Source organism: Anolis sagrei, chromosome 6 (genome assembly GCF_037176765.1).
Source record: "Anolis sagrei isolate rAnoSag1 chromosome 6, rAnoSag1.mat, whole genome shotgun sequence".
Taxonomy (NCBI): domain Eukaryota; kingdom Metazoa; phylum Chordata; class Lepidosauria; order Squamata; family Dactyloidae; genus Anolis; species Anolis sagrei.
The window spans coordinates 10,765,899-11,202,597 of record NC_090026.1 but is presented as its reverse complement, the minus strand read 5'-3'; the positions used below and the strand labels follow the sequence as shown (position 1 = coordinate 11,202,597).

The 436,699-nt window shown below is 43.4% G+C and overlaps 15 protein-coding genes and 5 non-coding genes across 30 annotated transcripts; 5 read left to right on the top strand and 15 right to left on the bottom strand.

The window, feature by feature from the left end:
* Positions 1-1,389: 1,389 nt before the first annotated feature.
* Positions 1,390-2,016, bottom strand: LOC132779307 (histone H2B 1/2/3/4/6-like). The gene has a single exon (XM_060782995.2). It carries the CDS (start codon positions 1,981-1,983, stop codon positions 1,603-1,605), a length of 381 nt encoding a protein of 126 aa, XP_060638978.1. The 5' UTR covers positions 1,984-2,016; the 3' UTR covers positions 1,390-1,602.
* A 553-nt stretch (positions 2,017-2,569) lies between these two features.
* LOC132777670 (zinc finger BED domain-containing protein 6-like) lies at positions 2,570-9,945 on the top strand. Its single transcript, XM_060780080.2, has 2 exons — positions 2,570-2,902; positions 5,413-9,945. The coding sequence occupies exon 2, from the start codon at positions 5,425-5,427 to the stop codon at positions 8,104-8,106; it is 2,682 nt and encodes an 893-aa protein (XP_060636063.2). The 5' UTR covers positions 2,570-2,902; positions 5,413-5,424; the 3' UTR covers positions 8,107-9,945.
* A 3,498-nt stretch (positions 9,946-13,443) lies between these two features.
* Positions 13,444-13,515, top strand: TRNAM-CAU (transfer RNA methionine (anticodon CAU)). Its single transcript has one exon. It is a non-coding gene; the product is annotated as a tRNA-Met (tRNA).
* A 399-nt stretch (positions 13,516-13,914) lies between these two features.
* On the bottom strand, positions 13,915-13,986 carry TRNAM-CAU (transfer RNA methionine (anticodon CAU)). The gene has a single exon. It is a non-coding gene; the product is annotated as a tRNA-Met (tRNA).
* A 2,070-nt stretch (positions 13,987-16,056) lies between these two features.
* LOC137097229 (histone H4) lies at positions 16,057-16,422 on the bottom strand. Its single transcript, XM_067469452.1, has one exon. The coding sequence runs from the start codon at positions 16,388-16,390 to the stop codon at positions 16,079-16,081; it is 312 nt and encodes a 103-aa protein (XP_067325553.1). The 5' UTR covers positions 16,391-16,422; the 3' UTR covers positions 16,057-16,078.
* Positions 16,423-20,006: 3,584 nt separating this feature from the next.
* Positions 20,007-20,489, bottom strand: LOC132777669 (histone H2B 5). Its single transcript, XM_060780079.2, has one exon. The coding sequence runs from the start codon at positions 20,465-20,467 to the stop codon at positions 20,087-20,089; it is 381 nt and encodes a 126-aa protein (XP_060636062.2). The 5' UTR covers positions 20,468-20,489; the 3' UTR covers positions 20,007-20,086.
* Positions 20,490-20,999: 510 nt separating this feature from the next.
* TRNAF-GAA (transfer RNA phenylalanine (anticodon GAA)) lies at positions 21,000-21,072 on the top strand. The gene has a single exon. It is a non-coding gene; the product is annotated as a tRNA-Phe (tRNA).
* A 3,490-nt stretch (positions 21,073-24,562) lies between these two features.
* Positions 24,563-24,975, bottom strand: LOC132779218 (histone H4). Its single transcript, XM_067469451.1, has one exon. It carries the CDS (start codon positions 24,960-24,962, stop codon positions 24,651-24,653), a length of 312 nt encoding a protein of 103 aa, XP_067325552.1. The 5' UTR covers positions 24,963-24,975; the 3' UTR covers positions 24,563-24,650.
* Positions 24,976-30,653: 5,678 nt separating this feature from the next.
* Positions 30,654-52,448, bottom strand: HNRNPC (heterogeneous nuclear ribonucleoprotein C). 3 transcript variants are annotated; one of them, XM_060780076.2, is made up of 9 exons: positions 52,309-52,448; positions 46,560-46,585; positions 41,116-41,384; positions 38,001-38,115; positions 37,497-37,544; positions 35,842-36,002; positions 33,465-33,566; positions 31,186-31,343; positions 30,654-31,062 (listed from the first exon to the last, which is right to left on the bottom strand). In XM_060780076.2, exons 3-9 carry the CDS (start codon positions 41,363-41,365, stop codon positions 30,979-30,981), a joined length of 918 nt encoding a protein of 305 aa, XP_060636059.1. In that variant the 5' UTR covers positions 41,366-41,384; positions 46,560-46,585; positions 52,309-52,448; the 3' UTR covers positions 30,654-30,978. The 3 variants fall into 3 exon arrangements, with proteins under 3 accessions (XP_060636059.1, XP_060636061.1, XP_060636060.1); XM_060780078.2 differs by having other exon boundaries at positions 38,040-38,115; XM_060780077.2 differs by lacking the exons at positions 46,560-46,585; positions 52,309-52,448 and adding an exon at positions 45,860-46,541.
* A 6,094-nt stretch (positions 52,449-58,542) lies between these two features.
* Positions 58,543-59,535, bottom strand: LOC132779306 (G-protein coupled receptor 4-like). The gene has a single exon (XM_060782994.2). The coding sequence runs from the start codon at positions 59,533-59,535 to the stop codon at positions 58,543-58,545; it is 993 nt and encodes a 330-aa protein (XP_060638977.2).
* A 12,563-nt stretch (positions 59,536-72,098) lies between these two features.
* RPGRIP1 (RPGR interacting protein 1) lies at positions 72,099-116,727 on the top strand. The gene is made up of 26 exons (XM_067469571.1): positions 72,099-72,147; positions 75,846-76,019; positions 79,142-79,201; positions 81,140-81,278; positions 82,533-82,840; positions 84,089-84,188; positions 85,436-85,561; positions 88,052-88,157; positions 88,831-88,854; positions 88,939-89,085; positions 91,528-91,601; positions 93,595-93,725; positions 95,719-95,852; positions 96,026-96,202; positions 96,484-96,601; positions 97,362-97,814; positions 100,247-100,410; positions 102,583-102,916; positions 104,652-104,821; positions 105,245-105,448; positions 106,572-106,701; positions 109,630-109,718; positions 110,680-110,875; positions 114,022-114,106; positions 114,199-114,329; positions 116,230-116,727. Exons 1-26 carry the CDS (start codon positions 72,099-72,101, stop codon positions 116,346-116,348), a joined length of 3,942 nt encoding a protein of 1,313 aa, XP_067325672.1. The 3' UTR covers positions 116,349-116,727.
* Positions 116,450-147,084, bottom strand: SUPT16H (SPT16 homolog, facilitates chromatin remodeling subunit). The gene is made up of 26 exons (XM_060780074.2): positions 146,949-147,084; positions 141,695-141,787; positions 141,405-141,575; positions 141,158-141,310; positions 139,859-140,005; positions 139,447-139,598; positions 138,071-138,243; positions 136,928-137,018; positions 136,748-136,821; positions 135,245-135,357; positions 133,864-133,929; positions 132,762-132,857; positions 132,470-132,585; positions 132,229-132,382; positions 131,135-131,262; positions 130,637-130,772; positions 128,893-129,019; positions 128,257-128,375; positions 126,884-127,009; positions 126,647-126,759; positions 124,794-124,869; positions 123,588-123,757; positions 123,196-123,325; positions 122,321-122,447; positions 119,043-119,120; positions 116,450-117,645 (listed from the first exon to the last, which is right to left on the bottom strand). Exons 1-26 carry the CDS (start codon positions 147,012-147,014, stop codon positions 117,488-117,490), a joined length of 3,153 nt encoding a protein of 1,050 aa, XP_060636057.2. The 5' UTR covers positions 147,015-147,084; the 3' UTR covers positions 116,450-117,487.
* Positions 147,085-155,074: 7,990 nt separating this feature from the next.
* CHD8 (chromodomain helicase DNA binding protein 8) lies at positions 155,075-222,472 on the bottom strand. Of its 7 annotated transcripts, none has more exons than XM_067469768.1 (39): positions 222,328-222,472; positions 209,942-210,011; positions 195,079-195,975; positions 193,713-194,096; positions 192,030-192,406; positions 191,825-191,939; positions 190,452-190,646; positions 189,798-189,866; positions 188,799-188,854; positions 188,494-188,611; positions 188,269-188,352; positions 187,645-187,782; positions 187,272-187,393; positions 185,608-185,851; positions 183,604-183,780; positions 182,636-182,779; positions 180,869-181,124; positions 179,026-179,239; positions 178,187-178,382; positions 176,620-176,787; positions 176,043-176,222; positions 175,614-175,724; positions 175,079-175,290; positions 173,563-173,762; positions 172,982-173,138; positions 171,707-171,796; positions 170,375-170,478; positions 169,128-169,242; positions 168,765-168,840; positions 167,632-167,686; positions 167,283-167,478; positions 166,797-167,005; positions 164,306-164,881; positions 162,317-162,462; positions 161,860-162,111; positions 160,221-160,328; positions 159,932-160,111; positions 158,050-158,172; positions 155,075-156,359 (listed from the first exon to the last, which is right to left on the bottom strand). In XM_067469768.1, the coding sequence occupies exons 3-39, from the start codon at positions 195,826-195,828 to the stop codon at positions 155,874-155,876; spliced, it is 7,383 nt and encodes a 2,460-aa protein (XP_067325869.1). In that variant the 5' UTR covers positions 195,829-195,975; positions 209,942-210,011; positions 222,328-222,472; the 3' UTR covers positions 155,075-155,873. The 7 variants fall into 7 exon arrangements, with proteins under 7 accessions (XP_067325869.1, XP_060636050.2, XP_060636051.2 ...); XM_060780067.2 differs by having other exon boundaries at positions 155,076-156,359; positions 172,982-173,183; XM_060780068.2 differs by lacking the exon at positions 209,942-210,011 and having other exon boundaries at positions 155,076-156,359; positions 172,982-173,183.
* LOC132779868 (small nucleolar RNA U6-53/MBII-28) lies at positions 161,709-161,804 on the bottom strand. The gene has a single exon (XR_009631856.2). It is a non-coding gene; the product is annotated as a small nucleolar RNA U6-53/MBII-28 (small nucleolar RNA).
* On the bottom strand, positions 168,916-169,024 carry LOC132779866 (small nucleolar RNA U6-53/MBII-28). The gene has a single exon (XR_009631855.2). It is a non-coding gene; the product is annotated as a small nucleolar RNA U6-53/MBII-28 (small nucleolar RNA).
* Positions 222,473-226,924: 4,452 nt separating the features above from the next.
* On the bottom strand, positions 226,925-243,862 carry RAB2B (RAB2B, member RAS oncogene family). Of its 2 annotated transcripts, XM_060780065.2 has the most exons (8): positions 243,559-243,862; positions 235,289-235,360; positions 234,962-235,029; positions 232,520-232,602; positions 229,924-230,016; positions 229,639-229,750; positions 228,476-228,544; positions 226,925-227,389 (listed from the first exon to the last, which is right to left on the bottom strand). In XM_060780065.2, the coding sequence occupies exons 1-8, from the start codon at positions 243,602-243,604 to the stop codon at positions 227,285-227,287; spliced, it is 648 nt and encodes a 215-aa protein (XP_060636048.2). In that variant the 5' UTR covers positions 243,605-243,862; the 3' UTR covers positions 226,925-227,284. The 2 variants fall into 2 exon arrangements, with proteins under 2 accessions (XP_060636048.2, XP_067325867.1); XM_067469766.1 differs by lacking the exons at positions 235,289-235,360; positions 243,559-243,862 and adding an exon at positions 235,219-235,282.
* A 347-nt stretch (positions 243,863-244,209) lies between these two features.
* On the top strand, positions 244,210-265,142 carry TOX4 (TOX high mobility group box family member 4). Of its 2 annotated transcripts, none has more exons than XM_060780064.2 (9): positions 244,210-244,360; positions 251,319-251,387; positions 251,840-252,082; positions 253,442-253,705; positions 254,955-255,230; positions 255,693-255,773; positions 257,797-258,492; positions 262,195-262,358; positions 264,772-265,142. In XM_060780064.2, the coding sequence occupies exons 1-9, from the start codon at positions 244,355-244,357 to the stop codon at positions 264,833-264,835; spliced, it is 1,863 nt and encodes a 620-aa protein (XP_060636047.1). In that variant the 5' UTR covers positions 244,210-244,354; the 3' UTR covers positions 264,836-265,142. The 2 variants fall into 2 exon arrangements, with proteins under 2 accessions (XP_060636047.1, XP_060636045.1); XM_060780062.2 differs by having other exon boundaries at positions 254,952-255,230.
* Positions 264,495-276,997, bottom strand: METTL3 (methyltransferase 3, N6-adenosine-methyltransferase complex catalytic subunit). Its single transcript, XM_060780066.2, has 11 exons — positions 276,838-276,997; positions 274,081-274,283; positions 272,857-273,249; positions 272,404-272,579; positions 271,288-271,504; positions 270,895-271,082; positions 270,570-270,608; positions 268,724-268,832; positions 268,527-268,592; positions 268,299-268,411; positions 264,495-266,368 (listed from the first exon to the last, which is right to left on the bottom strand). Exons 1-11 carry the CDS (start codon positions 276,929-276,931, stop codon positions 266,257-266,259), a joined length of 1,710 nt encoding a protein of 569 aa, XP_060636049.2. The 5' UTR covers positions 276,932-276,997; the 3' UTR covers positions 264,495-266,256.
* Positions 276,998-283,349: 6,352 nt separating this feature from the next.
* SALL2 (spalt like transcription factor 2) lies at positions 283,350-312,311 on the bottom strand. The gene is made up of 4 exons (XM_060780061.2): positions 312,165-312,311; positions 298,132-300,482; positions 286,121-286,605; positions 283,350-284,106 (listed from the first exon to the last, which is right to left on the bottom strand). Exons 1-3 carry the CDS (start codon positions 312,235-312,237, stop codon positions 286,150-286,152), a joined length of 2,880 nt encoding a protein of 959 aa, XP_060636044.2. The 5' UTR covers positions 312,238-312,311; the 3' UTR covers positions 283,350-284,106; positions 286,121-286,149.
* Positions 312,312-328,352: 16,041 nt separating this feature from the next.
* Positions 328,353-329,294, bottom strand: LOC132779305 (olfactory receptor 4E1-like). Its single transcript, XM_060782993.2, has one exon. The coding sequence runs from the start codon at positions 329,292-329,294 to the stop codon at positions 328,353-328,355; it is 942 nt and encodes a 313-aa protein (XP_060638976.2).
* Between the last annotated feature and the right edge of the window lie 107,405 nt (positions 329,295-436,699).

Genomic DNA, 436,699 nt, shown 5'->3' with positions numbered 1-436,699 from the left:
TGTGAAGGTTTCTCTCATGTCCACACATGGGGAGCTGGAGCTGACAGAGGGAGCTCATCCAAGCTCTCCCCGGATTCAAACCTCCGACTGCCAGCATATCTATATCTATGGCTGGATAGCTCTTTGTCAGGAGGGCTTTGATTACATTTTCTTGCCCTGGTGAAGGGAGTTGGACTGGATGGCCTTAAGTATGAGGGTTCTGTGTAGGAAGTTTGCCCAATTCTGTCGTTGGTGGGGTTCAGAATGCTCTTTGATTGTAGGTGAACTATAAATCCCAGTAACTACAACTCCCAAATGTCAAGGTCTATTTCCCCCAAACTCCATCAGTGTTCATATTTGGGCATTTTGAGTATCAGTGCCAAGTTTGGTCCAGATCCATCATTGTTTGAATCCACAGTGCTCTCTGGATGTAGGTGAACAACAACTCCCAAACTCAAGGTCAATGCCCACCAAACCGTTCTAGTGTTTTCTGTATGTCATAGGAGTCCTGTGTGCCACATTGGGTTCAATTCCATTGTTGGTGGGGTTCAGAATGCTCTTTGATTGTAGGTGAACTATAAATCCCGGCAACTACAACTCCTAAATGACAAAATCAATTTTTTTTGAGTGAAGGACATACATTGGGTTGTTAGGTGTCTTGTGTCCAAATTTGGCATCAATTCATTCAGTAGTTTTTGAGTTCTGTTAATCCTACAAACGAACATAACCTCTTTATATAGATTACTAACTGCTGTGGCCAACTCCCCCCCCCCCCTTCTCTCCTTCCTTCACTCTTTCCTTCTTGCCTTCCCTCCCTTTCTCTCCTTTCCCTCCTTCTTTCCTTCCCCTTTTCTTTCTTTCCTTCCTTTTCTACCTCATTCCTTCCTTCCCCTTTTTCTTTTCCTACTACTTTCTCTCCTTCCTTCCCTCTCTACCTCTTTCCTTCCTTCCTTCGCTCTTTGCTTCCATGCTTCTTTCTTTCTCTCTCTCTCTTTCTCTCTCTCTCTTTCTCTCTCTCTCTTTCTCTCTCTCTCTCTCTTTCTCTCTCTCTCTTTCTCTCTCTCTCTCTCTTTCTCTCTCTCTCTTTCTCTCTCTCTTTCTCTCTCTCTCCCTCCCTCTTCTTTCCATTTTCTGTATGTCATTTAACTTTTTTGGGTTTTTTTTTTACTGATAGTCACTTGTTGGTCTGTTAAGGGTATAGTGTCCAAATTTGGTCAGTTCCCCCAGTGGTTTTTGAGTTCTGTTAATCCCACAAACGAACATTACTTTTTTATTTATATAGTTTAGTAAAGCACAGGAGACAAGATGGAACTGTCTTTGCCCCCCTCTTCACTCTGGCCCAGAGCAGTTGGTACCAAAGCGACCAACTACATTATTGTTGGGGAGGGACTCCCAACAGTTTACCTTCCTTTCATGACAACAGGAGTCTAAATACATGTGAGCTATTTGGGAATAAAGGCCTACTACAACTAAGTTACCAGGCTTTTCTATGAAGCTCAGTATTGATATTTTAGGTCGGAATCAGCTCTTTTGTTGACAAAGTGGGTGGCTCTTAAAAGAGCCTTTGGGTCTATTTAGTTTCCAAATGGTAGAAGCCAACTCAAACCAAGACAGTTGGTAGTTCTACTTGGAGCTGGTGTACTTGGTGACGGCCTTGGTGCCCTCAGAGACAGCGTGCTTGGCCAGCTCTCCAGGAAGCAAGAGGCGGACGGCGGTCTGGATCTCGCGAGAAGTGATGGTGGACCGCTTGTTGTAGTGCGCCAGGCGGGAGGCCTCAGCAGCAATGCGCTCAAAGATGTCATTCACGAAGGAGTTCATGATGCTCATGGCCTTGGAGGAAATGCCGGTGTCTGGGTGGACCTGCTTCAGCACCTTGTAGACGTAGATGGAGTAGCTCTCCTTCCTGCTCTTCTTGCGCTTCTTGTCTCCCTTCTTCTGCGTCTTGGTGATCGCCTTCTTTGATCCCTTCTTGGGAGCAGGCGCGGATTTCGCTGGTTCAGGCATCTTGGCTCTACTCAACAACCTTCTCTTTCTGACTCACAGAAAACACTGCGACTGCTGCTGAGGCGCGCCCGTATTTATAGCCCGCTTATGGAAATGAAGGCTTCGAACGCCCACGTTTTGATTGGCCGGCGGCGCCATTGCGTCACCGCTCTCAGCTCGCGCTATGCAAATCACTAGGATTCAAACTTTGGAATGCGATTGGTCCTTCGCTCAAGCACGAATCCTTGCTCCTATTGGCTGATTGTGTTTCGCTCTTCAAATTAACCCTTGCATTGCCAAGGCAAATAAAATGTAGCCCTCCTTAAAACAGTTAACACTCCCTTTGCAATTTTTTTCAGTTCTTGACACAAAGACCATATTAATAATCGTTTAAGGAGGGAGATAATTAATTAGTTTCTATAATTATATAGGAAAATAAATGCTCTAGACTTCAAATCCCAGCAGCCTCAATCCATTTGGTTGAAGCTCAAGGATTTTAGGACCTAAACTCCAAAACAAGGGGAAGACCAGAGTTTAGGAACCACTGCTTAAAGCGATTTAGGATTATTTACTAATCATACTATACCCAAACTGCCTGGGTTTCTGAATGGACTTTTCTTGCCATTCTTTGTAACATCCGGGGACTTTGAGGTTGTCTTCCGGGTTTGTCTCTCTCTCTCCCCCTCCCCTTTTTTGTGATGCAAAGATATACCAAGGCAAGGAGATACCAAGACACATATCATTGTGTTTATTCTCCGACTACTTTGTAATATCATATTATAATATTATATCATATTATAATATTATAACATTTCAGGGGCTGCTGTGCTTTGCATTGATTTTCAGCAACCTCAGTTAGAATATCATTAAGGTGGGAAAGGTGGAGGGGATTTATTATTATTTTCTATTCCTGCTGTTGTTGGACTTCCATCTTGGATAGGTGAGTGCCTCTCCCTTTTTATAAAACGTAAACAATTGCTTTGGTTTTCCAAGGGTGCATCTACACCAGCCATGGGCAAACTTGGGTCCTCTAGGTGTTTTGGACTCCAACTCCCACCATTCCTAACAGCCTCAGGTCCCTTCCTTTCCCCCCTCAGCTGCTTAAGGGTTCGAAGTTTCAAAATTAATCATTTCTACTTGGGGAGGAGAAAGAAGATGAATTTCTTACCCTTTTTAGGATGTTCTACATCCGAAAGCTGGTTTTGTGGAAGGCAAAGAGTCCTGAAAGGCACTGGATCCTGTCTGATTTCGGAAGCTAAGCAGGGCCAGTCATGGTTGTTACTTGGATGGGAGTTTGCCAATGCTTAATAACTTAAGGCTGCATTTCAGAGTCAACGGGCAATTTGAAGGCACAGAAACACAGGGGTGAAAGATTTTAAAAGTAGTCTCCCAAATCCATTCTGTGATTTAAGATTAGGAGATTAGGACAAGGAACAATGGCTTCAAACTACAAGAAAGGAGATTCCATCTGAACATGAGGAAGAACCTCCTGACTGTGAGAGCCGTTCAGCAGTGGAACTCTCTGCCCCGGAGTGTGGCGGAGGCTCCTTCTTTGGAAGCTTTTAAACAGAGGCTGGATGGCCATCTGTCAGGGGTGATTTGAATGCAATATTCCTGCTTCTTGGCAGAATGGGGTTGGACTGGATGGCCCATGAGGTCTCTTCCAACTCTTTGATTCTATGATTAAGTCCTACTGTTATGCTCAATGAGATTTGATCAGTATAGTAGAGGTAAAGGTTTCCCCTTGACATTAAGTCTAGTCATGTCCAACTCTAGAAGGTGATGCTAATCTCCATTTCTAAAGTGAAGAGCCGGTGTTGTCCACAGACGCCTCCAAAGTCATGTGACCGGCATGACTGCATGTAGTGCCATTACCTTTCCACAGAAACGATACCTATTGATGTACTCACATTTGTATATTTTCGAACTGTTAGGTTGGCAGAAGCTTGGGCTAACAGTGGGAGCTCACACCGCTCCCCAGATTCGAACTGCTAACCTTTCAATCAGTAAGTTCAGCAGCTCAGCAGTTTAACCCACTGTGCCACCTTAAATATTAAAATGCCAGTTTGACTTGATTGTATATTAAAAGATTTCACTCTCATGGTTTCTCTAGAGAGTAAAATGACAGGCAAGCAAAATCACAGGAGCCAGTTTAACATGATTTATAGCGATTCAGATAAATAAATAAAAGTGTAGAATTCTAGCCTGCCATTCTCTGTGTAGCTCCATGTTCACAGATTACGCATTATTAATGTCATCGGTTCCAAACAAATTGTAACTTTAAATTGTTACAAATTAGATCATAGTGGCGTGATTACGAAAAGTGACAAGAGTTGGAATGGGTATTAATTTAGTATTGTTAGCTTCTTACAGTCACCTTTAAGAGAGAAAAATCTTGATATTACAACAACAACAATGTGCTACATTAGCCTCCATTATTCTGAGATTCTTGGATGGAATCTAAATCATTGATGGTCCAGCCAACAATATCTGACAGCCCATGAAGAGATTATAACAATAGCATTATAGTAGGGGTGAGGGGTTTGTTTGTTTTTTGGTTGTGTCAGGAGCGACTTGAGAAACTGCAGTTCGCTTCTGGTGTGAGAGAATTGGCCGTCTGCAAGGATGTTGCCCAGGGGATGCCCGGATGAATTGATGTTTTTATCATCCTTGTGGGAGGCTTCTCTCATGTCCCCGCATGAGGAGCTGGAGCTGATAGAGGGAGCTCATCCGCCTCTCCCCGGATTTGACCCTGCGACCTGTCGGTCTTCAGTCCTGCCGGCACAGGGGTTTAACCCACTGCGCCACTGGGGGCTCCAGGGGTTAGGTGTGGAAATCCCAAAAGGGGGAAAGAACACTAATGAAATGTGTTTTATCCTTGAGAGAATACCTATCTGAGAACATCAATATCTTCCAAGGTTGTTCTATGGTCAAGCTTCTCCAGGTGATCATAGAATTGCACTGGAGGACATGGAGATCCCTAGAGAGGTGTTTCCTCTAGATATATCTAGGTCCTCCAACAGAAGGTGACCATAAGTTGCTCAGGAGGACCTATACCAGTGGTTCTCAACCTATGGGTCCTCAGATGTTTTGGCCTTCAACTCCCAGAAATCCTAATGGCTGGTAAACTGGTTGGGATTTCTGGGAGTTTTGGGCCAAAAACACCTGGGAACCCACAGGTTGAAAACTACTGACTTAGAGAATCCTTGAAAGAACACAGTAACCCAATTTGTGATTAATGAAATCTGGGAATGTTAAACCCACAAATGCTGAGGGTTTCATAGAATCCTAGGGTTGGAAGAGACCCTAAGGGTCATCCAATCCCATGCCATGCCATGCAGGAACATACAATCAAAGCACTCCCAACAGATGGCCACCCAGCTTCATGCATATTCCAAGAAATTAAACTCAAATGAGGCCTCTTGTTTTCTGCTCCTGTCTCCTTTGCAGGACTTCTTTGTCATGATGCCGAAACGTGGTCGGGGGAAAAGAGGCCAGCTTGCCACTTCCCATAGGAGATCCACGGCCTTGCCCATGCGAGCACCCCGTTTCCCAAGCCCTGTAGAAGATGTAGTTGTTTCCCATCAAGGCGTGACTGTAGTTGCCACCAGCATGACTTCATTACACGGAAAAGAGGAAGGATGTCAGTCAACAGTCCATGACTTCTTTTCTTACCTGAAGGAGAGAGAAGAGGAGGAGGAGGACACCATGGAGCTAGGAGCCTACTCACCGACTCCAACGACGTCTACCCATCTTGTGGTGAAACAGCCCTGTCGTCCAGATGTATGTCAAGTGCTCTCCTACTTGAAGAAGGAAGATGAGGAGGAGGATGTTGCTGAGATAGGCTCGATGTCACCACCAAATAGTCTCCCACCTCCAGCTACTTCTCCTCCACATTCCTCTTATACCTCCCCAACCATTTTGGGCACAGCTGTTTACCCAACAGGCATGGAGATGCTGCATTACTTCACTCCCATGGCTCACACCTCATTTTCTTCTTCCCATCCAAAGCGGGGACGTGATGTGATGGTGGAGCCCATCCCGCCCCCGGTGCCCAAGAAGACCACCTCAGCAGTCTGGGATTACTTCACGCTTGACCCTCGAGAGTCATGTGTGGCCGTCTGCAGCATGTGTCAGAGGCGAGTGAGACGGGGCAAGGACGGTGGCACTCGCCCAGGCACGACGGCCCTCCACAAGCACTTGAAGGTGCACCATGGTCTCCATTTGCCCGGGGTTGCTGTGGTTCCCCCCTCACCTCTGATGCCCCTGAAGGAGAGGCCGCATACTTCTTCCATGCTTGCCTCCGAACCAGCCCCTCCAACCTTCCAATTGGTCCGCCAGGAGCAGAGCCAGCCCTTCTATCCTCCCACACACCCTATGGCCCTCCAGTTGGCTTCAGATACCGCTTGGATGCTAGCGGTGGATATGCATCCTCTCTCCTATGTAGACAACGAAGGATTTAGGCGGCTGATGGCCACCGCCCAGCCTCGTTGGAAGATCCCGAGCCGGACCTTCTTTGCCACCAAAGCTGTTCCTGAGTTGTCTAAGGTGGTGTCCAGAGCCGTACGCCAAGTCGTGGCTGGAAGCGTGGGCCGCACGGTGCATGTCACCATCGACATCTGGGACAGTGAGCAGGCAGCCACTTACATGTCTGTAACGGGGCACTGGGTGGCCGAATTTGCTGGCATCCTCTCCCGGAAGCATGCTACCCTCTCTGTCTGCGCCTTTGAGGTGCCTTGCTCTCCAGATGATATTTGCCATAAGTTGCAGGAAGTACTGCAGGACTGGCTGTATGATCTGAAGACCGGGGGAGTGGTCTCGGACAGTGAGAACAATGCAGCAAAGGCTTTGCAGGATCTGCGGCTCAAACATGTCCCTTGCTTGGCCCGCTGCCTGAGGCTAGGGGTCAAAGCCTTCTTGGCCACCGATGCTCAGGTTGGACGGCTCCTGAATACATGCAGGAGGATCTGCAGTTACTATAGTCACTCTGCCACCGTCCGCCGTCACCTTCTGGAAGTGCAAGCCAACTTGGGCCTGCACCAGCCCATGAGGCAAGAAACCCGGGCAAGGTCCATCTCCACCTTACAGATGCTGGAGCACCTCTACTGGCAACGGCAAGCCATCACCGCCATGTTGAATGAGGATGACGAAGATGACGACAACAATGGCTCCCATCTGTGCTTGACTCCCGCAGACTGGAAGCTGGTGAAGTGCTTGATGGAGATCCTCAAACCCTTTGAAGATGCCACCATGCTGGTGACTCGCCCCGATGCCACTCTCTGCCAAGCACTTCCTCTCCTTTGGTTCTTGGAGGAACAACTCCGGTCATTGAGGACCAGGTACTACCAGGAGAACAACAACATGGCTGCGCATCTCACCACCCAGGCCCTAGATTGTTTGGAGGCTGACATCCAACTGAGAGGGGTGAAGAACAGCATGATATTTCGGGTGGCAGCTTTCTTGGATCCCCGCTTCCGAGACATCACCACCATGAAGCTGGGCAGCACAGATATGAGTGAGGCAGCCATGCTGAAGGAGCACATCCTTGACCTGGCAACCAGAGCCTACGTGCCCCAGGGACCAGACGTTGAGTTTTCGTCCATCAACGATTCCTCTTCACAACCTTCCAGTAGTTCTTCCAACCCACCTGGTTCGGCCGCATGGCAGTTCACCATGAAACGTTGGAGGACCATTACCAAAAGCGACCCAGCCACGGGTCTGGCTGCTGAAGGGGGAGCCGCCATAGCCCTCCGGGAACTGGAGGAATACCTCCACGACAACGTGGACCACGTGGGAGAAAATGCCGACCCCATGTTGTATTGGCAAGGAAAGATGGGGGTTTGGCCAACTCTCTTCAAGGTCGCCGTGTTTTATTTCGGCTGCCCACCGACTTCAGCGTCCTCCGACAACCTCTCCTTCGTCGCCACTTCCTTGGCAGCAGGAGACCATCCCAAGTCCCTCTCTCCAGCCAACCTGAAGATGTTTGCCTTCATTCGGAAGAATCGGCACCTCATCCCTCAGGACTGGAGACTCTCTCTTGGAGACCTTTCTTCCTCCCAGAGCGCAATGGACCCCAGAGAGGATTTGGATACGGAAGAAGAAGACGACCTGCTGAGAGCAGATGAGGAACCAGAAGAGGACTGAGAAACTGAACACCTTGAAAGTTAGAGCACATGTGTCAACCCCAAGTCTCACAGGCTGAATCCAGCCTGCCATGTCATTTTATGTGGCTCTCCACATGCTGGACTACAACTCTTGTATTCCTCATCATTAAGCATCACAATTAGAGCTGATGGGAGTTGTGATGCAGTAATAACACCTGGAAGGCTGCAGTTTGTTCTGTTTAGTCAGGGTTTGGATTTAGACACAAGGTTTGTGGATATGATGCCTGATTTTAAAATGGCCTTTAACCTTTTTCCAACCTCAGAACCTCAGTGCAGTTCGGCTGTAATTCTCATGATCCACATGCTATACAATCAAAAGGATGCTAGTTGTCATTCAGTAATATCTGAGGATCCAAACTGGGCAAAAACTATTTATTTTTATTTATTTATCATGTCAGAAGCAAGTTGAGAGTACAGTTAAAATGCATTTAAAAACACAAACAAAGTTTAAAAACGTGGCATTGTGCTAAATGTCCTTTGACCAGAAGCTGGCCACTTGGAGTGCCTCTGGTGTTGCTGTGAGAAGGCCCTCCATTGTGTATGTGGCGGGGCTCAGGTTGCATTGTAGTAGGTGGTCTGTGGTTTGCTCTTCTCCACACTTGCATGTCTTGGGCTCTACTTTGTAGCCCTATTTCTTAAGGTTAGATCTACATCTGTGTGCCCAGGAGGGAGTTTCTCATCTGGTCTCAGCCACTGATTTAGGTGGTGGGTTTTAGCCTGCCACTTTTGGACTCTCGCTTGCTGAGGTGTTCCTGCGAGTATTTCTCTAGATCTTAGGAAGCTGTTTCTTGATTTAAGGCATTGGCATGCTGGCTGATATCCGAACAGAGGATGTACCGGAGATGTCAGTGCCTTGGTCTTTTCATTACTGGCTGCTATTTCCTGGTGGATATCAGGTGGTGCAATACCAGCTAAACAATGTAATTTCTCCAGTGGTGTGGGGTGTAGACATCCTGTGATAATGTGGCATGTCTCATTATGAGCTACATCCATTGTTTTAACGTGGTGAGATGTATTCCACACTGGGCATGTGTATTCAGCAACAGAGTAGGAAAGTGCATTGTTGAATGAATGCATTTTGACACCACTTTTACTCCTATGGCTCAATGCTATGATATCACGAGAGCTGTCGTTTTGCAAGCCTTATAACACATCCATGCGTCCCTTGGGCAACATCTTCGTAGACAGCTGATTCTCTCACACCAGAAGTGACTTGCAGTATGCAAACAAAAAAGCAAACGCGTAAAAAAAAAAGACCACTGTGTAAACAAAATATAGTTGTCCCCCTGTATCCATGGATTCCGTCACCCTTTGAAGGAAACCATAAGGTTAGTATGGCCCTCGATGAAAATGAGTTCAGCACTCCCGGATTAGAGGATGGCAGACTTGTTTGTATTTGCTTCGGGGTGAGAAAGAGAGGGGGATTGTTGTGATTTTTCCTGCGTTAGGTTTGAATTTGTCTCTCCATTTTCACAAGCAGATTATTGGAACCCAGAAGTGGAAAAGCACTTTCCAGATTTGTTATTGATGGGTTGGCAAAATTCTTACCAGTTTTTACCATTTTTACAGCAAACATTTATTACCATTTTTTACAACATAGGGTTGCTGTGAGTTTTCCGGGCTGTATGGCCTGAACAAAATCTGGCTACCGGTATTTTAAAAAACCTTGAAACTCAGAACAGTAAATAAAGAACACCACTCAGAAGAAAGAAACTCCTGACATGAAACAATCAGGGTCAGCTAACACTCCTCGGCAGGAAGCAGCCAGACTTTGAAACTGCAAGGTCATCCAATGCAAAATATCCAAAATCCCTGCAACTCTCACAGGGTTACTGTGAATTTTCCGGGCTGTTGCAGAAGCATTCTCTCCTGACGTTTCACCCACATCTATAGCAGGCATCCCCAGAGGTTGTGAGGTCTAGGCAAGTGGGGTTCATATATCTGTGGAATGCCCAAATAAGCAAAATCTGGCTACCAGTATTATAAAAAAAAACCCCTCTTAAAATCAGTACAGTAAACAAAGAGGAACGCTCAAATGACAGGGGAATTCCTGACAAGAAACAATCAAGGCCAGCTATCACAACCTAGGCAGGAAGCAGCCAGGCTTGGAAGCTGCAAGGCCATTAAATGCTAATCAAGTTGGCAAATTGCAACATTCTCACTTGCCTCAAACAGACAAGTGTTCTTTCTCTCACCTTGGACATTATTCCACAGATATATAAACCTAACTTGCCTAGTTTAGCTCTTGTCAACTGTTTTGTATGTTGAAAGGCTGACCAAAGACATTTTGCTGCCTGAGGCCAAGGAGCCCAATGTGCAAATGAAGCCCAAAGTATACACACAATGCCTATTATTCATAACAGAAACATTCTTGCCGTTATTATTATTATTATTATTAATAATAATAATAATAATAATAATACTATCTCTACAAATGGTGCTAACATAAAGAAATATGTGTCTGACGTTAACTAGTATTTCTCATTTCCAGGACCTTTAGCCTGATAGAACTTTTCCTATATTGTGCATATATTCTGGCTGCTGCTCTGAGCCATTAAGGCAATATGACCTCAAAGTAATGTATATACAATAAGTGACAATTAAACATCCCTAAGAACAAACACTTGTGTGTTGCCTATGTCTTTATCCTATGGATCCAGGAAGAACTATACCAGGTCTGGGCCAAGTTGGGCCTTCCAGGTGTTTTGGACTTCAACTCCCAGCATTCCTAACAGCCTCAGGCCCTTTCCTTTCCCCCCTCAGCCGCTTAAGCGGCTGAGGGGGGAAAGGAAGGGGTCTGAGGCTGTTAGGAATGCTGGGAGTTGAAGTCCAAAACATCTGTAGGACCCAACTTGGCTCAGTCCTAATCTACATTATAGAAAATGCCACTTGAACTGCCTTGGCTCAGTGCTATGGAACCCTGGGAGTTGTAGTTCTACAAGGTCTGTAGCCTCCTCTGCCAAAAAGTGCCTCAGCCTCACTAAACTACAAGTTCCAGGATTCCACAGCATTTATTTATTTATTTATTTATGACATTTATATGCTGCCCTTCTCACCCCGAAGGGGACTCAGAACGGCTTACCTTACAAGATAGATAGATAGATAGATAGATATACACACACACAATATAATATGTTATTAGCATAGTACAATATCAGTATTAAATATTACTATATTGTACTATTTGTACCAAAATATATTGTACCAAAACCAAGGTTACAACAACATCTGTTATAGAACTCCAATATGCTGATGACGACGTCATCTACGCGCATTCAGAAGAAGACCTACAAGCCACTCCAAACACCTTTGCAGAAGTATACGAGAAGCTCGGCCTGTCATTGAACATCGGGAAAACCAAAGACCTCTTCCAGCAGTCACCAGCCAATCTCTCTCCAATGCCAAGAATACAGCTTAATGGTGTAATAATAGAAAATGTTGATCATTTCCGCTACCTTTGCAACCACCTCTCCACAAAAGTCAACACTGACACTGAAATACAACACTGCCTGAACTCTGCAAGTGCAGCATTTTTCCGAATGAAGCAGAGAGTGTACTATATTGTACTATACCATTATATTGTAATATAATAATAATAATAATAATAATAATAATAATACTTTATTTATACCCCGCCACCATCTCCCCAAGGGGACTCGGAGCGGCTTACATGAGGCCAAGCCCAACAACACATCAATAAACCAAAATGCAATAAGCAAAAACAATAACTCACATATAAACAATAACACGCAAGGATTTAAAAAACCTATGGTCGGGCCAAATGTAATAGTTTAAATTTTAAAAAATAAACGCTGGGCATGAACAGAGGTAGGATGTATCTGGTAGGAGGGTTTTAAAAGAAAAGAAGGGAGAGCAACCCAACGAGCAGTTAAAGTGCTTCTGAGGACATTTTGCTGATAATAATAATAATAATAATAATAATAATTTTATTTATATTCCAATCTATCTCCCTAAAGGGACTCAGGGAGGATTCCAAGTATAAAAGGCAAACATTCAATGCCCGAATACAACAATACATCCATACTACGGTAACAAAATTTATACAACCCAACATATAAATACAAACTATAACTTAACAAACTAAGTTATAATCACTCTTTCGGGCTATATGGCCATGTTCTAGAGGCATTCTCTCCTGACGTTTCACCTGTATCTAAGGCAAGCATCCTCAGAGGTAGTGAGGTCTGTTGGAACTAGGAAAAAGGGTTTATATATCTGTGGAATGACCAGGGTGGGACAAAGGACTCTTGTCTGTTGGAGCTAGGTGTGAATGTTTTAACTGACCACCTTGATTAGCATACAATGGGCTGACTGTGCCTGGAGCAAACTTTTGTTGAGAGGTGATTAGATGTCCTTGTTTGTTTCCTCAGACCTCACTACCTCTGAGGATGCTTGCCATAGATGCAGGCGAAACGTCAGGAGAGAATGCCTCTAGACCATGGCCATATAGCCCGAAAAAAACTACTACAACCCAGTGATTCCGGCCATGAAAGCCTTTGACAATATTTATTATTTATTTATTTAGCAATTTTGTATACCGGTCTTCTCACCTCTGTCGAGGGACTTGGTCCGGTTTCCAAGAGTAATATCACAAACAGTCATTAAAAACATATTACATATTAAACTAAAATATTAAAATAGCAAAATGCAGTCAAAATTACAATGGCCAGTCGTCACAATACAAAATGTATACAACCCAACATATCAATACGAATTATAACTTAACAAACTAAGTTATAATCATATTACACGTAATATAAATATATAATTATAATATCATATCATTATTAGTATTATACTGCATTACATTATAATATTATAAATTTATTTATTTATTTATTTGTCGTGTCAGACAAATAATATTATAAATATTATATAATTAATATTAAATAATATTATAAATATTATATGTATATACAATATATTATATTACATTATATTATATTACTAGCATAGCACAGGAGACAAGGTGGAACTTGTTTAATAAGCACTGAGCCTAATTAGTTCAAATAGCGGTGCTGTAATTCTCAGGCTTGAATATTTGCAGTTTCCTACATAAAATGCCACTTGAACTGCCTTGGTTCAGTGCTGGGAGTTGTAGTTTTACAAGGTCTGTAACCTTATCTGCCAAAAAGTGCCTCACTAAACTACAACTCCCAGGATCCCACAGCATTGAGCCTTATTGGTTCAAGTAGTATTTATCTCATTCTCAGGCTTGAATGTTTACATTTTCCTATAGATCTGACTGGCATGCAGCAGTGTTATGGCAACAATAGCCCTCTGTCTCTCTCCAAGGAGCAGAGTGGCGCAGCGGAAGCGTGCTGGGCCCATAACCCAGAGGTCGATGGATCGAAACCATCCTCTGCTAAAATATTTTTTCATCCCACCTCCCCAATATTTCTCCCCCTTTTCACCATTTCAATCCCACCACCATAGTTTTATTATGAGTCCATTATCCTTTTCTTAAATGCAGAAATGTGACAGAAATGATGGGTTTGGATTGCAACTTCCATCAGTCTGAGCCAATAGGAGTGCAACTTCCATCCGCCTCAGCCAATAGGAGTGCAACTTCCATCCGCCTCAGCCAATAGGAGTGCAGCTAGCAGCTGCTGGCCACAACAATGCATTAGCTTCAGCATCGCCTTAACATTCCCCTATTTTATTATATTTAACGTTTAATATATATATAATTTTATTGGCATACTTCTTAAAATATATTTAAAATTAAATAATGGAGTGAAAGGAATTTTTTGAAAAATTAATTAACTAGCAGAGGATGGTTTCGATCCATCGACCTCTGGGTTATGGGCCCAGCACGCTTCCGCTGCGCCACTCTGCTGCACGGGGCAACACTGCGGAATTACTAGGAGAAAAGGATGACGTCTGCTGTGTTTCCCTAATAGGAAGAAGCCGCCTCCAAAGCGCCCCCTCGTGGCCGGTTCGGAGAGCCTTTATTTCCATTAGGAACACTTGAGCTGCTTCGACTAAGCTTATTAGCAGAAAAATATATTCAAAAGCAATTCCAGTTGCACTCAACACAAATCATAGAATCAAAGAGCTGGAAGAGACCTCATGGGCCATCCAGCCCAACCCCCTGCCAAGAAGCAGGAATATTGCATTTAAATCACCCCCGACAGATGGTCATCCAGCCTCTGTTTAAAAGCTTAAAATCTTAACTGTAAAAGCATTGCATTCAAGACATTTTAGTCATTATATACAGGGGGGAAATACAGATTACAATTTTTAAATTGTAAATTTAAATTAGAATAATAAATTATAATTTTAAATTATAAAAATTATTTATGATTGGATTGTTGTAGGTTTTTTCGGGCTATACGGCCATGTTCTAGAGGCATTCTCTCCTGACGTTTCGCCTGCATCTATGGCAAGCATCCTCAGAGGTAGTGAGGTCTGTTGGAACTAGGAAAATGGGTTTATATATCTGTGGAAAAACCAGGGTGGGACAAAGGACACTTGTCTGCTGGAGCTAGGTGTGAATGTTTCAACTGACCATCTTAATTAGCATTTGGTGGCTTGGCAGTGCCTGGGGAATCTTTTGTTGAGAGGTGATCTAGAACATGATCATATAACCCAAAAAAACCTACAACAACACCCTCCCCTTGATAGCCTGGAAGTGCCTGGAGCAATCTTTTGTTGAGAGGTGTTTAGATGTCCCTGATTGTTTTCCCTCTGCTGTTTTGCTGTTTTAATTTTAGAGTTTTTTTTAATACTGGTAGCCAAATATATAAACTCTTTTTCCTAGTTCCAACAGACGTCACTACCTCTGAGGATGCTTGCCACAGATGCAGGCGAAACATCAGGAGAAATGCCTCTAGAACATGGCCATATAGCCCGAAAAAACCTACAACAACCCACGTGGTGAGGTCTGTTGGAACTAGGAAAATGGGTTTATTTATCTGTGGAATGAGCAGGGTGGGACAAAGAACCCTTGTCTCCTTTCTTGTAGTTTGAAGCCATTGCTCCGTGTCCTAGTCTCCAGGGAAGCAGAAAAAAAGCTTGCTCCCTCCTCCCTGTGGCTTCCTCTCACATATTTATACATGGCTATCATATCCCCTCTCAGTCTTCTCTTCTTCAGGCTAAACATGCCCAGCTCCTTGAGCCGCTCCTCATAGGGCTTGTTCTTCCAGACCCTTGATCATTTTAGTTGCCCTCCTCCGGACTCAACCAGAGAAGTCAGCCATTGCAGAGCACCTGATGAACCAACCAGGACAAAAGCATCTTATTTGAGAACACAGAAACGCTGGACCACTTCAGCAACCAGAGAAGCCATTGAGATCCACAAGAAGCATGTGGACAATTTCAACAGAAAGGAGGAAGCCATGAAAATGAACAAAATCTGGCTTAGCAGTATTACAAAAACTCTAAAATAATGACAGTAAATAAAGAACAAAGGAATTCCAGACAAGAATCAATCAAAGCCAGCTAACACTTCCCAACAAAGGATTCCCCCAGGAAGGAAGCAGCCAGAGCTTGAAGCTGCAAGGCTATTCAATGCTAATCAAGTTGGTCAATTGCATCATCCATGGAGACAAGAGTTCTTTCTCCCACCCTGGACATTATTCTAGATATATAAACCTCACTTGCCTAGTTTCCAACAGACCTCCCAACTTCGGAGGATGCCTGCCATAGATGTGGGCTAAACGTCAGGAGAGAATGCTTCTGAAACATGTCCATACAGCCCAGAAAATTCTCAGTAACCCTGTTAGGAATGGTGGGGGTTGCAGTCCAAAACACCTAGAGGACAAGGATTTTGGATGCTTTGTTACAGTTCTGTAACATTGCAAATATTGTGGATATTAAAATTACTTATGACTTGTGCTCAGGAGTGAGAGCTGCTCTTTCCTTGAAAGTGTGGGTGGCCCTTAAAAGGGCCGTTGAGATTAGAGAAATCGGGGCTTCAAGGGAACTCCTTAGCCGCCAAAGCCGTAAAGAGTGCGGCCTTGACGTTTCAGGGCGTAGACGACGTCCATGGCGGTGACGGTCTTCCTCTTGGCGTGCTCGGTGTAAGTCACGGCATCGCGGATCACGTTCTCCAGGAAGACCTTGAGGACGCCCCGGGTTTCCTCATAAATGAGCCCCGAAATACGCTTGACGCCTCCACGACGAGCCAGGCGGCGAATGGCGGGCTTGGTGATGCCTTGAATGTTGTCCCGAAGGACCTTCCTGTGCCTCTTGGCGCCTCCTTTCCCCAAGCCTTTGCCTCCTTTGCCGCGTCCAGACATTGTCGCTGCTACTCCTGTAAACGCTTCCCTCTCAAAATCCGGCCACACAATGTTGCCTCCACCTTGGGTTAGGGCTTTATATAGATAGGGATCCGACCACAAGGAAAACTTGTCCCCCAGGGGCGCTCTAACGGCCCCTGCGCTCTTGGCGGGCTTATTTAAAATCTAACCAATCAGCGAACGCCTGAGGTTTTCGAACCAACCAATCAGAAAATTCCTCCCTTGTTAGACTTGAGCAGCTCTTTGGCGCCTCTCTCTTAGGCAAAGAAAGATTTGTACTGTATGGGCGATCAAATTTAACTACATTTTTCAATACAGTAGCTGGGAATATAATAATAGAATAACTTTATTGTCGTGCGCTGTAGCACGAAATTATATTCTTTCTCTAGCACACACCACAATAGTTATTCAGGTTGTTCCTTTACATTTCAATAAAAAAAACCAACATCTATCCTAGTGCAATACATTTAGTGGATATGAAATTAACCACAAAGTGCACAATACTTTTACGGTACTCTATAATATTTTTTTTTGTTGGTTGCATAATTATTGTAGGCACACATACATAGGTGTAATGAATTAGATGCATTTTCTGGGCATTACTGAGTTCTTTAACAGTAAGGAAAACCAATTCACAAGGCCATTTCCCAACAAAGAAAGACAGGGTTGAGCGGGAGGCACAAAAACAGCCTTCTACATCTACACTGTACAATTAATGCAGTTTGACACCACTTTAACTATCATGGCTCAATGCTATGGTACTTTGATGGTGCTTTTCCTGCAGAGCAGAGGGTTGAATTAGATGGTCCACGTGGTCACTTCCAACTCTATTCTGTGAATCATGGAAGTTGAAGTTTGCTGAGGCACCCGCACCCTTGGGGAAGAGAAGACCTTGCAAAACTACAGCTCTCATGATTCCATAGCATTGGGCTCTGTTAGTGTCAAACTGCATTCATTCAACAGTGTAGATAGGCTGGATCTAATCTATATAAATAAAAATGTAATGTTAGTTTGTGGGATTAACATAACTCAAAAACCACTAGGCGAATTGACACCACATTTGGACACAATGGAGCCCCTGGTGGTGCAGTGAGTTAAACCGCTGAGCTGCTGAACTTGTTGACCAAAAGGTCGCAGGTTCGAATCCGGGGAGTGGCGTGAGCTTCCGCTGTCAACCCCAGCTTCTGCCAACCTAGCAGTTTGAAAACATGCAAATGTGAGTAGATCAATAGGTACTGCTCCAGCAGGAAGGTAACGATGCTCCATGCAGTCATGCCGGCCACATGACCTTGGAGGTGTCTACAGACAACGCCGGCTCTTCGGCTTGGAAATGGAGATGACCACCAACCCCCCAGAGTCAGACACGACTGGACTTAATGTCAGGGGAAAACATTTACCTACCTTGGACACAATACACCTATCAGGCCAATGAGTGACCATCACTCATAAAAACACTGAAAAACACAGCAGAAGAGACTTTAGAAGCCAAAAAAAATTAAAAATATATTACAACACATGTGCAAAACCACATATATAGACATACATAGACATATAAAACACATATACACAGACTGGGACACAGCAACGCGTGGCAGGGGACGGCTAGTATATAATATAATATACAATAAGTAACGCTGTTTGGAACTGCCAATATATGGTCATTGTAGGCCTTTAAGGTAGTTAAGCTGTATTATATGGGTTTATATTGAGCCTATAATGCAATTCTAAACTTAATTTTTTACGGTTTACATAAAACCAGAAGAATACATGCCTCTATATACCTTTTTTTAATTAAAAATAAGAGACAGCTGTATATTGTTGTTGGTTGATGTTGGTCATACTTCTGTTCAGGTTGGCTGCTCTACCAATGGCAGCACCCTGTACTTCTATGAATTCACATTATATTAAAGAAACACCAAAGACTATGGCAGATTATCCCCTATAAACCATCAAGGGCGTTAAGATCTTCCGGAGAGGCCCTGCTCTCGGTCCCGCCCCCTTCACAGATGCATCTGGTGGAGACGAGAGATAAGGCTTTCTCTGTGGTGGCCCCTCCGGCAATGGAACTCGCTCCAAAATGAAGTTAGATCTGCCCCCTCCCTCCTGACCTTTAGGAAGCAAGTGAAATCTTGGCTGTGGAACGAGGCGTTTGCAGAGGGATGGCTGAGACTGGAAACTGACTAAAAGTATTGACCACAATGTGCGGACTGAGTTGGACGTTGTTTTTATCTTGGCGAATTGGTTTTATATGTATGTTATCTTATTTGTATTTTGACCTATTGCTGTGTATTGTTTTAAATGGTTTTATTATTAGCATTGAATCCTTGCTGTGAGCCGTTCTGAGTCCCTCCGCGGAGGTCAGGGAAGAACCCATCGGCTACTAATGAGCACAAAAGGACAAACTAGCAAGATTCATCTATTTATTTTAACCCTGCTTAGCTTGCAATGCAACCCTGCTTGGGATTCATCGTTGGTCTCCCCATCCAAGTACTAACCAAGGCCAACCCTGCTTAGGATTCATCGTCGGTCTCCCATCCAAGTACTCACTAATGCCAACCCTGCTTAGCTTGCAACCCTGCTTAGGCTTCATCGTCGGTCTCCCATCCAAGAACTAACTCAAGGCCAACCCTGCTTAGCTTACAACCCTGCTTAGGCTTCATCGTTGGTCTCCCATCCAAGTCCTAACCAAGGCCAACCCTGCTTAGCTTGCAACCCTGCTTAAGATTCATTGTTGGTCTCCCATCCAAGTACTAACCAATGCCAACCTTGCTTAGCTTGCAACCCTGCTTAGGATTCATCATCGGTCTCCCATCCAAGTACTAACCAAGGCCAACCCTGCTTAGGATTCATTGTTGGTCTCCCATCCAAGTACTAACCAAGGCCAACCCTGCTTAGGATTCATCGTTGGGTCTCCCATCCAAGTACTAACCAAGGCCAACCCTGCTTAGGATTCATCGTTGGGTCTCCCATCCAAGTACTAACCAAGGCCAACCCTGCTTAGGATTCATCGTTGGGTCTCCCATCCAAGTACTAATCAAGGCCAAACCTGCTTAGCTTGCAACCCTGCTTAAGATTTAGTGTTGGGTCTCCCATCCAAGTACTAACCAAGGCCAACCCTGCTTAGGATTCATCGTTGGTCTCCCATCCTAGTAGTAACCAAGGCCAACCCTGCTTAGCAGGCAGAATGATGCCTTTTAGAGCCGCTTAAGCGGCTGAGGGGAAAAAGGAAAGGGCCTGAGGCTGTTAGGAATGGTGGGAGTTGGAGTCCAAAACACCTGGAAAAGCCAACTTGGCCCAGTCCTGATCTGCACTATAGGAAATGCCACTTGAACTGCCTTGGCTCAGTACTATGGAATCCTGGGTGTTGTAGTTCTACAAGGTCTGTATGTAGCCTTGTCAAAAAGTGCTTGTTCTTCACTAAACTACAACTCCCAGGAATCCACACCCAAAGGGTCAAAGATCTACTTGGTATAGATCTACTTGTTTACTTACCTTGGATGGAATATACTATTTCAAGAGTGGTCATGAGCTGATAGAAAACATATTGAAATTGTGTCAAGAAGTAAATGCAGGATACCATTTAATAACCACAATTTTGCCTTTGGATCTTCCCTAGTCATGTTTCAGCTCTTTCCTCGAGGGAGTGGGTGGCTCTTAAAAGAGCCTTTGGGTCTGTTTAGGGACTCCATTGGGAGTTTACTTGGAGCTGGTGTACTTGGTGACGGCCTTGGTGCCCTCAGAGACAGCGTGCTTGGCCAGCTCTCCAGGAAGCAAGAGGCGGACGGCGGTCTGGATCTCGCGAGAAGTGATGGTGGAGCGCTTGTTGTAGTGCGCCAGGCGGGAGGCCTCGCCGGCGATGCGCTCGAAGATGTCATTCACGAAGGAGTTCATGATGCTCATGGCCTTGGAGGAGATCCCAGTGTCCGGGTGGACCTGCTTCAGCACCTTGTAGACATAGATGGAGTAGCTCTCCTTGCGGCTCTTTCTGCGCTTCTTGTCGCCCTTCTTCTGGGTCTTGGTGATCGCCTTCTTGGATCCCTTCTTGGGAGCAGGCGCTGATTTCGCTGGCTCAGGCATCCTCGGTTTGCTCAACGTCAACCTCAACAACCAAAGAACAGAGTGCCAGAGAGAATTTCTCGCCCTGTATTTATACCCCGCGTATGCAAATGAAGGCATTCACTACAGCGTTTGCTATTGGATGGAAAACATTCCGCCTTCATCCTATTGGATGACAGGACAAGAAAACGCAGTATTACAATCCTTGCGCTCCTATTGGTTGACTCGCTACGCCTTTGTTTCCTATTGGTTAGTTTCACTCTCCTTGCCTAGATGAAGATTCTATTGGCGGGAAAAATGTTTTCCCGCTTTTCTTAACGGTAGCGCTGTTCACAAAGCTTTCTTTATTACCGCGGCTATGTGTCATACTTCTCTTATCATGAAATACGCCTGGAAGTGGCGAGTTCCTTAATGAATCCGAATAGAAATTTACAATCTCGTAAGGAATTACTTTAGAGAGGGACACAACTCAGGGAAGTTAAAAAACCTTTCTAAAGCTTCATAATTCTACAACTTTTCTAAACCAGGATGTTTAAAACGGCATTGTATGGAAGCCGAAATAGCTCAGTTGGGAGAGCGTTAGACTGAAGATCTAAAGGTCCCTGGTTCGATCCCGGGTTTCGGCAGAAACTTTTTTTTGTTTGTTTAGCATTGGAAATGAAGAGGTTAGCCCATGCATGGACCAACTTGGGCCCTCCAGGTGTTTTGGATTTCAACACCCACAATTCCTAAGAACCTCAGGCCCAGTGGAAAAGTGTCCTTATCATACATTAAGGGAACTGATTGCATAGGGAAGCTGATGAAGAAACACAATCTACAAACTATCTACAGACCCATATACTCCTGGATATGATGAGAAGACAGGGAAGCTTAGAGAAAACAATGATGCTGGGGAAAGTGGAAGGCAAAAGGAAGAGGGGCCGACCAAGGGCAAGATGGATGGATGGCATCCTTGAAGTGACTGGACTGACCTTGAAGGAGCTGGGGGTGGTGACGGCCGACAGGGAGCTCTGGCGTGGGCTGGTCCATGAGGTCACGAAGAGTCGGAGACGACTGAACGAATGAACAACAACAACAACGATGCCTGTCTTTCAAATGTCCTTTAGCCTTTTCCCAATCTCAGAGCCACAAGTACTGTTAGGTTGCAATTCCCATTGTCCCCAATCCGCATGGTAAATATAAACAACCAAAGGGGATGAGATATGTTGTTCAATAAAACTATGTAACAAAATTGGGGAGGGGGGGGAGTTCTGTTCCTGGTTTGAAAGTGTTCTTTCTTGTTTAATTGTGCGGTCCTTCCTTTGAAAGTAGTTCCTCCAGAAACTTCATTTTTGTGTCTGCCACAAACTAGGTTGAATTGGTTGAGATTAATATCAGATGAGATCAGATCTGCTCTGGGATCAGAGTGAAGAGAGGGGCCAGGAAGACAGTTCCATCTTATGTTGTTCATTCGTTCAGTCGTCTCCGACTCTTCGTGACCTCATGGACCAGCCCACGCCAGAGCTCCCTGTCGGCCGTCACCACCCCCAGCTCCTTCAAGGTCAGTCCAGTCACCTCAAGGATGCCATCCATCCATCTTGCCCTTGGTCGGCCCCTCTTCCTTTTGCGTGACCAGGTGACATACTACTAAGATAGGAATTTTGAAGATTAATAGAGCTTGCAGACAATCCTAGATCACTGATAAAGTGTGTTTAGGGACATATTGCTGGGAGTTTCCTTATTCTGGGAAGGAACACTGGAACAACCACGTTTTCAGGCTCCTCCTAAAGACTGCCAGAGTTGGGGCATGCCTAATGTCCTTGGGGAGTGAGTTCTAGAGTCGAGGGGCCACCACCGAGCAGGCCCTGTCCCTCGTCCCCACCAATCACGCTTGCAGAGGCGGGAGCGCGAGCAGGGCCTCTCCAGATAAGCGAAGAGATCGTGTGGGTTCGTATCTTGTCTCCTGAACTGTGCTAATTTATTTATTTATCGTGTCATCAGCAACCATACCATTGTATTACAATTCTAACAGAACAAAACAAACACACAGATTAAAAAGAAAAAACAAAAACAAAAAAACACACAGATTTTGCAAACTTGGTAGCTGGTTAAATGTCCTTTGACCAGTATCTGGCCACTTGGAGCGCCTCTGGTGTTGCCGCAAGAAGGTCCTCCATTGTGCATGTAGCAGGTGGTCAGTGGTTTGCTCTTCTCCACACTCGCATGCCGAGGATTCCACCCTGTAGCCCCATTTCTTAAGATTGGCTCTGCATCTCGTGGTGCCAGAGCGCAGTCTGTTCAGCGCCTTCCAAGTCGCCCAGTCTTCTGTGTGCCCAGGGGGGAGTCTCTCATCTGGTATCACCCATGGCTTGAGGTGCTGGGTTTGGGCCTGCCACTTTTGGACTCTCGCTTGCTGGAGTGTTCCAGCGAGTGTCTCTGTAGATCTAAGAAAACTATGTCTTGATTTAAGTAGTTGACGTGCTGTCTGTGCTAATAATATAACTGTGCTAATAATATAATATAATAATATTATATAATAATATAATATTATATTATACATACATATAATAATAATATTATAATGTGATACAATATAATAATAATAAAATATTATAATTATATATTTTATATTACATTTAATATTACAGTATAGTGGTATAGTACAATATAGTAATATATAATACTAATATTGTGCTATGCTAATCATATAATATATTGCATTTAGATATTACTTGTAAGCCGCTCTGGGGTGAGAAGGATGGCATATAAATGTCGTAAATAAATTAAAAAAAACTATACCATGCAGCTGTGGACAAGTCTACATAGGGACCCCCAAGCGCAGCCGCATTGCCCAAACACGCATCAAGGAACATGAAAGGCACTGCAGACTACTCCAACCAGAGAAGTCAGCCATAGCAGAGCACCTGATGAACCAGCCTGGACACAGCATATTATTTGAGAACACAAAAATACTGGATCACTCCAACAACCATCATGTCAGACTACACAGAGAAGCCATTGAGATCCACAAGCATAGGGGACAATTTCAACAGAAAGAAGGAAACCATGAAAATAAACAAAATCTAGCTACCAGTATAATAATAACAACTACTACTTTATTTTTATACCCCGCCAACCATCTCCCCAAAGGGACTCAGGGTGGCTTACAAGGAAGAAGCCCAAAAATTACAAACAGAACACACAATTAAAAACATTAGATAAAATATAAAACAAACACAATTGTAATATCAAACAATATGGCTGAAAAAAACCCATACCTCTGAGGATGTCTGCCATAGACGCAGGCGAAACGTCAGGAGAGAATGCCTCTAGACCATGGCCATATAGCCCAAAAAAACCTACAACAACCCAGTGATTCCGGCCGTGAAAGCCTTCGACAATAAACCCCATAGTTGAGGTTCAGGCTCCACGAGTACAATACATCCTGAAGAGTGTGCCGGCAGGAGTGAAGACCGACAGGTTGCAGGTTCAAATCCAGGGAGAGGTGGATGAGCTCCCTCTATCAGCTCCAGCTCCTCATGCGGGGACATGAGAGAAGCCTCCCAGAAGGATGATCAAAATATCAAAACATCCGGGCGTGCCCTGGGCAATGTCCTTGCAGACTACCAATTCTCTCACACCAGAAGCAACTTGCAGTTTCTCAAGTCACTCCTGACACAAAAAAAAAATTAAGAGTATTAAAAAAACTCAAGAATCAGGAGAGTAAATAGAGCAACACTCCAAAACAGGGGAATTCCAGACAAGAATCAATTAGGGCCAGCTAAAGGATTCCCCCAGGCAGGAAGCAGCCAGGCCTTGAAGCTGCAAGGGCATTCAATGCAAATCAAGGTGGCCAACTGCAACATTCACACTTGCCTCAGACAAGAGTTCTTTCTCTCACCCTGGATATCATTCCACATATACAAATCCCATTTCCCTAGTTTCCAACAGACCTCACAACCTGAGGATGCCTGCCATAGATGTGGGCAAAACGTCAGGAGGGAATGCTTCTGGAACATGGCCATACATCCCAGAAAACACACTGCAACCCGCGGTTAGGAATGGTGGGAGTTACAGTCCAAAACACCTAAGAGGCCAGGGATTTTGGATGCTTTGTTGCTGTGTTAAAGGGTGAGAACTGCTCTTTCCTTGAAAATGTGGGTGGCCCTTAAAAGGACCGTTGAGATTACTTTTTGAGAGAAATTGGGGCTTCAAGAGATCTCCTTTAGCCGCCGAAGCCGTAAAGAGTGCGGCCTTGACGTTTCAGGGCATAGACCACGTCCATGGCGGTGACGGTCTTCCTCTTGGCGTGCTCGGTGTAAGTCACGGCATCGCGGATGACATTCTCCAGGAAGACCTTCAGGACGCCCCGGGTTTCCTCATAGATGAGCCCCGAAATGCGCTTCACTCCCCCGCGACGAGCCAGGCGGCGAATGGCAGGCTTGGTGATGCCCTGGATGTTGTCCCGAAGGACCTTCCTGTGCCTCTTGGCGCCTCCTTTCCCCAAGCCTTTGCCTCCTTTGCCGCGTCCAGACATCCTTCCTCCTCAAGCTCCAAAACCAACTAACGATTTGCAGCAGCTGCGAACAGCCCTTATATAGAACGAAGTCGGACCAGAATGAAAACTACAGAACATCCCCCTCCCGCTTCCTCCCGAGGCTTCACTGCGTTCAGGCGCCAAAAGAGTCTTATCCAATCCAAGGCGGAGGGCATATTTCAAATGAGCCAATCAGCGCTCTCGCTGGAACAAAGCCACTCTTGGGAGCCTTTCTTCCCTTCCTCCCATAGGATTTTTCGCGCGCTTTTTTTCCTATAGCAAATCTCCCCGGATTGAATCAGATTTCCGGCAAATCCTCATAGGATTATGTTTGCTTGTTTGGTTTTTTTGGTGAAGGAAGAGCTCGGAGCTATTTATGGACTGCCGGTGGTTTGAAAAAAATAAAATTAAAGTAGTGGAAAGGAAGGGGATTCTGCACGTACACAATGATTTGTCCTATTGTTGACAATAGGATTATTCTAAAGCCTGCAATCCAACACGTATACAGTAGACAGACATTTAATAAATGCTGGGAAATTAGAAACTGAATAAGGAGAGCATTGCCAATGATGCCAACAGCAGTAATACAATCGTATTTTCAGGCACTTGGAATAATTCAGTGTAAATGTGCACTTAGTTAACCAATAGCCCTTCCACACAGCCATATAACATATATCATGGCAGATAATCCACAATGTCTGCTTTGAAGTGGGTTATCTGAGTCCATACTGCCATATAATCCAGTTCAATGTGGATTTTATAAAACTGAGTTAATTATTTTAACAGTAATGTATGGCTATCATGGCCGGAATCACTATCATGGCCGGAATCACTGGGCTGCTGTGAGTTTTCCAGGCTGTGTGGCCATGTTCCAGAAGCATTCTCTCCTGACGTTTTGCCTGCATCTATGGCAGGCATCTTCAGAGGTTGGGAGGTCTCAATAACCTTAACCTACGCTCATAGAATCATAGAGTTGGAAGAGGCCTCATGGGCCATCCAGTCCAACCCCTTTCTGCCAAGAAGCAGGAAAATCACACTCAAAGCACCCCTGACAGATGGCCATCCAGGCTCTGTTTAAAAGTCTCCAAAGAAGGAACCTCCACCACACTCTGGAGCAGAGAGTTCCACTGCTGAACAGCTCTCACAGTCAGGAAGTTCTTCCTAATGTTCAGATGAAATCTCCTTTCTTGTAGTTTGAAGCCATTGTTCCGTGTCCTCGTCACCAGGGCAGCAGGAAACAAGCTTGCTCCCTCCTCCCTACGACTTCCTCTCACATATTTATACATGGCTATCATGTCTCCTCTCAGCCTTCTCTTTTCAGGCTAAACCTGCCCAGCTCTTTAAGCCGCTCCTCATAGGGTTTGTTCTCCAGACTCTTGATCATTTTAGTCACCCTCCTCTGGACACATTCCAGCTTGTCAATATCTCTCTTCAATTGCGGTGCCCAAAATTGGACACAGTATTCCAGGTGTGGTCTAACCAAGGCAGAACAGAGGGGTAGCATGACTTCTCTGGATCCTTCACTACTCAGTAATCTTGACCTCCGCTCCTTCACTATTTTCTTTAACATAAGGTATCAACGGAAAGGATGTGGATAAAGGTCAGGCTGGAAACATACACTTCTCCTTCTAACTGGTTGAATTGAAGCATCTACTATCCATGTGTTTGGCTACAGGACCAGTGCCGCTAAATGCAAGAGCATGCACTGAAGGGTGGTCTAGTCGTTTGTAGTCAGGCTGGTATTTGATCCGTGTTCACATACCTTAAGCTATGAAGCATGCTATGTATTGGGTTGCTGTGAGTTTCCCGGGTTGTATGGCCATGTTCCAGAAGCATTTTCTCCTGACGTTTCACCAACATCTATGGCAGGCATCCTCAGAGGTTGAGAGGTCTGTGGAAACTAGGCAAGTTTTTTTTTTTTCATGTCAGGAGCGACTTGAGAAACTGCAAAGTTGCTTCTGGTGTGAGGGAATTGGTTGTCTGCAAGGATGTTACCCAGGGGACCCCCGGATGTTTTGATGTTTTGCCATCATTGTGGGAGGCTTCTCTCATGTCCCCATATGGGAAGCTGGAGCTGTTGTGAACCGCTCTGAGTCGCCCTGAGGGCTGAGAAGAGCGGTATAAAAATGTAGTAAATAAATAAATAAATAAATGTTAGGTCCGCAGGAAACCTGGAGACATATATACACACATTGTAGATCACAGACTTTCTGATAGTTAGGTATGTCAGCCACTGGAGGAAAAGCAAAATAATTTATAAATAGTAAACTATAGACCTTATACTGACGTTGTAATGTATTCACTGTGGAAATGTACCACTGGACAGTTCCATTCTATAATATTATGGGATTTGTAGTGGAGCCCCTGGTGCGCAATTTTGTTAAACCCATGTGCCGGCAGGACTGCTGACTGAAAGGTTGGCAGTTCGAATCTGGAGAGCAGTGTGAGCTCCCACCTGTCAGCTCCAGCTTCTCATGTGGGGACCGGAGAGAAGCCTTCCACAGAATGGTAAAACACCCAGGCATCCCCTGGGCAACATCCTTGCAGACAGCCAATTCTCTCACACCAGAAGTGACTTGCAGTTTCTCAAGTCGCTCCTGACACACACAAAAATAGTATTTGTAGTTTGGCTGAGGATTCTAACATGCCGCTTCCTAAACTGACAATCCCAGGATCACACAGAATGGAAAACATTGCATTTCACATGGGCTAAAAGAACAATAATTACGTAACACGAATAGGTCCCCAAGCCAAAGCAGTGACAAAGCTTACGAGAAGCGAGATCAACTGCCACTCAGGATTAGTTCCCTTGTGTTCCACTTTCTGAATGCATGTGTCTGCTTTATGCAACATCACCTAAATGCCGTTCCTTGGTAAATGTGCATATTATCATGGGATTGGCTGTAGGATGTCACACTACCTTTGCTCCAAAGATGGCTTTATAATATACTTAAGGATTTGTTTCAAAGCTCAAGTCTCATCAAGAGAATCTTGAAACTTGATGGCCATCTCTCAGGAGGGCTTGAGTTGTGAGCCACCCTTGCAGTCCCAGGCACATGATTCCAAGATCCTTTCTCTGATCCCTATCTTTCCAGAATTTATTTTAAAATGAGAACCATTTAAAAATTTTAATTTATTTATTTTTATTTAAAAATAAATAAATTTATTTAAAAATGAGAACCACACAACTCTTGTGACATGGATACCAGAATTATCAATTGAATGGAAACGTGATTCAGAGGAGTATTTCGACCTGCTGTGCAAGCATGGGCACACGTGGGCCCTTCAGGCGTTTTGGACTCCAACTCCCACAATTCCTAACAGCCTCAGGCCCCTTCCTTTTCCCCCTCAGCCGCTTAAAAGGAAGGGGCCTGAGGCTGTTGGGAATTGTGGGAGTTGGAGTCCAAAACACCTTGAGGGCCCAAGTTGGCCCATGCCTGGTGTAGAATGAGGTTGTAATTTATATTTTCATTTAAGTATGTAAATACATTTAATGTATTGAGAGCCCCCGGTGGCGCAGTGGGTTAAACCCCTGTGCTGGCAGGACTGAAGACCGACAGGTCGCAGGTTCAAATACGGGGAGAGGCGGATGAGCTCCCTCTATCAGCTCCAGCTCCTCATTCGGGGACATGAGAGAAGCCTCCCACAAGGATGATAAAAACATCAAATCATCCGGGCGTCCCCTGGGCAACGTCCTTGCAGACGGCCAATTCTCTCACACCAGAAGCAACTTCCAGTTTCTCAAGTCGCTCCTGACACAACAAAAAAATTACATTTAATTATATATAGTAATATTTTCATTATTCAATACATCTTAATTATGTATTCAGATACGGTGGCACAGCAGGTTAAACTGCTGAGTTGCTGAACTTCCTGACCAAAAGGTCAGCGGTTCGAATCCAGGGAGCTGGATGCACTCCTGCTGTTAGTCCCAGCTTCTGTCAACCTAGCATTTCAAAACCATGCAAATGTGGGTACATCAATAGGTACCGCTCCAGTGGGAAGGTAACGGTGCTCCATGCAGTCATGCCGGTCAAATGACCTTGGAGGTGTTTATGGACAATGCCAGCTCTTCAGCTTAGAAATGGAGATGAGCACCACCCGAGTAGGACACTAGACTTAATGTCAAGGGGAAACCTTTCCTTACATCTGTCATGTGTTGCAACGCACCTACTAAATGTGTTTGGCGGGCTGATGATCTCAGCTGGAGCTTCTCTTTGGGGTAGCAGCACTTATTGTTATAGTACGGGTTGTCAGAAATATTAAAAATTGTTGTTTATTCGTTCAGTTACTTCCGACTCTTCGTGATCTCATGAAGATCATGCAAATTAACTGGGTATTTTTGATTGCAAAATTGTGAGTCAAGCACTCAAAGAGTTAGTAGGCCGAACCCTGTTAGTCAGTGGGCCAAAACTAGTATCGTCCTGATCAGAGTGAATAGGCCAAAGCTAGTGTCGTCCTGAGGAGTGCAGGGCAAGCCTCTGTGTGAGACAAGCCTTGTCCTGCTCTTATTTTATCTCATCATAGTCTGTTAATTGTTTTTTATTCGGAATATGTGGCCCACCCATTGTCATCTCTATCATGATTGTGTCTATTGGAATTTTTTATTATTATTATTATTTTATTTTTAATGTCATCTTGATAATTTTGTTGTTGTCTGTTGTATATGCTTTGATTTTATTGCTGTATTATGTTGTCCGGGCTTGGCCCCATGTAAGCCACTCCGAGTCCCCATCGGGGAGATGGTGGTGGGGTAGAAATAAAGATGATGATGATGATGATTATGTGAGACAAGCCTTGTGTGAGAAAGCTCCAGTGTGTGTATTTGTTTATTTGTCTTATGGAAACTTTATTTTTGTAAATAGCGCAACCAACCAGGACATTAAGATCATCTGGGGAGGCCCTGCTCTCGGTCCCGCCTGCATCACAGGTACGCTTGGCGGGGACGAGAGACAGGGCCTTCTCTGTGGCGGCCCCTCGGCTGTGGAACGCCCTGTCTGTAGATATCAGATTGGCCCCCTCCCTGCTGGCGTTTCAGAGCAAAGTGAAGACCTGGCTATTCGAACAAGCATTTGATTAAACAGTGTAATTGAACATAGGAATACGAAATAATGGATGACAAGACCGGATTCTGATTTTACTGTTGAGGCGCTATTGATTGTTATACTGAAGTTAGTGATTTATGTTATAATTGTTTTAATTGCCTGATACTGTTTTGTAATTGATGTTGTTCACCGCTTTGAGTCGCCTGAGGGCTGAGAAAAGCGGTATAGAAATAAAGTAAATAAATAAATAAATAAATAAACCATATTATTTTACTACAACGAAAAGCTTCCTAAGGAAGAGGTAACATTGGTCTGTGTGTTTTTGTCCTTTCTATCACTATGGGCTACTGGTTCTGGGTCACGGTGTTGCTGATAAGTTACTTTGCTGTACATTTATGGGGGTCTTTCGTTAATAAGCCCACTCGCCCAACATGAGCATCCTGAATAAGCATGCCGGGGCTTATTTTCCAGTTAGGTCTTAATTTTCCTGGAAAAAGAGGGTATATTTAAAACTAGGCTTCTGAGCCTTTGACCCAGCAGTCCTGTGCAATGCCGCAGCTTAAAAATATTTGTATATTTTGCCCGAAATGCCCCGAGGCGGGTGTCTGTGTGAGACAGAAAAGGCACAGATGACAACAGACCAGGCTTCTAAAAACAATACGTCATTTTTAATTGTTAAGTCAATAAAGAGGTATCAAAATTAAAAGAGGAGAAATTACAGGGGACTGAACCGAACTACTGGGCAAAGAGGGACAGGGGGAAGGGGAGATGCAACAGAAGACACCACGTCATGAACACACAGGGCGGAAAGAGGAAAGGAAGGAAGGGGGGCCGTGAGGAGGAGGAGGAAGAGGAGGCAGCCAGCAAGGGGCTGGTGAGAGGCTCAATCTCAGAAGAACGCCGTGTTTTCGCCAGGGAGGAGGAGGAGGAGGAGGAAGAGGACCGGAGCGGTGTGCAGAGGGGGGGGGCTCTTAGGAGTCGTCTTCGCCGTTGGCGCTGTCTCTGTCGTCTTCGCCTTCTTCGGGCTCCTTGTCGTCCCCTTTAATGGACTCCAGCTGAGAGAGAGAAGGGGACAGGCAGAGGGACCGGGTTAGCAAACAGGGAGAGCCGCTGCTACGCTCCTCCTCCTCCTCCTCCTCCTCCTCGCTTCGGGCTCTCTTCCGCCTCCAGCTTCGTACCTGGTCGTCTCCCCGGTCTTCGTTATCGTCGTCGTCCAGCAGGTCCCCTTCCTCTGCGGAGTCGTCCGCCCCTGCTTCGGACTCCATCTTGACGTTGCTCTCTTCTTTCTTGGCAGAGCTGCTGCTCTGCTCCTCCTCTGACTTGTCATTCTTCAGTTCTGGGAAGGGAGGAGGGAGGCAGAGAGGTTTCTTGGTTGGTCTCTTGACATTAACCCATGTTATATTTATTTCAAGAGTGTTTGGTTTTTTCTCACGGTTTTACCCATGCTGTATCCTATCTCAAGACACAAGGAGAGGTGTGTGATAGACCTGAGTATAAGCCGACTCGAATATAGGCCATGGCATCTAATTTTACCACAAAGAACTAGGAAAACATATTGACTCGAGTATAAGCTAGGGGTAGAAAATGCAGCAGCTATACCATATAGACCTGACTATAAGCCGACTCGAATATAGGCCAAGGCACCTAATTTTACCACAAAAAACTAGGAAAACGTATTGACTCGGGTATAAGCCGTGGGTGGGAAATGCAGCAGCTACTGATAAATTTCAAACTAAAATTAGATACCAATAAAATTACATTAATTGAGGTATTAGTAGGCATGTTTTTGAATATTTACATAAAAATTTGATTTAAGGTAAAACTGCCCAACTCTGATTAAACCATTATTCTAACCTTCTTCAATGTAAATGTGCTTACGTATCCTTCCAATAATAATAGAGAGTAAAATAATAAATTAATAATAACAATAAAGTAAAATAATAAATGTAATAATAACAGATTAAAATAATAAATGTAATAATAATAGAAAAAATAAATGTAATAGTAATAGAGTAAAATAATAAATGTAATAACAATAAAGTAAAATAATAAATGTAATAATAGAGACAAATATTAAATGTAATAATAATAATAATAGAAAAAATAAATGTAATAGTTATAGAGTAAAATAATAAATGTAATAACAATAAAGTAAAATATAAATGTAATAATAAAGACAAATATTAAGTGTAATAATAGAGAAAAATAATAAATGTAATAACAATAGATTAAAATAATAAATGTAATAACATAACAATAATAAAGTAAATAATAAATGTAATAATAACAATAAAATAAAATAATAAACGTAATAATAGAAAAAATAAATGTAATTACAATAAAGTAAAATATAAATGTAATAATAATAGAGACCAATATTAATTGTAATAATAATAGAGAAAAATAATAAATGTAATAACAATAGATTAAAATAATAAATGTAATAATAATCATAGAGAAAATATTAAATGTAATATAAATGAGAAAAATAAATGTAATAATAATAATAGAGTAAAATAATAAATTGAATATTAACAATAAAGTAAAATAATAAATGTAATAATAGAGGCAAATATTAAATGTAATAACAACAATAAAGTAAAATAATAAATGTAATAATAATAAATAAATGTAATAGTTATAGAGTGAAATAATAAATGTATTAAGAAAAACAGTGTAAAATAATAAAGAGCCTTGACTTGAATATAAGCCGAGGGGGGCTTCTTAAATAGGGGCTGAAAAACTAGGCTTATACTCAAGTATATACAGTAAATACATTATGGTGACAATACCACTATGCTAATATGAATAACCTTGCATCTATTGCCAACTCATTGGCAAGGGCACTCTGGAGATTTTTCACTGAACACAATTAATTTAAGCCAAATGGGAATCTCTCTCTGCAGACAAAGAATAGAGAGACTGCAATCCTTCGCTTCTTAGTTTGGCAAAATTGGCTGTTGTTTGGACTATAACTTCCAAATCTCCATTTCTGCACACTGGGGAATTCCTGAAACCTTATTCCAAGCTTTAGTCACACAACTGTGGTGGGCAGCTGACCTGAGCAGAGTTATGGAGCTGAACTGTGAAGTTCTCATTTGGCTTGCTTTCCAACAACCCAAGGAAAACAAGTAAGAATATTACATGCCTCAAACATGCATTTCCAGGCGTTTGGCCCACTCTGGCCTCCATACGTAAAGAGGCACTCTTTTCACTGGAAGGAAAGTCTCTAGGGCAGGCTTGGACAAACTTTGGCCCTCCAGGTGTTTTGGACTTCAACTCCCACAATTCCTAACAGCCGGTAGGCTGTTAGGAATTGTGGGAGTTGAAGTCCAAAACACCTGGAGGGCCAAAGTTTGCCCAAGCCTGCTCTAGGGACATGCTTTATATGAAATTCCCTAGCATTCACCCCTTTCCTCCTCCTCCCCGCTCCCTCCTCCTTCCCGTGACTGTTTACTTTGATCTTTCTCTATCTTCTCCAGGCTTTCCAGCAGGGAATCCACTTTCTGCTTAATCTGGGTCAGTTCCTTCTTAATTGTCTGCAAGTCATCCCCTTTCACTGAAATACAGAATGAAAAACGTAATCAGAATTATTTACACCCCACTTTGCATTCCAACACATTCTCCAGAGGTTCTGGACTGCACATCATCCCATACTCTAAAGACAGACCATACGGGCTAAGTCTGATGGGAAGTGTAGTTCAAAACATCATGGAACGACTAGGTTGGGCACTTCTGTCTTAATCTTGTCTCCTGTGCTATTCTAATAATATAATATAATATCTATCTATATATATAAATGCTCTGTGCATAATGAGTACCTTAAAAACAAAAGGACCAACGAACGAAATCACACCAAATTTGTCAACAAAACGTCTCACAACACAAGGAGTGACCATCACTCAAAAATTATGATTTTGTCATTTGGGAGTTGTAGTTGCTGGGATTTATAGTTCACCTACAATCAGAGCATTCCGAACTCCACCAACGATGGAACTGAACCAAACTTGGCACACAGTTCTCCCATGACCAACAGAAAATACTGGAAGGGTTTGGTGGGCATTGACATTGAGTTTGGGAGTTGTAGTTCACCTACATCCAGAGATCACTGTGGACTCAAACAATGATGGATCTGGACCAAACTCTACACGAATACTCAATATGCCCAAATGTGAACACTGGTGGAGTTTGTGGAAAATAGAATCTTGACATTTGGGAGTTGTCGTTGCTGGGATTTGTAGTTCACCTACAATTACAGAGCATTCTGAACCCCACCAACGATAGAATTGGGCCAAACCTCCCACACAGAACCCCCATGACCACCAGAGTGGGCCACACCAACGCGTGGCAGGGGACGGCTAGTATTGTATATACATATGATATTTATAATATTATAATGTAATGCAGTATAATAATAATAATAATATCTTATAATTATATATTTATATTACATGTAATATGTCTAATAATATTACGATATAGTGGTATGATGCAAAATAGCAATGTTTAATGCTAATATTGTACTATGCTAGTAATATAATATATTGTATGTAATATATACCTTGTAAGCCACTCTGAGTCCCCTTCGGGGTGAGAAGGGCGGCATATAAATGTTGTAAATAAACAAATAAATCTGCCATTGAGAATTTTGGTGTGTTCAAAGGTTGCATTGGCCATCCAAAACAAACGGTGAGCAAAGTATAGCAATCTGAATGCTGGGCTTCAATTCCCAGCATTATTATTATTATTATTATTTATTTATTTATTTACTCTATTTATATCCCGTCTTTCTCTACCCTGAAGGGGATTCAAGGTATCTTACATGGAGGCAATTACTCAATGCCTTAAAACACATACAATTCCAAAATATTAAAGTTAGATTAAAATTAATGCATATTAAACACGGACAAACATTCCATTCCATATTAAAATCATGCCATCCCTAATTGTAGTCCAAGCCGTTCCATAATCACTGCATATACTCCAAATCTGTTATTTCACTGCAGCATTCCTCCACAATGGATATGATAGCTGGAAGTTGTAGTTTATGGCAAGCATCCTCAGAGGTAGTCACCTCACTACCTCTGAGGATGCTTGCCATAGATGCAGGCGAAGCATCAGGAGAAAATGCCTTTAGAACATGACCATATAATCCAAAAAAAAACCTACAACAATCCTGTAGTTTAAGAGTTATGCTTGGTTCAACCTTTGGTTTCTCCAAAGGTGGAGAAAATCTGGCCCTTCAAGTGCTTTGGCCTAAAACTTCAGGCAGAACTACCAATTGTTGAGAGTTTTAAGAGTCATCCCTGAACATTCCCAGATATTTTGGACAATAGCTTCCCTCAGACACAAGCAGCATGGCTTTTGGAAGCATGATGGGAGTTGCAATCCAAAATCACTGGAGGGAATCAGGTTGCTATGCCTTGGATAAACTCGGGAGACAATATTCAATGCATATACACATTGAATAAATAAATAAAATGAAGAGCAATTAAAAAAAATCACTTGACAAGAAGTTCCCAACGCTGTATTTCCGTTCTACTCTTTCTTAAGGGAAGAGAAAGACAAAACAGGGCAACTGTACAAGCTGCATCTGGAAGTTTTGCCATCTCTTTATCCAGTATTAAAGAAAGCAATCTGGCCATGACACATCTCCCATCAGTTCCTTTAGAGCAAGACATGGGCAAACTTCAGCCCTCCAGGTGCTTTGGACTTCAACTGCCACAATTCCTAACAGCTTACTGAGCTTAAAGCGTTATGGAAGAAAAGCAGCATCCCAATGCAACTAATCAATATAAACCCAAAGTTTAAAAATGTCCAAGTTCAAGACGTACACTTCCCAGACTTGGAGGACGACCCGCGCTGCCCGCTCTTTGAGTTGAACCCGCTCTTCCCTCGGCGGGAGGTGTTCCCCGAGACCCGCTGCCGCTTGGAGGGGACCACGGCCCTGGCGATGGGAGGCGGAGGCGGCACCCGGGCCTGGTAGCTGTACATCCTGGGAGCAGAGGAAGGAGAAGCCAGTATATTGAGACTGACTCTGCCCAGCAACTGCTTCCTTGCTCTTTACCTTCTCTGTCTCTCTCTCTCACACACACACACACACACACTAGCACCACAAACTGTGTGACAGATTCAAGTCCCCACTGGGTCATAAAACTCACCAAGTGACTCTGGGCAGCCCACCCTACTCAGCCCACCCTACTCTGACAAGGTATTTGTGAAAATGTATCCATTAGGAGAAAAATCATGTGCACCACACTGAACTCATTGGAGGAAAAGCAGGTTGTTATTGTCAGACTTTGCTGGCCTTCAATGAAAGGCGGCTTTTGTTAGAATGCAGCACACTTGCTGCTGCATCTCAGGAAGCATAACATAAACAGGAGTGACTGAAGCTTATTAGGCCTCAGTGTTAGTTCGCCTCAGTGTGAGAGAGGTGTGATTCTGAGAGAGGCCTCAGTGTGAGAAAAGCCTCAGTATGAGAAGTTTTGGTGAGAGGAAGCCCCAGGTTGAAGGCCTCATGTGTGAAGTTCCAGTGTAAAGGCTGTCATATATAAAGCTACTGTGTGAAGCTCCTGTGCAAGTTCGGTGTGAGAAGAGGCTCTGTGAGAGTGAAGCTGTTTATCTGCATGAGAAAGAAGCCCAGTGTGGAAGCAAAAAAGGAAGTATAAATAACTTTGTGTTATGGAAACCTTGTTCTTGCAAATAGTGCAACCATATTGTTTTATTACAAAGAAAAGTCTTCTATGGAAAATATAACAGTGGTCTCTGTTTTTTTTAAATCACTTTTGGCTAGTGGTGCTGGGTCAAGCCGCTGCTAACAAGTTACTCTGCTATAAATTTATGGGGAGGGTCTTTTGTTAATAAGCCCACTCGCCCAACAGATGCCACCCAACATTCCCACCTCTGAAACTTTACTAAATACAGTAGAGTCTCACTGATCCAACATAAATGGGCAAGCAGAACGTTGGATACACAAAAATGTTGGATAATAAGGAGGGATTAAGGAAAAGACTATTAAACATCAAATTACGTCATGATTTTACAAATTAAGCACCAAAACAACATGTTTTACAACAAATCGACAGAAAAAGCCGTTCAATACACGGTAACGTTACGTAGCAATTACTGTATTTACAAATTCAGCACCCAAACATCACAATGTATTGAAACAGCTGTGGATCTGGGCGGGAAGCAGACCATGTTGGATAATACAGAACATTGGATGACAAAGACTGGATAAGCGAGACTCTACCGTATGTTAAATACTTCCTAGAGAGCCTGCCCTGAGACTGACTAGCTAAAAATTAAACACCTAAGTTTCAATTATCGAGGCCAGAAAAGGAATAATCTTAATGGATGAGGAATATTTTTGAAAACAGGGCACAAAAAGCCAATGAATCCTTAACTCTTCAGCAGTGGTGGGGTTTTTTTTTTCTACTAGAAGGATTTAAATATGAAATGTGATAGAAGAAAACCTAGATTGAGATACCTGTCATAATAGTCTCGCTGAAAGTCATAATCCAGTTCAAAAGATGACCTGGAAGACAAAACACAGAAGAGATGGTCAAGATTCCCGAGGCAGACAAGAAAAAGAATCCTGCTGCAAACAGTTCTTTAGGTAACACTATTACGATTTCATTCCTCCAATCTGGTACAGCTAAACCCCATTATTCACGCTGCAAAAACAAAGACACCTTTCCAACCCTCTCCTTCCCACCTGCCCTTTAAAAGCAATCTGCTATAAGACACTGGGATCCAATACTATGTCATGTTTAGTCATCCAAGGCACACAAAAGCCACTCTGCCATAACATCAGACATCTACACAGACAACTGTCATGCACACAGCACACAAACATCTTTCTTATTCAGCTTTATCCCCCTGTACTCAGCTAGACAATAAACACAAATAAATAGAGGCATTGTTTACGGCTGGAAAAACCGGATAAATAAAAAAAGAGAAGGTAAAATAAAGAAAACATAAGGGTCCCGACCTGACTAGAGGGGACGGAGAAGGTGGTGCGGCTACTGACCCGTACATCTCTGTGGCCGATCTCTTCACCCCAGTTTTGCCCCGGTTCAACTTCGGCTCAGCAGCCAGGTTGATATCTGAAAGCGAGACACATGGACGTTCAGAGGTCTGCAACTAACAGCTCTCCAACATAATTCAGGGCCTTTCAGATCTTTAATCAATAAATCAGGACACACTCACAAACTTTATGCCTAGTCTATATATGTCTGGAAAGATTATAGTGATCTGAAATGATTACGAACCACTGAGGACTTTAAGATCATCTGGGGAGGCCCTGCTCACGGTCCTGCCTTTGTCACAAGCACGTTTGGCAGGAACGAGAGGCAGGGCCTTCTCAGTGGTGGCTCCTCAGCTATGGAACGCCCTTCCTAGGGAGGTCAGGTCTGCTCCCTCCCTCTTGACGTTTCGGAGGGAAATTAAAACGTGGCTATTTGAGCAAGCGTTTACAAATACAGAGTAGCTAATATAGGAAATCGAATGACCTGACAATGGAATTGGACAATGCTTGAGAATAATGAGACGCTGATGATGTTTTATTGCTTTTGTGATGTCTTATACTGTTTAATGTTTTTTATCTATTATGTTTTATGTATACTGATTTGTTGGAAACCGCCTTGAGTCACCAATTGGCCGAGAAAGGTGGTATACAAATACAGTAAATAAATAATAAATAAATAAAAGGGCACAGTGGGCATAAAAAAGAGACATCTCAAGATTTGAAAATGGAGGAGAGACTTTGTGTCTTCAATTCTTGTCATGACACTGATCACTAAACTGTTGAGTTCAAAGACCTGTTGGGGATTCCAACCCATTGGCCAATGAAGGACGTAAATACAGCATCTGAGAGTTATGGCTCCAATACCTCAAAGTGAAGTAGAGTCCACCATCTACTGAGGGAGGTCTATTCTTGCATTCACCAGCTCTTTCGCCCAATGATTAACCTAAATTTGATTCTCTGCAATTTTGATTAACTGGTTCTAATCCTAGCCAAGAGAGAACAATTATATTCTATGATAAATATGAAAAAAATGATGAATGCCTCTAAGGCTCTTCTTTAGTCTTTCCAAGGCTAAATATACCAGCTTTTATACTGTTTCTTGGAGGATAGTTTCCAGCCCCCACTGATCTCCTGTCTATGGAGGTATTCGGGCTTCTCAGTGGTCCTTAAAATGTGGTGTCTGGAACTGGACATTGTTCTTCAAATGCAGCCTGACCAGCACCAAATAAGGAGGACCCATTACATCATGGGATGTGAACACTATACTTCTGCTAATGCTGACATGGCTGGTGGTTATGATTCTCGACTTTCCCCATTGCAGCAAGTATCATCTCAGCCTACTAAATTACGTTGGCCTTTCAATCAAAAGAACAACTGCAACTGAGAACGACCTCTGGAGGCAGCTGTTAAGGTTGTCTTTTCCACCTTCCCAACTCCATTCCAACGAAAACAATCTACCTGGAGGACGATACTCTAAGAAGAACTCAAGAACGAATCCTCACCAGCAGAGTTAAGAAACCTTTTTCAAAATATAGAGTAGTTCTACACACAATACTGTATCATAAACTGATATGAACTGCTAATGTGAAAATTAGCTCAGTAAATACTGTAACTAACATTGGTGGATTTATATTTACAAGACAATGGATAGAGCAGTGGTTCTCAACCTGGGGTCTCCAGATGTTCTTAGCCTTCAACTCCCAGAAATCCTAACAGCTGGTAAACTGGCGGGGATTTCTGGGAGTTGTAGGCCAAAAACATCTGGGGACGCCAGGTTGAGAACCACTGGGATAAAGGGAAAGAGAAACAGATAATCTAAAGTAGAGGTGAGCAACTGTGTAGGGAGAAATTGCCAATTCTTCACCGGGAGTCCAGCCACTACAAGCCTAAAAACTTCAAATTTCATTTGCATTCCCTCTCAAAATGGTGACAGAAAGTGATTGTGTCATTTCGTCACCATTTTGAGAGGGATTGAAATTGAAAACAGAAGATTTTCAAGATAGAGAAGAAAGATGTTGTTTTGAATTTCAAATCAAGTCTGTTCTTACTCATGGGTATCCCTAAGTAAAAAAACAAACAAACCCTAAATTCTGTGTAACAGGAGAACAGGGTGGATAAATGGTACACCTGTCTCCTTTCCTCATTTTATGTAAACATGCCTAAATGAAGGACAAAACAATGATTCTGAGTCCCTTCACGGAAATAGGGCGGTCTGCAAATAAAGCTATTGTTGTTATTATTATTTTACTGACAAAAATCAAAGTATGAAACAGCAAATGAGATTTATATGCTGGATTTCATATCACGGCACAAGTTGAACACTTCTCAAGAGTTTAGGACTACGTGATGTATTTTTGAATGATGCGTGCAGATCGAAGTAAGGTGGCCTTTTGCAATTGACAGCTCATGATTTTGTCAATGTTTGTTGTTTTCAAATGCCAGCTGAGATCTTTTTTATATTATTATTACTGTTGTTGTTAGTTGGCCATACACAGGTCTTGGTGCGCAAACAGAGCTATGACCACAGATTCTCAGGATCAACACTTCAAATTAGGATAGTTGTTCATAAAGGCAGCCATAATGTGGGACCAGTAAAGGGCCAATGGGTTCCCATGTGCCAGACATAGGTTCAAATCTCTATGAAGGCAAGCAAGCCAATGAGATGGAAAGTACACCTAATCTATCTAGCCTAACGTACCTCAAAATTATAGAGACTTACAAATAGTACAAAGGAGAAAAATCATAGAATCGGAAAAGACCTCATGGGCCATTTAGTACAGCCCCCTGCCAAGAAGCAGGAAAATCGCATTCAGACATAAAAGATTACCCTAGTGACACACTCTCTGAGTTTTACTGAAAAAGGCCTTGCCTTCAAGTATTTCAAAAGGATAACATTTTGTGCTTTTTCTGCTTTTTCACCCTGGTTGCTTGGCTATGACCTGTTTTCCTTCTAGCCTTCACTCATTCAAGGAAGAACATACAAGATTTACAAAGAATAAAAATGATACAAAGGAATTAAGAAGTAAAAGGAGGTGCTAATTTAAACAAGCCAAACCAGTTGTGATTTTAAGAGGCTTACCTAGGACCTGGCCTGCAATCATTCTGCCATCTTCTCCCGCCACAGCAGCCCGAGCGTTGCGCTCGTTCACGTATTGCACAAAGGCGAAGCCCTTGTGCACGGAGCAGCCAACAATCTTGCCGTACTTGGAGAAGATGGCCTCCACATCGGACTTCTTCACCACCAGGGTGTTGAGGTTCCCAATGAAGACCCGAGAATTCAAGGATCGGGGATCCGTCTTGTTGGTAACATTGCTGGCCATGGCTTGCATAGACAGCAGAGATGCAGACCTGGTCCCCAGAAAGGGAAAGGCAGCCGGAAGAGAGTCAAAGAAAAGAAAAACGTTCAGAGCCTGTTTCAATACATATGCCCTATAAAGGATGCACACCTACACACATTTCCTAGTGTATAGTTTGTCAAGAAATACTTTTTTCTCCTCTAATCCATCCTCCAAAGTGTACCAAACATCAGTTAAACAGTTCCTCCCCTTTTGAAGAAAAAAGTAATAAAACACCACATAAATGACTTTGTCAAAGGACAACGATGAAGGGGAAAAATGTAATGCACCTCTGTTGTCAACTAAACATCTATATGCCTTTGCTAATGTAAGATAAAAGAGGTACTGGAGATATGCTTTGTCTAAGATGGTGAAAGCAAGTGTTGGTGGCTTGGAGCCTTACGGACTGCCATTGTGCCTTGATGGGCTGCATCCTATGGAAAACGGGAATATATTTTTGGGCTATTTTAGGCTGAGGAAACACTTTATTTCCAACAGAAGGCAACTCAAAATCACTGTTTGGGCTACTTCATGTTTAAAAAAGGCATCTCTCAAGTCTGAAATAGCGGGGATGAGACTGTCTCTCACGCATCCTTGGGGACTCCAGGTCAATTTGGTCCCAGAATAGAACAGCTAATCCCTCTTGGCACTGATAACCACCTTTCAGACTAGTCAACTTTGCTTCCACCCGAAGTTTGTTTTCAGCAAAGCACCTAAAGCACGCACTGAAATTTAGAGTGTAGTGCATTTTAGTTCAGAGATAGTTAACGAAATCTGTAGGTAAAAAAATATGTCTGTGGTAGTGGGATAGTGCAGATCAAGTTCTGTCTTCAATTTTGTAACATTATTTGGGCTCTAATTTCCAGTATTGGTATAGTTTTAATTCAAATGTTTACAAATAACAAAATATCCTATCACCTGCATGGTCATGATACTTTTCAACAATCTCAACAGCCTTCTCCAACCTAGTTGCCCTTCAGGTGTGTGGGATTACAATTTCTACCATCCTCTGATTATCTTGAAATGGTGGTAACAGTAATCCAGTGGTTCCCAACCTTTGGTCCTCCAGGTGTTTTGGACTTCAATTGCCAGAAATCCCAGCCAGATTACCAGCTGTTAGGAATCATGGGAGCTGAAGTCCAAAACACCCGGAGGACCAAAGGTTGGGAACCACTGCTGTAATCCAAGACATCTTGAAAACAATCAGTGGGATCAAACCATCTATATCAGTCCAGGCTCCTGCAAGGTATATAAACATCTGGATTCACCTTTGGTGAGAATGCACATTAACCAGAACATATATAAAATGTGACTTAAAATATAGCCTATGGAGGCAAAACATTTCATTATTGTATGAACTCAGCCAAGAGACAGAAGGCTGATGGATGAGATGTCACAATACTTCAGAAAGTTGCATGAAGTCTAGTTTTGGTGAGGATTCAGAATGGAATTCCAGAAGAAAAATCACATCTACACAAAAATATTCCTGCTAGTCAGAGGTCATCCTGCCTTTTGACTCTGTATGTTCAGGATTGCTGTTGCATGCCTTCAGGTTTTCGACTTATGATGAGTTTGAGGCTTTCAGAGATTTTCTTAACAAGATTTGTTCAGAGAGGGTTTGCATTTGTTTTTCTCTGAGGCAGAGAGGTCAACTTTGCCCAAAGCCACCAAGCAGGTTTCCATGTCTGAACTCATCCCAATATCCAGCGTCGTAGTCAAACCACTGCACTATGTCTTACTATAATTTAAACAATTGGTGTAAAACAGAATAGAAGGCTGGTGGTTAGGTTTAGATAACAGAGACCCATATTCATATCTCTTGTCCAGAAATGAACTTCCTAAAGGCTGGAAAACCCTCTCAAATCTCAGAGGACTGTTCAAAAACAAGGATGACTGCAGATCTCACATTTCCAATTACACTCCTGTCTCCAACATCATCAATATACATAAAAATGTGCGAGGTGAAAAAAGGATGTCTTCTGATTATAAATTAGCAAGTGTGTCCAGGAGACCGCAATGGAACAGATTTAAAAGCAGGAGAGGCAGGTCTGTTGCAGGGCTAGTCACCATTATGCATTGAGACATGGCTGAGGGCCAAGCAGCCAAGATTTTCTGCGTCCTTGCGCAGCCTAAAGAGTGCAAGTGTAGGCTTTGTTAAACTGATTTGCTTCATTTTCAAAGGGAAGTCCTCTTCTCATCCCACTTTAGGTAAGGCCTCCTACTCTTGTTTACAAAATTGCTAGCTTGTGGGAAATGCACTGGAGTAGGAAAGATTATGTGGTCTCTCTTGCAAAGGAAGCCACAAGATGCACATTTCAATTATCTTTAAAAAGGTAATGAAAAATATAACCCCACTTTTTTTTCTTCTACACAGAAGAACAAGGAAATTATTTCTTGTGCTTTGAGTTTGGTGTTTTGAAGGCCAAGGCATCCAAATGCTAGGGGCTCTTGTAGAAAGTCACTTCTCCCCCTTAGGGGGGAAAAAACCACTGGAGAGAAAGACAAAGCTCACATTGCCGGTTGCTGGAAACTATCCTTCAAGGAAAGGCAGAATTCATTTTCTTCCTCCTGGTCTTTTGCAGTATGGTTATGACTGAAGGAAATAAATCCGCCTTTGCTCTTTCCCGAGACAAAGGAAGAAAGCAGAGGTGTCTCCTGCTTTACACCTTGAGCCAGAATTAAAGGGCAAGTACTTTCCCTCCACAAAAAGCGAACAAGGAGGTATCCTAATTTTCTATTGGACTTTGAGGGGGAAAGGGAAGCAATGAGATGTTCCTTTCATCATTTCCAAAAGCCCAACACAAGGCAACAATATTCTTGCGTTCTTGGTAGCATCATCAGCTTAACTTCTGGCATTCTTCAAACAAATGTAAATATAGAGCATTTTCTTTAAATGTTAAGACTTGAAATTTGAAAAAAAATGTTGTTTTGATCTTCCAGAGACATGAACCTGAGTGGGTCACCCTGAAACAGTCACACTCTCTCTACCCGGTCAAGCACAGGATGATTGTGGGGGTAATATAGGAGAAAAAGAGAACCATGAAGCGCATTAGAAAAAGTATGAACTAAAACTGAAACTACTGAATAATAACAATTGGTTTTGGAGAAATAGCAGCAACACCAAATGCTGGAGGGAAAAATGTTCTGTCATTATCTGCACAAATCCATTATGTCATTGCTTCCTTTATTGCTTATTGATATCATTTTAAGATGATGACTCAATTTATTTACTCATTTATTATTACTTTTCCTTTACTAAAGAACATCTGGCCCTACACTGAATTGTAATTCCCATCATCCTTCTTGCTAAATTGAGCTGAAGGATGTCAAAATCCAGTTAAATGTAGAGTAGCCACAAGTTGGGAAACCTTTAGTATCCTATCTACTACAATGTAAGCCACCATGAAAAGTTAAATGGGACTAAATTCAGTATTGGTTCACAACTGAAGTTTTAGCATAACTAATATAAAACTCATTGATTTCAACGTAAGACAAACACTGATTTAAGATATTTTCTCTAACCTTTGTGTAGCACTTAAATTTACATCAAATCAAGAGCTGGCAAAATGTTGCCCCAAGCATCAATTCTAAAGAGATTTAGCTGAAAATGCTCTTCATACCATCCAAGATAGTGTTGCTCATAGTGGTGGTCTGCAGACTAATGTCGGTGAATGAAAAGCTTCCAGGAAAGGCAGAAATAAATGCAACTGGCACAAGTACGGCACTGCTGTACACTTTTGGGAGTAATGCTCTCCCACCCACTGCATCAAATAGCCAGTTTAGAGCTATTTGATACAACGGGCAAATTTCACCATGTTTTGGGCTTCATCAAATTTACCTAAGGCCCTCAAAGAAGATGATTGTCTCAATCTTTCCTGTTAATAAATTAACATAGGAACATTGGGAGAGGGAGCTTCAGAGGATACATAGAAAGGGAGGTTTTTAACATATTCCAAATATGTGCTCTCACAATGTAAATTTAATTTTGAACTAGGGTGGTTTCCAGGTTTTTTGTTATTTCATGTGTAAAAGGAGATGGCCACACAAACTAGGCCCAAGTCAATTGATGATCCCAGGTACTGTCATGGACACTTTAAATGCCATACTTCCAATGACCCATAACTGTTCTTTCATAAGCAAGTGCCTGCTGAGAAGACGCTCCTCAATTTACACTGGAGGGGTATGCGTACAGCCAACCTTCCATATTTGCTAGGGTTAGAGACACCAGACACCCAACAAAATGAAAAACTGAATTAAAAACCACCTCTCAAAATTTCCAGGTCATCCAGTATGATTTTAGGGTTATTTTCTGCTAGAAGCTGGCCACAGAGTTGCACTGGAGGAAGCTGACTACAACACAGAATCACACTGGAGGACCTAAGAAATTCCTTAAGAGCTTATTTTTATGTCAAACCTGCAAATGCAGCGGGCTGGCTGTATACATTTGTGTTGTTGAAGCCTGGAAACGTAGGCAATTCAGCCCCTTACCATCAGCCCAGATGGGCTTGTTTCTGCTCCATGTGAGGCTCCACCGGTAGCTGCCTCTGCTATTCCAGCCTGGGCGTCCATGGCGGTGATTGCAAGGGTGGGGCGGTGTGGAGGAAAAGACCAGGGTGGGGACTGAAGGGCACGAGAGGTGAGGGGGAAACCGGGGGAGGAGGGGTCTGTTGGGGAAAAGGCTGTCGCTGCGAGGGAGCGACCAGCACCACAGACACATTGCAGCAACAGTTGAAAAATTGCACAGAAATAAAATGTTAAAAATAAAAAATTAAAAATAATAATAATAATAAAAAGTGTAGGAACTTTCTGAAATATTCAAACAAGTTCTGGAGAGAAATCGGGTTCCGTTCTTGGCAGCCAGGCGATCAGAAAGGGAGGGAAAAAAAGAGTTAACGTGATCAATCCACTTTCTTTTTTTAAAAAAATGCGTTTTTAAAAACCTTGTTGTATTTTTCACACCCAAGGGGTTAAAAACCCAGAGTCAGATAGGACCACTCAGAAAAACTCCATTTTCATCCGGTTAAAAATCAGCAGTCATTTCTGTTTTTTTAAAATCACCACCATCAGCAACACATCATCACAGTCACCACCATCATAGTATCAATAATATCAATAAGTAACTAGTAACAACAATAAAAAGGAAATCAGTGGAAAGGCAGGAAAAAATGGAAAAAATGTAATAACTTACTGTAGCTGAAGATCAAAAAAATCTCACTGTAAAAAAACAAAAATAAAAATAGCCCAGATTAGAAAAACGGGAGGTGTAAAAAGGTCAAAGTCAGTAACGATTTTTTCTGTTTCATTTTTTTTCTGTCCTTTTCCCCCCTTTCATGCTCTCATTCCAGCCACGGTTACTGCAGAACCAGGCAGGGGAGAACTCCTGGCAGGAAACAATCCAAGCCCTTTGAACACCATTTCATTCTAAAAATGCCTGAGAGAGGCTGGCTCATGCGAGGCTAAAAGGTTCCACCTCCTCCTCTAACCCAGCTGCTGCAGGGAGGGAAAAAAAGGTGATTTTTTTTTCCAAAATTACATCTTTCAATCCAGCTTGGCTGCAAGGCAACGCTGGGCCGGGTAAGGCACCATTTTAAATAAAACAGCTTGTGCTAAGACATCGGGAGGAGAGTGTGTGTGGTGGGGCAGGGGGAGTGGGGAGTTTAAAAAACAAAACACGAAGCTGAGCTCCAGTGAAGGAAGGGTTGGGGTTTTTCGCCTTGCTGCCCTGTGAAAGGAGAAGGGATAGGATGAGTCAGGGTACCCCAGAAACGTCGCCCCCATCTCCCCGACTCCCCCACCGCAGAAAAAGCTAGATACCCCAAGCTGAGAGCCGCCTCCCCCAACCCCAGCCAGACAATGATGCTGCTCTGATCCTCCTGCTGCTTCCGCTGGTTGCCAAGCAGGCGAGTGGGATGACATCACGGGCACCTGCAAGCTTGGGGTAGGAGCTGGACCGTGCTGAAGCTCACAGATACCCTGAAGCAAAGACGAGGAAGTGAGGAGGAAAACCACACGCACATACATAGACTCTAATGCATGGTACGAGGAAGACACAAAGGCCACAATCCTCATAAAGAGGTTTAAAAGCACTGAGGGACCACGGCATCATGCCCCCCTCCCAACTCCTCCCAGAAACATAAGGGAGCGCATGCATCCCCCTCCCACTGGCTTTTTAAGCACTATATTTAGATCTAAAAGCATCCCTGCTTTGATATATGGATGCTATGAAGCAGCTCTACCCCTGCCTTGTTTTTATTTGACTTCCCATCCAGCACTTAAGTGCAAGGAAGCTATTACAGACAGCAACTCACGTTCCTTATAAACACCCCCACCCCTGCTCCCCTTAAAAAAGCCAAACAGGGCAGAAATTCAAAGCAAGGCCATTGCTCCATTCTATGCTGCTGCGTTTGCTCTGAAATAACACGGGATAGCTTTCAAAGGATCAGCACAGGCAAGAAACAAAGAAGAGGAATGTGTAAAGGTAGACCTTTATGGATGGTAAATCTTTAAAATATATTGCCTGGGAAAATCAGCAAAATAAAGACGCAAGCACAGGAGACTAGTGCTAAATACATTCGGAAGTTGATAAGCAAACAAGAGATGGTGTGAGGCCTTTTCCCTGACAGCAATCTTGAAAAACATCTGTGCTTCCTACTCTTTGCACAGGATTTGTCTCAACAATTCTGTGGTCCAACAGATAAGACCACTAAGTATGGACTGGCAATCAAAATTTCAGTCTAGAGCGGTGTTTCTCGAACTCTGCTCCTCCAGATGTTTTGGACTTTGGCTCCCAGAAATCCTAGCCAGTTTACCAGCTGTTAAGCATGTGGAAACTAAATTCCAAAATATCTGGAGGAGCAGAGTTTGAGAAACATTTGCCTCCTTTACAAAGGAGCTGTTTCATGATTAGAGCAAAAAGGTTTGCAGGTGGTAACCAACAAACACTCACATTCTTGTTACTCTCCATTTTACCTTTGCAATGGACAGGTGATACTATTTTGATGGGATTTTTTAGGAAGCCAAATGCATCAAGTCCAACATTATAGTGTCCTGTAGCTGTAAGATAGCATGTTGAGGCTTTGGGCTTCTGGCCTTCAGTCTTTAATCCTTGTGATTTCTGATACACACACAAGGGGTTCCCTGATCCTGTTAGTACAAACACAGTTCTCCTTCAACCTGCTGGCCATCCGATATTATGTTTATTTATACCCCACTACTTCTTTCCACAAAGGAGACTCAAGGTGGCTTACACTATCTTTCTGATCTGCAATTCTCTGTAAAGCAATGCCACACACAGCTCATGCCTAGGACTCAATGCAGAATTGGCACACCTTAACCTGCCCACCTTTAGCTCTAGGTCACTGTTGCAACAGAAGCATGGTTTGAGCCAGGGGTCCCCAACTAAGGCCTGGGGGCCGGATACGGCCCTCCAAGTTCATTTTCCCAGCCCTCGCTCAGGATCAACCTAAGTCTGAAACGACTTGAAAGCACACAACAACAATCGTATCTCATCAGCCAAAAGCAGGCCCACACTTCCCATTTATATGTTTTTTGTACTATAAATAAGATATATTCAGTGTGCATAGGAATCCATTCATGGTTTTTTTCAAATTATATCTGGCCCTCCAACTGTTTGAGGGACTGTGACCTGGCCCTCTGTTTAAAAAGTTTGAGGACCCCTGGTTTAAGCATTGTGGCAGGAACATTTTTAAAGTCACCATTAAAAAACATGTTACTTCCAAAATGACTCAGAGCATTTGATTCCCAAGTAAGGTGCAGTGCAAGTACTGCAAAATGAAATGCCTCTCTAGAAGAACAGGGTTTCTGATATTCTTCTCAACCACCTACTAAACTGCAATCGACTACAAGCTGAACTCAAGTCTCTTCCTCCTTCCTCCATAATTTTTTTAAAAACTGCAGACATAAATTCAACCAAATGCACCAATACTAAATCAACTTTAGCCGGCAAATGCATTTAGCTCTGGGAACATTTCCATCAAGCTTCTCAACTGACACTGTGTGGGCTGCGCACTGCTAAGCCTGCAAAACTGGCCCAATAAAACCAGATCACTCAAGATTACATAAAGGAACAAGAAGAATAATGGATCATACCAAATCTTGGAACTAGTTCTTTGCTTTTCTTTAAAGGCTGGGTATCCTATACCCAAGATGTTAAGACCTAGAAACATTTCAGATTCGATATACATTGACAATGGAACACAAACCCAAAGTTCTCTTCTGTAGCATAAACACCTTATAGCTTGAAGGTAATTTTATACGCAACATCCTTAAATATTTTTATCCATCAAACAAAGTGTTTATCCAGTGAACAATCCGAAAGCAAACATGGCACTATTTCAGTCATCAACATGGACCATTTTTGAGTATTTCAAAATTTCAAATAAAGGATGCTCAAACTGTATTAAGGAATGTGATGGAGAGGGAGAAAAAGCTACACAGTGGCATTTTTTAACTCTTAGGAGATTTATTATTGCGTAATCATTCCTGGTCCATCCTCTTGAATCTTACTGCAACTGATATCAGCTTGCACTGAATTTAGTGAGGATTACTTTCACGCAAATTTAGGCAGGATGCACTGGGCTTAAAGGTCCTATCAGGCATTTTATTTATTGCTGCAACAACCTAGCAGGACTATGTGACACAAATATATTCACCCAAGAATAAGGATACTTCTAATTTCTGAACAGCATCTGACCACTTCAAGATCTTTATTACTTGGGAACAAATCATCCTCAAATTGCCTGTTGATTTATGCATGAAAAGAGATTCCATCGGAACATTAGGGAGAACTTCCTTACTAGTGTCTAGATCTAGGGAAGTCATACTACCCATGCTCTATTCTGCCTTGGTTAGACCACACCTGGAATATTGTGTCCAATTCTGGGCCCCACACTTGAAGCTGTGTCCAGAGAAGGGCGACTAAAATGATCAAGGGTCTGGAGAACAAGCCCTATAAGGAGCGGCTTAAAGAGCTGGGCATGTTTAGCCTGCAGAAGCAAAAGCTGAGAGGAGATATGATAGCCATGTATAAATACGTGAGAGGAAGCCACAGGGAGGAGGGAGCAAGCTTGTTTTTTATTTCCCTGGAGACTAGGACACGGAACAATGGCTTCAAACTACAAGAGAGGAGATTCCATCTGAACACTAGGAAGAATTTCCTGACTGTGAGAGCCATTCAGCAGTGGAACTCTCTGCCCCAGAGTGAGGTGGGGGCTCCTTCTTTGGAAGCTTTTAAACAGAGGCTGGATGGCCATCTGTCAGGGGTGTTCTGAATGCAATATTCCTGTTTCTTTGCAGGGGGTTGGACTGGATGGCCTATGAGATCTCTTCCAACTCTGTGATTCTATGACTGTGTGAGCCATTCAGCAGTGGAACTCTCTGCCCCGGAGTGTGGTGGAGGCTCCTTCTTTGGAAGCTTTTAAAACAGAGGCTGGATGGCCATCTGTCGGGGGTGCTTTGAATACAATTTTCCTGCTTTTTGGCAGGGAGTTGGACTGGAAGCCACAACTCTATGATTCTAGGCCATCAAATACTAATCAAGGTGGCCAATTGAAACACTCACACCTAGCTCCAACAAACAAGAGTTCTTTCTCCCACCCTGGATATTCCACAGATATATATACCCAATTTTCCTAGTTTCTAACAAACTTCACAATCTCTGAGGATGCTTGCTACAGATGTAGGCGAAACGTTAGGAGAGAATGCTTCTAGAACAGAGGCTGGATGGCCATCTGTCGGGGGTGCTTTGAATGCAATATTCCTGCTTCTTGGCAGGGGGTTGGACTGGATGGCCCATGAGGTCTCTTCCAACTCTATGATTCTATGTCTGTGAGAGCCGTTCAGCAGTGGAACTCTCTGCCCCGGAGTGTGGTGGAGGCTCCTTCTTTGGAAGCTTTTAAACTGAGGCTGGATGGCCATCTGTCGGGGGTGCTTTGAATGCAATATTCCTGCTTCTAGGCAGGGAGTTGGACTGGAAGCCCTAACTCTATGATTCTAGGCCATCAAATGCTAATCAAGGTGGCCAACTGAAACACTCACACCTAGCTCCAACAGACAAGAGTTCTTTCTCCCACCCTGGGTCTTCCACAGATATATATACCCAATTTTCCTAGTTTCTAACAAACTTCACAATCTCTGAGGATGCTTGCTACAGATGTAGGCGAAACGTCAGGAGAGAATGCTTCTAGAACAGAGGCTGGATGGCCATCTGTTGGGGGTGCTTTGAATGCAATTTTCCTGCTTCTTGGCAGAATGGGGTTGGACTGGATGGCCCATGATATCTCTTCCAACTCTATGATTATATACTCTGCCAAATCCAATCCCGCAGAAACACTATGCCTGTGTTAGTGTCATAATCCGGATTAAGATACTGCATAGGATGTGGTATAAACACCTTTGGGCCTCCTTTGCGCTCAGAGTAATGAACAGTGATGCCATTTCTTTCCTAATCCAATTGAAAACACCAATCTCTCATCCACCTCCAGCTCAAAGCGAAGAAGGATCCATTTTCTTTCATTCCCACCCGCCCTCCCTTTCCCGCACTATGGTATCTCCCAGAAGCCATTGGAACGAATGAGAATGGAACGTACCATTTGTACAGAGCGGGGGTGCAACGTTCGAAACCTCTTATTCTCCTCCAGCTCAAATCGAAGAAGGATCCATTTTCTTTCATTCCCACCCGCTCCCCCTTTTCCCGCGCTATGGTATCTCCCAGAAGCCATTGGAACGAATGAGAACGGAACGTACCATTTGTACAGAGTAGGGGTGCAACGTTGGAACATTCGAAAGGGGGGGAGCTGACATGGGGCATACCAAGTTGGTGCTGAAAGGGGGGGGGGGCGGGTTAGAAAGGGCGATACCATTCTTAGCCTCCAGGCCCCGCCCCCCTCCGCGCTTCTTTTCCCGAGCCACGAACTCACCGACTCGAAGCCGCCGCCGCTTTATTTGGTAATATACAGCTTTCAGTCTTTCGCACCAGGTACGTTTCCCACATCCACGCTTCGGATGGTTCACAAAATGGCGTCCCCGCCGCCCTCCACCTCTGCGCCGCGCAGCATAGCCACGCCCTCTTTTTCACGTTTCGCCTCCTCACGTTGGCGTTTCCCACCACCTCATTGGTCGCTTTCGCTGTCAATCAAACCGACGGCCAATCATATCCGCGCCGATGGTGAAGTAAACGGGGACAGTGCGAATAACAATCAGGAGGAATCCGGAGAGATTTGCAAAGCGAAAGGCGGGTCCTTAGAATCCAATAGGCTAAGAGTTCTGTCGGAAAGGCGGGTCCTTAGAATCCAATAGGCTAAGAGTTCTGTCGCTCAAAAGAGCTCTCATTCCGATTGGATAATTTGGTTGTCACTTTCGCAATAATGCCTTGCAATGATTGCCCTCATCTGCCGCCTATTTTCTCCCCGCCTATGTCCTAATAGTCCCTCTTGATTGGTTAAAATACTAACCAATAGTATCAGCGTAAAGGTTTACCATTTTTTTAAAAGGCAGCTTGACGTACATCCGGGTCCCTTGGGGCAAGCCTCTATTTCCTTTGGGCACTGGGCGAATGACGTCATCGAAGCTTCAGCTCGTGATTGGACAGCTGGTAGAGCTCAAGTTTGAAAAACACACACACACTAGAGAGGTGTAGTTTTACAAGGTCTTTAGCATTTACAAGGTCTTTAGCCTTTCTTTTATACTCATGGTTTAAAAAAAATGCTTTTGTGCTTTGTAAATACTTAATAAAGATATATCTATATAAATAAAAATGTAATGTTAGTTTGTGCTACCATCAGAACTCAAAAACCACTGGGGGAATTGACACCAAATTTGGACACAAGACACCTAACAGTCCAATTTATGTCCTCCACTCAGAAAAAAAATGATTTTGTCATTTGGGAATTGTCGTTGCTGGGATTTATAGTTTACCTACAATCAAACAGTATTCTGAACTCCACCAATGATGGAATTGGGCCAAACTTAGCACACAGGGCTCCCATGACCAACAGAAAAAAACTGGAAGGGTTTGGTGGACATTGACCTTGAGTTTGGGAATTGTAGTTCACCCACATCCAGAGAGCACTGTGGACTCAAACAATGATGGATCTGGACCAAACTTGGCACGAATATTCCATATGCCCAAATATGAACACAGATGGAATTTAAGGGAAATAGACCTTGACATTTGGGAGTTGTAGTTGCTGGGATTTATAGTTCACCTACAATTAAAGAGCATTCTGAACTCCACCAACGATGGAATTGAACCAAACATGGCATACCAGACTTCCATGACCAACAGAACACACTGGAAGGGTGTGGTGGGCATTGACCTTGAGTTTGGGAGTTGTAGTTCACCTACATCCAGAGAGCACTGTGGACTCAAACAATGATGGATCTGGACCAAACTTAACACAAAAATTCCATATGCCTAAATATGAACACAGATGGAGTTTGAAGGAAATAGACCTTGACATTTGGGATTTGTAGTTACTGGGATTTATAGTTCACTACAATTAAAGAGCATTCTGAAACCCACAAACAACAGAAATGGGGCAAACTTCCCACACAGAACCCCCATGACCAACAGAAAATACTTAAGGCCATCCAGTCCAACTCTCTTCACCAGGGCAAGAAAATGTAATCCGAGCCCTCCCGACAAAGAGCCATCCAGTCATAAATATAGATAGATAGATATGATTTTCTCTCACACACACACAGATATAGTATCACAGATTTGAAAGAGACCCTTAAAGAAGGACAATGATATGTTGCATATTCCAGAGTAGGCAAACCAGACACTCTCCACATCAACACTGACAAAGAAACAACAAGAAATACTGTTTACTCACAAACATAAAAGAATTACATATATTAGAAACCAACACTTTCTCATTACTTTATTTTCCAGATCAACAGACTGGGCCACAGCAACGCATGGCAGGGGACAGCTAGTATATGTATGTATGTATTAAAGATGCCATTATATTGTTGGTTGCATTCGGTGAAAAGACACAGCCATGCCAGCATTATCTGCATTATCAAACTACAATTCCCAGGATCTCATAGCATTGGAGCCATGGCAGTTAAAGTGATGCCAAACTGTATTAATTCTACAATGTAGATGCACCCTGTGACTATTGCATTTCACAGCTGTTTGGAGTTTTGAACTCAGGCCTTCCTGATACATTTGACCAAAAAAGCCCTTCACCTGAAATTTGAAAGCTGGTCATTTATGAATTAATTGAAATCATTTATGAATTAATCCAACAGTTTATAAAAATAATAATACAAAACAAATAATACACAATGAATACAATAAAAACTAAGCCCTTATATTGTACATTTTTTATCATGTTAGGAGCGAACCAAAACAGTTGTATTGCAAACAAAACACAAAGTTTGCAGGCTTGGTATTCTATTAATTATTCTTTGACTAGTATCTGGCCACTTGGAGTGCCTCTGGTGTTGCTGCAAGAAGGTCCTCCATTGTGCATGTGGCGGGGGTCAGGTTGCATTTCAGGTCTGTAGTTTGTTCTTCTCCACACTTGCATGTCGTGGATGCCACTTTGTGGCCCCATTTCTGAAGGTTGGCTCTGCATCTCGTGAACAGATTATCTGTTCAGCGCCTTGTATTGTAACATGTATCTACATGTTTCCCTGTACAAACATGCACATATCACTGTATATGTATACACAAACAGATTGACACCTGATGAATGGATTTTCTTCTACTGTACATGTACAGCGTCGCCCTTAATGCTTTCATACAGTGGCTGCATACGGCAGGGACACGGCCACTGCCATTTTTGAGTTCCCCCCAAATTATGCAGCAACCACAGATTCTCCAATCCGGATTGGAAATTTCAGCACCCACTCTATAAGACTACTCCCAGCGTATAAGACTACTCCCACATATAAGACAACTCCCACATATACTATTCCCACGTATAAGATGACTCCTGCGTATAAGACGACCCTTGACTTTTGAGATTTTCTTGGGTTAAAAAGTAGTCTTATACGCCAGAATATACGGTAGATTATATGGCAGTTTCTATTCAGCCTAAATCTTATATGGTCCTTGGCTGGATCTACACCGCCATATAACCCAGTATCTGATTATACATTTTGAACTCGATTATATGAAACTACACTGCCATATAATCCAGTTCAAAGTAGATTATCTGGAATCGGATACTGGATTATATGGCAGTGTAGATGGGGCCCTCCAGGTAACAGAATAGTGAAAATGACTGTTATACAAGAGTGGAAAGGCTTGCTGGAAACAGCAGGGTTTGGTAGAAGATTATCAGATTCAATAATAGGAGAAAACCAATAATCAAAATCAATAGAATGCTGGGAGTAATACAGGTTGACATCCCTGACCTGCATATCCCAAATCTTAAATGTTCTGTTATTGAAAGCCAGGACAACCAAAACCCATGACTCTGAGGGTACCCAGAAACTTTCCCCTACTTTCAGGTGGCATCCGAATGAATTTGTCAAAGTTAGACAAGCAGGTACACATAAACCCTAGGGAAAGTCTCACCATTTAGCTCGAGAATCTCATAATGGATTTAAGAAGACTCACAGGGATTTTCCAAAATAGTATGCATCTGTGAAATCTTTCCAATTCTAATCGCCAGATCACATCCCCTCCCTGGGGACCCCATTGAGGCTGTGCCAACACCCCTGGCACCCATTATATCGCCAACCAAAACCCATTGTCCTGTTCCAGATGGACATGAACAGAGCTATCAGCTCCATTAACACCAACCCAGCCCCCATTTCTTTCCTCCCGTACCCCTTTCCTTGGTGGCGTAAAAACCAGCCAGCAGTTTTCAAATCAAACAATGAGACTTTATTAAATTTCATGTCAATTATTTATTTATTGACTTCATTTCTATCCCACCTTTCTCAACCTGGGAGCAGACTCAAGGCGACTTATAAATCCAGCAAAAATTCAGTGCCACACAGATAAACAATAAAACACATCTCATAAAAATATAAGCAATCTAAACATATAAGCAATTAAAACATGTAACAATCTATTAAACAGACTAAAATGCCGAGTCATAATCTCATATCCAGTCAACAGCAGACGGCATCAAGTTTCCAGAAACCAGTAAGCTTATCCTAGCTTGCTCCAGTCTGGACTAATCAGTAGCCAGAGTGGCAAAATCCTTTGTTTCAAACAGCTGTCACAGTGCTAGAAATAAATCATATGTTTGGAATTGCACTTACGTCAGTTTTTGGAGCACAGATATCCACTTTGGTCAAGGTGAATAAACACCTCTGTTCCTTGCCTTCAATTCCTCCTTGTTGTATTTGGTCCTTTGGGAGCTGAAATCACTGGACAGTTCCAAAATCATTCCACATGGATGGCTGAGACCTTAACTTTCTGATTGTTCAATGGACACCAACTTTCATGCACCAAATGATTAAAAATACAGTACTGTAGACTCTCAGTTGACTGGCACCCATTTGGTTTGGTAGATGCCAGATAAATGCAGTTTCTGGTTGGTTGAGAGTTACTATTAAAATAGGCTTAACTAATATTATACCCCATACTATACTATACCATAAAATCTGTTTGGACTTAATTTGAAATACAACAATTCAAGCAAATTAGAACCATAACAACAAACTAAACTTAATGTAACACAGTTTTATTATAACTGATTTTAAATTCTTATGTAAAGTATTATTTCTTCAATTTTTTTGCCAATCACTTGAAAGTGTCGATTGCTTGTATTCCAGTTAACTGAGGCTTCTTCCACACAGCTATATAAAATCCACATTGAAGTGGATTATATGATAGTGTGGACTCAGATAACCCAGTTCAAAGCTGATATTGTGGATTATTGGCCTTGATATTCTGAGTTATATGACTATGTGGAAGGGCCCTGAGTGTCTACTGTATGTAAAATCGACTTGAATCTATGTGTATTAGAGGTACATGAAACATAAATTAATTCTGTATTTAGACTTGGGTTCTATTCACCCCTATTGTGCTTCAGTATCTATATTTATATTTTTAATGTACTAAATGTACCAAGTTTGTATAAAACTGTGAGTTTTATTTCCTGTGCTGGTTTATGACTGAAATAACTGATTTGATTTGATTTGAGACTTGGGTTCCATCTCCAAGATGTTTCATTATGTGTTTGCAGATATTCCAAAATGGGGGGGGGGGGGGGTGGAATCTGCAACCCCAAACACTTCTGATCCCATGCACTTTAGATAAAAATACTCAAGCTGCATTGTTTCCACTGTGATAACTGCAGTATAGTAAAGATAAAGGTTTTCCCCTGACATTAAGTCTAGTCATGTCCGACTCTGGGAGTTGGTGCTCATCTCCATTTCTAAGCCAAAGAGCCAGCGTTGTCTGTAGACACCTCCAAGTTCATGTGGCCGGCATGACTGCATGGAGCGCCATTATCTTCCCACTGGAGCAGTACCTATTGATCTACTCACATTTGCATGTTTTCGAACTGCTAGATACAGTAAAATGAACCATCATTATATTGGAATCCAAGTAGGACAGTCTTCCAAAGTGTTAAAAATCAACATAGAATCCTGAGATTTGTAGTTTGATGAGGCACCAATAGCACTCTTTGACAGAGAATACTACAATCCTTGTAAAACTATAGCTCCCATGATTCCATAGAATTGAGTAATGACATCTTAAAGTGATATCAAACTGCATTCATTCTACATATAGGTGTACCCATAGAATATAGAACAGGGGTCCTCAAACTTTTTAAACAGAGGGCCAGGTCACAATTCCTCAAACTGTTGGAGGGCCAGATTATAATTTGGAAAAAAAAAGAATGAATTCCTATGCACACTGGACATATCTTATTTGTAGTGCAAAAAAAAAACCACTCTAAAACAATACAATAATTAAAATGAAGAACAATTTAAACAAATTTAAACTTATTAGTATTTCAATGGGAACTGTGGGCCTGCTTTTGGCTGATGAGATAGGATCGTTGTTGTTGTTGTTGTTGTTGTTGTTGTTGTTGTGTGCTTTCAAGTCTTTTCAGACATAGGTTGACCCTGAGCGAGGGCCAGGTAAATGACTTTGGAGGGCCGTATCTGGCCCCCGGGCCATAGTTTGAGTACCCCTGATCTAGAAGATAGTGAATGTGTTCAACTATTAGACCTTACATCTGTTCGCTGGTAAAATATAGAGATATATCTCGCTCTTCCGATTTGTTCAAATGTCCTGTCCCATGAGCTTTGATGCTGAGTGTTTCCTTGAGCTCTGCCCGGATATCCTTGAGGAGCAGGATATAAAGAAGCGGGTCCAAGATGTTGTCCAAAGTACTTAGGCACAATGTTGCCTGCATGTAGATGAAAACATTTTTCACAAATTCACAGAGCTGGACACTGTCGTCTTTGGTCATCAATTCGCTGTAGAACCTGAAAGACGAAATCACCTGGTATGGTATGAACAGGAGGAAGAAAGTGGCAATGATGAGGGAGACGAAGCCATAGATTTGCTTCTTCACTCTCTTCTCCAAAGAGACAACCTTCCGGAGCTCAAAAAGGACCCTGAAGTAGAAGAAGCCCATCATAAGGCAAGGGATGAAGAAGGAGAAGCCGATGATGCTCACTTTAAACCGAGCATAGCCTTTGTCCAGCACAGAATCATCCAGACAGTTGTCTTGCCTTGGGTATGGATTCTCCATCTGGAGTGCAATGCCAGTCGCACACAAAACGGTCACCACAAACCAAGTGGCGACACTCATCTTGACGGCCCCTCGAATCGTCTGCAGTCTCTGGAACATCAGTGGATGTACGAGGCCCATGTATCGCTCCATGGCGATGAGGCACAAGAAGCAGTTTTTGGCATAGAAGTTGGTACGGAAGGCTAAACTGGCCACGACGCAGAACACCTTCCCTAAACCCCAATGGTGGTCTTGGTAGCTAGAGTAGATCCAGAACGGGAGGGTCAAGATCTGCAAGAGATTGGCCAAGACCAAGTTCGTGATGTAAACGGAGAGGATGACCGACTTCTTCATCTGGCGGATCAAGGCATAGAGTGCCAAGCAGTTCAGAGGCAGACCAGTAGCCACCACGATGGAGTATACAGGGATTTTAAAGTACTTGGTGGTATTAAACACGGGTTGGCATAGCAAGGTGGTATTATCCATGAGCCCAAATGATCCTCAACAGGCTTTCTGATAGATTCCAGTTCCTATTGTCTCAGAGGTAGGGCAAAGAGTCCAGGTCTTTGCTGCACTTGGTAATCATTTGCAGGGTGCACACAGAAGGAGCCTGAAAAAAATCTCAGTTCTCTTATTTATCAAAGGCACGTTGCTCTTCCTCCTCATCCAGTTTAAATTCTAGTTATATATTTGGTCTTCTCTAGATCTGGAGAGAAAGATAGAAAAATGGATCACTCAGAGGCTTTCATGACCGGAATTACTGGGTTGTTCAGAGTTTTCTGGGCTGTATGGCCATGTTCCAGAAGCATTCTCTCCTGACATTTCACCTTCATCTATGGCAGGCATCCTCAGAGGTTGTGAGGACTGCTGTAAACTAGGATTTATATATCTGTGGAAAGTCCAGGGTGGGAGAAAGAACTCTTGTCTGCTGGAGCTAGGTGAAACATGGAGCTAGCTCCAACAGATAAGAGTTATTTCTCCCACCCTGGACATTATTACTATTATTATTATTATTATTATTATTATTATTATTATGTGGGGTTCTTTTACCCCGCCCTTCTCACCCCGAAGGGGACTCAGGGCGGCTTACAAAAGCAAAGGCACAATTCGATGCCTGAATCATAAAACAATCATACACAAATTTACATCAATTCACAGTTAACAACAATTCATGCATTATAACCATAAAATCAATAAAATCAGTAAAAACCAATACAAACCCAATTTCTCCTCTTACATGGTCAGTGTTCGCTAACTCATAGATCTAGTTTTACGTTCTACTTCATCAATCCTGTTGGTCTTACTCGCCTGATTGACTGATTTAATTGCCAGAGTGCCCAAAGGCCTGGTCCCATAACCATGTCTTCACCCTCCTCCTGAAAGCGAGGAGGGATGGTGATGCCCTGATTTCCCCCGGGAGTGAGTTCCACAGGTGAGGAGCTACCACTGAGAATGCCCTGCTCCTCGTCCCCACCAGCCTCACTTGCGACAGTGGTGGGGTCGAGAGCAGGGCCTCCCCAGATGATCTCAGGGTGGGACGTAGAGGGAGATACGTTCGGACAGATACACTGGACCGGAACCGTACAGGGTTTTGTAGGTCAAAACCAGCACCTTGAATTGTGCTCGGAACTGAATCGGCAGCCAGTGGAGCTGGCATAGCAGTGGGGTGGTATGCTCCCTGTATGTCGCTCCGGTGAGCAATCTGGCTACCGCTCGCTGGACTAGTTGAAGTTTCTGAACAGTCTTCAAGGGCAACCCCACGTAGAGCGCGTTGCAGTAGTCTATTCGGGATGTAACAAGAGTGTGGACCACCGTGGCCAGATCAGACTTCCCGAGGTACGGGCACAACATTATTCCACAGATATATAAGCCCAATTTTCCTAGTTTCCAACAGACCTCACATCCTCTGAGGATGCCTGCCAAAGATGCAGTTGAAACATCAGGAGAGAATGCTTCTGGAACATGGCCATACAGTCCAGAAAACTCACAACAACCCAGATCACTCAGACTTTGAAGAAAGCGGTATAGTTCTTACATATACACATATTGTACACATAGACATATTAATTACACATGCAAAATGAAGGCTGCAGTCCTGATCTAACTTTTGCACTTTATTCACTCCACATGCATACATTGGGGGGTGCATCTACACTGCAGAATTAATGCAGTTTGACACCTTTTTACTTGCCATCATCAAGACAAGAGAGTTGTATTTGTGAGGTCTTCAGCCTTCTCTGCCTACAGTGCTGGTGCCTCACCAAACTACAAATCCCAGGATTCCATAGTGTTGTACAATGACAGTTAATGTGGTGACATTCTACAGCACAGATGCATCCAGTATGAATATGCCGCAGATTGTTTGCTGGAAATTTTTTAACAGGTCAAGACATATCGATTTTTTGCTGATAAGTTCTAATTGCCAAACTCAATTTAAGTTTTCCTTCCTCATTAGTTCTAACTGAGAGCACTTACCTCGCTGCTGTCTCTCAGCACCTTACTCTCCCGTTTGCTTGCTTGTCTCAGACCTTGATCTTTCTGAGCCACATCTTCTTTTCTGTGGTCAGTTGTTTTGTTTTCCGACACATATATACAAACGATGTGCAAACAGCCCCAGCCCTGGCTTAGCATAGAACTAGTATTAACCATAAGCAACCACCAACTTCCATGTAGGTGGGAGTAGCAGACAGCACTGTTGAAAGTTACGTGCAAAGTAAAATAGCAAGGGGTTTGGTTTTTTTTACACAGGGCCCTGAGATTGCATTATAGTTACTCTTCCATTGCTATGGTTTTGCTTAGAGAAACACAGAAACAAAAGATAACTTCATCCTCTTGAATTATGTGTGTCTTTTTGTCTCCTTGAATGCGCCATTCACCTGCACGCAAATGTGGAGCTTAGTTGTATGTAAGAAACTAGGGTTTTCTCTTTCCACTGTTTAGGATCACTCCGTGCATAGAATGAGTTATTTTTATTTTTTTCCTTTAGGAAAGTGTTTCTCAATCGGGGGTCGGGACCCCTGGGGAGGTCGTGAGGTGGTGTCAGAGAGGTCACCAAAGACCATCAGAAAACACAGTATTTTCTGTTGGTCATGAGGGTTCTGTGTCAGAATTTTGGCCTAATTCTATCATTGGTGAGGATCGGAATGCTCTTTGATTGTAGGTGAACTATAAATCCCAGCAACTACAACTCCCAAATGACAAGTCCTATATTCCCCCAAACTCCATCAGTGTTCACATTTCGGCATATTGAGTTTCCGTGCCAAGTTTGATCCAGATCCATCATAGTTTGAGTCCACACTGCTCTCTGGATGTAGGTGAACTGGAACTCCAAAACTCAAGGTCAATGCCCAATAAACCCTTCTTGTAATATCAGTTGTTCACGGGATTTCTGTGTGCCAAGTTTGGTTCAATTTCATTGTTGGTGAGGTTCAGAATGCTCTTTGATTGTAGGTGAACTATAAATCCCAGCAACTACAACTATCAAATGACAAAACCAATCCCCTTCCCCCAACCCCACCAGTATTCAAATTTGGGCATATCGGGTGCTAAATTTGGTCCAGTGAATGAAAATCCATCCTGAGTATCAGATATTTACATTACGATTCGTAACAGTAGCAAAATGACAGTTATGAAGTAGCAATGAGGAACTGTATTAAGGGGTCACAGCATTAGGAAGGTTGAGAAACATTGCTTTAGGAAGTCACGCTTTCTTAAGGTTCATCTACAACAGTGGTTCCCAACCTTTTTTTTTTTTAACCAGGGACCACTTTCCAACATTAGTACGAAAAGGATTATGAATCCGTTTTTAGTCAACTTTAAATTTGGCTTGGTTATTTGAGGTGCTGATTCAGAAAATTGCATTGGATAGACCACATCAACTCTAGTTTCTGATACAGAACAAATACCATCCAATAGTCGCCATCTGCTCGCCCACAGCAAACCATATTTAAAAATATAGATCTGATGTGGTAGTAGTAATCTTTCATGGGTATTCAGCCTCTCCTCTCCCAACATCCCCATTGCCTTGGGTTTCGTGAGACCAGTCGCTCTCCTTGCTGCATGGTTTTGAGGCAATGGCATAGTAATGGTGAGGCCACGGACCATATTTTCGTTCTGGCAGATGGCTGGTGGTCCATGGACCACAGGTTGGGAACCACTTATCTACAATGTAGAATTAATGCACTTTTCCTTTGTGGGTCATTAATATGGAATCATGGGAATTGTGGATTCCCTTAGCATTGAGCGATGTCAGTTAAAGTGTTGTCAAACTGCATTGTTTCCTGCAATTTGTAGTTTACCTAGGTCCATAGAAAACTCTGATAGGCAACATTAGCATCTCATAAAACTGCCAAGACACATTTCTGTATTTATGGCAGTTAAAGTCATATCAAAATGCAGTACATGTGAGAAAATGGCCTGAATCTGTCCATATCAGTAGGCTGGATGAAAATCTAGATTTCTAGATGTATACTGAATTTTTTCCATATATGATTCACCTAAAATTGCCTACTTTCCCTTCTGTATATTGGATCTGAGAGCCTGTGAGAACTTCCCTCACATCTATAACCCTTTTTGTGGAACATTGCAAGCAGAAACAAGAAGCAGAAGGATATATATACACAGGAAGTGGAAACGTGCATTTTCCCTGCATGTATCTGCATTCACAGACCACATCTCCCTTGTGCTTTGTACTGTGGATTTTGCAGCCTCACAGGATCAAATTCAACAGTTAAACATAAATATTGATTTCAATTCTCTTGGCTGGAGCACTCTTGGAAATTGCCAAGCTTTGGAAATGCACAATTGAAGGTGCATATTCTACAATGTATAATCGATGCAGTTTGAGATCACTTGCACTGCCATGGCTCAATGTTATGATATTTGGAGAGTTGTGGTTTTATTAGTACTAGCCGTGCTCTGCCATGCGTTGCTGTGGCCCACTCTGGTGGTCATGAGGGTTCTGTGTGGAAGGTTTGGCCCAATTCTATCGTTGATGGGGTTTGGAATGCTCTGTGATTGTAGGTGAACTATAAATCCCAGCAACTACAACTCCGAAGTGTCAAGATTCTATTTTCCCCAAACTCCACCAGTGTTCACATTTGGGCATATTGAGTATTCGTGTAGAGTTTGGTCCAGATCCATCATTGTTTGAGTCCACAGTGCTCTCTGGATGTAGGTGAACTACAACTCCAAAACCAAAGGACACTGCCCACCAAACCCTTCCAGTATTTTCTGTTGGTCATGGGAGAACTGTGTGCCAATTTTGGTCCAATTCTATTGTCGGCGGGGTTCAGAATGCTCTTTGATTGTAGGTGAACTATAAATCCCAGCAACTACAACTCCCAAATGACAAAAAAATTTTTTTGAGTGGAGGACATACATTGGGTTGTTAGGTGTCTTGTGTCCAAATTTGGTGTCAATTTGTCCAGTAGTTTTTGAGTTATGTTAATCCCACAAACGAACATTACGTTTTTATTTATATAGACTAGCTTTCCCCTTCCACGCGTTGCTGTGGCCCAGTGTGTATATGTGTTTTGTGTGTTTGTATATATTTGTGTATATGTGTATATATGTGTGTTTGCATGTATGTGTGGTTGTGCGCATGCGTTGTAATGTATTTTTTGTTTTTTGGCTTTTTATGTCTCTTCTGCTGTGTTTTTCAGTGTTTTATGAGTGATGGTCACTCGTTGGCCTGATAGGTGTCTTGTGTCCAAATTTGGTGTCAATTTTTCCAGTGCTTTTTGAGTTATGTTAATCCCACAAACGAACATTACATTTTTTAACATATAGATTTAGCCTTCTTTGCCAAAGAGTGCTGATGCCTCACCAAACTACAAATACCAGGATTCCCTAGCATTCCCTAGCCACGGCAGTTCAAGTGGTCTCAAACTGCATTAATTCTACAGTGTAGATCAGAGGTGTCCAACTTGTGGCCATCCAGATGTTTGGGTCTCCAATTCCCATAAGCCGTAGCCAGCTTGTCCAATACTCAGGAATTCTGAAAGCTAAAGTCCAAAACACCTGGAGAGTCACAAGTTTGACACTACCCTGAGATCTCTTTCTCTTCTTGGATTCAAAGAGTTTGGTCCATCACTGTTGTCAAAAATCTGAACCTATTTGAGAGTATTAATCTGACAGATGGAAATCGGTTTGCTTCAGTTAGGTACCCATTTGTTATAGATCCAAAGTTTGATATCATGTCATTTCAAATTCTGGACCAACTTCTGAGCTGTTGGACTAATCCATTGTAACAATAGGAGAATGGACATACAAATGACATGTTTGTTTGTTGCCAGTGTTGAACTTATGCATAAATCTTGCAATTGAGTTGAATTTTAATTGCTAATGTATACATTAACTCACACATTAATTGTTTAATTAATTGCCCCCGGTGGTGCAATGGGTTAAAACCTTTGTACTGGCAAGTCTGCTGAGCGATAAGTAAGTGGTTCAAATCCAAGGAAAGTGGGTTGAGCTCCCTTTGTCAGCTCCAGCTCCCCATGCAGGACATGAGAGAAGCCTCCCACAAGGATGATAAAACATTGCAGACGGTCAATTCTCTCATACCAGAAGCAACTTGAAGTTTCTCAAGCCACTCCTGACACAGAAAAAATGTTAATTTATTTTGAATTTTGTGTATATTGTTTTCCCTGTTAGTAACGTAACTGTACCCTATCTCCTAATAACTGAATTTTTAAAAATCCTGTGGATTTTACGAATAATCGAAACCACAAACGTGGGGGAGCCAATTGTAATTGTCATCATGTAACCACCCAACTGTTGACTCATCCATCAGCCTTGCCTCTCATGGCCCAAAGTGGCTTTCCTTCTTCGCACGCTAATGAGATTACACAGGCCGGGATTACAAGAGGATTTCATCTTTCCTTCCAGATAACGTCTAACATGATTCACAGAGAAACCAAAATGCAGAACCTGTCAAGCGGATGTAACCAAGATGGAGAGGAAGATGAACTAGGGGATGTTCTGAGGATCTTGGAAAGGAGGCAAAGATTTATTTCTACTTTGACACATATATAACGAAGAGGTAAGCTTCGGATCGGTATTGTTTAAATATATTAGCCGACTGGTAAAGATATAACCCAGCAGGGATGTATACTGCCTGAATTTGGCAGGAACGGTCTGGATTATTCCTCTGCCATCCCTTTTTCTTGGCTGTTTTTCAAATGTCCCAGTTTCACCCTGGTTCTCCCACTTTCCTCCTTTCTCCTCAGGATATGTCAATTGCTACAATTGTGGCATTCCTTTTTTCTACCGCTTCTACCTTTCCAAACAGCATTGTTTTAGTAAGGAGTCATATCTTCTCATGACATGGCCAAAAATGAAAGTCTCAATTAATCATCTTGGGCTGGATGTACATGGTCATATAATGCAGCTTGACCTGCATTATATGGTCAGTGTAAACCCAAATATATTACAGTTTGAACTGTACACTGACCATATAATGCAGTTCAAACTGCAATATATTTGGGTTTACGCTGACCATATAATGCCATTCAAACTGCATTATATGGCAGTGTAGATCCAACCTTGGCTTCTAGAGCAGTGGTTCTTAACCTTCCGAATGCCGCAACCCCTTAATACAGTTCCTCATGTTGTGGTGACCCCCAACCATAAAATTACTTCCGTTGCTACTTCATAACTGTAATTTTGCTATTGTTATGAATCATAATGTAAATATCTGATATGCAGGATGTATTTTCATTCATTGGACCAAACTGGGCACAAATACCTGATACGCCTAAATTTGAATACTAGTGGAATTTATTTTGTCATTTGGGAGTTGTAGTTACTGGGATTTATTGTTCACCGATAATCAAAAAGTATTCTGAACTCCACCAACGATAGAATTGGACCAAACTTGGCATACAGAACCCCCATACTAACAGAAAATACTGTGTTTTCTGGTGGTCTTTGGTGACCCCTCTGACGCCCCCTCGCAACCCCCCCAGGAAGTTCTAGAGAAAGTTCAGGCTTTGTTTGGTCTAGGATCCATGTATTTGTCTTTTTGGCAATCCATGGTATCCATAGACCAGTAATTCCCAACCTTTTTTTGACGACTACTTGACCAGGGACCACTTTGACCAGGGCCATTCCCCAACTGATTCGTAACCAAAAGAGTTACGAATCAGTTTTTGGTCAACTTTAGATTCGGTTTGGTTATTTGGGTTGCTGATTGAGAAAATTGCATTGGATAGACCTCATCAGCTGTAGTTTCTGATACAGAACATATGCCATTCAGTAGTTGCCTCTGCTCTCCCACAGAAAACCATATTTAAAAAGCATCAGCACCATAAGAGGGTTTCCTGAGAACAGTCTCTCTTGTTGCAACTATATAGTAACGTCAAGGCCACAGACTATATTTTAGTTCTTGTGGACCACTTGTGATCAAGAGACCACAGGTTGGCAACCACTGCCATAGACCGTTTCTCCAGCACCACTTTTCAAATAGGTTGATTTCCCAAAACGTCACTTAAAAATAACAAAAACTAGCTATGTTTCGTTATTTGTTGGTAAAACAAGAAACGATTCCTTTTAAAATCTGTAACAACATATAGCTAAATACCTTTTACTAGGAATATATGTGATCTAGATACAGAGGTGGCCCTAGGTAATTTTCAACGGTAAGCAAACAGTATTTTGGCGCCCCCCCTCCCCCACCAATCACTGATATATATTTTCTGTTCATCGTGGGAGTTCTGTGTGCCATATTTGGTTCAATTCCATCATTGGTGGAGTTCAGAATGCTCTTTGATTGTAGGTGAACTATACATTCCAGTAACTACAACTCACATATGTCAAGGTCTATTTTCCCCCAAGAGCACTTCAAGAGTGCCCCTGGGCAAAATCAACTATACTGCAAATGCTTACTTTGCATAATGGGTTGCCAAGGATTCCCCTGGACTGCTAGGGCTGTTGTGAGCTGAGGGGGCGCTCCTCAAGTGGCGGTCAAGGGGCATTTACAGAGGCGCCTCTGCGCCCCTGGCAAAAAAAGTGTACTGCGACCACTTATTTTGAGTAATGGACAAGCCGCCCCTGTCTAGATAGGACCATTATCTGGGTCCAATTCTTTACTGTCAATATCTAGCAAAACGCAAGATGTAATTTCTGGGTAAAGATATCCCCCAAGTTAAGAACAAGATAATTTTTTAAGGTTTCTTCTTAAGTTGAATTTGTATGTCAGTCAGGACAGGTACATTTTAAATGTAACTACAGCCTTGGTGGCGCAGTGGGTGGCGCAGTGGGTTAAACCACTGAGCTGCTGAACTTGTTGACCGAAAGGTCACAAGTTCGAATCTGGGGAACAGCGTGAGCTCCCGCTGTTAGCCGCAGCTTCTACCAACCTAGCAGTTCAAAAACATGCAAATGTGAGTAGATCAGTAGGTACCGCTCCAGCGGGAAGATAATGATGCTCAATGCAGCCATGCAGGCCACATGACCTTGGAGGTGTCTATGGACAACGCTGGCTCTTTGGCTTAGAAATGGAGATGAGCACCACCCCCAGAGTCGGACATGATTGGACTTAATGTCAGGGGAAAACCTTTACCTTTATATCTATATATATATCTATATCTGTGTGTGTGTGTGTGCAAGCATTGGATAGCATAGGGAAAGGTTATTTATTTATTTATTTATTTATTTATTTCGGTTGCCCTTCTTTATTTATTTTGGTCGCCCTTCTCACCCCGGGGGGGGGACTCAGGGCGGCTTACAAAAGCGAGGCACAATTCGATGCCCGCATCACATACAGCAAAAGACAATAACATCATTTAACAACAGCAATTCTATCAATAACAGCAATTACCATAAAGACAATAATTATAATAGGTAAAAACAACCATAAAACCAATAAAAGCAATAAAAATCCATACAAACCTCCTTGATGGTCAGCGTTTCACAATCTCATAGTTTAAATTCCAATTCCACAATTGTCAGTCCTTTTAGTCCTATTCATCTGGTTTCCATATCTAATTGTCAGGTTGCCCAAAGGCCTGGTCCCACAACCACGTCTTTACCTTCCTCCTGAAGGTGAGGAGGGATGTTGATGCCCTAATTTCCCCCGGGAGTGAGTTCCACAAGTGAGGGGCCACCACCGAGAAGGCCCTGCTCCTCGTCCCCACCAGCCTCGCTTGTGATAGTGGTGGAGTCGAGAGCAGGGCCTCCCCAGATTATCTTAAATTCCGGGGTGGGACGTAGCGGGAGATACGTTCGGACAGATACACTGGACCGGAACCGTAAAGGGTTTTGTAGGTCAAAACCAGCACCTTGAATTGTGCTCGGAATTGAATCGGCAGCCAGTGGAGCTGACACAGCAGGGGGGGTGGTGTGTTCCCTGTATGTCGCCCCGGTGAGCAGTCTGGCTGCCGCTCGCTGGACCAATTGAAGTTTCCGAACAGTCTTCAAGGGCAACCCCACGCAGAGTGCGTTGCAGTAGTCTAAACAAGATGTAACATGGTTAACGTCCCTGTGGTATTTCCTTTGCTGTCTGTGCCCCTATTCAGAAGATTTCACCTCACTTTCTGTCCCTGTGATTATGGGATTTTGAAGAAATTGGCTTGTTGTGGAAACAAGAATTGGTGAGAAACCTTAAGTGGAGACACCTTTTCCCATGAAAACTCTTACCAGCATGAATTTCCCTTCTGAGTGGTAGATTTCTCTCACTTCCTGTTGTCACACCTCCGTTCTTAACTACAAATCATTTGTTAAGTCAGCTGTTTGTAACTCGGGGCCTGCCTGTAGTTACAAATGTCATGTTGTTTTGGAAACTGTCGTCAGCTCCTTGTTTCCTGTTTTTATAAATAACCTATAAACAATGCAAATCTTGTTGAGTTGTCCAGGAGAACTTGTAAAGAATGTAAATCTTTTGGTTACTAATAAACTCAACACATACTCCCTATAACTAAAATTATACTCCTTTTATGTAGCATGGAGTCATAGAGCTGACCACAATTTGCTGTTTGATGCAGAATTGCCTGTTCATCCATCCATTTTAATGGCAACCCCAGAGTTGTGCAACTAAGAAAAAATGGTTTTCTCCCATGTTAGTTGCCTTTAAGTAATTTCCAACTTGTGGCAAACCTAAGACAACTGTATCATGGGGTTTTCTTGGCAAGATTTGTTGAGGGAGGGGATTGACTTTGTTTTCCTTTGAGGCTGAGAGACTGTGACTTATCCAAGTTCACCAAGTGGGTTTCCATAAAATCATAGAATAATGGAATCATAGAATCATAGTTGGAAGAGACCTTGTGGGCTATCCAGTCCAGTCCCCTGCCAAGAAGCAGGAAAATCACACTCAAAGCAACCCCGACAGATGGCAATCCAGCCTCTGTTTAAAACCCTCCAGAGAAGGAGCCTCCACCACATGCCCTTTGCATGTAGGAAGATATAATTTGATATTTATACGATGCTTAAGGTGACGTAGTGATGATGTTACATATATAGAAACATGTTTCTTTGTTTGCCTGCATTCGAAGATGTATAAAAGGGAAAGACAACACCTTTATCCTCACTCTGGTTCACTTGTGGATGAGATTCCACACCAGGGTCTCAGCTGACAATAAATGTACTTTTCTGCCTCCAAACAAAGGATCACTCTTGGTACTGTATTATCTCTCCTATCTGCTGCTACAATAACAAGATCAAAAACAGGAGAATCAACAACAATAAACCAGGAGATGACAGAACTGGTATTGTTGTAGGGTTTTTGGCCATGTTCTAGAGGCATTCTCTCCTGACATTTTGCCTGCATCTATGGCAAGCATCCTCAGAGGTAGTGAGGTCTGTTGGAACTAGGAAAAAGGATTTATATATCTGTGGAATGACCAGGGTGGGACAAAGGACTCTTGTCTGCTGGAGCTAGGTGTGAATGTTTCAACTGTTTCAAATGTTTCGAAGCCAGCCCGAGTTGGAGTGGGTTTCCAACCAGTTGTGTGTAGCCTGTTGTCGACCTTTGCAACCCGAAAGACAGTTGCATCTGTCAAGTAGGAAAATAAGGTATCACCTTAAAGTGTGGGGAGGCTAAATTATCTGATTTATGAGGCCATAAAGAAGACTCCAGCAAAGCATTCCAGCGGGGAAGCATGCGGGGAATGCGGAAGTGCTTCATCAGTGTCGCAGATGGACGATGAAAGCGACAGCTCCCCTGGCGGCTAGAAAAAAGTTAAATAGCCTCTGTGTATGTCTGTATATGTTTGTATGTCAAAATTGGCACTGAATGTTTGCCATATATGTGTACACTGTAATCCGCCCTGAGTCCCCTGTGGGGTGAGAAGGGTGGAATATAAAAGCTGTAAATAAATAAATAAATAAACTGACCACCTTGATTAGCATATAATGGCCTGACAGTGCCTGGAGCAAACTTTTGTTGAGAGGTGATTAGATGTCCTTGTTTGTTTCCTCCCTGTTGTAATTTTAGACTTTTTTAATACTGGTAGCCAGATTTTGTTCATTTTCATGGTTTTGTTAGTTCCATGTTAACAAGGGTCATCTACACTGTAGAATTAATGCAGTTCCGGCCCAAGCTACCTTTCCGACTGCATCTCGGCGTATGAACCCACCAGGACTTTGAGATCTTCCGGGGAGGCCCTGCTCTCGATTCCACGAGCTTCACAAGCTCGACTGGTGGGGACGAGAGACAGGGCCTTCTTGGTGGTGGCTCCCCGGCTGTGGAACGCCCTTCCCACAGATATTAGATTAGCACCATCTCTTATGGTCTTCCGCAAAAAAGTAAAGACCTGGTTATTTGTGCAGGCGTTCGAATAATGAGTGCAAGACTGGTAATGACATAGGAATGAAATAATGGATGACGAACCTGGATCATGTTTTAGTGACGAGACGCTAGTGAATGGTTTCATAGTAATTGTGTATTAATTGTGTATTAGATTAGGTTATTAACTGTTTTATATTGGTGTTGAATTCTGCTATGTTCTGTGTTTTGTGAACCGCTGTGAGTCGCCTTCGGGCTGAGAACAGCGGTATAGAAGCAAAGTAAATAAATAAATAATAAATAAGTTTGACATCACTTAACTGCCATGGCTCAGTGCTATGGAACCATGGGAGTTATGGTTTTGCAAGGTCTGGGTATGAAAGTCCAATCTCTGGTTGGGAGGAAAGTATGCGGACGTGTCCTTAAAACCGCTGGTTAGGATGACAGATGGCAAGAGATTAGCGATGACAAGAAAATCTGTCCTGACTAACAGTTTTGTGGAGCTGGGAAGATAAAGCGTTTCTCCAGGCCATACAAAGAGGCAGTCAGAGGAGACACAAAGAGGAGTGTTATAGAGAGGATTTATATATACCAGATGAAGAAGTGGGCGTGAAAGAGAGAGCGTTATGCAGTGCCGTAAATTCTGCTTTTAGCAACCGGCTGCAGAGAGAAGGACTTCAAAAGCCTGGGGCTGTCGGGTGGAGAAAAAGCAGGAGATTTTGACTTTGATCTTAAATAAAATATAATTTCGAAACACCATTCACTTCCCCAGCTCTTTCATTTCTCTCCCATTTGTAGTTCCGGAGTAGCTGTCCCTACTGAAGGAAAGGGGCTGTTGGTTGATGTGTTTTAAAACATCTCAGTTGCCTCAGCAGAGAAGCCAATTAAAACGAAATATAGCAGCAGTAGCCAAATAGCATCAAAAAGTGTGAGAAGTTAATTTTTGTTAAGGAAAGGATATTTTTGAACATCTTAAACACTGTCACAGATTGAGCTGGCTGGAAATTTCCAAGGGCAGTGGGGTCACCACTAAAAAGTATCTGTTTTAGAGCCGTCGCAAACTCTGTTCCTGCGAGAGAAAACCTTGCTAGCATGTCCCTGACGTCACGAGACTCCGCCTCTCACCCCGCCCCTTTCTCTGCCCCTTTCTCCATGCGAGCGTGGTTTTTCCTTTGCTAGGGCAGCATTGCCCGCATTTTCTCTCAGTTGGCTGAATTCAACTGAGAGAAAATGCGGGCAATGCTGCCCTAGCAAAGGAAAAACCACGCTCGCAAAGAGAAAGGGGCGGAGAAAGGGGCGGGGAGAGAGGCGCAGGCTCATGACGTCAGGGACTTGCTAGCAAGGATTTCTCCAGCAGAAACCTAGTTTGCGACGGGCCTTAGAGCCGTCTCAAACTCTGTTCCTGCGAGAGAAAACCTTGCTAGCATGTCCCTGACGTCACGAGACTCCGCCTCTCACCCCGCCCCTTTCTCTGCCCCTTTCTCCATGCGAGCGTGGTTTTTCCTTTGCTAGGGCAGCATTGCCCGCATTTTCTCTCAGTTGGCTGAATTCAACTGAGAGAAAATGCGGGCAATGCTGCCCTAGCAAAGGAAAAACCACGCTCGCAAAGAGAAAGGGGCGGAGAAAGGGGCGGGGAGAGAGGCGCAGGCTCATGACGTCAGGGACTTGCTAGCAAGGATTTCTCCAGCAGAAACCTAGTTTGCGACGGGCCTTAGAGCCGTCTCAAACTCTGTTCCTGCGAGAGAAAACCTTGCTAGCATGTCCCTGACGTCACGAGACTCCGCCTCTCACCCCGCCCCTTTCTCTGCCCCTTTCTCCATGCGAGCGTGGTTTTTCCTTTGCTAGGGCAGCATTGCCCGCATTTTCTCTCAGTTGGCTGAATTCAACTGAGAGAAAATGCGGGCAATGCTGCCCTAGCAAAGGAAAAACCACGCTCGCAAAGAGAAAGGGGCGGAGAAAGGGGCGGGGAGAGAGGCGCAGGCTCATGACGTCAGGGACTTGCTAGCAAGGATTTCTCCAGCAGAAACCTAGTTTGCGACGGGCCTTAGTCTGGACTAGTCTTACTGATTTTAATGATAGGCCTATAGGTAGACAGATCAAGAGTGCTTTTTTAAAGCATGGGCAGGTTTATATCATATAGACATCTATACACTAATATCTTCAAAACAAAATGGCCATAATGAGAGTGGCAGGGCATGAGGAATGGCAGATCGCCTGAGCCCAACTACACCGTGAAATGAATGCAGCTGGACCTTGCTTTAAATACTATAGCTCCATATTATGCAGTCCTGGGAGTTAACATTTTCCAAAGTCCACACCCTTCTCTTGGTGCATTTACAATATGGAATGAATGCCTTTTATACCCCACTTTAAATGTCATGGCTCCATGCACTATAGTCCTCCTGGGAGTTATAGTTTCCCAAGGTTCATACCTTTCTCCGGGTGCATCTACATTGTGGAATGAATGCAGCTGGATCTTACTTTAAATACCATAGCTCTATGCTATGCAGTCCTGGGAGTTATAGTTTTCCAAAGTCCACACCCTTCTCTTGGTGCATTTACAGTATGGAATGAATGCCCTTGCACCCCATTTTAAATGCCATGGCTCCATGCAATTGAGTCCTCCTGGGAGCAACAGTTTTCCAAGGTCCATAATCTTCTCTGGGTACATTTACACTGTGGAATGAATGCAGCTAGACCTTGCTTTAAATACCATAGCTCGATACTATGCAGTCCTGGGAGTTATAGTTTTCCAAAGTCCACACCCTTCTCTTGGTACATTTACAGTATGGAATGAATTCCCTTGCACCCCACTTTAAATGCCATGGCTCCATGCAATGGAGTCCTCCTGGGAATTACAGTTTCCCAAGGTCCATACTCTTCTCTGGGTACATCTACACTGTGGAATGAATGCAGCTGGACCTTACATTAAATACCATAGCTACATATTATGCAGTCCTGGGAGTTAAAGTTTTCCAAAGTCCACACCCTTCTCTTGGTGCATTTACAGCATGGAATGAATGCCTTTTATACCCCACTTTAAATGTCATGGCTCCATGTGCTGTAGTCCTCCTGGGAGTTATAGTTTCCCAAGGTTCATACCTTTCTCCGGGTGCATCTACATTGTGGAATGAATGCAGCTGGATCTTACTTTAAATACCATAGCTCTATGCTATGCAGTCCTGGGAGTTATAGTTTTCCAAAGTCCACACCCTTCTCTTGGTACATTTACAGTATGGAATGAATTCCCTTGCACCCCACTTTAAATGTCATGGCTCCATGCAATGGAGTCCTCCTGGGAATTACAGTTTCCCAAGGTCCATACTCTTCTCTGGGTACATCTACACTGTGGAATGAATGCAGCTGGACCTTACATTAAATACCATAGCTCCATGGTGGGTAATCCGTTTCATTTCAAAACTGAGTCAGACTGAGCTCTACTCTACCACGCACTTCCCTGCTTCAGTGTGATGAAGTCCCAAGAATTGGTCTGCAGTCACTATATTATAGCCTCAGTGGCTAATACATGAGTACAATAAAGCCAGATTTTTGGACTTATTGGAGCCCTTTCACTACATGGTCCTCAGTGAACTTCAGTTTCTGCAAAATGAAATCAAAGTGCAAAAGTTGTTCCTGCTCAATTAACCCAACAAAAAGGGAAAGGAAATCATGCCCTTCTCATTAGGCTCAGACAATAGAAAACTGCTGCACATCTTCTAGTTTGTGTATTCTTCCCCATGAGTAACATTTTCCATCTTGACCACACTTGGGGTTCATTTACATTGTAGAATTAATGCAGTTTAAAACCACTTTAACTGTTATTTCTCAGTGCTATAGAATCATGGGAATTCTAGTTTTGCAAGATGTTTAGCGTTCTCTGTTAAAAAAATTGCTAGTGCCTCACTAAATTACAAATTCCAGGATTCCTTTGCATTTGGCCATGGCAGTTAAAGTGGTGTCAAACTGCATTCATTCTACATCTTAGATGCACCTTTGGGTGCTACATGTATCCAGGTTTCCATCTACAAAACTTTGGTATAATTGAATCCCATCTGTTCCACATCATTGAGAGTCGATCAGCTCAGGAGAACGGGACTTGATAATGACCAACTTTGTCATTTTGTCTTTCTTCTAGACCATATACCTTCCTATCTAAACATGTCTTTGCTCCTATTGGATGAAACAGCAGGGGACCTGCCAGTCCGAGACACCAACCAGAAGCCCTCAGTGATAGCAGCCATACAAGGTCAGTCATCTAAGATCACAATTCTGATGGGAAAGGGCATCTCTGGGGCACAAGGACTCTCCATGACTGCCACACAATAAGATATGAAACCTTCCTCAGGTGTGGGCATGTCCAGAGCCCAAAAATATCTGTATATATATGTGGTACCCATATTACAGAATCTGATACCACTTTAACTGTCATGACTCCATCCTATGGAAGCATAAACTTTATAGTTTGGTGAGGGATTTTCAATTCTTTGCTAGAGAGTTCTTCGACACTCCCTTAAGTACTAAAATCTTGTCTTTTCCCCCTGCAAGCAGAGTGAAAATGGCATTGTCCATGCACGTTTTTCACATGATAGTCATGTCTTGAAAATATTTTTAATATTGATTTGTCATTTTATATAAGGGATGCTATTTTGTTTCACCCCGAATCCCCATCGGGGAGATGGTGGTGGGGTATAAATAAAGATTATTATTATTATTATTATTATTATTATTATTTATTCAAACTTATACGCCGCCACTCCCCTGGGGCTCGGAGCGGCTTACAAGAATGGCTAAAATCTAACACAATTTAAAAACAATTTAAAACAATTTAAAAACAGCAATATTAAAAATCAAAGGCCTGTCGAAACAGATATGTCTTACATGCCCTGCGGAAAGCTGATAAGTCCCGCACAGCGTGGACTTCAGGTGTCAGAGTATTCCAGAGTGATGGTGCCACTGCTGTAAAGGCTCTGCGTGTGGTTGCTGTTAGACGCAAGGTCTTGACACTGGGAATTTCCAATAGATCTTGGTCCTCAGAATGGAGGGATCTCTGGGGTTGGTAGGGGGTGAGGCGGTCCCTCAGGCACATCGGCCCCAGACCATGCAAGGCCTTAAAGGTGAGTACCATCACTTTGAAAGTGATCCAGTGCTCAATTGGTAACCAATGCAGCTGTAGTAAGATTGGTGTTATGTGGCATCTCATCGGAATTCCCGCAAGAAGCCGAGCAGCTGCATTTTGTACCAACTTGAGCTTCCGGATCACCGACAGAGGAAGGCCAGTGTAGAGGGCGTTACAGTAGTCCAGTCTTGAGATGACCATAGCCTGGATCACCGTAGCTAGGTCGTCCCTGGACAGGTAGGGGGCCAGCCGTCTAGCCTGCCGCAGATGAAAAAAAGCGGTTCTGCTAATGGCGGAGACCTGGGCCTCCATCATCAGCAGAGGGTCCAAAAGGACTCCCAGACTCTTTACCAACGATGACGGGCGTAGCGCCTCGCCATCCAGGGTAGGCAGATGGATATCCCCACTGCCCGGTCGACCCAGCCATAGGATCTCCGTCTTTGCTGGATTCACCCTCAACCTGCTGGCACGCAGCCATCCAGTAATGGCCTCAAGGCACTGATGGAAACAATTGGCCTTCCATCTTCAGGACCAGCTGAGTGTCATCGGCGTACTGATAACACTCAATTTGAATACCACAGATTTTGGAATACATGGAAGGTCCTGGAACTAAATCCCTGAGGATATCACTGGACAACTGTAATCAGTGAATATCATATCCTGCCTTTGTCCTGACTTAGGATCCAAGGTTTAATTTATGTCAATGCTTCTTAGCAATCTAATGTGGAAGTCTGGCCAGAAATAGATGCCATATTTTTGTTGAAATCCAGACCCCAACATGATCAACCCCATAGTCTGCAGCTCCATAGGAATGAATTAGGGAGCCCGTGTTGACCCTAGTTTCAGACTATCTTTCACTGAAGCCCCTGGAATGTTTCACAATCACTGTACACACTTCAGACATCTACACAATAATTGGCATAATCCCTTCACAATACCCCGGGAAGACATACAATGGACTTATGAATGAGCTGCTGGGTCTTTTTCTATTTTCCCTGATATGATTTTATTTTATTCCTGGAAACATTTCCTCTCCTATATTGCCAAATCGGACCCCCTCCTTGGGGTGTCCATTGAAATCGGCAACACGCTGAGCACCCTTTTGATTACCTGACTGGGAGCCCGGGTGGCACAGTGGGTTAAACCCCTGTGCCGGCAGGACTGAAGACCGACAGATCGCAGGTTTGAATCCGGGGAGAGGTGGATGAGCTCCCTCTATCAGCTCCAGCTCTTCATGCAGGGACATGAGAGAAGCCTCCCACAAGGATGGCAAAACATCAAAAACATCTGGGCGTCCCCTGGGCAACGTCCTTGCAGACAGACAATTATCTCACACCAGAAGCAACTTGCAGTTTCTCAAGTCGCTGCTCCTGACACGACCAAAAAACAAACAAACCATTGCATTAGCCAGAGCTGAGACATCAGACCCCATTTAAGCCCGTTATCTCTTGCCCACCTCATTTATTTCCACTCGCATCCCTCTTCTGGGTTTTTTCTGCAAGTCGCTTCTGGTGTGAGGGAATTGACCGTCTGCAAGGACGTTGCCCAGGGGATGCCCGGATGTTTTGATGTTTTACCATCCTTGTGGGAGGCTTCTCTCATGTCCCCGCATGAGGAGCTGGAGCTGATAGAGGGAGCTCATCCGTGCTCTCCCCGGATTCTTCTGGGTTGATAAATAAATGCACACAAACCTTCAAAATAATCCAATGGCAGTTTGCTAAATTTCCTGCTATGACTAGGACCAACCATCAATGACTTCCAACAAAGCCAAGAACCTATGAGGAAGTGGATGATAGCTGGCACCATTTCAAATTAATCAGAAGCCAGTGTGGTAGTCTTGAATAGCTGTCAAAGTGCTGTAAGTAAACCTATATGTTCACAATTGTGATATGTCCGTTTTTTTGGAGCTCTGTCTCAGCTGACATCCTTTTCGACTAGGGAGAATAACACCTCTGATCATTGCCTTCAACCTGTCTGTGTCTCATTTGGTCTTTTGGAGCTATACACGCCGGGCCAAAACCTGAGGTCTTTGTGGAAGTTGAAATTACATAACAAAATTTGATCCCATGGGCTACTATTGTTTCTTACCTTCCTTGGAACACTCCAGAGACCTGCAGCTTGTGGGTTGACATTGATCCATGGGCCATCACTTTCAATAGTACCAATCTATGTGATCATCTCTCTCTCACCATAGATAAAACATATGTAATTTGATGATGTTCTACACTGAAAATGAGCCTCCTTTCTTCCAGATGTCTCCTCATCTGCTGTCCTCCCTGTGAAACCCCCTGTGCTGAAATCCTTAATGAAAGGTAGGCAATAGGAAGTCATGACAAGCAGTCAATTGTTTCACCGTGTTTGTCACATGAAGCCTACCATGTAATTATTATTACTATGCTGGCCTGATGTAGCAGGAACAGGCAGCAAGAATGTAAAATTAGCCTTGGAAATTGACACGGTAAGCAGCCATGCATTCTTAGTTCATCTGTAAGTATATTAATTCTGCACTTCGATGCAAACAACCTTAAAAATAATCATTTTGAAATGTAGATTTACTGCAGGAAGTGAAGAATGTACTGGATTGAGACAGGAACAACCAATAAAATAGTGAACAGAACGTGTGGATATGTGTTTTCAAGCTGCCCACCAACTTATGGTGATCCATGAATTTCAGAGGATTTCCTGGACACAAGGAATACTCAGAAATGGGTTGTTGTAGGTTTTTCGGGCTGTATGGCCATGTTCTAGAAGCATTTTCTTCTGATGTTTCAACTGCCTCTGTGGCAAGCATCCTCAAAACCTCACAACCTCTGCCATTGCTGCACACAAAACGTCAGGAGAAAATGCTTTTAGAACATGGCCATACAGCCCGAAAAACCTACAGCAGTGTTTCTTAACCTGGGGGTTGGGATCCCTGTGGGGGTCCCGAGGGGGTGTCAGAGGGGTCGCCAAAGAACATCAGAAAACATAGCATTTTCTGTTGGTCATGGGGGTTCTGTGTGGAAAGTTTGGTCCAATTCTATCGGTGGGGTTCAGAATGCTATTTCATTGTGGGTGAATTATAAATCCCAACAACTACAACTCCCAAATGGCAAAGTCTATATTCTCCAAGCTCTACCAATGTTCACATTTGGGCATATTGAGTATTTGTGCCAAGTTTAATCCAGATCCATCATTTCTTGAGTCCACAGTGTTCTCTGGATGTGGGTGAACTACAACTCCAAAAACTCAAGGTCAATGTCCACCAGACCTTCCCAGTATTTTCTCTTGGTCATGGGAATTCTGTGTGCCAAGTTTGATTCAATTCCATCATTGGTGGAATTCAGAATGCTCTTTGATTGTAGGTGAACTATAAATCCCAGCAACTCCAGCATTACCAAATGACAAAATCAATCACCCCCAACCCCACCAGTATTCTGTTTGGTTGTGCATTTAAGTAATCAGATCTAATTTACCAAATAGTCACTGTTGAATGTTTTTATGTTGAATGTTTTTATATTGTGAAATGCTATTTTAAATTGTGAGTCGCTCGGAGCACCTTGGTGGAGAGCGGCTAATTAAGAAATAAAGCGAAGTGAAGTGAAGTATTCAGATTTGGGCGTATCGGGTGTTTGTGCCAAATTTGGTCCAGTGACTGAAAATACATCCTGCATATCAGATATTTACATCACGATTCATAACAGGAGCAAAATGACAGTAATGAAGTAGCAATGAAGATAACGTTATGGTTGGGTGTCAATACATCATGAGGACCTATACTAAGGGGTCGCGGCATTATGAAGGTTGAGAACCACTGACCTTTAGCAACCCAGTGGTTCCGGCCATGAAAGCCTTCAACAATACCCCAAAATGGTTTGCCATTCATTTCCTTTGAAATGCAGCCTACAGACTTGCTATTTCTCGGCAGTTCCCATCCAGACCCTAGCTAGCTTAGTATCCAAGATGAGACAGAACCTGGTGCCTTAACAGTTTTTAGGCCTACAGAAAAATCATAATGACCAAGAAATTGTTGCTGTGTGCCTTCAAGTTGTTTGCAGCTTAAGGTGACACAAAGATAAACCCATGGCAGGATTTATCCAGAGAGGGTGATGAACCCTGGTGTTGGGAGTCAGAGTCCAATGCCCAAGTCACTGCACCATGCTGGCTCTCCCCAAAACTATAAAACAAATTTTTACAGCATGATTCTGGAAACTCTTCATATTCTGCTCATAGTTAATTAAAATCTTCCCTTGTCTCTTCTTTGTTTTCAGGGTCACGCTCATTGGCAAGGACACGGCGCCAGATAGCCCGAGTGACCCGCACAGAGCTGGAGGATGGATTTCTACGACTTCATGATGAAAATTTACTGCTCAAGGAGTTTGCCCGGAAACAAGAGGACAGGATCAAAAGGTATTGGAGATGATAACATCTTTAAAAATATAATTGTTGCTCAATGTGAAATGCATTGTCAATTACCTTTCAGTCATCTTGGTGGTGTGATTGATAATTTTCCCAGGTAATTAATTTGCTATTTATCATATGTTAGCTAGCTTTTTAAAAGTGCCTAATAATTCAGGGGTTTTTTTTCGTGTCAGGAGCAATTTGGAAAACGCTTATGTTCTGAGAGAATTGGCAAGGATGTCTGCAAGGACATTGCCCAGGGGACGCCCGGATGTTTTGATGTTTTACCATCCTTGTGGGAGGCTTCTCTCATGTAACCCCATGGGGAGCTGGAGCTGACAGAGGGAGCTCATCCTAGATTCAAACCTCCAACTTCAGTCCTGCCGGCACAAGGGTTTAACCCATTGCACCACTGGGGGCTCCTAATAATTCTTTTAGACCTAATATTGAATTCTGCCACCAGGTGCCACCATTGAGTACATTGCATTACTTTCATCTAGACCAGTGCTTCCCAACTGTTGGTCCTCCTGGTGTTTTGGACCAACTCCCTCTTCACCCAACTGTTAGGAATTTTGGGAGTTGCTTTGTGGAGGACCACAGATTGGAAACTATAGAGTGAAGCCGCTTGTACTATAGTGACTTTTAGTGGCAGAATGCAAGGATTGCAAGACTCTGCAAATTGCAGAAACAAACAAATCATACACAAGAAGGACCACAGAATACAGGGGTCCTTCTTGTAGCAATTATGGGTGGAAAGGGAACAGGGTCTATTAATATTAAGCTCTTTTAATTTTTCCCATGATTCCTTTTCCAGTTTCTTCATCAGTCTTGTTCTACAGATTCTTTCCAGCTTGGTCAACATTGAGTTGTTGTAGGTTTTTCAGGCTATATGGCTATGTACTAGAAGCATTCTTGCCTGATGTTTCACCTGCCTCTATGGCAAGCATCCTCAGAGGTTGTGACCTCACAACCTCTGAGGATGCTTGCCATAGATGCAGGCAAAATGTCAGGAGAGAATACTTCTAGAACATGGCCATATAGCCCAAAAAACCTACAACAACCCAGTGATTCCAACCATGAAAGCCTTCAATAATACGTTGGTCAACATTCTTCTCAAGCAGTGATTCACACCCTGGTGAAGAAGCCTAGACAATGACCTTAGATTCAAAAAGTTACTTTCTAGGTCTATATTCCAGAATATAGGGGTCCTTCTTGTAGCAAGTGAAGCTGGTGTCTTTTTTGAGAAATGTTTTCTTCTCCCAGGATGGGCACCAAGCTCTCAAGACTCAGCCATGAACGTGTCCCACTTGATGGGAGACCAGGGAGCTGGGTTCGCAGTTCTGGACGGAACCTAGACCTGGAGGAAGATTTGGAAGAGATGCAGGAACGGGTTCGGGAGCTGGAGAGACACAACGAGGGGCTGAGGAACCGTCTCCTCTTTTACAAGCAGCAGCTGCAGCTTCAGGGCTGTGGACGGCATTGTCCATATAGCTATGTCACCCCCAGGGTCAACACAGGACTTCGACGGGCAAACACTGCTGTTGGGCGGGTGCCGGAGAGGCTAGCCAAAGGTAAGAGAGTTTGGGGTGATATTGTGTCCATCTCTTGGATGGTGGAATATTCATTTTAGGGTCTAAAAGTAAAGACAAGCTTCATTTTTAGGGTTGGCTCTACCGTTTATAATGAGTTTGAAACTTTAGAAAGTGGGTGTTAGGAGATGGCCAGTGGTACCCATCTTGGAAAGTACATCTTGTGTGTGCCATGAGGCCAGACTTTCTGTTAGACTGATTTGTTGCTCTTGGGAACTTTGGAAGATGTTCTGGCAATGTCAAAGTCAGGTTTGACCTGTCATTGTTTGTACATGAAACAAAAGGAGATGTTTATGCTGCAAAAAAGGCTTCCTCTTGACATTAAGTCTAGTCTTGTCCAATTCTGGTGCTCATCTCCATTTCTAAGCCGAAAAGTCGGCGTTGTTCATAGATGCCTGCTGGGTCATGTGGCCAGCATGACTGCATGGAGCGCCGTTACCTTCCTGCTAGAGCGGTACCTATTGATCTACTCACATTTGCATATTTTCTAACTGCTGGGTTGGCAGAAGCTGGGGCTGACAGCGGGAGCTCCCCCCCCCCCCGAATTCAAACTGCCAATCTTTTGGTCAGCAAGTTCAGCAGTTTTGTGGTTTACCAGGGCCTCTATTTATGCAGTAGCTCCCTATTAAAATTTGCTGCCATTCTACTCCACTTCCCTTGCCCAAGATGGTGTGGAGCACAGAGCATTTCCATCATTGACCCAATGATAGGTTGATCCAGATTTTGGGGTCTTTTTTTCTCAAAAGAAGTGGTGGGGGCAGAGAAACATTCACTATCACAACCATAAATGTCACAAGGAAAACCCACATCAATGGTAGAGTTCTGTGGGAACAGTCACATCATCATTCAAAGCATCATTGATGAGAGTGTCCTAAAAGGGTGTTACCCAAACTCAAGTCTTCCAGATTCTTCTCCCAGGATGGGCATCAAGCCCTTCAGATCCCAGAATCTCTGATCATTAGCCAGGGCATCTAAGGCTTTTGGGGGTAGAAGTCCAACACTCCGAGAAGGCTAGAGTTAAGGATTAAGGATATGAGAAGAGCGGTAAGTAGTCATTAGTTCTCTTGACCAGCTCTCTTTTTTCCAGTCCAAACCTTTTGGAGGAATAGGCATTTATCTTGACCTGCATCAACTCCCACCAGATCCCAAGACCTTTGGACAGTCCAGAGTAGCTTTCCATCACACAAGGCAGGAACAGGGAGACACAACCTCCAACTTCTGTCTCCACAGGGATGCGGATGCAAGGGCCAGTGGCCAGACCAACCCACACAGCCCCTCCAAGATATGGGGATCGTCTTCTGGAGGGATCTCGAGCAGAGATGGAAAGGCTGTGAGTCTTATTTGCACTTCACACATTTACTAGGAGACCATCCACACTGCAGAATTGTAGCAGTTTGATACCATTTCAACTGCCATGGCGCCTTCCTGAGAAATCCTGGAGTTTGTTGCTTGTTGTGGCCCCAGAGATCTCTAAATATCTCACAGAACTACAACCTACCAAATTCCATAGCATTGTGCCATGGCATTTCACGTGGGACCAAACTGCTATAATTCTGCATTGTGGATATAGCTTGGGTTTCTTGTCTCTTGCCCACCATTTTTTTTGTGGATCAGTGGGTATCTGCAACAGGCTTGCCTTGCTCACAGTGTAAAGTTGTGCCAGGAAAGGAAACACCACAATAAGAATCCCCAAAGCTTACCTTTTTAGACTACAACTCCCAAGGCAATCCTGTGAGTTGAAGCCCAGAAAAGTAATTATTTCTTAGTGCTGTGTTTCAATTTGAAGAATGCAATGCAATGGTTCTCACCAACAGTTCAAATCTGTTGGTGAGAACCATATGACTCTCCAGATGTTGTTGATTGAAACTCCTGTGGCGTAATGTAAAATAAACCACGTGTAGTTCACGACAGGGAGCTCTGGCGTGGGCTGGTCCGTGAGGTCACAAAGAGTCGGAGACGACTGAACGAATGAACAACAAAGTTCACGTTTGATCAGCCCACATGTCGCCTTGCCAGAGAAAGAAAACATACCATGCAGGTAAACAGTAAAGAACAAGTAGTTTAATCTTCTTTAATTCTTCCTTCGTAGTTCAGGACAACATATGTACAATGTGATTAGTTGTATCAACTTACATAATGCCCTTTATGAGAGATTTAAAATGTTATTATTCTGTCCATGTGGATAAACTCCTTCAGCAGCTCATGAAGCGAGAGCACACTCCAAACTCTGTCTCTCTGTTTCTCTTTTCTTCTCTCTCTGCACTTGCAAAGCTCAAGCCTGAACAAAAATGTAACAGTAACCAAAAGTCCCAGACTCAGCCTGCTCCCCGGGCATTGCTCAACCAATCAGCGTCATGCATCTTATTTTACAGTTGACACACACATACTCATTGATTCCTTGCATGCTCCAACAACTCCCAGCATTTCTACCATTGACTATGGTGGTTGCTAGGAGTTGGAGTTCAACAACTTATGGAGGCACCCCCGATTTCCAGCCATGACACAGTTGGATGTTGATTGCCATTTCCCCATTGTTATTTTCCTGGAGAGTTTAATCTTCTTTAATTCTTCCTTTAGGAGCCACCATAGTCTGGTTCTGGCAGAACTGGGAGCAGACCGGGAGTCCATTTCCCCGCATGGCAAAGAGACGGACCCAGAAAGCACCCACTCTCAGCAGCGTCATGTAGAAGTCCAGGAACGTCGGTACTGCTTCTTTTCCCACCTAAATGCGTTGTCTTTGGTCCACCCAAACTTGTACTATCCAATTTGTAAGGATGTTATGGATGTGTGTTCATAGAATCATGGAGTTGGGAGAGACCTTGTGGGTCATCCAGTCCAACCCTCTGCCAAGAAGCAGTTCGTAAGAGACTAAACACCATCATCATCATCACCAATTTCTCACCCGTCTCTCCTTTCTCCAAGGAAGAGCCACAGATATTGCACACATTTTCAAATAAAAACAAGGTTGATGCTGACTCCTCTAATTAGAAAGCTAATTAAAGTCTGTGAAGACCGAGAAAAGCTTGTTCCATGGAGCAGTTAATTGGTTCACAAACAAAGTGAAGCTGATTTAGATCAAGGGATTGGAGGGCACTTTCAGAGCTAAGTGACAGACTGGAGAAACTGCAAGATTGGGGTCTTAAGTATTTTGAAGCAATTTTTTAAAATTTGATTATTTGCAGATTTGATTAGTCTCCCTAGGTACGATTTTATGGCCAACTCCCAAGGGTGCATCTGCACAGTCAAATTAAAGCAGCTTGACAACACTTTAACTCAATGCTGTGGAATCCTATGTGGTTAAAGTGATGTTGAACTGCATTAATTCTACTATATAGAATACATGCATCCCTAGACAGGTATTCTCTTAGATTTTACCATGGTGGTGCAATAGGTTAAACTGCTGAGCTGCTGAACTTGCTGACTGGAAAGATGGTGATTCGAATCCGCAGGACAGGGTGAGCTCCTGCTGTTAGCCCCAGCTTCTGCCAACCTAGTAGTTCGAAAACATGCACGTGAGTAGATCAATAGGTACTGTCTCGGCAGGAAGGTAATGGCGCTCCATGCAGTCATGCCGGCCACATGATAGAGGTGGTGTCTATAGACAACGCAGGCTCTTCGGTTTAGAAATGGAATGAGCACCATCCCGATGAAAGGGGAAGCCTTTACCTTTGTCTGTGTATCTGTGTTTTGTTTCTAGGCATTGAATGTTTGCCTTTGTGTCTGTATTACTTACTTACTTAGGCGATCCCTTGTAGCCCAAGGATGATAGTCCTCCAAGGTTGGTGTTCTGTTGGTGGGTACGTAGGTGACTTTGGAGCCCAATTCTTGATCTGTATCTTCTCCCGCAGTGAGGGCATTGATTTCCAGGTGGAAAGTGGTCCCGGTCGGGGTTGGCTTAACACGCCTTCCTCCTGGCACGTTTCTCTCTTTCGCCCTCCTTTCATGCCTTTTCAAATCTACAGCACTGCTGGTCACAGCTGACCTCCAGCTGGAGCTTTCAAGGGCCAGGGCTTCCCAGGTCTCAGTGTCTATGCTAGAGTTTTTAAGGTTGGCTTTGAGCCCATCTTTAAATCTCTTTGTGTCTGTATATGCTGGAATCTGCCCTGAGTCTCCTTGGGGAGATAGGGCAGAATACAGGGTTAGTCAAAATGAATAGGCCAATAAGAAAATTAATTGTACCCGAATGTATGTTTACTGTAACCAAACCACAGCTACGTAGCGACAGATAAACTATCAAAGTTTTTTTTGAGCAACACACATGTACGTTAATGCCGCTAGGCGTCGCTAGGAGTCGCTGTTTTCAAAATGGCGGAATCAGGCAAAGAGAAGGCGTTTTGTGTTATGCCATTACATCGGATGTGCTGCAACGGATGTGGAATGAACTGGACTATCGCTCGGACGTCTGCCGTGTCACACGGGGCGGCCATATCGAACATCTCTGAAGGTGAGACAAAACTTTGATAATTTATCTGTCGATACGTAGCTGTAGTTTGGTTACAATAAACATACATTCGTCTAAAATTAATTTTCTTATTGGCCTATTCATTTTGACTAACCCTGTACAATTATTATTATTGTTGTTGTTATTATTATTATTATTATTTGAAACACAACAAGATGAGTCCACAGCAAACAAGATCACTATGCTGGCTGTTGTATTGGATCACACACCAGACACTTCCCAAGTGTCTACGACTGTGTGATGTATTGGTGAATAATGAATTCAGATCCGAGTAGGGTGGCCTTTTGCAGCTGACAGATGGTCATTTTGTCAGCACTGTTTGTTTTAAGTGCAGGCCAAGGTCTTTAGGCACTGCACCCAGTGTGCCAATCACCAGTGGGACAACTTTTACTGGCTTGTGCCAGAGATGTTGATGATGATGATGATGATGATTATTATTATTATTATATTTAAGAAAAGTAGTGTTTTTTTAATTTAGAATTGTTCCACTTTCATGGAGGTCCTGCACCCCTAAGCCCAACAAATATGGAGAACTGACTTTTCACCCAAAATATACTAATTCAGATTTATGAATATCCATGTAAGATCAGCAGGAATCGCTTGACAGTGCTCATTTTGTTTCAGTCTTAATATAAATAATCATTTCCAACTCAAGGGGCGAAGATGATGGAAATAATTGGGTGTCCATGTATTCAGATCCATACTCACTTTTATTTCCTTCGATCTTCCAGGGCTGCCATCCGAGACAATGTGGAGTTGATCCGGCTCCAGAAGCTTTTAAGGGCAAAGAATTCAGAATTGGCGCTAACCAAAGCTCAGTTTGCTGGCTTACAGGAAGTAAGTCCTGTTACTTCAAACTTCTCACTTGCAAACTCTCCTTGCATCTCTGTACAAGCTCTTCCCAACCTGGCAGTCTCCAGAATGATTGAACCACAGCACCCATCACCCCAGAGTTATGGAATTTGTAATCCAATTCATTGGGAAACTGGCTTTTCTATCGATCCCTATTATTCTCTGTCATTCCGGACACTTTTTGAAATAATCTGCAATAGGGATAGGCCAGATGCTGCTTGAGACCGCATATGGGCTTTCAATTATGAGTTTAACAACAACAGCCCTGCAAGGTAGAATTGCCTTCACCAAGCCCGAATCTGAGAAAACCTATACTACAAACCTATACTACAAAATCTCTATATCCACAGGGAATACGTTCCAAGACGTTTAAATGCTATATGAAAATGTGGGTAATAGTGAACCCTAATGAATGAATGACTTCTGGCCTCAGCTTGAAATATAGTCACTCTGGAGGATTTAGAAAATGCCTAGAGAGGACATATTTTGCTGGATGTGGATCAATAAAACTGCAAATACCAATCCCACACACAAAAACATTCCCTTATTCCTTGCACATTGGGTTGTTGTAGGTTTTTCAGGCTGTATGGCCATGTTCTAGAACCATTCTCTCCTGACGTTTCCCATTAATACATTATTTTATTTTCTCTCCCTCTAGGCTTATGAGACTCATCTCCAACAGGTAACTTTTCGAACTCTGTTGAATGAGATTCACATTCCAAGTCTAGGAACCCATTCAAATCTCATGTGTCTTTCTTTTTTCCAGAACCAAGAGGCATTGAGGTCAACCAGTGAGGCCTTGTTGACTCAGGTTGAGGAGCTCAATACACACCTGAAGGAGGAGACCCAGAAAGTCACAACCTTAGAGAGTCAGCTGGAAATCCTTTCTCCCTTGCAGGGAACCCTGAAAGATGTAATAATAATAATAATAATAATAATAATAATAATAATAATGATAATAATAATAATACTTTATTTTTATACCCCGTCTCCATCTCCCCAGAGGGACTTGGGGCGACTTACAAAGGAACAAGCCTGAAAGCACAGAGTTAAAACATAATGCAATAAAATAAAAATAAAACAAAATAAAAACATATCACAATAAAACATAACATCATAAAAACAATACCACACAGAACAATAAAAGTGCTGAGTTCAGAGGGCTCTGGGTTTGTGCAAATTCCTAGATAGAGCTAAGGGAAAGTGCAAAATTCAGTGGTAGGGATGCGAGAGTAATATCTTTGGGCTTTATAATGTCAGGATTGTAGAGCGGAGGGCCATGCTAAAGTGCCCGAACTTAGGTATTAAAGGGCCAATTCTTTGGAACTACTTAATCAAAGGCACAATGGAGCATCCATGTTTTTAGGTTCTTGCAAAAGGAGGACAGAGTAGGTGATAGTTTCTCGGAGGGCACCACCGAGAAGGCCCTCTCCTTCGTCCCCACCAACCACACCTGAGACAGAGGCAGATGTGAGAGAAGGGCCTCCCTGAATGATCTTAGGGCTCATGTTGGTTCATACAGGAAGATGCAATCGCGAAGATAGACAGGTCCTGAACCGTTTAGGGCTTTGTTGGACTTCACAAGGTACGGGCGCAGCTGGCACACAAACTTTAATTGTGCAAAGGCCCTCCCAGCCACTGCTGACACCCAAGCATCAAGTGTCAGAGTGGAATCGAGAATGACCCCCAGACTGTGGACCTGTGTCCTCAGGGGGAGTGTAACCCCATCGAGCACAGGTTGCCACCCTATACTCTGATCGGCCGAGCTTCAGCTTGTTAGTCCTCATCCAGTCCATCACAGCAGCCAGACAGGAGACATCTGGAACCATCTTGTAGTAGAGTTGCATTGTGTGCTTTTAAGTCACTATTGATTTATGGCAAACCTAAGGTGCTTCTGTCTGGTGCCAAGAGTGTGTGACTTGCCCAAGGTCACCCAGTGGGTTTTAATAGCCAAACGGGAATTCGAACCCTGGTTTCCAGAGTCACGGTTCAACACTCAAATCACCATGTTAATGATTATTTACCCTGTAGACGATGGTACATCCCTTAAACTGACTCTTTGCTATTTATTTATTTATTTATTTATTTACCATGCCAGAAGCTAATTGAGAATACAGTTTAAAACCACAAACAAAGTTACAAACTTGGCATCATACTAAATTTCTTTTGACCAGAAGCTGGCCACTTCCAGTGCCTCTGGTGTCACTGTAAAAAGGTCCTCCATTGTGTATGTGGCAGAGCTCAGACCGCATTGTAGTAAGTGGCCTGTGGTCTGCTCTTCTCCGCACTCTCATGTTGTGGACTCCACTTTGTAACCCCATTTCTTAAGACTGGCTCTGCATCTCATGGTGCCAGAGCGCAGTCTGTTCAGTGCCTTCCAAGTTGCTCAGCCATCTGTGTGCCAAGAGGGAGTTTCTCATCTGATATCAGCCACTGATTGAGGTTCTGGGTTTTAGCCTGCCACTTTTGGACTCTCGCTTGCTGAAGTGTTATTTTGAGTATCTCTATAGATCTTAGGAAGCTATTTCTTGGTTTAAGACATTGGCTTGCTGTCTGATATCTGAACAGAGGGTGGGCTGCCTTTTGTCCTTTCATTACAGGCTGCTACTTCCCAATGGATATCAGGTGGTGCAATACCAGCTAAACAGTATAATTTCTCCAGTACTGTAGGACGTAAACATCCTGTGATAATGTGGCATGTCATTAAGAGCCACATCCACTGTTTTAATGTAGTGAGATGTATTCCACACTGGATGCGTGTATTCAACAGTGGAGTAGCAAAGCGCAAGAGCAGGTGTTTTCACTGTGTTTGGTTGTGATCCCCAGGTTGTGCCAGTCAGCTTTTGTATGATATTATTTCCAACACCCACTTTTTGCTTGATATTTAAGTAGTGCTTCTTGTAAGTCAGAGCACGGTTCAGAGTGACTCCCAGGCACTTTCGTGTACTGCAATGCTCCAGTGGGATTCCTCCTCAGGTAATCCTCAAAGCTCAAGATGCTTGTCTGTTCTTAAGATGAAAAGCACTTGTCTGGGTTTTGGATGGATTAAGAATCAGCTGGTTTCCCCAATAATAGGCAGTAAGAGCACCTAAAGCTTTGGAGAGCTTTTGTTTAACCATTTCAAAGTGCCTTGCTTGAGCGGTGATGGCATGATCGTCAGCATAGATTAAACTCTGTCCCTTCTAGCAGTGGCTGATCATACGTTTAAGTGTAAACATTGATGGAGCAAGCATGCTCCACGAAGCAATCTTTGCTAACCCAAGTCTTAGAAACTTTGGGTTGCACTCTGATGTTGCTCAGCATACATGTCCCGGTTTTCCTCTATGAAATATAGGAGGGTATGTTCCTTTCTTAGTTTCAGGAGCGCGTCCATGACCTGGAGACCGAACGAGATTTGCTGAAGATGGATTATGACAAACTCCTTGAGAAGTGAGATTTTCTACCCATCCGTTTTTTAACATTTATAGCCCCTGAAACGTGCCATTTGTTATTTATTATTTACTTATTTACAGTATTTATATTCTACCCTTCTCACCCTACAGGGGACTCAGGGTGGATTACAATGCACATATACATGGCAAACATTCAATGCCATTAGACATACAACATATATAGACAGACATAGAGGCAATTTAACATTCCAGCTTTCCAGTTTCATGAGGGTATGCTTGATTCCAGCCACTGGGGGAGCTGCTGCTTCACCATCTACTTGTGACACCAAGCCCTTAATGGAGTACTTGCTCATTCTTGTGCACGCTGCTGGAAGGTTTTATGGTGTCGTAAATGTGAGAGTGCGACAGAAGCTTTGGAGCTTAGAAGAATGGACATTTTGAGACTTCAGTAAAAGCAAACATTTAGCTTAACTGAGTGGAGAAAATATACTGCACACATTCACCAAACTAAACAGACAGGAACAAGACAAAAGACACACTGAAGTAAGAAGGACGAATGAAACCTTATATTTGGATCCTCCCTACGTGTTCCAGGCAAACTCAGGGTCACATCTTCACAGTTCATTAGAGGCTTGACTGATTAACCCTTTCTGTGTCAATACACTCTTTGGTAATGCAGTCAGGTTACATTCACAGGCATTACACAAAATTACATTTAAACATTCACATTACACTAATCTAACATTAACAGTAAATTAGTTAAATTAGCCTTCCCGCATAAGGTGGTACCTAAATTTCCTACTTGACAGATGCAATTGTCTTTCGGGCTGCATAGGTCAACAGCAAGCTAGACTATTAATAGTCTGGAGCTCACTCCGACCCAGGCTGTCTTCAAACTCATGACCTCTTGGTTAGTAGTGATTTAATGCAGCTGGCTACTAACTAGTTGCACGACAGCGTGGTCATCTTGCTATCATTTCTTTTCATGTGAACATAAAACAGGGGATATCAGCACCAAAGCATTAGACCAATTTGATGCTGCTTTAACGATCATGGCACCATCCTATGGAATCGTGAGATACATAGTTTGGTGAGGGACTCTGCATTCCATTGAATAAAGCTCTAAGGCAGTGGTTCTCAACCTTCCTAATGCTGCAACCCCTTAATACATTTCCTCATGTTGTGGTGACCCCTAACCATAACATTATTTTTGTTGCTACTTCATAACTGTAATTTTGATACTGTTATGAATCATAATGTAAATATCTGATATGCAAGGTGTATTTTCATTCACTGGACTAAATTTGGCACAAATACCTGATTCACCCAAATTTGAATACTGGTGGGGTTGGGGGTGGATTGATTTTGTCATTTGGGATTTGTAGTTGCTGGGATTTGTAGTTCACCTACAATCAAAGAACATTCTGAACTCCATCAACAATAGAATTGAACTAAACTTAGCACACAGAACTCCCATGACCAACAGAAAATACTGGAAGGGTTAGGTGAGCTTGGGAGTTGTAGTTCACCTCCATCCAGAGAGCACTGTGGACTCAAACAATGGTGGATCTGGACCAAACTTGGCATGGATACTCAATATGCTCAAATGTGAACAGTGGTGGAGTTTGGGGAAAACAGACCTTGAGATTTGGGTAGTTACTGGGATTTATAGTTCTCCTACAATCAAAGAGCACTCTGAACCCCACCAATGATAGTATTGGGCCAAACTTTCCACACAGAACCCCCATGACCAACAGAAATTTGGTCTTTGGTGACCCCTCTGACGCCTCCTCATGACCCACCCAGGGGTCCTGTCCCCCAGTTTGAGAAACACTGTTCTAAGGCTATTTAAGTCGAGATAGCCTTAATTTAAATTCCAGGATTTTGTATGATGACAGTTAAAGTGCAATCAAATCCACGGGGTGCATCTACCCTGTAGAATTAATACTGTTTGACATCACTTCAATTGCCAAGGCTCAATGCTATAAAATCATGTGAGTTTCCGCCCAGCTTCATCTGTGTGTCTTTAGTTGCATGACCGCTGCACAGCAAAACGTGGATGAGGTGCCTCAAAAGGACAACGCTCCTTGCCCAGAAGCTCAACTTGTCTTGGTGACTGCAGAGAAGAAAAGGCTTGAGGAGCAGCTAGAAAAAGAAATAGGTGAGGAGTTGGCTTACAACTGGCATTCTATGAGGATTGATTACAGGGCTTCGTTGAGACATCACAATAAACAAGGGTTTGTGCTATCCATAGTTTGTTGCTTAAACCATGCATGGCAGATGACCAAACCAAGTTTGTGGTCCATTTCTGGTGTGCTTCTCTGCCATCTCATTTCTTAGCTCCTATTTCAGGAGAGGTGACTGAAGAAATGAGCCAAGGACAAACCACAGATGACACAACAAAAAAGGATTTAAACAAGAGTCCCCGTGGACAACTTGTGGACAAGTTAAACATGAGCCAACAATGTCATGCGGCAGCTAAGGAAGCCAATGGGGTTTTGGCCTGCATAAATAGGAGTCTAGTGTCTAGATGCAGGGAAGTCATGCTCCCCCTCTATTATGCCTTGGTCAGACCACGCCTGGAATCACACTGGGTCCAATTCTGGGCACCACAATTGAAGGGAGATGTTTACAAACTGGAAGGTGTCTAGAGAAGGGCAATTAAAAGGATCTGGAGAACAAGTCCTATGAGGAGTGATTAAAAGAGCTGAGCATATTTAGCCTGCAAAAGATAAGACTGAGAGGAGATACGATGAGGCCATGTATAAATATGTGAGGGGAAGTCATAGCGATGAGGGAGCAAGCTTGTTTTCAGCTGCCCTGGAGACTAGGATGCGGAACAATGCCTTCAAACTACAGGAAAGGAGATTCCACCTGAACATGAGGAAGGACTTCCTAACTGTGAGAGCTGTTCAGCAGTGGAACTCTGCCCCGGAGTGTGGTGGAAGCTCCTTCTTTGGAGGCTTTTCAACAGAGGCTGGATGGCCATCTGTTGGGGGTGCTTTGAATGTGATTTTCCTGCTTCTTGGCAAAGGATTGGACTGGATGACCCATGAGGTCATTTCCAACTCTATGATTCTATGATTCTAAGCCAGCAGCCATAAGCCAAAAACATTAACCAACACGCATGGCTTCTGATTATGGTTTGTTTCTGGTTGATCATAGCTGTTTAGCAGAAGCAGGTTATTACATCAGAACAAACCACGTTTCAATTAACCATACCATGATGTGTTGTAATGTGCAAACACAACCAGAAATGCAAATAAACAAATATCTCGTGCATTATAATAAGACACTTGCTGTATTCTGTGTGATGGTAAAAACAAAACCTGAAATATTAGGATTAAAAATTAACCCATCAATGCTTATAATTGAGAATGGGGACATTAATCAGTTACTATTGACATTGGGAAGGCTGAAATCTACTTTATCGGATTAACAATTTTTCATTCATTTATTAAATAATGGAGTTTTAATTAAATGGGAGAATAGTTTGTTATTGGTTCACTGAAAATCAGTCAATTATTGCCCTCGGTGGCGCAATGGGTTAAACCCTTGTGCGGGCAGGACTGAAGACCAACAGGTTGGAGGTTCGAATCCGGGGAGAATGTGGGTGAGCTCCCTCTGTCAGCTCCAGCTCTCCATGCAGGGGCATGAGAAAACCCTTCCACAAGGATGGTAAAACATCAAAATATCCGGGCATCCCCTAGGCAACATCCTTGCAGACAGCCAATTGGGTTGTTGTAGGTCTTTTCAGGCTATATGGCCATGTTCTAGAGCAGTGGTTCTCAACCTGTGGGTCCACAGATGTTTTGGCTTTCAACTCCCAGAAATCCTAACAGCTGGTAAACTGGCTGGGATTTCTGGGAGTTGTAGGCCAAAAACATCTGCAGACCCCAGGTTGAGAACCACTGCTCTAGAACATGGCCATATAGCCTGAAAAAACCTACAACAACCCAGTGATTCTGGCCATGAAAGCCTTCAATAATACAGACAGCCAATTCTCTCACACCAGAAGCAACTTGCAGTTTCTCATCATCATTAGTTATACAATGGGGATTAAGGACGACAGTCATAGCAAGGGAATAATCCACCAAAACCCATTTTGATAAATGCATCATGAAGTCTTCTGAGCCTTTTTCTCTTCCCTAAAGCTCATAATGAGGAGTTGAAACAGAAAGTGAGTCTTCTCCTCGCAACTGCGCAGGAAGTTGACTCTCCGCAGGAGAAGTCAACCATTGTGGAAACCCCGACAAGAGAGGAAGAGCCTCATTCTCATCAAATTCAGGTAGGTTTGGGGGTTAACCAGGTTTAGCAGAGTATACTTGTGTAGACCACAATGGGAGGGAAGGAAACAGCCAGAGGTTCACTTCTGGTTTTGGAGAATGGGTCTTAAATATAATTAGAGCAATCAGCAACCTATTTCAAATGGTTATGTTTCTTTTCTCCTTTGCCTTGCAGCCCCTGATCCTAGAAGGAGAGATGGAGATACCAATGGAGAAGGAAGAGGTTTTTAGCCAACTGAGTCTAAAGCGAAAACTGCATGAGACCGAGGCCGCCCATGCGGAGACTGCGTTAGAACTGGAAAAAACCCGGGACATGCTCATTCTGCAACACCGCATCAACCGGGACTATCAGGTGAAGTGTCCTGCTGGTGGGACAGTGAGGTCTTGGAGGACTTCCAGATTCAAGGGATTTACAAATAAGGTATTATCTTGAAATACTTAACTGGTCTGGTCCTGGAGGCATAGTCTGTATACAGTCAGCCCTACACAATTGCAGTTTTGATACATGGATTTTATTAATATGGTCTCTTTAGGAATCTTTACGTCCTTTAGCATGGCTGTATGGCCAACGTCTGTCAGAGTTTGACCATAGAGTGACTGTATCATGCTCTCTTTGGGGGTTTCTGGGTTTAGGCGGAGCTGGAAGGGGTGCTTCTGCAGGCCAATAGAGAGAAGCAGGAGCGTGAGGAGAAGCAGGAGAAGATGGCCCAGCTTCTGGATCTAAGGAGCTCCCGCATTCGCCAACTCGAAGGTATGGCAGGTAGAAGAAAGACACTCTTTGACACAATCATTCTCTCTTAGGTCCGAATCCTGTTGTTTAATCTATATAAATAAAAATGTAATGTTCATTTGTGGGATTAACAGAACTCAAAAACCACTGGATGAATTGCCGCCAAATTTGGCCACAAGACACCTACTAACCCAAGGAGTGACCATCACTAAAAAAATTGATTTTGTCATTTGAGAGTTGTAGTTCATAGAATCATAGAATCATAGAGTTGGAAGAGACCTTATGGGTCATCCAGTCCAACCCCATTCTGCCAAGAAGCAGGAATATTGCATTTAAAGCACCCCTGACAGATGGCCATCCAGCCTCTGTTTAAAAGCTTCCAAAGAAGGAGCCTCCACCACACTCCGGGGCAGAGAGTTCCACTGCTGAACGGCTCTCACGGTCAGGAAGTTCTTCCTAATGTTCAGATACTGGGATTTATAGTTTACTCACAATCAAAGAGCATTCTGAGCTCCACCAATGATGGAATAGAAGCAGAAGAAGGGGGGGAGATTCTTCATCCTCTGATAGTTCTGACTCTTCCAGCAGTGGCTGAGAAGCAAAGCTAGGATAATGTGGATTCATTCCAGTTCATATTGTGAACCAGTTAATTTTATTTTTACTGAATTACCGTGTTATGAAATAATACATGCCTAAAAATTGTGTCACCAACATAAAATAGTTTGAAAGCTCTGCTGTTAGGGGAATGGATCTTTATGATTCTTCCTATTCTGCCCTTCAGAGCAGCTGAAGGATATCGCCTATGGAACCAGGGCTGTCCCATTCCGAATTGATGAAGTCGACACATCCTTGGGAACGGACCCCGACAAGGCCCCGCAACTGCGACGTGGAGAGAACCTCTTTGAGCTGCACATCTCTGGTGCTGTGCTCTCTGCCGAGGCGCTACGTCTCCTGGGTGATCCAGAGCCTGCTACCTTCTGTACATACTCCTTCTATGACTTTGAGACCCAGTGCACCCCTGTAGTGTGGGGCATTCGGCCCAGGTACGACTTCACATCCCAGTATGTTGTCCGGGCCGAGCCTTTCTTCCTGCACTACCTGCAAGAGGCTGCTTGTCGCCTTGAGCTCCACCTCGCCTCTGCTGTCGACCACGCCACCCTGGCCTCCTGCCGGCTGCGTTTTGGTGAAGCCCTGGCCACCGGGGAGCAAGTCCATGCCACGGCGGTGCTGCATGGTAAGGATTGTTCCATCTGGAGTGATTCACTGGGAGAGGTGAGGAGCCATATGGCTCATTCACAGTCCAGATATCAAGAAGCTGAGGAATCCTGCATGCAACACAACGTGCCCTCTATTATTATTATTATTATTATTATTATTATCTTTATTTATACCCCGCAAAATCTCCCGAAGGACTCGATGCGGCTTACAAAGGCCGAGGCCGCCGCCAACAACAACATACAATACACAGTAAAACTCATAAGCAAATAATAAAACATCAAGCAAAACAATAGAACAGTAAAACAATGACACCGTGATGCAATTAAAAACCTAGGGCCGGTCCAAATGTAATGGACAAAAATGTAAAAGTGCTGAGCCTGACAGGTAATACATAGAGATATTTGGCGGTAGGTGCAATGTGCAGACAATCCTGAATCTCTAACAAAGTGCATTTGGGACTTGAAGCCAGGAGTTTCCTATTCTGGGAAGGCACACTGGAACAGCCAGATCTTCAGACTCTTCCTAAAGACAGCCAACGTTGGGGCCTGTCTGATGTCCTTAGGGAGAGAGTTCCAGAGTTGGGGGGCCACTACAGAGAAGGCCCTGTCCCTCGTCCCCACCAAATGTGCCTGCAACGCAGGTGGGATCATGAGCAGGGCCTCTCCAGATGATCGGAGGTAGCGTGCGGGTTCGTAAATGGAGATGCGGTCACGCAGGTAGGCAGGTCCCAAACCATTTAGGGCTTTGTAGGTGAGTACCTGCACCTTGAATTGGGACCGGAAAATAAATGGCAGCCAATGAAGCTCCTTGAACAGGAGGGTTGACCTCTCTCTGTAAGGAGCACCAGTTAACATCCTGGCTGCCGCCTGCTGGACTAGCTGAAATTTCCGAGCCATTTTCAAGGGCAGCCCCACGTAGAGCGCATTACATTAGTCCAATCTAGAGGTGACCAAGGCATGGACCACCCTGGCCAGATCAGCCTTTACGAGGTAAGGTTGCAGTTGGCGCACGAGTCTCAATTGTGCAAAAGCCCTCCCGGACACCACCGACGCCCGAGCCTCAAGCGTAAGTGATGAATCCAAGAGGACTCCCAAACTGCGGACCTGTGACTTGAGGGGGAGTGTAACCCCGTCCAGCACAGGTCGCCACCCAATACCCTGATCTGGTTTTCGATCGACCAGGAGGACCTCTGTCTCCTCCTAAAATATCTAGCTCCTCCCAGGAATTCTATGATACGTTTCCATCAGAAGTTAGCCTAGAGTTGCCCCGGAGGATCTATAAAATTTCCAGAGTCCTCCAGAGCAACTCTATGCTAACTTCTGGCAGAAGTCATTTGTTTCATTAGGATTCACTATTATCCAGTTCTCTGTTTCCACATTCAAGAATGTGTCCCCTGGAGATAAGATATGCAGTATATATTTTAAATGTGATGATGACACCTTATGGATTCCGAGAATTATATTTTAGGGAGGGATATTTAAATATCTCAACTGGAGAGCTCCAGTTCCTCACCAGACTACAAAACCCTAGCTTCCTTAGGATGATAGGCTGGATCTACACTGTCATATAATGCAGTTTGGAACTGTATTATATGGTTAGCATAGATCCATATAAGGCGGTTCAATGCAGTTAAACTGCATTATAGGAGTCGCTGTGGCACAATGGGTTCAACCCTTGTTCCTGCTGAACTACTGACCTGAAGGTTGGCGGTTCAAATCTGTGAAATGGGGTAAGCTCCTGTCTGTCAGCTCCAGCTTCCCATGCAGGGACATGAGAGAAGCCTCCCACAGGATGGTAACACATCTGGGCGTCCCCTGGGCAATTATCTCACACCCCAAGTGCCTTGCAGTTTCTCAAGTTGCTTCTGACACAATAAAAAACTGCATTATATGGGTCTACACTAAGTTTGAAACTGAATATTAATGATAATGATACTGATAATACGTAGTTCTTTCCCATCTCTTTTGAGACGATATAGATTAGGGGTCATCAAACTATGGCCCGAGGGCTGGATATGGCCCTCCAAGGTCATTTACCCGGCCCTCGTTCAGGGTCAACCTAAGTCTGAAATGACTTGAAAGCACACAACAACAACAATAATCCTATCTCATCAGCCAAAAGCAGGTCCATACTTCCCACTGAAATACTAATAGGCTTATATTTGTTAACATTGTTCTTCATTTTAATTATTGTATTGTTTTAAAGTGTTTTTGCACTACAAAGAAGATATGTGCAGTGTTCATAGGAATTAATTCATGTTTTTTTCAAATTATAATCCGGCCCTCCAACAGTTTGAGGGACTGTGACCGGCCACCACATAATTTGAAAAGGCCCTGTGAAGCAAAATTAGAGTGTTTTGCCTTTTGCTATGCTGTTCCCTCTTCTCATACCACTACAATTTCCCTGTGCCCTGCTTTCTCAACTTCGTACCCTACTCATTCACTATAGGTGCCAATGGTGCAGATTATGGTCTTCTGGAATATTGGGTGAGGCTTCGTTTTCCTATAGAAGAGACCTTGAGGCTGCACCACCAACGGACTAAAGCTTTGGGTTACGTCTCTGCCGGAGTGCCACGCTCCACCGCTGTCCAATTGCACTGGCAAAAGGAAGGGGTAAGAGGCAAAGGAGATTGGCTTCAGATGGAAAAGCAACAGCTTTATTCAGTGCTCTCTTTCTCATGGCATCTACAACACAACAAAAAGAAAGAAAACTGGAGACTCTTGCTTAAAACCCACAAGAGAAAGAGGAATACACCTCAGAAGCTGCTACGCTATATCCTGTGTCTCCAATGGGCATATCTGTGATGGTGGTGGGGCCAGAAGAAAGTCCTTTCCTGTCCAAGTCAGGCACACACTGTGACGAAATGAAAACCATGCGTAATACACATTTGATAAGCCCACACACTGCCCTTCCAGAGAAAGAAAATACACCACGCAGATGAACAGTAAATAACAAGTAGTTTACTCTTGTAGTTCAGAACAACATATTTACAATCATGTGATCAGTTGCAGCGACTCACATAATGTCCTTTTATGAGAGATTGAAATGGGTCTTTCTTTGTCCATGTGGATAATCTCCTTCAGCAGCTCATGAAGCAAGAGCACACTCCAAATAGTGTCTCTCTCAGTCTGCTTCTCTCTCTTTCTCTGTGAGCACTTGTATAGCTCAAGCCTGTTAAATTTATTTATTTATCGTGTCAGGAGCAGACCAAACAGCTGTACTGCATTTTTTTTAAACAAACAAACAAAACACAAAGTTTGCAAACTTGGTAGTTGATTAAATGTCCTTTGACCAGTATCTGGCCACTTGGAGTGCCTCTCAGGTGTTGCCGCAAGAAGGTCCTCCATTGTGCATGTGGCAGGGCTCAGGTTGCATTGCAGCAGGTGGTCAGTGGTTTGCTCTTCTCCACATTCGCATGTTGTGGATTCCACTTTGTAGCCCCATTTCTTAAGGTTGGCTCTGCATCTCGTGGTGCCTGAGCATAGTCTGTTCATTGCCTTCAAAGTCGCCCAGTTTTTTGTGTGCCCAGGGGGGAGTCCCCCATTTGGTATCAGCCATTGATTGAGGTTCTGGGTTTGAGCCTGCCACTTTTGGACTCTCGCTTGCTGAGGTGTTCCAGCGAGTGTCTCTATAGATCTTAGAAAACTAAGTCGTTGATGTGCTGGCTGATACCCAAACAGGGGATGAGCAGGAGATGTCACTGCCTTGGTCCTTTCACTATTGGCTGCTACTTCCCAGCGGATGTCAGGTGGTGCAATACTGGCTAAACAGTATAATTTCTCCAGTAGTGTAGGGTGCAGACACCCCATTATAATGCGGCATGTCTCATTAAGAGCCACATCTACTATTTTAGTGTGGTGAGATGTGTTCCACACAGCCTGGGGATCACAACCAGAGACAATGAAGGGCAGATGTCTTCACTGTGTCTGGTTGTGATCCCCAAGTTGTGCCAGTCAGCCTGTTAAATGTAACAGTATCCAAAAGTCCCAGGTTTAACCATCACCCCGGGCAAAGCTCAGTCAATCAGCTTCATGCATCTTATTTTACAGTTGATACACAGACACAGACACAATGATTTCTTACATGCTCTAACAGACTCATATAGGGAGATTTGGTCTTATAGGCCCCTTCAACACTGCCATATAATCCGTGTTATCAAAGCAGATAATCTACATTATCTGCTTTGAATTTATTATATGAGTCTACACTGCCATATAATCCAGTTCAAAGCAGATAATCTGGATTTTTATATGACGGTGTAGATGGGGCCTTAGATAGCCTGAACCCAAGCCTTGGAAAAACATGACACTATTGTTACAAATGATGACACAACTTTACGAAGAGTAACAACATGCATTTCAAAAGAGATAAGTGTAAGATATTGCAGAAGAGGCGTTTAAGAGGGAATATGATAACTATGTTTAAATATTTGAAAAGAGGTCATATGGGTTCAAAATAAATGAAAACAGTTTCCACCTAAACATTGAGAAGAACTTCCTGGATGTGGTGGAGTCTCCTTCTCTGCGGGTTTTTAAGCAGAGGCTGGATGGCCACCTGTCAGGAGTGCTTTGATTGGATTTCCTGCATGCTAGAATAAGTTCGGACTGGATGGCCTTTGTGGTCTCCTGTAACTCTCTTTATGAAGTCTTGCTAGTGATACACAAAAAAGTCCCAATGAATCCTTGACCCCAACACACTATAATGAATAGATGCCAGGTTCCAATGAATTTGGATCCACTTGGGATTTTCCTTGACTCTGACTTCATTCTCTCTTTCCCCGATAGGTTCAGGGAACAAACCGAAATGAGGTCCGTGTGCGGATTGAAGGATGCGCTGGCTTACGTAGTCGCTGGCTTGGTTCTCAGCCCAGCCCTTATGCCATGTACCAGTTCTTTACCTTCCCAGATCACGACACGGTCATCATCCCTGCAAGCAACAACCCACACTTTGCAGACCTGCAAACCTTTGTAGTGCGCGTCACCCCTGAGATGCACCATTACTTGCTTGTGGAGAGCCTGTGGGTGTATGTATTTGATGATGAGGATGAGGAACCTGGAAACTACCTGGGCAAAGCTCAAGTCCCACTGCTGCCACTAGCCAATGGACGCAGTATCTCAGGTGAGAGACTGGTGCCTCTGCAATCTTTGTACCTGTTAATGTCTGAAGGGACCCCACTTTGACCAGAAGCTGGCCACTTTGAGTGCCTCTGGTGTCACTGTAAAGAGGTCCTCCATTGTGCATGTGGCAGAGCTCAGATCGCACTGTAGTAAGTAGCCGGTGGTTTGCTCTCCTCCGCACTCTCATGTCGTGGACTCCACTTTGTAGCCCAATTCCTAAGACGGGGTCTGCATCACATGTTGCCAGAGCAGTCTGTTCAGTGCCTTCCAGATCACCCAGACTTCTGTGTGCCCAGGAGGGAGTCTCTCATCTGGTATCAGCCACTGATTGAGATTCTGGGTTTTTGCCTGCCACTTTTGGACTCCTGCTTGCTGAGGTGTTCCTGTGAGTATCTCTATAAATCTTAGGAAGCTGTTTCTTGATTTAAGATGTTGGCAGGCTGACTGATATCCAATGGGCCAGAGATGTCCATGCCTTGGTCCATTCATTACTGGCTGCTACTTCCCAGCAGATGTCAGATGGTGTGATACCAGTGTAATTTCTCCAGTGACGTAGGGTGTAGGCATCCTGTGATGATGTGGCATGTCTCATTAAGGACCACGTCCACTGTTTTAACATGGTGAGGTGTGTTCCACACTTGGCGTGTGTATTCAGCAGCAGAGTAGCAAAGCGTAAGGGCAGATGTCTTCACTGTGTCTGGTTGTGATCCCCAGGTTGTGCCAGTCAGCTTTCGTGTGATATTATTTCTAGCACCCACATTTTGCATTATATCCAAGCAGTGCTTCTTGTAAGTCAGAACACAGTCCAAAGTAACTCCCAGGTATTTGGGTGTGCTGCAATGCTCCAGTGGGATTCCTTCCAAGGTAATCCTCAAAGCTTGAGATGTTCTTAAGGTGAAAAGCACATGTCTGTGTTTTAGATGGATTATGAATCAGCTAGTTTTCTTGTAATAGGCAGTAGGAGCAACTAAAGCTTTGAAGAGCTTCTTTTTGACTGTTTCAAAGCTCTCTGCTTGAGCGGTGATGGCACGATCGTCAGCATAGATGTAGCTCTCTGTCCCTTCTGGTAGTGGTGCAATGACAGGTTGCAAGTTCCCCCGGTGGCGCAGCGGGTTAAACCCCTGTGCCGGCAGGACTGAAGACCAACAGGTCGCAGGTTCCAATCCGGGGAGAGGCAGATGAGCTCCCTCTATCAGCTCCAGCTCCTCATGTGGGGACATGAGAGAAGCCTCCCACAAGGATAATAAAAACATCAAATCATCCGGGCATCCCCTGGGCAACGTCCTTGTAGACGGCCAATTCTCTCACACCAGAAGCAACTTGCAGTTTCTCAAGTTGCTCCTGACACGACAAAAAAAAAGGCTCCATTGAACCTAACAGATCATTCAGTTAGCAAGCATTCTTGTCTGGAGTTACTGAATTGGCTTGAACTGGACTGAGAAGTTGCTCTGAAACATGCAAATTAAAATGATGTATATAGAGACTCTGCGGACCTGAGCATTTGGGATCTCACTCTCTCTGAATTTCTTGAAGCTGTCTCCAATGAATGGAACAGTCAGCTCTCCACATTAGGAGTGCTGGACTCACACAAAAACACAAATAAACACCCCACTATTTGAACTTCGTTAAGAATCTCTAGGTCCTCCAGTGTGATATTATGGCTAACTTCCACTGGAATCACACCAGAGAACTATGTGTTTTTTCTCACCCGTCTTTGTCTTTTTCTCCTCCTCCAGGAGACTTTGTCCTTTTGGACCCGTCCGGCAAGCCCAATGGTTCCATCCGCCTGAGCCTGGAGTGGAGCCTTCTTTATGTGCCTCCTGAAGAGGTTGGTGTACTTGGACCCACAGATTCGAAGCCTATGGGGCAGCAGATTGAGAAGAAACAAGCCAGGCTGAGGAACCAGGTGATAAAAGCTTAGCTGAGGAATCCATCCTAGCTGCTGGACCCTACTGGGACATTTAGTTTCTTTGTTTTGGACAAGTCCCAGAGCGTCCTAGACTGCATTTACACCAGGCATGGGCAAACTTCGGCCATCCAGGTGTTTTGGACTTCAACTCTCACAATTCCTGGCAGCCAAATAGAGTCAACAAACTAGAACTCTCATGATTCCAACTCATTGAACCATGGTAGTTAATGCAGTGTCAAACCACATTAATTCTACAGAGCATTAGGGGAATTACTTCTTTTGGATTACAGTCTCTAGAATACTGGGTTTTCTCTAAGTATTGTGGTCCAAATAGTATTACTACTACTACTACTACTACTATTACTATATATGTTCAGAAACTCTGAAATATTGAGTCTGCTTTCTCCAATGTCCTTTTAGAAGCCAAGGGAAAGCAATGCCGGCCTTTTGCCTTCCAGTCGCCAGAGCAAGAAGCCACGTCTGAGCCTGCCTGAGGCTGAGAAACGGACCCTGAAACACACCAAGCTGGCCAATGGACACAAGGCCCCACAAGTCCAAGTGAGTCCAGTGGTGAAGCCCACAAGACCCGTGGCAAAGGAGCATGTGGAGGAAGATGCTCAGGAGGTACGAGATCGGCATTAACAACATTTTGCTAACAGGAAACATCTAAATTAATCTATCATTGATTGAGGTTCTGGGTTTGAGCCTGCCACTTTTGGACTCTCGCTTGCTGAGGTGTTCCAACCAGAAGCGACCGGTTTATTACTCTTATACCTTGTGAAAGGGGGGAAAGGATCTGAGTGCTGAGGTCATATATCACAGTCTATATTTTGTAACATTATGAACCTGTAGCTACATAACCCTGGGTGCATCTACGCTGTGGAATCAATGCAGTTCGATGTCACTTCAATTGCCATGTCTAAGTACTATGGAGTATTGGGAGTTGTAGTTTGGTGAGGCACCTTTCTGGCAGAGAAAGCTCAAGACCTTGTAAATCTGCAATTCCTCCAATTCCATGGCATCAAACCATGGCAGTTATAGTGGTGTCAGACATTATTAATTCTACTGTGTAGATCACGTTGCTCTGGGCCCTCCAGGTGTTTTGGACTCCAACTCTCACCATTCCTAACAACCTCAGGCCCCTTCCTTTTCCCTCTCAGCTACTTAAGCCTACTACAATGACATAGTAAAAGCTACAGTTCTATATAAGCAGGTATGCCTGTAGCTTAGTAGGCCTCTGTGTTAGTTTGCCTCAGTGGGAGAAAAGTCTCTGTCTGTGAGAAGGCCTCACAGTGTGAGGTAAGCCTCAGTATGAGAAGGCCTTGTGTGTGAAGCTCCAGCGTGAATTCTGGAGAATGGAGGCTGCTGTTTGGAGCTGGGACTAAGCTTAGAGTAAGATCTGGTGAGAAGGCTTAAGCGGCTGAGGGGGGAAAGGAAAGGGCCTGAGGCTGTTAGGAATGGTGGGAGTTGGAGTCCAAAACATCTGGAGGGCCCAAGTTTGACCATGCCTGGTGTAGATGCACCCAAAGAGAACCTACATGCCAGGGCATGTTAAAATAGATCAGTATATTTGCTGATCTGATCTGAAGAGGTAGGAAAGAGAATATTTGCTCGTGAAAATGTTTTGAACTTGTGTTTCACTAAAAAAAGAAGTCCAGCCAATGGCCAATGAGAGATTATTGTGAGAGCTAGGATCCAAAACATTGCTGCCTTTCCCCCATCATTTTTTTTATTCCTGACCAAACAGAGGTCTGTATCTGGACATGTGCTGCTAGAAGAGATAAAAGAAGGGGAGGAAATCCTGGCTGTGGAAGAAGCAGCTGCGGCGGAAAGTCAACGGGGATCAGATGCTGGATCAAGCATAGAGGCGGAAGCAGGTATGCCAAAGAAATCTGGTACTGGGTGTAATCAACAAGGAGTAGGACTGTAACTATATTGTAGAATTAATGCAATTTGACACTACTTTAACCGTCAAGGCCCAATGCATGGAATTCTGGGATCTGTAGTTTGTTGAGGCACTATTTTTATTTATTTATTGTGTCAGGAGCAAGCCAAAGAGTTGCATTGCATTTTTTATCAAACAAACAAAACACAAAGTTTGCAAGCTTGGTAGTTGATTAAATGTTCTTTGACCAGTAGCTGGCCACTTGAAGTGCCTCTGGTGTTACTATAAGAAGGTGCTCCATTGTGTATGTAGCAGTGCTCAGGTTGCATTGCAGCAGGTGGTCAGTGGTTTGCTCTTCTCCTCACTCGCATGTTGTGGATTCCACTTTGTGGCCCCATTTCTTGAGGTTGGCTCTGCATCTCATGGTGCCAGAGCGCAGTCTATTTAGCGCCTTCCAAGGCGCCCAGTCTTCTGTGTGCCCAGGGGGGAGTCTCTCATTTGGTATCAGCCATTGATTGAGGTTCTGGGTTTGAGCCTGCCACTTTTGGACTCTCGCTTGCTGAGGTGTTCCAGCGAGTGTCTCTGTAGATCTTAGAAACTATTTCTTGATTTAAGTCGTTGACGTGCTGGCTGATACCCAAACAGGGGATGAGCTGGAGATGTCACTGTCACAGTGTTGAGGCACTGACTCTCTTTGACATGGAAGGCTAAAGTCCTTGTTAAAATGCAGCTCCCAGGATTAATGCAGTTAAACTGCATTAATTACAGCGCTTATGTATACCTACTTGGGTGAGTGGGCTTACTAACAAAAGGCCCTCCTCATAAATGCACAGCAGAGTAACTTATCAGCAGCAGCAGCATGACCCAGCACCAGTAGCCAAAAATGATAAAAAGAATACCAAACGCATTGCCCAAACACGAATCAAGGGACATGAAAGGCACTGCAGACTACTTCAACCAGAGAAGTCAGCCATAGCAGAGCACCTGATAAACCAGCCTGGACACAGCTTATTATTTGAGAACACAGAAATGCTGGACCACACCAACAACCACCATGTCAGACTACACAGAGAAGCCATTGAAATCCACAAGCATGTGGACAATTTCAACAGAAAGGAAGAGACCATGAAAATGAACAAAATCTGGCTACCAGTATTAAAAAACTCTAAAATTACAACAGCAAAACAGCAGAGAGGAAACAACCAGGCACATCTTAACACCTCTCAACAAAAGATTTTCCCAGGCTCAGCCAGGCCTTCAAATGATAATGAAGGTGGTCAGTTGAAACATTCACACCTAGCTCCAGCAGAGAAGAGTTCTTTGCCCCACCCCAGTCATTCCACAGATATATAAACCCATTGTCGTAATTCCCACAGACCTCACTACCTCTGAGGATGCTTGCCATAGATGCAGGCGAACCGTCAGGAGAAAATGCCTCTAGAACATGGCCCTATAGCCCGAAAAAAACCACAAGAACCTAGTGATTCCAGCTATGAAAGCCTTCAACAATATGATAAAAAGAATGTTGTACACCAGAGCAGGAACACCTCTGACATTAAACACCACACCAGCTTGGTAAAATAAGCAAGCAGTTTATTGAAAAATATATGTAGGCAAAGCAGTAAAATGAGCAAAAACAGTACAGTTCCAAAACAAAGGATAGTCCATGAGCTTAAAGGACAATAAGATCCATTGGCACAAAAAACCATGAAACAAGGCAGCAATGAAAAATCCAATACACAAACTGAGAGCTTGGCACATGGTACATGAAACTAAGAATACTTGAAAGAAAGACTGTCATGAAATTCCAACGTTGACCCAACTGAGGCAACTCTTCCCATGAATCAATATAAATCAATATAAAGCTTTACCAGATCCAAAAACTGAAAGGAACGCACTTCTCTTGACTTTACCACCAGATAAAGTTTCTTATCTCTCTTTTCCTGTAAACCAGTGGTTCTCAGCCTGTGGGTCCCCAGATGTTTTGGCCTTCAACTCCCAGAAATCCTAACAGCTAGTAAACCGGCTGGGATTTCTGGGAGTTGTAGGCCAAAACACCTGGGGACTAACGGGTTGAGAACCACTGGTGTAAACAAACTGATCTTCTTTGCACCTGAGCACTGTCTCTGTTTACAAAAGCCTTGCTGTCTATCTACACTCTCATTAACTTGACTCTCATTAATTTCTGCACCTGACAAATCATCTTCAGACAGTTGCTCTGAGACAGACTGTGAAGGGCCTCTCCCAGGAATGTGACCTTGTGAATCTTCCTGAGATAGCTCGGGCCTCTTGTCTGAGCTTAACTCAGGTCCAGGCAAACCCTCATCTCCATTGTCAACAGATCCAGAGCCACCATCAGGAACATCATATCTATTCCCAGCATGAACATCAGACGGAATCACAGGCTGAACAGACTGACATACAACAAAGAACAAAAACACAGAGACCAATGTTATCTCTTCCATAGGAGGCTTTTCTTGATAGAAAAACAATATGGTTACACTATTTAAAAGGACAAGATTTCCACAACACAAATAAAGTTCAACCTTCACACTGGAGCTTCACACATGAGGCCTTCTCATACTGAGGCTTACCTCACACTGGGACCTTTCTCCCACTGAGGCAGACTAACACAGAAGCCTACTAAGCTACAGGCACACCTGGTTATCTAGAACTGCACCTTTTGCTGAGTCATTGCATCCATTTAATCCTTTCCGTGCTTGACTCACATTTTTGTAATTAAAAATGCCTAATTAATTTCTAATATTTCTGATACACCTTTAGACACAAGTGTATCCTATTCTCAATATGAAGAAACCATTTTTTAAAAATAAAAAACTGGATCATCAGCACAATGAAACCAAGACCCAGGAGTGAGCACAGTTTTAAGGACCTCTGTCTTCTCCATTCTTGCTTACAGCTTCGGAGGAAGCGGAGAGTGATGCTCCGACGACAGAGAGCGACGAAGTGGTGATGGCCTTATCAAGCCTACGAGAGCCTCTGCAACTTGTATGTACCACTTCTGCTGCTTTAACTACATACTCACTTGTGCACAAAATTGTGCCAAAATTACAATGTTTTGATACTCTGTTTTTCCCAGAAAAGATACAGCAGTCTCGCTTATCCGACCTTCGCTTATCCGACATTCCGTCTTACCCGACGCTCTTATTTGACGCCCTCCTTTTCCTCCAGCATTTCAATTAAAGGAGCCCAACTCTCTCTCCAATAAGTGAAATAGGCAAGACAAGGAAGAGGAGGAGGGAAGAAAAAGGGAAAAGAGGCAGGACCAGAAGTGGAATCATCCACCCTCCTTCCCTGTGATTTCCACGCTTCTCTTCCTCCGCATCCAGGCACTTCCTGCCTTGAGTCCCTGTTGTTAGTATTCTAGGTGTCGAGTACTGTGTCGGATAGGTAACAGTAGGAGACTCCACATTATCTGACATTTTCATTTATCCGATGCTCTACCAGCCCATTTATGTCAGATAAACAAGACTCTACTGTAGCTAGTTTTGCCCATTGTAGGGTAAGCTGATGCACTACGATCATTTCATGTCCGATGCATAGAATATAGGACATGAAACTCCAGAACCATAGAGTTGGAAGAGACCTCCAAGGGCTATCCAATCCAACCCACTGCCATGCACACAATCAAAGCACTCTTGACAGATGGCAATCCAACCTCTATTTAAAACCTCAATTGGAGAAGCCTACACTACCTTCCTAGGCAATATATTATGCTGCTGAACAGGCTTTATTGTCAGGAAGTTCTTTCTAATGTTAAAGTAGAATATCTTTTTCAGCGGTTTCAATCCATGACTCTGTGTCCTAGAATAGTATCACGCTAACGTCAGAAAATGGGTTCTACATTTGTAAATCTGTTTTCTAGTCAACAGGTCTTAATTAGAGAAAACATTTCAAAGGAGAAAATACTTGGAGACTTGCATTGCTCAATAATCCTTCTATCCTTCAGGAGCCTTCTGACAGAATTCGGCTGGAGATCATATCTCTGAGTCTTCTCCCGGAGAGTGAACCTGTTGCCGATGAGCACATCCAACAGCTGTATGTGGAATATCACTTTCCAGGGTTGCCGCTGGAGGAAACGGAGACCCCTTTCTCTTTGCGGAAGCCGGAGGGAGATCAGGAAATCTACTTCCATTTCAGCAAAGGTGACGAAGAGGCTTACATTAAGTGTCTTCGCTCCAGAGAGAAAATTGTCACGGATAGAAAGGCACATTCATTTACACCGAAAGCAATCATATCTCTCAGAAGGGCAAAGTCCCCAAAAATATGCCTTCCTTAAAGCAGTGTCCTCTGATCTGCTGGAACTACAGATTTATCTATCTATCTATCTATCTATCTATCTATCTATCTATCTATCTATCTATCTATCTATCCATCTATCTATCGTGTCAGGACAACCAGTCAAATTATATCACATTTCTAACAGAACAAAGCAAACAAACAAACAGACAAAATACAAAATTTGTGAGTTTGGTAGTTGATTAAATGTCCTTTGACCAGTATCTGGCCACTTGGAGTGCCTCTGTTGTTGCCGCAAGAAGGTCCTCCATTGTACATGAGGCAGGGCTCAGGTTGCATTGTAGTAGGTGGTCAGTGGTTTGCTCTTCTCTACACTCGCATGTCGAGGATTCCACTTTGTAGCCCCATTTCTGAAGGTTGGCTCTGCATCACGTGGTGCCAGAGCAGTCTGTTCAGCGCCTTCCAAGTCGCCCAGTCCTCTGTGTGCCCAGGGGGGAGTCTCTCATTTGGTATCAGCCATTGGTTGAGGTTCTGGGTTTGAGCCTGCCACTTTTGGACTCTCGCTTGCTGAGGTGTTCCAGCAAGTGTCTCTGTAGATCTTAGAAAACTATTTCTAGATTTAAGTCATTGACGTGCTGGCCGATACCCAAACAGGGGATGAGCTAGAGATGCCTCTGCCTTGGTTCTTTCACTATTGGCTGCTACTTCCCGGTGGATGTCAGGTGGTGCAATACCGGCTAAGCAGTGTAATTTCTCCAGTGGTGTAGGGTGCAGACACCCCGTGATAATGCGGCATGTCTCATTAAGAGCCACATCCACTGTTTTAGTGTGGTGAGATGTGTTCCACACTGGGCATGCATACTCAGCAGCAGGCATGTAGCCGGGGGGGGGGGGGGGGCTCGGGGGGCTTCAGCCCCCCCCCCCCCGAAATTCTCATGGTGGTTCGCGAAAAGGCCTTACTGGTGCATTATTTAAACTGTTATGTTTATTCATATCATGATCTGATCACCATACTCAATATATCCCATATGCATGAGGGTATTGGGGTAATGATACAAAAGGTTTGCTAGGCTAGACCCTCTTTCACTCAGACTCAGCCCCCCCCCCCGAAACTCAGCCCCCCCGAACCCCCCTGAAAAAAATTCAACCCCCCCCCCCCGAAACGAAATCCTGGCTACGGGCCTGCTCAGCAGCAGAGTAGCACAGCGCAAGGGCAGATGTCTTCACTGTATCTGGTTGTGATCCCCAGGTTGTGCCAGTCAGATTTTGTATGATAAATAAATAAATAAATACATATTTTTATTATTATTGTTTGAAACACAACAAGATGAGTCCACAGCAGACACTCTGCTGCCTGTTGAACTGGATCACACATCAGACACTTCCCAAGTGTCTAGGACTGTGTGATGTATCGGCGAATAATGCATGCAGATCCCAGTAAGGTGACTTTCTGCAGCTGGAAGGTGGCAATTTTGCCAGCGCCGATTGTGTTTAAGTGTAGGCCAAGGTCTTTAGGCGCTGCACCCAGTGTGCCGATCACCACTGGGACCACCTTGACTGGCTTGTGCCAGTCTTTGCAGTTCGATCTTTATTATTATTATTATTATTATTATTATTATTATTATTATTCTGACACAAAAACACAGTATGTCACAGCAAACGAGATCTATATGCTGGATTTCATATCACAAAACCACAAATCAAACACTTCCCAAGCGTCTAGGACTGTGTGATGTATTTTCGAATGATGTGCGCAGATCTAAGTCAGATGGTTTTTTGCAGTTGACAGATCATGATTTTGTCGGTGTTTATTGTTTCCAAATGCCGACTGAGATCTTTTGGCACGGCACCCAGTGCACCAATGACCACTGGGACCACCTGGACTGGTTTATGCCAGAGCCTTTGCAGTTCGATTTTGATAATGGCTGAGTTTTTCCTGTTGTTTTTCCTCAATGCGACTGTCACCTGGTATGGCGACATCAATAATCCAAACCTTCTTCTTTTCCACAATCGTGATGTCTGGTGTATTGTGTTCCAAAACTTTTCTCAGTTTAGATTCCAAAGTCCCACAGTATTTTTGCATGTTCATTTTCCACAACCTTTGCAGGTTTATGATCCCACCAGTTCTTTACAACTAGCAGGTGGTACTTGTGACATAAGTTCCAATGAATCATTTGGGCCACAGAGTTGTGCCTGTTTGTAGTCTGTCTGTGCAATTTTCTTGGAAGAGCTGAGGATATGATCCATGGTTTCCTCAGCTTCCTTGCACAGTCTGCATTTTGGGTCATCAGCTGATTTTTCAATCCTGGCCTTTATGTCATTTGTTCTGATGGCTTGCTCCTTATTAGTATTATTATGTTTATTATGCTTGTTTACAGGCCTGTAGCGAGGGGGTGGTTTTAGGGGTTCAACCCCCCTCCCCGAAATGTTTCAGATTTTTTTAAAAAACCTGGTTTACTCATGAATTTTAACTGGTTAACCCAATCCCCATGCTGCTAAGTCTATGAGATGCAAAAAATTAAGAGTCCCTCCAGAACTGCAAGCACTATCTCAAGCAAATATTGACAATTTATTCACACTGTCGTTACTTGCAGCAATAGCCGATGTAGCGAAACAACCAAGTTGGGTGTGTGTGTGTTGAATGCTCTCATTAAGGAGGCCAGACTTGGTGGAGGTGGTTGACAGGGGCGGAGCTGCAGGCTATTGAAAGCTGCTCTGCCCCATGCTGTGGTCTTTGCTTCAGAGTGAGCTAGGAGGCAGGTTTCAACCCCCCCCCCCTGAAATTTTCAACCCTCCCCAAAATTGTCAACCCCCCCCCCGAAATTGTCAACCCTCCCCGAAATTTTTTTCTGGCTACGGCCCTGCTTGTTTATATCCCACCTTCTCTTTCCATATGGACACTCAAAGCGACTCGCAATTAAAAGCATTACAATACAGTGTGTTGTCAAAGGCTTTCATGGCTGGAACAGACCTTACAACCCCATAGATGTGGGCGAAACACTGGCAACGCTATTGCTTTCATATAAATGCTGCCTGTACCTTTCCTCTGCAGTGATCAGACTGGACCCGAGCCCTGCAAGTCTCCAAAGGCAGCTGCTGTTCTCTATGCTGGAGGCAGAGGAACCTGAGTGTAACCAGTGAGTATCTGTCTACCTTTCTCTTGAAAATCTGGGGGACAAGAAATTGTCTTCATGTTTGTGTATTCATGGAATCTTCTGCTGTAATTCAGGCTGCAGTTTGTCGTGGTGAGTGAGCCATTGCCTGGAACTGGGGGAGACTGCGAGGAGGTGGGCTTCGCATACCTGGATTTGCGAGAGATCCTTCTCACTGGGTGCGACGTGCTGGAAAGAGAGCTTTGGGGTAAGCAACAGCGTTCCTTTTCCCACCTAGGACAAAAAGTACAATTAAATGGCTAATCAACATACCTTAGGATATGGCTGGAGAGTTTTGAGATAGGCTGTAATGCAATGGTGTCCCCTGAAAAATATTACCCCAACTTTTTACTAAAAATGCACCCCTAACAGGTATGTGAGTAATATTGCTATATTTATGCCCTCCCCCACCCAGTTTAGGAAGTAAATTGGAATTTAACTTCCTATTTATGTCCTCTGGAGACTCCGGTGATGCAGTGGGTTAAAGCAGGGCAGGATAGGGGAGCCCAAGCCATGACCCACAAACCCTAAGTATTGCTCTTCCTCTTGAAAGGATCACTGGGTTGTTGCCTTAGCAGAGCACAAGCTAAACATCTCAACAGTGTGATGCGGTGGCCAAGAATGCCAGTGCTATTCTGCTCTGCATCAATAGTATAGTGTTGGGATCACGGGAAATCATAGTCCTGTTCTATTCTGCTTTGGTCAAACCTCACCTGGAATATAGGGTCCAGTTCTGGGCAAAGCAATTCAAGGAGACGGACTATCTAGAATGTGTCCAGAGAAGGGCGACCAAAATGGTCAAAGGTTTGGAAACCAAGCCCTATAAGGGAAGTCCGAGGAAGTTTAATGTTTAGCTTGGAAAAGAGAAGGCTGAGATGAGGGGAAACAAGATCCATGTTTATTATTATTATTATTAATAATAATATTTTATTTTTATTCTGCTTTATCTTCCCAGAGGGATTCAGAGCAGATTACAGAACACATAGAATCATAGTTGGAAGAGACCTCGTGGGCCAGTCCAACCCCCTGCTATGAAGCAGGAAAATTGTATTCAAAGCACCCTTGACAGATGGCCATCCAGCCTCTGTTTAAAAGCCTCCAAAGAAAGAGCCTCCATCACACTCCGGGGCAGAGAGTTCCACTGCTGAACAGCTCTCACAGCCAAGAAGTTCAGATGGAATCTCCTTTCTTGTAGTTTGAAGCCATTGTTCCACGTCTTAGTCTCCAGGGCAGCAGATAAGGCAAACATTCAATGCCTTTTGACACGAACAACATACAATACACAGTTAAGGTAAAGGTCTTCCCTTATTTCTGTCTCCGGTGTCTGGAAGTGACACTCAACTTCCAGTCATGGGGAGGTGCTCTTGTTCCATTTTCCATGCCGAAGGAGCCTGCTGTCTATAGACATCTCTGATCTTTTTGCCAGCATGTCTGCATGTGGTGTCCTTTTACCAATAGGCAGTACCTATTGATCAATTTGCATTGCATGCTTTCGAACTGCTAGGTAGGCAGAAGCTAGGACTGACAGTCGGGAGCTCACCCCGACTCACGGCTTCGAACTGTTGACACTCTGGTCAGCAGCCTTTCCTGCAGGTAGTGGCTTTAACTGCTGTGCTACTGTGGTAAAATATTTGAAAGGATGTAACACTGAGGAGGGGGCAACCTTGTTTTCTGCTGCTCTGGAGACTAGGACATAATGGAGGAATGGATTCAAGCTGCATAAAAAGAAATTCCATCTAACATTGGGAACTTCCCGATGGTAAGAGCTGTTTGACAGTGGAACATGTTGCCTGGGAGTGAGTCTCTTTCTCAGAACAGCCATCTTTCAGGAGGCCTTTGATTATATTTTCCTGCAAGGCAGAGAGGGTTGGACTAGATGGCCCCTTGCCATCTTCGAGCTCTGATACTATGAAGTTGAAACATTCCCAGATCTTATAGGCTCATTCCTCCTTTTGCAACTCCAAAAAGCTCAGTCTTGAGATTATCTTATTAAAGAGTTTCATGACAGAAAAGCACCTTCTTTTTCCACCACCAATCTCTTCCAAATGAGAGGGTTTTTTTTAAGTAACAGGGGAAAAAGTAATTCATTAAAACTGTTGTCATTTCAGTGGTTAGTTCTTTAGATCCTGAGACGTACGTTGGGAAGCTGAAAGTGTCCATGGAAGCAGCTGCCGCCCTGCGTGCGGTCTATTGGGCCGGCAAAAGCAAGAAGACCGAGGAAAGATAACCTGACTGGGAGAAACAACAGAACTAACAGGATCCCGCAACTAAGCAACCGCTCTGATATAAAAGCAAAGATGAAGCCCAAGAGAAATAAATCTTTCCAAATACTTAAAAAAACATTTTTATTGATCATTTTTTTCCAAAGTCAAAAATACTGAGTGCTAATGGCTACAGGGGGAAAAAAGAGTTTGAGAAAGTGCCTCCCCCCTCCCTCCCTCGCCCATGCCTGGATCACTGACCCTTAAACCCACAGGAAACAAGGGGGGCAGAGGACAGGCAATGCGTTCAACCCCCACAAACCCTAAAACACTTGCTAATTGGAGACTAAACTGGGCAACTGAGAAAAGAGATAAATACAGACAGAGATTGACAATGTTTTTTTTTTTAAAAAAAAAATCAAAAATAGGGTTTGGGGAGGGGGGAGTAAGAATCTTTTTGTCTCAATTGCGTCTTCGCCTCACATCCTGGTATGGAAAATGCTAGGCCCTCCTCTCCAAACCATCCCATTGTGGGGCTTTCTCTCCCAACCATTTTTTTAATTCACAAAAAGTGGGACACAACCCACTTCTTTCCCTATCAGTAAATGACAACATGAAAGCAGCACACTGTCTGCTTCGCTAAAGTATATGCTCTTACTCTGAACTAATTCCCAGGCCAACCCACCGCTGCTTCGGCCCACATTTTGTCTAAAGACAATGAAAGTCAAGGAGGTTTTGAGGGCATTCAAGAGACAATATATACCCCACAGACGGGAGGACAAAGAAATGGGGGGAAAGGGGAAAGCAGAGAAGAGTTATCGCTGAGACCGGATTCCTGAACCTCACACCCCAATCCTCTCGGGCAGACTTTGTGTCCATAGCTAACACCACAGCATGGCCTGGAATATCTCTCACAGATCATTGGTCCATATCAAAGGTCAGGAACAATTCAAGGAATAGAAACAAAACAAAAATACTCCCCAGAGAAACGGAAAAAAAGAAGGGCAAAGGTGTGTTTGTGTGTGAGGGGAAGATGAAAGAGTTTGTGGGGAAGGCTGGCAGCAACCCTCCCGCCCATGCCCGAAACGTTGTTGGCGGCTGGATGGGGCCTCAAAAGCCCCGACCCCTGAAAAATTGGCAGATGGGAAAGGCTGGTGTTCGCCATCTACTTCCTCTTCTTCTTGGGGGGAGCCGAGCTTCGGCCAGGGCTGCGGCTGTGGGAACTCCGGTGATGCCCCGAGCTATGGGACGAGCCGCCCTTCCTCTTGCGGGAAATGGTGTGGCTCCTCTCCTCCTCTTCTTCGTACCGGCTCTCGCGGTCGGCTGCAGGGAAGGAAGCAAGGGGTCAGACACAATGGGGAACAAAATCCCTACTACAAGGGTTGAATGAAAAGTAATGCCTCTACCTTCATTACTTGGGTTTGGATGGGAATGTTTTAATAAATGAAAGGCACTGGGATTGTGGCGCAGCTGGCTGAGTGTCAGCTGCATTAAGATCACTCTGACCAAAAGGTCATGAGTTCGAAGCCAGCCCAGGTTGGAGTGGGCTTCCAACCAACTGTGTAGCCTGTTGTCGACCTTTGCAACCCGAAAGACAGTTGCATCTGTCAAGTAGGAAAATTAGGTACCACCTTGTGTGGGGAGGCTAAATTAACGAATTTATGAGGCCATAAAAGACTCCAGCAAAAGCATGCGGGGAATGCGGAAGTACTTCATCAGTGTCGCAGATGAACGATGAAAGCGATAGCTCCCCTGGCGGCCAGAAAAAGTTAAATAGCCTCTGTCTATGTCTGTATACGTTGTATGTCAAATTGGCATTGAATGTTTGCCATATATGTGTACACTGTAATCCGCCCTGAGTCCCCTGCGGAGTGAGAAGGGCGGAATATAAATGCTGTAAATAAATAAATAAATAAATAAATAAATAAATGAAATGCAGAAATAATCCTTAGAATGTGCTCTTTAACTAGCACTATTCACTTTTCCACATAATCACCAAACAACTAGATACATTTCTGCCAACAATGAACAAGTTTTCTGAAGCCGTCACGGAAGAAGTTGACACTCTGTTTCCGTAACCATCGTGCACAGATCTTCCGATAGCCAAGCAAAGCAATAATGTAACCCACACGTTCTTATGAAATGCCGATTATGCTTGAAATTTCTCTCTGAGTGATATGACGATCGTCCTGAATCAATCTGTCAACCTTTTGCTTGTGAAATTCGGTGGTTGCTGTCACAGGACGTCCAACTCTTTGTCATGCAAGTCAGATGTTCCCACCTCAACAACTTTAAACTTACTCGCCCAACGACGCACAGTACTCACATCAACACAACCACCATAAACAGTTTGCATTCTCTGATGAATCTCCTTTGGGGTGAGACCTTCTGCTGTCAAGAATTCAATGACTGCATATTGCTTAAGTCGCATTGACCAACCGTCTGTGCAGGGTTCCATACTTTGCACTTTAACAACACAACTGTTCAATGCTAAGGCTTCCTGCCAAAATAGAACTGAAGAGGAGAGTCTACTGAACAAGCCAGTACCTGCCGCATACCAGTACTGCCATCTGTTGAGGAGTTACGAAGGTGGAGGCATTACTTTTCATTCAACCCTCATATGTCGCAAGAGCTCAATTTGCCATATTGCCTTCTCAAGGCTCAATGCCTGGAAAAGCAGGTTGATTTTTTGGCCGGACAAGGAACAGGGAGGGTCTTACCTTTCCGTGCCTCTTCTTCCAGCTCGTCCCAATCTTTCCCTCTTTCTTCTTCGCTCCCGAGGGAATCCTTCGAGTAATCTGTCAAGAAAAGGGATCTTTGAGTCATTTCTCACACATTCAGAGGAAGTGAGATGTTTTCAAAGAGGTGTAATTCGGATTTGCCCAAACTTGCTTTCCTTGAGTTTCCCACTGTAACAAAATATCTAATTATAGTATAGGTTTCAAATAGGTTTATTATGGTTAGTATATTGTAAGCGCAAGCCAGCTTTGCTACAGCTACTTAGTTGCTGCGTTGCCATAGTAACCAAGCTTGCAGGAAAAATGTACCTATTTCAGCAGAGCTCAGAAGTCAAAGGGGGCGGAAGTATCATTTTTTAAATGATAGCCAGTCTTTGGCCGGCTGAGCCAAAGGGAGGTTGGTTCTGGCCATGTTAGAGCTAGACCAAGTAGTTTAAGTCTTCAGCCTGGAAATTTAGTGTTAAATGAACCAGTTTTGAATTAGAAACTAGCTTGTGAGCCAGGGGAAAGGAATTCCCGGTAATATTTTGTGTCTTCAGTGGTAGAGCTGAAATAAAACAAAAGGCAAATCTGTGCCTAAGTGTCAGTCAGTGGAACTGAGAATAAAATTTGTTTTAAAACTTTTATATCCTGATCTTCTCAACCTCCGTAAAGGGACTCAGACCATAAAAGTGTACTTTGAGAGAAAAATTCACGGTTAACCTGTTGCTAAGGTGAAGGAACTACAAGGTTACATTTATTCAGTCAGTAGACTGCGAAAGAATAACATTTTAAGTAAAGGAGAGTATTAAAGTCAAGCCGGTAAGAAGACAAGCCATTCTGGAAGTTATAAAAAAACTGTTTCAAGTATTCATGATAATAAAAGTTAACTGTAACTATAACTAAAGAAAACAGAGAATAAACTACTGTGTAACCACTAAGCTTTGTGTGCCTGAGAATCCTCAATTAAATATTTCTTTGTTCAATTTCTTATAACAAAGACTTGTGTCAAGTTTCTGAAGTGAAGATTTACCTCAAGGAAGACAGCTGAAAATTTTTTGGAACAGGATTCAGTTTATGATATTAGGTACACATATTAAAGTGCCATACCAAAAGCCTCATACCAGTCTCACACTCAAACTTCACACAAATACACACACACACACAAGTGCTCAGTCACAGCTACAGTACACACTCCTCTGTTATTTACTCTTTACTCTGTTATTTGCCCAGTTCGTTTGAGTTGTGTGTATGTCTCATATATTTACTGGTGGCAGCGGTGGGATAACAAAATAAAAGTCCCCCCTGCCTGGAAGTTTCTATCTTTACACACACACATACATAAAAGTGCTCAGTCACAGCTACGGTACACACTCCTCTATTATTTACTCTCCTCGTTGCCCAGGTCGTATGGGTTGTGTGTGTGTCTCAAATATTTATTGGTGGCAGCGGTGGAATAACAAAATAAAGTTCCTCCCTGCCTGGAAGTTTCTATCTTTATTTTCTTGTGTGTCGTCCCACCCACCAGGATCCAGATGAAATCAACCACACTTAAACCCACCAACGTAAATAAAAAACAGTCATGAATTGTTAGTGATTCACACCACACATTCATGGATGTTTACTTGCAAATCAATCTCTTTGTGCACCATGAGATTCATTTGCTTTCAAAAATGTGCCAATCTGGATCCACCCCCATAACTTTACATAGGGAGTATTTGTGTCGAACGGTTCTGTAAAGACAGTACTCTCCAGGGAAATGAGTCAAGGAGAGAGGAGGAGGCAAAACTGAGTTTTTCTGGTGGGTGTGCAGCAATATCTAGGTCACACATTGCCAAGACTGGATTGCTTTTCAAACAGGTTTCGAGTTTCTATTCAGGTCATGCTCTAAAAATGGTCCTGGGTCACCATCCAGATCTCACTGGTCTTTTTTAAAGAAGGAGGGGAAAAACCCTAAAGACAAGGAGACTGTTGTGCTTATAAACATGGAGGAGGTGCAGCAGCTGCAGATTTCCTCGGAAAGGCAGCATGGCCCAAATAATGCAGACGGGGAAACCTGTGTTTGCAGGAACATTTGATAAGCATCTGGAGGGGGCAGGACCCCAAAGCAGCATACATTTAGACCAGTGGTTCCCAACCCGTGGGCCACGAGACCTAAAATAAGGTCTGCAGCCAGGGATGTGTGCCACCATTGGAGGAGAGCGAGAGAGAGAAGGAAGGAAGGAGGCCAACGCCATTGTCCTCACTCTCTCGCGACTTCCCCGGCGCCGTTGGAAGAGAGTGAGAGAGAGAAAGAGAGCCCCCCAAAGTAACTATTATTACTGTTATCATTAGCTCCTATTGTCACACATCAGTTGTAATGGGAAAGCAGTCCTTTGTAAGACTCCGTTTAGTCCCCCAAAGTTGTTGTTATTTTTCGCTCCTATTGCCAAACACAAGAGTCAAAATGGGAAAGCAGCCCTTTGTAAGATCCTGTAAAGTCCACCAAAGTTGTTGTTCTCATCATCATCATCATCATCATCATCATCAAAGCTGTTAGGGACAGTTTCTTAGGTCTCACGCTCTGCTTCTTGTAACTTTTTCAACCTCAGCCCCCCTCCCCTCTTTTTTAAACACGAGTGTTAACAAAATCCATGGATAACAACACAATCCAACCAAAAACATTTTTTTCTTGGTGTCTTCATTTTTAGGCCTGTTTTTGGGGTTATTTGTGGTGATGATTCAGAAAATCTGGTCCATGAGCCTCCTTCCTCTTTATTTCTTTAATTTCCACTCCTTTCATGCCGCCTGCCACTCCTTCCTGGTCACTGCCTAGCCCCAACCCATTAGATAGACCACATCAGCTCTAGATTATTAAATATGGTTTTCTGTAGGCAAGCAGACGGCAACTACTGGATGACATATTCTGTATCAGAAACCAGAGCTGATGTGGTCTATCCAATGCGATTTTCTGAATCAGCACCCCAAATAACCAAACTGAATCTAAAGTTGACCAAAAAATGAGTTGTAACCCTTTTGGTATTAATGTTGGAGAGTGGTCCCTGGTCAAAAAAATGTTGGGAACCACTGATTTAGACAGAGAAAGTTGTCATCTGCAACATCTGCAGATACACATCAGTAGGGAACAGAGTTTGAACATGGAAGTAAAACAGCCAAGCATGCGTTTTGTGAACAGTTGCAGATTTCAAAGATGGGGGCGTTTGCTAGTCATCCAAGGCAATTCGTTCTTCTTGAGAATTCTGGGCTGATCCACCAGCCTTTCAGAGAAGCCGCTTCCTTACCTGTATCCTCTGCCTCAGAAGAATAGTCTTCATCAGTGTCCTCTTCATCATCGTCCTCCTCCTCTGAAGGGTTGAACGTCTCATCTTCAATTTCAGATCCCGAATCTCCCGATTCGGCATCGCTTCCCTGGAAGAGAGAGTTTGGGAAAAGGAGTAGTGAAAAGTGGAGCTGAGGGAAATGGGAAAGTCAGGTTTCACTCTTTATTAACTGGGTAAGGCCTTAGCAAAGGGCAGGTAAAAAAGGTAAAGTTTCCTCTTGACATTCTCTAGTCGAGTCTGACTCTTGGGGGTGGGGGGGGGGGGTGCTTATCTCAATTTTTAAGACCAAGAGCCAGAGTTGTATGAAGACGCCTCCAGGGACACATGGCCAGCATGACTGCACAGAGCGCCATTTCCTTCCTGCCAAAGAGGTACCTATTAATCTACTCACATTTGCATGTTTTTGAACTGCTAGGCTGGCAGAAGCTGAGGCTAACAGCAGGAGCTCACCCTGCTCCCTGGATGTTAACCGCTGACCTTTCAGTCAGAAAGTTCAGCAGTTCTGTGGTTTAACCCAATGTGCCATCAGGAGCTCCTAGCAAAAAACAAGGTGGCTTCTAATTCAATTTCTAGTTTTAAACAGCATGGATTTGGTGGGCTAAGATGGGGCTAGTGATGAAGTCTGGATATCCATAGTCATTTTCACACCAAATTCAGTCAGGGCACGTATCTTCAAGACTGCTCAAGGCCTGGTTCTTCTGACTCTGGTGTTCCACTCTGCAGCTGATATCAGTTTTTCAAAGGAAGGTAAGAGGATCAGAACACAGGACTTGCTTCTGATTTCCTGCCTCGTCTCGTGCTTTTCAGAGACTGTCGCTGACACCAGTTCAACTCACCTCTCCCTCAGGCTCAAGGAACGACCATCCACCTTGCTCAAAGAAGCCTTCTGGGTCATCCACAATAGTTTTCATGATTTTGGTCCAGTTGAGGGATTGCACCCCTTCTGTGTACTTGATGTCGCACGAGCTGATATGGGTGGAGAGGAATACATTGATAACAACCAACGCAAAACCCAGACAGAGCCTGAGTCCTCTCTCAGAGTAAGTGTTTCCCAGCCAACATATCATGCCATCCAAAAATAAGGACAAGACTCTTCCATTGACAGCTTTGCCCCTTTCAAGCACTCTAGGAAGGTGAAGGTAAATAGCTACAAGGCCTCCCAACTGTAATCTAGGAGGCCACTGGAAGAGCACAGCAAAGCCCAGAAACCCCTCATCCTACAACTCACTTGAGCCACTCCTTGATGGGGTCCAGTGAGGCCACGGGAATGGCGTTGATCATGGTGACCTTCTTGCTGTAATCTTTGTAGACAATGACGAGGTCAAAGTTCTTCAGGTGGAACTGCACCCGCTCAAAGTGGATCAGCTCCACCTCGTCTAGTGTCACCACAAAGGGGGGCTGCAAAGGGAGAAGGGGGGAGGGCAAGGGTTATCTGTATCCAGGCTGCCCACCAGAGTGGAAACACAATGGAGTAGCTTCGGCCACTCAACCCCAATGGCCTCCCATCTTCTCTCCAACCTAAGGGCACTTCCATTCCAGTTTGTGGAGAAAAAACTATTACCACCTCCCAAAACCTACAAATTAGAAAGTATAGCATCTGAACAGATCAGGCATTCCCCCATCTGAGATTCTGTTAACTCTATGATTCATTTTAAATGTGTTAATTGCCTCTAGCCATTCTTAGAGTCATTAAGAAATGTGTCCCAATTATTTTACTTTGTATATTTAAATTTCTCACTTGCTATTGAGTTGTTTTATAAATATATTCTGATGCTGTCTATTTGATTGTTATTTAAAGTGCTTTATTATGTTATGTTTCTCAGGCATTGAATGTTTGCCAATCTTTTGTTGTACACTGCCATAAGTCCCTTTTGGGAGACAGGGTAGTATAGAAATAAAGTATGCGGGGACATGCAAGAAGCCTCCCACAAGGATGGTAAAACATCAAAACATCTGGGCGTCCCATGGGCAATGTCCTTGCAGACAGCCAATTCTCTCACACCAGAAGCGACTTGCAGTTTCTCAAGTCGCTCCTGACACGGAAAAAAAAGATGATGATGATGGTGGTGGTGATTATTATTATTATTTAGAAGCCCGTCCCATTCCCTTGGATTGATTCCTCAGCCTTACAAGTGTAATACAGGTAGCAATTGCTCAAAATTGCAGCATCGTATAAGACAAAATGGCCATTTCCAGCCCCTGTAGTCAGTCTAGTGGAAATTTTGTAATATGTTTTAATATGTGTATTCTATGGAGTGTTTTTAAATGATTTTGTGTTTCGATCATGTGTTTTAGCAATGTTGTACCCTGCCTTGAGCCATGATGAGGGGATATGAAATATAATAATAATAAGTGCACACAAAGCAAGTGCTGTCCCTTTTCCAATGCCCACTCATGTTCTCCCTTTGCAAGCACAGGATGTATGTCTACTCACCCACTCCGTACAATTCACCAGGGCACTGCTGGTTGGTTGAAGGAGGCAGGTGCTTCTGTAAGGGGCACCATTGAACCTGATGCAATGAATTTGGGATTGGGAGAGAAAGAAAAGCAGTGAGAAGCAGTCCACACAGGAGCAACCATCCTCTCTTATTAACAACCAGGCATATAAATCCAAAGTAGACACTATAGGCGTCCTGGCCCTTGCTCTGCAAGACCTGAGCAGGGTTGTCAAAGACACGGTGACTTGAAAATCATCCATTTACAGGATCAACAGAAGTCCAAGTGACTTGACAGCAAAACAAAAACAGCTACCAGTTCCTATCTCCAACCCAAGAATGGTTTATAGGCTCTTTGTGATGGGGAGGAATGTTGAACAAACCTTGAGGTAAATATTAGTATATCTATTGATGCAGAGGTCATTCAGCAGATAGCATTTTTAAGCAATATGACATTGGATTTGCACTGTGACTCTTTAGGTTGTCTTTGCTTATAGAGCTCATTCAAATGCAAACCACCACAGAACAAATTTTGCCAAGAAAACCCAGTGATATAACCTTAGGGTCACTGCAAGTCCAAAACAACTTGAAGGAACAAAACAACAACATATCACTTTTAGGAGCCTAACTGTGATTTGAATGGACATGGTAAAGAGATTGGCTAATGGAATTAAAAAGACACTATACCCTATACCACAGGCATGGGCAAACTTTGGCCCTTCTGGTGTTTTGGAGTTCAACTCCCAGCTGTTAGGAATTGTGGGAGATGAAGTCCAAAACACCAGGAGGGCCAAAGTTTGCCCATGCCTGCTATATCCTATAACACACACACCTTAGATGCAGAAGCTGGGTCAAGAAACAGAATATGCCATATTTTAGTTTCTAATCCAGTTCCTTACCTTCCTCAAAATAACTGGAAGATAAATACTACAAAATAGTTTCAATCTCTCATTACTGTTATTGTGTCTCTTTAACTTATTTCAAATTTGCAGTAGGTGAACCTATCACAGGGCTTTCTAGATAAGATTTGTTCTGAGGGAGTTAGCCACTGCCTTCCTTTGAGGCCAATAATACTTGCCTAGGATCAATTAGAGCAGTGGTTCTCAACCTGGGGTCCCCAGATGTTTTTGGCCTTCAGCTCCCAGAAATCCCAACAGCTGGTAAACTGGCTGGGATTTCTGGGAGTTATAGGTCAAAACACTTGGGGACCCACAGGCTGAGAACCACTGAATTAGAGGGTTTCTATGGTTGATTGGGGATTCACATGCTGGACTTCCAGCATGTGTTGTTGTTGGGCTTGGCCTAATGAAAGCCACTCCAAGTCCTTTGCGGAGATGGAGGCGGGGTATACATAAAGTATTATTATTATTATTATTATTATTATTATTATTATTATTATTATAACCCTAGTTCAACATTCAAGCCATTAAACCATGCAGACCCTCTCTGGTGTCCTTTGAAATAATGACACAATTATGAACACGGTCCCCTCTGTTTCCTGTTTGGTTGATTCTCTCAGAAATATTACCTCAGTGGGAGAAAGGTCTCACTCTGTGAGAAGGCCTCACAGTGTGAGGTAGGCCTTAGTCTGTGAGAGAAGCTTGCTTGTGAGGTAAGCCTCGGTATGAGAAGGCCTTGTGTGTGAAGCTCCAGTGTGGAGGTTGAACTTTATTTGTGTCATGGAAACTTTGTTGTTGTAAATAGTGCAGCCATATTATTTTGTTCATAAGTCCACTCGCCCAACACATTCATCTTTTTTTCCTTTACACTGTCCTTCAGAAGAATCCCCCGATGTTTGGCTCACGTTACAGGGCTTTATTAACACAGAAAAATGAAAACGACCCATGCTTACCCCAGATCCCGGAAGGGCACCTCGAATTCCAGCTCCTCTTTGGTCAGAGCCTCAACCTTCTCAATGAAATTCTTGAATGCCGTTTTCAGCTTGTGCCTCATCTCGCGCTCCATCTAGGCCGGAAAGGACCAAGAAGTGTCAGTCACACAAGCTTGCCCTGCCCTTGGCTCAAGCTGATCTGTCCGTCTGTCTCTTTCTGCTTTCCCAATTCAGGGGGAAAAGCAGCCACCCCCTCACCTGCTCGGCATACAGGTCGTCGCGGTCGTGCATGTGTTGATGCTTGCCCAGATCGGTGGTGATTTCGCCCACTTCGGTATAGAACTGCACATCTGTGTGTCGCTTCTTGCCAAACATAATGGCATTCTGAAGAAAGGGGGGTGAGGAAGAGAAAGATTAAAAATACAGGTCTATGTGTGCACATGCTTCAAGATGTATTATAGTTTCATATCAATCAAAAATCAAGAGTTGCATAAATAACAAGGGCAACACTTGCATTCTGGGGATGGTTTTTTTTGTATATTTAATTACACTTTGTTTTAAGAAGGCATTTAAAACAACTTCCAGAGGACTTTTACGCTGCGATTGCCACTCTCCTGATGTCTCAACAAGGAATGCTTGACTTAACCTTGACTTTTTGTTTGTAAGGCAGGGTATTGTACAGGTGGCTCCTCACAACTTGAGCAACACCACCTATCATCCCCTACTATTAGCTAAGTTAAGGAGGATGACAGTTGCTGAAATCCAGAAATATCTTTTAGACAGCCACCTGTGTCCCTTACCTACTAAGTTCTAGGGAAAGCTAATTCTGTAACCAATATGAAGATACATAAACAGTGCCCCAGGTGGAGAAAGGGAATGTGGTAATTTTGTTTCATAGGACCAATAATATTACTGTCTGGGTTGCTGTGAGTTTTCTGGGCTGCTTGGCCATGTTCCAGAAGCATTCTCTCCTGACGTTTTGCCCACATCTATGGCAGGCATCCTCAGAGGTTGTGGGATTTGTTGGAAACTAGGTAAGTGAGGTTTATATATCTGTGGCATGTTCAAATGAAAAAAATCTGGTTACCAGTATTTAAAAAACTCTAAAATCAGGACAGTAAATAAAAAGAAACACTCAAACAACAGGGAAATTCCTGACATTAAACAACCAGGGCCAGCTAACACCTCCCCAAAAAGGATTCCACTATGCAGAAAACAGCCAGGCTTTGAAGCTGGAAGGCCATTTAATACTAATCAAGGTGGCCAATTGCAACATTCACACTTGTCTCAAGTACACAAGAGTTCTTTCTCCCACTCTGGACATTATTACACAGATATATAAACCTCACTTGCCTAGTTTCCAACAGACCTCAAAATTGCTGAGGATGCCTGACATAGATGTGGGCAAAACGTCAGGAGAGAATGCTTCTGCAACTTGGTCATACAGCCTGGAAAACTCACAGCAACCCAGCGATTCTGGCCATGAAAGCCTTCAACAACACAATATTACTGTCATTCTATCAACTGGAGAGTAACTTTGTTCAATGAAAGTAAAGCTCTCCCGTTTTCATCCCAATGTAGAAATATCTGGTAATCTCTCCTCATTCTAGGGGTTCAACTTGGAAAAGTACCTTGAGGTGAAAGTGCAGGACAATGATCATCTCCCCATCACAGGGCTGAAACACGGCATGCTTGATGTTGTTGTACAGGATGTCCACTTTGTCCCCACGCACAGAGGTGAAGCGGAAACCTACCACAAAGAAGGCTACTGTGAGAGAAGCTCAATGGTTTTGTGTATAATCAAGTTGTACCTCCCTGCTTCTGGCTGGAGGGTACAACTGAATATCATAAGAGCTGGAAGAGTCCCCAAGGGCAATCCAGTTCAATCCTATTCTGCCATGCGAGAACATAAAATCTAAGGACTCCTGACAGATGGTCATCCAATGCAGCCTTTGTTCAAAAACCTCCAGAGGAGGAGACTCAATCACACTCTAAGGTAGAATATTCCACTCTCAAATATCTATTGTCCTCAATATTCTAATATTCCAGTGGAATTTCTTTTCCTGCATTTTGAATTTAGAGCTACATGTGCTGCGTGCCATCAGCACCACCAAAACCTCCCACCACAAGTAGAAAAGTAAGCATCCAAACAAGGAAAGCTGAAAACATGGCAGTTCAGGAGAGTTTGGTCATTTCCTGAGACATCTCTGAGAAGAATGTTTTTGGCTTTCAAGTAATGTGAGTCCACTTCCCACTCCCCTTTGTACCATTGACGTGAGCCTCCAAAGACCCCTGCATCCTTTTCTGGGCAATGTTGGGGCGGATGTAAAGGTCCTTCAACTTGGGATTGCTGCGATTCAGGTTAATCACCAAAGAGTCTTGCTTGACAATCCCCTGAGGAAATGGAAAAGGAACAGCCATGTCAGCCTACCAAGTAATCTCAACTTGCCCTGTGTTGAGATACGGTCAACCCCCCTGTTTAAACAGCTCCACTGGCTGTTGATAAGTTTCCGGTCCCAATTCAAGTTGCTGGCTATTACCTATAAAGCTCTAAATGGTTCAGGACCTGCCTATCTGTGTGACTGCATCCTCCCCTACGAGCCTACACGGACCCTAAGATCTTCCGGGGATACTCTTTTCTCGCTCCCACCCCCGTCTCAGGCGCGGTTGGTGGGGATGAGAGACAGGGCATTCTCGGTGGTGGCCCCTCGTCTCTGGAACTCCCTCCCCAGGGAGATTAGGCTGGCACCCTCCCTATCCACATTCCATAAGGAATTAAAAAGGTGGATGTTTTATTGTGCATTCGACTGATGACTCCTATGACAAATGACTCATATCATGACCTGAATCATAATCTCATTCTGAATTCCTATATTACATTACTATATATATCTTTAAGTTGAATCGATTCTGTTAAATTGCTGTTTCCATGCTATTTCCTATGCTACTATACGTTTCTATCCACCTTATTGAACCACCTTATTCCTAAACCAGTCCGCATAGTGGTCCTCTTCCCCTCTTCAAAATTAGTTTGCTGTTGCTTTTGATAATTTTATTATCTTTGTTATCCTGTTTATGCTATTTTAAATTGTTATTGTTTGTTTTTAATTGTATTTTGCTTTGGGCTTGGCCCCATGTAAGCCGTCCCAAGTCCCTTCGGGGAAATGGAGACGGGGTAGAAAAATAAAGTAGTAGTTGTTGTTCTTTTTCTTCTACTACTTCTTCTTCCTCTTCTTCCTCCTCCTCTTCTTCTTCTACCATTCCCCCCATGCAATGATCACCCCATCACAAGAAACCCATATTTAGTGGGAGGGAAGGTTGGATATAAATTAAATAAATACATAATTTGTTGGGCGAGTGGGCTTAATAATAAAAGATCCTCCCCATAAATGTACAACAGAGTAACTTAGCAGCAGCACGACCCAGCACCAGTAACTCAAAGTGACAGAAAAGAACAAAAACATACAGACCAATGTTATCTCTTCCAAAGGAGGCTTTTCTTTGTAGTGAAATAATATAGTTGCAATATTCACAATAACAAGGTTTCCACAACACAAATAAAGTCTTTTATACTTCCTACTTTGCTTCCCTGCTGGGTTTCTTTCTCATGCAGATAAAGAGTTTCGCTCTCAGAGAACCTCCTCTCACTATGAACTTATACTGGAGCTTCACAGAGTAACTTTTTACACACAGCAGCCTTTATAGTACTGAAGTTTCACGCATAAGGCTTTCTCTCATACCAGGTCTTCTCATATCAGGCCTTCCTCATACTGTAAGGCCTACCTCACACAGACTGAGGAGTTCCTTCATTGAGGCAAACTAACACTAGCAGGCTTCGGCTTACTCACTCTCCTCAGGGCAACGCTAGCTTTCAAGAGGCTTCGGCCTGTTAACTCTTTCAGTGCTTGACTCACATTTTTGTAATCAAAAATACCTAGTTGATATTTAATATTTCTGATATATTTCCTGCAAACGTTCCTTGAAAACCCCTGAGACCTTCCTCCAACTCACCTCCTTCTCCTTCTCCTCAGCCTCACGAGTCTTGTAGCGCTTCTGCACCTCTTTGATGATACGGAAGGCATTCTGGAGGTTGAGAGCGGGCACCAACTGCTCCCCGGGTGTTTTTAAATTGGACGCCCGATATGTTCTGGAGAAGATGGGGAAGTTGGTGGTTACAAGAGATGAAGAAAAGCAGTGCAAAATTAGCAGGTGCCTGACTCAAAACTGAAGACAAGTACGTATGATTTAGAAGAGCTATTGGAAGACAGGAGGATGTATGAAAAATTTGACTCAAATTAAGGCTTTCTGGAAGGCCTCTCCATCTGGCCAAATGAAGACAAAAAGGTAAATAAGCTCTAGATATGAAGGGGGGGGGGGGGTTGGTATTCTATAGGATCCAAATAAAAAAAAGGATATATCAAGCTCACTCAAAATTTAACAAGTCACCCCCAAAGAGATTAGGCTCCAAGGCAATGAAAGATGCTACATTCCAGGTAAGGGATGACTCACATTTCTTTCACAAACGTGGCTTCAGGATTGGGGAAGATGTTGCCCTCGTTGCGACCCAGGGCGCTGCCTGGACAATAGAAGTTGATTCTCAGGTAGGTGTAGTCACCTTCCACTGACATACTGATGTTCTGTAGGAAAGGAACACGTGGTCAGACTTATTCACTTCCATCCAGTCCCTTTTCTTTCCCCCTGACGTGGCCCTTTCCCTATGCAACCCAAGCCAAAGGCCCAAGCAACTAAAATTTATTTGGGAACATCTCTATGGATTGGCACCATGGAATCCTAAAACTGGAAGAGACTCCAAAGGCCAACCAGTCCAATCCGCTGCCATGCATAGAATCAAAACTCTCCTGACAGATGGCCATCCAACCTCTGCTGAGAAACTCCCACTTTACCACACTCTAATACAGCATATTCCACTGCCCAACAGATAGCATTCCTCTTTAAGTAAAGGTAAAGGTTTCCCTTTGACATTAAGTATAGTCGAGCCCAACTCTGGGAGTTGGTGCTCATCTCTATTTCTAAGCCAAAGAGGTGGCGTTGTCTGTAGATGCCTCCAAGGTCATGTGGCCAGCATGACTACATGGAGTGCCGTTACATTCCTGCCAGAGCAGTATCTATTGATCTACTCACATTTGCATGTTTTTGAACTTCTAGGCTGGCAGAAGTTGGGGCTAACAGCAGGAACTCACCCCACTCCCTGGGTTTGAACGGCTGACCTTTTGGTCACCAAGTTCAGCAGCTCAGCAGTTTAACTTGCTGCACCATTGGGGGCTCTGTGCATTCCTCATTACACAAGGTTTAAAAAGTCTATACATATACAGGTTCAGCTGGGGAAATGAATGTGGATAATTTCTAGCTTAGGAAAACTTGCTAGTTAAATGAACAAAGTATGTCAAATCAATACATAGCTGCTCCAATTAAATATCAAATCTCTCTTCACATATACAATGGCCATTTTCTTCATAGCCTTCTCTTGTAACAACCATATGGTTGAATAAAAGCTTCTGCCTTTGCTATTTCAACCACAGACACCAAATTGCATCCATCCCAAGACTTAACAGGCTTCCCCTTGGAGACGGCACCCACCATACCTTGATGGTGGCAATGTGGAAAGGAGTGGCAATGCCAAAGACAGGCATAATGACGGTCTCGTACTTCTTGTCAATGTAGATCTTCATCTCTCTGATGTGTGGCTCCTTTGGCATCAAGGAAGGGTTTTTGTAGGAGACATTGGATTTACGAGCCCTACAAGGGAAAATGGAAGCTCCATGAACCACACCGAAGGCAATAGGAAACAACATAGCAACCTTCCCTTCAAGGTCTTTTACTCACTTCTGGATCTGCTGCTCTCCCTTTTGTTCTGTCAACCGTCGACGAGCTTCTTCATTTAACTGGTGCGCCAGTTCTTTCTGGTGCGCCCTGCGTTTCTCTTCAGCTGTCAGCTCGTTCTGCATGGGACAGACAAGGAGGAGTGTGATATTTGCTCAAGTGATACTAACTTGCCTCACACTGGCAGCACAACCAATGAGCTATCAATCTCCTCCACTAGAAAGGCACCACATTCTCACTCATGGACATTAAAGACTTCTCCCACCCTGCCTCACTCCGCCTGACCCTTCAGTACCCGAGTTCTTTCTGGCAAGAGGGCTGCCCGGGAACCACGGCCAAGCAGGATTCCTTCCGTGTCATCTTCTTCTTCCACCTCCTCCTCATCTTCTTTCTGTGACCAAACAAGAGAGAGAAGTTTGCATCCACAACAATTTGCTGTTCTCTGTTTTACAATGTTCTGATTTAACAATAATTCATAAAATGCCAAAATCAAAGCTTTAATGTTGTGGGCATAAGAAGAGTTATCAAACGGTAAAGGTTTCCCCTTGACATTAAGTGTAGTCATGTCCAACTCTGAGGGGTGGTGCTCATCTCCATTTCTAAGCCAAAGAGACAGCGTTGTCCATAGACACCTCCAATGTCATGTGGCCTGCATGACTGCATGGAGCATCGTTACCTTCCTGCTGAAGCAGTGCCTATTGATCTACTCACATTTGAAAGTTTTCAAACTGATATGCTGGCAGAAGCTGGGGCTAACAGTGGATGCTCACCCCGCTCCCCAGATTTGAACCATCAACCTTTCGGTCAGCAAATTTAACCTGCTGCACCACCAGGGGGACCTTGGAGTTATATTAAGAGTGTATTCCTAGTTGTCTCCTTTTTCATTTGCGATTTGAAAATTCATCCAAACAATACAATAATAATAATAATAAATAAATAAAACTTTATTTGTACCCCACTACCATCTCCCCAAGGGACTCGGTGAGACTTACATGAGGCCAAGCCCACAGCACATCAATAAACAAAGGCGATAACGAACAGTCCCAGTTAGAAGGACTAGAAACATGCTTTGTGAGACTTCTCAAGATTTCAAAGTTTTACAAATTCAGCTGGGGGTTACTAGCCCACTCTGTGCATTTTCTTGTCAAATCACTTCCAAGTATTTATTGTGCAGCCAACAAGATTTGTTCCCTGTGGTGCCACAAGACTCTTTTTGTAGTCTCCAGACTATACATCCCCCTTTATCACTAACCAGAATGTATGGGAACTGTGAAAATGCCTAAAGACCAACCATTTTTAGTAAACTTGCACAAGAGCGGGGTGGGAAGAGACTGGTCCCTTTGAAGTCACTAAAGTTTCCAGCTCAAAACTTTTCTTGTTAAACTTCAATCATGTACCTTGAGTAAAATGCTGACATTCTTGACCTTCTTCTTGACAGAAGTCAGAAGGGTAGCAGGGCCCTCCTATGGAAGAAGAAAAGCAACACAGCTTTAGAAAGTGTTTAGATTTAATAATATATGCAGACAGCCAAGAAATGTGGCTTTTTGTGAAGTTACATTTAATCACAAGGGCAATAAGCTCTTTGTCCCTTCTGAGGACAAAGGCCTCTTGCATGACATCCATAGATATAAGAGTTGCTTGAGATGTCCCTGGCAATTCTATGTTCTTACAATCTAGGCAATGCAACTGCCATTCATTTCTTGCCAATCCCTAAAGAAAATTTGGCATGGACGAGTGTATTTGCTTTTTTGTCTTCCAACCAGGATGAACTTCCATTACTGGTGAGAGGCCAGGGAGGTGGGGCAGGGAAGACACAACCAAGAGCAGTTGCAATGACTCAAGAGACAAAACCAACACACCTTTCTTGGAAATGGACTAAAGAACCCTTCTTTGGAATCTGCACATCTGCAAAAGTGAAGCCTTGCATTCTACAGTACTGAACAAACATAGAAGAGCTGGTCCCAGTAGCTGTCCCATATTTCCGCTGGGATGGGGCTCCAATATTTGGGGGCAGAAAAGTGGAAGCCCTGCATCACTGGACCAAGGATGGAGATGAATGTCGTTGACAAACAAGCAGAAGGTATTTACTCTGTGAGCCATCTTGCTGATGGTTGACCTGGTAAGCTTTACTCCTGAGAAGAATGTGATGAGAAATAGGACAGGTCTGTGGAACATGGGTTTGCAGAGCTTGCCTTCCTTTGCCCTTAGATGGGTGTTGATGGCGAGAGAGGGGAAAAAGACCAAAAAAGGTCAACTTGGACTCCAGGGTCCCACAGGTTATAGTTTGTAATGCTGAGCCAGTTCCTATATTAGCCCCCTTTTCACTGACTGGGGTGTAGGGAAATGGAGGGCTCAAAGATAGGCAGAATAATTGAGTGGGCGAGTCCTCCCCACCACCTTCAACTGCCATTTTGCTGGCCACTGAATGGGAGGGAGGCAGCAGGTAAGACATCTTATGTAATATTTATGTAAAAAAATATTGATTTTATGTACACCGCAAGCAAATTAAACATTTGAAAACTACTCTGAGTACCTTTGGAGCTGAAGAGTGGGGTAAACATCATTTAAAAAATAAATGGAGGAACTTTCAGGGGCTTCAACTGTTAATAAACACTACTCTGTTCAAAAGCAAAACCAGAACTGAACACAGGAGGGGCCTCCTCTTTCCAAAGAACATCTACACCTTCTCATGGCCTCTTTTTTCCCTGTTGTGGTGCCCCTTTGTCTCTCTCACACTGCCAACCCACTCACGCACTTTGTCATCCTGCTCATACCCACCTCTTCTACCAACGCAGTATCCCCGATGAACAATGCATATGTTTTCTCTTCTGGTTTCTTTCCCTCTTTGTTGGTCAGGTCTGAGAATCCCACATTGAGGCTGAAAACCATTCCTGTGGCAGACAAAACACTATTCAGGTGGCACTGAACTTCTTCAAGGGCTCTTTAGGCTATGTCAGAAATATTAAAAATTAGGTATTTTAAATTACAAAGATGTGAGTCAAGCATGGAAGGGATTAAATGGATGTAACAATTCAGCAAAGGCTGCAGTTCTATATAAGCAGGTGTGACTGTAGTTTAGTAGCAGTCAGTCTGAGGCAAACCTCAGTGGGAGAAAGGTCTCAGTCTGAGAAAAGGCCTCACAGTGTGAGATAGGCCTCAGTCTATGAGAGAAGCTTCGGTGTGAGGTAGACCTCAATATGAGAAAGTCTTGTGTGTGAATCTCCAGTGTGAAGGTTGAACTTTATTTGTGATATGGAAACGCTGTTCTTGTAAATAGTGCAACCATATTATTTTGCTATAAAGAAAAGCCTTCTAAGGAAGATATAACATTGGTCTGTGTGTTTTTGTTCTTTTTATCACTTTGGGCTACTGGTGCGGGGTCACACTGCTGCTAAGTTACTTTGCTGTCCATTTACGAGGAGGGTCTTTTGTTAATAAGCCCACTCGCCCAACAGGCTATCCACTCCCAATACACATGTGAATCTTGGTGCAATAGAAGACAGTGAATTCAGGTCACAAGATGGAAGAATCTAAGAAGAACCTTGCTGGAACTGACCAAAGATTGATCCACTCCAGTGCCATGTAACTATGCTGGCTAGTTGTGTATAGTGAGATATATCCTTCTTATCAGCCACCCTTTGATGGTGGAATGCCCCGCTGAAAGAAATTCGACAGCTAATATTTTCTAAATTTCAAAAAGTACTTTTTAGCAGGCTTAATCAATTTCAAACTATGACATTTAAATTAACATTATAAGGTTTATGTATGGATTGTTTTAATCTGTAATGAAATGTATTTTAAACTTATATGTGCGGGCTCTGAATTTATCTGCTTTAAATGGCTTTATGCATTTTAATTGTAGATTATATTTTAATCTGTGTTGCACTCAACCCTTCTATCTGTTCTGAATTGCCTACTATTTATTTATTTATATCTCTAGCATCTCTTCTTTTCTAAGCTAACAGCCCCAAACATTGTAACTAATCTTTACAGGAGGATTGTTTCCACTGTTTGATGATTTTGACTGTGGTTTTGTACATTTTTTCCCAACTGCACAGTATCTACTTCTAGGTTCTGTGACTGGAACTTTGCACAGTATTCCAGATGTAGTTGCACCATCAGTTGTCTCAGGGCAGTATGATATGGACATTATTTTATTTTCTGTTCTTTTTCTAACTATGTCCAATAAAGTATTTTGCCTTTTTTGATCAATCCAGAGGTCAAAGCAAGAACTCCTTTGCTTTTAGTTCATTTTACCTGGGCGAAGAACAATGGTCTTACCTTTTTTGAGGCGATACTGGTTTTTGCTATTGATCACAAGAGAACCTTCTCTGAACTCAATTCCCATGGCAAACCTAGGAAAAAAAACAGTAGGGAAAACACTTCAGTTCTCTACTGCTCACAAGTCTATAAACTTGGAAGAAGGATGGCTCTAATCTCTGTGGGAGAACATTTCTTTACCCCAAGTTTTTTGTGATTTTGCTCAATAGCTCTGGCTTCTGCTTCTTCACCATATCCATGATAGCAGCATACACCTCACACAGCTTCACACCTAATTATGAGGAAAAAGGAGTCAGAAAGGAAAGGAATGGGATCTGTCTTGCTGGAGCTACTTCAGGGCCCCATCTGCACTGTCAAATAATGTGGTTTGAATTGCACTATATGGTTGGTGTAGACCAGGCATGAGCAAATTTTGGCCCTCCAAGTGTTTTGGAATTCAACTCTCACAGTTGTGCGAGTTGAAATCCAAAACACCTGGAGGGACAAAGTTTGCCCATGCCTAGTGTAGATTCATACAATGCAGACTGCATTGCATTGAACTGGATCATATGAATCTAAGGTTTTTCCTGACATTAAGTCTAAGTGTGTTTGACTCTGGGGTGTGGTGCTCATCTCCATTTCTAAGCTGAAGAGCTGGCATTGTCCATAGACTTCTCCAAGGTCATGAGGCCGGCATGACTGCATGGAGCACTGTTACCTTCCTGCCAAAGCAGTATCTATTGATCTACTCACATCTGCACGTTTTCAAACTGCTAGGTTGGCAGAAGCTGGGGCTAACAGTGGGAGCTCACCCCACTCCCCGGATTCAAACCACCAACCTTTCAGTCAACAAGTTCAGCAGCTCAGCAGTTTAGTCCGCTGCGCCACCAGGGGGCAAATCTACACTGAATGAATCTGCAATGCCATATAATTCAGTCCAATCTGCATTATAATGACAGTACAGATGGGGCCAACATTTGCTTTGCTTGTATTTCTCACAGAAGTGAAGTGCCCGTGGCACAAGTGTGGGGAAATCCAGCTTAAGAGTAAAATTCAATTTCAGGGCGATTCGCAAGCCCCCCTGGGGAATGTCAAACCCAAAAGAGTGAGGCCAAAACTGCCAGCATATTTTAAAGAAGTTACTACAAGTAATGAAGTTGCAAGAGACATACCGAGCTTTCAGAATGGGGAAATACTATACAAAAGATGATGGTGTGGGAAAACGCTATATAGGGAGACCCAGAATGCTCAATTGGATTTTCAAGGAGGGCCGGATTTGGCCCCCGGGCATAAGATTCCCCATATCGCTGCATTAGTCACTATGCCCATGCACTGGTCACCTACCAGGTCGCAGTTCTTTGAGCATCTCATCCTGCAGCTGCAGCAGGAAGGTGTAGTTGTCCTGCGTGTCCTGAGGTGGGTCCACCATGAGGGTGCGGACGAGGTTGGAGCAGTAGGATTTGTAGCGGATCCCCATGGCGCAAGTGACGGTTCCAAAGTGTACATAGGACTTCTCACTGGGGATGGAGTTAAGAAGGTGGGGGTGTCTATGGGTTCATGGTTGGCCCACTGGCAAAGATACAACCAACTAAAGAAGCAAGTAACCGAGGCAGCATTTTGCCCTCAAAAAACTCATCTCAAAAAGCCCCCTCTGTATCTTATTCTGAGTCTCCTGGACGAGGGATAACAGTGTCATAGATGAAACAGAACTGTATGAACCTTAGTTATTTGCCATTCTATCCATTTGATGCTGTTATGCATCTTCAAGTTCTTTTTATATTATGGTGATCCTATGGCAATCATAGAATCAATGAATCATTGATTCTATGATTTACATTTGCATATTTTCGAACTGCTAGGTTGGCAGAAGCTGGGCCTAACAGCGGGAGCTCACCCCGCTCCTCATGGGCCATCAAGTCCAATCACCTTTCAAGATGCAGGAAAATCGCATTCAAAGTACCCCCAATAGATGGCCATCCATCCTCTGTTTCAAAGTCTCCAAAGAAGGCTCCTCTACCACACTCAGGTGCAGGGAGTTCCATTGCTGAACAGCTCTCACAGTCAGGAAGTTCTTCCTAATGTTCAGGTGGAATCTCTTTCCTGTAGTTTGAAGTCATTGTTGTGCATCCTAATGCTCAGGGTAACAGCGAACAAGCCTGCTCTCTCGTCCCTATGACTTCCTCTCACATCTTGACATATGGCCCCCATCATGTCTTGTCTCTACCTTCTCTTCTGCAAGTAAAACATGCCCAGCTCTTTAAGCTGCTCCTCATAGGGCTTGTTCTCCAGACCCTTGATCATTTTAGTTGCCTTTCTCTGGACACATTCCAGCTTGTCAACATCTCTCTTCAATCCTATCACAACGTTTACCTGGCAAGACCTGTTTGGGTAGTGAGTGCTCTTGCCCTTCTCTAAGGCTGAGAGAGTGTGACTTGCCTGAGGTCACCCAGTGGGTTTTCATGGCTGAGAAGGAGTTTGAACTCTGTTCTAAACACTCATAGTTTAGCTCTTAAAACACTCTATTTCTCTATTAGGTATGAAAAGATTTTGGCCTGTATGACCAGAAATTGGAAAACATCTCACCTACACTGTGTTTTGTTACAAATCAGTACATTTTAGCTGTAACAGCAATCAATTACATTACATACTCCTTAAGAGGATGATCTCTTTGTTGATACAAATTACCGCAAGAGAAACAAATCCCACATGAATTTGCTTACCTGACAACACTAAACTTGAGATTGTAATGTCCCCCACTCTGGATAATGGGAGGGTAGCACATCTCAACAGTGGAGGGGTCGGCTCCAGACAGGTATTTCTTTTCTTCAATGGCTTTCTCCACTGACTCTGCCAGCTTACTATGCCGTACTTTCTGCCAAAGAGCACAGAGATTCAATGGTCAAAAGAAACCATGAGATATGGCTGAGTAGGTAACAATAGAACAATTGTCTTCAATGTTACTCAAGGAAAATGGCAGAGAATACTCATTATGCTTTGTCGCATATTTTGAATCAAGAAAAACCAACACAAAGGACTCTGATGTGCCCCAATTCTTCTGCTGAACTGAGGAGTTGCACAAAAACTTTCCCCTCTGAGCTACAATTTCAGTCCAATAATCGTTTCCTTCCTCACCTCATCAGCATCAACTATCTCCATAACTCGGTCCTTCAAAAACTTGGTGAAGACCTCTGAAGTGATGGCAGCCGCTTTGCGCATCATGGCAATCTCCCCATCTTCCTTCACAGCGATGGTGTAGGCCACCACAGCACTGATATCCACCTACAACAGAGCGAGAAGAACAAATGGATTTCAACAACAAACTTCTACGGAGAGAAGCATACTGGATTTTCAGAATAAGGAAGGAATACCCACATGGTCTGAATGAACTAAATTTGTACAACTGTTACACATAATCTCTGGACCTCAATCAATTATACTATACATCCCTACTTGAATACATGGAGAGCATCCACAGCGCCATCAGGTGGTTGCTGTTCACAACACTTGCTCCTATGCTCTAACTGAGCTTCTCCTTTTTACCTGAAGTAGTTCTTTTCCCTTTTAATAGAGGGAACCCACAGACCTCTTCCATACTCACAGCCAGAACTCAACATAGAGCAGAGTATCATGTGAGTACCCTCCTAATTTGTAAAACACTTTAATATTTTTACAAAATAATCATTTTTAACATAGTAATTTTCAAACACTCATAGCCACATTTTGTTCCTTTGATTTAAATACCACTGAGCCAAAAACCTGTATCTCCCAAGGAGAACAAATTCTCAAGTGTATAACTTCGTAAGTAATTTAAATGTGTTGTAACGCATGGTGTTTAATGGATATGTTCAACAAATATTGTTGAAATAACAAGTGTGAAGACGTAGCATAGTATATGATATTTAATATGTATGTAACTGTAGCAAAATACTGATTAATACATTAATTTCAGTCCACCAGAAGAAGACCTGAAGTAAGGCCGAAACCGGTCGTGGGCAGCTGATCTATAACCTACCCAACATAAGAAGATACGACATTGATATTATTCTAAAGAGACTGTACCAAAATTTACACAATATTGGGTTGTTGTACTCTGAGGATCCTCACTACCTCTGAGAATGCTTGCCATAGATGCAGGCGAAACGTCAGGAGAAAAATTGCCTCCAGAACATGGCCATATAGGCCAGAAAAACCTACAACAACCCAGTGATTCCGCCATGAAAGCCTTTGACAATACATTACACAATATTGTTTGACATAAATGTGAAATTGAACAGTTCAACATGTCTATATAACTGCTTGCTGAATTCTATTATTGTTTACTTTATGTATAAGTGGTATTTTTGTTGTATGTACATATTCAGGAACCCATTAATGTTATATGGTCTTCATCCTTGCCAGCCCACACCCAAACCTTGAACTGATTCTCCTCACTTTCTCAAAGCCTTCCTTGCTGAGAGCGTCATTCCAGCTATTCATGAACTCCCCAGGGAACTTGTCCTTGCTGAAGACCCCAATGCGCTTGCCATTCTTGCTGCTTTTCAGTGCTTCAATCATCTTGTCAAAATTTCCTTTGTTGCTCTCGTTCTAGAACAAAAAGGGAAAGGAGGGATTTCCTCATGTGCCTACATGTATCCATCTGAAAAGTTATTTAAATAAACTTTCACAGCTCCTCACTCACCTTCTCCCGTACAAGCAATGTGATTGCTGGCACCCCATTGGCGCTCTCATTGCTCTTGCTGTTTGCAATCTGCTTCAGGAATTCCACCTTCTTCTTGCTGGCCATGAAGAAGATCTTGTCCTCACAGAAAACCATGATTGTGTCGGTGAGTTCGTAGCCAAATAGCCATGTCTGCAAGGCAGGAATGGGAGTATAAAGCACCAAGGGACTCCTTTCATTAAACTACCCCATTGCTTTCTATATGAAAGCATTATTTGAGGTGAGAAGAGATACTCTTTGCTCTCACTTACTTGCAAGGCAGTGGACTTGGCATAGACAGTCTCTTCGTCCACTCCCACTGAGACCACAATGGCATCAATGGTGGCGTATTCATCTTCTCCTTTCTGCCAGAGAACAAAGCAACACAGAGAATGTCAAATGTATTGTTATGCTTAAAAAAATCCCTAAACCAAGATATCTTATTATTACCCATCAGTAGATGTCACCTTGGGGCAACTAATTTCATCCACATATATAAGGTTTCCCACCTTCATGTACACCAGAACAAAAACAAAGAAAGGAAGGAAGGTGTGATTGACAAGTGCTAAACCTTTCTTATGACAACGAAGTCCTTTCCAGAAGCTGAGAGTAAAGCTTTGCTGGTCTATTATTTTCTCTGACGTCTCCCCTAACAATCACCTTTAGACAAACATTATGCCATTGCCCAGTACTTTTCATTTCAATATCCATCCTTGATGACAAGGTTCTTCAAAAGTGGGGAAAATTTATTTATTTTTATTTATTTCCACATTTCTACCCTGTCCTTCTCAACCCCCAAAGGGGGACTCAGGGCAGCTTACAACAGGCAGCAATTTGATGCTGACAACATACAAAATACATTGCAACAGCATTATTCAATAGATAAAACACTGATTAAAATACATTAAAACATTATTATTCGTCAAATAGCCAGATCCAGATCTAAATTAAATATATCTTGTAGCGGTTTCCCATAATCTGGTGCATGTAGATGAAATGGACTGCATTTATCTTATCTTATAGCCAGTCTGGCTAAGAATCATAAAAGTTGTGGCCCAATACACCTAGAGGCACCAGTTCAAGAAGGCTGTCATATCACCGAAAACTGGACTGAGAAGTTTTATACCTGCGTACGCTGAACACATGAAGGTTGTGAGTAAACCAAATGTTATTTTTATCAAAGTCTACTTCATTTTTGTCTCTTGAGGGCATGATATAAAACAAATTGTAACTACTGAACTTGTTGACTGAAAGGTTGGTGGTTTGAATCCGGGGAGCGGGGTGAGCTCCCACTGTTAGCACCAGCTTCTGCCTACCTAGCAGTTCAAAAATATGCAAATGTGAGTAGATCAATAGGTACTACTTTGGCAGGAAGGTAACGGCACTCCATGCAGTCATGCTGGCTCCATATTGACATTGGAGGTGTCTACGGACAACACCAGCTCTTCAGTTTAGAAACAGAAATGTGCACCACCCTCAAAGTTGGACACGACTAGACTTAATGTCAAGGGGAAACCTTTACTACATATATTTTGGTCACTGAAAAACACTTCTGAAGTACTGATGTTTTTACGCACTGGCAAAATCTCTGTTTTCCTAACAGATCAGCGATAACAGGTTATGCAACTGAAAACCATTGTCTACCATAATTATATCTGGTTGTATACCACAAGAGAAGATTTTGCTCTAAAGGGTTTTTGGCTCTTCTCTGAAAGGTCATGCTTTTCGGAAAGTTATGATCTCCAAAAGGTGTTTTTCCAAAGTATTATAAATGCTATTTTCTAAAAAAGCTGTCACACTGGAGGACTCTTTTTGCTTCTCTTCAGTCCAGTCATGGGCCAACTTGGGCCCTTCAAGTGCTTTAGCGTTCAATTCCCACAATTCCTAACAGCTTACTGCCTGAAAATAATAGTAAATTATTGAAAGGTGAATACAGGTTACAGTCTGTGTTGGACAGGGTTACACGCCCCCTGAAATCACAGGTTCGCAGCTTGGGAGTTCTCCTGGATTCATCACTGATCCTGGAACCCAAGGTCTTGACGGTAGCCGGGGGAGCTTTTGCACAATTAAAACTTGTGCGGCAGCTGCGCCCATACCTTGAGAAGCTAGACTTGGCCACAGTGGTACAAGCTCTTGTTACATCTAGAATAGACTACTGCAATGCATTCCACGTGGGGCTGCCTTTGAAGACTGTTTGGAAGTTTTGAGTGGCCCAATGGGTGACAGCCAGATTGCTAAAAGGAGCACCACACAGGGAACAATCAACCTTTGTTATGCCAGCTCCACTGGCTGCCGGTCTGCTATGGAGAACAATTCATAGTGGTGGCTCTAGCCTTTAAAGTCCTAAACGTTTCCAGCCCAGCTTATCTGTCAGAATGTATCTCCCCCTATGAACTAGCCTGGATGCTAAAATCTTCTGGGGAGGCCCTACTCTCGAAGCCTCCCCCTTCCCCAGCACGACTGGTGGGGATGAGAGACAGGGCCTTCTCAGTGGTCGCCCCTCAACTATGGAACACCCACAATGCAATATTCAAAAATGAAGTTAAGACAAACAAATCAGATTGGACCATTACTGCAGGTTTAGATACTATGGTTTTAATTAGTTATTTAAATGTATTTATTTATATGGTTTATTATAATTTCAACGATCAATGTGTTGTATATTTATTTGATTTTATGTTGCCATGTGGCACTGAATCATTGCCAAATTGGAAGCCGCTCTATGGGGTAGAGATTGAGCAGGGTAAAAAATGCAGTAAATAATCTATTTAAATAAAAATATAATGTTCATTTGTGGGATTAACATAACACAAAAACCTCTGGGCGAATTGATACCAAATTTGGACACAATATACCTTTCAGGGCAACGAATGACCACCACTCATAAAAATACTGAAAAACACAGCAGAAGGGACTTAAAAGCCAAAAAAGCAAAAAGACACTACAGCGCATGTACAAAAACAACTCTCCCTGGCAAACAAAACACACAATAGCATATTCACGTTCTCTTCCAGACTACAGCTCCCATCATCCCCTAGACCAGGCCCTTTAGGAGAGGAGGATGATCCAAATGCACTGCTTTCAAGCTTTCTTCTCTTTGGATTTCTTTGAGAGCATCTCAATCCCTGCGTATTTCCAATTTCCTTTTCCTTGACTGCAACTCCCAGCAATCCTCCAGATAGATAAGATAGATAGATTAGATAGATAGGTAAATAGATCGATCAGGGGGACAGCTGGGAGTTGCAGTCCAAAAATAGGTAGAGAAGGGAGAAAGGAGAGTAAGAAAAGGGAAAGAAAAATGGGGGGAAGGAAGGGAAGAGGAGGAGAAGGAAGAAAGGAAAGAGGGAGGGAAGGTTGGCCACAGCAACGTGTGGCAGGTACAGGTAGTCTATATCTATATAAATACAAATGTAATGTTCGTTTGTGGGATTATCATAACTCAAAAACCACTGGATGAATTGACACCAAATTTGGACACAAGACACCCATCAGGCCAATGAGTGACCATCATTCAAAAAAATGATTTTGTCATTTGGGAGTTGTAGTTGCTGAGATTTATAGTTCACCTACAAACAAGGGGCATTCTGAACCCAACCAACAATGGAATCGAACCAAACTTGGCACACAGGACTCCCTTGACCAACAGAAAATTCTGGAAGGGTTTGGTGGGCATTGACCTTGAGTTTGGGAGTTGTAGTTCACCCACATCCAGAGAGCACTGTGGACCCAAACAATGATGGATCTGGACCAAATTTGGCACGAATACTACATATGCCCGAATATGAACACAGATGGAATTTGGGGGAAGTAGACCTTGACATTAGGGAGTTGTAGTTACTGGGATTTATAGTTTCCCTACAATCAAACCCCACCAACAACAGAATTGGGCCAAACTTCCCAAACAGAACCCCCATGACCAACAGAAAATACGATATTTTCTGGTGTTCTTTTGTGACCCTTCTGACACCCCCTCCCAACCCCCAGATTGAAAAATGTTGCCTTAAGGCCATTCGGTCCAACTCCCTTCACCAGGTCAAGAAAACATAATCAAAGCCCTCCTGACAAAGAGCCATCCAGCTATAGATATAGATTATATATGATTCACACACACAAATATGTTAGGACAGATATAATAAATTTGAAAGGCGCCCCTAAAGAAGGACAATTATATGTTGCATGTTCCAGAGTAGGCAAACCACACAATCTCTACATCAACACTGACAAAGAAACAACAAGAAGTACTGTTTACCCACCAGCATCAAAAAATTACATATATTAGAAACCAACACTTTCGCATTACTTTATTTTCCAGATCACCAGACTGGGCCACAGCAACGCATGGCAGGGGACGGCTAGTCTAAATAAATAAAAATGTAATGTTCGTTTGTGGGATTAACATAACTCAAAAACCACTAGACGAATTGATTCCAAATTTGGACACAACACACCTTTCAGGGCAATGATTGACCATCACTCATAAAAACACAGAAAAACACTGCAGAAGAAACTTGAAAAGCAAAAAAACTCCCCAAAAATTACATTACAGTGCATGCGTAAAACTATATATATATATACACACACACACACGCAAACATGTATACACAAATATATACACACACAAAACACATATAAGCAGACTGGGCCACAGCAACGCTTGGCAGGGGACGACTAGTATATCTATCTGTATAAATAAAAATGTAATGTTCGTTTGTGGGATTAACATAACTCAAAAACCACTGGACGAATTTATATCAAATTTGGACACAAGACACCTAACAACCCAATGTATGTCCTTCACTCAAAAAAATGATTTTGTCATTTAGGAGTTGTAGTTGCTGGGATTTATAGTTCACCTACAATCAAAGAGCATTCTGAACCCCAGCAACGATGGTATTGAACCAAACCTGGCACACAGTTCTCCCATGACCAATACTGGAAGGGTTTGGTGGGCAGTGTCCTTTGGTTTTGGAGTTGTAGTTCACTTACATCCAGAGATCACTGAGGACTCAAACAATGATGGATCTGGACCAAACTCTACACGAATACTCAATATGCCCAAATGTGAACACTGGTGGAGTTTGGGGGAAATAGAATCTTGAAATTTGGGAGTTGTAGTTGCTGGGATTTATAGTTCACCTACAATCACAGCAACCTGTGGCAGGGGACGGCTAGTTAATAATAATAATAATAATAATAATAATAATCTTGTTGTGCGGAAACAAATATTCCAAAATCCTCCAACAACCCCTCCCCCATCCCTTAAACAGTTATCTCAGGTCAAGAAAACCCAGACGATTTCGTTACTTAGTTACTTGGCGATTTCGTTACTTAGTTACTTAGCAATTTCGTTACTTAGGTAGTAGGTTTGGTGACTTGCCCTCAACCCCAGCTAACATGGAGGGCTGGCTGAATGCTTTCCAGGGGAGAAGCATTCTGAAGTGGCGACACGAGGTGGAGGGAGGAAGTGAGGAAAGGCCCAGGCCTGGAAGGTAGCTAGGCCTCTCTCCTCGCCCTCGGAGCCCTCACCTGCCAGTTGCTGTAGAGCCGCTTGATGCGACGGTAGTAGGCCTCGCGGTCCAGACTCAGCGCCATGGAAGCGGCGGCAGAAGCGGCAGCGGCGGCGACTCCTCCCCTCCTCAGCTGCCTCCGTCGCTGCGCCGCCGCAAACCCCGCCTCCGCCCTTGATTGGTTGGATCGCTAGTCCGTTCACACCTCTCCGCCATCCTTTTCCACTTCATTGGTCGACTTCTCCGTCTGTTAAACAACGCCCGCCTCCTTCCTCCTCGATTTGATAGGGCTCTGAGTCCCGCCTTACGCAAGCCCCGCCTCCTACCCCCATTTTTATTGGTTGGTTTGTGAGTCCGTTCGTTCTCAAGCCCAACCCTCAGGAGCCAGCTCATTTCTTAATTGGTTGTTTCGTCCATCCATCCGTTTCACAAGTCCCGCCTCCAGCCGACACCACGCTTCTTGATTGGTTAATCCGACCGTCCGTTCGTTTTTTCTCTCTCTTTTCCTCTCACGCTGCCAAAACCTCGGAAGTGAAAGTCTCCCTCCACCAACCGTATCTCCTCCCTCCCCCTCCACTTGGCTACGTCACTTTCTCGCGACTTTTTCCATTTCCTGTTCTTTAATTATCCCTCTCCCTATTAAAACAAATAAATATTTTTTTAAAAAAAATTAAAATAATTTTAATTAATAATTTTAATTAATATTATTAAAATAAATAATAAAATTCTTAAAATGAGACGACTTTTTTTCCAGTTTTGTTGTTTAATTATCCCTCTCCCTATTAAAAAATATTAAATATTAAAAATATTTATTTAAAAAAATAAAATAATTTTAATATTCTTAAAATATTAATATTATTAAAAATAGATAATAAAATTCTTAAAATGAGACGACTTTTTCCATTTCCCGTTGTTTAATTATCCCTCTCCCTATTAAAAATATTTAAATATACACTTTTTAAAATATTAAAATAATTTTAATTAATAATTTTAATTAATATTATAAAAATAAATAATAAAATTCTTAAAATGAGACAACTTTTTCCATTTTCTGGAAAAATAGGGAGAGGGATAATTATATATATATATCTATATATATATATAATTAAAATATTAATATTATTAAAAATAAATAATAAATTCTTAAAATGAGACTTTTTTCCATTTCCTGTTGTTTAATTATCCCTCTTCCTATTAAAAATATTTAATATATATATATTAAAATTAAAATATCTTTATATTTTTAAAATATTAATATTATTAAAAATAAAAAATAATATTAATAAAATTAGACGACTTTTTCCATTTCATATTTTTATATTATAAAATATTAATATTATTAAAAATAAATAAAATTCTTAAAATGAGAGGACTTTTTCCATTTCCTGTTGCTTAATTATCCCTCTCCCTATTAAAAAATTATATATATATATATATATATATAAATTAAAATATTTTTATATTATTAAAATATTAATATTATTAAAAATAAATGATAAAATTCTTAAAATGAGATAACTTTTTTCCATTTCCTGTTGCTTAATTATCCCTCTCCCTATTAAAGACGTTTAATATGTTTTAAAAAATAAAATAATTTTAATATTATTAAAATATTAATATTATTAAAAATGAATAATAAAATTATTAAAATGAGACGATTTTTTCCATTTTCTCTTGCTTAATTATCCCTCTCCCTATTAAAAATATTTTAATATTTTTAAAAAAAATAAAATAATTTTTATATTATTAAAATATTAATATTATTAAAAATAAATAATAAAATTCTTAAATTGAGACTAAAATTCTTCAACTGAGACGAATTTGGGAGAATAGTTAACAAACGTCGTAGATATTTTAAAATAATGTTTATGCAATATGTGTTATTACTGCTGAATAATAATAATAAACCTTATAACCACCTTTATTTTGTTCCTTACTCCCTTATTTTTTGAAAGCGGTAACTGCGCATGCGTCACTCCTTCGACCTCCCCCCCCGCTCTATTTTTCCCCTTCCCGCCAGATGGGCACGTGACTATTTCACTCGCCTCCCTCTTAAAGCCGACTGCGCATGCGTGCTATGGAAAGGCCACCCATGATGTCCTCCTGTCATTTACAGAGAGTTAAAAGGCTAAAGCATGTGGACAATTTTATCAGAAACGAAGAAACCATGAAAATGAACAAAATCTGGCTTTGTTGTTGTTGTTCATTCGTTCAGTCGTCTCCGACTCTTCGTGACCTCGTGGACCAGCCCACGCCAGAGCTCCCTGTCGGCCGTCACCACCCCCAGCTCCTTCAAGGTCAGTCCAGTCACTTCAAGGATGCCATCCATCCATCTTGCCCTAGGTCGGCCCCTCTTCCTTTTGCCTTCCACTTTCCCCAGCATAATTGTCTTCTCTAGGCTTTGCTGTCTCCTCATGATGTGGCCAAAGTACTTCAACTTTGTCTCTAGTATCCTTCCTTCCAGTGAGCAGCCGGGCTTTATTTCCTGGAGGATGGACTGGTTGGATCTTCTCGCAGTCCAAGGCACTCTCAGCACTTTCCTCCAGCACCACAGCTCAAAAGCATCGATCTTCCTTCGCTCAGCCTTCCCTAAGGTCCAGCTCTCACATCCGTAGGTTACTACAGGGAATACCATGGCTTGGACTAGGCGGATCTTTGTTGCCAGTCTGATGTCTCTACTCTTTACTATTTTATCGAGACTGGACATTGCTCTCCTCCCAAGAAGTAAGCGTCTTCTGATTTCCTGGCCACAGTCTGCATCTGCGGTAATCTTTGCGCCTAGAAATACAAAGTCTGTCACGGCCTCCACATTTTCTCCCTCTATTTTCCAGTTGTCAATCATTCTTGTTGCCATAATCTTGGTTTTTTTGACGTTCAGCTGCAACCCGGCTTTTGCGCTTTCTTCTTTCACCTTGATTAGAAGGCTCCTCAGCTCCTCCTCGCTTTCGGTCATCAGATCATCAAATCTGGCTACCAGTATTTAAAAACTCTAAAATCAGGACAGTAAATAAAGAACAACACTGAAAAACAAGGGAACTCCAGACAATAAACAATCAGGGACAGCTAATCACCTCTTAACAAAGGATTCCCCCAGGCAGTAGGAAGTCACATCTTGAAACAGCTAGGCCTTTAAATGCTAATCAAGGTGGCCAATTGAAACATTCGCACTTGCCTCCAACAGACAAGAGTTCTTTCTCCCAACTTCCAGCGCTAGTTTGCCTTCCCACCAAAATCCCCCTTCCTTTTTTTGTTTATGTTTTGTTTGCTTGTCCATTTAGATACCGGGAATGGACAAAACTGGAATGAATGGACAAAACTAATGTATAGGAATTGGTATTTTGATTTTGCATTCCCTACCCCCACCCTAAAGATGTATACAGATCATAATAGTAACTCTCAATATAATATCCTGGATCACTCCAACATTTGTAAATGTGCGTGTAAGCTGGAAAGGGAACGGCATGCGCAGAGTGCAACTTTTGCACCGTCAGCTTCACCAAGTGACCCTGGGCTTTTGCAGTTTCAGTTTAATTATGTTGCTTCTTTGCAGCTACAGCCTTGCAAACTCAATAGGGGACACAAATGTTCTAAATTGACATTTATATCATTTATTACCTAAACATTTATTTTTATAAATCAAGCACATGCATTCTTTCTAAGGCATTATGAATGCAGCTTGCATGACCTAATGTTATGGAATTCTGAGTGTTGTAGTTTTCAAGGTCTTTAGGATTCTCTCTTCCAAACAAAAAGAATATGGCATACTTCTGGTCACAAGCATTTTGGACTGAATCATAGAATCAAAGAGTTGGAAGAGACCTCATGGGCCATCCAGTCCAACCCCATTTTGCCAAGAAGCAGGAATATTGCATTCAAATCACCCCTGACAGATGGCCATCCAGCCTCTGTTTAAAAGCTTCCAAAGAAGGAGCCTCCACCACATTCCGGGGCAGAGAGTTCCACTGCTGAACGGCTCTCACAGTCAGGAAGTTCTTCCTCATGTTCAGATGGAATCTCCTCTCTTGTAGTTTGAAGCCGTTGTTCCGCGTCCTAGTCTCCAGGGAAGCCGAAAACAAGCTTGCTCCCTCCTCCTGTGGCTTCCTCTCACATATTTATACATGGCTATCATATCCCCTCTCAGCCTTCTCTTCTTCAGGCTAAACATGCCCAGCTCCTTAAGCCTCTCCTCATAGGGCTTGTTCTCCAGACCCTTGATCATTTAATCGCCCTCCTCTGGACACATTCCAGCTTGTCAATATCTCTCTTGAATTCATCTAGATCTAGACACTGTGCTCCTATTGATGCAGGCCAAAATCCCATTGGCTTTTTTTTGCTGCCACATCACATTGTTGGCTCATGTTTAACTTGTTGTCCACGAGGACTCCAAGATCTTTCTCACACGTACTGGAGTCCTGAAGGACTGTCATCTCAGGCTACTTCTACACTACCATTTCATCCAGATTATCAAAGCAGATAATCCATATTATCTGCTTTAAACTGGATTATATGAGTCTATATTGTCATATAATCCAGTTCAAAGCAAGTTTATTGACAGTGTAGACGGGGCCTCAGAAGTACATGGTCTCTTCCTTCCATTTCCAGTCTCACACAGGAAGGAAAGAAAACACATTGAGACATGTCCCAATTTTTAGGAATATTCTTATGCAATTGATACAATAGCACAGAGCTTTGCTTACAATGTATTCTCAAAGGCTTTCATGGCTGGAATCACTGGGTTGCTGTGAGTTTTCCCAGGCTGTATGGCCATATTCTAGAAGCATTCTCTCCTGAAGTTTCGCCTGCATCTATGGCAAGAATCCTCAGAGGTTGTGAGGCCTGTTGGAAAGTAGGAATGCTTACAATGTTTTATATTTATACATTTGACTGTTGTTTGATTTTGTATTGTAGTTTTCACATGTCAGAAGCCCTTTTAGGAGAAAAGCAGCATATGAATAAAGATGTATTATTATTATTATTATTGACAAAAAAGCAACAGTATGTCACAGCAAATGAGATCTATATGCTGGATTTCGTATCACAAAATCACAAGTCGAACACTTCCCAAGCGTCTAGGACTGTGTGATGTATTTTCGAATGATGCACGCAGATCCAAGTAAGGTGGCCTTTTGCAGTTGACAGATTGTGATTTTGTCAATGTTTATTGGTTCATTATTATTACTATTATTATTCCAAACTGTGTGCCAGGACACACTAGTGCAGGGGTCAGCATATGAAGGCCTGCGGGCTGGGTGCAGCTAAGGTCATTAATCTGTTCCCCAGTGTAAACTTTAGGATTAGGGTCATTCTAAGTCTGAAATGACTTGAAGGCACACAGCAATTCTAATTAACTTGATTCTCTCATCAGCCAAAAGCAGGCTATTGCTATTCATTTTACTTATTGTATTGTGCTTTCATGGGTGTTTGCACTATAAAAAAGATATGCGCAGTGTGCACAGGAATTTGCTCATGTTTTTTCTTTCCAAACTATAGTCCTGCCCCTGAGCAGTCTGAGGGAGCGTGAACCAGCCCTTGGCTTTGAAAGTTTGAGGACCTCTGACCTAGTGTATTGCCTGTAGTCCACAGGTGTGTTGCTTGAAAAATGCTTCCCCCACAAACAAAGGCTGCCTGGCATTCAGTCCAAGTCCCTTCTGCCAGGCAGGAAGACACAGTCAACAGACACCCATCCAGTCTCTGTTCAAAAACCTCTAGGGAAGGAAACTCTACTGGAAGAGACACCCCAAAGGACATCTAGTCCAACCGACTTCTGCCAGGCTGGAAGATACAGTCCCTCTGGGCAGCCATCCAGCCTCGGGTTAAAAACCTCCAGAGAGGTTTAATTTCTACACAAGTAGAGTGCTGATGCTGTTCAAGTGAAAGTATTGTTAGAAGTTTTATAATTTGCACAGTTTGTTAATTGAGTTGCAGTAAGGTAAAAGTAGAGGCTTCCCCTCAACATTGAGTCTAGTCAAGTCTTACTCTAGGGCAGGGGTCCCCAAACTAAGGCCCGGGGAACAGATACGGCCCTCCAAGGTCAGTTACCCGGCCCTCACTCAGGGTCAACCTAAGTCTGAAACGACTTGAAAGCACACAACAATCCTATCTCATCAGCCCGTGTTATCTATAGACACCTCCTAGGTCACATGGCCAGCATGACTGCATAGGGTAGTTTACCTTCACATTGAGGCAGTACCTATTGATGTACTCACATTTGCACGTTTTCGAATTGCTAGGTTGGCAGAAGCTAGGGCTGACAGCGGGTGCTCACCCAGTCCCGCGGATTTGAACTGCCAGCCTTCCGGTCAGCAAGTTCAGCAGTTTAATCCACTGTACCACCATGGCCCTGAGTTGCAATAATTACCAGCAAAATCACTAAGTTTCTAATTAAGAAAATCTGTTGACAATGATGTTTGTGAGGAACCACCTGGAGTGGCCATAGAGGAAACTGCAAAATAATTGACTGCAATATAAAAGAAGTGTAAAGGATTTTTTCCCAAATATTGTGTATGTGTGTATCTATGAGGCTTATCCGGAAAGTAAGGTTACAAGGTACATAGCTCTCTCAGGGAATTTTCTCAGGGGAAGTTGTTATCACTGCCGTGTAGCGGGAAGCCAGCGGAAGTGAACGAGCAGCGCCAGTCGTCAGTAGCCCATCGACTGGTGTTGTGGTGAAAGTTACGAGATGCACGTCCTCATTCCGTTTCTCTCCAAGTACAAAGATTGTGGTGTAATACACTACCTAAATGCTAAGGGCATGAACACTGCTGTGATTCATCGCAAAATTGTTTGCTTATGGAGAGGACGTAATGTCAAGACAGCATGTGACAAAATGGGTATGGAATATATTGTGAGACCATGAAGAAACTTCTCAGAGCCATCCAAAACAAACATTGTGGGATGCTGATGGCGAGAATCTGTCTCCTTCATGACAATGTACGTCCATACACCGCTCATACAACACAATGAGTTGTTGACTTCATTTGGTTGGGATGTTTTAAGCCACCCCTTTCATAGCCCTGATCTTGCAACCAGCGACTATAATCTGTTCACAAAATGTAAGGAATACCTTGATGGAAAATACTTTTCCGGTGACAATGAGGTGAAAATCCAAGTGAAGTGGCTGAAAAAGGCGAAGGGAAACTTCTATGACACAATGTATTGTCGAAGGCCTTCATGGCCAGAATCACTGGGTTGTTGTAGGTTTTTTCGGGCTATATGGCCATGGTCTAGAGGCATTTTCTTCTGACGTTTCGCCTGCAACTATGGCAAGCATCCTCAGAGGTAGTGAGGTCTGTTGGAAGTAGGAAAAAGGGTTTATATATCTGTGTAATGACCAGGGTGGGGCAAAGGACTCTTGTCTGCTGGAGCTAGGTGTGAATGTTGCAACTGACCACCTTGATTAGCATTTGATTGACTGGCAGTGCCTGGAGCAATCTTTTGTTGAAATATGATTAGATGTCCTTGTTTGTTTCCTCTCTGTTGTTGTGCTGTTCTATTTTTAGAGTTTTTTAATACCGGTAGCCAGATTTTGTTCATTTTCATCGTTTCCTCCTTTCTGTTGAAATTGTGCCAAAATTGTCCACATGCTTGTGGATTTCAATGGCTTCTCTGTGTTGTCTGACATGGGGGTTGTGAGAGTGGTCCAGTATTTCTGTGTTCTCAAATAATATGCTGTGTCCAGGTTGGTTCAATAGGTGCTCTGCTATGGCTGACTTCTCTGGTTGAAGTAGTCTGCAGTGCCTTTCATGTCCCTTGATTCGTGTTTGGGCAATGCTGCGTTTGGTGGTCCCTATGTAGAGTTGTCCACAGCTGCATGGTATACGGTAGACCCCTGCAGAAGTGAGAGGATCCCACTTGTCCTTTGCTGAGCATCAAAAACCCATCCCATGGATGACAAAATGTATCGAACTGAAAGGTAATTACGTGAAAAAATAATGTAATCCCTATGCTATAATCCATGTAAGTTTTATTAAAATATATTCACTCTTTAGGTTTTTAAAAAATATTGTAACCTTATTTTCCGGATAATCCTCGTATGAAACTAAACTTGGTAGTAAAACTAAAGTATCATGTTGCAAAAGGGTTCGAGTCTAAATACGTGTCACCAACATGAAAAGTTCGTAAAGCTCTGCAATAGCATGAAAGAGTAGGTTTTGGAGATTTTTTTTTTGTCCATTTGGTTCTTTTTATTAAAAAAAGAAAAGAAAAAAAGGGAGAATCCAGCTACAGGAAACTCTATCTTCTCTTCCCTCACAGCCCCCCGGCCACCCCGAAACCCACCCTCTTTGTGACCTGACTTCCCCTCATAATTCATTCCCACAGCTTCGGCCATATTACACAAGACATATTACATATTTATAAATATAAACCCCACCCACACAGAGACAGGGGGACGGAGGGAAAGGAAAGGAGTTTGCCCCCCCCCCCTGCACTTATGTTACAGCACGTGAACCTGGGGAGGGAGGGAAAGAGAGCAGGGTGGTGGGGGCAGGTGCGGGGAGGGAAAAAAGAGAGGCGCTGCTACCTATACCCAGATCGTCTTGGCTAGACAGGATCCCTTGGTGTGGGTTTCTGCTGTGGTTTTACCGTCCCAAGGAGATCAAGACTTGCAAGGACAGTTCCCAATTGATACCAAGTGCCAGAAGGAGAGGCCAAACTCACTGACCTCACCAACAGCCATGTGTTTTTAAAAAACATAAGAGAAGCCACACATAAGAGCACCCTTCTAGGAGGACAGTTGCCCAGCCGCCTGTTGCTGGGTGGGTAAGGGCTCCATTCCACCCTCCCTGTGAGCCACGTGGAACAAGGGGAACTCAACTGGCGCGTGCCCCAAGCAGACACAGAGTCTCTGGACTGCCAAATCCAACATCAAAGGGGGCGGCTAGTCCCAGCCAAGCTGGCCTTGCATCACGCCCATCCGTCTGTTCCCAAGTGAGGCGCAAAAAGCTCAGTCGTCTCCCTCTTCGTCCCCCTCGTCGCTGGAGTCAGAATTGGCTGGCATCATCGGGTCATCGTCTAGCAAGGAGAAGTCCCGTTCCGAGCTGGCATAGCCTTGAGACAAGTCATCCATCTCGTCTTCGTCGTCATCGTCGTCGACAGGCTGAACGTGGCTCAGGTGCAAGGGGGCCGTGACGTAGCCGGCGTGGCCGAGCGCAGGGTGGAGCAGGGCACCGGAGGAGGATGCAGCGGCAGCAGTGGCGGCAGCAGTAGAAAAGGGCATGTACTGCAAGGGAGAGGCATGAGCTGGGCCGGCTTGGAAGTGGGCATGGTGCAAGGAGAGGGGCCCGGCAGCTCCTAATTGGACCCGGCCAGCTCCCATCAGAGCCATCATGTTGGAGAACTCCATGGGGGCCTGGCGGCCTCGTTTCTGGGCATTCTCAGCCCCTACTGGTCCCGGAAGAAGGCGGTTCATTGTGGGATCTGGCAGAAAACCCTAGGAAAAGAATGAGAACAGTTGGGATACATAGAAAAGAAGCTTTCCGTAAGGATCACAGTGTATCCTTACGGACAGTGTGAGTGACCTTCAGAAAGCTACTGAAATCCTGGCTCTGGGACATAGCATTCCCAGAATAATTGGTTGAGTTCAGCAATAATCTAATAACTACTGACCACACTGGCGGATTGGGATGAACGTGATTTTATCTTGGCGACTTCGCTTATATGTATTTATTTTGTTTGTACTTTAACTTATTATGATTCTATTATGTTTTTAGTTGTATTTGTGTATTGATTTTCTGTTGTTAGCTGGTCTGAGTCCCTCTATGGAGGTAGAGAAGATCGGGGTATAAAAGTTTTAAATAAATAAATAAATCTAATTTCCTCTGTTTTTGCTCTCATTCTGATTGGTTTTTAAAAATGGATACTTTTCTACTGCAAGCTTTTTGAATCTGACTTCTTCTTGCACTTTAGTATGGAGAGTATGTGCTGTGTGCTTTGAGATCTCTCTCTGTTTGTGTGTCAGGAGAGATGGAGTGATTGGTGTTTTTCCCTCTTTGAAACCTGAGAAGAGATAGGTGTTAAGAGTAGCTCAGACCCAGTTCTTTACTATTAAGAAATGCAGTTATTATTATTGTAAATAAACCTTTTTTTATTTTTAATATTGGACTCTGCATATTTGCCTCCTAAACTCTGAATTCTTTACAGCCACATCACACGGCACTTCACGTTCTGCTTGCTAATGAGCTGAACGCTCAACTTTTGTATCCTGTTTGTTTTTGGATGCTCTGCTATATTTTAGGGTAGTTTTCCTTAACAGTATCTTCATGTGAAATCCTTTGATATGTCTCTGTTGGTTGCCTACTCATTTTAGGACTTAGTACAAGCTTATTGTTTTAACTTTCAAAGTCCTTCACAATCCAGTTCCCTGTATCATTCAGCCCTCATTTTTTCTGTTTAGAATTGCCAAATTACAGCCATGTTCTGCTTCTGCCTTTTCACATGTTGTTTTTCCCCCCTCTCTCAGTAGATTCAGCACCATCTAGTGTTTATACTTGCGGTTGCAAGCTTAGAGTAAGGCTAATACAACCACACATTCACTATTTGGGTTTTTTGTCAGAAATATTAAAAATTAATTAGGTATTTTAATTACAAAAATGTGAGTCAAGCACTGAAAGAGTGAGTAGGCCGAAGCCTGTTAGAGACTGGGCCAAAGCTAGTGTCACCCTGAGGAGAGTGAGTAGGCCAAACCCTGTTAAGAGTCAGTGGGCCAAATCTACTGTCATCCTGAGGAGTGTGAGGTAAACCTTTGTGTGAGAAAGCTCCAGTGTGAAGTCTGCTGCGCGAAAAGCTACTATGTATTTGTTTATTTGTGTTGTGGAAACCTAATTCTTATAAATAGTGCAACCATATTATTTTACTACAAAGAAAAGAAGAGATAACATTGGTCTGTGTGTTTTAGTTCTTTTTATCACTTTGGGCCACTGGTGCTGGGTCACGTTGCTGCTAATAAGTTACTCTGCTGTGCATTTATGAGGAGGGTCTTTTGTAAATAAGCCCACTTGCCCAACATGCGCAAAATGCGCAAGAAGCTTCATGAGTCAGCCACAGTGTTTTTCATTGAAAAGCCAAGAGTAACTGTTGGGTATTATGAAGATTTGGGGGGGGGGGGGGGGAGGTGCAATCACCTTCTTGCCATTGGCAGAGATGCCTGCCCCCTGCATGCGCTCCAGGCCCACCAGGCAGGTTGGCTCAATTGGAACTGGTTTTGGAAACCGGGGCCATCTGTGCTTCCGACGTTCTTCCATGTACTGGTGAGAAAAGTGAAAAGAGACAAGAAGTTATTTGCTGTCTATAATCCAAGGGTTCCAAACAGATTGTCTTATTCTAGTTCTTTCACAAAGCCCCTGCCTCTTTTTCGTAAACTCTCCAGATCTTCCCTGACATAATAAGCAATGAAAGGATTCATCCATTCCATACAGCACAGGTAGAATCATAGAATCATAGAGTTGGAAGAGCACAGGTAGAGTTGGAAGAGACCTCATGGGCCATCCAGTCCAACCCCCTGCCAAAAAGCAGAAACATTGCATTCAAAGCACCCCTGACAGATGGCCATCCAGCTTCTGTTTAAAAGCTTCCAAAGAAGGAGCCTCCACCACACTCCAGGGCAGAGAGTTCCACTGCTGAACGGCTCTCACAGACAGGAAGTTCTTCTTCTTGTTCAGATGGAATCTCCGTTCTTGTAGTTTGAAGGTGGGCAACTTCCTGGTGTTTTTGCTCCTGCCAAAATGTAGTGGCTACCACTACATGTATCAACTATTGTGGCAGGTTTCTATAGTGCACAAAGGTGACAGCTCTCTTCCAAACCTGTAGGTTTTGAGGCAGAGCATCTTCATTTTCAAAAGAAAAAGGAGAGCATGCCCTACTGCAAATCTGTGGTTTAACCAAGATCATAGAAATTGATATAAGTGGTCCCACAAATAATTAAGAATTATTATCATAATTTTGTTCATGTACTCCATCTCCCCGAAGGGACTTGGGGTGGCTTTCATATGGCACAAAGTGCCTAAAACAGAGCATAAAATAAACACACAGTACAATACAATAAAGTAAAACATATAGACATATATATATATATAGGTGACAAGTGGCAAGGAGCTTCATGTTGCAGTATAAGAAACAGGAGCGGATAACCATGCCTATTTCATCAAGGGCCATATTTGCTTTATTTCTATAACGCATTTTTCAGCCCAAACAGGCGACCCATATGTTGCTCAACCCTGCATTGGGCAAATTTTGCACCCCACACCATTGCAAAACAGAGTTTCACATCTTCTTTGTGCTTTATCAAGCACTTGGTTCAGTATTTAGGGCACTCTTCGTCTCCTTCTCCTTTGGCTGTTATACTCAGGCCTCCCTCCATTGCCACCACTTGATCTCAGAGGATAGCCTCTGTAGGATAACATATGTATTAATAAGTTTTTATGTAATTATGATGCTGTTGCTTGTTGCTTATGTTTTTGGTTTTATTTTGCTGTAATATGTTGTCTGGGCTTGGCCTCATGTAAACCACCCCAAGTCCCCATTGGGGAGATGGTGGTGGAGTATAAATAAAGTTTATTATTTATTATTTTTATAGTTGGATGAACCAGAACCAGAAAATTGTAATTTCTGTGCCTCTAGCTCTGCTTCTGAGCCATTTCCCATATGGAATCGATAGAGGGAAGTACACTATCAAAGAATTGTAATGTTGAAGGATAATCTGGTCCAACTTCTGGCCAATGTAGGAAATTCATAGAGAAATCATGTCTGACACAGGATGTCTTTTGACAAATTTCCAAGACAGAAGAGCTTACGAGCTTGTTATAAACTGTCAGGGTGGCAATCCAAATTGTATCCCCCTGCAATTTCCCTGGTCAACTTATATCCATTTTCCAGAAATATCAAGTATGCAGAAGGTAGAGAGAAGGATAGATCCAGAGAGTTAAAATGGGTTTTCTAAAATATTATGGGAGTGGGCAGGCAAACAAACCTAAGAAAAATAAGAGAAACCAGTCAAGGAATGCTTACAGCCAGGAAGCGAGGATCCACAGCATATTCTGGGTGGGCCTGTAGCCACACCTCAAGATCAGCCCGCCGAGGGGCTGCATCTCCCACCAGCAGGGTCCCATCCGTCTTCTTCACCACTGGGATACGAGCTTCAAGGTCGATATCAGGGCCTCTCAGTGCTTCCAGGCACTGCAGCTCCAGCTGGAAGCCAACAAGAGGATGCTGAGAAACAAGGAGCACTGAAGCTAAACCTTCCCCAAATCCCCCGCAGCTCCAAATCCCCAATCCTGTCTTCTCACTCCTTTCTCACCTCCACCATTTTCTTGCTGCTCTTCTTCGGGGTGACTGCAGGACGATCTCGGATAGTGCCGTTCGGGACCAGTTTGTGCTTCTGGAAGGTCAGCTTGATTCCCTCTTCCTAGGAAAGGAAGGAGAGGTTAAGGCTGCAGACTTTGTGGAATGGTACTACATATCTATGAAAGAGAATGTGGAGGCAGGCAGGCAACAAGAGAAAAGTTTGCTCTAGCGCAGTGTTTCCCAACTTTCCTAATGCCGCGACCCCTTAATACAGTTCCTCATGCTGTGGTGACTTAACATTATTTCCATTGCTACTTCATAACTGTAATTTAGCTACTGTTATGAATTGTAATGTAAATATCTGATAGGCAGGATGTATTTTCATTCACTGGACCAAATGTGGCACAAATACCCGATACACCCAAATTTGAATACTGCTGGGGTTGGTGGGATGGGTTGATTTTGTCATTTGGAATTGTAGTTGCTGGGATTTATAATTAACCTACAATCAAACAGCATTCTGAACTCCACCAACAATGGAATTGAACCTATCTCAACAAACAGAACCCCCATGACCAACAGAAAATACTGGAAGGGTTTGGTGGACATTGAGCTTTGGAGTTGTAGTTCACCTACATCCAGAGAGCACTGTGGACTCAAACAATGATAGATCTGGATCAAACTTGGCACAAATACTCAGTATGCCCAAATGTGAACACTGGTGGAGTTTGGGGAAAATAGACTTTGACATTTGGGAGTTGTGGTTGCTGGGATTTATCGTTCACCTACAATCAAAGAGCATTCTGAAGCCCAACAATAATAGAATTGGGCCAAAGTTCTCACACAGAACCCCCATGCCTTAAAGGGACTCCCTCCAGCCTCACACACTCTCCTTCACCCACATATGCGCATCACATTTCCAAGCACGCCTGCTCTCCCCTCCCTGCTTGGAGTCTCAGAAACAGTCCTCCCCTTGGATGAGAGGCCGGTCAATCACAGCGGAGGGCTTTTGGTGGGAGGTTTCGCTGTCTCTTTCCAAAAAGGAAGAGAAGGACCAGCAGAGAAATATTCAGCCTTCCCTACCAAAGGAGTTCCAAAGACCATCAGAAATATATGTTTTCAAATGGTCTTTGGCGACTCCTTTGAAAGCCCCTCGTGACCCTCCCAGCGGTCCCAACCCTCAAGTTGAGAAACGCTGCTCTAGCAAATCAGTTCCTTCCCTGCAAAGCTTGGAAAAATTATCAATTTGTACTACAGTTTCTAAAACATTCCTGCCAGCATGGCTATTGACCATGTTGAAGTTTTCTAAGCTCTCCATAACTTTTTTCCCAACAAGTCTGATTCCAACCACTCTTTTTGCTGATGGCTTGTGGCGGCAAAACAGAAACCTACTTTTTTCAAGCAGAGTATTTTTTGGGAGAATTAGTTCAAATATACCTTAGCATTCAGGCTTTTGGCACATGCACACAGAGCTTGCTTTCAGTATGTATAAATAAGTGGGGTGCCTCAGTCCAAGAAGGAATCCATTCACAAAACTCCACAGAAGAGCCATTGGCCAACTGGGGTTCAGTATTAGCATGGCAAGTCATCAAAGGCAACCTCCTGCTTGGCCTACAAAACTGTGCTGGATCTCTGTCTTGACTTCCACTCACATCTTTGATTTGTACAGTAAACTCTTTCTCTAGGCCACTGTGCCGGAGACGAGTGAACGAGGTTGCCCCTTCCTCGTGCGTCACCAAGGGGCAGATGTGCGGGATGGGAGAGCTGGTGTATTCTCCATGAAGACGAGGCAGGCCTTCTCCATGGCCAATACAGGAAGCCAACTGGCCTTGCTGGGCTGTGGGCCACTTCCCAGTGAGCACAGCCTGGCACACCAAGTCGATACGGTTGAGAAGAACTCGGTCCTGGTGGGAGAAAGAGAAATGCCGTCAGCCAAGGGAGTGAGATCTGCCTGGAGTGTGTAGTTAAATTCAAAGTCATTGATCTCATTGAAAAGTAGGCCTAAGATTATTTCTTTTCAACTATGATTGAGGTCTCCTCATGAAACCTAAAGTGGTCCGCATCCTTAAAATGGGCTGTGGGGAGATTCTTTTTACCCCATTCTAATACCTTTGGCCACTCGTGGGCACGCTGGCGCTCCTGCAGCAGCAAGTCCGAGGCACTGGGCTGCGGCGAGTTGCCTTCGTGGGAGGTGGGCAGGGACAGTAGCGACTCCTCCTCCTCAAAGAGCTTCCCACCGCAAGAGGCCTCTTCACCTGGAAAAAGAACCAAAGGCTAAGAGGGGCTTCTTCACAGGCGGCCAAACATTAGACTACAAAGAATTTAGTGCAGTGGTTTCCAAGCTTTAGTTGTACAGATTATTTGGACAGCTGTCCCCAGAATTCATGACTGTTGTTCTAGCTGCCTGGGCTTTCTGGGAGTTGAAGTCTAAAACACATGGAAGACCAAAGCTTGGGAACCACCAATTTCTTGACAGGTTTGCCAGTCAGTGAACAGCTTCTGAAGGAAATGATTTAAGGCAATGGAGAGTATATGAACAAAGAAGGGGTTTCTGTTTCTTATCAGTCACTTTAGCAAACTTAGTGGGCTTTTTATTTGTGTGTTTTGTAAAAAACACACAAACAAGCAAACAAACAAAAAAAAAAAAACAGGAGTGGAGCAGGAATTACTAAGATACAAAAAAGGAACTCCAGAAACATTAGGGAAGCAGAGAGCCAGAACAAAGATGTAGGGCTCAAACACACCAAAGAGGAGGAGAAAGGCAAGGGAAAGAAGTGGAGCAATAGCCTGGTGTGCAGAATGAAGGCTTTTAGATCACATGACTCCTGCCTGGTTCAGAGATCAGAAGCTAGATTACTCACTGGAGCCCCAAACATGCTATGGCAGCTCCACGGGTTGCCGGTATTCTTCCAGGCTAAATACAAAGTGTTGGTCATTACCTTTAAAGCCCTAAATGCCTCAGGTCCAGGCTATTTGACTAACTGCATCTCTGCCTACAAATCAATTTGGGTGCTGCGATCATCGGAGAAGGCCCTGCTCTCGGTCCCACCACCATCTCAAGCACAGCTGATGGGAATGAGAGAGATGGCCTTCTCCATGATTGCCCCCCTCTTCTGGAACTCCCTCCCTAAAGAAATAAAGCTGCCCCCTCCCTTCTCTCTTTCAAAACACAGCTGAAAACCTATCTTTGCTCACAAGCATATGGCGAGGAGGAGAATTAGATGAAGAAAGACTATTACCAGACTGCCGACTGGAAAGTATAAATGTATTCAGGCCTTTGAAAATGGCCAGTTCTAACTCAGCCCTATACATTGTCGAATACGGCCTTACTCTTCCTACCAATTACCCAGATCATTTCCTCTAGTTGGCCCTGGAATGAACAGTCACAGACCCGTACCTAATATTATTGTTGCCTGCCATAGCATTGCATTTAATTCCCGGGTCCCCTAGAATTTTTGGCTTGCACAAATCTTGGCCTGGCCTTTTAAAATTTTTTAAATTGCCTTGAACAGGCAGGATTACTTTTAATATATATGTGTTATGGCGACAATTTTTATGCATATTTTGTTTTGTTAATCTTATGGCTATGTTGTTTTTATTTTGTATGTTTTGTGATATTTACCTGGGAACTGCTCTGAGTCCCCTTGGGGAGATAAGAGCGGTATATAAATAACGTATTATTACTATTATTATTATTATTATTATTATTATTATTATTGTTAGATCACGTTAGCCCACTTTAACATAATTGGCCACACAATCAATGCACACATCTGTAAACCTTTGTGATGCCTTTGTATATTAATTCAGATGTTTTATGTTCATGTTCTATGTTAATTATCATTTTGAACAAGATTATGTTTTATTTTAAGTTATTGTTTGTTATGTTTAAGATGTATTTTATGTGGGGTTACTCTGGGTTATTATATTTCTACTTATTGTTATTGAGGCATTGAATGTTTGCCTTTCTGTTTGTTGGAATCTGCCCTGAGAGATAGAGCAGAATATAAATAAAGTTTTATTATTACTGGGCACAAATGGGAGCCAACCCATTTGTGGATAGCTGCCTGAGAGAGTATGCCAAGGTGAAGTGCTCACCCTCACTGTCATCGGAACAGCCTGAGGTGGATGAACAGGATGAAGAAGCGGAGATCTTGCTGAGGTCAAGCTCCGAGTCTGAGTCATCGGCCGATTCAAGTTTCACAGGAAGGGCCGAGGGTTGTGGTGCAGTGGGCAGCTGATGAACGGGTGGCTGTAGGAGCAGGGGAGATGGGGCAGCTGGCACACTGGCTCCGGGAAGAGACAGCCCTGAAGGTGGTGGTGGTGGCGGCGGAGGGGGCGGCAGTGGGGGCGTCCCAGTGCCCCCTGACCGACTGTGCATGTGGTTGAGGCGAGCCGCCAAGAAGGAGAATTCTGGGTCCTGCATGATAGTGGTGTCTGTCTGGCTGAGGCCGTGGCGCGCCACCCCCCTCAGCAGCTCGCCGTCATGGCGCCCACACTGCCACCAGGGTGGCATTTCAGGGCCTGCGGGTTGGCACAGGGTGAGGCGGTCTTCCAAGAGTGGGTGGCATAGCACTTGCTCGCGAAGGCGCCTCAGGAGGTCAATCCGGTACAAGGTGCGCGAGGCCCGCTCCTCTGTGATGGGCTCAATGAACAGCGTGGGGTCTGGAGATTCTGTGAGAAAAAGTGAAGAAGGAATTTGGAACGCACACCAATAAGTTGTCACCTTCCATCCCCTCTGTCATACTGTTCCCCAGAACTAGGAAAACCTCCCTTCTGTCTCCTGCCCCATCTCTGCTTCTTCCTCTCACAGTTGACAAGCATTGCCATACAGTGAACCCCAGCCTCATAGGTTCACTCTCTCAGCAACTCCTCACACACAATTTATCCCAAGATGCCCAACTGAGGTTATATTAGTTCACATGGTACTGCACATTAATGCAAAGTTAAGCCTTCGTGGTGATCCTCACCCTGTAGAAGGCTCTCCCCCACCTGGTTTGAAAGGAAAAGATGTTGAGTTTTGTCAGAAATATTAAAAAATTAACTAGGTATTTTTAATTACGAAAACGTGAGTCAAGCACTGAAAGGGTTAAATGGATACGACTCAGCAAAATATGCAGTTCAATATATGCAGGTGTGGCTGTAGCTTAGTAGCTCTGCCTGTGAGAGGTCTCTGTGTGAGCAGGCCTCATTATGAGAAGGCCTGAGTGTTAGTTTGCCTCAGTGGGAGAAAAGCCTGTCTGAGAGAGCCCTCAGGTTGAGAAGACCTCAGTGTGAGGTAAGCCTCAGTTTGAGTAGGCCTGGTGTGAGAAGCTTCCGTGAGAGGAAGCCCCAGGTTGAAGGCCATCATGTGTGAAGCTTCAGTGTGAAGGCAGCTGTGTGTAAAAAAGCTACTGTGTGAAACTGTTGTGTAAGTTCGTTGTTAAGAAGAGGCTCTGTGAGAGCAAAGTTGTTTATCTGCATGAGAAAGAAGCCCAGTGTGGAAGCAAAGAAGGAAGTATAAAGAACTTTATTCGTGCTATGGAAAACTTGTTTTTGTATATAGTGCAACCACATTATTTTGCTATAAAGAAAAGCCTCCTATGGAAGAGTTCTTTTTATCACTTTTGGCTACTGGTGCTGGGTCACGCTGCTGCTAATAAGTTCCTCTGGTGTACATTTAAGAGGAGGATCTTTTGTTAATAAGCCCACATGCCCAACAAGTTTTAGATGACTACTAAAGGAATGCCAGCTTACATAGGCCTTCTCTTGCTGCGATTTCTAGACAAATGTTATGGAATTTTATTAAATGGGTTTCAAATTGTTTAAGCTGGGTTTTGTACAGTTTATAGTGGGGCTTAGCAAACTTAGGAATCGGAATCACATTTGCCACCTTTGGTGAGCATCCCTCCATCTCTGGGGTGAAAAAAAATGCTCAGAAATGCTACTCAACACCCTGAGGGTCAACAAGTATTTTTGACTACCCATAGCTGTTTTAGGCCCTTTAAGGCCTTTTTTTCCACCAGGCGCTGACCTAGTCATTAAGTGATAAAATCATTTTGAGGTGGTTTGGAACCTATAGAAAAGGTAAAGGTTTCCCTCTGACATGCAGTCCAGTCCTATTTGACTCAAGGGGTTGGTGCTCATCTCAATTTCTAAGCCGAAGAGCTGGCATTGTCTGTAGACACCTCCAAGGTCATGTGGCCGGCATGACTACATGGAGCACCGCTGCCTTCCCTCCAGAGCGGTACCTATTGATCTACTCACATTTGCATGTGTTTGAACTGCTAGGTTGGCAGAAGATGGGACTGACAGCAGAAGCTCACTCTGCTCCCTGGATTCGAACCTGTGACCGTTTGACCAACAAGCTCAGCAGCTCAGTGATTTAACCCACTGCGCCACCAGGGGCTCCCTATATCTTATGGAACCTATATCTTGCACCTTTCCCAGCCACGATTTAAGAACTTTATTGTATTAAGCTAGAGTAGGAATTAATGAATAAAGGGACTTTCTACACATCTAGGCATGACAAAGAAGAAGGACTTCTGAGAACTGAATGGTTCTTACTCCATCCTGGAGATCCCCCACAGATCTACAATCTCCTACTAACCATCACTTGCAGCGGGAGGCAACCGACACACTTGCCGACACATGGCCACAAAACCGTGGAAATATTTGGTGAGGCTCTCGTCTGTCTTCTTGTCCAGGCGAGCAAGGGACCGGAAGCGGTTCCAGTGGTAGCGCATTGTGTCCGGGTCATACTCCACTCCAAAGGAGGAGACCACACGGTAGAAATCTGACTGCTCTCGCCGCGTCCATCTATAGAAGAGAGGTGTGAAGAGACGTCAACACACAGAGAGAGGCTTCAATGGAAATCTCTCCTTGTTTAACCATTTCCAGATTTCCCTGGTTTGTTGCAAGAGCTACTCCAATGGAAAAGATAACATGGGTCTGTGTGTTTTTGTTCTTTTTATCACTGGGTCATGCACATTATTCTGCTGTACATTTATGAGGGGGGTCTTTTGTTAACGAGCCCACTCGCCCAATAATGGGCAATGAAACTCTCGGGGTATTATCACAGCGGAGAGAGTATTACCGTTGCTGCTTCTCCCGCCGCACCATTTCCTTCAGCTTGAAGGCAGCCTCGCAACGGCGCCGTCGGCGGTCTCCTCGCTCTGCGGCCTCCATCTTCAGCTGCTCACGCTTGTAACTCCGTTGGAAGGCAGTGATGAGCCTCCGCAAACGGGCCGTGAGAGCCGAGGCTGGGGGCCAGAACAAGTTCCCCAGTTGGCCTGAGGGGAAAGAGGAAAGCTATCAGTTTCGTTTCTTTCCCTGACATAACCATTGCCATATGGCTTTTCTTCTCTGCTTCTCTCCAGAAAAGAAATATATTTAAGAATCTCATCATGTCTTTCAGCCAACACTTTTGGTCAGCATGTATTTACCTTCCTCTCCATCCACCACGGAAATTTCCTCCTCCATCATCATCAATGGGTCACCCTATTAAAGAGAGAAATGAGTGATGTTAGGTTGAGAGATAGCTTGTAATATGAAGAAAATGAACTTGAAGTTTTCATAGTTTTATTTGCTCTTCACATCTGCTGTTCCCCTTGTGTTGTGCCTTATTAGAATAATAAGGCCCAGCCAATGCTATAAATGCTATGGGCCAAGCTTTAGCACAGCTGGTAAATTACCAGCAATGATAAGATCTACCAAACGAAACGTTGCCAGTTCGAAGCCCCAGGTTGGCGTGAGCACCCGACTGTGAATCCAACTCACTGTTTACCTAAGCAGTTCAGAAACAGCTTACAGATGTGATTAGAGAAATTAGGTACTGTTAAGCAGGGGAGATATTTTACAACACCATAAAGAAAAAGATCAGAAAATGCCAGGGATCAAAAGGAAGGAGGAAGGCCTGATGGTTCTTTGTCATAGGGGATAAAGCAACAGCACCCCCTGTGGCTGCATTCGAGCACAACCTCCAAGGTGCCAAAAAGTTGGATGTCTGTTGTCTGTCTTTGTCCTCTCCAAAATAGCATTGACTGTTTGCCGTATATGTATAGTGTGATCCGCCCTGAGTCCCCTTGGGGAGATAGGACAAAATATAAATAAAGTGTTGTTGTTCTGTGAAACCAGGAGTCCTCAAACTAAGTCCCAGGGACAAGATATGGCCCTCCAAGGTCATTTACCCGGCCCTCGCTCAGGGTCAACCTAAGTCTGAAACGACTTGAAAGCACATAACAACAACAATCCTATCTCACTGGCTAAAATCAGGCCCACACTTCCCACTGAACTACCAATAAGTTTATATTTGTTAAAATTGTTCTTCATTTTAATTATTGCATTGTTTTAAAGGGTTTTTTGCACTACAAATAAGACATGTGCACTGCGCATAGGAATTCATTCATGTTATTTTCAAATTATAATCCGGCCCTCCAACAGTTTGAGGGACTGTGACCTGGCCCTTTGTTTAAAAAGTATGAGGACCCCTGTAAACTAACGTGTAAAATGGCCTCAACCGGAGGCTGGAGAGATATCTAGAGCATATAATAACTCTGTGACGAGTGGAGACTCTCACCTCACCATCCTGCTCCTTGGCTGGACCTCCCACCGGTTTGTATTCTGGGTCCTCACAGTCCTTGTCAAAATCCACTCTGTCAGCAATAAGGGGGAAAAGAAACTCAGTTGTCTCCATATTAATCCCTGATTTCCCCATTCTTTTTGCATACACACCTCAGGTCTTCCTGTGAGAAGCAAGCTTAACTCACTGACACCCGAGTTCAGAGCAGATAGCTCCACTCGGTGGCTCAGTATTAGCATGGCTAGTCATCATGGGTGTGCTGCCCTCATGTTCTCTTTCACTCCCAAACTGGTGGCTTCTCGTCAATCAGGATCTTCCCACAAACCTTCGGCAACAGCCCCATCTTGATTGGCCACTCACCCTTCGTTCGTATCCAGACGGTGCTCTGCTGCAATGGCCTTGTCATCCGGGCGACCGGCCTTTTCCAAGAAGCAGAGGGTAGGATCCGCTCGCATTGTGTTGTACTTCTCATAGCCTGAAGGAGATGGAAAAACAATTCAGAAAACTAGTAGTACTCTAGTAACCTCCACATAACCCTCTGCCAAAACTGATATTGATAAACAGAGCCCTTTTTTTTCTTTTTAGAGATTGGGAGGCTTCGCGATACTGGTAGGGAAATTCAGGAATGACAGAAGTGGTAGCAGCAAGAATCCTATATTCTCAACAAGGGAAAAAAAGACTATACAAGACTGAACAATTAAGAAGTGGGAATTAACAGAAATGACAAATTAATGTTTTAGAAGGATAAGTCATGGGACACATTCTAAGAAGAATGGGAAACAATTTTATCAATCTATATTTTGGAGGGAAAAGATTATCTACAGTTTTGGAGACATAAAACATTGGGATATTCACTCGTAAATGTTAAAACAAGCGGAAATAAACAATTATTGGGTGTAAAGTGGAAGAAAAAATGTTAATTTTGTAGAGAAACCAACAAAAGAGAAGCTGGAAATCCACTTTTAAAACAAATTTCTGTATATGTTGGTACTTTAGAGATATAGGTAGAGATGTAGGGCCCCCTGGTGGCACAGTGGGTTAAAGAGCTGAGCTGCTGAACTTGCTGACCCAAAGATTGGCGGTTGGAATCCAGGGAGCGGGGTGAGCTCCCGTTGTTAGCCCCAGATTCTGCCAACCTAGCAGTTCGAAAACATACAAATGTGAGTAGATCAATAGGTACCGCTTCTACAGGAAGGTAATGGCGCTGAATGCAGTCATGCCGGCCACATGACCTTTGGAGGCGTCTATGGACAATGCCAGCTCTTCAGCTTAGAAATGGCAATGAGTATCATCCCCCAGAGTCAGCCACAACTAGACTTAATGTCAGGGGAAACCTTTACCATTAGAGATGTGTGTTTGTTAGGTAATTGTCACCTTAAGTATGTCTATGTTCATGTACTCATAAGTATTGTTGTTTTTCATTTTGTGTATTTTTATTGTCAAATTTCAATTAAAATATTGAATTGGGGGGGGGGGTAGCAAAGTGGAAACCAGCCTCCACCTGCCATCTATATCCCACATTCTTCCCATTCCAAAACATCTGGAGGGAAGGAAGCTGTCCTAATCCTGAACCCTTTCCCCTGGAACTGTACTGGAGCACTGCTTACCATGTTTGAACACCCCAAGGAGCAAGGACTTGTCGGCTTCTGCATCCCACCAGGCTGTGGGGACCTCTGCCTGATCCACCAGTGGAAACCAGATGTCGATTTCACTGCAGGAATTAGTGGAAGAAGAGAAACAAAAGCAAACATGTCAATGGGAGCAGGAGAGGCCTGCTCAGGAAGCTATGGAGCATCTTGCAGAATTCCCACCCTAATTAATAGGCATCAGTGAGGATTAAATATATTTCTAGAAATGTACATACAGCAAACAAAGAGACAGAGAAGGAATACAATCTGTTCTAAATGCCTGTGAGACAAACCATGCAATTGGTGAGTGAGTGTCTTCACCTTATTGCCCTAATGTATGGTCACAAAGGATTGGGACTAGGCCCTTATAACTTGTGGGGGGAAGAGAGAGGTTTCATTCCTCCCATTAGCTAGAAGCCAGTGAATGTTCAAAAATACAAAATAACATTAAAGCTGAGTGATGATAATTGTGTGTGTGTTGGGAGTGAATAATAATAAACATTATCATCATCATCTCTATTTATATCCCACTTTTACCTGTCCGAACGGATTCTCCCCTACGAACCATTAAGGTTGTTAAGATCTTCTGGAGGGGCCCTGCTCTCGGTCCCACCACCTTCGCAATTGCGTCTGGTGGGGACGAGAGACAGGGCCTTCTCGGTGGTGGCCCCTCAGCTGTGGAACTCTCTCCCGATAGAGATCAGATCTCCCCCCTCCCTCCTGACTTTCAGAAAGATGGTAAAATCTTGCCTCTGGAACTTGGCATTCTCAGATTGATGATCGAATCAATAACTGTTGACCTCAAGGCGGATGGTGGTGAATTTGTGATTTAACTTGACAAATTGGCTTTACGTCATTATTGATCTGTATTTTAATGTGTATTAATGTACTATGATGTTATTATGTTTTAGTTTATTTGTATATTGATTCTCTGTTGTTAGCCGGCCTGAGTCCTTCCTTGGAGGTCGAGAAGACCGGGTAATAAAAGCTCTACATAAAATAAATAAATAACTTTTCTTCCTCACGGGACCCAAAGTGGCTTACAACGTATTAAAATAATGTAAACAACAATTCAAATACATTGATAATAAGTATAAAACATCATATAATAAACAGTTTAAAACAACAATAATATACATTCACATTCTTGTAGCATCATGTGAGATTATATTGCACTTTGTTCCAGCCTATAAACATTATGGTGTTTCTTATATTATGACATCCTGAGCCTTTTGGAGGAAAGAAATCATTTTTTTAAAAAGGAAAAACAACATTATGGGATTTATAAATGAATCAATCAAGTGTTATTACCTGGAAATAACACCTGCCAACACTTTTTCAGCCTGGTCCCCAATCACTTCCTGGCGGAGATAATATAGCATGCGCACCCGCAGGAGTACCCTAAGAAAAGGGAGATCAAGAACATTCAGATGGAGGGGCACAAGGGCACACAACTTGCCACACTGAGTCTGGATAGCAAACCAAACCACTGATCCTTTCACTTGAGAAATCCTTATTGCCTTTGTCTAAGATTTCACAAGTGAAGTGAACAGTTTAATTTTTGTATTGTCGAAGGCTTTCATGGCCGGAATCACTGGGTTGTTGTAGGTTTTTCGGGCTATATTGCCATATTCTATAGGCATTCTCTCCTGAAGTTTCTCCTGCATCTATGGCAAGCATCCTCAGAGGTAGTGAGGTCTGTTGGAAAAACCTACAAAACCCAGTTTAATTTTTTTCTGTTTCAGCTTGGACATATTTGATTTAGGACTGAAAGGAGGAAAATACACATTTTGCATTCTTTTACCCCTGAAGAGAAGTGTATACACATACACCAGACTGAAGAGAATACATATACACCAGACTGTTCCATACTCCAGCACCCACATGCTGCTTTGGACTACAATTGCCATTACTCTGTAGGGATATGTGAGTTATAATCGAACACATGGGGATGCCACAAGGTTGGGATTGGTAGACCTATGCCTTTGAGAGAAGGCGCTGCCTATGGTTTCCAAAGCCTTTGCAGCTTTCCCCATCAAAACATGATTAAAAATCCTTTACATGGGTAAATACTTTCTTATTTTCTACCATCTAGGCCAGTGGTTCTCAACCCGTGGGTCCCCAGGTGTTTTGGCCTACAACTCCCAGAAATCCCAGCCAGTTTATCAGCTGTTAGGATTTCTGGGAGTTGAAGACCAAAACATCTGGGGACCCACACGTTGAGAACCACTGCTCTAGGCAGTTTAAGTCTCAGGTGAGGGTTACAGCCAGGTAACTTCCCATTGTAAAGAAAGAACTCTCCTGGACCTAAAACAGCCCTCAAGAAACATGGAAAAATCATATTTAATATCCAACTATTGCTCTGATCTATGCATTTATTTGAGGTGGACCTCCACTAACTGCCCAATGAAAAGTTAAGCAAATCATTTTAAAAATCATTTAAGCATCCTGAGCTTTTTGACCCTCATTTTGAAATGAGTCTTATGTGTTTTTTGAATGAATAAAATGGACTGCGGTTGAAATATGTGGTGTGGGCGCCTGTATATATACTATGTCCAAGTGAGTTCCTTTTGCATCCCATCTTACTTGTTGCATTGGTGCTTGAGGTGTTTCTTGTAACCCTCATCTTGGAAGAGGGTGTCTGGGTTGTACTTGCGGATCCAATCAACCTTTTGGAGGTCAAAGGTGGTTTGTGACTTGACCTTCTTCCCTTTGCGGCCTCGTGGAACTGGGATGGACAGGCCTGCCCGAGGAACAGCAAGTGAGCTCAAGGCAGGGGCATGGCTCTCTAAATATAATATGGAACCAGTGCACAGGGATTAGGATTATCCCAATTTTTTTCATCACATCTCAAACACACAGACAAACATACAACACAGATAGTCCCACTGAGCATATTTTGGGATCCCTAAAAAAGAGAAACAATGCCTTTTTCTTAGGTCCCAATGAATTGTTAGGATTCCATTCCCAAGGAGTCTTGCCATCTTGGATTCCCACTGCCCACCTTCACCACCCTGAGTCTTGCAAAATCCAAGATGGCTCTCATCCCAAAAGGCTTGTCACAAAACAGCGGCGCCAGTATGACAGAGGCCTTTGCAACAGCAAAACAAATCACATAATCCCCAGTCAAGGACAACACAGAGAGAAAGACAAAGCACCTTCCTTACCGGAATGATTCTGAAGCTCTTTGGCTTTGCCGTTTTCAACGGGGCTGATGAGGTCCCAAATGAAGCATTTGATGTTTTCATCGCCCCGGTAATGCATAAGGCAGTAAACTAGGATGGCCCGGCAGATGGTCTCCACATCCCGATCAGACATGCGCCGCTTAAAACGTCCATGTGACAGGATTTCCCGCCAACGGCCCCAGCTGCCAAATTAAATGGGCAAAGTTGGAAATATTAATGGCGGGAATGTGCTACAGGGTGCCTCATGAAAATTCCTTTTTAAACCCCTATCCTGAGTGCAACTCTACATACATTTATCTGCCAGTGAATCTTGCTGAATTTAATGGTCCACACAAAGGACTGCCCCAAAAGTGTGCAGCTAAGATGAACACAACTTCTCGAGATGACAGGCCTCCAAGAAGCATGCGATTTCTATGCTAGTAAACTCATAATAGCAGGAGACAACATGGTTGGAGCATTGGACTATGAGTCTGGGGGAACTTTGTAAAAAAAAAAAAGACTTACTGACTCTGTTCTTTAAAATTTAAAATTAATGAACCCAGGTTTCTACTCCAAATGACTTCAATTCCTCTACTGGCTTTTTCTCCTCTTGCTGTCTCTTTATGCACTTTAGCGTACGGAGAGGAGGAGGATTAAGACTGCTGGCTAATCTACATGTATTAGACGGTTGTTATGATATATCTTAAATGAAACCATTGTCAGCCATTTTTATGTAATATCTCATAATTTATTTTTAGGGTGTACATTGTAATGTTTAGTTTTTATGTCTTATTGGATTGTTCTTGTTTTTATTTTATTTTGATACGTAATTCTTTTGTTGGAAGTTTTCTGTTGTTACTCTACATTATTTTGCATTATTTTGATGTGTCTGTACCTATTTTGAGGCACTGAATGCTTGTCTTTTTATGTGTAAACTGCCCTGAGTCCTTCTTGGTAGAGAGGGCAGTCTAGAAATTATTATTATTTTACTGACACAAAAGCATAGTATGTCACAGTAAACGAGATCTATATGCTAGATTTCGTATCAAAAAATCACAAGTCGAACACTTCCCAAGCGTCTAGGACTGTGTGATGTATTTTCAAATGATGCGCGCAGATCCAAGTAAGGTGGCATTTTGCAGTTGACAGATCGTGATTTTGTCGGTGTTTATTGTTTCCAAATACTGGCTGAGATCTTTTGGCATGGCACCCAGTGCGCCAATGAGACCACCTGTACTGGTTTATGCCAGAGCCACCTTCTCCTCCTCCTCCTCATTATTAGACATGGACATAGTCCCTTTGGGAAAAGGTTGTCCATAATGAGTGGGTTCCTTGAAAAAGCCCCTTCAGGGGCTTCTGGAGGAAATGCCTAGTTTTGAGGAACACTGGATTAATTCAAACACATGTAGGTGTGGCACCCAACATCCTGCCCACCCACTCCTCCCAGTGAGAAAATGACCTTCCCTTCACCCACATCCCTACGGGCCCATTACATTTGGCTCCCACCCTTGCCACATACCCATAGACTAGCAGTTGTTTTTCCACCTGGAAGCAGTCTGTGCGGCCATACGAGTGGTGGAACTGGTGGTGGTGCCGGTCATGGCGCCGGGAGCGAGGCCGGTCATCGTCATCGCTCTCCAGATCAGAGAACTCCACGAGGTCATCATCCTTCAGGGTACTGAAATGGCGTGTCTGTTTACGCACGCGGGGTGTGTCAATCACCAGGTTGTTCTGAGGCGGATGAGAAAAAAAGAAGAGATACATACACCCCTAGTTCCACCTCTCCACAACATGCCAATCCTGCCAGGTCCCAAATGCAGTCTCTGTTCCTTCATATTGAGAGATAAATGAAGCTGGGTAAAGTACTATATTGCCAATTTGTTACTGAGAAAATTGAGCAGTTCTTTAAGAAGAGGAGAATCTGAGAGAAAGCCATGTCACAATTTTGGCTGTGGGCCTTAGTGTAAAGCTCTCTTGACCCATATTGAGACAACTGGAGCCAATCTAGTTTCAAATACAGTGGGTTGGGCATGCCAATCTCCCCTGCCGCCCACCTTGCTGTTGAGCATATCAAGATCCAAGTCAGCCTTCTTGGCCCATTTCTGCCAAAAGTTCGGATCATCCAAGGCAATGTCAGTCCTGTTCTCAGAAGCCACAAAGCTCGCCTGATAAATAGAGGGAGAAAAGAAAACCATCAGTAAAATATATGGAAAAGCCTATCCTACTGAAGTACATCTGTAGCAAAAAAATAAATAAAATAAGTCTTCCTCTCCAGAGCAGTGAGAATGTTATTCCCAATATACAACGTAGTAAAATGTCAAGACAAAAGAATTTCCGCACAACTTGTTTTCATTATTATCCCTTCATTTCTTTGGCTTCAAAGTTTGCTCTTTTTTGTCAATCCCCACATCCCTTGTCTTTGTATATCAGAGATGATAAGGCTTTCTGGGATGAGCAAGCAGTAGTAAAGGGGCAAAGGGTACCTTAGCAAAGGTGGATCCCTTCCCCTCATTCTCAATGGTGATGGTGGTGGTGCGGCGAAGCAGAATCTGATCAATATCTTCCTCGCAGAACTTGGAGCCCTCATCGTCCTCTTCCATGATGGCAGCATATGCCCCTTTGCGCAGTAGATCTTCAATCTCCTTCTTTGAAAACTGCTGGATCTAGGAAGGAGAGGGATAAAAGAAAGAGAATGGCTAATAATGTGCAGAAGATAAAATACCATCTTGAGGCGGAATTGAATTTGTCCCATGAAGTTAGAGACAAAGACATAACATCCAAAGGATTTGTGCTTTTCAAGCTCTTCTGAGCTGTTTTTCCTTTCACTAGACAGATCCAGAAAGCCAATTCTGAAGACTGTGAGATATATGGCAGGAAGGATGAATTAGTGAGAAAAGCTCCAACCCGGGTCCACCATGAGGCAACAGCAAGAGATAAAAACAGTCCAAATCTGCAAGCTAATACCCACATTTCAGGTCTGATAAAATTGACACCAGTGTGAAGAAAATAATTTTGTCCTCTAGCACCTGTTATATGCACACCACTGTTGCAGACGCTTACCCCGGCAATGCTGCCTTCTCGCCCGCTCATGGATTGCAAAACAGCCTTGTCCAGTCCTAGTTTGAGGCTGGCTTTGTCAAACATCTCGCGCTCGTAGGAGTTGCGAGTGATGAGACGGTAAACTTTCACCGCTTTGCTCTGCCCAATACGATGGCAGCGAGCCTGGGCCTGGGAGGACAGGAGAACAAAAGGCACAGGTATGGAAGACCAGGTTCATATGCACAAACTACCTCTGCAAAGTCTACTCTTGCTTGAAGTTTCCAAAGACTAAAGTACGAAAAAAACAAGAGACCCCAAATCACCTAATAACCTTAAATGGTAGGAGGTGAATCTGAACCCCATAGCTTCCTACTAGACATGTACGATCCATTAAAAAAAGGTTCTAAATTTTGTTCAAAACTAGAAGGCACTGGTGCTTTGTTTCTAAAGTTCTTTTCAGATTTTGGGAGTGAAAGTTTCAGAACTCAAAAGAAACTTACGAATCTTCGTCAACTGCACTTCCCATTGTGCAATAGGGAAAACATGAATGGCAGTGGGAAAACTTCAAGGGCTCCTCTCTTCCTTATTTTTAGAACTATCCTGATGAAACTTGCTACAGTGGTAGAACACATTTACCTATGTTAGCCCACCAAATGTCAGAACATTTGTCTTATATATGGATTTTTGGCAAGCTTTTAAAGGTTTTAAAAACAACGTTTTTTAAAAAAAACTTCAAGAACTATATCCTTGAATTTTCTATCCAATGCCGCAAGATAACTGGGGATCATTCTCCCCAACTTTCAAAAATACTAATACATCTCCTGATTAACACATTTACCACTGTTAGCCCACCACATTCCAGAACGTTTGACTTATCCATGGATTTTTAGCAAGTTTTTAAAGATTTTAAAAACAACATTTAAAAAAACTACAGGAACTATATCCTTGAATTTTCTATCCAATGCTGCAAGATAACTGGGGATCATTCTCCCCAACTTTCAGAAATACTAATACATCTACTGATTTAAGGGATTTTTTAAAAAGGTTTTCAGAAAAACAAGCTGTTTAGGGGGAGGAATAATTTTCTCTCTCCTTTTCTGATTGGCGCATTCTCCTTCCCAGGCATACTGGGAAATGAAGTTTAAGACAGGGCCTTTTGCAATCTCTACCATTGGGGGTCTGGCCTTCTCAAACTACAGTTAAGATGGCTGTGATTAGCTACACTCATCACCTCCCTTATGGCAGCACTGGCGAAGATGGGGCCAAAGGAATGAGATTTTAAAAGATTTTAAATCAGCTTTACTAAAGTTGCTTAATGGTTATAGTGAAAATTAAACTAAGCTTGGGAGACATATGAACATTACAAAATGGGTAAGCAATTCAAATTTTAAATCCCCCCACGCACCTTTCCTGCATGCCTAGGAACTCACCTTTGTATGCCTGAATTTAACGAATCAGATACAAGTTCCGATCTAATCCGAAATGATGCAACAGCCTACTTCCTACATCAGGCTCTAGTTCTGTTTGATCAGTAGCATCACAAAGATTCAGTTTTCCCCTCCAGGGATTTTCCCCTTCTCTGCCATACCTGCAGGTCATTCTGAGGATTCCAATCAGAGTCGAAGATGATGCAGGTGTCTGCAGCTGTCAAGTTGATCCCCAGCCCTCCTGCCCGTGTGCAGAGCAGGAAGACAAACCGGTCTGAGTCGGGCTTACTGAAGCGGTCAATGGCTGCCTGTCGCAGGTTGCCTCGCACCCGCCCGTCGATGCGCTCATACAAATACCTATGTGGAAAGGGTGTGGATCAGGTTTTTTTTTATGAATCTGTAACTGGAATAGGACGGAGTGTCCCTGTTGGTGATACTAACATTCCTGAAAGGTCACAGGAAGAGGAGGCCAGTCTGGCTACAACACTCCCGTCTCCCACAGTCAACCTGAAGCATAATGATCAACAATTCCCACTTCAGGGTCAATGGTGTGGACTGGGAGGCCCTATAGATGTTCTTGGACTACAACCTGAATCTGCCAAGGCCAATATACTGGGAGCTGTAGAACAACAACACTTATAGGGTCACACATTATGCAGTCTTGATCTAAGTGTCCTTTACAGGGAATGCACAATGAAGTGGAAGAGATACAAGGTGTTGAAACGCACTATATCACTGTCAGACTACAAGAGGAGGTGGAGGAAGAGTCAGGATCCAATGGCTTTGATAGCTTCATAAACGTTCAGTCTAAGACCCAAAGCTGATCCAGAACCCTACTGATATGGAGGCCTCCAACTGTCCGTTAATACATTACACATTGGAGTTTGGGCACAAGACACAGTGTAACTGAATAAACTCTGCCATATGAAGAAAATCTGGCTTTCAGGACCATAGCATATTTTTATTTCAGGCTCCTTCCTTTCTGGTGTCGGGGTCTCACCTCTTCTGGATGAGGTAGTCCTCCAAGATGTCAAGGCAACGGACCATCTGGGAAAAGATCAGCACCTTGTGCCCCCCAGACTTCAACTTGGGAAGCAGCTTATCGATCAGCACCAGTTTCCCTGAGGAACGCACCATGGCCTGCAAGGGGAAGTCGTGGGGTACGTGGTGATGGCAGGAGTCCCGAAACTCAGTCAGGATCTTCTCTTCCGCACCTAAATTGGGAGAAGGGGGGGAAGCAAGGAATCTGTAAGACCACCCCAGCAACAAACCTCACAAAGCAAATAGCTCAACTCATGAGAATTTCAAACTCATGAGAACACCACAACCCATTTCCACTGATAGTTCAGATATTTCAAGAACATAGAAATGCTGCAGATATTTCATGGAATTCCAATGCCCAGTTTCATAAGATTTTCTTGACTCAATAGTAGTACCGTATATTAGAACTACCACATATATTTGAGTACTAACAGAACTTTTCAGCACCTTTTTTAGACTCAAAAAGCCTCCCTCGGCTTATACTCAAATGAAGGTTATTTAGTATTTTACTCTGTTGTTGTTATTATTATTACATTTATATTCTTTTCCTGTTATTATTATTTTATTACATTTATTATTTTACTCTATTATTACCTTTATTATTTTACTCTATTTCTTATTATTTATTATTACATTTATTATTTTACTCTGAACGTATCTCCTTCTACGTCCCACCTCGGAGCTTAAGATCCTCTGGGGAGGCCCCGCTCTTGGCCCCGCCGTTGTCTCAAACACGTTTGGCAGGAACGAGGGACAGGGCCTTCTCGGTGGTAGCCGCCCCCCCCCCCCCCCCGGCCTGTGGAATATGCTTTCCAGGGAAATTAGATCATCGTCATCCCTCCTCACCTTCAGAAAGAAGGTAAAATCGTGATTGTGGGACCAGGCCTTTGGGCAATCAGGTTAAAGGACAATGGGTAATATTTGACTATGGCTTGAAAGTGGATTTGTATAAGTGAAGCGGAGTAATCATTAGTATATGGCTAGATAAATAGCCACCAGTCTGGCAATAGCTAAATGGATTGTAAGTATACTGTTAAATTTTTATTTTAATGTTCATGGTTTTAATTGCTATTTTTGATATTGTAGTTTATGAAGCGGCATTGAACTGTTGCCAATTGTAAGCCGCCCTGAGTCCCCCTAGGGGTTGAGAAGGACAGGGTAAAAATGTTCGAAAAAAAACCCCTCTATTATTATTACATTTATTATTTTACTCTATTATTACTGTTGTTATTACATTTCCATTATTTTACCTCTTTATTATTATTGGAAGGACACGTAAACACATTTCCAATGAAGGTTAGAATAATGGTTTAATCAGAGTTGGACAGTCATATCTTAAGTGACAGTTTTATGTAAATATTCAAAAACATTTAACCTACAGATGCCTCATTTAATGTAATTTTATTGGTATATATTTTTATTTTGAAAATTATCAGTATTTTCCACCCTCAGCTTATACACGAGTCAATACATTTTCCCAAGTGCCTTGGCTTATATTCAGGTTGGCTTATGCTGAAGTATATACGGTAAACAACTTCAATATCAATCAAAAGATGTACAAATTATGCATTTATACTGAGCTACCTGGAAAAAACTATTTAAATTATAATACTCTCAGAGGTGTTACCTTTCAAATGTCCATGTCTACCTTACAATATATTATGGGGCACCAGGTGAGGAAAACTGCCACATATCATTTCAAAAATCTGCAACATATCATTGCCCAACATTTCATAACACACAACTGTTTCTCACCCCAGCACATCTGCCACCCCATTCCCACCTTTGCCCCTAAAATGTACCATTGATGAGGTAGGGATGATTGCAACATTTGCGCAGTTCCATCATTGTGTTCAGGAGGTTGGGCATGTTGCTATGGCCTGCCCCCTTGGACAGGAAGTTGAAGTTCTTCTCCAGGATGGCTCGATAGTACTTCTTCTGGATGTTGGTCAGCTCTACCTCAATGATGGTCTCTTGCTTAGGGGCCAGATTCTTCTCAACGTCCTCCTTTAATCGCCGAAGCATCATCGGTTTCAGGATGGCCTGTAGTTTCTGCACCTGGATAGTGGTGGGAGTGGAGATTAAAGGACATGTAGGAAGAGTCCTTCCTACAGCCTTTGTCTCCAGTATCTCATGGAATCCATTGGAAAGGAGAAGTTCTGCTAATCTTACATATCCAACAGCATAAAAGGAGTCCATCAAGAGAGGGGAGATGCAGCTGAACTTTAGCTGGGTTAGTGATGGAAGGAGACATCCTGAACAGAAAAACAGTAAGCCGGTGGCTCACACACAACAGGCAATTATAACACCATGAATCCATATTAACTTCAACACCTGTATCTTATGGAATCCTGGGGTTTGTAGTTTGGTGAGGTACTAGAAGTTTATGGCTGAGAACACTCAACATCACTCCTTAAATTTCACATACAAATGGACTCATGGCAGTTAAAGTGGAATCACAGTAATATAATTTTGTAGTGTGAAAGGCCACCTAAACTTGGAAAATGTACTTTTTTTGGACTGGACTGCACTTCTAAAAATCTCTCAATCATCACCGCCACAGGTCGAAGGAATATATATTGTATGAGGATGTACCTTGAATCCATTCCCTGAATGGCCAACAGGTATGCAGGGTTTTTTTTAACCTTTGAGGTCAAACTATTTTCTCCAGACTGAGTACATGTGTGGTTTGAAATAGTATTTTTAGTGTTAAAGTGTTCATTATGTTTTCAGACTATGTACATTATTCCTTCCTATTGGTTTTCTAAGCTGTTCTACATTACTTTAAATAAATTTTATTTTTTCTGATATAAAATAGGATATTAATTTATTGTTATGCATCTTCAAGCTAACTTCCATTTATGGCCACCCTCTCATAGGGCTTTCTGTCAGAAAAAATTAAAAATCAACTGGGTATTTTTGATTACAAAAGTATGAGTCAACACTGAAGGAATTAGTAGGCTGAAGCCTGTTAAGAGTTAGTGTGCGAAAGCAAGTGTCGTCCTGAGGAGTGTGAGGTAAATCTCTGTGTGAGACAAGATTCAGTGAAAGAAGCCCTAGGTTAAAGGCCTCGAGTGTAAATCTGTATATAAAGCTACTATGTGAAGCTCCTATTACAGTGGTTCTCAACCTGGGGTCCCCAGATGTTTTTGGCCTTCAACTCCCAGAAATCCTAACAGCTGGTAAACTGGCAGGGATTTCTGGGAGTTGTAGGCCAAAACACCTAGGGACCCACAGGTTGAGAACCACTGTCCTATTACTTCAACTTATGGCCATCCTCTCATAGGGCTTTCTTGGCAAGCTGAGAGACTGACAGATTGTGATTCACACAAGGTCACCCAATGGGTTTCCATGGCTGAGCGGGTACTCAAATTCCAGTCTCACAGAGTCCTACTTGAACACTCAAATCATCTCACACCGGCTCTCAGTTATAAATATTGAGAAAAACAATAAGAAACATTTTTAAACCCCTGTGGAACAAAACAAAATGGTGAGGCTGAGTGGGGATCATGCAAAGTTTGGGGAGGATCTGACAACAGAAGTACAGCACCTGAACACATTCCCCTTACCTGCTCCTCAGTTTTGAGGTCACCAAAATCCTTGAGAAACTCTGATTCTGAAGGGAACTGGGAGGGTTCAAGGAAATGCAGGAGGCTGAAGAGTTCCTCCACTGTGTTCTGGAGTGGAGTGCCTGTCAGTAATACTTTGTGCTCCTAAAAGGCAAGAAAAAAACCCAATAATTTGCAGATTTATCACCTGCTTTCAGGATAAATAACACCACTATTTAGAATCAGAGAATTATAGAGTTGGAAGAGACCACAAGGATCATCCAGTCCAACTATTTATGCGACCGGATTCCCCCATATGAACTTGTTCGTGCCTTACATTTATTATTTTACTCTATTATTACTGTTATTATTACATTTCCATTATTTTACTCCATCATTATTATTTTTATTATTACATAGATTATTATACTCTCTTTCTTCATTATTATTGGAAGGATATGTAAGCACATTTACATTGAAGAAGATTAGAATAATGGTTTAATCAGAGTTGGACAGTTTTATCTTAATTTACAGTTTTATGTAAATATTCAAAACATTTCATCTACTATGCCTCAATAAATGTAATTTTATTGGTATCTATTTTTATTTTGAAATTTACCAGTAGCTGCTGCATTTCCCACCCTCGGCTTATACTTGAGTCAATACATTTTCTCAGTTTTTTGTGGTAAAATTAGGTGCCTTGGCTTATATTCGAGTTGGCTTATACTTGAGAATATACAGTAACTTTTTTTTTTTAAGCGATTGCATGTAATTTCCCTGCTAGACGTGAGGAGTGGGTGGCTGAGAGTGCCATAGAGCTATTCAGAGCACTAAATCTGTAAACACTTGAGATTTCAAGCAGGAATCACCCACACACATCCAGGTTTCAGTTTTTAAACCTTAAGGGCCAGACACTTGTTTTCAACAGTGCTGCAGCGCTCTCCTACCCATTGCATGTATGCCTGCCTGCAAAGATCTGCAGTGCCTACCAGGTCCATGTGCTTGAGGCTGTCGAGTAGTTTGCAGTTACGGTTCTTAAGGCGATGGGCTTCGTCAATGATGACACAACGCCACTCTATCTCCCTCAGCTCAGGACAGTCTGACAGGATCATCTCAAAGGTAGTGATCAGGGCATCAAATTTATATGCTCCTGGGATCAGGCGTCCCTGTTTGGAGGCATAAGAGAAGTGTTAAGCAACTTGCCATTCTGCTTTCTCCAATGACACATATAGTTTTATTGGTTCACACTACTAGTTCCTTTGATTGGTGGAACAAAACACAGGAAATACCATATGTGCAATTTCACAGGGACCATGATGGAGAACTTTAGGCGCCCTTCTCCAGAAACAAAACACACACACATATACAAAATGATATTTACTTAATGCATTTGTTGCTGTTGTGTATCTTCCAAGTTGTCTCCAAATTATGGTGACCCCAAGGCAAAGTTATCACAGGGCTCTCTGGGGCTGGAAATATGTGATATGTTCAGGATCATCCAATGGGTTTTCATGGCCAGCAGGAAGTCAAACCCTGGTTCCTGGAGTCATTGTCTAGCACTCAAACTACTATGCCACAATGTATTTTGAAGGCTTTCACGGCCGGAATCACTGGGTTGTTGTAGGTTTTTTCGAGCTATATGGCCATGTTCTAGAGGCATTCTCTCCTGACGTTTCGCCTGCATCTATGGCAAGCATCCTCAGAGGGAGTGAGGTCTGTTGGAACTAGGAAAATGGGTTTATATATCTGTGGAATGACCAGGGTGGGACAAAGAACTCTTGTCTGCTGGAGTTAGGTGGTCACTTGAAACATTCACACCTAGCTCCAGCAGACAAGAGTTCTTTGTCCCACCCTGGACTTTCCACAGATATATAAACCATTTTTTCCTAGTTCCAACAGACCTCATTACCTCTGAGGATGCTTGCCATAGATGCAGGCAAAACGTCAGGAGAGAATGCCTCTAGAACATGGCCATATAGCCCGAAAAAACCTACAACAACCTACTATGCCACACTGGCTGTCACTTAATTCATTAGGCATGTTTTAATCCTTTAGATTTGGCTGGACAATAGCTCAGATTGTCCCTCAGCACTGGCTACCCTGAGTAGGAAAGATGGTGACTGCACTCCAACATCTGGAGGGCCACAAGGGCTACAGAAGGAAGCCTGGAAGCTGAAGTTAGTTCAGTTAATTGAAAATATCGCTAATGCTTAGACAGTTCTTCATAAAACTACAAGTCCTAGGCACCTCTGGGATGACTATACTTGCAACACCATTGATTGCTTGGGTTTTTGTGAACAATTATAGAACCATAGAATAATAGAGTTGGAAGAGACCACATGGGCCATCTAATTCAACCCTCACCATAAAGAAAAAGCACAATCAAAGCAGCCTTGGCAGATGGCCATCCAGCCTGTTTAAAAGATTCCAAGGAAGGACCTTTCACCAGACTCCAAGGCAGAGTATTCCACTGCTGAACTACTTTCACGGCCAGGAAGTTCTTTCTAATGTTCAGGTAGACTCTCCTTTCCTGTAATTTGAACCCATTGCTCCAATTCCTAGTTTCCAGCGCAACTACCTCTTCCTTATGACACCCTTTCACATATTTATACACGGCTATCATGTCTCCTCTCACCCTTCTCTTGCAGGCTAAACATGCCTAGCTCTTTAAGATGCTCCTCATAAGGATTCATAGTTTCCAGAGCTTTGATCATTCTAATCGCTCTCCTCTGGACACCTTCCAGGTTGTCAATATCTCTTTTAAACCGTGATGTCCAGAACTGAACACAGTGTTTTAGCTATTCCTACTAATTTGGTGTCATATTCGTCTTAAATTTGCAGTTGTTATTATTATTGGGAGAAAGTAACAGAACATAGACCTGGAGTTTTTTGGTAGTTTTTAGCCTGTTACACTGCCATTTATTTTCTATAATCCTGATGTCCTACTATCATCATCAGCATCATCATCACCATCATCTGATGCCTTCCCATACCCGGGAATCCTTGCAGTACATCTCATACTGCTGGATCATCTGGCGGGAGGCAAGGCTCCCGTGGTACACAATGGTGTTCATCTCGGTCCAGGTGTTGAACTCCCGCTCCCAGTTGGTGATGGTGGAGAGAGGGGCGATGACCAGGAAGGGCCCCCGGATGCCCACATTGTAAACTTCTTGCAAGAAGGCGATGGACTGGATGGTTTTGCCAAGGCCCATCTCGTCAGCCAGGATGCAGTTTTGCCTGTGGAGGGAGTGGGGAAGGAGTTCAGAAGCAAATTGTCACTCAGCTCCCCAAAACACCAACCAATCTACAAGACAGGAATATCCGTAAGTATTTATTATTTATTTACACATTTATATCTCACTGTTCTCAATCCCAAAAGGGACTCAGGGCGGCCTTACAAAGGCAACAATTCAATGCCCTCTATTAAAACATTAGTAAATAAACAAAAACGTTAAAACCAAACCCATTAAAAGCACAGCATTAAAACATCAATTAAAATCACATGATCTAAATCGTATTCCAGGGCCGGTCCGAGTTGTCATTATATTAATTTGTAGTCTCATACTGCACTACTCCCATTACTGGGTGAATGCCTAATCCCAGAGCCATGTTTTCATTTTTTTTCCTGAATGTCAGGAGGGATGGGGCAGATCTAATTTCACTGGGGAGGGAGTTCCATAGTTGAGGGGCCACCACTGAGAAGGAAGGCCTTGTCTCTCATCCCCACCAGTCACGCTTGCGAGGGGGTGGGACCGAGAGCAGGGCCTCTCCCGATGCTCTTAACCTCTAAGGTGGGTCATAGAGGGAGATACGTTCGGACAGGTGAGTTGAGCCGGAACTGTTTGGAGCTTTATAGGAACCTTAGACTAGACTGGAACCTTAAACAGGGTTGGAGAAACTCTGGACCAGGGCCAAATTCAACTTCCCTAAAGGCCAAAACAAAGATTTTCAAGATGGCCACATCCCCTTGCCCCATAATCCTATTTCCTGGTGACTTTGCTGCTTTTGCCATGTCTTTTCCACCTTCGGGCTGAGAAAGGCGGGATACAAATACCATAAATATTTTTTTTTCCATTTCCAAAGGCTGGAATGTCTAGAGTTAGTTACAGATAGTAAGAGGTCTATACTAATATATGCTGGAAGCTTTATTTCTATCCTTTTGCCTTTCACTCTGCCCATCACTGGGGAATGATCCAGAAATTTCTCTGAAATCATATTTGGCCCTTGGGATAAAAGATATTTTTCAGCCTTGCCCTAGAATGAACTACCCTATGTACTCGAATATAAGCCGAGGCACCTAATTTTACCATGAAAAAGGATTGTAAATGGGAAAAGGAGTAGCTGGAAATGGAATGGGGTAGCTGGACAAGTAGGACACATTGGGGTGGGAAGGGGGCAACTGGGGAAGGGGTAACAACTGAGGTGTGAAAGGGGAGTTTGAAACTGGGAACGGTTGAGGTGGAAAGGGGGGGCAGAAAAGTGGGAAAGACCCCAGTCTAGAGTGTGAAAGGGGGGGGGGGTGGGAAAAGCTGGGAAAATTGGATTGGGATTGGAGCAATATTTCAAAATAGCACTCAGAATACATAAGACAGCCCTGCCAACAACAAGGATGGTTTACTAACTTTTTATTCTGTTCTTTTCCTTCCCACACTCTCACCTGTTGTACCAGTTAAAAAGCAACCAATTCACACCCTCCAGCTGATATTCCCGCAACTGGTTGCCATTCTTATATTCGTGAGTAAGCTCCAGTTTTTTCCAGGAACCTGCCTGGGGACGAGCCTGTAAAATAATTGTTGAAGGGACAAAGAAGACATTCTGTAACTAACAAAACAGCATTTAAAGGAATGGATTTGATTCGACAAGTTTTCATCCTTTTTTTTTTTCAAAGACAAAGCCCCTCCCTTTTGAAAGTTAGAAGCAGTCTCAATACAGCGCAATGCTGTCTTCACCATAAAATCAGCAAAAGAGAGGTTCATAAATCCAGACTTGGAGGCAAAGAGATATCCTTAGCCCCACTTACTACTACTTACCACCCTCTTGAGTTCAGGATGCCTTGACTGGATACGCTTGAACTCTCGGACCTTCCCTTCGTCCACATCCTCTTTGAGTTCCCACGTGCTATCCTCGTAGGGGAGGGAACACCACTTGACCAGGTAATAGATCACAGGCTACAGCACATTCAAGAGGTAGACATACAGGGCAAGTTTATTCCTAGTTTTGAGGAGCACCGTTCTATCTATAGATTTTGACCCACCCTTCTGTATTGATAAAATACCAGTATTTTTTAAAATAAGGCAATAAACCAAACCTTATGTAAATAGAAATAACATTAGAATTGGAAAAGCCCAATTTAAAGCAGCAACTCAGCAACAAAAGTCAACAATCAACGTTTTAGCTGATTATGTTAGGCTCCAATGCTTGTATATTTATAGGTAGAAAAGGGATGGATACCCTGGTGATAGCTTTCCACAACCCTGGTGCTACCACCAAGTATGCCTGGACAGCAATGTCTCGGATGGCGGCAGAAGGAAGATAGGTCTCCAACGCTGACTTTAAAACTCAGGCAGATGGATTGGCAGGTAAGCCCTGGTAGACATCAGTTCCTTACAAAGTGCTTATTCTCAAGTAATGAATCAACCAAAACTTCAACACACCTCTCCATTGTCCTTGTCAATACTGTGTGACTCATCCAGGATACGGTCCACTTCCACATAGTCTGGGTTGAAAGGGTCCTCATCCTGTGGCGACAGAATGCAAATGTGTGGGCAAGGCCTTATAAGTTTTGACAGACCCATGCACACCCTTCCAAAGAAAGATGGGATCAAGCAGGGAGCTGGCTTGCTAAGGACTTCTTTTCTTATATTCGAATTCTCTGATACCTCATGGAAGAAGTGCCTCATCTGAGCCATTTTGGTCTTAAACCGCTTGAGCTTCTGGTGTATCCTCTTGTCCTTCTCCAGCTGAGCAATTGTGGCCCACTCACAATGTAGGTAGGAGCTTAGGAAAGAAAGAGAGGAATATCTTAAACGGGCCCTTGTGATGGTCAAGGAAGCAAAATGCTGAGCTGAACAACAGTAAAAATTAATAAGCAAGGGTCCTTGTAGTAGCTGAGACCTCTATATTTCAGCCCGCGCATTAGCAGAAGAATTGCTGAGGTCGCACAGCATGTCACATTGATACTCACTAGTTCTTGTATTTCACAAAGAATTCTTCTGCCTCTGTGAATTGACCATTGGGGAGCTGTTGACAAGGGAAAAAGAGATATCAAATCTAGGTACTAAAAAGCCAAGGAGGGGGAGATGCATAGGTGAAGAGACTGGGAAATGTGTGGGCATGACTCCTACAACCATGACTTCTGTCCTGCAGCCCCCCACTGCATTTCGCGAACTCTCTGAGGTGCAGGCTCTTTCTTTGAAGGCTTTTAAACAGAGGCTGGATGGCCATCTGTTGGGGGTGCTTTGAGTGCAATTTTCCTGCTTCTTGACAAGAGGTTGGACTAGCTGGCCCATGAGGTCTCATCCAACTCTATGATTCTATGACGGCGCCTCAATTTCTTTCTCGAAAAGGCAGGTGAGACTTTTCCCCATTAAAGAATGTAATGTACCTCAAAACTTTCACTGCTACTTCCATTTCCCTGCCCAACAATTGCTACCACTTGAAATGGTTTACAGTAGGCATTCCACTTCTGCAGAGGTTAAATGCACAAGACTTCAGTGAAAGTGGGGGAAAAGATAAATAAACACTATTTTTTAAAATCTGAGAACACACTTCTTTAGGAATTTTTAGTTGTTTGGGTGCAATTCCATGGCCAACCTCTGTTAGCAATTAATTACAGAATTGCACTGAAGGACCTAGAAGGATTATATTAATCCAGTCCACAAATAATGAAAATTAAACCTGTGAATGCAAAAATACAATTGTGGTTTGATATATATATATATATATATATATATATTTGAAAAAACAAAAACAAAACCAGGAGACGGAACTGGGGTTTTCCCTGGAGTGTAATCATATAATTCAGCCATTAAGTTATAATGCTGATATCTTTGAAAAAAGTGTTGGGGGTGCACTATTGCCCACAGAGGTTCTCCTGTGACTCAATCCCCACATTCCAGTAGATTGGCTAAGGGGGAGTATGAGTCCCATTCCACCCCACAAATGCAAATAAAGTCATTCTCACCTCTTTCTTCACAACCCGCATGGTGAGCACTTTGTCTACTATAGCAGCATCCTCCTCACTAGGGTTTTCCTTTTGAGCATGGGGAAAAAAAACCAGAAGTCACAAAAAGCGGTTAAAGAACATGCATGCAGAACCCACCTGGTTCCATCTGTGTGATCTTCAGAGCATCCCAGGGAAAGAAACTCACCTGCCCAATTTACCAGTTGCCCACCCTTAGTTAAAGAGTTTTTACTAATGGTTACAGTGTGCAAAAAGGACAGGAATCCTGTACATTTAAGGGTTATGAGGAAGAAAGAATTTCCACAGGTGGAGTTTGTGTGCTGGAGTCTCATTCTCTTTTTCTCACCTGCCAACCCTACTTCCACTGGATGCCCAAGTTCTCATTCTTCACTTACTGAGTTGTCTAAACTTGGTCACAGTGTGTGGGCTTTCCATTTTAAAATGCATGTGCTTTTCCTTCCCACTTGTGTGTTCCTGTTTTATTTCTTGATGCATTTTATGAAACAGGTGCTTTCTTCTTTTATAAACACAATGACGTGGATTTGCCAAATGCCATATAGAACCTCCCACCTACTCCAGTTTGGCCAATCCATGTGATAAAATGATTGGAGAAGAACATACATCCCCATCGGGGAACATCCAGAGAGGACTTACCACAAAGAACTGCATGGAAGGTAGTGTCTCGCCCTCAGGGATTGGTTCTGGGACAGGCGGTGCAGGGGCTGGGGCCTGCTCAATCTTGATAGGCCCGGTCACGTCCAACTCTTCATCTTCCTCATCGTCTGTGATCTTGATGTCCAAGTCCTCTGTGTACTTCTTCCGCTTCACCTGACGGTTCGAACGCCGCTTCTACAGGGAGGAAGGATCATAGGGACACATAGGTGAGACTTAAAGCAAAGAAGTCAATAGCTTTGTTCCGAAATAATATATCCGTGTGTGTGTGTGTGTGTAAGGAGTAGCAATAATTTGAATAATCCCATTAGGAAACTTTTGTTGTTGTTTATTCGTTCAGTTGCTTCCAACTCTTGGTGACCTCATGGACCAGCCCACGCCAGAGCTCCATTGGCCGTGGCTACCCCCAGCTGCTTCAAGGTCAAGCCAATCACTTCAAGGATACCATCCATCCACCTTGCCCTTGGTCGGCCCCTCTTCCTTTTTCCTTCCATTTTCCCCAGGATCATTCTCTTCTCCAAGTTTTCCTGTCTTCTCATGATGTGGCAAAATGACTTCCTCTTTGCTTCTAATATACTTCCCTCCAATGAGAAGTCAAGCTTTATTTCCTGGAGGGTGGACTGCTTGGATCTGCTTGCGGTCCAAGGCACTCTCAGCACTTTCCTCCAACACCACAGTTCGAAAGCATCTCTCTTCCTTCGCTCAGCCTTCCCTATGGTCCATCTCTCACATCCATAGGTTACTACGGGGAATATCATTGCTTTGACTATATGGATCTTTGTTGCCAGTGTGATGTCTTTACTCTTCACTATTTTATCAAGATTGGTCATTGCTCTCCTCCCAAGAAGTAAGCGTCTTATGATTTCTTGGCTGTAATCTGTGTTTGCAGTAATCTTTGCACCCAGAAATACAAAGTCTGTCACTGCCTCCACGTTTTCTCCCTCTATTTGCCAGTTATCAATCAGCCCGGTTGCCAGAATCTTGGTTTTTTTTTTTAATGTTTAGCTGCAACCCAGCTTTTGCACTTTCTTCTTTCACCTTGGTTAGAAGGCTCCTCAGCTCCTCCTCGCTTTCAACTATCAAAGTGGTATCATCTGCATATCTAAGGTTGTTAATGTTTCTTCCAGCATTTTTAACTCCAACCTTGGAGTGAAACTTTGCAATAACTAAAGACAGAAGCTACAAACCAAAGCACAGAAAAAGCTATTCTTGGAGTGCAAGCCCCAATGATGATGTTATTGAAGCTTCTGAGAGCTATTGTCCCCAAAAAAGGGCACCGGGGAGGGGGGGGGGGGAGAGAAAATAAAAGTTTTCAAGTTTGTATATCTCAAATCCATTTGCTTTCCAGGTCTTACCTGAATACTGCTTTCTTCTTCCTCATGTGGAGCCTGAGATGGCATGACCTCTGCATCAGAGTTGTCTGAAGAAGCGTTGCGTTTCCGCTTCTTCCCTACTACTGGGGTGATGGTGCTGGAATGAGATAAAAAGAGGTGAAACTAACAGACACCCTCCTCTAAAGATGATAGATAATGGAGGTAGGCTTTGCCATAAAACTCCTACCTTGGTTTTCCTCGGCCCTTGCTCTTCCCAGATCCTCCTTGGCCCCTGCCCTTTCGTGGCCGCTCCTCCTTGGGGGTCCGTTCACCCCCTCCCTTCCGACGCCGCTTGCGCTCCCCTGTCTCCTCTGGCCGGACGCTGGGCAGCTCATCCTCATTTAGCACACGGGGAATGTTTTGTTCCCCTCGTGCTCGAGCACGAGCAATAGCTTCTGCTACAATCCGGTTGGCCTTTTCTTGCTTCTTCTGATGCTCTAACTTGCGGGATTCATCCGAGTTGCTTCGGGTTGTCCCGCTGGAGGACGGGAGGGCTGCTACCTCGCTGCTGCTCAGAACCTTGACAACCGAGAGTCCCGATGAATTGCCTTGTGATGAGCTGGCCTGCAAAATTGATAGTGGCATTCTTCAATGTAATTTAATGACGTTTCCAAGATAATTAGTCAGCAGTACAAAGGCGCTATTTGTCCTAAGAATCTTCAGGTGCTGAGGTGGTTTCTAAATATCATATATACTCAGAGTAAAACAATATATAACTTTGACTCAAGTATAAGCAGAGTTTTTCAGCCCTTTTTTTAAGGCTGAAAAAGCCCCCTTTGGCTTATACTCGAGTCAAAGTTATATATTATTTTACTCTATTATTTTTTTTATTATATACATTATTTTACTCTATTTATTATTGGTATTATTACATTTATTTTACTCTATTTACTATTATTTTATTACATTTATTATTTTACTCTTATTACTATTATTAGCTCTTCATGCGGGGACATGAGAGAAGCCTCCCACAAGGATGATAAAAATATCAAATCATCCGGGCATCCCCTGGGCAACGTCCTTGCAGATGGCCAATTCTCTCATACCAGAAACGACCTGCAGTTTCTCAAGTCGCTCCTGACTCGACAAAAAAAAATTACATTTATTATTTTTGTCTATTTATTATTGTTATTATTGGTGCTCCCAGTGGTGCAATGGGTTAAACCCTTATGCTGGCAGGACTGATGACTGACAGGCGAGCAGTTCAAATCCAGGGAGTGCGGGTTGAGCTCCCTCTGTCAGCCCCAGAGGGAGCTCAACCTGCATGGGGACATGAGAGAAGCCTCCCACAAATATGGTAAAACATCAAATATCTGGGCGTTCCCTGAGCAACGTCTCTCACACCACAAGCGACTTGCAGTTTCTCAAGTTGCTCCTGACATACAAAAAAGTTATTATTACATTTATTATTTTACTCTCTTTATAAGGAGGTTAGAATAATGGTTTAATCAGAGTTGGACATTCTTATCTTAACATGACAGTTTTATGTAAATATTCAAAAATATTTAACCCACTGATGCCTCAATTAATGTAATTTTATTAGTATCCATTTTCATTTTGAAATTTACCAGTAGCTGCTGCCTTTCCCACCCTCGGCTTATACTCGAGTCAATATGTTTTCCCAGTTTTTTGTGGTAAAATTAGGTGCCCTCATCTTATATTTGGGTTGGCTTATACTTGAGAATATACGATAGCTCCAATCCCAACCAAGGCTAAGAGGAGTGGAATTATTCAGTCCCGACACATTGTGTTTATGTGGTGGTATCTAGGGTGGGACTAGATAAATAAGATCTTGCACAGGAACCGTGAAGGCTTTTAGAAGGTCTTACATTTGATGTTAAAGGTAGACAGGTGGAAACTCAGTCCTTACCTGTGGCTGAAGCACAACCTTGAGTGGAACCGTCACCCTCTGTCCTGAGCCACCAACCACTTGTGCCTGTGGTACTGAAGAGACGTTCAGGGGCACTTGCTGTCCCGAGGTGCTGGCTGGAGGTTGCTGCAAAAGCTGAATCTTTTGGGTTCCAGATTGGCTGCTCATTTGTTGCTGCTGGCCAGGTTGCTGGACCTGGAGTTGGATGGTGACAACCTTGGCTGGCTGCCCTGGCACACTCTTGGCTTGGCTCAGAGCGGCCAGTTGATTCCCCTGGAGCACAATCTTGCCTGGCAGGCTCCCTAAAACCACATGGCGTTGCCCCGGGTTGTTTCCACCTGCTGGGGGTTGCTGGAGAACCAGAGTGATGCGTTTTGACTCTCCCTAAAACAAAAAAAGAAAAAAGAAACCATAGAAAATAATGCCACAATGGTTATAAAGGCTCTCTCCAGATGACTGTATATTAGGCGGGGGGCTCTCATAGGAATCTGGATAGCTAAACAGAGGAAGCAGAAATTTGGACTATAGGTTGGGCAACCTATGGTTCCTTGTAGCACCCTAACCACAGCCACTTTTGTTGGAACTGTCTCTTTCTTCCAAACCAGTCATCCATCTGAAAGGTCTTGATAAGATCCTGCATAGCTGGACCTGTGTTTGATGAATATAAGGTCAGCTCAGAAGAATCCTCTATCTAGACATGAAGATATGGCTCTTTCCGTACTTCTCTCCATGTCAGATAGAAACAAAAAGTGTAGCAACTGCACTTGTTCAGGGCTGGAACTGAATATCCAAGAATAAGTTCTCCCACTTTAGGAGGAGAATTGCAAAATCCACTCCTACAAATACACATTTTTTTTGAAAAAAATCCCCTAAGCAAAGATACAAAATTTCAAAAAATGTTGGGAAATGTTTTTAACACAAACACACACACAAACTTTTGGGGAAAAGCCTTTATAGATTGAAAGTCACTTTGTTATTTTAGGAAAATAAAATGTATTATACAAAATTCTGTTTGTCAGAAAGCTGTCATGTTTTGTATCTTAAGATGATATTACTCAGAAAACAATTACAAACTACTTTTAGTTTATAAATACTTTATTTTTTCCTACAAATGGAGCTGCAAGGAACCACTTTTGATACCCCTGCCTCTTGGGTCATCTTAGAAGCCCAGTAGAGTTGGGCCTGGTTATTAATTTGATAGAGTTCCATCTCAGAATACTAGATTTCTATAGGTTAACTGCAGAGGAAGGCAATAGTAAACTACACTGAGTATGTCCTGCCTAAAGAAAACCCTGTGAAATTTAATAGGGGGCCACTATAAGGTACATACAGCACAATAAGAACCGGACTGCTATGGCCAACTTACCTGAGCTGGAGTGGAAGTCAGCGTCACAGCTGGTTTAAGTGGCGTGGTCCCAGTACTGGGTACAGCCTGGCTCTTGACAGGTTGCAGCACCAGCTGCTTGACGGGTCGGCCGGGCTGCACCAGCCGATGGAGTGTGGTGGGGGTCCCAGCTCCAGGGGACACTTTGGTGGCCAGCACCGCATTGCCCGAGACGATTGAGACGCCCGGCCGCAAGGGCGTGCCTGTCAGTACCTTGGCAAAGGTGACTTTGCCTCCATTGGCTGCCCCAATGGGCTGGGCTTGGATCTGGGCCACATGGGCTCCTGTCATTGAACTGCCAGCAGGTGCCTTCAAGATGACGATCTTTGGGGCGGTAGGAGTTGCTGTTGTAACAGTTACTTGTCCACCGGTGGAAGAAGAGGGGGCAACGGCTGTCACGGTGGAGGACACACCCATGAAGGGGTTGCCCTGGCTGAGGACCTCCTGATCTTGGGAGGCCTGCAGGAGTCCTGGCTGGTGCTGCTGGGACAGTTCGGGCCCAGCTTCACTCTGTGCGTTTGGAAGGGGCAGAGCCTGTACTTGAATAGATTCCGTCTGCGAGGTGGTTCGCTGTTCCTTGGGTCCACCAGCCAGAGAATCCAGGGCACCACCTGGCAACCCCAGGGCCTCCTCAATGGGGTCTGGGGCACCCTGGTTAAAACTCTCATCTGTCAATGAGTCCAGACCAAAGAGGTTGGGATCATCAAAGAGGTCCATGATGGGGTCAGCCATGGCGGAATGAAGAGCTTGAGCTCTAAGATGAGGGGAGGTGGTTGACCAAATGTTTGCTTCCCCCACTTCAGCTGAAATTCAAGTCTCCAAGGGTCACACGATCAGACTGCAAAGGCCCTCATGGAAGAAGAGGCTGATTACAGCTGGCTGCAATGGAGGAAACCATCACTGTTAAGCAAAAGCTAAGGCATATTCTCATATTCCCACAATGCACAGCTTCCAAGAAGACACAGGCTTTTATGCCTAGCTAAATCCCACAGTCCTGTCAGTTTTTATTTCTATCCAGTATAAAACACACAACTAGTCTGTCTTATAAAGATCTCTAGCATCCTTAATACGAGAAAGCAAGAGTAATAGATTTTGAAGCTCAGTCCTAACCTAGTCTTTCTCAACCTGGTGTCCTCCAGATGAGTTTGACTACTCTCTCCCTTACTCCAGAAGTACCTATGCCAGCTGGAGTGTGAATCCAACACACGTGGAGAATACCTAAGTTGGTGAATACTATATCGCACATACATGTACATGTAATTATCTTACCAAATCCTCTTTAGTGACAGCTTACAATAAGGAACAGAGACAGACATGTGTATTTATCCTCTGGCACCAGAACTAGTTTGTTTCTTCTCTCAAAATAGGGGAGTCTGGATCACTTTCGTAAGGAACCTGACCTTAGGAGGACTACTTCAACTTATCAAGGAGTCAGACAAAAATGTGTAAGATACACTGCCCCCACGGCCCCATATCCACAGATTCCAGCATCCACAACTTTAAAATATTCCCCAAAATTCCAAGAGTAAGCTTCAATTTTCCCAATATATACAAAGGATCGCATTTTACTATACCACTGCATATAACAAGACTTGGGCATCCACAGATTTTGATATCCACAGGGCCCTGGAACCAAATCCCAAGGATCCAACACTACAGACTGAATATGCTCTTCAGGAGTATAACATAATAAAGGGGGTCCACATATAAAACAGGCTTGGAGAAAGGCAGCATATATATCAAATGAAGAAAGACATGCTATATTATTTAGTAAAGCTAGGGTCTTCTGAATGCAAAACTACTGTCCTACTACAGATCCATGATCTTCTGTTCCTTGGGCTTATGGAATTATGTAATTAGTGTAATGTCTTCTTAGGTTGTTTAACTTTTATTCTTATAACCAAGAGAGCCATTGGGCAGAGGTCTGACCATGAGAGCAGAGCTCTGGAAAGTCAGGGTTCAAATCCCCACTTAACCATGAAAACCCACTGGGTGACCTTGGGCAAATCACCTTCCGTCAGCCTCAGCGGAAGGCAATGGCAAATCCCCATCAAACAAACTTTCCTAAGAAAAGCCCATGAAAGAGTTGCCATAAATCACAAACAATTTGAAGACTCACAACAACATTGTTTAAAAAAACACCTTTCCCACAGAAGCTCAGTGACAGATCCAATGTAAGAAGGGTCAGGCAGTAATAATGATCCTGCACTTCTTGAGTGCAAAGTATGTCCAGCATCTTCCAAATGGGGCCTAGTGATAAAAGGGACATAAACTTCTGCTTCTCGGGACCATCTCCCCCCCCCCCCCCCCCGCTACTTCCTAGATATCCCAATGTATTATACTGGAATGACAAAACATCATTTACTAAATAGAAAATAGATTTGTTTCTACTTCCTTTAATATTCTGCATTTATATGTTTTTTTAAAACAACAGATGAACAACATGTGGCTGAGATCTGGTCAACTGACAGGGGGCTGAGATCATTCTTCCTGCCTGCATCTCTTAAAGCAGTGGTTCCCAACTTGTGGTCTGTGGGCCACTAGTGGTCCACAAAAACTAAAATATGGTCTGCGGCCTCACCATTACTACACAGTTGCAACAAGAGTAACAAGAGCACTTATGGTGCCAAGGCTTATTAAATATGGTTTTCTGTGGGCGAGCAAATGGCAACTACTGGATGGCATATGTTCTATATCAGAAACTAGAGCTGATGTGGACTATCTAATGCAATTTTCTGAATCAGCACCCCAAATAACCAAACCAAATCTAAAGTTGACTAAATACTGATTCGTAACTCTTTTGGTACTAATGCTGGAGAGTGGTCCCTAGTCAAAGTGGTCCCTGGTCACAAAAACGTTGGGAACCACTGCCCTAAAGTCATCAGATCCCATCTGATATTGGAAGCTAAGCAGGGTTAGAACTTGGAGAGGAGGCCACCAATGAATATCAGCTGCTGAGGAGTATATAGACTGGCAAAATCAACTCTTGAGGATTCCTTGCCTAAGAAAACCCCATGAAATTTCATTGGGTTGCCATAATTTAACATGATTTCAATTTTGATTGTCTTCTGGGTTGATTTTTTTTTTTTGCTCTCTGGTGTAGGCGGCTTTGAAGCGTGAAGGGAAGCATACAGCTGTAGTTTGGAAGATTTCATTTCTTTGGCAGCAAAAAAAAAATCCTGAAAATTTCTGGAGAGCTTCAGGGATATATACTGGAGCCCAAGAGGTACATACAGCTTGAGGGTTGCATTTTGCTCAGCCCTGTATTAGGTTGACAATACCATACAATGTCTACATTACAGGTCTAGTTTTGTGAGGATTCTGGGGGAAAAGCAGACCTTCTCTATGAGACTAAGAGGATGCAAGAAGGTTAGGAAAAGAAAGAATTCCACAAGGGACACCCATTTGCAGGAATTGTCATGGACATTATCCAATATGTCTCCTAAATACAGTTTTGCACATCAAATGTTAACTACATCTTGTTAAATTCATAATATAGGCTATAAATTGCATCATAATTATTATCATCACCATCACCATCACATCCTCCTTCCTAAAACTTGAACTGAAGTAATTCTCGGATGTTCACAAAACAAAAGTTTCATAAGAAAAACTACAGAGCAACAGAGAACAAGAGATTGACTATGTTAGTCTTCCAGGACAGAAAGCATTGACTAGAGTACCCTTATTGAGCAAAACAGTATTGCAAGAGCCACATTTTCCTCTAGTGTACACTAGGAATGAATATGACAGGTCAACATACCCTCAAGCTGAATCAAAATATATCCATTTTGATTCCCAGCAATTTTACAGTTGCTATTTAATCTTACCTTGTTACAGTGTAATTCACCTTTTAACATGTTTTCCTTACCAAAATGTAGTTGTGGGATCCATTTTGGGAGAAAAAAGGAGATATAAATAAAATAAAAATAAATTGAAATGGGGGTTGATGTGTGTGAACTGGTAACTTGCTTGTCGACTTAATGACAACCCTATGAATTTCATCTTTTTTTTTAGACAAAGAGATAGTTTTGCCAGTCACTTCTCTGAAACCTAGCCTACAGCACCTGAGATCAACTGGTGACCTCCCATTCAAGTACTAACTAGGGCAGTCTCCGCTTAGATTCGAAAGTCTAAGGCAGAGTTTCTCAAACTGTGCTCATCCAGACGTTTCAGACCTCCGTCCCCATTATTCCTAACATCTGGTAAGCTAGCTGGGATTTCTGGGATCTGAAGTCCAAACATCTGGAGGAGCACAGTTTGAGAAATATTGGTCTAAGGCAGGGGTCCTCAAACTAAGGCCTGAGGGCCAGATATGGCCCTCCAAGGTCATTTACCCGGCCCTTGCTCAGTGTCAACATAAGTCTGAAATGACTTGAAAACCCAAAACAACAACAATCCTATCTCATCAGCCAAAAGCAGGCCCACACTTCCCATTGAAATACTAATAAGTTTATATTTGTTAAAATTGTTCTTCATTTTAATTATTGTATTGTTTTTAAGGGTTTTTTTGCACTACAAGTAAGATGTGCAGTGTGCATAGAAATCCATTCATGTTTTGGGTAGTTTTTCCAAATTATTATCTGGCCCTCCAACAGTTTGAGGGACTGTGACCTGGCCCTCTGTTTAAAAAGTTTGAGGACTCCTGGTCTACGGCATCTGCTGCCTTTATAGTATTTAGATCCTGAGATATGAAATGGGGGAAACCTACAACATGGGGAAGCTTGGAGAGAAAGAGAAACCACAGTTTCTCTGACAGACTATTGTTTTATGGAGGAAGCATTAAAAAGGATGCAAGTCCCCCCAGATATATTCTAAAATCATTCATTTTAGTGGTCTAATGTTATTTTTAAAAGTCTGAACAGGCTCTGGAACTATCAATAATGTGACAAAAACAACACAATGGTCTTCCCTAAGCCTCCTGCGTTAGGCAAGACTTTAAACCTGCAAAATCAGATTTGTTTTGCACCAGATCAATGAAATCCATTCACTAGATCCTGGTGGGTGGCAGAGTGGTGCTGGAAGGCAGAGTTAGAATTATGGGATGAGGAGTACCTGAATAGATTGTCAACTTGGGCTACAGCTCCCAGAATCCTCAGGACACCCGGAGAGCTATTATCCAAAAATCAAAATGCATCACTTTGCTAAACTCTGTCCAGAAAGTTGCTCTTAATACCAACAACAGAGGTCACATACAAATCTATTCCTCTTCTCCCACCTTCTGAACCAGCTTTCCTGATTTTAGTAGTAAACATTGGGAAGAAAGGGAGCTTTTATTGGATAACTATCAACTACAATTCACACAAAAAACACCTTCCTGTATATCATAGAATCACAGTGTTGGAAGAGACCTCGTGGGCCATCCAGTCCAATCCCATTCTGCCAAGAAGCAGGAAAATCACATTCAAAGCACCCACGACAAGTGACTATTCAGCCTCCAACGAAGGAGCCTCCACCACACTCCGGAGCAGAGAGTTCCACTGCTGGACAGCTCTCGCCATTAAGAAGTTCTTCCCAATGTTCTGGTGGAATCTCATTTCCTGTAATTTGAAGCCATTGTTCTGTATCCTAGTCTCCAGGGCAGCGGAAAACAAGCCTGCTCCCTGCCCAACACCAATCTGTTACACCAAGGAAAGTTAATCCAACTGGGGGGCTCAAGATTCACTTCCAGAAGCATCTTGCCCATCAGAAAGAACAAACCAGAAACAACTCTGGGGCCCCATGTGTGACAGCACGATTATTTTCCATTAGCTGCCATAGTTCATAGGACTAGTGTCATTTCACATATTTTATGCCATTTTGAAACCTTTTTCTAATCTTTCATTCCAATCCCTAAGACACGAGAGGTGGTTTCAGTGGTGATGGAGAATACTGTATCATGCACTTTCTCTCCTCCAAACATCCAAGTTATTAACAATCTGTGCTATTTCCTGGTTCTTTCATGAGCTAACAAAGTCACCAAATACACATTTATCTGAATCTTACCAATGCATTACACTAGGACCTGGTCTTATTTTGGGGGTATATGGAAATTCCAGGAAAAAGTACAAAGATTCACAAAGTCAGAAAGAAGTATTTGTCCTAACACAGCATATCTCAACCTGGGGACCCAGACCTCGGGGAGGGGGGTCGTGAGGGGGTGTCAGAAGGGTTGTCAAAGACCATCAGAAAATACAGTATTTTCTGTTGGTCATGGGGGTTCTGTGTGGGAAATGTGTCCCAATTCTATCATTGGTGGGGTTCAGAATGCTCTTTGATTGTAGGTGAGCTATAAATCCCAGCAACTACAATTCCCAAATGTCAAGGTCTGTTTTCCCCCAACTCCACCAGTATTTACATTTAGGCATATTGAGTATTTTTGCCAAGTTTGGTCCAGATCCATCATTGTTTGAGTCCACTGTGCTCTCTGGATGTAGGTGAACTACAATACCAAATCCTTCCGATATTTTCTGTTGGTCATGGGATTTCTGCATGCCAAGTTTGGTTCAATTCCATTGTTAGTTGAGTTCAGAATGCTCTTTGATTGTAGGTGAACTATAAATTCCAGTAACTCCAACTCCCAAATGACAAAATCCATCACTCCTCCAACCCCACCACTATTCAAATTTGGGCATGTTGGGTATTTGTGCCAAATTTGGTCCAGTGAATGAAACTACATCCTGCATATCAGATATTTACAGTATAATTCATAACAGTAGCAAAATGGCAGTTATAAAGTAGCAACGAAAATATTTTTATGGTTGGGGGTCACCACAACATGAGGAACTGTATTAAGGGGTTGCGGCATTAGGATGATTGAGAACCACTGTCCTAGCAGGTCAAGGCTGGCTAGGGATAATGGGGATCACAGTCCAATTGATGTCCAATTAGAGAAAGCTACTGTCATATAGTGAATGAAGATATCTGAGTCAAAAACAGCCTTCAGAATTAAAACAAGTGGAGCCTCAACTCTCAGCCCCAAAACATTATCCTGCTTGTAACCATTGTCAAAACATTTCTCAAATAATCTGGTAGTTTAAACAGGCTTGCTTAAATTTATATAAAACAAATTCAAAACAAAACCTATCCGTACCTGTTGCCCCCTTTTACCTAATACAACCCTCTATTTTCCATGCATATTCCACCCACCCACCCTTTCTAACACTTCTCTTGGCTTCTTACTCTCCGTGGGGCTTCCAGTGACTTCTTCACACTTCTTCCACTTGCCAACTGCATACAGTTTCTCCTCAGGGGACTCCAGCCTTCTCTCTCTTTTCCTGAGCATATATTTCTATAGACAACCTCCCCCCCCATATCATAACACAACTGCCTGACTTCTCCTAACACTCCTGCTGCACCACATCATCTTCACACCAAAGCCCACTTTTTACCATTTGTAGTTGTTATTACAATGTGTTTTGCCATATACCATGTCATATGCTTTTCTCCAAACCTTATTTCATAGCATCCTTTGAATCTTCTAGGCCTCTTTTCTCTTCTTACTCCCTTCTTGGACCCATTTCTGCATGTAACCTCTCCACTCCCAGCCTCCAAAGACACCTATATTCCTGACCCATTTGCTGGTTGCCTCACCTGTGCTGCCCCCCCCCCCCCACACTGGCTCATGGAGCCCCAGAATTCCCCACCACCACATCCTTAACCTCAAATCCCAATCCCTCCCATGGTTTGAACCACGGCACCTCTTGAACCCAAGCATCCGCAGATTGAGTCATTCCTCCCACCCACATCTTGCATCCCCTGCGTACCTCTCGATCCCTAAACCCCCATCCCTCTGTCATCGGCATTCCACCTCCTTCATCCTCCACCCTAACAAAACCTGGCAGCCACAGAATCTTTCCTGACTATCCCCTCCCCCCACCCATCATCTCGATTTCAATTGAGAAATTCTGCCCCCTCCCTTACCACTATATTTCCCCTTCCCTTTTCTAGCTGGATGCTGCCATTCCCAGGTCTCCCCCATCTGATCCTACCCGGCCCCAACAGAGGCTGTGGCTCCTCCTCCAAGCCTCCAGCGTCTTCTTCCTTTTCTCCTCCTCTCCCCCTTCCTTGCCCAGCACAGAACGCAAGGAGGAGGGAAGGAAAGCGAGGAGGAGCCAGGCTAGCTGTTCTCCCCCTCCTCCTTGCCACTCCAGCTAGCCAGACACTGAGTGCCACCCAATTGCCGCCTCCTCCTCCTCCTCTGTGCTCTATTGCAGAAAGAAAAAGGGGCCGCCTTCCCCTCGCTGGGGTCAGGGCTCATTTGTATCCCTCAATCCCATTGCACTGCCAGTTTCTTTGAAAAAGGGATCTGATTGGTTTTTGCAAAACCCTGAAGGGTACGTAAATAAATGGAGAAAACTGACACCTCCCCTTCCCATGTACACACACATATGTGCACAGATATACACACACCATTATAGGTAAATACACAGGTATACATACACTCCTATGCACATCCATTGTAGGAATATGCACACATACACTCACATAAAGCCATCACAGGAATATATATGCATGCATTTGTATACACAGAGACATGAAAGGAATATACCTACAGACCTCACAGACATACATACATACAGTCAATATACATACAGATGTAGATACTTTTTAAAAATTTAGTTATATTCTTTCTCCCAGTATGATACCCAAGGTAAACTATAAAGCCCTAGCTTATCTGTCCAAGCTTATCTCCCTCTATGAACTACTGCAGAGTTTCAGATCATCTGGGGAGGCTCTGCTCTCAATCGCGCCTCTCTCGCAGGCGTGACTAGTGGAGATGAGAGGTAGGGCCTTCTCGGTGGTGGCCCCTCAGCTGTGGCACTCCCTCTCCAGGCACTCAATCCCCTCCCTCCTGACCTTCTGCAAGAGAGTGAAAATGTGGCTTTGTGACCAATCCTTTAGAAACCTGTGCAATAGATAGACTTGGAACAATGTGCAGTGACCATTGGAACAGGCCGGATTATGCTCATGGATTGCGTGTTCTGAATGTATTGTTTTTAAATGTTTAAATTGTTTTTAATGTATTTTATTTCTATTTTAATATTTATTTAAGTGTGCATTGTGTTTTAAGCTATTGAATCGTTGCCTGTATGTAAAGACTTCTTGAGTCCCTTCCGGGATGAGAAAGGTGGGGTAGAAATGTTGTAAATAAATAAATAGCAAACTGGAATGACTCTTTATGACATATATAATCATATATAAACAAACAGCAAAACACACATACACACTCATTCATCTGCACACATGCATATACATATTTGCATAAATGTGCATGTATGTACATACATAAACATACATGTATGCACACACATACAAAACACACTACTATGTATGGATAGAAACACATACTGGTAAACATTCTTATTTTTTAAAAGGCAATTTGGAAGTATTTCCTTCTATTCTTTGTCATTTCATTTCAAGAATGTATATGCTACTTTGTATCAAAGGTTTTGGAGCAGTGCTCAAAGGAATAAAATATCTCAAAGTGATATTGCCTAGCACATTTTATTGTATTCAGGTTATACAAATATAAATACATATGGATAAACAAAGAGAATGTGCTAGGAGACCTCTAAGTAAAACATGAAAGTAATTCCCTTCTACTGTTTTGTTGCTACCATTTTGTCTCCAGAAATGGATAGTCAGACAGACCGCTTGGGAATATGGAGATGCCATACAAGGACCAGAGTTCTTGGCCATTAGTAGTTGATGTTTCGGCCTTCAATTCCCAGAAATCCTAACAGCTGGTAAACTGGCTGGGATTTCTGGGAGTTGTAGGCAAAAACAGGTGGGGATACACAGATTGAGAACCACTGCTTTAGAGAGTACAAAATAGTCTGTAGGATTCAAAGAGCTCTGTCAAAGTGAGAAGAATTTCTAGGAGGCTCTGGCTGTTTCTCCATCATAGCATGGGCCACTAAGATCTGTACTGAGAAGGTCATGAGTATCATGGAGGGAAGGAACGTTGAACACAGTAAAACCCCATATCCATGGGGGTATATTCCCAAGATTCTTATATTTTGTCTACACTTAGACCAGCAGCACATTATAGAACAGTGTTGGAAGACTTAAAGAAACCCATAAACACTTCCATTTGCAGACTTCTCTAGGTCCTATGGTGATTCAAATTACAATTAAAAATATTCCCCCTAAATATAGGAAGTGCTTCTTTATTGTTAGACCTTTTCAGCATTGCAATACATTGTCTTGGAGTGTAGTGGATTCTCCCTGTTTGAAGGTCTTTAAAGTGAAGCTGGATGGCCATTTTTCAATTGAGCATTTTTGTATGACAGGGGGTTTGGACAAAATGCTGCTGGTATGAGAAAAATGCAATGTGAACTGCGACATAATCAAGTTTTTAAAGCAATCACCAGCCATGCAATTGGATTTCAAACTTCCTAAATTCTTGGTGCATGTTTCCTATGAACACATATTTTTAAGTGCAACACTTTTATCATCTGTCACCATTATGTTGTTGTCTGCAGTAAAAGCAAGTAAAAGGTGGCCCATGGTCCATTTGTGGCCCAAGGCCATTTATGTGGTCCCCATTAATAAATTTTTCTTTGCTTTCAATTGCACTCAATAGTGTGTGGTGTCCATTTGGGGGGGGGGGGGTGCCAAAAAGACTAGACATGGCCATTTTTACGCTCATGGCCCAATTGAGCTCGATGATCACCTCTATCTTGACACTATATTTAATATACTATAGGTCAAAATCCATGCATGCTGCAAGATGATCAGATACACTGAAATTTAACTGACCTTGGATATGAGAGGCAAAGGAATTATAGATTCTGTACATTGAAGAAATTGAGACAACTGACTTCCCAGTTTTTTGGAATTGCTGATCCCATAATTCTTTGTCTATCAGTCATGCTGTCTGGGGCTTTTGGGAGCTGTAGGGCCAAACAGGCAAAAGGGTAAAGGTTCCACAGTAGCAGAGGTCACTGTGGACACAAGCATCTACCATGTATACACAAAGAATCCTGTTTGGTGTGCTATTCCAGAAAGAAGGAACTGGGGAAAGCAGATTTTGCCTGCTTTCCCTTGCCACTACTAGGCAAGCACAGGGGAAATGCAACACTAGCCCATTATACTCACACTATTCTGGACATGGTGTGAAAAAAATCCTTACTCACTTTAATCAGCCTTGGGTGGCAGTTCTGCTGTATAGTGGAATAGAAACAACAAAATTCAAGGCTAAAAAAGAGGTGTGTTTCAGCCCACCTTAGTCTAATAAAGAAGAATGGGATGACCTTGAAAACAATCCTTGAGTTCTAGGACTTAACTACTGAGTGGATGCAATGAGATTCCTAATCCCTGTTGAAAATTCTGGAAAACTGGTCATAGCTCTAATACTAGTCAGTGATCTTAAGGTATGCTGTATCTTTTCACTATATCTGCTCTGCAGCAGATCTAAGGACATATACTCCTTATTCTCTTTCTTGTGACTTCTGCTTAATGCCTTTCATTTCTACTTCTGTGGCTGCCCCCAAAACAGTTGCCAGTTGCACACACCCTTCCAAATCCCCTCTTTATTCCCATATCAACAACTTTCTCCACTGTATTGTCGAATGCTTCTAGAACATGGCCATATAGCCCGAAAAACCTACAACAACCCAACTTTCTCCATTGATTTCCCATAAATCTACAGGCTAGCAAGTTTGGTGGTCTCATTTCTTTCTCCTGGTTTTCAGCAGAAGAAGAAAGGCACCAAACAAAGCAAAGCTGCACGTGTGCACAACATCAAACACTAATGTAACACTAATCTAACGTTTTCAAAACACTTAGTAATAATATATATTTTTAATTTATACCCTGGTTTTCTCTCTCACAGTACCCAAAGTGGCTTACAAAATCTTAAAATCATACAAACAACAGACCAAATACATCAATAATAAATATGGATATCATAAAAGAAGTGATTTAAAAACCAAACTACAATACCCTTAGTTCAGATACCCCCGTCACTTATGTAAAGCAGCACCTAAAAGTATCAGTGCTTAAAATCACCATTTTATATTTTAAACATGCAATTCCAACATTATTGAGTTTAGTCTGACCACAATAATAGTCTTAGGCATAACATGCTACATTAGTTACTAGCCTACAGATGATAGTGCCCTTCATTGCTATCTGGATGTGAAGGGGGGGAAAAACATCCTCCAACACACCCATTATCTCAATATATTCATAGTCCCAAATTCTACATCAGGCATGGGCAAACTTGAGCCCTCCTACTGTTTACAACTTCAACCTACAGAAATCCCAGTCATCTTACCAGCTGTTAAGAATTGTGGGGGTTGAAATCCAATACACCTGGAGGGTCAAAGTTTGCCCATGCCTGCTCTATATGCAGGATACTAACCACTGGTATGCTGTAAAAATGCAAAGGTCAGAAAGCATACAGGGAGAAAAAAAAGGTCTCTCTCCTGTGACAGGCCACTCTCTCACGTACACAGACCTTCTGGTCATTTATGGTGACTAGGTCAGCTGCTAAATGCAAAGTTTCACTGGAACAGAACTTTGATTCCTAAGAATTATAATTACCTCAAATTCTACTCTCTGCCAGTGATAGACAAAAGCAGAGACATTTTGAAAAATGCAAACACAAAGCATTTCAGCAATCTGTATCCAAGAGATATACCTCTCTCACACAGGACTGTGCTTAGCTTTTTAAGAGCCTATCTAGTCTGCAAAACCACGAACATCCCAAGGAAAGGAAACAGTTAGGGCCAAGGAGCTCCTCCGAGTGAACCCCAAACAAAGAATAAAATCCCAAATCAGGATGGGCAACTATTTGAATCAATATCATTGGAGGGGTGAACAGTTGCCCCTCCGTATCCACAGGTTTTTCATGCACAGATTCAACTATCCAGGGCTTGAAAATATTCAACAACAAAAATTGCAAAAGTCAATTTTATATAAGGACACATTTTACTACTTTATAACAGAACTTGAGCATGCACAGATTTTGGTATCCATGGAGGGCCCTGGAACCAAAACTAGTTCAATTGTATTTGAAATAATGAGTTGCAAAATACAGCTTTCCCTTGATATCAACAAGTCCAACATTTTGTTCCCACAATAGTCAACATGATGCTTCAGTGAAATCAACAAGAGTTAATGGGCCAAACAACATCCTCTACCCATGCTCTCCACCAACAACTATCATAGGTATATAATTTTAGAGGTAATGCATTTCTATCTGAATTAGTAGGCACTGGTCACCAATTTTTGAATTTGTCCAATCTCTTTCTAAAATTCTTCAAGTCAGCAGGCACTGCTACATTTTACAGTAGCAAATGCCTGCTACCCATGTGTAATAGGTGCATCAAACAATGACATCAACTACACACCTTGCTAAAATGTTTCTATTCCCTAGGAAGATAATGATGAAGGTACCAAGAAGACAGTGTAACTTGTATAGAAATTCCAAAGTGCATAATTAAAGCCATGGCTTGATTATGTGGATATGGGGTCACACCATAATTTCAGAATGACCATAGAATACGTTTTTAAAATACAAAATGCATACTTCCTGCTCAAAAGTTAGGTGAGGAAGATAATGTGTGCACCTGTTAATCAGGATAATGAAGTCTGGTCTCTTTTTGGCTTCTAAATCAATCTCAAACAAGATTTCTCCCCAGTTTTTGCTCCCTGAAGCTACAAAGATAGAATACAAGTGTATATGTTGTTCATCCTGGCTGTTAGAAAATGTTCAGAAAGGATAACAGGCTTCACTTATCCATATTAATGTAGATATACAGGGTTAGTCAAAATGCATAGGCCAATAAGCCATTCAATTGAATGGCTTATTGGCCTATGCATTTTGACTAACCCTGTATAATCACCACGCTTCTGCTCAGTGTTAACAAAAAGAGTACAGTCAGCCTTCCCTTTTTGGTGGGAAGTGCAGGAACTCCACTAAAGTGAAAGAAACACCTCACATACTTTTAAAAAATCACTTTTTTGCCTGTGAGAACAGCTGTCTAGGAATCTCTAGGTTCACCAGAGCATGAGCACAAAATTGTACTGGAGGACCTACAAATGTATTGAGAAATGTTTGCTCTATAATCTCTAGGTCTTCCAGAACAACTCTCTGGTCAACTTCACAGGAACAAGAAATTTCTAGAGAGAACATATTGTTCAGATGAATCAAAGCTGCAAATGTTAAATCTGCAAAGGTGTAAAACAGTACTGGGCATATGGCAAAGTAAATAAAACTAGGGATAAAACAGGAGTATAAAAATCTCTTGATTGCTTTTTCAACTTTTCTTTTTCTTCACATAATAGGGTGGCAGCCAAAATGTAACCCAGGGCTCTTCCAGACAGGCCCTTTATCCCAGGACCTGATTTCAGGTTTTCTGCTTTAAACTGGATTATATGAGTATGCACTGCCAGATAATCTGGGATAAACAGAAAACCTGGGATCAGATCCTGGGATAAAGGGCCTGTCTGGAAAGGCCCTCACAGATATTAAGCAGCCATAGAAGAATCTTTATAGATGAAATCCATAATTTACATGGGTACAGAATTAAATTGGACTTACTACAATTGTACCCAAGTGGATCCCAAAATTGTTGAAATACAAAATTCACACAAATTAATATTTATTGAAAGACCAAGAGCCACCAAAGCTTCTGTCCTGGGAGTAAATCCCACTAAACTCAATGTGGCTTATTTCAAGAGACATGTATAAGACTACTGCCATTCCCCTTATACCTAGCTTTCTTTCATAATGTGACTTGCTTTATGATTGCAATTCAAACTTTCGAAGAGCTGTGTAGCCGGAGTGACCCATTTATTTGCTCCTTTTTCAACATCAGTACAACATCAACACCTCTAATATAACTGCACTTACCTGATAATAAATCCCATTTATTCTAATAGAATTTACTTCCAAGAAAACAGAAGAGGAGTGCAGCTGCCTTCTGCAGAGTGGAAAAAAAGAAACAAGGATAAATGGGACTGGAAAAACCCTACATTGTTGCTTGAAGTGTTTCCTGTTGGTCCTTGGGAAATCAAAAATATTAGTGATATTTATGTATGGCTAGCCTAGGACAGAAGCAGGGTTCATAGCCTGCTCGATACTGCTGGATTGTGACTCCAAGTGCTCATTAGTTATGCTGACACAGACTGCTGGGAGATGCAGTCCAATGATATGCAAAAAGTCATATAATGCTCACACTAGGCTATGTTCCCCACTACTTGCCGACAATTTCTATCTGTTTCCCTTGCTTCATTTCAGTCCTGTAGTTTGAACACTTGACATGGATAAACCATTTTCTAAGCAATATCTGAGCAAGAACAGTGCTTCTCAGACTTTGTGTACTGGCATTCCTCCCTTCCTCGTGTGCCATGAAAATGAAAACTCACTGAGTGACCCTGAGGAAATCTCACATCTCAGCTCACACTTGTGATAGGATTGCCTTAGGTCACCATAAGCTGGAAACAACTTGAAAGTACAATGTGTTAGAAAAAAGTATTGTGGTGTTACTGTATTCACTTTCTTTCCTACAACCTGCAACCCAGGGAAACTGGCACAGCAAATAAGTTTGTCAATAACCATACTGGCAGTTATGAACAAACCTAAGAACAGTGGTATAGATAAAGGGATGGGTGATTAATTTTCTCTTCACTGAAGGTAAAGCAGAAAGGACTCTCTTCTGACCTTGCCAGTATAACCAATGGGAGAAGGAGGTGGGAAACATGCCCTCATAAAACTAATAAGGCTTTCTCTCCTACACTTTTGTCAAGGAGAATAATGTCAAAACATTAAGCAACCATTACCAAAATGAATTATCAGAATCCAATAGGAAGAGAGGGCAGATGAGTAGAGGTGGAAGATATTTCTCAAACAGAATGTATCTGTTGACTAGTGGAACAAAATTAAATGAATGCTGGTATGCTACCTTCTTATGTAGCCCAGAATTCTAAACATTCCTGTCATTCAAATGCAACAATAATAACAATAATAATAATAATGATAAGCTTTATTGAGATCCCACCCCCTCTCCTCGAAAGGACTCAGGGCAGCGTACAACAGAAAAAAAAACAATACAGTAATAATAAACATACAACCAAATCAAACTTAAATCAGACAATAATTGAAGCATAAAAACACAAAAACATATTAATAACATTCAGAAGGTCATCACTGATGAACAAGGAAGTATGTGACAGTTAAAATAAACTGAAATTAAAAGGATTACAAAACCAACCCTTCTTAAAACAATAAACCAGTTAGCATTTAAATCCTCCATCATTCAAATTGTGTTAGCCATTCACAAAGGCCAGCTTCCATAACCAAGTATTTAATTATTTCCTAGAAGTCATTAGTGTGGGAGCCAATCTGAACTCCCCGAGGAGGGCATTCCAGAGCCGGGGGGCTATCACCGAGAAGGCCTTTTCCCTTCGTCCCCACCAACCACGCCTGTGATGATGGTGGGACCATGTGAAGCACCTCCCTGGTGGACTTCAGGGCCTGAGTGGGTTCATAGGGGAAACATGGTTGCACAAATAGACTGGACTCAAATCATTTAGAGTAATAACCTCCACTTTGAATTGGGCCTGGAAATGCACAGGAAGCCAATGGAGCCATTTTAACAGCGGGGTTGTATACTCCCTATAGTCAGCTCCTGTTAGTAATCTGGCCGCCACTCTAGTTGTAGTTTCCAAGCCGCCTTCAAAGGCAGCCCCACGTAGAGAGCATTGCAGCAATCCACCCGAGATGTAACCAAGGCATGGACTGCCATGGTCAGATCTGACCATGAGATCAGCACCAACCATGAGACCATCACAACCCACTTTAAAGGAGAGACGTGTGTGGTATTGTCGTTACTCTTTTAAAGAAAACCCTTCACATGTGGCAATACAGCATTTAATCCCACTTGTAAACACAGACATATCCTTCACAATGCATGGCATCTTTTGTACATATCAGCTTAACAAATTCCCAACACACACACACACACAATGCCAATGTAATGCAAAGAAATTAAGCCTTTTTTACAGACGTCGCTATTAGCCATTCACATTCACTGGGGTCAGGACACAGGACCTCTGCAAAAGTGAATCACAACAAATAATAAAATTGCCAAGATTTAACCTGAGGGAACACACCTCCAGGAACCTCCAGGCCAGGCCTGCACAAACTGTGGCCCTCCAGGTGTTTTGGACTTCAGCTCCCAAAATTCCTGGCCACTGGACAAACTGACTAGGGCTTCTGTTAGTTGGAGGCACAAACATCTAGAGGGCCACAGGTTGTGCAAGTCTGCTCTAGGCCCTTCAGTGTTACCACATGGTCAAAATATGGCCGATCATATTAAAGGACCTAAAGATTCCTAGATAAACATTTTCCTATAAAAAATTCCTAGGTGCTCCGGCATGACTTTATGAGCAGAAGCTGACCACAGAGCTGCACTGAAGGACCTATAAAATTCCTAGACAGAACATTTTTTAAAATAAAAGCCAAAATAATAAAATTCACTAAAGTCAAATGCACAAATATGGCCAAATGCTCACAGCAAGAACTTACATACTTCCCTCCTCACTGCAACAACCATTTCTTTTTCCACCACTGCCTCTAAGACAGTGGTTCTCAACCTGTGGATCCCCAGATGTTTTGGCCTTCAACTCCCAGAAATCCTAACAGCTGGTAAACTGGATGGGATTTCTGGGAGTTGTAGGCCAAAACACCTGGGGACCCACAGGTTGAGAACCACTGCTCTAAGAGAAAGTTGGGAGAACCCTACCAAACAAAAATTAAAGAGATAAATAGATACACCAATGGGGGATGAAAGAGTCATGGACATAGAACCATAAAATAACAGAGTTGGAAGAGACCACATGATTCATATCTATTCCAATCCCCTGTCACGCAGAAAAAGGACAATCACAGTACTCCTGACAGATGGCCATCCAGCCTCTGTTTGAAAACTTCCAAGGAGCTTCTACCACACTCCAAGGCAGAGAGTGCCACTGCTGAACAGCTCTTACAGTCAGGAAGTTCTTCCTAATGTTCAGGTGGAATCTTCTTTCCTGTACTTGAACCCATTGCTCCAAGTCCTAGTCTCCATGGCAGCAGAAAGCAAGCTTGTTCCTTCTTTCTTATGACAATCCTTTCATATGTTTATACATGGCTATCATGTCTCCCCTCAATCTTCTCTTCTGCAGGTTAAATATACACAGCTCTTTAAGACACTCCTCATAGGACATGGTCTCCAGACACTTTAAAGGCCATCAAGTTTCTTTGACATAAGGTCTCTTGGACTCAGTGGCCTACAATCCAAAAAAGTTTACACTAAACTATCAGTTCAGCACAAGCTAGGTTTAATCCTCCCCCTCTCATTTTCATAAAATGTAGCAACAAAGCCTGAAGGAAAAAAAGCAAAGGCTACATTTATGTGTTTTCATTCACATACACACATATATATATGGGCGTCTCTGTGTTCCTTTCAACGTCCCCTTTTTGAACTCCAAAGTGATAGATCATTATATGATATATATACAACATACACACACATGACATTTGAAACAAACATAGATTTTAAAATCACATTATGTAAGTATATGAAAAAACATACACTTTTAAAATTTCAGTATCTATATATAAGATGATGGGCAGAATTTGTTTACAAAAATTATATATACATAAAATATCCATAAAATGTGTCAACAAAACATAAAGGGGAGGCAAAAGCCATATTCATTCATTCATCCATATATATATGATCCCACACCAGCTCCAAAAAGTAATGTACCATTATTTATACACATTAAAATATGTGTTTACTATATATACACACACACACATCGTTTAAAATACAAGGGCAGAATTTTTAAACAAATATTGTGTGTGTGTTATTTGTGTATGTCTCTCTGTGTGTGTTTCTTTCACAGTCCTCTCCCAGCTCCAAGGAGTAGTGGATTGTTACTGTATTTAACTGATTATAAGATGCCATTGATTGTAAGGCACACACTAATTTCTGTAACACCAACAAAACCTGTGATTCTGAGACGCACCCCATTTTTAGAGATGTTTATCTGGAGGTTAAAAGTGTGTCTTAGAATCGAAAAAATACAGTGTGCACTCCAATAATCCAGTTCAATGCAGATATTGTGGATTATTTGCCTTTATATTTTAGGTTATTTCATTTATTTATTTATATTTTATTTCTCCATATGAAAACTCAAAGAGGCTCACAATCAAAAGCATTACAACCTAAAATATGCAAATATGCAAAAATAAAACAGTATATTATTATATATCATTACTAGCTGTACCCGCCACGCATTGCTGTGGCCAACCTTCCTTCCCTCTCTCCTTCTTTCTTTCTCTTCTTCCTTCCCTCCCTCTTTCCTTCCTTCCCTTTTTTCTTTCCTTCTCTCCTTCCTTCCTTCTCTACCTCTTTACTTCCCCTCCCTTTTTCTTTCTCTCATTTCTTCCTTCTCTACCTATTCTTGGACTGCAACTCCCAGCAATCCTACTGATTGATCTATCTACCTACTTTCTATCTCTATCTAATCTATATATCTTATCTATCTGGATGATTGCTGAAAGTAGCAATCCAGGAATAGGAAATATGTATGGATTAGGATGCTCTCTAAGAAATCCAAAGAGAAGCAAGCTTGCAGCTTGGAAGCAGTGCATTTGGAGCATCCTCCTCCCCTAAAGGGCCTGGTCTAGGGGATGCTGGGCGCTGTCGTTTTTGCACATGCACTGTATCATCATTTAGCTTTTTGGGGTGTTTAAGTCCTTTCCGCTATTTTTTTGGGAGGAGTTTATGAGTGATGATCACTCGTTGGTCTTTTAGGGGTGTAGTGTCAACATTTCTTGTCAATTCATCCAGGGGTTTTTGAATTATGTTAATCCCACAAACGAACATTAAATTTTGATTTATATACTAGCTGTCGCCTGCCATGCGTTGCTGTGGCCCAGTTTCTGTATATGTGTTTTGTGTGTATATATATTTGTGTATATAATAAAATAATAATAAAACTTTATTTATACCCCGTCACGATCTCCCGTATGCCTGTGTATATATGTGGTTTTGTGCATACGTTGTAATGTATTTTTGGGGATGGGGGTGGGGTGGCTTTTTAAGTCCCTTCCACTGTGTTTTTTCCCCCAGTGTTTTTACCAGTGATGGTCACTCGTTGGCCTGATAGGTGCCTTGTGTCCAAATTTGGTGTCAGTTCGTCCAGTGGTTTTTGACTTATGTTAATCCCACAAACGAATATTACATTTTTATTTTTATAGATATATTACCAGTATTATATTTAAGATATTAGTATATTTTAAAATTATCATATATTATATTGTATTGGGAGTATTATAGTATATTACATTATATTATTTTTTATATATAATGTACTATTAGCATATTGGTCGCGCCAATCCCTGAGGAATACGAGCATTTTATTGAAATTGTGAAAACCTGCTCATGGGCCTCCATACCGAGAGGCTGCAGAACCAACTACCTTCAGGGCATTACTCCTGAAACAGCTGCCTTGTTGGAAAACTATTACAGGCTCCACAATGAAGACCCATTTAGTGAGCAAACTCTTCAGGCAGCGCAGAGCATTGTTTCCTCCATCTCTGAAGCCAAGAAAGAACAGTGGATCAAGCTGATCACAGAGGTCGACATGGGCAGGAGCAGCCAGAAAGCGTGGAGGCTGCTAAGACGGTTAAGCAATGACCCCTCACAAACTAATACCCATGCCAACATAAAGGCAGATCAGATAGCACACCAACTCTTGAAGAATGGGAAACCCAACCTTGGCACCAAAGTAGGAAAGAAACCAATAAGCAGACAACCAGATATTGAGAACAACAACCTCCACGAACCCTTTACATCTACTGAATTGGACATGGCTCTCAATAAATGTAAAAATGGCAAAGCAGCTGGCCTGGATGATCTACGGATGGAACAAATCAAGAACTTTGGTCCAAAAACAAGGTGCACTGCATCCTGACAGATCCCCAAAATCTGGAGGAAAGCAAGAGTCATCGCCATCTTGAAACCAGGCAAAGACCGTAATGATCCAAAAAGCTATAGACCAATCTCCCTGTTGTGCCACCTCTACAAAGTCCTGGAGAGACTTATTTTGCATAGAATTAAGGAAAAAATAGATCCATGTCTGATTCCACAGCAAGCTGGCTTCAGGAAAGGCAAAAGCTGCACATCGCAAGTGCCGAACCTGACTCAGCACATAGAAGATGGCTTTGAAAGGCAGCAGATCACAGGAGCTGTCTTCATAGACCTGTCAGCAGCTTATGATACTGTAAATGATACAGGGGAGCATTTGCACAGCTCAGGCTCGTGCGCCAGCTGCGCCCGTACCTCGGGAAGTCTGACTTGGCCACGGTAGTACACGCTCTGGTCACATCCCGCCTTGACTACTGCAACGCTCTCTACATGGGGCTGCCCTTGAAGACGGCCCGGAAGCTCCAGCTAGTCCAGCGCGCGGCAGCCATGATACTAACGGGAGCAGGACGCAGGGAGCACACAACGCCCTTGCTGTCCCAGCTCCACTGGCTGCCGATCAGCTACCGGGCCCAATTTAAGGTGCTGGTGCTAACCTACAAAGCCCTAAACGGTTCCGGCCCAAAATACCTTGAGTACCGCATCTCGGCCTACAAGCCCACGAGGACCTTGAGATCATCCGGGGAGGCCCTTCTCTCGGTCCCGCCTGCCTCACAGGCACGCCTGGCGGGGACGAGGGAGCGGGCCTTCTCGGTGGTGGCCCCCCGGCTATGGAACTCCCTCCCTGCTGAAATCAGGCAGGCGCCTTCCCTCATGGCCTTCCGCAGAGGCCTGAAAACCTGGCTCTTTGGAAAGGCCTTCAGTTAGTGCTATGTTTTTTGGAATGACTACCGGAATGGACTATGACTATGAGACTGGCTACGACCCCAAACGAGACGAAGCGGATTTTTATATGTTGTGTTATGGTCTTTGCTACTGTAATTTGTTGTCTTTTCTATGTTATGTACACCGCCACGAGTCGCCTCCGGGCTGAGAGTGGCGGTTAACAAATGCAAATAATAAATAATAATAATAAATAATAATTCAAGGTGCTGGTGTTGGCCTACAAAGCCCTAAACGGTTCCAGCCCAAAATACCTGTCTGACCGCATCTCGACCTATGAGCCCACGAGGACTTTGAGATCGTCTGGGGAGGCCCTTCTCTCGATCCCGCCTGCCTCACAGGCACGCCTGGTGGGGACGAGGGATAGGGCCTTCTCGGTGGTGGCCCCCCCGGCTGTGGAACACCCTCCCTGTAGACATCAGACAGGCGCCCTCCCTTATGACATTCCGCAAGAGACTAAAGACGTGGTTGTTTGAGAAGGCGTTTGACTAAGTGCTACAACAATTGGCAATGACGATTGGAACGGAACATGGATAACGAGATCGGATTGTGATTCTATGATGAGACGTTGCGAATGATTTAGTGTAATTGTATTATTGATAGTGATGTTGTTACTGTTGTTTGTGATATTGCTTATATTGTAAATTGTTTTTATATGTTGTACACCGCCATGAGTCGCCCTAGGGCTGAGAACGGCAGTCTACAAATGCCGTAAATAATAAATAAATAAATAGATAGATAAACCACTGCCTCCTCCTGAGAAAAATGTATAAAATCACAAAGGACTACCACCTCACTCGCTTCATAGGAAACTACAAAACAGGAGCTTTTTTTGTTGAGTTCCAGGGCCAGAGAAGCAGATGGCGGAGACAGAAGAACGGCCTGCCTCAGGGGAGCTTGCTCGATCAATGTTCAACATTTACACATATGACCAGCCACTGCCAGAAGGGACAGAGAGTTTCATCTATGCAGATGATCGTGCCATTACTGCTCAAGCAGGGAGCTTTGACATGGTTGAACAGAAGCTCTCCGAAGCTCTAGGTGCTCTTACTGCCTATTACAAGGAAAACCAGCTGATCCCTAATCCATCTAAAACACAGACATGTGCTTTTCACCTCAATAACAGACTAGCATCCCGAGCTCTGAGGACTACCTGGGAAGGAATCCCATTGGAGCATTGCAGCACACCCAAATACCTGGGAGTGAACAGTGCTCTGACCTACAAGAAGCACTGCCTGAATATCAAGCAAAAAGTGGGCGCTAGAAACAATATCATATGAAAGCTGACTGGCACAACCTGGGGAACACAACCAGATACAATGAAGACATCTGCCCTTGCGCTATGCTACTCTGCTGCTGAGTACGCATGCCCAGTGTGGAACACATCTCACCACACTAAAACAGTAGATGTGGCTCTTAATGAAACATGCCGCATTATCATGGGGTGTCTCCGCCCTACACCACTGGAGAAATTACACTGTTTAGCCGGTATTGCACCACCTGACATCCACCGGGAAGTAGCAATCAATAGTGAAAGGACCAAGGAAGTGACATCTCCAGCTCATCCCGTTTGGATATCAGCCAGCACGTCAACGACTTAAATCAAGAAATAGTTTTCTAAGATCTACAGACACACCTCAGCAAACGAGAGTCCAAAAGTGGCAGGCTCAAACCCAGAACCTCAATCAATGGCTCATACCAAATGAGAGACTCCCCCCTGGGCACACAGAAGACTGGGCGACTTAGAAGGTGCTGAACAGACCGCGCTCTGGCACCACGCAGAGCCAACCTTAAGAAATGGGGATTCCACAAAGTGGAATCCACAACATGTGAGTGTGGAGAAGAGCAAACTACAGACCACCTGCTGCAATGCAACCTGAGCCCTGCCACATGCACAATGGAGGACCTTCTTGCAGCAACACCAGAGGCACTCCAAGTGGCCAGATACTGGTCAAAGGACATTTAATTAACTACCAAGCTTGTAAACTTTGTGTTTTGATTGTCTGTTTGTTTGTTAAAAAATGGAATGCAACCGTCTAGTCTGCCCCTGACACGATAAATAAATACTATTAGCATAGCACAATATTTGTATTATATATTATTATTTTGTACTATACCACTATACAGTATATATAGCAGACTCCCAGCAATTGGTTTGTTTCTTACAGCCTAAATGATATTATATGGATTTTAAATTGTATGTTTAATATGTTTTCATGTCAGTTTTATGTCTTTTGTTATGGGGAATGTGAATGTTATGTTTTAAATGTTGTAATTTGTTAATTGTTGTGTGGGGATTTATTTTGTATTTTTGGCTGTAACTGTCTGATTTGATAGGTTGTAAACCTCCTTGATTCTCCCTTGCTGGGAGAAATGCGGGATAGAAATAAATAAGCAAACAAATAAATAAAACTGCAATATTATTAGTGATACTATATGGAATATATAATATACAATTATTATATATCACTATATTGCACTATATTATTATAACACAATGTATATAACACTACCAGTATATTATACTATTAGTATTAAATAATATATTGTACTATATCATAAGTTGTAGCATATATAATATATTACATCACAATGTTATTAATATTATATATAATATATTAGTGTTATTACATCACAATATTATTAATTCCCATATATTATTATACTGTATATATTGAGGGGATCCCAAGTGATGTTGCAGGAGACACAATGGAGCTGTGTCTTCCTGGCTGCCCCCTCTTCACTCAGATGGCTGTGTGGAAGGGCCCATATATATGCAGAATTATATATCAATCAATCAATTTTATTAATGCTCCGACCAATGGTCAAATGCATTTGCACCAACGAAAACAACATCTAATAAGCATCTATACAAAACACTGTAAAATCCAACAATTAAAAGCAGATGGATGCAAACAGGATAAAGTAGAGTGCAAGATATTCACGGGTGGGTCAAAAAGTAATGCCTCCATCACTCTAACTTTTCTTTTTTCCCCCAACTACTGGACTATCTATGCATGATATGAAAGAAGTAACCTTACTCTGCTGATATAGTCTTTTCTTTTTCCAATTGATTGATTAGAACTATGAAACTGAAGCCAAATTAGTCTTTGTTGAATTTCTGGCAAAAAGGTTGTGCACCTAAAGAAATCCATAATCGCTTAAAGAATGTTTATGATTTGGCCCCTTCTGACTTTTACCTGTTTGGACCTCTGAAAGACAACCTACATGGCTTCAGATTCATTGACTTGAATGACATTAAAACAGCTTGAAAATCATGGGTCACGAAGCAAAATCCTGAATTTCTCCAAAATAGTTTTGATGCCTGGGTTAAATGATGGCACAAATGTGTACAAATTGATGATTACTATGTTGAACGCTAGTTTTGCGTCTAGAGGACAGTTCAAGCTATGGTCTATAGCAACTTCTGCTATGATATGTTCATTCATATCATTTTTATGACACAGGATGCAAAACATTTTGACCCACACTTGTACATTGCAAAGTGCAGCGACGCAAGTGCAATGTGCACTAGAAACTGCACATTCACCAGTAATAAGCCAGTATAAAAATCAATCATGTTAAAACTTAAATAAGAACCCCTTAGAGGTAATCAACCCCACTCAGGCTAGATAAAAGCAGCCGACTGCGATGTCCGCAATCAGTCTTGCCCTGATTTTATTTGCTGCCAGGGTAAAGAGAGAGACCTTATGTGATTGCGGAGCTAGAATGGGACAAAAGATTGAAGATCTTTTCTACAACTGAGTTCGATTGTAGATACCACAGAATAAACCCTAAAAATTTATATCTTGGTACAGAGTATAGGAAGCAGGTGAACAAGTAGTGGGGCAGATCCTCAATTTCTGGGGCCTCGCACACACATAACCGGCAAGCCAAAACAGTGCCCATGTATCTACCATCCAACATTGCTGAGGGCATATTTTGGTAGTGCAGGGCTGTAAAAGCTTGTCTGGGTTTAGGGAATGTAAGGTTGGTTAGGTTGGTCACCTAACACTGCATGCTTTGGAATAGTAGGGCTGTAAAAGCTGCTCTGAGTTTAGCAAATGTAAGGTTGGTTAGATACATAGCCCTTTCATGGTCAAATCTGTACAACTTGCACCATGTTGAGAATTTGGAGCTGTTCATAATTATGTTTAAAAAGTATATGTGCTGAAGTGTTATTTTTAGACACACATGTACATATAAATACAGAATATATCATATCATGTTATATTATATTATATTAGGGATACATAGCCCTTCCATGGCATTGTCAAATTTGTACAACTTGCACCATGTTGGGAATTTGGAGCTGTTCATAATTATGTTTAAAAAGGTATATGTGAAGTGTTATTTTTAGACACACATGTACATATAAATAAAGGTTTTCTACATATATATAAAAGGTACATAGCTCTTCCATGGTCAAATTTGTACAATTTATGCCATGCTTAGAATTTGGAGCTGTTAAGAATTATGTATACAAAGTATATGTGCGGGGGTGTTATTTTTAGACACACATGTACATATAAATACAGGTTTTATACATATATATAAAAGGTACATAGCTCTTCCATGGTCAAATTTGTACAACTTATACCATGTTTAGAATTTGGAGCTGTTAAGAATTATGTATACAAAGTATATGTGCGGGGGTGTTATTTTTAGACATACATACATATAAATAAATACATGTTTTATACATATATATATAAGGTACATAGTTCTTCCATGGTCAAATGTGAACAACTTATACCATGTTGAGAATTTGGAGCTGTTAGGAATTATGTATACAAAGTATATGTTGGGTGTGTGTGTGTGTGTATATATATATATATGTGTGTGTGTGTGCGCGCGCGCGCGCAATATATATATATATATATATTTCCAACTCTTTGATTTTATGATTCTGTGTGTGTGTGTGTGGATATATATAATGTACACATACATCTGTGTGTGTGTATAATGTACACATACATCTCTGTGTGTGTGTATAATGTACACATACATATATATAAACATATAAGCAGAATTTTGAAATAGAAAATACGAGTTTGCAGATATATACACACATACAAACCAGGCATGGGCAAGCTTGGGCCCTGCAGGGGTTTTGGACTTCAACTCCCACAATTCCAAACAGCCTCAGGCCCTTTGGAATTGTGGGAGTTGAAGTCCAAAACCCCTGCAGGGCCCAAGCTTGCCCATGCCTGATCTAATCTATCCCTGCCTTCACCTGCCTTGGGCCTGCATCATGCAAAAATGAATAACCAGAGAGGCAAGGGCCATCCCATAATATCCCTCCGCTGTTTCCCCTCGCCCCTCCCCCTCCTCCCGTGTGGGGGCGAAAGGGGAGTTGACCAGGCCGGGCTCTTACCTGAGGGCCTTCCTCACCTCCGCTGCTCCTTCCTTCCTTCCCTCCGCCCCCCTCCCCTCTCCCAGGGAGAGAGAGAGAGAGAGAGAACAAGGCAGCCGAGCATGGACGGCGCAACCTAACCCACTCGCGCCGCCTCCGAAGCCACGCCCCCTCCCCGCTCCTGCCGGGCTAACGCTGCCGATGAAAGGTTCCCCCACGAGGCCGGTGGGCGGGGCCAGCCAGCATGTTCGGTTGAGAGAACCTTCCAGGAAGTCCTCTCTGGAGGAGGAGGGAGGGGGGAAAGGAGCAGAAGGGAAGTGAGAGGAAGGGGGCCTTCGCCGGAACAGAGCTGTCTAAACAGTCGCCTGATTTGATTTTTTTAAAAAATAAATAAAATCTAATACGTGTTTTAAAATCGGAATTTCCCCATGTTTTCTTTTTAAAGTAAAATGGTTGATTGGTGAATCGTTTGGTTTGTGAAATAGTATTTTATCGCGCCAGACAGTGTCAGTAATCAGGCAGTGAGTTAGACAACTTTGCAAGGAAGCCATTTTGAGATGGCTGGGATTCAGTTTTGGTGGCTGGGCAGGAAGGAGGTTACAATCACAGATTTTCAAATTTTGGCCCCCCCAAATGTTTTGGACTCAACCTCCCAGTATTCCTGACTATTAGCTAATATGAATCATAGAATGAAAGAGTTGGAAGAGACCTCATGGGCCATCCAGTCCAACCCCATTCTGCCAAGAAGCAGGAATATTGCATTCAAAGCACCCCTGACAGATGGCCATCCAGCCTCTGCTTCAAAGCCTCCAAAGAAGGAGCCTCCACCACACTCCGCAGCAGAGAGTTCCACTGCTGAACGGCTCTAACACACCCTGTCTAAAAACAACCACCCACCTCCAACATATACTTTGTATACATAATTCCTAACAGCTCCAAATTCTCATCATGGTATAAGTTGTACATATTTGACCATGGAAGGCACACAAACACACACACAGAATCATAGAATCAAAGAGTTGGAAGAGACCTCATGGGCCATCCAGTCCAACCCCCTGCCAAGAAGCAGGAATATTGCATTCAAATCACCCCTGACAGATGGCCATCCAGCCTCTGTTTAAAAGCTTCCAAAGAAGGAACCTCCGCCACACTCCAGGACAGAGAGTTCCACTGCTAAACAGCTCTCAAAGTCAGGAAGTTCTTCCTCATGTTCAGATGGAATCTCCTTTCTTGTAGTTTGAAGACATTGTTCCTCGCCCTAGTCTCCAAGGAAGCAGAAAACAATCTGGCTCCCTCCTTCCTGTGGCTTCTTCTCACATATTTATACATGGCTATCATATCTCCTCTCAGCCTTCTCTTCTTCAGGCTAAACATGCCCAGCTCCTTAAGCCGCTCCTCATAGGGCTTGTTCTCCAGATCCTTGATCATTTTAGTCGCCCGCCTCTGGACACATTCCAGCTTGTCAGTATCTCTCTTGAATTTATTTATTTATTTATTTACAGCTTTTAATATTCCGCCCTTCTCACCCCTCAGGGGACTCAGGGCGGATTACAGTGTACACATATATGGCAAACATTCAATGCCAATTTTGACATACAACATATACAGACATAGACAGAGCCTATTTAACTTTTTCTGGCCACCAGGGGAGCTGTCGCTTTCATCGTCCATTTGCAACACTGATGAAGTATTTCCGCATTCCCCGCATGTTTTTGGTGGAGTCTTTTTTATGGCCTCATAAATTAGTTAATTTAGCCTCCCCACACTTTAAGGTGTTACCTAATTTTCCTACTTGACAGATGCAACTGTCTTTCGGGTTGCAGAAGTCGACAACAGGCTATACAATTGGTTGGAAACCCACTCCAACCCGGGCTGACTTCGAACTCATTACCTTTTGGTCAGAGTTATCTTAATGCAGCTGACACTCAGCCAGCTGCGCCACAATCCTGGTGCTTGTGGTGCCCAGAATTGGACACAATATTCCAGGTGTGGTCTAACCAAAGCAGAATAGAGGGGTAGCATTACTTCCCTAGATCTAGACACTGGGAGTTGAAGTCTTAAATTACCTGAAAGGAATTACTGGGTTAAAAGAAGTACATGGCTCAATGCACCTGTTGCATTTTGTAAAGTCGCTGTATAGAAACACTGATAAACTGCACTTAATGTAGTTGGAGGTGACTCCCCCTCAGGACTCTGTAAAAGATAGTTCATTATCAGGGAAATCATAGTTTTTCCAAGGCCACCAGGCTGGATCCCATAATCTCCTATCTCTCCCCCATCGGGGAACCTAAGGCTTTTTCCATGGCCCCACATGGCAACACCCCTGTGATGTCGAGCAAGAATTTGGGGATCTTTGCCAGGAGGCAAAGACCAGTAAGAGAGCCCATTAGCCCTGGCGAGACACCCAAGATTTTCCCCTGATTTTTCACAATAAAAGGTCTCACTAAGTTGAAGAAAAGCCACCGAGTTGTCTTTATTGCGTCCCAGCGGGTACAGATGTCAAACCACAATCCCTTGCCAAAGCTGATATGCTTGGTAGGGCAAAAGTGTATATATTTATAGAAATACAGAACTGTCAAATTCAAACTTCCCGCTCCCTTGCCGGCTTCGCACTGATTGGCTGGAGCCATCAGCTGGAGGGGAGGGAAGGTGCGGCCGGCTTAGGTGTGCCTTGACCAATAGGAAAGCCAGCACCGCTTCGGCTTCGGCTTCTGAGCCAATGAGGAGCGAGGAGGCAGTACAAGCAGGAAACAAAGAACCGAGAGGAAAATGAATGGATTAATGTGACTTAATGTGTTGTCCATTTGCTGGTGATAATCCGAAGATTCCTCAAGCTAGCCTTGTATTGTCTTATGAGGCTGAAATATACAAAAGTGGCTGGCGTGGATGCCGAGCCCCAGTAATCTCTAGCCCTGTGTATGGGATCAGTTGATGTTATCTGTGCATTGGTTTCAGCCAAGGGTACGAAGACAATGGGTGAGGCGAATGGGGTCACCATAGGGTGCTCCCTTCAGGCGGCCATGCTCCAAGGCCTGAGGGGCACCATAGTTTCTGTTTATGCAAGAAGTCTTTGTTGAGTCCTTTTAAACAATGGGGAAACATCATCTCAGGAAATGAAGTAGGATTTCCCAAGAATTTGGCATGCTGGGGTCACGAAAGGGATGGCATTTCATATTTTATACATACACACAAATATGGGGTTCATAAGGCATATACTGGGAGAGGGGAAAGAAATCCATATCAACCCAGTTCTGGTCAGGGTTACAGGTAAGGACGACCAACCCAGAACTCTATATCAACCCAGTTCTGGGTTGATATGGAGTTCTGGGTTGGTCGTCCTTACCTGTAACCCTGTCCAGCGGCAGACCAATCTGGCAAGTTTATGAATTGGATCCTCCATTTTTATGAATGAACCTCCTGTTTTATGAATGGACTTCAGCTACTCAGTGCTATGAACTTTCATGGACTTTGATCAACTTTTATAAACTTTGATGGATTTTGGGTGACCAGGATCAATCTTCCCCTCATACCTGCATGCCCCGCTTTCCTTTATGAACTCTGTATGTGGCCCATATCCCCCATTATTAAGGTGTATGCATATAAAATATGAAGCAAGGTAACCTTTTCATGAATTATACAAGCAACTCATGGCTCCAGGGATTTCAGAACTTCCTGAGCCAATAATCCCTTAACAAAGGTCTTGACAGAAACCCATTTGCACGGACAATAAGTAATTGGCCCCTTCTTCCTGGACTTTGGAGGGTTTTGTTGACCAGACCATCCAGGATATTGTGGCCCATGGACATGTGAAAACATTCAACACAAAGGACACTTTTTAATCTGAAAGCTATATATTCCATAAACTCCTGCTCAGGGGTATGTCAATTTGTTGGCAGATTACTGCAATCATCATCCTTGTCGGCTGGAATAGAAAATAAACCTCGGCGGCCTTTGCTTCAACTTGGCGAGATTTATTGGGAAATAGGGAAAATCTTTACTGGTGCTTATTGTCTCGCCAGGTGTTTTGGATCCTCTTTTTGGGTCTTGCTGGCCTGTGCCTCAGCAGGGACCCCCTAAATTTGTGTTCGACATCATTACGATCTTTAATCACCAATTTCGCACTTCTACCATTCCATAAAGCAAGATACTTCCATTCCTGTTTTACGGATGGAGAAAACTAACTTTTGAGACCACATCAAAAGAATGCTACATAAATCCAGTGCTTCAGGAAGGAGGAGATGTAGTTTTGAAAGGGAATTTTCAGAGATGTTCCCAATGCCCATATGTCCTGGTTTAAGGCCTGTTTCAGCAGTAGACCTTTGTTTACAGAAAATGCTGATTGTTTGAGAAAACAGTGCTGCAGAGGGGAAGGTACTTTTCAAGGATAACAGTACATCCAGAGGACTGGCTAGCTAGTGGCTAGTTTAGGCAGCAGTCCAACCCCATTCTGCCAAGAAGCAAAAAAAATTACATTCGAAGCACCCCCGACAGATGGCCATCCATCTGTTTAAAAGCCTCCAAAGAAGGAGCCTCCACCACACTACAGGGCAGAGAGTTCCACTACTGAACAGCTCTCACAGTTAGGAAGATCTTAAAGATGTCATAAAGATGTTCTGGAGAAAGTTGAACACAAAAACATTTAATATGAAGGAAAGCAATGTAAACCTGGGGTAGAAAAGGTGAGCAGATTTCCCAGGGTTCAGTGACCCCAAAGAAAAGCACAGAGTGGGGGAAGTGCCTTTCCCCCTTAAGGAATGCCAGGAGGTGAACTTAAAGCCCACAGGTTCTGGAACGCATTATACATTGCTGATGCCCAGAGACAAATCTTGGTCCAGGATGGTCCCAATCCTCACACGTAGAGGGAAGAGGTAGGTTGCAACAGGGCTTGGTCCAGGAATTCCCCTGCCCCAGTACAATGCGAAGAAACATAATCTGTGCACTCCCAAGCCTTAATAGCTCTGGCTAGATTTCAGGGAACTCAGCAGCATCCCAGTCGGTCTCCAGAGCCTTGAGACCCTGAGCGGGCAGTGGATCCACTTGTTCTGACGGAGGATGGCTGGGGTCCGATCTTGACGCCACTTCCCTGAAAAAGGAAACACTGAAGGATTAAATTAATTATTACATTTGGCCCTGCCATTGATTTTACTTGTATCATTGTGTGTTGTCAATGTTATTGCTTTGTTTTTCAGTTATTTTGTTGTTTGTTGTTGCTGTTGTTTTTACTATTATATTTGGGCTCGGCCTCTTGTAAGCCGCACTGCGTCCTTCGGGAGATGGTAGCCAGGTACAAATAAAGGTTTATTATTATTATTATTATTATTATTATTATTATTATTGAATAATAACAGTTACCTTCAGAAAGACCCGAAAGAATCCAAAACTCCTTTAAGACTATTGGTGGCAAACTTGTGGCCCTCTAGCTGTTTTGGACTTCAGCTCCCAGAATTCCTGACCATTGGACAAGCTGGCTACGGTTTCTGCGAGTTGGGAGTCCCAAACACATGGATGGCCAAAATTTTTACACCTCTGACTAAGACAAAGACATTTCTAGCATAAGATGTTGTGTATTACAATCTGTTTCTTCAGATACATCAGAAGTGGACTGCATTTTTTTTTCTCTTGTCAGCCTCAAAGGTGCATAATTCCTTCATGTCTTTATATGCTAAAATGGACTAATATGGCTATCCCATTGAATCCATCCATAGGAAAGACAGAATTGCCTTGATTTTACCGGATTCGAACCTGCGACCTGTCAATCAGCAGGACTGAAGATTGACAGGTCGCAGGTTCGAATCCGGGGAGAGGCGGATGAGCTCCCTCTATCAGCTCCAGCTCCTCATGCGGGGACATGAGAGAAGCCTCCCACAAGAATGATAAAAACATCAAATCATCCAGGCGTCCCCTGGGCAACGTCCTTGCAGACGGCCAATTCTCTCACACCAGAAGCGACTTGCAGTTTCTCAAGTCGCTCCTGACATGACAAAAAAAAAACTAACCTATGCCATCTGGGAAGCCCCAGGAAGAAAGCAGATTGGGATTATTTTTAAATAGTAAAAAGACATTGTGGGAACTGAAGCAAGATGGCCATTCTGTAATAATCTCTCTTAGCACCCCATCTTTCAGTTTCTATCAGTGGAGGGAACTCCAAGGAAGCGTTCTGCTGACTCACCTCACTGGAAAGATCAAACTGGCCCTGCAGGATCTTTCTGTAGATGCCTTTTGCAATGCAGAGAAAGGCCTGAAAAGGGGAATCAAAAGACAGAAAATATTTGCATAAGAGAAGAGGCACAGGGTTATAGATACAGGCAAAAGGAAAGAAATGCATTGGTACTCAAATATGAATTCTGCAATCCTAATCCATTTTTCCTTGAGATCCCAAATTTCTAACACTGCACTTGAGTAAGCACTCCCTTGATAATATTGTCTTCCCTGTTTCCTTGGATGCCCAAACAATAAAAGTTGAGGACCCCTTATTCAGGTGGTGCAGCAGGTGAAACCGCTGAGCTGCTGAACTTACTGACAAAAAAGGTTGGTGGTTTGAATCTGGGGAGTGGGGTGAACTCCCACTGTTAGGCCCAGCTTCTGCCAACCTAGCAGTTGGAAAACATGCAAATGTGAGTAGATCAGTAAGTACCACTTCTGCAGCAAGGTAACGGCACTCCATGCAGTCATGCTGGCCTCATGACCTTGGAGGTGTCTATGGACAACACTGGCTCTTCAGCTTAGAAATTGAGGTGAGCACCACCTCCCAGAGTCGGACACGGCTAGACTTAATGTCGGGAAACCTTTACATGTTTTTGAACTGCTAGGTTGGCAGAAGCTGAGGCTAACAGCGGGAGCTCACCTCTGGATTCATCAAGTTCAGCAGCTAAGTGATTTCATCCACTGCACCACCGGGGGTTCCAAGCATACATAGCCTCCTATCAAATCAAAGACAAATCAAAACCATCTGATTTTAATCCTGCTCTTACAAAAAAAATCTAGCCAGTTCCAGATGCACTTTTTTCCATTGGGTCATTTCTGTCCATCCATGAGGCTCTCAGACCTACCAAAACTAAATTAAAGTTAGGGTTGTGTTGTCCTGCCAGAAAATATGGGCATGGTGATAATAATTAGATTATCAGCTTATACAGTTGTTAAAATAGGTTTGACATTGAAGATTTTTTTTAAAAAAAATAAGGATTAGCAGTATTTCAAAGGAACACAACTCCACTCTTTCCTTATGTCCTATGTCCAGGCAGTAGAAGCCAGATCAACTGTGTAAATGTATGCCAAACATGTTTGTGTGTTTGCCCAAATGAGACAGGAACTGGAAACAGATGGGCACCTAACCTCTTCCACATTGGTTGCTGTCCTTGCTGAGGTCTCCAAGAAAACCATGCCATGTTCCCGGGCAAAAGCTTCCCCTTCTTCCTTCTGTACAACACGCTGGTTCTCCAGATCACTATGGGAAAATTGTCAAGGTAAATAATCGAAGTAAAGCATCAGCTCCAGTCAGAAACAATCTGAAATGCTGACACACATGTACAGATACTCATAATTTGGTGTTGCTCCCAAAAGGAGAAAAGGGACTTGGAAATCTGGGATGTTGTGTGGTTTCTAGGAAATATCACCAACCTTTTATTGCCGATCAGCACAATCACTATATGAGAGCTGGAGTTTTTCCGGGTATCCTCCAACCAGGATTGCAAGTGGTTAAAAGTGTCCCGCCTGTAGGGAAAGATAAAAAACAAAACCAAGGTCAAGTGGTCTAGAAAGGCATAGAGCAGTGGTTCTCACTCAATCTGTGGGTCCCCAGATGTTTTGGCCTTTAACTCCCAGAAATTCTAACAGCTGGTAAAATGCCTGGGATTCCTGGGAAATGTAGGCCAAAACACCTGGGGACCCACAGGTTGAGAACCACTGGCATAGAGCAACAGGTAAGGAGAGTGAAAGCCCTGTGGTCAATGTCAAAGTTTCTTATTTTGAGGATTATAGCTTCCAGAACCTTTTCAGCAAACATGATGGTTCCTCAAAGAAACTTTTCCAGGCATGCCTTCTACTTGTGGTAAGTTTCTATAAACTTTTATCGTACCTTCCAATGTCAGTACTGGTTAAGGGTGAAGGAAGAGAAGTACATATTAACTTGAGTTCATATTTCCCCTGACCCTTCCATAACCAGGAAATAAAATGGAGGGCTCACAAGGAAAAGAAGTTACCGTATATACTCGAAGGTAAGCTGAGTTTTCCAGCCCCTGTTTTGAGCTGAAAAAGCCTCAGGTTATAATGGAGCCAAAGCCAGGCAGCGGAGCCTGAGGCCATTACTTGAAATATATATTTCTCTTTCCACTTCAACTCCTTTGACAGTGTGTTTTCTTTTCCAGTCAAAAAGGAGGGAAAGCAGATATATTTCATGTCCTCCTTGTTTGTATAGCTCTTTTTCAAACCCACCCAATTTCCTGGCTTTTTTGATATCTAAATGTACTAACTTTATATGTGCATTTTTGTTCCCTTGGAAGTTTTCCCCTCATATGTTTGCAGGTCTTTGGAAAACCTATATGCATATAGATATCTAGATATTTCCATGTACCTGTATATCTGTATCTACATGTATACAATATTGCAAATCCTATATAGTTACAATTATCTATAGAGACAGAGATGTTTAGATAGATATAGATATATATGAATATAGATATATAGGGCTTGCAAATATTGCAGGAGGGAAATGCATATAAATAGCAAATTTGCAAGCGTTTCAGGGGGAAATTCATATCTGAAATTAATATATATAATAGATCTATATCTAGCTCTGCATGGTTTATATAGGCATTGAATATTTGACTATTACTATGTTGGTAGCCGGCTTGAGTCCCCATGGGGAGATGGGGCAGGATACAAATGAAGTATTATTATTATTAAGTTATTATTGATACCATATTGTTTTTGTTGACCCTACTTTTCCACTTACAGAGCTAGTTTACTGTTTTTCTTTGAAATACGGTAAATACTAAAAAACATTTAACCTACTGATGCCTCAATTAATGCAATTTTTTGTATCTATTTTTATTTTGAAATTTACCAGTAGCTGTTGCATTTCCCATCCTCGGCTTATTCTCAAGTCAATATGTTTTTCCAGGTGCTTTTTTTTTTTTTTTGGTGGTAAAATTAGGTGCCTCAGTTTATATTTGAATCGGTTTATACTTGAGTATATATGGTAATATTGTAGGGGCAAGCAAACTCCAAAGAATGCTGCTTTTTCTTGATCCCAGGAAACCTCCAAGGCTCCATGGGGATGCAGAGTGAACTAAAGGTTACCTCCACTTCCAGATTTCTGCTTTAATGAAATGTGGTGCGCTGTCCATTTTCCTTGAGAGTACCATTACTCATCTTGGATGTTACTGAGAACACTGATGAGCATTTTTGAGCAAGTAGGCAGGCCTGTAGCGAGGGGGTGGTTTTAGGGGTTTAACCCCCCCCCCCGAAATGTTTCAGATTTTTAAAAAAACCTGGTTTACTCATGAATTTTAACTGGTTAACCAAATCCCCATGCTAAGTCTATGAGATGCAAAAAATTAAGAGTCCCTCCAGAACTGTAAGCACTCTCTCAAGCAAATATTGACAATTTATTCACACTGTCATTACTTGCAGCAATAGCCGATGTAGCGAAGCAACCAAGTTGAGATGGGGGGGGGGGGTGTTGAATGCTCTCATTAAGGAGGCCAGACTTGGTGGAGGTGGTTGACAGGGGTGGAGCTGCAGGCTATTGAAGGTTGCTCTGCCCCCTGATGTGCTCTTTGCTTCAGCGTGAGCTAGGCAGGTTTCAAACCCCCCCCCCAAATTTCAACCCTCCCCAAAATGTTCACCCCCCCCCTGAAATTTTCAACCCCCCCCCCCCCCCGAAATTGTCAACTCTCTCCGAATTTTTTTTCTGGCTACGGCCCTGCAAGTAGGGATGTGGCAGGGTTGCAAAAATGGTACCACAGGTGTGTGTGTCTCCCATCCTTTTACTTGCACCTTTTTGACTTTCTAGAACTTCACTGCAACAAATTGTGAGACCTCACTATACAAATCTTGGCTTTTTTTTTTAAGTGCACGCATCAAAGGGGACAATTATGACATAAATATTCTCAGGATTTTGAAAAAACTTCCAGATTTTTGGGGGTGTGCCCCATTAAACTATGCACAAGACATTCTTGCCCATACAATGTGTAGACCTATGATAGAGCCTCACTTGGTAATGTCATAAACCAGCAATGCTCCAGCTGCTCCTCTGTAGTATGAGCGGGCGATGGAACGGAATGATTCCTGTCCAGCCTGTGGGGTGGAAGAAAACCAGTCAGGGAGCACACAGAACTATACCTTTGGACTAAACATGCCAATCTCTTTTTCAGTATTGGTGATATGACCAAAGCAGAACATCAACACAGTTGGTGAAGCTTACACCCAAGGAAGGGATTCACTGCCATCTCCTGTGGATTTTTAGTGCATTTGCAGTCTTCCCTGATGATAGTTTGTACAATTACATCTTTGTCAAATTGCATCTCCCTATATAGGCCATCTCATGCACTGCGGTCAGCAGAGGAGGCCCTGCTGTCAGTCCCACCTCTGTCTCAAGAACGGCTGGTGGGAACGAGAGAGGGGGCCTTCTCCGTTATTGCTCCCCATCTCTGGAACTCCCTCCCTAAAGAAATAAAAACAGCCCCCACCCTCCTCTCCTTTAGGAAACTTCAGAAAACACACTTATGCACCTTAGTGTATGGAGAGGAGGACTAAGATATTTTAATCCACCGGAACGTTGGTGAACCACTTGCACTATATGACAGTTATATATTTTCTAAAAACACCTGTTAGCTATTTCAAATGCAGTACATTTAACTGCTTTTAATGATGTGTGTTTAATGTTCATTTATGTCTTAGTTTTATTGTCTAATTGGTTTACTGCTACCTTGTTCCCATCTCAGTATTTTTTTTCATTATAAGTTTACTATTGTTATTGTGCATTATTTTGTATTATTTCTGATGTTGTTTGTACTTTGTAAGACATTGAATGTTTGCCTATCTCTGTATGTAAACCGCCCTGAGTCCTTTTCGAGATAGAGGGTGGTCTAGAAATAGAAATATATTATTATTATTATTATTATTATTTCAGCTGTTTGTTCCATGTCAGTGAACAAAGGTGCAATATCTTTTGCATGTTTTAGTTTTCTTTCAAATAGAGACTGAACGCAGGCAAGCAAGCAAAGGTGATGATATAACAGAGCATTATGTGAGTAAAGTTACACCCACCAAAGCCCCTCCAACACTGCGTGATGATGCACTAGTTCTCTTTAGGGTGACAAAATTTGTGATGCAACAACATCTGGAGGACTGATGCACATTTTGAGCCTCATTGCCATTGTTTTAATTTCCTCTCCCATCCACTCTTGAAATCATGAGAGATAGACATTTCAAAAGATAGCTCTTTGGAAGTGTCTTTGTTCAGTGTACCAAGTGAAGCATAGCAGAGGTACAGTAATTGCTAGCCTTTGCAGCAACCTCAGTGTGACCATTAACCATCCTCTTCCTTGTGTTTAACTAGTTTCCCCGAAAATAAGACATCCCCTTAAAATAAGACCTAGTAGAAGTTTTGCTGAATTGCTAAATATAAGGCCTCCCCCAAAATAAAGATTTAGCAAAGTTTTTGTTTGCTCCCTCTGATGGCTGGAATTGGCAATACCATCCTGCTGTACAAGTGGTCCAGGAACTGCTGCAGGAGATCATTACAGTCTCCAAACATTGTGTGGGAGCCAGGTACTTTACAGCTCTTATTTTTGTAGCCCTGTGTGTGAGTCAGGCAACCAGTGTGACCGGACAACTACTGTACAGTATATAATAAATGTTCATTTTGTTCAACAATAAATGTGAATTCTTCTTCATGGAAAAAGAAGACTTCCCCTGAAAATAAGACCTAGTGCATCTTTGGGAGCAATAATTAATATAAGACACTGTCTTAGTTTCAGGGAAACAGGGTATCTTATCTCAAGATGAGCAGATTAAACAAAAATTTTAAAGCATTTATTTTATTCTCTGAAATATTCCACCAAAATGCTAACCCAATTTAATTTTAAGAAATAAGACTATCTGTGAATAAATATTTGTAAAAAAAGTTTAAATATTGACTTCAATATTGGTTTCCATATATACAAACACAACCTGTGTTAGAAGATTGAGGGGTACCTATTCTTTGTTTAGATATTCCTCTTCTTGCATTCCCTTTGCACCTACACCTCCAAGCCCAAAGTTGGAAAAGTTCCTTTTTACAGTCCTCAGAATTCCCAGTGGTCATGCTGCCTGGGGAATTCTGAGAGTTGCAATTCAAGTTCTGCCCCACCCTCCATAATTCCAATTTTCCCTCTGCATTTAGGAGAGTCAATGTTTCCTTTCTTCTTCCTTCCAACTCTCCTGCCCAGCTCTGGCACCTGTTACCAAACAAGCTGGAACAAGTCTTTCCTGATTAGCAAGATGTACAAAGAACCGAAGATGGCACAAAGGCTGGGAAGAGTTGCCCAAGGAAGTGGGAGGAAATGATGCAAATAAAACCGGCATGCCCTGGCTCTGCATAGGCAGTCTAATCCCCATCAACTATGTGCCAACCTGTCTGGAGATCAGGTAAAGAGCAACTAGGGGTCCTCACCGTGTCCCAAATCTGCAGCTTAATCTTTTTGTCATTTATGGTGATCATACGCGATCCGAATTCCACGCCTGGGGGCAAAAAGGAAGGACAAAAAATGTTTCTAAATGTTGAAGCCAAATGTTCACCTAATCCCTCTCTGTTCACAATTGCCAACGACACTCCAAGAATATAGGAGTGAGAAAGCAGCAGTTGCCAACAGAGACAAAGGGAGATCCAAGGAAGAGTGAACAGTTGCAAAAAGGGTGTTTTATTCTCACCCAGTTTTGTTTCTTAAGTCCCAATATATGCACCAGAAACTCCCAATACCCATTTGGCACTGGCTCTCACCAACTGTCAAGTTATGGGAAGATAGGAACCGTTTATCGGTGAACTGCAACAAGAGGCATGATTTCCCAACACCTGTGAAAAGAAAGATAGAGTCATAAGCTGCTGGACTTGGAAGCAATAGGATCTATGGCAAACACTCCTGAAAGGCCCTGCATTGCATCCCTTTCAGTAGAACCACTGCAGGTAAGTAAAGAGGCAGGAAAAACAGCACTTCAGCTATGGAACCAGGATCTTGAAGTAGAACGATGGGTCTTCACACAGCTTAAACCCAAACTGATAGGCTTTTAGTGACCATCTGTGCCCTGAATTCTTTCTCTAGTGAGTAAATGGCAAAAGTAAACTATGGATCCCAGTAGACTTCCTCGCCTATGTCTAGGGGATCAAGTCCAGCATGACCAGAAGTCATCGTGGATGGCGGCTCTGAATAATGAGCTGGCTGGATTCAATCTGCCTTTGCAATTTCTGGGTGTTCTGGATCCGGGGGCAGGGCAAGTGCTCAAGTGGCGCATTTGGGATGTCTGTGCACAGCTGGACCTAGAGAGCATAGGTAGGTCTTCAGCCACAAGGTTTTTAGCTTCCCACAAAAGGAATATTTATTTAGAGCACTACCTAACTATTCCACTTCCTCTACCCTTAAGAATATATACTAGGGCTAGGTTTGAACATAGAATCAAAGAGTTGGAAGAGACCTCATGGGCCATCCAGTCCAACCCCCTGCCAAGAAGCAGGAATATTGCATTCAAATCACCCCTGACAGCTGGCCATCCAGCCTCTGTTTAAAAGCTTCCAAAGGAGCCTCCACCACACTCCAGGGCAGAGAGTTCCACTGCTGAACGGCTCTCACAGTCAGGAAGTTCTTCCTCATGTTCAGATGGAATCTCCTTTCTTGTAGTTTGAAGACATTGTTCCGCGTCCTAGTCTCCAGGGAAGCAGAAAACAAGCTTGCTCCCTCTTCCCTGTGGCTTCCTCTCACATATTTATACATGGCTATCATATCCCCTCTCAGCCTTCTATTCTTCAGGCTAAACATGCCCAGCTCCTTAAGCCGCTCCTCATAGGGCTGGTGCTCCAGACCCTTTATCATTTTAGTCGCTCTCCTCTGGACACATTCCAGCTTGTCAATATCTCTCTTGAATTGTGGTGCCCAGAATTGGACACAATATTCCAGGTGTGGTCTAACCAAAGCAGAATAGAGGGGTAGCATTACTTCCCTAGATCTAGACACTATGCTCCTATTGATGCAGGCCAAAATCCCATTGGCTTTTTTTGCCGCCACATCACATTGTTGGCTCATGTTTAACTTGTTGTACATGAGGACTCCAAGATCTTTTTCACACGTACTGCTCTCAAGCCAGGCGTCCCCCAATCTGTATCTTTGCATTTTGGTATTATGATGCAAATTGGGTGCTAGTATAATATCCCAGATTTTATTTTAAAAGGCAGAGGAACGAGAGACCAGATTGCCAATATCCGCTGGATAATGGAGAAAGGCAGGGAGTTTCAGAAAAACATCTACTTCTGCTTCATTGACTATTCTAAAGCCTTTGACTGTGTGGATCATAATAAATTGTGGCAAGTTCTTGGCGGGATGGGCATCCCAAGCCACCTTGTCTCTCTCCTGAGGAATCTGTACAAGGACCAAGTAGCAACAGTCAGAACTGACCACGGAACAACAGACTGGTTCAAGATTGGGAAAGGCGTACGGCAAGGCTGCATACTCTCACCCAACCTTTTTAACTTGTATGCAGAACACATCATGCAATGTGCGGGGCTGGATGAATGCAAAGCTGGGGTGAAAATTGCTGGAAGAAACATTAACAACCTCAGATATGCAGATGACACCACTCTGATGGCCGAAAGCGAGGAGGAGCTGAGGAGCCTTTTAATCAAGGTGAAAGAAGAAAGCGCAAAAGCCGGGTTGCAGCTAAACGTCAAAAAAACCAAGATTATGGCAACAAGAATGATTGACAACTGGAAAATAGAGGGAGAAACCGTGGAGGCCGTGACAGACTTTGTATTTCTAGGTGCAAAGATTACTGCAGATGCAGACTGTAGCCAGGAAATCAGAAGACGCTTACTTCTTGGGAGGAGAGCAATGTCCAGTCTCGATAAAATAGTGAAGAGTAGAGACATCAGACTGGCAACAAAGATCCGCCTTGTCAAAGCCATGGTATTCCCTGTAGTCACCTACGGATGTGAGAGCTGGACCTTAGGGAAGGCTGAGCGAAGGAAGATCGATGCTTTTGAGCTGTGGTGTTGGAGGAAAGTGCTGAGAGTGCCTTGGACTGCGAGAAGATCCAACCAGTCCATCCTCCAGGAAATAAAGCCCGACTGCTCACTGGAGGGAAAGATACTAGAGACAAAGTTGAAGTACTTTGGCCACATCATGAGGAGACAGGAAAGCCTAGAGAAGACAATTATGCTGGGGAAAGTGGAAGGCAAAAGGAAGAGGGGCCGACCAAGGGCAAGATGGATGGATGGCATCCTTGAAGTGACTGGACTGACCTTGAGGGAGCTGGGGGTGGTAACGGCCGACAGGGAGCTCTGGCGTAGGCTGGTCCATGAGGTCACGAAGAGTCGGAGACGACTGAACGAATGAACAACAACAATAATATCCCAAGAAGTGAGAGATTCTGCGTATGGGGAGAACAAACAGTGGAAGATATTGAACACTTCTTCATTGACTGTCCAGCATATACTGAACTGCGAGACAGATATTTACATTTAATATTATCCAACTGCAGGTCCCTCAACTGAAATGATATTCTGACATCCCTCTTGCAAGGGCAGGAAAGATCCAACATAATCAGAGTAAGCCTTTTTAATTCTGAAAGCTATTAAGAAAAGAGCAGATTTCCTGAAAGAAGAACCAGGAAAATAAGATTCTGACTATAAATAGAAGGTCAGCTGCTGTCCTCACCTTTTTGCCTTGTTTTTTTTTTACTCATGTTCTATTTTGAAATGGTCATATGACTGGTCAAATAAATAAATATTATTAGTGAGTAAATGGAAGAACAGGGATTATTTCTAGTGCAGGGGGTGGAAAATATTTGCCTTTCCAGGTCTTTTAGACTGCAGCCTCTTGCCACCAGCCATGCTGGGTAGGGCTGATAGGAGATGCATGAGAAAAAATTGGAGAAACAAAGGTTATCAATTTCTTTCTAGTAGCTTAACATTGAATGGGCCTGTCCCAATATACTAATGTTTTTTGGCTCTAGTGGAAAGAGGAACAAGAGCTCTGAATGGTGCCTGAAACAAACCAGTGACGAGAGAACTGTCTGTAGTGCCAAAGACAAAAAAGGTGTTTTTGAAGCTTCATTTCCTTGTTTTAGTAGAAGACAAACACTCAGTTTAAAATGCACTCTTTCTCATATCAGATGCATTTCAATACTGTGGAGAATCAGCAGCAGAAGGGTCTAACTTTTTCTTTGTATGAATGTCAGCACTGGGTGCAAAACAGGGAGGATCATATGACAAATTTCACAAAGGAAATGAGGCCAGAACTTCAAAAAACAGACCTGTTACATCAGTGTTGCAAGAATTTATGAGAAAGGGGCATATGCTGACACTGTAAGACTGTTTAAATAATCTTACTGATATTTATTCCATTTTAAAGATCTATATCACAAGCCTGAGAAGATAAAATTGTAGCCAGGCAAATGGACCTTTTTGGTTGTGGTACATTGCCTTTGGAATCTGAGCTCTCTTATCTGAACACTAGTCTCCACTACGGGTGAATTATTTCTAAATGAAATCTACTCATAAAGTTTTTTTAAAAAATGTATTTGGCTTTTAATAGTTTTTAATGCTGGCATTATTACTGTGACATATTGCAGCAATACTACACAGCTGAGATATTTGTTATTGGTTTAAACCAGTGGTATACATCATGCCAATAGGGAGCTCTGGCATGGGCTGGTCCATGAGGTCACAAAGAGCTGGAAGAAACTGAAAAAATAAACAACAAATGCATCGTGTGGCCTTCCAGGTGTTTGGGACTCCCAACTCCCAGAAGCTCTGGCCAGCTTATCCAATGATCAGGAATTGAGGGAGTTGAGGTCCAAAACACATGGAGGGCCACAGGTTTGACACCAGTGGTTTAAAGCAAGAGTGGACTTCTGCCACCAGCTTTCAACAGGGGCTGGATGGCCATCTGTCAGGGATACTTTGATTGTTTTTCCTGCATGGAAGGGGGGTTGGACTAGATGGCCCATGTGGTCTTCTCCAACTCTATTATTCTATGATGTTGTTGAACTATGATTATCAGCATTTTTAGCCAATGTAGAAAATAGCAAGGAGTGTTAGAACTGTCCCAATATCTCAATATTGTGAGTGGATTTTTTTAAAGGGCAGAATGAAGCCACATCTTTATATGGATTTTCACATTAACATGTAAATGCTCAAATCAGGAGCAAATTTGATTGAGTCCACCACTTAGACCCACACAAACCGTAATATAGGCAGAAAGATTATAACCTGAAGAACCAAAGTGTCCAAAAGTTTGGAAGCTAAGCATGTTTAACTTGGGAGGAAAGAAGGCCAAGAGGAAACACGACAGCCATGTTTAAACATCTGAAAGTAGGTCACCTTGAAAAGAGGTGACATCTCCCCTCTCCTCAGGGCAGGTTTGTTTTCTGCTGGTCTATAAACTAGGACACAATGGAGCAATGGCTTCAAATTACAGGAAAAGAGATCCCACCTAAACCTTAGGAAGAACTTCCTGGCAGGAAGAGCTGTTTGGCAGTGGAATATCCTGCTGCCTGAGAGTGTGGTGGAGTCACCTTCTCTGGAGGTAGATGGCCATTTGTCAAGAGGGCTTTGATGGTGTTTCCCACCTGGCAGAATAGGTGTAGACTGGGTGACCCTTGGGGTCTCTTTACATTCTGATTCTGTTAACTGCTCATATATTACATTTTGGGTTTGATTAATTGTGAACAGTGCGATTTCTTTTTGTGCTTTTGAACAGATGTTTGAATGTTTCTTATGAGTGAAAAGGTGCTTTGAACAGAAAACTTCAACCTCTTTCTTATTATTTCCTCTCTGATATATGGAAGTAAAAAGTTTACTGCAGGCCTGCACAACCAAGAGGAGATTCCATCTGAACATGAGGAAGAACTTCCTGACTGTGAGAGCCGTTCAGCAGTGGAACTCTCTGCCTTGGAGTGTGGTGGAGGCTCCTTCTTTGGAAGTTTTTAAACAGAGGCTGGATGGCCATCTGTCAGGGGTGATTTGAATGCAATATTCCTGCTTCTTGGCAGAATGGGGTTGGACTGGATGGCCCATGAGGTCTCTTCCAACTCTTTGATTCTATGATTCTAGGGCTCTTCAGGCATTTGGGACTCCACCTCTTAGAAGCCCAGAGTGTCCAATGATCAGGAATTCTGGGAGGTGAAGTGCACATTTATACATATCCTGGTCTACATACTGGAATCATACAGTCCTGTTGGTTGTCGAAAGTCAATTCATATTTAAATGCTTTTTAGCTGCTAGTTTAATTATGTGAAGATGGGTTTCTGTGTTTTCTGGGCTGTACTATGGCCATGTTCCAGAAGCATTCTCTCCTGATGTTTCACCCACATCTATGGAAGGCATCCTCAGAGGTTCTGAGGTCTGCTGGAAACTCAACAACCTCTGAGGATGCCTGCCATAGATGTGAGCGAAATGTCAGGAAAGAATGCTTCTGGAATATGGCCATAGAGCCAGGAAAACTCACAGCAACCCAGTGATTCCAGCCATGAAAGCCTTCGACATATGTGGTAAATGTTTATGAGGTATCATATTTAGTTTATTTAAGTCATTTAATTTTGATAATGTTTGTTCGTTTGGATTAGCTATTATAAGTTTTATATTGCGATTCTTTTGTTTATCTGTTTGTGTGTTGTTGAAAAAGATCTTGGAGTCCTCATGGACAGCAAGTTAAACATGAGCCAACAACGTCATGCGGCGGCAAAAAAAGCCAATGAGATTTTGGCCTGCATCAATAGGAGCATAGTGACTAGATCCAGGGAAGTCATGCTACCCCTCTATTCTGCCTTGGTTAGACCACATCTCAAATACTGTGTCTAATTCTGGGCACCACAATTGAAGAGAGATATTGACAAGCTGGAATGTGTCCAGAGAAGGGCGACTAAAATGATCAAGGGTCTGGAGAACAAGCCCTATGAGGAGTGGCTTAAAGAGCTAGGCATGTTTTAGCCTGAAGAAGAGAAGACTGAGAGGAGATAGCCATGTATAAATATGTGAGGGGAAGTCATAGGGAGGAGGGAGAAAGCTTTTTTTCTGCTGCCCTGAAGACTAGGACGTGGAGCAATGGCTTCAAACTACAGGAAACTAACTGTGAGAGCTGTTCAGCAGTGGAAATCTCTACCCCAAAGTGTGGTGGAAGCTCCATCTTTGGAGGATTTTAAACAGAGGCTGGATGGGTTGGGAGTGCTTTGAACGTGACTGTCCTGCTTTTTGGCAAGGGGCTGGACTGGATGTCCCAGGAGGTCTCTTCCAACTCTGTGATTCTGATTCTCTGTTGGCACTGAACGTTTGCCTCTTTTATTAGAAACCACCCTGAGTCCCCCAGGAGAGATAAGGCGGGTGATAAATCAAGTATTATTTCTACTGAAGTCCAAAACAGCCGAAAGGCCACAGGCTATGCAGGCCTGGTTTACTGTAACTAAATATCAGAAAATAAAAAAGTTGAAGCAGTGTGTGTGTGTGTGTGGGGGGGGGGGGGGGAGATATGAACTTTGTGATGAAGCATTTAAAAAAAAAACTTGCGAAGGCCAAATCCTTCTAAAACAGGCATGGGTCAACTTGGGCCCTGTGATATTATGATAGCTGGGTCTGGAAGCTCTGAGCTCCTGCAAAGGCAGCTGTGAATAAGGGAAGAGAGGGGGCAGAGTGAGAGCGGGGAGAGCAAAGGAAGGATGGAAAGGAGGGGACGTTTAGTGTAAGGGTTAGGGAAAGATTTAGGGTTTGGGTTACGGTTAGGGTAAGGTTTAGGGTTAGGGTAAGGGTTTGAGTAAGGGGTTAGGCTTAGGCTTATGGTATGGTTAGGGTTTCACCATTAAAGAACTGGTGATAGTATGATAGCTGGGTCTGGAAGCTCCAAGCGTTATGGAGATGCTGCAAAGAGGGCTGTGAATAAGGGAAGAGAGGAGGCGGAGTGAGAGCGGGGAATGCAAAGTAAGGATAGAAAGGAGGGGATGCTTAGTGTAAGGGTTAGGGCAAGATTTAGGGTTATGATTAGGGTACGGTTTAGGGTTTGGGTTAGGTTTAGGCTATGGTAAGGCTTTGGGTAAGGGATTAGGCTTAGGCTTACCATACGGTTCAGGGTTAGGGTTTCACCATTAAAGAACAGGTGATGGTATGATAGCTGGGTCCGGAAGCTCCGAGCGTTACGGAGATGCAGCAAAGGCGATTGTGAATAAGGGAAGGGGGGGGGGGGGTGGAGAGAGAATGCTGCAATGCTGGTTTGGGATTATGATTAGGGTACGGTTTTGTGTTTGGTTTCATGTTAGGGTAAGGTTTAGGCTAAGGAAAGGGTTTGGATAAGGGATTAGGTTTACTGTATGGTTCTGGGTTAGGGTTTCACCATTAAAGAACTGGTGGTAGTATGATAGCTGGGTCCGGAAGCACCGAGCGTTACGGAGATGTCGCAAAGGTGGTTGTGAATAAAGGAAGGGGGGTGGGGAGAGCGAAGGAAGGATAGAAAGAAGGGGACGCTTAGGGTAATGGTTTGGGTTAGTTAGGGTATGGTTTAGGGATTGGGTTTTCGTAAGGTCAGGCTTAGGGTAAGGGGTTAGGCTTAGGGTACAGGTTAGGGTAAAGTTTAGGGTTTGGGTAAGGGGTTAGGCTTAGGGTACAGGTTAGGGTAAAGTTTAGGGTTTAGGTAAGGGGTTAGGCTTAGGGTACAGGTTAGGGTAAAGTTTAGAGTTAGGCTTAGGGTACAGGTTAGGGTAAGGTGTTAGGCTCAGGATACAGGTTAAGGTTTGGGTAACAGGTTAGGCTTACTGTATGGTTCAGAGTAAGGGTTTCACCATTAAAGAACTCTTACATCCCTTCTATATTTGTCTCCGGCATGGCTTACATTAGGTAAGTCTCTCTTGTGCAAACAGCACTCCCGATACGTAATGCTCGGAGCTTCCGGACCCAGCTATCATACTATTACCTTGGGCCCTTGGGGTGTTTTGGACTTCAACTCCCACCATTCCTAACAGCCTCGGGCCCTTTCCTTTCCCCCCTCAGCCGCTTAAGCAGGCCCTCCGCCCCTCCCATACCCGAGTCCCCGATGACGATGTATTTGAACAGGTAGGCGTAGGCCATGGCTGCCGGGAGCCCCTGAGAACGAGGCGGGAGGGGGCCTCCACGGGCCGCTTTCGCTCACGCCACGGGAACTCTGCCTACTCCTCTCGCGCTTCCTATTTCAAAGCCGTGGCTCTGACCCGCCCTCTTCCTTCCCGGCGCTTGGCTTCTTCCCTTTCCGGTGCCTTCTCCTTCATGACGGCAGCCCCTGGTGGACTTCCGGCGGCACTCTAGGGCATCTCTTCTGGGCCGCCTCTATTCCTCCTTGTGTTGACTCCGCCCACTCCTTTGGTCTTCTTCGGACTGGCTGCTCTATTGCGTCACATCCGGGGGGAGAGGGGAAAGGGAACGCCGAGCTCCAGCCTCGAAGCCGTTACTTAGACTCTTTGACGTCACATCCGGGAAATGCCGAAAGCGCTCTCCTGCCTGAGAATGGCAGCGCGCGCGGCCCTCCGGCCTCCCTTTCTCCCTCAGTCGCCTTAACGGTCCGAACGAGTGAGGAAGGCAGAGCGAGGCCGCGACTCCCGCAGGGAAACACGGCCTCCCTCCTCTCACCGCAGGGAAGGAAGAGTTAAGGCCGCCACAGGAAAGGGCCGTGTGCAAAACGTCGGGCGGAAGTGACGTTCCCTGCCGGCCTTCGTTTGGGTGGGCGGAAGAGGCGGAAGAGGCTTCCGTTTCCGGGAGAGGCACTGGAGGGGGAGGAGGAGGGGGAGAGAGAGTCGAGCGGGGTCTCCCCGCTCTCCCTGCTCTGGAGCTTCCTTCGCCGCGGCCATGGAGGTGAGGGGGCCTCGGGGAAGGGGAGAGGGCCTCCCAGGGGCCGTTTGAGTGTCTGTCTCGTTACTGCCTCCACCTATGCACTCCTATGGACTCCTCTTCCTTGAAACCAGCATGGGTGGAAGCCCCACGCATTCATCCATTCATTCAGACAGGGCGAATCCAGTGAGGACGAATACAGGTTGACTATCCCTTGTCTGAAATGTATTTGGAATTTACTTCTAGTCCCTAACATTTCAGACAAGGGATAGTCAACCTTTATTCCTCCCCACTGGATTCGCCCTGTCTGAATGAATGCATGGGACCAGAAGTATTTGGAATTTCATAGATCGATAAATCGTAAATATGCATACATACATATCTTACGGACTTGGGAATTCATAAGGCTTTCCCCCGACATGTAAGGGATCAGGATTCCTCAGTTCATCTTGATTACTTTTCATCTTTAGGTTATTGTGGGTTTTTCCGGGCTATATGGCCATGTTCTAGAGGCATTTTCTCCTGATGTTTCGCCTGCGTCTATGGCAAGCATCCTCAGAGATAGTGAGGTCTGTTGGAATTAGGAAAATGGGTTAATATATCTGTGGAATGACTGGGGTGGGGCAAAGAGCTCTTCTCTGCTGGAATCAAGGAACATGGAAGGCACTGCAGACTATTTCAACCAGAGAAATCAGCCATAGCAGAGCACCTGATGAACCAGCCTGGACACAGCATATTATTTGAGAACACAGAAATGCTGGACCACTCCAACAACCACCATGTCAGACTACACAGAGAAGCCATTGAAATCTACAAGGATGTATTTGGAATTTACTTCTGGTCCCTAACATTTCAGACAAGGGATGTTGTTGTTCATTCGTTCAGTCGTCTCCGACTCTTCGTGACCTCCTGGACCAGCCCACGCCAGAGCTCCCTGTCGGCTGTCACCACCCCCAGCTCCTTCAAGGTCAGTCCAGTCACTTCAAGGATGCCATCCATCCATCTTGCCCTTGGTTGGCCCCTCTTCCTTTTGCCTTCCACTTTCCCCAGCATAATTGTCTTCTCTAGGCTTTGCTGTCTCCTCATGATGTGGCCAAAGTACTTCAACTTTGTCTCTAGTATCCTTTCCTCCAATGAGCAGTCGGGCTTTATTTCCTGGAGGATGGACTGGTTGGATCTTCTCGCAGTCCAAGGCACTCTCAGAACTTTCCTCCAGCACCACAGCTCTAAAGCATCTATCTTCCTTCGCTCAGCCTTCCCTAAGGTCCAGCTCTCACATCCGTAGGTTTCTACAGGGAATACCATGGCTTTGACTAGGCGGATCTTTGTTGCCAGTGTGATGTCTCTACTCTTTACTATTTTATCGAGACTGGACATTGCTCTCCTCCCAAGAAGTAAGCGTCTTCTGATTTCCTGGCCACAGTCTGCATCTGCAGTAATATTTGCACCTAGAAATACAAAGTCTGTCACGGCCTCCACATTTTCTCCCTCTATTTTCCAGTTGTCAATCATTCTTGCTGCCATAATCTTGGTTTTTTTGATGTTTAGCTGCAACCCAGCTTTTGCACTTTCTTCTTTCACCTTGATTAGAAGGCTCCTCAGCTCCTCCTCGCTTTTGGCCATCAGAGTGGTGTCATCTGCATATCTGAGGTTGTTAATGTTTCTTCCAGCAATTTTCACCCCAGCTTTGCATTCATCAAGCCCCGCACATCCTCGCATGATGTGTTCTGCATACAAGTTCAATAGGTTGGGTGAGAGTATGCAGCCTTGCCGTACGCCTTTCCCAATCTTGAACCAGTCTGTTGTTCCGTGGTCAGTTCTTACTGTTGCTACTTGGTCCTTGTACAGATTCCTCAGGAGAGAGACAAGGTGGCTTGGGATGCCCATCCCACCAAGAGCTTGCCACAATTTATTATGATCCACACAGTCAAAGGCCTTGACAAGGGATAGTCAACCTTTATTCCTCCCCACTGGATTCGCCCTGTCTGAATGAATGCATGGGACCAGAAGTATTTGGAATTTCATAGATCGATAAATCGTAAATATGCATACATACATATCTTATGGACTTGGGAATTCATAAGGTAAAGGTTTTCCCCTGCCATGTAGGGATCCGAGTTCCTCACTTCATCTTGATTACTTCTCATCTTCCTTGGAAACAGGTTCATATGGTAAAGGTAAAGGTTTCCCTTGACATTTAAGTCTAGTCGTGTCCGACTCTTGGTTGTTGGTGCTCATCTCCAATTTTTAGCCGAACAGCTGGTGTTGTCCGTAGACACCTCCAAGGTCATGTGGCCAGCATGACTGCATGGATCGCCGTTACTTCACTTCTTTGCTTCACTTCATTTTATTTCTTAATTAGTCGCTCTCCACCAAGGTGCTCCAAGCGACTTACAATTTAAAATAGCATTTCACAATATAAAACATTCAACATAAAAACCTTTAGCAGTGACTATTTGGCAAATTTGATCTGATTACTTAAATGCACAACCAAACAGCCAAGTCTTGGGTGCTTTTACAAAAGGTCCCAACTCCGACATTGCTCTAACATATGGAGGCAATGAGTTCCACAACATTGGAGAATAGATTGAAAAAGCTCTACCTTTCCGCAAGAGCGGTACTAATTGATCTACTCATATTTGCATGGTTTTGATCTGCTGGGTTGGCAGAAGCTGGGCCTAACAGCGGGAACTCTTGCCACTCCCCAGATTTAAACCTGCAACCTTTTGGTAAGCAAGTTCAGCAGCTCAGCGGTTTAACCCACTGTGCCACCTGGGGAATTTATATCTATACATAATAAGGTACTTTGGAGAACCAGAACACAGAACACAAAATCCAATGGGGCTCAGTACAGATAGAGCATGCACAGGCAAATTTCACCACCCCAGATGTTTTCGTCTCCAACTCGTATAATTGCTAACAGCCGGTAGGCTGTTAGGAATTATGGGAGTTGGAGACCAAAACACCCGGAGGGCCGAAGTTTGCCCATGTCTGAGGTAGTCTCCTTTGTCTGAAATATCTGGGACCAGAAGTCTTTGGGATACAATACGCACACACATATATGGTGTGTTTGTATGTTTATATTGTAACCTAGCTGTTCAAAAACATGCAAATGTGAGTAGATCAATAGATACCGCTCCGGCAGGAAGGTAATGATGCTCCATGCAGTCATGCCGGCCACATGACCTTGGAGGTGTCTATGGACAACGCTGGCCCTTCGGCTTAGAAATGGAGATGAGTACAACCCCCCAGAGTCAGACACGACTGGAGTTAATGTCAGGGGAGAACCTTTACCTACTTATATATGGAGCTCCCAGTGGAAACAGGGAAATAGGGCGAAATGGTTTTATTCCTTCAAACCCCCTAAAATGGATTATCTTTTTCTGTCTAGGCCCCCTTTTCAGCTCCGCCCAGGTAATAGAACACTACTGAAAATGGAATTTATTTATATTGTACATATACATGGCCGTATTTTTGAATAATTTTGTGTATGGAACAAAGCTTGAACGCACTGAAATCACCAGAAAGCACAGGCTGTCACTACATCAGCTATCCATGTGAACAATTTTGGATTGTTTGGTATTTCATCATTCTGGATAAGAGATACTCAATTCATAGATGGGAAGCAGGTCATTCTACTCTTGAATACAGGGAAATGTACAGCAGGGATAAGAATCCTGGTGTTGTCAGACTTCAAGTGCCGGATTCCTCACCATTGAATCTTCTGGGGCAGTTAGGGCTGATGGGTTGTGCCAACCAACAACTTTGGGAGGGCTCCACGACAGCCACTCCTGGTGTATTATATGTGGGAATGAGGAGGGGTTGCTAGCATTTGCCCTAGAAGAAATCTGGTTTTCCTACGAACTATCATCTACTTTCATGATTTGGAGCCTTTAGCCCTCCAGTGTCATTATTGCCTCCACAGCCATCATATGAGGCGCCATTTAATTCTCAGAAGTACTGACTAATATGACAAGGTTCAAAGATCTCTGGGTATTTAAAACAAAATTAATTATTGAGCCAGAAAAATATAGGAAATACCCATCTGTCTATAGAGGTAGTTGGTTTGCACATCTCTTCAGCCTTAGCCAGGACATCCCACTTCTGTGGGATGATGAGGGTTGCAATATTTCAGCATCTGGAGGGGCCGTTTCTCCTCACTTTGATCTGTTCCTTCTAGTAACTATCTTGAAACTCCAACAATGCCTTTAAAATCAATGTGGTACTTGCTAGTTTCATCTACCTCTTTCAACAGTAACTATGATTTATTGCATGTTTTGGAAGAGTGACGTAGAGCCGGGCCATCAGATTGGGTCCATATAATCCAGAAAAGTCCCAAAGCAATGCCTAGAAGTAGCAGCCCCCATCCAGCATGTCTTCTAGCTGCAGAAGTGTCATTTGATTGTGGTTTATAGTCATGATTGAACCCTATCCTCTGGATTCCTCCCTTCTGGATCAAGAAACCAGAATGTTGGGGTTGAATGAAGGAAAGAGAAATAAGTACTGCAGGATTCGAAGAAGGGACTGACCAAATGGATAAAAGGTTAAAAGCCATAAGAAACATTGTGCGAAAGAGTGTGTAACCACTAAAGTTTGTCATTTGAAGAGACAAGAAAGGTGGAGAAGATCCTGTAGAGAGTAGAGATAATATAGGTTTATTTGACTGAAATATTGTAAAGCTGTGATGATTGGTGGGAATGTGAAGTAAAAACTGGAATGATACAGGTATATCAAGGCCTGGAGGATGGTGTGAACCCATATCCATTATTTTGTAATGTATTTATATATATTTGTAAAACATTTTGTTGTTATGTGCCTTCAAGCCCAACTTCTGGTAACCTGTCATTGTGAGTTGACAAGATCTAAAGAGTGTGACTTGCCCAAAATCATCCAGTGGCTTTCCATGACTGAATTGGGGTTTGAAACATGGAATGCCAGAGCCCCAGTGCAGTACTCAAACTATTGCACATTTCAAAAAAAACTTTAGTGGCAGTGTCATCTCGACTGAGCGCAAACAAGAGGGTGAATGGATATCTCTTGGATAAAATAAATGAATCTTGAATTCTTTCACTCCTTGATGCTAGAGGAACTTTTGTGTCAGCTGTTTATTGATATTTTTGTTGTAGCCAGCATTGCTCATTTTGTCTTGTTACCCATCCCATATAGGCTGAATTGCCATTTTCAAACCCTTTAACGGGGTTGATGTTCATCCAGTTGAGCAATGCAGCTTTGGAAAACTTTGCCACAAGAATATGCTCAGGAGTACATTTTTGGGTGGAGATAGAAGTGCTGTCTGACTTGCATTTATTGGAAGACAGCTTGGGATTCAGTGATGACTGGGGCATGAAAACTGAATGTGGTGGATTTTATTTTGTTTTGTTCCAATGGAGTTTTATGCACAAGGCCAGTGTGTATTTCACTCACTGTTTGAAGTGGCAGGAAACTGTTTTGTCTTTGACAATGAATGTGTTTGTAGTTGCATAGAGACAACTTCACTGGCATCCTAGAGTACATTATTATCTTTTAAGTCCATATTCCAGTCAGGTCCTTGCTACAGGACATCTTCCTGTGATGTTGCAAGACAACTACAATATGCCCTTTTCCATTCTACATTGCAAAACCATTGTGGTGAAGTAGTTGGACTTTGAAGTGGAAGATCTAGGATCAAATGTTCTCTATCCATAATTCTGTGTCTTTTATGTACAGGATTTTTTAAAGCAGAAGTTGGATGGTCATCTGTCAGGAGTGTTTTGATTGTATTTTTCTGCATTAGAATAATAGAATCATAGAGTTGGAGGAGACCTAATGGGCCATCCAGTCCAACCCCATTCTGCCAAGAAGCAGGAAATCTCATTCAAAGCAACCTCAACAGATGGCCATCCAGCCTCTGTTTAAAAGCCTCCAAAGAAGGAGCCTCCACCACACTCCAGGCAGAGAGTTCCACTGCTGAACAGCTCAGAGGGATTGGATGGCCTTTTATGTCTCTTCCAATTCTATGATTCTGTGATTGTTAAATTAGATGAAGCGGAGAGGAATATTACTGTATGTGTACATTATAATCTAATTGGAGGAAAGGCAGAATATAAATCCAAAAAATAAGATCTTTAATTGTAAGATACTGGAATCTCTTTTCATTTCCCTCATATCCTTTTGCTCTCCTCTGACGTTAGCAACAGAGGACATCAGAACCTGCATTACTGATCCTTCAGTATATCAAATATGGTCTGAATATCTGGGGTCTTTCAGATAATTTTGGCTGCAGGTCCTGTCACTCGTAGTCATCGTGGCCAGTGGTCAGACCTGTTGGGAATTGTCAGACACATCTAATGAATATTAGGCTAGAAAAAGGTGACCTTTTCATTAATACAACACATTTTGGATGCAGCTGTCCCTTGTATTCTCCTGCTGACACACTTCAATCATGGGCTGATGCTCATCAGCCTCCCATGGCGAACTCCAAGATTGAAAGATGCTGCAAAGAACCAGTGAAATCTACACCTGCCTTTGTGTGTCAGGCATGTCCTAGAAGCCATTTGTTGAGCCAAGTTGAAAACGTGATAGCCGTTCCAAGTGTATGGGGCAGTGAGCAAGAAGGGCTGAAGTTGAATTCACAGAATGCATATTTCAAGTATGATAGTTTGGCTTGTGTGATGATGGGTTCGAAGTAGGACCAGGAAGGCTAAAGTTTGAATTCTCAACTGGTGGACATGAAGGTTCATAGATATCCTAGGCCAATTGCTATATCTCAGCCTAGCACACCTCACACGGGGATGGAAAAATCAGACATTCTGGATTGGGTCCCTTGGAGAAAGAATGAAAGTAGAGGAAAAATCAAGTCTTACATGCTTTGTAAAAGATCACAAGGGACTACTTCATGTATGAGTAGGATCTTACCTTGCTGTGGATTTCTGATGTGTTTTAGCATCTTTGTGGTGGTGAATAAGGAGATCTAATTGCACATTAATGTTCTCTTTTCTTTAAGTTCCCTGGAGGAAATGAGAATTACCTGGCAATCACTGGGACAGCCCATCCCTTCTTGTCAGGAGCTGAGGTGAGTTGGATCCCATAAAGGGTGGCTTGCAGGGGATGCGGAAGGGATCAGTGCAGGATACAAAGCATCTGTGCCAAATGAGAAGAATCAGGGAGATTCTGCCATCTGAGGCTCAGTAGTAGAGACATGGTCAATCCCCAGTTTTGTCCTTGGGTCCTCAGTTTGAAAGGATTGCATTGAAAGTCACATGAAAGGGCTCTTCCCTGTCTTATAGCATGGCAAGATTAACAAACAAATCTAAGGACCTAGGAGAGTTAAGGATGAATGGGTTGTGGAAGCTTTTGGGTGGATCACAGATATTCACTTACAGTCATTTGGTGGAGCGGGGATTAAAATGAGTAATTCTAGCCCAGAATAAACAATATTGGTTTAGATGAGCAGTATATAACTAGGCTTAGATGCCTTCTGAGGTTTCTATGTCTAAATTAATCTTTCTCTCCTGGCCCACTCAGACTTTCCACACACCAAGCTTGGGGGATGAAGAGTTTGAGATCCCTCCCATTGCGCTGGACGCCGACCCTTCCCTGGCTGTCGCTGATGTCGTTGGACATTTTGACGACTTGGGCGACCCTGTGACTGCTCCAGATGCCACCTTCTCAGCCCAGTATGGGGTGCAGGCACTTGACATACCCGTGGGCATTAGCCACAGCCTCATGGAGCAAAGCGGAGGGCTGTTGAGCAGTGGGTTGTCCATGGTGAGTCTACAGTTCTTTGTTTCTTTGGAAGATGACCTGAACACAAGGAGTGCTGTTGGAAGGCATTGTGAGCACAGTTACCTGTTTATACGGCTAACAGATAGCAGGGCATCTTCCTGTTCATATTGGGTTTGAGAATAACTGCATGGCTTTGTACAATTGCCTGCTTTTCTTGTGTGCCCTCTGGCATAAATAGACGTTTTAAGGAAAGAGATGGGATCTGTACACAGATAACATACAACTCTATCACTCCTTTCCACCTGCTGCTAAGGAGGCCGTTTGGGTGGCTGTGACAATCTGGATGAGGGCGAACAAATTGAAATTGAATCCAAACAAAATGGAGGTATTCCTGGTCACGGCTGAGCACGGTATAGAATTACAGCCTGTGCTGGATGGGGTTACACTCCCCCTGAAGACATAGATTCGCAGTTTGCCCAATTAGAACTTGTGCACCAGTTACACCCATATCTTAGAAAGTCAGACTTGGCCACGGTGGTCCATGTTCTTCTTACATCCTGAATAGACTACTGCAACATGCTCTATGTGGGGTTGCCTTTGAAAACAGTTCGAAAGCTCCAAGTAGTCCAACGGGTGGCAGCTCAACTGGCTGCCGGTTTCTCTACCGGGCTCAATTCAGAGTGCTTGTTTTGACCTATAAAGCCCTATATAGTTCTGATCCGACTTACCTGTCTGAACACATCTCCCTTTATGAGCCAACTATAACTTTAAGATCTGCTAGGGAGGCCCTGCTTTCGGTCTCACCCCTTTCACACGGGTGACTGGTGGGAATGAGAGACAGAGCCTTCTCAGTGGTGGCCCCTTGGCTGAGGAGCTCCCTCCCCAGTGACATTAGATTGGCTCCATCCCTCCTGGTCTTAAGACCTCGCTTTGTGAACAAGCATTTGGAGAATAGGGTAACAGAATTTGATTGTAACCTTGAAATCCGATTAATGTCCATGGAACACTTTGAAACTTGGAAATTATGATTCAGCACTTTTGTTATGTTTTAATCTGTTTTATTGCTTTATATATTTTAACTGTTTATATGCTTTACTTGTTTTATAATTGAATGTGGTGTGTTTATTTTATTTGTATGGAATGGCATTGAATTTTTGCTGCAGTTTGTAAAGCCGCTCTGAGTCCCTTTTGGGGTGAAAGGGCAGGGTATAAATAAAGTAAATAAATAGATAAATCTGTCTCTAATCTCAGCCTAAATAAAATCATATGAAGGAAAACAGGAGAGCAGTCTCCTGCTACTTTTGTATATTCAGTTAAAAGACATATGCATGCCTTCCTTCCTTCTTAAAGCTATCTCCATGACTTGAGTTGTGTTTCCTTTTTTATCCTTCACTCCTTCAGGACTTGGATCATCCCATGGGGACTCAGTATAGCGCCAATCCACCCGTCACCATCGACGTGCCTATGACCGACATCGGCTCCAGCCTCATGGGACATGGGCAGCTGACCACCATTGACCAGTCAGAACTCAGCTCTCAGCTGGGCCTCAGCCTGGGAGGTGGATCCATCCTACCTCCTGCGGCCCAGTCTCCTGAGGAGCGGCTCTCCCCAACTCCCTCACCTGCCAGTTCCATGCCTGAGGAGGAACCAGAAGAGATCAGGCGGGTGAGTCTTAGCCTGTTTGCTGCAGTAGGGTTCTGTGGAAGCCCAGTTTAACCACACTGTGTCTTTGCACATTATGCCCATTGCTGGTATTGGTAGCATGCATCAAGTGTAGCATGCACCAGGAGCCCCCGTTGGCGGAGTGGGTTAAACTGCTGAGCTGCTGATTTTGCTTACCAAAAGGTCACAGGTTCGAATCTGAGAAGCGGTGTGAGCTCCCGCTTTCAGCCCTAGCTTCTGCCAACCTAGCAGTTCGAAAACATGCAAATGTGAGTAGATCAATAGGTGCCGCTTGTGTGGGAAGGTAACGGCGCTCCATGCAGTCATGCCGGCCACACGACCTTGAAGGTGTCTATGGACAACACCGGCTCTTTGACTTAGAAATGGAGATGAACACCAACACCCAGAGTCGGACACGACTGGACTTAATGTCAGGGGAAAACCTTTAACGTTTATCAAGTGTTGGCCTAAAGATTAAAGAAATGCAACTGAAAATACTGACAAAATGGTACAGAACTCCTGTGCAACTGGCGCATATTATGAAAACGTGCCCAAAATTACTGTGGAAAAACATACACCAACATGTGGTGGGAATGTGAAAAAATCCAAAAGTTCCAAGAAATAATCAGGGAGGAAATGGAGGAGCTATTAGGGATAAATACAGAATGGAACAAGACTCAAATTTTTACCCAGAAATTGGAAAGTAAAGGGGAATATAAAGTAAGTGAGGAAATAATAAAACACATGATAGAGGCAATCAAAGCCTCAGTGGCCCTGGGCTGGAAGGACCACAAGAAATGGGATATAAAAACTTGGTATAAATATCTAGCCGATTACCTTCTCCAAGATTATATTAGTGAAAGGAAAAGTTACTATATGACGGGTCAAAGCAGAAGGACATGGGAAGCAAAATGGAAGGGTCTCATATACAGAATAAAGGGGAAAGATAAATATACGGTGTTAAATCAGACTATTCTCATGATTGAACAATTGTAATAAATACAGCAAAAGTACTTAACTGTTCCTGGGCGCTGGGGTGGTGGTGTTGTGGTGGTGGTGGGATTGGGGAAAATACTGGTATTTTGAATGTTAATTTCAAAGATGGTATGTTTCTATGTATTATATAATAAATAAATAAAAACAAGAAAAAAAGTGTTGGCCAGGGTAGCCTTGTTTTGTTATTGCTTTTATTCTCAGCAGTCTTGCCTGCCTGGAACCTTTCCTAACCTTGTCTGTCTCTGTCCTGCAGCAGGTTTCTATTGCTAAGCCAACCATCACAGCGTCTATAGTGCCCATGCAGGTTACACTTCCCACAGTGGTTCTGGAAGCAGCAAAAAAGCAGAAACCGACCAAGAAGCAGAAAAAAAAGAAAGACCCCAACGAGCCTCAGAAGCCCGTCTCGGCTTATGCCTTATTCTTCCGCGACACTCAGGCAGCCATCAAGGGGCAGAACCCCAAGGCCACCTTTGGCGAAGTCTCCAAGATCGTGGCCTCCATGTGGGACAGCTTGGGGGAGGAACAGAAGCAAGTATGTATTCTGAGGGTGCAGCAGAATAGAAACTGAGAAAGATGTAGGACTCTGTGATGACAAAAGAGTTGGGGATGGAGAAAACCGAAGAGTTGATAAGGAAGCCATGTTTGCAGAGCTGCAAGAAGGAGACCTTTGAGAGGTCTTGATCATATGAAGCATGTCTTCCGTAGCATAGATGGGAAATGTGGGAACTGCCAGCTCTTTTTGGACTGCAACACCCATTATTTCCAGCAATTATTCATTGTCATCTGGGGCTGGTTGGAGTTGTAATAAAAAATATCTGAAGGCTGAATACTTACAGATCACGCATATTTACGTTCTATAACTCTAATGAATCACTGAGGGAAACCAAAGAGCTGTGGACTGTGTCCTAGTGCAGGTTGTTTAACGGACAGCAAATGTTTGCAGTTTAAAGAGGAGTATGGCATTCTCTGCAACAGCTCCCCTTTTCCCTTGCAGGTGTACAAGAGGAAAACAGAGGCAGCAAAGAAAGAATATTTAAAAGCGTTGGCAGCCTATCGTGACAACCAAGAGTGCCAGGTAAGAGGGATTGCTTCCTTTGCCTATTTGGGGGTCAGCTTGTGTGATTCTGTACCAGGCATGGGTACACTTTGGCCCTCTAGGTGTTTTGGACTTCAACTCCCACAATTCCTGGCCTCAGGCCCCTTCCTTTCCCCCCTCAGCTGCTTAAGCTTAACTTGATTTTTATACCCCGCCAACCATCTCCCCTTGGGGACTCGGGGCGGCTTACAAGGGACAAGCCCAAAATTACAAGTGAAACACAACCAATTAAAAACATCAGATAAAATAAAAAACAAACACAATTGTAAACAACATCAAAACAATATGGCTGAGAAAAAAAGAACATAGCTGAGGTACAGACTCCCTGAGTGCAATACATTTATTTATTATTTTATTTATTTATGGCATTTATATGCTGCTCTTCTCACCCCGAAGGGGACTCAGAGTGGCTTACAAGATATATTTTCATACACTATATTATATTATTAACATAGTACAATATCAGTATTATATATTACTATATTGCACTATACTATTATATTGTAATATTAGTAATGTTACATGTAATGTAAATATATAATTATAATTATAATATTGTATTATTACTACTAGTATTATATTGTATTACGTTATAATATTATAAATATTATATGTATATACAATATACTATATTATATTGTTAGTAAAGACAAGACGGAGCGCAAGGAAAGTGCAACAATTAAATAGGCAGGGCTGGAAATGTCATCAAACACGTTGAGGTAGACCATAAGAGGGCTGGTGTAAAGTGCTGAACTTAAAGTAGGGACAGGAAAATTACTGGTGGACTGCTTAATCAAAAGCACACTGGAACATCCAGGTTTTTAGTTGACTCCAGAAAGAGGACAAAGTGGGAGCTTGTCTGATCTTCCTAGGGAGGGAGTTCCAGAGCCGAGGGGCCACCACCGAGAAGGCCACCTCCCTCGTCCCCACCAAAAGCAAGGAATATTTGAGAAAGGATTAATTGGGAAACTATACAGTGGATTCATAGGCAAGGAAACAGGACTGAAGCTGTTAGAAAAAGTATGGGAAGGAGATCTAGGGCCTCTGATGGATCTTGCTTGGAAAAGGAGAGTGGTTAAGAATTTGTCAATAAGATTAAAAGAATACGTGTACAAAGTCATATGGAGATGGTATACCACACCGGTGAAATTACACCAGATGGATAGGTAGCAAAGTAACCTCTGCTAGAGATGTGGCATCCGAAAAGGACATTTTCTCATTTATGGTGGAAATGCCCCCAGTTGAAGAGATTTTGGAACAATATATTTATGGAAATAGGTAACATTATAGGACTAAACATCACCCTGGAAGCTAAGTTAGCATTACTAACGAATGCCACAAAGTTAAATTTAGAAATGAAAAAGAAAGAATTGGTGATTATTTTACTCATAGTGGCAAGACTTGTAATTGCAAGGAATTGGAAGATAGTAACCAATCTCACGCTGGAAGCATAATATGGGGAGGTATGGAATGTTGCCTTAAATGATAAATTATCCATGGAAATGAGGGTGTTCAGGTGGGAAACTAATAGATCAGAATTTGGTTCATATTGGTTGGTTTTTATTAAATAGGTTGTAGGGAGTGAAAAAGGAAAACAACACAACCTTGTTGGTCAGGAATTTTGGATATGACATTTGTTTATTGCTTGACTCAAAATGTCCAGTTTTTTGTGTTCTGTTTACACTGTAAGCTGTTAATGTATAAAAATTAAATTTATATTTTTTTTGAAAAAGGAAACATGACAGTGATGGCATTGGTGCTTTTGCTTCTCCTTAGAATGACTGTTGACTTATCCGGAGTTGTAGCCACCTTGAAGGGGTGGGGGTTGGTGAGAAAGGTGGTTTATAAATGAAACAAATACATAAATTATCCAGGAGTCATGTTAAAATCCATAATTTTGGTCTTCAACCCAGCATTCGAGTTGTTATTGATGAAGACCCAATTTGAACAAGTAGAGTGTCCCTCTCATTTTTGACTCAGTTTTCCACTTTCTTCTTCCCAGACGGTTGTCGAAACAGCAGAGCCGGATCCAGTCTCCTCACCGCCTGAGCAGGTGGCCCCAGTTGTGGAGTCCACTTCTCCGGCTCCGGTGCTGCCTACCCCACCGTCCCTCGAGAGCCCCCCACCTCCTCCGACCATCGTCTCCACCCAGCCCACCGTGGTGGTGACCTCTAGCGCGGGGCCCCAGGTGGCCGGCCAAACCAGCATTACCAAGATCATCATCCCCAAGCAGATGCTGCCCTCCTCGTTGGCGGTGTCATCACAAGGGGGTGTGGTGACAGTTATCCCCGCCACCATGGTGACCTCGCGGGGCATCCAGCTGGGGCAGCTGCAGGCTGGGACGGGAACCACCCAGATTGTCACCCGGTCAGTGCTGGCCGCAGCTGCCGCAGCAGCAACATCCATGCATCTTCCACGCCTCCAGCCCCCACCCCTTCAGCAAATGCCCCAGCAGCCCCCGACCCAACCGGTCACCATCCTGCAGCAGCCTCCACCCCTCCAGGCCATGCAGCAGCCTCCCTTCCAGCAAAAGGTGCGCCTCAACCTCCAGCAGCCTCCGCCCCCCTTACAGATCAAGATCCTGCCCCCGCCTGCCCTGCAGATCCAACCCATTGCCCTGCGGACAGAAGAGAGCAGCCCTGAGAGGCCCAGCACTGAGCTTCAAACGTCTCCAGAGGCTGTGGATGTGGTGCCAGAGGTGAGGAGTGCTGGGAATGTTTGGTAGGCTGGTGAGAAGGGAGGGAGAATAAAAACATAAGAGGTTATTCAAGACTTCCTTTGAGTATATGCTGGTGTCTGGTTTTCACCAGCCTATTATTATTGTTGTTGTTGTTGTTGTTTGAAACACAACAAGATGAGTCCACAGCAGACACTCTGCTGGCTGTTGTATTGGATCACACGTCACACACTTCCCAAGTGTCTAGGACTGTGTGATGTATTGGCGAATAATTTCTGCAGATCCCAGTAAGGTGGCCTTTTGCAGCTGGCAGATGGTAATCTTGTCAGCGCCGATTGTGTTTAACTGCAGGCCAAGGTCTTTAGGCACTGCACCCAGTGTGCCAATCACCACTGGGACCACCTTTACTGGTTTGTGCCAGAGTCTTTGAGGTTCGATCTTCAAATCCTCATATTGTGTCAGTTTTTCCAGTTGTTTCTCTTCAGTTGTGCTGTCGCCTGGGATTGCAACATCGACAATCCATACTTCATTTTTTAACACGATTGTGAGGTCAGGAGTATTGTGCTCCAAAACTCTGTCTGTCTGAGTTGTAATTCATTGCTGTAAATGGGCCTATAGGTTGTTAGGGAAAACTACCCTAAAATATAGCAGAGCATCTAAAAACAAACAGGACACTTAAAATTGAGAATTCTGCTCATTAGCGAGCAAAGTGTGAAGTGCGGTGTGATGTGGCTGGAAAGAATTCAGAGCTTAGGAGGCAAACATGCAGGGTCTAATTTTTTTTTAAATGACAAAAGGTTTATTTGCAATAATAAAGAATAATTGCATTTCTTAATAATCAAGAACTGGGTCTGAGCTACTCTAACACCCATCTCGTCTAAGATTTCAAAGAGAGGGAAAAACATAATCACTATATCTCTCCTGACACACAAGTAGAGAGAGATCTCAAAGCACACAGCACATGCTCTCCATACTAAAATGTAAGAAGGCAGAAGCCAGATTCAGAAAGCTTTCAGTAGAAAAGTACCTATTTTAAACAACCAATCAGAATGAGACCAGAAACAGAGAGGAGAGAAGTTAGATACATTCCCAACTGTCATTCAAGAGGCATGTCATTCTATACTAGTGGTTCCCAACCTTTTTTTGACCAGGGATCACTTTGAGCAGGGAACACTCTTCAACATTATTACCAAAAGGGTTATGAATCAGTTTTTGGTCACCTTTAGATTTGGTCTGATTATTTGGGGTGCTGATTCAGAAAATTGCATTGGATAGACCACATCAGCTCTAGTTTCTGATACAGAACATATTTATTTTTTATTTATTTATTTACGACATTTATATACTGCACTCTCACCCCAAAGGGGGCTCGGAGCGGCTTACAAGATATATATATACATACAATATATTGCAATATTATTAGTAATATTACATGTAATATAAAATATATAATTATAATATTTTATTATTAGTAGTATTATATTGTATAATATTATAAATATATGTATATATATATATATATATTATATTATATTAGAGGATTTTGTGAAACCAGTCGCTGTCATGGTTTCGAAGCAACGGTGTAATAATGGTGAGGCTGCGGACTATATTTTCATTCTTGCAGACCACTGGAGGTCCATGGACCATAGGTTGAGAACCATTGGTCTATATCAAACTAACTGGTCCTGGTTGAGGACTTGAGACTTGGGCAATATGAGGTTTAATCCCAACACAAGTGAACTCCAATTTATGGGTTTTCTTGGCAAAATTTGTTTAGAGGGGATTTGCCATTGTCTTCCTTCAAGACTGGGAGAGTAGGCCTTTCAATCGATCAGGGATTAGAATCATGACCTCCTGGAGTTCAGGCCCAACACTTAACTCACTATACCACATTGGGTCCCAGCTTTAGAGTGGGTTTCCTTAGTTGGCAGCGAGTTGGACTTGATGGCCCTTAGGATCCCTTCTAGTTCTCTCACTGCCTGCTGCTAAGAAGCAGATCCAGTTGATCTCTGTGGGAACCAAGGTGAATCTCATTTCAAATCTATTCTTTCAGTGCCAGAAATTCCAACAGATGATTGAAAACCTAAGTGAGGTCATCCAAGCTATTAAACTATTTGTTTAACTTTTTAAGGGAACATGATCAGCGGTGTAGTCAAGGCAGGTTTCTGCAGAGGACATATCTACAGCTCTTCAAGACAGTTTGAACCGATGTGACACTTCGTGGGTGCTAGAATATTTATTTATTTATTTACGATATTTATATGCCGCCCTTCTCACCTCGAAGGGGACTCAGAGCAGCTTACAAGATATATATATACACACACAATATATATTATATTATTAGCATAGTATAATATCAGTATTGTATATTACTATGTTGTACTATACCATTATATTGTAAGATTATTAGTAATACTACATGTAATAAAATATATATAATTATAATTTATTATTATTAGTAGTATTATATTGTATTACATTATAACATTATAAATATATGTATATACAATATATTACATTATATTATTTGTGTAGCACAGGAAACTATGGGGGAAGGGGTACTCAACTGATGACTTATGCAGGAGACAAGATGGAACTGTCCTCTGGCCCAGAGCGGCAGTTGGTGCTGGGGGGAGGAGTCCCCAACTGATGACATATGCAGGAGACAAGATGTTACTCCCCCTGCCTCCCCTTCACTCTGGGCCAGAGCGGCAGTTGATGCTGGGGGGAGGGTTCCGCAACTGATTACATATGAAGCCTAAAGTCCACAAGGCAGCAAAGTTGGAATTGTTTTCCATTGCATCAGGATAGGAGAGCCTCCTACAAAATACAAATTCATCAAAGCCCAGGGCACCTCTGTAGCTTATCTCTACACTAGCCATCCCCTGCCACGCATTGCTGTGGCCCACATGGGGGTTCTGTGTGGGAGGTTTGGCCCAATTCTATCATTGGTGGGGTTCAGAATGCTCTGTGATTGTAGGTGAACTACAAATCCCAGCAACTACCACTCCCAAATGTCAAGATTCTATTTTCCCCAAACTCCACCAGTGTTCACATTTGGGCATATTGAGTATTCGTGTAGAGTTTGGTCCAGATCCATCATTGTTTGAGTCCACAGTGATCTCTGGATGTAGGTGAACTACAACTCCAAAACCAAAGGACACTGCCCACCAAACCCTTCCAGTATTTTCTGTTGGTCATGGGAGAACTGTGTGCCAAGTTTGGTTCAATTCCATTGTTGGTGGGATTCAGAATGCTCTTTGATTGCAGGTGAACTATAAATCCCAGCAACTACAACACCCAAATGACAAAATCATTTTTTTGAGTGAAGGACATACATTGGGTTGTTAGGTGTCTTGTGTCCAAATTTGGTGTCAATTCGTCCACTGGTTTTTGAGTTCTGTTAATCCCACAAAAGAACATTACATTTTTATTTATATAGATTGATTGATATTCTATCAGCACACTTGCATCTCCTTGCAAGCAGAAAACTAGAAAGGAATGCTTCCATCACAGCTCTATCAGCTGAAAATATTCCTATCCACCAACATTAGGTTTGGGACAGGAATCGAGAAGATTGCAAGGAAATCTGCCAGCTCTCCTGCTTCAAGGGGCCGAGGGGAAGCAAACCCTAACAGTGTATTGGTCAACTTGGAGGGAATGTTTATTTGCTCTGTTGCAAATCTAGATCAAAGTAATGAAGGGCATATCTTTCCCTTGCAGATGGAGTCTCCAACGCAGATGCACGTGGAGTTGGTGTCCGAATCACCAGTGGCCATGTCCCCCCGGCCTCGCTGCATCCGGGTGGGCTGCGACAACCCTCCTGTGGCCAACAACGACTGGGACAATGAGTATTGCAGCAACGAATGCGTGGTTAAACACTGCAGGTGTGTGGGAGAAAAACCTGCGGGTCTGTGTGCTGTGCTTTGGCTTCTAGCCAGCCCCTGAAGCAGAGCCAGCGGCAGCAGCAATGCAAGGAAAGCTGCTGTGAAAACTGTACAAGATCTTGATGCTCACGTGGATTGGGTCTTTCCCATATTATAGAAGTCAAAGAAATTTTGTTTTGTTCTTTCTCACATCCTGCAAACACGTTCTCAGATTGGGTTGCTGTGAGTTTTCTGGGCTGTATGACCATGTTCCAGAAGCATTCTCTCCTGACATTTCACCCACATCTATGGCAGGCATCCTCTGAGATTGTGAGGGTTATTGGAAACTAGGCAAGTGGGGTTTATGTATCTGTGGGATGTACAAGGTGGGAGAAATAACTTGTCTCTTTGAGGCAAATGTGAATGCTGCAGTTGATCACCTTGATTAGCATTGAATAGCATTGCAGCTTCAAGGCTTGGCTGCTTCCTGCCTGGGGGAATTCTGTGTCAACAGAAAGGAGGAAACTTATAAAAATGAACAAAATCTTTCTACTAGTATTAAAAAAACCTCTAAAATCAGGACAGTAAAGAAAACAATACTCAAAAGCAGGGGAATTCCAGACAATAAAAAGTCAGGCCCAACTAATCACCTCCCAACAAAGGATATCTCCCAGGCAGCAACCAGTCAAGCCTGGAAGCTGCAAGGCCATTAAATGCGAATCATGAACAAAACCTAGCTACCAGTATTAAAAACCCCTCTAAAATCAGGACATTAAAGAAAGAACAACACTCAAAAACAGGAGAATTCCACAAGAAACAGTCAGGCCCAGCTAATCACCTCCCAACAAAGGATATCTCCCAGGCAGCAACCAGCCAAGCCTGGAAGCCACAAGGCCACTAAATGCTAATCAAGGTGGCCAATTGCAACATTCACACCTACCTCAAACAGACAAGAGTTTTTTCTCCCACCCTGGACATTCCACAGATACATAAACCCCACTTGCCCAGTTTCCAACAGACCTCACAAACCTCTGAGGATGCCTGCCTTAGATGTGGGTGAAATGTCAGGAGAGAATGCTGCTGGAACATGGCCATACAACCATGAAAGCCTTCTGACAACACATGTTCTCAGACATTTCCATGCAATGCCATCACAGGGACAGCCTATGAGGAACACTGTCAGGGATGGGAAATCTGAAACAATCTAGATATAGATTGTTTCAGAGTTTCAGAATCAGACCTCACTACCTCTGAGGATGCTTGCCATAGATGCAGGCGAAACGTCAGGAGAGAATGCCTCTAGAACATGGCCATATAGCCCGAAAAAACCTACAACAACCCAGTGATTCCAGCCACGAAAGCCTTCGACAATACAATCGAGATATAGTTAAATAACAACTGCCTGATAAGCGCATAAATGCCTGTCCCTCTTTTATGGATTAGGGCAAGCTCTGGGAGCTGGGGAAGGATTGGAGACAGTCCATTTCTGGTTGTAATTCTAAATTATTGAGATTTAATCCAGCTCAGATATATTGGGAGTTTCTACTTGATTAGCCTTGAAGTGGCACAGTTTCACATCATTCCTTGGAAGGGAAAGACTGAGGCTTTAAATGTCTCTGCAAATTGAAAATCCAAAGAGATTCCAATTCTCCAAAAGTATCTAGTGCAGGCATGGGCAGACTTCGGCCCTCCAGGTGTTTTGGACTTCAGCTCCCACAATTCCTGGCCTCAGGCCCCTTCCTTTTCCCCCTCAGCTGCTTAAGCGGCCGAGGGGGGAAAGGAAAGGGCCTGAGGCCAGAAATTGTGGGAGTTGAAGTCCAAAACACCTGGAGGGCCGAGGTTTGCCCATGCCTGTTTTATACTGTGCCCTGCTACTTTGCCTTAGATGAAGGAAATACTATAAACATGAATGTTCCTATGGGACAGTGATGGGAAACTGCAGTAAGAGTTGAATACCGGCTGTTAGGAATTGTGGGAGTTGAAGTCCAAAACACCTGGAGGGCTGAAGTTTGTCCATACCTGTGCTCTGAAGCAGACTGTGATTATGATCTTGGACTCTGCGTAATACAAAACGTGGTCAACGTACATCCCACAGTCTGCGTTTGACCTCTGAGCCTCACATTAAAACCACATAAGCCCCCAATTTTTAAAAGAAAATTCAATTTTGAGGTGAATTTATTTACCACACAGAAAGCCCACCAATATGGGTGAAAATGCACAAAAATATGCTTACTCACTGCAGACATTCCAGAATTCCATTTTGTCCGCAAACTCCTCTGCTTTCCTGTATTATTTCCTCCCCATCAAATCCCATATTTTAGCAGTGGAGCCCTACATGTTTACGTCAGTGTGTCTCTATAAATTGCACAAAAAATGCCGTTTTTCTCTATGTCTAACTTGTCTCCTTTTTTCTGTCTCTTTCTCTCACTCACAGGGATGTCTTCCTAGCTTGGCTGGCCTCCCGCAATTCCAACAACAATGTTGTCTTTGTGAAATAACCTCCAGCCTTTTGGTTGGAGAGGAACAGAGAGCACGGCCGATTTTGCGTCCCAATGCGCACTTTTTCCTAAGGACGCCTAAAAATGGATACAAGAATCGCCATGCAACTTTGGGGCGGGAAGGGGACGTGGCGGAATTGTACACGAGTTGGAGACCCTCTGCAGGAGATGATTTCATTTTTGGGGGGTGGGAGGGAAAGGGTTGGATGCCACTGCAGCCGTCCCCCGTTATTTTTTTTCTATATATTATCCCTTGATATGTTTCTCTTGATGGAGTCGATTAAAAGCTGGACAAGGGATATTGGAAGCGGTCTGCTGTGTACTTCTTGGAAGAAAGATTGGAGAAAATAGTAATTCCTTCAGCATTAGAGAAATATTGGATTTTGAATGTCATTAAAGTATGAACCTGTATAAAGTATGGAGCCCCTGGTGGCGCAGTAGGTTGAGCTGCTGAAGTTGCTGACCGAAAAGTAAGCGGTTTGAATCCAGGGAGTGGGGTGAGCACCCACTGTTAGCCCCAGCTTTTGCCAACCTAGCAGTTTAAAAACATTCAAATGTGAGTAGATCAATAGGCACCACTCTGGCGGAAAGGTAACGGTGCTCCATGCAATCATGCCAGCCACATGACCTGGGAGGCGTCTATGGACAACGGCGGCTCTTTGGCTTAGAAATGGAGATGAGCACCAACCCTTAGAGTTGGACACGACTAGGCTTAAGTGTCAAGGGAAACCTTTACCTTATGAATCTATTTCCAAGGAAGATGAAAAGTAATCAAGATGAAGTGAAGAATCCTGGTCCCTACTGTAGGGATATTTTTTTGTGTCAAGAGCAACTTGAGGAACTGCAAGTCGCTCCTGGTGTGAGATAATTGGCTGTCTGCAAAGATGTTGCCCAGGAGACGCCCGAATGTTTTGATGTTTCACCATCCTTGTGGGAGGCTTCTCTCATGTTCCCGTATAGCAAGCTGGAGCTGACAGAAGGAGCTCATCTGTGCTCACCCTAGATTCGAACCTGCAACCTATCGGTCTTCAGTCCTGCCAGCACAAGGGTTTAACCCATTGCACCACCAAGAGCTCCATTGTAGGGATGGATAGCAAGGAATCGCCGCAAGAGAGGGTGGACTTCCTTTGGGTATAGCCTATGGATGGGAATAATGCATATGTCTCTCAGACTCAGAGGAGAATGAGAAAATTTTAGGGACTTCTGCTCCCTTAGGACCATCTACAAAAGGGGGGAGGAAGTTCATTTCTTCCAGAGGAACAACCATCTTGCTCCCGTTTCTTCTAAGTCTCAGTTATGGTGGGGAAAGAATCCATTTTATTTAAAAAAACTAAAGATTAGAATACACAGTCCTTGGCCTTTTTCTCTTCCTCTCAACATAACAGGTCGTGGTCCATAGCCTTGAGGCTTTCTCAGCCTTGTTACATGTTCTTAGGTTTTGAAATGATCCCATCAGGGTAACGCTGTTTGAACTGGGCCACGACATCCGGGTCCAACAAATGGATTCCATCAAGCTGGTTGCCAAGGGTGATCCTAGAAGAGGGAAAGGGCAGAGAAGTTGAGGACAGCTCCCAAATTTGTTGACACTGATGACAGAAAATATTGGTGTGCATGCGTACGTGTGTGTGCTTCTTACTGGCTTACGATCAGTGTTTCTCAACCTTCCTAATGCCGTGACCCCTTGATACAGTTCCTCATGTTGTGGTGACCCCCAACCATAACATTATTTTCATTGTTACTTCATAACTGTAATTTTGCTACTGTTATGAATTGTAATGTAAATATCCGATATGCAGGATGTATTTTCATTTACTGGACCAAATTTGGCACCAATACCCGATACACTCAAATTTGAATACTGGTGAGGTTGGGGCAGGAGTGATTAATTTTGTCATTTGGAGTTGTAGTTGCTGGGATTTATAGTTCACCTACAGTCAAAGAGCATTCTGAACACCAATGATGGAATTGAACCAAACTTGGCACACAGAACTCCCATGACCAACAGAAAATATTGGAAGGGGTTGGTGAGCATTGACTGAATTTGGAGTTGTAGTTCACCTACATCCAGAGAGCACTGTGGATTCAAACATTGATGGATCTGGACCAAAGTTGGCAGAAATACCCGATACCCCTTAATCTGAATACTGGTGGGATTGGAGGGGGGATTGATTTTGTCATGAATACTCAATATGCCCAAATGTGAACACTTGTGAAGTTTGACATTTGGGAGCTGTAGTTGGTGGGATTTATAATTCTTGACATTTGGGAGCTGTAGTTGGTGGGATTTATAGTTCTCCTACAATCAAACACCATTCTGAACCTCACCAACAGTAGAATTGGACCAAACTTCCCACACAGAACCCCCATGACCAACAGAAAATACTGTGTTTTCTGATGGTCTTTGGTGACTCCTCTGACACCCCCTTGTGACCCCCTCCCCAGGGGTCCCAATCCCCAAGTTGAGAAACACTGGCCTTGAAGATGAAAGATGGAGATTGTACCATGCAACCCTCAAAATACCTAGACCTGACAAGGTAACACTTTTAAGGTGAAAACTCACCACAAATACCACCTGGGGCAATTTTAGACTTTGAAAACATGCTTAAAAGTTAAAATCAGCTGCAAAACTCAGAGTTGCAGACCAGATGTTTCCAGGCGACCAATTTTCAGTCTAATATGCATTTGCACCACTCACAATGGGTGATGGTGGTGGTACTGGAACTGCTCATCCCTGTCTGAAATGGGATTAGACCAGTGGTTCTAAACCTGTTGTTCCCCAGTTGTTTTGGCCTACAACTCCCAGAAATCCCAGCCAGTTTACCAGCTATTAGGATTTCTGGGAGTTGAAAGCCAAAACATCTGAGGATCAATAGTGAGAACCACTGGATTAGAGAGATCTGGCCAATGTGGTGTTTATCCAAAGCTAATGGCAATTAGTCCTGATTGCCACAGGCAATTTGACAAACCTTGATCTGATAAAGCAGGTATTTGGAGGCAACCCAAGACCATTTACTTGTCTCTTGTCCCCCTTGTGACAGTATTGGGCCAAGAAATGAAGAAGAGATGCTGGCGGCCCATCATGTCCAGCAAGTTTCTTTTGAGCATTGCTGTTGTGTGCTTTCAAGTAATTTCTGACTTATGGCAACCCTATCATGGTGATTTCTGGGACGGAGAATGTGTGACTTGCCCCGGTCACTTAGTGGGTTTCCTCAGCTGAACATAAAACTCAAACCCTATTCTCTGGCATTTTCTCTCCATCCCAAATTGACCTCATGGGAAAACAATGCATAGGAGAGGCAAAAGAATGTGTCTTCAAATTGCAAAGTGAAGAAGGAAACCGATAGCTCTTGGTTCTAGCTTAGAACACTGCAAAATGAGGATTGTGGGCATTGTGTTCAGATTTCTAGTCCATTATTTGAACAATGGGTCAGAGTGGGACAACAGCATAGCAGAGAGTGCTTACCAGTTGGGCTGCACATTGTGTGGCCTTCCAAAGAGTTCGATCTTCCGGGTCCCCGGTGAAAGCCGTTCAATCATGCCATAGATCTCATCTGGTTTGTGGCTGGTAGAGCGAACCTGCAGGACAAAAGAAAGCATGTTTTCGTACAAAGTATGAGAAATGGAGGAATAAGAAAACTGCTTTTCACCACCCACGATTCTTCCTCTTGGTCAGAAAAAAGTCCTCTCTCACCTCAGCCACAATGACATCACAGTCAAGACCCCGGTTGAAGCCCTGTGGGTTTCCTTTAACCCCAACCTGTTGAATAGGCAAAAGAAAAAGACAGGTGGAGCAGCCAGTCTGGGTTCTTCCATCCCCCAGAGATAATGACGCCCTAAGGCCTGCCATCTTTTGCAAGAATCCTAACCCAGATTAGGTTCCTGAATTACCAAGCAATGCTCCTTTCCGTGGTTCAGCCAGTGGCCAGTGCGCCCCGTTCGGATAATGCGCTGGAGCTGGTTGGTTTTCACCCAGATGATTTCGTCCACCCGTTCATACCTTAGGGGTGACATTGGGGAAAACGATGAGGAAACGTGTTGAAAATAGCAACTTTCCACACCTCCACAAACTGTTTGTAAATGTATATAATTGTTAACCTATATTATATGTACATTTTGGTTTGACAGTTTGTACCTCTTTGGGGTAGACACAGCACTCCATTTTTGTTATACAGTTTGCATCAGACCTCAGTGGAGGTGGATGCATGTTGCTGTTTGGACTTTAGTAGAGAAGTATGACTTATGGTCTTCAGAGAGTACAGCTATACTTAAAGACTATGGACAATTGATTAAGTATCATACCCTGTGTACTCAAATACAGAGAAGAAACTACATGTTACCTAACTGAGCTCTAAATAAGAAATGTGCTGGTATGGTGAATAGATACAAGAAGTTTGCTAGTATACCTGAGATGTAATTTTTAAAGAAGACTACTTTGGTTTGTTGTCTCTTGGGTGCATGTTTTAACTAAGAATGTATATCATTTGGGCACTTGCAATTGCAAAGTCTACTTCAAAGAAACAACCATCCTCTGCTAACCAAATATATTTTTGTAGTGGCATGTCTTCATCCTTGGCAGTTTAAAGACATGGTTCTTCAGTTTAACAGCTGAGTTACCTGTGTGCCATTACATTAATATCTTGTTCAAAGAGTTAACTTCTAGTAAGGCCATGCTTTTCTTGACTAGTGGTTTTCAGAAGGCGGTCTCCACATGTTCATGGAGATTCAAACGGATGTGACATAATTTTTACCTTTTCAATAAGGTTATGGTGCACTTATTTCAATAGGTGATGGAATTTCCAATAAAACAAAAGAACCAATCAAGAAAGAAATCAAATGAGAGGGATGGACTATGTGTCCGTATTCTGCAAGTATCCTGCTGTGATAAAATGCCACAGGTACAGCAGCAGTGATAGTCTTTTTTTGGGCAGAGCCCTTATTTTTGCTCTCAGCAAGCCTCCATGCTTTTGGCACTAAGGAAGTGACATTGTGTTTCCCTTTGGCCAATTTCAGCCCAGGGGGAAGATGAATTTTACAGGCTGCAAATAATAATAATTATTATTAATAATAATAATAATAACTTTTTTTTGTGGGTTTTTTTCGGGCTATAGAGCCATGTTCTAGAGGCATTTCTCCTGACGTTTCGCCTGCATCTATGGCAAGCATCCTCAGAGGTGTGAGGTCTGTTGGAAGTAGGAAAAATGGGTTTATATATCTGTGGAATGGCTGGGGTGGGGCAAGGAGCTCTTCCCTGCTGCAGTTAGGTGTGAATGTTTAGCTGATCACCTTCATTAGCATTTGAAGGCCTGCCTGAGCCTGGGAAATCTGTTGCTGGGAGGTGTTAATCTGTGCCTGGTTTTTATTTATATCCCACCCCATCTCCCAATACGCGACCTGAAGCAGCTGACAACATAAAAGGCAAATATTCAATGCCAACAAGTACATACATATAGACATAACTTAACAGCATTTAAAATCCAATCACAACTAAACTAGACCAGTTTTTGCCCTTTCTTGGCAAAATATCATCCCAAAATTTAAAAGACAGGGCTGAAGAAATGGGGCTCGGGGTCTAAACTTTACTCTCTTGTCAATAAATGAATGGAAACGTAAGATGGTCCGAGATGGCAGATTTTTGTCTGTCTTTCTTCACCACCCTGAAAAAAATTGCCAATATAGTAGTATTCCAAGTAGGATCCTAGCTTCATATCCTTTGCATCCATCAGACAGTACTCACCCCCAAAGGTTGAGACACTCTCGGCCCAGTTCCATGGCTCTGAGGGGACAGAAAAAGAGAAAAGTAATGGTATGAATTGTTCTTGTTCCAAAACATCTGCTGAGCATATTTATTATTTATTTATTTACTCTATCCCGAAGGGGACTCAAGGCAACTATTCAATGCCTTTGGACAACAAACAGTTAGAATACACTTAAGTTAAAAAATTAAAATTAAATACCTAAATTACACTTCCCATTGACTGGGAAGTGTAGTTCAGGGGAAAAAAAATAGAGGTTCCACCTGTCATTCCCAGTCAGTCCAGGTTCCCCACTATGTGTCATACCGGCCAGTGACCCATAGAAAAAGAAAGCCTTCGTCCTGTAACACTGGGATGTTGAGCCGCCTCATCTCATCATCAGTGAGTGTCCCGTAAGGCAGTTCCATGTGGATGTCCCAGGGCGGGTCGGCCATCACCACGGCAAACTTGCCCAAGATGCTGACGTCCAGGTAGCGAATGTCACAGCAAATCCACTACCCACACAGAGAAGGAAAAAAAGGAAAAGCATTTTAGAACTGGGAGAAAGAATTCATGGCCATTTGGAACAGGTTTCATTGTAATTCTCAATACCCCAAACAGCACAGCCAATCAACAGTTATTATAGAGGTTTTCTATCCTCTGAGCCCAAAGAGTCCAATCTTAGAAACCTGGCCTTAACCATAACCCACATCTCAGTACCTGTGGGGGAAAGAGACGGTCTACACTGGAATCTCTCCCTACTGCTTGAGGCAAAGCCAGTTCTTGACCCGAGCTGAGTTCCCGCCCGCAGGGAGCATCCAAGTCAGCGCAGGCATCGATTTCGTAGTGCACGTATTTGCAGGTGTCCATGTGGAAACAAGTGTTCAGGAAGGAACAATCCCCCAAAGACTCATCCGTGTGCTTGTTTATGATGCGTCTAGAAATTTTTAAAAAATGTTGAATTGAGATTACAGGTAAAGCATCCCTTACCTGAAATGTTTGGGACCAGAAGTGTACGATACTTTCGATTTTGGGTTGCTGTGAGTTTTCCAGGCTGTATGGCCATGTTCCAGAAGCATTCTCTCCTGACGTTTCACCCACATCTATGGAAGGCATGCCTGCCATAGATGTGGGTGAAACGTCAGGAGAGAATGCTTCTGGAACATGGCCATACAGCCCGGAAAACTCACAGCAACCCAGTGATTCTGGCCATGAAAGCCTTCGACAACACTTTTGATTTTTTTCAGATTTCGGAATACTTGTATATACATAATAATAATAAACAATAAAACTTTATTTATATACCGCTCTATCTCCCTGGGAGGACTCAGGGCGGTTTCCAAGCAACAACATCAAAACATACCGAGTCACAACATGAACAAAAAATAACAGTAACAGAAACATAAGCATGGAATAATGAGATAGCAACATCTAAATAGAAAAATTGTTTATGTATATAATGAGTTATACACCTTACTCATAGTCTGAAGGCTAATTTTTAATAAATTTGTGCATAAACCAAAGTTTCTGTACATTGAACCACCAGAAAGCAAAGGTGTTATGCTCTCAGCTGCCATATAGACAATTTTGTAGTATTCCTAATTTCAGAATTTCAGATTAGTGATACTCAACCTGTACTGCTGTCTTATATCGCTTACCTTTTATATTGTATACTCATAATTTTCTAATGCTCTGTGCATAATAGTATCTGAATTTTATAAAATAATGGGAAAGCGAAGAAACAGGCAACTAAAATAGATTGGAGGGGGAACAAAGGCGGAGAAACAATGTCATCGCCACTGGAAAATAATTTCCGTGATCACTGGCCACACTTACCGGAAGTGAAGCTTCCGACAGGGCCGCTCAGCATCATTGGCCTTCATGCACTCTTCCTTGGTTCCATAGTCACAGAACTCTTGCACTTGGGCTCGGCCTCGTGAGCGGAACTTCTCCACAATTGACTGCTCTTTAGCTGTCGTTGTGTTCAGCAGCTCCAGGATCTCTTGACTCACCTGGGAAACAAGAACATTGAGCCCTGACTCGAGGAATATCTAAAGTCCCCTTCAGGGTTGAGAAGGGCAATATAAAAATACTGCAAATTAATAAATAAGTTTTGATTCTCACAACAATTAGGGTGGTATGTTTGGATGTGGCATACCATCCTTTCCCTACCTCTGATGTATAGACCCATCTTTTTACTGCAACTCCCAGAAATCTATAGCAAGCACAGCCAGTGAGCAGTGATTTGAGGAACTGTACTCCTAAAATCTCATCCTTGCCCGTTCCTACCTTCTTGCTCTGCTGCTCCTTCGTGGACTGCTGGCTCAGCAAGCTCTCAATCTCCAGATCCAGATCTGAGGCTTGCTTGCGTGATTTCTTGGGAGGCTCTCTGAGAGGCTCTGAGAGAGTCGAGATGGAAGGTGAGGCCCCTGCTGTGGAGATGGAAGCCCCGGTGTCTTGCTCTGCTCTTCTCTTCACCCCTCCAGACCCGGCGCCTTCCCCCGTTCCCTTCTTCTCAGCCACTGCACCCATCATGGCAGAGAGCTTAGAGTGGTCAGCATAGGTGACCAGCATGGGCTGGTCATCTTCCTGGAGGAGACCTCGTTTCACCTCTATCAGCTCCTGGGCAGCAAATTTCTGCAGCAGGCTCTCTACACTCTTCTGGGTGGCAGGGGACTCAGGCTGCATGGGGAAAGAATAAGACTGTCAATGGGGTATCTGAAATCAAATCATCAGTCAATGACAGATGGGAGCTTCCTTTTGTTAGTGGGGGCCGGACAATATGTTTTTTGTCCAGAATGCCATGGAGCTATCCAACGTGCTGACCTGAATGCCTCACTTGGGATACAAGTTTCTTTCAACTTCTGACTACAACCCAGAATGGACTTGTTACCCCACTGAAAAACTGTTCCTGCACTGTGATTGCCTGGAGGCTTATAATCTAACTTCAGTACCTTGGACAACTCCTTAAAATTTCTAGACCAATGGTGTCCAACCTTTGGTCCCCCATATTTTTTTTACTTTAGCTCCCAGAATTTCCGAACATAGGGAAAGCTGGCCAGGGCTTCTGGGAGTTGGGAGTCCCAAATACTTGGAGGACCAAATGTTGGATACCATTGTTCTAAACTAAAATCTAAAATGGATTCATTGCCCTAGAAATGTGTCTGAATTGCAGCTTCCAACATCCCAGTGAGGTGAGCCAATATCTTGAAGATTACATGATTCTTACCTCTTTTGAGGTTATAGTTACATTTGCGGGTTTAGCTTTTGAAGATCCAATTATTAACTTCTCTTTAGGAATCTCTAGTACTCCAGTGTGGCTCTATGTCAACTGACACTCAACATAAAAGTCACATTGAAGGACCTATAGATTCCTAAGGAAGTGTCCTTTTATGGTTCTTTTATTTGCATTTTTTCACTTTCTCATGGGTCCTGCACCCCTAACCTCCACAAAAGGAGGCCTCAAGCAATGTTGCTGACAGGCCTCAAGCAATGTTGGTGCCTTGTTCTCACCGTTGAAATGGCAAGGCAGATGGACAAGGCATCTGTGGGCAACGCCAGTGCCAGATCCGAAAGGTGATGAAGGAGTTTCTTCTCAAGCTCAGGGTCTGTTACCAGATCCCCAGATTCAGTAGCAGTGCTGGGTGTGACAGACGAAGAGACCGGGCTGTCACTGCGGAAGGGAGGGCTGAGGGCCAGCTCTGGATTCCTGAGGTCTGGAAAGAGGATGGAAGAAGACACAATAGCACTGTCCATGCAAGAAACATTTTGTCATTTACTCCATTTCTGTTTCAACCTGCTGTCCTCACTTTATTCTTTCCTTGGCCTTCAGCCTTGTTTGACATTCAACCGGGCCAACTGGATTGGAATTCCCAGCAGCCTCATCCAACACCAGAGGCACTCCAAGTGGCCAGATACTGGTCAAAGGACATTTAATCAACTACCAAGCTTGCAAATTTTGTGTTTTGTCTGTTTGTTTGTTTTGTTCTGTTAGAAATGTAATACAATTGTCTGGTTGCCCCTGACACGATAAATAAATAAATCCAACACATACTATGGCTGAACTGGGAAGGACAGTCCAACAATACCCAGATGCCATGTGATTTCCATCCCTGGTACATTGTATTACCCATAGAAATCTTAGTCACATATTCCAAAATAAAAATGTGGAGGAAATCTGAGGTCATTTTTGGATTTAGAGCACCAAATGTATATCAAACTAGCACACAGTTTTATACAGTTTTTATGACCCTCAGTTTTGTTGGTTTCTCCAAACTTAGTGTACCTTCATCACCTTGTGAACTTATGCTGACTCCATGAATTTTATAGGGTCTTTTTTGTTAGCAGAGCATCCAAAAACACAAATAGAGTACTTATAATTGAGCATTCAGTTCACAGCTCACAGCAAGCAGAGCGTGAAGTGTTGTGGCCAGGAAAGAATTTAGAGTTTAGGAGGTAAGATGCAGAGTTCAATCTTTAAAGTTACAAAAGGTTTATTTACAAAAATGATAACTACATTTCTTAATAGTAAAGAACTCGTCTGAGCTACTCTCTAACTCCAACTGGATCTAGACACTAGACTCCTGCTGATGCAAGCCAAAATCCCATTGGCCTTTTTTGCCGCCGCATCACATTGTTGGCTCATGTTTAACTTGTTGTTCATGAGGACCCAAAGATCTGCAAGTCGCTTCTGGTGTGAGAGAATTGGCTGTCTGAGAGGATTTTGCCCAGATGTTTTACCATCCTGTGGGAGGCTTCTCTCATGTCTGACTTGGCCACTGTAGTCCGCTGTGGTTACATCCCGTATAAACTACTGCAACGCTCTCTACGTGGGGTTGCCTCTGAAGACTACTCGGAAGCTTAAAATGGTCCAACTGTCGGCAGCCAGGATGCTAACAGGAGCGGCTCTCAGGGAGCATACCATTTCTCTGTTGCGCCAGCTCCACTGACTGCCAATTTGCTACCGGGCACAATTCAAAGTGCTGGCTTTAGCCTTTAAAGCCCTAAACGGTTCTGGCCCGACCTATCTGTCCGAATGCATCTCCTCCTATGAACCAGTTAGGACGTTAAGATCGTCTGGGGAGGCCCTGCTCTCGATCCCGCTGGTTTCACAAGCACACCTGGCGGGGACGAGAGACAGGGCCTTCTCAGTAGTGGCCCCCCGGCTGTGGAACGCCCTTCCTACAGACATTAGATCGGCCCCCTCCTTATTGACATTCAGGAAGAGAGTGAAGACCTGGCTCTTCGAACAAGCTTTCAACTAAGCAGTGCAATTGATTGATTTCTGGAATATGGATTAATGGACAACGAGATCGGATGCTGATTCTATCGATGAGACGTGATGGATTGTTGTTTTCCTGTATTGTTGTATTGATGTTCTGATGTTAATTAATTGATTTAATTGTTTTAAATGATTAATGATTTTGTACTGTGTTGTTGATACTGGTTGTTAACCGCTCTGAGTCACCTGATGGCTGAGAAGAGCGGTATACAAGTGAAGCAAATAAATAAATAAATAAATGTCCCTGCACGAGAAGCTGGAGCTGACAGACAGGAACTCACCCTGCTCCCTGGATTCGGACTGCCGACCTTTCGGTCAGCAGAACTACATGGGAGTTGTAGTTTTGCAAGGCCTTCTGTGGCAAAGAGTGCTGGTGCCTCACCAAACTACAGCTCCCAAGATTACATATTATAGAGCCAAGGCAGAGAAAGTGGGGTCAAACTGCATTCATTCTACAGTGATTAACTGATGTCCAAAGCCCTGGAAAGCTAGAGGAGATTCCATCTGAACATGAGGAAGAACTTCCTGACTGTGAGAGTCGTTCAGCAGTGGAACTCTCTGCCCCGGAGTGTGGTGGAGGCTCCTTCTTTGGAAGCTTTTAAACAGAGGCTGGATGGGTTGTTGTAGGTTTTTCCGGGCTATATGGCCATGTTCTGGAGGCAATTTTTCTCCTGACGTTTCGCCTGCATCTATGGCAAGCATCCTCAGAGGTAGTGAGGTTGAGAGAGGTAGAGAGGCTGGATGGCCATCTGTCAGGGGTGATTTGAATGCAATAGTCCTGCTTCTTGGCTGAATGGGGTTGGATTGGATGGCCCAGGAGGTCTCTTCCAACTCTTTGATTCTATGATTCTCTCCATTTTACCTTCACCCCCTTTTCACACATACAAGCCCATAAATGGCCTTTGCTTTCCCATTCAAACCACCACAAAACCATTCCGGCCTTCATTATTATTATTATTATTATTATTATTGCTATTATTATATTTTACCCAGGGGTTCTTGCTTCCGCCTCCGCTGCAGCCGCTCCCGCAGCGAGTCCAGCTGCTTCTTGTGAGCCTGGATCGAGCTCCATGTGTCTGACATCTCCCCGGCCAGTACATCAGCCAGAAAGGCGTCTCAAATAGGCAACCGGAAGTCTCTCCCTGGGGGACGGAGGGACGGAGATAATGTGAGCACACTTCCGGTTTGAAGCTCTTTAGGGACAGAGCGGTCGCTAAGACAAAGGGGAAGTGGATGTTCAAGCCGGAGCGATGCTCAAGCAGCCATTTTGGAAATGGGCACATTTTCCCTCTTTCTTGTTCCCGCCTGCCTTTGCATCATCTGCTTCACATATTTATTATTTTTATTATTATTTATTTATTATTTGCATTTATTGACCGCCCCTCTCAGCCCGAGGGCGACATATGAGATGCATGGTTTTGAATAGGGTTTTCTGAGACGAGGTGGCTTTGGCAGTTGTTTCCTATGAAATATAGCCTACTGTGGTATCTCAATCCTTCTAGGCTTGCCTTCAAGTTACACCCTTTTTAATTTTATTATTATTAATATTAATATTAATATATTATTTCAGTGGGACAATGAATTCTACGAACAGAAAGATGGAGTAGCTATGGGGAGCCCTCTCAGCCCGGTCATAGCTAACTTCTATATGGAACACTTTGAAAAACAAGCCCTGGAGGCAGCAACCAAAAAGCCCACGATATGGTTCAGATATGTGGATGACACCTTCACCATTTGGAGCCACGGAGAAGAAGAACTCAACAGGTTCCTGGACCATCTTAACAGCATCCACCCAAACATCCAGTTCACTGTGGAAAAAGAAAAGGAAGGAAGACTGCCTTTTCTAGATGTCCTAGTCATCCGTAAACCAGATCAACAATTGGGTCACACCGTTTACAGAAAACCCACACACACAGATATCTACATAAAAACTCCAACCATCACCCAAGTCAAAAAAGAAGCACCATTAAAGCCTTGGCAGACCGTGCAAAAAGAATCTGCGAATCCCACCTCCTCCAAGATGAACTGAACCACCTCAACTGGGCTCTCCAGGCCAATGGAGACTCCACCTCAGACATCAGAAGAGCTGCAAGACCAAGAACAAGCCACGAGAGTCAAGATGAAGATCCACCCAGAGGAAAAGTGTTTCTGCCATACATCAAGGGAACCACTGATCGCATAGGGAAGCTGATGAGGAAACACAACATACAAACAATCTACAAACCCACCAAGAAAATCCAACAAATGCTACGTTCAGCAAAGGACAAGAGGGATCCTCTCATCTCTGCAGGAGTCTACCGTATACCATTCAGCTGTGGACAAGTCTACATAGGGACCACCAAACGCAGCGCCCAGACACGCATCAAGGAACATGAAAGGCACTGCAGACTCCTTCAACCAGAGAAGTCAGCCATAGCAGAGCACCTGATGAACCAGACTGGACACAGCATTTTATTTGAGAACACAGAAATGCTGGACCACACCAACAACCACAATGTCAGACCACACAGAGAAGCCATTGAAATCCACAAGCATGTGGACAATTTCAACAGAAAGGAAGAGACCATGAAAATGAACAAAATCTGGCTACCAGTATTAAAAAACTCTAAAATTACAACAGCAAAACAGCAGAGAGGAAACAACCAGGCACATCTTAACACCTCTCAACAAAAGATTCTCCTAGGCTCAGCCAGGCCTTCAAATGCTAATGAAGGTGGTCAGTTGAAACATTCACACCTAGCTCCAGCAGGGAAGAGCTCTTTGCCCCACCCCAGCCATTCCACAGATATATAAACCCATTGTCCTAATTCCAACAGACCTCACTACCTCTGAGGATGCTTGCCATAGATGCAGGCGAAATGTCAGGAGAAATGCCTCTAGAACATGGCCCTATAGCCTGAAAAAACCCACAAGAACCTAAACAATACATCAATTACGCAATAAAAACCAGGGCCGGGCCAGTGATGGGTACAGGTTAAAAAAGTGCTGGGTGTGGCAGGTGGTATTTTGGATTTCCGGGCAAGTGCAATGTGCAGAGAGTCCTAAACTCTAATAAAGTGCTTCTGGGACGTAGTGCTGGAGATTATCCTATTCCGGAAAGGCACATCGGAATAGCCAGGTCTTCAGATTCTTCCTGAAGACTGCCAACGTGGGTGCTAGTCTAATGTCTTTGGGGAGGGTGTTCCAGAGTCGGGGGGCCATCACAGAGAAGGCCCTGTCCCTCGTACCCACCAAACTCGCCTGTGACGCAGGTGGGATCGTAAGCAGGGCCTCTCCGGATGAACAAAGGGATTGTGTGGGTTCATACACGGAGATGCGGTCACGCAGGCAGGCAGGTCCCAAACCGTTTAGGGCTTTGTAGGTAAGCACCTGCACCTTGAATTGGGTTCGGTAGGTAAACGGCAGCCAATGGAGCTCCTTAAACAGAAGGGTTGACCTCTCTCTGTAAGGAGCGCCCGTTAACATCCTGGCCGCCACCCGTTGAACCAGTTGGAATTTCCGAGCCGTTTTCAAGAGCAGCCCCACATAGAGCGCATTACAGTAATCCAATCTGAATTTGAAATTTGAAAGGGTTTTTCATAGAATTATAGATTTGAAATAGATTATTACTTACTTAGGCCACTGTTTCTCAACCTGGGGATCGGGACCCTTCGGGGGGGTCGCAAGGGTCCCCAAAGACTATCAGAAAACACAGTATTTTCTGTTAGTCATGGGGGTTCTTGTGTGGGAAGTTTGGGCCAATTTTATCGTTGGTGGGGTTCGGAATGCTCTTTGATTGTAGGTGAACTATAAATCCCAGCAACTGCAATTCTTAAATGTCAAGGTCTATTTTCCCCAAACTCTACCAGTGTTCATATTTGGGCATTGTGCTGGTACAGCTGTACCAGGAGCTCCAACTTTATTTTCTTTCTGTTATCTGTTTGCAGTCATAGGGCAGGCCGCCTGTCCATCATAATTAAGCTTTGGTTCCGCCCCTTGTTCAGGACTCTGGGAGGGAAAGGAGCCATTTTTTTTTGGCAGTCTCACATAAGGAAGCTAAACTATAGGATGTAGACCAGCTCGTCCCGTAGAAAAGCTTCTTTTCTCAAGAACATCCGGGGAAACATAAACAGATATTCCAGGGAAAAGGTCCCAAGGCTCTGGCTGAGAGCTCATAGCCTCTCAGCCTCACAGCAATCAGAGGGAAAACAACCCTGAGGTTTTAAAAGAATTCTCTGAGGGAGGATAGAACTACAGATCCATGGAACTCCATCTGAAATGACTACAAGCCTCGGCTGGTAGGTCTACTCGATACCCAGACACATTTGGAATTGGTAGTAGGACCCACACCAATGAGGCATAGATAGTAAACAGCCTGGGAGAGGTTAAATAGGGTTTTTTTTCCTACAGAGAAAGTACAGTTAATTAAAGTCAGGTACCAGTCCATTGAGGACTAGACTAAGAAAGACTTGAAGTGTTGTTTGAACCATTGAAGATTTGTTGTTTGTTCCATAATAAAGACTTTGTTTTATCATTAAAGACTCTAAAGACCATTAGTTCAGAAAAATCCCTGAGAACCTCTCTTTGAGGCTTCCTGTTGGGCTTAAAGTATACGTCCTATAGAAAAGACAGCTGTTACAGGCCCAGCACGTGACAGAACAGGCATATTGAGGATTTGTGCCAAGTTTGGTCCAGATCCGTCATTGTTTGAGTCCACAGTGCTCTCTGGATGTAGGTGAACTACAACTCCAAAAACTCAAGGTCAATGCTCACCAAACCCTTCCAATACTTTCTGTTGATCATGGAAGTTCTGCAAGCCAAGTTTGGTTCAATTCCACTGTTGGTGGAGTTCAGAATGCTCTTTGATTGTAGGTAAACTATAAATCCCAGCAACTACAACTCCTAAGTGACAATTCCCCTGCCAACCCCACCAGTATTCAGATTAGGGAATATTGAGTATTTCTGCCAAGTTAGGTCCAGATACATCATTGTTTGAGTCCATCCAAATGACAAAATCACCCCCCCCCCCCCCGTCACCCTACCAGTATTCGAATTTGGGCCAAATGTGGTCTAGTGAATGAAAATACATCCTGCATATCAGATGTTTACATTACAATTCATAACAGTAGCAACATTACAAATATGAAAGTAGCAATAATGTTATGGTTGCGGGGCCAACCAAGGGCAAGATGTATGGATGGCATCCTTGAAGTACTGGATTGAGCTTGAAGGACCTGGGGGCAGTGACGACCGACAGGGAACTCTGGCGTGGGCTGGTCCATGAAGTCACGAAGAGTCGGAAACGACTGACCGAATGAACAACAAACACAGTTTTAGCTATCTTGGTGCCACTTTAACAGCTATGCCTCAGAAAACTACAACTCCCATGATTCTATACATTGAGCCATGGCAGTTAAAGCGGAACCAAACAATTTGGCTACTCCGTTGCTTCACTAACATGACTTCTATTTTGGGCAGCCAGAAATGATGGTCACCTTTCCAAAGGGTTCTCAAGGACTCTTTTGGTCATTGTCTCAAAGCTTAGAACAACCCGGAAAACTCACAGCAACCCTTAGAACTTTATCTTGCATCCTCACGGCATTGAAATCTCAGGGCGTAGGATAACCCCAAATATCTCTGTACAGTGTGGCGTAAAATTTAAAAAGATTTATTTTAATTCTTTGTAGGGCTTTTTCTTGTTTCAGGAGTTTCCCATTAATAGCTCTGTTCAACTTGCACAAAATCCGAGAACCCAATTTCTTGGCAGTTTTAGGGGTGGGAAAACGGAAACAACAACAAAAACGCTTTTTTGCACTGTGCTGGACATGGTTATTTCAGCCAGCACTAATTTCCAAGCAAATATTGCGAGTGTGCATATAAAGTATTTCATATATAACATGTATAGAAATAGTAAATGACAATCCCATTCTTGTCTCTGACACCATCTCCTAGTTTACGTTCTTAGACCCTGGGAATTCAACTGTTCTCCGATTTCCTCCTTCATTCCAACAGACAATGACAATGTGATACTGTTTTCAATACTTCAATCACTTCCGTTTTGTGGTCTCCTTCTGGGATCTAGATTCAGCCTAAAACAATGCTATTTGTTGTTGTTGTTGTTTGAAAAAGGCCTCAAATCTGCCAGACTAATACAGTACTTTTAAAACCCTCCTGAAAAGCTGCCTTCCTAACCCACAGCTAATGCTTTTTGGCAGCTCATCCCACCCACCCTTCCACCCTGTTTCTCATCAGTTACGGATAATGCTATTTTAGTGGCTTAGGCGGTCAGGCCTTCCTTTGTCACTGTTTGGACATGGCAGCCCTCCAAAGAAGAAGGGGCACTTCCGTCTCAGAGCCTAATCCCTAAGCCATCTCTTCGCTGATTCTCTGCTGTTATTCTTTCAGGCTTTGGGTTATCCCTTAACTACTGTTTTTCCTACACACACACACACACACACAGCTCAGAGGTATTTTAAAAGAGGTAAACAGCAGTTTGGTACGGACAAACTTAGCTTCTTATAACTGATGGCCATGTGTTCTTTTGTTCTGGTGTATCAGACCCACCCACTTCCACCAAGCTTGGAGGGATAATAAGAATCATCATCATCATCATCATCCATGCTGCTGCTGCTTCCCCTCCTCCTTATTGTATTTCTTCGATTGTAAAATGCACATTTTCCCCATATAAATATATCTAAGAATGGAGCACACACACACAGGTTTGTTTTTTTTTCTGATGGTGACACTGAAATTAGTGTGAAATTTAAAACCAATGGCATTTTAGAATCGATGATGATGATGATGATTAGACTACAATTTTCAGAATTGCCCAGGTGAAGGATTCTGCAAATTGCTGCTACAAAAAGTAACCAGGAAAGCAAGAAAATATTATTATTATTATTATTATTATTATTATTATTATTATTATTCTTTGATGCACAACAAGATGAATCCACAGCAAACAAGATAACTATGCTGGCTTTTGTAGTGGATCACATGTCAGACAGTTCCCAAGTGTCTAGAACTGTGTGATGTATTGGCGAAAAATGTGTGCAGTAGTAAGTAACCCTAACTTGGTGTTTTCTTGGCAAGATTTCTCCAGAGGATGTTTGTATTTGCCTTCCTCTGAGGCTGAGAAAGTGTGAGTCGCCAAGGGTCACTGAAGCCCCCCGTGGTGCATTGGGTTAAACCCTTGTGTCAGCAGGACTGAAGGCTGACAGGTTGCAGGTTTGAATCTGGGGAGAGTGTGGATGAGCTCCCTCTGTCAGCTCCAGCTCCCAATGTGGGGACATGAGAGAAGCCTCCCACAAGGATGGTAAAACATCAAACATCCAAGCATCCCCTGGGCAACGTCCTTGCAGACGGCCAAGTCTCTCACACCACACGCAACCTGTAGTTTCTCAAGTCGCTCCTGACATGGGAAAAAAAGTAATCTTTCATTTTTTGTTAATCTTGGTCTCCAGTGTCATAGCACAATGCTACAAACCATTACACCACACTAAGAGCAATGAAAACAATAGCATTTTTTCTTTCTTTCAGTGTATTGATTTTTATTCATATACAAATATATGCAGATTTAATAGATTAAACCACATTCAATCGAACAACGAAGATTATTTCAATCAGATGATGGCTGTTACTTACTGAAAGCAAGAGACAGGACATTTCCCTCTGTTTAACTTATACTCACTCTATCAATGAAAAGGATGCTATATGTTTTCAGAGGGAAACATATGGCCCTCCAGATGTGTTCAAACTGCAATGCCCATCAGCTCTAGTAAGGGCAGTCAATGGTGAAGGACAATAGGAGCTGAAGTCTGACATATGGAAGAAGAAAAGTTCCCCATACCTGGGAAAATCAAGATGGGATCCTTTTTCCCCAAATTCCTCTGGTATTGGGATTGTCCCATCAGTTGGCTATACATTCATTCCAATTCTGTCTCTTGCTTGAAATAACAGCCCAAGACATGGTCTTTCTGCATTTATTTGTGGGCTGAGAGCTGAACATTTTAATTGTCCTCCCTTTGCTGGACTGGGCTGCTTGACATCTTTCTCTACAGTTGATTGAGCCCCCTTTCTCTGCCCCAGGACATGGAGTGTTTGCCATATTCCCTTGCCCCATCTCAGGATTCTACCTTCTGGCTGGCAGACCTCCAAGCTACATTAAAATTAAAAAGACTAAAAGGCTGCTACAATTAGACTGGAGTCACATCTCCTGTGGGGCCCAATGTAGGCTTTATCGTTTCCCCCCGTTCTTGGTTTCACTAAAACAGTTCCTCCTGGAAGAAAAGGAAAGAAAAAGGGGAGAAAAGTTAGACAAGATGAAACAACGACATTCACATACACTTTAGGACTTAGGTCAAATTACAAGAACCTGAGGTTGGGAAAATTACTTTTTAGAGGACATAGCTTCATAATGGTCACGAGTGGATTGGAGGAAGATTCTGAGAGCTTGGTTACCAGGAAAAAAAACCCTTTCATGCTCAGCATTGGACTTTGATCATTCATACTCATCTGGAAAACTCCCTATAGGGTCATATGATTATTGGTATTGTCATCTGATCTCCATATTAATGGGAGAAATGAGAGCTAAATGATGCCTCCAGTTCTGAGTGCATCCACAAACACATTTTCTGTAGTTCACTGACACTTCAGCTGCCATGGCTTTGTCTTAGGATTTGTAGACTGACTTTGAATCTCTCAATTCTGTTTCTCAACAAGCTGTAAATGTCAGGAGGACACAGGAGATAATTGTTTTAATATTTACGTATTTGTATATTTTAAATGCAGTGGTAACGTTTTTATGTTACGCTGCTTTGAGTCCCCTTTGAAGAAGATAAAACAGGGTATAAATAAATATTATTGTTGTTATTGTTGTTATTAATACAGTACAACACCCATGTCCATGATGGATATGTTCCTGAATTAACCTTGAAAATAAGAAACCATGGATAACAGTGAACCCTACTGAAATAAACAACTTAATTTCCACCAGAAGTTGTGTCCTGGGGGATCTAAAAATTCCTAGAGGAGAGTGTAGGAAGTTGCTAGATTCTCCAGAGTAACTCTACGCTACACTCTTGTGTAAGCATCACTTGGAGGACATTAAAATTCCTAGAGATCATGTTTTCTCAGATGCAGGTTAATGAAATCATGTCCCATACAGGGTGCTCAACAGGTTTATCCTCACCTCCCCGGAACTGGAGGGGATGCCTACTCTGATGACATCAAGTTATTTGGAACCAGCGTTAGTGAACTGGACCACCTTGCAGGATAAAAACAAAACATGCACAGCAATCTAGCCAGGCATTGCTCCTCATGGCCTCTGTTCAAAACCCGTCCCTATGCTACGGTTGTATCAGCATGATTTGTCATCCTGTATTCTGAATTATGAGCAGAATTACTAAAGCAGCTAGTGGCCAAATTATATGCAAATCCATATCTCACTGGCTTAGTCCAAGGTTGGGCAAGTTGTAGCCCTCTAGATATTACTGGAAGGCAACTAGGAACACAACCAATGGGGAGTGATCAAGGGAGTGCAGGAACACTTATATGACCAGAGATGTCCACTATTGGCCTCACTTATTCAAATAACATGAATACCAACAATGGCAAGCTATCAGAGGAGTTCAGGAAGATCTAGAGCAGTGTTTCTCAAACTGTTCTCCTCCAGGTGTTTTGGACTTCCATTCCCAGAAATCCCGCCAGCTTACAAGCTTTTAGGAATTCTGGAAGCTAAAGTCCAAAACATCTGAAGGAGCAGTTTGAGAAACACTGATCTAGAGGACCATAGGTTGTCCATCATTGGCTTAGTTTAGTTATATAATATGGGCAGGTAATTTTTTATCGCAACCAGGAACAGAGCCAATGGGAAGCAATCAGAGGAGTTCAGGAACATCTAGAACACACATCCTCAAACTCTGGGAGTGGTTTGGGCCTATAACTCCCAAAATTACTGACCACTGAAAAAGCTGTTCAGGGCTTCTGGGAGTTGGGGGCCCAAGTCAAATAACATGGGCAGCCATTACTGAATGACAAGCAGCAACAGAGTGAATGAGGAGTGATCAGAAGAGTTCAGTTACATCTAGGACCACAAGTGGTCAACCTTTGGTCTAGTTTAATCATAACATAGGCAAGTGTTATTGGAAGGCAACCAGCAACAGAGCCAATAGGGAGTGATCAGAGGAGTTCGGGAATATCTAGATGACTACAGGTTGCCCATCGCTTCCCTAGTTTAGTCATATAACGAGCAGAGTCTGGAATAGTATAATTAGCACCTCCGGGTTCTCTTACCTGACAAGGAGGCTATTTTCACAGTCAGGTTACTGCTCCCCCTTCCCTTGGCTCTCGGGGACCACTTCTGGAGGTGGGGCTGGTGGCGGTGGTGGTGGTGGGAGCAGCAATAGAGACCCCACGGGTGGTTTTTCCTTCACCTCGCCGGAGCCTGTCTTCACAGGTGTGCTGCCTGATCCAAAGAGGCCCTGGGTGACCAGATTGGAAGCTGAGGAAGAGGAGGAGGGGGAAGTAGCAGAGGAAGAGGAAGGAGTGGGAGCAGAACCTGCATGGGCAGGCTTGGTCGGGAGGCCTCCAGAGAGGAAGGCTGTGTACTGGTTCCAGAAGGAGAGGGGTCCCACTCCGACGAGCTGGGCTGGTACGTCACGTCCCAGGAAGTCCTGCAGCTTGACTTGGCCCCCTGAGACCCCAGGCATGGAGCCCTCAAGGGGCAGGCGGCGACGTCGTGCCTGGCTGCTGCTCCACACATAGCTGCCAAGATTGAGCTTTTGGAAAAAGAAATGACATATAAAACAATGGATTGGGGTATCATCCAAAAGGAGGCCAAGCCTATGAGAAGCAACTTGGGGACCTGCATATGTTTAGCTTGGAGAAGAGGAGACTGAGAGGAGGGGACATGGGAACCATGTTTCAATATTTGAAAGGATGTTATATTGAGGAAGGGGCAAGCTTGCTTTCTGCTGCTCTGGAGACTAGGACACAGAGCAATGGATTCAAATTGTAGGAAAAGATATTCCACCCAAACATTAGGAAGAACTTCCTGGTGGTAATAGAAATGACATATGCTGCTTGGGAATCTGGTGGAGTCTCTTTCTCTGGAGGTTTTAAAGCTGATACTGGATGGCCATCTGTCCGAACTGTTTGGATTGTGTATTCCTACATGGCTGAATGGGGTTGGATCGGACGGCCCTCGTGGTCTTTTTCAACTTTATGATTCTATCATTAACCTTTGCTTTCAAGGGCCAACTTTAACAATCGGTTGAGCCTTCCTAGAAAGCTTGGGATCAAAATTATAAGTTGCTTACCTGTAACTGTAGTTTCCTGAGTAGTCACCTGTGAATTCATACATTTGGTATTCGCGCTTGCGCAATACAGCTTTCGGAACCTTCTAGAAGAGAAGTTTCAACCCCGGCTAGGCCCGCCCACCCTCCCCTCGAGTATAAATGGCCCGTGGGCGGGCCTAGCCAGTAGTTCTCTCTTCCGCCGCGAAAAGCAGCAAGAAGGGTGGCATGAACTCGAGGGGAGGATGGGCGGGTATGTATGAATTCACAGGTGACTACTCAGGAAACTACAGTTACAGGTAAGCAACTTATAATTTCCTGTCGTAGTCACTGTGAATCATACATTTGGTAGAATAGCGAGCAGTAACAGATGGTTGGCGGGGTTCATGCCACCGCCGAAAAAAGAACCGCTCGTCCTAGCTGAGTCTCTCGTGCGGAGGCAACATCTATCTTGTAGTGTCCCACAAAGGACAGTGGGGATGACCATATAGCTGCCCTGCAGATCTCATCGAGGGGAATACCCTTCCAGTGAGCAACCGAGGTAGACACCGCCCTAGTAGAGTGGCCCCTAATTGGTGACGGTAACTCCTTTCTAGCCAGTTTGTAACAAAGTTGGATCGTGGACACAATCCAGGAGGAGAGTCTCTGAGAGGAGACAGGCAAACCAAGCACATCTGGGCGGTACTTTATAAATAGTCTAGAGGTTTTCCTGAGTGCGGCCGTTCTGTCCACGTAAAATGCTAGGGCTCTACGGACGTCTAAAAGGTGTAAACCCTTCTCTAGAGGAGTGGTTGGGTCCTGAAAAAAGGCTGGTAAAATCAAGTCTTGTGACATGTGGAATCTCGTGGCAATCTTAGGCAGAAAGGCCACGTCAGTACGCAAGACCACCTTGTCTCTGTGAAATCTGAGATAGGGGGGGTCGGCCCGTAGGGCACACAATTCACTGGATCTTCGCGCCGACGTCACTGCTACCAAAAAGGCGGTCTTCCATGAGAGGTAAGGGAGGCTGACAGAAGCCAAGGGCTCAAAAGGGGGTCTCATCAGTGCATTTAGTACCAACTCTAAGCTCCAGCCCGGGATCACTGGGGTTGAAGGAGGTCTAGTGTTAAGAACTCCCTTGAGGAAAGTCTTAATCATCGGGTCTATGAAGCAGGAGGGGAGACCAGACTTCCTGCGGAACCAGGAGATCGCCGCCAGGTAACACTTAAGTGAGGAATGTGAAAGACCTAAATTCAACAGGGACATTAAGAAGTCCAAAATCAAAGGAGTTGGTGCCCGGTTAGGGTCTTCCCCTCTAGCTCTAGCAAAGGAGCTGAAACGCGACCACTTGTAGAGGTATGAGCGTTTAGTGGATGCCCTATGCGCTGCCGCCATGATGGTAAGTATAGGTTCTGGTAAGTCCATAAGGGGGGTTACTCCGGTGGCAAGATCAGCCATGCGGTGAGCCTCAGCCTGCTGACTTCCGGGTATAATACCCTGCCCCCCTGAGAGGTTAGGAGGTCTGCTCTGGGAGGCAGACGAGTCACCCTCCCCTGGGCTAGTTGTTGTAGAGGGGCAAACCAAGGTTGCCTGGGCCACCAGGGGGTTATTAGGATGCAATGGGCCCTGTCCGCAAGGATCTTGGCTACAACCCTCAGTAGAAGTGGAAACGGTGGAAAGGCGTACAGCCTGCGATTCGACCATGTGTGGAGGAAGGCATCCCCTAGGCAGCCCTCCCGTGGGGACGCGTGAGCTCTCGCACAAAACCTGGGACACTTCGTGTTGGCGCTTGTCGCAAATAGGTCTATTTCCGGGGTCCCCCATGCTCGAAAGAGTCTGTGGACCTCCTCCCTGTCTAGAGACCATTCGTGATGGGCTAGGGGGTTCCGACTGAGGGAATCCGCCAGCATGTTCAACTCCCCCGGTACGTGTGTTGCTATCAAGTGAATGCCCCTGTCTATGCACCAGTTCCAGATCTTGATAGTGAGGGCTAGGAGGGCTTGGGAGTGTGTTCCTCCCTGTTTGTTGAGATAATACATGGTTGTCGTGTTGTCCGTGAGGACATGTATTACCCGGCCGGTGATTACCCTTTCGAAAGATTGTAACGCCCTTTCTACGGCCATGAGTTCTAGAATGTTTATGTGCAGAGCGCTTTCGTAGGCCGTCCACGTGCCGTGAGCTACCAGACCCTCGGAATGAGCTCCCCACCCTGTGAGAGAGGCGTCTGTGGTGACCGTTCTTGTGGAGCGTGGAGCGCGAAAGGGCATTCCCGCACAGGCCCAGGAAGCATCCGCCCAGCACTGGAGTGAGGAGCGGACCCATTGTGGCAGGCAGAGTTGCATAGAGGGGCTGTCCAGTAGTGGGCGGAAATTGGACAGAAACCAGAATTGGAGCGGTCGCATATGTAGTCTGGAATGGCGGATGACAGACGTAGTTGAGGCCATATGACCCAGGAGTACTTGAAGGTGTCTGGCTGATACGCGTGGAGCTCTCATGGTGTGCAGCACCAGGTCGCGGAGATTGGAGAAGCGGTCCTCTGGGAGGAAGGCTCTCTCTGGGATGGAGTCTAGGATCGCCCCGATGAAGTGGACTCGTTGCGATGGTACCAGGACCGATTTCTCCTCGTTGACGACCAAGCCCAAGCGCTGGAGGAGAGACAAAACCGTAGAAATATTTGCGTGAAGGTGGTAGCGGGACTCGGCTACTAACAGCCAGTCGTCAATATATGGGTATACCGTGACGCCCCTGGTCCTAAGATAGGCCGCGACCACCGCCATGCATTTAGTGAAAACTCGGGGAGCAGAGGCGAGACCGAAGGGTAAGGCATTAAAACAATATGTTTGACCTGACACCCTGAAGGCAAGGAATCTGCGGTGGTATGGGGCGATTGATATATGGAAGTACGCATCACGCAAATCCACCGTTGCGAACCAAGCACCCCTAGGCAACAAGGGGGTGATTAAGGCAAGTGTTACCATTCGAAACTTTTTTGGTCTAATGTGTTTATTTAGCAACCTGAGATCTAGGATGGGTCGCAGCCCACCACCACGTTTGTCAATCAAAAAGTAACGTGAGAAAAAACAGAACGAACTTGTAGCGGGATCCACCAACGATATGGCTCCCTTGTCTAACAGGGTCTGTATCTCATTAAACAGTTGTGGGGAAACTGGGGTGTCCCTCACATGGCCCACTCTGGGGAAGTCATCAAATTCTATGGAGTAGCCTCCAGAAACTATTTCCAAAACCCAGGCATCGGAGGTTATGTTTGCCCATTCTTCTGCGAAGGGGGCTAGCCTATTTAGAAAAAGGGGGGTCGGCACCACCTGGGGATTTAACTGAGGGTCGAGAGAACGGTGAGGGTGCGGGGCCGTAACTTGGGCATCAACTCCGGGAAACACTGGTGGGCACTGTTGAAGGACCCCCTGAATTGGTAAGTCGCCATCAAAGGCGCTTCTTGGAGGCCCCTGGGGCCTTGGTTTTGCCCTGGAAAGGGTTAGATTTAGGCTTTTGAAAGTAGGAATTGCGACGCCCTCCCTGGAATCTAGAATTGCCTCCTGCCCTGTTTCTGAAGGGACCAGGAAATGAGCTCCCGAAAGGTCTACGGTAAGGGGAGGGCGACTGCCACCTATTTTTAGGCTGGGGGTAGGGCTGCCATGAGTAGCCAAACTTTGAGGCTGACTGCCTAACATCTTGTTTTTGCTTCAAACGGTCATCAGTATTGGGGTTGAACAGCCCTTCCTCGTGGAAGGGTAGATCTTCCGCCAAGGCCTTTCCCTCTTCCGAGAGGTTTGCTGCGCGGAGCCAGGCATGGCGCCTTATGGAGGTGGCAATGGCGAACAAGTTACCCGCAGTTTCCGCCATGTGTTTGGCGAAGTCCTTCTGTATTTTGGACAGAGCCAGGGCCTCCACCTGCAGGGCTTTAGGGAGACGTTGGCCTTCCTGCGGGAGGGCTTCTATGTGGGGCAACATACGATTCCAAAGGAACGTTTGGTATCCGCTTAGGTATGTCGCATAATGCGACATACGCGTAAACAGACCAGCGGATAAATGAGCCTTTTTCCCTAGCACCTCCAGTTTTCTGCCTTCCCTGTCTGGCGGGGTGGTGACCATATTTTTGGGCCGCTTGGTTTTTATAACTTCGGCAACTACAGTGTTTGCCTTCGGGGGGGCTAGCACCCACTTGGCATTAGCCATATCAATCTTGTACATAGCATCCAACCGTTTAGGGACCGCGGGCACAGATGAAGGTGGCAGGTCCACAACCTTAGCTAGTTTCAGGAGGTATGGTAGCATGGGTAGGGCCGATGAAGGGGAGGCATTTTGCTCCTCTGAAGGGAACATGGGGTCCTCCACATGCTCCGGTGGTTTAGGGGCAGGGATGTCTAGAGCTCTGGCCATTCTTTCTATGAGAGCGGCAAATTTATGAAAATCAGGCGGCAAAGTAGTAGGGTCATCAGCTACCTGGGGGTCTAGGGGCTCAGAATCACCCTCACTATCCCCCAGCTCCCCAGCTTCTCGGGCAGGGGCCTCAGACACCCGCATAGGCGTGGAACCAGGCTGAGCTTGATCTAGTCCCTCGGGGTAGAATAAGGACTGATCCACAGCAGGTGGTAATGCAGGAGGGATGCACAAGGTGCGGTCAGTACAAGCATTGCTCATAGTATTAGAAGTATTGTTCAACACAGGTGCAGTAGAAACACCCCCCGCAAGCCCGCGCAAACCGCGGTCAACACAACCATAGTCCCCAGGAGTCATAGTAGCCAAGGTCTGTCCCGTAACAGGAGCTGTACCTGCTTGCTGGGGAGCGTTCACTGATGGAGATGGTACAGGCCCCTGAGGGGTTGGCTGAACGGCCTGAGCCCGAGGCGCAACCCCAGTCTGCAGAGTTCCCTGCTGCAAAGTCTGCCAGGCAGGAGGAGGAGGGGGGGCCGGCTGCATCGGGAGTGATAAGGATGGAACGAACACTAGTTGGCCCGATGGTCCCATCTGCCAATAGCCCTGCGGGCGGCTAGGGCTCGGCCTGCGACGTCTTCCCGATCGGGACCGGCAGGCCCTCGAACGCCGCCGACGCCTGGAGCAGCCAGAGGTGGAAGAGGAGGAGGAGGAGGAAGCCGATGAGGAGGAGGACCGACGGGAGGAACGTCGGGACCGGGAGGAGCGTCGGGATCGGGAGCGGCGCCGTCGATGCCGAGAGGCCCGGCTTCCCCGCGAGGGGGATCGGGATCGTCTTGGGCGCCTGCGTGGACCGCTCAGGGGGCGGGGAAAACCCGGCTCCTCCTGAAGGGGAGGAGTCTGCGCCGATACATGCGGGGGGAAAGAGGCGGGTATCAGCGCCTCCTCCTCAAGCGTCATGGCGACCTGGCCCTGCTCCAAGGGTTGATCGGTGTCCAGGGGAGCCGAAGTTGGAGAGAGAGGTTCTCCAGGCTGGTCGATACAGGTAAGTGGAGGTGCATTAAAAATGCCTCCAAAAGCCCGGCTCCCCGAGGCAATCGGCTCCGAGAAAGCCATATCTACTGTTATTTCTGCCTGCGGTGGGGGCTGTAGGGGCGTCTCGCCCGTCTCCATGCCAGGGGCTTCCACAGAACGAGGCTGACCAAGGGGGGAGAGCGTCGGCATCGCTGGAGTTATTGGTGAAGCGATGCTAGGTCCCCTTTGCCCCAAAGGGCGAGCCGGAGTATCCGCTGCGGGTGGGGCGGCCGCCGGTAGAGGGAGCTCCTGCGCCTCACGAGCCACCCTAGAGAGGGAGGAGGGAGCAGCGGCGGTAGAAGAAGGCGCGATTCCCGCTCTTTTAGATGCCGCTTTTTTCCCCGTAACCTTTTGGCGGCCATTTTTTGAGCCGTTGTCCCCATGATTTTTAGACTTCTTTTGGGGCAACGCCGTGGCCTGAGCCAAGAGCGAGGCCGCGGCTCCCGCAGGCGAAGCATTCTGAGCTGGAGCAGCCGGAGGTAAGAGGGCCCTCTCATAAAGAGCCGCCTTAAGGCGAATTTCGCGGTTTTTTCTTGTCTGCGGGGTGAAAGCCCGACAGACCGCACACGACTGAGTGAGGTGGCCCTCTCCCAAACACGTTAGACACAGCGAGTGCCCATCCATGTCCGGATAGGTGTTAGGGCATCTCGCACATCTCTTAAAAGAGGTGGTCGCCATCAGGACGCGAGGCAAAAGAATGGTCGACGGTCCGGGTCAAATCAAGAGTTAGCCACAAGATCAGGGTTATCCAATACCTTAGTCCAATAACAGTCCAGTCAAAGCCAGGGATAAGTCAGATAGACCAGATATAAAATCAAGGCCAAAAGCGAAAGGTTCTCGAGCTGTCCTTGCTGAATAGCGCGGAAAAGAGAACTACTGGCTAGGCCCGCCCACGGGCCATTTATACTCGAGGGGAGGGTGGGCGGGCCTAGCCGGGGTTGAAACTTCTCTTCTAGAAGGTTCCGAAAGCTGTATTGCGCAAGCGCGAATACCAAATGTATGATTCACAGTGACTACGACAGGAAACATTGAAACATTTCTGCAAAACTATTAAGTCCTAAGAAAACTTGGAGGAAGAGGGACATCACATATTGCTTCTAGAAGCTTGGAGAGCCTTCTTTGTTCTTTTACAGCTCTAAAGGCTGGTAGGTACACAATCACGAGTACCATTTTGATGATGGGAATGGAATTATGCCACTTCCTCTTGTATGTATGATTACTGGGGATGATGTGTTCTCTTCTAAGTTAGGGAGAAATATCCTCCTGGCATATTTAACTAATTTGAAGCATAAAATGTTATTTTATTTTTTTTAAATGAGGGCACTGGAGGATTTTGAGTTTGTCAAAGTACCAAGGGTTGCACTGGATATTAAAGTACCATTGAATTAAAAGCAGTTTAAAGCAGATGTCAAGAAGAAATACAACACCTAGTCATTAAAAGCCCCTTTCTCACGCCTTTGCTTTTCAGCAGAAGTGAAACAGAGAGAGTACAGGCTATTGCAAATAAAATTACCTTCCTGGAAGTTGTAGTGTGGTGAGACAACAACACTCTTTGGGGGAAAAAAGGCTAAAGACCTTGTGTAACTACAACTTTCAGGATTCCATAGCACTAAGCCATGGCAGTAAAAGTGGTGTCAAAATGCATTCTTTTCTTGTTTTTTCTTGTTCTTTTTGGTGTCAGGAGCAACTTGAGAAACTGCAAGGCGCTTCTGATGTGAGAGAATCGGCCGTCTGCAAGGACATTGTCCAGGGGATGCCCGGATGTTTTCCCATCTTTTGGGAGGCTCTTCTCATGTCCCTGCATGAGAAGCTGGAGCTGACAGAAGGGAGCTCACCCTGCTCCCCGGATTCAAACTGCCAACCTGCATTAATTCTGCCATGTAGATGCATTCAGTTTCACTTTTGCTGATAACCAAAGACCTTTTATTCAGAAGTATTTTAATATCCAGTGCTTCAACATGTTTAATTGAGTTTAATGATAAACTCATATTCAGTTTTATAGGTTGAGTTTGAAACCAGATTTTGGAATACCTGCACTTGAATATTTGCACATAATTAGGTAACAAAACAATTTCATTGACAAGCCAATTGGCCTTATCAAAACAGACAATATAAACATAACATACAGCATACATAATTAGGTATTTTGAAGATGAGACCCAAGTCTAAATGCAAAATCTAATAATAATAATAATAATAATAATAATAATAATAATAACCTCATATACATGTCAAACTTAAGGCAATTTTAACAATTTTGTTTGAACTAATGTTTGGATATACGCATTACACCATCCAAAAGCAAAGGCGTCACGGTCTTTCTATGGCTCCATCTACAATACCATATAATCCAGTTTCGGAATGCAGATTAACTGCATTGAACTGGGTTATATGGCAGTGTAGATGGGGCTTAAAGGGACAATATAGGGAATATTCAAACTGTATCAGTACTTTGATTTATTAGTCTCTCTTTTTAATCTTGTTATGTACCTGCTGGGGTTTAGTTCTTAATGAAAGTGAGGTTGCATATACATCAAGTGGGCAGAAAAAAATGAAATGCAAAGATACAGAAAGGGGGACAACGCCTGGCTCGAGAGCAAGACGTGTGAAAAAGATCTTGGAGTCCTCGTGGACAACAAGTTAAACATGAGCCAACAATGTGATGTGGCGGCAAAAAAAGCCAATGGGATTTTGGCCTGCATCAATAGGAGCATAGTGTTTTGGTCCAGGGAAGTAATGCTTCCCATGCTCTATTCTGCTTTGGTTAGACCACACCTGGAATATTGTGTCCAATTCTGGGCACCACAATTCAAGAGAGATATTGACAAGCTGGAATGTGTCCAGAGGAGGGCGACTAAAATGATCAAGAGTCTGGAGAACAAGCCCTATGAGGAGCGGCTTAAGGAGCTGGGCATGTTTAGCCTGAAGAAGAGAAGGCTGAGAGGAGATATGATAGCCATGTATAAATATGTGAGAGGAAGCCACAGGGAGGAGGGAGCAAGCTTGTTTTCTGCTTCCCTGGAGACTAGGACGCGGAACAATGGCTTCAAACTACAAGAGAGGAGATTCCATCTGAACATGAGGAAGAACTTCCTGACTGTGAGAGCCGTTCAGCAGTGGAACTCTCTGCCCCGGAGTGTGGTGGAGGCTCCTTCTTTGGAAGCTTTTAAACAGAGGCTGGATGGGGTGATTTGAATGCAATATTCCTGCTTCTTGGCAGAATGGGGTTGGACTAGATGGCCCATGAGGTCTCTTCCAACTCTTTGATTCTATGATTCTATGAAATAGTAATAAGTAAAATGAATAATAGTATATTTTTTTCCTCCAAGGAGACTTGGGGAATAAACAAATCCACACTGAACGCATCCAGAGCTTCTCATTGAATGCTCAAATTCCCACGATTCCTTTTCAAGAGAGGTCAGGGCTGTAAACTCGCATCCTGCAGCTCTGCGCACAAACGCTGGTCTTTGCATGGCCCAAGGAAACATGAGCATGGATGTGGCTGCTCAAAGCGGCCATGTTTTCCCCCCAGTTGCTAAGCAACCCCTTCCAGAAACAATGGCCGGGCACTGCTTTTTGGCCTGATGCAGAAGAGAGGCTGTGGCTAGAATTACCGGCAGACAAAAGCCAACTGTATAAGAAAGCAAGGGAGCACAAAGGAGGAAACAACCCCACGCCAAGGCCGACCCAAGACATTTTGCTACCAGAGGCAGAATACCGAAAAAAGTGCATAATACTCAGGCCTCATCTACACCGCCATATAATCCAGTTTCTGAATACAGACTATCTGCTTTGAACTGTGTAAATCCAGCCTCAAAGGTTCCTCTGCCAGCTGAAAGATGCAATCTCATAAATATGTATTCCTCATCATTAGACATCTTGACTAGAGCTGATGGGAGTTGTGATATAGTAACATCTATAAGGAAGCCATTAGTTCTGTTTAGTCAGGAAAGTGGGGTTGAATTCAGATACAAGGCTTGTGGGTGTGATGGATGTCATTAAAATGTCCTATAACAGGCATGAGCAAACTTTGGCCCTCCAGGTGTTTTGGACTTCAACTTGGGAGTTGAAGTCCAAAACACCTGGAGGGCCAAAGTTTGTCCCTGGCCACGCTGAAAGACTTAGGAAGACTTAGGACCCTTCCACACAGTCATATAACCCAGAATATCAAGGCAGAAAATCCCAGAATATCAAGGCAGAATTGTGGGAGTTGGAGTCCAAAACACCTGGAGGGCCAAAGTTTGCTTATGCCTGTCCTATAACTTTTCCCCAACCTCAGAGCCACAAGTGCTGCCAGGTTGCTATTCCCATTATCCCCAGTTTGCAGGGCATATACCTCTCCGAACGTATTCTCCCCTATGAACCATCAAGATTATTAAGATCGTCTGGAGAGGCCCTGCTCTCGGTCCCACCGGCCTCGCAAGTGCGTCTGGTGGGGACGAGGGACAGGGCCTTCTCGGTGGTGGCCCCTCGACTCTGGAACTCTCTCCCACTGGAGATCAGAACCGCCCCTTCTATCCTGACATTTAGGAAACAGGTGAAGACGTGGTTATGGAGACAGGCATTCGACGAGTGAGCCAATACCCTGATATATATGGATGGAGGATGATGAACAACGATTTTAGTGTGACGACTGACCATTATAGTTATTGAATGTAACTGCTGTTTTAAAGTTTTATTGTAATATGAATTAGGATGTTTTATTGACTGTATATGATATTATGGTTGGAAACTGGTCTGAGTTCCTCAAGAGAGGTGAGCAGGTCGGTATATAAAATTTTTAAATAAATAAATAAATATAATCAAAACTAGCCGTCCCCTGCCATGCGTTGCTGTGTCCCAGTCTATGTATATGTGTTTTGTGTGTGTATATAGGTTGTTGCAGGTTTTTTCGGGCTATATGGCCATGTTCTAGAGGCATTCTCTCCTGATGTTTTGCCTGCATCTATGGCAAGCATCCTCATAGGTGAGGACCTCACAACCTCTGAGGATGCTTGCCATAGATGCAGGCGAAACGTCAGGAGAGAATGCCTCTAGAACATGGCCATATAGCCCGAAAAAAACCTACAACAACCCAACTTGTAGATTATGGGATCCTCATGGACAGCAAGTTAAATATGAGCTAACCTCACAACCTCTGAGGATGCTTGCCATAGATGCAGGCGAAATGTCAGGAGAGAATGGTGGTCCCTTGGCTATGGAACTCCCTCCGCAGGGAAATTAGATCAGCACCCTCCCTCCTGACCTTCAGGAAGAAAGTGAAGATATGGCTGTGGGACCAAGCCTTTGGACAATGTTTCGCAGTGCAATAATGACCTCTCAGTGCAATAATGAATAATACAAGTGACAACCGGAATGGCTCCTGGAATATGCTTTTGAATTGTGTGATTTAATGTAATTGCTTTAAGTTTGAGATGTTTTAATTATGGGATTTTAAAGTATATGTTGTTTTATTCTATATATGTATCCATGGCATCCAATTGTGCCTTTGTTGTGAGCTGCCCTGAGTCCCCTTCGGGTTGAGAAAGGCGGGATATAAATGCAGTAAATAAATAAATGAATTACCTGTGGATGGGCGGTGAGGACATGTTTACGCAGAGCAGCCCGGTCAGGAAAGACTTGCTTGCAGATTCCACATGCTAGGGCCAGCCCCTCTTTGGCTTGACCGCCTAGCTGCTTCTCAGAGGGGCCTTCTCCACCTGATCCCTTTTCCTTCTCCTCTTCCTCCTCCTTTGGTGACGATTCCTCTTCCACTTTTTCCACTTCTGCCTTCTCCTCCCCTTCCTGCATAGGACATTGGGGACTTTGGGGTGCTACTGGGGAAGCAGCAGTGGGTCCTCCTTCATCCTCTTCTTCTGCTTGTGCCAATTCTTCCCCTTCCTTGGCAGGACCTGGAGTTTCCTGTTCAGGACTGGAAGGTCCTTCAACCTTCTCCCCAGCACTTTCTAGAGAGTCTTCATCTGTGGGTTCTTCTTCCTCTTCCTCCGACAGTTCTTCCTCTGGTGGAAGAGACGCTTCCTGCTGCTGCGGTTGCTGCTGCTGCTTCTCCCCTTCTCCTAGGACAGATCCCTCTGGGATAGGTGTCTCCGGGAGGAGAGCCCCATTCGGGATCTGCCCACCAAGGTGCATCCGGACGTGTTGCTGGAGGCTAACAGCATTGGTGAACTTCTTCTGGCAGATGGGGCATGAGTTTTGAGCCTTGGCTGCTGAGCTGGTCTTATGGCCCACGAAGTGAGCACGCAGGTTGCCCCGGGTGGAAAAGGCTCGCCCACAAATCTTGCACTTGAAAGGCCTCTCTCCTCCGTGCTGCCCGTAATGAAGCTGCAGAGCCCGGGGACAGCTCAAGACCCGCAAGCAGATCACACACTGGTTGGAGCCTGAAGAAGTAGGTGGGGATGAAGCTGATGAGGAACCGGCCACTGCTTGGGAAGTGGCTCCTGGTCCAGCACAGGAGGAAGAGGAGGGGGACCCTTGGCGGTCAATCTTCTCCACCAGCTGCTGAAGCTTGGAGGTCTCAGAAGGAGAAGCTTCCAGGACATAAGGGAATGGCCCCACTGCAGTACCTGCTTTGAAGTGGTTGGCTAACAAGGCCCAACTGGGCAAAGAACCCACTAATTTGCCCAGCTGAAGACGGGCACCTTCTGTCTCCCTCTCCGGTGGTGTGTTCTCATCCCCTTTCCCCTTAGCTTCCACCGCCTTCATCAGGACCAACTTGTTGAAACTCGGCAGGGCCTGAGAAGCCCCAGATGGAGTAGCTCCAGAGAGCAGAGTCAAGCTCTCAGTAGCACTAAGGGCCTTGCGTTCGGTGGTGGGAGGTGCAGCAGTCTCCTCTCCTGGCTCTGCTTTTTCAGGTGGCACCGACATCCCATAGGGCAACCCTGAAGTGGTCAAGACGTAATCAAGGTGCTCGGGAACTGGGTGGGGGTTCATCTGGATATGAGGGTATTTCTCCCGGTGGCGGTGGAAGTGCACCTTGAGGTTGCCACGGGTGGTGAAGCGGTTGCCGCAGATGTTACACTTGTAAGGGCGCTCCCCTGTGTGGGAACGCAGGTGGATCTGGAGGGCGCTGTCGCTGCCGAAGACTTTGCCGCAGAACCGGCACTTGTGGCGCCCGCCTGGTTTCTCCTCCAGGCTGCTTTCAGTGGGAACACCACCTCCGTTCTTTTGCCGCAGCAGACCGGGAGAAGTTGCTTGCTCCAAACCCCTAGCGGCACCCAAACACTGAGCAGCCAGGAGGCCAGTGGCTGTGGGGAAGGCTGGAGCCAAGAGCTGCTCAGCTTTGGGGACTCGAGTCCCGCTGGGGAATGGGTGGTAGAGATGGAAGAAAGCGGGTTTGGGCACTTCCGGGGAGCTAGAAGCTTGGGTCCTGCCCGGCTCGGTTTTGATGGAAAAGACCGGCAAGGGGGGCTTAGGAGGGAGGGAAGCTACCGGAGCGGGCTCTGTGGAAGGTGGTGAGGAGCTCACCTGGCCAAGGGACCCCAAGAGCAATACTTGGCGACAGATCTGTTCCGTCATCTGCATTTGGTGTAGTTGACGCTGCTGCAGGACCCGGAGCTCTTCCAGGATGAGAGGGATGTTGAGGTGCCCAGTAGGTACAGCAGAAGTTGGAGGCAGTGATGGGGGAGGTGGAGGTGGCCGGGGAGGACCTGGGTCTTGGGTTGGATCTGTCAGCAAGCTTCCAGACTCAACATCCATGCTCGGAGGGCTTTCAGGACGGATCTCGACAGAGGAGGAAGAAGAGGAGGAGGAAACAACAGCATGATCTTGGCCACCAGCAGTGCCAGTAGAGGTAATGGAAGAGCAGGTGGGCTGCTCCATGCAGCTGGACTCTACATGAGCTGCTATCTTGGAGGGATCCTTGAAGGTGATATGGCAGGAGGAACAGGATAACGGGTTTGACTCGTCCCCAGTGTCTCCTGGTGGAAAGAACGAGAGGAAAAAGAGGGAGAGAGAAAGGGAATGATTCTGGAGCTATTCAAGACGTTGTGACTCTGGCACCTTATTAACCAGAGGACACAGATCAGCAATACAATGGTGGCCCTCAAACTTCTATGAACAAAAATTCACCTAGGCTTTCTGATTCCTGCATAAAAAGCAAAAGACTACCCAGAGATCTTCTCTTGGGGAATCTCTAAGGCCCCTTCCTCACAGTTGAATAAAATCCCACATTATCTGCTTTGAACTGGAACATACGGCAGTGTGGACTCAGATAAACCAGTTCAAAGCAGATATTGTGGGATTTTCTGCCTTGATATTCTGGGTTATATGACTGTGTGGAAGGGTCCTAAGTCTTCCATCATGGCTCTATAGCAGGCACGGGCAAACTTTGGCCCTCCAGGTTCGGGCGCGAGCTCTAAGATCTTCTTGGGAGGCCCTCCTCTCGGTCCCATTACCGTCTCAAGCATGGTTGGTGGGGACGAGAGAGAGGGCCTTCTCAGTGGTGGCCTCCCATCTCTGGAATGCCCTTCCAAAGGAAATAAGACAGGTCCCATCCCACCCCCTCCTTTCATAAGAGCTTGAAGACCTGGTGGTTTCAACAAGCCTTTGAAAATGACCAGTTCTAACTCAGCCCCACACATTGTCGAATAAGGCCTTATTCTTCCTACCAGTTACCCAGATTCTTTCCTCTAATCGGTCCTGGAATGAACAGCCACAGACCCGTATCTAATATTATTGTTGCCTGCCATAGCATTGCACTTAATTCCCAGGCCCCCTAGAATTTTTGGGCTTGCACAAATCTTGGCCCGGCCTTTTAAATTTTTAATTGCCTTGAACAGGCAGGATTACATTTAATATATGTGTGTTATGACGACAATTTTTATGCTTATATTTTGTTTGTTAATCGTATGATTATGTTGTTTTCGCTCTGTATGTTTTGTGATATTACTTGGAAACCACTCTGAGTCCCCTCGGGGAGATGGAGCGGTATATAAATAAATTATTATTATTATTATTATTATTATTATGGACTTCACCTCCTACAATTCCTAACAGCCTACTGGCTGTTAGGAATTGTGGAAGTCCAAAACACCTGGAGGTCCGAAGTTTGCCCATGCCTGCTCTATAGTCAATGTCCATGGGACCACTGACCATAAGACTTACTCCGGGAACCTAGAGATTCCTAGAGAGAACATAGTAATCAAATCCAGAAAGAATTAAATATGTAAATATTAAATCCACAAATGTGGAGGACCAACTGTATAACCCATATTTTCAGCAGTGAGCTCAGAGCAGTGTGTATATGGATATCTTCCTCATTGCCTCCTCACAACATTGCTGCAAAGTAGGGTGGGATGAGCGTGCTCTGGTCCACATTTGATAGCTTAGCAGGCACTTGAATATAGATAGCTCAATTCCCAGTTCAACACTTTAGGCACTACACCATACTCCTCCCCTTGCTGATCCAATACTGTCTATTCATACCAGTTGTGGGCTTTTCCAGTCTTCAACTGGAGATGTCAGAGAATGAAACAGAAGGCTTCTTCCTGCAAAAGAACTACCCTAGTAGTATTTTGCGGATATTCTTTTTGCAGAAAAGGAAGTGGTAAAGTGAAAGGATGCCTCATCTCCAGTTCTGACTGGTGGCAATTTCAAAACATGGAAGTTGGGAGTAACAGTCCAATCTGTCCCAGGCTTGGGGCTGCTTAGCAACATACAGTAAAACTGAGAAGGCAGACACAGGAATGCAATCATTCCTTTTTGGGGGTTGTTGTGAGTTTTCCGGGCTATATGGCCATGTTCCAGAAGCATTCTTTCCTGACGTTTCGCCCACATCTATGGCAGGCATCCTCAGAATTTGAGGGGTCTGTTGGAAACTAGGAAAGTGGGTTTATATATCTGTGGAATGTCCAGGGTGGGAGAAAGAACTCTTATCTGCTTGAGGCAAGTGTGAATGTTGCAAATGGCCACCTTGATTAGCACTGAACGGCCTTGCAGCTTCAAAGCCTGGCTGATTGCTGCCTGGAGGAATTCCAGATAAGAATCAATCATGGCCGGTTAAAGGAGCCCCCGGTAGTGCAGTGGGTTAAACCCCTGAAGATTGACAGATCGCAGGTTCGAATCCGGGGAGAGGTGGGTGAGCTCCCTCTATCAGCTCCAGCTCCTCATGCGGGGATATGAGAGAAGCCTCCCACAAGGATGATAAAACATTAAATCATCCGGGCGACCCCTGGGCAACATCCTTGCAGACGGCCAATTCTCTCACACCAGAGTCAAAGTTTTGGGGACAAGGTGGCATGGCAATGATCTCTAATAATAATAATAACAATAAACAACATCTCCTTTTCTTCACCAATCCATTCTACTCAGGGAATGGAGTCGCCCAAGAGCTGAGAAAAGCAGTATACAAATATAGCTAGCAAATAAATAAATAAATAAAATTAATGTAGTTTCACACCACTTGAACTGGCTTGGCTCATGTTATGGAAGAGTGGAAATTGTAGTTTGCTGAGGCACCCACACTCCCAGGATTCCCTAGCATTGAGCCCTGGCAGTTTAAGAAGTCATGCTCTACAGCAGGCCTGGGCCAACTTGGGCCCTCCAGGTGTTTTGGACTTCAACTCCCACCATTCCTAACAGCCTCAGGCCCCTTCCTTTTCTACTGGCCTCTAGGCCTGTAAGGGGTCAGCAATACAATGGGGGCCCCTTAATAAAGTTCCTCATGTTGTGATGACCCCCAACCATAACATTATTTTTGTTGCTACTTCATAACTGTAACTTTGCTACTGTTATGAATCGTAACGTAAATATCTGATATGCAGGATGTAGTTTCATCCACTGGACCAAATTTGAATACTGGTGAATACTGGTGGAGTGTCATTTGGGAGTTGTAGTTGCTGGGATTTATAGTTCACCTACAATCAAAGAGTATTCTGAACTCAACCAACAATGGAATTGAACCAAACTTGGCACATAACTCCCACGACTAACAGAAAATACTGGAAGGGTTTGGTGGGCATTGACCTTGAGTTTTTGAGTTATAGTTCACCTCCATCCAGAGAGCATTGTGGACTCAAACAATTATGGATGTGGACCAAACTTGGCACAAATACTCAATCTGCCCAAATGTGAACACTGGTGGAGTTTGGGGAAAATAGAACTTGACATTTGGGAGTTCAAGTTGCTGGGATTTGTAGTTCACCTCCATCCAGAGAGCATTGTGGACTCCACCAACGATGGAATTGAACCAAACTTGGTACATAACTCCCACAACTAACAGAAAATACTGGAAGGGTTTGGTGGGCATTGACCATGAGTTTTGGAGTTTTAGTTCACCTACATCCAGTGAGCACTGTGGATTCAAACAATGATGGATCTGCACCAAACTTGGCACAAATTTGAATGCAATATTCCTGCTTCTTGGCAGGGGGTTGGACTGGATGGCCCATGAGGTCTCTTCCAACTCTTTGATTCTATGATTCTATGAAATACTCAATCTGCCCAAATGTGAACACTGGTGGAGTTTGGGAAAAATAGAACTTGACATTTGAGAGTTGCAGTTGCTGGGATTTGTAGTTCACCTACAATCAAAGAGCATTCTGAACTCCACCAACGATGGAATTGAACCAAACAAATACTCAATCTGCCCAAAAGTGAACACTGGTGGAGTTTCGGGAAAATAAACCTTGACATTTGGAATTTGTAGTTACTGGGATTTGTAGTTCATCTACAATCAAAGAGCATTCTGAATTCCACCAACGATGGAATTGGACCAAACAAATACTCAATCTGCCCAAATGTGAACACTGGTGGAGTTTTGGGGAAAATAAAACTTGACATTTGAGAGTTGCAGATGCTGGGATTTGTAGTTCACCTACAATCAAAGAGCATTCTGAACTCCACCAACGATGGAATTGAAGCAAACAAATACTCAATCTGCCCAAAAGTGAACACTGGTGGAGTTTCGGGAAAATAAACCTTGACATTTGGGATTTGTAGTTGCTGGGATTTATAGTTCACCTACAACCAAAGAGCACTCTAAACCCATCCCACAATGGATCTGCACCAAACCTGGCACACTACATACTACCTACGGGCCAACATTGAATACTAGTGGGGTTGGGGAGGGGCTGTTTTTGAATTTTGGGAGTTGTAGTTCACCAAAAGGAAAGAGAAGGCCAAATGGAGAGATCTGCAGCCTTTTCATGCGAAAGGGGTTGCTAAGAAATATGCGTTTTTGGTGGGGTTGGGGAAGGGGGCTGTTTTTGCATTTTGGGAGTTATAGTTCACCAACACCAAAAGGGAAGAGAAGGCCAAGTGGAGAGATCTGCAACCTTTTCATGTGAAAGGGGTTGTTAAGAAATATGTGTTTTTGGTGGGGTTGGGGAAGGGGGCTGTTTTTGCATTTTGAGAGTTATAGTTCACCAACACCAAAAGGGCAAGTGGAGAGATCTGCAGCCTTTTCATGCGAAAGGGGTTGCTAAGAAATATGCGTTTTTGGTGGGGTTGGGGAAGGGGGCTGTTTTTGCATTTTGGGAGTTGCAGTTCACCAACACCAAAAGGGAAGAGAAGGCCAAGTGGAGAGATCTGCAGCCTTTTCTGCCAAAGGGGTTGCTAAGAAATATGGGTTTTCTGATGGTCTTTGGCGACACCACTGAACCCCCCCTCCCGACCCCCAGGTTGAGATACACTGAAATAAACCGGGGGGGGGGGGGTTAGTGGATGGATAGGAGGAAGGAGGAAGCTGTTGAGTGTTTTCCTAATAGAGAAGCAGAAGGCGAACAGACAATGGGGAAAGGAGAGGAGGCAAGCAAGGTCCTCACTGAGGCCTCGCCAAAAAGGCGCACACAGAGCTGAGCTGCGTTGGGAGGAATTGCAGCAACTCCTAGGGGTAGAAAAAAAGGGGGTGCAGGAAAGGGGTCCCCCTTGGGTTTGCCTTGACCTCCCTCTCCCCAAATAAAGACCCCCCCCACCTCCCAAGGCTGGGCTTGCGCCCTGGCCCCCTCCCCAGCAAGAGCGCGCATCCCTGGCTTTGCAACGCTCTCTCGGCCCCACCTCCGGGCTCCTCCAGCATCATCACGTCGGCGGCAACAGCTGGGGCGCCTTCCCCCGACGCCTCGGGATCCCCCGGGCTGCTCATCTCGGCCGCCCGAGGCCTCCGCAAGAGGAAGAGGAGGAGGACGGAGAGGAGGAGGAGGGCGAAGGAGCAGCAGTGGCAAGACGAGCGGCTGGCTGGGCGGCTGCCGAGAGCGGCTCCCCGGCGGCACCCGGCTGCAGCAGCAGGGACCTCTGGTGTCGGGAGGGTGGCTCTGGCTGCTCCTGCCAGCGCCACCAAGGCTGGGGAAGAGGAAGAGCAGGAGGAGGAGGAGGAGGAAAAAGAGAAGGAGGAGAAGGAGAAGAAAAGGCGAGGAAGTGGACGAGGAGGGGAAGAGGGGGTGAGGAAGAGGAGGAAGAAGAAGAAGAGGAAGAAGAAGCGGAGGGGGAGGAAGAATTAGAGGAGGAGGAAAAAATGAGGAGGAGGAAGAAGAAGAAGAGGAGGAGGAGGAAGAAGAAGAGAAGGAAGAAGAATGAGAGGAGGAGGAGGAAGAAGAGGAGGAAAAAGAAGCGGAGGAAGAATTTGAGGCAGAGGAGGAAGAAGAGGAGAAGGAGGTAGAAGATGAGGAGGAAGAAGAAGAAGAAGAAGAAGAGGAGGAGGAGGTAGAAGAAGAAGAGGAGGAGGAATTAGAAGAAGGAGAGGAAGAAGAATAAGAGGAGGAAGAAGAAGAGGGGAGAGGGAAGAAGAAGAAGAGAAGGAAGAAGAATGAGAGGAGAAGGAGGAGAAAGAAGATGAGGAGGAAGAAGAAGCGGAGGAAGAATTTGAGGTGGAGGAGGAAGAAGAGGAGGAGGAGGTAGAAGATGAGGAGGAGGAGGAAGAAGGAGAAGAGGAGGTGGAAGAATTAGAGGAGGAGGAGGTAGAAGAAGAAGAGGAGGAGGATGAAGAATTAGAAGAAGGAGAGGAGGAAGAAGAAGAGGGGAAGGGGAAGAAGAAGAGGGGAGGGGGAAGAAGAAGAGAAAGAAGATGAATGAGAGGAGGAGAAGGAGGAGGAAGAAGAGGAGGAGAAAGAGGGGGCGGAAGAAGAGGAGGAAGAAGAGAAAGGAGGAGGAGGAAGAAGAAGGAGGAAGACTAATTAGAGGAGGAGAAGAAAGAAGAAAGAGGAAGTGGAGGAAGAAGAAGTGGAGGGGGGGAGGATGAGGAAAAGGGAGGGAGGATGAAAGACGAGGAAGAGGAGAATGAAACAAGAGGAAGAAGAGAAGAAGAAAGTAGAAATATAATGGAGGAGGATAACAGGCAAGGAAGAGAAGGAGAAGAGGGAAGAAGACGAGGAAGTGGAGGAGGAAGAAGAAGATGAAGTGGAGGAGGAGAAGGAGGAAGAAGAATAGGAGGAGAAAGAGGAAAAAGAAGGATGGGGAAGAAAAGAGGAAGAGGGCAAGGGGAAGGAAGAGGAGAAAGATGAAGAGGGGGGGCAGGAGAAGGAAGAGAGGGAGGAGAAGGAAGAAAGGTGAAGTGGAGGAAGGAGAAGAAGTTGAGGAGGAGGAAGAGGATAAGAAGGGGAAGAAGGGGAGGGGGAGGAAGAGGAGAAGAAGAATAGAAGGAGAAGGATAAAAAGCAAGGAAGAGGAGGGGAAGAGGGAGGAGGATGAAGTGGAAGAAGAGGAAGAGGAAGAGCAGGAAGAAGATGAGGAGGAGGAGGAGGAGGAGGAGGAGGAGGAAGAATAGGAGGAGGAGGAAAAGGGTGGGGGGATCAAAAGAGGGGCCAGGGGGAGGAAAAGAGGGAAGAGGAGGAGGAAGAAGAGGAAGTGGAGGAGGAGGACCAACCGAAAGGAAGTAAAAGAAGAGGAAGGGGGAAAGACAAAGATGGCAAGAGGAAGGAAGAGGAAGAGGAGGAGGAAGAAGGATAAAAGGCATGGAAGAAGAGGAGGGAAAGAGGAAGAGGGGAGGAAGAAAAGAGGAAAAAGAAGAAGAGAAAGGGAAAAGAGAAGGAGGAAGGCACTGAGCTTCAGCTCCACAGCACACCTGGAGGGGCTGAGGGAATCAGCAAGTAGCTGAACAGGGGACAGGGGAGCCAGGATGTAGAATTAATGGAGTTTCACACCACTTCAGGTGTTTTGGACTTCAACTCCCACAATTCCTAACAGCTAATGAGATGGCTGGAATCTCTGGAAGTTGAATTCCAAAACACCTGGAGGACCAGTGGTTGGGAACCATCTGGTATTCATTGGCTATCCGCCATCCAAGTAGCAACCAGGACTGATACTTCACACCTAGCTCCAGCAGACAAGAGTCCTTTGTCTCACCCTGGTCATTCCACAGATATAGAAACAATTTTTCCTAGTTCCAACAGACCTCACTACCTCTGAGGATGCTTGCCATAGATGCAGGCGAAACATCAGGAGAGAATGCCTCTAGACCATGGCCATATAGCCCGAAAAAATCTACAACAACCCAGGACTGATCCTGTTTAACGTCTAAGACCTGATACCTTTCAATGGAAGCTGACCATAGAACCTCATTGGAGGATTTAAGAGATTCCTAGAGACATGTTCCCTCTAGAAATCTCCAGCTCTTCCAGGAGGCAGGTAACTACAGGGTCTCACTGGAAAACTTAGAGATTCTTAAAATAGTTTGTGAATAATCAAATCTGCAAAAGTCAGAACTGTAGAGCAGAGTGGAGGGTAAGTCCTGGCACCACAACAACTGGGAGGAAGCTAATTAAGAAAACGCCCTCCCTCTTTAACAAATCCCACACAGGGTTGGGCTGCACATTGCTCTGAAACATAGCAAGCAGTCAGTGCAAATATACAGGCGCATGGAGCGCACATAAATATGTCTGCTGAAGTTTGCTCAGGAACACTTGCGCACAATGACCCCATCAGCCTGGAAGGCAGGCTTTCCGCCTTAATTTGCAATCCAATTTCCTTGCACCTAAACAAACACTTCCCAAAGAGATTGCAAACTTGCCCGCTGCACCTAAACACAAGTTCTTCCTGGGAGAATGAGAACACAACCTATTTAATGTTGTCTTTGCCTTGAACATTTCAGAAGGCGGCTAGACTCCAGGCAGTTGTCACAAGCAAAAGCCCCCCAAAAGAAAAAAAATAGAGGAGGGGGATGGCGAATTTAACTTAGCACAAGAGGGACTACCTAGGCCTCCCTGAGTAACTTAGCAACAGCACAAAGAGCGGAGAAAAGAGGCAACAAAAATATGTGGGTGAGGAAGTGTGGCCGAATGCATGTGTGTGTGACCCCGGTCTGTGCATGAAAGGACGCAGAGGGCTGTGAAAGAGCCGGGCGAGAGAATGCATGGGAGCAAAGAAAAGAGATGCAAAATGAGATGCAAGCATTCTCTGGGTGCCAGAACATGGGAAGGACAGAACATGGCAAAATCCACAAGAAAGAGGATGTGACGGGTTTGTGAGATTGTGGGGCACAGTCTATGCACACCTGTGGAATTGGCATCAGTGAATGAAGAAACATAGCCTGACAAAAGGTCATAGAATCATAGAGTTGGAAGAGACCTCATGGGCCATCCAGTCCAACCCCCTGACAAGAAGCATTCAAAGCACCCCCGACAGATGGCCATCCAGCCTCTGTTTAAAAGCTTCCGAAGAAGGAGCCTCCACCACACTCCGGGGCAGAGAGTTCCACTGCTGAACAGCTCTCACAGTCAGGAAATTCTTCCTCATGTTCAGGTGGAATCTCCTTTCTTGTAGTTTGAAGCCATTGTTTCGTGTCCTAGTCTCCAGGGCAGCAGAAAACAAGCTTGCTCCCTTCTCCCTATGACTTCCTCTCACATATTTATACATGGCTATCATGTCTCCTCTCAGCCTTCTCTTCTGCAGGCTAAACATGCCCAGCTCTTTAAGCCACTCCTCATAGGGCTTGTTCTCCAGACCCTTGATCATTTGAGTCGTCCTCCTCTGGACACATTCCAGCTTGTTAACATCTCTCTTCATTTGTGGTGCCCAGAATTGGACACAGTATTCCAGGTGTGGTCTAACTAAAGCAGAATAGAGGGGTAGCATTACTTCCCTAGATCTAGACACTATGCTCCTATTGATGCAGGCCAAAATCCCATTGGCTTTTTTTGCTGCTGCATCACATTGTTGGCTCATGTTTAACTTGTTGTCCATGAGGACTCCAAGATCTTTTTCACAAATACTGTTCTCGACCCATGCATCCCCCATTCTGTATCTTTGCCATGCGCCCCCCATTCTGGTCTTAGTGTAGGCATGGTCAAACTTCAGTCCAAGTGGCTGAGGGGCAAAAAGAAGGGGGTCTGAGACTGTTAGGAATGGTGAGAGTTGAAGTCCAAAACACAGGATGGTAAAACATCTGGGTGTCCCCTGGGCAACGTCCTTGCAAACGGCCCACCAGAAGCGACTGGTGGAGGCTTCTTCTTTGGAAGAGGCTGGATGGACATCTGTCAGGGGTGATTTGAATGCAATATTCCTGCTTCTTGGCAGGGGGTTGGACTGGATGGCCAATGAGGTCTCTTCCAACTCTTTGATTCTATGATTCTATGACTTGTAGTTTCTCAAGTGGCTCCTGACATGAAAAAAAAGTACTGATCACAGTTGATATTTCCACTGTCTTATTAAAGACCTTGTAGAATGAATTCAGCTTGACGCCACTTTACTTGCCATGGCAGAATGTTAGTGAATCATGTGAGTTGTAGTTTGGTGAGGTACCAACTCTCTTTGGCAGAGGAGGCTAGATACCTGGTAAACAACTGCAAGGATTCCATAGTACTCAGCCATGACAGTTACAGTGATGTCAAAGAGTATTAATTATACAGTATAGATACATCCTTTAAGGAGATGACTTACTCTAGTATAGAACTGGACTTTATGTGGACTTTATTTCTGCCTTCCCTCTCTTCCAATAGGGAACTAAAGATACCTTACAACAATAAAATACAGCTAGAATCTAGTTTTTGGGGTTACCACAGCTCTTCTACTTATGCATCTCCCACTTTGCCTTCCTCTTCTTCTAGCTTTATCTTCCATAACATTGCTGGGTTCACTTTTTGCAGCTACCTGAGTGGTTATGTTCTCCCTACAAGGCAACTGAGCTATTGTTTGGTTTGTATGCTATGTGTCTGGTGGGAACACTTGGAAGTGTCGGAGGGCCATTTTCAAGTCATGCAGACCCTACATGGACCACAGTATGGCCATTTTCCAAAAATGGAAGTGACATTTTGCTCAAGCGGTGGAGAGACACAACAATTCCCTATTTATGGTTCTGCTCCCCCCACCCCCACCATAACATTAGGACCATTTAACTGATTATTGCCCCATTGCTCTATATCAGTGGTTCTCAACCTTCCTCAACCTTCCACATGCTGCGACCCCTTAATACAGTTCCTCATGTTGTGGTGACCTCCAGCCCTAACATTATTTTCGTTGCTGCTTCATAACTATCATTTTGCTACTGTTATGAAATTTGGAACAAATATCCCATAAGCCCAAATTTGAACATGGTGAGGTTGGGGGGTGGGGTGGGTGGGTGGTGGTGGTTGATTTTGTCATTTGGGAGTTGTAGTTGCAGGGATTTATAGTTCACCTACAATCAACAAGCATTCTGAACTTCACCAACGATGGAATTGAACTAATCTTGGCAAATGGAACTCCCATGAAAATACTGAAAGGGTTTGATGGGAATTGACCTTGAGTTTTGCAGTTGTAGTTCACCTACATCCAGAGAGCACTGTGGAGGAAGGCAGGGATGGAGGGAGGGAGGAAGCAACCAGATGGATACATTGATATGACTGCATGAGAGTAAGGCCCCTTCTACATTGCCATATAATCCATATTATCACAGCAGATAATGCAGATTATCTGCTTTGAACTGAATTATATGAGTCTACACTGCCATATAAGCCAGTTCAAAGCAGATAATCTGGATTTTGTATGGCAGTGTAGACAGGGCCCAAGGGCCCTTCCACACAGCCCTATATCCCAGAATATCATGGCAGAAAATCCCACAATATCTGTTTTGAACTGGCCTTGATATACTGGGATCCTCTGCCTTGATATACTGGGATAGAGGGCTGTGTGGAAGAGCCCTAAGAGTGAGGAAAAGTGTGTGTGTGTGTGTGAGAGAGAGAAACAAACCATCACACTCTTAAAAACTCACTTTTTTTGTACTATTCCTCCCAGATATTCCCAACCAGCTCACACTGCGCATGATCGCTCGGGGATTCTAGGGAACAGTAGCCAGAAAAGTAACTTTCCTCAGTTCTGGGCATCTGTGTTTGCACATGCTACAAAAGTTATGCCCTGTTTTCTCGCATCCCTTGCTTTTGTTTCTCCTTCTCCAGCTCCAAAACCCAAATCCATGTGTTTGAGCACAGATGTGTGGGAGAGAATCCATCTCATGCAACATTGTAAGTAGCCCAGCTGCTTGAGTTTCCCAATACACTTTTTTCTACTTGTGAGATTCATCTTTTCATCTGCTCTCTTTCCTCTCTCTTCCCAGGCCTCCTTGAAATGTTTCCCCTGCACCAGCACTATGCATGCTTTGCTATACATTGATGCTAAGCCCCCCTCCCCACCCATGCCTATAATGGCACCTGCCAGGAGACCCTCCCAAATTTCTCTTCCCCACTCCCCAGCACCCACCGTTCTCAGAGGCTGTGGACCCTTCACAGTCAGAGATGAGTTGCTGGGGGTTGCGCTGTTTCCTCCGAGACATCCCTGCTGGGGTTTGGGGAGGGGACCCCAAGTCTCTGTCTTTGGTGGGGAGCCAGTGGGCACCTGACCCTGGTCTCTCGGGAATGGCATCCCTCCCCTTGCCCCCCCCCTTGCAGCCCCTTCCCCTTTCACACATCCTCAGGGGACACGCCTCCCCCCCTTTGTGCCTCTCATTGTAAAAGCAAAACTCTTAATCTTTCTGTACACTCTTTTTTCTTTTGTACTGGCAGGATTGGATGGGGGGAAAGAGGGAAGGAGAAGGAAACTTAACTCTTTCTTTCCCTGAATTGCTCCCTTGGAAAGAGAAGAAACTTTGGGGGATCTTTATTTCCAACACTGAAATCTGGCCACTTCTGGAGAGAAAGGAATCAGAGCAAAACCTGGGCTGAAATTAACTAGATTGCTCTCAAACCCCTTCTTGCATTTATGCCCAGTGATTCCATTATTTCCATGCCACTAAAACACCCATTTTGGGGTGTTTATTAATTTTTGGGACATAAGCGTTTTTGGTTTTCCCCATTGAAATCCAGATAGTCCTAGAGTGGAAGGAATCAGAGCAAAACTTGGGCTGAAATCAACTAGATCAGTGGTTCTCAACTTTCCTAAAAAAAAATTTCCGTGGCAGGAGCGACTTGAGAAACTGCAAGTTGCTTCTGGTGTGAGAGAATTGGCTGTCTGCAAGGACATTGCCTAGGGGATGCCCGAATGTTTTGATGTTTTACCATCCTTGTGGGAAACTTCAGTTATTTCCCCACATGGGGAGCTGGAGCTGACAGAGGGAGCTCATCCACACTCTCCCTGCATTTGAACCTCTGACCTGTCGGTCCTCAGTCTTGCCAGCACAAGGGTTTAACCCATTGATTGCTAACTGGAGCAACATATGACCCCTCTGTTATGTCAGCTTCACTGGCTGCCGGTCCACTTCCGAGCACAATTCAAAGTGCTGGTCTTGACCTATAAAGCCTTATATGGCTCCGACCCAGCTTACTTGTCAGAACGTATCTCCCTGTATGTCCCACCCTGCAGTTTAAGGTCCTCCAGGGAGGCTCTGCTCTCGGCTCCGCCAGCTTCGCACATTTGTTTGGCGGGAACAAGAGACAGGACCTTCTCGGCTGTGGCCCCTCGCCTATGGAACTCGCTCTCCAGCGAGATGAGGTCGGCTTCTTCCCTCCTGTCTTTCAGGAAAAAATTAAAATCATGGTACTGGGACCAGACCTTTGGACAACAGATGTAGCAGCACTTGGTTATGGAACTGAACTGGATTTGACAAAATTATGAATTGAACTGGACTGGCTTCATGCTGTTGACAAATGTTTTAAGTGCTTTTAACCTAATGATTTATTTGTTGCTTTAAACTATTGATATATTGTTTGTTGTATTTATGGCATTGAATTGTTGCCAATGTAAGCCGTCCCGAGTCCCCTCGAGGGTTGAGAAGGACGGGATAGAAATGCCGGAAATAAATAAATAATAATAAATGGAGCCAGTGGGAGATCCTAATGCCGCAACCCCTTAACACAGTACCTCATCTTGTGGTGACCCCCAAACCATAACATTATTTTCGTTGCTACTTCATAACTGTAATTTTGCTCCTGTTATGAATGGCACAATGTTAGTGAATCATGTGAGTTGTAGTTTGAGAAGGTTAGAAAGCTTGTAAACAACTGCCAGGATTCCATAGTACTCAGCCGTGACAGTTAATTATAGTGATGTCAAAGTATATTAATTACACAGTAACCTTTAAGACAGTGTTTCTCACCCTCCCTAATGCTGCGACCTCTTAATACGGTTCCTCATGTTGTAGTAATCTCCAAACCATAAAATTATTTTTGGTGCTATTCCATAATTGCAATTTAGCTACTGTTATGAATTGTAATGTAAATATTTGATATGCAGAATGTATTTTCATTCACTGGATCAAATTTGGCACAAATTTGGTGGGCTTGGCGGGGGGATTGATTTTGTCATTTGGGAGTTGTAGTTGCTGGGATTTCTAGTTCACCTACAATCAAAGAGCATCCTGAACTCCACCAATGATGGAATTGAACCAAACTTGGCACACAGAACTCCCATGACCAAGAGAAAATATTGGAAGGGTTTGGTGGGCTTTGACCTTGAGTTTGGAGTTGTGGTTCACCTACATCCAGAGAGCACTGTGGACTCCAACAATGATAGATCTGGACCAAACTTGGCACAAATACTCAATATGCCCAAATGTGAACACTGGTGGAGTTTGGGCAAAATAGACTTTGACACTTGGGAGTTATAGTTGCTGGGATTTATAGTTCACCTACAGTCAAAGAGCATTCTGAACCCCACCAACAACAGAATTGAACCAAACTTCTCATACAGGACTCCCATGTCCAACAGAAAATACTGTTTTTTCTGATGGTCTTTGGCAACCCCCTTGAAACCTCCTTGTGACCCCCCAAAGGGTCCCGACCCCCACGTTGAGAAATGCTTAACTACATCAAATACTTTCTTGCCTTCATGCAAATCCCATCTCTAGTCGCTTATCACATTTATGGCCAATAATGATATACTTCCAAGTCACTAAGATACCCATTTTGTGACTGTGAAGTCTTGGCCTTATTTTAAAGAGATAAAAGTACATAAAGGTATACTGATAGCCACTGGGGAATAGCCAGGCAAACATAGTTTTCCTTCAATCCCAGGCGTGGCATCACAGTGATGTTTCTTAGTTTTTGGGGATAGATGTTTTTGGTTTTTCTATCCAAATTCAGCTTCCTTTGGAGTGGAAAGAATCAGAGCAAAATTTAGTCCGAAATTAACTAGATCACCCTGAAACCACTTCTTGCATTTAAGTCCAGTTATTCCATACTTCCAAGCCACAATGATACTCATTTTGGGATGTTTCTTATCTTTTGGAGGTAAATATTTTTGTATTGACATTGAAATATTTCTGCTTCTGGCATGGAACAGAATCAGTGACACTTGGATTGAAATTAATTACATCACCCTCAAATCACTTGTTGCGTTTATGCCTGGTAATTCCATACTTCCCCAATCCCATACTTTTTGGGATGTGTCTTAATTTTTGAGATGGACCTGTGTGGTTTTGCCACTGAAATCCAGCTGCCTCTGAAGGGGAAGGAATCAGAACAAAATTCAGGCTGAAAATAACTGGATGATGCTTAAATAGTTTCTTATGTTTATAGGCAGGAGTTCCATTCCAACAAATTATTAAGATGCTCAATTTTGGGATAGATATTTGGGTTTCTCCATTGAAATGCAGATAGCTATGGAAATCAGAGGAAAACTGGATGAAATTAACTGGATCAGGATTCAAATGATTTTACTCACAATTATGCTTGTACTTCCATGCTCCACCAACCACAGTGACATTTGCTTTGTGAGAGAGGAAGTATACATGCTTACTATCTGGACAATTGGAGCCCCTGGTCGTTCAATGGGTTAAACCCTTGTGCTGGTAGGGCTGCTAACCGAAAGGTTGGTGGTTCGAATTCGGGGAGCGAGGTGAGTTTCCATCTGTCAACTCCAGCTTCCCAGGTGGTGATATGAGAGAAGCCTCCCACAGGATGGTAAAAACATCCGGGCGTCCCCTGGGCAACATCCTCACAGAATTCTCTCCCACTAGAAATCTCAAAACACTCCTGACATGGAAAAAAAATCTGGAGAATCTATTCCTAAAAGATCCTTTCTTAAAATTTTTTGGACATAGACCTTTGTGGGTTGCCTGGCTGGTATTTTTAAAGCATTCCTCCACACCCTTAATTATGCCAGAATTAACACTGGAATCACTACGAGATTGAAGTTCATCCTTTAAATGAGACTAGAGGCTTGTCCTTTAACCTGCGGTCTCCATTTGCATTCCCATCCTATTTATTTATTACCATATTTATTATGTCATGTTAATATTGTCGCTCTCTAAGGCACCACAAAATTTGTTTTTATTTTTTTAAAAGCAGTTGAATCCTCCTTAAATGAAAGAGGGGAACAATTTATTTTCTCTTGAACTATTTTGGTTACAAAAATGTGGGATTGAAAGAGGACGTTGTCTCTCTAAAAGCACACTTCTCTCAAAAATCAATCCATTGGCCTGCTTTCTTTTGTCTCCTCTTCCCCTTCCTCCTGCAACTTTTTAATCTTCCTTCCTAGATTATTTTCAAATTTGTTTATTTCTTCTTAATTTTCTCATGCACCTTCCTTCATTCCTGCATATTTCTTTCTTTCCTCATTTGATCTTTCCCTTTCTTTTGCATTTAACTTGATCTCTTCCATTTTGCCAACCAGCTAGCCTTTCTCCCAGGTCTGTCCTCCTTGCCTCCTTGCCTCCTGTCCTTCCATCCCTCCCTCCCTTCCTTCTCAATTCACTTCCCCCCCCCCCCATTCCTTTTGCTCCACCCTTCCCCATTTAATTTTATTGCAGCTTGCCAAACAGGTAGCTTTCTTTTCAGGTCTATCCCTGCCTTCCCTTCCCCTTCCCCTTCCTTCCTTCCTTCCTTCTCCCCCCCCCCCCCCCCGCTTCCTCCCTTCTGCATTCACTTCCTCCCATTCCATCTGCTCCATCCTTTATTTAATTTTATTCCAGCTTGACAAACAGGTAGCTTTCTTTTCAGGTCTATCCCTCCCATCCCATCCCATCCCTTCCCTTCCCCTTCCCCTTCCCCTTCCCCTTCCCTCCTTCCTTCCTTCCTTCTCCTCCTCCCTCTTCCTCCCTTCTCCATTCACTTCCTCCCAATCCATCTGCTCCATCCTTTATTTAATTTTATTCTAGCTTTCTTTTCAGGTCTATCCCTCCCCTTCTTCCTTCCTTCCTTCCTTCCTTCCTTCCTTCCTTCCTTCCTTCCTTCCTCCCCCCCCCCCTTCCTCCCTTCTGCATTCACTTCCTCCCATTCCATCTGCTCCATCCTTTATTTAATTTTATTCCAGCTTGACAAACAGGTAGCTTTCTTTTCAGGTCTATCCCTCCCATCCCTTCCCCTTCCCCTTCCCCTTCCCCTTCCCCTTCCCCTTCCCCTTCCCCTTCCCCTTCCCCCTTCCCCTTCCCCTTCCTCCTTGTTTTCATGACTATTCCTTCATTCTTTCTCTTCTTATTCTCCTCCCTATCTTCTTTCCTTCGTTTAACTTTCTTCCATTTGACCAGCCAGGTAGCTTCCCTCCCTTTCTTCTTTCCTTCCTTCCTTTGATCTCTTCCATCCTCCATTTAACTTCCAACCAGCCAGCCAGCTTGCTTGCTTGCTTCCCTCCCTCCCTCCGATCTCTTCTTTTCTTTCCCATGTAACTTCCTTCCTTTTCTTTTCGGCCCATGTCCACATAGCTACCTCCATCTGTCCTGGGCACCCCATCCCTTCTCCATCCCTCCTGTCTCCCATCCCCCTTTGAAAGCCAACATCTTTGACTCTCCCTCCTCCACACCAATCCACTCTTCTTCTTTTTCTTCTCCTTTTTTCCACCCCACACCACTCCTGCCTCCTTTTTACCTCTTCGCTGTGGCCTTTTGACCTCCCCCCAGAGCTACAAAAGTAAAATCCTCGGGAGAAGCTCGCTACGGGAATGTTAATGAATCCCCCGCACAAAGGCATAAAGACTTTTCCTTCAGCGCTTTGGGGGGGAAGATGGGCCCCTCTGAGACTATATTTGTGTGTGTGGCGGAGTGGAGAGGATTTCGAGAGGGGGGTTGAGATGGGATGTAGGCACAGGGTCTCCAAAAGAGCCCAGAAAATTAGGAAGAGGGGAGAAGAAGCACTTCTCTTTCCTCCTCTGCCCTCTTTTCTTTTATCAGTTGCTCAATTCCGTCACCTGTGCCCATAGGATCGGGATTTAATTTGGAGTTGGAGGAGAGAGAATGTGAGACCTGGCCTTTGAAAGGACAAAGAATTAAAGAGACTAAAACCAAGTCTCCCTCGCTCTGCAAAAAAAGTCAGTCTCCTGAATCTTCTATGCACTTCTGTGGGAAGGCCAAGTAAAAATGAAGCACCAAATCTTCTATCCCTTTGTGCCTTCAGGAGAACGTGCATCTATCAATATATTTCCAAAATCATACGCCTACTATGCAAGCCTACTATGCAAATATATTTGGCGTGAATATGGGGAGGATTTGACGCTTGGAGATAATGTAACTCCTCAATTATCTCTTCTAAGGTTCCTTTTTAAAAACAACTCCCAGAGTCCTCCAGCAATGTATGTTTAGCTTGAAGGAGAGAAGACGGAAAGATATCACAATAGCTTCTTTCAAATATCTGAAGCTGGGAATATGTAATCAATGCTCTAGTTACATCTCAAATAGACTACTGCAACACAATCGACGTGGGTTGCCTTTGAAGACTGTTTGGAAGCTTCGACTAGTCCAAAGACGGCAGCCAGGATGCTCACCAGAGAGCCAAACCGAGAGAGAACATCCCTCCTGTTGCATCAGCTCCACTGGCTGCCAGTCTACTACTGACCACAGTTCAAAGTGCTGGCTTTAGCCCAGTGGCTCCCAACTTGTGGTCTGTGGATCACCAGTGGGGCTGCAAGAATTAAAATATGGTCTGTGGCCTCACTGTTACTACACCGTTGCAACCCTCTTACAGTGCCGAGGCTTATTAAATATGCTTTTCTGTGGGTGAGTAGTTGGCGACTACTGGATGTCATCTGTTCTACATCAGAAACTAGAGCTGATGTTTGTCAATCATCTCAGAGGCATTTTGCTTGCGTTGTCCATGGAAATCATCCGAGCGCTCTGTTAACTTAGAATCATGGAATCATAGAATCAAAGAGTTGGAAGAGACCTCATGGGCCATCCAGTCCAACCCCCTGCCAAGAAGCAGGAATATTGCATTCAAATCACCCCTGACAGATGGCCATCTACTTGTGGTAGATTCCTTCAGCGAATACAATATGAAGCTGTCATCACCAAGGAACTGGTTGAGATCATTTCTGGTGCTGCCGCTCTGAACTAAGGGCTAATCAGAAAGTGAGTTTCAAGCAAAGTCCAACAGGTAAAGAGAAACTCTTCTGACAGGTGGTTTACCCCACTTCCAACCTAGAGAGGAGGAGTCAACTCTTTGGTCCATAAGTCTGTGAAAAAAAATCAGAGAATACCAACTATTTATAAAGTCTTTATTTCAATAAAATCCTACACGAAAAAAAGATACTAGAGCTGATGTGATCAATCCAATGCAATATTCCAAATCAGCACCCCAAGTAACCAAACCAAATCTAAAGTTGACCAAAAACTGATTTTGGTACTAATGTTGGAGAGGGGTCCCTGGTCAAATGGTCCCTGGTTAAAGTCCCTCATGAAGTTGTCCCTGGACAAAGTGGTACCTGGTCAAAGTGGTTCCTCATCAAGTGGTCCCTGGACAAGTGGTCCCTGGTCAAAGTGGTCCTTGGTCCAACCCACTTTACCTGTTTGAATGTATCTCCCTCTATGAGTCACCTAGAAGGTTAAGATCTTCTGGGGAGGCCATGCTCCTGGTCCTGCTTCCTTCACAAGGGCGACTGGTGGGGATGAGAGACAAGGCCTTCTCAGTGGTGGTTCCTCAGCTGTGGAGCTCCCTCCTTGGAGCATTAGATAGGCCCCATCGCTCCTGGTCTTCAGGAAAAGGCTAAAGATGTGGATATTTGGCCAAACATTCTACCAGTGCAATAAGAGAATAAAGATTAGTGCAATGACAATCTGGAATGCCTCAAACTATGATATTGGATCATGTGATTTTAAATAAGTGGTTTTAAGGTTTGATATGTTTTTAAAGATTGTTTTAATGTATACATTTATTTTACTATGTATGTCCATATGCATTGAATTGCTGCCTATATACATAAGCCGTCTTGAGTCCCCTATGGGGTGAGAAGGGCGGGATATAAATATGGTAAATATAGTCCACCAGAGAACAGAACCCAAAAGATGTTAGAGAGGAAACAGTGTGACTTGGATCCACAGTGAGAGATGCTCCTTGGAAAACACATTTAGGCATACTCTTAAGGTATCCTTTTTGTCTCCATCGTCATATGTATGGTCCAATCTCTTTTTCATGTATCTTTCTCTTCTAGCACCCAAACAGCAAGTGCAGGATGTCTATGCCACTAAAATAAAGGTAAGAGCTAGTTTCTCTTTCTTCCAATGAGTCTCTTGCAATTACAAAGATGCCATCTTCCCATGGAATGGTTGCCATTGGTGTTGTAAGCTGTCTCGAGTCCCCAAGGAGAGATGGAACGGAATATAAATAAAGTTTGATTGAGAGGCTGAGAGGAGACATGATGGCCATATATCAAGATGTGAGGGGAAGTCATAGGGAGGAGGGAACAGGCTTGTTTTCTGCTGCCCTGGAGACTAGGACGCAATGGAAAGGAGATTCCACCTGAATAGTAGGAAGAACTTCCTAACTGTGAGAGCTGTTAGCAGTGGAACTCTCTGCCTCGGAGAGTAGTGGAGGCTCCTTCTTTTAAACAGAGGCTGGATGGCCACCTGTTGGGGGTGCTTTGAATGTGCTTTTCCTGCTTTTTGGCAGAATGGGGTTGGACTGGATAGCCCACAAGGTCTCTTCCAGTTCAATGAGTCTATGACTGAAGAACTTATTGATCACTGAGAATGTTCGACAGCAGAATACACAGCCACGAGGTGCTCTCTCTACTTGGAGGACTTTAAACAGAGGTTGGGTTGGCATCTTTCAGGAGTTCTATCATTGGGTATTTGTGTATGTTAGGCATTGGACTAGAATCATAGAGTAATAGAGTTGGAGGAAACCACAAGGAGCATCCAGTCTAACCCCTTACAATGCAGGAAAAAACAGTCAAATCACTCCTGACAGATGATTATCCAGCCTCTGCATAAAAACCCCAAGAGAAGGATATTCCACCATATTCTAAGGCAGCGCATTCCATTGCTGATCCTCTTACCATCAGGAAGTTTTTTCTAATGTTTAGGTAGAATCTTGTCCTGTGATTTGACTATAGATTTGTGGTTCTCAACCTGTGGGTCCCCAAGTGTTTTGGGCCTACAACTTCCAGAAATTCCAGCCAGTTTACCAGCTGTTGGGATTTCTGAAAATATCTGGGGACCCACAGGTTGAGAACCACTGCTATAGATGGTCCTGGTGACCCACCTTGAAAACTGTATAGATATATTTTGCTCTGGATGTAATCCATAAGAGATTCTGAGTATTGCCATCCAAACGAGGGAAAACTTCCCAAGCTTTGGGCCCAGCCTAACATTGGAGGTTCTGTGCCTGCCTCTTGTCTTTCTCTCCCCATTCCTCCATTGTCCCCTTCTTTGCTCCAGAGCTGATCCATCTCTTCAGTGACCCTGGATTCCTGGGGCCCTACAAATTGGCCGTATCCATCTTCGCTGCATGCGAGGGCACTTGGCGAGAGATGTCAACCGAAGCCACCCTTGACTCCCCCCAACCCCATCCCCTTGGCTGCATTCTCTCCCCCCACGTCGCCACCCGCTCGGCAGCCCCATCCCCTTTCCCCCTGGCCTGCTCTTGCCCAACGCCATTGTTCCCTGCACAAGCTCCTTTTCTTTCCATGTTGCTCGGGATTCTGACATGGAGGAGCTGAAAGGGAAACAGGAGATGGCTACACGGGAGGTGAATGAGTGTGGCGGATGAAAGCCTTGGTTCTCTGGAAAGGCAGTGGGGCCAAGGGGATGGGGCGGGAGGGGAGGCAGGCAGGCATGGACAGCCCTGGGAGATCCCCAAAGGGGTCAATTATGGGGATGTGAGGGGCGGAAGACCCTCCATGGCAAGGTGGAGGCAGCATTCCTGACTTCAGAAGAGAAACAGAGAACACATTAATCCTCTGTAAACCATTCACTTGCAACACCTTTCAAGTAAACATCTATACTGCCATCTATACTGACATATTATGCAGCTCAAAATTACATTATATGGTCAGGGTAGACCCATACAATGCAGTGTAGTTTAACCACATTGAACTGCAGTATATGAGTCCACACTGACCACATAATGCAGTTTCAAACTGTGTTATGTGGCAGTGTAGATGGGACCTCATTTCTTAATAGGTCAGTGGCAAATAACATATTTTACAACTGATTCCATTGTTGTTTTTTGGGGTTCTGTTGTCTCCTTCTCCTTCTCCTCCTTCTCCTTCTCCTTCTCCCTCTCGCTCTCCTTCTCCTTCTCAGTCTCCATCTCCTCCTTCTCCCTCTCCGTCTCCGTCTCCTTCTCCTCCTTCTCCTTCTCCTCCCTCTTCTTCTCCCCCTCCTTCTCCTTCTCCCCCTCCCCCTCCCCTCCCCCTCCCCCTCCTCCTCCTCCTCCCTCTCCATCTCCTCCCTCTCCGTCTCCTCCCTCTCCTTCTCCTTGTCCTCCTTCTCTGACCCCTTGATGTCCAAGTATGATGGCCTTCCAAGTGTAGTGTCTTGGCGGTGAACACTTTGGTGACTGTGGAGCCCTATTCTTGAGAACTGGACCATAGGGAAGGCTGAGCAAAGGAAGATAGATGCTTTTGAACTGTGGTGTTGGAGGAAAGTGCTGAGAGTGCCTTGGACAGCGAGAAGATCCAACCAGTCCATACTTCAAGAAATAGTCTGACTGCTCATTGTAGGGAAGAATAGTAGAGGCCAATATGAAGTACACATGAAGGCCACATCATGAGAAGAAAGGAAAGCTTAGAGAAGAGCATGATGCTGGGGGAAATGGAAGGAAAAAGGAAGAGGGGACGACCAAGGGCAAGATGGATGGATGGTATCCTTGAAGTGACTGGATTGACCTTGAAGGAGCTGGGGGTGGTGACGGCTGACAGGGAGCTCTGGCATGGGCTGGTCCATGAAATCATGAAGAATCGGAAATATTAAATACCATAAAAATTACAATTCACAATAACATCATTTTAAAAATTATGAAACATCATCCATAAAATTTAACAATAAATTAATAGATTAACGTGCCAGTAAAACCAAGCCAAGCCGGGAGAATCCATATCGCAAAATCCAAATTTCCTTTTCCTATTGCTGCTGGCCTCTAATTGAACGCCTGGCCCCAGAGCCAGGTCTTCAGTTTCTAAAATGCTATAAGATCCTTTTGCATACTCATTTTCCAGAATAATATGGCTATGTCTTTGAGCATTATCTGATATAATTTTCTGATTCCAAAGGTGTATCTGAGAGAACAAAGGGAGTACCAGAAACTTTCACAGATTGCACCCAAGGAAGTATTCTCTTGAATGCTATGGAATCCTGGGAGATGACGTTTTACAGATTCTTTAGACCTTCTTTGCTTCACCAAGCTGCAAATCCCAGGATTCTGTAGCATTGTGCCGTGGCAGGTACAAAGGTGTCAAGCTGCAACAGTTTTACAGTGCGCCCTATAATATAGATTTAATAAGAATGCCAACTACAAATTGTTATGTTCCTAAATCACCACTAGAGGGAACCCAAGTTCTCAAAAAAAAATAGTGTCTCTCATACATCACCTTTCAAAACTTTGGTGTCCAAAAAAAGTACTGTAAATGACATTTAAGAAGCTTGAACCTGTTTCATAGATAAAAACACAGCAAAAGATCTTAAATATTTATTTTAAATATTATTAGTCATTTTGTTTTAACTTGTGGAATCCTGGGAAATGTTGATTGGGATGGTGGGGAGTGCTGTTGCATCAGCTCCACTGGCTGCCAGTTTGCTACAGGGCACAATTCAAAGTGCTGGCTTTAGCCTATAAAGCCCTAAATGGTTCCTGCCCAGCTTACCTGTTTGAACGTATCTCTCCTTATGAACCATCTAGGAGCTTAAGATTGTCTGGGGAGGCCCTTCTCTTGCTCCCACCTGCATTGCAAGCACAATTGGCAGGGACGAGGGACAGGGCCCTCTCAGTGGTGGCCCCCTGACTATGGAACTCCCTCCCCAAGGAAATTAGATTGCCTCCCTCCCTCCTGACTTTCCGGAAAAAGGTAAAAACTTGGCTCTTTGAGCAAGCTTTTGAGAATGCAGCAGAATAGATAACATGAAACTATGAATGATGACCATGGACTGGCCAGACGATGCTACTGGAAAACGATTTTAACAAGATGACATCGGTGACTACATGTTTAAATGGTTTTTAGACATGTTTTTATATTGTTATGTTGAAGGTATTGTCGAAGGCTTTCATGGCTGGAATCACTGGGTTGTTGTAGGTTTTTTCGGGATATATGGCCATGTTCTAGAGGCATTCTCTCCTGACGTTTTGCCTGCATCTATGGCAAGCATCCTCAGAGGTAGTGAGAATGCTTGCCATAGATGCAGGCAAAACGTCAGGAGAGAATGCCTCTAGAACATGGCCATATAGCCCGAAAAAACCTACAACAAGCCAGTTATGTTGACTGTTTTTAATCACACTTTCATGAATACATGGCATCGAATTGTGCCAATCTGTAACCCGACTTGAGTCGCCGTATGGTTGAGAAAGAGAGGCTATAAATGCCGTAAATAAATAAATAAATAAATAATCTGCCAGGTCTCATCAAACAAGCAATCCATATGATGCAGCCATAGCTTTAAAAATGCTATTAAATGGCTCTGACAGCATCTTTCCACCAAGAGAATCTAAAAAGGGCAGGTGTGACTGCTTTGCATGCGAGAGACAAAAAAGGAGGTGCTTTGTAACTTTTTTGCAACAATTGGATGCTTGGCACGCACACACTCCTGTACCTGCCACTTACAAAGTGAGTCCCTACCAAAAGGAGACGACAAAATTCAAAACACATTGCTGAAAAAAATAGACATCTTGGGTGTATTATGAAGTTTTTCCATTCTATCCTTTGTCTTCTAGGTAAGGAAAATTATGTTACTTTTCTCTCTTTTCTTTATTTCCTCTTTGGTGTTAGTAATATATCATTACAATTCTGGATACCATGGTTTGAAACTATGCTTGGGCATGAAAACAACTACAAGTGCATTTACACTGTAGAATTACTGCAGTTTGATATCACTTAGACTGCAATGGATTAATGCTATGGAATCATGTGAAATTATTGGGTTTTTTTTAATTCAGATGATCTGATTTGATCAGGATTATATGGCAATGTAGACCCATATACCCAAGTTCAAAGCAGATAATTTGGATTCAGAAACTGGATCATATGGCAGTGTAGATCCAGCCTCAGCAAATTAGGGATACAGCTATGGAAGTTCATTGTTATACAAGGTACAATGCATTTATGGATATTGCTGTCACAAAACGGAGTGATGGCTTCCAAGGAGATCCACGCAAAATTCATGGAGGATAAAAAAACCATTTTGGTAGAATAGCAATCAATGCACTCAAATGAGATTTGGGAGATCTTGTTCTAGCCCCTCACTGAGGCCCCTTCCATACAGTTGAATAAAACCCCACATTAACTGCTTTGAACTGGAATGTATAGTAGTGTGGACTCAGATAACCCAGTTCAAAGCAGATATTGTGGGATTTTCTGCCTTGATATTTTGTTCTGCCATGGGTTGTATTGCTATCTGCATATTTACTTTGCCTATGGATTTAGAAGGTTTAAATGGAGTAAGCATTTACTAATCCACTTACCAGTTCCTTATCCTCTTTACTTTTGGTAAATTATATTGGAAGAACGACAGTTTTGGATGAAAACATCCAGAATCCCTCTGCTACCATCCTGGGATTTGTACCCCCCCCCCCCAACCAGTAACTCTTTCAATATTTCATCACTTTGCACAAGTGGAATTCATAAATATATTTTTATTTAACAGTATAAGAATGGCTTTCCCAATTGTATTTGCTTATGAAGTGTAATACAAAGTGGGCTGTAGGCTTCACCCTCAGCCTTAGCTGTTCCAGATGTTTGCAAATCAGCTTTCTGCTTGTCTTATTCCTCATTTACTTTCCCCACAGTTACTCAAAAATTGGTCACATCCGAAGTTTTCCAGCTTCCACTGCAACTTGACATTACAGAAGGACAGAAGATGCTGATCTCCTGCCACCAGAACGCTACCAGTCACAACACGATGTCTTGGTATAAGCAGGTCCTGGAGGGTCAAAGAGTTTGGTCCACATTGGGGTCAGGGTACACTGGATTGACACCGTTTGGAGACTTCCAAATAGAAGTGGATCCAAAGTCACGCTCCGCCAACCTGAGCAAAGAAAAAGCAACGTGGAGTGATGGTGGCGTCTACTACTGCGCCGTGAGAGACACAGTGAGAGGAAATGAGGAGCAGGCTTCATAGAAACCACACCATGGGTTTTCTTTCACCTTCGTTTCCTTTGTTACATTTTAGCACAGCTGGTAAATCATCAGCAATTATAAGATCTATCAACCAAAAGGTTGCACGTTCGAAGCCCCGGGTTGGTGTGAGCTGCCAACTGTCAGCCTAGCTCATTGTTTACCTAAGCAATTAGAAAACAGCTTTAGTTGTGATTAGAGAAATTAAGTACCGCTAAAAGTGGGGGAAGTTTTTTAAGACACCATAAAGAAAGAAGATCAGAAAATGCTGGGCGACCAAAAGGAAGGAGGAAATCCTGGCGGCCCTTTGTCATAGAGGATAAAGCAACAGCTCCCCTTGGACTCAAGCCCAACCTTCCATGGCACCTCCTTCTGTTCTGTCTGTCTGTGTATTGTCTATACAAACAGGTATTTAATGTTTGCCGTGTATGTGTACTGTGATCCACCCCGAGTCCCCTTCAGGATGAGAAGGTCAGAATATAAACAAAGTATTATTATTATTATTATTATTATTATTATTATTATTATTATTCCTTTTACTTTGTCCTGGGCACATTGACTTGGGTTTACAAGTTCTTATAAATGTAATTTTCTAATTGAGTCTATTATAAAAACATGGAAAAAGTTTATTAAACACAAAAACTCATAAGTTCTGAATCCATAGTTTGTGGCAGACACAAAAACAAAGTTTCTGGAATATAACAATTACTTTTAAACTAAGTACCACACAATCAAACAGGAAATAACACTTTCAAACCAGGAACAGAAAAATTTTCAAATTTTGTTACATAGTGTAATTGTTTGGAGCCTCCAAACTTTAAACCAGTGAAAGGGAACCTTGGATCCTATTTATGTATTCGACTTCAGCTATCAGAAGTCCAAGACAACATGGCTAATATGGTAAAGGATTCTGAAGACTGCAGTCTAAAACACTGGCCCCATCTACACTGCTAAATAATCCAGTTTCTGATCCCAGATTATCTGATTTGAACTGCATGATATAGCAGTAGACTCATACAATTCAGTTCAAAGCAGATCACCTGGGATCAGATACTGGATTATATGGCAGTGTAGATCCAGCCACTGCTTCTAACATTGGATTGGATGTAGGATAATCCTCCCATTGACGGGACATATAGGAAGACTGCTCCAGAAAATCTCCAGAATGGCTATATATAGGTTATCCTCTTGACATTAAGTCTAGTCATGTCCGACTCTGCGGGGTGATGCTCAACTCTATTTCTAAGCCAAAGAGATTGCGTTATCTGTAGACACCTCCAAAGTCAGGTGGCTGGTATGACTACATGGAGCACCGTCTATTGATCTACTCACATTTGCATGTTTTTGAACTGCTAGGCTGGCCAGAGCTGGGGCTGACAGCAGGAGCTCACCTTGCTCCCCGGATTCGAACTGTCCAGCACCTTAGCAATTTAAACCACTGTGCCATCAGGGGTCTTCCCAGTGGATATCCCTCTAAAAGTCTCAATCCATATTTAGAAATTCACCACCCCTATGTCAAATTCAAGGACCATGGACTGAGTCCAGCCTGCCATATCATTTTATGTGGCTCTCCATATGCAGAGTATCATTAGACATCATGACTAGAGCTGATGGGAGTTGTGATACAGTAACACCTGGAAGGCTTGTTCTGTTTAGTCTGGATAATGGGGTTTGGGTTTACATACAAAGTTTGTGGATATGATGCTTGACTTTAAAATGTCCTGTAATCTTTTCCCAAAATCAGAACCACAAGTGCTGTTGGGCTGCAATTCCCATTATCCTCAGTCTGCATGGTGGATAACCAAAAGTGATGGGAGTTGTCATTCAGTAACATCTTGGGACCCAAATTGGCTAAAGAGCACTGCCCACTATCTATATAAAATTATAGTTTTCCATCTGTATCCATGGATTCACCATTCATGGATACAATGACCCTTTGAAAGCAACCATAAAGCCGATGGAAATGAGTTTGACACTCGTGCCCTAGAGGCTTTTACCTCCTGAATCAAACTTCCGGCTTTGCAACTTGTTGAGCGCATTTAGCATGTCTTCATTCCTTAAGGTGTAGATGACGGGGTTGAGCAGTGGAGTGACCGCCGTGAAGAAAATGGAAACCACCTTATCTGCAGGCAGACTCCTAGCAGGTCTGAGGTAGATGAAAATACAGTGTCCCAAGAAAAATGTGACTACCGTCAGATGTGCAGCACAAGTGGACAGCGCCTTCCGACGGCCTTCAGAAAAGCGGTTCCTCAAGGAGATGAGGATGACCACATAGGACACTACCAGAACTACAAAGCTGACCACCGAGATAACCCCGGAGTTGGAGACAATGAGGACTTCGAAGACGTAGGTGTTGGCACAAGCCAGCTTGATGACCAGAGGTATATCGCAGAAGAAGTTGTCAATGGTGTTGGGTCCACAGTAGGGAACCATGAGTGTCAATGCTGTCAGAGCGATGGAGTGGAGTAGACCACCCAACCACATGGCCACTGCTAACTGGAGACAGACTCGACGGCTCATAATGGTGGTGTAATGGAGAGGGTGGCATATAGCAGCATACCGATCATAGGCCATGATGGTGAGGAGAAAGATCTCTGTACAAGCAAATAGGTGGAGGAAGAACATCTGAGCAATGCATTCTCCAAAGGAGATGGTCTTTGTCTCCTCCAAGAAGCCAGCTAGCATCTTGGGAACGACCACCGAAGAATGGCAGACATCAATGAAAGAGAGGTTGCTAAGGAAGAAGTACATTGGGGTGTGGAGGTTATGGTCACAGATTATTGTGATCACAATAAGGATGTTCCCGATGAGAATGAAGGCATAGATGGTGGCAAAAAATCCGAAGAGCGCCAATTCAGTGGTGTGGTCTGTGGTCAGGCCTGAAAGGATGAATGCCTTCACCATTGTGATGTTCTCCATCCCCATGAAAATCAAAGTTAAAAGAACAGGCTAAGATTGTTATAAAAGTTCATAGACTTCTGTGGATTAAAAAAAAAAGGAATCCAATCCAAATGCAAAGAAAGGAGTGTGGACTTGGTTCTGGCAGAGGAGAAAAACAGACATTATAGTTGGGAAAATTATAAATTCACAAACTATCCTGATTTGGCAGGGATAGTTGATTTATTTACTCACTATATTTGTATATCGCCCTTCTCAGCCCTTGGGCGGTTTACAATGGCAACGATTTGATGCCCCAAAACACCATAAAATATTTAAAAACATTAACACATAATACAAAACCATAACAAGAATACTAAATGCATACATCATTTGCTTCTCCTAATTCATCCTTTGTTGTTCCACTTTTCAGCTGTTTTTAAAATGTCCTAATTTCTCTTTCCTCCTCTTAGGGTGCATAAACATTGTCAGATCAATGCAGTTCGATGCCACTTTGACTGCCATGGCTCAAGGCTATGTAGTCCTGGGATTTGTAGTTTTATACAACCTTTAGCCTTCTCTGCCAAAGAGTGCTGGTTCCTCACCAAACTACAGTATAGATTGTTGGAGCTGGCAAGGAATTAGTCTGTGTATGAACTGTAAAATAACATGAATGAAGCTGATTGGTTGGGCAATGCCCGGGGAGATGGCTGAGCCTGGGACTTTTGGATACTGTTACACTTTTGTTCAGGCTTGAGCTATGCAAGTGCAGAGAGAAAAGAAGAGAGAAGCAGAGAGACAGATTTTGGAATGTGCTCTCACTTCATGAACTACTGAAGGAGTTTATCCAAATGGACAAAGAAAGACTATTTAAAACCTCTCATAAAAAAGGACATTATATGAGTTGATGCAACTGATCACATTGTACATATGTTGTTCTGAACTACGAAGAGTAAACTACATGTTCCTTACTGTTCACCCGTGTGGCACATTTTCTTTCTCTGGTAAGGCTGTGTGGGATGATCGGATGTGAACTACACGTGGTTTAATTTACATTACGCCACATAGATTACATGATTCCATAACCTTGAGCCATAGCAGTAAAAGTGGTGCCAAACTTCATAAATTCAACAGTGTAGAAGATGCCCCTTACTTTCACCCTGTATCCCTGTATTTCCAAAAGTTGCAAACTAGAAAAGTAGTTTGCACTCAGTTAATGCCGAAGGGACAAATTTTTTGCCCTTTTCATTAGTCTCAGGGAAAAAGCAAACTGAAACAGTCTTTCCTAGCTTGTGTAATAAACTTTCCCTCCTTGACTCCAAAATATTCCAAAATGGTCCACACGTGTGACTGAGATAATAACGTATTTGCCTTCGGAGGGTTCAATGTACTCTGATTTTATTTCATGCACGGAATGATTAAAAATGCACACTACACAGTATAAATGCAAAACACTTGTGGCCCCAAGCATTTCAATTTAGGGATACTTGAACTGTAGTACATTTTGCAATGTTGTACTGAAGATAAAGCAAAAGTATACATGAGATTCTGTGATTTTATGCTTCTTAAAAAAAAAAAATCTCCAAGCCACCCGAGGAGGAAAGGTCTGGCAGAAGAAGAATGCATACCTCTCTGTATTACATGACAGTTCAATATCTTCCTCACCACCATGCTGTTTTTTTGCCCTGAGATAGAAAGGTTTGCAAGACTCATAAAGGCAAAGGAGATTCAACCTGAACATGAGGAAGAACTTCCTAACTGTGAGAGCTGCGCAGCAGTGGAACTCTTTGCCCCGAAGTGTGATGGAGGCTTCTTCTTTGGAGGCTTTGAAACAGGGGCTGGATGGCCATCTGAATGTGAATTTCCTGCTTCTTTGGCAAAATGGGGCTGGACTGGATGGCCCATGAGGTCTCTTCCAACTCTATGATTCTATGAGAGGCAATTTGGAGGGGGTGATATTTAAGCCATGGCTGCCTACATTCCTCCAATATTTTGAAGAACAAGATATTGATGTTGACCCATTTCACTGAAAGACTATTAACTGAATCCTATTTGGACTAGCGACTGCATTTATTCAATGGTGATTATACTACAATTCAAGAAGGATATTGACAAGCTGAAAGGTATCCAGAAGATGGTGACCAAAATGGTCAAAAGTCTGGAAGCCATGAATCCTGACAGCTTAGGGAGCTGTGTATGTTTATCCTGAAGAAGAGAGGATAAAATTGGTAGATGATAACCATGTTTACATATTTTAAAGGATGTCATATTGGAGATGGAGCTAGCTCAGGCATGGGCAAACTTGGGCCCTCCAGGTGTTTTGGACTTTGGTTCCCACAATTCCTAACAGCCTCAGGCCCTTTCCTTTTCCCCCTCAGCCGCTTAAGCTGAGGGGGAAAAGGACAATAACACATGACTTTCCAAATGAATTATTCAATAGGATAATTTGAAAATGACTTATGACAGTACTAGAACTTAATTACTAAGGTGATTGACAAATACAACTTAAAAATAAAATCCCCATGATTCCCAAACTTCCATTTCCCAACTAAATAAAAAAAAATCACTTACATTTTCTTCTTGATGTTCAGAATATGTGGGTCAGGGTTGTCTCTGTATAAATGCCAGTGTTCACTTGTTGAAAGTTGGTTTCAAAAACTAGCCTGTTTAGTTTGCAGAAAATCAATCAAGCACTTCTATGATGACGATCTTCAAAGGTGGTTGCATTCATTCCAAGTTGGATGAATGAGAACATCAAGCAAATGCTTGAATGCAGTTCTTCTTCTGGTATAAAATGTCATTGGGATCAATTGACAAATTTAAAATCTTAGATCTCAAATATTTCCACTAACACAAGGAAAAAATTACTGTTCAATTTATTGTTTTCCTTTTAGGAAAATTTAGGATAGAATAAGTTTAACAAAGTGCTCTATAGGAAGATAAGGTGATCTAAGATATTATTGCTGAAATGAACAAACTGAAGAATAGGTCGTCCAGAATGCTGAAAACAGAGCTCCTACATTTTGCTCCATCTGTAGGTTATGCCTGTTACCTATAGAAATTTTGAGTTCGGAAAAAAATGCCTCATATATATCTTCTGTTAACAGTCATAAATCATACATAAGGTTGTATGATGTCAAAGCGATGCTTTGGGAACTGCAACTGAAATAGCTCCAGCCAAAGCTCATGGGAAGCTCCGAAGTTTTAGAAACTCTAAAAGTTAAGCTTGGAGTTGTTTAACAAGCCCTCTTAGGCTTTGAGACATTGTGTTCCAATAGTTTTCCCCTCCCTTTGATATCCTTCACATGCAGAAGCTGGAAATTCATTCTCTGTGGTTTCCATTAGCCTATTATTTATTTATTTTATTTTATTTGCTTTATTTTTATACCGCATTTTTCAGCCTAATTCGGTGACTCAATGCGATTTACAATGCAATTTATATAACAATAACAATTAGTTAAAACACAACATACACGACAGACAATACAAGACAACACAACATAGTCATCAATGCCTCAGTAAAAATCAGATTCCGTTCTCATAATCCTTCTACCATTCCTTTGTTCATTTATGCCGTCTTCATGAGTTCAGTTGCCTTGTTGGTCGAACGCCTGTTCATAGAGCCACGTCTTGACCTTCCTCCGGAACTCCAGCAACGAAGGGGCCTGCCTGATGTCTATGGGTAGGGCATTCCATAGCCGAGGGGCCACCACCGAGAAGGCCCTGTCCCTCGTCCCCGCCAGCTGCGCCTGCGACGCAGGCGGGACCGAGAGCAGGGCCCCCCCGGACGATCTTAACGTCCTCGTCGGTTCATAGGTGGAGATGCGTTCGGAGAGGTAAGCAGGGCCAGAACCGTTTAGGGCTTTATAGGCTAAAGCCAGCACCTTGAATTGTGCCCGGTAGCGGATTGGCAGCCAGTGGAGCTGGCTCAGCAGAGGAGTGGTATGCTCCCTGAGTGCCGCTCCCGTTAGCAACCTGGCCGCCGAGCGCTGGACCATCTGAAACTTCCGGGCAGTCTTCAAGGGCAACCCCACGTAGAGCGCGTTGCAGTAATCAATCCGGGATGTAACTAGAGCGTGGACTACCGTGGCCAAGTCAGACTTCCCAAGGTACAGGCGCAACTGGCTCTAGAGATGTGGTCATTAACCATATAACAACAACAACAACAACAACAACAACAACTTCTGCCACAAATACCATCTGCCTGGGATCACAAGCTGGAAAAAGTTACAGAGAATGAACACGTCAAACTCCTCTGGGACTTCCGAATTCAGACAGACAAAGTTCTGGAGCACAATACTCCTGACCTCACAATCATGTTAAAAAACAAAGTATGGATTGTCGATGTCGCATCCCAGGTGAGCAGGATTGCAGAGAAACAACAGGAAAAGCTGACACGATACGAGGATTTAAAAATCGAACTGCAAAGACTCTGGCACAAACCAGTAAAGGTGGTCCCAGTGGTGATTGGCACACTGGGTGCAGTGCCTAAAGACCTTGGCCTGCACTTAAACACAATCGGCGCTGACAAAATTACCATCTGCCAGCTGCAAAAGGCCACCTTACTGGGATCTGTACACATTATTCGCCAATACATCACACAGTCCTAGACACTTGGGAAGTGTCCGACGTGTGATCCAATACAACAGCCAGCAGAGTGACCTTGTTTGCTGTGGACTCGTCTTGTTGTGTTTCCAATAATAATAATAATAATAATAATAATAACGCCACAAATATAATCTACCTGTGACAAAGAACTGGTGGGATCACAAGCTTGAAAAGTTACAGAAAATGAAGACGTCACACCAGTCTGTGACTTCCAAATTCAGACAGACAGAGTTCTGGCGAATAATATGCCTGACCTCATGACTGTGGGGAAAAAATATGGACCGTCGATTTTGCAATATCAGGTGACAGCAGAATTGACAAGAAGCAACTGGAAAAGCTTACGTGATATGAGAATTTAAAAGTAGAACTGCAAAGATTGGCACAAGCCAGTAAAGGTGGTTCCAGTGGTGATTGGCACACTGGGTGCATTGCCTAAAGACCTTGGCCTGCACTTAAAAATGATTGCATCTGTCAGCTGCAAAAGGCCACCCTACTCAGATCTGCATACATTTTTCACTGATACATTACACAGTCCTAGACACTTGGGAAGTGTCTGACATGTGATCAAATACAAAAGCCAACAGAGTGAGCTTGTTTGCTGTGTACTAATCTTGTTGTGCATCACATAATAATAATAATAATAATAATAATAATAATAAGAATAAGTTTATTACCTACCTCTTCCTGCAATTCAAGGCAAGGTTCAAGGTACAGCATTTTGGAAAGACAATGACTGGAACGGCGATTCGACGGACGAGACTGTTTTATTGTTTTAATGATTGTTTTATTGCTCGTGGATGTATTTTTTAATTTGATTTATGTCTAATTGTAGTATATAATTGTAATAGTTTGTACTGGCATTGAATTTTTTGCCATTACTTATGTGTAAACCGCTTTGAGTCCTCCTCGGGGTAAGAAAAGCGGTATACAAATACTGTAAATAAATAAATAATAAATAAATACAACACAACAAGATACACAGAGTTAAAATACAAGTTAAAATCCACTGAGAAAATGCAGATGAATATTCACAACTTAAAACTGACTGGGTTTTAAATTGGATTATAAATAGATAATAGATAAGGAGCCCCCAGTGGCACAATGGGATAAACCCTTGTGTCGGCAGGATTGTTGGCCAACATGTCAGTGGTTGGAATCCAGAGAGAGCGGGTTGAGCTCCCTCTGTCAGCTCCAGCTCCCCATGCGGGGACTTGAGAGAAGCCCCCCACAAGGATGGTAAAACATCAAACACCCTGGGCAATGTCCTTACAAATGACAAATTCTTGGACAAGGGGAAGGTTTTCCCTAAAGTCAAATAGCCATAATGAGCATGTAGAGCATCCCTATGAAGGTGTACCGCAACCCCCCTCGATGGACTGTCACCTTGTCGTGGTGAGGGGGCTTGCGCGTTCCAATGAACCTGTAGGCACAACAACTGGAGTCGTGCACTCCCAGGAGTGGCCGCGGGGGAGGTCCCAGACCAAGCACAGTCCGAAGACCCAAAGACCTCAATGGCGGAGCAGGCGGAGGATAACATGGCACATGTTACAACGGCTGCGAAGGCGGAAGAAGGCTGCAACAGACTGAGAAGCCACGGTCATTGTGTTAAACTACATCACCAGTGGAACCTCACTCTGTGAAGTCTGTGTGTTGATCAGTTGTGCACTGACCTCCACACATTAAAAAAACCCATGCACAGGCGTCTTCCAAGAAAAAAACAAACCAACCAAAGCCCCATGGCGATCAGCGAGTGGCGACGGGGGCAGGACTGTGAAATCTGGAAGCCCCTAGTCACAGACTGGCACATGGGCGGTGGGTACGGACTCAGTCGTTCTACCTCAAGGTCCGAGGCAGTTGAGTAGTTCGGCAGCTGTATCCGCGACTGAGCAGCCCTTTTGAGGACCCACTCTGCTCACCCCACACGGGGAGGGGGCTAGAAAAGGTGCCCTAAACATAGTCTGCCTCACTTATCCCTGACTGGACTGCCGCGTCCAGTGGGGTCACCACCCTGCGGCCAAAAAAGGAAAATGAACTTCGGTACGTGGAACGTACGGGCTCTGATGGACAACAGTGGCAGTGAACGCCCTGAACGCAGAACTGCCATCATTGCAAGGGAGCTGGGACGCTTCAACATCGACATAGCAGCCCTTCAGGAGACCCGGAGAGCAGGAGAGGGACAGCTGAAGGAAGAAAAAGGAGGCTACACCTTCTTCTGGAAGGGACTGCCCAAAGAAGACCAAAGACTGCACGGAGTTGGCTTTGCTATCAGGAATGATCTGGTGAAACATCTGACCGAAGCACCCACTGGCATCAACGAACGTCTCTCAACCCTCCGAATCGATCTTGCCAAAAACCAACGGGCAACCATCATAAGTGCCTATGCACCAACACTAGATGCTGACGAAGACATCAAGGAGAAATTCTACTGTCAGCTGGACACCGTCCTATCGGGGATACCTAAGGAGGACAAAATCATCCTCCTGGGGGACTTCAATGCAAGAGTCGGGCGAGACTTCGACCTGTGGCCAGGGACCATCGGAAAAGACGGGGTTGGAAACAGCAACTCAAATGGCATCCTGCTTCTCACCAAATGTGCGGAGCACAACCTTGTCATCACCAACACGCTCTTCCGCCAGAAAAACAAGTTCAAGACATCATGGAAGCACCCCCGGTCAAAGCATTGGCACCTCTTAGACTATGTAATCACACGCGCCAGAGACCGCCGTGACGTGCTCCTCACAAGAGCCATGACAGGTGCTGACGACTGCTGGACTGACCACAGGCTAATTCGATCCTCGATGGCTATCAAGATCGCTCCCAAGCGCAGACTCCAAGGAAGGAAGACAAGGCGCAAAATGAACACCCAAGCCCTTCAGGAGCCTTCCAGACAAGCCCATCTCCAAACAGCACTCAAGGACCATCTACCCACAGTACACCCCGAAAATGTTGAGGAACATTGGAACAAACTGAAGACCTCCATCATCCAAGCCTGCGAAGAAACTATTGGATACCAAGCCAAGAAACATCAAGACTGGTTTGATGAAAATGACATCGAGATCCAACAGCTAATTGACAAGAAAAGGAAAGCCTTCCAAACATGGCAGAGAGACATCAACTGTGCTGCTAAGAAAAAGATCTACGCCAGTGCAAAAGCTGAGGTCCAAAGAAGGACAAGAGAACTCAAGAACATCTGGTGGACAAAGAAGGCTGAAGAAATCCAACACCTGGCAGATACCCATAATGCTCAAGGATTTTTCAAAGCCACAAAGGTCATCTATGGGCCAAGAAACCATGGCATACAGCCTCTACGCTCATCAGACGGAACCAAACTCCTGAAGGACCAAAAGTCAATTGCACTACGTTGGAAAGAACACTACCAAAGCCTCCTAAACCGCAGCTCCAGTGTGGCCGAAGAGGTCCTCTCACAAATCCCGCAACAACAAACCAGGGATGAGCTTGCAGCACTGCCTAGTTTGGAAGAAGTCAGCAATGCCATCAGCCAACAAAAGAACAACAAAGCCAGCGGACCGGATGGGATCCCTTCTGAAATCTTTAAAGAGGGAGGACCTGCGCTGACACACCAACTCCACCAGCCGTCCCCTCTCCAATGCCAGAGATACAGCTTAATGGTGTAACATTAGAAAATGTCGACCATTTCCGCTACCTTGGCAGCCACCTCTCCACCAAAGTCAACATCGACGCCGAAATACAACACCGCCTGAGCTCTGCAAGTGCAGCATTTTCCCGAATGAAGCAGAGAGTGTTTGAGGACTGGGACATCCGTAGGGATACTAAGGTGCTTGTCTATAAAGCTATTGTCCTCCCAACCCTGCTATATGCCTGTGAGACGTGGACTGTCTACAGACGTCACATGCAGCTCCTGGAACGATTCCATCAGCGCTGCCTCCGGAAAATCCTGCAAATCTCCTGGGAAGACAAGCGGACAAACGTCAGCGTGCTGGAGGAAGCAAAGACCACCAGCATTGAAGCGATGGTCCTCCAACATCAACTCCGCTGGACAGGCCACGTTGTCCGGATGCCTGACCACCGTCTCCCAAAGCAGTTGCTCTACTCCGAACTCAAGAACGGAAAACGGAATGTTGGTGGACAGGAAAAGAGATTTAAAGATGGGCTCAAAGCCAACCTTAAAAACTCTGGCATAGACACTGAGAACTGGGAGGCCCTGGCCCTTGAGCGCTCCAGCTGGAGGTCAGCTGTGACCAGCAGTGCTGCAGAATTCGAGGAGGCACGAGTGGAGGGTGAAAGAGAGAAACGTGCCAGGAGGAAGGCGCGTCAAGCCAACCCTGACCGGGACCGCCTTCCACCTGGAAACCAATGCCCTCACTGCGGAAGAAGATGCAGAGCAAGAATAGGGCTCCACAGCCACATGCGGACCCACAAGGAAACCCATGATGGAAGACCATCTTACTCGTCCAACGAGGGATCGCCTAAGGCAAGGTACCGCAAAACATAAAAAATCAATAGAAACAACTACTTCTAGCTTGCTTTTGGACTTACATTAAACATAAGCCAACAATGTGATGTGGTGGCAAAAAAAGCCAATGGGATTTTGGCCTGCATCAATAGGAGCATAGTGTCTAGATCTAGGGAAGTAATGCTACCCCTCTAGTCCGCCTTGGTTAGACCACATCTGGAATATTGTGTCCAATTCTGGGCACCACAATTCAAGAGAGATATTGACAAGCTGGAATGTGTCGAGAGGAGGGCGACTAAAATGATCAAGGGTCTGGAGAACAAGCCTTATGAAGAGCGGCTTAAAGAGCTGGGCATGTTTAGCCTGAAGGAGACATGATAGCCATGTATAAATATGTGAGAGGAGGCCACAGGGAGGAGGGAGCAAGCTTGTTTTCTGCTTCCTTGGAGACTAGGACGCGGAACAATGGCTTCAAACTACAAGAGAGGAGATTCCATCTGAACATTAGGAAGAACTTCCTGACTGAGAGCTGTTCAGCAGTGGAACTCTCTGCCCTGGAGTGTGGTAGAGGCTCCTTCTTTGGAGGCTTTTAAACAGAGGCTGGATGGCCATCTGTCAGAGGTGCTTTGAATGCAATATTCCTGCTTCTTGGCAGAATGGGGTTGGACTGGATGGCCCATGAAGTCTCTTCCAACTCTTTGATTCTATAATTCTACGTGGAGCATGAGACAGATCACTGTCTAGCACCTACTATATGTATTATGCAATGTACATGAAGCAGTGGTTAATTTGAAGTGCATGCATTCAGCATGATTTTGTAGCTTTCTTTTCAGTCTATATAAAAAGAAATGTTTTCCAACCTGCAAACATGCCAGCTGGCCCTATAATTGACAAGCCTTCTAGCTCTCAAATAAAATACAACTAGCACCCCTACTTCCAATACAGTGAGTCCTCCACATCTCAGAGTTTCACTTTTGCAGATTTGATTATTTTGAAGATTTGATTATTGTTTGCTCTCAAAGAATCTCTAGATCCGTCTGCCAGAACTTGACCATGGATTTGTCCTGGAGGACCAAGGCCCCATCTACACTGCCAGATATTGACACTGCATTATATTGTCACTCATGTAATGTAGTTCAGTGCACTTAAGCCACATTATATTAGACTCATGTTATGCAGTTCAATGCAGTTAAGCCACATTATATGAGTCTACACCAAGCATGGGCAAACTTTGGTCTTCCAGGTGTTTTGGACTTCAACTCCCACACTTCCTAACAGCCTCAGGCCCTTTCCTTTTCCCCCTCAGCCGCTTAAGCGGCTGAGGGGGGAAAGGAAGGGGCCTGAGGCTATTAGGAATCATGGGAGTTGAAGTCCAAAACACCTGGAGGGCCCAAATTGGCCCATGCCTGGTTAACACTGACCATATAATGCAGTTCCAAGCAACGTTATATGGCAGTGTAGTCAGGACCCTCCAGATTCTTAGAAGGTTGATCTCTCAGGTTGAAAAAAAGTATTATTTCCCTTTTCCCTTGCTTTTGCAGAAGTTCTGCTTCATAAAAGCACAGGGCTTGCTGCTATACATAGTGTAGTATTTCTGAAGAATAATAAACATCACCACTAGGTGGCAGCACGAGATCAGAAATGAATCCTATGATGATTCTGTGCAAGTTGGACAGACTTTTTGCAAAGGCAGAGGAAGAAAAAAGTGCACAGAACTAGAGCATCAGATCTTCCTGTCTGTATTTGAGCAATTTCAGCAAAACTTGCATTAGACAAATTCTAAGTTTGCAAAACCGAAATTTCTAAACCCAGCGACTCTGAAAATACTGAGAGTATGTAGAATGTGTGGATCATAACAAATTGTGCTAAGTTCTTGGTGGTATGGGGATGCCAAGTCAACTTGTCTGTCTCCTGAGAAATGTGTATAATGACCAAGTAGCAACAGGAAGAATTGACCACGGAACAACAGGTTGGTTAAGATTGGGGAAGGAGTATGGCAGGGCTGTATACTCTCACCCGACCTATTCAACTTGTATGCAGAACACATCATGCGACATGTGGTGCTTAACAATTCCAAGGCTGGAGTTAAAATTTCTGGAGAAACATTAACAACCTGAGATATGCAGATGATACCACTTTGATGGCTGAAAACGAGGAGGAGCTGAGGAGCCTTCTGACCAAGGTGAAAGAAGAAAGTGCAAAAGCCGGGTTGCAGTTAAACATCAGAAAAAAAACACAAGATGATGGCAACCAGGCTGATTGATAATTGACAAATAGAGGGAGAAAATGTGGAGGCAGTGACAGACTTTGTATTTCTAGGCATGAAGATGACTGCAGACGCAGACCGCAGCCAGGAAATCAGAAGATGTTTACTTCTTAGGAGGAGAGCAATTTATTTATTTATTTACGACATGTATATGCTGCCCTTCTCACCCCAAAGGGGACTCAGAGCGGCTTACAAGGTATATATACATACAATATATTATATTATTAGCATAGTACAATATTGGTTTTAAATATTGCTATATTGTGCTATACCAATTATATTGTAATATTATTAGTAATATTACATGTAATATAAATATATAATAATAATAATATATTATTATTATTATTATTATTAGTAGTAGTATTATATTGCATTACATTATAATATTATATATATTATTTGTACATATATTATATTATATTATATTATATTATATTATATTATTAGAATAGCACAGGAGACAAGGTGGAACTGTCCCCTGCCCTCAATGGCCAATCTCAATAAAATAGTAAAAAGTAGAGACATCACACTGGCAATGAAGATCCGCATAGTAAAAGCAATGGTATTCCCCGTAGAAACCTATGAGTGCAAGAACTAGACCTTAGGGAAGGCTGAGCGAAGGAAGAGAGATGCTTTTGAACTGTGGTGCTGGAGGAAAATTCTCAGAGTGCCATGGACTGCGAGAAGATCCAACCAGTCCATCCTCCAGGAAATAATGCCCAACTGCTCACTGGAGGGAAGGATAGTAGAGGCAAAGATGAAGTACTTTGGCCACATCATGAGAAGACAAGAAAGCTTGGAGAAGATAATGATACTGGGGAAAATGGAAGGAAAAAGGAAGAGGGGCCAACAAAGGGCAAGATTAATGGATGGTATTCTTGAAGTGACTGGCTTGACCTTGATGGAGCTGGGGGTGGCCACGGTCGACAGGGAATTCTGGTGTGGACTGGCCTAGGGAACAACTGCATGAATAAACAACAACTTGTAGAATGCAATGGGTCTTTCCTGTTCTCAGCTTTAAGGGAAAAAAGAGTGTAACCATTGAAGGCATGTGTCTCTCTCTTAGGCGATCTCTCATAGCCCGAGGATGAATCATAGAATCATAGAATCATAGAATCAAAGAGTTGGAAGAGACCTCATGGGCCATCCTGTCCAACCCCATTCTGCCAAGAAGCAGGAATATTGCATTCAAATCACCCCTGACAGATGGCCATCCAGCCTCTGTTTAAAAGTTTCCAAAGAAGGAGCCTCCACCACACTCCGTGGCAGAGAGTGGATGATGGTCCTCCAAGCCTGGTGTCTTGGTGGTGGGGTTCGTAGGTGGCTGTGGAGCCCTATTCTTGATTCACATGTTCTCCTGCAGTGAGGACATCGGTTTCCAGGTGGAAGGCGGTCCTGGTCAGGCTTGGCTTGTCGTGCCTTCCACTTTGCACGTTTCTCCTTTTCGCTCTCCATTCGTGCCTCTTCAAATTCCGCAGTATTGCTGGTCACAACTCACCTCCAGTTAGAGTGCTCAAGGGCTAGGGCTTTCTAGTTCTCTGTGTCTATGCCACAGTTTTGAAGGTTGGCTTTAAACCCATCTTTAAATCTCTTTTCCTGTCCATCGTTATGTTTCCTGTTCTTGAGTTGGAAGTATAGTAACTGCTTTGGGAGACGGTGATCTGGCATTTGGACAACATGGCCAATCCAGTGGAGTTGATGATGTAGGAGCATCGCTTCAATGCTGGTGGACTGCTTCTTCTGGCACGCTGATAATTGTCCGCCTGTCTTCCCAAGAGATTTGCAGGATTTTTCTGAGGCAATGCTGATTGAATTGTTCCAGGAGTTGTATGTGATGACTGTAGACAGTCCATTATTTTGCAGGCGTGTAATAGGGTTGGAAGGACAATAGCTTTATAAACAAGCACCTTGGTCTCCCTACGGATGTCCTGTTCCTCAAACACTCTCTGCTTCATTTGGAAGAAGGCTGCACTCGCAGAGCTCAGGCGGTGTTGTAATTCGGTGTCAATGTTGACTTTTGTGGAGAGGTGGCTGCCAAGGTAGCGGAAATGGTCAACATTTTCTAATATTACACCATTAAGCTGTATTTCTGACATTGGAGAGGGATTGGCTGGTGACTGCTGGAAGAGCATTTTAGTTTTCTCGGAGAACAGTGGGAAGAGTGTAACCAATGAAGGCACTTGTAGGTGAAGGTGGTTTGTGGTGAACTCAGATCAGTATAGAGGAAGCTCTCCTTCAGCCACGCCTGGTGTGTGTTGGAAGAGTTATACAAGGCAGAGCATCCTTCTCACCGCAGCAGAAGGAATGGCATTTGCTCTGAATGGCCACTTGAAGATGATCTCCATATTTTTCTTCCTCTTTGGTAAGCCAACTTTGGGATACTGGTATATCCTTTCGCTGCAGCTAGTGACATCAATCTCAAAGGGGTGGTGAATAGGCTCAGTTTTTTAGTCTGAACTTTAAAGGAGCTATCTAAGATGTCAAATCTAACCAAGGGGCTAGGATTCAGCATCTTGGGGGTGCAGGTAGAATTAATCCATTTTGACTATACTTTTAACTGCCGTAGCCCAAAGCCATGGGATCCTGGGATTTGTAATTGGGTGAGGCACCAGCACTATTTGGGAGAGAAGGCTAAAGAGCTTGTAAAACTACAAGTCCAAGGCTTCTATACCATCGAGACATGGGAGTTAGAGTGGTATGATACCATTACACCACATTAACAAGTAAATAAGTCTTAAACCACAAAAGACTCACGTCCTATCTACACTGCCATGTTTCTGAATCCAGATTATCTGCTTTGAACTGCAGTGTAGACTCATATAATCCAGTTAAAAGCAGATAATCTGGATTCAGAAACTGGATTATATGGAAGTGCAGATCCAGCCTCATATAGAGCAGTACAGTGCTGTTAAATGACATTGTATGGGTCTACATTGCATTACATGACAGTGTAGATCAGGCATGGGCCAACTTGGGCCCTCCAGGTGTTTTGGACTTCAACTCCCACCATTCCTAACAGCCTCAGGCCCTTTCCTTTACCCCCTCAGCCGCTTAGCGGCTGAGAGGGTAAAAGAAAGGGCCTGAGGCTGTTAGGAATGGTGGGAGTTGAAGTCCAAAACACCTGGAGGGCTCAAGTTGGCCCATGCATGGTGTAGATTCAGCCTATGATGATTAAAAATCCTTTGCATCAAACTAATGGAAGCTCACAGTAATATAGTATTGTTGGCAAAACCCATCATCTCCCATCCTGCAAGATTGGGAAGAAGCTCAAAGGAAAGAGGGAAATTTGAGTAGGGGTTATTCTGAGAATTAAAAAATAGCTAAGCCTTCTACTCTGTGAGTTCTAGTTTTATTACAATGCTGACTGTCTTCTCCGTCCCACTTCTTTTTCCACACAGTGGGTCCAGGTTTTGTCTTCAGCCAGGTTTTCCAACCTGAGCAGCTCGTCTATGTAGAAGGAGACAAGATTGAGATCATCTGCAATCAAAACGCAACTAGCCATGACACTATGTTCTGGTACAAGCAGGAATCCCAGTGGGATGGTGGTGTACTCTCTTTCTTGGGAAGCGGTTTTGAAGAAGACTCTCTTCCAGCTGGAGATTTCCTAATGGATTTTATCAAAAAATCTCGCCTCACCAAGCTCATCAGAGAAGGAGCAAGACTGAGTGATGCTGGGGTCTATTTCTGCGCCTTGAGGGACACAGTGAAAGGAAACCAGGTGTTGTCAGCACAAAAGCCATTGTTCCTAGTGACAGCATTTCTCTAGGAATGTATAGATCCTCCAAAGCTATTATATTGGAAGTTGACCACAGCACCCTACTGGGCTATCAAACCTCAGTGGAGTGAATGGTTGATATGTACCTGTTGTTCTTATGATCAATGGTGCTTTTCATTATTTTCCTCCTCCTTTCCTATGTGACAATACAGCCATCTCTCCACATCTGCTGGGGTTAAGACCCTCCAGAAAGTGATTCCTCCACACACACTGTGAACACCTTTCTAGGTATCCTTCCTAATGCCATGACCCCTTAATACAGTTCCTCATGTTGTGGTGACCCCCAACCATAAAATTATTTTCATTGCTACTTCATAACTGTAATTTTGCTACTGTTAGGAATCGTAATGTAAAAATCTGATATGCACGATGTATTTTCATTCACTGGATCACATTTGGCACAAATACTCTATATGCCCAAATTTGAATACTGGTGGGTTTGAGGGAGTTGATTTTGTCATTTGGGAGTTGTAGTTGCGGGGATTTATCATTAACCTACAATCAAAGAGCATTCTGAACTCCAACAGTGATGGAACTGAACCAGACTTGGCACACAGAACTCCCATGACCACCCGAAAATACTGGAGTAATATAATGTTTTAATGAATTATTTTAAATGTACAGTATTTTATTTATTATATTTATTTACTTCATTTCTATACCGCTTTTCTCACCCCTTAGGCGACTCAAAGCGGTTAACAGCAGCAAAAATTCAATGCTAAACATCATAAAAACAGTTAAGGGACAGTTAAAAAAATAACATAGTAAATAATTAAGCATCAATATAACATCTCATTAGAGTCTCATCAGTAGAATCAAGATCCAATCTCATCATCCGTTATTCCGTGTTCCTATATTCATTACACTGCCTAATCAAATGCCTGCTCTAACAACCAGGTCTTCACTTTCCTCCGAAATGCCAGTATGGAGGGGACTGATCTAATATCTGTAGGAAGGGCGTTCCACAGTCGAGGGGCCACCACTGAGAAGGCCCTGTCTCTTGTCCCCGCCAGGCGTGCCTGTGTTGTAGGCGGGACTGAGAGCAGGGCCTCCCCAGATGGTCTTAATGTCCTAGCTGGTTCATAGGAGAAGATGGGTTCGGACAGGTAAGTTGGGCCAGAACCACATTATGAATGTGGATGACACTGAATGAGTGCTTGTTGTGAAGCTGCCCTGAGGACCCTCCCCCCCAGGGGGTGAGAAGGACAGGGTACAAATGTACCAAATAAATAAATAAATAAATAAATAAATAAATAAATAAAGTCAATTCCAACTGTATTGCACAGATAATTATGCTGGACCAAATGCTTGCTCCCAAAGCTAAGTTTTCACTTGTTTGCAAAATGACAGGAGGGAAGGGGCTGATCTAATCCCATTAGGGAGAGAGTTCCATAGCTGAGGGACCACCACTGAGAAGACCCCGTCTCTTGTCCCCACCAATCACACCTGCAAAGGTGGTGGGACCGAGAGCCGGGCCTCTCCAGAAGATTTTAACCTCTGTGGTGGCTCATAGAAGGATATGCATTCAGACATGTAAGTTGGGCTGGGGCTGTTTGTTGGGGCATGTAAAAATCAGTTGGTGTGTGTGTGTGTGTTAACTAAAAATGCAAGGCACTAAGCTGATATGTTGGGCCACCCCAGGAGATAGCTGAGCTTGGGGATTTTGGCAACAGTTACTTATTCAGGCTGCTAGTAGGCTTGGGTAACAACGGAAAAATTTGGTTCTAAACTCGTTTCATTTGTAGGTGGCGATGGTGTTTCCTTTTTTTTTGGGACTTCCGAAATTGTCCTTTTCAAAATTTCGAAATTTACGAAATTTCGTAAATTTCGAATTGATTTGTTAATGGCGGACGCGATTGTGCAATATGCTAAAAAATCTCCAAATGGGACAGGGGGAACTTCTGAAGCTTCCCTCTCCCTCTGTTGTTGACTGTTGGTGTGATAAAACAAACAACAACTATATTATATTATATTATTATAATATTATTATATTATATTATTGTATATTATATTATTATATATTATATTATTATAATATTATAATATTATATATTATTATATTATATTATATATATTATATTATATATTATTATATTATATTATTATAATATTATTATATTATATTATTGTATATTATATTATTATAATATATTGTATTATATATTATATATTATTATATTATATTACGAAAATAATTACGAAAATTGGAAAAATTGTTTCGATTCTTAATTACTCCTCACACTATTCCTGCATGGCTCAATATTGGATCGTAAGCTAATTTAAATACGAATTAATAACGAATTACAAATTTAAAGAACGAAACCGCCCAAGCCTAGCTGCTAGCTGTGCAGAAGTTTTGCAAAGGCAAAGACAGACAGACTGATTTTATTCTGAGCTGCTAAAAGAAGGTCTTATTGATTTATTGACTTCTGAGTATCCGCTCAAAGGCACAAAAGTAAATAATGAAGCTTGCTACCTCAATCAGCTCCAAAGCCCAGGGCTGCTTTTGTCTTTTATTGCAATTTACACTATTTACAGGAGCAGAATAAAACACGCCAGTTTGGTAGCTGTACATCTCTGGAATGTAAACACACACTGGAACACTCAAAAGTTATGCTCTAGGAATCAAGCACAGCTCTATGCGTTTAACTCTTACATTGCATTGTATTGCTACACCACACACAGTTTAAACTACAAACAATATTTCATTACATTTAAACCCATGTTTAAATGTCTCTCACATGGACTCCTAAGGACATTTTGAATCTCTCTAAAAGGACTTTGTGTGAGTCAATGCAACTGTGTGAGTGAGTGTGAGTCAATGCAACTGTTTGCATAATTGTATATATATTGCTCTGCATTACAAAGAGTAAACTTCTTGTTCTTTGTTGATCATTTGCGTGGCATTTCTTTTCTCTGGCAAGACAGTGTGTGGCCTGGTCAAATGTGAACTATGCATGATTTTCATTTCATCACACCGTTGAGGGCTTTATAGGCCATCGCCAGCACTTTGAATTGTGTTTGGTAGCTTTATTGCCTTTAACATCTCTGATCACCATCCCAGGGGTGCTTGTATTATTCCCAATGGTGGAATGAAGTCCATGTGACGGGTGGTACTAATGGAGGAAATGGAGTGACCTCTCATTGAACATTAAACCCATTGGTTCTTGCTATGGGAATCTGATCAATGCAACTTTACACCTGTCCCTCTCATATCCCTGTTGATTTCTCTCTTGTGCTGTAATTGGCCCCAAAGGAACTGCAAGAATTGATTGTTTTGATTTGGTGTTGGCTGAGCTCCAGTTCAGTCAATCTTGAAATTGCAGGGTGCATTGAATTCTCACTGTGACACTCGGAAACATCAAAACACCAGCGTTCTTGGAGACCTTGTCTAACAAGACACTAGGGGATTTAAACTGAGACCACTCAAGGGCAATATGATTGCATGATCCCAAAACAATTAGTTAGTGGCAAAGGATACAATTAAAGACTCAGTGAAGTTAAGAGCCAAGGGGCTGGCTGCCCGTGGCTCTAATGAACTCCATGGAGGACCAGAATTGAACCTGGTAATTACAGTATTTGCTGTAGCAAGAAACAATCTGCAAGTTTGAAGCTGATGTTAATAACTTTATGGAGCAAATGTGGGCTGAATGAGAAGTCATTTGTTCAGCAACTTTTCTGTGTAGTCCTGAAAAGAAAAAAAAGATTGTGATGTTTGGTTTGCAAAAAATATTTAAAAAGATAGAAAACCACATACCCAAATAAATAAATCAAATCTATATAAATTAAAATGTAATGTTCGTTTATGGGATTAACAGAACTCAAAAACCACTGGACGAATTGATACCAAATTTGGACACAAGACACCCAACAACCCAATGTATGTCCTTCCCTCAAAAAAATTGATTTTGTCATTTGGGAGTTGTAGTTGCTGGGATTTATAGTTCACCTACAATCAAAGAACATTCTGAACCACACCAACGATGGAATTGAACCAAACTTGGCACACAGTTCTCACATGACCAACAGAAAACACTGGAAGGGTTTGGTGCGCAGTGTCCTTTGGCTTTTGGAGTTGTAGTTCACCTACATCCAGAGAGCACTGCGGACTCAAATAATGATGGATCTGGACCAAACTCGGCACAAATACTCAATATGCCCAAATGTGAACACTGGTGGAGTTTGGGGAAAATAGAATCTTGACATTTGGGAGTTGTACTTGCTGGGATTTATAGTTCACCTACAATCACAGAGCATTCTGAACCCCACCAATAATAGAATTGGGTCAAACCTCCCACACAGAACCCCCATGTGGGCCACAGCAATGCGTGGCAGGGACGGCTAGTCTATATAAATAAAAATGTAATGTTTGTTTGTGGGATGAACATAACTCAAAAGCCACTGGACGAATTGACACTAAATTTGGACACAAGACACCTATCAGGCCAACGAGTGACCATCACTCATAAAAACACTGAAAGACACAGTGGAAGGGGCATAAAAAGCCAATATATATATATTAAAAATACATCACAATGCATGCACAAAACCAAATATATATGCAAACACACATATACACATACACACGCACACAAAACACATATACACAGACTGGGCCACAGCAACGCATGGCAGGGGGTGGCTAGTATAGCATAAATGGAACAGTTCACAAAAGCTGCCTAATTAACAGTGAAACTTATTGATGTCTATTAGGAATAAAGCTGACTGAGTTCAGATAAGGTTATGTAGGACAGCAGTTTAAAACACCGTGGACAGTTGAGTACTTCGAGACTGAGTTTTGTTGCCAAAACATGAGACATATACTGCATCTGTACTGTAGAATTAATGCAGTTTGACCCCATTTTAACTGCTATTGCTCAATGCTCTGGGCTCATGGGAGTTGTGGTTTGTGGAGATACCATTGCACTTTCGTAGAGAAGGTGAAACATTTCGTAAAGCTCCCATGATGCCATAGCATTGGGTCAGATCAGTTAAAATGGGATCAGGGGCGGCTCAACGCATTATGCAAAGTAAGCATTTGCAGTATAGTTGATTTTGGCCAGGGGTGCTCTTGAGGCGCTCTTGGAGGAAAATAGACCTTGACATATGCGAGTTGTATTTACTGGGATGTATAGTTCACCTACAATCAAAAAGCATTCTGAACTCCACCAATGAGGGAATTGAACCAAATATGGCACACAGAACTCCCACGACGAACAGAAAATATATATCAGTGATTGGTTGGGGGGTGGGCGCCAAAATACTGTTTGCTTATCGTTGAAAATTACCTAGGGCCGCCTCTGAATGGGATCAAACTGTATTAATTCGACACTGAAAATACACCCATAGAGATGACTTTGAGTGATGGCATTAAAGTTTTTTTGCGTGTCATGAGCGACTTGACATGCTTTTGCCACTTTTGTTGTGAGAGAATTGGCTGTCTCTAAGGACATTGCCCAGGGGGCGGCTGGATGTTTTACCATTCAGTGTGAGGCTTCTCTGAGGTCCCCACATGAGAAGCTGGAGCTGACAGACAGGAGCTCACCCTGCTCCCTGGATTTGAACCACCAACCTTTCAGTCAGCAGTTCTGCCAGCACAAGAGTTTAACCCATTGCCACATCGGGGGCTCCTATGGCATTAAGTTATGCATTAAATAGAAACCACAGTTGCTGATAGCTGATCATTCAAGCACACACAGAGCACATATTTTTCATTTTGAAAATTAAGATAGACAGCTATCTTGTCCCCAAATCAAGGTAAAACGAGGGGATTATTAGAGAATGAAGGAAATAGGATAAGGAATATATAATCTGCCCAACTAGCCAGAAAGTGGATGCAAATGGCAGCAACAGATCCATTAAGTCTTTCAAACTGTAGAAAGCGTCTACACTACTAGTTGAGCTTGAGGTTTGCACACAACTCTTCTATCTTGTTCTGAGATAGGCCCACCAAAAACAGAGGAATGGGTACAGAGATTATGTCCCTGAACTTACTGTGGAAACAGGAAGACATAGATAATAGCTAGATAATTCTATTGAAATGAATGACTTCTCCCAGAAATTTATCATAGATCTAGAAAATTTCTGGAGTACATCTTTGGTTGGATACGGATAGGTGAAATCACAGGTATTGATCCCATGTGGTTTTATACAGACTGTCATCAATACCTTCATCATAGTGTAACAACGGAAATAAATATCAGCCCATGGCCAATCTATTATTATTATTATTATTATTATTATTATTATTATTATCTTTATTTGTACCCCACTAGCATCTCCCGAAGGACTCGATGTGGCTTACAAAGGCCAAGGCCTCAAACACAACATAACAATATACAACCTAAAGCAAATTAAAAACAGTTAAAGCAATATTAAAACAACAAGCAATGAAACAATACACCAGGACACAATAAAACTGGGCTGGGCCAGAGTAATGGGTACAGATTAAAAGTGCTGATGTGACAGGTGATATGTAAGGATTATAGGATAAGTGCAGTGGGTCAGCAATCTTAATTTCTAATAAAGTGCTTCTGGGACTTGTTGTTGGAGGATTCCTATTCTGGAAAGGCACATTGGAACAGCCAGGTCTTCAAGTTCTTTCTAAAGACTGCCAACGTAGGGGCCTGTCTAAGCTCTTTGGGGAGGGTGTTCCAGAGTCGGGGGGCCACCACAGAAAAGGCCCTGTCTCGCGTCGCCACCAGACGCGCCTGCGACGCAGGCGGAATCGCGAGCAGGGCCTCTCTGGATGAACGAAGTGAGTGCGTGGGTTCATAAACGGAGATGCGGTCACGCAGGTAGGATCTGATCCCAAGATGAGTTTTGCATTGTTATTGGGAAGAGCAGAGATGCTAAATCAGCATTTCTCAACATAGGGATCGGGACCCATGGGATGGGTTGTGAGAGGGGTGTCAGAGGGGTCATCAAAGACTATAAAAAACATAGTATTTTCTGATGGTCATGGGGGTTTCATGTGGGAAGTTTGGCCCAATTCTATCGTTGGTAGGATTCAGAGTGCTCTTTGATTGTAGGTGAACTATAAATCCCAGCAACTACAACTCCCAAATGTCAAGGTCTGTTTTCCCCAAACTCCACCAGTGTTCACATTTGGGCATACTGAGTATTCATGCTAAGTTAGGTTCAGATCCATCATTGTTTGAATCTACAGTGCTCTCTGGATGTAGGTGAACTACAACTCCAAAAGTAAAGGTCAATGCCTACCAAACCCTTCCAGTATTTTCTGTTGGTCATGGGAGTTCTGTGCATCAAGTTTGGTTCAATTCCATTGTTGGTTGAGTTCAGAATGCTCTTTGATTGTTGGTGAACTAGAAAATCCCAGCAACTACAACTCTGAAATGACAAAATAAAAAATCAAATTTGGACGTATCAGGTATTTGTGCCAAATTTTGTCCAGTGAATCCTGCAAATGAGATATTTACATTACGATTCATAAGAGTAGCAAAATGACAGTTATGAAGTAGCAACGAAAATAATGTTATGGCTAGGGGTCACCACAATATGAGGAACTATACTAAGGGATCGTGGCATTAGGAAGGTTGAGAAACATTGTGCAAAATGAATAGAGTTGAGCCATTGAATAACTTCCCTCCCATTCAAATGACTTCCTTTCTTTGGTGGAAAGAATTCAGCTCTGATAGGCTAAGTACAGAGAAGGATGTGAATTACGACTTCACTGAGGTTTTGATGCATACTCATTTATACTGTTAGTAGCAGCTCCTTGTTTCATGTGTGCCTTCTCTAGAGGCAAAGAAAACAATGGAAATATATCCATGGACTCGATGGATTCTGATGTCAGTGTTTTTTGGTGGTAAGTGCATTCCTTATCTCTTTTAATAACTTTTATTTTGCACTCAATACAGAATGACTTGTGGTGTAGATCAGCATTTCTCAACCTGGGGGTCACAACCCCTGGAGGGTTGCGAGGGGGTGTCAGAGGGCGACATAGACCATAAGAAAACACAGTATTTTTTGTTGTTTATGGGGGTTCTGTGTGGGAAGTTTGGCCCAATCCTATCTTTGGTGGGGTTCAGAATGCTCTTTAATTGTAAGTGAACTATAAATCCCAGCAACTATAACTCCCAAGTGTCAAGGTCTATTTTCCCCAAACCCCACCAGTGTTCACATTTGGACATTTTGAGTATCCGTGCCGAGTTTGGTCCGGATCCATCATTGTTTGAGTCCACAATGCTCTCTGGATGGAGGTGAACTACAATTCCAAAACTCAAGGTCAGTGCCCACCAAACCCTTCTAACATTTTCTGTTGGTCGTGGGAGTTCTGTGTGCCAAGTTTGGTTCAAGTCTATCGTTGATGAAGTACAGAATGCTCTTTGATTGTAGGTGAACTATAAATCCCAGCAACTACAACTCTCAAATGACAAAATCAATCCCCCGCAACCCCATCAGTATTCAAATTTGGGTGTATTGGGTATTTGTGCTCAATTTGGTCCAGTGAATGAAAATACACCCTTCATATCAGATATTTACATTGCAATTCATAACAGTAGCAAAATTACAGATATGGAGCAGCAACTAAAATAATTTTGTGGTTGGGGGTCACCACAACATGAGGAACTCTAATAAAGGCTCATGGCATTAAGAAGCCAATTCATTGTTGTTGTCCCTGTACTTTTCAAGGTTGTCCTTTTTCCTTCCTACCTAGGGGTCAGATGCCAGGACACGGTGCATCAGGAGAAGTTGAAGGTCAGTCAAGTTGGAGAGAATTGTACCATCACCTGCCAGTATGAAACAACTAATTTTTACAGCTTGCACTGGTACAGGCAATATCTCGGAGAGAGACCTACCTATCTGTTCCAGTTAGTGAGTGACAAAGTCAGCCAGGAGCCCAACTTCAATGCTGAACTGGATAAAAAGAACCGATTGAGCCAACTGCATATCACCAGCGTTGAGTTTGGAAACTCAGCAACTTACTTCTGTGCTCTGGAGGCACAGTGATGCAGGTGTATTGGCCAGCTGCACAAAAAAATACCTGAAAGCTGGAGGAGGAAACTGGGCTGGATCTCAGTGCAAGAGCCCTTTCTTTGCATGGGGAGAGTTGCAGGTCCATTCTTGGTATCTCTATCCAGATTAGGGTTAGGATTATAATTCGCACCTCACTCTAGAACAGTGTTTCTCAATCTTCCTAATGCCGCAATCCCTTAATACAGTTCCTCATGTTGTGGTGACCCCCAACCATAAAATTATTTTCTTTGTTACTTCATATCTGTAATTTTGCTACTAAGAATTGTAATGTAAATATCTAATATGAAGGAGTTATTTTCATTCACGGGACCCAGGCCAGTAGCCAGGATTTTGATTCGGGGTGGGGTGGGGGGTGGGGGCTGAGTTTGGTTTGGGGAGGGGCTCAGGGTCTACCCTAGCAAACCTTTTGTATCATTATCCCAATACCCCCATGCATATGGGATATATTGAGCATGGCGATCAGATCATGATATGAATAAATATAACAGTTTAAATAATGTACCAGTAAGGCCTTCTGAGAATTTCGGGGGGGGGGGGGGTTGTGAAGCCCCTCAACCCCCTCCCCTTGGCTAGGGGCCTGACGGGACCAAATATTTCACCTTTTCTGATAAGGCAACATCAAGGGTGTGTCTACACCAGGCATGGGCAAATTTGGGCCCTCCAGATGTTTTGGACTTCAACTCCCACAATTCCTAACAGCCTCAAGCCCCTTCCTTAAGCGGCTGAGGGGGAAACGGAAGGGGCTTGAGGCTATTAGGAATGGTGGGAGTTGAAGTACAAAATACCTTTGAAGTACAAAATACCAAGTTTGCCCATGCCTGTGCTAAAGAAACAGCTGAATGAGTTAAAACCATGTTTATATGTATTGCCGAAGACTTTCATGGCTGGAATCACTGGGTTTTTGAAGATTTCTCGAGCTATATGGCCATGTTCTAGAAGCATTCTCTCCTGATGTTTCACCTGCATCAATGGTAAGCATCCTCAGAGGTTGTGAGGTCTCAACCACTGAGGATGCTTGCCATAGATGCAGGCGAAATGTCAGGAGAGAATGCTTCTAGAACATGGCCATATAGCCCGAAAAAACTACAACAACCCATGTTATATGTATAGATTAAAAAATCACAATATTATGGTTGGAAGAGACCCCAAGGGACATCCAGTCCAACACCATTAGGCCATACAAGAACACACAGTAAAATAAAGTCCCAGCAGATGGCCATCCATCACTAGTCTCCGTTTAAAAACCTAACCTTTGAAAGTAACATGTTCAGAAAAGCCGCCTCAAAAGTTTTAAATCAAATCAGATCATCTCCGCAAGTTCAGCTGAACTCAAATCATTAGATGCTAGTTTTGTGAGCATCCACATGGGGGCAGTGCTCCTGCTTCATGTGGCAACATGACAAGGTTTGAGTACAGAGATGATTGCGCATAGCTTTTCTCTTCTGAGCTGCAGGAGCAAGAAAGATCAGTATTAGCTGACGAGAATGGAGGGCAGTTGGAAGATTTTCCTGTTGATTGTGTTGTCTGCTGCTCAATTTCACTGTAAGCTAAACCTTTTACTACCCGCCTTTCTCTTCCCTTCATCTTCACACTTTCTTGTATCACTATATATTTTTTCCACCTGCACATCCACCTGTGTGTGTGTGTGAGAGAGTGAGTGAGTGAGAAAGAGACTCCCTAAGACTTTTGTGTGGCTGGATCTACACTGTCAGGATCTGATCCCAGATTATCTGTTTATCTCAGATTATCTGGCAATGTAGATTTATATGTACTGTTTCATTATCTGGGCGGAGGCCACAAGGGGGTGCCAGAGAGAGAAGGATAGTCCATTTTATGGGGGTGGAGGGTGGGTTGAAGGAGGAAAACCATTTCCCTCTGTTTTCCTGTTATTCCCCCCACCCGTGTCCCTGTTGTGAAAGCAAATCTCATTTATGATATGGGAAGTGGGGAGGATGAATAACCAGCAAAAATGGGAGAAATGATTTTCCACCTTCAACTCCACCTTGGGAAGTCGGATTTGGCCACGGTGGTCCACGCTCTTGTTACATCCCAGATAGATTACTGCAACGCACTCTACGTGGGGTTGCCTTTGAAGACTGTTCGGAAACTTCAATTAGTCCAGCGGGAGGCAGCCAGATTGCTCACTGGAGCGTCATACAGGGAGCATGCCACCCCCTGCTATGCCAGCTCCACTGGCTGCCAATCCAGTTCCGAGCACAATTCAAAGTGCTGGTTTTGACCTACAAAACCCTATACGGTTCCGGCCCAGAGTATCTGTCTGAATGCATCTCCCTTTAGGTCCCATCTCGGAGTCTAAGATCCTCTGGGGAGGCCCTGCTCTCAGCCCCGCCTCTGTCACAAGTGAGATTGGCGGGGACGAGGAGCAGGGCCTTCTCAATGGTGGACCCTCACCTATGGAATTCACTCTCCGGGGAGATTAGATCAGCAACATCCCTCCTTTCCTTCAGAAAGAAATTAAAAACATGGATGTGGGACCAGGCGTTTGGGCAATCTAGCAGATGAATAAAGGCTGTGACAATGGATAGGAATTGGACAAAGTGGAACGAAATATGAACTCTGAGTTGGTGAACGCTGTGTCTCAGATTGGCTATTGATTGTGTGATATATTGTTGTTTTAATTGTTTTAATTGTTGACCATTTAATTGCTGGTTTTATATGTTATTGTATTTGTGCAGGCACCAAGATGTGCCTTTTTGTAAGCCGCCCTGAGTCCCCCCTCGGGGGTTGAGAAGGGCGGGGTAGAAGTATACGAAATAAATAAATAATAAATAAACTCCCCCTGGTAAAATGGACTATCATTCTCTCTCTAGAGCCCCCTTGTGGCCTCCGCCTGGATAATGGAACAGTACCATTTATATCGGCCTTTCTCAACCTGGGGGTCAGAGGGGTCACCAAAGACCATTAGAAAACACAGTATTTTCTGTTGGTCATGGAGGTTCTGTGTGAGAAGTTTGGCCCCATTCTATCACTGGTGGGGTTTAGAATGCTCTTTGATTGTAGGTGAACTATAAATCCCAGCAACTACAACTCCCAAATGTTAAATCCCAGGAACTACAACTCCTCTGGTGTCTTCTTTATATTTTTGCACTTTTCCTCCTATGGCTTCTTGGCAGTGTTCAACATGGGTTTGCTCCTCTCTACCTTATCCTCACAACAACCTTGGGAAGTAGGCCAGGTTGGGAGAATGAAACTGTCTTAAACTCACCCAATGAGTGGACAGCCGCACCTAGATCTCCTCTCAAATCTCTCTGTAGAATTAATGTAGCTTGATGCCACTTTATTTATTAATTATTTATTTAGAAGTTTTCTATACCGGCCTCCTCACCTCGACGAGGGACTCAGGTCGGTTTACAGCATATAAGAAAGTACAATAATATATAGGTACAACAGAGTGCAAAGTCATCACATATTAAAATAGTACACTGAAATACAACAAAAACATCACTTTAACCCCCATAGTTCAATGCTAGCGATTCCTGGGAGTTGTGGTTTTATATGTTCTTTTCCCATATCTGCCAAAGAATGCTGGTGGCTCAGGAAACTATAACTCCCAGCAGTCAGTAGCATTTAGCCATGGTTGTTAAAGTGATGCCATACTGCATTAATGCCATAGTGTAGATGCATCCCCAGTCCATCACTAAACATTACATCTGACTTGCTCTTGCTATTTCTAAAACAATCTAGTGCAGGCATGGGCAAACTTTGGCCCTCCAGGTGTTTTGGACTTCAACTCCCACAATTCCTAACAGCCTACCGGCTGTTAGGAATTGTGAGAGTTGAAGTCCAAAACACCTGGAGGGCCAAAGTTTGCCCATACCTGGTCTAGTGTCATTTCTGACCTCTGTTGCATGATAAATGAAAGCAATCCGCTTATGATTGGAGCATGTATTTAGAGTTTAACAGCTTACCACTCTAAATATATCTGGCCTTGTCTGATTTGGAAGCAAAGTATGGATAGGTTTGGTCAATCCTTGGAAAACCACCATAGAACTCCCAATTTTTCAAGCCAGGCTAGGAAAGAATCTTTTTTTAGAACCACGGAGAGCTCCTAACAGCCAAAGATCACTGGACTTGAGAGACCAAAGATCTGATTTCTAATTTTCTGTATCTTTATTTGGTCATTTCACTTGCATTTTCCAATGCTGCTGTCTTATAATGGCCAACAAGTTCTGATGTTATGTCCTCAGCATTAGTTCTATTCCATGTCCAGCTCTCTGTTCCAGGAAAATCCTTTTCAAGGAGCAGCTATTGCTTAAGATAGTTAAGATAGAGAGATATTGACAAACTGGAATGTGTCCAGAGGAGGGCGACTAAAATGATCAAGGGTCTGGAGAACAAGCCCTATGAGGAGCGGCTTAAGGAGCTGAGCATGTTTAGCCTGAAGAAGAGAAGGCTGAGAGGAGATATGATAGCCATGTATAAATATGTGAGAGGAAGCAACAGGGAAGAGGGGGCAAGCTTGTTTTCTGCTTCCTTGGAGACTAGGACGCGGAACAATGGCTTCAAACTACAAGAGAGGAGATTCCATCTGAACATGAGGAAGAACTTCCTGACTGTGAGAGCCGTTCAGCAGTGGAACTCTCTGCCCCGGAGTGTGGTGGAGGCTCCTTCTTTGGAAGCTTTTAAACAGGGGCTGGATGGCCATCTCTCAGGGTTGATTTGAATGCAATATTCCTGCTTCTTGGCAGGGGGTTGGACTGGATAGCCCATGAGGTCTCTTCCAACTCTTTGATTCTATGATTCTATTCTATGATTCTACTTTTAGATAATTCATGCTCTGAAAACAACCCATTAACCTCACATCACTCCTTTTCTGGCTTCTCTCCTTGACCAGCGATGCATGGACATGTGCGACTGGACCAAACTCCTGCCACCAAGGAGATCCATGAAGGGCAGAATGCCACTCTGACCTGCTCAATCGCCATAGGTAGCTTGCAGTGGTATAAGAAGTCTCCTGGCCAAGAGCCCATTTTCCTGATGTTTGTCCATGGCAGCCAGAAAGAAGATGAATCCAAACACTTCACCACCAAGTATGACATCAAGGAGAGACGGGGCTACTTGCACATTGTTGATGCTCAGTTGGATCATGGAGCCAACTACTTCTGTGTATGGATGCACAGTGAGGCAGGAGGGCAGGAAATCAGTCTTAAAGCTCAACAGCATGCAAGAAACCACAGGGCGCTCCTCCTCCATGGTGACAAGCAGGCAGAGAGATGGATGATGGTGATAATTGTGATGATTTATTTATATAGCACCATCATTGTAGGAGCCCGTGGTGGCGCAGTGGGTTAAACCCCTGAACCGGCAGGACTGGAGACTGACAGGTTGCAGGTTTGAATCTGGGGAGAGGCGGATGAGCTCCCTCTATCAGCTCCAGCTCCTCATACAGGGACATGAGAGAAGCCTCCCACAAGGATGATAAAAACATCAAATCATCCGGGCGACCCCTGGGCAACATCCTTGCAGACGGCCAATTCTCTCACACCAGAAGCGACTTGCAGTTTCTCAAGTCACTCCTGACACAACAAAACAAACAAACAAACAAACAAACAAACAAACCAATTTTACAACAAAAATAGAATAACAAATCAGTTGCCTACCCTCTGGCTTACAATCTATTTAAGACATTACAAAAGGAAAAAGGGGTGGCAGTTGGGATGGATGGAGGGCCTTCTGGGTCTGGGCATGATGGAAATTGAATTATTGAATTATTGGAATCCACAAGGACCATTGAGTTCAACCTTATGCCATTCAGAAACACAAAGCACTTCCTGACAAGATTTCTTTCAATATTCCTTAATCAGGAATATTCATTTTTCATGCCAATTGTGTCCAGAAAACACCACAATTAGGGTATCTGTAAATCAAAATTGACTTGAAGGCACATAATAATGACAGCATTCTTGCTTGTCTCTTCTGAGGGGCACTGGAGACTATAGACTTTACTGCCAAAAAGACAAGAGGTTACTATAATGAATGGACATCCTTCTTGTTTGTGTCTTCATTGGAGTTGCAGTGGCACAATGGGTTAAACCCTTGTGGTGCTGAACTGCTGACCTGAAGGCTGGTAGTTCAAATCTCCAAGACTGGGTGAGCTCCCATTTGTTAACCCTAGCTCCTGCAACCTAGTAGTTCGAAAACATGCAAATGTGAGTAGTTAAATAGGTACTGCTTCAGTGGGAAAAGGCAAAGAGACGCTCCAAGCAATCTTGCAGGCCACATGACTAGAAGGTGACAACGCAGGCTCCTCAGCTTGAAAATAGAGAAAGCTCCTCCCCAGAGCCAGAGTGGAGCACTGTCTCCAGAAGCCGAAATGAAAGGAGAAGCCTTTGCCTTTGTTTGTGTTTGCGTGTATCATTGTGTGTAATTGTATATTTATTTATTTATTTATTCTCATATTTTTAAAGATTTTCATGCATTTCAGTGGAGAATAGAGTTCAATTGTAATGTTTTGGATTTTAGATACTGGAGATCCCCCCCCCCCCCAAAAAAAACCCATTACTTTCCTAATGTGAAATAGGTAAAGGTAAAGGTTTTCCCCTGACATTAAGTCCAGTTGTGTCCGAGTCTGGGGGTTGGTGCTCATCTCCATTTCTAAGCCGAAGAGCTGGCATTGTCCATAGACACCTCCAAGGTCATGTGGCCGGCATGGCAGCATGGAGAGCCATTATCTTCCAGCTGGAGCGGTACCTATAGTTTTCCCCTTTCAAACTCTATTTGTCTTGAGTGCCAGCCAAAACCAGGGCTTGTTTTAGCTCCAACCTCTTCAGAGAGCAATTCCAACACCCTCCTCACATTTGCATGTTTTCTACTCACATTTGCATGTTTTCGAACTGCTAGGTTGGCAGAAGCTGGCCTATCAGTGGGAGCTCACACCGCTCCCCGGATTCTTTGGTCAGCAAATTCAGCAGCTCAGTGCTTTATCCTCCTGCGCCACTGGGGGCTCCCATGTGAACTGGTTGAGGTGTATCCAGAATGCTGATACGGTCTGTACGTACGAGAACACAAAACACTAATGATTCTGTCAAATATAGCGCAGCAATTCTCGCATTTCCTTATACTCCTTCTGATCTCTCTTGTGGTGAGGCTGCTGCTTCTGATTGGTAGGTACCACAAGCAGCACAAGAAGGATGACAGCAGATCGCTACCTGATGTTTGCTTAGTCGGTTCCCACATCTTAAATGCAGAGATGGCAATACATCAATGCACCCTGTGGATTCTGCTGCCGATATTCCTCCAAGGTCAGTGGTGGTGATTAATCTGCTTTCTTTAGTAATGTGAAAAATATTTCACCTTTCCTGATAAGGGAGTTGTCCTTTTCGAGAACTTGTGTCTTTTCTGCCAGAGTGCTGGTGTCAAATGACAGCTCCCAGGATTCCATGCCAATTGAAGTGGTCTCAAACTGCATTAATTCTACAGTGTAGATGCACCTCTTACAGACCAGAGGAGGAGAATTATTGGATTCTTTGCCTGTTTTGTCAGATTCCAAAGACTTTTCCAGCATGGTCAGTGGCTAGGAATGCCAAACAAATCCTTCACCTTTCCTGATGTGACTTCTGTGACTCACTGTTTTTACAGTGTAACCCCCTTATGCACAGATTTGATATCCACAGTTTTATTTATCCATGTGTCAGAAGATATTGCCTCCCTCTGAAAGTATTTATAGTCCTCTCTAGGTCCTCCAGTGCAATTCTATAGAGATAGGAGAGAGATATTGACAAGCCGGAAGGAAGAGAAATATTGACAAGCTGGAATGTGTCCAGAGGAGGGCGACTAAAATGATCAAGAGTCTGGAGAACAAACCCTATGAGGAGTGGCTTAAAGAGCTGAGCATGTTTAGCTTGCAGAAGAGAAGGCTGAGAGGAGACATGATGAGGGTCATGTATCAAGACGTGAGGCAAAGTCATAGGGAGGAGAGAGCAAGCTTGTTTTCTGCTGCCCTGGAGACTAGGACACGGAACAATGGCTTCAAACTACAAGAAAGGAGATGCCATGTGAACATTAGAAAGAACTTCCAGACTGTGAGAACTGTTCAGCAGTGGAACTCTCCACTCCAGAGTGTGGTAGGGGCTCCTTCTTTTGAAGCTTTTAAACAGAGGCTGGATTGCCATCTGCTGGGGGTGCTTTGAATGCAATTTTCCTGCTTCTTGGCAGGGGGTTGGACTGGATGGCCCATGAGGTCTCTTCCAACTCTATGATTCTAGTAAAAAATAAGGTCACTATTATCCAGGGTTTCAAATATCCACTGGTGATCTTGCAAGTCATTCCCTGCAGATATGGAGGTTGTGCTGTTTTTCCTTTTCTGTGAGATATGTGAAAGACACTATACTAGCCATATGGAGTATAAAGCTCATAATTTGACATGGCAAAAGAAGCAAAACACAGTGATTCAGAAACTCTTTCTGTCTGGTTCAAGGAGGGGGCAGTTTTTAAAATGAATTTAATGACTTCCATATCTTTTCTACACAGGAGTCAAAGGCCAGGAGAATGTGCTTCAGCAGTCCATAGTAGTTGGCAAAGAAGGAGAGAATGCCATCATTGCTTGCCGGTACAACATAAGCAACTTCTACAACTTGCAGTGGTACATGCAATACCCGGGGGAGACAGTTGTATTTCTGTTTCAGTTGTTTCAGGAAGAATCTCAGAAGAAAAACAACCTCCATGCTAATCTTGATAAAACTCAGAAGGAGAGTTATCTGAGAGTCGAGAATGCTCACTTGGGAGACGCTGCCACCTACTTCTGTGCCGTGGGAGCACAATGACGCAGACACATTCACAGCTTGTTCAAAAACTCTGCAAGCTTGTCAAGAAGAGAATTCCAGTGTATTGATATTCTTCATTTCTTTATTGTTAAATGGTGACTTATTCTTGATTTCCCTTTAAAAAGGGAATCACAGGTACAACTCTTTCCAGATATCTTTTATGGCATCCAGATTGGTTAATAGTGGGATGTAGTAGTTTGAGTGTTTGATTCTGGAGATCAGATTTGATCCCTGCTCAGTCATAGAAACCCACTGGGTGAACTGGGGAGAGTCACACTCTTTCAGCTCCAAAAACTTAATGATAGGTTTGCCTCTCAGGGCCCTTCCAGACAGGCCTATATCCCAGGATCTGATCCCAGTGGTGCAATGGGTTAAACCCTTATGCCAGCAGGACCGCTGACCAAAAGGTTGGTGGTTCGAATCCGGGGAATGGGGTGAGTTTCTGTCTGTCAGTTCCAGCTTCTCATGCAGGGATATGAGAGAAGCCTCCCACAGGATGGTAAAACATCTGGGCATCCCTTGGGCAATGTCCTTGCAGATGGCCAATTCTCTCACACCAGAAACGATCCCAGTGGTGCAATGGGTTAAACCTTTGTGCCAGCAGGACCACTGACCAAAAGGTTCAGATCCGGGGAGTGGGGTGAGTTCCTGTCTGTCAGCTCCAGCTTCTCATGCAGGGACATGAGAGAAGCCTCCCACAGGATGGTAAAACATCTGGGCATCCCTTTGGCAATGTCCTTGCAGATGGCCAATTCTCTCACACCAGAAGCAACTTGTAGTTTCTCAAGTTGCTTCTGACATGAAAAAAGAAACCCCAGGTTTTCTGCTTTAAAGTGGATTATATGAGTCATCACTGTCAGATAATATGGGATAAACAGAAAACCTGGGTTCAGATCCTGAGATATAGGGCCTGTCTGGGAGACCCTAAACTAGAGGCGGGAATCTTGCATTTCTGGAGACCTTGCTAGATTGCAAATTCTTTCAACCCTAGTCAACATTGTCCATGGTCAAGAAATGCTGGGAATGATAGTCTATCAACTGATACCTGTAAAAGTTGCATTTCACTAAAATAATGTTTAAAACCCCCACATGTTCTGCTATGTCAAGAGGGACTTATTGTTCTCCCTTATCTTCTTTTTTTTAAAGGACATAAGTGAGTCCTGTTTTCTGTCTGTCTGTCTGTCTGTCTATCAATCAATCAATCCACATAATAAAAGTGAAAATATGTATGTCTGTATCTGGCTGGGATGTCCACTTACACAGACAAGCTTCCGCCTCCACAAACTCAGGGGATACCAATGGCCCTCCCTCCAATGACATTGCATGTTATAGTGAGTGCCATGAACATGTACAAGAGCCCAACCAATGTCTTCCACAAACACCATACTGCCCACCACCCATGTGAAGGCTTTCATACAGGGACAATTTCATCCTAGATTCTATGCTTTTCCTCCACCACAGACATCCCAGTGTTTCATTCTCTCTCTCCATTGGTGTGGAATTTGCATGACCCACCCACTGCCTCTTCCACAACCCTTTCCTATCTTTCCTATGGTCCACAGCAAACACAAAGAAATTGATCAGCAACTGCTCATACGGGAGGGGTTTGGGGGCCTGACTCAACATGATGGAAGTTTAGTTCACCCTGTATCAAGACAGAGCATTGTGATCCTCACTGACAATGGACCTGGATCACGTTTGACACAGAACCCCCATGACCTAAGAAAAATACTGGAGAGGTCTGGGCGGAATTCATCGTGATTTATAGGAGTTGTAGGTACTGGGATTTATAGTTCACCTGCAATCAAAGAGCACTCTGAACCCCACCAATGATGGGCCTGTAACTAACTTGGCACACAGAACCCTCATGACCAACAACAAATACTGGCAGTCTTAGGGTGGATTTATAGGAGTTGTAGTTCACCCATATCCAGAGAGCACTGTGAATCCAAAAGCTGATGGATCTGGACCAAACTTGGCATGCATACCTGATGCGCCCAAATTTGATTACTGGAGGAGTTTGGGAGAGATTGACCTTCAGTTTTGGGAGTTGTAGTTCACCTACAACCAGAGGAACCATGACCCCCACCAACAATGAACCTGAATCAAACTTGGCACACAGAACTCCCATGACCAATTGAACATACTGGAGGGGTTTGAGGGGAACTGACCATTTCTGGGAGTTGTAGTTCACCTACATCTGGAGACACTGTGACCATCACTCACAAAAGACTGGGACCAAACTTGGCATACAGAACCCCTATGAGTAACTGAAGCTACTGGAGATGTTTGAGGGGATTTACTCACCATAGTGGGAGCTGTAGTTCATCCTGCAGCCAGAGACCCCACTGACCCCACCAATGATGCATGTCCAACATGACAAACTTGTCCAACATGACATTAGGCTGTTAGGAATTGTGGGAGTTCTACTACAAAACACCCGGTGGGCCCAAATGTGCCAATGCCTGATTTAGCTGATGTCATATCCATATGCCTACAGAGTAGTCTACTTGCATTATGCCAGAAGCAGGCATTGTACAGTCTAGTAGATATTGCTGGACTGCAGTTCCTCACAGACCTGGCCTGGATAGCTAGTGTTGAAGAATGTGCAATACAACATTATTAGGAAGGCTGTACAATTTCCATCCCTATCCAATGTAGCTTATGGGAGGGCATTGCTAACAACGGGCGAATCCACACCTGTGAATCTGCAGCTAATCTGCAGTAAAAATTATTTGGATTGGTCCTCGTGGACAGCAAGTTAAACATGAGCCAACAACGTGATGTGGCAGCTAAAAAAGCCAATGGGATTTTGGTCTGCATAAATAGGAGTCTAGTGTCTAGATCCAGGGAAGTCATGCTACCCCTCTATTCTGCCTTGATCAGACCACACCTGGAATCGCACTGTGCCCAATTCTTGCCACCGCAATTTAAGGGGGTTGCTGACAAGATGGAATGTGTCCAGAGGAGGGTGACTAAAATGATCAAAGGTTTGGAGAACAAGCCCTATGAGGAGCGGCATAAAGAGCTGGTCATATTGAGCCTGCAGAAGAGAAGTCTGAGAGGAGACAGGATGAGGGCCATGGATAAAGATGTGATGGGAAGTCATAGGGAGGAGGGAGCAAGCTTGTTTTCTGCTGCCCTGAAGACTAGGATGCGGAACAATGGGTTCATACTACAGGAAAGGAGATTACACATGAACATTAGGAAGAACTTCCTGACTGTGACAGCTGTTTGGCAGTGGAACTCTCTGCCCCATAGTGTGGCAGAGGCTCCTTCTTCAGAGGCTTTTAAACAGAGTCTGGATGGCCATCTGTCAGGGGTGTTTTGAATGTGATTTTCCTGCTTCTTGGAGAATGGGGTTGGGCTAGATGATGGCCCACGATGTCTCTTCCAACTCTATGATTCTAAGCAACCACACACCTCTATCTGAACCTTCTGCAGTGCAGTTTCATTGTCCATATTGGCCAAGACATTACTGGATCATCATCTCACCTGTCATATCACTGGTACTGCTCCCAGGAGGCCATATCTCCTGGGCATCGTAGACGCCCTGATCAGACATAAGAAGAGGCATCTGAACAGCCAGGGAAAAGAAAGGGACCAATCTCCCCACCTCCTTCCTTGTTTCACAGATGCTTCTGTTGATATCAGAATGGGATGCTTATGATGGTTAGGACCTCACATGGAGCTCTGTGAGCAGCAACAACACAGTAATGGGTTGTTGTAGGTTTTTACGGGCTATATGGCCATGTTCTAGAGGCATTTCTCCTGACGTTTCGCCTGCATCTATGGCAAGCATCCTCAGAGGTAGTGAGGTCTGTTGGAACTAGGAAAAAGGGTTTATATATCTGTGGAATGACCAGGGTGGGACAAAACACAGCCATGATTAATCCCCTGTAGTGTGCGCAGGAAAAGGATTATGGCCAGCATCCCATCTGGTGAGTGGATTGGTCTGAATTGGACTTGGTTCCACTCCCCAGATTACCTCAAAGCCAAGGGGCATAACCAGTTTAATCCAGACAACCTGGGATACTCACCAGAAGTACTGAAACATCATGAGGAAAGCCAGCATTTACTCCAGGTTTTCTCACCCATATCGACCCATCCATAGCCAGTGTGTGGATTTTCAGTATTCTACGATTCTGTCCACATTTCAGTCAAAACGTTGCTGCTCTGGGTTGCTGTGAGTTTTCTGGACTGTATGGCCATGTTCCAGAAGCATTTTCTCCTAATGTTTTGCCCACATCTATGGCAGGCATCCTCAGAGGTTGCCACCTTTATTTATTATTTATTTACGACATTTATAGGCCACCCTTCTCACCCCGAAGGGGACTCAGAGCGACTTACAAGATATATATACATACAATATATTATATTATTAGCATAGCACAATATCAGTATCATATATTACTATATTGTACTATACCATTCTATTGTAATATTATTAGTAATATTACATGTAATATAAAATATATAATTATGATATCATGTTATTATATCTATGCCTGCTATATCTATGCCTGCCATAGATGTGGGTGAAACATCAGGAGAGAATTCTGCTGGAATATGGCCATACAGCCTGGAAAACTCACAGCAACCCAGTGATTCCGGCCATGAAAGCCTTCGTCAACACATTGATGCTCTATTCGGATCTTTCCTGTATGTCTTTTTGGTGCTCTAAAGCACTTACAAAATTGGGAGACTCCATTATTACAGGTTTTGATCTCTCATGGGAAGGTTTTATCAATGGATTCCTTTATTATCCTTGAGATTCTACAATTTTATGAAACGACTTGCTGGAGTGGATACAGCATCCTTTTCATTTACTACTAAGCAATAGTAAATTGCTTAGTAATAGTAAACCAGGAGCCCCCGGTGGTGCAGTGGGTTAAACCCTGTGCTGGCAGGACTGAAGACCGACAGGTCGCAGGTTCGAATCCGGGGAGAGGTGGATGAGCTCCCTCTACCAGCTCCAGCTCCTCATGCAGGAACATGAGAGAAGCCTCCCACAAGGATGATAAAACATCAAATCATCCGGGCGTCCCCTGGGCAAACGTCCTTGCAGACGGCCAATTCTCTCACACCAGAAGCCCTTGCAGTTTCTCAAGTTGCTCCTGACACGACCAAAAAAACCCCCAAAACCAAAAACAAGCAAACACTAAGCAATATCTACTTGTTTCCACTCGATGGCACTAAAGAGCTATCTCTCTCCCCCCCTCCCCCCCCCCCCCCCCCAGTCCTGAGGACAGCTGTCATTCACTATTTGAGCTCAGAAAACTTTTCAGCTTTTTGAGGAAGATACCCAGAAAGACCTCAATTCTTCTATCTTGCAGCTCGGAGGGAGCAACCTTTGTGGAGAACGTGCTGAATCTTGGAGCATTTCAGAACCACTTCCTAGCAGGAATTCACCCCAATTTGGATGCTTTGTGTCTGAGGAAGATGGTTTCAGCAACATGGCTACCATGCTGGAAGCATTTCTTTGGACTGCTCCTGTTATGTAAGTGATGGGTTCAATTTGCAGATTGCTTAGCTATTAAAAATGATACATGGACAGCTTCCCTGCTCAAATTTTCCTTTCTGATTTCCCATTGACTGAATATTCAGAGGGGTTCATTCAATAAGCCACATCCCTGAATCTGCAGGACCTGAGCAGGGCTGCTGAAAATGGGGTGTGTTGGAATTCATTTTGAGTTTGACTTGGATCCCATTTCCAAGATATCTCATTATGTACATGCAAGTATTCCAAAATCTCACCAAATTCTGAAATTTCAAATACTTCCAGTCCAATGCATTTTGGATAAGGAATATTCAACTGTTCTGACTGAACTGTACTGTATTGACACCACCAATGCTAGTAACAGAAAGAACTAGCAGAAATTATTGTAAAAATTGAATTATCTGCCACATAAGTGACTACATTTAGCTACACTTATTGATTGTTACCAGTCAAACTTAATGCTACTGAAGATAAAACGATGCTCAAATTGCTCATACCAAATCATAATAAGCAGAAGGGAGAGTGAAGTGAGGTGTGGTCATATTATTACCAAAGAGGGCAAACCATTGAATGAGAGGAAAAAAATGGAAAGGAAAAAAGAACAAGTTGGAGAAGGAGTGAAACTCATAGGGTGGAAAACAGAATCAGATTTAAAGCAAGACAATTTACAATGATGTTGGTTTCTTCTAGGTACAGAGCTCAACGGAGATATTTCTCAGCCTCCGGAAGTTGTTGTTTATGCGGGAAAGACAGCTCGGATCCCATGTAATCATGGAATCTCCACATACAATTCCCTCTTCTGGTACGAGCAAAAGCAGGATACAGCTCCGAACTACATCATCTCCGGTTACTCTGCACCTGAGAGGAATGGTCGATTTAACATGACTATTGACAAAGGGAACACATCAACAGAGCTCTCCATCGGAGAAGTGGAGATGGATGATGCTGGGGTCTACTATTGTGCTGGGACTCCCACAGTGGTAGGAAATGGGAGGGCACTTGAACAGAAACTTGCACGAGAAATAGTTTGATGCTTGCTCTGTTGTCATTTCTCGAGGTCTTAGACCTAAGGTGCCTCTACACTGTACAATTACTGCAGCCTGACACCTCTTTTACTGCCATGGCTTAATGCTATGAAATCCTGGGAGTTGTCACGTGGGATGAGGTACTGGGACTCTGGAACAGAGAATAATAATAACACTTTATTTATAGCCTGCCTTCTCTCCTCGAAGGGACTCAGAGAAGGCTAAAGACCTTGTAAAATGACAGCTTCTATGATTCTTCTAGAATTCCTATCCACCTCAGACATTGTAACCACCTTGAAGATAACCAGTTGTAGGAGGCTGGTCTTCTCCATTTTTTTTTCTAAGGAATGACTTGAGAAACTGCAAGTGGCATAATGGCACTCCTGATCAAAATCCGGGGAGTGGGGTGAGCTTCTGTCTGTCAGCTCAAGCTTCTCAGGTGAGGACATGAGAGAAGTCTCCCACAGGATGGTAAAACATTTGGGCATCCCCTGGGCAACGTCCTTGCAGACAGCCAATTCTCTCTTACCAGAAGCTCATTTCCAGGGGCCCTTCCACACAGCCCTATATCCCAGAATATCAAGGCAGAAATTTCCACATTATCTGAGTGTGAACTCAGATAACCCAGTTCAAAGCAGATATAGTGGGATTTTCTGCCTCAATATTCTGGGATATAGGGCTGTGTGGAAGGAGCGACTAAAGAGCGACTAAAATGATAAAAGGTCTGGAGAACAAGCCCTATGAGGAGCGGCTTAAGGAGCTGGGCATGTTTAGCCTGAAGAAGAGAAGGCTGAGAGGGGATATGATAGCCATGTATAAATATGTGAGAGGAAGCCACAGGGAGGAGGGAGCAAGCTTGTTTTCTGCTTCCCTGGAGACTAGGACGCGGAACAATGCCTTCAAACTACAAGAGAGGAGATTCCATCTGAACATGAGGAAGAACTTCCTGACTGTGAGAGCAGTTCAGCAGTGGAACTCTCTGCCCCGGAGTGTGGTGGAGGCTCCTTCTTTGGAAGCTTTTAAACAGAGGCTGGATGGCCATCTGTCAGGGGTGATTTGAATGCAATATTCCTGCTTCTTGGCAGGGGGTTGGACTGGATGGCCCATGAGGTCTCTTCCAACTCTTTGATTCTATGATTCTATGATCCCACGACAGATGGGAAGTCTTTGTCTAGCTAGACTACGTGTAAATTAAAAAGGCAATCTGACACAGAAACACAGACAAGCACAATTATTTATTATGAAACAGCATCCTTTTCATTTACTAAGCAATATCTACTTGTTTCCACTCGATGGCACTAAAGACCTCCCCCCTCCCAGTCCTGAGGACAGCTGTCATTCACTGAGCTTAGACAACTTTACAGCTTTTTGAGGAAGATACCCAGAGAGACCTCAGTTCTTCTACCTTGCAGCTGAGAGGGAGCAACATTTGTGGAGAATGAGTCTTGGAGCATTCCTAGGAGGAATTCACCCCAACTTGGATCCTTTGTGTCTGAGGAGGATGGTTTCAGCAACATGGCTACCATTTTGGAAGCATTTCTTTGGACTGCTCCTGTTATGTGAGTGATGGGTTCAATTTACAGATTTCTTAGCCATTAAAAATGATACATGGACAGCTCCCCTGCTCAAATTTTCCCTCCTGATTTCCCATTGACTAAATATCCAGAGGGGTTCATTCACTAAGCCACATCCCTGAATCTGCAGGACCTGAGCAGGGATGGAATTCATTTTGAGTTTAGGCTTGGATCCCATTTCCAAGATATCTCATTATGTACATGCAAGTATTCCAAAATCTCACACAAATTCTGAAATTTCAAATACTTCAGTCCAATGCATTTTGGATAAGGAATATTCAACTGTACTGATTGAACTGTACTGTATTGACACCACCAATGCTAGAAAGAACTAACGGAAATTATTCTAAAAATGTAATTATCTGCCACATAAGTGCCTATTTAGCTACACTTGTGGTTATTAATCAAACTTAATGCTACAGAAGATAAAATGATGCTCAAATTGCTCATACCAAATCATTATATTAATAAACAGAAGGGAGAGTGAAGTGAGGTGAGGGTCATATTATTGCTGAAGGGGGCAAACCATTGGATGAGAGGAAAAAATGGAAGGGAAAAAGGAACAAGTTGGAGAAAGAGTGAAACTCATAGGGTGGAAAACAGAATCAGATTTAAAGCAAGACAATTGACAATGATGTTGGTTTCTTCTAGGTACAGAGCTCAACGGAGATATTTCAAAGCCTCCAGAAGTTGTTGTTTCTGCGGGAAAGACAGCTCAGATCCCATGTAATCATGGAATCTCCACATACAGTTCCCTCTTCTGGTACGAGCAAAAGCAGGATATAGCTCCAAACTACATCATCTCCGGTTACTCTGCACCTGAGAGGAATGGTCGATTTAGCATGACTATTGACAAAGGGAACACATCAACAGAGCTTTCCATCGGAGAAGTGGAGATGGATGATGCTGGGGTCTACTATTGTGCTGTGACTCCCACAGTGGTAGGAAATGGGAGGGCACTTGAACAGAAACTTGCACGGGAAATAGCTTGATGCCTGCTCTGTTGTCATTTCTCGAGGTCTTAGACCTAAGGTGCCTCTACACTGTACAATTAATGCAGCTTGACACCTCTTTAACTGCCATGGCTTAATGCTATGAATTTCTGGGAGTTGTCACATGGGTTGAGGCACTGGGACTCTTGAGCAGAAAATAATAATAATAACACTTTATTTATCTTTATTTATCTCCTCGAAGGGACTCAGAAAAGGCTAAAGACCTTGTAAAACGACAGCTTCTACGATTCTTCTAGAATTCCTATCCACCTCAGACATTGTAACCACCTTGAAGATAACCAGTTGTAGGAGGCTGGTCTTCTCCATTTTTTTTTGGTCTAAGGAATGACTTGAGGAACTGCAAGTCGCTTCCTGGGGCATAATTGATTAAACCCTTGGCCGGCAGCACTGCTGATCAAAATCCGGGGAGTGGGTGAACTTCTGTCTGTCAGCTCCAGCTCCTCAAGTGATGACATGAGAGTAGTCTCCCACAGGATGATAAAACATCTGGGCGTCCCCTGGGCAATGTCCTTGCAGACAGCCAATTCTCTCACACCAGAAGCTCATTTCCAGGGGCCCTTCCACACAGTCTTATATCCCAGAATACCAAGGCAGAAAATTCCACATTATCTGAGTGTGGACTCAGATGACCCAGTTCAAAGCAGATATTGTGGGATTTTCTGCCTCGATATTCTGGGATATAGGGCTGTGTGGAAGGGCCCCAAGACAGATGGGAAGTCTTTGTCTCACTAGAGGCCTTTTTAAATCTACGTGTAAATTAAAAATGCTGTCTGACACAGTACACAGACAAGCACAATTATTTATTGTGAACCTTTAAATGGTTTCTGATTTAACAAAGCCCCAAATGCTTCAGATTGGGGTTTGATTATTTGGCAAGATTTATTAAGAGGGGTTTCCCATAGCCTTCCTCTGCGGCTGAGAAAGCATACCTTGCCCAAGGTCACCAGCGGGTTTCCATGGCTGAGAAGGGATTTGAACCTTGATCTTTTATTGTTGTAGTTCAATACTCAAAATCTTATAGTATTGGCTTCACCTCTTTCTTTCTGTCTCCCTAACCTCCCTCCCTCCCTGGCATACAGAATGTATATAGCAATGAACAAAGAGTATACCCAAAAATATAGTGTTATTATGGTGCAATCCAGACCAATGGTGGCTTGACCCTCCCACGGGCTGCATTTCCCATCCATCCCACATTCACTTCTAGATATATCATGGCCAGTGTGAAGCATTATGTTGCAGTTTTCGTCGAGGATATGGTTTTGCAATCCCCGTCTTATTTAAAAAACGAGGACGGCTGGGTCAAGTGTTGTCCTGAGACACACTGAAAGCAAGAGAAAAGGGGTTCAAGGCTGAACCCCAGGGCTATGCTATCCCCATCCCTAGTTTAAACAATGAGAAAAGTGAGTTTCAGACACAAGTCGGCGTTGTTGAGACAGTTCTACCCATGTTGTGACCCAGGTAAAAATACGTCAAACTTTGCCTTCTACCTCTGCTTTGCACATCAAGGAAACCTTGGTGGCTGACCACAATATCCTTTGGTCTGCGTCTTTCCACATGATGTATTATTTACTGAGAGAAAGGAGAGAAGAAATACGTACCAAGAAGAACCAGCCAGCTGCCTTTCAGAGTATTTTGTAGAGCGGATTGTGCTGAACAAACATCTAGAAGCTGATCAGAACCAAATTCTTTCTGGGCTCTTTTGAAATCTTTCTTGGTTCTCCTTCTTTGAGAAGCAAAAGAAAATGCCTCTGTTTTGGACTTTGATTCTGGTAATCATATCCATTGTCTTGAGTAAGTGATTTCCTCCCTTACTTTGATGTATTTATTGTTGTGTTCTAAACTGCATATTTAATCTATGGTTTACTTACTTACTTACTTAGGCGATCCCTTGTTGTCCAAGTAAGATTATCCTCCAAGGTCCTTCTGTGTCTGTATGTTTGCCCACATAGCCATGTCTGTAATGGAAACTGATGGAGTTGCAACTCTGTTGTGAATTTTAGACTGAGCTTAGGTACACGGAAGATGCCTTTCTTGGCTTCTAAACTGAGACATGCCAAAGCTCAAGTTTTCCCTTCACTCTTGTGGTATACAGAGGGAGGTCATCTACTCAGGTTAGGACTACTGTCTATTTGAGCATTAACTCACATCTTCTAGAATTGATCTCCAAGACTGGGGACAAGAGCATCAATGAATGATGAATCCACATCTGTTTTGAGCCTGAGCTTTAACTGAGCTGCTCAGGGCATTGAAACCAAACTTTCAAGCTCAGGGCCCTTCCACACAGCCCTATATCCCAGAATATTAAGGCAGAAAATCCCACAATATCTGCTTTGAACTGGGTTATCTGAGTCCACACTCAGATAATGTGGGATTTCCTGCCTTGATATTCTGGGACACAGGGCTGTGTGGAAGGACCCTCTGTTAAATTTAAAGCTCAGAGTAAGCCCCAGAGTAGATTTGCTATCCCAGACTTCAAGAAGTCTACAGAGCTATGCATGACTAAACTGGGATCCAATTCCATCTACTCATGTTGCAGAAAGATAGATTTGAGTTGAATGTCTGTAATATTGATGTTGGAAACCGGCCTGAGTCCCTCGAACGGAGGTGGGAAGACAGCTATACAAAACTGCTAAATAAATAATAAATAAATAATGTTGGAAAAACTCTGCGTTAAATGTTGTAGCCCATTATTTGGAGGAAGAGGAGGTGCAGAGCTTCAAGAAGTTGGGTTTTTTTTGGATCTGCAGTTGTCAAAATCCCCAAGTCAGTGTGGTCACTGACCATACTGATCAAGGAATTTGGGGTGTTATAGTCCAAAGGAGGAACTTCCCAAGCTCCATAATAGAAGTCTCCTTTTAGACTACTTGGAAAGTCATCCATTGGAGAAGGTCAACTTATGGGTTTTCTGGATGGTGGAGAAGTAGATGAGCAACACGTCCCCATCAATTTAGCTACCCACTCACTGGCACCATTATTTCCTCCACAGATGAGACCACTGGACAAACTATTAACCAGACAGAAGGGACAATGGTGGTTACTGAAGGAGACCAAATCTCTCTCAATTGTACCTATGAATCCTCCTATCTAACATATCCGTTCTGGTACATTCAGAATCCTGGACAAGCTCCTAGGCTCTTTCTGAAGGATAATTGGAAAGTTTCTGAGAGGAATCCCGAAGGCTTCAGTGTTTCCCATGATAAAAACAAGAAAACATTTAACATGAAGAAATCTGCAAGCCAGCTGAGTGACTCTGCTGTCTATTTTTGTGCTGTGGCAGACACATTGAGTCTGGCTTGAAGAGAAGCCAATCAAAAACATAGAATGCAGCAAACACATGTAGATGAGAGTGTTTCACAGTGCAATCCCACTCAGAAATAAATCCAGATGTGTTCAAAGTGACCTACTGTTTAGTAATTTAAAGCCTTTCTTGAACACTTTCCAATTCTCCCAAGGCTCATGCCTACTCTATCGGGGTAAAGAATTCAAATACCCCCAGGAGTAGCATTTAAGAAGCAGAAGAGGGTGTAAATACCCTAAAATAGTTTTTCTCAAACTCTGCTCTTCCAGGTATTTTAGACTTCAGCTCCCATGATTCCTAACAGCTGGTAAGCTGGTTGGGATTTTTGGGAGCTGAAGTCCAAAACACCTGAAGGAGCAGAGTTTGAGAAACACAGCTCTAAAGGCACCAGAATTCAACTGTTCTTAGAAGCTAATCGGGATCAGCTCTGCTTAGTATTCGGATGGGAGACTGCCAATGAATATCAAGTGCTGTAGGCTGTATTTGTTGCACTCTGGCCCTGAAACACCTTTTCACCCAGCACCACACCAGAGTCCAGTAATTCTATCTAAAATGTTTATTAAAGAAAACAGAAAAAAGGGAAAAGGACAATTCTAAAAGGGTCAGTAGAATGTTGTTGTTGTTCATTCGTTCTGTCGCCTCCGACTCTTCGTGACCTCATGGACCAGCCCACGCCAGAGCTCCCTGTCGGCCATCACCGCCCCCAGCTCCTTCAAGGTCAGTCCAGTCACTTCAAGGATGCCATCCATCCATCTTGCCCTTGGTCGGCCCCTCTTCCTTTTACCTTCCACTTTCCCCAGCATAATTGTCTTCTCTAGGCTTTGCTGTCTCCTCATGATGTGGCCAAAGTACTTCAACTTTGTCTCTAGTATCCTTCCCTCCAGGGCTTTATTTCCTGGAGGATGGACTGGTTGGATCTTCTCACAGTCCAAGGCACTCTCAGAACTTTCCTCCAACACCACAGCTCAAAAGCATCTCTCTTTCTTCGTTCAGCCTTCCTTAAGGTCCAGCTCTCACATCCGTAGGTTACTACAGTAGAATAGGAAATACAAAATAGCAGTAATCCAAAAATGACAAGGAGCATAAGGCCAAGAGAACCAAAATGCACATCAGTACTTCAAACATAAATCCATAAACATGGAAACATTAATTTTTCCAAGGTAAACCTTCCAGGGAAACAAAGACATGAACCTGAACCGGAATCTTGAGAATACTTTAATCATGAACTTGAGAGCAGAGACAGGAGAGCCATCTCCTATGGCAACATTGTCTCCTCTGACAGGCTCGAAGCCAAACCACTTAATTTAAGCCCATCCAGGCATCCATGATATCATGCCAAACACACCTGAACTTCAAGGTCTTATCTCGAACTCTGTGAGAATATCTAGTTTGTCTGTTTTTCACTCCCTCCATTCTCAGGCCTAATCTAGTTTCCCGGGAAAACTCCCCATCTGTTCAAGGACTGTCACTTTCTCCTGTTGCCTGGGAACGAGCACAGGAATCTAAAACTTCAGCTTCATCTGCCTGCAATTCTCTCTGCTCACTCACAAATTCCTCAATTTGAAACCCATCATCCCCCTCATCCTCTGACAATTGCTGGGCTACAACAATATTTCAGAGGAAAGAATTAACAAAACCCACCTCTGCATATTTCCTAAGAAAACACTATGAAATTCACGGATCACCATAAGCGACAGTGGATTGAAGTTACATACACACATAGAGTATGTAGTCAGCGTATAGACAATTTTGGATTATCCTAGGTCTTTGTGGCAATTGGATTGCTGGATTGGGTCCATTTTGGCCTGACCCCCTGTTAAAAGGGACACTGCTGCCATCACCAACAAATAATGGCAAGGCACTCAAATGGAGCTTGGTGGGTAGTGGGGAGCAGTCATTGTGACAGAGAGAATGTGGTGACAATCCAACAGTCTGGGCTCATTTGGGCATCAGCCTTGGATTCATTACATATCTGCTGGATTGGGTTTCTTCTGAGCCAGATTTTCACTGGAGTAGCTTGTCCAGTGTAGATAAGCTTTCCTATGGGGTTCTTGTCATAAAACTTCAGTTTGTCCACTATAGCCATATGTGTCAATGCTCTTAAATCATGATAGTTAGCCACTGGATGCACATATTCTCTATCCAAACCAATAATGGTAAATGCTACTTCCATCCTTGCAGGAATCCTTCATTGTGGATGAACAGCATACTTTTCCAGATATGAAGTCACATGTTGAGTATGCAATGTAACACTTGAGGTGAATGACATCTCCAATAAACTGAATGCACAATGGACTTTTATTTGCACCACTTCCATTGATATCATTTTTTATGTTTAATTTCCATATTTAACAGAAACATCAATAATGAAAAAGAACAGCATCCAACAGTTTTCAAAATCAATGCAATATTTTCCACAAGGATCTATAAACATATCTCAATACATTTCAAAGGAAGGGCATGGTTTTTACCAACAAGACACTGCATTGAGATGACACAGTCAGTATCACAAGGAGAAGGCCTGAGACAGACTAATGGCCATCTCATTGAAATCTGGAACATGGAAAATCTGATATCAAAAGATTCCACGACAAATGACAACTGCCCTTAGTTGTAATGTGTACAATATGCACCTACATGCAGCAAAATAGGTTTTATTTAGGAATTGCCTAGCTCCTCCAGGGCATCTCTATAGTAACTTCTGAAAGAAGTCATTCATTTCAGTGGGGTATATTATTATCCATGGTTTCCTGTTTCCATGATAAGTTCAGGAACCTATCCCTTATAGATATGGAGCTCATGTTGTATTTCCATTCTGGACGCTTATCAAGCTAGCTTTCTTCCGCCAGAGGGCACCAGAGACTGTTCATTTCATACATAGAGGGAGACAAAAGACTAGTTTTTTAAAAATATTTTATTTATATGGACTATACACCTATTTTCAGTTTATTCTATGTATTGTTGGTATGTGCATCCAAGTCATTTCCAGCTTGTGATGACCCTAAGGTGAACCTAGCATGGGTTTTCTTGGCGTGATTGGCTCCAAGACGTTTTGACTTTGCCTTCCTGAGTCCCTTGTGGGGAGAAATGAAATAAATGAAATAAATAAATTCCTGTGATGCTGAGAGAGTGTGACTTGCCTAAGATCACCAAGTGGGTTTCCATGACTGAGGGGGGGGGGGGGGGGTTGAACTCTGGTTTCCTGGGTCATAGTACAATGTCAAAGTGATGCCTTTGATGCTATAGTATTCTTGAGGGTATCAGGTTTTGTGAAGTCCTTTTTTCTCATCATGGAAATTACTTACTTAGGCGATCCCTTGTAGCCTGAGGTTGATGGTCCTCCAAGTGTAGTGTCTTGGCAGTGGACAGGTAGGCAACTGTACAATCCTATTCTTGACCTGCACATTCTTCCACAGTGAGATCTTCAGTTTCCAGGTGGAAGGCAGTCCTGGTCATGGTTGGCTTGATGTGCTTTCTTCTTGGCATGTTTCTCCCTTTTGCCCTCCATTCATGGCTCTTCATGTTCCACAGCACTGCTGGTCACAGCTGACCTCCAGTTATAGTGCTCTAGGGCCAGGGCTTCCCAGTTCTTGGTGTCTATGCTACAGTTTGTAAAGGTAACTTTAAGCCCATCTTTGAATCTCTTTTCCTGACCACCAACATTCCGTTTTCCATTCTTGAGTTGGGAGTATAGTAACTGCTTTGGGAGATGGTGATCGGGCATTTGGACAATGTGGCCAGTCCAGCGGAGTTGATGGCATAGGAGCATTGCTTCAATGCTGGTGGTCTTTGCTTCTTCTGTCCACCCACAGGATTAACCATCTTGTAAATAGATAATAATAATAATTATTAAACCATAGAACTATGGAGCTGAAAGAGACTGTAAGGATTGACCAGTTCTAACCACCACTATTTTTTCCATACTATTTTTTTCAACTTGGATACCTCAAAATCACCTTTGAGAAGCTTTGTTTTACAGATGCAACTCCTATGCTAAGGCGTTGCATCTAAGATATCTTTGATCCTCAGAAGACAGGAAGATCAAAACCACCAAGAGGACTGAAGTCTCGTTAGGTATCAGCCACTTGGCTGTATGCGAGACTTAAAGAGATGCAGTCATATTCATGTTGGTGACACCAAAGGGAGACATGACGTTCTCAATGGCCAAGATTATTGCCTTGCTTCTGGCCCTCTCTACAGGTATGTTTATTCTAATACAGTGCTACGGCAATTGGATCCTGGACTGGTCGCTATGATGCTATATTATTCTTGATGGCATCAGGAGTTATGGGGACAAACAGCTTAACTTTAAGCAGGTGTCATTAAAAGCCAGTCCCTCTATATTTGACTGTCTTAAATAACTAAGCAGGAGCAAGAAGGAATCTGTTAAAATACCTTTTCTGTCCCTATATTTGGGAATGTTACCCTTCCTCATTTTGTCACGTCTTGGTAAAGCAATGACTAGCTTAGGACCATGCATAGTTGAATGCAGAATCGGTCTTGGTTCATCGGATTCAATGTTTCAACCCAGTATTTCTCAACCTGGGGTTTGTGAGGGGGTGTTAGAAGGGTCGCCAAAGACCATCAGAAAACACACGATTTTCTGTTGGTCATGGGGGTTCTGTTTTGGAAATTTGGCCCAATTCTATCATTGGTGAAGTTCAAAATGGTGTTTGATTGTAGGTGAACTATAAATCCCAGTAACTACAACTCCCAAATGTCAAGGTCTATTTCCCCCAAACTCCACCAGTGTTCACATTTGGGCATATTGAATATCCATGCCAAGTTTGGTCCAGATACATCATTGTTGAGTCCACAGTGCTCTCTGGATGTAGGTGAATTACAACTCCCAAACTCAAGCTCAATGCCCACCAAACACTTCCAGTATTTTGTGTTGGTCATGGGAGTTGTGTGTGCAAAGTTTGGTTCAATTCCATTGTTGGTGGAGTTCAGAATGCTCTTTGATTGTGGGTGAACTATAAATCCCAGCGACTACAACTCCCAAATGACAAAATCAATCCCTCTCCTACAATCCCACCAGTATTCAAATTTGGGCGTATCAGGTATTTGTGCCAAATTTGGTTCAGTGAGTGAAAATACGTCCTGCATATCAGATTTTACATTACGATTCATAACAGTAGCAAAATTCCAGTTGTGAAGTAGCAACGAAAATGGTTGAGGGTCACCACAACATGAGGAACTGTATTAAGGAATCGTGGCATTAGGAAGGTTGAGAAACACTGAGTTAGGTCTTGGTAAAGCAAGGACTAGCTTAGGACCATGCATAGTTGCATACAGAATTGGTCTTGGTTCATCCGATTCAGTGTTCTAAGCACTTGACTACTGGTTCTTTTCTCTCTCTTTTGGTCAGCCAACCTCCTGATCAGAAGTCTTCCTTTCTCATTTTCTTCCAGGCGTTTCAGGCCAAGAAACGGTGCTCCAGGAAGATCGCGTTGTTTTTGCCAAGGAGGGAGAAGCTCTTCAGCTCAATTGCTCTTATAAAGGAACTCTAAATAATATGCAGTGGTACAAGCAAATCCTGGGTGACCAGATCCATTATATGGCTAGACTGTATTCAACAAAGACTGAGTCTTATGGCCATTTCAGCATGAGCCTGGACAAACAATCAGGAACCACATCTTTACTGTGGAAGAGCATCCAGCTTAATGATTCTGCTGTCTACTTCTGTGCCATGGCACAGTGTCACAGAAAGAGCTCTAGCCTATTCAAAAACTGAAAGGTTCTGTGCTCTTTGGATTCTTAGGGGTTCCTGGACTTTTTTGATCCCATCTTTAGTAATGAAGAATGTAAGAAGAGTCCTGCAGAATCAGACCAAGCATTTAGCAAGATCAGGAGTCCATTCAGTTAGACCAGTGGTTCTGGATTCTGTTCTGGATTTCACCTCTTAGAAGCCCCAGTTTTGCCAACAGTCACAAATTCAGGCAGCTGAAGTCCAAAACACCAGGAGAACAAAAGGTTGGGACACACTGAATTAGACAATTGTTGTTAACTGGTGTTAAGTTGATGTGCGTTTACAATGACCCTATGAATGAGTCCAGGAAGTTTATTTATTATTGATTTATGTATTCGGAGCATTTCTATCCTGTCCTCGCCTCCAAAGAGGGACTCAGGACGGCTACCAACAGGCACCATTTGGTGCCAAACAATAAAACAAGCATAATATCCAATTAACCTACGTTAAAAATAATTATAGATACATTAAAACAGTTAACAGTTTCACGTCATCTTCCAAATCAAGCCATTGCCATCAGCTAAAAAGTCCATTAAAACCATCTATTCTGCGAACACTTGATTCCATAACTAGTGTTTGAGCTTATTCTAGAAGGTCTTGAGGGAGGGGGCAGATCTGATGTCATTAGGGAGCGAGTTCCACAGCTGAGAGGCCAACACTGAGAAGGCCCTATCTCTCGTTCCCACCAAGCATGACTGCAATGGCGGTGGGATTGAGAGCAGGGTCTCTCCAGATGATTTAAGGTCCTTGGGGGTTCGGAGAGGGAGGTACGTTTAGACAGGTAAGCTGGGTTGGAACAGTAGTTTTACAAAGTCTTTAGCCTTCTCTGCCAAAGAGTGCTGGGACCTCACCATATTAGAACTTCCAAGATTTCATAGCACTGAGCTATTGCAGTTAAAGTGGTTTCCATTTGCGTTAATTCTACAGTGTAGAGCTAGTCTTACATCAGTGATTCAAAAAGTATCACACAAAAGGTTGCTGTGAATTTTTTGGGCTGTGTGGCCATGTTCCAGAAGCATTCTCTCCTGACGTTTTGCCCACATCTATGGCAGACATCCTCAGAGGTTGTGAGGTCTGTTGGAAACTAGGCAAGGGAGGTTTATGTATCTATGGAATGTCCAGGGTGGGAGAAAGAACTCTTGTCTGTTTGAGGCAAGTGTGAATGTTGCAATTGGCCACCTTGGTTAGCATTGAATGACTTTGCAGCTTCGAAACCTAGCTGCTTCCTGCCTGGGGGAATCCTTTGTTGGGAGGTGTTAGCTGGCTCTAATAGTTTCGTGTCGAATTCCCCTGTTTTCTGAGTGTTGTTCTTTATTTACTGTCCTGATTCTAGATTATTTTTAATATTGGTAGCCAGATGTTGTTCGTTTTCATGCAAGGCTATTCAATGCAAATCAAGGTGGCCAATTGCAGCATTCACACTTGAGCACAGCTCACTGTCCACCTAAGCAGCTTGAAAAGAGCTGTGAGCTGTGAGTAGAGAAATTAGGCACCGGTTAAGCGGGGAGGCATTTTATGTCACCATAAAAAGGGAATATCAGAAATTGCTGGTGATCAAAGGAAGGAGGAAGTCTATGATCAAGGGCTCTTCGTCATAGAGCATAGAGCGACAGCACCCTCCTGTGACTGGAATTGAGCACAATCTCCAGGATGCTGAAGTTGGGAAAAATGCCGATATATACCTTTAACTGTTGTCATGTCTGAATATTTGTTGTGTATGTGTTCTATGATTCACCTTGAGTTCCCTTCGGGGTGAGAAGGGTGGAACAGAAATGCTGCAAAAAATTAAATAGATACTAAGCTAAAAGGACTTACTATAAATTGACAGTGATATTGATGGGACCTCCTGTGGATACTATCTGTGGATACTCAAATCCCACTATATACAATAGCATTACAAAATGGTATATCTTATATGAAATGGCAAAAATCAAGGTTTCCTTGTAATATTTTCAAGTTGTGAGTAGTCAAATCTATGGATACAGAACCCAGAGGGATCACCTGTGTATTTAGTTCACCCAACGTTGCCTACAGTTCATTTAAAATTTAGCCATCACATTTCCAAAGCAAATTGCAATTTTTTAAAAAAACTGGGTTGGTGGGGGGCCCATGTATACAATGGCCTGTACTTCCCAATCCCTGTGTTATGAGAATTGTTGTTAAAATAAAATCCATTATCCATCCTGTGATGATACTTTTATTGGGCTGATCCAAAGTAGCTGCTTTGAGTCTCCTGCAGGTGACATGAAGTGGGGTATAAATACATATAATAATCATCATCATCGTCACCATCTAACTAGTTTTTAGAGCTTCATTAATTTCTCCATCAGATGACAAAATACCATACCAAAGAAAGTGAATGACCATGTTATGGTCACAGCATCCAAATTCTTGATGTTACAAAAGATGTGAGTAGACAAAAAGTATTCTCAGCATAGCTGGATAGGAACAAAAACATTTAAATGGAGAAAATGGGCACATTTACAGTGACCACTTAGTGTGAAGGGCCAGGTGTCATGGCTACTGTTGACAAGAAAGATGTGCAGGAAGGATGTTTTCTCCCAGTATTTGAGTTGGGCTCATATACAGAGCAACAGCATGTGCAGCCAGACACTGAAGGGACAATCACTTTGGATCAGAAACAACAGTAGCCCCAAATGGACACTGAAAAAGTCACCATTCCTCTGGGCTCAGAGTAAGTGCAGGATCAGGACCTTGAGCTGGGAGACCAAGCGCTAAGTATTCTGGACCAGCTACAATTAAGGACAGATAGTAAGTGCAGAGATCTAGTCATTTGGCTGAGAAAAGGGTCAGCAAGTGGGAGAACTTAAGAAATCTGTATAAATAATAGGCTTGTGCAGGCCATTAAGATCATCTGGGAAGGCCCTTCTCTTGGTCCCGCTGGCATCACAAGCACGCCTGGCGGGGACGAGAGATAGGGCCTTCTCAGTGGTGGCCCCTTGGCTGTGGAACACCCTTCCTACAGATATCAGATCGGCCCCCTCCTTATTGACATTTCGGAGGAAAGTGAAGACCTGGTTGTTCGAACAGGCATTTGATTAGGCAGTGTAATTGATTATAGGAACACGGAATAACGGATGATGAGACTGGATTCTGATTCTATTGATGAGATGTAAATGATTTGTTATATTGATGTTTAATTGTTGTTATGTTATTGCTTTTAAATGTTCCAGTGATTTTGTAATGTTTGTATTGAACTGTTGTTAACCGCTTTGAGTTGCCCAAGGACTGAGAAAAGCGGTATATAAATGAAGCAAATAAATAAAATAAATAAATAAAGTCTCTGGCTGGTTCTGTTGGTTTGGACACCTGTAACAGTACGGGCTCTACTGTCAATTTTTTTTTTGGTTGCTGCTTCCTTAATCCAATTCCTCAAACTGAGGATCCCCTGAAAGGAAGAAAGGAAAGGAGCTCAGGAATGGTGTTTTCTTAAGTCGAATGCCCCAAAAATGATGGGAAGGGGAGCCTCAAGTTCCCCATTGCCACCAAATCTTTTGGCTGCAGAGCCAAATGCAGATTTTTGCCATTAGCCAATTTTGGGGAGGCTCCTGAAAATGGATGTGGGTACCCAATGAAATTCAGATCCCAAAAATGGATCTCCCTCCAGCTGAATTGCACAATCCTAATAAATAAATGAAGTTTGGAATAGCTAGTTGCTGACAGCAACGTCAGGATTTGAGCTGCAACCTGAAACATATTGAACCTTGAATCCTTGAAAGATGGACTGTACCTTGGATGTTGGGTTGTGGATTATTCTTGGAAACTGTGTTGGTGAGATATCCTGGCCACGGAATATTGGAAGGGATATATGGCTTACCCTCTTGCTTCTTCTTGGCTGATTGATTACTGTGTCAACCTCGGGCTGCTCTTGGACTGTGTTTGTGTGCTCAGCTGCTTTACAGAGACTCATTGGGCAGGACTCTGACACCTGTGAATCAGCTCTAAGGCAGCTGAATAATGCATGGAGCTGATCTGGATTATCATGGGCCAAAGGTCCTTAATGCCACCTTGAAATGTGTTAAGCAAAGTTGTGAGTTGTTATAAACCCCCGCCTCCAGTCTGGAGCAAACAATGACTTTGGGACCATGTAAAAAATTAGTTCCAAGATGTAACCAGCCCAAGTTGTTTACATGGCTATTCTATGTTCCCCAGACCAGGGCAGCCTGGGGACACAAGATGGCATTCATGCTCCCCCCTCCCCAATTTTCTTTGTTGGAGTGGCCAACAGCTGCAACATGTGCCATGCCAGTTGTGATGCTGGCCAGAGTAACTATGTGATCAGAGAAAAGACGGGGGAGAGGAGGTGGTGATTCTATCAGTATCAACTTATTCAGTTATCCTTTCTCATTAGGGGCACAGGGCCTCCATGAAAACACACAAAAAAGAGATTACTATTTTTTTTAATCTGGGAGAATGACATCTTTAGGGATTTCTAGGTTTTCTTGCATGACTCCATGGTTACCTTGCACTGGAAGCTGATCACAGAATAGCATTTGAGGAACTAAAAATGTCTCTAGAGAACACTTTTCATCTCAACTGTGAACAATCAAATCTCCACAAGCCAAAAACGTAAATGTGCATGGATTCAAGATGATATTCTATCAATATATTGGGTGGTTTCACCTGATGTTGGAGAGGTCCCATTAAAAAAAAAGAATCATCATGTCTCACTACCTCTGAGGATGCTTGCCATAGATACAGGCGAAACATCAGGAGAGAATGCTTCTAGAACATGGCCATATAGCCCAAAAAAACCTACAACAACCCAATCATCATGTCTATCTCTCACTAGGTGGCCCTAGAGAGCCTTCCTTTTTCAGAAGAAGACTTGACATGTACCAGCTGAGATTTCTGAGGCTCTTAAACAAACCACAAAGCCCCTTCTTCTTCTTTTTGCACAGGAAAAGAAACAATAGCACACAAGGTGAATTTTCTGAGCTGGGGAAGAAGCAACCTGTGCCTTTTCATCACCATTTGAGAGCGAGGGGGAGATCTTCTAGGACGACAACAACCCTACAAAACCATCTCTGTTATGATGGTCTCAAGAATGTGTCTATTTCAGTGGAGGAGTCTCTTCTTCTTTGGACTGCTTTTCCTATGTAAGTTGAGCATTCTTAGCAATAAGAAAACAGTGTATTCCTGCATGGCAACATTTTATATGATTGTATAAAAATATGAATAATCTCTGGCCTCATCTACACAGCCATATAAAATCCAGATTATCTGATTTGAACTGGATTATATGGCACTGTAGATCCAGTTTTATTTGTCTGTTTCCGTGCCTTATCAGATGCTTATTCATTCATTTATTTAGAGAAAAAAGGTATTATTCATGTCTCCAGAGGCATCTAGAGTAGACCGTAGAATTAATACAGTTTGACACCAATTGAACTATGGCTTAGTGCAATGGAATCATGAAATTTAGTATTTTTTTTAAAAAGAATTTAATATTTTTTTGCCAAAGAATTTCATGTCTTGCCAAGCACCAAATCCCAGGATTCCATAGCATTGAGCCATGGCAGTTAAAGTGGTATCAAATTGCTATACTTCTACCGTGTAGATGCACCTCCAGTTTGGGAGGTGTTCAGGCACAGGGATGTTTTGCCATTTAAAAATAAAGGGGAAGAGGGCTGCATTTCCTTCAAGCATACCTGCTCTAAGGTCCCACCTAACCTGCCATATAATGAAGTTTAACTGTATTGAACTGGATTATATGGCAGTGTAGACTCACTGCATCATGAAACTTTATGATGTAACACAGTAGATGGTCCTAATGCTCTATTATTATTATTATTATTATTATTTATTTGAAACACAATAATAATATCATCATCATCATCATCATCATCATCATCATTATTGAAACACCATAGTAATAATAATAATAATAATAATAATAATAATAATAATAATAATACTTTATTTATACCCTGCTCCATCTCCCCCAAGGAGACTCGGGGCGGCTTACATGACGCCACGCCCATCAATACAATAACACAATAACACAATATTACACAAAAGCATAACACAATATAACACAAGAGCAAACAAGATCACTATGCTGATGGTTGTACTGGATCACATGTTGGACACTTCCCAAGTGTCTAGGACTATGTGATGTATTGGCGAATAATGTATGTAGATTCCAGTAGGGTAGCCTTTTGCAGCTGACAGTTGGTAATTGTGCCAATTGTGTTTAAGTGCAGGCCAAGGTCTTTAGGCACTGCACCCACTGTGACAATCACCACTGGGACCACCTTGACTGGCTTGTGTTATTATTATTATGCTTTTTGCTCAGATTTGAGACTTAAAGTGGCTCTTACTTAAAAAACTGAACAATTTAAATGTACAAAGATATATATTAAAAGGGGATTAATTGATTCGTTGGTCCTTGAATGGGAACTGACCAACTGCATGAGAAGCTAAGCTTTTAATTTCCATTTCTATCTTTTCTCCCTGCAGTTGGATGCACTAAATCCGAAGTGACTCAGAAACCTGCATCTAAACAGGTCCGGGAAGGCCACCCCTTCACCATCTCTTGCGAATACGATACCCAATTCCGGACTTACTTTTGGTACCGACAGCTGCCTGGAAAGGCCCCATCCCTGTTGCTTTATATCAATTCTGCAGCGAATGAGCCTACAGATGATTTCTCGGCGGAGTATCTGGAGAACGGCAAGAAAAGTCTCTTCCATCTCTCTAGCACTCAGCTTGAAGACTCAGGGATTTACTTTTGTGCAGTGGAGGCACAGTGATACAGGAAGCAAGACGCTCACAATCAAAACCCCAGATGTTTCTCAACTTTAGCCACTACTGTGTTCTGTGATACAACTCCCCCCCCCCCCCCCCAAGCCTATTTTGACAGCAGATATTGGTGGCCCAACACTAGTTTGAGCTTTGGACTATGACTCCAGATATCCTTTTTATGGGGAAGACATTCTTTAAAAAGCATATTTATGTATTATTTTCATTGATACCCCACCTTTATTCCAGTATTATTGCAGACTGAATAAGTAGAATGCAGACCTGCTAAACTGCTAAGCTTTTGTTTCAAAGTCTCTTGAATTGACAGGATTTGCCTCTTCTGTTTTACCTTCTTTTCCTCTATTCTGCACCTTGTGACAATTGGGGTGTCAATACCTTTATCTCCCTCCCTGTTAACGTACCTGTCATCTGTATAAAGCAACTCAGGGTATTTTGCAACCACTTCATCTTTAGAGAACAGGCAGGTAGATTCGTGAACAGATATTTTATTCTGCTATCTCAAATTTTGTTTGCTTTCTGTTTCAGTAATCCAGTGTTTCTCAACTTTGGGATCATGAGGGGGTTTCAGAAGGGTCACCAAAGACAATCAGAAAACATATATTTCTGATGGTTGTAGGAACCCCTTTGGCAGAGAAGGCTGAAGATCTCTCCACCTGTCCTTCTCTTCCTTTTTGGAAACAGATGGTGAATCCTCTCACCAAAAGCCCTCCTCTGCTGAGATTGGGCGGCCTCTCAGCCAAGGGAAGGGTTGTTTCTGAGACTCCAAGTGGGGAGAGTAGAGCAGGCATGCTCGGTGTTTGGCACCGTGGTGCACATATGCAGGTGAGGGAGAGCGTGCGAGGCTGGAGGGAGGCTCATGCCAGCAAATCCCTTCAAGGTTCTGTGTGGGAAGTTGGACCCAATTCTACCATTGGTGGGGTTTCAGCCTGCTCTTTTGTAGGTGAACTATAAATACCAGCAACTACAACTGCCAAATGTCAAAGTCACTTTTCCCCAAACTCCACCTGTGCCGTCACACCCAGACCCTATAACATTAAAACTAAGATGTGCTTCTCTTTATCTGGGCAAACTGCTGGGGGTCTTTCTTTGAAGCAATAACTCAATACTTTCAGCAACTGATGCCAGTCAAGATATGAACATCAACAAAATGTTTATTTCCAAAGTCCTTGGCAGATTTGGCACAGCTTGATAAAGTTACAACACAGTCAATTTGGGAAACCATAGAGATGTTCTTTCTTTCCCTTTTCTTCAATTGCTGAGGTAACTTTTCTCCAAATGGTAGAAAAAAATCCTGGGATCTTTCACCCTAACCCTGAGCCCCTATAGTTAGAAAGAACAGGTCTTCCCCTATCTAAGCACAAGGTTAACTTTGGAGATGCAGTAATACTCAATAATACTTAATAACTATTTCTCTCTATTTCTCAATATCTATCTATAACTCAATCAGCTTCTCTATCTCAATTGCCTTTCTTAATAACTCAATTTCTTTCTCTGTCTAAATAACCCAATAACTCAATTCCTATTCTATCTATCTATCTGTCTGTCTGTCTGTCTGTCTGTCTATCCATCCATCCATCCATCCATCCATCCATCTATATCAATATCTCAATTTCTATTCTATAACTCAATTCTCAATTGTACTCACAATGGTTTTCCAGAGCTAACTGTCTGACCAACAGCACATCTGAGGCTTTTTTTTTCTCAATTGAAGAAGGTAGGGGAGATTCCAAAATGGAGATCTCAACCCCAGGAAAAAGGGCAGACTCCAAACCCAAAGAGATATTTTCTAAACCAATAACTGCAGAGGGCCTGCAGCCTGGCTTTCCAGACTCTGATACTGTTTAACTTCCAGGATGCTGCTGGGTCTATAGCAATCCTGGGAAAATGCAAAGGAATGCTATCTCATGCAGCTAAAGGACAATGCAAACCAAGCTCTTGGAAGACAAAACACTACCAGTGCTCACATTTGGGCATATTGAGTATCTGTCCATATCTATTATTGTTTGAGTCCACAGTGATATCTGGATGTAGGTGAAGTACAACTCCCAAGATCAATGCCCACCAAACCCATGGAGTTCTGTGTGCCAAATTTGGTTCAATTCCATCATTGGTGGAGTTCAGGGTGCTCTTTGATTGTAGGTGAACTATAAATCTCAGCAACTACAACTCCCAAATGACAAAACCAATCCCCCCCAACCCCACCAGTATTCAAATTTGGACGTATTGGGTATTTGTGCCACATTTCGTCCAGTGATTGATACATCCTACATACCAGATATTTACATTATGAGTCATAACAGTAGGGAAATTACAGTTGTGATGTAGCAACAAAAATAAATTTATGATTGGGGATAACAACATGAGGAACTGTATTAAGGGTCGTAGCATTCAAAAGGTTGAGAACCACTGCAACAATCTATTGTTGAAGGCTTTCATGGCTGGAATCACTGGGTTGTTGTAGGTTTTTCAGGCAAAATGGCCATGTTCTAGAAGCATTCTCTCCTGACGTTTCGCCTACATCTAGGCAAGCATCCTACAATCCTTTTGTATGTGGTATTGCAATGTGATGTCTAGCCACTAGGTGGCGATATTTAGCAACCTATACATAATCCTAGATGTCATATACTTCCAAAATATAAACATTGGCATTGCCTGGTTGTTAACCACATCCTTTAGTCTACACCCACTGGCTCACACCCCCCCTCCATTTATTGGTAATTTCTTATGAAAGGAAAGAATCAGCTGCGTTTCACAAGTCTCCCTATTCCTTTAATACATTTGAGCAGTAAAAACGCAGAACCAAATCCCTCCTGCCTTCCTTCCTTGGTCCAGCAAGATGTCTTTTCTGAGGTCTTTCGTCCTATTCACTTTATCAACCTTGGGTAAGTGATATTTCTTTGCACAGCTTGGGAAAAGTACTTTTTTAGACTACAGATCCCAGAATCCTTCAGCTGACAGGTTCAATCTGGTAAATGTAGTCTTAAATATGAACGTTTCTATGTCTCATTGTCTCGATATAACCCACTCCTGTGTTTTCATGTCTAATTTGCTCCTACGTATACCATTGGGAATGTTTTCATTCATTCTGATTTTTGGGAGTATTAGAAGATACTAGGAACACCAGAGGATTTGTGACACTAGCTCCTTTTTCCCACTTGCCTGCTTAAAATGACATCTTATGCTCTTATCTTCTCTGCAGAAGGCTATGTTGGACAGTCAGTGTGAATCTACACTGTAGAATTAAAGCGGTTTTACCTGCTATGGTTCTATTCTATGGAATCCAGGGAGTTGTAGTTTTACAAGGTCTTTTGCCTGCTCTCCCAGACTCAAACCCCAGGAGAATTCAAAATGAGCAGAATTCAAAATGATTTTGACAGATTAGAGAGATGGGCCAAAACTAGCAAAATGAAGTTCAACAGTGACAAATGCAAGATACTCCACTTAGACAGAAAAAATGAAATGCAAAGATACAGAATGTGGAACGCGTGACATGAGAGCAGTATGTGTGAAAAAGACCTTGGAGTCCTTGTGGACAACAAGTTAAACATGAGCCAACAATGTGATGCGGTGGCAAAAAAGCCAATGGGATTTTGGCCTGCATCAATAGGTGTATAGTGTCTAGATCCAGGAAGGTCATGCTACCCCTCTATTCTGCCTTGGTTAGACAACATCTGGATTATTGTGTCCAATTCTGGGCACCACAATTGAAGGGAGATATTGACAAGCTGGAATGTGTCCAGAGGAGGGTTACTAAAACAATCAAGGGTCTGGAGAACAAGCCCTAGGAGGAGCGGCTTAAGGAGCTGGGCATGTTTAGCCTGAAGAAGAGAAGGCTGAGAGGTGATATGATAGCCATGTATAAATAGGTGAGAGGACATCATAGGGAGGAGAGAGTGAACAATGGAGACTAGGACACGGAGCAATGGCTTCAAACTACAAGAAAGGAGATTCCATCTGAACATGAGGAAGAACTTCTTGACTGTGAGAGCTGTTCAGCAGTGGAACTCTTTGCCCCGGAGTGTGGTGGAGGCTCCTTCTTTGGAAGCTTTTAAACAGAGGCTGGATGACCACCTGTCGGGGATGCTTTGAATGCAATTTTCCTGCTTCTTGGCAGAATGGGGTTGGACTGGATGGCCCACAAGGTCTCTTCCAACTCTGTGATTCTATGATTCCATATCATTGAGCCATGAAAGTCAAAGTGTTGTCAAATTGTATGAATTTCATGGTGTAGATGCAACTTAGGGATTTTTCCCAGCTTCTCATTTTCTCTCATCTATTGGCTATCTTTAATCAATCTGGTGCTTACATGTGTTCACAACTCTAAATGTTCTTTCTGTTTGCATTGAAGGCTCTCTGGGAGGTGCTCAGAAGACGGAACAGCCAGGATCGGCTGCAGCCCTTGATGGAGCGCAGTTCAGCCTTACTTGCAATCTCACTTCTGTCACAAATCAGATGATCGTGTGGTACCGGCAATTCCCCGGCCAAGGACCTCAGTATATAACTAGTGCATATCCAGGATACATTGGGGAAAGTAGCCGTCCGAAGAGTACATTGCGTGTCGCTAAAAGCAAAGATTCTGCTACCCTTGAGCTTCATGATGCCTCCCTGGGAGATGCGGCTGTGTATTTCTGTGCTTTGCAGGTTGCACAGTGTGTTAAAGAAGGGCTGCAGCTGTGCAGTAACCCTCCTCAAAGGGAGAGAGGGAAGCCTGAAGTCACACAAGACTAGCGCAAAACAAAAGCCTTCCAAAGGAGGGAAATAGGCTGGCAGGTATGGCCAACCTATAAAGACTTACTAACAATAGAAAAAGGGAAGTTCGTACTTAGGGAAGAGACAGAAATTAAACAAAAATTCAAGAACTTTTCTTGGTTTCAAGACAGACAAACGAAAGAATTTTTCAAATTAGGCAATAAACATGGGTTTGATGAGGAACATTCCCTTTGGGACAAGATAATGAAATCAGAAGGAAAGTTCTGAGAGTGCCTTGGACTGCGAGAAGACCCAACCAGTCCATCCTCCAGGAAATAAAGCCCGATTGCTCATTGGAGGGAAGGATACTAGAGACAAAGTTGAAGTACTTTGGCCACATCATGAGGAGACAGGAAAGCCTAGAGAAGACAATTATGTTGGGGAAAGTGGAAGGCAAAAGGAAGAGGGGCCGACCAAGGGCAAGATGGATGGATGGCATCCTTGAAGTGACTGGACTGACCTTGAAGGAGCTGGGGGTGGTGACGGCCGACAGGGAGCTCTGGCGTGGGCTGGTCCATGAGGTCACGAAGAGTCGGAGACAACTGAACAAATGAACAACAACAACAACAATGAAATCAGAAAATAAATTGAACACTAAGATCTACAAAAAACTATTAGAGTGGACCACCGAAACGATGATTGTATGATTAGGTGATCCCTCGTTGGCCGAGTAGGATAGTCTTCCAGGATCAGAATTCTGGTGAGTCTGTAGGTGGATGTGGAGCCCTATTATTATTATTATTATTATTATTATTATTATTATTATTAATAATAATAATAAACCTTTATTTATACCCCGCTACCATCTCCCGCAGGACTCGGTTACAAAAGGCCGAGCCCAAATACATCATAAAAACATAACAACAACAACACAACAATAAATAACTCATAACAAAGTAAAAAACAGTACAATAATGACACGACACATTTAAAAACCTGTGGCAGGGCCAAGTGCAAAGGTTAAAATTAAAAATGCTATTCTCGATCTGCATCTTCTTCCGCAGTGAGGGCATTGGTTTCCAGATGGAAGGCAGTCTCGGTCGGGGTTGGCTTGATGCGCCTTCCTCTTGGCACATTTCTCTCTCTCACCCTCCATTTGTGCCTCTTCAAATTCTGCAGCACTGCTGGTCACAGCTGAGCTCCAGCTGGAGCGCTCAAGGGCTAGGGCTTCCCAGTTCTCAGTGTCTATACCAGAGCTTTTAAGGTTGGCTTTGAGTCCATTTTTAAATCTCTTTTCCTGTCCACCAACATTCCATTTTCCGTTCTTGAGTTCGGAGTAGAACAACTGCTTTGGGAGACGGTGGTTGGGCATCCGGACAACGTGGCATGTCCAGCGGAGTTGATGGCGGAGGACCATCGCTTCAATGCTGGTGGTCTTTGCTTCTCCAGCAAGCTGACGTTTGTCCGCCTGTCTTCCCAAGAGATTTGTAGGATTTTCCAGAGGCAGCGCTGATGGAATCGTTCCAGGAGTTGCATGTGATGTCTGTAGACAGTCCACGTTTTGCAGGCACATAGCAGGGTTGGGAGGACAATGGCTTTATAAACAAGCACCTTGGTCTCCCTACGGAGACGGGTCCTCAAACACTCTCTGCTTCATTGTATGATTAAATGGGCTTCAAATATAGGGCACTCAATAAAATTAGCGAAATGGGGAAAAATTGGAATCAAAAGATCAAATACACCTATGCCTATGAACTAAAGGAAAACTGGATGAAAATGATATCTAGGTGGTATATAACTCCACCTAAAATCTCAAAATGTTATAAAAATGCCTCTGACAAATGCTGGAAATGTGGTCAACTAACTGGAACTTTTTTTCACATCTGGTGGACTTGTCCAGAAGTAAATAAGTTCTGGACAGAAATTCACATTGACGTACAAAAAATACTAAACATAAAGATTACAAAAGAACTTGAATACTTCTTGTTAGGAATGTTGGATGTGGCTGAAGACAAAGAACAAGGAATTTTTTTTCAACTACTTAGTTATCGTGGCCAGAATAGTATTTGGAGACAGAAGGACACACCAAAGGAAGAGGACTGGCAAAAGAAAGTCCTGGAGGTAATGAACATAGATAAACTTACTTACTAGATCACCCCAAACTATGGTCTTCCGAAAAAACCCAAAAACAAACTGGGACCTGGTTAAGAACTATTTCAAGCAGTTAAAGATAGATTTAATAACTTAAACTAAGAACACTGTGCTGGTACAGCTGTACCAGAAGCCTAAATTTCCTTTCCATGCATGTGTTTGTTTTGGCCATGCATTTTGCAGTTGGGTGGTTCCTTCCAGGCTGCAGTCATAGGGCCAGCCACCTGCCTATCATCGTTAAGTTCTTTAGTTCTGCCCTTTCCCCAGGGTTCTGGGAGGGAAAGGAAAGTTTTTAGTTCTGTCTTACAGTTTAGGAGCTCAGTTATAGGACGTGAGAGCTTCTCCCACCTGTAGAAAGCTTTGTTTCTCACAAACTTCGGGGGGAAGCAGTTCCACAGCTTTACTAAGAAATACAGCCAGCTTTACTGGAAGGTAAAGGACACCAGCTGGAAAATCTACAAAGTCTTGGCCAGTAAGGTCTACTCGGGTTATCAATAAAGCAAATTGGAACCGTGATCAGGGCTCCACGCCAGCCTAAGAACAGATTGCCCAGGGAAGGGTCAAGGATTTCCTTTATAGAAAAAAGAAACAGTTCTTGAAGCAAGTTGCCTGTCCCTTGTGGGCTGATTAAGAAAGCTACCAGTTTTCCAGGGTTTTAAAGTATTTGATTGATTTGTTGAAGATTTAAGTATTAATAAAGAACCTTGTTAAACTTTATAAGCTTCTAAAGACTTTGCATAGGGAAATCCATAGGGCCTTTCAGCCGAGGCACCCCGGGCGTCCGCTGGGCATATAGAGATCACATCCTATTAATAGACAACTGCTACAGGCCCAGCGTATGACAGCACAAACACTCACAAGGAAGTTAAAATTCACAGGGAAGTAGAGTTTCCTCACTTTCTCTCTCTCTCTCTCTTTACCCTTTAGGGGGGTAAACTATTTTTATCACACAACCACCGAAAAATAGAAGAAGGTCAAATTTTCCTGTTTGTATGTTTTTTTTTAAAGATACTGACATTCCCAAACCCCCTATCCCCCCCTTTTCCCAACTTTTCTATTTGGGAATTGTTCTCACTCTTTCGTTGTACTGTCTTCTATCTTTTTTCAAGTAAACTACAATAAAAATTTAATTGCAAAAGAAAAAGAAAAGAAAAGAAAAAAGATTAGCAAGAAACAGTAGGCACATTGAGACTGTAGGGATAATGAAGTCTGATAACACTTTAACTGCCATGGTTCAATGCCATGGAATCATGGAGCTGGAAGAGACCCACAAGGGCTATCCAGTCCAACCTCGTTTTGCCATGTTGGAATGCACCATCAAAGCACTCCTGACAGATGACCATCCAGCTTCTCTTTAGAAACCTCCAGAGAAGGAGACTACATCACATTTATATCGACTCCAAGTCCATATCAGACCTGAATGCACTGTCCTGCAATTGCTTATTGTTGATTTTGGGGGACTCTCTATGGCCCTTTCGACACTGCCACATAACCCAGATTATCAAAGCAGGTAATCCACGTGATCTGCTTTGAACTTGATTATCGGAGGGCCCTTCTACACAGCTGAATAACATCCAGATTATTATTTATTTATGACATTCAGAGCGGCTTACAAGGTATATATACATACAATATATTATATTATTAGCATAGTACAATACCAGTATTAAATATTACTATATTGTACTATACTATTATATTGTAATATTATTAGTAATATTACATGTAATATAAATATATAATTATAATATCATATTATTATTATATTGCATTACATTATAATATGGTAAATATTATAGTATATACAATATATTATATTACATTATATTCGAATAGCACAGGAGACAAGGTAGAACTGTCCTCTGCCCCCCCCCCCCCCCCTCTCTTCACATTGGCCCAGAGCAGCAATTGGTGCTGGGGGGAAGGATATACTGCTACTATGGCAAGTGTAGACTCAGATAATCCAGTTCAAAGCAGATAAAGTGTAATATCTGCTTTGATATTCTGAATTATATGGCAGTGCAGAAGGGGCCTATGTCTCTATCATTGGGCAGGCCTTCGAGAGATCAAGGGCTCTTCCACGCAGGGACCTTCCACACAGCCCTGTATCCCAGAATATCAAGGCAGAAAAACCCCACAATATCTGCTTTGAACTGGGTTATCTGAGTCCACACTGCCATATATTCCAGTTCAAAGAAGATTATGTGGGATTTTCAGCCTTGATATTCTGAGATACAGAGTTATGTGGAAGTGCTCATGGTCATATCAAAGCAGAATCATAGAATCATAGAATCATAGAATCAAAGAGTTGGAAGAGACCTCATGGGCCATCCAGTCCAACCCCCTGCCAAGAAGCAGGAATATTGCATTCAAATCACCCCTGACAAATGGCCATCCAGCCTCTGCTTAAAAGCTTCCAAAGAAGGAGCCTCCACCACACTCCGGGGCAGAGAGTTCCACTGCTGAACGGCTCTCACAGTCAGGAAGTTCTTCCTAATGTTCAGATGGAATCTCCTCTCTTGTAGTTTGAAGCCATTGTTCCGCGTCCTAGTCTCCAAGGAAGCAGAAAACAAGCTTGCTCCCTCCTCCCCGTGGCTTCCTCTCACATATTTATACATGGCTATCATATCTCCTCTCAGCCTTCTCTTCTTCAGGCTAAACATGCCCAGTTCCCTAAGCTGCTCCTCATAGGGCTTGTTCTCCAGACCCTTGATCATTTTAGTCGCCCTCCTCTGGACACTTTCCAGCTTGTCAACATCTCTCTTGAATTGTGGTGCCCAGAATTGGACACAATATTCCAGATGTGGTCTAACCAAAGCAGAATAGAGGGGCAGCATTACTTCCTTAGATCTAGACACTATGCTTCTATTGATGCAGGCCAAAATCCCATTGGCTTTTTTTGCCGCCACATCACATTGTTGGCTCATGTTTAACTTGTTGTCCACGAGGACTCCAAGATCTTTTTTACACGTACTGCTCTCGAGCCAGGCGTCCCCCATTCTGTATCTTTGCATTTCATTTTTTCTGCCAAAGTGGAGTATCTTGCATTTGTCACTGTTGAACTTCATTTTGTTAGTTTTGGCCCATCTCTCTAATCTGTCAAGATCGTTTTGAATTCTGCTCCTGTCCTCTGGACTATTGGCTATCCCTCCCAATTTGGTGTCGTCTGCAAACTTGATGATCATGCCTTCTAGCCCTTCATCTAAGTCATTAATAAAGATGTTGAACAGGACCGGGCCCAGGACGGAACCCTGCGGCACTCCACTTGTCACTTCTTTCCAAGATGAAGAGGAAGCATTAGTGAGCACTCTCTGTGTTCGTCCACTTAACCAATTACAGATCCACCTCACCGTAGTTTTGCCTTGCCCACATTGGACTAGTTTCCTTGCCAGAAGGTCATGGGGGACCTTGTCGAAGGCCTTACTGAAATCCAGGTACGCCACATCCACGGCATTCCCCGCATCTACCCAGCTTGTAGCTCTGTCGAAGAAAGAGATCAGATTAGTCTGGCATGACTTGTTTTTGATAAATCCATGTTGACTATTAGCGATGACTGCATTTGTTTCTAAGTGTTTGCAGACCGCTTCCTTAACAATCTTTTCCAGAATCTTGCCCGGTATCGACGTGAGGCTGACCGGACGATAGTTGTTTGGGTCGTCCTTTTTTCCCTTCTTGAAGATTGGGACCACATTGGCCCTCCTCCAATCTGCTGGAACTTCTCCCGTTCTCCAAGAACTCTCAAAGATGGTTGCCAATGGTTCCGAAATGACTTCCGCTAGTTCCTTCAGTACTCTTGGGTGTAGTTGATCTGGCCCTGGGGACTTGAACTCATTAAGAGCGGCCAGGTATTCCTGGACGACTTCTTTCCCAATTTGGGGTTGGATGTCCTCCAATCCCTCATCCACTCCATCTTGCTGAGGTTGAAGACTCTCTTTTTGTGAGAAGACTGAGGCAAAGAAGGCATTAAGTAGTTCTGCCTTTTCCCTGTCCCCTGTCAGCATTGCCCCATCTTCTCCTCGAAGAGGTCCTATCGCCTCCTTGTTTTTCCTTTTTCTACTGACATAAGAATAGAAGCCCTTTTTATTGTTTTTAATGTCCCTGGCAAGTCTGAGCTCGTTTTTTGCTTTAGCTTTGCGGACCTTTTCCCTACAGGTGTTGGCTATTTGTTTGAATTCTTCTTTGGTGATTTCTCCCTTTTTCCACTTCTTGTGCATGTCTCTTTTGTGTCTTAGCACAGTTAGAAGTTCTTTGGACATCCATTCTGGCTTCTTTGCACTTGTCCTATTTTTTCTTTTTGTTGGCACGGTTTGCAATTGCGCCTTGAGTATTTCACTCTTGAGAAATTCCCATCCATCCGTAGCTCCCTTGTCTTTTAGTATCTGTGTCCACTGAATGCTGCTCAGCGTTTCCTTCATTTTTTGGAAGTCAGCTCTCCTAAAGTCCAAAATCCCACAATATCTGCTTTGAACTGGGTTATCTGAGTCCACACTGCCATATATTCCAGTTCAAAGCAGATTGTGGGATTTTACTTAGCTGTGTGGAAAGTGGCCTAGAATGCCATATGCAATAGTGTGTTTTTTTCATGAAGTATTGAATGAATAGAGTGCAACTTGTCCATGGCTGAGTGAGGGATTCGAGCTCTGATCTCCAGAGTTCAGTCCTCAAACCAATGCACATGCTGGCTTTTCCTATTTACACTAGCTTCCCATTTACTATGGGAATCTGGCATGTCTCTTCTGCAAAGTTACTTGAGATCTGCAGTTGACACTTTTTAGGAATGTCATGTGGTCGTGTCGTGTCAGGAGCAACTTGAGAAATTGCAAGTCGCTTCTGGTGAGAGAATTGGCAGTCTGCAAGGACGTTGCCCAGGGGACGCCCAGATGATTTGATGTTTTTATCATCCTTGTGGGAGGCTTCTCTCATGTCCCCGCATGAGGAGCTGGAGCTGATAGAGGGAGCTCATCCACCTCTCCCCGGATTCGAATCTGTGACCTGTCGGTCTTCAGTCCTGCCGGCACAGGGGTTTAACCCACTGCGCCACCGAGGGCTCATTTTTAGGAATGAATTTTTAAAAATAATTATTAGATTTCCATGAATTTGCAGTTCCTGGGTCCCATTAGTAGAGACTATAATTGCATTCAAATTATTATATTTCTTGGCCACTAGAGGGCAGCTCAGACTGTTGCAAGTACCCTGCATCACTATTTATATAGGTTGAGAGCATCCCTTTCCTGGGATGTCAACATTCAAAATACTCCAATATCTGATATTGTCCATATTGGTGATTGTGATAAGAGAATCTCTGAAATCCACATGCATGTGGACAATTTCAACAGAAAGGAGGAAACCATGAAAATGAACAAAATCTACATACCAGAATTTAAAAAACTCTAAGATCAGGACAGTAAATAAAGAGGAACACTCAGAAAACAGGGGAATTCTAGACAGGAAACAATCACCTCCCAACAAAGGATCCCCCCAGGTAGCAAACAGCCAGGTTTTGAAGCTGCAAAGCTATTCAATGCTTATCAAGGTGGCCAATTGCAACATTCACACTTGCCTCACGCTGACAAGAGTTCTTTCTCCCACCCTGGACAATCCACAGATATATAAACCTGACTTGCCCAGTTTCCAACAACCTCTGAGGATGCCTGCTATAGATGTGGGCAAAACATCATGAGAGAATGCTTCTGAAACATGGCCATATAGCCATGTGATTCTGGCCATGAAAGCCTTCGGCAACACAGAAAAAAAAGATGCTTTCTATTTTAAAAACTGGCCACTATTTGGCTGTTTTCGGATCTTTCTTTACCTTAGTGCTTTATCTAGGAGCACCTGGTGGTGCAGTGGGTTAAACCCCTGTGCCAGCAGGGTTGAAGACCAACAGGTTGCAGGTTCGAATCCGGGGAGAGGCGGATGAGCTCCCTCTATCAGTTCCAGCTCTTCATGCGGGGACATGAGAGAAGCCTCCCACAAGGATGATAAAACATCAAATCATCCAGGCGTCGAATAGACAAGCATCCCGAGCTCTGAGGATCACCTGGAAAGGAATCCCACTGGAGAATTACAGTGCACCCAAATACCTGGGAGTCACTCTCGATCGTGCCCTGACCTACAAGAAGCACTGCCTGAATATCAAGCAAAAAGTGGGTGCTAGAAACAATATCATACGAAAGCTGACTGAAGACATCTGCCCTTGCGCTATTCTACTCTGCTGCTGAGTATGCATGCCCAGTGTGGAACACATCTCAACACGCGAAAACAGTGGATGTGGCTCTTAATGAGACATGCCGCATTATCACGGGGTGTCCGTGCCCTACACCACTGGAGAAATTACACTGCTTAGCTGGTATTGCACCACCTGACATCCGCCGGGAAGTAGCAGCCAATAGTGAAAGGACCAAGGCAGAGACATCTCCAGCTCATCCCTTGTTTGGGTATCAGCCAGCACGTCAACGACTTAAATCAAGAAATAGTTTTCTAAGTTCTACAGAGACACTTGCTGGAACACCTCAGCAAGTGCGAGTCCAAAAGTGGCAGGCTCAAACCCAGGACCTCAATCAATGGCTAATACCCAATGAGAGACTCCCCCCTGGGCACACAGAAAACTGGGTGACTTGGAAGGCGCTGAACAGACTGCACTCTGGCACCACGAGATGCAGAGCCAACCTTCAGAAATGGGGCTACAAAGTGGAATCCACAACATGCGAGTGTGGAGAAGAGCAAACCACTGACCACCTGCTGCAATGCAACCTGAGCCCTGCCACATGCACAATGGAAGACCTTCTTGTGGCAACACCAGAGGCACTCCAAGTGACCAGATACTGGTCAAAGGACATTTAATCAACTACCAAGCTTGCAAACTCTGTGTCTTTTGCATGTTTGTTTATTTGTTCTGTCAAAAATGTAATACAACTGTTCGGTTGCCTGACACGATAAATAAATAAATCCGGGCGTCCCCTGGGCAATGTCCTTGCAGACGGCCAATTCTCTCACACCAGAAGCGACTTGCAGTTTCTCAGATTGCTCCTGAGTGCTGTTACTATTATATAGTCACACACACACAAAGGAAGTTGGGGGTTGCAGACCAGCACTTTCGTTGGGAGGAAAGTAAGATAAGGTTATTGGAACCTAATGGACTCTTTATTCTCCTAATAGTTGCACATTTTGAGACATATTGTGGAGATGTTGAGTCAGTTCTGCAACCAAACAGAGTCCCAGATGTAAACGAGATTGTAGTCAACAGAGCCCACAAAGATCCCTGGTTGTAACCACATCCTGTGGTCTACCATCCCATGAATTCAAGTTGCTTTTTCACCATAGAATCAAAGAGACATGACTGCATTTCATTGTCTTCTTATGCAGCATAACAAAAATACTCGAAACCGGAGCAGAGCATAATTCTTTTTTCATTTTGTCTTGCTTGATTGAGGAAAATATGCCTTTCCTTTGGACCTTGGCAATTTTAATTGTGGTCATCTCAGGTAAGTGGTTCATGTCTCTTTCCTCCACTTCAGAAGGGTTTGACCTCTTTTCTTGGTTCGTAGTTACTCCCTGCAACTCAATTTCCATGTTTAATGTCCTCATTGAGGCAATTTCTTAGACCTGGCTTAAATTTGTATGAAATTTAGTGGTATGGTGGAAGAATGGATTGCACCATCTCATTGAAGACACAATTTCTGAATGTTCCTACACTTAAAAATAAGAAACTATCTTGACAAATGCAAAACAATAATTTCAAAATGACTTTTATGTTGCATCTAATATTTCAGGCTTAAATGCAATGAAACAGCTTTTTTGAGCTTATCATGATTTAAATTACTGTGTGTGCCCCTGTATGAGTCGACACAACACACAATAGGTTTCTAGTACAGTAGAGCCTTGCTTATCCAACATAAACGAGCCAGCAGAACGTTGGATATGCAAAAATGTTGGATAATAAGGAGGGATTAAGGAAAAACCTATTAAACATCAAGTTATGCTATGATTTTACAAGTTAAGCACCAAAACATCATATTTTACAACCAATTAACAAAAAAAGCAGTTCAATACATGGTAACGTTATGTAGTAATTACCGTATTTATGAATTTAGCACCAAAACATTGCAATGCATTGAAACAGCTGTGGATCCAGGCGGGAGGCAGACTGCATTGGATAATACAGAACGTTGGATGAGTGAAGGTTGGATAAGCGAGGCTCTACTTGGCAATCACAGTAGCAGTTTAGCAGTTATTGGCTTGTAGGTTTTTTGGGCTGTATGGTCATGTTTTTTTTTTGGAGCCCCCGGTGGCGCAGTGGGTTAAAGCACTGAGCTGCTGAGCTTGTTGATCGAAAGGTCGCAGGTTCGATTCCGGGGAGCGGCTTGAGCTTCCGCTGTCAGCCCTAGCTTCTGCCAATCTAGCAGTTCGAAAACATGCAAATGTGAGTAGATCAATAGGTACCGCTCCGGCGGGAAGGTAATGGCGCTCCATGCAGTCATGCCGGCTACATGACCTTGGAGGTGTCTACGGACAACGCTGGCTCTTTGGCTTAGAAATGGAGATGAGCACCACACCCCAGAGTCAGACATGACTGGACTTAATGTCAGGGGACTACCTTTACCTTTACCTTATGGTCGTGTTCTAGAAGCATTATCTCCTAATGTTTTACCTGCATCTATGGCAGGCATCCTCAGAGGTTGTGAAGTCGTCACAACCTCTGAGAATGCCTGCCATAGATGCAGGCAAAACATCAGAAGAGAATGCTTCTAGAACATGGCCATATAGCTCAAAAAACCTACAACAACCCAGTGATTCCGGCCATGAAAGCCTTCAACAATGTATTTAGCAGTTATTTCTTTATCTTTTCAACTTATATAATGTTTAAAATTGAAATAGTTTTGTCAGAAATAGATAACTAGCAGAGTTTCAATGTCTTCTTCTGTCCTACAAGCTATGTAACTTCACATTTCCTGCATTTATCTTCTGGCTGATCTCTGGAATTCACAGGCTTATAGAAATTGATACCCTCAATGGAGTGTCAGATAATATGTCATTCTTGTATGTTGCATAGTTTTTAAAAGTGAAGTGGTTTACTTGAAGTTGAGACCTCAGAACATTAAAATTGAAAGGATAAAAAATAACTGCTAAATGTATTGTCAATAAAATTTGAAGAAAATGACACTCTCTAACTTGATGCCTCCCAAAGGTCTTGGGCAAATGCCCAAATAATCCCCAAGTCACATGGCCAGTGACCAATGGTCATGTAACTGGGGATGATGGGAGATGTCACCCAACTGTTCTGGAACTGACTTTCACTTCTCTTCTGTGTTCTTCAATGGCCTGACTTTGTTTTTTCTACAGAGGTGAGTCTTGGATTACCAATTAACCAGCCAGAAGGCATTGTGTCTGTCACCCAAGGAGATCCTATCATTCTCAAATGTATCTACGATACAACGGTTGACTATCTGTTTTGGTACATTCAACATCCCGGCTGTCCTCCTACACTCTTTTGGAGGGAACTTGGAAGTCAACCTTCAGATGAGGGGCACATCCAAAGTTTCAGTGCTGCAAAGAATAAAAGCGCAAAGACCTTCAACATGGAGAAATCAGTCAGCCAACTGAGTGATTCTGCTGTCTATTTCTGTGCTGGGAGAGACACAGTGGGATGGGGCAATTGAGAAACCAAGCAAAAACCTGCAAAGGGGAAAGGGTGCATCCAAAGTGTTGAATTCATGCAGTTGGAGCATTGGACTACAGCTCGGGAGATCAGTGTTAGTATCCTTGCTCAGCCATGAAAACACACTGGGTGTCCTTTGTTAAATCACACATTCTTAGCCCCAAGAAACCTTGTGATAGAGTCATATTAGGGTCGCTTTAAGGACCTCCTCACATTTAGCAGGGAAAAGTGGGGCAAATCATAGGGAACCATGTTCCTCCTGTCTTTTCCTGTCTTGAAGGATGGCCAGCCATTCTTCATTCAGGAATGAGGTAACATTCTTCATTCAGGAGTCATCTGATGGCCTCAGCTGGACTCCAGTGGAGCTCTGTTTCTGCAGCGCATGGAAGTGGAGCCTGAAGACCATCTGATGAAGTCCCAAATCTGAAATGACTTGAAGGCATCCAACAGCAAACAACAAATGTGTGTGCTACTCTCCTCAAAGTTTATAATGCTCATGTGATAGTCTGAGTATGGTTCATCCTGTCCTCACTAGCATAATATAGGATGAAAGCCAATGGGTTGGATCTGGACTTACGTCATAATTGGAATAATCTCATTATAATAAATGGGCTTTAGTCAACAGCAGCAAAATCAGGTGAAGTGGAGTACTAGAGTCCTTTGAATCAGGCAGCAAAATGTCTTGGGCTGCTCCTTGGATGATTTCCTGCATAAAGCTGACTTCTTTGAAGTCGCTCTACAGAAAAATAGAGAAAAACCACAAGTGGTTAAACAAAAACCAGACGGTAGAAAGACAGCATTTACATATCAGCTCTGCTTTCTATACTGGAGAACTTTAGTGTTGGTAACCACTTAGTGGAGAGATCTCTCTTGCTACCAGCAGGTTCAGTCTTGCTATCGACATATTCCTCACCATGATGTCTGAACTGGCATTAGTTATGTTATTGGTGATCATTTCAGGTGAGCAACATTTTAATTTAAAACCTTTGGGTCTCCTTGGATAACTGGTCAAGTTTTAAAACATCTCTATCACTTAGTGGGACAAATGAAGCATGTCCCACAATTCCAGTTATGTAGCAACTTTTGGTGAGGTCTGTTCAGTCTTGATTATGGGTGTCTGATAATTTAATATTGTTGTTTTTGATCTTGTGTACCTTCAAGTCATTTCTGACTTACTGCAACCCTAAAACAACCCTATCATGCAGTTTTCTAGGAGTGAAAGCTTGTGTTTCCATGGCTAAACTGGGAACTGAACCTTGGTCTCCAAAATTGGACTACCACTACACAAAGTTGACTCTACTATCTTAAGATAGTGACCTCCCACAATTGGGTCTTTGAAACCTGTTGAGCGCCAGGTCTCAGAAACTCCACTCAACATGGCCAACAGTTGGAGCAACTGAGGAGCCAAGTTCGGAAACCACTGATATACTGACAACAAAACGAAGTATTGTTGATACTTCAAAGTGTTGAAGGCTTTAATGGCTGGAAACACTGGGTTGTTGTAGGTTTTTTGGGCTATATGGCCATGTTCTAGATGCATTCTCTCCTGACGTTTCGCCTGCATCTATGGCAGGCATCCTCAGAGGTTGTGAGGACCTCACAACCTCTGAAGATGCCTGCCATAGATGCAGGTGAAACGTCAGGAGAGAATGCTTCTAGAACATGGCCATACAGCCCGAAAAACCTACAACAACCCAATAAAATGAAGCATCTCCTTGTGTCTTTTCAGTTCTGTTTTTCATTTCCTGTCTCATTGCAATAACCAACTTTTACATGTTGTTTATTTCTGCAGAAAAGGTCTACGGGGAGTCCGTTACCCAAACAGAAGATCCTGTGACTGTCCAAGAAGGACAGAATATTTTGCTGCCATGTAAATATGAGACCACCGGCTCCCCATTCCTTTTCTGGTATGAGCAATATCCAAACAATCCACCTCGGCTTTTGCTATCCAGCTATGATGGTCAAGATGCAAAGACTACAATTCGCACAAAGGGTTTTTTCCATGAACATAACAAAACAGGGAAAACCTTCAATTTGAGAAAGCATTCGGCTGAGCTGAGAGACGCAGCTGTCTACTTCTGTGCCTTGAGTGACACACTGAAAGGAATGAGTAGAAAACCAGGTCAAAAACTCACCCAGTGGAAGAGTGCAGAGCTTCTGCTTCTTATAGCACCACTAGAGGTCTCAGTATGCTACATATTAATTAATGTTTTATATTTGGATATAATGTGTTATTAATCAGAATGGAGACTGCATCAAGAAATCAGAAGAAGGCAAGGACTTGGAAGCTATGGAAGAAGTAGACAAGATCCCAAAGTGTAAAATTCAGTTTGACCCCTGCATCCATGAAGGATACACTCCTGGACTTCGCATGGATCTATGAAACTGTGGATAATAGCAAACTATTGAAAATACAAGACTCCTGGCACAGGAATTGGTGCTGGAGGCCCTAGAAAATGCTTTGAGTTGGATATGGAGAGATGATACAGTTGATAGTGCTCGTGCAGATATGGAGGCTCTATTGTATATTATTGAATATTGGTTTGTCCATACCATCATAGTTCTGATTTCTATTTGCTGCCATAGCTGGACAGTGAAGACAGCTGATAGGAAAAAATAATTGGGCTGCAGTGAGTTTTTTTGGGCTGTATGGCCATGTTCCAATAGCATTCTCTCTTGACGTTTAGCCTGCATCTGTGGCCAGCACCTTCAGAGGTCTTTCTCCCACCCTAGGCATTCTACAGATATACAGTATATACACTCGACTTGCCTCACCTCTAACAGACCTTTGAAGATGCTGGCCACAGATGCAGGCGAAACATCAGGAGCGAATGCTACTGGAACATGGCCATACAGTCCGAAAAACTCACAGCAACCCAGTGATTTCAGCCATAAAAGCCTTCGATGATGACCAAAACAACAATAACAAAAACTAATTTATTTGAAATGTGATGTTGGATAAGAGTTCTATGGAAATTTTGAACTGTCAAAAAGACAAATCAATGTGTCCTGGAGCAAATCAAGCCCAAACTCTCCCTAGAAGCCAAGATGACTTAAACTGAAATTGTTGTACTTTGGTCATATTATGAAAAATCTAACTGGAAAAGACAATAATGAGAAGGTAGAAGGCAGTAGGAAAAGGCTACATTAAAGATGGATAGACTCAATCATGGAGTCCCTGATGGCACAGCAGGTTAAACTGCTGAGCTGCTGATCTTGCTGACCAAAAGGTCAGTGGTTCGAATCCGGGAAGCAGGGTGAGATCTTGCTGTTAGGCCCAGCTTCTGCCAACCTCACAGTTTGAAAATACGCAAATGTGAGTAGATCAATAGATGCCACTTCAGCGGGAAAGTAATGGCACTCCATGCAGTCATGTCAGTCACATGACTTTGGAGGCATCTATGGACAATGCTGGCTCTTCAGCTTAGAAATGGAGATGAGTACCACCCGCCAGAATCAGGCTCAAGTAGACTCAATGTCAAGGAGAAACCTTGAAAATGAACAAAATCTGGCTACCAGTATTAAAAAACTCTAAAATTACAACAGCACAACAACAGAGAGGAAACAAACAAGGACATCTAATCACCTCTCAACATAAGTTTGCTCTAGGCACTGTCAAGCCATTATATGCTAATCAAGATGGTCAGTTGAAACATTCACACCTAGCTCCAGCAGACAGGAGTCCTTTGTCTCACCCTTGTCATTCCACAGATATATAAACCCTTTTTCCTAGTTCCAACAGACCTCACTACCTCTGAGGATGCTTGCCATAGAAGCAGGCGAAACGTCAGGAGAGAATGCCTCTAGAACATGGCCATATAGCCCGAAAAAACCTACAACCCTTTACCATTAGATTCCATCAAGGAAGCCACGGCCCTGAGTCTGCGAGATCTGAACGGGGCTGTTGAGTATTGGGTGAAAAATAACAACAGAATAAAGCCAATGTCAAACTACAGCAACCTCCTGTTATGTTCTGGTAGTATTCCTTCACAGCCACATAATTTCCTCGCAGTATGCAATTTTGCTGCATTTCCCTGTATTGACAAAAGTGTGTCTATGAACATTTACCCAATGCATGCAATTTTGGTGCCACACATTTGTTTGCCTAGAATTCCAAAATAAAAGAAGAATAAGCAAGACCTCACCTCTGAGGAAGCTTGCCATAGATGCAGGCGAAACGTCAGGAGAAATGCCTCTAGAACATGGCCATATAGCCCGAAAAAACCCACAAGAACTGAACAATTTTTTGTAGATTCCTCCCAAAGAAATTATTAATAGACTGGCAGATAATGAATGGGATAAGGCCATTTTTAAAAATGGTTAGTGAGAAATGTCTTTCCTTTCTTATCAGATACAAATGTTCCTGTTTAATGTGTTTTTGTCACTAGAGGGCCACGTAGACATTGTCATTTTCTTACAGGGTTGCCGAGTTCTGCTCCTGCTTCCTTTCTTAGGCATTGCGATGAATCTTGTAACTGAGGTCTTAAGAGCTTGACTGTATTGTCGAAGGCTTTCATGGCTGGAATCACTGGGTTGTTGTAGGTTTTTTTGGGCTATACAGCCATGTTCTAGAGCACGGCCTCAAGAACATGGCCATAAAGCACGAAAAAACTTACAACAACCAAGAGCTTGACTATTTCAGTGAAGGTATCTTTGGACTTCTTTCCAGCATGACTGCAGTAGAGAGCTATATATGAGAGAAGGAAAAACAAGGAAAGTAAAGTGTTTTATAATAATTCATCCATATGTACATACATAGGCTATCACTCGTGCCCGAGTCTGACTGTCTTCCAAGCGGAGAGTCTTGTGGTGGGTCCATAAGTGACTGTAGACACCTATTCCAGATCCACATGGTCTTTCACAAAAGAAAGACATCGATTTTCAGTTACTTAGGTGATCCCTCGTTGGCCAAATAGGATAGTCTTCCAGGATCAATATTCTGGTGGGTCCGTAGGTGACTGTGGAGCCCTATTCTTGATCTGCATCTTCTCCCACAGTGAGGGCATTGGTTTCCAGGTGTAAGGCGGTCTTGATTGGGGTTGGCTTGATGCGCCTTCCTCTTGGCACGTTTCTCTCTTTCACCCTCCATTCGTGCCTCTTCAAATTCTGCAGCACTGCTGGTCACAGCTGACCTCCAGCTGGAGCACTCAGTGGCCAGGGCTTCCCAGTTCTCAGTGTCTCTGCCAGAGCTTTTAAGGTTGGCTTTGAGTCCATCTTTAAATCTCTTTTCCTGTCCACCAACATTCCATTTTCCGTTCTTGAGTTCAGAGTAGAGCAACTGCTTTGAGAGATGGTGGTCGGGCATCCAGACAATATGGCCAGTCCAGAGGAGCTGATGGTGGAGGACCATAGCTTCAATGCTGGTGGTCTTTGCTTCTTCCAGCATGGCAGCCTGGATAAGGGTTTGCTTGACATACCTTCCTCTTGACACATTTCTCCTTTAGGCCCTCCATTCATTCCTCCTCAAAATCCATAGCCCTTTCGGTAACACTGGCCTCCAGTTTGAACGGTCAAGAGTCAAGGCTTCCAAGTCCTTTGTGCTTATTCTAAAGTCAACATTGACATTGAAGTATAACACAAATATAACTCTGTAAGTTTTTTCAAATAAAGCGGAGAGTGTTTGAAGATCAAGATGCTTGTTTATAAAGCTGTTGTCCTTCCAACCTTATTGTACACCTGCAAATCATGGACCATCTACAAACGTGGGAAACGAAATCAGAGAAGTGAACTAGGAGTAGAAAGAATAGTCTTTAACATCCAGCCAAGTTTCCTGACTATTAGCAGGCACTGTTGGGAAGAACAACAGAGAAGTGAAACTTCAGTAGAGAATTTTCCCTATAGTCAAACATGTGGAGATGTTCGAGAAATGAACCACAATCAGCAGAGAGGTGCAGCAGTTTAAAAAGCCAGTGCGCTTCAATAGGGACATAATGTATAGTGTTGAGATTGAGGGAAGTATAATGTCACTCTATTCCAGTGATTCTCAACCTGTGGGTCTCCAGATGTTTTAGCCTTCAACTCCCAGAAATCCTAACAGCTGGTAAACTGGCTGGGATTTCTGGGAGTTGTAGGCCAAAACGCTTAGGGACCCAAAGGTTGAGAAGCACTGCTCTATTTTGTTTTGATCAGATTTCACTGGGAAAACTGTGTCCAATTCTGGGCAACAAAATTCAAAGCCAAGTCAAGCTGCACGAGAAGCAGTTTAGGGAGCTGTGATGTTCAGTCCTGAGAAGGAAAAGTTAAGAGTGAACATTATATCAATGTTTACATATTTGAAAGGATGTCATATTGAGGATGGATGGAGTAGATTTGTTTTCTGCTGCTCTAGAGACTTCATGGAGCAATGGATTCAAACAGCATGCAAGAGCTGTATAACATAGGAATGTGCTGCCTTGGTGACAGAGTCTCCTTCTTGAGAGGCTTTTGAACAAAGGATGATCATCTGTAGGGAGTACTTTGGTGGTGTATTTCGTCGTGGTAGAGGTGGATTGGACTTGATCATCCTTGTGATTTCTTTCAACTCTATGATTCTATTCTTTGTAGAAAAAACATACCTTTTTAAAAGCATGCACACACACATAAATAAATAGTTAGCTCTATGCAGAACTACATGGTCCATGCAGAAAAATCCTCCATAACAATTTTGAGATATTCAAGTACAAGAAGAATGTTGTTGTTCATTTGTTCAGTCATTTCCGACTCTTTGTGAACTCATGGACCAGCCCACACCAGAGCTCCCTGTCGGCCGCCACCACCCTCAGCTTCTTCAAGGTCAAGCCAGTCACTTCAAGGATGCCATCCATCCATCTTGCCCTTGGTCAGCCACTCTTCCTTTTTCCTTCCATTTTCCCCAGCATCATTGTCTTCTCTAAGCTTTCCTTTCTTCTCATGATGTGGCCAAAAGACTTCAAGAAGAATACATTGCAAAAATGTATTGTTGAAGGCTTTCATGGCCGGAATCACTGGGTTGTTGTAGGTTTTTTCAGGCTATATGGCCATGGTCTAGAGGCATTCTCTCCTGACGTTTCGCCTGCATCTATGGCAAGCATCCTCAGAGGTAGTGAGTCACTACCTCTGAGGATGCTTGCCATAGATGCAGGTGAAACGTCAGGAGAGAATGCCTCTAGACCATGGCCATATAGCCCGAAAAAACCTACAACAACCCATTGCAAAAATATTCATGATTTTTTCAACAATTCATTGTCCTTTTGATCCTTAGTGGAGAGAGGACAGGATGACTATTCTAATGCAACGCGTTCATGCTGACTCTGGAAACTCTCCTTCCATTTCTGACATAGAATCCTAGAGTTGGAAGAGACCTCGTGGGCCATCTAGTCCAACCCCATTTTGCCAAGATGCAGGGAAATCACATTCAAAGCACCCCCAACAGATGGTCATCTAGCCTGTGTTTCAAAGCCTCCAAAGAATAAGCCTCCACCACATAGTAGATGATGAACCAGTTCTGCAGTCAAATAATGTGGTAATCATTGAATGGATTATATTTTTCTGTAGAACACAGAGATCTCAGTTGCAAACCACATCCTGTGGTGTACCATCCTATAACTTTAAGCTTCTTTTTAAAACGTACTTACAAGAGGAAAGAGTCAATTGCATTTTTCACACAGGGCAGCGATCAGACAGAAAGTCCCTCCTGAGTTCCCTGCTTGATCCAGGAAAAGAATATGCCTTTCCTTTGGACGTTGGCTATTTTAACCATGATGGTCTCAAGTAAGTGATGGCTAATCCATTTCCCCATCCCCCCCATATGCCATAGATATTATATAGGCATATGAGAAGCAAGGGCATCATGAATGATTGTATAACTAAACCCCAATTATTGCATGCAGGACCCTGTATGTGTTGAAATTTGGAAAAAGGCACACAGTGTGGATTTGGTGATTGGTTGGAGTTGCATAGAAGCAGGGATACTAATACTTTGGGCATGTATTTCCATGGTACAAAGACTGAAAGAACTATGTGGGGGTTGTTGTGCTTTTTCAGGCTGTATGGCCATGCTCCAGAAGCATTCCTTCCTGACATTTTGCCTGCATCTATGGCAGGCATCCTCAGAGATTGTGAGGTGTGTTAAAAACTAGGACAATTGGTTTTATACATCTATGGAATGTCCAGAGTGGGAGAAACAACTCTTGTCTCTTTGAGGTAGATGTGAAGGTTTCGGTTGGCCACCCTAATTTGCATTTAATGGCCCAGCAGTTTCAAGGTGGGGCTTCTTACTGCCTTGGGGAATACTTTGTTGGGGGTGATTAGCTGGTCTTGATTGTTTCTTGTCTGGAATTCCCCTGTTTTTGAGGGCTGTTCTTTATTTACTGTTATGATTTTAGAGGTTTTTTTTTTTTTAACTCTAGCCAAATTTTGTTCATTTTCATAGTTTTCTCCTTTGCATTGAAATTGTCCACATGCTTGTGGATTTCAATGGCTTCTCTATGTAGTCTGACATGGTAGTTGTTAGAGTGGTCCAGCATTTCTGTGTTCTCAAATAATATGTGTTTAGAGAATGGGTCAATAACTCCCAATGGTCTTTGGGGCCAAATCCCTCTCATTGAACCAACAATGCAACACCTACCCTAGAAATGCAAATAGAAATCTAGGGAAGCAGAGGTAAACGTGACTCCAAGTATGGTTTAAACCAGAATTGGACAAGTAAAAATGTCATTTTTTGGTGAAAAATACTTGGAGTGTGTTGGAGGAGAAAGTGGTTCATCACTTGTGCTTGAAATGTTGGCTACAATATGCCCACTTTTGATTCTGGGTCACAAGAGATCATAGGCTTAAGGATAGTCACCAAGAAATGTTCAAAGGGATTATTATCTATCTATTATTTCAAAATTATTTCAAAATGCAGTGTTTCTAAAATCATAGAATCATAGATTTGGAAGAGACCCCATGGGCCATCCAGCCCAACCCCCTGCCAAGAAGCAGGAAGATCTCATTCAAAGCATCCCCGACAGATGGCCATCTAGCCTCTGTTTAAAAACCTCCAAAGAAGGAGCCTCTACCACACTCCGGAGCAGAGAGTTCCACTGCTGAACAGCTCTCAAAGTCAGGAAGTTCTTCCTAATGTTCAGATGAAATCTCCTTTCTTGTAGTTTGAAGCCATTGTTCCATTGCATCTCCAGGGCAGCAGAAAACAAGTTTGCTCCCTCCTCCCTATGGCTTTCTCTCACATATTTATACATGGCTATGATGTCTCCTCTCAGCCTTCTCTTCTTCAGGCTAAAAATGCCCAGCTCTTTAAGCCGCTCATCATAGAGCTTGTTCTCCAGACCCTTGATCATTTTAGTTGCCCTCCTTGGGACACATTCCAGCTTGTGAACATTTTCCGTGCCCAGAAATCTTCACTTCCATCTTGTACCCATTAATATCCTACTTTTATTGTTACAGGAGGGAGTCTTGGATTACCAATAAACCAGACAGAAGGGGTTGTGACTGTCACCGAAGGAAGCAGTATCGTTCTCAAATGTAACTACGATTCAACGATCTATTATCTATACTGGTATATTCAGCATCCTGGCCAACCCCCCAAGCTCTTTCTGAAGGATTTCCATGATCCCTCTGCTGAAGGGTCTGTCCGAGGTTTCCATGCTCGGAAGGATAAAGAACTGAGAATTTTCAGCATGGAGAAAGCTGCCATCCAGTTGAGTGACTCTGCCGTCTATTTCTGTGCTGGAGGAGCACAGTGAAGCGAAGCAGAAGAGGAACCAACCAAAAACCTTCAAAGCGAAAGAAATGAGAGTGGAGGAGAAACAGCCATAAAATAGGCAACCGCCCAAGCTGATTCGAGTTGCATTCGCTAGATAGGCTACACTTATTTGAATCAATGGGATTTAGAATGCCAAGGAGACAGAGCATTTCTAAATTCAAGCTAAATCCTATGCTTTTATTAACAAGATCAGAATTGTGCTCGGGTCATAGACATGTGTAACTTCCCTTGCATATCTGTTTGTGAAACAGATGCATTCTTGGTTGTATAAACAGAATCAGTGATTGTATTGCCAAAGGCTATCATGGCCAGAATCACTAGGTTGCTATAAGCCTTTTGGGAAGCATTCTCTCCTAACGTTTCACCCACCTCTATGGCAGGCATCCTCAGAGGTTGTGAGGTCTGTTGGAAACTAGGAAAATGGGGTTTATTTATCTGTGGAATGTCCAGGGTGGGAGAAAGAACTCTTGACTGTTGGAGCGATTGCCATATTGATTGCGAGATATTTTCAGTGTTTAACTCTCATTCTTAGAATCATAGAATCAAAGAGTTGGAAGAGACCTCATGGGCCATCCAGTCCAACCCCCTGCCAAGAAGCAGGAATATTGCATTCAAAGCACCCCCAACAGATGGCCATCCAACCTCTGTTTAAAAGCTTCCAAAGAAGGAACGTCCACCACACTCCAGGGCAGAGAGTTCCACTGCTGAACGGCTCTCACAATCAGGAAGTTCTTCCTAATGTTCAGATGGAATCTCCTTTCTTGTAGTTTGAAGCCATTATTCCATGTCCTAGTCTCCAAGGAAGCAGAAAACAAGCTTGCTCCCTCCTCCCTGTGGCTTCCTCTCACATATTTATACATGGCTATCACGTCTCCCCTCAGTCTTCTGTTCTTCAGACTAAACAGAGAAAGCTGAGAGGAGAAAGGTGGGAGATAAATTGAATAAATGCTGAAGCCGCGGTGACACAAGGGGTTAAACCATTGAAGTGTCCAATATGCGGACCTAAAGATTGGCAGTTTGAAGCCGTGGGTTGGGGTGAGCTCCCACTGCTAGCTCTAGCTCCTGCCAATCTAGAAGTTCGAAAACATGCAAATGTGAGTAGATCATTAGGTACTGCCTTGGCGGGAAGGTAATAAAGGTGCCCATGCAGCCATGCTGATCAGGAGATGTCTACAGACAACAGGCTCCTTGGCTTGGAAATGCAAAAACAGCACCTCCACATGGAGAGAGTTGTGTATTTGTATTTGTGTGTCATGGCTATTTCACTGTATTAAAGGCATTGAATGTTTGCTTATCTGTGTATGTTGTAATCCACTGGGGAGATAGAGTGGAATATAAATAAAGTGTTGTTATTGTTGTTGTTGTTGTTGTTGTTATTATTATTATTATTATTATCTATATAAATAAAAATTTAATGTTCGTTTGTGGGATTAACAGAACTCAAAAACTACAGGACGAATTGACACCAAATTTGGACACAAGACACCTAACAACCCAATGTATGTCCTTCACTTAAAAATGATTTTGTCATTTGGGAATTGTAGTTGCTGGGATTTATAGTTCACCTACAATCAAAGAACATTCTGAACCCCACCAACGATGGAATTAAACCAAACTTGACACACAGTTCTCCCAAGACCAACAGAAAATACTGGAAGGGTTTGGTGGGCAGTGTCCTTTGGTTTTAGAGTTGTAGTTCACCTACATCCAGAGAGCACTGTGGACTCAAACAATGATGGATCTGGACCAAACTCTACAAAAATACTCAATATGCCCAAATGTGAACGAACACTGGTGGAGTTTGGGGAAAATAGAATCTTGACATTTGGGAGTTGTAGTTGCTGGGATTTATAGTTTACCTACAATCACAGAGCATTCTGAACCTCACCAATGATAGAACCCCCATGAGGACCACAGCAAAGTGTGGCAGGGGACAGCTAGTTATTAAATAAAACAAAAACTGTAAATACCCATTGCTTGAAAAGTGAAGAACACATCATGATGTCTATGCATAACAAGGATCAGAAGACCATCTCTTCTGATTCATCCCCATCATACTCCACAAATAGGAAAAATCAAGCAAAACAAACTTTTAGTATTCTCGCTTTCCTTCCTTTTACTTCTATCTTGGTTTTTAGCAAATGCACCAGGGAAACCCTCAAAAAGTCACCAAGCAAGGAGTTGTCACAAAGGTTAACAGAACATCAATAACACTTTACAAATTCTGTATTATTTCATTTACTGTATTTCTTCAGTCCTAATACACACTTTCCCCTATATAAACATCTCTAAAATGGGGTGTGTTGGGCACACAAGTGTATCTTTTGTAATATTATTGTTGTTACTAAAATTAGGGTGCATCTTACAATTGTTAGTGTCTTACATTTGAAGAAATATGGCATTTAATTATTTAATTAGATTTAAATCCAATTTTCCTTCTGATGGTCTTAAAACAAAATGCAGTTGCACAACCCAAGTTGATATAGAATCAGATCCCTTCTACACTGCCATATAATCCAGATTATCAAAGTGGATAATCCACATTATCTGCTCTGAACTGGATTATATGCGTCTACACTGCCATACAATCCAGTACAAAACAGATAATCTGGATTTTATATAACAGTGTAGAAGGGGATTCACTGATCTAAGGCATTCTAGTGAGTTTGTAGCTTCCTGTCAACCTGAATCAGGATCCCTTATATCCCTGTCCATCAGTCTAAGTGCTCCACTATAGAAGTTACAATGGAAAGCCATCCTTTGGACCAGGCCTCCATATTTGGCTGGCGAATACTGGCAGTATCAAAATTGCACACATTATAGCCTGACCAAATATGGTCTCCTCCAGATGTGTTCTGACTTCTAAAGTGACCTTGGCACATCTACATTGACCATTTTATGTCATTTGAAGGCAGGTTGAGAATGTTGTGGTTATACAACAGATGCTATGAATGTGTGCTGTAGTGTATTTTAAGGGATAAGCAAAGTTAGGGGATACTCCAAACTAGAGACTTTAACATGTGTCAGAATGCTCTAATGCAAATCACATTGCATGCTGAAACCAATTAAAGGACTGGCGCTCTGGATCTTCTTGTAGAACTTGGCATGGGAAAATTTAGGAATTTCTAGGGTGGTATTCTCCCTTTAAGGTATTTGTGGTTAGAATCATAGAATTATAGAATCATAGAGTTGGAAGAGACTTCATGGGCCATCCAGTCCAACCCTCTGCCAAGAAGCAGGAAATTCACATTCAAAGCACCCCTGACAGATCGCCATCCAGCCTCTGTTTAAAACCTCCAAAGAAGGAGCCTCCACCGCACTCTGAGGCAGAGAGTTCCACTGCTGAATGGCTCTCACAGTCAGGAAGTTCTTCCTAAGGTTCAGATGGAATCTCCTTTCTTGTAGTTTGTCAATGGTCAGTTGCTGGAGTCTTACATCCCTGACTCAAGCGATTATGAAAGATTGACCATGGATGCATTTACACTGTAGAATGAATGCAGCCTGTTACCGCTTTAATGGCCATAGCTCAATGCTATGGAATCATGGAAACAGTAGATTTACAAGGTAAAGACCTTTTCTGCTAAAGAGGGCTGCTACTCTACCAAACTATAAATGCCAGGGCAAGATTCAAAGCACTGAGCTATGGCAATCAAAGTGGAGTCAAACTACATTAGTACTACAGTATTACCAGGGGAATGAATGCAGTGTGCATCACACTCCACAAGGTGGAGCCATGAGATCAATGGCCAAAGTCCTATACAGTACAGTACTGTGATTCTAGACCAGGAGTCCCCAAACTAAAGCTCGAGGTCATTTACTGACTCCCGTCCTAAACTTTAGACTTGGGGTCACCCTAAATCTTAAGCGACTTAAAGGCACACAACAACAACAATCCTAATTAGCAGGCGTACACTTCTCATCAAAACGCTGGTAGCTTTATGTTGGTTAAAATTATCCTTAATTTTAAATATTGTATTGTTCTTTCATATTTTTGCACAACAAATAAGATATGTGCAGTGTGCATCTCCGCTCTCTTGGCAGCCACCTCTCCACAAAAGTCAAAATTGACACTGAAATACAACACTGCCTGAGCTCTGCGAGTGCAGCGTTTTTCTGAATGAAGCAGAGAGTGTTTGAGGATCGGGACATCCGTAGGGATACCAAGGTGCTTGTTTACAAAGCTATTGTCCAACCCTGCTATATGCTTGTGAAATGTGGACTATCTACAGACGTCATATGCAACTCCTGGAACAACTTCATCAGTGTTACCTCCGAAAAATCCTCTTGGGAAGAGAGGTGGACAAATGTCAGCATGCTGGAAGAAGCAAAGACTACCAGCATTGAAGTGATGGTCCTCCGCCATCAACTCTGCTGGACTGGCCACAGTGTCCAAATGACCAATCACTGTTTCCCAAAGCAATTGCTTTACTCCGAATTCAAGAATGGAAAACAGAATGTTGGAGGACAGGAAAAGAGATTTAAAGATGGGTTCAAAACCAACCTTAAAACTCTGGCATAGACACTGAGAACTGGGAAGCCCTTGAGCACTCTAGCTGGAGGCGTGCCAAGTCTCGTGTTAAACCACAAGAGCTCTGTTTGTTCTTCTTGAATCATCCTTCTTTTTGTTAGTTCCTCAGCTGCTGTAAACACTAGAAAGTGGAGTGTTAAACTTCCATTTCCTCCTTATTGCTCATTCTGTAAACTGACAAGGAAGAAAAAAACTACCTGGAGAAGAAGAAGAAGAGAAAGGAAGGGAAAAGATCCATAACTTCAATGATGCCCATCTCAATTGTTCTGATACTTTTCTCAGGTAGGTGGAACTTTTTAGGTTTTATTTAAAATCTTGATTCATCTGCTATCACCTTTCAGGCTTGATGTTGGATTCCAAATACAGTCAGCCTTCCACATTTGTGAGTTTGACTTCTGAAGATTTGGTTCTTTGCAGATTTGATAAAAATGTTGACTAGGCATCACGAAGTCCTCTGGTGCACTTCTATTGTCCACTTCTACTAGTAGTTTACCATATAGTTGACCTGGAGGACCTAAAGATTGCTAGAGAAATGTTTACCTGGGTTAAAAAAACCCCAGCACTTTAAACAATTCACATTTTTTCACTTTTGTGGAAGTTGTATGCCCCAAATTTCTGCAAATATAAATGGCTGACTGTAGTCTAGTAGGCAAAACATATGTTTACTTAATGAGTCCCTCCACCATTTTGCAGATCATTAATTGAACCAATCAGAAATCTAGGATCATGATTAGAGAAATATATTTTGAAATATATTTAATGAATGAATTGTTCTACTCCACACTGCTTCTCTATGCCTCATTAACTGTTACCTATAGAAGCAGCCAGTTCCAAGCTTTATCCTTCATCAGAGGGTCTGGTCCTTTGGAGATGTTTTGTAAGCCTTACACAAAAGACACCTTTAAAAGCCCAGTTGTATGCAGACTTACCTATGTACAAGCTACATCAAACTCATTGGGACTGGCTTCCAAGGAGATATTCATTCATTTATATGGTGGTACTGTCATGTATTTTGGGCAGTGTTGTATGATTATGATAGAAAGTATGGACAACAAAGTGAGGTAGCTGTCAATCAAGACCCGTCGATGGGTCTATTGTTAATGTATTGTAGACCATCCAGTTCTTGTATTTGGGAAAAGACAGCTTTTAATGACACCCTCTTTCCTCAAATGCAGGTAGGGTTGTCAACTTTTGTAAGTGGATAGCATCTGTGGCCTGGATCCTTTTTTTAGGTTTAAATTAGAGTAGACTTCTTTGATCAGTTACGTTTACGTTACACAGCACTTGATTTAATGCCGGCATGGGCAAACTTTGGCCCTCCGGGTGTTTTGGACTTCAACTCCCACAATTCCTAACAGCCTACCGGCTGTTAGGAATTGTGGGAGTTGAAGTCCAAAACACCCGGAGGGCCAAAGTTTGCCCATGCCTGATTTAACAGGTTTACATGGGTTAGAACCAACCAATTTAATTCAGGTTTGTGTTATCCTAATACTTACATGAGTGCCCAAAATCAAGTAGTACCCACATCATATTTGCTGGATGGGACATCCCTTAATATTCAACAGTGGGCAGATTCTCGATGGCGCAGTGGGTTAAACCCTTGTGCTGGTAGAACTGAAGATCGACAGGTTGTAGGTTCGAATCTGGGGAGAGCATGGATGAACTCCCTCTGCCAGCTCCAGCTCTTCATGTGAGGACATGAGAGAAGCCTTTCATAAGGATGGTAAAACACCAAAAATGTCTGGGCATCCCCTGGGCAACGTTCTTGCGGACGGCCAATTCTCTCACACCAGAAGCGACTTCAAGTCGCTCCTGAGATGAAAAAAAAAGGCTGTCGACTGGAAGATGCCTTTGGCTCCATTTTTAGGGATGCGCTCATTCACAAAATATTTTCTTTTGCTGGATTTCCCAGGGGTCCTTCAGAGCAAAGCTGATATTGTGCAAGAGCCCTTCAAGACAGCAATAGATGGAAAACCACTGGATCTCTCTTGCGGTCATTCCTCTGCTACGACCGAAACCATCTTTTGGTACCGACAATTCCCCAATCAGGGTCCTCAATACATAGCATCTGGATACAGCGGGGATGCGAAGAGTCAAATTTTAGATGGATCTGTGCATATTTCCAGTGATCGGAAATCCAATAGATTTGCCTTCACCAAAGTTACCTTGGAGGATTCTGCAGTGTATTACTGTGCTCTCAGCGACACAGTGCTACATCCTGGTTGTTTTGCTGAACAATAACTGGTCCATTCTTGTCTGACATCAAGAAGGAACACAGAGCAGATCTCTGAAAATGCACTTTTCTTTTTATTTGCAAGTAATTATTGCCAGGTTTCTAAAATAACAATGAAGGACATTTAATATTCATAACATGCAGAGTTGATATTCGGGAAGGAGTTAACAGGTTTGCTATTAAAGTACAGATTTCTGTTAAGTGACTCATATACTTCTCTGAATATCAAATATTGTCCATATTTCTAAATAACTAGCTTGGGGACCCAGCGGTGCCTGGGTTATTTGAAAAAGGCATTGTTTCTTTTGGGATGTTAGGTAATATCATTTATTTAATTAGTTTTCATTTTTTACGAATGCTCCCATTAGAAAATAGATAATAATGATGTGGGTGAACTACAGTTCCCCAAACCAGGCCTGTATGCACTGTTGGCCATGTTGGTTCCCCAGATATAGTTGAACTACAACTACTATAAATCAAGGTCAATTCCCACCAAACCTCATCATGGGGGTTCTGCATGCCAAATGTGGTCCAGGTACATTATCGAACAGGGCCATAGTGCTCTGCCTTGATGCAGGGTGAACTACAACTTCCATTCTTCTATTCGGTCGAGTCATTCCCCCAAATTACTCCAGTCTGCTGATCAATTTCTCTGTTTGCTGTGTGCCATAGGAAAGGATAGGAAACGGTTAATAGAGCAGTAGTGGGTGGGGTCATGCAAATTCCACACAAGGAACCCTTGGATACCTGCCTATGGTGGAGGAAACACATCAGATCTAGGATGAAATGCTCCCCAAATGAAAGCATTAATTGGGTGGTGGGCCGCAGTGTTTGGGGAGGACATTGGCAGTGTTTGGGCTACATGTTCATGGCCGCTCTAACCTGCAATGTCAGTGGGGGGAGTGTCTTTGTAGGCTTCCCAGCACTTGGAATTATAGCCTGTTTGTGGAGGCTGGAGGCTGTCTGTGTAAGTGGACACCTCTGCCACATACACACATATTTCTTTCTTTATCAGGGGCATATACCCCAAAATGCCCTTTTCTATGTATGGAAAATTAAGTAAGTAGATAGGAAGAAAATCAGCTCCTTTGAGATGTGATGCTGGAGAAGAGTTCTCTGAATACCTGGACTGCTAAAATAACAAATAAATGAGTTCTAGAACAAACCAAGCCTGATCTAGAAGTCAAGATGACCAAACTGAGTCTGTCGTACTTATGACATATTATGAGAGCACAGGACTCATTAGAAAAGGCAACGAATGCCCAGTAAGGTAGAAAGATTAAGATTGCATTCCTGATGGAGGGAATCAGTCAAGGAAGCCACAGCCCTATGTCTGCAAGAGTTGAAGAGGGCTGCTGAGGATAGCAGGACTTGGAAGTCCCTCATTCATAGGGTCACCACGTCAAAGTTGACTTGTTGGGAGCTACTAACAGCCCAAAATATGGGATTGGGAGAGGGGGTATGTTATCCAGTCTATATAGAACAGGCATGGGCAAACCTTGGTCCTCCAGGTGTTCCAAATTTTGGAGACAAATATTGCAGTGTATCTAAATATCAGAAGGGGTTGTATCAGATTTTTCACATTTAATTTCATTACATTCCAGGACCTATATCCAATTGTTAAGCCAATGTAAAACAGGTCTTCCAAAGTGTGTCTATAGAATTGCCTGAACGACCTACAACATTTCTAGAGAGGACATATTTTATAAGATGTGGATATGTGAAGCTGCAGTATCAGTTCTGCTCATCAGTCCAGGTGTGGAGTGGTGTTTAGCACCGTTTTCATGCCTGGTGGACACTGTTGTGGGAGTGGGCTTATTAACAAAAGACCTTCCTCATAAATGCGCAGCAGAGTAACTTACTAGCAGCAACATGATCCAGTAGCAGTAGCCCAAAGTGATAAAAAGAACAAAAACACACAGACCAATGTTATCTCTTCCATAGGAGGCTTTTCTTTGTAGTAAAATAACATGGTTGCACTATTTACAACAACAAGGTTTCCACAACATGAGTAAAGTTCTTTACACTTCCTTCTTTGCTTCCATGCTGGGCTTCTTTCTCATGCAGATAAAAAACTTCACTCTCACAGAGCCTCTTCTCACACCGAAGTTACATAGGAGCTTCACACAGTAGCTTTTTACACACAGGAGCTTCCTCTCATCGAAGCTTCTCACACCAGGATTTCACACACTGAGGTCTCCTCACACTGAGGCCTCCTCACACTGAGGCCTACCTCACACTGAGGCCTTTCTCCCACTGAGGCCTTCTCACACTGTGGACTCTCAGACTGAGGCAAACTAACACTGAAGCCTACTAACACAGTGAGATCCTTCTATAGAAACCTCTTACAGACTGAGACTACCTGCTTATATAGAACTACAGCTTTTGATGAGTCATTGCATCCATCTAACCCTTTTAGTGCTTGGCTCACATTTTTGTAGTTAAAAATACCTAGTTAATTTGTAATATTTCGGACAGACACTGCAAACACTGGATCAATTACAGCAGTGGTTCTCAACCCGTGGGCCTCCAGATGTTTTGGCCTTCAACTCCCAGACACCCTAACAGTTGGTAAACTGGCTGGGTTTTCTGGGAATTGTAGGCCAAAACACCTGGGGACCCACAGGTTGAGAACTACTGAATTAGAGCAAGGTAAGATTTAGTCCTTCATTCTTTCGGTCTGAGGAACACTGAAGTGATTCCAGCTTCAGAAGTGGTTCATGCAGCTGTCATCCAGTTTAGCCTCCGGTGATGCTGATCTGCAGTACTCAGAATCACCATTTCCGATCAATGAAGATGCACTCTTAGTCTTTAGATCTGCAGAAAACTAGCCTGCTGAATCTTCAATATGACATCCTTTCAAATAGTTAAGCATAGCTATCTTGTTTTACACATTTCAGACCACTAGAGGGTGACTTAGACCATCGCTCGTTCCTTTTTGTGTTGACTTCATTCAAAAACCACAACTTGGGGGAGTCAAGGCAATGAAAGAGCATCTCAAAGGGGAGGGAGAAGAAGTGGGCTATAGAAAGCATTTGCTTCATGCCAGCTGAGATCACTGTAAATACAAGAAAAGAGAGAGAACCAGCTTCATGCTTAGAACCAGCTTCAGAAAACCAACGATCAAAGACATGCATTCCCTTCCTGAAAAGCATCACTGCTTAGCTGTTCTCGGGGCATTCCTTCTACTCTTGGAACCAGGTAATATTTCCATTGGGTGTTATCAATTCATTCATTCAATTGTGTCCGTCAATTGGGCTAAAACTAGCATAGGACTTCATGGTTGGTTGCTCCCTTTCATCCACCAAAGAGGCACCAATTTTGGAGGGGGTAAAGGTTAAATTGGATCCAGACTTTTCTCTTCTACAGCATAAAGGATCCTGGTATTTATGGAAGAACAGTGATAGATGGTTAAAGTCAAATGGTTTCCTCAGATTCCCTCTTTATCTTTTGGATCAATCCCTTGATGTTCTAGAGAGGCTTCTCACCTCCCAAAGAAGATGTTCCGAAGGCAGGGAGCATTAGAGAAAGAAGGAAAAGAGTGAATTTAATCTCCTAGTAGTAGAAGAGTTCTAAGGATGAGGTATATTAGCACAGCTGAACTGGATCCAATCTGTTCACACCAGGTGGGATCCAAAGAACTGCTGCATCTTACCAGGGGATACCTAACATTTGACTTGGCCACGGTAGTCCATGCTCTAGTTACATCCCATATAGACTACTGCAACGCGCTCTACGTGGGGTTGCCTTTGAAGACTGTCCAGAAGCTTCAAATGGTCCAATGGATGGCAGCCAGATTACTAATAGGAGTGGCACTCAGAGAGCATACAACTCCTCTGTTGCTAAAGTGCTGGCTTTAGCCTATAAAGCCCTGAACGGTTTTGGCCCAACTTACCTGTCTGAACGCATTTCCCCTTATGAACCTGCTAGGTCTTTAAGATTGTCCAGGGAGGCCCTGCTCTTGATCCCGCCTGGGTCACAAATACGTTTGGCGGGGACGAGAGACAGGACCTTCTCAGTGGTGGCCCCTCAGCTATGGAACGCCTTCGTAGGGACATTAGATCGGCCGCCTCCCTCTTAACATTCCAGAAAAGAGTCAAGACCTGGCTGTTCAAGCAAGCGTTTGAAAATACAATATAAAAGACATAGGAACTTGGAACGACTGGAAGATGAGATGAATAATGTTTTTAATTAGGAGACGCAAATGGCTTATGTTTTTATTACTTTTGCTTGGTTTTATACTATGTATTAATGTTTTATGGTGCTTTGGGGCATGGAATCGTTGCCTCTGTAAACCACCCTGTGTCGCCTGAGGGCTAAGAAGGGCAGTATACAGATATAGTAAATAAATTAATAATAATAATAATAATAATAATAATAACACTTTATTTATACGCTGCTACTATCTCCCCAAGGGACTCGGTGCGGTTTACATGAGGCCGAGCCCATCATACAACAATACAAGCCATAACAACAACAATACAAGCAATTTAAAAACAGCAAAACAATAAATAATAATAATAATAATAATAATAATAATAATAATAATAAAATCCTTCTTCTCATTCCCACTCACTACACAGGCTTACCATTTCCACAAACTGGCACTTTAGGTGTTTGGACGGCAAACATAGAATACCATTGATTGTATATCAAATGATATTATCTTTAGGAATGCAGGAGAGCAGAATATACAGACAAACCAGTTACAATTTACCTGATTTCCCCCATTTTTCAGGGGCAGGTCAAAGTGAGTCTGTGACGCAGCCACGTCATGAGATGTCTGTCAAAGAAGGACAAGATGTCCCTTTTCCTTGCAGCTTCAATACAACATCGAGCAACCCTGACCTATTTTGGTATCACCAATTCCCCAACCAAGCCCCAGAGCACATACTGACCAAACATAAGTATTCTCCTACGGATCCAGTTGGAAAATACTCAGCGACTCTGGAAAAGAATACTGTGGATTTGAAGATTAGAGGAGTGTCTCCAGCAGATGAAGCTGTATATTACTGTGCATTGAGACCCACAGTGATGTTAGGATGCATTGCTTCCAGCACAAAAACCATTAACAGCATGATGGGATTGAAGTGAGGGACTAATGTGAAAAAGAAAAATAGAAACCTTTATAATGTTATCATATTTCTGGTTTGCAGGTTTCTCCCAGAGCGATGCAGTATCCCAATGGCCCGGCCAGCAAGAAATCCAAGAGGGACAGACGGTAACATTGCATTGCAATTTCACAGCTCTGGGCAGCAGTCCTAACCTTTTCTGGTATCGCCAAGATGTGAGCGGAGCACCCAAGCTGATTATTCAGGCTTACAAAACTGTTACCAAGGAGAATCGATTTTCAGAGGGAAAATATTCTACTTTATTATTTATGGAAAACAAGACTATTCCTCTGACAATTGAAGACGTCTCTCTCCAGGAAGAGGCGGTGTATTATTGTGCTCTGAGCCCCACAGTGAGACGTTCCTGCTTCTGTACTCATACAAAAAGTAGCACTGTAGATCTGAAAGTGAGTCTGAACAAATCTGAGAAATTGCCAAGACATTTCTTTTCTGCTGCTAAGTGTAACAGTCTCCTTACTTGGATTCCTCCCTCCTAAAGTACAAGCAGTCATCTATAATCCATGGATTGTGCATTCATGGGATACTTCCGAGCACAATTCAAAGTGCTGGTGTTAACCTTTAAAGCCCTAAACGACTCCGGCCCTGTTTACCTCTCTGAACGTATTCTCCCCTATAAACCATCAAGATTATTAAGATCGTCTGGAGAGGCCCTGCTCTCAGTCCCACCTGCCTCACAAGCACGTCTGGTGGGGACGAGGGATAGGGCCTTCTCGGTGGTGGCCCCGTGACTCTGGAACTCTCTCCCACCAGAGATCAGAACCGCCCCTTCTATCCTGACTTTTAGGAAACAGGTGAAGACGTGGTTATGGAGACAGGCTTTTGATGAGTGAGACAACACCCTAAGACATGGATGGAAGATGATGTATAATTGTTTTTTTTAGTATGACGACTGACCACTGTAGTTTTGGATATATTTGTTGTTTTAATGTGTTATTGTAATATGAACTATGATGTTTTTACCGATTGTATGTGTTTTTATGGTTGGAAACCAGTCTGAGTCCCTCAAAAGAGGTGAGAAGGTCGATATATAAAACTCTGAAATAAATAATAAATAAATAAACTTCCGCACAGTCATATAACCCAGAATATCAAGGCAGATAATCCACAATATCTGCTTTAAACTGGGGCTCCTTCCATACAGCTGAATAATATCCCACATTATCTGCTTTGAACTGGAATATATGGCAGTGTGGACTCAGATATCTCAGGTCAAAGCAGATATTGTGGGATTTTCTGCCTTGATATTCTGGGTGATATGACTGTGTGGAAGGGACCTAGGTCATCTCAGTCCACACTGCCATATAATCGAGTTGATCGTTGATTTTATATGGTTGCTCAGAAGGGGCCATGGTTTCAACTAACCACAGATCAAAGATATCACCCCCCACTTTAAAAAAACCCATTGATTTTGCTATTTTATAGAAAGTTTTTTCCTACACCATTGTATATAATGGAACTTGAGCATTCACGGGTTATGTTATCTACTGTGGTCCTAGAGCCAAGCCCCAGTGGATACTAAGGATCCACTGTATCTTTTCAACTGGTGCTAGAAGAAAGTTCTGCAGATATTAAGGGTTGCCAAAGAGAGAAATAAATGAGTCCTGGAACCCAAGATGAGTAAGATGAGGTCTACTATTTTGTCTTATTTACTGAATCTTGAAATAATCTAAGTTTTTCAGGATAAAGTTTAAGGCAGGGTGGAGAACATGGAGCCTTCTAGATGTTATTGTATTCTAACTCTCATCTGCTTTAGTTGGTATGATAAATGATCAGGAATGATGGGATAAGTGGAATGCAACAAAAGCTGGAAGGCACCAGATTGGGGAAAGCTGACTTAGGACCTCATCTTACACAGTCTGGGCCCCTTTTCCATGAATTTTGGAAAAGAAGTCCCATGGAGGCCTTCACATGATGTTAGGGGTTCAACCCCCCTCCCCCAAATTTCAGGTTAAAAAAACCCCTGGTTTACTCATAAATTTTAACTGGTTAACCAAATCCCCATGCTAAGTCTATGAGATGCAAAAAATTAAGTCCCTCCAGAACTGCAAACACTATCTCAAGCAAATATTGACAATTTATTCACACTGTCATTACTTGCAGCAATAGCCGATGTAGCGAAGCAACCAAGTTGGGGGGGGGGGTGTTGAATGCTCTCATTAAGGAGGCCAGACTTGGTGGAGGTGGTTGACAGGGGTGGAGCTGCAGGCTATTGAAGGCTGCTCTGCCCCCTGCTGTGCTCTTTGCTTCAGCGTCAGCTAGGAGACAGGTTTCATTCCCCCCCTGAAATTTTCAAACCCCCCCCCCCAATTTTTTTTTATGACTACGACACTGACCATAGTTTCCCTGAATCTACAAACCCAAGCAGGGCTTCTTGAGGACTGGGTGACATGGAGGTCTCTCACTCCTAAGGTCATCATAAGTCAAAGGAGATTTGATGGCAGTGAACAGTGACAACAGCAATCACGTTGACAGTATGATTAGAAAAACTAGAACTCCCAAGATACTTTTGGAGACCTATGATTGTGTTCAGCCAGGCTGTGTCCAATTCCCAAGGCAGTTCTCTTCTCCTTTCCATTTGAGGCTTCTCTTCTTTTTTCATCTTTGGGCACTAGAGGGTGATCAAGACCTTCAATCTTTTCTCCACGTGTTGACTTCTACTTTTTGACACAATGGCAATTCACTCAAAAAACCACAACCAAGGCAATGAGTCAAGACGATGAAAGAGCATCATGAAAAGGCAGGAAGCAGATGATGCTGGCCACAGACAAAGTCTACCCTCACCAGCTGAGATCTCCTCAAACACAAGAAACAGAGGAGGACTAGCTTCATTTTGTGTCTCTTCTGAAGACCAAGATGTTTTCACCTTCACAAGAAAGCTACTTCTTGGCTGTTCTTGGGATGCTCCTTCTGCTCCTGAAATCAGGTAATATTCCTTTGAATGACATTTTGGCATATGTAAATGTCTCTTATTGAATTATTGATAGGAATGCTCAACAATATAGGTTACTGGAGTGTGACTTTACGGTGACCTCTAGCCATCATAATGCCCTGAAAGTGGAATCCAAAAGCAGAATGGCTTGGCATTAAACTGATCCTTCTGGTAGTAGACAGGATGGGCAAGGGATTGAGAAGAAGCCAAAACTCCAAGTGTTGGAACAGGACAGGAATTTTCCCAGAATCCTGTTACCCCTTGCAGCTTCCTGGAGTTATTGCCCAAGGTTTTTTTGGATGACTGATCTCTACAACAGATATCCTGGGACATACAAGTATTAGAGAACAATTAAACATCACCTTTCTTCAACACAGAAGAGTCCTCATATTTCAGATGTTTATTCTAGATGGAACCCAACAACATCAAATGGGATTCAGATAACTTTTTGGTGTCTCCAAGGTCTTTAGCCTTCTCTGACAAAGAGTACTGGTGCCTCACCAAACTCCAACTCCTAGGAATCCATAGCATTAAGTAGTTAGAATGTGATTAAACTACATTAATTCTACAGCGTAGATGCACATTTAGATGTTTGCACATGATGCTTCTTCATGTAATGGGTACACAGACTAATTTATCTGAACCCCTCTTTTTTTAGAGGTTGCTCTGGGGGACTCTATATCCCAATCACTTTCTGAGGTGTCCGTCACAGAAGGTCAAGATGCCCTTTTACACTGTGACTTCAACACAACCTGGAGCACCCCTTACTTCTTCTGGTGGTACCATCAATTTCCAAATCATTCTCCAGGCCGTATCCTGACAAAACACGAATATCTCCCTCTGGAACCAGCTGGCAAATACTCTAGGACTTTAAACTCTGAAGGGAAATATGTGACTCTGAAGATCTGGAAGGTGTCTCCTGCCGATGAAGCTGTTTATTACTGTGCCCTGAGTCACACAGTGGTGCCAGAGGGCATTCTCTCTTCCTCAAAAACCCAGAGGAGATTAGAGAGGGACCATTAAGCAGTTTTAACAAAGAGGGGCAATTATTGATTATTGGTGTGAATTATCAGTAATCGGATTTGAATATTAGTAGGAATATAATATGTAGACAATTACGTAGAATTTTTAGTAGCAGAAGCATGACAAGTTAGAATCCATAACCCTCAGTCGGAAGTCATTGGTTGTTCCCACACTACTGAATTATAGCGGTTTCATGCCACATTAACTACCAAGACTCAATAATATAAAATTCTGGGTTGTGTAGTTTGGTAAAATACTTACTAACCCTTCTCCCTGTTGCCACAACAAACTGTAAATCCCAGTATTCCATCGGATAGAGCCATTAAAGTGGCATTAAATTGCTATAATTCTTCAGTGTAGATGATCTCGTCTCGCTTCCTTTTAATTTTTTTTCTTTAGGTCTGTATGTTAGGAAGTTGTAGAGCTGTGTCTTTAGTTACCTTTTGTACAATTCACTTTATTTTCTCATTTCTAGTTCTCCTTTATATTGGTGTTTTGATGCTTTAAAAGCTGTGTTGAATAAAATATATATTAAAAGGAACCCAAGGGATGGCAGTGGGATTATTGTCAAAAGGAAAGAACATCAGAAACACATAGACCAGAGAGATTTTGACAATCTTTTCAAATTATTGTTTTCCAGGCATCTCTCAGAGTGATTCTGTCTCCCAAGAACGGACAGAAATAGAATTCCAGGAAGGAGAAACTGCGGTACTCCATTGCAAGTTTACTACTACCGACACAACCCCTTATCTCTTCTGGTATCGCCAATATGTGGGGAGAGAGCCCCAGATGGTCATACAGGCTTATAAAGACACTTCCAATAAGAATCATTTCTCAAAGGGAAAATTTTCAACCACTTTGTTTTTGGAAAATAAAACAGTTCCTCTGAAGATCAAGAACATCGCTCTCCAGGATGAAGCTGTGTATTTCTGTGCTCTGAGTCCCACAGTGAGGCAGACTTGCCTTTGCTCTCATACAAAAAGCAGCACATCAAATGCTGAGTTGTGGGCTGGGCAAACTTTCCCAAGACTCTCTTTCTAACTTTTGCTTGTTTGCAAAATGACAAGCTTTCTTTTTCCTTTCCCCTTTCTCCCTTTCCTGTTTCCCCTTCCACCCTCCCCTTTCCCTTCCCCCTCCCCTTATCTTCCTTTTCTTTCTTTTGCTTGATCTTTCTCATAGATATTTCTGGTGCTACTCATTCTTGTTGTTAACTATCTTGTAGTTGTCTTGGCCATAGGCTCCATCTATTCTGCCATATAATACAGTATATAAACTGCATTTTATTGCATCATAAGAAGCCCCCGGTGGCCTGTGCCGGCAGGACTGAAGACCGACAGGTCACAGGTTCCAATCCGGGGAGAGGCAGATGAGCTCCCTCTATCAGCTCCAGCTCCTCATGCGGGGACATGAGAGAAGCCTCCCACAAGGATGATAAAATATCAAAATCATCTAGGCGTCCCCTGGGCAATGTCCTTGCAGACGGCCAATTCTCTCACAACAGAAGTGACTTGAGCTCCCGACACGACAAAAACAATTGCATCATATGAGTCTACACTGATCACATAATACAGTTTCAAACTGCACTAAATGGCAGTGTAGTTGGAGACACAGGCCCGTAGCCAGGATTTTGATTTGGGGATTGGGGGGGGAGGGCTGAGTCTGAGTGAAAGATGATCTACCCTAGCAAACCTTTTGTATCATTATCCCAATACCCCTATGCATATGGGATATATTGAGCATGGTGATCAGATCATGATATGAATAAACATAACAGTTTAAATAATAAATGTTATTCATTTACTTTCATTAACAAAATGTTTAGAATACTTTATGACATATTTTTTACTTTACAGCAACCAACGACTTCTTTTCTTCTCCCCAGCCATTTTGTCAATTACTTTTTCTGGTTTGATAGTGATGTCCCAATGGATGGAAATTAGGCCTGGGTAACAACGGAAAAATTTGTTTCTAAAATCGATTCGTTTTTTGGGGGGTTTTGCATTTCGTTATTTAAAATAATTACAAAAATTTCCTTTTAAAAAGTTCGATATTTACGAAATTTCGTTAATATTAATGAATCAATTCATTAAAATGGCGGACGCGGTTGCGCAACTGAAAATAATAGAGGTGAGATCTCTATTCTGGTTTGACAACGCTTCCCAAAAATAATAATAAAAATAATAATAATAATAATTATTATTATAACAAACCACTTTCTGCCTTCCTGCATGTAAGGCACAGTCAAAGCACTACTGAAAGATGGCCATCCATTGTTAATAATAATAATAATAATAATAAATATAATAAATATAATAGTTTTAACCTGGAGAAGGAAAGAGGGGGGAAAGAGAGGAGGGGTGAGATCTCTATTCTGGTTTGACCACGTTTCCCAATAATAATAATAATAATAATTATTATTATAACAAACCACTTTCTGCCTTCCTGCATGTAAGGCACAGTCAAAGCACTACTGAAAGATGGCCATCCATTGTTAATAATTATAATAATAATAAATATAATAAATATAATAGTTTTAACCTGGAGAAGGAAAGAGGTTAGGCAGGCAACAGGCAGGTCTCTGAGTGCTGCACTGCTGTGTCTCTTTGCCCAATGCACGCAGGCCAGAGTGAGGAACGAGGTGAGGTGACGACAGGAGGAGAGGAGAATTTGATCCACTTAAGCAGAGGCCAGGGACCCGGAAGTGGGGTAAATGCCGACCGCTTGCAACCAGGGAGAGGGGAGGGAAACAACTATAAAACTTGCACCAGACATACGGAAATAATAACGAAACAATTACAAAACAATTACGAAATAGCTTTAAAAATTCGTTTCGTTTTTTAGTTGCTCCTGAATGGTTTGTTATCGCTTCGTTATCAAGAAAAATAACGAATTATTAACGAATTACGAAATTAACGAACGAAACCGCCCAGCCCTAATGGAAATCATTGCTAGTCCACTAAGTCTCTGGTCTGTTATTAAACTTCTAGATACACTTTTCACTCTCTTCATGGTTGAAAACGATCTTTCCACACTGCATGTCATTACTGGTAGAGTAGCTAACAAAGTCAAAAGGAAAGTTATTGACCGATAGTAGGTTTTGTCACACATTTCCATCACTTTAAGTACCTCAGTATCTTTCTTAATTGATGGTGTAATATTACACCACATTATGTACTCAGCCTTAACGGAAGCAAGTGCTACATCATTTTCAAACTATTCTGACAGTTGTTCCATATGGGGAACTTTGTCTAGACCTGAAAACCCAGGAAGGAGAACCTGGAAACTGGTTAAAATGTCTTCATTTGACATGAACCTTTCAGTAATGTTCTGTATGAGTGGATCGACACATGGTATGAACATGGCGGACAAGGACGCCACCATGCCACGTACCAGTAAGGCCTTCTCATGGACCACATTGAGAATTTCGGGGGGGGGGGGGTGAAGCCCCTCAAGCCTCCCCCCCCCCCCGGCTACATGCCTGTGGGGACATTATATGGAACATTTCCCATGACATGACTCTTGTTTATTTTCTGCATCAAAGAAAAATATAAAACCTGCAGAATTATTAAGAAATCCCAAAAGAGGAGATTAAAGATCGAACCGGCAAAATATAGAGAAAAGACTCAACCTGAATAGTCTTTACTTGGTTATTGGAGTGCTAATTTTCTGCCGTGGCTTAATGACTATGATTCTTGGCAGGGGGTTGGACTGGATGGTCCATGAGGTCTCTTCCAACTCTTTGATTCTATGATTCTATGATTTGCTAGATCTCATATGCAATTGCTGGGCAAACATTCCCAATCTATGTTTCCCCCCAAATGTTAAGACCACTTTTGCTTCAGTGCTAATTTGTTTAGTCTGAGTACTGATTGATATCTGGATGGGAGTTATGTTATTAAATGTAACTTGCTGTTTTCAATTAAAATAAAGTTGCCTTCAAGACCTCATGAATGAGAGACCTCCAAGTTGTGCCATCCTAAACACAGCCTTAGGACTTCATCACATGGATGAGGTCCAATGTTCAAATTCGTCAGTCTTGGTGGTGAATCGGGGCAGCAGCGGGCCAATCCCAGCACCCTGGTCAGCAGCTGACACTTCCTCATCACCCATGGGGAAGCGTTGCTGTGTGGCTGACGCCCACGGTAACCTTGTTGTTTCTTATGGAACATGGGGAGGCTTCTGTGTTAGCAGTGGCAGTGTCCTACCACACAGCTGCCCCAATTTCCCCATTGAGCCCTGCCGGAAGTCGGCCTATGTCGTCTGATGGGCAGCATGGGGCTCCATGAGTGAAAGGGCCAGAAGCGTAATGGGACATTTATTTTCCCTTGTGTGATAAGGCTGTAGCTCAAGTCTTGCAGATTTCCTTGAGTCTATCTATCTGGAAACCAGTCCTCCGCATTTCCTAGTGTCCGTCATTTTCTAGGCATTATGGTCTTTTATAGTGAGACTTATATTCTCATGATATGACCAAAGCATAATAGCCTCACTTTAGTTGCCTTGGCTTTTAGAGAGATTTTGGGAATGGTTTACTCCAGTACCCATTTATTTATCTTTCTAAAAGCCCATGGTATCTGCAGAATCCTTCTCCAGAACCATAAATGAGTTGATTTTCTCCCTAACAGCATTCTTCACTGTCGAGATTTCACAACTATATATAACAACTAGCTGTCCCCTGCCAGGCATTGCTGTGGCCCAGTCTGTTGATCTGGAAAATAAAGTAATGTGAAAGTGTTGGTTTCTAATGTATGTAATTTCTTTCTGCTTGTGGGTAAACAGTATTTCTTGCTGTTTCTTTGTCAGTGTTGATGTGGAGAGTGTCTGGTTTGCCTACTCTGGAACATGCAACAAATAATTGTCCTTCTTTAAGGGTCCCTTTCAAATCTATGATACTATATGTGTGTGTGAATCATATCTATCTATCTATGGCTGGATGGCTCTTTGTTAGGAGGGCTTTGATTACATTTTCTTGCCCTGGTGAAGGGAGTTGGATTGGATGGCCTTAAGTATTTTCTGTTGGTCATGGGGGTTCTGTGTGGGAAGTTTGGCCCGATTCTGTCCTTCTTGGGGTTCAGAATGCTCTTTGATTGTAGGTGAAATATAAATCCCAGTGACTACAACTCCAAAATTTTCCCCAAACTCCATCTATGTTCATATTTGAGCGTATTGAGTGCTTGTGCCAAGTTTGGTCCAGATCCATCATTGTTTGAGTCCACAGTGCTCTCTGGATGTAGGTGAACTACAATTCCCAAACTCAAGGTCAATGCCCACCAAACCCTTCCAGTATTTTCTGTTGGTCATGGGAGTCCTGTTTGCCAAGTTTGGTTCAATTCCATCATTGGTGGAGTTCAAAATGCTCTTTGATTGTAAGTAAACTATTATAAGCAACTACAACTCCCAAATGACATAATCATAATTTTTGAGTGATGGTCACTCCTTGTGTTGTGAGACGTTTTATTGCCAAATTTGGTGTGATTTCGTTCATTTGTTCTTTTGTTTTTAAGGTACTCATTATGCACAGAGCGTTTTTAGATAGATAGATAGATAGATAGATAGATAGATGGATAGATAGATAGATAGGAAATATGATAACATTTGGGGGATATACACCATTGATAAAGATTGGGGAAATTTGGAGTTATCTCCCTTTGACCTGCACTGTAACTAATTGTTTTTAGGTTAGGAACAAAACACAATAGATATCCTAACCAGGGGTGCATCTACTTTGTAGAATTTATGTAATTTGACACCATTTCAACAGCTACGGCTCAGTGCTATGGAATCCTGAGAAGGTGGGTTTCCCAGGATTCCCCAAACACAGGAAAGGTATTTTGGACAACAACATCCCCAGGAAGCATGTCCAATGGCTGTACTGGCTGGGGTAGTCTGGGAGCTGTAGTTCAAAAAATATTCTGAATTTCACATTTTCCCTCCACCCTGGTTCTAATTCAGGTCCAGGGAAGCTAAGCTGAAATTTGTCCCAATGATATGAATGTGTGTAAATAGGTACAATGTGCAAGTTCTGCCACAAGGTGGACCCATCTGTTTGGTTCAAGAAAAGTCAACAAAAAATAAACAGAAAGGGTTAGAAAATATGAATATAAAATATGCATGTGCACATATGTGTGCATATACACACTATAAACATGCACACACACACATGCATGCACACCACACACACACATATACAGGTTGAGCATCTCTTATCCATAATTCCAAAATCCAAAATACTCTGAAGTCCAAAATTGTCCACATTGGGGGCTAAGAGAGTGACACCTTTATTTTCTATTCACACAGTTTACACAAAGATGTTACTTACTTAAGTGATCTCCCATTGTCCGAGTATGATGGCCTTCCAAGTGCAGTGTCTTGGCAGTGTGTATGTAAGTGGCTGTGGAGCCCTATTTTTGACCTGCATGTTCTTCCATGCAGCATTGGTTTCCAGGTGGAAGGTGGTCCTGGTCAGGGTTGGCTTGATGCGTCTTCCTCTTGGCACATTTCTCCCTTTCACCCTCCATTTGTGCCCCTTGAAATTCCACAGCAATGCTGGTCACAGCTGACCTCAAGGTAGAGTGCACAAGGGCCAGGGCTTCCCAGTTTTTGGTGTCTATGCCACAGTTTTTAAGGCAGTCCCAGTCAGGGTTGGCTTGGTGTGCCTTTCTCTTGACATGTTTCTCCCCTTCGCCTTTCATTCATGCCTCTTTGAATTTCACAGCACTGTTGGTAACAGCTGACCTCCAGTTAGAATGCTCAAGGCCCAGGGCTTCCCAGTTCACAGTGTCTATGCCACAGTTTTTAAGGTTGGCTTTAAGCCCATCTTTAAATCTCTTTTCCTGTCAATCAACATTCTATTTCCCATTCTTGAGTATAGTAACTGCTTTGGCAGATGGTGATCGGGCATCCGGACAACGTGGCCAGACCAGTGGAGTTGATGGCATAGGAGCATCACTTCAGTACTGATGGTCTTTGCTTCTTCCAGCATGCTGACATTTGTTCATCTGTCTTACCAAGAAATTTGCAGGATTTTTCAGAGGCAATGCTGATGGAACCGTTCCAGGAGTTGAGATACTTTTGTATGCATACATGTGCAAATACAGGTATTCCAGAACCCCGAACAATCTGAAATCCAAACCACTTCTGGTCCCTGGCCTTTTAGATAATGAATAATCCACACACACCCCACCCACATATAAAATACAACAAAACAATCAATTATTCAAATTAACACTATACAGTCCACACTATAAAGAGCAGTAGAGGAGAAGTTCTATGAACATAAATCATTTGTAGATGGAAAAAAGATCACCCGAGGTCTCATTCGCCTTTACATTTAAATGGATGACACATGCATTTTGTCTTCATTAGTAAACAACATGCAGCTTATGTTATCCATTATTTTCTAAACACAGGCAACATTGAATATAGAAATGTGCAAAATCAATCTCCTCGTCCTCCTCCTCTTCCTCTTCCATATGCTTATCTGGAGAAAATATTGGACAACATTAGATTTATTTGGGCAACTCTACCCATGGTTTAGCTCCTCCTGCCAACCCACCAAAGCATAGGTTGAGTCT

Excerpts from the sequence above, each read along its gene's own strand:
- SALL2 (XM_060780061.2), bottom strand. The coding sequence starts at position 312,237 with ATGTCTCGGAGGAAACAGCGCAACCCCCAGCAACTCATCTCTGACTGT. Across the intron at positions 300,483-312,164 it reads GTCCACAGCCTCTGAGAACG|GAGACACTGGGGACGAGTCA; the intron begins GTGGGTGCTGGG and ends TCTTTCCACCAG. Across the intron at positions 286,606-298,131 it reads TCCTCACCGCCCATCCACAG|CTCAATCTTGGCAGCTATGT; the intron begins GTAATTCATTTA and ends TTTTTCCAAAAG.
- SUPT16H (XM_060780074.2), bottom strand. The coding sequence starts at position 147,014 with ATGGCGCTGAGTCTGGACCGCGAGGCCTACTACCGTCGCATCAAGCGG. Across the intron at positions 132,383-132,469 it reads GGAGAGCAGCAGATCCAGAA|GGCTCGTAAATCCAATGTCT; the intron begins GTGAGTAAAAGA and ends TTTCCCTTGTAG. Across the intron at positions 122,448-123,195 it reads TCCTTGAGCCTGAGGGAGAG|GGAAGCGATGCCGAATCGGG; the intron begins GTGAGTTGAACT and ends TCTCTCTTCCAG.
- RPGRIP1 (XM_067469571.1), top strand. The coding sequence starts at position 72,099 with ATGGCTCAGTGCTATGGAACCATGGGAGTTATGGTTTTGCAAGGTCTG. Across the intron at positions 100,411-102,582 it reads TGCACTGGCAAAAGGAAGGG|GTTCAGGGAACAAACCGAAA; the intron begins GTAAGAGGCAAA and ends TTTCCCCGATAG. Across the intron at positions 109,719-110,679 it reads TACGAGAGCCTCTGCAACTT|GAGCCTTCTGACAGAATTCG; the intron begins GTATGTACCACT and ends TCTATCCTTCAG.
- TOX4 (XM_060780062.2), top strand. Across the intron at positions 253,706-254,951 it reads AACCAGAAGAGATCAGGCGG|CAGGTTTCTATTGCTAAGCC; the intron begins GTGAGTCTTAGC and ends TCTGTCCTGCAG. Across the intron at positions 258,493-262,194 it reads CTGTGGATGTGGTGCCAGAG|ATGGAGTCTCCAACGCAGAT; the intron begins GTGAGGAGTGCT and ends TTTCCCTTGCAG.
- RAB2B (XM_060780065.2), bottom strand. The coding sequence starts at position 243,604 with ATGGCCTACGCCTACCTGTTCAAATACATCGTCATCGGGGACTCGG. Across the intron at positions 235,361-243,558 it reads CATCGTCATCGGGGACTCGG|GTGTTGGGAAATCATGCCTC; the intron begins GTATGGGAGGGG and ends TTCTTTTCACAG. Across the intron at positions 230,017-232,519 it reads CTGGTTTATGACATTACCAA|GCGGGACACTTTTAACCACT; the intron begins GTGAGGCTCTAT and ends CTTTCCCTACAG.
- LOC132779305 (XM_060782993.2), bottom strand. The coding sequence starts at position 329,294 with ATGGGGATGGAGAACATCACAATGGTGAAGGCATTCATCCTTTCAGGC.
- LOC132779307 (XM_060782995.2), bottom strand. The coding sequence starts at position 1,983 with ATGCCTGAACCAGCGAAATCCGCGCCTGCTCCCAAGAAGGGATCAAAG.
- LOC132777670 (XM_060780080.2), top strand. The coding sequence starts at position 5,425 with ATGATGCCGAAACGTGGTCGGGGGAAAAGAGGCCAGCTTGCCACTTCC.
- LOC132777669 (XM_060780079.2), bottom strand. The coding sequence starts at position 20,467 with ATGCCTGAGCCAGCGAAATCAGCGCCTGCTCCCAAGAAGGGATCCAAG.
- CHD8 (XM_060780067.2), bottom strand. The coding sequence starts at position 195,828 with ATGGCTGACCCCATCATGGACCTCTTTGATGATCCCAACCTCTTTGGT. Across the intron at positions 181,125-182,635 it reads ACCTCAAAACTGAGGAGCAG|GTGCAGAAACTACAGGCCAT; the intron begins GTAAGGGGAATG and ends ACCACTATCCAG. Across the intron at positions 171,797-172,981 it reads CTCAAGCACCAATGCAACAA|GGTACTCCTGCGGGTGCGCA; the intron begins GTAAGATGGGAT and ends CCCTTTTCTTAG.
- HNRNPC (XM_060780076.2), bottom strand. The coding sequence starts at position 41,365 with ATGCAAGCCATGGCCAGCAATGTTACCAACAAGACGGATCCCCGATCC. Across the intron at positions 37,545-38,000 it reads TCTCCGTCCCCTCTAGTCAG|GTCATCTTTTGAACTGGATT; the intron begins GTCGGGACCCTT and ends TTTGTCTTCCAG. Across the intron at positions 31,344-33,464 it reads GAAGATAGAGAAAGATCAAA|AACTGAAGAATGACAAGTCA; the intron begins GTAAACAGTCAC and ends CTCCCTTCCCAG.
- LOC132779306 (XM_060782994.2), bottom strand. The coding sequence starts at position 59,535 with ATGGATAATACCACCTTGCTATGCCAACCCGTGTTTAATACCACCAAG.
- METTL3 (XM_060780066.2), bottom strand. The coding sequence starts at position 276,931 with ATGTCAGACACATGGAGCTCGATCCAGGCTCACAAGAAGCAGCTGGAC. Across the intron at positions 274,284-276,837 it reads GCGGAAGCAAGAACCCCTGG|ACCTCAGGAATCCAGAGCTG; the intron begins GTAAAATATAAT and ends TCCTCTTTCCAG. Across the intron at positions 271,083-271,287 it reads ACCGTCTCTTTCCCCCACAG|TGGATTTGCTGTGACATTCG; the intron begins GTACTGAGATGT and ends CTGTGTGGGTAG.
- LOC137097229 (XM_067469452.1), bottom strand. The coding sequence starts at position 16,390 with ATGTCTGGACGCGGCAAAGGAGGCAAAGGCTTGGGGAAAGGAGGCGCC.
- LOC132779218 (XM_067469451.1), bottom strand. The coding sequence starts at position 24,962 with ATGTCTGGACGCGGCAAAGGAGGCAAAGGCTTGGGGAAAGGAGGCGCC.